At 40.0% G+C, this 454,037-nt stretch overlaps 50 protein-coding genes and 4 long non-coding RNA genes across 70 annotated transcripts; 26 read left to right on the top strand and 28 right to left on the bottom strand.

The window, feature by feature from the left end:
• Positions 1-657: 657 nt before the first annotated feature.
• Positions 658-2,555, bottom strand: LOC145889533 (monocarboxylate transporter 13-like). The gene is made up of 4 exons (XM_082980508.1): positions 2,348-2,555; positions 1,948-2,091; positions 931-1,698; positions 658-812 (listed from the first exon to the last, which is right to left on the bottom strand). The coding sequence occupies exons 1-4, from the start codon at positions 2,553-2,555 to the stop codon at positions 658-660; spliced, it is 1,275 nt and encodes a 424-aa protein (XP_082836634.1).
• A 12,538-nt stretch (positions 2,556-15,093) lies between these two features.
• LOC145889523 (monocarboxylate transporter 13-like) lies at positions 15,094-17,029 on the bottom strand. The gene is made up of 4 exons (XM_082980496.1): positions 16,822-17,029; positions 16,375-16,518; positions 15,443-16,198; positions 15,094-15,248 (listed from the first exon to the last, which is right to left on the bottom strand). Exons 1-4 carry the CDS (start codon positions 17,027-17,029, stop codon positions 15,094-15,096), a joined length of 1,263 nt encoding a protein of 420 aa, XP_082836622.1.
• A 2,069-nt stretch (positions 17,030-19,098) lies between these two features.
• LOC145889514 (monocarboxylate transporter 13-like) lies at positions 19,099-24,654 on the bottom strand. The gene is made up of 7 exons (XM_082980484.1): positions 24,622-24,654; positions 23,901-24,012; positions 23,524-23,567; positions 21,252-21,468; positions 20,416-20,559; positions 19,471-20,229; positions 19,099-19,253 (listed from the first exon to the last, which is right to left on the bottom strand). Exons 1-7 carry the CDS (start codon positions 24,652-24,654, stop codon positions 19,099-19,101), a joined length of 1,464 nt encoding a protein of 487 aa, XP_082836610.1.
• Positions 24,655-25,198: 544 nt separating this feature from the next.
• On the top strand, positions 25,199-27,052 carry LOC145909999 (monocarboxylate transporter 4-like). Its single transcript, XM_082997141.1, has 4 exons — positions 25,199-25,410; positions 25,689-25,832; positions 25,902-26,669; positions 26,862-27,052. The coding sequence occupies exons 1-4, from the start codon at positions 25,203-25,205 to the stop codon at positions 26,996-26,998; spliced, it is 1,257 nt and encodes a 418-aa protein (XP_082853267.1). The 5' UTR covers positions 25,199-25,202; the 3' UTR covers positions 26,999-27,052.
• A 3,085-nt stretch (positions 27,053-30,137) lies between these two features.
• Positions 30,138-31,999, top strand: LOC145889504 (monocarboxylate transporter 2-like). The gene is made up of 4 exons (XM_082980471.1): positions 30,138-30,330; positions 30,512-30,655; positions 30,845-31,612; positions 31,845-31,999. Exons 1-4 carry the CDS (start codon positions 30,138-30,140, stop codon positions 31,997-31,999), a joined length of 1,260 nt encoding a protein of 419 aa, XP_082836597.1.
• Positions 32,000-34,631: 2,632 nt separating this feature from the next.
• Positions 34,632-36,609, top strand: LOC145889495 (monocarboxylate transporter 13-like). Its single transcript, XM_082980461.1, has 4 exons — positions 34,632-34,824; positions 35,136-35,279; positions 35,480-36,247; positions 36,452-36,609. Exons 1-4 carry the CDS (start codon positions 34,632-34,634, stop codon positions 36,607-36,609), a joined length of 1,263 nt encoding a protein of 420 aa, XP_082836587.1.
• An 811-nt stretch (positions 36,610-37,420) lies between these two features.
• Positions 37,421-39,146, top strand: LOC145910155 (sepiapterin reductase-like). Its single transcript, XM_082997183.1, has 4 exons — positions 37,421-37,702; positions 37,849-38,057; positions 38,173-38,284; positions 38,353-39,146. Exons 1-4 carry the CDS (start codon positions 37,454-37,456, stop codon positions 38,587-38,589), a joined length of 807 nt encoding a protein of 268 aa, XP_082853309.1. The 5' UTR covers positions 37,421-37,453; the 3' UTR covers positions 38,590-39,146.
• A 654-nt stretch (positions 39,147-39,800) lies between these two features.
• Positions 39,801-51,150, bottom strand: LOC145889486 (protein boule-like). Its single transcript, XM_082980450.1, has 6 exons — positions 51,016-51,150; positions 50,570-50,655; positions 41,042-41,102; positions 40,811-40,922; positions 40,465-40,631; positions 39,801-39,890 (listed from the first exon to the last, which is right to left on the bottom strand). Exons 1-6 carry the CDS (start codon positions 51,148-51,150, stop codon positions 39,801-39,803), a joined length of 651 nt encoding a protein of 216 aa, XP_082836576.1.
• A 4,711-nt stretch (positions 51,151-55,861) lies between these two features.
• Positions 55,862-64,141, top strand: LOC145893048 (exosome RNA helicase MTR4-like). The gene is made up of 20 exons (XM_082982049.1): positions 55,862-56,051; positions 56,134-56,222; positions 56,299-56,362; positions 56,574-56,819; positions 57,056-57,230; positions 57,568-57,882; positions 57,947-58,054; positions 58,143-58,275; positions 58,519-58,709; positions 58,770-58,871; positions 59,376-59,501; positions 59,876-60,026; positions 60,465-60,637; positions 60,954-61,277; positions 61,560-61,748; positions 62,066-62,204; positions 62,308-62,438; positions 62,665-62,745; positions 63,268-63,406; positions 63,941-64,141. The coding sequence occupies exons 1-20, from the start codon at positions 55,975-55,977 to the stop codon at positions 64,096-64,098; spliced, it is 3,111 nt and encodes a 1,036-aa protein (XP_082838175.1). The 5' UTR covers positions 55,862-55,974; the 3' UTR covers positions 64,099-64,141.
• Positions 64,142-67,802: 3,661 nt separating this feature from the next.
• On the bottom strand, positions 67,803-70,975 carry LOC145900250 (pre-mRNA-splicing factor 38A-like). The gene is made up of 8 exons (XM_082988846.1): positions 70,798-70,975; positions 70,499-70,658; positions 69,963-70,084; positions 69,812-69,897; positions 69,416-69,573; positions 69,184-69,264; positions 68,365-68,454; positions 67,803-68,152 (listed from the first exon to the last, which is right to left on the bottom strand). Exons 1-8 carry the CDS (start codon positions 70,925-70,927, stop codon positions 68,044-68,046), a joined length of 936 nt encoding a protein of 311 aa, XP_082844972.1. The 5' UTR covers positions 70,928-70,975; the 3' UTR covers positions 67,803-68,043.
• Positions 70,976-72,041: 1,066 nt separating this feature from the next.
• On the top strand, positions 72,042-73,639 carry LOC145910305 (uncharacterized). Its single transcript, XM_082997381.1, has 2 exons — positions 72,042-72,846; positions 73,037-73,639. The coding sequence occupies exons 1-2, from the start codon at positions 72,092-72,094 to the stop codon at positions 73,167-73,169; spliced, it is 888 nt and encodes a 295-aa protein (XP_082853507.1). The 5' UTR covers positions 72,042-72,091; the 3' UTR covers positions 73,170-73,639.
• A 2,464-nt stretch (positions 73,640-76,103) lies between these two features.
• Positions 76,104-77,050, top strand: LOC145909860 (uncharacterized). Its single transcript, XR_014403187.1, has 2 exons — positions 76,104-76,855; positions 76,930-77,050. It is a non-coding gene; the product is annotated as an uncharacterized LOC145909860 (long non-coding RNA).
• On the top strand, positions 76,179-96,019 carry LOC145909844 (uncharacterized). The gene is made up of 3 exons (XR_014403186.1): positions 76,179-76,219; positions 95,111-95,482; positions 95,557-96,019. It is a non-coding gene; the product is annotated as an uncharacterized LOC145909844 (long non-coding RNA).
• LOC145913186 (prostaglandin reductase 1-like) lies at positions 77,136-78,384 on the bottom strand. The gene is made up of 2 exons (XM_083000756.1): positions 77,927-78,384; positions 77,136-77,715 (listed from the first exon to the last, which is right to left on the bottom strand). The coding sequence occupies exons 1-2, from the start codon at positions 77,999-78,001 to the stop codon at positions 77,605-77,607; spliced, it is 186 nt and encodes a 61-aa protein (XP_082856882.1). The 5' UTR covers positions 78,002-78,384; the 3' UTR covers positions 77,136-77,604.
• On the bottom strand, positions 88,165-91,300 carry LOC145906392 (uncharacterized). The gene is made up of 2 exons (XM_082993810.1): positions 90,495-91,300; positions 88,165-90,185 (listed from the first exon to the last, which is right to left on the bottom strand). Exons 1-2 carry the CDS (start codon positions 91,244-91,246, stop codon positions 90,053-90,055), a joined length of 885 nt encoding a protein of 294 aa, XP_082849936.1. The 5' UTR covers positions 91,247-91,300; the 3' UTR covers positions 88,165-90,052.
• An 80-nt stretch (positions 96,020-96,099) lies between the features above and the next one.
• LOC145894784 (uncharacterized) lies at positions 96,100-99,442 on the bottom strand. The gene is made up of 4 exons (XM_082983434.1): positions 98,637-99,442; positions 96,992-98,327; positions 96,613-96,728; positions 96,100-96,370 (listed from the first exon to the last, which is right to left on the bottom strand). The coding sequence occupies exons 1-2, from the start codon at positions 99,386-99,388 to the stop codon at positions 98,195-98,197; spliced, it is 885 nt and encodes a 294-aa protein (XP_082839560.1). The 5' UTR covers positions 99,389-99,442; the 3' UTR covers positions 96,100-96,370; positions 96,613-96,728; positions 96,992-98,194.
• A 4,768-nt stretch (positions 99,443-104,210) lies between these two features.
• LOC145894773 (prostaglandin reductase 1-like) lies at positions 104,211-108,639 on the bottom strand. Its single transcript, XM_082983423.1, has 9 exons — positions 108,523-108,639; positions 107,182-107,227; positions 106,754-106,804; positions 106,317-106,484; positions 105,794-105,911; positions 105,478-105,630; positions 105,134-105,239; positions 104,755-104,870; positions 104,211-104,512 (listed from the first exon to the last, which is right to left on the bottom strand). The coding sequence occupies exons 1-9, from the start codon at positions 108,629-108,631 to the stop codon at positions 104,402-104,404; spliced, it is 978 nt and encodes a 325-aa protein (XP_082839549.1). The 5' UTR covers positions 108,632-108,639; the 3' UTR covers positions 104,211-104,401.
• A 1,019-nt stretch (positions 108,640-109,658) lies between these two features.
• LOC145897292 (succinate--CoA ligase [GDP-forming] subunit beta, mitochondrial-like) lies at positions 109,659-112,634 on the bottom strand. Its single transcript, XM_082985523.1, has 9 exons — positions 112,503-112,634; positions 112,291-112,435; positions 112,026-112,225; positions 111,592-111,744; positions 111,332-111,518; positions 110,979-111,140; positions 110,767-110,909; positions 110,475-110,595; positions 109,659-110,182 (listed from the first exon to the last, which is right to left on the bottom strand). The coding sequence occupies exons 1-9, from the start codon at positions 112,566-112,568 to the stop codon at positions 110,070-110,072; spliced, it is 1,290 nt and encodes a 429-aa protein (XP_082841649.1). The 5' UTR covers positions 112,569-112,634; the 3' UTR covers positions 109,659-110,069.
• Positions 112,635-112,946: 312 nt separating this feature from the next.
• LOC145898096 (glucoside xylosyltransferase 2-like) lies at positions 112,947-115,928 on the bottom strand. Of its 3 annotated transcripts, none has more exons than XM_082986536.1 (7): positions 115,746-115,928; positions 115,295-115,465; positions 114,751-114,978; positions 114,575-114,689; positions 114,006-114,174; positions 113,495-113,724; positions 112,947-113,316 (listed from the first exon to the last, which is right to left on the bottom strand). In XM_082986536.1, the coding sequence occupies exons 1-7, from the start codon at positions 115,841-115,843 to the stop codon at positions 113,194-113,196; spliced, it is 1,134 nt and encodes a 377-aa protein (XP_082842662.1). In that variant the 5' UTR covers positions 115,844-115,928; the 3' UTR covers positions 112,947-113,193. The 3 variants fall into 3 exon arrangements, with proteins under 3 accessions (XP_082842662.1, XP_082842668.1, XP_082842674.1); XM_082986542.1 differs by having other exon boundaries at positions 113,495-113,706; XM_082986548.1 differs by lacking the exon at positions 114,751-114,978.
• A 242-nt stretch (positions 115,929-116,170) lies between these two features.
• On the top strand, positions 116,171-119,381 carry LOC145917781 (replication factor C subunit 4-like). The gene is made up of 10 exons (XM_083003062.1): positions 116,171-116,343; positions 116,596-116,674; positions 116,734-116,830; positions 116,984-117,086; positions 117,153-117,296; positions 117,503-117,623; positions 117,901-118,026; positions 118,104-118,209; positions 118,350-118,441; positions 118,995-119,381. The coding sequence occupies exons 1-10, from the start codon at positions 116,240-116,242 to the stop codon at positions 119,082-119,084; spliced, it is 1,062 nt and encodes a 353-aa protein (XP_082859188.1). The 5' UTR covers positions 116,171-116,239; the 3' UTR covers positions 119,085-119,381.
• A 1,601-nt stretch (positions 119,382-120,982) lies between these two features.
• LOC145889475 (uncharacterized) lies at positions 120,983-122,441 on the top strand. The gene is made up of 3 exons (XM_082980438.1): positions 120,983-121,235; positions 121,842-122,000; positions 122,200-122,441. Exons 1-3 carry the CDS (start codon positions 121,019-121,021, stop codon positions 122,439-122,441), a joined length of 618 nt encoding a protein of 205 aa, XP_082836564.1. The 5' UTR covers positions 120,983-121,018.
• A 330-nt stretch (positions 122,442-122,771) lies between these two features.
• LOC145889465 (replication factor C subunit 4-like) lies at positions 122,772-125,403 on the top strand. The gene is made up of 8 exons (XM_082980427.1): positions 122,772-122,792; positions 122,962-123,059; positions 123,484-123,627; positions 123,829-123,949; positions 124,227-124,352; positions 124,430-124,535; positions 124,675-124,766; positions 125,314-125,403. Exons 1-8 carry the CDS (start codon positions 122,772-122,774, stop codon positions 125,401-125,403), a joined length of 798 nt encoding a protein of 265 aa, XP_082836553.1.
• Positions 125,404-126,500: 1,097 nt separating this feature from the next.
• LOC145889456 (uncharacterized) lies at positions 126,501-127,800 on the top strand. Its single transcript, XM_082980415.1, has 3 exons — positions 126,501-126,757; positions 127,190-127,348; positions 127,556-127,800. Exons 1-3 carry the CDS (start codon positions 126,538-126,540, stop codon positions 127,798-127,800), a joined length of 624 nt encoding a protein of 207 aa, XP_082836541.1. The 5' UTR covers positions 126,501-126,537.
• Positions 127,801-128,910: 1,110 nt separating this feature from the next.
• LOC145917900 (FERM, ARHGEF and pleckstrin domain-containing protein 1-like) lies at positions 128,911-148,136 on the bottom strand. 2 transcript variants are annotated; one of them, XM_083003207.1, is made up of 22 exons: positions 147,983-148,136; positions 145,492-145,639; positions 145,000-145,176; positions 144,593-144,728; positions 144,182-144,329; positions 143,620-143,715; positions 143,252-143,418; positions 142,724-142,883; positions 142,416-142,503; positions 141,813-142,022; positions 138,359-138,496; positions 137,707-137,873; positions 134,997-135,086; positions 133,598-133,828; positions 133,111-133,297; positions 132,526-132,713; positions 132,006-132,164; positions 131,481-131,670; positions 131,031-131,206; positions 130,678-130,785; positions 130,206-130,357; positions 128,911-129,938 (listed from the first exon to the last, which is right to left on the bottom strand). In XM_083003207.1, exons 1-22 carry the CDS (start codon positions 148,049-148,051, stop codon positions 129,854-129,856), a joined length of 3,270 nt encoding a protein of 1,089 aa, XP_082859333.1. In that variant the 5' UTR covers positions 148,052-148,136; the 3' UTR covers positions 128,911-129,853. The 2 variants fall into 2 exon arrangements, with proteins under 2 accessions (XP_082859333.1, XP_082859334.1); XM_083003208.1 differs by having other exon boundaries at positions 138,359-138,490.
• Positions 148,137-152,013: 3,877 nt separating this feature from the next.
• Positions 152,014-205,365, top strand: LOC145915865 (agrin-like). Of its 5 annotated transcripts, XM_083002757.1 has the most exons (48): positions 152,014-152,479; positions 152,746-152,883; positions 153,140-153,260; positions 175,238-175,273; positions 175,494-175,718; positions 176,490-176,585; positions 180,788-181,027; positions 181,479-181,656; positions 181,996-182,060; positions 182,125-182,356; positions 182,675-182,853; positions 183,532-183,774; positions 184,326-184,473; positions 184,721-184,797; positions 185,215-185,297; positions 185,755-185,878; positions 186,291-186,420; positions 186,743-186,864; positions 186,997-187,077; positions 187,347-187,511; positions 187,914-188,066; positions 188,476-188,606; positions 189,500-189,605; positions 189,882-190,268; positions 190,655-190,731; positions 191,095-191,185; positions 191,791-191,918; positions 192,277-192,493; positions 195,163-195,267; positions 195,875-195,913; positions 196,087-196,116; positions 196,321-196,359; positions 196,738-196,933; positions 197,440-197,548; positions 197,761-197,870; positions 198,036-198,152; positions 198,457-198,578; positions 198,922-199,074; positions 199,463-199,597; positions 199,863-199,986; positions 200,097-200,208; positions 200,695-200,811; positions 201,206-201,392; positions 201,804-201,912; positions 202,369-202,383; positions 202,936-203,160; positions 203,484-203,587; positions 203,850-205,365. In XM_083002757.1, exons 1-48 carry the CDS (start codon positions 152,198-152,200, stop codon positions 204,002-204,004), a joined length of 6,558 nt encoding a protein of 2,185 aa, XP_082858883.1. In that variant the 5' UTR covers positions 152,014-152,197; the 3' UTR covers positions 204,005-205,365. The 5 variants fall into 5 exon arrangements, with proteins under 5 accessions (XP_082858883.1, XP_082858885.1, XP_082858886.1 ...); XM_083002759.1 differs by lacking the exon at positions 176,490-176,585; XM_083002760.1 differs by lacking the exon at positions 195,163-195,267.
• Positions 160,856-161,894, bottom strand: LOC145915922 (uncharacterized). The gene is made up of 4 exons (XR_014404229.1): positions 161,746-161,894; positions 161,517-161,583; positions 161,321-161,409; positions 160,856-161,008 (listed from the first exon to the last, which is right to left on the bottom strand). It is a non-coding gene; the product is annotated as an uncharacterized LOC145915922 (long non-coding RNA).
• Positions 205,366-205,685: 320 nt separating the features above from the next.
• On the top strand, positions 205,686-210,794 carry LOC145887712 (spliceosome-associated protein CWC27 homolog). Its single transcript, XM_082978903.1, has 14 exons — positions 205,686-205,870; positions 206,232-206,344; positions 206,449-206,592; positions 206,678-206,776; positions 206,945-207,054; positions 207,115-207,184; positions 207,350-207,475; positions 207,829-207,951; positions 208,048-208,097; positions 208,156-208,274; positions 208,651-208,757; positions 209,026-209,171; positions 209,454-209,591; positions 210,478-210,794. The coding sequence occupies exons 1-14, from the start codon at positions 205,732-205,734 to the stop codon at positions 210,542-210,544; spliced, it is 1,551 nt and encodes a 516-aa protein (XP_082835029.1). The 5' UTR covers positions 205,686-205,731; the 3' UTR covers positions 210,545-210,794.
• Positions 210,795-211,497: 703 nt separating this feature from the next.
• Positions 211,498-217,642, top strand: LOC145887713 (17-beta-hydroxysteroid dehydrogenase type 6-like). The gene is made up of 8 exons (XM_082978904.1): positions 211,498-211,780; positions 211,960-212,009; positions 212,794-212,950; positions 213,290-213,448; positions 215,463-215,565; positions 215,625-215,788; positions 216,324-216,496; positions 217,404-217,642. Exons 1-8 carry the CDS (start codon positions 211,588-211,590, stop codon positions 217,461-217,463), a joined length of 1,059 nt encoding a protein of 352 aa, XP_082835030.1. The 5' UTR covers positions 211,498-211,587; the 3' UTR covers positions 217,464-217,642.
• Positions 217,643-217,791: 149 nt separating this feature from the next.
• Positions 217,792-230,410, bottom strand: LOC145887711 (protein Hook homolog 3-like). 5 transcript variants are annotated; one of them, XM_082978898.1, is made up of 23 exons: positions 230,262-230,410; positions 230,041-230,126; positions 229,669-229,741; positions 229,403-229,453; positions 228,948-229,080; positions 228,809-228,873; positions 228,279-228,446; positions 227,994-228,056; positions 227,411-227,574; positions 227,228-227,338; positions 226,796-226,913; positions 226,606-226,719; positions 226,209-226,319; positions 225,755-225,903; positions 225,172-225,312; positions 223,899-223,986; positions 222,613-222,647; positions 222,450-222,532; positions 222,271-222,349; positions 221,697-221,826; positions 221,144-221,215; positions 220,382-220,506; positions 217,792-219,205 (listed from the first exon to the last, which is right to left on the bottom strand). In XM_082978898.1, exons 1-23 carry the CDS (start codon positions 230,301-230,303, stop codon positions 219,142-219,144), a joined length of 2,265 nt encoding a protein of 754 aa, XP_082835024.1. In that variant the 5' UTR covers positions 230,304-230,410; the 3' UTR covers positions 217,792-219,141. The 5 variants fall into 5 exon arrangements, with proteins under 5 accessions (XP_082835024.1, XP_082835026.1, XP_082835025.1 ...); XM_082978900.1 differs by having other exon boundaries at positions 217,792-219,014; XM_082978899.1 differs by having other exon boundaries at positions 217,792-218,848.
• Positions 230,411-230,825: 415 nt separating this feature from the next.
• Positions 230,826-237,962, bottom strand: LOC145895482 (uncharacterized). Its single transcript, XM_082984292.1, has 19 exons — positions 237,847-237,962; positions 237,232-237,462; positions 236,896-236,926; positions 236,697-236,792; positions 236,189-236,398; positions 235,835-235,922; positions 235,477-235,557; positions 235,065-235,156; positions 234,724-234,832; positions 234,425-234,537; positions 233,937-234,103; positions 233,516-233,616; positions 233,340-233,451; positions 233,015-233,084; positions 232,611-232,835; positions 231,997-232,121; positions 231,696-231,827; positions 231,217-231,283; positions 230,826-231,151 (listed from the first exon to the last, which is right to left on the bottom strand). The coding sequence occupies exons 1-19, from the start codon at positions 237,931-237,933 to the stop codon at positions 231,099-231,101; spliced, it is 2,190 nt and encodes a 729-aa protein (XP_082840418.1). The 5' UTR covers positions 237,934-237,962; the 3' UTR covers positions 230,826-231,098.
• On the bottom strand, positions 237,962-242,961 carry LOC145895492 (uncharacterized). The gene is made up of 8 exons (XM_082984302.1): positions 242,757-242,961; positions 242,260-242,485; positions 241,920-242,073; positions 241,601-241,674; positions 241,083-241,307; positions 240,447-240,661; positions 239,638-239,863; positions 237,962-238,999 (listed from the first exon to the last, which is right to left on the bottom strand). The coding sequence occupies exons 1-8, from the start codon at positions 242,958-242,960 to the stop codon at positions 238,161-238,163; spliced, it is 2,163 nt and encodes a 720-aa protein (XP_082840428.1). The 5' UTR covers position 242,961; the 3' UTR covers positions 237,962-238,160.
• A 3,462-nt stretch (positions 242,962-246,423) lies between these two features.
• Positions 246,424-252,234, top strand: LOC145899992 (uncharacterized). The gene is made up of 6 exons (XM_082988828.1): positions 246,424-246,596; positions 248,918-249,146; positions 250,361-250,482; positions 250,629-250,673; positions 250,944-251,116; positions 251,520-252,234. The coding sequence occupies exons 1-6, from the start codon at positions 246,464-246,466 to the stop codon at positions 251,865-251,867; spliced, it is 1,050 nt and encodes a 349-aa protein (XP_082844954.1). The 5' UTR covers positions 246,424-246,463; the 3' UTR covers positions 251,868-252,234.
• A 1,100-nt stretch (positions 252,235-253,334) lies between these two features.
• Positions 253,335-255,960, top strand: LOC145889445 (thioredoxin-interacting protein-like). The gene is made up of 10 exons (XM_082980405.1): positions 253,335-253,468; positions 253,639-253,755; positions 253,830-253,925; positions 254,330-254,451; positions 254,826-255,005; positions 255,078-255,168; positions 255,215-255,305; positions 255,395-255,495; positions 255,730-255,810; positions 255,893-255,960. Exons 1-10 carry the CDS (start codon positions 253,357-253,359, stop codon positions 255,958-255,960), a joined length of 1,059 nt encoding a protein of 352 aa, XP_082836531.1. The 5' UTR covers positions 253,335-253,356.
• Positions 255,961-257,099: 1,139 nt separating this feature from the next.
• On the top strand, positions 257,100-266,626 carry LOC145893153 (dual specificity mitogen-activated protein kinase kinase 6-like). 2 transcript variants are annotated; one of them, XM_082982058.1, is made up of 8 exons: positions 257,100-257,240; positions 257,455-257,507; positions 257,801-257,938; positions 258,055-258,183; positions 258,382-258,471; positions 258,536-258,680; positions 263,798-264,033; positions 264,958-266,626. In XM_082982058.1, the coding sequence occupies exons 1-8, from the start codon at positions 257,198-257,200 to the stop codon at positions 265,153-265,155; spliced, it is 1,032 nt and encodes a 343-aa protein (XP_082838184.1). In that variant the 5' UTR covers positions 257,100-257,197; the 3' UTR covers positions 265,156-266,626. The 2 variants fall into 2 exon arrangements, with proteins under 2 accessions (XP_082838184.1, XP_082838183.1); XM_082982057.1 differs by having other exon boundaries at positions 257,798-257,938.
• A 558-nt stretch (positions 266,627-267,184) lies between these two features.
• On the top strand, positions 267,185-269,654 carry LOC145904531 (small nuclear ribonucleoprotein-associated protein B-like). The gene is made up of 4 exons (XM_082992379.1): positions 267,185-267,309; positions 267,387-267,449; positions 268,256-268,453; positions 269,090-269,654. The coding sequence occupies exons 1-4, from the start codon at positions 267,307-267,309 to the stop codon at positions 269,327-269,329; spliced, it is 504 nt and encodes a 167-aa protein (XP_082848505.1). The 5' UTR covers positions 267,185-267,306; the 3' UTR covers positions 269,330-269,654.
• A 561-nt stretch (positions 269,655-270,215) lies between these two features.
• Positions 270,216-271,697, bottom strand: LOC145889439 (putative MFS-type transporter C09D4.1). Its single transcript, XM_082980401.1, has one exon. The coding sequence runs from the start codon at positions 271,695-271,697 to the stop codon at positions 270,216-270,218; it is 1,482 nt and encodes a 493-aa protein (XP_082836527.1).
• A 1,434-nt stretch (positions 271,698-273,131) lies between these two features.
• On the bottom strand, positions 273,132-276,943 carry LOC145889432 (putative MFS-type transporter C09D4.1). The gene is made up of 2 exons (XM_082980390.1): positions 276,869-276,943; positions 273,132-274,613 (listed from the first exon to the last, which is right to left on the bottom strand). The coding sequence occupies exons 1-2, from the start codon at positions 276,941-276,943 to the stop codon at positions 273,132-273,134; spliced, it is 1,557 nt and encodes a 518-aa protein (XP_082836516.1).
• Positions 276,944-278,294: 1,351 nt separating this feature from the next.
• Positions 278,295-280,112, bottom strand: LOC145910112 (putative MFS-type transporter C09D4.1). The gene has a single exon (XM_082997148.1). It carries the CDS (start codon positions 280,097-280,099, stop codon positions 278,642-278,644), a length of 1,458 nt encoding a protein of 485 aa, XP_082853274.1. The 5' UTR covers positions 280,100-280,112; the 3' UTR covers positions 278,295-278,641.
• A 2,107-nt stretch (positions 280,113-282,219) lies between these two features.
• Positions 282,220-284,706, bottom strand: LOC145889422 (ornithine decarboxylase-like). Its single transcript, XM_082980379.1, has 8 exons — positions 284,652-284,706; positions 284,404-284,580; positions 283,985-284,141; positions 283,669-283,840; positions 283,024-283,165; positions 282,671-282,762; positions 282,435-282,530; positions 282,220-282,339 (listed from the first exon to the last, which is right to left on the bottom strand). Exons 1-8 carry the CDS (start codon positions 284,704-284,706, stop codon positions 282,220-282,222), a joined length of 1,011 nt encoding a protein of 336 aa, XP_082836505.1.
• Positions 284,707-286,607: 1,901 nt separating this feature from the next.
• Positions 286,608-290,814, top strand: LOC145889412 (ornithine decarboxylase-like). The gene is made up of 10 exons (XM_082980366.1): positions 286,608-286,811; positions 286,876-287,049; positions 287,227-287,399; positions 288,573-288,707; positions 288,765-288,936; positions 289,144-289,246; positions 289,442-289,533; positions 289,705-289,825; positions 289,896-289,983; positions 290,751-290,814. The coding sequence occupies exons 1-10, from the start codon at positions 286,608-286,610 to the stop codon at positions 290,812-290,814; spliced, it is 1,326 nt and encodes a 441-aa protein (XP_082836492.1).
• A 1,086-nt stretch (positions 290,815-291,900) lies between these two features.
• Positions 291,901-294,865, bottom strand: LOC145889401 (ornithine decarboxylase-like). The gene is made up of 10 exons (XM_082980356.1): positions 294,662-294,865; positions 294,424-294,597; positions 294,072-294,244; positions 293,526-293,660; positions 293,297-293,468; positions 293,037-293,178; positions 292,616-292,707; positions 292,330-292,450; positions 292,172-292,259; positions 291,901-291,964 (listed from the first exon to the last, which is right to left on the bottom strand). Exons 1-10 carry the CDS (start codon positions 294,863-294,865, stop codon positions 291,901-291,903), a joined length of 1,365 nt encoding a protein of 454 aa, XP_082836482.1.
• A 3,275-nt stretch (positions 294,866-298,140) lies between these two features.
• On the bottom strand, positions 298,141-301,624 carry LOC145909706 (protein rolling stone-like). The gene is made up of 3 exons (XM_082997062.1): positions 301,475-301,624; positions 300,535-300,859; positions 298,141-299,511 (listed from the first exon to the last, which is right to left on the bottom strand). The coding sequence occupies exons 1-3, from the start codon at positions 301,553-301,555 to the stop codon at positions 298,961-298,963; spliced, it is 957 nt and encodes a 318-aa protein (XP_082853188.1). The 5' UTR covers positions 301,556-301,624; the 3' UTR covers positions 298,141-298,960.
• A 2,590-nt stretch (positions 301,625-304,214) lies between these two features.
• Positions 304,215-305,482, bottom strand: LOC145908151 (pyridoxine/pyridoxamine 5'-phosphate oxidase-like). Its single transcript, XM_082995351.1, has one exon. The coding sequence runs from the start codon at positions 305,441-305,443 to the stop codon at positions 304,706-304,708; it is 738 nt and encodes a 245-aa protein (XP_082851477.1). The 5' UTR covers positions 305,444-305,482; the 3' UTR covers positions 304,215-304,705.
• A 6,452-nt stretch (positions 305,483-311,934) lies between these two features.
• Positions 311,935-343,671, bottom strand: LOC145894667 (parathyroid hormone 2 receptor-like). Of its 4 annotated transcripts, none has more exons than XM_082983303.1 (17): positions 343,498-343,671; positions 342,582-342,698; positions 325,834-325,948; positions 324,443-324,565; positions 322,795-322,940; positions 320,630-320,724; positions 319,378-319,573; positions 318,959-319,112; positions 317,785-317,845; positions 317,392-317,458; positions 317,019-317,116; positions 316,681-316,822; positions 315,825-315,866; positions 314,587-314,715; positions 314,068-314,166; positions 313,925-314,008; positions 311,935-313,562 (listed from the first exon to the last, which is right to left on the bottom strand). In XM_082983303.1, exons 1-17 carry the CDS (start codon positions 343,585-343,587, stop codon positions 313,020-313,022), a joined length of 2,301 nt encoding a protein of 766 aa, XP_082839429.1. In that variant the 5' UTR covers positions 343,588-343,671; the 3' UTR covers positions 311,935-313,019. The 4 variants fall into 4 exon arrangements, with proteins under 4 accessions (XP_082839429.1, XP_082839437.1, XP_082839445.1 ...); XM_082983311.1 differs by having other exon boundaries at positions 311,935-313,559; XM_082983319.1 differs by lacking the exon at positions 322,795-322,940 and adding an exon at positions 321,772-321,893.
• A 3,341-nt stretch (positions 343,672-347,012) lies between these two features.
• Positions 347,013-353,119, top strand: LOC145917718 (mismatch repair endonuclease PMS2-like). Of its 2 annotated transcripts, none has more exons than XM_083002989.1 (13): positions 347,013-347,142; positions 347,231-347,317; positions 347,792-347,930; positions 348,226-348,373; positions 348,475-348,552; positions 348,622-348,756; positions 349,034-349,233; positions 350,113-350,318; positions 350,465-351,052; positions 351,355-351,551; positions 351,724-351,898; positions 352,124-352,303; positions 352,967-353,119. In XM_083002989.1, exons 1-13 carry the CDS (start codon positions 347,013-347,015, stop codon positions 353,098-353,100), a joined length of 2,397 nt encoding a protein of 798 aa, XP_082859115.1. In that variant the 3' UTR covers positions 353,101-353,119. The 2 variants fall into 2 exon arrangements, with proteins under 2 accessions (XP_082859115.1, XP_082859114.1); XM_083002988.1 differs by having other exon boundaries at positions 348,619-348,756.
• A 589-nt stretch (positions 353,120-353,708) lies between these two features.
• LOC145900008 (FAD-linked sulfhydryl oxidase ALR-like) lies at positions 353,709-355,306 on the top strand. The gene is made up of 3 exons (XM_082988829.1): positions 353,709-353,937; positions 354,385-354,608; positions 354,850-355,306. Exons 1-3 carry the CDS (start codon positions 353,815-353,817, stop codon positions 355,010-355,012), a joined length of 510 nt encoding a protein of 169 aa, XP_082844955.1. The 5' UTR covers positions 353,709-353,814; the 3' UTR covers positions 355,013-355,306.
• Positions 355,307-355,489: 183 nt separating this feature from the next.
• LOC145894335 (ras-related protein M-Ras-like) lies at positions 355,490-360,565 on the bottom strand. Its single transcript, XM_082982892.1, has 7 exons — positions 360,472-360,565; positions 359,072-359,402; positions 358,196-358,255; positions 358,037-358,130; positions 357,370-357,469; positions 356,903-356,982; positions 355,490-356,730 (listed from the first exon to the last, which is right to left on the bottom strand). The coding sequence occupies exons 2-7, from the start codon at positions 359,262-359,264 to the stop codon at positions 356,655-356,657; spliced, it is 603 nt and encodes a 200-aa protein (XP_082839018.1). The 5' UTR covers positions 359,265-359,402; positions 360,472-360,565; the 3' UTR covers positions 355,490-356,654.
• A 330-nt stretch (positions 360,566-360,895) lies between these two features.
• LOC145910619 (DNA polymerase epsilon catalytic subunit A-like) lies at positions 360,896-380,885 on the top strand. The gene is made up of 46 exons (XM_082997811.1): positions 360,896-361,038; positions 361,184-361,316; positions 361,657-361,737; positions 361,798-361,932; positions 362,154-362,308; positions 362,688-362,904; positions 363,300-363,427; positions 363,493-363,583; positions 363,822-364,027; positions 364,301-364,411; positions 364,651-364,805; positions 365,174-365,329; positions 365,746-365,891; positions 366,225-366,408; positions 366,638-366,831; positions 367,137-367,258; positions 367,573-367,746; positions 368,152-368,243; positions 368,328-368,473; positions 368,763-368,965; positions 369,273-369,423; positions 369,731-369,846; positions 370,122-370,245; positions 371,012-371,167; positions 371,468-371,621; positions 371,775-371,878; positions 372,053-372,266; positions 372,713-372,849; positions 373,186-373,286; positions 373,755-373,935; positions 374,385-374,517; positions 374,805-374,913; positions 375,087-375,207; positions 375,519-375,692; positions 375,996-376,141; positions 376,481-376,569; positions 376,641-376,775; positions 376,940-377,072; positions 377,432-377,780; positions 378,098-378,179; positions 378,398-378,568; positions 378,853-379,087; positions 379,366-379,528; positions 379,883-380,058; positions 380,389-380,558; positions 380,744-380,885. The coding sequence occupies exons 1-46, from the start codon at positions 361,001-361,003 to the stop codon at positions 380,869-380,871; spliced, it is 6,819 nt and encodes a 2,272-aa protein (XP_082853937.1). The 5' UTR covers positions 360,896-361,000; the 3' UTR covers positions 380,872-380,885.
• Positions 380,886-415,398: 34,513 nt separating this feature from the next.
• LOC145889390 (uncharacterized) lies at positions 415,399-416,007 on the top strand. The gene has a single exon (XM_082980345.1). The coding sequence runs from the start codon at positions 415,399-415,401 to the stop codon at positions 416,005-416,007; it is 609 nt and encodes a 202-aa protein (XP_082836471.1).
• On the top strand, positions 416,007-416,621 carry LOC145889379 (uncharacterized). Its single transcript, XM_082980334.1, has one exon. It carries the CDS (start codon positions 416,007-416,009, stop codon positions 416,619-416,621), a length of 615 nt encoding a protein of 204 aa, XP_082836460.1.
• A 198-nt stretch (positions 416,622-416,819) lies between these two features.
• LOC145889371 (cubilin-like) lies at positions 416,820-428,961 on the bottom strand. Its single transcript, XM_082980322.1, has 29 exons — positions 428,904-428,961; positions 428,231-428,290; positions 427,982-428,151; positions 427,781-427,922; positions 426,769-426,839; positions 426,440-426,572; positions 426,053-426,243; positions 425,737-425,887; positions 425,085-425,263; positions 424,790-424,988; positions 424,280-424,339; positions 424,030-424,199; positions 423,829-423,970; positions 423,171-423,266; positions 422,626-422,831; positions 422,300-422,435; positions 421,920-422,110; positions 421,642-421,786; positions 420,968-421,146; positions 420,664-420,862; positions 419,866-420,035; positions 419,665-419,806; positions 419,022-419,117; positions 418,536-418,741; positions 418,219-418,351; positions 417,832-418,022; positions 417,520-417,664; positions 417,087-417,158; positions 416,820-417,022 (listed from the first exon to the last, which is right to left on the bottom strand). Exons 1-29 carry the CDS (start codon positions 428,959-428,961, stop codon positions 416,820-416,822), a joined length of 4,236 nt encoding a protein of 1,411 aa, XP_082836448.1.
• Positions 428,962-434,580: 5,619 nt separating this feature from the next.
• On the bottom strand, positions 434,581-441,249 carry LOC145901402 (uncharacterized). The gene is made up of 10 exons (XM_082989072.1): positions 439,971-441,249; positions 439,054-439,219; positions 438,571-438,724; positions 438,331-438,428; positions 437,866-438,038; positions 437,416-437,724; positions 436,519-437,222; positions 436,236-436,461; positions 435,590-436,072; positions 434,581-435,528 (listed from the first exon to the last, which is right to left on the bottom strand). The coding sequence occupies exons 1-10, from the start codon at positions 440,044-440,046 to the stop codon at positions 435,341-435,343; spliced, it is 2,577 nt and encodes an 858-aa protein (XP_082845198.1). The 5' UTR covers positions 440,047-441,249; the 3' UTR covers positions 434,581-435,340.
• A 2,840-nt stretch (positions 441,250-444,089) lies between these two features.
• Positions 444,090-445,720, top strand: LOC145889362 (heparan sulfate glucosamine 3-O-sulfotransferase 3B1-like). The gene is made up of 4 exons (XM_082980310.1): positions 444,090-444,275; positions 444,506-444,630; positions 444,859-445,048; positions 445,196-445,720. The coding sequence occupies exons 1-4, from the start codon at positions 444,090-444,092 to the stop codon at positions 445,718-445,720; spliced, it is 1,026 nt and encodes a 341-aa protein (XP_082836436.1).
• A 2,798-nt stretch (positions 445,721-448,518) lies between these two features.
• Positions 448,519-450,116, bottom strand: LOC145901436 (uncharacterized). The gene is made up of 5 exons (XR_014402521.1): positions 449,984-450,116; positions 449,837-449,922; positions 449,363-449,405; positions 448,940-449,005; positions 448,519-448,644 (listed from the first exon to the last, which is right to left on the bottom strand). It is a non-coding gene; the product is annotated as an uncharacterized LOC145901436 (long non-coding RNA).
• Between the last annotated feature and the right edge of the window lie 3,921 nt (positions 450,117-454,037).

Here is a 454,037-nt window from a genome sequence, read left to right as displayed (position 1 = left end):
GCGCAGCAAAAAAGTGAATGAGAAGGGTAGCATTATATGTAACATAATATATATGAAAATTCAAGGAAAGACATAGAAATATAAGTGAGAATTTGTATTATATTTGTCGGATGTATGCTTAAGAAAGCACTCGCCGAGTTTGTTAAACCTCATTAGGCCCCACGCGAGGGTGTGCAGCCGGTGCGCCCCACCAGGGCCCGTGCCAAACTAGGAGACCCATAAATAGCAAAAAGGGGGCCACGTGCACTATTGTTTTCCCCACAAACTAAGGTATTAAGCTAAGGCTGAGTTCCACCTATAAGTTTAAGTACTCTTCAAAAAAACGTCCTCGCACAGACACGTCTTTTTCTCTTGAGGGCCCTGGCCCCCTTCGGGTGGGTCAAGACTGCTATATTCCCATTTCACGGCGCCGTCTCTTCACCAGAATTAGCAAGTCTCTAACATAGGTCGCTTCGACAATGAAATGTTTACGGCGATTGCAATGGAACTATTAATAGCCGTTATATCAACATGCGTATGGTCCGTGTTTAGATTGTGTTTCAAATTGTCGACCCAAAGAAAAAGTTTGCTTTTTGCTGCAACATATAGAATAAGCACACCACCAAATTAACACAAATAAATCCAACCATTTGAATTAAAAAAATGTTTTTTTGCACTCTAAAATGTGTGCTGGCAACAATTTTCATCATCTTGTTTCTGTTCTTCTTTCTTCTGTTGGAGGAGCGGAATGTGCAAAATTACTGTCAGCATCACGAGACCAGTTGCAGTAATGAAGGCATACCTCATTTCTTCTGTGGCGTCCACCAACATGCCTACGAAATTTTGGTGATGACTGTTTGTACGCGGACGTTTATACATTCTGTCATACATCATTTAATGTATTTTAAATTTTTAAATATGTTAGGGTTTTGTTACAAAAATGTGATTTACCAGTCAGTGGTACAATCGCTGCTCCAATTACAGAAGAAACGAATCCTATCACCGTGTACCCCCAGGTCAAATTCTTTTCTCCAATGATGTTGATGATCACTGAAAGATACATGGTGTGAATTGAGCCGTTTGCAATACTGTGGGCCACGCTGTTGACCATTAAGCCCGTGTAGTCAGTGACAAACCAAACACAAGTAGAAATCACAGCAGTCAACGTTTGCGTGACGATCAAAACCCAAACTGGGTTAATCCATTTAACGTCGCCCAACGCACCGAAGCCGGCCCGTGAGAATATGCTGACAATACTGTAAACTGATAGCAGAAATGAGGAGATCATAGGGTCTACGTTGAGAACGTCTTGAGCGTAGGGGACCAAAAATCGCATATACACCCGCACTCCGCCAAACACGCCAAAGAACACTGCGCACAGCAGCCAGACTTTCGGCACTTTGAGAATTTGCATCCCGGATGTTAGTAACGTCTTGCAAGGATTTGCAACCTCTTTGTCGTCGTTTGTTTCGTCACTTTTGAGGTGAATCGGTCGGAACAGCGAGCACGCTACTGTTGCATTTAGTGTGATTCCGCCGAAAAGCAACATTCCTCCGCGCCAGCCATACGAATCAATAAAGTATTGAATCAATGGCGAAAGAACCAGTGTTCCAACCGCTGATCCGGTCTGTCCAAGTCCAGCAGCCAGGAGTCGGCGTTTCGTGAAGTAACGGGCGGTGATCACGTTCAGCAGAGTGGCGAATAGTCCCATTGTTAAACCTACACCAATTAATCTAGTTTGTTAGTAGTTTGTTAGTTAGCAAATTGAATTATATGCAGACCCGGTTCTGATATGGGCACATTTTATCGTTTTTAAGGTGACCCGGGGTTTACCACGAAAGCCTTAATATTGTCAAATCTAGAAATATTATTTTAGGCGATATGCAGGTGGCGCATTCGTTTTCTAATCGGGTTCCGCATTTCGTACGACCGGACCTGTCTCTATGTTTACATGAACTTTGAACCTACCCGGAAAGGCACCTGCCAACACAAAATTAAACCAAGGATGTTGTCCCACGGAGGCCACGGAAAGTGAGAGACCGCTTACAATGGATACTAACATGCATGTACCGCGGTAACCCAATGCAACCACGAGACCAGGGGTCGCCAAATCTGTAACGATTATAAGTATTAAAAAATGATATCCGAAAACTTTCCCAAATCAACAAAAAAATACAGAAAAATGTTTCACGTTTTTGGCCACTAAGGAATTTGGTTAAATTTTTTCTTCATTATTTTCTGTTTTGAAGGTGGTCAGCTGCTGTGCCTGTTTACACCTCACTGGCAATCGAAGCTGCTTGCCATGTTAGGAGTTTACACATCTCTTTTATCTATTCTCTTTCTATTCAGCCAATTTCGTTCAACTTACAGCCAATAGCTTTGCCGATTTCAAAGAATCCAGTCAACCACGTGACTTCGCCAAACCCGATCCCAAACTCCTCCATCATGGGGGGAAAGAAGAGCGGATAAACGATATTTGCTCCAAATATTAGTGCAGATGAGATGAAGACTCCGAAAACCACAACCCATCCCCATCCCCCATCGGGAGGATCAACAGCCTCAGTATCGCTGCTCATTACACCCTGTGACTTTGAGAAAGTATTAACATTAGCCGTTATTTTTCTTTTACCAATGTAACGGTTCGGAACGGGATTTTTTTATTGTAACATGATTTTCGTTAGCATAGGTAACGGTTCCTAACGACCATTTGGTGTTACAATTTTTGTTCGGAACATAATTTTTTAAGTCGAGTCTCAACATTGGAAAACCGTTAGAGGGAGGTAGAGGTCCATATATTTTGGCGTTGAAAATCCCACACTTGAATTGATTTGATATGTTAATTAGTTTGGAATTCTCAAGTCTGTATTTAAGCAATAAATTTACATATAGTGAAGAGATTTATTGAATATGAAGTTACATAGAAAAGAAATAAACTACAGTGATGAACAACGTTGTTGCAACAAGGCACAGCTGTTAGAGCATACAGTGATGAAAATAAATGAATATTATTTACAAAAATAATGGAAGTGAACACTGAACAATGAAAACATTGCGTGTAGCTTCTATGAGTCTCTTATAAACCTCTTAAGTATCAAGGTTGCGTAAGTTCTTCCGGGGTCTAGTGTAAGTCCGACCATCAGTAACAACAAATTGTCTATTAAACTTATAGCTTTTTGTTTTAACTTCTCTATGTTTGAACACTGAATGCATAGCTAGTGGTACTGCAGGTCGTGTGATGTAAACCGCCTTTGAAGTTTTGGTAACTGTTTTGAGGGAGTGACAATGTGCCCGCAATTGCTTTACAAAGCCGCATGTGTAAAGACGTTTTGATAAGACTTTTTCCCGTGTTCCATCATAGGGGGGAGTTTTTGTTCGACAGCGACACTCTATCTTAAATAATGCCCTCCCTAGAGACTTATACACTTATCAAATATCCACATGGTATTTACGAAAACACTGCCTTTTTCTCACTACAACGCACGTCACGTGGCTTCCAGTTTGTACGATAACGCTTTCGTCTTTCTGTGACCATTCTATTCTATTTTATTCAATTCTATTCCATCCTATGCTATTTTGAACAAGACTCATTCTGATTTCGATTCGATCAATAAACCATATTTGGAATTATTCTGCCTGTCTGCATCTCGGCCGAGAGCACAGGTGAATCGACAATTTAGTGGCAACTAGCCAACAGGTCAGCCGACCTTCATATTGCGGTAGCATCACCGACACAAATTGTCAGGGAAGCCGAGTACTTTGCGGTAGTAAATTTTTCAATATCAGATTGTTTGTCAACTTGCTTCTTCATACAATAAAGATAAACAGGTCAAAAGGCCACAAAGTAATACACGCGACGAAAGAAAGTGTGAATTTAATCAATCAAACTCCGCGGCAAATGGGAGATTACAAAAACTGTATAACTTCCAATGTTTGTGGTAAAATGAGCTTATACTTTACAACTATGCTTCATATGATACGTAACTTTTCGCTACAAATGTGAACTACAGCTACATCAATTTTGAACATCACAGCTTAGTCGGTTCGAAAAATGCATACTATCAACCTTACAACAACAAGAATATTACAAAAATCTATCGCACATAAAGAAATTGTCGCGTAAAATTGTATAACTTCCAATATGAGATGTAGGCTTACTATACACGTGACTATAAAGTAACTACCCGTATGTCAAGAAACTACATGCAACTACAAGGAATAATAGAGCACAAAGAAATCGTCACAAAAAAACGCATCAAGCTGAAATTCAAAAGTAAAATTGCACGACCAAATATGACAAAATTTTGTTCCAACTAACACTTTCCGTAACAAAATTTTGTTCCAACTAACACTTTCCGTAACAAAGTTTTGTTCCAACTAACACTTTTCGTGACAAAATTTTGTTCCTCTGTAATAGTGGGAAACAAAGTTGAAATTTCTGACCAAATTTCTCAGCCAAATATTCGACACCAGGTAGGGGTTAAGAGTTATACGTAAAGTTACACACCACGATACTCCGCTGTGCTACGAAAGTATCATTACAAGTCATTGAGATTTTAAAAACATCAACATGGAATGACTTTCTCAAAAAAGTAACAATGTGGATCGAAGCAAAGTGTTAAGGGTGAAAGGTCGAGACAAAACTGCAACGGATTTGGAATTCGTTTACAGCGACTGCACCATACGGAATCCAGTTTTTAAATTTATACTAATCAATCACCAACCATTAATCTATTTGTTTCCTTACTATCAATGCAGTAATATTTCATGCAATGGCATGATTGGCAGGATCACCTCACTATCACTGCATTAGTAGCCTATGTTTAAATATACAGATATGAGTGACGATTGGTTGATGCTATGGCGGCCGTATAAGATGCGGCGGTATTACCAAAGAGTTGCCTACCTTCAATATAAACAGTTTTGAATCAATCGACATATCATTTTGCAAGCAAATATAAGATGCCAGTACAAAACGAGCAATGAAAACCAAATTGGCATATGTCCTATAGAATTTGATTGTTTGCCGAAAACGCATGTTTGAAACCATGGTGGCTAAGGTTTGGCGAAATGGACTAAATTTGACTAAATTTGACAGTTGTCCGCCTGTGATTTCGACAATTTTATATCAAGCGACTTGAAATTTTGCACACAAATATTAGATGCCAGTACAAAACGAGCAATGAAAACCAAATTGGCGTATGTCCTATAGAATTTGATTGTTTGCCGAAAACGCATGTTTGAAACCATGGTGGCTAAGGTACGGCGAAATGAACTAAATTTGACAGTTGTCCGCCCGTGATTTCAACATTTTTATATCAAGCGACTTGAAATTTTGCACACAAATATAAGATGTCAGTACAAAACGAGCAATGAAAACCAAATTGGCGTATGTCTTATAGAATTTGATTGTTTGCCGAAAACGCATGTTTGAAACCATGGTGGCTAAGGTACGGCGAAATGAACTAAATTTGACAGTTGTCCGCCCGTGATTTCAACATTTTTATATCAAGCGACTTGAAATTTTGCACACAAATATTAGATGCCAGTACAAAACGAGCAATGAAAACCAAATTGGCGTATGTCCTATAGAATTTGATTGTTTGCCGAAAACGCATGTTTGAAACCATGGTGGCTAAGGTACGGCGAAATGAACTAAATTTGGCAGTTGTCCGCCCGTGATTTCAACATTTTTATATCAAGCGACTTGAAATTTTGCACACAAATATTAGATGCCAGTACAAAACGAGCAATGAAAACCAAATTGGCGTATGTCCTATAGAATTTGATTGTTTGCCGAAAACGCATGTTTGAAACCATGGTGGCTAAGGTACGGCGAAATGAACTAAATTTGACAGTTGTCCGCCCGTGATTTCAACATTTTTATATCAAGCGACTTGAAATTTTGCACACAAATATAAAATGCCAGTACAAAACGAGCAATGAAAACCAAATTGGCGTATGTCTTATAGAATTTGATTGTTTGCCGAAAACGCATGTTTGAAACCATGGTGGCTGAGGTACGGCGAAATGAACTAAATTTGACAGTTGTCCGCCTGTGATTTCGACATTTTTATATCAAGCGACTTGAAATTTTGCACACAAATATTAGATGCCAGTACAAAACGAGCAATGAAAAGCAAATTGGCGTATGTCCTATAGAATTTGATTGTTTGCCGAAAACGCATGTTTGAAACCATGGTGGCTAAGGTACGGCGAAATGAACTAAATTTGACAGTTGTCCGCCCGTGATTTCAACATTTTTATATCAAGCGACTTGAAATTTTGCACACAAATATAAGATGTCAGTACAAAACGAGCAATGAAAACCAAATTGGCGTATGTCCTATAGAATTTGATTGTTTGCCGAAAACGCATGTTTGAAACCATGGTGGCTAAGGTACGGCGAAATGAACTAAATTTGACAGTTGTCCGCCCGTGATTTCAACATTTTTATATCAAGCGACTTGAAATTTTGCACACAAATATAAGATGTCAGTACAAAACGAGCAATGAAAACCAAATTGGCGTATGTCTTATAGAATTTGATTGTTTGCCGAAAACGCTTGTTTGAAACCATGGTGGCTAAGGTACGGCGAAATGAACTAAATTTGACAGTTGTCCGCCCGTGATTTCAACATTTTTATATCAAGCGACTTGAAATTTTGCACACAAATATTAGATGCCAGTACAAAACGAGCAATGAAAACCAAATTGGCGTATGTCTTATAGAATTTGATTGTTTGCCGAAAACGCATGTTTGAAACCATGGTGGCTGAGGTACGGCGAAATGAACTAAATTTGACAGTTGTCCGCCTGTGATTTCGACATTTTTATATCAAGCGACTTGAAATTTTGCACACAAATATTAGATGCCAGTACAAAACGAGCAATGAAAACCAAATTGGCGTATGTCTTATAGAATTTGATTGTTTGCCGAAAACGCATGTTTGAAACCATGGTGGCTAAAGTTCGGCGAAATGAACTAAATTTGACAGTTGTCCGCCTGTGATTTCAACATTTTTATATCAAGCGACTCGAAATTTTGCACACAAATATAAGATGTCAGTACAAAACGAGCAATTAAAACCAAATTGGCGTATGTCTTATAGAATTTGATTGTTTGCCGAAAACGCATGTTTGAAACCATGGCGGCTAAGGTACGGCGAAATGAACTAAATTTGACAGTTGTCCGCCTGTGATTTCGACATTTTTATATCAAGCGACTTGAAATTTTGCACACAAATATAAGATGCCAGTACAAAACGAGCAATGAAAACCAAATTGGCGTATGTCTTATAGAATTTGATTGTTTGCCGAAAACGCATGTTTGAAACCATGGTGGCTGAGGTACGGCGAAATGAACTAAATTTGACAGTTGTCCGCCTGTGATTTCGACATTTTTATATCAAGCGACTTGAAATTTTGCACACAAATATTAGATGCCAGTACAAAACGAGCAATGAAAACCAAATTGGCGTATGTCCTTTAGTTTTTTTTTCGTAAACGAAAACGCATGTTTGAAACCATGGTGGCTGAGGTACGGCGAAATGAACTAAATTTGGCAGTTGTCCGCCCGTGATTTCAACATTTTTATATCAAGCGACTTGAAATTTTGCACACAAATATAAGATGTCAGTACAAAACGAGCAATGAAAACCAAATTGGCGTATGTCTTATAGAATTTGATTGTTTGCCGAAAACGCATGTTTGAAACCATGGTGGCTAAGGTACGGAGAAATGAACTAAATTTGACAGTTGTCCGCCCGTGATTTCAACATTTTTATATCAAGCAACTTGAAATTTTGCACACAAATATAAGATGTCAGTACAAAACGAGCAATGAAAACCAAATTGGCGTTTGTCCTATAGAATTTGATTGTTTGCCGAAAACGCATGTTTGAAACCATGGTGGCTAAGGTTCGGCGAAATGAACTAAATTTGACAGTTGTCCGCCCGTGATTTCAACATTTTTATATCGAGCGACTTGAAATTTTGCACACAAATATAAGATGTCAGTACAAAACGAGCAATGAAAACCAAATTGGCGTATGTCCTATAGAATTTGATTGTTTGCCGAAAACGCATGTTTGAAACCATGGTGGCTAAGGTTCGGCGAAATGAACTAAATTTGACAGTTGTCCGCCCGTGATTTCAACATTTTTATATCAAGCGACTTGAAATTTTGCACACAAATATAAGATGTCAGTACAAAACGAGCAATGAAAACCAAATTGGCGTATGTCTTATAGAATTTGATTGTTTGCCGAAAACGCATGTTTGAAACCATGGTGGCTAAGGTACGGAGAAATGAACTAAATTTGACAGTTGTCCGCCCGTGATTTCAACATTTTTATATCAAGCAACTTGAAATTTTGCACACAAATATAAGATGTCAGTACAAAACGAGCAATGAAAACCAAATTGGCGTTTGTCCTATAGAATTTGATTGTTTGCCGAAAACGCATGTTTGAAACCATGGTGGCTAAGGTTCGGCGAAATGAACTAAATTTGACAGTTGTCCGCCCGTGATTTCAACATTTTTATATCGAGCGACTTGAAATTTTGCACACAAATATAAGATGTCAGTACAAAACGAGCAATGAAAACCAAATTGGCGTATGTCCTATAGAATTTGATTGTTTGCCGAAAACGCATGTTTGAAACCATGGTGGCTAAGGTTCGGCGAAATGAACTAAATTTGACAGTTGTCCGCCCGTGATTTCAACATTTTTATATCGAGCGACTTGAAATTTTGCACACAAATATAAGATGTCAGTACAAAACGAGCAATGAAAACCTAATTGGCGTATGTCCTATAGAATTTGATTGTTTGCCGAAAACGCATGTTTGAAACCATGGTAGCTGAGGTACGGCGAAATGAACTAAATTTGACAGTTGTCCGCCTGTGGTTTCAACATTTTTATATCAAGCAACTTGAAATTTTGCACACAAATATTAGATGCCAGTACAAAACGAGCAGTGAAAACCTAATTGGCGTATGTCCTTTAGTTTTTTTTCGTAAACGAAAACGCATGTTTGAAACCATGGTGGCTGAGGTACGGCGAAATGAACTAAATTTGGCAGTTGTCCGCCCGTGATTTCAACATTTTTATATCAAGCGACTTGAAATTTTGCACACAAATATTAGATGCCAGTACAAAACGAGCAATGAAAACCAAATTGGCGTATGTCTTATAGAATTTGATTGTTTGCCGAAAACGCATGTTTGAAACCATGGTGGCTAAGGTACGGAGAAATGAACTAAGTTTGACAGTTGTCCGCCCGTGATTTCAACATTTTTTTATCAAGCGACTTGAAATTTTGCACACAAATATAAGATGTCAGTACAAAACGAGCAATGAAAACCAAATTGGCGTATGTCCTATAGAATTTGATTGTTTGCCGAAAACGCATGATTGAAACCATGGTGGCTAAGGTACGGCGAAATGAACTAAATTTGACAGTTGTCCGCCTGTGATTTCGACATTTTTATTTCAAGCGACTTGAAATTTTGCACACAAATATAAGATGTCAGTACAAAACGAGCAATGAAAACCAAATTGGCGTATGTCCTATAGAATTTGATTGTTTGCCGAAAACGCATGTTTGAAACCATGGTGGCTAAGGTGCGGCGAAATGAACTAAATTTGACAGTTGTCCGCCTGTGATTTCGACATTTTTATATCAAGCGACTTGAAATTTTGCACACAAATATTAGATGCCAGCACAAAACGAGCAATGTAAACCAAATTGGCGTATGTCCTTTAGATTTTTTTTCGTAAACGAAAACGTATGTTTGAAACTATGGTGGCTAAGGTTCGGCGAAATGAACTAAATTTGACAGTTGTCCGCCCGTGATTTCAACATTTTTATATCGAGCGACTTGAAATTTTGCACACAAATATAAGATGTCAGTACAAAACGAGCAATGAAAACCAAATTGGCGTATGTCCTATAGAATTTGATTGTTTGCCGAAAACGCATGTTTGAAACCATGGTGGCAAATGTTCGGCGAAATGAACTAAATTTGACAGTTGTCCGCCTGTGGTTTCAACATTTTTATATCAAGCAACTTGAAATTTTGCACACAAATATTAGATGCCAGTACAAAACGAGCAGTGAAAACCTAATTGGCGTATGTCCTATAGAATTTGATTGTTTGCCGAAAACGCATGTTTAAAACCATGGTGGCTAAGGTTCGGCGAAATGAACTAAATTTGACAGTTGTCCGCCTGTGATTTCAACATTTTTGCATCAAGCGACTTAAATTTGCACACAAATATAAGATGCTAGTACAAAACGAGCAGTGAAAACCAAATTGGTGTAGGCTATGTTACAGGTCCGTAACAAAATTTTGCTCCTGATAACACTTTCCGTAACAAGATTTTGCTCCAACAAATACTTTTTCTAACAAAATTTTATTCCAACCAAAACTTTTTCGTGACAAAATTGTATTACAGCTATCGCTTTTTGTGAGCTGAATTTATTTAAATCCGATGACTTTTGCAACTTAAAGTATGTTCCTAGCTAACACTTCGTGTAACAAAATTTTGTTCCAGCTAACACTTTTCCGTAACCAAACTTTCTTACATTTATCGCTTTTTGTTAGCTAAATTTATTTATATCCGACGATTTTTGCAACGTACTGTATGTTCCTGGCAAACATTTTGTGTCACAAAATTTTGTTTATTTAGCACTTTTCCGTAACAAAATTTTATTACAGTCATCGCTTTATGTGAGCTAAATTTATTTAAATCCGATTATTTTGGCAACTTAAAGTATCTTCCTAGTTAACACTTCGTGTAACAAAATTTTGTTCCTGCTAACATTTTTCGTAACAAAATTTTGTTCCTACTAACGCTTTTCGTAACTAAATTTTGTTCCAGCTAACACTTTTTGTAACAAAATTTTGTTCCAGCTAACACTTTTCCGTAACCAAATTTTTTTTCAGCTATCGCTTTATGTGAGCTAAATTTATTTGAAACCGATCATTTTGGCAACTTAAAGTATGCTTTTAGCCAACATTTCGCTTAACAAAATTTTGTACCAACTAACGCTTTTCGTAACAAAATTTTGTTCCAACTAACGCTTTTCGTAACGAAATTTTGTTCCAGCTAACGCTTTTCGTAACGAAATTTTGTTCCAGCTAACGCTTTTCGTAACGAAATTTTGTTCCAGCTAACGCTTTTCGTAACGAAATTTTGTTCCAACTAACGGTTTTCGTAACGAAATTTTGTTCTAGCTAACGCTTTTCGTAACGAAATTTTGTTCCAGCTAACACTTTTCGTAACGAAATTTTGTTGCAACTAACGCTTTTCGTAACGAAATTTTGTTCCAATTGACACTTTTTATAACAAAATTTTGTTCCAGCTAACAGTTTTCCGGAAAAAAATTTTTTCTTACAGCTGTCGCTTTTTGTGAGCTAAATTTATTTAAAACCGATCATTTTGGCAACTTAAAGTATGCTCTTAGCCAACATTTCGAGTAACAAAATTTTGTACCAACTAACGCTTTTCGTAACGAAATTTTGTTCCAGCTAACGCTTTTCGTAACGAAATTTTGTTCCAGCTAACAGTTTTCCGTAACAAAATTTTCTTACTGTTGTCGCTTTTTGTGAGCTAAATTTATTTAAAACCGATCATTTTGGCAACTTAAAGTATGCTCTTAGCCAACATTTCGCGTAACAAAATTTTGTACCAACTAACGCTTTTCGTAACAAAATTTTGTTCCAACTAACGCTTTTCGTAACGAAATTTTGTTCCAGCTGACGGTTTTCGTGACGAAATTTTGTTCCAGCTAACACTTTTCGTAACGAAATTTTGTTCCAACTAACGCTTTTCGTAACGAAATTTTGTTCCAGCTAACATTTTTGTAACGAAATTTTGTTCCAACTAACGCTTTTCGTAACGAAATTTTGTTCCAATTAACACTTTTTGTAACAAAATTTTGTTCCAGCTAACAGTTTTCCGTAACAAAATTGTGTTACAGCTGTCGCTTTTTATGAGCTAAATTTATTTAAAACCGATCATTTTTGCAACTTAAAGTATGCTCTTAGCCAACATTTCGAGTAACAAAATTTTGTTCCAACTAACAGTTTTCCGTAACCAAACTTTGTTCCAACTAACGCTTTTCGTAACGAAATTTTGTTCCAACTAACGCTTTTCGTAACGAAATTTTGTTCCACCCAAAACTTTTCGTAACGAAATTTTGTTCCAACTAACGCATTTCGTAACAAAATTTTGTTCCAGCTAACACTTTTTGTAACGAAATTTTGTTCCAATTAACACTTTTCGTAACTAAATTTTGTTCCAGCTGACACTTGTAACAAAATTTTGTTCCAGCTAACAGTTTTCCGTTACCAAATTTTCTTACAACCGCCGGTTTTTGTGAGCTAAATTTATTTGAAACCGATCATTTTGGCAACTTAAAGTATGCTCCTGGCCAACATTTCGAGTAACAAAATTTTGTACCAACTGACGCTTTTCGTAACGAAATTTTGTACCAACTAACGCTTTTCGTAACGAAATTTTGTACCAACTAACGCTTTTCGTAACGAAATTTTGTTCCAGCTAACATTTATTGTAACAAAATTTTGTTCCAGCTATTCAGTAACAAAATTTTCTTACAGCTGTCCCTTTCTGTGAGCTAAATTTATTTAAAACCGATGATTTTGGCAACTTAAAGTATGCTCCTAGCTAACACTTCGTGTAACAAAATTTTGTTCCAGCTAACACTTTTCGTAACAAAGTTTTCTGACAACTATCGCTTTTTGTGAGCTAATATTGAAAACCGATGATTGTTGCAACTTAAAGTAGCCTATGCTCCTAGCCAACATTTCGATTAACAAAATTTTGTTCCAGCTAACACTTTTCGTAACAAAATCTTGTTCCCAATAACATTTTTGTGACGTATTTTCTTCCAATTAACAGTTTTGTATCAAAATTGTGTTACAGCTAACACTTTTGGTATCGAGATCTAATTGGTATGTTTTCAGCATCTATGTACGAATTTAGCATTCAAAATCTTGAAAATATATCAAAAAAATTCTCTCTGTCGCCATCTAATGGAAAAAAAATATGGTAACAAAATTTTTTGTTACAGCCAATTTAACGATATTTTTCTGTTCAAAAAATTTTGTTACGACATACCAGAAATTTTTGTAACTTGTAACAAAATTCGGAACAAAATTTTTGTTCCGAAACGAAATTGTTCAATTTGGAACGAAATTTTGTTACTCGGAACGGGTTTGCTAACGGTATTTCAGAGTTAATGGAAAATTGCATTATGAACCATTACCGCTGGCTGCATAACCAAACTGTCAATTTGGTAAATTAACTGCATCTAATGTTTGAAACCACTGCATGTACAAAACTGCAAACTTCAATGCAGTGCAAGGCCCTCTAACACAGGAGGCAGAAAGATAAGAGAGTGCGAGTCATGTTAGCAAACAAAAGTATAACGACCCGCAGCACGAACGCACGGCGTCGATAAACAACATTAATAAGAATGACAAAAGATGTACTCCATCCATAAAACACAACACCAAACAAAACTGTCGTGGGTTTTAAGACACCACCATATCAGGGGCTAGATTCTGTCCAATTTAAAGAGCAGTTTCAACTGCATCAAAATGACTTTACACCAAAAATGTGGCTGTGCGTGACAGGTTATTTTATATTTCACACAAGTAGCCGTAGACAGTAAACTATTCTACTTTGTATCACATGCCCACATATTAAAGAATTAGCGCGATGCAGTCCTTGAGTTAAGATGACACCGACGCTGATAAAACCTCAGAGGTTATCGTGTGTGTGATTTCCTCATTGAGAATCACTCTTTTCGAAATTATACCAAATTAACAACCAGAGAATCCTTGTGTTTCGATGTTTCAATATAATCACAGCATTGTTAACGATTGAGTCTACGGACATGATCAGACTATTTTCTGAACAACTGCCACATTTGCTGGGTTTGAATAACGAAGTATAAGCAACATGCTTTTAAATGAAATTACAACTTTCCAACCAGGATATGCACTGTCCGTATATGGGAAAAACCTATGCAGTACATCGAAATTGCAAACTTACTAAGGGTGCGTGATACCTTAACTGACCTATACATCCCGTCCTATGTCCTCCACCACGCATTTAGAAAATATATTTCTATAGCATTGGACTATAGAGGCATTTAAAGGGACACAATTTAATTGATAGCACATCGGATCAAGTGCATCCACGAACGAGCAGTCCTGATCCATCGGCATGTGATGCATTGCTAACGAATGATATCAAGTGCACTTCAATGGTACAATGGTCATTGAAACCACAAACACAGCTCGTCAAATTACATTGCACCATTTATTATTTGCACTGCAACGGGTGGATGTGTAAAAATGTGAAGACAACAAACCACATGAAAATTAAAACGAACACATAGCACTTGAAAACTGAAAAGAAGGTCTCTATATTTTGTTTTGTGTTTCCCTCTTCTTTAACATTTTATTTACACACTCGTGCACGTTTGGTTGGGTAACAGGCCAAGATACTGGGGGGCGAAACATTCAGTGCTTTTGAACAAGCTATTCTCTCATGGTAGTGCGCTGTAGGTTGATGATTGTGCGTTATTATCAGTAAAAAGAGTAAATTGGTGTTGAACGCTAAACTTTGATTATTCACTATTGTACTGTTTTATTCCTAGCGTTTCCTTAGAAAGACCCTAGTTTTATTTGTGCATTTTTATCCTTATTATATTTTTGGGAGATATTTAACTGGACAGAATATTTTCAATCAATTGTACATTTGTTGGTCCAATGTAATGACGACCTCATGAAGCGTGTTTCTCTTTACTCTGGGCATAATCAGCGACAGTTCACTTTTAATTGAAATAATTAAGTTTATTTCGTATGACGAAGTACGACATGAGCGAACAAGAAACGTGTGAAACACAGTGGGCAAGGATAGAGCCTTGAACTAGTATTGAAACACGACATCTGTACCAAAACGTGAAGTAAATAATGTGCACTATAAATTAATATGAATATATCAACATTTACCGCTATACCAAGTAGTAACAATCGAAGTTTATTTGCTACTCTTGGTAAACAAAGCATAAACTTTATGTGGTTTTGAGTTCGATTTCAGCAGGAGGGTTTTCCTCAGTCTTCTTCTTAGGTTCAAGAAGCGGAATGTGCAAAAGTGCACCTATTATAGTAAGAATGGCCACAGCAATAAACGCCCATCTCATTTCCCCGGTAACGTCGACTAAAGTTCCTAAAATACACAACACAATTTTAAAGTACTCAGGGCGATTTTAAATATTTTCACCAACTGTATGAGGAAACATTGATATCATTATAACTTTATCATATCAAAACATGACAGTGATTTTTGAACCAGACTATATTTTTTTTGTCTGAACCAATCACACACAATCGAAAAAACGCTTTTGAAGTTAGTTAACTTACCGATAAGTGGAACCAACGCCGTTCCAAACATTCCGGAAATATATCCAGTAACTGTATATCCCCAAGTCACATTGCTCACTCCAACGACATTAACAATGACCTTCACGTGCAGGATGTAAACTGCAGCGGTCAGCAGGGATCGTGTCACGTTGTTCAACATCACGCCGATAAAATCGTTGACAAACCACATAGAAGCCGAAATAACGCCGGCTAAAAGTTGGGAAACAATTATTAACCACACAGGACTGATGGCTTTCCAGTCGCCGATGGCCCCAAAGCCGATACGTGAAAATATACCAGCAATGCTGGAAGCTGATAAGACAAGAGACGCTGCCATTGGGTCCACGTTCAACACCTCTTGGGCATATGGAACCACAAACCGTAGATAGATCCTAGCACCACCGTAAACACAAAAATATACGGCACAAAGAAGCCAGACTTTCGGAAGTTTTAACACCTGCTTTCCAGAATCAACAAATACAGAGCAGGAATTTTTCTCCTGACTTTCGTCTGTTTTGAGGTGAATTGGTCTAAATAAGGCACAGGCCACAGTAACGTTAAACGTAATTCCACCAAATAGCAGCATTCCTCCGCGCCAACCGTACGAATCAATCCAATACTGTATCAAGGGAGCCAGGACGAGTGTTCCAATAGATGTACCGTTAATACCAAGCCCAATAGCCAGAAGACGCCGTTTCACGAAATATCGTACAATGACAACGTTGAGAAGCGAAGCGAAAACTCCCATAGCGAAACCTGACATCAATAAAAAACAAATACATATTTAAAGTTGGAAACCAAACGGATTGACCATTGTCCTGAACATCAACGTGGAAACTGTGTGATTGTTAGTTTAAAATCTAGTCCAGTGCCACAGTCACCAGCTACATATAGACGTTTTTATACAATTGCTCTGTTGTTTTAATACTTACCGGGGATGGTCCCTGCTAACACGAAGATAAACCATTGGTATTGACCGAATGATGCCACAGATATACCGACGCCACTAGCAACAGATACCAACATTCCAGTGCCGCGATACCCAAGCCATCCGACAAGACCAGGGGTGGACAAGTCTGTAAACATATTGTAGTTATCCCTTGCGTTACAATATTTGCACTGAAATATACAGTGCAGGTTCGCAAATCACAATACTTAACACCTCAATATTGTTTGATCAAAATTTATCGAGTTAGGATATTCACAAACGATATATATTTAGCCGATAATTGTAGTTAAGTGAATGGTTCAAATTTATTGCATTGTGCGCGAAGCACTGCTCTTGTCATTGTTCTTTACAGTTAAAGTATACATTTTCTCCCTTCTGTGAGCCGCACTGACGTAATCTGATCAAATAGCTTACTTATTAACCAACTTACACCCAAGGGTTTTGCCGATTTCGAAAGCTCCCGTCAACCACGTGACCCCTCCGAAGCCGATGTTAAATTCTTGCATAATGGGAGAATAGAATACAGGGTAGACGATCATTGCCCCGAAAGTGAGCGCTGATGAGACGAAAACTCCTACCACCACAACCCATCCCCAACCCCCATCGGGTGGGTCAACCGCAATACTGTCTCTGTTCATTGTCTCTAGCTGCAAATACACCAAGGAAAAATCAATTGTAAAAGTGCATTGCTTGGAGTTAAACAATTCCTTACTGATGCTGTCAGGTATATTGATGATACAAAGGCTGTTCTGGCAATGATATTTATTTCTTTGGAACGTTACCATTGTTGTACCACAAGGATTTAGGGCCATAAGGTTTAGTTAGGAATCGTTTAAAGGAGAAACATAAACTTGACTTTGTGTAACTTTATGATTGACAATACAATGATAACCAAACAAGTTATTATCGGAAATGTTATGTGTTAATATGTATTTCTTTTAGCGTATAACCACGTTGTTGTATTATGCACATTGCTAAACAAAACAGCATGCAATTAATATCGTAGTGTAATAGTCATAACAAATACCTACGTGCATAGCAAACCTAGGCGTACTATGGGTAAACATATTCTTGCTTAGTATGAAATGAATAATATTAAGCAATAAGGTAAATACTAAATTTGAAGTGAAAATCTGTTAATGCTGCATGAATATTACTGCACGTTGCACATAAATGAAAAGGCAGATTACCTGCAATCTTTCTCTTTTTCTGACAAGTTTCGATTTCCAAACGTGAATCCCGCAAAGTAACCTGCTGAATTTGACATGAACTGCTGACTTATTTTGGCTAATGATTAATCGAACAAACTTGAGTACTCGGACCCGTCGATAGGCAAACACAGGAAACTATTGTATTTTAGTCACGTCTATCAGATGGGCACAGCTCTGGGATGTAAGATGAACTTGGTTAAGTTCAAATGCATAAGGATTGGAGAGGTATACGCATTTCTACAGTCGAAACCCTAGGACTGACAAGCTCTGCAGTTGCGATTAGGTGAAACTTTAGTGCTCGAAAAGTTGTGACCGAAAACATAGGAGCATTTTTTGATATTTTTATTTAGTTTTCAAACTTGACTCCCAAAACTGTAAGGTCCCTGCAAGAGGAAAGAATGTTCCAGTTCGAAGACTTTGTTTAGAGATCACATGAGGGTGAAGGTTAGACGAAACCTTTGCGATAGTAGTCTATCAGTTTCAAAGCAAACAATGGTGATTGACCCTCTATTCATTGGCCCCAAAAGATTCATACGGGCCCTGGAACACAGCACCAGCTGCAATCCCTCTTGTGGGGACTAACAACCACAACATCATAACTTTTTTCTTTTACTTTTTTGCTAAAAGTTTTAATTTATTTTGCAAAGTATAGTTTAAAATAATCACGTTAAAAGTATAAAATAACGAAAGGACCAAATCGGTCAAACGGTTGTACAACTAATGACAGCACCATTACGACACTTCCATTGTTTCTGCAAACGCACTGAGTCATGCAGATGTAAGATTTCCGTCGTTTTCACAAAATCAAATCATTTTGTTTCGAGGGACACATACAACGAAACTGAACAAAGGAACCCAACTTTGTGAGCTTTCAACATTAACAATACAACCTATATGATAACTGGAGTCAAATTCATCCCGGCAACTTTTCAGTTGTTTTTACAACCGGTCTGCAGGCACTATAACAACTCAAACGTTTGTTGAGTTAAGTTTTGTGGGCTGTGTTGTTTATGTTAAATGTTGTAAATGGTCAACATCCATATCCAATTAAATGGCATGATGGATGGGCGCATTTGTAACCATTGATTATTTCTGCAGCGTTTAGGAAACAAATACTTCATTTTCAGGTTAGGATGTTTGTGACATTTTCCAGCATAGAATAATTTCTTTTATTGTACGTTTGTTGGTCCAATGTAACGACGACCATATGAAGTGTGTTGCTCTTTACTCTGGGCATAACCAGCGGTTAATGTTTACTTTTTATTGCAAAATAGTTTATTTCGTATGACGAAGTACGACATGAGCGAACAAGAAACGTGTGAAACACAGTGGGCAAGGATAGAGCCTTGAACTAGTATTGAAACGCGACATCTATACCAAAACGTGAAGTAAATAATGTGCACTATAAATTAATATGAATATATCAACATTTATCGCTATACCAAGTAGTAACAATCGAAGTATTTTAGCTACCCATGGTAAACAAAGGACGATCTTTATGTGGTTTTGAGTTCGATTTCAGAAGGAGGAATTTCCTCAGTCTTCTTCTTAGGTTTAAGAAGCGGAATGTGCAAAAGTGCGCCTATTATAGTAAGAATGGCTGCAGCAATAAACGCCCATCTCATTTCCCCGGTGACGTCGACTAAAGTTCCTGAAACACACAACACAATTTTAAAGTACTAAGGGCGATTTTGAATAATTTCACCAACTGTATAAGGAAACAGTGATATCATTATAACTTTATCATATCAAAACATGACAGTGATTTGTGAACAAACTATGAAATTCAAAATTTGATCCACGAAATAATTTGTTTGTCTGAACCTCACACACAGTCGAAAAAACGCTTTTGAAGTTAGTTAACTTACCAATAAGTGGAACCAACACCGTTCCAAACATTCCGGAAATAAATCCAGTAACTGTATATCCCCAAGTCACATTGCTCACTCCAACGACATTAACAATGACCTTCACGTGCAGAATGTAAACTGCAGCGGTGAGCAGGGCTCGTGCCACGTTGTTCAACATCACGCCGATATAATCGTTCACAAACCACATAGAAGCCGAAATAACACCGGCTAAAAGTTGGGAAACAATTATCACCCACACAGGATTGATGGCTTTCCAGTCGCCGATGGCTCCAAAACCGATACGTGAAAATATACCAGCAATGCTGGAGGCTGATAAGACAAGGGAGGCTTTCATTGGGTCCACGTTCAACACCTCTTGAGCATATGGAACCACAAACCGTAGATAGATCCTAACACCACCGTAAGCACAAAAAAATATGGCACAAAGAAGCCAGACTTTCGGAAGTTTTAACACCTGCTTTCCTGAATCAACAAATACAGAGCAAGAATTATTCTTCTCCTGGCTTTTGTCTGTTTCGAGGTGAATTGGTCTAAATAGGGCACAGGCCACAGTAACATTAAACGTAATTCCACCAAATAGCAGCATTCCTCCACGCCAGCCGTACGAATCAATCCAATACTGTATCAGGGGAGCCAGGACGAGTGTTCCTACAGATGTACCGTTAATGCCAAGTCCAATAGCCAGGAGACGCCGTTTCACGAAATATCGCACAATGACAACGTTGAGAAGCGAATCGAAAACTCCCGTAGTGAAACCTAACATCAACAACAAAATATACATTTTCCTAGTTGGAAACCAAACGGATCGACGATTGTCCTGAACCTCAACGTGGAAACTGTGTGATTGTTAGTTTAAAATCCGGTGCCACAGTCACAAGCTACATATAAGCGTTTTTATATTTATGTACTAATGCACAACTGGTGTGTTGTTGTAATACTTACCGGGGACTGTCCCTGCTAACATGAAGATGAACCATTGGTGCTGTCCAAGGGATGCCACAGATATACCGACGCCACTAGCAACAGATACCAACATTCCAGTGCCGCGATACCCAAGCCATCCGACAAGACCCGGGGTGGACAAGTCTTTAAATTATTGTAGTTATCCCTTGCGTTACAATATTTGCACTGAAATATACAGTGCGGTTGTATTCGCAAATCACAATACTCAACACCTCAATATCGTTTGAGCAAAATTTATCGAGTTATGGTTTCCACAAACGATAAATATTGAGGCAAAGTGTAGCCAATAGTAGTCGACCAATAAGGTCTCATCAGTGCAGCTGGTGTGACTATCAGACGACTTTGCCGACCAAATGGCCAAGCAAAGACTTCCACTAAGTTAATTTATTAATGATTATTGTGATACAGGTCCTGGCGGCACTATTGGTTGAGCTCTGCAGATACCAACATTCCAGTGCCGCGATACCCAAGCCATCCGACAAGACCCGGGGTGGACAAATATGTGAACATATTGTACTGTGTACAAATGGACGGTAAATTCCGTACGTGTGCCACCAGATTTATCCGCGACGTTATAATACTTGCAGAGAAACATACAATGTAGGCTTTGTGTGTAAATCACAACACTTAACACTTCAATATCGTTTGGGTGAACAAAAGATCTGGCCGATAATTGCAGTTAAATGAACGGTTGAAATTTATTCCAAATGTATATTGCGCGAGGCTCTGCTTTTGATTTTTGTCTTTTGCAGTTAAAGTATACATTTTCTCCCTGACGTAATCTGATCTTATAGCTTACTGATTAACCAACTTACATCCTAGGGTTTTTCCGATTTCGAAAGCTCCCGTCAACCACGTGACCCCTCCGAAGCCGATGTTAAATTCTTGCATAATGGGAGAATAGAATACAGGGTAAGAGATCATTGCCCCGAAAGTGAGCGCTGATGAGACGAAAACTCCTGCCACCACGACCCATCCCCAACCCCCATCGGGTGGGTCAACCGCAATACTGTCTCTGTTCATTGCCTCTAGCTACAAATACACCAAGGAAAAATCAATAGTTAAAGTGAATTCCATGGGGTTAAGCAATTCCTTACTGATGCTGTCAGGTATATTGATGATACAAAGGCTGTTCTGGCAATGATATTTATTTCTTTGGAATGTTACCATTGTTGTACAACAAGGATTTAGGGTCATAGGGTTTAGTTAGGAATCGTTTCAAGGAGGAACATAAACCTGACTTTGTGTAACTTTATGATTGACAATACAATGATAACCAAACAAGTTATTGTCGAAAATTTTATGTGTTAATATGTATTTCATCAAGCTAATAACCACGTTGTTGTATTATGCACATTGGTAAACAAAACAGTATGCAATTAATATTGTAGTGTAATAGTTATAACAAATACCTACGTACGTAGCAAACCTAGGTGTACTCTAGGTAAACATGATCTTCAGTATGAAATGAACAATATTACGCAATTAGGTAAATATAAAAAGCAGTGAAAACGTGTTAATGCTGCAAGAATATTACTGTGCGTTGTACTTTGAAGAATATGCGGAACAACTGCAATATATTTCTGACAAAATCGGATTTCTGACCGCGAATCCTGCAAAACACACTGCTGGCTGTGACATAAACTGCTGACTTATTTTGGCTGATGATTAATCGAACAAACCTTAGTACTCGGACCCGTCGATAGGCAAACACAGGAAGGTATATTTTGGTCGCGTCCATATATCAAAAGGGCAAAGTTTGGGATGTAAGATGAATTGGTTAAATACAAATGCCTAAGGAATGGGGAATGCACGCATATTCTACATGCGAAACCCTAAGACTGGCAAGCTCTGCTTTCGCGATTCTGAGGTGAAGCTCGTGTTCGAAAAGTTGTGGCTGCAAACATTTTGCTGTCGAAAACGTAGAGCATTTTTAATATTTTATCTAGTTTTCAAACTTCGCTCCCAAAACCGTAAGGAGTAAGGAAAGAAGGGGCAAGTGCAGAGTCTTTGTTCAAAGATCATATGAGGGTGTACGTTGGACGAAAAATTTGCGGCAGAAATCTCTCAGTTTCAAAGCCAACAATGGCGATTGACCCCCAAGAGATTCATACGGGCTCTGGATCACAGCACCAGCTGCAATCGCTCTTGTGGGACCTAAAAACCACAATATCGTAGCAAGAACTGAACATAGGTGAGAATAAAATAACTTGTGATTGGGAGTGAATACAATAGGATAAACCACTCCCTTTCAAATATCTTTTGGATATTTTGCTTTATTTTACGAAGTGTGGTTTAAAATAATAACAAAAAGACTAAATCCACCAAACAATTGTAAACCTAATGACAGCACCATTACGACACTTTCATTGTTTCTGCAAACACACTGCGTAATGCTGATGTAAGGTGTTTTTTTAATTTTTTTATAGTGCCCGTCGTTTTCACAAAATCAAATCATGTTGTTTAGACAGACACATACAACGGAAATGAACAAAGGAACCTAACTTACAGTTTTGTGAGCTTTAACATTAACAATACAACCCATATGATGGCTAAAGTCAAATTCATCTCGGCAACTTTTCACTTGTTTTTACAACCAGTCTGCAGGCACTATAACAACTCAAACGTTTGTTGACTTCAGTTATGTGGGCTGTATTGTTTATATTGAATGTTGTAAATATTTACCATACATATCCCATTAAATGGCATGATGGATGGGCGCATATGTAACCATTGATTATTTCAGCGGCGTTTAGAAAACAAATACTTCCTTTCCAGTAGGCTAGGATGTTTGTGGCAGTTTCCTGCATAGAATATTTTATTTTATTGCACGGTTGTTGGTCCAATGTAACGACGACCATATGAAGCGTTTTTCTCTTTGCTCTGGGCATAACCAGCGGTTAATGTTTACTTTTTATTTTTAATAAGTTTATTTCGTATGACGAAGTACGACCTGAGTGAACAAAAAATGTGTGGAAAAAAATCATGGACAGAGATACAGGCTTGAACTATAGTATTGAAACACGACATCTGAGCTGAGACGTAAAGGAAATAATGTGCACTATAAATCAACATGTATCGCTATACCAAGTAGTAACATCTTATTTCCCCGGTGACGTCGACCAAAGTTCCTAGAACACATAACACAATGTCAAAATTGAATTCACAAAGTCAGAAATGAGGACGACTTTAAATAAACTGTACCAGAAAACATTGATTTTACTGCAACTATGGATTTCAACACAATATAGTTTTTTAGTTATTTGCGAACCAGACTAAGATACTTTGAAATAATTTGTCACGGATAATCGACAGCACACACTTAACTGGGAAACAAATATTACCCACACAGGATTGATGCTTGTTATTTTAAAAGCTAGTCCAGTGCCACAGTCACTAGCTACATATAGGCGTTTTTATACTTCTGTACTCATGCACAATTGCTGTGTTGTTTTAATACTTACCGGGAATGGTCCCTGCTAACACGAAGATAAACCATTGGTGCTGACCGAATGATGCCACAGATATACCGACCCCAATAGCAACAGACACCACTACAGGAAAACGTAATTCTGCCTATAGAGTGAAATGAATAATGTTACTTTATGAGGTAAAACACTAAAATGCAGGGGAAATGTGTTAATGCTGCACTGTGCGTTGTACGTTAAAGAACAAGCGGATCAACTGCAATATAATTCTGACAAAATCCTATTTCTAAACGCTTTTGACCGGTCAATCGCAAACACGTGAAAGGTATTGACTCGATAATAACTGAGGAAGTACTGTATAACTCGAAATGGCAAACTTAAAAACATGAGGTACAATAATGTACGCTTTATGACTGAGCAAGAGTGTAGATTTAAGCGCAAGGCAGCGTAGCAAGCATCGCTGCAAAAAAAGACTGTCTGTGTCGTTATTCGCTGCAGTTTAACCAGTCACCCAATTTACCTCGCACGTCTCGCCTCGTTACTCACAGCAAAGGGGGCTTTTGTTATCCTTTTACCCCATAGCCTTTGCAAACTTTGTACTCAGCAATATGGCAGTTGTGTAGAAATGTGTTAGACACTGCCTGCCGATTTCGTTGTTAAGTGGTTTGTGTAAACAGTCAGCATGGATACTAATTTACGCCAATTAGTCAAAATATATTTAATTACCAAAGCAATAGGATTTAATGCAGCGTTATACTAAGTTATTGTCATGGTTGATTTTCGTTGTCATGTTGGTATGAACTTTAGGCCAAAAGAACATCAACCATCTGTAACGCACATGTGTCAACATTCATGCGTTGCCAAATTCAACCAAGCATACTAAAAGCTTGCAAATATTTAGTCAAACAACGCAAACATGAGATTGAACGGTCTTAACTCATTCGTTCCGCTTGAAGAACTGCGCTTCTCTGGTTAATGAGGTTATTTGGCTAATTCAGACTGATTATTGGAATAGGTGGTCAGGAGATACTCAAAGTAAAATTCTGTAGCAGTTTACTGTAAATGTTGTAAAGTAAAGTATGATGTCCAGCACAGTTATGAAGGAAAACCATGTTGTAGATGAAGTTGACAAATTGGCCGATCGTACTTACCAGCAACAAAGCTAGACAGTCACCGGTCGAAACACCGTTCGGTGAAATTTTAAGGGCAAAAGTGTTCGTAAGTTCTTCTCAATTTGCCACAAAATTGGAATTTAAATCCAAGCTGCAATTGTCTGTGTTATAGTAAACAAATGAAATAACGACTAAAGTCAATACTTTCTCAAGGTCACAGGGTGTAATGAGCAACAATACTGAGGCTGTTGATCCTCCCGATGGGGGATGGGGATGGGTTGTGGTTTTCGGAGTCTTCGTCTCATCTGCGTTGACACTTGGAGCAAACATCGTTTATCCTCTCTTCTTCTCCCCCATGATGGAGGAGTTTGGGATCGGGTTTGGCGAGGTCACGTGGTTGACCGGAATCTATCAGATGGGCAAAGCTTTGGGATGTGAGATTAATTTGGTTGAGTACAATTGTATTAGGAGGGCACGTTACGTGACAAACTTTGCGGAACGATAATGTGAAGCTTTCGTGTTTAAATAATTATGACCAAAAACCTTCATTGCCAAAAACGTAGAGGATTTTTTATCTTTTACTTAGTTTTCGATCTTGTTTGAAGATCTCATGAAGGTGTAGGTTGGACCAGGCCTTTGCGGTAAAAAATCTCTCAGTTTGAAACCAAACATACTGGCCCTGGTTCACATTTTTTTATACTTTCCATCACAGATTTGGCGGCCCCTGGTCTAGTGAGTGTATTGGGTTACCGCGGTACATGTATGTTGGTCTCCATTGTAAGCGGTATCTCCCTTTCCGCGGCCTCCCTAGGACAACATCCTTGGCTTAATTTTGTGTTGGCGGGTGCCTTTCCGGGTAGGTTTAAATCTGTTTTAAAACATTCAAGTAGTGTTTAATGCTAACGGGTTGGTTCAATTGGTGTAGGTTTAACAATGGGACTCTTCGCCACTTTGCTGAACGTGATCACCGCCCGTTACTTCACGAAACGCAGACTCTTGGCTGCTGGACTTGGACAGACCGGATCAGCGGTGGGAACACTGGTTCTTTCGCCATTGATTCAATATTTGATTGATTCGTATGGCTGGCGCGGGGGAATGTTGCTTTTCGGCGGAATCACACTAAATGCAACCGTCGCGTGCTCGCTGTTCAGACCGATTCGCCTCAAAAGCGACGAAACAAACGACGACAAAGAGGTTGCAAATCCTTGCAAGACGCTACTAACATCTGGGTTGCAAATTCTCAAAGTGCCGAAAGTCTGGTTAATGTGCGGAATATTCCTCGGCGTGTTTGGCGGAGTGCGGGTGTATATGCGATTTTTGGTCCCCTACGCTCAAGACGTTCTCAACGTAGACCCTATGATCTCCTCATTTCTGCTATCAGTTTACAGTATCGTCAGCATATTCTCACGGGCGGGCTTCGGCGCGTTGGGCGACGTTAAATGGGTCAACCCAGTTTGGGTTTTGATGGTAATGCAAACACTGACTGCTGTGGTTTCTACTTGTGTTTGGTTTGTCACTGACTACACGGGCTTAATGGTCAACAGCGTGGCCCACAGTATTGCAAATGGCGCTACACACAGTATGTACCTCGCAGTGATAATCAACGTTGTTGGAGAAAAGAACTTGACCTGGGGGTACACGGTGATAGGATTCGTTTCTTCTGTAACTGGAGCAGCGATTGTACCACTGACTGGTAAATCACATTTTTGTAACAAATCACGCCAACATTTTTTCAAAGGCATTTTACCCATACTACACATTAAATATTGTATGACAAAATGCATAAACTAAAATTATGTTAGAAAGACAAGATAGCAATGCGACTGCAAATTTATAAACATTGTATTAACTTCATATACAAACAGTCATCACCATAATTTCGTAGGCATGTTGGTGGACGCCACCGAAGAAATGAGGTATGCCTTCATCACAGCTGCTGTTCTGGTGATGCTGACAGCAATTTTACACATTCCGCTCCTCCGACACAAGAAAAAAGAACCGAAACAAACAGAGGACAATTGATCCCATCACATATTTCAGAATTTCGAAAAACTGTTTTTTTTTATTTGTTCACATCGTAGGCATTGATTTGGTTGTGTATTTATTCTGTATGTTGCATCAATCAATAAAACTTTTGGCGAAAATATTACATGCTGGTGAATGTTGACAATACATGTGATCAATAGGAATGATTTGTAACAAAGCGTAGTAAGCACTATAACATGCTGCTTTGCTAAAAAGCTTGTTTAAAAGTTATCAGTTACAATCCTTGACTTGTTTCATGACGTTCTAACGTCCAACAACTGTTACAGGACATATGTTGATAATTTAGAAAGTTCAACATAAACAATTCAGCCCACATAACTGAACTCAGCGAATTGTTTTATTGACAGCAGATATTGGTTATTTTAAACCGCACTTCAAAAATAAAGCAAAAAATCGGACTCCGGTCAACCACGTGACCTCGCCAAACCCGATCCGAAAACTCCTCCTTCATGGGGGAAAATTTCTTGTGGATAAACGATGTTTGCTCCAAATATTAGTGCAGATGAGATGAAGACTCCGAAAACCACAACCCATCCCCATCCACCATAAATGTTGACACATGCGCGTTACAAATGTTTAATGATTCTTTGACCTAATGTTACAAAAATACACAAACATAACAACAAAAATCAACAATGGCAGTAACTTAGTATAGTGGGGCATTTAATCCTATAGTTATTGAATATACCTAACTAATCAGCTTGAGTTGGTATCCATCCCGACTATATACACAAACCTCTTAACAATGGAATAAGTGGGCAGTGTTTGATTATTTAATAAAAAAACAACTGCCATAGTGCTGGCTAAAAAAGTTTGCAAAGGCTAGGGGTAAAAGGATAACAAAAATCCCCTTTACTGTGGGCAACGAGGCGAGACGTGTGGGGCAGCAAAAATTGTGGAATGGTTGAACTGCAGCGAATAACGACACACACATTTATTGCAACAATACTTGCTATGACTTTATTATAATTCACTCTTGCACACTCACAAAGCGTACATTATTGTACTTCAACAGCTGCACCGATGAGACCTTACAGGTCGAAACAGTGCGTGTACACACCCTGTCCGCAGCTCGCCAATATTATGGCTTTTTTGCACATATATTGCATTGGTGTGTTTGCCTTTTGCGCTATCGGTTAACAAGCAGATCCGTTCGGCCATAGTGCGCTCCGCAGTGGTTCGTCTCTGTTGTTTGGTATTCAGTATAGGGTACCCAACAAATTGACGTTAACCGGAACGTTAGCACAAAGTGAAATTTAGTGTGCCTGCTAGGGTAGAAGCTAGCACAGTGCCACTTCAACAGCTGCACTGATGAGACCTTACAGGTCGAAACAGTGCGTGTACAGACCCTGTCTGCAGCTCGCCAATATTATGGTTTTTTTGCACATATATTGTATTGGTGTGTTTGCCTTTTGCGCTATCGGTAACAAGCAGATCCATTTGGCCATAGTGCGCTCCACAGTGGTTCGTCTCTGTTGTTTGGTATTCAGTATACGGTACCCAACAGATCGACGTTAACCGGAACGGTACCACAAAGTGGAATTTAGTGTGCCTGCTAGGGTAGAAGCTAGCACAGTGCCACTTCAACAGCTGCACTGATGAGACCTTACAGGTCGAAACAGAGCGTGTACAGACCCTGTCTGCAGCTCGCCAATATTATGGTTTTTTTGCACATATATTGTATTGGTGTGTTTGCCTTTTGCGCTATCGGTAACAAGCAGATCCATTTGGCCATAGTGCGCTCCACAGTGGTTCGTCTCTGTTGTTTGGTATTCAGTATACGGTACCCAACAGATCGACGTTAACCGGAACGGTACCACAAAGTGGAATTTAGTGTGCCTGCTAGGGTAGAAGCTAGCACAGTGCCACTTCAACAGCTGCACTGATGAGACCTTACAGGTCGAAACAGAGCGTGTACAGACCCTGTCTGCAGCTCGCCAATATTATGGCTTTTTTGCACATATATTGTACCTCATGTTTTGAAGTTCAATGTACGTTTAATTGCATCGCCGCCAAACTTCTTTACCATAGATTCATGCCGGTAGTTTATACCAATATTTACAGTAGGTACTGAACAGACCCGAAATCACTTATTAAACATTGTGTGTTGCGCACTGTGTAAGCGGTGGTTCATTAGCGCGTGTTATTGCATTGCAAACAAATTCAAGAGGCCGATAGTACTTAAACTCAATGACCATTTTGCAAACCAAAGCTCCTCGATTGGTAGCACGAATGTCCTAGAGTGCAAAAATCGTCACTTCATAATGCCATCATAACCATTTCGTTGCACTCGATCATTGTTTTGGGTATGCTTTATAAAGATGATATATTTTGGCACGCATCAACATTTGAGTTGTGCACTACTTTCTTAGCTATTATTGAGTCAGGCGCCCAAAAATATAACGCCTTTCCGTAGTTGCGATCGGCGGGTCTAAGTCCAAAAGTTTGTTCGGTTAATCATTAACGAAAATAAGTCAGCAGTCCTAGTCATTGTCAGCACCGCAATTTGCAGGGTTCGCGATTAGAAATAGGAATTTGCCAACAAACGAAAAAGATTGCAGGTAATTCGCTTATTCGTCTATGTACGCACAGTATGGCATTTACACATTTGTGTGCTTAGTATTTTAACTTTTGAGTGATATTATGCTTATAACTGTAGGCAGAATCAAGTCTTCCTACAGTACGCCTTTCTTTCCTGTTTTCCTGTTTCTTTTCAGGTATTTGCTAGAAATAATTCACAAAGCTATTAATTGCATGCTGCTGATTTGTTGACTAATTTGTGCACAATACTACAACGTAGTTATAAGCTTGATAAAATACATACCAAAACCTAAAATTTCTGATAATGATAACTTGTCTGGTTATCATCAAATTGTCAATCATAGAAGTTACACAAAGTAAAATCTATATTTTCTTATGAAACCATTCTTAACTATTACCCTAAATACACTTGGTAACGTCAAGAGAAATAAATTCTATTGTCAGAACAGCAATTGTATTATGGCAGCAATATTAATATTACTATTGTAACGGGTTGTTTAAGCCCTATGACATTCACCTTTTTCAATGATTTTAAAAAACATAGAAGTGATTACAGACCATGAACAGAGACAGTATGGCGGTTGACCCACCCGATGGGGGTTGGGGATGGGTCGTGGTGGCAGGAGTTTTCGTCTCATCAGCGCTCACTTTCGGGGCAATGATCGTCTACCCTGTATTCTTTTCTCCCATTATGCAAGAATTTAACATCGGCTTCGGAGGGGTCACGTGGTTGACGGGGGCTTTCGAAATCGGCAAAACCCTTGGGTGTAAGTTGGTTAATATGTAAGGTATATGATCAGATTACGTCAGTGCGGCTCACATACGGGAAAAAAATTGCTGATTCAAGCGACATTCTATGTGCTAGTATTTTACGTATTGGATAAAACTACTGGCATATATGTACGGCATTTACTCTCCGTCTGTATTAATTACAAAATGTTTACACAGACTTGTGCACCCCGGGTCTTGTCCGATGCCTTGGGTATCGCGGCACTGGAATGTTGGTATCTGTTGCTAGTGGCGTCGGTATATCTGTGGCATCATTCGGTCAGCACCAATGGTTTATCTTCGTGTTAGCAGGAACCATCCCTGGTTGGTATTAAAGCAATAGATCAATTTTACAAGAGTCGTATTGTGGCAACATGTATTATGATTGTTATTGTCATTGTGTTATCGATGAAACTTTATCTGCGGTAATAGTAGTCTTTATATACAGCAGTTTGTAAGAATTAAGCTCTCTGTTGCCAAATATTTTGTAAATTCATGTATTGTTGATGTTAGGTTTTACGATGGGAATCTTCGCAACCCTTGCCAACGTTGTCATTGTCCGATATTTCGTGAAACGACGACTCCTGGCTGTTGGACTTGGTCTGAGCGGTTCGTCTATAGGAACACTCGTCCTCTCTCCCCTGAATCAGTATTGCATTGATTCGTACGGTTGGCGCGGAGGAATGCTGCTATTTGGTGGAATTACGTTCAATATCGCAGTGGCTTCTGCATTATTTAGACCGATTCGACTAAAAACAGACGAAAGTCAGGAGGATAAAAAATCTAAAAGCTTCTGCTCTGTATTTGTTGATTCGGGAAAGCAGGTGGTAAAAATTCCGAAAGTCTGGCTTCTTTGCGCCATATTTTTATGTGTTCACGGGGCTTCAAGGATCTACCTACGGTTTGTGGTTCCATATGCTCAAGAGGTGTTGAACGTGGACCCAATAGAAGCGTCTCTTGTCTTATCAGCCTACAGTATTGCTAGTATGTTTTCACGTATCAGCTTTGGGGCCATCGGCGACTGGAAAGTCACCAATCCTGTGTGGGTTTTAATTGTTACTCAACTAATAACCGGCGTTATTTCGGCTTGTTTGTGGTTTGTCAACGATTATATCGGCGTGATGTTAAACACAGTGGCACGCGGCATGATGATCAGTGCAGTTCACATTATGCACGTGAAGGTCATTGTTAATGTCGTTGGAATTAACAATATGACTTGGGGATATACAGTTATAGGATTCATTTCCGGAATGTTCGGAACTGCGTTGGTTCCACTTATTGGTAAGTTAACTAACGTCTGTTGTCTGTGATTTGTTCAAACAATCAAATTATTTCAATGTATCGTAAGTCAAATTTTGATTTTCATAGTCTTGTTCGCAAATCACTGTCATGTTTTGATATGTAAAAGTTATAGTGATATCAATGTTTCCACATACAGTTGGTAAAATTATTCAATGTCGTTCTCATTTCTGACTTTGTGAATTCAATTTGGAAATTGTGTCGTGTGTTTCAGGAACTTTAGTCGACGTCACCGGGGAAATGAGATGGGCGTTTATTGCTGCAGCCATTCTCCCCATAGTAGCCGCACTTTTGCACATTCCGCTTCTCAATCCTAAGAAGAAGACTGAGGAAATTCCTCCTCCAGAAATCGAACTTTCAACCACATAATAACCGTGCTTTATTTACCATGGATAGATTGTTATTACTTGGTGTAGCGATACATGTGATATAGTCGTGTTGATGCATTGTGGATATTTTTTTCTTTACGTTTTGATTCAGATGTCGCGTTTCAATACTAGTTCAAGGCTCTATCTCTGTTCACGCTTTTTTGCACAAATTTCTCGTTCACTCATGTCGTGCTTCATCATATGAAACAATTTATTTTAATAAAAAGTAAACATTACACGCTGGTTAGGCCCAGAGCAAAGAGGAACACGCTTTACATGGTCGTCGTTAAATTGGACTGAAAATGGCACAATTGAATAAAAATATAAACCAGCAAAATGTCCCAAACATCCTAACCCAGGGTTTCTCAAACTTTTTTGGCCGCAGACCCCATTTCGTGAACATGATTTTCTCGGACCCCTAATCTCACGACAAATCATTTTTTCCCACGTAATCAGTAGAAAATATTACAAAACAATATCAACAGTAACGAATCATGTTTATTTACGGAGCTTTATTGCGCCAGACAAACCCTTCAGTCCAAGTCTGCGCATAGTCTGGACTCGACACTCAATTTAACTTGTTGTAATCTCACAATCATCAGGAACTTCACTCCACAAAACAGCAAATACGACCTTAACCTTATAAGAGTGTGTCACTGGCAATAAGTGTGAATTTCTATGTCATAGACGCGTAGTAAAATAAACAGTTGTGAACAACGTTAAAATTGTAAGATACAAAGATAGTGTAAGAACCATGCAAAAGTGGAGTAATTGTCCACCATATGTATTGTACAGCTTATGAAACCACCCAAGTTATAAATTTCTGCAGTGAATTCTGCTTACGCACTGTATGAAACGTAAAAACAACTGAAACGTTGCCGAGATGATATTATAAGTTTATAGGTGTTACAGAATGTAAAGTGAGATAATCTACAATACTTTTGACATGAAAAATTTACTGCTCTATTTGAGTAAGTTATGAAAATTTAAATTTTGGGGCTTATTGAAAAGAACAACTACTTTTGCCTTTGTAATTTCAGCTAAGGTTTTACGACCGGTGACTGCTAGCGACATTGCTGGTAAATACGATCGGTTAATTTGTTAGCTTTATCTGCCGCATAGTTTCCCGTCATGTGCTGGATATCATACTTTACTTTACAACATCTACTGTTACAGATTTTACTTTGAATACCTCCTGACCACATATTCCAATAATCAGCCGAAAGCAGCCTTGTTTAAACGACGTCCTCAGAGCAAAGTTGCACAATTTTTGGTGCACTTCACAATGCCATCTGCCAAATGCCATCATTCTTTGCGCCATATTTTTATGTGTTAACGGTGGTCCCAGGGTCTTCATACGGTTTGTGGTTCCATATGCCCAAGAGGTGTTGAACGTTGACCCAATAAAAGCGTCTCTTGTCTTATCAGCCTACAGTATTGCTAGTATTACCATTTGGGTTGTATTTGTTGTAAGTGTCGCTCGAAACAAAGTGATTTGATTTTGTAAAAACGACGGAAATCCTACATCAGCATTACGCAGTGCGTTTGCAGAAACAAAGGAAGTGTCGCAAGGGCGCTGTCATTAGGTTTTAACAACTGTTTGGCGGATTAAATACTTTTTTACTTTTAGTTGATTTTAAACGCATGAAATAAGGCATTTAATGTGAAACTTGGGTATGGCTCGTTCAATACTGCGCAACAACTATGCGGTGAAGATATTGCTGTTGTGACGTATCACCTTTATTTTGTTCACCTGGCAAAGGGTCCCTCGTTAATGATTACACAGCAAATGCTCAGCTACAGGCATTGACTAATCTGCAGTATGAAATGTGTTAAGCTTTTTAATCTGTATTTGACAAAAATAGGTCACCACTCGTTCGTTTTAGTGACACATGGCACTTCGGCACCAGATTGACAAATGTAGCTTATCTGTTATTATGTTAACAAGGCAACCCGCAGTACACTCACAAGGAATTTGCTTCGTAAGATAAATGCATTTGGAACTTTGGACAGCAGTAGATTTGCAAGTGAAGGTAATTCCTAGCTTTTGTTAAGGTATAGTCGGCTACATAATTAATAGCACCCTTTGATTACATGTAGCAATACTTGTGGTAGAGCTGTTGGTACTGCTCATCTGTTTCCGGAATACATGTTACAAATCGATAACAAGTAAAGCGGTCTGTTGCGTTTTGACGACTGCTTCGCTATAGGCTATTTGCTCCAAAGGTGTAGACCAGTGGTTTTCAATCTTTTGAGAGTAAGAGGCAAATGCGAAACCACAAGTCAACAGGGAGTAAAAGGAAACGACCTGAGTTTTCTACCAGCAAAAGCGTTGGTGATATTTACAGTATTTTGATGATAGCCACAAAAACAGTAGTTAAGAACCGCGGTTGTGATTCACTGCTGTATACAAATAAAACAGCTAAATCATACAAAAGCTTGGCTGATCAAACGACCTTATTTCACAGAGCTTTTGGCGCAGAGTTTTATTACTTGTCGTGCCACCGATTTAAGATAAATCCACACTCCAACTGCAGATACAGTCGCCAAGCAGAAGGAAATTCGACCTGATGAAATTGATCAAGCAAGTCTAATCCAGGTAGCTGCTTTGACTGAAAATAAGAGGCAACAGTATGGCGGTTGACCCACCCGATGGGGGTTGGGGATGGGTCGTGGTGGCAGGAGTTTTCGTCTCATCAGCGCTTACTTTCGGGGCGATGGTCACTTACCCTCTGTTCTATTTTCCCATTATGCAAGAATTTAACATCGGTTTCGGAGGGGTCACGTGGTTGACGGGAGCTTTCGAAATCGGCAAAACCCTTGGGTGTAAGTTGGTTATTATGTAAACTGCATGGTTATATTACGTCAGTGCGGCTCATATGATATAAAGTGGTATAATACAGTAACAGCGGTGTTGCACGCTACGACTTTAACAAATTCGCTAGTATTCATCAAAGCTATATAATGTCATGTGTGCATACAGTGACTATTAGTTTTACCCAATTCAAATTACGGTGTTAAGTGTTTTGATTGTGGATTTTTTTGAAATTGTGCAAGGGTCCAAAGGTAAGTAGACTACGATACCTGAACGCATCGGAATTCTTTGCCTCATTGTATAAAGTACAATATGTTTACAGACTTAGCCACCCCGGGTCTTGTCGGATGGCTTGGATATCGCGGCACTGGAATGTTGGTATCTGTTGCTAGTGGCGTCGCTATATCTGTGGCATCCTTTGGACGACACCAATGGTCTATCTTTGTGTTAGCAGGCACCGTGCCGGGTTAGTATTAAACACAAAAGTGTAAAACTGAATATTGGTAGGCTCATTATAATTATTTTTATTATTGTGTTACCAAATGAACGTTAACATGTGGGAATATAATTTTTATAATACCGTCTGCAAGTTTCAAGCCATGTTGACTTATACATACATTGTGCGCAGGCCACATCAATCCATGTAATCACTATTATTGATGATAGGTTTCACTATGGGAGTCTTCGCAACCCTTACCAACGTTGTCACTGTCCGATATTTCGCGAAGCGTCGGCTCCTGGCTGTTGGACTGGGGCAGACTGGTTCAGCAATAGGAACACTCGTCCTCGCTCCCCTGATACAGTATTGCATTGATTCGTACGGCTGGCGCGGAGGAATGCTGCTATTTGGTGGAATTGCGTTTAATATCGCTGTGGCTTCTGCATTATTTAGACCGATTCGACTAAAAACGGACAAAAGCCAGGAGAATTTAAAATCTAAAAACTCTTGCTCTGTATTTATTGATTCGGGAATGCAGATGTTAAAGCTACCTAAAATCTGGCTGCTTTGCGCCGTATTTTTATGCGTTTACGGCGGGTTGCGCATCTACCTTCGGTTTGTGGTTCCATTTGCCCAAGAGGTGTTGAACGTGGACGCAATGACAGCATCTATTGTCTTATCAACGTACAGCATCGTCGGCATCTTTGCCCGTGTCGCCTTTGGAGCCATCGGCGACTGCAAAGGCATCAATTCCGTTTGGGTTTTGATTATTACCCAACTTCTAACCGGCGTGGTCTTGGCCTCGGTGTGGTTCGTCAACAGTTACGTCGGCTTGCTGTTCAACACCGTGGCTTACAGTATTGCGTCAGGATCAGTTCACACCATGTACGTAACAGTGATTGTCAACGTTGTTGGAGAGAACAATGTGACTTGGGGATATACAGCTGTAGGATTCATTTCAGGGTTGTTTGGGTCGGCGATTGTTCCACTTATCGGTAAGTTTACTACGTGGCTACGGAAAAGGAAGACGTTGTTTGTTTAAATGGGCATTTATAGACTACACAAAAAAATATTAATGTTCATAGTAGTTTTCTTGCAAATGCAAATAAAACTTTGTAGCGTTGTTGTCAGAAAGCCAAAAAGTAAACGTCCAACACCCCTTGTTTCATTACCGTATCGTTTAAATCATTGTATTTTAGGTACATTTGTGGACATCACAGGTGAAATGAGATTTGCATTTATTGCTGCGGCCATTTTTGCCGCAATTTCCGCTCTTCTGCACATTCCACTTATTAACTCAAAGATTTCTTCGAACGAAACGAACAATCGTCCCGAAACGGCAGTGGAGGCAATATGAAGACAACATGTTCTGTTTCCAAATTAATTTTCGCGATTTCATTAAATTTTATTTTTTTATTTTTTTATTTTATTTTAATTTTATAGTAGCCTTCTCGTTGGTATCGACATTTAGCGCTTTTCATTAGCAAACTGTTCATGGGTTTTGCGAGTAAACGTTTATGGCTTCAAACATAGCGGACTTGAAGGCGTGATTATTTTCCAAAAACTCGACCACAAAGTGTCATTTAAAAAGGGGCGTGGCACCGCTTTTGGGGGCGTGATGTGGCTGAGATTTTGACGCTGACAGTCCTGCAACAATGAAAACATTGATTAATACCAGACTATTACACAGAAGTAAATCATCAAACCGGCAAAAAACTTGCTAAACCTCAGTGATAACAGGGAAGTTGAACAGAAAGAATGATTAATGGTCAGTGAATGCAAACGCATTGCTCATTGCAGTATATTCACACGTGCGATTTTGTTTGAGTTATGGCCCGTAACAACGAGCTAATGCAGTTAAAGAGCGGGCAATTGTAGTTAAAGAGGTTTACGCTTCAGAATATTAATCACTATTGATTAAAAAATTACACTTTTTCGATCATAACTTCCGGTGGTACTGAGAGAAAACTAATGGCAGTTAATGTGTAACTTTTGTTGTTGGTGTATGATTAATATTCGGTCGGTGGAAAATGATCAATTTGGAAATCCTAACCAAGTTAGATATCACTAAAAAATATGACAATGCGTATATTGATATCGCACATAACTTTATTCATGAATATATAGTTTTAATTTTTTGTCTGAATTTTTATTTCAGAACTGTTTATTTGACTAAATACAAAGTTGAGCTTGCAGTGCTAATGAATAGAGGAGAAGTAAACTCAGTTAACCCATTCAGCAAACCAATTTTGTTGATTATAACTGGTGCAAACCGAGGGTATGGTTATGCCCTTGCAGAAACTGCACTACATAAGCTTAAAGGTGGCTCTGCTATCATAATCAGTGGCAGAAATCAAAGGCAGCTTGATGAAGTGCGCACACAACTGCTGACAAAAAGCTTGTCAAAAATTGATATTTTATCATTTGAAGCTGATCTCAGTGTGGAAAAGGTAATTTTCTGTGTTTTTTATACTATATATATATATATATATATATATATATATGTTATAATGTGTGACTTTCTAAGGTTATATACTTGTCACTAAACAAACAGTTTTCTTGGTAACTTCCCACAACTATTTTCATGCTTTCCAAGGAGTTTTCCAGCTTCATGGAAAATGCTTTAAAAGACTTGGACATTACCAAGTTTGCAAAGTTTATGCTACTTAACAATGCAGGATCATTGGGAGATGTAACACAAAAAATCCATCAGTACAATGATCCTGCAGCAATTGTCAAATATATGAACCTAAATATCTCGTCAGTAATGTTTCTTTCTTCAAAATTTGTGGATAAATTTGCCAGGTATGACACAACTTATGCATGTTTATTACTTTTTGCAGTCTTCACTATATATTTTCCTGTGTGGTCCCAATGACATTTTTATTAAACCAGTAGCAACTTGTTTATTATTTTTTAGTGAGGATGGAAAATGTTTTTTGATTAACATTTCTTCATTGTGTGCAATTCAGCCATTTGCTTCAATGGCACAGTATTGTGTTGGTAAGGCTGCAAGAGATATGATGTTCAAGGTAGCTGTGTTGATTTACTATAATGTGTGTAAAACTTTCTGTATTAAAACAAATTAATAAACCAACAGGTGCTAGCATTGGAAAGAAAAGATGTACGGGTCATAAATTGGGCTCCAGGGCCAATGCCTACAACAATGCTACAGTCATTAATGCATTGTGGTGATGAGGGAAATGCTGCCATGTTCAAGAAGATGATAACAGAGAAGACATTTGTGGAATGCATGGACTCCGCAACAAAACTCTTTAGTGTGTTGGAAAAAAATCAATTTGTTTCTGGTGACCACATCGATTACTTTGATGTTTGATTTTTAAGGTTTTGTATGTTAACGACCGGTTAAAAGCACATCTAAATATTGTATACATACAAACAGCTGCTGAATTTATGTCACAAAAACATGCTAAGTGTCCATTTTTTTTGTTGTCATTATGATGTTCTGCTTTTGCAATCAAACCGCTTAAAAGTGCAATCATATTACAAAAACATATTTTTCTCAATTGTGGCACTGGTACTATTTTGCTGTATTGTATCTCAGAGCTGTTGGAGTTGTGAGTTGGTGTTTTCGGTGTGTCATAATCACAGGCAGGTGCGGGGGGGACTTCCCCTCCATATTTTGGTTGTTGTGGACATTACATAATTTGTCTATATTTTTAATGTTTCGTGTTTTAAATTCTTTGAATGTTAAAAGTCGCTTCTGTCGGATCAATAAATTATTTTAAAAAAAACGTGTCCATAGCTTATCGTTTGCCTACCTGGATGGGTTTAAGTATGCGCTTTACTGTGCATGTCGCAATTTTTGTCGAAGTATGCAAAAGGATGTTTTCCGTATTTATTTCCACGTCTTGTACTTTTGTGCCGCAATGCCTGGCCCACGTACGTGTGTTGCAAATAATTCGTTAATTTCTGTTTGTTGTACTCGCAAAACGCGACCCCTGTTCAACTCCAATTGAAGTTGAAAGAATAAAACAGATTCTCTCGTCGGTAAACATATAAAAAAAAACACAAATGTCTTCGAAGCGTGCCATGCTGGACTAACGTGCTTGGCTTTCGTGTCTTGGATGTGCTCGTTTTTTGCCGATAATAAACTTGCATATAATTAACAGGCCAGGCAACTAAAAGACACGCGTGTCGAAATTAATTTTAAAAAATTTTCTTTGAAACAAATGCAAATATCTTGGACAGGAACTGTTACCAACCCTGACAAAAAGCCGTTAAATTGTTTTATTACTTGTATAAGTTTAACCTAGTATATATGCTGGAATTGTGGTTGGCCTGGGACTTGTCAAAACAGGGCGCTACATTTTGGGGATGCAAAGTTTGTAGTCCTGAAAGAATTGCACCTGTCTAATATGTTATATATCCTTACGCAATACTGTTGAAGACAAGTTACCGATTTTCACGAGATGCGAGTTACGAAATGTTGATTGGCAGTTACTCGATATTCTAAACAACAAAGAAGTGTAGTTTCGTTGTTTATTTGGTAGTAAACGTAACGAATGGTGGTAAAATCATAGCATTTCAATGATACATGTACATGGGGTGTTGAGCAAGTGGTGCTGCCGGGTGCAGAAAGACCATAGGAGCTTGTGGCGGGTGGTAGACGGGTATCTGAAACAATTTGAGGTTTAGCATAATAAAAAATGTTTAGAATTACAATATGATAAAGGCATATGCAAAACCCGGACATCGACCGCGAATCCCAATTTCAATGTCTTTGACCCAAATTTAAGCAAGCAGTTGGGATGGGATTTATGCACGAAAATATGAGATTGTAGGAATCAAGACTAAAACGCACGTATGGCGACTTGAGAATATTACTACAGCAACATTCAAACTGTGCGTTTGATGTCTACTACCAATTTTTAATATTATGACGTCATTAAATATACAGACTATTCATTTGGCCAAACCCCGAATCTTTTCTGTTTCAGCACATCGTTATTGCTCGCCAAATATATTTTCTGATGAAATATCTTACGCCTCTTCGGCTAAATGCTGTGAACTATTTCAAGCAGCATTCAAGCTCTATAATGTACAGACGCCCATAGAGTCTCATACAAAATCGCAATTTTCCAAATGGCAATGTGGTTTAAAAAGAAAAGCAAGACTACAGATCAAACGATTACTTATCACCATTCTATTGTAATGAATACCAAACTTTACCACAAACCTGTAAACTTACGTTAGTTTGGTAGCACCCTGGCATGACTGGATCAGGTCCTACTGGGTGGCTAAGAAGACCATGGGTCTGATGGTTGTAATATGTTGTTCCGTGCATGATAACTGGCGGCATTCTGTTGCTATGAGGTAATGCAGAAGGTCTTGCTGCGTCCACAAGATGTTCATTGGCTAAAGAAATACGTTGCTGCTCATTCAACCGTACCAGTTGCTCGAACGCGGTAAATAGGCAATTTCTTTTTACAGTATGAAAAATTTGTGTCACATCACACGTAAGCTAGACGTACACATGTTCGCAATCGACAACAGCGACTGTGCGTCGGCAAAACGTTTTTTAATTCTGGTCTTACCATGCTCGGGCGCATACGTTTCGATATCCGGCGTTCCCTGGCTTTTGCGCGGTTTGAACCTGGCGGGACTGAAAGTGAGAGCTTTGTTGCGGATGGTGAGTGTGAGACGGTCCTGTGGAGTTGTAATCGTAATCTTCACCACCAATTTCACAACAAATGGGTTCGTACGGTTTTAATAAATTTTTACATTTACCACTGGCTTGGTTGGTTGTAAAAAAAACTCTAGCTCACCTTCATTTTCAGTAGCTTGGTGCAGTCCTCCACGTTGCGAAAAGTCACAAAACCATAGCATCTAAAAACAAAAAAGTGGTAACTATGGTCAGTTAATGTAAGCATTGGATTTACAGGTTTCTTAGCCCAGGTATTGCAGCTTAGCTGGATTAGCCACTTCATATATATATCGCTATGTGATTGCCAAGTGGCGCGATCATGTGAGTACAGGTTGCTGCCTTGTGTTAAGCATTATTGAATTTCCAAGCATTGGGCTGCGAAACATGTTGAGAAGACACATACACTTAAAAGTTTTAATTGTTGACGTTATATATCCCAAGGGTGTAAGAACTTAAGTTCAAAATCAAATCTTTTGCTGTTTGGTGGTTTAGGGTATTTGAAAATGATCGCACCATCCTCTTATGTGGTTATTTTTCTCCATTCGTTTGCCACCTAAGTACCAGGCATTCATCAACATGCGTTATTTCCGGGATATGCCCATTACCGTTTACAAGACTTTGATGTTCTGCCGCAGAGCCAAAATGCAACTCCCAAAAGCCCTCAGGGCCATTCCATCAAACCTGCAGAAGCCCCGCCCCTGTCTGGGCTTTATTTATCGTCCAGGAGCCCAACTGGACGTTCTCGCCGCAACTCCCGCGGTTTTCGGTGGTGAGAAACATTTTACCGGCAACTCTAGCGCAGTATTTCCATGACTGCTGATGAACGACCTGGAGTCCCAGAGGCCTGGTCAACACCGCAAGAGCCTCCCGTAACTTTCGGCTTTGCTCTATTCGTAAGGGCGCGCGGTATGCTCGAGTGCACAAATGTAACCTATATCCACCAACAGCGGCAATGCTCAAATGCCATTTATCACAAGGCTTACAAAAAACACATTTTGACGTCGGTATGTCCACTCAGCCGGTTTGTAAATAGCTGGGAAGGTTTTTTTTTACTACAAACGTTTTTGCATGCGTACGAATATAATACACAAATGGGGCAGAGAAGTTTCCGGGCACGTTATTAGGAAATACTGTGATGCATGTCATTTGCAATACGACGTTTACTATCGAAATCATTGTAAATCTTTCTAAAACCAAATTACTTCAATTATCAAGTGATGAAAATAGTAGAAAGTTAACGTGTTAACGTAAGCAATTTTGTAGTAGCGTACTTGAATCCAGCTCTATGCACAATAGCTAAACTCGCAATTACAGAATTTCGAGTCCGACATTTTATGCCAATCCGAGACAAATTAAAGAATCCCTCCCACTCCCCAGCCCGCCAAAGCGTGGTGCAATTAAAGCTCTAACAAACCAACATCGTCACAAACGCCAGGTTCCAAAAGTGCGAAGTCGTAAAATGGGGGGAGGTCGTTTAGCGCGATTAAATCCAAGGCGTCCCGCGGCGCAATCCCGTAAATAACAAGTTTTCTTCTCCAGTAAAATCACGTGCGACCTCAGCAGCTCTCTTGGCAAGTACCCAATAATTTAACTCGCAACTGCGGCCAGCTAGAAACGACCTGTCAATCAAGCAAAGCAAGCAAGATGATTAAATCGGGTATTCGACGCGTTGAATTTGTACTAGTTAGCAGAAAGTAGCTAAGGCCAAAATGGATCGAAAAAATTCAAATCAAACAAAGCGCCAGTCCAACCTGAAAGTATTCTCGGCATTATTCCCGGACCAACTTGGAGAACTTCAAGTTGCAAGTAAAACTTCACTGCGGAGATGACCCCAAAACATGATGAAATATGAGCATCACATTTTAAGGTCATCTCGACGGCAAAATTTTAAAACTCTTTGGCGTCAAGCAAAATAAAGGTGTTTCTTCTCGTATTTTTTACGTAAGGGACGCATTCATCGATGTCAACCCGAGCACAACTTGGTGTCTAAGCGGCCAAAGGAATTCAACAAAAAATCATTGTTTGGCTTTAAATGTTTTCTTTCTACACATTTTAACCTGCCGCTTTCCGGCGACTCCTGAACTGGCTACGCGAGATATTTACTAGGGTTCCATGCGCCCAGTCGGCGTTGTAACGTGGTACAATAATGGTGAACAAGACGGAGTTTTGGGTGACGAGAAGTTCATCACAGATGCAAAGATGGTCATGTTGTGGGCTTGTATTGCCGATAACGCCCGAAACATGATCAACTCAGCACCGATGACAGCATGGCGATATTTTCGTTCACAAAAACTAAATAAAAAGACGATGATTTAAACGACAGGGTTTGAAGCGGCTGTACCAGGGCTTATACAAAACACAACCGCTCTTACACGCAAGTTCAAAACTTCCACCCCGCGACTTAAATTTTCAACATGCCGTGTGTGCGGCATGTAGATACATCTGCTAGACGCCATTGATTGCGATTTTTGCTTGCCTAAAAAGTGCACGACCTCCGCCATTTCGCTTCTGCTTGAAAGCACATGTAAAATGTGCCATGACTAAAATAATGTTGCACGGCAACTTCTGATTTTTAGTTGCTCTCGCTTTACGTAACCACGGCAACAACGTCAAACGAGGCCAACTCAAAACCAAACGCCCATCATCACCTTTGATAGTTCAAGTTTGGGTGCTTAGGTAATGGTTAAAAATTGAAACAACGCATGTACACAACATAAGGTCCGTAAGATAGTGGGTTTATTTTCGCACAGCTTCCTTCCCTTGCTTGTTCATGTTTGGGTGCTTAGGTAATGGTTAAAAATTGAAACAACGTATGTACACAACATAATTAGTCCGTAAGATAGTGGGTTTATTTTCGCACAGCTTCCTTCCCTTGCTTGTTCATGTTTGGGTGCTTAGGTAATGGTTAAAAATTGAAACAACGTATGTACACAACATAATTAGTCCGTAAGATAGTGGGTTTATTTTCGCACAGCTGGACGTTCTATTGACACGAGACAATCTTCTTGTGCCACTAGCACAACACGCGAAAACCCACGGTCACGAGAGGAGATACACGGGACTTGAAATGAACGTAAGTTACCATATTGCACCTCTCAGAATTACTCGGGTTCCATGCACTCCGTCGGCGTTGTAACGTGGCACAATAATGGTGAACAAGATGGAGTTTTGGATGACGCGAAATTCATCACAGATGCAAAGATGGTCATGTTGTGGGCTCATATTACAGATAACGTCCAAAACTTGACCAACTCAGAATCGATGACAACATGATTATACTTCCGTTCAATAGAACTACATGAAAAGACGAAGATTTTAAACGACAGGGTTTGTGGCGGGGTCTGTATCAGGCGATATGTTTGTGGCGGCGGCGGCATACAAAATACAACTGTTCATACCACCAAATCCAAAACGATCACCCCGCGACTTAATAATTCAACATGCTGTTTGTATGACATGGAAGGATCACTGCAAGATGCCACCAGAACGTCATTGATTGCGATTTTTGCCCGCCCAAAAAGTACAAGAATTTTGTTTGGACGCACATGCAAAATGTGCCACGATTAAAACCAAAGCGACATTCCAAGCTGAAAATATACGTGACATTAACCTCGGACCAACTTGGAGATCTTGAAGTTGCAGGCAAAACTTTACTGCGGAGATGACCCAAAAACATGATGAAATATAAGCATCACATTTTAAGGTCATCTCGACGGCAAAATTTTAAAATCTTTAGCGTTAAAAAAATGTCTTTGGAAAAGCGCCACACGGTATGAAGGAATGCTTGTTTATTTAACACAACAGTTTCGTCTCCATTACGTCACTTCAAATTGACATTAGGTTGAGTGCGTACGCAAGGTGCTAACATTCATACGAGTCAAAAATTTTGGAAGTTACTTGGAAACGCAAAAAAACAGTAAGGGGTTCACTTCATACGATATAAAATGGGCCACGACTAAAAAATGTTGCACAGCAACTTCTGATTTTTAGTTGCTCTAGCTTGACGTTACCATGGCAACAACGTCAAACGAGGCCAACTCAAAACCAAACGCCCATCATCACCTTTGATAGTTCAAGTTTGGGTGCTTAGGTAATGGTTAAAAATTGAAACAACGCATGTACACAACATAAGGTCCGTAAGATAATGGGTTTATTTTCGCACAGCTGGACGTTCTATTGACACGAGACTATCTTCTTGTGCCACGAGCACACCACGCGAAAACCCACGGTCACGAGAGGAGATACACGGGACTTGAAATGAACGTAAGTTACCATATTGCATCTCTCAGACTTGCTCGGGTTCCATGCACCCCTTCGGCGTTGTAACGTGGCACAATAATGGTGAACAAGATGGAGTTTTGGATGACGCGAAATTCATCACAGATGCAAAGATGGTCATGTTGTGGGCTCATATTACAGATAACGTCCAAAACTTGACCAACTCAGAATCGATGACAACATGATTATACTTCCGTTCAATAGAACTACATGAAAAGACGAAGATTTTAAACGACAGGGTTTGTGGCGGGGTCTGTATTATAGGCGATATTTTTGTGGCGGCGGCGGCATACAAAATACAACTGTTCATATCACCAAATCCAAAACGATCACCCCGCGACTTAATAATTCAACATGCTGTTTGTATGACATGGAAGGATCACTGCAAGATGCCACCAGAACGTCATTGATTGCAATTTTTGCCCGCCCAAAAAGTACAAGAATTTTGTTTGGACGCACATGTAAAATGTGCCACGATTAAAACCAAAGCGACATTCCAAGCAGAAAGTATAAGTGACATTAACCCCGAACCAACCTGGAGATCTTGAAGTTGCAGGCAAAACTTTACTGCGGAGATGACCCAAAAACATGATGAAATATAAGCATCACATTTTAAGGTCATCTCGACGGCAAAATTTTAAAATCTTTAGCGTTAAAAAAAATGTCTTTGGAAAAGCGCCACACGGTATGAAGGAATGCTTGTTTATTTAACACAACAGCTTCGTCTCCATTACCTCACTTCAAATTGACATTAGGTTGAGTGCGTACGCAAGGTGCTGACATTCATACGAGTTAAAAATTTTGGAAGTTACTTGGAAACGCAAAAAAACAGTAAGGTGTTCACTTCATACGATATAAAATGGGCCACGACTAAAAAATGTTAAACAGCAACTTCTGATTTTTAGTTGCTCTAGCTTGACGTTACCGTGGCAACAACGTCAAACGAGGCCAACTCAAAACCAAACGCACATCATCACCTTTCCTCCCCTTTGTTTGTTTGGTTGCTGAAGTCGCGGTTTCAGATTGAAACAACGCAGGTACAAAGAATATGTGGGTATATTTCCGCGCAGCTGGACGTTTTAATTACAAACACTATTTACTACTGCCGCCCGTAAAACCCAAGGTCACGTAATCGAACGACTGAACCATAGAGGAGAAATACGGGACTTGAAATGAACGTAAGTCATTATATTGCACCAACTCACACTCAGCCGTCCACCACATGTATATAAAAAGATATTATAGATTGTTTAAATTATAAACCGATTGTAAATATCCACTACGTCACTTCAAATTGACATCCTGTTGGAGTGCGTATACGCAAGGTGTTACCATTCATACGAGCAGAAAGTTTTGAAGTTACTTGAAAACGCAAAAACAGTAAGGTGTTCACTTCATACGACATAAAATGTGCACGACTAAAAAATGTTGCATGGAAACTTCTGATTTTTAGTTGCTCTCGCTTAACGTTACCATGGCAACAACGTCAAACGAGGCCAACTCAAAACCAAACGCACATCATCACCTTTCCTTCCCTTGCTTGTTCATGATTGTGTGCTTACGTCGCGATTTCTATTTGATGCAGCGCATATGCAAACATTATATCACGTCGGTAAGAAAGTGGGTTTATTTTCGTGCAGCTTGACGTTCTATTTACACGAGACTTTGACCAGACCGTTCCGCACCGAAAAACGCAAGGTCACGAAATCGAACGACTGAATCAGAGAGGAGAATTACGGGACTTAAAATCAACGTAAGTCACCATACTGCACCAACTCAGGTTCAACCACCCACCACATCTAAATAAATAGATACTATAAATTGTGTAAATTATAAACCGATTGTAAATTTCCATGGCAGTAAATGAAAATGTGAAGGTAAACCCAGGTTGGTGGTCGAGTCGCTGTCGCGTTGCAATCAAACACACACGCGACAAACGGTCAACTCAATACCTGTGTTTTAAAAGGATTTTTTTAGGAGGTTAATCATTAGAAATCAGAAAAATGTTTTCACAAGAAAATTGCCAAGGTAGGATATTTTTGCACAATGATTTTCCCGCCAGCTTTTGAGCTGTAAAAACAGCGCAGCCACAGTTTCTCGTGTTTATAACAAATCTAATCTAAAGCAAAAACTGATGTTTAAGTCCAAAACTTACAAAAAATAAGCCGCGACCGTCAAAAAGCACTTATCCCTCGCCCTCCTCCCCCCCCCCCCAGCCCGCCGAAGCTTTGTGCATCGAAAGCTCAACGCATTAACCTCATCACAAACGCCAGGTTCCAAAGGAAATAAAACATCGTAAAATAAAGGGGAGGTCGCTTAGCGCGATTAAATCCAAGGCGTCCCGCGGCGCAATCCTGTAGTTAACAAGTTTTCGCCTTTAGTAAAATGCACGTGTGACTTCAACCGCTCTTTTGACAAGGACCCAATAATTTATTTCACAACCACGGCCAGCTAGAAGCGACCTGCTGTCAATCAAGCGACATAACGGTGATAAATCGGGTCTTGAACGCGTAGAATTTCTACTAGTGAGGAGAACGTAGCAAAGGCCAAAATGGCGCAATAACACTTGGTAAACAACCAAAGCGACATTCCAAGCTGAAAGTATACGTGACATTAACCCCGAACCAACCTGGAGATCTTGAAGTTGCAAGCAAAACTTTACTGCGGAGATGACCCCCAAACATGATGAAATATAAGCATCACATTTTAAGGTCATCTCGACGGCAAAATTTTAAAACTCTTTGGCGTCAAGGAAAAAAAAGCGAAAAAGGGCGACATTCCAAGCAAAAAATATACGTGACATTAACCCCGGACCAACTTGGAGATCTTGAAGTTGCAGGCAAAACATTAATGCGGAGATGACCCAAAAACCTGACGAAATATAAGCATCACATTTTAAGGTCATCTCGACGGCAAAATTTTAAAATCTTCTAGCGTTAAAAAAAAATGTCTTTGGAAAAGCGCCACACGGTATCAAGGAATGCTTGTTTATTTAACACAACAGCTTCGTCTCCATTACGTCACTTCAAATTGACATTAGGTTGAGTGCGTACGCAAGGTGCTAACATTCATACGAGTCAAAATTTTTGGAAGTTACTTGAAAACGCAAAAAAACAGTAAGGTGTTCGACATAAAATGGGCCACGACTAAAAAATGTTGCACAGCAACTTCTGATTTTTAGTTGCTCTCGTTTCACGTTACCATGGCAACAACGCCAAACGAGGCCAACTCAAAACCAAACGCAAATCATCACCTTTCCTTCCCCTTGTCCCCCCATCCCACAGCCCGCCGAAGCGTGGTGCAATTATTACTCGAACGCGTTAACCTCGTCACAAACGCCAGTTTCCAAAGGAGCAAAAACGTCATAAAATGGGGGGAGGTCGTGGACCGCAATTAAACCAAAAGGCATCCCGCGGCGCAATCCTCTCAATAACAAGTTTTCTCTCCGATAAAATGCACGTGCGACGACTCAATAATTTTACGTGGCAAGCAAAACTTTACTGCGGAGAAGACCCAAAAACCGATGAAAATGTGAGCATCAAGATTTAAGGTCATCTCGACGGCAAACTGTTTTAGTGTAAGAAAAGTGCTTTTTGCAGAAGTCTGTCTGAACGCTATTTCCAGAAATGCCTATTTATTTAACGCACCTCATTACGTCACCTTAATATGGCATCCTGTCATATACGCAAGGTGTCACGTGTAACAATTCAAATAAATGTTTTTTTGTAACAACTGTAGAAGGAGCTTTCTCACATTATATACCCAGGGGACTCTTTCATCAATGACAATCCGAACACTATACAGGGTGACCAACATGCCTCAGCCATTTAAACAGAATTTATAGCGATAATATTTGGCTGGATAGGCACTTAAAAGGCCCACGAAAAATCCCTTACATCAACATGGAAAATTGTTTTACAAAAAAACGCCTGATGTGTTTTATAGCAATGCTGTCTGATTATTTTTTTCTAGTGTTGGACTCAAATTTATATACAGATACCCAGTAAGTTCTTTAGTGTTACGCACATAGTCATTTATTCAACAAGCCTATATTGTTAAAATCGGCACTTTTAACGCGACACGCGAATTCAAAATGGCGGCACGAGTAAATTACCGGAAGGTTCGCAACCTGTGCACGCCGCAGAGTGACGTTTTGGGTGATGTGAAACTCGTCACAGATACAGAGATCGTCAAGTTGTGTGCTCAAATTACTAACAAAGCCCAAAACGTGACAAACTCAGCACCGATAACAGCAAGAGGAATTACACTTCACAAGCATCAGACCGTGAATTTATGTCCGCTTTTGGGCTCTGTACAAACACAACTGCTCATGCCCGCGACCCGAAAATTAAAGTTGTAGTTAGCATGAAAGTACGGCCCACGAAGCATACCAGCTTTGTCACATGTGTTTAACAGATACTTCTAATTTTTGGTTGCTCTCGCTTTGCGTTACTATGGCAACAACGTGAAACGAGGCCAACTCAAAACCAAACGCTCATATTAACCTTTCCACCCCTTTGCTTGTTGAAGTTGGATTGCAGACTGGAAAAACATAATTTTAAAAAGGGCCGAAATGGCGCTGGTGTGGAAATAAGACTCTTGATGTAAAAACTGCTGATTGCAGATAGCTGCTGACAAGCGAGTATTATAACCTCCCAAAAAAACATGCCCTCACTCCCGCTTTAATCATGTTTTTTTGAAGATATCAAGCAGAAGGACAGACATCGCTTGATGATTATAAAAACAACACGTTGTGGGCAACGGATACAAAATCTTAATTGTTATTTATGTTATTTATTCATATTCGGCTTAAACTTTATGGCTACACGAAAAGATGGCGAAATTGAACGACTGAACCCGAGAGGAGAAAAATGTGACTTAAAATAAACAAAGCCAACATATTGCACCAACTCAGACTCAACAGTTTAACCAGTTGTCAATATTCGTTACAGTGATATTTGTCATGGCGGTTTCGCCGGTTTAAGTGGAAGGCTAAACACAGGTTGGTGGTTGAGCCCTTGTGGTGTCTTTAAAAGCACAGACGCTACAAAGGGTCAACTCAGCACCTGCGTTTGTTTTAATAACATTAACCCACTAAACAAAAATGGGAAAGCAACACAAAAGTATATCTAAATAGGCTGAATTAAAACTACAGCTTTCGAGCTGTTGGCTTTAGTTGAGTTAAGAAACGCGACTGCTCGCTAAAAAGATCGACCGCGATACGCACAGCCCATAAACTTAGTAATTAACCCGGAAAATGTCAAATCCACACGAGCCCGCTTTTGACCCTTGAATGTTTACTCGCCACCTGCTGTAGCCCAGCGTTTACTTGGTGACAGCATCCAGCTGTGACATGGGCGCGTTCAATTACCTTCCACACTGGGCGTTTCTTACGATGTTGATATCAGTGATCTCACCAGTGCGCTCAAAAACTCTTTTTAACTCGTCTTCGGTTGTCTGTGTAAAACAACAGAGATACCTTTAAAAATTCGTTTATTCTTGTCGATAGGTAGTGGATGTTATTGGCTTGAGGCAATGGTTCTCAAACTTTTTAGCGTGCGACTTACTTAGAAAGATTGACCGTACTTCCAATGCATACATTGTAAATTTATCAAGACGATTTTTTCTTAATGTTTACGCTTTTTAATCGCAGAACTTAACTTGTTATTTGTCCCGATTGTTTCTTGAAAAACGCAATTGTTACATTCAATGGCATGATAATGCAGTTACTTACTCGGCCATCATCACGTGACACACATATTAAGAACACACATGTAACATAGTACGAAAATACAATGTAGTTGTTAAAAAAAATACCTGCCGGTCGAAGTTGGAGACGAAGATTCTGTTGGCAACGTGGTTGGTGATACCTTGAAGAGGTTCGGCCAGGGCGTCTTCGCACGACTCTGTTACAACAGCTTCATAAGCCACTTTAAGAATTTTTGCGGTCATTTCGCTGCGTAAAACACCTTTGGTCATATACACATAAATATTATTTAATAAGAAATCAACTCAGTATCTGTGTAAACGTTAAGTGTTAGATTTTAGGCAACCAGAACCAACACCTTTTGCTACAAGGCCAATCAAGTCTATTTCACTACTGTGCCACTTCTGTCTTCAAAAGCCAAACTGGTTTGTTGCGAAAGCATTTTTGCGCATTTACACTACAAGTTTCTACTCTACTTTCTGGAAAAGACTCCACTAACTCGCTCGTTTGCTCAGACTTAAAAAGCACTGTTCGCCTTTTTTCGACTGGCCTGCTGCCTATCATCGACGATTGTGAGGCATTAGGACAACGCCTCCTAAATGTGATTGGCGGAACAACTTCAAGGTAGGAGATGCGTGCTCATATAGAAGAGAATACCCTTCTCTCTTTTATGTTTCGATGCGCAACAAGGAAAGTGGTGCAACCACGTGGCGTGGAAGAACCATCGAAAAAATCTTCCAAAAACTTTTGTGGCACCATTCCAACAGGGTTATTGTTGGTCATTTGAAATCCCAAACAGGACGTGTGTCATAAACCTCAAGTGTTACGACATAGGTTGCGTTTGTAAAGTTTCAAAATCGACTGAGTGTGAAAACCCTTGCATAAGTCACAACAGAATAACAGTAATGCACTAAATGAAACGCACCGTTTACAAGTAGTTAATTTACAAAGTAGTAACAACAATTAGTTGCTTAGGTAAACCTTATTATTTTATGTAAATTTCAGATTCAAACTGCATTTCTATAATCTGCCAAGTAAGAAAAGTTGGTCTAAAATTCATAACCTGCAAACTTTTGCAGCAAGATAAATGTTTCCTTCCACTTCGAAAAAAGCATACGTCTACTATATACGTTACAAGATCTACGCAAGTTAAACAAACGCATTTACAACATCTAACATATTTGCACAATGTTTAAACAAACTGTACAATATTTCCATACTATTCAGAATGTCTTCCAAAATATTATTATTATTGTTAAGCTTTTCAGCATAATAACCCTTTCCACGCAATTTAGCTCGCCGCAAAATGAATTAACTTAACATAATCCAACTGCAGTAACACCATAGTATACTCTATGGTAGCGCAACGGCTCCTCCTGATTGTCTCCGTCACGCATGAATTCGAGGAGATTAAATGCGACTTTTTGCATGCGAAGAGATAGGAAACTCACATATAAATTGGAATTACTTAAAACGTGGATCGAGTTTCGAGCTGTATGGTTAGTACCATATTGATTCCAATAATTAAAAATATTAAATACTTCCTACCCTTCTTTCACGATGTTTTGTCAAACAGTAAACATAAATCTAGTGACGTAATCATGACGTCATTTTATAGGCAGAATTATGGTTATAATGTCTCCAATGCCTTTTTAGGTGTTGTGATTTTCATGCAAGATTCAATTCTTAACCAGCGGTACCTGCAATTATACAAACAATTTACATCATCCAAAGGACGAAATGCTTTGGGGCTTCTTGCCCTGATATGTAATGTTTGTAAAACTGGTAAAGTTAAGTAGCCTAACACAAGCAAAAATATTTTTAAAAACTTGAAGATTATACATACAAATTTATGTAATATGATATGTTTCATAATCACCTACAGCTTTTTCTATGTGAGTAAGTTTGTTACATTGATGTAATCTTGTGTGTATTTGCCATACATAAACATCTTTTAGGTTGTTGTTTACAAACTTGACAGTGTGGAGAAACAAATTAGATAAAAAAGGAATACAAAATGTGCCTATTAACTTAGATTCAAAAATGTCTTTTTCAAAGCTTTGGGTTTCTCTGATGCTAGCATGGCATGAGTATTTCCTTTGCAATTGTACATAAACTTTCTGTGTGGTGATTGGTTTTACTAGACAGGAGTTAGTCATACATTTTGATTTGGAATTTATTACCATGCACCAACTTACAAAAATGTAATATTTGAACACATTAAATGTTTTCACCAGCGACAGAATTTAAATGATATAAACATCTTGCTTCTTTCACCTGAGAATCCTGAAGATTGTCTGAATTTTTTTAGTTCTATCTTGTTCTGACAAAATAGTATGTGATAATTTGGACATACAAATTTAGTCAAGGAAGACAGGTTAAGTAGAGTTTTACTTAAACTGCAAAAAGCGAACTTGTGACAAACCCTACATAAATGTTATATCAAGATGTAAGATACATGCAAAAATTGATTAGCAGCACATTTATAAATGTCTGAAGACCCAGAATAACCAGAAAAAAATAAAACTATAGTCTACTTATAGCAGGCTACGTTATTTTGCCTTGAAATGTCTTTCTAAAACAAACAAAGCGGTTTTACCAATATCAGTACTCACAACCACCGTATGATTACGTCAGCACAGGTATGCTGAAGTACACATAACAACAAAAACAAATGTAAAGAGGCATACTTAGCTTTTTAATTCCATTTGGACACGGCCTTTCAAAAATTCTTCGGAAAAACGATGTTTTTTTTCAAAAAAGGAAATAATTTATTTATTATTTTCTTACCCATTCGAATTATAACTCATTTTAACACATAGAAAATTCGTTTTAAAACTCCACTCACGTTTCAAGTAGGCTGATTCGAACTTGTTTGCGCGTTCACGTTTCCTATCTCTTCGTATGCCATAAGTCGCATTTGATCTCCTGGAAATCATGCGTGACGGAGTTTCTGCAAGAGAATAAAAAAAAAAGAAAAAAAGGAGCCGTTGCGCTACCATGCTGTGGTAACATATTACACAAAACCAAACAAATGATAGTCGGCGAGGCAGTAAGAAACAGTGCCCCTCATATAACAAACTAACCCAAGTTTGGTTTGTTCAATGAAGCGGAGTCAGGGAAACAGGACTTGTTTCAATCGAGCAAATACGCGTTACTCATCATCATGTCAGGACGAACAAAGGCAGTTTAGATCAGCTCTCTCTACTTTTGGATATACGTGAATAGTAGATTTGTATCGCGACACAAATTCAAGGTGAGAAGGTGGATAAACTGTTATATAGTGTTTCTTACGGTAACCCCATGGCGAGTGCTGAACAGCCGGCTGGCCTTTCGTATGCCGCCGTTGCCGCCACTAATGTGGAAATAATAGAAGACGATTCATTTATGATCGACCGTGATGGTGAGGTTGAGGCGCGATTTAATCCCGGGCTGAACCGGGAGGCAATTTATGCCCTCCTCAAAGAAGTCAAGTTCGCTATTAGCAACATACATGGCTTAATTCTCCTCCCGAATGGGAAAGTGATGTTTTATACGCCCAACGCAACACAAGCAAAAAAATTGGCAAAGATGTTCACAGATTCCTCGTCGGTGGTCTACGCTAGAACGAGTGGTCATAAGCTATGTTCCTCCAAAAGTAAAACAAGAGCCAATCCAGATCCTGTTAAGCCAATATGCTTTAGTGTCACGTGGTTGGCGGCAATGGCAAGAGAGCCTTCGTTATGAAAAAGTCAGTCCTAAAAGGCCACCAAATACCACGTGATCTCAAACTTGGATCGCACCTCGTATATTTCACCCGTCGCAACCACCTCACTGCGACCACTAGAAGGCAGACGACCATAACAAGCCTGACTGCCACACCTTGGCAGCAAAAAAAGGTACCAACACCAAAGATAGAGATACAAACATAGAGCAGATGGAACAAAAACCCAACGCTACAGAAGACTTGCCCAAGCCCAAGTCCGACAAGGTCGACCACCAGGAACACCACCATACAATTACAGAGCATGCAGAAGAAAACACCTCTGAGACTCCAGAAGAAGACCAATCTTCCACGACCCATATTGGGGAGCGGTCCTCTTCAGATGATCAACAAGAACACTTCACTTCATCAGACGAGTATTCATCTGACTCTACTATGCATGAGTCACAATATACCCCACCCACGTCAGCGATTACATCATAATCGATACCCAAACCAAATCTCCCAGAACACCCGTCGACAACCACCATGATAAAGCAACAAGACATCTCATCCACTTCCACCCCATACAAGCCTTATGAGAGTAAGAAATGCAAGAAGAGCGATTCCCCAGTCCAACAATAAACCAAGTGCTGCCGCACCATTTTCCTGACAACCAACACATGTTCTGGTGCCGGTGTCAGAAGATACTCAAGAAGTGTGCATGCGGAAATTTTACCAACCAAGATACCTACAATGGTACACGATGCACGGAATCCACGTGCAATCGGCTCCAACTCCGATGTACATGTGGAAGGAAACAGTACAGTCGCGGCTGAACACGCAATCAACAAACAAACACCCCCAATTCTTACAATAAGTTGTTTGATCACAGACATTGTATTATGGTGGTGTGAGGGGAAAACCTGTAGGTTGTTTATCAATAATTTTTGGTAAAAGTAAGGCCTATACAGCCAGGTAAAACGTTGCGGTAAAGATACAGCGAAATGGCCTGCAATATTGAAAAAGTGGACATACAGATGAGCAATAATTTCACCAATTATTGTCGTGTTCACAGCGCCCGATACCAACACAAAATCTCTAAAGATCCTTAACCATACATATATTCAGAAAAAGCAAACCTTTACCACATCTTGATTTTCTTTGAATTGATGCAACCCAAAGAGTACCTTTTTAACATTTATAGTTCCGTATCCGGATAAATAGCTTTCCCTTGTGCGAAGTTTTATAACGCGCATGTTGAGAATATTTACGAAAGAAAATGCTGTTTTGCTGTTGTGAGTTGATTTGCCGAAGGTGATGCAAGTTTTACTGAAACTGCATTGAAAGTCAAATTAAATTAAATCCGTGGCAAATATAAACCACGATGGCGGGATTTGGAGAGGACTTATTCAACGTATTTGACGAGGAGCCAAACTCGGCAAAATCCAAAGGCGGTTCAAAGTAAGAACTGAGAACATATAGGTCCATGGCCTATATTGACTAGTGGAAACAATTGTGTATTTTATTAACTATTTCTCGTTAGATCAAAAAACAAACGAAGTGGAAATGCAGAAATATTCATCCCAGATGAAAAGAAGAAAAAGGTGGAAATTAATGAAAACTCAGAAAAGGGTGAGCTCAAGTTTGTAGCATGGCAATAATAATAATATATTATTTGTTTTATTACTGTGTTTATACAATTTTCAAGTTCCTGTGGATGTACCTTTGCCATTTGAAACTGCCGGCAATGACGAACCAGAAGATTACTCAAGGTAGTATATTGCAATGTAATTTTTTCATACTGTTTGCATGTGCGATTTATTGTGCTATATTGTTTCATACTGCAGCTTTGCACCAGCATTGCAATAAACATAAGGTTGCTTATGTTTTGCTTGTAACATTACATAGTAAAGAAATATATGAACCTTTTTTTGAAAAAAAAATTATTTGTTGTAACTTTTAAATGCATTTTTTTTTATTTAGTCTACTAGAATCACTTCCAAAAGTGGAGACCAAAACATTGGGTGCACTGATTACTGGTTGTTCCCATGAAGTTGCATTTATATCTGGAACGGAAGTTTCCCATCTGAGACCGAGAGAAGGGAAAGCCGCAAAGGAGTACAAGTTCATTCTCGATCCATTCCAGCAGGAGGCGCTGATGTGCTTGGACAGCAATCAGTCGGTTTTGGTTTCAGCTCACACGTCAGCTGGGAAAACAGTTGTAGCTGAGTATGATCATTTTTTTTGCCTTTTACATTGTTTTTCAAAGTTTTAAATTGTTTTTCAGTATTCCTTTATTGGTACACAGAATTGAGGGAATACTATTCATTTATAACTTGGTTGTTTTGTTGTTTCAAAATTGATATTCATAAACATTTGTTGTTTTAAGTAAAATAGTGCATGAATAACAGAAGGAATAGACAAAAGGAGTTTTTCTTGCAGCAAGGGCTTTTTTCTCATTATAGGTATGCCATTGCGATGTCTCTCCGTGATAAGCAGAGAGTTATTTATACAACCCCAATCAAAGCCTTGAGCAACCAAAAATATCGCGATCTGTATGAGGAATTTTCTGATGTTGGTTTAATGACTGGAGATGTTACAATCAATCCCACAGCATCATGCCTTGTCATGACGACTGAGGTAATAAATGAACCAATAGATTGATTTGCATTGACTTTTACAAAATGGTGAATATGTAGATCTGACTGAATCACTGCCAATTTGGTAGATCCAATGAAGTTAATTTTATGTGAACTAGTTGATAATGACAACTTTTATCCTGCTTAAAGTAAAGAGTCTGTAAACATAACATAGGGTAAAAAATTTATGGGCGTTTATTTTGATTTTAATCTAGTGGTACATGAAACCAAATTTATTGAGAAACCGTGGTCTTGTGGAATGTTAAAGAACCTTTTTCCTGACTGTTTATTTGTTGAATTTATTCACCCAAATGCATTGTACCTTTATCTCATTGCAGATTCTCCGCAGTATGTTATATCGAGGATCAGAAGTTATGCGTGAAGTGGCCTGGGTAGTTTTTGACGAAATTCACTACATGAGGAACAAGGAACGTGGAGTGGTATGGGAGGAGACAATCATTCTGCTTCCCGACAATGTTCGTTATGTTTTTTTGTCTGCCACCATACCCAATGCAAGACAATTTGCATCTTGGGTCTGCCATCTACACAAGCAACCCTGTCATGTGGTTTACACGGACTATAGACCAGTGCCATTGGAACATTACATATTTCCTACTGGTGGTGATGGCCTGCATTTAGTTGTGGACGAGAGTGTGAGTTGTTGGCCATTTTTTTCAGATCAAACAGTATATTTCCATTTCAGTATGTTTTTTGTAGGGTTCTTTCAGAGAGGACAACTTTAATACTGCAATGTCAGTGCTTCGAGATGCCGGTGACAATGCAAAAAGTGATTTTAACAGAAGAGGAAGGAAAGGTGGCCAACAGGTAAAAATCATGTGCAACTTGCTGAACTAAAATCTCAGTGGGTAAATTTGTCCAACTACACAAATTGTATTTCTACAATTTGATTTAGGGCAAGAGTGCTTGTGTGCAAATTGTGGAGCTGATTTTGGAGAGAAAATTTCTTCCTGCCATTGTGTTTTCGTTCAGCAAAAAAGAATGTGAATTTTATGCCAAGCAAGTCTTTCGCATGGAATTCAACACAGGTAATTACCATTCTGAATTCAAAGAGGAGTTACAAAGTGTTAAACTGCTAGTTTTTTTTTCCTTGTGCATATTAACTTGGTAATTATAAGTATGTATGTTTTTTAACCAACATCCCATGCCGGTGCATTACTCTATAAAAATTGTCACTTATTTCATTGTGACAAACATTTAATTACAAAAGCATGACATGTTTCAAAATATTGTGACAATTTCTCAATTTATTTGTGTGGTGAACACTTCAGCTGATGAGAGAAAACTGGTGCAGACAGTGTTCGATAATGCGATGGCCTCCCTCTCTGAAGAAGATCGCAAACTTCCTCAGGTGGAGGCAAGTCTTCCATTTCTTCTGAATGGGATCGGGATCCATCACGGAGGTCTGCTTCCCATACTTAAGGAAACTATCGAAATTCTCTTCTCTGAAGGCTTAATTAAGGTAATAAATTTATTTTGCTTGAATTGTACCAATAACTCAAAAGTCAATGTTTCTTCTTAGGTGCTTTTTGCAACAGAAACATTTTCAATGGGTGTCAACATGCCTGCCCACACAGTTGTGTTCACAAGCATTCGAAAGTTTGATGGGAAAGATTTTAGATGGGTATGTTCTTTTATTTGTCCATATTTCAAATAGCTGAAAAGCACAAAATTCCATGCACATAAAACCAGATATGGAGCAAATAGAACATACACTTATTTTCTGAACTTGTTTTCCTGAAAATTTCAAAAACATATCTAGAGCTCCAAAAGGAGCAAAAGACGATCACACCAGTATGAGATCTTTATTAAAGAAATAATAATTTCGCCTATTGGCATCTTTAGTTTCTGTCTGAAAACAGAATAGCAATAAAAATTAATTAAAAAAACACAACAAAAACAAAATAACTCAACGGTAGGTCCACTTTCGGGTCTGCCACGACAAAAAAACGATAAAAACTGTTTTCTGCAACATGCCACTGTGGCAGCAAGAGAAGCGACGAGAGACTGCACTAAAGGTGTAATTTCAAAAACATTAACCCTAGGCATAGTTTAACATAGTAAAAAAATCCCCAATCTGCTAATAGAAGGACATTTTACAAATCAATTACTGTATTATCATGTGCAGATAACTGGTGGGGAGTATATTCAAATGAGTGGAAGAGCCGGGAGAAGAGGAATGGATGAGAAAGGAATTGTGATCATGGTCGTGGATGAAAAACTTTCTCCCAGTGTGGGCAAGGCACTCGTTAAGGTTTGTGGCAAGTTTTATACATCGGATAGCCTCAAATAAACTGTTGAGCTTGTAACCTACTAATAAGTAAACAGTAGTAGAAGGAAAAAGTAAGATTATGAGGGTTGCTGCTATGGGTGGAGGTGGAAGGTTTAAGTTCTTTCATTATTAATTTCATCTTGGTTCCTAATGTTACAGTTACAGGTGATTTGGACTGTCAACCTTTTTTATTGTTTAACTAACTTAATTTGGAGCCCAAGCCAGAAGAAGGTTTACATATTTTTGTCCATGAATTGAGAAATTGACCTCCTATTGATCTAATATTTCTGTACAGTCAAATCTAATGTATAAACAACATTGCTTTATTGGGACAGCTAGCATTCATAATATTACAGGGATCACCAGACCCTCTTGACTCTGCCTTCCGCCTAACATATAACATGGTGCTAAACCTTCTCCGCGTGGAAGAAATCAATCCAGAGTACATGCTTGAAAAGTCATTCTATCAGTTCCAACACTATACTGCCATTCCAGAGAAGATGGAAAGTATGTGTTCAGCAGTTTGTGTTAACTGAAAAATTTCAATGGTTATGGTTATGAAAGCTTTTTATATATGTGTGTATTTGGTGAGCAAATCGTTTGAAAGGGTGGCCTGCAGCTGGAGGGAGTTTACATATAAATTGTGACACTAGATGGTGCAATGTTTTAACAAAATCTGTGATAAAACACAACTACCTGTAGTGCAGGGTCTGCATCCTTTCCATAGCTGCGGACCAAAGTTAAATTTAAAATGTATTAGAAGGCGATACTGTTTTTTCCACTATTAATACCATTCTCTTTGCTGTTTAAATGTCATTAAACCTTGTGGATACATCACTGAGCGAGTCACAGTAACTGCTAATTATAAAAAGGTTGTACACTATAGGTAGCCAACCCCTGCTATAGTAGTTCCTGCGCTGGATTTAACTGTGGTCTGTGTTACAGAGGTTTCAAGTTTGGAGAAACAGTATACCGCCCTTAATATTATTGATGAGGAGGAATCAATGACATACTACCGCATCCGACAACAGCTCAAGAAACTGGCATTGCAGTTGGAGGAATTCATACACATGCCAAAGTACTGTTTGCCCTTCCTACAACCTGGAAGGCTTGTCAAGGTAAAACTACTTTTCTAATGTGTTTATTAACTGAAAATAGTTTGGTGAGCATTTTTGCCTTTTACAAATAAACTTGGCAAGTATTGGTAATAAATTAATCTACTGTTCTTTCAAAATCTTGACTAAATTCTTGTCAATCCATGAGTATTTATTTGTCTGTCAGTAATGCCTTCACCAAAGTGTCATTGTGAGTGGGGTTTCATTCATACAATAGAACTTGTATTACTCATGATTGGTTCATGATATAATGCCTACAACCATTTGACACACATGATTAGTTCTCTAAGCACTCAACTCCCTTACTTACCCCATCTAGGTACGTAATGGTGAACACGAGTTTGGTTGGGGTGTGGTGGTCAACTTCCAAAAGAAGCAACCAAAATCTGTTGGGAGGCTTCGTGTGGAGGAGGAACCGCCTCCGGAGTACGTGGTGGATGTTCTCCTCAATTGCGACAAAGACAGCATCCGTTCCTCATCAGCTCGCATCCCTCGTCCCGCTAAAGGCAACGACCGCCAGAACGAAATGGCGGTGGTACCGGTGTTGGTGCAGCTCATCAAAGCCATGAGCAGCATACGATTATTCCTTCCCAAGGACTTAAGGCCTTTGGACAATCGCCAGTCGCTGCTGCGTTCATTAGAGGCAAGTCTGTTAAAATTTCAAGGGCATTACGTTTGCAAAACCAGAACATTTTCGATCGCAGATTGCCACATCAAGTTTTACTGCAGAAATTGTAATGTACAATTCATTCACATTCGTTTGTACATATTGCTGTTTGACCATCATTTCAAACAGGAGCGAAGTTTTTGTATAGGTTTTGCCGAATATCAACCCGTTTTGTTCGTTACACAATGAATAAATACGTTTCTTAAAGCACCCAGTCTGTATGTCCACGTCGTGCAATAAAACCATCATTATTTATAGGAGGTCCACAGGCGCTTTCCCGATGGCTTACCCCTGCTTGACCCGGTTGAAGACATGTGTATTAAAGATGAACGGCTTAAGTCAGTCGTACGCAAGACGGAGGCGTTTGAACGACGTATGTACAAACACCCCCTGCACAGCAGCAACCAAGCTAAGGAGATATACGAGATGTGCGAGAAGAAAACGAAGGTGATTTTTGTTGTTTGTTAAGTTTAAGAGCAGATTCTTCAAAAACTGTTGCTAAATTCATATGAGGCAAAAAATATATTTCAAAAAAGGGTGGCTGTAACCTCTGTGCAATTTTCTGTAACGATTTGATTCTTTATAATTGACACCTGCTGTAATACGTTAAATCCATCAAGGCGAAAAAATAGCTAAGGTATAAAAATATAGGTCACTTGAATCCTGGTTCACCTGCAAAAATAGCAAGTGCTTTCATTAATAATACGTTCGGTTTAACACACATTGTGACGTCATAAACTTCATGTATCACGTGACGTTTTCAGCTCGGCACCGACGTCAAGGAAGCAAAGCGGGAGCTGAAAAAATCGAGGACAATCTTACAAATGGATGAACTTAAGTGCAGAAAACGGGTATTGAGACGTCTCGACTACGCTACCGCCTCCGACGTCATCGAGACCAAAGGTACGTCCAACGTCATCAAGACTTGGTCTGACGTCATCGAGAAGATACGTGCAGTTGGTGGGTGCAAACATACTAAATACTTTTATTGTTTACTGTTTTGCAGGAAGGGTTGCTTGCGAAATCAGCGCCGCAGACGAACTTCTGTTGACAGAGATGGTTTTCAACGGGGTCTTCAACTCCCTCACCTCCGCCCAATGTTGCGCTCTGCTCAGTTGCTTTGTCTTCGACGAAAAAGTAACTTCTCTAGCTCTGTGCATCTATACATAGACTAAGAAATGGCAGAGCATTAAAACTGCCAAACTCCCAGCTGACTAAAGTACTGAGTCAGTCAGCACTGTATAAACACTGTATGCTTGAAACAATGCACCGTTATGTCGTTTGTTAGTTTCCTAGCTATTGCTTTTCTGTTGGGAAAAAGGCGAATGTATTTCATTCAGTTCACGCTGTTGTTTACTTTTAGTCAAAGAGCGTCCCAAAACTAAGTGAGGATCTCGCTAGTCCCCTGCGCCAAATGCACGAAGCTGCCCGGAGGATAGCCAAGGTAAATTTCTTTTTGTACCCTTTTCTGTTATATTCACCCCTGCGAAAGTTTTTGTCATACTGCGGGAAATAATTCACCAGCTGGGACACTGACCTAGGCAGAACTCCCCCCAACCACTGATTGGTAAATCATTTATTACCGGTCCATACAAAAAGAACAAACTTATCAGGATGCGCCACGTCACTTAGTCCAGTCACCAATATTGTGCTAAAATTGACATTTTTCGGCAAAACTTGGTCTTGAGAGTATGGTCATAGTTTCGGTAATTTATCCGTCGTGCCTTAATTGACAATGTATCCGTGGAAATTGTGCCAACATTGAATTGGTCTGCAGTGAAAAAGGTTGGAGACCTCTGCTGTATACCATTGGTTCTTAAACTATCTATGTGGTTATAAAACCATTAGGATCATTATAATACTCTATCAGAATTGGGGTAACAGTTTATGATTTTAAAGAATTGCTCCATGAAGGCAAAAGGTTAAGAATCACTATCTTAGACTTACGTACTTGCTGTTAACTCAGGTCTCCATCGAAGCGAAGTTACCCATGGATGAAGAGGAATACGTCCAGTCGTTCAAGACCATGCTGATGGACGTCGTATATATGTGGTGCAACGGATCCACTTTCTCCCAGATCGCCGAAATAACCGACACTTTCGAAGGTAAGTGTGTCAAGCGGACATCATTCGGGAACTTAATTCTAATATCTGCTTACTAAATGTATTGGAGGTACGTTCTATGCTGTTTTCCAGCAATTGCCCAAATTATGGAAGAATTTCTCCATATGTTAGCGAAACTGAGATTACTTGGTGCAGAGTGTTTCCAACTTGTAGCATTTCGGTGGTCTGTACGTTTGTCTGAAAACCTAATTGGTCGAAACTCTGTGTGTAGAAGCGTAGGCGTCGGGTTCTGTGATGACCAGTATAACCTCTTGAACATAATTGTGCTAATATTGTCTGTAGTTTTGTTTTTCTATGTAAGTTCCAGTAATTTGTAGTAAGTAAGTTTTGTTTTGTATTTCTATGTAAATAAGTTTGCGAAACTTGTATTTCTGTGTAACTTACATAGTAATAGAAATCGTATTACGTTGCGCGATCGACTGCCAGCCAGGGGAAACCTTGGTTTAAACAGATCCAAATTAGTTTAATACTCTTAAACATATTCTTTTCAGTCAATTATTTTTCCCTTTCATACAGGAAGCATCATACGTTGCATGCGACGACTCGAGGAGCTTCTTCGTGAAATGTGCCACGCCGCCAAAGCCATCGGCAACACCCAGTTGGAGAACAAATTCGCTGAAGGAATTCGTCTCATCAAAAGAGATATCGTTTTCGCCGCCAGCCTTTATCTATGATTCGCGTTTCACCTTTTTTCGCTTCGCTTTTAGATATTTCTCGAATAAAAGAACAGGTCAAGATGGCTGTTTATTTTTTAAGGGAAGTCCTTTGTACCCGTGTTTTGCAGGATTGGTCATGGCGGTTTAAATACACTGCAAAAAAACACAACTCAAACATTGTGGAATCAGCTTGGATTTGCATCGCAATGGTTAATGTGAGATTTCGCAGTATGGGATATTTTGAAATTGGTCCCACCACAATGAAACAAGTTGCCACAAATAAAAAGGGAATAGTTTTAACAAAGGCTTAGTTGAACAAAGTGTGCAGTAGGTTTTTTGAAAATTATGCAACAACCATTTACTGGCAGAAGCGACTTATTTTGTTCAAAATGTCAGAATAAAGCAAAATATTTCAGCATTGAAATAAAATTTGTGATTTATAGTTCGTGCTGTGCACTATAAATTTTTAGTGCCCAAAATTTAATAGATGTCCTCAGGATGACCCAAAATCAAAAATGTAAAAACTGATGAATAGCAAAACGGACTGAAATATTCGGAATTTTAATAAGAAAGACTGTGCTTGCTCATTTTCATACCCACTGCAACTACCCCACGAGCCCCTTACGAGTCCGCAAACCCCAGGCTGGAAAAAAGCACAATCGCAGAAAATACGTCACAGTCCATTGCATACACATGAACCAATACAAATTCAACCGCATTTCAACCAACGTAATGGTCGACAATCACGATCCTTCAAAAGCTTTTTGCCGAGAACTGTTACTCTCAACCTCTTCCAACAGCAGTGCCTCTGACAACTTGTACACATTCGCATCGTATTTCATGACGACCGGTACGCCAACGTGCGGGCGAACGCGCCGCGGGTATCGACAGTTAGCTGACCACGACGACATCTGAGAATAGTAAAAGTACTCGCTCTGTACCATGACCGCCATCTCAATAAGCGAAATTGCGTCGTCGTAAAACCACCCGCACTTTTCCATACAAGCGCCGAAACGGTTTTTGACAAACGTTGCAAGGTCAAAGGAAGGACCCCGAAATCTTTGGTCGAGTCTCTGCAGTTGGAGAAGTACCTTGCGCCCAAAGTTTGCGATCGAGGGTGGCGTTGCGATATAGATGTTGATCTGCTTACTAAATCTAGCCTCAAACTTCTTAAGGTCTCTGTACACTGCCCGGGCAACGTGCCTGGCCGTGACATTTCTGTACAACTTGCACATCGTCAAGTTCTTCGTGCAGTGCGAATTCCAGTCGCTGTTGTAACGCCAATGCATTCCGACGTACTTTTCACCACCAAACAATTCTCCGACGTATTTTTCAGCCACGTCCATGACAGCAATTGGAAGGTTAACCACCGACCCCACGACAGCGTGATTTAAAGAACATTCGTCCACCTCGGCGGGGTTTTTGACGTCCGCTGGTATTTCTGTAAACGTTTTACCCTTGATCCAAAACCGCGTTGCCTCGTAAATACCGTACATCAATGCACACGATTTAGTTGAATTAAACACGGATTTCATTTCTGCAGCTGACAGGTGAGAGCCACGAATTACGGCATCCGTTTGACTTGGAAGGTTGTATCCTGATTCAGGAACCATTCCAGCGTCTTCCAACATGTGCCTGTAATCTACAGCTTTAGGAACGACGCCCTGTAAACAGAAGTATTACCAGCATGTAAACCATTGATCGATAAAATATGATAATTTGGAAGGGTTATTTCAGTCCGATACAACATGTTATAGGTCACACGTTAGCAAAGAAATATAGATAAAATCATCCAGGGCATCTTTTGGGGTTTATGTATACGCAATAAGTCGATAGCTGCAAAGTGTGCATTGCATAATGCGATGTGGTGTGCAATACTTGTGCAATGTTGCCAATATGTCATTACATCACTATGGTTATGGTTTGCCATGGACGGGTGTTACAAGTCCAATACATTGCTTTTAACTATAATTTAGCGATAACTGGCATAGTTAAGTTAGGAGTGGCAGTAAGGCATTGACACTTAAACTGTAAACCTGCTCTTTTGAAAGCTGCAAGAGCGATTGAACAAATGTGATCTATTTGTAAAAACAGAGCCGGCAAAGTCACGAACAAAGAACAAATAAACGCACAAGTTCTTCCGAAAAAAATTGCAACGACCGAAACGTCGACCAAGTAAATTATTTTTTCAGAAGAGCCTGTTGTGCATTTATTGAACATTACACCTGGCAGAGCGTCGGCAATTAATTGTTTAAATAATTAACAAGAACAAAAAATTATATGAACAGCAATTGACTTTTGTTGATAAAAGGTTGTGATTTTACTTGGAACGTGACGTCAAACTTGCCGTTGCAGACGTTCCGAAAGGATTCCAGCGAAATACATGAAACAAACTCGCATATCCTTTCCACCACAAGTCTGTGGTGTGGCGGAATAACTTCGTGACTATACAAGAAGTGGGTGTGAAAATTTGGCACCACCAACGTCCTGTAAATAAGGTTTCCTTTATATATGCAAAACTTGTGTCAATTGAAGTGTTAGGATTTTCTGCTTTCAGGACAATTGGTTTGAGCACGTGGTTGTCCAGCATCTTTAACACATGCTGCGCCACTGTTGTTTAAAATTTTTTTAAAAAAGGACCCCAAAACCAAGTGCTTGCTTTTCGTATTTTATGTTTGCAGACAATTGTACATAACATGCCACAATACACATAGGCGGGCCAAAAAATCTGATTCATAGTGTCTTAAATTTTAGCACCTATATTGATATATCAAATCTTCGCCGGGTTCCTGTTTGAGTATGATTGATTTCAAACAAGCTGTTGTTAAAAAATGACGTTCAAGGCAACTAAAAAACAAACCTGTTCAAATGAATGGCGGCTGCCACTGCTTTGTAGAGCTGAGCAAGTTGATTGTTCGGTCCATAAAGCAAGCCCGGATATAGAAATACATTTGGGTCCAAGACAAATTGCGCCTTGGACATTTGAGACCAATTCGGGGCGGCCTTCCAAAGGGTACAATTTTCAATTATTTCTTCGACTTGTTTCGCTGCCGGCCTCAATCTTTTTAAAACCTCACCTGCGGTCTGATCAATTCCCCTTTTTCCATATCTTTCTAACGACGAAACATAAACTAGGACAAAAACCGTGACAGCCAAAAACAGAAACTTAACCTTGTGTAACCGATCCAAGTTCGGTCGTAACATTTTCTGTTCAACTGCCAAGGTAAACTTTGCCGTCTGACAATCGTACCGCTGTAGGAAGAGCCATTAACTGCTATAACCAACAAGGAAAATTCAGGTAGGATCACTGAACGCAACGAGGCGAAAAGGCGCCTTGAAATTATTGGGGCAATAAAGAATTACTTCTTGGTTACGCCCCAGTGAAAGCAACATGTGCTTCTTAAACCTGTTTTTGAGGACGGTGTCCCGACAGCAGATGTCAGTTTTACAATCTAGAGGACATTCATTGAGTATGTGTCATCGTTTTTACATTTCCGGGTAATTTTTTTTGAGTGTTTCGTCGTTTTGACCGCCTGTACACTTTCAGTTGTTGCATACACAACAAGTAAGGCCAATGAACTCTTTGCCAATATACGTGAGTTGCGAGTTTTTGGTGGTTAAAACTTCGCATATTTTCTTTTCAATTAACCAACAGGGATATTTCAAGAACCTAGAAAAACTGCAATACCCCTGCACAAACCGCACAAGAAACAAACAACACAAAAATTGGACGTCGTTTATTCAATGCCGATCCAAGTTAAAAAGATCTGCTGTGCGGAGACATTAAGAAATGTCCCACTGTAAAAACTGATGACGCCGACATTTTCCTTGGTGTCGCGAGGCAGTATTTGAGAAAAAACAAGGTTGACTTGGGCAAATAACAGCCTTGCCACCGACAACGACGCCTTTGTCTTCGACCCAACAAAGGACAAGTTTTAAATGTAGGAAAATACCACAACAATGTCATTTGAGAGGTTTAAGACCAAGTTTCGCGCGAAGGGCGTTCGCCTCTTTGATTTCCATGCTCTCGCCATCCTTCTGTTTCCTCGACTTCTTGCTCTTCTTCTTTGGTCTGCAAACAGTTTTATTGTAATCATTTTACTTGCAGGATTAAGTCGCGTGTGTAAAAATGCCAAGCGGTCAAACCGATGGTGGATTCGTTCCTTTTACGACCTCTGTTGGCATCTTTAAAATTTTTCTTTTAAATTAGCTAAGTTTTCTACGTCCACTTGGTCGTCGGTAGAAATGCATACACTGGGTGCTAAAAACTGTTCAACATCTTACTTCTCATCCTCGTCGTGATGTTTATGAGAGCGGTGCGGAGAACGGGGTCTTTCCCTTTCTCGAGAACGGTGACGTCGTGGTGGAGTCCGACTGAGCGTAAAATTTATCGTAAAAATTCAGAAGCAAAGCACGCCGACTCCAAACATAAGGGGACACAGTTTTTGTATGCGAAAGGTTCACGATTCAGGATTTCACAAATGCCGCGAAACGGGCTCAGGTTTGCCGCGAAATTTTCACCAACTAACAATAAGTTGCAAAAAGTGTTGTGATTAGTGATGCACTGAAACAGCATTTTTTTATTCGGCCGAAACCGAATATTCGGCAAAACTTGCCGAATAAACCGAAACTAATTTTAGTATCTATCTCTTCAAACGCAATAAATTTAAACAAAACATGTGCTGGATTGGTTCTAATCCTATCACACAGCCTTTTGTTGGCATTTAAAAAATAACCTCGACTGCTGTACCAACTGCTTAAAGTTGATTTTCATTATTTCGGTGACAATAAACAAATAAAACGAACACACTCGTGCAGTTTAAACAATGATTCTAATCTACACTAAACTTTGTGTATTAGTGTTACATGCAGAAAAAACCGAATAATTATAAAAACCTTAGTTTCGGCCGAATAAATTCGGCAAACCGAACTTTTGGTGCATCCCTAGTTTGATATGTTGTGTAAAATGTAAGAATCACACGCGGTTAAATGCAACCAATCCAAATAAGACCGTAATAAGCTGTTTTTCATTTATGACACCAATTGAGAACAAACAACGAAACTAAAAGTACGATGTAACTTGCAGCAACAAACACACAATACCTTCTTCTACGCCTTCTTGGAGATCTACTTCGTGATCTGCGTCTCCTTGGTGAGGGGGAACGACGGTGGCGCTCTCTCTCCCTGTGTGAGAATAAAGGGTTGCATAAAAGTGACAATGACCCCAATCTGTGGATTCGCTTTTTCGTGTGCAAACAATAAACAAAACAACCAAGACTTATGATTGTGAAAGCTTGGGAATATCAAGTTTTACTGTGGTTTTGCCATGTTATACCTGGGTGGGGAAGGACTTCTCGGTCGTCGAACAGGTGGAAGTTTTTCCTCAACGACCATGTCTTCTTCATCGCTAGATTCTCCCAGGTCATCCAAGTCATCATCTAAAGCGGAGATGCGAGGTTCCAATTGTTCGCTCTCTTCCATAATTTGCCGTTTCTTTACAAAAAATGCTCCACTTTTTTTAATTTTTTCTTGACAAAATTAAAGAAATGAGTGTTTGGATAACTTCTAACTCTTTGTGCCACAGCCTTTTTCTTGATAAACGTAAGCATAGAGAAAATCAACGTAATGCTTGTCTATAAAAGTTTAGGCAGATTAATTGATATTTTATAATTTTTTACCTCATTGTTCCACAATCATACTGTATGCATAGAAACTAAAAACTAAATCAAACCTGCACTCTTGGTAGAATTGTATCACATTCACGTTCCTCCCGAAGTAAATTGTCAACAAACTCATCAATATGGTCAATAACAAAACCTTAACACATTTAAAAATCTTATCGACTTTTTACTTTTAGTGTTTATGGTGAAAGTGATACATACTCCCATCCCGTTTTTGTCGCTTGATTTTTCTGAAATCATTTAGTAGCGGTTCCAGGTATTTGTAGCAGTCCAAGGAGGTACCTGTGAGACGCATATAGAAAGCACCAAGACAGCGGACGTATCTATGAACAACAGTATTATTGTTTTGTCAATATGACAAAGTTTTTCTGTGTGGCTTTCCACATCCATAAATAAGATTTACTGCGTGTATTAATTTTAGGCAGACATCGCCTACTAATCACAAACAGGAAATATGAAACACTTCGTATGTAATTAATCAATTCAATTATATATCTAATCTATATCTAATCTATCCAGGTAGTAGAAGGAACTGATGATGTATGTTTTAAAGAACTTATATGTCATAAAATCACATTGAATGATTTTGATAGCATTTACCACTACAATATGTGTGATATTGTGCTGCTAAATATGTATAAATAATGTATATACCTAATATTGCACCTTCATACAAAATAAATCAAAAATCTAGTTTGATAATTTTATAAATCTTCATTGTAGGGAGACATGCATACTTGAAATCCTCATTTCTGATGAATTCAACAATAATGTCCTTGTCAGGTTGAATCTGGAGCATTTTCAAGACAAGACACAAGAAAGGGCATGGCTTAATGTTGCCGCCGTAAACACCCCCAATGTACTTCAACTCCATTGCCTTGTCAACAAGTAACTCCGCTGTGCAGATGAAAGCAAGTTGTTGAGAAGGCAAAAGAGCATTTTAACGATTAAAATTAAATAACGACATAGAGTATTCAAAAAGAGGAAATGAAAAATATTTTGCAAAATAGTACAAAAACAAGTAGGCTATAGCTACCTGTCAACGCAAAGCATTCCTCCTTCCAGTAACGGCTGTCATATATCCGAGACCGAATTATCTTCTCTATTAAATATTGCGGGTTTGTTCCCTTTACAGTGTTGGCGTCTTTCACCGTACGGTTTGCCATTTTACACTTTTATGCTAAAGTCATTGACTGCCTTGCAATCAAGGCTGAATGGCTGCATAAACAAAATAAATCAGTAAATGTTGATCAAATCGCTGTTTTTATATTTCAACAAAATTTTGGAGACTAGTATTTTAACAGTTGGGTTATTTATTTTCATAATTAGTAGCTTTAGCACGGGGTCACGCTTGAAAACGTTTTGATATATGCCGGTGTAAATTTACGTAGCCAGCAGAGATGTAATATTACTTTAACAAGTTCTGCATGGAAAATATTTTTAGCATGAACTGTTTGGAATCTGATAACGTAAGGCAAATACGACTCCCATAACATTAAAATGAAACAATAAACGAATATGACATACGACATAAAAAGTTTTTACGTGCCGAAAATGTTTTTTTAATACTTAGGCCTATTAGCATGAATTCGAAAATTCGGGAGACACATAATGTTTCTGCATCTGTATAAACAAAATTCAAGACTAATACCAGTACCCAAAGCAGGAGTGAATGCGGCCTAGAGCAGACAGGTTATGGTTCATATGTGATAAACGAACGTTATACCTGAATGCAGCCCACACCTCACGGGAAAGAACCAGGTTTTGTGCGAGGGCATTTAAACTACCGTAGTCGACCTACAGCAAAGTCAGTGTTAGTGCAGTAGGGCTTATGTACCTATCCAAGGACAGGCATTAGATTAAAAATCAGATAGGTTCAGCATAACATTAAATAGTAACATTTACAATATGACGAAGTTTTTAACCTTTTCAAAAAGAGATGTAAATGACATCAATGAGTTTCAATACAGGCTAAATTTCAGACTATCTGATAAAATATATATTCTGCAGGCTATGTAGGCTATGCATGAATTTAGCATGACATATTCTGCAACCTAAAATTACTGGCTCATGCAATGCAAAAAAAACTTTTATTTATGGTCCTTGTTGATGCAAAAGCGGCAGAAACAGTTCCTCCTTTCCACACCATCAAACTGGACAGAAATTTACAATCTCACTTACGACATAAAAATGGTGCAATATTTGTTGTGTAACAATTTGCATTGCAACTAACGATGCAGTTTACTTAATGATATGTTGACATTGGCAATTTTAGGTTGTTCCGTTTAGTAAATATTCTAACTTAGTCGACCAAAGGTAAATTTAACAACATGAATGATGAATACGAGAAATACAGAGACTTCAATTCGAGATTCTGTGACAATCTGCCACGTATTGGAAGCATACCACAGGAAAACGCTATGCCAGGGGAAGACAAGCTGATCGCAGGGGTGAAGAAATATTCTAGAAGCAAACGCAGCAACGAAATTTGCCCAGATCCATCCCTCGCTGGCTGCTTTAAGTTATCCAAAAATCACACTGGTCGAGACCTCCTGTGCACACTTACTGAAATCGTAAACGACAGGAATAAATTTGTGATCGGAAATTACTTCTATTTCACTATGGGCGAAAATCCAAAGACACCAGCAATCGCCCTGCTTGCTAATCCCACCAAGCTACAACCAGGCAACGGAGTGATCTTCTCTAATGCTGCTGATAATTGTCAACCAAACTCGTGGAATTTTCTAATGAACTGGCTCACATGGACTAAGAGCAGCCAGTTTACCCGTTTCTTTAAAAAGTTTATGCAGGAGTCAATCGAGATCGAAGGGCCACCTCCCTTTACCGAAATCGCGACGCTGTTACTATTTGAAATAGCCAGACGGCGTGTGCGTGATGCGTACAATGATAACTCGCACAAACGGATGCTCGATGCGATTCCAGTGGCATCTTGCATCGCAATTTGTCTTGGCGAAGAAATCGACGACATACGGGAATGCAGGGACGTGTTCGGACACCGACGCCACAAAAAATATCCAAAGAAATGTCAGATCAGAGAAGACGCGGCAAGAGCGCTCTTAGAAAGGTTCGTTTGATTGTGTTGTAAAGTAGTTCTGAGGAATTTAGATTTTTTGCATTCTCGGCTGGGCTATATTTTCAATCTGGCTCGGCTCTACAGGCACCAGCTGCAATACTGTCTGTAGTTCCATAAACACTACTTTGCTGTTATAACTAATAATATCACAATCCTAAACCTGTGTTGTCAACTCTTTCAGAATCGATGGAGATACTGAATACCGCCAAATTATGGAGGATCTATTTTCCCCAGATATAAAAGACCTGAGATATTTGTTTGGAAATTTGGGCTTAGGTTTTCATTGTTCTTACAAACCAGCTTACGCACTGTGAATACCTGAGTTGTTTCAGGTACATTGCGATTTTACCGGGAATCTATCTACGAGTGATTGTGGTTTTCATATTTTTACAAGCTTTTATAAGCTGTTTGTTTCGTTTCTTAATCTGGAATGTGTTGTGCTTGTTTCATTTGTCGCAAATTTACTGTAGGGTTTGCAAATCTGTTTTTTCTTTTTGTGCTGACTTTTGTGCAGTGACAATATTTGAGTTATCCACTCGTTACTGGTTGATCTGGGCTTTTTTGCTGCATTGAATTTAACGTATTTTGTGTACATAAAGTCTTCATTTATTCAGAAATTGTAAATGAAATTGTGAGCGTTTGGTTGTTCATGTCTATTCATTTGTGTTTGCTTAACTGTTTAATACCGTATACTACAGCACAGTACATAAGTTCCAAGGCTTTATCAGCGCATGTATTTTGATTGCTCGTTGCGCCACAGGCACAAAAGAAAGCGTTCCCTAAACTTTCACCTATCGGAATTATATAGCTTGCGCCAATACGAGGACAATTGAAACAAAAGATGTGCCCAGAACGGACACGAGGAAAGCTGTAATAATAATCCATGACAAGTTGCGCCATCTGGGGCACGAACTAACGAGCGGGGTAAACCCCTATAGCTACATAACGCATGGGTGAGAATGTCATTTAAAGACTTTTTTGCAAGCACCTGAAGACAGGCTGATAACCTGTAACCTTATATCACTGAACGTACACTGAAAAACTTGCAGTAATGAGACTTGCACAGCACAGTTGCCAATTGCCAATTTTTTGCCCAAAGTGGTACACCGTACAAGTGGTCGCCTGCCTTTGTATTTTCAGAAATAAGGCTGCAACTGCTTAGTAGCACTGTAAACTATCCACATAAAAACATTATATTTGGATCTTTGGATTCGTGTTAGGTAGCAACCAGTAGCCGCATGAGACCTTTGGAGTAATTTCACTGTAATAGTAATCACAATGGTCAGTATAATGCAACAATGGATATACCACAAATTTGTCAAATTACTTGTTTTGCAGAGGTCAGACTTCTACATGCACAACAACTCTAATCCCTAACTTAGAATTTGTGTGTGGTCTGGGCCGTAACGACAAACTTCCGCAGGCCAAATTATTTTGTGGGACGCAAGTTCCACACCCCTGCTTTAGACAGTTTTATAGCGGAAACGGCTCACCCCTGACATAAAAACAAGTTTCCATTATACAACCAAGCCCTGGGCTATTATTAGATATTCCTTCAAACAGACTTACTCGACGTGAACAGATCCCTATCAACTTCCTTGGTTTTGCCGTAACACTGTATGCCATGAAAAGCAAGTACGCCAACACCCCAACACATGTGCCTTTTTTCGCGCGGTAATCAATACGCCTGTATAACATTGATTAATCATTCTAACTGTATGACGAAATTACATACGCCTTAATTATGAAGTATCTTATACACTTTTATTCCTTGAATTTTTGATTTAAATTCACGCAGCGAAGCTGTATTTAGTAATATTACGCCTGAATCATGATAATCTTATTCAAGTCATATCTTCGGCTATGTGTAACACTTGTGTTTCATAACGGGCTCACTTTTCGTGGAGTATTACAGTAAGTAGAATAGAGTTCAATGTCTCGAGTTGTCGTTAGTTTTGGAACGTTTCAAACATAACTCGATTGAAACTTCGATGCTGTGTGTGTTTTGACGTAGTAGCATTACCTCAACCAAGCGAAAATTGTGCGTATGTGTATGATGTCATAATGAGCTTAAACCTTTACTATAAGGTCTTGGTGAAGCGTCATGCATACACCTACGTTTGAGTAATGACAACGTCACAACACACGTGAAAATGAATTGATAAATGTTCTCGCATGATGCACATCACCCTTAACGTTATATGCTGGAAATGGTACCAAGTTTGCGGTTTAGGTGCCGCAGATTCGACACATTGGCTGCCAATGGAAGAGTGGAACAATTTTCATTTTATGTAGACGCGTGGCGTTATCTCGTATATGAAAGGAAGGCAGAATCTCAATGATAACAACTTTACGAGGTCACGAATTAAATCGAAAGTGTGGTATGCAATATGTGTCGTTAACTACATGCACATGTACCGATATCTTCAAAGGATGTCAGCTGAATGTAAGGGCTATAAGTAAGGTTAATGTTAATTCATGACATTTCAACACGAAATATAGTTTTGGACGCTCCTACAATGACGTCACACAAACTTGATGACAATGTAAAATGTTTGCATTTAACATTTTTTGAGCTAAAACAACATAAAAATAAGGACGTTTAGTCAGAACAAGGGACAATAATATTTGTCAAAATGTTGACCTTCAAACTGAGGATAAGTTTTAGAAATATGGGCGGTATGGCATTCTTGTTTATGCCTGCAGAAATCTTGAAAATTAATGTACCACATTTACAGAATAGTTGCTTCCCACCACAGTAATGGCTATGGAGTCATTCGACTTAAATGATATCACCATCAGGTGAAGGCAAAATTGATTGTTTAGTGCGTACCGATTTAGAAATGACGTCATACATATGGATCCCACGTATTGTAGTCCAGTGATAAGTGGGCAGTGGTTCAGGTGATTGTGCATGTTAAGATTTAAAGCAGCGTAAAGACGGAGTGATTTGTAGCGAACGAGTAGCATGGTGCATTTTTTACCCCTTAACACCAAGTAATAGATGCGGTATTTGTTAATGAGGTTCACTGGCATCGCAGCCAAGGCATTGCAGCGAAGCCACTTACCTCAAAAGTCGATGTGGGGTCACAATCTAAAAAAGAAAATCTTAAAATTTGTCATAAACTTGTCAAAATTGACAATGTCAAATAATACAATGACATTTTTAGACTTTAACGTCACTTTTAAAACCGCATTTTTAGCAGGAAATATCCTTTTACACTTCAAGAGTTTGTCTGGTTCACATTTCTCGCAAATGGCCGAACAGTACCAGGAGTGCAAGAAGTTTAACGCGGATTTCTGCAACTGTCTTCCCAGTGTCGCAGTTCCCAACCATAACTTGCCCAACAACTGGACTTTGCTGGTAAGTGGAGTAACAAGATACTCCAAAAGTGTACAGAGCGGTGTGATCTGCGAGGTACCTTCTCTGATTGGCCGCCACACTTTCTCAGATACACACACTGGTCGTGATTTTCTTTACGCACTCATTGGAATCGTGAACGACAGGTCCAAGTTCAAAGTGGGGAACTACTTTTATTTCTCGCTGTCTCCTGGAAGAAACACGCCGGACATCTCTCTGCTCGCGAACCCCACCAAGCGACAGCCTGGAAACGGCGTGATTGTTTCCAGGCTGTCGCTTGGTGGGGTTCGCGAGCCTGGAACTACCTCATGGACTCTTTGGCGAAAAACAGAAACAGCGCCAAGTTTACGCGTTTCTTCAAAAAGTTTATGTGCGAGTCTGTCGGCACTAAAGGGCCACCTCGTTTTACCGAAATAGCCGCTCTGTTGCTTTTTGAAGTAGCCAGGAGACTTGTCAGGGGTGATCGTAATAATAAGAGATGCTCGACGCAATCCCAGTGGCAGCGTGTATCGCCATTTGCCTTTCTAATGAAATAGGCGACATTCGGAAGTGTAGAGACGTCTTCGGACATCGCTCTGACAAAGGATACCCAGACAGAATCCATACAAGAGAACAAGCGGCCAAGAAAATACTGGAAAGGTATGTTTCAAAGTGTAATAACTCGTGTATATCCAAAGACAATATCTAGTGATTGCATATTTTGCGATTTTTAGTAATGAAGGAAGAAAGGTTTATCGTCAGTTGATGAGGGAATGGTTTAGCCCACAACACCCCGAACAGTTGCCCGTATCTGTACAAAAGACAATTTATCCACGAGCTAGTTAGATTAGATTACAGTTGGTTTTATTGTGTAAGTGTTTCTGTTGTACTATAATGTTATAGTACTGATGATGAACCCAGTAATTACAGAGTTCGAAACTTCTACTTAATATGATAAACAACATTTTAGCTCTGGCTTTTCTGTTTGGACTCGTCAACTCTAGATACTTCCCACCCATGTTTCTGTTGTATTACAGCATTTTTTTTCAAAGCACTTTTTATTTCAATATATTCCAAATACACATATTTATGTGTTGTCGGTTTGTGGCACTCGATCGTAAGAAATTGTGTTTCAATTTTGTACGTGGAACCATATTTTAGCAAACAACATATTTCCCCCAAAAAAATTTGTTACAGTTGTTAGTTACGACAAACAAACAACAATTTTAGTTAACAATTGAGGCCCAAATGCACAAAATCTCAATACAATGCAAGGAATACTTCTTATATTTCGTCTGTATATGTCTCACATGCCCGGTTGTTGTGCCATCAGCCGAAATCAGACAAGGCAATGTTAAGTTCATGTTAATATATGTACATCGCTTTAAAATTGTTTGTTTTCTATCATTTTACAGCATCACAATCACTTTTCCGAAGGAAGAACCCTTCAGCAACTCAACAAAAGCCTTGGGAAGATTGTCAAATCCGTTTGTTACAGTTTCCCGAGTCTTGATCTTGCCCTGAAAATGACATGACTCTGTGTTATTTAATATGCACCAGCTTGACAATAGATTGACAATGAAAGGAGGCTACAAGAAGAATTGGTTGATTCGGAGCGCTGGTATTTTAGGATCCATTTTGTTCTGGTATATTTTGTGACGACGGAAAATACGGTTTAAACAAATATGGACCAATACCGCAAACGTAGCAAGTGTGTCATAAAAAATATACCTGAGCAATCCAGCCTTTAAGAATGTCGTAAGTCGCCTTCTTGTTCGGGTGGTTGAATATCAAGAAACCCTCCATTTTCAGGCATTCGCTAACGAACAGCCCTTGCAGAACTGGGGCTGTGAATCAAACATCCATTCTCTGTCTTTACAGGGTTAATACAAACAATACAGCCCAAATAACTGCACTAGAGTTCATTAGTCAAGTATTGACAACAATTGTAGAAGAAATCGAAATGTTTGCTGATAATTTTCAGAGCAGTTACATGCGTGGTCTATATTATTCATCTTAAAGTTTTACCAAGTAACCTATGTTGCAACCTATTATGTCAAATATGAGTCTCGAATTTGGTCTTAACAATATTATTTATGATCGATGGGAATCCTATCTGATTAGCGCATTTGACATTAGATCGCACGTGAGTTCTAATTGTTGTGTTTTCCTAACCTGACTTTACTTAACTCTCGATGCAAACACTACACCAATATTTATTTACCACGAACAATTTTGGATACGAAATTAACATGCGCAATTATACCAACGCCAAACTGAGTGAATTTACGCCCAAACGTCCAGACAGAATTGAACAAAACCGAATCACAAAATAGTAACCACTAACTCACTCACACTGCAAACCACGCACACTCATTATATGAAGCGAGAATACAAAAGACCAACGGTCAGCAGACAGTTTAACAAAGACAGTTCGTTTGAAAGACGATACAGGACAGTCACACAAGAAAAACGTCTAGCGTCTCTGAGCGCCTTACGTCTCTTTGCTACCACACCAAACACTTCAAACTGGCCAATCAAATCACTTGACAACGCAACAGTTGCTTTAAAACTACACATGTCTTAACATTAATATGACACCAAAACAGTTGAGAAACAGTTGGAAAGGACACATAGGACACAAATCACGTGAATACACAACCGTTGCTAACGCTACAGTTTGAAATGAACACGCCTGGCAAGACAACCCTACTTATGACTTTACCCAACCCAATGATGAGAAATTCCGAACAATGACATACTGGCTATGCAATCTACTTTCATAAATGCACATTGTTATGTAACGTAAAATTACGTTACATTATTTCCCCCTTTTGAAATGGGACAGTTTATAGTCGTGGCACACCACCTTTGTAAGTGGCTCGGTCCTTGTTGGAGCGAAAACGCCTCCAGGCGTAGCAACTGCACAGCATGATGAAAACGACTGCAGCCGTAGAACCTCCCGCGACAGCCAAGACCATCAAAGGCTTGCCCAAAATACCTGTTGCATCATCAACCGTATTGTCAATCACATCTCTGACGTCATCCAAGCCATGTATAGCAATTCCCTCCAAGGAATTGATGCCAGCACCCACATCGCCCAAAAAATCCGTATCGGAAAAGTTGAACAATGACAGATCCTCGGTGAAGCTGAGTGGGGCCATGGTGATGTTTGTTGCAATGCTGATGTTTTGAAACGCCGCAATGTCGTCATCAATTTGTTGTAGGACACGTGATTGATTGTTGAGTCCGTCGATGGCTTGAGTGAAACTGGAATTGGTGGAGTTCGCCAATTGATGAAGTTCAAGCGAAGCAAGTCTGCGTAGACGAAGCTTGCCGCGAGTGATTGCAAACGAAAAAAGAGACGAATTGTCCGCCTTGATGTTGTTTAAAGTATTCAAGGATAGCAAACAGGCTTGTATAGCATGAGATTGGGCAACCAATGAGGCCAGAGTACTTCTTGTGTCTTCTATGGCATTCTTTTGATTGCGTAGAATCATCATTCGATTTCGTTGAATTTCGTGAAGCAAAAAACGGTTTTCACGAAGTTGCATGTGCTGAAAACGGTGCAGGTCGCGAGCCAGAGCCACGTTGGAATCTCTCAGGTCTTCCAAAGCAAGATTGCTCTGGGTGAGAAGTGACACAAAACCCTTCATCTGCTGAGCAACTCGAGCTAATTTAGCATCAATCTCGATTTGCAGCTTGTTCAAGCGTGTTTTGAACTCGTCCTTGAGTTTTTTCATTTCAAAATGTATCGTAGCTTCTGAAAACAAACAAGCAATTAGAGCAATAAAGAAAAACGTTTAGATCGAAATTTAGTAGGCATAAATTTTACAGGAGCAATAGGAATATGACTTAGATTATCAAAATGTGCATGTGGTACATCATGTGTCATAACAACCTCTAAAGAACCAGTTGCAGAAGTACAAACAGCACGCGAAGCTTTTGCTTGACAGACTTCATCGTCAGCAAGATTAAGGGGAAATAAAGAATAAAATTGCCAAAATTGAGAAGGAACATTTACATCATGACCACAAGCATTCGATGTTCTACTATACATCAAAGATCTGTCGTGAACAGGATCACCATTTTCATTCGCGAAAATAGTATCATTTGGAAACCAAGACATAGGAAAAGCCGCAAAATACAGAGAAAACTTTTCAGCATACACATAAGGAGGTAACTTTACAACCAATCCCTTCTTAGAAAAATGTGATAATCTGGGATTGAACACAGAAATGTGTACATTCATGCGCAAAGCGGAGATGCTTGTAGGATCGGTGGCATTGAAAGGAGCCCAAAAACCTCGCTTTCCAAAAAGACCGTACAAAAAACATCCTGGTGAACGTATGATGTGTTCATTCAGATAACCTTGTATGTTATCATTCGTTGGAAAATTGAAGAGTGCTGATTGTGCACGAGGATCAGTGTCAAGAACCTTTGGACTGCCAATTGGAACCGAAACAGAAAAGGTTCCAACACAACCATAGTCGGAACATGGAGTTGAGTTTTGATTTACACGAAACCGTGTTGTCTCGTGAAGATCATAATAATTTGCAGCTGGGTACCATTTGGACAAAGAAGCCCGAGAAGAATACATGTAACGGTCATAATCAATACTCACAACAGCTTTCACTCGTTCATATCTCGTGAAAAGCGTTGACAAGAACATTGTGAACAAGGCATAAGACGGACGTAGATCATGGAAGTCGCCATATCTATCTTCATAAGGATCCGAGTCGACGACGAGATAGGTGCGATGTAGAGATGAAATGCGAAGGTGGTTGTCACCCAAACGAAACTTGAAAACTTGACGTGTTCGGTCACAAAGACATTCTTGTGCGTAGTCATCAGGAGTAGCATAGTACTTTCCTTTCGGATAGTGGAATTCAGTCCATGTTTTTGAATGGGCTTTGAAGTTGCCAAAAATGGGTGAAAAAAATTCACGTGGGGGATCGGTGCTGAAATTGGATTGAAGTTCATGAAGTTCTAACGATGTTTCTTCATTGCCAAAGTCAGGACGGACTTTGCCGCTTTCCTGTAGGGTTTTGTAGTTGGATGCATCGGTAACCGCAATGTCTTTCACGTGGATAGTTTGGGAAAGGACGACACCTAGGGGTATGAAGAAAAACCAATACATGACGAAAACCTACAAAAACAAACATTCAAACAATTTAAATCCGTGGAACGCGAATAGCATCACGCCTCCTTCTATACACCCTAATGCAACATATGCAAATGACAACTATTAACACGACAGTGACAAATAATGACATTGCAATTATTGTTAGAGAATGCGGATGTGCAGAATCTTTAATGTGATTTATGACATTTCCTATCCCATTTAGATTAGTCAAGGTGCAATTTCTTATGTCTTGTCTTGAACCATTTACAGGGAATAAGCGTGCACCATTCGCAATAAAAAAAGAACGAGTTCTCAATTGTTTGCCAATAGGATAACAAATGGACCATTCACTCCAATGAGTCCATGTTGGTAAACAAACAGGACAGGCCAATTGACGGTGTCCGATTACACGAACACGTGCTGTGCCCAATGAACCAGGAGCTGATGAACATTGTGGACAGAAAGTGTTGCATTCAGCCAGCACACATGGCAAATTTAATCCGTTTTTACATAGGCGTGTGCCATTACCACAAGTTACAGTGCAAGGGGAGCATAACAACATTAAATTAGTATCATTTTCAGAACGAGATCTATTAGAACTCGTGACTAGCAAACTTCCCATAGCATCAAAGTGACAAAAGAGAATTACAATTAAAACAATGACATTAGTCACAGTCATTTTTTTTTTTTTTTTATTTATTTGTTTTTATAGTGCCGTTTGGGTATTTTTTTTATATATTTTTGTATGATGCCAAGGTTTCCTAGGCAGAGGATGTGCACAATCCTTTTCTTGACAGCAGATCTTACGTTTAATTACAAACAGGTGATCAGTCTATCTGCAAAATAAACAGTTATTGTCCTGCAAGGAAAACCATTAGCAATATTTATGTTTTTTACAAACAAAAACTGAACATTTACATAAAATATGACAGACTGAACAGAACATGCGCATTACAAAACATTTCAGAACATTCACGTTACAAGCCTGGCCAGGAAAGACATTATATGCCTTGACGCGCGATTTCTTCTGCCAGACTTCCTGTCTGCAGGTATTCATAAGTTAACGGCCGCATGACTCTCCTCGAATTTTTTGTTGCCAATTATTATCACGTATGAGGAGGCCATTTTCAATAATCCGCCATCCTCCGAGACTGGCGTCGCCCTTTTTATCCAAAGCGGCGTAATTATTCATTAATTCATCATCTAACGGGAAGTGTCAACCGAAAGCATGATCCTGCCATATAAGGAATCAAACATCCATGACGCATCACTGTATACCTGTCGTCCCTACTGTCGGACCATTTTCGATCTACGACGACGACGGCACTCACAATGGAACTATGTCTACATGTTTCTACTTTATGTACAAATCGGCAATGACACCAGTATACAAATTTTCAATTACAATCATAATATCCCTAACAAAACCTACTGTTCTGACTTCATCCCCTCTTTCAAATCAAAATCGAAAGCAATCCAAAAATCACTGTAACAACAAAGACATTAGAAATCATGAATCACAACTACTCAAATTAATCAGCACAGATCTTCACCGGATATGCCTGATCTCGAGGCTGTGTGCGTAACTCATTATCAGACAAATCAACAGTCACACTAGAACGAGTCAAACGAACAATTGGAAAAGGACCATCGCGATAGGGAGATATCTTGTTTCTGTGTGTGCGCACAGGTAAGTAAACATGTGTGGCCTCGTCCCATTTGGAAGGGCTAGTATTTATCTTTCTGCGAGAATCAGGTAAACGACTATGAACAATGCCAGGCTCTGTCACAACATTTTCAGGAGCAAAACCAGACACAAGAGGCGTAGTGACATGAACAGGTGTACGAGGAGTTATGCCCATCAAAGCATTGAATGGAGAAGTGTTCATGTGTTCACGCCACATGGAATTTAATGCCAACTGTAACCATGACAAATTTTGTAACCACTCCCCAGGAGCTGGTTGAGATGAAACTAAATCACGCAAGGAACGATGAAATCTCTCGATTTTACCTTGACATCTTGGATTATATGGGGTCGAATAACGGTGATCGATGTTATGAGTAGCACAGAAAGAGTGAAATTCCTCAGACCGAAAATTTGGACCATTATCAGTTACTAAAACCTCAGGAGAAGAAAAATAAGCAATCCAATATTTGCGAAAGGCATCAATGGTGTGAGTCGCAGTCTCATGCAACAATGGAGCAATCACAACATAGGTAGTTTCCCTGTCAATCATAGTTAAAAGTTTGTGATAGCTGGGATTAGTGGTAGAAGGGGGTAGCGCAAAAACATCCATATGTACAGTGCGAAGCCGTCCACTTGGATACTCAAATGGTTGTAAAGAAACTCTTTCTAGACGTTTTGGTCGATTGCGAATACACACTGGACAATCAGTTGACCAACGTACAATATTTTTACGAAAATGTGGCCCAAAATAAATGTAACGAAGGGCATTCCAAGTTACACGAGGACTGTGGTGTGTATAATCGTGATAAGTATTGAAAACAAATCTTTGCGAATCCTCGTTAGGCAAAAGAACAAGATCTAGCGTGCCAGGAGCATCACTCATTATTAGTGAACCGTTGGGAAATTTGGTAATCTGAGATGGCTTTATATGACGCCCGGAACACGTGTCATCAGTGCAATCACAAAAGGACCCTTTCTGTAGCTCATACAAACGCTCAAGTGACAAAGCAGAAGGAAATTTCGTTCGAGCAAAATACAAAAATGTTTTTGAATCTTTAAAAGACGTGTCACAACCCTCACGACTGAAATAGTCTGCAACCACATTGTCACAACCCTTTACGTGCTTTACAGTAAAATCAAATTCCATAATTTGACCAAGCCAATCCCTCTGACGACCAGACAAGCCTTTAAGAGGCGAATTACCACCCTGTATAGCTTTTACCAAAGGCGCATGATCTGTATGTACGGTGAAATGATTACTCTCAAGGTTTAAGCGAAAATGCTGAAGACCCAAACGCAATGCCAAAAGTTCTCGTACAAAGGTCGAATAGCATCGTTGAGACTTATTAAAGGCCTGACTGAAGTATCCAAGGGGGCCCATAGCATTATCATCAGTAAATTGAAAAAGTACAGCACCTGCCGCTCTGTCTGACGCATCGGTTGCAATATGCAGCATTCGTGACGGATCATATGAACGAAGAGTGACTGCACCCATCATGGCCGCTCTGGTGTCAATAAACGCCTGAAGACTCGAACCAGTCCATTCAATCAGCACCTTTGAAGACTGATTAGCTGGAACAGTCTTACCAATTTGATCTAAAGGAATGGTTGAAGCAGCCAAATGTGCCACATGTTTTTTTTTTATACCGAACTATACCCAACCATTTTCTCAAATCATTCACAGTTCGTGGTAAAGGAACATCAACTAAACCTTGCAAACGAGACGACAAGGGTTTAACACCCTCGTTTGAAACAACATGACCTAAAAAGCAAACTCTATCTTGTCCAAAAACGCATTTATCTGGGTTCAATGTCAAATTATAGTGAGTAAAGACAGCAAGCAAAATGTCTACAAGTGCCAAATGCTCAATCTCCGTCTCAGTGGCTATTAATGCATCATCGATGTAAGATTTCACAGCTTCTACAACACTACGCAAACCTCGAGACTCCCTCCATGCGTTGTATCGTGTAAGAATCTCTTTCATCAAGACATCCATGTTCGCCTGATACACACCAGGAGCCGAGCGAATTCCCATGGGAGCTTTATTCCACGTCAACGTCCCGAATTCAGTCGCCAAACCAAGATACTGTTTTGCATCCTCATCAACTGCCATGTGGTGATACGCCTTGGTTGAGTCCAAAACTGAAAAATATCGTTTATCACGTATATACTTTGAAACAGAGTCAACACGAGGAAGACTATAATCATCCTGAAGAAGATGAGCATTAAGAATCCTGAAATCGACAACGACGCGATACCCAGTAGGCTTCTTCTTTACCAAGAACACGGGATGGCGCCAAAGAGTTGAATTCCGTTCCAAGATTCCTAACTTTAAAAACTCATCGATCCATTTCTGTAAAACTGCCATTTGATCTGGACCAGTATTGTAAATAGGACCCGTAACTGGCTTATGGTTACCAGGTTTTAGTTGAATAGTCAATTGATAAGGCAAATTAGGTGGCTGTTGAAGATTATACTTTAAATCAGATATGTGGGGATATTTTCGAAATAAATCAATAAATTTTTCTTTGGAAATCAAAGTACACGCAGGAATATCAGCGGTTGGTTTGGGAAGACTATTTAATGCAATGCGAGCAGCCTGCTCATACGACAAATCATCAACCGTCTCAACATTATCAGAAGTTTCACAACGCAAAGCAGTCAATACCTTAGTAGCTTCACTGAAAGACCCACGAACCTCCAAATTGCCTTTGTCAAGCAAATCATGTCTCATTAAGTCAGGTAAACCAATGATGTTGTATGGAGTTTGTTCTAAAATCTCAAACTGAAGGTTAAAGATAGAATCAGAAATAGAAATAGGCATAGAAACAACACCCTGTGAAGGAAGTGGACTGGTAGTTCCATCTAGTGTCGAAAAACGTGTTTTGGAAGGAACTATAGAAACTGATTTTGGTAAAACTGACGGATGAATTACATTAGCCGCAGCACCAGTGTCTAACAAAAATGGTTGTCGTGTTACACTATCGGTTACAAACAAATGTTGACTCGCAGTGGTCAAAGCTAACACAGGAAAAGGTTGTGAATTATCAAAATTGGGCAAGTCAGGGCGAGACAATGGCAAATTTGCCTCGCCCAAGTCTAGTTTTTTTGATAAGGTCCATTAGAAGAGAAGTTATTGTAAGGCCGACTAAAACGATTCACCTGACCATTTCCACGATAGGCTCCACTAACCGGTCCCGTAAAGCGGTAAGGACGCTGTCCGAAATTGTAATTTGAAACCGATCGCTCTTGTCTCGCGTAGCGATTGAATTGTCCACCTCGGCCATTCGTTGTAGCGCCTCTGACACGGCTGCCGCCGCCGCCACCACGACGAGGCATTATAGAATGAATCTCCTCCCCCGAATCGGAATACAGATGCCAACCATTTTCCTGGATGAGACGCTTGAGATCACAAGACGTAGCAAAATGACCTTCCCTTTGACAAAAAAAAACATTTTGCACAAGATTGAGTGTTATTGTTAGGCATCGACGATGTGGGAACCTGGCCCCTCGAGTCTGCACACTTTTGTAATTGACCACGATCAGACGTTTTTTGCAAAACAAGACCATGCAATTCCGACACTTTATCAGACAAATCCTTCAATTGAACAGAATTATTAACCATTGAAGACTTACCCTCATCAAATTGAGCCACCATAACCTTACGTGCAGGGTCAGAACCACTCGCACGTGCCGAAGCAAGAGTGAACATTTTATGCAATACCTTTTGAATATCCGGCCATAACATACCTTCGATCTGCATTGCCACACTCGTTGGTAATTTACGCAACAAAATCTCCTCAATCAAACGTAGATATGGACTATCTGATTTCAAATTATCCAACAAGATTCCTTCTTGTGCGAAGGCATTCGTTATCCCCTGCACAGGAGAAATTACAGTACTATCAAACCTGATGTTCTCCAACATAGAACGCAACTGCTGAATCAACGACAAATGAGACTTTCGAAAAGTAGCCTCAACATGCGACTGTAAAGTAACTAACTTTTCATCAGGAGACATATTCACATTTACAAGTAACGCATGAAGATAACTCTGCAAAGACGAATGCACTTCCGCCGTCGCCATTAAAGTTGTCAACAAATTTTCTGTCGTTAAACCCATCTGACGCAATGCGCGAACATTGAATTCAAGCCACGTCCGCTCTTTCCCAGGAGTTGCACGTATTAACTGTGCCAAGTCAACACGCTTCTTTGTTGAATTATCTATCCTTAACGTCTGTGACGGTCCCTGTTTTCCTTTCCGCAACACCGGTGTAGTCAAGCGAAAACCCGACGGCTGGCCAGGATTCATTAGCCCGCCAGAAAAATGCGCCGACTCAGGTGGCGTCAAAATCTCGGTCTCATCGCCTGTCATTAAAACCGGTTTCACATCTGGCGCGGTCGTTTGTTCATGCGAAACTGTTGACAAATCAGGATATAAATGCGATTCATAAGGTGGGGAAGGGGCCTCATAAGGCGGAGCCGAAGTTCCAGGGTGAGAATTCGGAACTTCAGTTGACGAAATATCATTAACCTCGGGAACATTACCAACGGGCCTTGTGCCAAGAGCAACCAATGTCGAAGTACGCACCTCACTATTATTCTTCAATAATTTTTGCAAAGCTTTTAATTCGGCATTCTTAGCGTTTTCAGTAGCCTTTTGCGCCCTACTATCTAAGCGCAACTGTTCCTCCATATCCCTAGCCAACAAACGAGACTGTTCCAAAGCGTGCATATGATCGTTTTGAAACTTTTTTAACGACGCCAATTCATCATTCAAACGCTCTATTTCTGAAACATAATTTTGCGCCCTACCTTTCTGTTCAACCAATGAATCACCCGCGTCGGCATTGGATGTTGCAGACTTATTAGAAGAAAAAACGGAAGCCAATTTCTCCATTTTTATAACAAAATACTCTAAAACAGTAAAAAACACAACAAAACCAACCTGTGTGAAACCTTCCAAAGTTGAAAAACAATTTCCAACTCACCAAACACAACAAAACTTCTGCAAAAACGCAAAAGACACGCTCGTGGGCACCAATTCGAATGTTGCAACCTATTATGTCAAATATGAGTCTCGAATTTGGTCTTAACAATATTATTTATGATCGATGGGAATCCTATCTGATTAGCGCATTTGACATTAGATCGCACGTGAGTTCTAATTGTTGTGTTTTCCTAACCTGACTGTACTTAACTCTCGATGCAAACACTACACCAATATTTATTTACCACGAACAATTTTGGATACGAAATTAACATGCGCAATTATACCAACGCCAAACTGAGTGAATTTACGCCCAAACGTCCAGACAGAATTGAACAAAAGCCAATCACAAAATAGTAACCACTAACTCACTCACACTGCAAACCACGCACACTCATTATATGAAGCGAGAATACAAAAGACCAACGGTCAGCAGACAGTTTAACAAAGACAGTTCGTTTGAAAGACGATACAGGACAGTCACACAAGAAAAACGTCTAGCGTCTCTAAGCGCCTTACGTCTCTTTGCTACCACACCAAACACTTCAAACTGGCCAATCAAATCACTTGACAACGCAACAGTTGCTTTAAAACTACACATGTCTTAACATTAATATGACACCAAAACAGTTGAGAAACAGTTGGAAAGGACACATAGGACACAAATCACGTGAATACACAACCGTTGCTAACGCTACAGTTTGAAATGAACACGCCTGGCAAGACAACCCTAGTTATGACTTTACCCAACCCAATGATGAGAAATTCCGAACAATGACATACTGGCTATGCAACCTACTTCCATAAATGCACATTGTTATGTAACGTAAAATTACGTTACAGTGAGTCATGTTACAGCATTTTTAAACCCCCCTCAGCGAAGTCACCGACCTTGACTCCTATTCTTCCACCCGAATTCATCTGTTCAATAATCGCCGAGGAAATCTTCCCGCCAACCTATCCAGCAGCAAGACAAACTTCCATTGTTGCGCAAAGGGCGAATTTCAATACAAGTTTGTAGTTCAGCTTTTCGGCCACAACGCACACAATGCAGACCCAATTGTAATGAAAGATCCATACATTATTGCCGAGACAAACAAGAATTCGATGAAAGGGTCGCAACGGATATCGAAGCTGCATGACCCGCAGCCTAGATCCGTTCCCCTACCATTGTCACCAGTCGACGCGTTGTCTGTTCACTCGAGTAGAAATTCAACCTCGAGTTCTATACGAAGTGAAATTCGACGCAGTAAGGTGAGGGCCTCAGAAGAAGCAGATAGATTACGTCGTACGGCCGAGCTGGAAGCAGATCGTGCACGTCATACGGCTGAGCTGGAAGCAGATCGTGCACGTCGTACGGCCGAGCTTGAGGCGGAACGAATTCGACGTGAGGCGGAGAATGAAGCCCAGCGCATCAGTGAAGAAGCGTAACTTACATTATAACCGTCTTTTATATTTATCATGAAGCGCCAAACGGAATAGATTGCTTCTACGATAACGTTAGTATGTAACTTTCCTATGCCCACTAGAAGATCGTTGCCCCTGTTCCTGCTCATCCTCATTAAAACCTGCGCGCTTCATGATAAATATAAAAGACGGTTATAATTATTTTTTGTCAAGTTAGGGACGCTGACAAAGCCTTGGAACTTATACAGTTGCTGTGTTGTGTTATACGGTATTAAACAGTTAAGTGCAAACGCAAATGAATGAACATGAACATCCAAACGCTCACAATTTCATTTGCAATTTCTGAATGAATGAAGACTTTATGTACACAAAATATGTTAAATTCAATGCAGAAAAAAGCCCAGATCAACTAGTAACGAGTGGATAACTCAAATATTGCCACTGCACAAAAGTCAGCACAAAAAGAAAAAACACATTTGCAAACCCTACACAGTAAATTTGCGACAAATGAAACAAGCAGAAAACATTCCTGATGAAGAAGCAAAACAAACAGTTAGCTTATGAAAGCTTGTAAAAATATTGAAACCATAATCACTCGTTGGTATTTTCCCGGTAAAATCACAATGTACCTGAAACAATTCGGGTATTCACAGTGCGTAAGCTGGTTTGTAACAATAAGGAGAACCTAGGCCCAAATTTCCAAACAAATATCTGAGGTATTTCATATCTGGGGAAAATAGATCCTCCATGATTTGGCGGTATTCAGTATCTCCATCGATTCTGAAAGAGTTGACAACACAGGTTTAGGATTGTGATATTATTAGTTATAACAGCAAAGTAGTGTTTATTGAGCTGCAGACAGTAGAGAAGGTTACCAGAACTAAGTGCCAAAAGTAGTGTGTGTTATTACAAGTTATGGCAGACATGTATGTACTATGCAGTATTTTTCAGTACTGATGATGTCATGAATTTCTGCTGGAACATGTCATGCCCACGTCAATGTCAATTGCATTGTGTACCAGCTCTTTTGTTCCCGGTAGCAAAAAATCTAAATTCAACAGAACTACTTTACAACACAATCAAACGAACCTTTCCAAGAGCGCTCTTGCCGCATATTCTCTCATCTGACATTTCATTGAATATGTTTGGTTGTGTCGGTGTCCGAACACGTCCCTGCATTCCCGTATGTCGTCGACTTCTTCGCCAAGACAAATTGCAATGCAAGATGCCACTGGAATCGCATCGAGCATCCGTTTGTAGTTGCCTACATCATATACACGCCGTCTGGCTATTTCAAAGAGTAACAGCGTCGCGATTTCGGTAAAGAGAGGTGGTCCTTCGATCTCGATTGACTCCTGCATAAACTTTTTAAAGAAACGGGTAAACTGGCTGCTGTTGTTAGTCCATGTGAGCCAGTTCATCAGAAAATCCCACGAGTTTGGTTGACAATTACCACCAGCATTCGAGAAGATCACTCCGTTGCCTGGTTGTAGCTTGGTGGGATTAGCAAGCAGGGCGATTGCTGGTGTCTTTGGATTTTCGCCCATAGTGAAATAGAAGTAATTTCCGATCACAAACTTATTCCTGTCGTTTACGATTTCAGTAAGTGTGCACAGGAGGTCTCCACCAGTGTGATTTTTGGATAACTTAAAGCAGCCAGCGAGGGATGGATCTTGGCAAATTTCGTTGCTGCGTTTGCTTCTAGAATATTTCTCCACCCCGGCGATCAGCAAGTAGCCCTCATCTGGTACAGCGTTAACCTGTGGTATGCTTCCAATACGTGGCAGATTGTCACAGAACCACGAATTAAAGTCTCTGCATTCCTCGTATTCATCCTCCATCTTCTTTAATCGACTACCTTTGATCGACTGAGTTTAAGTATTTACTAAACGGAACAACCTAAAATTGCAAATGTAAACATATCATTAAAGTGTACTGCATCGTTACTGGCAATGCAAATTGTTACACAACAAATATTGCACCATTTTTATGTCGTAAGTGAGATTGTAAATTTCTGTCCAGTTTGGTGGTATGGAAATGAGGAACTGTTTCTGCCGCTTTTGCATTAACAACAGCCGTAATTATAAGTTTTTATTATGTATTGAAACTCATTGATGTCATTTGCTTTTTAATCTTGTTTTAAATAGGTTAAAAACTCCATAACGTTCCGTTATATTGTAAATGCTACTAGTCAACGTTATGCTAAACCTATCTGATTGTTAAGCTAATGCCTGTCCTTGGATAGGTACATCAGCCCCACTGCATCTATTGCTGACTTTTTTTGTATTGGCCGACTCGTTTAAATGCCCTCGCACACAACCTGCTTTTTTCGAGCGAGTGTGGGGTGGCTTAATTGTTGCGCACAAAAGGCTGCATTCAGGCATAACGTTCGTTTATCACATATGAACCGTAACATGTCTGTTCCAGGTCGCACTCACTCTTCGCAGCCCTTTATTAAACCGAAGCCTGGGGAGACGGTGATGGTCACATCGGCTGCAGGTGCCGTCGGCACCATGGTGGGACAGATTGCCAAGATAATGGCAAAAAAACTTGCACTAATCAGCAAAAAATAGTGCTTTATGTAAAAACTACTGGAATACATCTAAAAAAAATATTTTGAAGAAAATGCTGCAAGTAGCAAAATTACTTTATCGTCTGAAAGGTTTAATTTACGGCATTTCTGAAACTACAAATTCTGACTATAGACATTCCTCTGTGTTCTCGACCAGCTTTCTTTTTTTTAATAACTCAGGGCTGCAGAGCAATTGGGTGTTGCGGATCCAACGCTAAAGTGGAATACGTGAAATCGCTTGGTTTCGACGCAGTTTTCAACTATAAGACGCAAGACTGGGAGGAAGCACTGAAGGAAGCAGCGCCAAACGGAATATATTGCTTCTACGATAACGTTAGTATGTAACTTTCCTATGCCCCCTAGAAGATCATTGCCCCTGTTCCTGCTGATCCTTATTTAAACCTGCGCGCTTCATGATAAATATAAAAGACGGTTATAATGTAAGTTACGCTTCTTCACTGATGCGCTGGGCTTCATTCTCCGCCTCACGTCGAATTCGTTCCGCCTCAAGCTCGGCCGTACGACGTGCACGATCTGCTTCCAGCTCGGCCGTATGACGTGCACGATCTGCTTCCAGCTCGGCCGTACGACGTAATCTATCTGCTTCTTCTGAGGCCCTCACCTTACTGCGTCGAATTTCACTTCGTATAGAACTCGAGGTTGAATTTCTACTCGAGTGAACAGACAACGCGTCGACTGGTGACAATGGTAGGGGAACGGATCGAATTCGTTCCGCTTGGCCAGTTTTCCGCTTGGCCAGTCTTGCGTCTTATAGTTGAAAACTGCGTCGAAACCAAGCGATTTCACGTATTCCACTTTAGCGTCGGATCCGCAACACCCAATTGCTCTGCAGCCCTGAGTTATTAAATAAAAGAAAGCTGGTCGAGAACACAGAGGAATGTCTATAGTCCGAATTTGTAGTTTCCGAAATGCCGTAAATTAAACCTTTCAGACGATAAAGTAATTTTGCTACTTATTTAAAAAAAATAAGTTTGCACTTAACTGTTTAATACCGTATAACACAGCACAGCAACTGTATAAGTTCCAAGGCTTTGTCAGCGTCCCTAACTTGACAAAAAATATGTCGCTGTATCTAAAAATAAGTGTGTGGTCTGGGCCGTACTTTCTCAGGCCAAATAATTTTGTTGGACTCAGGTTTCACACCCCTGCTTTGGACAGTTTTTAAGCCGAAACGGCTCACCCCTGGCATAAAAACAAGTCTCCATTATACAACCAAGCACCGGGCTATTATTGGATATTCTCTCAAACAGACTTACTCGACGTGAACAGATCCCTTTCATCTCTCTTGGTTTTGCCGTAACACTGTATGCCGTGAAAAGCAATTACGCCAACACCCCAATATATGTGCCTTTTTTCGCGCGGTAATCAAAACGTATAAGTCTGTTTTTAATCATTCCAACTGTATAACGAAATTGCATACGCCTTTATTACGAAGTTTCTTATACACTTTTATTCCTTGCATTTTTTATTGAAACTCACGCAGCGAAGCCGTATTTAGTAATATTACGCCTGAATCATGATTTTTTTTTATTTAAGTCATATATCTTCGGCCATGAGCAACACTTGTTTTTATAACGAGGTCACTTTTCGTGGAGTATTATGGTATGTAGAATAGAGTTGTCGTTAGTTTTGGAACGTTTCTAACACAATTCGATTAAAACTTCGATGCTGTGTGTGTTTTGACGCAGAAGCATTACCTCAACCTTTAGAGAAAATTGCGCGTATGTGTATGATGTCATAATGAGTTTAACCCTTTACTATAAGGTCTTGGTGAAGCGTCATGCATACACCTACGTTTGAGTAATGACCCACGTCACAACACACGTTAAAACGAATTAATAAATATTCTCGCATGATGCACATCACCCTTAACGTTATATGCTGGAAATGGTACCAAGTTTGCGGTTTAGGTGCCGCAGATTCGACACATTGGCTGCCAATGGAAGAGTGGGACAAGTTTCATTTTATATAGACGCGAGGCGTAATCTCGTATATGAAAGGAAGGCAGAATCTCAATGATAACAAGTTCACGAGGTCACGAATTAAATCGAAAATGTGATAGGAAATACATGTCGTTAACTACATGCACATGTACCGATATCTTCAAAGGATGTCAGCTGAATAAAAGGCCTATCAGTAAGGTTACAGTATTCATGAAATTTCAACACGAAATAGAGATTTGGATGCTCATACAGTGACGTCACACAAACTTGATGACAATGTAAAATGTTTGCATTTAACATTTTTTGAGCTAAAACAACATTAAAATGAGGACGTTTAGTCAGAACAAGGGACAATAATATTTGTCAAACTGTTCACCTTCAAACTGAGGATAAGTTTTAGAAATATGGGCGGTTTGGCATTCCTGTTTATGCCTGCAGAAATCTTGGAAATTAATGGACCAGATTGAAAGAATATTTGCTTTCCATCACAGTAATGGCTATGGAGTCATTCGACTTATGTGATATTACTATCAGGTGAAGGCAAAATTGATTGTTTAGTGCGTACCGATTTAGAAATGACGTCTTACATATGGATCCCACGTATTGTAGTCCAGTTATAAGTGGGCAGTGCTTAAAGCAGCGTAAAGACGGAGTGATTTGTAGCGTACGAGTAGCATGGTGCATTTTTTAACCCTTAACACCAAGTAATAGACGCGGTATTTTTTAATGAGGTTCACTGGCATCGCAGCCAAGGCATTGCAGCGAAGCTGGATCAAAGCCACTTACCTCAAAAGTCGATGTGGGGTCACAATCTAATGAAAAAATCTTTAAAATTGTCATAAACTTGTCACAATTGACAATGTCAAATAACACAACGACATTTTTAGAGTTTGACGTCACATTAAAAACCGCATTTTTAGCAGGAAATATCCTTTTGCACTTTAGCAGTTTGTCTGGTTCACATTTCTCGCCAATGGCCGAACAATACCAAGAGTGCAAGAAGTTCAACGCGGATTTCTGCAACTGCCTTCCCAGTGTCACAGTCCCCAACCATAACTTGCCCAACAACTGGACTTTGCTGGAAAGTGGAGTAACAAGATACTCCAAAAGTGTACAGAGCGGTGTGATCTGCGAGGTACCTTCTCTGATTGGCCGCCACACTTTCTCAGATACTCACACTGGTCGTGATTTTCTTTACGCGCTCATTGGAATCGTGAACGACAGGTCCAAGTTCAAAGTGGGGAACTACTTTTATTTCTCGATGCCTCCGGGAGGAAACACACCGGATATCTCTCTGCTCGCCAACCCCACCAAGCGACAGCCTGGAAACGGCGTGATTGTCTCTTTGTCAGGGGTGATCGTAATAATGTCCACAAAGAGATGCTCGACGCAATCCCAGTGGCAGCGTGTATCGCCATTTGCCTTTCTAATGAAATAGGCGACATTCGGAAGTGTAGAGACGTCTTCGGACATCGCTCCGACAAAGGATACCCGGATAGAATCCATACAAGAGAACAAGCGGCCAAGAAAATACTGGAAAGGTATGTTTCAAAGTGTAATAACTCGTGTATATCCAAAGGCAATATCTAGTGATTGTATATTTTGCGATTTTTAGTAATGGAGGAAGAACGGGTTATCGTCAGTTGATGAGGGAATGGTTTAGCCCACAACACCACGAACAGTTGCCCGTATTTGTACAAAAGTTGACAATTTATCCTCGGACGAGTTAGATATGAAGGACTTACTTATTTGTGTTTCACAGTTGTTTTTATTGTATAAGTGTTTCTGTTGTACTATAATGTTATAGTACTGATGATGAACCCAGTAATTACAGAGTTCGAAACTTCTACTTAATATGATAAACAACATTTTAGCTCTGGCTTTCCTGTTTGGACTCGTCAACTCCAGATACATCGCACCCATGTTTCTGTTGTATTACAGCATTTTTTTTCAAAGCTATTTTTATTTCAATATATTCCAAATATACATATTTATGTGTTTTCGGTTTGTGGCACCCGATCGTAGGAAATTGTTTTTCTATATTTTGTACGTGGAACCATATTTTAGCAAGCAACATATTTCCCCCCCCCCCAAAAAAAAGTTGTTACAGTTGTTAGTTACGACAAACAAACAACAATTTTAGTTAAGAAATGAGGCCCAAATGCACAAAATCTTAATACAATGCAAGGAATACTTCTTATATTTCGTCTGTATATGTCTCACAAGCCCGGTTGTTGTGCCATCAGCCGAAATCATAGGCAATGTTAAGTTCATGTAATATATGTACATCGCTTTAAAATTTTTCGTTTTCCATCATTTTACAGCATCACAATCGCTTTTCCGAAGGAAGAACCCTTCAGCAACTCAACAAAAGCCTTGGGAAGATTGTCAAATCCGTTTGTTACAGTTTCCCGAGTCTTGATCTTGCCCTGAAAATGACATGACTCTGTGTTATTTAATATGCATCAGCTTATAGATTGACAATGAAAGGAGGCTGCAAGAAGAATTGGTTGATTCAGAGCGCTGGTATTTTAGGATCCATTTTGTTCTGGTATATTTTGTGACGACGGAAAATACGGTTTAAACAAATATGGACCAATACCGCAAACGTATTTAAGGAAAAGTTATTTTCAATAGCAAACATGCACCCAGTGTGTCATAAAAAATCTACCTGAGCAATCCAGCCTTTAAGAATGTCGTAAGTCGCCTTCTTGTTCGGGTGGTTGAATATCAAGAAACCCTCCATTTTCAGGCACTTGCTAACGAACAGCCCTTGCAGAACTGGGGCTGTAATTCAAACATATAACTTATACTCTCTGACTTTACAGGCTTAATACAAACAATACAGCCCAAATAACTGCACTAGAGTTCATTAGTCAAGTATTGACAACGATTGTTGAGGAAGTCGAAATTAGCTAATAAGTTCAGAGCAGTTACATGGAATATATTCTTCATCTTAAAGATTTACAAAGTCGTGAGTAATGTTCCTAAGTTTACAAGGTTAGATACGTGAACAGCTTTGTTAAACCCCCCTCAGCGAAGTCACCGACCTTGAGGCGTCTCAAGTTCGTTGTATGCTGAAATGTAACCACACACTCCTATTCTTCCACCCGAATTCATCTGTTCAATAATCGCCGAGGAAATCTTCCCGCCAACCTGTCCAGCAACAAGACAAACTTCCATTGTTGCGCAAAGGGCGAATTTCAATACAAGTTTGTAGTTCAGCTTTTCGGCCACAACGCACACAATGCAGACCCAATTGTAATGAAAGATCCATACATTATTGCCGAGACAAACAAGAATTCGATGAAAGGGTCGCAACGGATATCGAAGCTGCATGACCCGCAGCCTAGATCCGTTCCCCTACCATTGTCACCAGTCGACGCGTTGTCTGTTCACTCGAGTAGAAATTCAACCTCGAGTTCTATACGAAGTGAAATTCGACGCAGTAAGGTGAGGGCCTCAGAAGAAGCAGATAGATTACGTCGTACGGCCGAGCTGGAAGCAGATCGTGCACGTCATACGGCTGAGCTGGAAGCAGATCGTGCACGTCGTACGGCCGAGCTTGAGGCGGAACGAATTCGACGTGAGGCGGAGAATGAAGCCCAGCGCATCAGTGAAGAAGCGTAACTTACATTATAACCGTCTTTTATATTTATCATGAAGCGCCAAACGGAATAGATTGCTTCTACGATAACGTTAGTATGTAACTTTCCTATGCCCACTAGAAGATCGTTGCCCCTGTTCCTGCTCATCCTCATTAAAACCTGCGCGCTTCATGATAAATATAAAAGACGGTTATAATTATTTTTTGTCAAGTTAGGGACGCTGACAAAGCCTTGGAACTTATACAGTTGCTGTGTTGTGTTATACGGTATTAAACAGTTAAGTGCAAACGCAAATGAATGAACATGAACATCCAAACGCTCACAATTTCATTTGCAATTTCTGAATGAATGAAGACTTTATGTACACAAAATATGTTAAATTCAATGCAGAAAAAAGCCCAGATCAACTAGTAACGAGTGGATAACTCAAATATTGCCACTGCACAAAAGTCAGCACAAAAAGAAAAAACACATTTGCAAACCCTACACAGTAAATTTGCGACAAATGAAACAAGCAGAAAACATTCCTGATGAAGAAGCAAAACAAACAGTTAGCTTATGAAAGCTTGTAAAAATATTGAAACCATAATCACTCGTTGGTATTTTCCCGGTAAAATCACAATGTACCTGAAACAATTCGGGTATTCACAGTGCGTAAGCTGGTTTGTAACAATAAGGAGAACCTAGGCCCAAATTTCCAAACAAATATCTGAGGTATTTCATATCTGGGGAAAATAGATCCTCCATGATTTGGCGGTATTCAGTATCTCCATCGATTCTGAAAGAGTTGACAACACAGGTTTAGGATTGTGATATTATTAGTTATAACAGCAAAGTAGTGTTTATTGAGCTGCAGACAGTAGAGAAGGTTACCAGAACTAAGTGCCAAAAGTAGTGTGTGTTATTACAAGTTATGGCAGACATGTATGTACTATGCAGTATTTTTCAGTACTGATGATGTCATGAATTTCTGCTGGAACATGTCATGCCCACGTCAATGTCAATTGCATTGTGTACCAGCTTTTTTGTTCCCGGTAGCAAAAAATCTAAATTCAACAGAACTACTTTACAACACAATCAAACGAACCTTTCCAAGAGCGCTCTTGCCGCATATTCTCTCATCTGACATTTCATTGAATATGTTTGGTTGTGTCGGTGTCCGAACACGTCCCTGCATTCCCGTATGTCGTCGACTTCTTCGCCAAGACAAATTGCAATGCAAGATGCCACTGGAATCGCATCGAGCATCCGTTTGTAGTTGCCTACATCATATACACGCCGTCTGGCTATTTCAAAGAGTAACAGCGTCGCGATTTCGGTAAAGAGAGGTGGTCCTTCGATCTCGATTGACTCCTGCATAAACTTTTTAAAGAAACGGGTAAACTGGCTGCTGTTGTTAGTCCATGTGAGCCAGTTCATCAGAAAATCCCACGAGTTTGGTTGACAATTACCACCAGCATTCGAGAAGATCACTCCGTTGCCTGGTTGTAGCTTGGTGGGATTAGCAAGCAGGGCGATTGCTGGTGTCTTTGGATTTTCGCCCATAGTGAAATAGAAGTAATTTCCGATCACAAACTTATTCCTGTCGTTTACGATTTCAGTAAGTGTGCACAGGAGGTCTCCACCAGTGTGATTTTTGGATAACTTAAAGCAGCCAGCGAGGGATGGATCTTGGCAAATTTCGTTGCTGCGTTTGCTTCTAGAATATTTCTCCACCCCGGCGATCAGCAAGTAGCCCTCATCTGGTACAGCGTTAACCTGTGGTATGCTTCCAATACGTGGCAGATTGTCACAGAACCACGAATTAAAGTCTCTGCATTCCTCGTATTCATCCTCCATCTTCTTTAATCGACTACCTTTGATCGACTGAGTTTAAGTATTTACTAAACGGAACAACCTAAAATTGCAAATGTAAACATATCATTAAAGTGTACTGCATCGTTACTGGCAATGCAAATTGTTACACAACAAATATTGCACCATTTTTATGTCGTAAGTGAGATTGTAAATTTCTGTCCAGTTTGGTGGTATGGAAATGAGGAACTGTTTCTGCCGCTTTTGCATTAACAACAGCCGTAATTATAAGTTTTTATTATGTATTGAAACTCATTGATGTCATTTGCTTTTTAATCTTGTTTTAAATAGGTTAAAAACTCCATAACGTTCCGTTATATTGTAAATGCTACTAGTCAACGTTATGCTAAACCTATCTGATTGTTAAGCTAATGCCTGTCCTTGGATAGGTACATCAGCCCCACTGCATCTATTGCTGACTTTTTTTGTATTGGCCGACTCGTTTAAATGCCCTCGCACACAACCTGCTTTTTTCGAGCGAGTGTGGGGTGGCTTAATTGTTGCGCACAAAAGGCTGCATTCAGGCATAACGTTCGTTTATCACATATGAACCGTAACATGTCTGTTCCAGGTCGCACTCACTCTTCGCAGCCCTTTATTAAACCGAAGCCTGGGGAGACGGTGATGGTCACATCGGCTGCAGGTGCCGTCGGCACCATGGTGGGACAGATTGCCAAGATAATGGCAAAAAAACTTGCACTAATCAGCAAAAAATAGTGCTTTATGTAAAAACTACTGGAATACATCTAAAAAAAATATTTTGAAGAAAATGCTGCAAGTAGCAAAATTACTTTATCGTCTGAAAGGTTTAATTTACGGCATTTCTGAAACTACAAATTCTGACTATAGACATTCCTCTGTGTTCTCGACCAGCTTTCTTTTTTTTAATAACTCAGGGCTGCAGAGCAATTGGGTGTTGCGGATCCAACGCTAAAGTGGAATACGTGAAATCGCTTGGTTTCGACGCAGTTTTCAACTATAAGACGCAAGACTGGGAGGAAGCACTGAAGGAAGCAGCGCCAAACGGAATATATTGCTTCTACGATAACGTTAGTATGTAACTTTCCTATGCCCCCTAGAAGATCATTGCCCCTGTTCCTGCTGATCCTTATTTAAACCTGCGCGCTTCATGATAAATATAAAAGACGGTTATAATGTAAGTTACGCTTCTTCACTGATGCGCTGGGCTTCATTCTCCGCCTCACGTCGAATTCGTTCCGCCTCAAGCTCGGCCGTACGACGTGCACGATCTGCTTCCAGCTCGGCCGTATGACGTGCACGATCTGCTTCCAGCTCGGCCGTACGACGTAATCTATCTGCTTCTTCTGAGGCCCTCACCTTACTGCGTCGAATTTCACTTCGTATAGAACTCGAGGTTGAATTTCTACTCGAGTGAACAGACAACGCGTCGACTGGTGACAATGGTAGGGGAACGGATCGAATTCGTTCCGCTTGGCCAGTTTTCCGCTTGGCCAGTCTTGCGTCTTATAGTTGAAAACTGCGTCGAAACCAAGCGATTTCACGTATTCCACTTTAGCGTCGGATCCGCAACACCCAATTGCTCTGCAGCCCTGAGTTATTAAATAAAAGAAAGCTGGTCGAGAACACAGAGGAATGTCTATAGTCCGAATTTGTAGTTTCCGAAATGCCGTAAATTAAACCTTTCAGACGATAAAGTAATTTTGCTACTTATTTAAAAAAAATAAGTTTGCACTTAACTGTTTAATACCGTATAACACAGCACAGCAACTGTATAAGTTCCAAGGCTTTGTCAGCGTCCCTAACTTGACAAAAAATATGTCGCTGTATCTAAAAATAAGTGTGTGGTCTGGGCCGTACTTTCTCAGGCCAAATAATTTTGTTGGACTCAGGTTTCACACCCCTGCTTTGGACAGTTTTTAAGCCGAAACGGCTCACCCCTGGCATAAAAACAAGTCTCCATTATACAACCAAGCACCGGGCTATTATTGGATATTCTCTCAAACAGACTTACTCGACGTGAACAGATCCCTTTCATCTCTCTTGGTTTTGCCGTAACACTGTATGCCGTGAAAAGCAATTACGCCAACACCCCAATATATGTGCCTTTTTTCGCGCGGTAATCAAAACGTATAAGTCTGTTTTTAATCATTCCAACTGTATAACGAAATTGCATACGCCTTTATTACGAAGTTTCTTATACACTTTTATTCCTTGCATTTTTTATTGAAACTCACGCAGCGAAGCCGTATTTAGTAATATTACGCCTGAATCATGATTTTTTTTTATTTAAGTCATATATCTTCGGCCATGAGCAACACTTGTTTTTATAACGAGGTCACTTTTCGTGGAGTATTATGGTATGTAGAATAGAGTTGTCGTTAGTTTTGGAACGTTTCTAACACAATTCGATTAAAACTTCGATGCTGTGTGTGTTTTGACGCAGAAGCATTACCTCAACCTTTAGAGAAAATTGCGCGTATGTGTATGATGTCATAATGAGTTTAACCCTTTACTATAAGGTCTTGGTGAAGCGTCATGCATACACCTACGTTTGAGTAATGACCCACGTCACAACACACGTTAAAACGAATTAATAAATATTCTCGCATGATGCACATCACCCTTAACGTTATATGCTGGAAATGGTACCAAGTTTGCGGTTTAGGTGCCGCAGATTCGACACATTGGCTGCCAATGGAAGAGTGGGACAAGTTTCATTTTATATAGACGCGAGGCGTAATCTCGTATATGAAAGGAAGGCAGAATCTCAATGATAACAAGTTCACGAGGTCACGAATTAAATCGAAAATGTGATAGGAAATACATGTCGTTAACTACATGCACATGTACCGATATCTTCAAAGGATGTCAGCTGAATAAAAGGCCTATCAGTAAGGTTACAGTATTCATGAAATTTCAACACGAAATAGAGATTTGGATGCTCATACAGTGACGTCACACAAACTTGATGACAATGTAAAATGTTTGCATTTAACATTTTTTGAGCTAAAACAACATTAAAATGAGGACGTTTAGTCAGAACAAGGGACAATAATATTTGTCAAACTGTTCACCTTCAAACTGAGGATAAGTTTTAGAAATATGGGCGGTTTGGCATTCCTGTTTATGCCTGCAGAAATCTTGGAAATTAATGGACCAGATTGAAAGAATATTTGCTTTCCATCACAGTAATGGCTATGGAGTCATTCGACTTATGTGATATTACTATCAGGTGAAGGCAAAATTGATTGTTTAGTGCGTACCGATTTAGAAATGACGTCTTACATATGGATCCCACGTATTGTAGTCCAGTTATAAGTGGGCAGTGCTTAAAGCAGCGTAAAGACGGAGTGATTTGTAGCGTACGAGTAGCATGGTGCATTTTTTAACCCTTAACACCAAGTAATAGACGCGGTATTTTTTAATGAGGTTCACTGGCATCGCAGCCAAGGCATTGCAGCGAAGCTGGATCAAAGCCACTTACCTCAAAAGTCGATGTGGGGTCACAATCTAATGAAAAAATCTTTAAAATTGTCATAAACTTGTCACAATTGACAATGTCAAATAACACAACGACATTTTTAGAGTTTGACGTCACATTAAAAACCGCATTTTTAGCAGGAAATATCCTTTTGCACTTTAGCAGTTTGTCTGGTTCACATTTCTCGCCAATGGCCGAACAATACCAAGAGTGCAAGAAGTTCAACGCGGATTTCTGCAACTGCCTTCCCAGTGTCACAGTCCCCAACCATAACTTGCCCAACAACTGGACTTTGCTGGAAAGTGGAGTAACAAGATACTCCAAAAGTGTACAGAGCGGTGTGATCTGCGAGGTACCTTCTCTGATTGGCCGCCACACTTTCTCAGATACTCACACTGGTCGTGATTTTCTTTACGCGCTCATTGGAATCGTGAACGACAGGTCCAAGTTCAAAGTGGGGAACTACTTTTATTTCTCGATGCCTCCGGGAGGAAACACACCGGATATCTCTCTGCTCGCCAACCCCACCAAGCGACAGCCTGGAAACGGCGTGATTGTCTCTTTGTCAGGGGTGATCGTAATAATGTCCACAAAGAGATGCTCGACGCAATCCCAGTGGCAGCGTGTATCGCCATTTGCCTTTCTAATGAAATAGGCGACATTCGGAAGTGTAGAGACATCTTCGGACATCGCTCCGACAAAGGATACCCGGATAGAATCCATACAAGAGAACAAGCGGCCAAGAAAATACTGGAAAGGTATGTTTCAAAGTGTAATAACTCGTGTATATCCAAAGGCAATATCTAGTGATTGTATATTTTGCGATTTTTAGTAATGGAGGAAGAACGGGTTATCGTCAGTTGATGAGGGAATGGTTTAGCCCACAACACCACGAACAGTTGCCCGTATTTGTACAAAAGTTGACAATTTATCCTCGGACGAGTTAGATATGAAGGACTTACTTATTTGTGTTTCACAGTTGTTTTTATTGTATAAGTGTTTCTGTTGTACTATAATGTTATAGTACTGATGATGAACCCAGTAATTACAGAGTTCGAAACTTCTACTTAATATGATAAACAACATTTTAGCTCTGGCTTTCCTGTTTGGACTCGTCAACTCCAGATACATCGCACCCATGTTTCTGTTGTATTACAGCATTTTTTTTCAAAGCTATTTTTATTTCAATATATTCCAAATTTACATATTTATGTGTTTTCGGTTTGTGGCACCCGATCGTAGGAAATTGTTTTTCTATATTTTGTACGTGGAACCATATTTTAGCAAGCAACATATTTCCCCCCCCCCCAAAAAAAAGTTGTTACAGTTGTTAGTTACGACAAACAAACAACAATTTTAGTTAAGAAATGAGGCCCAAATGCACAAAATCTTAATACAATGCAAGGAATACTTCTTATATTTCGTCTGTATATGTCTCACAAGCCCGGTTGTTGTGCCATCAGCCGAAATCATAGGCAATGTTAAGTTCATGTAATATATGTACATCGCTTTAAAATTTTTCGTTTTCCATCATTTTACAGCATCACAATCGCTTTTCCGAAGGAAGAACCCTTCAGCAACTCAACAAAAGCCTTGGGAAGATTGTCAAATCCGTTTGTTACAGTTTCCCGAGTCTTGATCTTGCCCTGAAAATGACATGACTCTGTGTTATTTAATATGCATCAGCTTATAGATTGACAATGAAAGGAGGCTGCAAGAAGAATTGGTTGATTCAGAGCGCTGGTATTTTAGGATCCATTTTGTTCTGGTATATTTTGTGACGACGGAAAATACGGTTTAAACAAATATGGACCAATACCGCAAACGTATTTAAGGAAAAGTTATTTTCAATAGCAAACATGCACCCAGTGTGTCATAAAAAATCTACCTGAGCAATCCAGCCTTTAAGAATGTCGTAAGTCGCCTTCTTGTTCGGGTGGTTGAATATCAAGAAACCCTCCATTTTCAGGCACTTGCTAACGAACAGCCCTTGCAGAACTGGGGCTGTAATTCAAACATATAACTTATACTCTCTGACTTTACAGGCTTAATACAAACAATACAGCCCAAATAACTGCACTAGAGTTCATTAGTCAAGTATTGACAACGATTGTTGAGGAAGTCGAAATTAGCTAATAAGTTCAGAGCAGTTACATGGAATATATTCTTCATCTTAAAGATTTACAAAGTCGTGAGTAATGTTCCTAAGTTTACAAGGTTAGATACGTGAACAGCTTTGTTAAACCCCCCTCAGCGAAGTCACCGACCTTGAGGCGTCTCAAGTTCGTTGTATGCTGAAATGTAACCACACACTCCTATTCTTCCACCCGAATTCATCTGTTCAATAATCGCCGAGGAAATCTTCCCGCCAACCTGTCCAGCAACAAGACAAACTTCCATTATTGCGTAAAAGGCGAATTTCAATACAGGTTTGTAGTTCAGCTTTTCGGCCACAACGCACACAATGCAGACCCAATTGCAATGAAAGATCCAGCGTAACTTACATTATAACCGTGTTTTATATTTATCATGAAGCGCGCAGGTTTAAATGAGGATGAGCAGGAACAAGGGCAACGATCTTCTAGGGGGCATAGGAAAGTTACGTACTAACGTTATCGTAGAAGCAATCTATTCCATTTGGCGCTGCTTCCTTCAGCGCTTCCTCCCAGTCTTGCGTCTTATAGTTGAAAACTGCGTCGAAACCAAGCGATTTCACGTATTCCACTTTAGCGTCGGATCCGCAACACCCAATTGCTCTGCAGCCCTAAGTCAATTAAAAAAAAGAAAGCTGGTCGAGAACACAGGGGAATGTCTGGTCCGAATTTGTAGTTTCCGGAATGACGTTAATTAAACCTTTCAGACGATAAAGTACTTGCAGTAGTTTTTACATATAGCACTATTTAACGCTTATTGGTACAAGTTCTTACCATTATCTTGGCAATCTGTCCCACCATGGTGCCGACGGCACCTGCAGCCGATGTGACCATCACCGTCTCCCCAGGCTTCGGTTTAATAAAGTCGTTTAAGCCGTAGTGAGCCGTGAGCCTAAACGCAAATTTCTGAGCAATTCAGGTTTACAGGCTTCGCAGCCCAGGCATTGCAGCCTAGCTGGATCAGCCACTTTCCCCGACAAAAATCAAACTCCCGGTAAGCCTGGTTACCCCAGGGTTGTGAGTTCAAACTTTTAACATCTCGCTCCGACTTGTCGGGAAAAAGTGGTTGCTCCAGCTAGGCTGCAATGTTTCGGCTGCCAAGCCTGTAAACTTAATATTCTCGATACGATAGCTGTGAAAGTGAGGACCTTGAAACATAACTGCGTTTTCTGAGCAATATAGTCACATTTAATTACTTTGAACAAGAAAACCAAAGCTGATATTGGTGACCATTGTTAAGTTGAGGTTCCAAATCAGTGCAGCGAGTTACTTAAATAGCATACGTCAAGCCACTAACCCAGGCATGCCCAGAGCGCCAAGCGGAGCAGATATTGGTACTCCAGCGGGTATTTCGTCACATCTGTACCAAATCGTTTCACCTTTGCTTTTGGTGATGGTGCGCCATCCACATTCCTGCAGCACCATACATCCTTCCGGGAAGTCAGCGTTCTTGCTTTTCAGTACCCTGCAGTATGTAGATATTTTACCGCATTGGGATCGAACCCACGTCACACTGGACAAGAATTCCGATCAGCTTTTCTACTTTTTCCTATAGTTTTGAAGCTTTGTCACCATTTGCCGGGACAACCTATGTCCCTTGCGCTTTAACTTCATCGGAAGTAGGGGTATTCTCCGGATATCCAAGTTATTTATCAGCTTGGGATTTAATTACACACAACCGATGGTAAATTTGTTTTAGTGCTCCCTCAAATGCGCAATTTTGTTATAACTTACTTGGAGACTTGAAACGCTCGAAACTCAGAACCGATCGGTGTTGGAATCAATCTGAAATGTAAGCACATTTGGTAAACCACATATCGTACAACAAGAAGTATATGCAGCCATCAAACCGTAGCTCTGATGTCGAAGTGCATAACAGCGTGTTTTACACTTTACGTTTACCATTACTCAAATTAACTTCCAAGCGTGAACATGCTGGCTATAGTCGTTTGTTGTCGGTAAAGAATATTATACCAATATCAAGTATCCCTAATATTCACGTAAGCCCATAGGTTCATGGCCAAGGACAGTCGCAAAATTATGTTACGTCACAAAAAAGGAGTGTGGCAGATAATATTTAAACTTAAACTTTGCTATATACGAATTGAAATTCAGTAAACCTAAAAATTTGCAACATTTAGCTCTTAACTTCAATTGCTTACCTTATATATGGATCAGGACTGATGCAAAGCGCTTCGGTCAAAATTTCTAAAAAGTTAAGGTTTAGTTAGAATGACAGAAGATTCTGAAAGAGTCATTTGACATCATGACGGTTTGGTTTTTACCGCTTAACTTTATATTGGAGTCACATTGAGTCAAATGGCGCATTTTTAGGCAATGACCAGAACATTTTATTCATTTTTTATGTTGCTAGGTGGGCTTGGCATTCGGTGCAAAAAACTAAATATGAACATACAAGGCTGTAGCGTTACGCAAAGTGGAGACAGATGGCCACTATTTCGACCTAAAATGTCTCATCAGTGCAGTTGGTGTGACTTTCAGACGACTTTGCTGACCAAACTGTAGTGTTACCACTGACACAGGTTGTCATCCAACATGAAATTTTCGGACAAAATCCTAACCACATGACTGTTGTGGACACAGTTAAAGCTATAGGCAATAAACTGTAACGTTTAACAGCATAACCTATTGTGGACGTAGTACAAGGTATGGCGTACCTCTTCCAACGTTTCACCAAGAAACCTATGGTGGAAACAGTTCATGCTATGGTGTAACGAAATGGTTTTAAATTAACGAAAATAGTTTTAATTAACTTTACGTTTTAATTAACTTCATGTCTGATTTCCGCGACCATCACAACCGATTTTCTCGAGGCAACTAATGTTGGTGTTGCTGCCTATATGCCAAATGTTGATGTCGTTATGCCAAATATGAACCTCAAACTGGGTCTTAACAATATTATTTATGATCGATTGGGAAATCCTATTTGATTAAACCATTTGACATAAGATCGCACGTGAGTTCTAATTGTTGTGTTTCATAACCTGACTTTAATTGAAAGCCTGATGGAAACACTACACCAACATTTATTATACCAAGATCAGTTTTGAATACATTTTTAACACATGCAATGATACCAATGCGAAACTTAGTGAATTTAAGACGCTCAGACAGAACTGAACAGAACCGAATCGCGTAACCCAAATAAAGAACTGAGGTGAGCAAAGTACAGCTGCGCTGCCCTGCCCTGCCTCGCCTCACCTACACGCACACGGAAAGTTCCATTATTTAAACCAAGGAGAAACAAAGCGACCGAAGGGTTGTGAAAAGAAGGACGATCGAAGGACTAACGGTCAGCGAACAAGAAGCTACCTAAAGAATGCCTTAACCCAATAACCCAATGGAAAGAGATTCCGTGTGACCTTTGTTCATATTTCCATGAATGCAAACGTTGCTATATAACACAAAATTATGTTACATTTAGACGAGCCGTAAACGTTATAGTCCTTCCCGCTATTAATGGGGTTTCAACCTAGTCATACCTCCGTCACATAGGTTTTCGTCAACTTCCTGTTCAATAAGTTGAAAATCACTCTCTTTTGGTTCCCCGCTGAAATGTTGCGCGCGAACAAACAGTTTTGACTTCACCATTGCAGAGTACTTGCAATTTGCACTAAAGAAGTGACTGGCACAGCTATACCAAAAGAACTAGTCGGTGTTATTTTCTGCTGCCGCCTAACACGATAGGTCGAAACGAATGACCTTTGTGGATCAGTTGTTTCATTCTCTGCTAGTGAGGTTTCTAACCGGTTTGCCAACCTTGCTTTTCCCCAAAAAACGTTTTTCCATTCCTGTCATTGCGTTCTTAAAAACTAAAATGCTGAATCATGCACGCCTTTGAAACTGCGCAATGTCAGAATGGCCTAAAGCTGCGTAGTTGTAATACTTGAATAATTTGTACGGATTGAAAACCTTTTTTTATGTTTTGTGACCATTTGTTTCATCATAACTTCATTTTAAGGCGCATATTTCGAGGCGTATTTGTTTACATATGATTCTACAGCACTGACAATCCAAAACAAACATTAATTTTGGTAATTGCATAGTGGATACCATCCTGCTATCTCATAAAATCAAACTTTAAATCGAATATTCCTGGAGTACAACAGAAAGTGAAACCATAACAGACTGGCAACGTCACTGCTGGGCGCACTGAAGCGTGAGAAATGCTCAAATGTAAAAATACACTCTTATGTCTGGCTCGAAATATTGGCGTGGCGGACAGTTAAAAAATTATTCATCAGCTGTATGTAAATGAATCCCAAGCCGATGAATAGCCTGGATGTCTGGGGAATACCCCTACTTCCAATGAAGTTTAAGCGCAAACGAAATAGGTTGTCCCAGCATATATGGTGTCAAAGCTTCGAAACTACGGCCTAGCCATGACAGTGTACCATTACTCATGTGATTGGCCTGTTGGACAATGCGGATATTACGACTAGTCTGTACGATAAATAAAACTGCATGTTTACCAACGGAGTGTTTGGTGTCCAAATCATTTCGACAAGATTGAACAAAATATAGTTATGGCCTTTATAGCGGACAAACGTCTATCTTTGCGTCTAACGTTTCAAAAAATCATATTTATGTTAATTTGTTTAACTTGACACCGTTCCTGTAAGCCACCATATTCACTTTATTTTCGTGCAGAATCGCACATGAAGCTTGAAAAGAAACGCTGTTTATTTTTAAAATTTGGCAATTGGAGAAAAGTACGTTTCTATCGAATAACAGACGACGGTTCTTGAGAAACTTCATCGACACCCAATTAAACGCGTCATGATAATCACGAAATTGTTGGCGACATAAAATGTTTTAACTGCAAATATAGTACCGGTTGGTAAAAAGCCAAATTATCATCATTATTATAATTTCGCAGCGATTTTATTCATGATTTCTTTTAAAATATTTTGAAATACTTGGGTCATGATAGACTACAGCCCAATGCTTGAACTATGGCCCGACAATGGACACTTCCGAATGATAAAACGAAAGAGAAAGAACAGCTAAACGAAAATAGTGTGAGGTGTTAACTTGGTACACAAGCCACAACTTTACGTGCCGCGTCACCGAAGTCGTCTGCACTTGTAATGGGCAATTTTGACTCGGCCAGAATCTTTTTCGCGGCATCAACGTTCATTCCTGAATAAAAGTTACCATGTTTTTAGAGTAGGCAAAAAACTCCTTAATAAACACCACAGTTGCATTTGTTTTCATTTTGTGTAAGTTATCAATGAATAATATTCTTGCAAAAAATTCAATTTAAATTAGAACAGAAACTGACGATGCCATTGGGGAAAAATAAAATTTCTGTCGATTCCTGATGAAAAAATACAAGGATCGCACTTGCGCTGATTGTCTGACACTGTTTTGGGGTATATTTGGATGTTTCATATATGTTTATTTGTGTACTTTTGAAAGGAGCAGAACTTACCTTCAAGGCGAACTACCAGGGGAAACTTAATGCCAAGTTCCTTCCCAGCTTTAACAATCCCATTCGCGATAATCTTACAATCCACAATTCCCCCGAAGATATTCACCAAAATAGCCTTTACCTTTTGACAAATTTTGGACAGAGAACAGTTAAATATCAATGATATGAATAAAGCACTGCAACATTTTTAATTAACAACTTGGTATGGGTTTTTAATAAACTAACACCTATTAGAATAAGCTATTCTGCAATAATGAACTTACACATTGAGATATTTAAGGAGGAAACTTACCTTTGGATCAGATAGCACAATTTTGAAAGCATGAAAGACTTGATGTTCTTGCACACCACCGCCTAGATCAAGAAAGTTCGCTGGAGTTCCCCCACAATGCTGAATGATGTCCATTGTGGCCATGGCCAATCCAGCTCCGTTGACTACACCGGACACGGCATGTTTAATAAACAAATACAGCTTTAAAGAAATGCTTTTAGACAGTGCTCTACCTAGGCATGCAATGTTTCCATCCATGGCGATGTAGTTTAAACCATGAGCAGTTGCATCCACTTCTCTTGCATCACTCTCAGTTTGGTCGTCCATGTCAAATATGCTTTTTTGTCGGAATGCTGCGTTATCATCGAAGTTCAACTTTGCATCAAAGCATACCACTGAATCACGATAAACATAGAAAAAGTTACACTAAATGACAGCTAAACAACAAATTAGCACTTTCGCTTCACAATTATTACATAATATGTTCTGCATATGTATAGTTATGCCAACCACATAATTGTAACATGTTATATTTCAGCAATTCATCACACATATGATGCCACAAAATATATTTCAAGAAAAGCACCTTGTCCTTCACCAGTTTCACCAAATGGATTGATTTCAACCTGTGTGGCGTCAACATCGATAAACAGTTTGTACAGATTCTTAATCTGATCAGCAGCTGCCGATTGTTTTTCACCTTCAAAACCAAGGTTTTTGGCCATGGTCATAGCTTGAGAGTCTTGGATGCCAGAATTTATATCGATTGGCTCCTAAACACATTGTGCCAAGTTGCTATACAGTTGCACAATGGAAATATTTATTGTTTTTCAAGCTATGAAAAACCTTGAAGATTAGGTGTGGGGTTTTTTCAGCAACCTCCTCAATGTCCATGCCACCGGCGGGGCTGCCCACCATAACTGGGCCATTATATCCTCGATCCATAAGAATTGCAAAGTAGGTTTCCCGTGCTATAGTGTATGCCTCTGCAATCATCACCTGTTCGAGTAGAAAATTAGAAATATTTAAAGAACATAAAAACTTTCGCTTATTCTGAAAATTAAACGGAAAAGGTTGCAAAACTCAAGAATAAGGGTGAGTTACTTTACATAATTCCCAAAACGATGCACTCTATAGCAAATGTTGCTTGCACAACATATTCCATATAATTGCACATTTTCTTTAGTAAACCACTTTGAATTATATTTTTTGAATATGTGACATAAAGTTCAATGTTTCAGTCATTTTTAAACAAATCTACATCAGGACATACTTTATACCTTGTTCACTTTCACACCATCTTTTGGTGTCTGCTTGGTGACAAGGTTGTAGCCAAGCATGTCTTTGCACAAATTCTGAACTTTCTGTGGATCTGTAGTTAAGTGCACTCCACTTTTAAGTCCACTGCTAAATGTTCCATGGCCCCTTCCACCAGCTAATATCATAGCTTTCAGCACAAGTTCCTTTGCATTTGTGTCCACTGAAAAACAGCTCATTTTTTTCTGGCCTTAACAATTCAATCAGTTTAGGTAAAGTTGAACTTACTAAGATCTTTAGCAGCGGAAAACGCTTCTGACGGCGTTTCGGCAACATGAAAACGTTGCACATTGACATTAAAGTCACGCATTAACTTTTTACTTTGATATTCCTGGAGGTTTAGACATCTTTGTTGCATGTGAACCACGCTTGGCTGTAAAAGTACATACAATTTGTTGTGACAAAACAATAACATAAATTAGTTTATCAAATGAACTTACATGAACACCTGTCCGCAACAGGGAACAACATCTTGTTCTGACTAAGTTTCCAAACGAGACTGACATGATAGAAGAATAAAAACCAACAAACAGCGGGATGAAATCTACACACGGACCACGGTCACGTCGGTAATATTTTGACCCGGTTAATCATGCGGAACACGTGCTGTATTTACAGGGCCGTAAACTTTTTCAATATTTTCTTTTTTCGCAAAGTGCATGAAGCACTGCAAATAATAAATAGGGATTTGATTCCATTTGCAACCAATTATTTCTTTTCACCAATTTCTAGCAGCACAAAAGCTTGTTTTGAACAACTAAGAAAACCAAACGGAATTTTTCAAATATTTTGATATCAAAGTTTTGTTAACTGTTTTTTTTTGTCAACTAGCTCCCCTCTGGTGTCTGCATTAATTTCCTGCAAAATCTCATTATTCGCCATGGTCACAGATCACAGTGCATTTATTTACTGAAATGCCTTCGTGCAACCAAGTTATAAAAGTTTAACAGATTTGTGTAAAAAAATGATGGACCAGACTTCATTTGGCCAAACACCACAATAATACTTCATCTAAACCACAATAATACTTTATCTAAACCACAATAATACTTTGTCTGAACTAACACCACATGATAATCAGCACTTCAGCAATGAGTAAAAGTGAAAAGCAGGACAAAAGTTTTGGTCCATTTAAAGTTCAGTATGTGATGCATCTTTGAGATGTTGAATTGTATTCATTAGCGAGTTCATAATTGCATAGGAATTCTCCTTGCAGTGAGTAGTTTCCAAGGCGTTCAGGTTAACTTGTGTATTCTGCACAGTAAACCACAGATTGTTAGCAAATTTACCACGACAACATATATATATATTTCAGGAAGCAACAAAAAATACAAAAACGAATTTAACCTGTGTTTGTAGAATTTGAGTTTCGTCAACACATGCAGAATAAAATCCTTCATAAAAATTACTATAAAAACAAGTTGTCTCAAACCTTTAGGATTTGACTCAAATCTTCCTCAAAACTGTAGTCTTCAATTGCCTTGTAAATTGCTCTAAATGTGGGCCATTTTGTTCCTTCTTGGAATGCACGCCGACATCCATGTATCACCATGACTCCTTCAGAGTTTGCACTTTTGCATTGTGGCATGTACATGCAGTGATCAGGTCGAAAATTCCATTTACAAGGAAATGTAAGGAGCATTTCTGAATGCACAGGTTGAGCTATGTTTGTCACAAATGAAAGACACAGAAGCATAAAAAAGAAACAAATTCTCAAACGGTAGAAGTCCCTAAATGCTGTCCGTTCATTAAAACACTAGCACATTTTTTACATGATTAAAGTTTCTATTGTATTAGTCATTAAATTTGTTAATATTTTCTGTGTCAGTATATTGAAAAAGTAAGGAACAGTGATTTAAATTCCCACATTTTATTTTGTGTGTTGGAATAAATCATCTTTGTTATAATTTCTGATTAACTGAATAAATGTAGTTTTTACGTACCTGGATTGTAGTGAAAAATAATGTTCAACAAATCCTGGTCACCCCATGTTATGTTAAGTTTGTACTTTTTGTAAAGTGGCAACAGCATGTCATTCCAGGTTGGACTGTTAAGATCCAGATCATTTTTAAATGTTGACGATCTTACTCTAGTCATGTTCATCAACATTACCTGAATAAGAATGCCAACTATAAAGACACAGTATTTGTATCCAACAAACATGTAAATAGATTATAGTAAACTTTTTTCTTTTCATTATTATTCAGTTCAGTGATTCCCAAACTGGAGTCCGCAGACCCCCAAGATTCTGTTAACATGATCTAACACCCATGTAAAACTTAGATCATCAAAATAACAGTAAGTTTCAAATAGGGTTTTACAGAATTGATGATTTAAAAAAGGTGTCAATGGCTGTACAAGGGTTATGAACCACTGATTTAGATAATGATTCTTGTCTGATAGATAATTCTTGCACTTATCACAATCATTGACGGCATAATTGTACTTGCTATCACAACAAGGAATAATAAATTTATGGTTTAAATAGATAGAGAAATTAAAAAACCATTACCCCAGAGTTAATTCCAGTTGGCCCATAGTAGGGGTGCCTTGCAAATCTGCTGTACCAATCACTGTGTCTCCTTTCATGTTCTGGTGACATTGCTGAGAGCTGGGTTGAATTAAACCTTCACAACCCCAAAAAATTAAAAGAATATTGCATGTTTGTAATTCTTAAACTATAATTACTTTGAAAATAAATCCCAAATGTCATCGACTGAACTGACAAACAAAATATCTGTGTCCACATAAAGGAGTGAGTGAACGTCTGATAAAATTTCTGGAAGAAACAATCTTTGCGAAGCACAAAGTTTAAAAAGCTTCTTCCACTGTTTTTGATTGCCATCATCAGGGTAAGTAACAGAGTGGATTTTGTATGAAAACTTTGCCTGCACCCATGCAGGCCACCCAAGTAATCTTACAATAAAAATAAAAATTTTATGAGGAACAAATGCTGCCAAACACTTCAAAATGCAAAAGTTAGTGTTCTGTTGTTGTTACCATATGTGGTGAAAACAGCAATGTTCAAAATGTTTAGACAAGTCTGCAAACAGCAACAAAGTAGTTCTGGCATTTAATGTAGCTTGCAACCAATTGTTTTCGACATTGTTTTTAAATGAATGGAAGCTTTGTTTGATCATAGATTTGGTTTAATGTTTTAAAGCAAAATTGATATAGTGATCTCAGATTACATCTTCTATCTCACAAATATAAGTTACGTCAAATAACTTACGTTGTTTCAAAGGTTTGCTTTAAGATATCTTCTGTAAATATGTGGAAGTTAACTGGACTCCTTGCAAAAACCACAATGGACTTTATATTGATAAGTGTCTCTATCACCCTTTCCTCATCTCCGCAAGCAACAACAGCCACCTGGATTTTTCCATCATTCCCAAATGCATGCCTAAAAGAGTAAGCATATTGTTAGAAGTTCCTTCAGTCAGAGATATTCTACTAATTTTACCATTACTACTAATTCATCTACGTCATACTTATTGAAGTAATGCATGAACAGTTTGTAGGAATGTCGAGTCAAATCTTTGAAGCTGTTATAAGCAGTTTGTGCAAAACACACAAGACGTTTTGTAACGCTTTTTCTGCCAAGGGTCAAAAACAAATTGCAGTTGGTAGAAGTATTATGCAATGAGTTATCAGCTAAACTTCCAAAATGTGTCTAAATTTACCCGTTGTTTGCATGACCTTCGCCATGAGCATTCGAGGGCAAGACCGTCAAGTAGAGAAATATAATAATCAGACCAGGATTCCATTTGCAACTATTCATTTTACCTTCACAATATCCATCAACGTCAAACTCAACAAATGACAAATCGACAACAAAACTGTTCTACATCCTCTTGAATTCTGGAGTGGTCTTAACAAGGGAAAGCACCGTTGTAAAACGCCACCAAGACGTTTTGCTAGGCCACAAAGACAAATACATGTAGATTTGTGAAGTATAAATGAGGCGAACCAAAGTTATAACTTTTTTTGTGAATTGATGTTTGTTAAAAAAATGCTAATTTTTTGAAAAAAATTTTCATCAACACAAAAATATTTGTAAATCTACTAAACATAGAATTAATAATGAGAATGATCTCGTTTCGCGGGAAATTTACTCGATCCATTCATTGGTAATTTTGCAGGCTTATAATTACAATATTTGTGACGCCTAACGAGAATGCAGGCGTTTTTAAAGCAGGGTGGTGGCCTCAACAAGAATCCTGTCAAACAAAAGGCGAAAAAGGAAGAAACTGCAAAAAACAAACCATGGGTGGAAAAATAGTAAGTTCAAGGTGTTAACTTTCTTGTGCTTTTGTATGGGAATTTTTAGCAGATGTTTTAAAGTGGTCGTTTTGAAAACTTTTTTAAATTTTTTTGTCATCCAGATTGAAAATCCTCAAAATTTTCTCAGTAACCTGCGCAAAATTAACTCAAAAAACAAAAACTGCTTCTCACAAATTGCAAACAATCAGGGTTTAGCACACTATTGAAATGGCATACATATTAAATTGTTAAAATCGTTTTCAATTACAGTCGCCCCAAGTGTGTTGATGATGTGGCTCACCAAGATGAAGTTGTCTCAGTATTGAGGAAGAGTTTGACTGGAGCTGATGTAAGTTTGAATTTATTGGTTTTTATAAAAAAAATTTCTACCTTGGCAACATTATACAGCTTCCTAACCTGCTGTTCTATGGACCTCCTGGAACTGGAAAAACATCAACAATCCTTGCGCTTGCACATGAACTGTATGGCAAAGAACTTTTCAAAGGTACACAGGCAATATTTGTTTTAAATAATCATTGGAGCAACCACAAAGCTGCACTGGCGATACCTAAAAGGATAAAACAGTGGCCCTGTATGCTGCTCACTTAACAATATTTGTTTCATTGCGTAATGCCAATGACTAACAAATTGCTTTCAGAGAGAGTATTGGAGCTTAATGCATCAGATGAAAGAGGAATTAATGTGATCAGAGAAAAAGTCAAAAAATTTGCTCAACTTACTGCCAACACATACAGAGATGAGTACGTATTTTGCAAAATTGTAGTTTTGCGTCAATTTACAGCCTTATATGTTTGTGTTGTTCACAGCGGCAAAAAATGTCCCCCATACAAAATCATTATCCTGGATGAGGCAGACTCGATGACAAAGGCTGCGCAAGAAGCATTAAGGAGGACAATGGAAAAGCAAACCAAGACCACAAGATTCTGTCTGATATGCAACTACCTTAGCAGGTAATAAAACTTCAAATGAGAACAGTGACCATAGTCACGCTTATGACAAAGATGCATGTTGTATTATGTATGTAGATGTTCAACTTACAATGATCAACATCCTAGTTTTTATGTCTAAATGTTTATTCATGTGGTTGATTTACTGAAATTCTGATGAAGTTTTTTAAAAGTTGCAACTTAACTTGGTATGGCATGTTATTTTGTAGGATAATTGCCCCGATCACCTCGAGATGTTCACAGTTCAGATTTAAACCTCTTTCTGTTGAAGATCAGAAGAAGCGACTGATGATGGTTTGCGAAAAAGAGGGTGTCAAAATATCGGAAGATGTAAGTTATCAACAAAAACATTGAAAATCCACTGTAATAGCAATGAAACAGGAGTGTGAGACAAGCAAACTTGACAACTTAAGATGCGCACATTGCAAAATCTTGACAATTATCACATATTGTATTATGTGATAAATTAATATGAAACTGTGGTTTGCAATTCGGTTATTGTAAAATTTAGTTTCCAGCTAAACCACGGTATTGTGTAAGCTGTTAGTCACACAATGAACCCACTTCCCATCAAATCCAGTTTCTCATGGTGACTTGATTCGTGCAGGCAATGGACAGTCTCGTAATATGCTCGGATGGGGATTTGCGCAAAAGCATGACCTTCCTTCAAACCGCTCATAGACTGAGAGGCGAGCAAGGAATATGCAGAGAGGACGTACTGGAAATTACGGGGGTACATTTTTAACACGCAATGTTGACTATTTAGTGAAAATTTTCAAATATTTTTCCTGTCACACATTTCTATTTAAGGTCGTACCCGATGAAATAATCTCATCCATTATTGGAAGCTGTCGATCCAACTCGTTCGAAAAAGTGCAAGCCGCCGTTAACTACATGATAGCCGAGGGCCACGCTGGTAAGCACAGTTACCAATATCCCCAATATTAACTTGTCCGCAAGGTCGCGCTGTCCAATATTTGTCATGCACCGCCACTTTATCCAGGAGCAAATACGTAACTTCGTCGAGAATATTTTGACCTTTCTTTGTTTTACCAGCGACTCAAGTGCTTTCGCAACTGCACGACGAGATCGTTGTCATGCCGACGCTGACGGACGACCAGAAGAGCATCGTAATGGAGAAAATTGCGGTTTGTGTTTTCGTCATGTTTTTTTGGTTGTCAGGATTGTTACATTGTGAAGCGGTGTGAAAGCATTCAACTCTTGCAAGTAATGCCCTTAGTTAATACACATTTACCCCCGCAGTCAAATATATGCAAACCCCCAGACCAATATGGTTTTATTTCTGTGATTCCATGTTTTCCTAACTTTGTACCAGCGCATCACGAAGTGGGTTTCGTGAAATCCTAGAGTTTTGTGGCAAAATATAAGAGTTTCATGAGCTACCATATAGTTTTCGGCACAAGTTGATGAACATGTTCGTTCGGCCAACAGTAAAAATAAAATCACGGAAATTATGGCCAAACCTGTTTTTGTTTTTTGGTTTCTTTGTCAACTTACATAACTTTCCCGTTTTCCGCGAACAAAAAAGTAATGGGAAACACTGCTGTACACTCCGGCAAATCCTTTTTTAAGATCGCTTCGTAATTAATTACGCCCAGTCGATGGGGGCGAAAAAATCGCTGCACATGTTGCAGGCATCCCAAAAAAACGCCCTTCAAATAAATTATTACATTGTGGCAGATTGTGGACAAGTGTTTGTGCGACGGCGCGGACGAATACCTTCAGATGATGGCGCTTGCAACAGTCATTCAACAGCAACTTGGCTCTTGACTTCATACAGAAACTGGACAATCCTGCTGCCGAGGAAGTCACTGTTTCGTTACACAGCAAATTTCCTTTAATTAATACCACTTATTGCACAACTTGGCGGTTTGTTTGCCGATGCGGGATTAATGATTGGCGCGAGTTGACCCGACCCCAAAGTTGCTTTTATTTGTGAACTCGTGATTGTTCTGTTTTCGTCTTAAGTGAAGATTGAATTCGAAATGTTGTGAACTTCTTCCATTCCCTCCATGCACACGCGCCAAAGAGCCAACATTTCATTGGTCTCAAACTAAAGAACAAGAAAATGCCCCACGAAATTCAATGAATTTCTTGTAACAGGTGTACATGCATTGAAAAGCTTTAACAAAGTGTACGAACGAGATTTGAGGCTTAATAATTAACGCTGCCCAGTGCTGACTTGCACAAAGGCACCGAATTATGCAAACACACTTAAATATCGCTGCCTGCCCGCACGATTCGGGATTAAGAGCAATTGTTGGAAGTTATGCAAGGTTGGTGAGGCGAAGAAAGTTGGCTTCGTATGTATTCTGTGTTAACATATCTACCGAAAGGGGATAGATATAGCCCGCATATCAGTATTAAAGCCCAAAAATCTAGTTTTGAAGGCTATCACCATTATTACCCATACTGAGTGATTTCTTTTTTGCCAACAACAATTCCTGTGGTCAGTGACCCATGAAGATCTATTGGTACTATTCATGGAGAAAAAAATTGATTGCGGCTGCATCCGCCAAAACACAGCAAGGATCTGAGGAGCCTCTAGGAGGATCTTTTGTCCTACAGGATAGCAAAAACAGTCCCAGGGGGCAACAAACGCAACTTTCCTGTGACAATTTTTTTGCCATTGCGTAGAAAAGGGTTAGGGCCAACATTAAATTGCAAATTGGATGAGGTTTTTGTGATTCATTTTTTCGCAAAACCATCTTACATTTTTTGCAGCCCATTCAGCTAAAATAATGACTGATCGGGGACCGAAATGACCCCTAGGGGGTGCTTAGAGCAACTATTTTGCAACTAGTTTTCACCTTACTGCGTAGCCAAGAGGCGGGCCTAACATAAAATCACAAATTAAGGTATACTTCTGTGATTCAATTTTGAGCTACATGCCCTTGAACATTTTGATGGTTTTTCAACTAAACTTTTCACAGCACCCTGCACCAAACGTCTGACTAACTGAGAAGAGCAAAAAATGCACTAAAACTGCACCAAACACGTTGAAAATCGCCCTGGCTACACCACGTGACTTCTTGCTCATTCAACCAAAAAATTGACCCCAACGCATCACCGGTTGCTATGTGACGAGACTGAGACTCTCTTTGACGCAGGAGTACAAGACGGGCATTCCCCGCGGGCAAAACTATTTTAATATAATTACTGACATGCGGTCTATAAACAAATACAGGCCTGTATAGCTCGAACAACGTTGTCAAAATAAAAAGTCCAGGTTGTAGAAACAAATACGATCTCCGATGTATTGTGTATAAGCGCAGATTTTATGTCGTAGCGAATTAGCTCAATTGAGAAGCCTTTTTGACCGTCTACCAGATCGGTCATTACGTCATTAGCAGGATCAAAACTGTTTCATGAAGTAGCCTAAATATTGCTGTGTTGGTCGTCGTGTGAACCTAAGTTTACTGACAAATTTTGTTGCCTATGCTACTGTGTATATTATTTATATAGAGCAATTCTTCAGTCAATTTGGACGCTTAATGTATTTGACATTTTATACTTATAACTTAATATGTTTATTTACTGTGCTACATTTGCTGCCAGGCATACTACAATTTAAACATGGCTGCTATAAATTCAGCTGCCATATAGCTAGACTTCAACGTTTCAAACATTTAATTTAGTAAAAGAGTTTTAATTTTACAGCCGCAGAACAGCATACTAGGTCTTGCAAATCGTATAGAAGCACAATGGGAGTTAACGAAGATGCTATACTGCATGATGTGTCAAAACCGCCACTGCTGTGGGCGTGTGTATCGGCGATAACAGGAATGATCCTGGTTGTCATCGGCATGGCCACACAAGACTGGACAGTTACCAGAGGGGTCACCATTGGTCTGTGGGCACTTACCGACGACGCAAGCGGGGTGACTTACTCTTGGACCAGCACAGGAACATATCACGGAGGTGAGGGGATAGATGTTGTAAAGGTTAATAAATTTTATGTAACATGGTTTGTGGGTACGCGAACAAAGAGAATCGAATGGAATCAAATAGAATCAAACAGAGTCAAATAGAATGAATTTACCGGTCTAACCTGGGCTTTTTAAAGCTCTCCATACTGAGAGCTGATTGGTTAATAATGTCACATGATATCATGAGGCGCTTGAAGTAATATAATACAAGAACATAGGTGTGATGTGACATAAGCATAGGAGAACATTTTATGTGGTAAACAGGATGTTGAATGAATCACTTTACTCGGGAATATTCGATGGCTAAATCATTTGGGTCACATTATGGGATTATGCAATACTTGTGCAAAGCTGCACGAAAAACATTACGCAATACAAACACTGGTTTCTGTGACATATGTTACAGCCCAAAATAACAATTTCATAGTCCAGCAGCACATTTGATTCTTTCGCCAAACAAATAACCACTGAGGTAACCATATCTACCCAACATACTTAAATTTCATAACAGTGATAAAAGGGGAGCAGTGAACGATAACAACTATTAGTTGCCCACTTCTTACAGTCACGTCCAATCAATAAAACTATGTTCGTTTAGATTTCTTCTACTCAACCTGGTTCACAGCAGTTCGCGCTCTGATGATGGCCGGAATCATCGTGGGCGTTTTCGGAATTTTAGCGAACATCGTTTTTATCAAGAAGAAAAAATATGAAAAGTCGCACGGAAATGTACTCATGTGCTACTACTTCCTAACGTGTAAGTCGTTGCGTAGAATCACTGTTAAGGATCAATTTTAACTTTGGACTATTGGCTGAGTTGACATTTGTAGGGAATATAAAAGACCGACAAAAATGAGATAAAACTACTCCGTGCATCCAAAGTTATATTAAATCAAGTAAAGGCTTCAATATTATTTTACTTTACCGCTCACCAAACTTATCTTTTGCACCCACAGTTTCCCTGGTAATCATCGCAGCAGTGCTCTACTGCGCCCAAATCCCACAGCCAATTAACGACCGCGGTTACATCACCAACGTGAAAGAAGATATTGTGGAATACATCTATCTCAGTGGCTACGGGTACTCCATGTGGCTTGCCTGGATTGGTAGCGGCGGGTTCCTTCTGTCCGCCGGCATGTCATACGAGGGAAGCAACCAGAGGAGGAAGCAACTTAGGCTGTACGGCAGAAACGACTGAATCGGTTCATTTGTGCACATTTGCGTGTAAATTAATTGGATGATTCTTGCAACTTCGTCATTGTCACGCTCGCTCTTTTGTTTCTAATTCTCGCCTAAGTTCAATAAAATTGTGATTGAAATACGTAAAAAACGCCAATAAACCTAAAGAAATTGCTCTTTGTTTCTTTGGCAGAGGTCAGACTTGTTAAGATTTGCAGGTCTAGGTTTTCTGAACGCATTTCCGAATATTAGCTCCACGAGGAACAGTCTAAAATGTCCGATTTTTTCATAAAAGTGCAGTAATGCCTCTAAACCATTTTCTCTTCAAACCTTTGAATACATAAACACCATGAAGGAAAATCAGCTGAAGGCAATGAAGACAGTTTCGAACAATTACGCTACAAACGGGATTAAACTCACGACCCTACGTACTCCCATGTCCACCCTTTAAAAGACATGCAAGAAACTCATTGGACAAGGGTGATTATGGCAGAACAACAGTTTCGTGGTGCGCAACTTGTGAGAAACCGTTTATGCAGGCGATTACCATAGCCGCATTCCTGTGGTACAAACATATCCATGATACCGGGGCTGCCTCAGCTAGTTTCGTAACCATACAGCACTCGGGAAAGTGGGGGTAAAATTTAATAACGACTTGATAAGCGAGTCCAACGAAATCAAACATATTGACAGGAATACAGAAAACGAAAAGGCAAAGCCGGCGGTGCACAAATTATTGTTTTTTTTTTGTACAAACGTGCGCCACACACACAAAATTAAAACCCGAGGCAAAAACACGATGGACGCATGGGGGCGCACGCGAGTCACTTATTAGAAAGAAAATAACGAATCAGAAAGCGTAAAGCACTTAAATGCAGGTGTTTTTATCGAGATAAAAGGTTAGTGGACATCGAAAATCAGGATACGGTGTACGTTTTTACACGGCAGTCTACAACTATAGCCTTTCGTATGTATGCTCTTAACAGCTATTAGCCGGTATCTGAAATTTGTACACCTTCAGAACGTCAATTTACAACCTTACATGTTTGTGTTGTTCACAGCGGCAAAAAATGTCCCCCATACAAAATCATTATCCTGGATGAGGCGGACTCGATGACAAAGGCTGCGCAAGAAGCATTAAGGAGGACAATGGAAAAGCAAACCAAGACCACAAGATTCTGTCTGATATGCAACTACCTTAGCAGGTAATAAAACATGAGAACAGTGACCGTAGTCACGCTTATGACAAAGTTGCATGTTGTATTATGTATGTAGATGTTCAACTTGCAATGATCAACATCCTAGTTTTAATGTCTAAATGTTTGTTCATGTGGTTGATTTACTGAAATTCTGATGAAGTTTTTTAAAAGTTGCCATTTAACTTGGTATGGCATGTTATTTTGTAGGATAATTGCCCCGATCACCTCGAGATGTTCACAGTTCAGATTTAAACCTCTTTCTGTTGAAGATCAGAAGAAGCGACTGATGATGGTTTGCGAAAAAGAGGGTGTCAAAATATCGGAAGATGTAAGTTATCATCAAAAACATTGAAAATCTACTGTAATAGCAATGAAACAGGAGTGTGAGACAAGCAAACTTGACAACTAAAGATGCGCACATTGCAAAATCTTTACAATTATCACATATTGTATTGTGTAATAAATTAATATGAAACTGTGGTTTGCAATTCGGTTATTGTAAAATTTAGTTTCCAGCTAAACCACGGTATTGTGTAAGCTGTTAGTCACACAATGAACCCACTTCCCATCAAATCCAGTTTCTCATGGTGACTTGATTCGTGCAGGCAATGGACAGTCTCGTAATATGCTCGGATGGGGATTTGCGCAAAAGCATGACCTTCCTTCAAACCGCACATAGACTGAAAGGCGAGCAAGGAATATGCAGAGAGGACGTACTGGAAATTACGGGGGTACATTTTTAACACGCAGTGTTAACTATTTAGTTAAACTTTTCAAATATTTTTTCTGTCACACATTTCTATTTAAGGTCGTACCCGGTGAAATAATCTCATCCATTATTAGAAGCTGTCGATCCAACTCGTTCGAAAAAGTGCAAGCCGCCGTTAACAACATGATAGCCGAGGGCCACGCTGGTAAGCACAGTTACCAACAACCCCAATATTAATTTGTCCGCAAGGTCGCGCTGTCCAATATTTGTCATGCACCGCCACTTTATCCAGGAGCAAATACAAAACTTCGTCGAGAATATTTTGACTTTCTTTGTTTTACCAGCGACTCAAGTGCTTTCGCAACTGCACGACGAGATGGTTGTCATGCTGACGTTGACGGACGACCAGAAGAGCATCGTAATGGAGAAAATTGCGGTTTGTATTTCCGTTATGTTTTTTGGATGTCAGGATTACATTGTGAAGCGATATGAAAGCAATCAACACTTGCTAGTAATGCCCTTAGTTAATACACATTTACCCCCGCAGTCAAATATATGCAAACCCCCAGACCAATATGGTTTTATTTCTGTGATTCCATGTTTTCCTAACGGTATAGCGCCTCACGAAGTTGGTTTCGTGAAATCCTAGAGTTTTATGGCAAAATATGAAGAGTTTCATGAACTACCACATTGTTTTCGGCACAAGTTGATGAACATGTTCGTTGGGCCAACAGTAAAAATAAAATCACGGAAATTAAGGCGAAAACTGTTTTTGTTTTTTGGTTTCTTTGTCAACTTACATAACTTTCCCTTTTTCCGCGAACAAAAAATGATAGGAAACACTGCTGTACACTCCGGCAAGTCCTTTTCTTAAGATCGCTTCGTGACTAATTACACCCAGTCGATGGGGGCGAAAAAATCGCTGCACATGTTGCAGCCATCCCCCAAAATCGCCCTTCAAATAAATATTTACATTGTGGCAGATTGTGGACAAGTGTTTGTGCGACGGCGCGGACGAATACCTTCAGATGATGGCGCTTGCAACAGTCATTCAACAGCAACTTGGCTCTTGACTTCATACAGAAACTGGACAATCCTGCTGCCGAGGAAGTCACTGTTTCGTAACACAAGAAATTTCCTTTAATTAATACCACTTATTGCAGAACTTGGCGGTTTGTTTGCCGATGCGAGATTTATGATTGGCGCGAGTTGACCCGGCCCAAAAGTTGCCTTTATTTGTGAACTGGTGATTGTTCTGTTTTCGTCTTGCGTGAAGATTGAATTCGAAATGTTGTGAACTTCTTCCATTCCTTTGATGCACACGCGTCAAAGAGCCAACATTTCATTAGTCTTAAAATAAAGAACAAGAAAATGCCCTACGAAATTCAATGAATTTCTTGTAACAGATGTACATGCATTGAAACGCTTTCACAAAGTGTACGAACGAGATTTGAGGCTTAATAATTAACGCAGCCCGCGGTTCTGACTTTCACAAAGGCAAACGAATTATGCAAACATACTTAAATATCGCTGCCTGCCCGTACGATTCGGGATTAGAGCAATTGTTGGAAGTTATGCAAGGTTGGTGAGGCAAAGAAAGTTGGCTTCGTATGTATTCTGTTTTAACATATCTGCCGGAAGGGGATAGAGACATGCATTAGATAATGTCTATAAACAAATGCAGGCCTGTATAGCTCGAACAACGTTGTAACAAAATGAAAAGTCCAGGTTGTAGAAACAAATACGATCTCCGATGTATTGTGTATAAGCGCAGATATTATGTCGTAGCGAATTAGCTCAATTGAGAAGCCTTTTTGACCGTCTACCAGATCGGTCATTACGTCATTAGCAGGATCAAAACTGTTTCATGAAGTAGCCTAAATATTGCTGTGTTGGTCGTCGCGTAGACCTAAGGTTAATGACACATTTTGTTGCCTATGCTATACGGTGTATATTATTTTTATTGAGCAACTCTTCAGTCAATTAGGACGCTTAATGTATTTGACATTTTGTACTTATAACTTATCATGTTTATTTACTGTGCTACATTTGCTGCCAGGCATTCTACAATTTAAACATGGCTGCTGTAAATTCAGCTGCCATATAGCTAGACTTCAACGTTTCAAACATTTAATTTAGTAAAAAGAGTTTTAATTTTACAGCCTGCAGAACAGCATACTAGGTCTTGCAAATCGTATAGAAGTACAATGGGAGTTAACGAAGATGCTATACTGCATGATGTGTCAAAACCGCCATTGCTGTGGGCGTGTGTATCGGCTATAACAGGAATGATCCTGGTTGTCATCGGCATGGCCACACAAGACTGGACAGTTACCAGAGGGGTCACCATTGGTCTGTGGGCACTCACCGACGACGCAAGCGGGGTGACTTACTCTTGGACCGGCACAGAAACATATCAGCACGGAGGTGAGGAGATAGATGTTGTAAAGGCTAATAAATTTGATGAAACATGGTTTGTGGTTACATTGGTAACTAAACGACCTTTGAAAGGTTTTTATATTATCGTGTCTATTTATTTTGTAGTTTAATTTCCCCAACAAATGATTTGATTTGTTAGCTTATATTACACTATCCTCATCATCATTGACAACGTTATTTTCAAAATAAAGTACACGTTTTGCGTATTTGGCTTGATAAATGTCGTCATGGCCCAAAATTACAATTTCATAGGCCAGCACATTTGATTCTGTCGCCAAACAAATAACCACTAAAGTAACCATATCTACCCAACATACTTAAATTTCATAACAGTGATAAAAGGGGAGCAGTGAACGATAACAACTATTAGTTGCCCACTTCTTACAGTCACGTCCAATCTATAAAACTATGTTCGTTTAGTTTTCTTCTACTCAACCTGGTTCACAGCAGTTCGCGCTCTGATGATGGCCGGAATCATCGTCGGCGTTTTCGGAATTTTAGCGAACATCGTTTTTTTCAAGAAGACGAAATATGGAAAGTCGCACGGAAATGTACTCATGTGCTGCTACTTCCTAACGTGTAAGTCGTTGCGTAGAATCTCTGTTAAGGATAAATTTTTAAGTGTACTTTGGACCATTGGCTGAGTTGACATTTGTAGGGAATATAAAAGACCTACAAAAATGAGATAAAACTATACTCCGTGCATCCAAAGTTATATTAAATCAAGTAAAGGCGTCAATATTATTTTACTTTACTGCTCACCAAACTTATCTTTTGCACCAACAGTTTCCCTGGTAATCATCGCAGCAGTGCTCTACTGCGCCCAGATCCCACAGCCAATTAACGACAGCGGTTCCATCATCACCAACGTGACAGAAGTTACGGTGGAATACATCTATCTCAGTGGCTACGGGTACTCCATGTGGCTTGCCTGGATTGGTAGCGGCGGGTTCCTTCTGTCCGCCGGCATGTCATACGAGGGAAGCAACCAGAGGAGGAAGCAATTTAGGCTGTACGGCAGAAACCACTGAATCGGTTCATTTGTGCACATTTGCGTGTAAATTAATTGGATGATTCTTGCAACTTCGTCATTGTCACGCTCACTCTTTTGTTTCAAATTCTCGCCTATATAAGTTCAATAAAATTGTGATTGAAATACGTAAAAAACGCCAATAAACCTAAAGAAATTGCTCTTTGTTTCTTTGGCAGAAGTCAGACTTGTTAAGATTTGCAGGTCTAGGTTTTCTGAACGCATTTCCGAATATTAGCTGCACGAGGAACAGTCTAAAATGTCCGATTTTTTCATAAAAGTGCAGTAATGCCTCTAAACCAGTGGTTCTTAACCGGGGGGGGGGGGGGGGGGGGCGTCAACCAATTCCCATGGGGGGCGCAAGCTTTATAACAAAACTTCATTTTTTGTAGTGACTATAATGACCTATGCTGTCTGTCATATTTTTCTTGCAGTTTCGGAACAAAAATCTTGTTGTTTCAATGAAAAATCCGCCTGTGCTGTTAAGTTACTGTTACGTCACAAAGAAACCATTGCGTCACAAAATACCTTTTGTAATAATTCATCTGTTTTGTCACAAGCCGTTTATTAGTCCCGTAATTTTTTAGTTAAATCAGCGAACTTAAATTGATACATATTATGTTTTTATCGTGTTGCAGTGTCTAGCTAGCTAGCTTATTTAGGTACATCGACAAAAACACAATTGCTTTTGGTATGAAACTTATTTACAGTTTGGGGGAGTGTAAGTCACAAGTCCGTTACTAAAAGGAGGCGTGATAGAAAAAAGGTTAAGAACCACTGCTCTAAACCATTTTCTCCTCAAACCTTTGAATACATAAACACCATGCAGGGAAATCAGCAGAAGGCAATGAAGACAGTTTCGAACAATTACGCTATAGGCGGGATTAAACTCACGACCCTTCGTACTCCTATGTCCACCCTTTAAAAGACATGCAAGAGACTCATTGGACAATGGTGATTATGGTAGAAGAACAGTGTCGTGGTGCGCAACTTGTGAGAAACCGTTTATGCAGGCGATTACCATAGTCGCATTCCTATGGTACAAACATATTCATGATACCGGGGTTGCCTCAGCTAGTTTCGTAACCATACAGCACTCGGGAATGTGGGGGTAAAATTTAATAACGACTTGATAAGCGAGTCCAACGAAATCAAACATATTGACAGGAATACAGAAAACGAAAAGGCAAAGCCGGCGGTGCACAAATTATTGTTTTTTTTGTACAAACGTGCGCCACACACACAAAATTAAAACCCGAGGCAAAAACATGATGGACGCATGGGGCGCACGCGAGTCACTTATTAGAAAGAAAATAACGAATCAGAAAGCGTAAAGCACTTAAATACAGGTGTTTTTATCGAGATAAAAGGTTAGTGGACATCGAAAATCAGGATACGGTGTACGTTTTTACACGGCAGTCTACAACTGTAGCCTTTCGTATGTATGCCGTTAACAGCTATTAGCCGGTATCTGAAATTTGTACACCTTCAGAACGAACTCATCGCGATCTAACGCTTTAGGCGACGCGATTAACAGCTTCTTGTGCTTCGATGCAAATATTAATCATGATGTGGTAAATTGCAGTACCCCAATGAAATATTAACAAAACAATTTTTTGTCTCAACACAAACATCCAAGAGCGTCGGTTTTGACGAACCGGTGTTGAAACCAGAAAAAGTTGACTGGGAGTAAAAAAAATGCTTTATCGAGGCAAGCTTGAGCCGACGGACTATCAACAAAATGCGAAATCACGGTAAAAGCAGCTGAATGGGGCGGTGTGTCGGACAGCGAGATTGGACAGGGTGCGTTGGCATGTTTAGCGACGTCGTTGCATGCAATTTTTGTATACGCCATTGCGATATAGCGGTGTCAGCACCAAAATCGACATGCAGATGAAAAGGCACGTAAGTACAGTCCCTACAAAATTAACATAAAGCTACTTCGCACCTTTGGTGACACTCCCAAAAGGGCGTTTAGATAGGTAACAGCAATCTGGGAAGCAAATCTTTCCTGCCTCCGAGGATTATTGGGATATCGTATACATGGGATAGGTTTAATAGCCCTGGTTGCTGTCCATGCGACTGAAGAGGCGTGTTCTTTGTGACGTAACAGTGGCGCTGCTTATGACCTCAATCCACCTGTTGATGTTCAAAAAGGCGTTCAAACGAACTGTAATAAGTAAATACTAAACAAACCAAACTGCGCGATTCGTTCATGCGTTGAGTTGTGATGAAAAAAAAGAAACCTTAGCGTAAATATGTAAGTGAAACTTTCAGAAACCAATCAGGACTTCGAAAGTTGCCACATAAATTGTTTTATTGTCACAGTGTATGTGGCTTTCTTTAAATTATAAGAGTATTTCTTGCTCTTATTGGCATCCCAATATATGTATTATTCGTTGTCACCTGTCATAGGTATAAAGGCTCTCAGCCCTGAAGAAGTACACGTGCGTCTTGAATTGGAGCTTGAAGACGTAATCCTTGCGGATGTTGTCTTCCGGAGCAGGAGAATTTATGGTGTATCCCAATAGAGGAAGGCTGGCTAACGGCGACTCGTCCTTTAAATAAATCAACAGTTAATGTTAAAAGATTGGTTGTAGATTATTACTATAATTAGTGGACTAGCACAGTTTGACTAGGACCACACACGGTCAATGGTGAAACACACATATTTGAGCTTCTGATTTGAAATCTTGCGACTCACAAGGATTTTGAAAAATGCTGCTAACTTTTCTAAGTGTGTTGTATCGAAACTCCTCAATTTCGAAAATCCAAAATCAGTTTCCAAATCATGCTTGCAGTTTAATTTTAAACAGAAACCATACGAAGAACGTGAGGAATTTTAGTATCTTGTGCCTTTGATTAGCCATCAACCCACCTGATGTGATTTGTAGAAGAACAGACAGAAGTTGGTGAATGTAACCCACAGCTTCTGCCAACCGTTCGAATTCTTAAATTTCCGCAGCAGATATCCGCTCAACTGGTTCTGCACAGAAGTAAGAATAGTTTTATTTGAATGGAACTGTGTAATATAGTGGAAAGTGACAGCTTTGTTTATGTACAAACAAATTTCGCCTGGACGTTGGGCATTTAAAGCTTGACTTAGAAAAGTAATCCATGCATACATTACGATAGCGCCATGTTTCATAAAACCTTACATACCCTCGCCCCCAAGTACTTCCGGTATTATTTCTCGCATGAAAGCTGCGTATGTTTTACTACAACTCGTACCTTGAGCGACACCAGGTGGTCGGCGTAGCTCACGCTGGTGTTGCGATGCCAACAGACATGCATGGTTGCGTTGGAGCGTTGCTGGCTGAACTGCCTCAATCGCTCTGTGGAGCTTCGCACGGAAGAACTGTCGCCGTCCTCCGATGAATGTTCCATGGAAAGGCGACTCATTGAACCTGCAGACAAGGGACGATTGACGTTGAATACGAACCATTATGTGGAAAATATGAAACCAGTAGTTGACTACACAGCACACTTTCAAACCACAAAAATGTCTGGTGAGAACAGGCGATAGCTCTAGTATAAAACAAATTGGGCGATAATCCTTCCCCTAACCTCTTGACAACCCAACCATTTACGCAATGCCCGACAACAAGACCAACGTGCTTTGCGCAAAAACCAAGCATTCGGGAACACGAAAATATACGTCATAAAAACACCCGTCCTTACTTCGTCCATTGCTGCTTAGAGGTGATTCGTAAACCCCTCTGTCACGTTCAGCCTTGGCGATGCAAACGCTGAAGTCTTCCAACCATTTGTCCATCTCCGCCTGATTGGCGGCAGCCACAATAACTGTTTTGTTGCCTGACAAGATGCTGAAGCAGTTTGGAACAGCGCTCTCTCCTTCGTTGATTTCAATCTGCGAAACAGAGTTGTTTAAATAAGATGTCTGAGTAACTTCAATCGTTGTGAAGTGACGATGTGTTTTTCGAGTTGTATGAACGTATGAGTCGATTATGTTGGTTGAATTATGCAGCACCTTTGTTAACTAGTTACCACGGAATTTAAAGTATTACTGATTGTACAGGAGCATTAGGCAATACGAAGTCAAATGTACATTACGTTTACGTACGTCCTTTGAAAACTCGAACTATTAAAAACTTTCTGTTTTAGATAGCCTGGCAGCCGTGACATCGGTCAGAGCCATTATTTTTTGCACCCTACAGCCTAACAGACAAACATTTTGGGACTCACCAGCATTCCGGCCAAAGGCATTTCGGCGTGAACTTTGAACTGGTTGGTGGTGGTCACGCCCTTGCTGGTGTAGACGAGACAGTCGGAGAACAGGAAGAAGAGACGTTGCTGGAAACCTTTTCGGGATAATTTGTACAGACTTCCCTCACGTACGAACGTCTAAATAACATGGAGGTCATCATTATTTTGTGACATTTTTTTGTCTATCGTGTAATAAAGCAATTTCGTTTCAGTAATTTATACTGTCTGTTCCAAACGTTACATTGCTTATTCTATTGTTGACGAGAACGGGTTAATTTCCCAAGTTAAACAGGAAATGTATTGTTGGTACTCAGCGTAACTTATGGCCGTTTTACATTCAAACACAAAAAAAACGTTTGTTGTAAGGATCTTGTAAACAACTTACAACTGCTGTGTGTATGCTGTTACACAACGAACACTGTTAACTGCATACTTCTTATATTTGGATAACCACAAATATAGTTAGCTAAAAATTAAGATACAACTCCAATGTTCTCACCCTTGGTGGCTTCAACAAGAAATCTACTCCGATAAGGTCGCGACGCAACTGCGACAACTTCTGGAGCTGAAGCGCTTTTTTAAGTCGCTCCTGGGTGGCGGTAGCGAGTGAGCGAGTTTCGTTCAGTGCCTGTTCAAGTTTCGCATGATCGCCAGGTGCGCTGTCCTGTCGGTAGTGGTTCAACAAACCTTTGCACATAAATAGTATTGTTTTGTTCAAATAATATATAGAATTTCGTATTGGTGACACGGGGTTACTGATTACATATAAGTTAAAAGGATTCATTCGGTTGATTGTTGTGCAGAAGCTTTCAACAAACCTTATTACACACACACAAAATTTATTTTATATTTGCAACAGCATTCATGGGCTCGGATCTTTAACCACAATTTACACACATATATAAATTGAAACGTTTTCGGATTAAAAGTATTCCTTTTTAACGCCTATGGCCTGTTTATTTGAGGGTCAAGTAATTAACTTCGTACGTAAGAGGGCCACTATCGTAATATGGCACTTATATTGCACCACGTGACTTACTATTAAGTTTAATTAGTTGTTTCAAAGTTTCAGATGACAACTTACGTTCCATAACAGTCTTGTAGTGAACAATTCGTTGCATCGGCTTCAACAGGAAGGCGTTGAATGGAAGGTAGCAAGCTTTTTGTATTTCGAACTCGCGGTAGAGATATTCGAAACGGGGCTCGGTCGATCCCACGTCTTCCAGAGCCGATATAAGCGCCTCGCCGTTTTCCACAGTTGGGAGATACTTCTGTTAAAAAAATCGGTAGCTTTATGGATTGAAGTCACAGAGGCAACCGGTTTAAACAGGGCGGCTAAACTTTTGTTGAATAATGGCCCAGGACGTTGTCTGACAAGGGGCCTTGCTTTTGAAAACAGGATTGAATTAAAAACATTCCGAGCATCTCTAAAAGGGTGTATCTGCAGGATGATGCATGTTTTTATTGAAAGAACAACGGTTCCAAGAGAAGAAATCAACCGAGTTTACTTTTCAGCCCAAACCAGTTTCAACATTGACTTACGTCATTCTCACGTATTTTAAAAAACGAACCTTGAGCACTTTCACGTGACTCAACAATACGTCATCGACATCCTGATCACGTGACTGGTCGCCGCTACCTCCGCTGCGACCCTCCCAGGAGGCAAGTCTGACCTCAAGCGCCTCCAGGAACTGTTGGTGAAGATCCAGCAGCGAACCGGTGTCACCGAAAAGCTGGTTGGCTACGTTGCCAGGCAACATCGTGTTTCCGTCACCGTCTTTTTGCATTGCGCCCTTGAAGGACTGCAAACACACAAACGAGTTTTTCAAAAACGTTTCTCCGCGCGAGCGCCGATATTGACGTCACAGCTTGCAGGACCGATCCATTGCTTTTGGTACAGGTTGTTACTTCATACAGTGTCGTGTGAAAAGCTTTAAGCGTTAGATGTTTACCCACAAAAAGAAAAGTCTAAGCTGGGATAAGGCAGCCAGGCTTTAAATTGACAACTTAAACTGCTTGTAATGTGACGGCAAGCGCTTGTTATTGCCATACAGTTTGACCAATCATTGAAAAACGAGCTTAAAATCGGGGTGCCCAACCGTTTGGGAACGTAATACCGAAACCTTGATCGTCAGAGCGTGACATTTTTTATGACCAATAGCGAGTTGTGTTTTGCTTAGGGCGGCGCATTGTGTTGTGGAAAAGCCCTTGGGCTAAAGGACACTATTAATACGGAGTACTTCGAGCTCAGGACGAAAGCGAGTGTCAAGAATGCGAGAAATCGGAAAAGATCAACTTGAACCAGTTTGACGTCGAAGTCGATTTCCGTTCTTTTGGCATTTGCGTCATTAGACTAGACACGATGGGGTGTTGGTTTATTACTGCGTAAATAACTTGTGGTACCCACTTTGATCAAACTCAATCGCTGCACAGTTGTGTTTATACGTGGAAACTCATTATTAAGAAACATACGTATATGGGGGCCGCAAGTACTCTGCATACCATCGGAAGAATGTACTTGGGTATTAATTACCAACACTAAAAAAGACATACAGCACGGTTATCTACGAAATAGGTTATGCTAACTGTTTACGTGTGAACAGGGCGAGTTTTTCGAAAAGTTTGTACATAAACAAGTGATTATTGCATGAAGTTCAGTGGGCAAATTTTGAGAACATTTGGTGGTGACACGTCTCATTTTTGCACTCATTTTACCCGGAGAAGGTTAATTTTCAAAAACTAAATTGGGATGCACCACTACCTTGAGCATACTTCTAAACGAAAGCAACCTATACTGTGGAAAAAATAACCAGGGCAACTGGCACAAGCGCGCGGTCCAACATCAAACATCGCAGACTGTTCCATAAATTATTGAGGGAGACTTAATACAATGCAAGTCCGTTTACATAGGCAGGCGGATATGGTCGTTTTAGGCAGTGAAAATTGGACAGTTGGGTTTTTGAGCCTTACCGAGCAAATGACCCCAAGGTCACTGACATAGGTCCGTTCGGTGGTCAGGATTTCCTTTGCAATGTAGTAAGCCTGCGAAGACGGGTACCTCTGCAAGACAAAAGATATTGTGGTAATAATTGGTTTGTAAATAATTGTCATGATTTTGAAGAAACATGCATGGGTTGGCTGCATGGGAAGACACATACGTCACATTACACCTACAAAAAGAACGCGCTTCCGTGTGAGCGATTTACCGCAAGTCACAACACGTTCTCCACGACCTGCGCGATCCAGTGCAGGTCGTTTATTATTCATGAAAATTGCTTGCGGCCATAACAGATACACAGCTCGTCGAAAACCATATATTTCTCTACTTTCTTTGTTCAGCTGGTTAACAGAGTGCGGCACCACTACTACACCGCGGCATTGCATGACATTAGGTTCAAAGTCCTTTCCAGTGCGACAGGACAAAGATCGCCTTTAATACTTCGCTCAAACGTCCGTTAAATGGTCCTCTTTGTTTGCTGACAAAACAATTCCAGTCACACGCTTGATTGATAACGGGCAATTCATTGGGACAACCGGGATACAGCTTCCACGCATATGTACCTTTATTGCGGCTACGACGTCGTACGAAAACGTGGCATCGTGGTTTATAGTAACCAAGCTGAACTACAAAATGTTGTATGCGAGCATGCACTAGAAATCTCTCGGGTTGATTTTGCAAACGCAAACGGCTTGGAAAGTTGATACCGTTATGGACTGTACTTCTACCCCAGTAAACGTTTGTCGTAATCACGGTTCAAATTGGAACACTTTTTAAGAGTCTTGAGGAAAACACCTTCGCACCCACAGCTTTAGGGGTATCATATCTGCAGTCTGGTATCAATTTAACCATTTTACTGCAGCGTATATATGCTTCGACTTGTAAGCTATGGGTTCCATTTTTGGCTGCAACTGTTGCGACAAGCCTTTAAACACCTTGCTCATGAAAGCAATAAAACACGATCAATGTAACAGACGTGCTGACAACCACAGCAGTAAATTTGCGTGGTATCATTGAAGCTCCAGAGGTTAATCAGCAAAAACCGCCGTAAGTTATCATCTACAGTCGCGCAAAGCCGTGGAGACGAACCCTTTAAAATCAGATTACCACGTTATAATTTTGCCGCGCGTTGCTTATTTGTTATTTCTCATCATGTGACATTGCTCGTGAAAAACACGGCGTCAAAACGCTTGAAATGAACGAAAAGAAATCGACTTTACTTCACGATTCGCCTACGAGAGTCACTCAGAACCACTTTGAAGGGCTGTGCGGGGTCTACACTGCTGTGGATTTAAAGTCTATAGAAAAGGGTGTGGGCTTCGATTTCAAAAAGTTTTTTGCGCAGTTTGTTCGATTCTCTGAAATTTACAATTAAGCGGAAAGTTCATCAAACGCACTCCGTCCATTGTGGCTTTTCGAACACTTCTAATTATGATGGCAAGCAGCCACATTAGACAACACACTTGGGTGCAATTGACGATTCTGCGAAATTGCAGCGATGACATTCAACCCACATTATTCGTAATGCATATACTTCTGTCCTTATCTGATCAAAACGATCTGTGAACCATATATGTATACATTACGGCGCCTGCGCACTTACAGGCAAGTTGTCTCTTGCCCATGTTAAAAATGTAATTGACAAATGTAGGTTCGAGGTGAGTTTGAGACAATAACGAATGTTCTTGTAGCATAAAACCAGAATAAATTGAGTTCCTTAATAATATTCCAGCGTTTGGTGAATGAAGGATCTGAACCACAAATTGCAGACGAATCCACAAACTAGATTCAATTTGAATAAGGAACTCACGATGCCCGTAGGGCGAAATATATTCCAAACCAAGCTGATCTTGTTTTTAAAGCAAGTGCTTTTCGTTTTTTTTTGTGGTCAGGATTAAGTCGACCATGATTAAAAATACAATGCGCGACGCTGTATTACACTATTATGGTTCGAAGCGGAGTAAACCATTGGCATTTTCTCATATTTGTCCTGGCAGAAGCTCGTAATGACACGGTTTGTGCGATAACCAAACATAGTAAGGGGTAATGACCGGTTTGCGTTATCAACTGAGGCGCCCTTTTTTGGATTGACGGCAGGCAAGGCTCGCTTTAAAAAACAGAAATTCGTATCTGCAACGGGTCAACGGCCATGCTTCGTGTTTTGCTTTTTGTGATTTAGGTTTAGAGAAAATGAAGAAAGTTCGGCCTCCTCAGTTGTTTCTCGGGGTGATAAACTTTAAGTTCGTGGTAACTTTTACCGCATGCTGTTGTGATCAAATGGGGAACAAGTATCCCTTTAGGTTCCCACGTATGTATAAACTGGAACGAGTTTTACCGAAAATGGGTAATTTGTAAAGGAAGGTGTTTATCATACTGTCGTTTGGTTTGGTCCAAAAACGACACCAAAAAGCTTTCCTGCGAGATGCTGCCTTTCCTTATGTTACGGCAATTAAGTATTTGTTTTTTAAACTGAAGTGAATTCGGTTTGAAAAAGTTGACGTGAAAGTTGAGATGGCCGCCTTATCTTTATCATTGTTAAGTCCAAACTACGCAAGTTTTGCGTTTCTAAAAAAACACAATTTTCCGAAAAAAATGGACAGAAGGCAATAAAGTGCAGTGTTATACAATGGGGTTTCATTGCAGGGGAATACACCGTTCAGGGATATATATTTCCACACTTACCGTGTCACTGAGCGAGGAGGTGGACTTCAGGTCCCTGGTGGCGAGAACGCCTTGTGACGAAACAGAGGAGGGAAGCGACGAAGCCGCGGAGAGATTCGGCCCAGTCGACATCGGGGTCACCACTGTGATATCGGGAGTGGATGTGGCGCTCGACTCGGGTACTCCCCCTGTTACACGAACAAGTATTGCACTAACTATTGACTAAATTGGTCAAATACCGGATAGCCCGACAGTATTCAACACTGACTGTAAGTCTAAGCACGGTTTAAACCAATGGGTAGGCCAAGAGTTTGTTCTACCCATAATTTATAGGTTATCATTTCTTGGGGACAAGGGTATCGTAGTTGTTCCGTGGGGTAATAACATACAGTGACGTAACAAGATGTCTGCCGACAAGCAAGTTCATTCGTTCGTTACTGAATGTTTACCTGAGGGCGCCAAAGGATTTTTTGCATAACTGCACCAGCGCCCGCGGTTTCCTCACTGGAGTTGACAAAACAAAGAAACCGCGTCGCGATGCGACTATTTATAATCATGACGCAACGCGCCGGAGGCTCGCTTACGCCGAAAAACGCGCCATTCCCTTAGTAAAGCGATTTGAAGAATGACAGACAGCGGAGCTGGTCGTGCCGATAACTGGTGTTTACATTACCTGAGTGGAGGTGCACGGGTGAAGGTACAGCTGCCGGTTGGTCTTCGGTGGCGCTCAGCGACCCTTCGTCTTCTTGTTCACGCACCAACTCCACGAAATGCTGCGAATCTTGATGCTGTTCCGGTTTCACCTCTGTTTCTTGTCGGAGAGACACAATAGCTTTTGCGTGGAAATGGCAAATCGCAGGGCGGGTTTGTTCAATAGGATTATTGCGCGCAAAAGGCGATTTGCTGCGTGACACTTCGGCCCACCACGGCGCTTTTGATCTGCTGCTGGGTTTTAAAATTATGGTCACTGCGCTTTAGTGCTAAATATTCAAAAGTCAGGTTGGGAAAACAGTTAAAAGCAATGGGATTTGCACTTCAAACACCCACCGCCGAAATCTAGGGTTATATACAATGGTGTTTGGTTCTACAATTTCAACAGCAAGCAAGAAGCACTGAAACATAACTGCATCTGTTTCAACATAATAACGAATATTTTCAATCAAGTCTTAAAAGCTTTCAGTATATCTGACAGGTAATACTGAATGATAAGTCATAGTAATGGTCACTATACATACTGTTACAATGCATATGTTTCATATTCCTGCCAGTTACTATAATTTATCGTCCGTGTTCCTTCCCGTCAGATTTTCTGAAAGCTATGAAGACTATTTTCAATAAATAAATCGTTTGTAAGTAAAGTCTTTCCAGTTTGTTGGATTAATACGGAAGAATATTTTAATATAGGATTTATCATAGTTTAAATGACAACCGTGCAACGAAAACGCGAATTCTCCGCCTGATTGACCGAAATCTCTCATTGCCAGTTTTCAACATTCGAAGAAATTTATTTGAGCAATGATAAAAGCAATGAACAGCGGTCAGACAAAAGCGACGATTTCAACCAAACGACACGACAAAATTGCAAGCTCTACACAACGTTTTAACTACAGGGGCAGCCGTTCGTTTTGTTGAGGTTCGTCAGTTACGCTTTTGGCACCTTTGCCGCGACAACACTACTAAAGGATAAAATTAAAAAAACCTCACAATGTCTAAATTTCATAAGAGAACAATAAATAACAATGAGTACGTTACACCCCGGTAATTTGTCTTGAACTTGACAAAAATTGTGTAAAAGAAATGGTACATACTTAGCCGCGATCTGGCGTAATGCATAGATGGATCCAAACGGCATGGCGTGACTTGCGTTAAGGATAAAAGGCCAGACGTCGCACAACACAACATATTTTGCCCAAACGCATTAGAAATACATTACAAACATTCATAGTGTTACAGTCCACGATTAGTGAAATTATGTACACCCTGCTGGATGACGCAAGTCTTAGTTAGTAACAACATAGCGAAAAGTTATTGAAGAATCACACGCGGGAGCAAATGCCTCTAACACAAATAACGTCCCTCAAAAATTGCAACGTCAGGCCAAGCAAAAGCAAACAATTTGTTACGGGTGAGTGAAAACACTGCGCGCTTGACCCGACACAAATGACAACTGCGTGACGTAACAGTGAGTACGCACCGCGATTAACTTTCCACAAAAAGCCCATCATTTCTGAGTGCATGGGTCGTTGGTTAAAATCATGTGCTGGTTGGTTAGCGCTAGTATCTTCTTACGTTAAGTTAGGGGGGATTATATGCTTATACCTCGGTGTGTTGTTAATGCGCTATCTGAAAAAGCAACTTAGGTTGGATAATTACTAAAGTGTGCCATTTGGCACATTTTCGAAGAATATACCATGTCTTTAAGAAAAACTAATTCAGTCATCGGCTATTAGGAAGCAATCGCAAGAATGCCCAGGAAATGCTGTGCCACTGTTGCGCACAGTTGCCTACGCCATAAGAGCGGAAATGCTTACCTAAGGCTAAGGACCCATCTCGAAACAGTTAAGAGTGCTGGTGTTTCGCTTTGTCAGTGAGGCTGCGGTTTTAATTTGCGCATAATTACAGGTTTCGTCAGCTTCTGAGTGGCCAACGGTTAGTGGAATTGTTACAGCAACAGAGCAAACGTAATTAGTGAGATTAATCGCCAACATGCACGTAATTGAGTCATATAAACGGGCTTTCGTGCAGTTCTGTGTTCTAAGCGTGCTTTGGGGAACCACAAAAATCAACGTAATTTTGTCTCTTCCATCCCATGATACACTAAACTTCGTCAGTTGACCTTTTCACTGTCTGTGATTGCATCAGAGGCCATATTCCCAGCAGCAGGCAGAGGATTTACAAGTCCACAGCATGTTGGTTTATCCACACCCCACCGTTAAGTCGCGTGTCTCTGCAGCTGTTGTTGTTGTTCGGGTTGGCGCCGTAGCCGGATAATAACGACGCATCTGTCGTACGGTCGTGAATCGACTGTACGTCGCCCATTGAAAGCACGTCCATGCTACTTGTCAGCATCGGTCGTTTTTTTGTAGGATCCTTGTGCAGACCATCGGTGGACATAGACTGGCGTATGCGGTCAAAAGAGGCTTCCATTTCTAGAGCAAATGAGGACAGAGCGTCCTGGCTGCCATGGTCGGGACCGCGGTAATGGTCGGTGAAGTCCATGGCAATGGGCGCCATTACGTCTATTGAAGTTGAATTGACGGGGGTACGTAGGGGCGACGAGGCTTCGCTGTCTGATTCAGCCACCACCCCAAACATACCGCCGTTGCTATCGTTCATACCGCTCGATACTGTATTGTCCGAGTCTCCACAGTTAAGACTGCGCGTAGCCATATCCAGTTCGTTAAGCGCACGGTCAATGTCGTCGTTTGTAAGATGAGAGTCCTCTTTTACTGAAGGTGGGATAGGAGGTTTGCTGGGGGCTGCATAGAAGCCGGCACTGATCATACGTTTCTCAATGGCAGCATACTGGCTCGGGGTTCGTTTCACACCTCCACCCATGCCCGGTATACTGATTTCGCTTCCCGACGGGCTAACGCCGTGTTGATTTTTCTTCAAATCCCTCAAGGGTTTGCTGGACAGCAATTCGGTGCTGGAGTCGCGATCGTCGGTGCTACTGTCAATATAGCGCACAGAACTTTGGCTCCAATTGTGGGTGGGCTGCTCGGGTGACGCCAAACGGAACGACTTAGGGGGCAACGGAGGGGGTACATGTGACGTGTCGTCCTCGTGGGGCTCTTCTGGTGGCGGCGGCGGAGGGGGCAATGGCTGCTGGTTTTTGTACCTGAAGCTGCTGTTTGATTTGCCTGTACTCGACCTACTCATACTGGACTTACTCGAACTGCTTACGCTTTCTATGCTAAATATATTACGACTGATCGGCGACGGGGGAGACGCGTACGCTGCACGGTTGTCATTTGTGCGGGCCAGCGGCGACGGAGTGGAACTGGCATTGACGCGGCGAACGCTTTTTAACAAGTCGGGGCTCGGTAGCTGATCACTATTGTCCACAACACACACACTTGAGTCAACGCTCCTCGGTTCGTGTTCGTCATGCAACCTCGGGTTACCTTCTTGCTCACGTGCAGGACCACGTGACTCCGCTTCGGAGATCGCCACGCTGCTGTGAAGGTGCTCGCTCTCGACCTGCCACGCTTGAGCGGCCATGTACGACGGGCTCTGCTGCTGTTGCGACACGGTCGGTTCGTCGCGCGGGCTTTCGTACGCTGTGTGGTTCTCTTCAGACGGTCGATCCTCGGCCGGCAACGCGACCGAACGTTCTATAAAGCAGTTAAGCTTCAGTGGGAGGCTTATGAAGGGTGTTTTTAAGTGTTGATAAACGCCCTTATGTTTCACACCGGGCCGACACTTGGCGCTCGTCCGTGCGATCAATGGACCCCGACCACTCCTTGTAATTGATGTTAGAAGGGGCCAGTGGCTTTTAACTGTGAAGGACTGGCAAGTTCTTTAGTTTGGTGAGCTGTGCTTAGGGCAAGTACCAAATAAATAACTGGTTTGCTGAAAACACAATGTGGAAAGCCAAGATGAATATGGTTTGTTTCGTGCTTGCCTTAGCCTATTTTTGCAATTGCAATTGGAAAGAATACAGTCTGTGCCTACTGCCTGTTATGAAAAGAGGGACTCTGTTAAAAAACACAATAACATGCACCTACCACTGATTTCGTGTTCTTGAACTTTGCTGTGGTGCGATATTGGACTCGGTATATCCGACATGGCAACATGTACTTCTGCCCTGGCACCCTGAAAGAAAAGATAATTTTCAAATATGCACAGCAATTGCATATTTAATTGCGTTTTCACAGTTCAAAATTATAAAACACTTAGCAGCACCACGTTTTCACAGACACAGACAGAAAAATGCCTTTAAATACCAGGAATGCCCCCAAGGTGAACATTAGTAATCAAATTGCCTCTGCCTAATGGCATATCCTCAGACCGCAAGTCTGGCTGCTGTACTTACATTTTCAACCACTGGCGGTCTGACAGCCACAGGGGCGGCATCGAATGAATGTCTCTTTGGCTTGGCAGCTCCAGGCTTGCGACTGGAAGATCGTACGAATGCCGTCCGCCGAAAGTTGCTGTTTCGCACCAATTCATGGAGTTGCTTTTGGGTTTTGCCACTAAAGAAACAGTGAATTTCTTGTTATTAAACAAGCGAAGCACAAAAAAATTATATTTAAATCTGAATTTTTTTTTACTTTGTAAGGCCCTAATGCTTTTTAGCCAAATGTCACAATTTCTACCCTTGTGCCTCAAAGTATATATATATGTATATATATATGTACGTATACACAACAAATTATATATACATTTATGTCGTTAAACCTGTATATACAAGCGTATATACAACAAATTATCCCTTTTTAACATGTTATTTGTAACTATTAAAAACTAGCAATCCAAAAGATTAAGACTTTAGTTCTATCGTAGTAGAAAACATTAACAATGAAACTTTTAAACACGAAAACAGAAGACACTGTAAACCAACCTGTAGCGGAAAGTGGAACCACGTTTCAGAACAAGTGGTTGGGGTTTTCGTTCCGGATGAATTTCAAGTCTAAAAAAGGCGTGATATTCGATGCAGTGCCTCCAGAAATTCTTGCATGTGTTCCGGGATGCCATCACAAACACCAGAATATCTCCCACACTATTGCTCTGCACACAGACAAAAACACTGGTTCACAACAATCTTGCCAAGGAATAATATTATGTATCCTTTATTGGCAAAAGTAACTTTATGTTGCCGGATTGACGGAAACCTATTGCCAGCATTTACACATAACTTAAAGAGGTATCAAAAAGTATTGTTAAGTCTAATCATTTATTAGATGTACAATCAAAATAATCATAACTTACATTAGCTTCAGTCCTCAACTTTATCAGGAAGCGTTTTTTCTTGAAGCTGAGCTTCCTTATCCTTGCCCAGTTAAAAGTGTTGATTTTGGCATTGCCCTAAGAAGGTTTGTTTACCACAGTTAGCATCACACTGAGACCAACAACATGCATTGAATTAAATGTTTGTGAAACCGCAAAACATAATTTGTTGAAAGTACTGGAAGTGTTGTTGAACAAGAAACATAAATACAGAAATATTTCCTTAAACTAGTTATAAACTTAGCTATGAAAATGAATGGATTTTTAAGGTCTATATGTACAGTAACTTTGTTCTTCAAGAAATTTTTTAATAATTAAAAAATGTATATGCAAGTAATCCAATTGCACCACATGTTTTGAAAAGTTTTTTTGTTTAAATGTATAATGGCAGATAACCTATTGTTTTCACTTAAACATAACAACGCCTATACTGGCCACACATTAAATACATACACTCTTCTAGAAGAATTTCAGAATAACAAAATGTTTGACAAAATTTTACCAGTGAAATCCACAATAACTGTTTTGAATAATTCCAACTTACCCTAAACACCACAATGCCCATATTAGCCACAGCCAGGTTAATATCTGTGTTTTCTTGGTCCTTTGCAGGATGCAAGCGTAATCCATAATAATCAAGGTGCCTTGCTATATCCAACAGTTGGTAATCAGAATCAGCAGATGACTTTCCCCTGAGAACAAGGCAACATACATGATACAGAATTTTGGGTTGCAATTTTTTTCCTGATACTTTTAAACATTTTAATATTACACACATCGGATTGCAATCACACAAATTTACTGCCATTATGTAAAATTATGAATGTTGGACAGTTTGTAAAAATATAAAAATGTGTGAAAAAGATCAAAAGTGTGTGTTCAATGTGCATATTATGTGACCACTTTCAGCAGATGCTCCAATAAGCCCCCAAAATAGAACATTTATTTAACTTACATTTTCTGTCTATGGCCTTCTGCAATGTCTGCTAGAAGTTCTTGATCATTTGGGTTAACTGTCGGTGGCAAGAGATTGATGTCTTTCAAATAAGCACGATCAGCACAATCGTTGGTGTTCCAGTCACCGAAGTCAGCTGAAATTCAAGCTGGGTCGTAAACAAATATGACCGACAAACACCCAATCGCTGTGGAACAATCTGCCCATATTAATGCATAATTTATTTTGCATGACTGCTGTAAAGATTTTTGAATATTTGGCTTTTGTGCATGTAAGTATCTAAGGCCCACACTGTGTGGGCCACACAGTAATCTATAGTAACAAGAAACAAATAAACACCTATGATTCATCAGAAGGTAGTTAATACACAGACAGCCAAGCCCAAGAAAGCTTTGATTTTGATTTACCTTGAGCAATATAGGCTGCCATGCTTATCATGGTTTGATCACTGCTAGGCAACAAGCCCTGGATGATATCCTGTTTAACTTGTAAAGCAAACAGATATCTGGTGTATTCCTCCTGCAACTGCCCAGGGTCAGGTGGAAAGAACTTGACCACAAACTGCAGGACCATGTTGTTGATGTCTGAAAAATTTAAATATATAAAGTATAAATAAGTGTGTATAAATCTATAACAAAAAGGCACAATAAATGGCAAACTGTATATGCATTTCATCTGGCTTTCTTAAACCTTGTATAGAGTTTTCCGTAATAAGAGCACACAGAAAATACAAACCTGAGCTAAGCTTAAAGTATTAAAAAATTCATAACGACAAGAATTTGATTCTAAACAGTGTGAAATTTTGCCAAAATTATTGGTTGACAACAAAGTTGCAGTAAAATTAATACACACCAAAAAATTGCAAAAACATAAAAATAATATGTCTATTTTGCATTTACTTTTGATTTGAGCTTTAATTTTTTTCAGAGGATCCAAAAACACAAGGTTTCCCTCATTGTCTTTGTATTGAATTCCAAAGTAGTCGGCCTCTAACAAGTTGAGATCCTCCATCACTGCCCGCAGCAGGACTGTCCCATAGTTTTTCACCTGATAACAGTTTTAGAGATAAAGATGAGATTAACTCTCAAAATTAGTTGATTCAAAGCATTCCAATGAATACACTAAAATTATATAGGAAAGATAGCTATGTGCATGAATGACAAGTGGTAAATACATGGGATGTATAGATATAGTATTATATGTATGTATTTTTATTCTTCCTAACAGCCCTACTGATTTGGTTATTTAGGAAGCAATAGAAAAACAACAACTTCCTACTTAAACTGCACAGGGGAAATCATACAAAAATGGCTTGACTTTATTGTCAATTGTACATAAAAAAGTAGAGTACATTTTATGTAAATCAGCAAAAAATCATCAGACAACCAAAAAGTGACTTCAACAAAGAAGGGAAAAAACTATTCAAAAGTAATGGCATTTGAACCCATTAATGGGCAATGGTTAGCAACTTTCAATTCGGAAACCTGCAAACAATTGCACAAAAACAGTGGAGGTTATCCACACCAAGCGTTTTAGGCAATGGATCTCTTAGGTTTCTTATAGGATCGACAAATGCGCTGACGTCAATAGTAATATCAAAACCCAGCAGCTAACGTCGCAGGATCGCCGTGTAAGCAGATTTAATTTCACGGTTGGCCGCTCATACGTCCCAATGCCGGTCGCAGAATAGCTAACCCGGCCAGCTGCTGGGTAAACTAGCATGCGAGTGCGAAAAATCACGTCCTTCTTGACGCGAACAACTGACAGCATGGATAAAAACATGTGTGTGGACCAAAAACTTCTCGCCCTTAGGTGGCTCGCCAGAAATATGGCGCTCCACGTTTTTTACAGCCATGGGCTGTGGTGTTTCTTTTTACGACTGTTTGAATTCCTTCGGACCGGCTATTGTCTACCCCAAGCCAGCGAGCAGCTCGTGCGCCGAGCTAAATAGCGTTTGTAACGCGATCTGCAATGGAGAGAGGGTTCAGTTTGTCCATGGCAAACAAAGAGCGTTTTATAAAAGCAATTACGTTGTTGCTGGTTGGTGCTGTATGAAGGACGAAATACGTGGGCACATATTGCGGAGCGGCATCTACAAAAAGCGCTCGCCAAGGAACACGTAATTTTTCCGTAGTCCAATGGATTCCTTTCTCCTTTACGATTGTAAAAGGAACCCACGCCCCATTACGACACACGAGGGTTGTGAATAGGTTTGTGATTATCTTGACTCTATGATGGTGTCTATTTAAACACAATTTCTATGAAGGCCAGATACTTGGAAACTGGTGCACAGATAATGTGGGTGGCACATATATCCCAAATTGGAAGACAGAGATAGACTAAAAATGTGAATGTAATACATAACACACTAAATCATATGTCCCCAGCGACAAGCCTCTGGGGGCTAGAAAAATGTTTGGCAGAAATTCCTGTATAATTAACAGATAACAATGGATATTGAGAGATGAACTTTGACATGAAAACTCCCATTACAATAAATATGAACATTACACTATCATTAGAAGCAGCCTCATACAATTCTAAAACCAGTACCTTACTGAAACATAAACCTTTTGCACCGCTAACAATTGGCAAAGATTGAATTTCCTATTTTAAATGAAAGTATGGAGAAGAGTTTTTTCATTCGGTGATTGATGGCTCATGGCTGTGTTAAGAGCCAAAGAATTACGTAAATACCCCAGGGACCGACTCAATGTCAACCAATGAACAATAGTACAGCCTGTACAAGATAAATATAGATAACAGACCCTTACTTATAAACACATCGGAGGAAAATATACATACACAGACAGACAAATTTGACTTATCTGTTAACCTTGTATGGGATTCACATTCGATGCAACAACACATTTCTCGACTTACACTAGGCAAAATTTTATTGTTACTTCTTGAGGGATACGGACTTGTGAAACAAGAATTATTTTTAGATTTTTATAATTAGAATAGAATTAAAACTACCAATATATTAACAAGTCAATTAACTAGAATTGGAAAAAAATGAATTTTATGCAATTGTGAATTGGCACAATTCAGAAATGTTGGTGAAAACTTATACCTAAAAAAAGGCCAATGGACAAAGTAGTATTTTCATTAAAACAGGAAATGTGATTGGAACCACAATTGAAGCTTAGTCAGTTTTTCCAAATCAGATTAGAATTTCCGCTCATAGATATAAATTGTAGAGATTCACAGTTAACAGCATGTTGCTTGCACAATTATTAAGTACCAACCAGTGTTTGCTTGAGAAACTATGGCCTTGCAGTGCTACCTACTTTAGTGTTTACCCATGCCAAAACAGTTCCTTGGACTGCACAGTTGAATATTGATTCTATAGCAGTATTAAAGACAAAATATACACAGGCATTATACCTTGACATCGTAAGTGTGGATAGAGTTATCCAGCATTTTGACGCGAGCTGTTGCTGTGCTGGGTGCCATGGTGTGATGCTCAGAAGCGACAAACAACTCAATATGATATTACGCATAAAATAGTTAAAACATTGATAAAATTAAGACAGCTGTCTCATCTGAAAATATTTCAATGATAACAACTTGCAAAAACTTTAATAGCAATATCAACAGATCACAAACTCTTTATAATGAAGGCTACAAAGGGGATCTTGCAAATATTCTATTACATTCTCATTGAAACACAACAGGGGTTATGAAGTTCAGGCTAACTATTAACATAAAAAAGCAATACTAAAGTAAGCAATTATTTCCATTTGACATAAAACTTACATGTTTTATTGCACATTAAGGTTCAGTGTATGTTAAACTGAACGCGTAATTTTTATTAGATGATTTTAATCATTGTATACATTAAACTGTGTATAATCGCCTGACATCTAATAAGCTTTATTTTTTTTCTCCACAATACAAAAACAAAGAAAGACAAAAAACGATGCAATATTCATAGAAAACCAAAAACACACTAATTTAAGTAAAAGGTATTCAAATAAAAAACGGCCACATTTTGCAAAAGTACGTTTTGTCCGAAAACGAATAGCTTTTATACCCTCATATTACTCATCAACCAGACCGATATGCTGTAACACGCGACTGTCAACGCCAACACGCACAACCCTCCTCACTCACAGTGAAAAATGCTATAACGCCGGAACGTATGAAACAAAAAAAGAAAGGACGGACGGAGCCAGTGGGACAACAGAGAATAAAACGTCACGGGATGCATTTGCCCGCATGGTGTCGCTCAATGCAATCACAATTTTTCCAAATTAGTTTTGACTTGCTGCTTAATTTTCTATGTTTACCAAATCATCGGGATATAAGAGTCCAAATCAGAGATAGAAAATACTTACTTTCTTACGGAGTTTGTAAACGCAGTTGTGCTTTTGTTCATAAAAATTGACTCTCTTTTCCTGATAACATGAAGTTGTTACAATTCATTTCGTTTGTCTCTTTTTAACTATAACGGAATGCAAAGTTTTTGGCGAAGCGCCTGCTTTATTATTAGGTTTCAGAGTTTGTTTATTTGGCATCGCAGAGTTATTCGGGACATTTGTACACTGTACACTTAACTGACAGAATGATATATCTCGAAAGTTTCTCGAAATATTTTCCATGCCATCAAGAGTTGGTGATTTAAAAACTCAGTGTGGGATCATTGTATTTAGGTATGTACATTCAAGGCCCTTAAATATTTTTTTGGAGGCATCACATAAAATTGCAGCTAAAACACAGCAGCCTTTACGATAGAAATGCATTAGTTTCAGAGCAAACAATGGTGTCCGTGGGTCTCCTTTTTGCTATTCAAAGGCTCCCGCTATTCAGACTGTTATGTAAGCCTTGGTGCGCCGCACTGCCTGCACCCCTCTCTTGTGTCCCAGTACAATTCGGATATTGCGCATGTTGTCAAATATAACTCAATTGCAAATTGTCTGATTCAACATTGCTCCGACTTGTCAAGAAAAAGTGGCTGATCCAGCTAGGTTGTGTAAGGTTTTTACCTCACCAGCAAACCGTTGTATCCGAATAAACAGTTTATTATCAGGCTGTGGGAATAAATCCCAAGTCGGCGAATAGCTTGTAGAGTCTCAGTAATAATAGCAGTGTAACAGTAATCCGATGAAACAAGTAGAATCGAATGGAATCAAATAGAATGGCAGCAAATAGAATGAATTTACCGGTTTAAACTGGGCTCTTTAACGCTCTCCATTATGAGAGCTGATTGGTCAATAATGTCACGTGATATCATGAGGCGCTTGAAGTAATATATTTCAGGAACATAGGTGTGATGTGACATAAGCATAGGAGAACATTTAATGTGGTAAACAGGATGTTAAATGAATCACTTTACTCGAGAATATTCGATGGCTAAATCATTTGGGTCACATTATGGGATTATGCATTACATGTGCAAAGCTGCGCGCAAAACATTACGCAATTCAAGCACTGGTTTCTGTGACGTATGTTACAGTTGCAATGCCAGGGCTGTCAAGCCAGCAAACCTAATGATCACGATATGATAGCTGCGATCGGCAAGCAAGGACCTGCTCAGTGAGGCGATCCTGTCAATCATGCCATTGCATGAAATATTATTGAATTATCTGATACGGTGGTAGAGATCCCCTAAGTATATGTGAAGATTGGCTGGCAAATTGTGGGCTTGCGCACCAGTGTACCTTGGCCACAATATACCCCGTAAAACTACTGAGCTCCTGTAGCTCAGTTGGTAGAGCTATGGGCCTGGTTGGCCCAGGGTCGAGAGTTCAAACCTCACCGGGAGCTTGATTTTTCATATCTTGCTCCGGATTGTCAGGAAAAAGCGGCTGATCCAGCTAGGCTGCAATGCCTGGGCTGCCAAGCCTACGAACTCTCTCACGCGCGAAAAGCAACATGCAGCATATGAGCACGCAATTTAGCGTCTTACAGGTTCACTGTTGCAATTTAGGTGCAGGATGCACCATACTTTGGGCGGCATCCTGGGTCAGAGGTGTCCCTGGTGTTGCAGCAGATCAGTTTGAAATTTGCAATGATAAAAACTCATTTTCCTAACTGTATAGTTCAACCAACACAAACATATTATCACTAATATAATGTTTTTGTTGCTTTTGTTCTTGTGGATGTGGAGCGCTTCTAGGAAGAGGCGCTTTGTATGGTCCACCTCCTTTTCCTTAGCCTTGTCAAAGGCGATCTGATGACCTTTTAAGGCAGCATGCTTGGCTAACGCTGTCTTATTTGCGTCTTTCGACGCAACGTCGCGGCGGTGCTCCTTAATTCTGGTTTTCAAGGCTCTTCCGGTTTCCCCGATGTAGACACCCTCGCACTCTCCACATGGAATTGAATAAACCACTCCTTTTGGTTCCGCTACCTCCATGACAATGGTGTGCGACACCAAACTGCGGAGTGTTGTTGAATAACAGGCGAAACGTCGGTGAATAAAGTTACATTTTATCTTTGCCAGAAGAACAGATTATTAAGTTATATTATCACTAGTTTGCGATTATACGATAAAAGTTCGCGATCGTTTGGGTATAGGGCAACACAAGCCAGATTGCGAGAGTTCCCATCTGATAGCATGCGTGAGAGAGATGGAAGATACTTTTACACCGGGTCACAATTTGTTTTCCAAACTTGATTCACATATAAGCCTATGTAACATAGAAATCTGTGCGAGTATTAAAGTTACGATTTCGGGTAGTATTTCAAGTTAAATATATAACCAAAAATAACAGGCGGAATCATTAAAATTCGTTCAGATTTATTTTCTAAAAAGGCTTATATGTGGATCAAGTTTGGAAAAAAACTTTGTGACCCGGTGTAGTAGCATTTTCCGAGCGAGATATCCAAAAAGGCGATTTGCCTTCTTTCTTTTTTCGTCGTACCCGACTTGTCCACGTAAGTCTCGTTTTCCAAATTTTCGTACATGCTTTACCGTTACATGTCGCTAGAGTGCTGTGTTGTTTGTTTGTCTGCCCGACGAAGGGAAAACAAACTTCGCGACTGCGGCGTCTCGCAGGCAAATCGCGGTCATGCCAGAACTACGGACTGAGCTGCGAAGGAATGTGACAGTTGTTAGCGCTGACGTGTGTTGTTGATTGTAACAGTGACTTGTATTTACTGCGACTTTTAAGGCAGCGATCCAAGCTTTTCAGGTGTTTGAATGGTTGATTTTTGATTGTAAGGTTTGGACAATTAAAACCGCTTTTGTTGCCAGTTTTATAACTATTATGAGTGATTATTGCATGACAGTGTGTTGGTACACCGTTTTTTGGTGATTGTAGTTGTGCATACGCAGCTCTCCAATTTCGTAAAAACATGAATTTGTAAGATTTTCTTTGTCATTCATAGGCTACAGATTTTCGAGTTTTGTTACTACTTCGTGTCAGAACTGTACATCCATTGGCAATAAAAGTCGTTATTTTTTTAATGTCTATTCAGGGACATTTTAAGCAAAACATAACATTTTTTCAGATTCTTTAAGCACAAAATGTGTCTGGTCTTGAGAATGTAATAGCTCTTCTGAAGTTGGATTTAAGCTACCAAAGATCAGCTAAAGGCAGAGGTGATTCTTGGTCTGTTGTGCTCTGACAATAACCAGACTTGAAGCACAAAGAAATCATGTTTTCCCAGAACGGAAACTGTAAAACCACTTTGGATTTATACACTCGTACAATGAAAACTTTAGTTATCGTTGTATTGTTTTGTATGGGGTACCTCACATTGGGTACTGAAGCCTCGAGATATGCAAGAGGTGTTATGTTATCTATGCCTGGAAAACGGAATACAAACTGCATTGACCTCACCACAGTAGAAAAGAATGCCACATCAATGGTTATTCTTACTGGAACCGTTAAAAGTTGTGACAGTGAAAGGGCAGGGTCTTACAAATGCAACATTCAGGTATGGTATAGATACAAGAAGGCATGCTATATTTTAGTTATGACATTACTAAAAGTAAATCATAATATTTCTGAATTTTCTGGTATAAACATACAATAAAAATAATTTAATTTCATGCAGAGTTAATGAGGTAATTAGATTTAATCTGATTTTGAAAGGATTAGGGGTCAATAAAGGGATTAACTTCATATTTAAACAAGTTTCTCTGGCAATTAACTCTTGAACACCATTGCAATGTTTTTAACTGTGTGTATATATTTCAAAAGATTTGGAGGATCATGAAGGGAAAGAAGTTCTCACAAGATCTTGTGAGATCAAATAAACTAGGAAATGAAGGTTTTCTTTTCAAACGTGAGACAGTCGATATATACGGCTTGGGCAACATTATGTACTGTGACTCTGATGTAAGTAACAATTTTAGAAAGTTGTACTTGATTAGTAGATAGATATCATATTTGGCGACATTTGAGTCAATGTTCTAATTAAAAGTAAAAAACAGTGTTCTAATTAAAAGTAAAAGCAAAGAAAAATTTTAACATCTCCAATATAGTATTTACATTCATTTTTGTGCCTTGTGCCTGATTTTGGAAAATATATCATCAACTTGTAAAATGCTTTTGGGCTCCCATGGATTGCAGCACGACATTGTTTTAATTTTAGGTGGGAGATGAAGATACCCGAATATTTTTTCTAAATCGCCTCAACAACAGACTGGTACTCTCAGCGTCGTTGGTTCACATTACCCTAGCAAACCTGGAAAACACGCAAGCCGTTATCGAAGGTCAGACTGCGTGCTTGTAATCTCTTTGGCGTGACTCGTAATGTGTAATGTTTTGCCCCTGAGAACAGCAATCATGATTGTAACATGAGCCCGCCGCGGTGGCTCGAACATCGGGTTTTGAGAGAGAGAAAGGCCGTGTTCGGGACGAGTATCTCCCGCCGCGACCCCTCGTGCCTTTCGCAGCACGCGCAGACAAGCACCTGTGCGTTTTTCGTCGTGAGCGCTGATCAAGGCCGCTGATGCGTTTTATGATGCGCCGAGCCTTTTGGTTTCCGGCTTGTCTGACGCAAGCCCGTACTCGTTGTGAGCACTGCGCTGGGCTTCGTTTAACGTCACCGCCCGGCATCCTTCCACATGCAGTGTTAATTTATTCCACCGGAACGCAGAAAAGAATTCGCAAATTTTTCGAAGGGAGTCGGCAGTATAGCCCCCGTTGCACGCCTTTATTAAATGTCGTGATCTTTTCATTGGCCCTTGCTCGCCCGCCTGTACGCGCCGATAAAAGGCACTTGAGGTATGTCAACAACTATCCTGCGTTCACGCCCGTACACCCTACCGTCGCCTACGATTGAGCAGTCCCGCCTGCAAGGGTTGTTCCTCGCTTTGAATTGCTTTGGTATTTGGCGCAAATCGGGCAACTGTGCCTTGAGGCCGCGCTAATGCGTTTCTCATCGGACCCAATAATCCGCCAACACAGCTCGCGGTTTCGACCAAATGGATTGATTCATTGTACGTTGTTTGACGTGCTGTCGCGAGCTTTTGAATCCCCAAGGTATAAGTCAAAACTTAGTCGCAATACATTCGCTTAATTCACAATACTTTCCACAGTGGTTGCTGCAGTCGTTTTTGTAAAACATTTGCGTGCTTCCTTTTTTGCCGAATTCCAAATTTAATTATTCGCAACAGGGTAAAGGTTTAAATAACCACTTTTTGAGAAAATACTGAATTATGCATTTCCACTGAAAAAAGTTAAGCAAATCAACAGTTTAGCACATGTCAACAGACCATTTGTCATATATTTGCAAACTTGGGCGTGGTCAAAGAAACATCATTGGAATCTTCCTTTATTACACATACGCGTCCATTTCATCCGCTACAGTTTCACGGGCCACCTTGGCAAAGTGACCATTACTTAAATCGGCGTCTGCGCGCGCCCGAGGGACAAAAAACGTGGATGTCGTTAGTCACGGCCTTCGACGACTTGAGCATCGCGGAAACGACCGTCTTCTTGACTGCGCTCGCAAAGAAATTTACGCCGGCGGTGAAACGGTGGCGAGCAACTGGCAAGCAGCACCAGAGCCCGTTGATTATACGCCCGCTTTTGGGCTTACGCGGGTTAATCGTCGGGTCTCGGACTTATGAGCCTGCAGGTTTCCTTCGCGCTGCGCCGTTTAACTGTCGCTTTTAAGTAAAGGGTGTCTCTAATGCAGGTGATCGTTGAAATGCACGGTCAACATACGTGTTGCATAAGACTACGAAATCCTGGCAGGCTTTTTCTTTTTGGAATACATACGTCTGTTAGCATTGGGAAATTGTTTTTACTTATTTGTGTCTAAAATATTTTGTTGATACGATTTTTCCCAACTGAACTAAATGCGATATACGATATCACTTCGAAAATAATTATAAATGGTTTGAGGCAGTGGCATCAAATCCGGCCCTAATAGCGATTGCTACATTCTAACCTGGCCCTCAGAGGCGTGTTCTCATATCTGGCTTCCGTACTTCCTAAAAGGAACCCAAACGCCGTCGACACGAGTTCAATTCGATCTGAACGTACAGTTATCGTCCCTTTACGGTCGCGGCGCGTTGCTGTGTGTACAGATTCCTTGTGCAGATAAGGGCGGAGCTGAGCCTGTACGTGTGTACGCTTTTTCGCGTTCCGAAACACGCTTGAATCGCACGAAAGGCGGCTGTAAGACTGGGGCTTGCCTGTGATCCATAACTATTGTGAGCTTACGGATAGAGTAATGCGGTCGCGAAGGCTTTGACTTGAATGGGTTTGGTTGACTATAGATTACGGCCGGGGGCTGATTTAAGAATGCCTTAAGTTAACGCTTTTATTAAAATCCCGAATGATCGCATTTCCTCATGTGGTGGTGATTTTTCGTTGTTTGGCCGACATGGAATCCTGCAACATGGTTAAATGTAATTTCTACTGCCGGCGACGCGTTTCTGACTTGAGCGCTGTGGTTGCTGGGTTGCAACGGAGCCAAGTTTTACAAGATGTGTCAGATTTCGATCCAAAATCACAGCGAAGAAATCGCCTGAAATTGTTCGAATACCACGTCAAGTTCCGGTTCTCTGTGACAAACCACTTTCCTCTAGATGCACGGCCTAACATGAATGACGTGGTGCGCATTTAAGCGCAAGGCGAGCAACGAACGCGCGACCTGCGTTTCCTCTGAAATTGAACTCTGGTCTCGTTTAAATTCGTTCAAGGGTCTCCGTTCAATGACCGCTGTGACTTACCGCATTACATGACGTCATTTCTTAATAGCGTTACCAAATCAGGGCAAAACCTGGGGACTTGGATGTGATGTATTTATTATGACGAAGAAACCATTCAATATGGACTGTTACGTATGATCTCTCCCATATGTGACGTATGTAATGTTATTCAATATAAAGTCGAATATATGCAGATGGATTTGTCCCACTCAATGTTCTGTTCCAACAATGAAAACTTTGTTCGTACCATGGTTTATATCTCACAAGCCTAATGTCCACTATATCTTAATTGGCAAAACTTCAAACGCTTGGTTGTCTTTCAGCTCATATTAATAACGCGCCAACCGGAGACGTTAAGCACCACGCCATAACAAAGCAAAGGTCGACCCCAGTCACGTGCTGTGGTCTGGACATAAACAATCGTGCAATAATAAAATTGTTATAGAAAGTAGCTTGGAGGTTCGCAAAATCTGGAGCTTAGGATGCATTGTGGGGCACACAGGCGTGTAATGACAACCTTGGGCGACGTGTGGGGTTAGACCTGCTGCTGTGTCAATGCGGGACATTTCTATTCAATGTGAAAACTGCGTGACCAATGCCAGTGTATTGTGTGGAAAATTGCAGGTTCCTCTGGTACTGGTGCCCGAAGTAGGTTTTGTTGTCGATTTTCTGAAAGTCAGTGAAAGGGGAATTTTCAACGTATGTTCGCATCTTATGTGTCCAATAACACACCAATGTAAACACGGAAATTATTCCGTCATGCTTTGGTTTCAAAATCTGAAGTCGTTGCCAATGTGATCGACATTTCGAATTTACTTGAATATTCCGTTACGCCGTAAGCACAGCAAGCATCTGTACATCAAAACCGCACGATTTTGGCGGTTCCTGCACCTGCACCTGCAGTTAACGTCAGCGCAGCTCTTCGTAGACGTTGTCAGAAGGTGAAATCAACGTGGTTGGTATGCCACACAAAGTGGTTACGAAATATGTGACAACCAACATACAAAGTGACGAGCGACAATGGTCTATACAACAAACCTTGTAGCGCTTTCTCATGCTCGAAATTTGTCGTCTAAACACGCGTCCCGTCCTCTCGGATGTCACTACCAGCATACGTCATCACCTTGCCGCCTTCCGTACTGAGGAAGCTATTGTACTCCTGTATTTGTGGTGTCAATTTAACCCCAACCCAGACTTGGCAAAAGGTACTTCTATTTTTTGGCTGTCGATTTTTAGCAGTTACCGCTACAAAGCGGGTAAAATTTCATTTTTAAATTTACGAAGCCAAGAATTTCGCAAAATTGCACAAGGAAGCCTTTTGAAACCTGTTGTTTGCGACAGAGCAAAATGATTAAGTGCAGACGTGGTTATGGAGGTCATGTATCGGTGCATGTCGCATTCTGTGCCGCATCGCTTGACAGATGACACACCGCGGTCGACGCTAAAACAATAGACCACCATTTATAAGCGTTTCCACAATTAGACTCGCCGGTGTCAAGTAATTGCCTTGTGGTAAAAGTGTAGCCACCCATAGCGTCGCGGGCCCTTGCAACTGTCATTATAGACCGACGTTAACTGCTCCCGAGACTCGGACAAACCGTTGGACTGCTCAACTGTTCACATCAGCGGTTACGAGCGCTTGAAAACTCGGTTGAGCGTGATCCGGGCAATATCTCACATCTGATTGTGGTCTGAATGGGTCGGAAACACAATAGTGACGAGGTCGTGGGGCCGAAGTGGCGAGGGATGCCACGTGCTCCAGAACTCCCAAGAAAGCTCGCCACGAGCTTAGGTCTTGGGAAGATATTGTACCTTCTTTCAGAAGAAGATATGTTAATGTTGCTCTCTTGGTTTCAAGTGTTACAGAAGCTGTTTGTGGATTTTTTTACACGAACTTGTTACCCAAAAAGCCTTTTCTCTTGAGATAAACGACCTCGGCCCAGATTTAATGCTTTGCCCAAATTCGGGCTTAGCGATCCCGCAGTGAAGAGGGACCACACGTACCGCGATCAGCAAATGCGTCTGCATTACTGCCCTTCCGCCACAGCGCCGTGTTTTCACCCAAAACATCAGACAAACTAACCAAAGGTTTAAAATTATCCGTTTCGAGGCTGATTACGGACCTCACAAGGAAGACTGCGCGGTAGGCGAGATCAGCCGATGAGTTATGACGCAGCTAAACGGCTTTGATTAAAGATTATGTCACGTCGTGGATGCTTAGGAAGACCACACGGATCGTTCAATGCCCGCCAATCGTTCTGAGTTGGTCTTCAGTTGACGGACAGCTTCAGCAATAGCTGTGAACTGGTTTGTCAATTCGCCCGTTTAAGCGGTCGGATTCAGCGAGCGCGATTTACGTTTTTTCGTGTTAGGTCGATGTCAATCGGCTGTAGCTGGAAATGAAAAGGCGAACACGTTTTTTGTCTGTAAGTGGTGGTAATCAGCTTTCCGTATTACCTCATCGTTTTCTTATTGTTTAGAAAAATGAATCGGCTAGATCACTGCAGCTGTACCACGTGAATAATTGAACAGTGGTGTTTTCATTTCGAAAACTCCTCATCGTCTGCGAGTTTTGTGGAGCACAAGTTTACTAAACCAATATGTTTGTCCTTTGCTTGGGGGACAAGTCGAGCTCTGTCCTGATCGGGTCGTGAACCTGTTTGTCCAGGTCTCAGCCTAATGAGCAAAGTCAACGCAATGCTGCTCCCCTCCATGATGATGCCGCCCGCTTATCAAGTTAACTTGTTTGTCGAACGCGTTTAGCGACGATGGGGGAGTGCATCGACGTGATCGCTGTTTGTCGCGACCCGGGCTGTTGTTTGATCAAATGATTCGCGCCGCTGTGTCATATCTCGAATTCCGTCACTTTGCATGTAACAAAGGTATCATTAGATTTTGCCAAACAAGATCGGTTGGCAATGAAGGCAATGCAATGCTGACGATACGATCGACGATTCCTTCAATAGTCTGCTGGCTAACATTATGGTTAGGAACGCATTTGTGAGTGTTTCGTGTTCCAACCGCGATGAATGTTTTGTCAAAATATCCATTAAGGTTTGCGTATGAGCCTAACATATAATGATTACTTTTGTTTCTTTGTTGCTTTTTAAACATCCATTGCACACTCAACTGGCAAATCGAAAATGTTTTTTTTTTCGCTGGAAATTCTCGACAACAATCTTCAAGAAGGAAGTGGAATTATATTCACACTTGTTGACGTTCATCGTCAAGTCGAACTTCTCTGTTTCCTAATTTACCGAAAAACGAACCTTGTTGTGCATTTTTCAAGTCATGCCCCGAGAAATTGTATCCAGATTATCGCAGCGTGGCTCTCCAACGATCTCACAGTGCGATCCGCTTTTTCACTCTAAGTCATCTCCATGTATTTTAATCAAGCAGCGCTCCGTGACTTTGGTCAGATCGATCTCGTACAAATCCGATTGACTTCGCGGATCGATAACGCTTAACTCGAACTGCGAAGCGCGCTCACCACTTAAGGGATTATCGACCGTGCGCTATTACTTGATTAGCTAATTTGTTAGACCCTTGCGAACCCCTTGATCGGAATTCGCTCAGCGGGACGATTTGTTGACCTACCCCGTTCGATAGTGAACTCAAGTGTGAAACTATGATTTGTCATAACAGTGATATTCACTCATACATGGATGTAGTATCGTTTGTTTAGGAATGTGAAGTGCTTAATCTTGACTCTTTGACACAAGACACGTAACAACAAAGGATGATGGACCCCTTGACTGTTAACTTTTTGTCAATCAGTTTGTCGGTAGATTTCCTCAGTACCTCCTGGACTATGCAGCAGTTTACCACTGGGCGTTTTTCCTGGCTTTTTTTCACGTCCTTCAACCTCAGTTGTCAGTCATTTGTTAAAGGACGGCGAGAGGAAACGATCAAGTCGCAAAAAACACGCATTCTTTCACTGTTCTTCGGACAGTGGGCAAACGTGCGCCAACCGCTTAGCATTCAAAATTACACGTTCGCACGACGGCTTTTCTAAATACCCCGACACAATAGGTGACATTCCCAGAAACGGAAACGTATTGTCCCCATCACGAGCGTTCAACAGCTCACCCACCTTTCTACACCTCGAAATAACCACTGTCAAGGCCCCATCATCGGGCATATTCAAAGCCGACTTGTCCCTCCAACCGCGCCATGGGTTCCTTGTGGTTGAGATAGGTGTTTTGAAATAGGCCAAAATCGCGTTTTCGTTTACGTGCGTCCATTGTGTGTGACCGACAAACCAGACAAACCACGGGACCCGCCTTCTCGGGTGAATGCAATGGACGCAAAGTGGGGCAATTTGGTTGCCATGGCCCGTCTGTTTGCATGTTTGCCGTCGACAAACCGAGCATAATGCGTCTGTTGCGAGGTCCCGGCATTGTGCGCAACCCAGGCTTGTAGCAGCAGTCTTCAAACATTGATTCACTTCCATTGTTATTTTATGCTTGTGGCACAACTATAATGTTTTTTTGCAATGCACGTAAAATGGGCAAGTGTTGTGGCCATAACAAAAAACCTACATGTGTACTTGCATGAACGATTTATTACTTATGTTTAACTTTTTAAACCTATTTCGCGATTACTATTTGGTTATCGAATAAACACAATTCAAGCACCAATTACACTAGAAAAGTGAAACGTGTTGTTTCAACACGGCAATTCTGTAGCCGTATACAACACTGTACACGTGTTGCATAACAGCCGTGTTGTTTCTCCCTGTGAATGTTCTGACACACCTAACGTGTTGTTTTGCCGTGAAAATCTGCGATCCTGCCTAAACAACACGCGTGTAATGTGTCGTATACGGCTACAAGCCCATTACACGGGAAATGCGTGTTGTTTCAAACCACACAGTTATATATGCACCAAGTTGTATTACAATAGTAAAGGCAATTGAAAGGGACTGGAACGAGATGCAGAAAAACAAATACAACTGTGAAAATTTGTATATGGCACTAACTATAACCAAATTTGAAACCATCAAGTAGCATAAGTAGTTGAAATACATATCATGCACATTTTTGTGTTGAACATGCAAAATGTCAAAGTCAACAGTTGTTTTAGAAATTTGTCTAAGGCATTAATTTCAACTATGTTAACTTTTTATGGCTGCAAAGTACAAAATCAAACTATAATGAACAGCCAACCAAGCAAATATGTTTGGTAGCTTTACTTTATATAGAGATATCCACAGCAATGGACATCAGTCCAATGAACCCAACATTATTTGTATTGATTACAATACAAGCATGGGCTAGCATCTTGGGCTGTTCATTCTGAAAAGAAAATAAATAGGCATAAGATAAAATATATGAAAATAGCATTGACATTAACACAATTAGTTATTTTTAAAACCATGTCAAAATTGAGACAACAATACAACTTTGCCTTGAAAAGTCAATGTATGAATATGAATTATCACCAACATGTTTTCAGCCTTCGAATATGCGAATTAATGGAAAACAAGAATGCCATATAGTAATTTGCTACCACAAAATGAGCATTTTCAGTAACTTGTTTTTGTAAGCGGCTTCATACATACTACTTACAAAACTAACTTATAGTTTGTGAATAAAAAAAATATTTACCTTCGTCAGAACAAAAATGGCAGTAGAATGCTTGCTGATATTACTTTTTCCTTTGTATCTTCATGATGTCCACCCCAACATTAATTAACCTAAAAGGAATTGTTGTTGAAAAATTTTATTTGCCGAAGGGCAAAGGCGAAATACAGAACACAAAAATGCTATATTTGTTACTTTGATAAGAAATGACAATACTTACTGAACATTACTTTTCATGTGTCAACATATTCTTCTGGTATCAGGCCCAAACCAGCAAGTAAGACAATCTACAAAACATTCAACAACAAAAATAACATCTGCACAACATTTATTGTTATGTATGTTTTAAAGTGCCTGGTGTTTGGTTTATTGTACATGCAATTGTTAATGAAGTGAATAAAAGCACATGCTTAAAAAGCACACATGTTGATAAAGTGCTTGAAACTAACCTCAGGGTGATCCATCTAATCCACAATTTGTATTACAACAAGTTGATCAACAGTATACAAGGACCTAGTTTATACAAGATAACCTAAAAGAATTTTGCAAACCAAACAGCTCATATTAAAAATGGCAAAATACACATTTAAACATAGCTAAAAACGAAGTGGCACGACTTACCCTTGTAGTTGAAACAACATAGTTAACATACAAGCCAACCTGGCAAGCTGCTTTGAAACATTTCGCCACAAATTCCCGCCGAAATATTTTCAAGGCAAGGGGTAAATAAAACCTTGTCTACACAGTCCCAAAAATTCTCAGCGTCCAAGTTTATAACAATCTGACATTACAAGATGTTATTGTATTAATACAGTTTATTTACGTTTAAAAATAATGGACAAATAAGTAGGTAGTAATTAATTTATACTTACATTTGCTGGATCCCCATGCTTCGGATTGTGCGTTTTCGAAACGTGGGCGAGAGAACCTAAATTTTACTCGCAATGCCCTTAAACGAAAGGAGTATAGTTTGATAATATCTAACTCAAAACGCTCTTAATTATGCACTAGCAATTGCGCATACAACTGTGCTTAGCAGTAAAATCAGCATTAATGCATTTTACTGATTGCTTGCTTTATGACGTAATTTAAAATACATTATGATAGAGGAATACATGTTGGGCATTTCCCATCGCCAATACTTACTTCAATAGAAATATTGATATGCAATATAAAACACTTCTTTAGTAATTTATCTTGTCACCAGCCTTCGAATTTTGACCGTAAATATCCTATGCAAACATAGATGTCTGATGACAACACGGAAAGCGTGTTGCTAACATTAGTGCATATAACACGTTGATGTGTTATTATGCAAATTTGCAACACGTTTGCCAGAAACTGCCGTGTTGTTTCCAAAGAACACACGTGTTGTTTGCAGATTTTAACGCTAAAACACACACCGCCGTGTTAGAAATACACATCAAGCGTGTTGTTTTCACTCGGTGCTTATAAAACAACACGTTTGGCAACACAGAAGTGTGTCATTTCAACACGTAGCAGTGTCAAAACAACACGTCTAATTTTCTAGTGTAACACAGCAGCTACAATTGGCCAAGTATATTAGCTGTCCTGCGTAACATTACCTCAATAACAGGGTGAAAGTCATGCTTTAAGGTGTTTGGCGCCCGTCTGTATACGAGCCCAGTGTTGTCCTCATCTTGGAATATTACATTCTTTCTATCGTTGAATTCGTGCATCCCGTTTATACTTCGAATTAAGCGTTTTAAATTAAGAAATTTGAAAGCGAAGGAATTATTTTCTTGTTTAAAGCAATTAAGTTAAGGCAAGTTGTACTTAGTCGCTTTTAACAGACACAACTTGGTGTTGACCTCGCGTGTCCGGATTCATTAAAGGGGAGAAAATCAGCAGAAAAATCGATGACCTTACCTCGGTTTCGCATTCGCAACAATTATGAGTGCAGTAGTTTCTTTAGCGTGCAAATACACGTTGACTTAACCGAAGGAATACAGAATATTTTTTGCCGCAGTGTGGCGGCGGTATTGTGTGTACTCATTGTGTAAACGACAATCCCACTTTTATTCCAAAAACATCCACCGATCAGAGATGAAATCCCATTACTTCCTATGTTTACATTGGGTCAAAACTAAAACAGGGCGCGCTATTGTTTCGAGCGCGCTTATAGGGCAAGTCTCCATGCCTTCCCAATTTCCCGTTATTTGATCCCATTCCGCCAACGTGGTGCAGCCGACGTGTTGTATGTTTGTCAGGAATTACACATGATTGGATGAAGACAGCGCCGTCGTCTCTCCGGCTTGGCTGTTTGAGACCCCTTGATCCCGGGCCGCATTACATGTGGTTTCGGCATGTTGTTCCCCCGCGCCCTTCCCAACCGCAAGACACCCCGGCATCGGGAGCCGTCGATCGCCGCGGATAACCCCGCTTTTGTGCTCGTGGGGCTGAAATCGGAGCTGCGAATGCTTTGACTCTTGCAGTCGACTTTCGCTTCTCCCCTTCCTGTGTCGGAAACCGCTGAAACGCAAACAAATATTAAAAAAGTTGAACGTTAAAGTAACTGGCCCGGTTCGACTTGGGTGACGCATTGCCCTTCTGCGTTGTCAAATATCACATGATGTTGGATTCAATGTGGCGTGACGAGATTGTTTCGTGTAGCGTGTAAGGATTTGAACCTATATCTACGGTCCCTTAAGGCCGATTCACGTTTTTCACGAAATTACCGTCGACCGTATAGGGCGCCAGCATGTGCCTTGCTGTCGGAATCGTCTGCCCCATCTTCGGCGACAAATTTACTGCCGGTCGTAAAGTGACCGATCCATCGGCGCGCGCGCCGCCATTGTCCTTTCCTGCATTTGTGCGACGGACACGCTGCTCGAGCGTCTATCAACAAAGGCCGACGTTGCCTTTACAGTCAATGCGCACGGTTTTTAGTGCACACCAACGACGCTTGAAGGCTCGCGCGACCTTTCAGATTGCAATCTCCGCAATAAGCATCACCGGTGTCGTCGTATGGCCGCCTTTGATTTTTCGACAACGGTTTCAGCCTTTTTCATACGTGGGGCGCTGTAAGTTGTCCTACATTCAAGTGGGTATAAATCCGGTGACTCTAGTCTTGTGTTCGTGAAAAACGCCGAGGCAGCTACAATAAACTTACTGCTCAAAAGGTTTTATTAGCATAATTATGTATTACTGCACCGGTCGAGAAAATCACAATCAAACTATCAACCACAATATATTCCTTCCTGGTTACAGTTACGCTGCTAACATGATGTCTGCGCAGCAGTAGTGCGAACTTGTTTGCTGACACTTCTCCCGCCGCCAAACGCTTACGTCACAACGAAACCACCCGAGCGTAAACTCGCGTCATCGCTAGCGTGGTGTAAACTGGTGGCTACTTGTAAAATCAACCAGGACCAGGCCATTGAGCCGCTTAAAGTGATCTCGGGTTGCACGAAGAGGATACTCGACAAGGTCCCACTGAACTTGGTCGCGCCAGGACTCGGAAGAGGCCCTTTTGTGTAGGGTGTTTGAGAAGGCAGCCGCAAATACCGAAAAGTTGTTAACTGCTAAAAGCGTGGGCTCCTGTTGAGCCACTCAACCCGGGCGCAATTACAACACACATCTGCCATTTGTTTCCATTAAGCGCACTCCATGGTGGAGGTATCCAGACGTGACGTAATTGCTTTCGAATGCTAGACGGTTATATTGTAAATGAGTCTTGCGGTTGAAGTCGACATCCGTGCAAGTCGAAAACCCAGCGCAAAAACGCTAGTCTGACAAAGCTTCAGGCGGAAAAGTCGGGTTTCTCGTCAGCTTCCAGCGTTTAAGCGCCACCGCCTCGGTAAATATTAAGGCAGGCGTCAAGAGCGACCTGTCGACCTACCGCTTAGACCACCCGCCAAAGTCGATCGCCCGAGTGTCCATTCTTCCGTGGTTCGACTGTTTATTGAGCAAATAGCAAACTCCCCAGAATCGTAAGATTTTTTTCCAGTCGCCGTCGCCGCCCCCGCCGCCCACGCTTGTACATTCATTGCTGGGCGATGGATTTCTTAAACCAGGCGCGCGAACTTTCCCATAGACAATCTTCACGCCCCAGTACCTGTAAGCGACCACAGGGACTATGGATTTGCAATTCTTTCGTTTTCGTGACTTTGCAAAGTTTTTCTCGTGTTTAGTATATTTTCAACAGTGCTGTGCGAAATTTTACCACAGCTGATATATGAGGTGAATGCGGATTATATAATTTTGGTTTGCTTCTCAGTCCTAATGGATACTTTCCTTATTATTTTCCATTGCGCTTTTGTTTGTCCATTAATAACAACGCAGTTTAAGTCAATGCCATTTGAGAAGGACTATCTTCATTTTATTTTCCGACACCCTTCAAAGTGAAATACAGGAACTGTGACGTTTCAATTAACTAACTTTCGTCGGTGCGCAAATGTCAGCGATACATCATGGCGCTTCGTAGCTTTAACGGATGTGTGCACAATATCATTGCGAGGCAAGCTTGGCATACATCGTCTTTCCTCTGCATTTCCTGCGCCGACTGGTTTCGGTCGGCCTCAATTGAAGCCGTTGTTGGCGTCTGCATGTTTCGGCGCCTCTGGTCGACCGCGAGGAAAGCGAAAATAGAAGCGTGGCCTTTGTGGAAATTGCACTCTTCCGCCCACCTCGCATCCGTCAAATCTCTAAAAATCTCTAAACGTGGAATTTGTATGACGAAGTTTTCGCTTGTTTTCTGCCCACACTTCAACAATCGACAGGTATGCCCCGGCTCCGGTAATGGGGATGACTCAACGCAATTTGAGGACGGAGCAGTTGATCTTGTTATTCACTCTTCGTGTTTTGCAGATTTTTTACCACGCTTAACGTCTCCGTTTGTCGCCCACACTCGACGTGGGACCTTGTACATCTCATGTGCTGTAAATCCTGTTCTTAACCGCCCGTCCACAAACTGTGCATGATTTTAGTTACCCAGACTTCATGAAAAGGCCGATGGGCGTCATTCTTGTCGATGTCAGCGGGGTTTGGTATTCCACAAAAATCCACCCTGCCCTTCCTTCCACACATGAAAATAACAACACAAACGTACATTAAGATTGAAAACTAACACATCTGCACGCCAAATGTTACGTGCCGCAACCAAATCTCCATACCCGTTCCATTGCACAATGATTGAAGTTACCCAATGTGCAACCTGACGTTTCGGGCTTACGGCCAAGCGGAGCAAGGACCATCAGTCAGCAGCAGCATGCTACAACCGTGGCTCGTGCGCTTCGTCCACAATTGTTTGGTGTTTTGTTAGTTCGCCACTGTATAAGCTCGCAGCACCGCACTATACGGGAATTATATAGAAACAAGGACCCCCATCCACGCGCGTCCGTCACCCTAACTTCGAACACAGGCCCCTCACTCAACTTAATCCAATCACTCCTTGGCCCCATGCATGAACCCCTTACCACACAGAGTAAACGTGTACAGTTGCTTCTCTGAGCGTATTTACGGTGCACGGGCTCTTGGGGGGATTACGGAAGTCGGCAGCAGGCACGTAAGTGATGACCGGTCCGGCGTCTCCCGGCGCGCGCCAACGGAGTCCTTCTGGCCTATCTGCTGTGGATAGGTTTCCTTCCGCAGTTCCTGTTGTCGTCGTGGTTTTACACACGTATCAGCCAAGTTTGTGCCGATGACCAACACACTCGTATAGGTGTTGTCAGATTTTCATTAGGAACAGGTTAATAGTTATGTTTGGTTGGCTTTTGATTTAAAAACGTCTTGCTCAGGCTAAGTTGTTCCATCCGAGACAAAAACCACTTACGCTTGTCCACCCATATCGAGGGAGTGTCTGCTTTGGCTGGACTGCTGAATCGTCAGTCCTGCCTATGGTATGAACTTTGGACCAAAATGTCACGAAAGCTCCGCACTGCAAAATGGCGGTGTATTTTTTGTTTATCTGGTCCGTGTATTTTTGTTCGATGCCAACCAAAACAATGAAAACCACGCCATGTGCTGTGCACGTCCATCGGCGCCTTTGAATTGCGCCCCTTGTAATTACAGCAGATTCAGTATTCTTATCTGGCAAAGTTTGCGACGCCTATTGTTTATTATCGTGCCAAAAGCCAGCTGATATATCTCTTATCCCCGCGTTGTGCATACGTATCCCCGCTTCGCCCAGGTCAAACGACGCCGGTGTCTCCACTCTTTTCACCAGCCCTGAAATTTTTTCTTCGTGGAAATCACAACAGGGAGTTCTACAAATAAATACCCCTCCCGCAAAATAACTAACGCACGTCGATCAGCGTTGACGTCGATCAATATCACGTTGACTGTCAGCGGGGCGTCTCATGGTGAACGAGTGCGTTTTTTTCTCGCATGATTCCGAGAGACGGTGTCGGGGGTCAGTTTTGTCCACAGACAGTCCCGGAAATGTCGACAACTGACCCATAGTTTTGTCGCCGGTTTGTCGGACCCGCTATGCAACCGGCACTGTGTGATGTACGGTTCCATTTTGGTATGCGGAGGTTTGGGGAGAAATATATTGTACAATATACTGCTGTGTGCTTCCTATAGCACAGCATTCATGTTTTTTTACTGATTAAATGATCGACACTTTCTGAAATAATAAAGACTGCATGACAAGCCATGAAACAGCATGTTGCACAATGTGGGGCAATGGGCAGCCTTTTTATCTGTGGTTTTATGTCGCTTTGCTGTCTGGTCGTTATTTTTTTGTGTTACCGCAGATGAAAACATACCAGGCAAAAAACTGCTACACCAAAGGTCTCCCAAGTGTCGTTTGTTTCCAAATACAGATTTTTGTCTTGTAGTTCGACGGCATCTGCCGCGAGCAAAACAGCCCCATCTTCCTCATCTATATATTCGCATGCTTTATTCATGCACAAAAAAAAACAGCTTTGAAAAAGCCACGATCGCATGCCTTCCCTTTCATGCCACCAACTTTCAACTTGCCATCGGACGACTTCGAAGCAATTTCGGAATCATTAATAATGTAAACCCAGGCCTTTTGTCGGAGATCGCTTCCGAGTACCCATTGCCTCATGATAAGGCATTAGTGTCGCGTGTCGCTCGTTTTACGGACGATTTCTGTAGAAGGATAAAGACGTTACGTCATCGGAAATCTTTTTCTTTTGACGTTTTTCGATATTGTTTCGATTATAAGCCTGAGGAAAGTCGATATACCTTGACTTTCGCTAGGGTGGGGTTTTGGTGAAGCCTAAACCATAGGTAAGTTGTCAACTTTATGATGACGTTACCTCCTCAGCCCGACCATTTCGATGGTGCTTTATAAATGCCAGTACTTTGTGAGATGTGCTGGGACTGGTCCCCTAACCAAATATTAATCTGTAGTCGCTTTTGTTCGGCGAATGTCAACAGCATGATTGTCATACAATAAGCGCCACAATGGTGTCCCGCAAATACCTCGGCGGGGAACGACCCAGGTGCTCTGCCCTTCCTTATGTAGGATTACGAACATTCAGTATCACGAACCGTGACCAATGCTACACTGTTGCCGCCCAGAATCGGTGACGTAACGCCATTGAAAATGGCCAATAAGGTTGCGCAGGCGTGGGCCCTGGTTGAGGCAATGGCAGGTTTTCGACGAACTGGGTTTTGGTTCTCTTTCGTACAGGCTGAAATACTGAGTCACCATACCGCATGTTTTCGCCTTCGGACAAAGTGTTACTTGAGTTCTCTTTGTTCACCGAGTGATCGCAAGGTAGAAGTGTATTCAAACAATTTATTTCGGCTTGCTCAGGACTTCTTGTTAACTTTAGTTGTTCTGGGCGCTTTCCCTAATAAATATCACTGAAGTGTTATAATTAAGTTTGTAAAGTTTTCTGTGTAATTTGAATGTTTGCTAATCTTTTTTCGAAACATCCCGATTTCACTACGATTTTCGAGTCCGACACATTTGCAAGCCCATCTTACCTGTCTATTCCTGTCTATTCTTTTGCTCAACGCGAACATTTTTCACGGTATCAGTGAATTTGACCACTAGTTCGCCTGACCCCGGGGCGAGCCTATATTGAAAAAACTCCAACAAACCGGAGGTAATCTGACAAGTCCCTATAGGAAGGACGGCCGCTTACCTCCAAAGGCTTTGTTTACGATTCGGGCGATTGGAGTGCGATGATACGCACGCTTTACTTGTATTGTTACGTCACGAGCAACTGCATGTGAAACGACAACCGGACCCGTTGGTCGGAACTGACCACTCGTGGCTCTTATGCTACGAAACATAAGAGAGTTTTGACGGAAGTTCGTCGCTGGCCGTAAAAAGCGAGTTTCCAACAATCCTGAACGTCATACACTTTCCCCTGAGCAACCTCCAGATATTGGGCAATAACTCGGAATGTGTAAAAGTCGCTTATTGATAAACAACGTTATATTCTGTTTAAAAGCTGTTCAAAATTCAACAATGCAAAGGCGGAATATGTTGACAATTGGGCTGTGGTGATTTAAAGGCAGAATGGGTAAATTACTTGAGATCCATGCGTAGTAATGTTGCTGTTTCTGGATTCAACTGATGATAATACGCCAAACTGCTGCTTTTGTACCTGCCTTTGTTCGCATACCCGCTAGAATTTGTAATGAAACTTGATCGTTAAACAACTGTATTTATTACCTACTAAACAAGCTTGTCAGCCCTGGCGGAACAACGTCTGTGCAATAGGACCCGATATAACATTCATAAACGCTGACGACTTCAAAGCGTCAACGGCCTTGGGCCTTAAGCCGCTGTTTCCGTATCACGAACGCTACGAAAACGTGGAGGCCGCCGGACCTCGGCTGATGGATCAGCCTCATTAGCAGTTACACAACGCGCCCGACAGGTACAAGGGCTTGTATTGGAAGTGTGCCTGCTGTCTTAGGGCCGTCGAACTTGGAAGTGATTCATTGCTGAACGTTTAGTGGAGTTCCTCTACTCTGCAAACCACGAGCAATCGTCTTTTTAATGCATGTTTTGGCGGTAATTTTGAAGGATGGAAAATGCATGCCAACGAGGCAAAGGCTTGTGATTCTCCTCTACTGTGCGGTAGTCGTGCCAAATGAAAACACAATATTACGTGCTTGCCGATTGATGTGACTTGTTTACTTGGTTAAGTTTGAAGGTTATCCTAAGCCCCGCTCCAAAAACGTTGAAAAGGATGGTGGAATTAGACTAACCTAACCTTGTAACATTCTGAACCAACAGACGACTTTTAACCCTCCGTGTTCATCTTGTTCGTCTGCTTCCTTCATGTCCTACTGTAAACCTGCATCGGCGCAGAGAAAATCAAACACAGCCGCGTACAGGTCCCCAGAAACGCGCAACGAGACCAAAATCCTTCCGTTCCAAGCGCACGGCACCGAATCGCGGTCGACGTCCTAATCATGTTTCGGCAACAAACATTTCACCGCGCGAAGAATGAAAACTCCTTGATCTGCCATCGGGACAAAGCTCTCATTAAGCGTTGGAGAAGCGACCCGTGGCCCGCTGTTGCTTGTTGTCCAACCTGCACTGTTAATCGTATAAGCCCTGAACCATCTTTACCTACGTTCTTGTGGCAGCCCAGCGTGGAGTTATGCGTGTTGTGGATTTGGCCGCCTAATCGTTGCAACGGCAAAGCCGACTGGAATCCCGCTCACGCTATATGTCCCGTTGTGTCAATAAACATTACCTGCTGTGCAAGGTGCCTGATTAGGTACAGATGTTTTGCAGCGGCCATCTACTTGATAAGAAAATGCACCAAAAACTTGTAGTCTCAAGGTATTCTGTGCTGCAGTGTTTTTCGTTGGAGGATAGGGTCTTTAATGTAAAAAATTGCTTTCTTCCTAATTGCTTTAATTCATTTCTATATTCAACTTTCGTGTATTTTACGGCTTTTGTCGTAAGTTTTCCAGATCAAAAACCGCCGGCGTCACTGTTTTTTCACCCACTTTGATAATGATTGATTTCCGGTGGTTTGACCAACCGCTATTTTCTAAATATTTTGCCACAATCACGCAGCGGCAGGTTTGGGTTCAACGCTGTTTCCCCCCCACAGACTTCGCCAAGTTTTGGTAATCGCTAATTCGATCACTCCCCCCAATTGACCTGCCCTAAACCAACGAAACCGAACCCCCCCATAACAGAAAGTGGTAGTAATTGGCGGAACCTCCTGCACACATCAGTGCTGTTCCCCTTGTAGACATTATGCTAAGTAGTCACGCTTCATTGCCGTTCATGGATCATCCTGGTTAATTAGTTGCACTTGCGTGCGGGTCACTGGGGGTCCAATGACTTTACCCCGCGATCCGGTTGCCGCAAGGAACACCTATTGCTCATGCACTATGTTAACAGTGTAGTATTGCGCGTGACCTCAGGTTTTGAAAGCATCTTTTGAACTTGTTGGAGAAATATTGCAGTTTCGTGGATATTGGTTGTATGCTGTTGGTTTATGAAGTGAAAATCAACATTTACGTGTTACGTTTCTCCCGTTTCCATAAAAAAGGACAGTGTTCGACAGTCTTGCTTCGAATGACACTTTTTCGTTTCAATGCTTGACATGATACCGCATGTTGTGTAATGTTTATGTTGAAATCCAAGTACAAGTATACAGTAGGTGTGTTCAATGCATTTTAGCAAGAGATGCAAGAGAATTATTGCCGCTGTCAGTTGAAGCCAACCTCTAGATACTCATTCAAAACAAACAACATATATTGTAGTGAACCAGGTTTCAACGCCCGCTTTGTTGGCTTTTTACAGTGTGACCCGAGACTCGCAGAATAAAAGTAGCGCCCGCAGACGCCAGTCGCCAAATTTGGCTTCCTGAGGGCGACTGCGGCTTTCCTGAGCGGCGAACGTGCCGAGCGATTGTTCCTCGCACTCGCAAACTCCTGCATAGGCAGGTGTGGCGGTTCAGTCTGATAGTTGCTTTCCCAGTTTTTTGTGTGAACGCCGAACCAAAAGAATAAATTATTTACCTCGAGTTCCTGTTGCGTCTGACCTTAAATTGTGCAAACTCTCTGCAGACGTATTTATCCACATTTTTTCGCTGGTGTGTCAGCTGCTAGCTAGCGGTGGTAATTAAACGTAGAATCCCAAGCCGTATTCACCTGGCGGACTCTTTGCATGTTACCAATTCACACCCTCTACCACTCCCAGGGAGCTGACACAACGCACCACGTCAAAATACGAAAAAAAAACATTTGAGCTCCCCTGTTTTTTCGTCTGTATCAGTCGCATGTCACCACTCACAACCAATACAACGGCTCACCGTGTCTGTCAGTCTGTCACAGTTGCGGGAGCCTCAGCCTCATCCCGAGCGAACGCGTGTGTGGTCGCCTGTTTACCTGCGCTAAGTGGACGCGCGGAACTGTGAATGTGGTGGCCAACTTTAAACTGAAACAGACCCAGGTCAAAATAACAGCGCCAACCAGACCCGAATCTTCACCGAAACTCGACACTGCCACGTGCAGAAAAACAGGCATGTTTGCCGACTGCCAGGGGTATTTTTTCTGACTTTTCGCTGATCTTGTAGAGCAGTGTTTCCCAAACATTTTATTCCCGGAACACTGCCAGGGTATTTTAATTGATGAGGAACTCCAAAACGTCAAGTTACAAAAACGATATTTCACATAAAAAGCGTAATTTCCATGCCTAATATCAATACATTACTCTATAACCAAGTGCAGCAATGTTTTTCCTCGCATACATCAGTACGACAAGGAACGTTACCCCGTACCACATGCCCACAAACTTACTACTTTCCACATCAAGGTTTTTCAATCCGCTGAAGTTGGTATAATAAAGAAGCACAAATGTCGTAAAAATGAGCCAATTGGTCATGCAGCCACGCGGTTTGACGCGTGGAAGTGATCGTCTGTTGCTTGCACAACCGCCACGTTCGGTTAGTTAAGCCCGGTGCGGTAGTCGGGTGCTTCGAAACCCTCCGCGGCATCCTAATAAGCTGAATCCGGGCATAATTTGTTTGCATGTCGGCCGAACTATGTCGGTAAGCACCCCAATCTTTCTGACTCCTGGAGGAATTTAGTGCTGCCTGTTTGTTGTTGCTGCTAACTGCAGTCTTGTTTTGGTCATTGGGGATCGTATATTTTTGCAATGGAGTTTTTTCAAATTTTTATTTAATATTAAAACCAAATGCAAAAAAATACTGTGAAATTTGGCAGAGGATCACAGTCAGTGTGAACGAATATAGACGTTCAATATTATTTTAACAAAACAAAAAGTTCGCACTGACGCTGATCGTCTGTCTGCATTTTTAAGTATAGTTGTAAAAACAGACCATCGGTCACCACCGAGCACCACAAGTTGATTCCCACCGTATCAATATTCTCTATCCAAATAATGTGCGAAATTTTCCGAGTGTCTGTTTGTAAATAACGTATATATCTGACGTTGGCGAGACGTCAACGCCAAGAAAGTGATTTGTCCTTAACACGTGGTCGCCTGTGCACTTGGCGTGATCGGGCAAGCCTATTGACTTTGACTCCGAGCCCGTTGTTTTACATCGGTCACGCGATCTCGACATACACCGAGGATTTCACTGCACACTTCGCATCGGGTTGTCGGCGACCATGTCGCGTTTGTGTTCAAACCTCTGCTTAATTGTGTTTAAAGAGATGTTCCTTTCGTACGGAGGAAATTTGAGAAAAACGAATCGACTTTTAAATATACCCGCGTATGCAGAAAAATATTTTGTTTCTGTGAAGTCATATTGTCGCAACTCTACAAACGTATATGCATTTCTTACGTGGTTGTAATTTTTCCGTCAACTAAAACATTCTGTATTTTTGGACTTTTCAGGTTCTCAACAATTAGTTATGTCCTAGCCCAGTGGTTTAGTGCTTTGGAGACCGCCCGTTGACATTTCCATCGGGACGTCCCGACTGTCTTTTGTCACTAGCTCGGTTGCGGCTCGTTGATTGGCCGGACGCGGTTCGCTGTGCTTGGCAATGACGTAGCGTTTTAGGCGATCTTCTGTGGTCACAACACACGGATATTATGAAGGAAACAAGACGGTTTCCGATAACCGCTCCGGCGCATATAGACTTATTTATTTGAACTACGATGCCAGGTGACGAATGTCAAGCGAGGAGTGGGCTCGGAGTTAAAACGTCACAACTTGCGTGTTGCTGTTTGTGGAGATGTGACATTGAGGCGGTAGTTGACATCCACTGATGCGTTTGTTTACCTTTCGTAAATCTTGGTGCCATCAAATCCAAGACGTTATTGCGATTGGCGAATGTGCGCAAGTGAATGGTGCTGGACTTTGACTTGAGATTGGGGCATCGGTCAGGGCGTTTGACTCATAAACCAAACAAAAAACCTGAATGAAATCCGTGTACGAGACAATCAGGGTTCGAATCGAAATCAGTATGGCAAAAAAATTCTAAAAAACCTTTAATGTTAAGTGGTTTGAGATTCAAAGCAGTCAAGTCAAACACTGACGCCATTCAAAACCTGCCACACAGTTTAACGGAGATATCCGGGGGCAGCTTCAGTCCAAACACAAAATCATCATAATTGAAAACCCCTAACAGGTGAAAGATTTAAGCACACTCGGCAAAACGAACGTCACTGCATGCAAGTTCCAGTGAGGCATGAAATCGATTTTCCGCCAAACTTCCTAAGCAAAACATCTGCTGTTTTTCCACTCTTGTCGTTCATCTACCTTTGTTCTTTGCGGGCGGGATTAGCGTTTTATGTTGGGTTCAGGCACAGGTGTACTCGGGTATTTGCCGACAGACGCACCGCCATCGAGTGATCGAATCGCCGTCCGCGATGACCGTTCGCTTGTTGGTGGTCGGTGTGTTTTTGCAAAACGGGAAAAATTCTCTGCTTAAACTATTCGGGCCGATTTTTTGCGATTATGCAAGAGACATTTGTCCGAAGATGTATGTGTTTAGGTGTAAATAGAGCGTGTTGCCACGATTTAAAGTTTTTTTTGTTGTTCACAGGCAAGAACATCGTCGACCCCCCTAAGAAGAAACCAGGTACGTTTTTGTATTCTTACGAAATATGTGCGTAATTGGCATAAACGTATCTCTAAATCCAGCATGACGTCAGATCATTTTTTAAGACTATATGTTACCAACGCGCTATGACCACATGCTACCGATGCGTACGGTTCGCAACACTATATGTTCAAATACACTGGGCAATAAATTCAAACTCATGGAAAAAATCATGGAACTTGCTATTTTGTTTCCACAGACCCATGTATAAATGTCCTTTGTGGGTTCGGCTCGACCTGTAGCTCAATTGAGGGCAACGCAACGTGTATGTGTCCCCCGGTTTCCTGTTCCTCCGAAGTTGAAGATGAACTCTTCGCTCCGCTCTGTGGCTCGGACGGGATCACCTACCCCAACGAGTGCAGGCTGCGGTCAGCGGAGTGCATGTCGCAACGACGCATTAGAATTGTCGAGGAAACGCCATGTGGTGAGCTACTGAACTTCTATACTTTATGACGCGCTACTAATCTTTTTGAAATCATAAAGTGATGCCTTATTGCGCAGGCGCGTTACGGTCTATTGGCGACATTGTTAAAGTTCAAAGACACCGCCATGTTTTCAAACTCCAAACCCGAGCAGTTACTGAGCGAGTTGGTGTAATTAAAAGCACAGAGCAATTCGATTTCCTGTAGTCTACACATTTTGGATCGCTTTGTGAGAAGGCGGTGTTGCGTTACGCCCAGGCACTCACTTTCACACGAAGCGAACTGCGATAAGTTTCCGTGTAGCGAGCTTCGCGACTCCTTTGTCCAACGCATTCGATCTGGCGCGATTCAATGCGACCGTTCTCACCCCCTTTGTGATGGAGATATTAAGCCCGACTATTGGGAAGTGAATTTCGAACGCCCCGGCTTGGATGTCGCAATGAGTTATTTCGATGAGTTGCGGTAAAGAACGCGATCGCCACTGTAGCGTAAAATAGCAACATAATAGTGTACATTTCATTTTGACCACATTTTCATTGTAATTTCACATATAGCTGTCATTTGTGGGCGCTAATTCTACCAGGGTTTCGACTTAATGGGAAAAATTAAGTTAGATTTTGATGACATCTTACCTTTGTACAATGAGCTCCATCGAATTCCTTACACGTCATTAACCATCTAACTGTAATATACATACTCAGCAGAGGGTGCTTCGTGTTGGTCAAGAATTCACACTTCCCATCGTGCCCACTAACTTGTGCGTTTCATTTCAGCCAAAACAACCCGACCCCATCTTCACATAAAACCGACCACTTTGTCGGTTGTAGATAACGACGACCTTTACGCTGTGGTCGACCACTGGTCACGTGGTATGTGTTGTGACCCTCATTTAGTTGCGTGCAGTAGTTCGTGTTAGAAGGTTTTCACCGAGTTGCCACTGTGTCTTGGTAGTTTAGCGGCTGATGGCTTTTAGAATGTTGTTAGTGGTGTGCTGTGCTCGCTGGTAGTAGTTTATTGTGTTTGTGGCTTTTTGGTAGAAAACCTGATCTCCTCTGGGCATAGATCAGTTCTTCTTAACCCTTTTTCCTCCACTGAAATTTGCAGAAATTGTATTCATTACAGCAGGATACACTGAATTTAAGGAATTGCGCGACCTGTTTTGAAGATGCCAAAGACAATTGTTGCTTGTTAAAACTTTGGACAAATCTTAAAAAATAATGGTAGTATTTGACTGTCAGCCATACAGTGAAAAGAATTTCATTCGTTCAAAAATTCCTTTTACACTGGAGTGAACCAATCCCCCGGTTACGAAACACAGATCTAGAATCGGAGATAACGCGCATGTTTTTCTCAAAGTTTGGTGTTTACAAGCTATCGCGACATCCCAGGATGAATTTCATGGGACATGTTTAACAACTGAAGCATTGCGCCACATCTTTCTCAGAATTACATCATCACTAATCCGCACTCCCAAAAGTTACAATGCCCAGCCCAAGTACATAGATTGTACATTGTTGCACTAAATCTTAATAAACACGTCACACTTTACGGTCACCGAGGCCTTTTTAATAAGCCGGTTCAGAGAGAAACTGTTCCCTGGAGTGTTTTATATCGCGTTACGTCGTTTTGTACATCAATTACCGAATATATCGAGAATACACGCCAGGGAGATCAGCTTCAATCGCGGACCGATACTGCGAAGTGGTTACAACTGAAGGGCTAATAAAACAGGCGATAACAGACTGGCGGTCTCCCAGGGCAATTAGGCAATTTGTTCTGCCAGGTTAGGTTTGTCAATTGGCAGTTCAACCGGGAGTGTTACGTCACTGCGGGTTTTAAGTTTTGGTTGGCAGTATAACGTAAACCTAATTAAACTGCATTATTCCAAATGTTGAAAGATATAACCGTAAACTTTGACCGAGCAAATCGTTATATAACGTTTATTTTTCTGTCGAGCTTTTTCGCAATGTAGGTTTAGTTCTAATGGACGCAGTTCTCATTCCAAGGGATAAAAAATACCATTGAAATAAGGTTAAACGAACCGTGCGTTAACACTGTGTCAACTGCGCACCAGCTTTTGTGCACCCACCCATTCATCCGACTTCAAACGCTGCGAAATAATTCCTTGGTGATTTGTCTTGAGTTCCGACCGATCTTCAAGTTAATTTCGCCCGTCGATTTGTGTGAGTGGTTCAGCCGCTCTCAATGGCAGCTTAAAAATCAGCTAAAAATTGATTGTTGACGGTAAGTTGTTAGGGTAGTGCGCGACCCGTGGCGTCATCCTGTTCAACCTTTCCCACGCTTCTTGTTGCGTCAGCAGTCACGTGATCTGCTCAGTCACGCTCAAGTGGCCATGATTTCGGCGAATACTTCTGGTGTAAAAATGGTCAGTTTTTATAATTTAAAAGCAGAATTTCAACCTGTGTTTATTCGTGAGGCGCGACAGTGGCATCTTTTGATAAATATAAAAACAAAGCGGGCGAAACGTCGGTAGGATAAATTTAACATTTAATTGTGCCGGAAGGTCAGTTCCTAAGAAATTAGTTAACAACTTCTGGAAACCCGGTGTCTTGGAAATATTCGGAATAAGCGACCGACCGTGAAAATTCAGCGAAACAAGCAGGAACCTGTATGTGCGATACCGACGCTAAATGGCCACTAATTAGGTTTGCGTTGAGTAGACGGAACGCCCCTATTTAGCGCTATTACACGCTCCGCTACCAGAAACCGCTCCTTGGAAATTGGCGGACTGCCGCGAAATAGCTGCTATAGTAGTTTTGCTTTGCTGTTCTATCTAGGCATTATAAGCCTAAAGTAAGCCCTGTGGTTGTTGGGCGCTTCACAGTAAGAACATTTGTCACGGGCGATTTGGTGTCGATTGTTGGTAAAACTGTTTTGTGATGAAGTTATATTATAAAGTAATCGAACTTCTATGGAGTAAAACGACTCGGTAATATCAAAGGTTTAAAAGCGATGACTTTCTAGAGTTTTTGAACGCAGACGCCTGAGTAAATATTTACCCGCGTTGGAAAACTCCACCCAATCAATTTCCTCTGCCACAAGGTACACTCGCGTATCCTTTTCCTACGAATTCATTGTAGCTCCCGCAGTTACCCCACCTACAGCACCTGTCAGATATAAAAGCGCGGGATTTGTCAATATAAACAGCGGATTTGCCTTGGCGATCACCGCTGCGCGTGCTGTGTAAAGCGATCCACGGAGCAGGGTCTCCGAAAGGGGCAAGTCCAATGCTCTTGAAAGGCGTGTCGCGATCTATGGGCAAGATAGACGCCTCTGGAACGGATGCAAGATTCTTCAGGTTTCACGGCCGTTGCTCGTTTTTGTGTTTTAACGCTGATCTACGGGTATCAACCTTTGACCCCGGTTCCGCTGTTCGGTCAGGGGTCACGCTTCGTGTCGGCCTCGAGTAATTTGTAACTCCTGGGTGTGTCTTGGCTTAATTTCCCGTTGTCGTCGAAGCCCAAACTTACGCAGACGTCTGCTGAAAACAAAGTGGTCATTGCGTTGGTTTGATTTTCCACTGTTATCGCTTGGGTTATATCTGGTCAATATATACTCGCGAGGTCAATGAAGGTCAATTTTAGTTTCTTTCCAAAGTTAAAAGGATTCTGAGTTCTAACCAACGTTTACTGCCACATTTAGGGACATTACTGCCTTATCAGCAGTCATTGGGTGATACAGACGAACTGGATTTAAGGTGTACGGAGCATGATTTCCATAGCTCTGTACAAAAAAATCACGATTGAAAATACGAAACCATTGAAGTCATTGAGTATGTGAAGACTGAAAACGTATACATGTAACATGTCTTGTATTTCCACGTCAACATCAAACTTAAACCGTATTAATCTGTCACCGTTGCGTCCGCCCCATTCTCATCGCCCTAACCTAACCCTATAGATCACAATCTGCACGGATGGGGGGACTTGTTTTTCTAACCCCATGCAAAGCGCCCGCACCTACAGTTCACTTAGCAGGCTCGTTACCCCGCTTTCCCTGCAAGCTAGAACAAAAACGGGTGGTTCAGGTCGGTCGCGCTCGAACAACGTCGGCTCCGTGCATGGATCTTTATCAGGGGCGCTTGCCACTTTCACTACGCCCTGTAACATGTAAGCGCTGTTGCCAAAACCCGCGTTGGTTTAGGGTTGCGCTGGCGTCTCCATTGCTGTGTAGATTGCGTTTGAGCGCCGCGGTCGCTTCTTGTTGGTCCCAAAACAAAGTGAGTTGGGTTGCTTTGTTGTATCCCGCGTGCCGCAGCAAACGCTTAGGGCGATTTTAGGGGCATTCTAGCCGCCCCGCGGTCCGCCCTTGTGCCTTGCGTACGCTGTTTACTCGCCCTCCGAACGGCGGTTATTCGAGATGCTTGTTGTTGCTTTCACTAACAACAATTTCGCGGTGTCGCGCTCGTGTCTGTCAATAAAAGCAGAAGTCTGTGGAAGCAAAACGCTGACATGAGTGGCTATTGGTTGTGATAGGGGATTCTTCAATGGGCGTTTACATGCTTTTTACAGGCATGATGATGACTGAAATTTGTAGTGTTGAGCTTCTATTCACTGGCCGTATGTCTGTTGCTCTCCTACCAAAAGCCGACCCTTTCGTTTTAAGTTCACTGTATTATGTATTTTAGTGTGATTTTTTTTAATTGTGATTTTTTGGGGTTTGCATGAATAACAAATATTTTGTAGTGTCGGGTAGATTGCTTTGCTATCCAGCGCCGTGCTTGTCTTCTAGACTTTCCAGTGTGTGCAAGTGTGCAATTTTATAACGCTCTAGTTTCACTGACTCGAATGTTTCGTTTGCGTTCGTTTGAAATCCTGCTATCGTTACAAGCGCGCTTCTTTTCCGCTTAAATAGCCGACATACCAAAGTAGGGCAAAAACGACCGGAACATTCTTGCCCGAGACAACCCCAAAGCCTTGGACTTTTGACCTCATAAAACATCGTTCCAGGACAATATTCCTAAGGAACGCAAAGGATTTATTTTTAGGAGAACCGTTGTGCAACCTTACATACACCAACATTGCGCAACAATCTTTTCTTGTTTGCACAGCTCCAGTCGTCGACAGAGGCCTTTGCGCGGATGTGGAATGTGCTAACTCGGCCGAGTGCGTCGTGAGGATCCAGCCAAACGGCGCCAGTGCGCCCTCTTGTGTTTGTCCGACCTGCGACGAGACGCCAGCTCTTCCTCTCTGCGGGTCAGACCAACGTTCACACCGCTCCGAGTGCGACATGCGACGAACCGCCTGCTTGGATGGAGTTGAAATCACCGTTGTGCGGTCTGCGCCTTGCAGTGAGTGACGTGCGCGCGCGGTTATCCGATTTATTTGTCTCAAATACAACATTCCGCGGTTGTGGAAAATGACTTTCAGTGTTTTTCTGCCACAAAACACGCGAAAACCCAAAAGTAGATGCGAGCAGTTTTTGTAATCTGGAGTGTTTTGACCTCACCGTTTCCAAATCATTTAATATAAGCTAAGTATGCATTGATTTCAATATCGGCGTGCACACGTGGTATACATCTGCGCACCCAAAATAAGGCGACTGTGGCAAATAAACACAATTGTTCATCATCACAAATGTACAACAAAATCAAAATGAAAAATTTCATATAAGTTAGTCATTCTTAACCTAATCCCAGCTATCCCTATTTTCACGTATATGGTATAGTCGTTATGTATGTGGCAGCTTTGCCAACCATGAAAATGTGGAGATTGTAGCACTTTTAATGTCGGCTTTTTCAGACCCGTGCGATTTTTTCAACGACACAACTCAGCAGTTTGAGAATTCGTGCCCAGGGGTGTGTGCTTTCAGTGAGGACGGGGTAGCAGTATGTTGCGGTACTTTACCGTGCGTCGATGATGGCCAAGTTGTTTGTGGAAGCGATGGCAATAGCTATGCCTCGAAATGTGTGATGGAAAGGTAAAAAAGTGTTTTCATGCGTTTTTCGTAAGCCCCACAAAGTGCGTTTTTAAGTAGTTTGTATCGTATTCAGGGCTTTTATAAGTGTATGCACCAGCGTTGTTAAGGGTTTGCATTTTACAACCAATGCGCCAATTGAGACATTTTTCAAGGAAAGTCCTGACCTATTATTTTTTCTTTTGTATTTGAAGTTTTGCATTTGAAATGTCGGCAAGTTGTGTTTTTGTCGTTTTGAAACCGCATGAGTTGACCTAAGTAAGAATTATAAAAAAAGTGTAGCGCTGTATACCGTATCATAGCAGTAAAGTATGTTTTAAACATTGTTCCTTGATTTCGCAGACAAGCATGCGAAACGGCTCGGAATTTGTCGGTTATCAAACAAGGCCTCTGTCCACTTAAAAAAGGTATAGTTTAAACCACTCCCATCCCACTGACGTCATTTCTAACGTCCGTTTTATAACCTCGTAGTCATGACGACGGTTCGCGGCGCGATGGCGATCGAAGCCGATTCCAGCTGTCCAGGAGGTTGCGACCCGGAGTCGCGTGAATTCCAAGACTTCGTCGAAATTCTCGAAACCACCGTGAATTCGGATCTGCAGCAGAAAAATCTCGACTCTGATCTCGATTCTGACGAAGCTCTCACTCTTGGCGAATTCAAAGTGACAGGGACGAGGCCGGGGAGCGTCATCCTCTTGTTCAAGTGAGCCTAATTTGATTGAGAGTACTGTTGCCTGGCGATGTGTTAAGTTTAATATTACTTCGATGGAATGTTTGTGATATCGGCGTTGTCTTTTAAGGTGTAGTGCTCGCGCGTGTATGCATACTTAAAGTTAAGATAAAAATGAATTTTTTTAAATGTTTATTGTGTCTTTTTCAGCAGGAGTTTTTACTCAAAGCTATTTAATGTAAATTGGATTTGATGCAAATGAAACAAGAATGCCCTCCAAATTTAGGCGATTTTTACCTCTTTATACCGAAAAAAATCTGTACAGCCCTTAATGTACATTCCCTAATTCAGGGCTTACGCTTCGACACGTTCGTTGGTCATCACAGGGGACGACCAATCCGACAGCAACACGGCCTGGGTCTACAATCGTCTCTTCGACTCGGTAGATGGCGCTCTGGTGACCACCGTCGGCGCCATGAACATTTCGTTCGCCCCAGCGCGCAATCCGGCTGACGACTTTGTAGTAGAAGGTGGGTATAAGATAAAGCTGGTATCTTAACATAGGTCTTAACCACGCGGCTCTGCCTGTTTTCGCACTGTTGCCAAGCAGTCTGTGAAGGTCCCTCTTCAGTCGCTTTGATCCGAGGCCCGCATTACATCATTTCGCTGCTCGGGTGGTTTTGATCGACGAAGCGCGCTCTCACAGCGGTTTAATCCTCTGTGTAAAGTGCTTGCGCGAGGCGCTATGTCGTCGATTGATGGCGGCCTCTCGAGGAATGTGCATTAATTGCACCTTGCAGCTGACAGCTCGAACGTGTCTGCTTTGAGATCAAAGTCGGTCCGATTATTCTTGGTGCAAACTATTAAAACTTTGATATGAATTTTTTTTAAATGCGTACACTGTTGTATAGACTTCGCGCATGGCGATATCTTATTGCAAATTGGAACATAATGCTAAAAAAAACAAGGGCTCCAGGTTAATCACTTGCGTAGAAACCACGCAAGTTTCCCATAGTTCTATGGGGTTTTCTTATGAGTTGTGCACGCTGGGACAATTTGCAATTTTCTTTTTTTAGGATGTTAAAATCGTAATACGAATTCATTCTTAGACCGAAGCGGACAATTTTGACTTTATCTCGCAAACTAGACACACAGCTTGCTTTACTTTGAAATGAACAAAAACATTCGACGTTCTTTTTCCCCCGTAGATGTGTGTCTCACCGAGCAGTGCAGCTACGGCGCAAGTTGTAACATAGCGGTATCTGGATCTCGCTTCCGACCTGCTTGTTCCTGCGACAACCTGGGTGACCCGGGCCGCTTATCTGTAACCCACGCCTGCAAGAAGGCCTCGGACGGCGACGACGACAACCACACTTTCCTTAATATTCAGGCGGCTCGGCGCTACGCCTGCAACAGTCGAATGCAACTCACTTTCATTGACGTTTGCCTAGGTAAGCATTGTGTTATGTTAAAGCATTGATCAACATTATTGGGATTTAAGAGCGGAAAGTCATCAAGACTGTAAGATAAATACGTTTTGCAACCCAACTAGGTTTGTGCGAAACCAGTTTTTGCAGACTGTTAAACAATTTTTTTACCATATGTTTTTTAAAAGTTACCTTGATTTTACTTAATTACTACGAATCGAAAGATATTTTATGCGGATTAAACTAATGTATTTTTTATGTTTTCCCGTAAACCATGTTCTCTGGACTTGTATTATTAAATGTTGTAACATATTCATGCTCGACCGTGTCCACGTACCGTTTTATTACCAAATTATCCCCACGTCCTGTGTGACATATATGTTCATTTGTATTCACACCTCCACGCTTACCAAACTTCACCAGCATGCGCATCATACTCATATTGCCACTACATAATTTCGCTCCCCAAAAAACTTTAAAAATTTACGCACTGCCGCGCTGCGGATGAAAAGGAAGGTAAGCGGTAACCGAAGAATGCTCATAAACCCGAGCTCAATAATTTCCTTTGCGACTAGGCGTTCCTCTTGACCCTTGCGCGAGCCAGGGCGGATGTCACGGTGAAGGTCAGTCTTGTGTCGTCCTCAACGGGCAACCCATGTGTGAATGCATCACATGTAATGACGTGTACAAGCCAGTGTGTACTGCAGACGGACAAACTTTCAAGTAAGTTCAATTATTCTGTAATAATTAGATGCAAAATCCTTAGCGTACATTTCGCTCATTTCTGATTACAATTTGCGTGCCCGAAACTGGATCTATTAAGTCAGCCTGTGTTAGAGTTACCAACTTTGCACTGACTATGGACACAGTCGTGTTTAAAATGTTTGTATAATAATAAGTTAACTAGCAACGTCGCAGCTTTGGCGAACTGTCTAATAGTTAATGTATAAATCTTATTGCTTACTTGCAGGAGCGCTTGCGAAGTCCACAGGCATAATTGTCTGTCGTCAGGCGACTTGGTGATAGCTCGTCACGACGGACCATGTGGTAAGTGTATTACCCAACATATAAGTTTACGTTTGATATTTGTACTACATAGTATTGTTGCTTGTGTGGCAAAACGAATACAAACGAATTAAACCATCGAGTTTCAGGCCAAAATACTTTTAAACTTTTAAGCAAAAATTGCAAGTTGTAACCTTTTTGCACCCTTTTTGAAACCCTTTTCTAAATTGAGGATGGACTGATTCAATTTTAAGGATTTAAAGTCAAGTCCATTTGATCCGAAATGCTGCCATTATATTACTTTATGTAGAGGACACGTTAATTCTATTTCAGTCCTACTTGAATCATGCGGTTTGACCCACCAGGCATGTCAATCTGTCACAGTCATATATCAAAGCAAAACCGCTTGTACCAGCTCCAGCCTTATACACTAAACCACACAAACCAAATATCTTACAGTGAGCGAATGTGACGGAGTAATTTGCGCACCGGGTGAGCAGTGCGAGGTGAACAACGGCGCCGTGTGCGTTTGTCCGACGAAGGTGAGAATGCATTACGTTGTTTGTTGTACTGTGCCATGCTCCATACATCTAGTATAGACAAAACCTTGGTTGTAAGTTATGTTAATTTGAGATTAGTTCCAACATGTGCATTGAGCAAACACCAGATACCCTGAAACAGAGCTTTTTTGAGTTAAGAAATTGTGCGTCCCACTATCGCGTTAGCTTGGCTACGCCTTCCTAGTTTTTGCTAGTCGAACATGTATTTTTCTACACTGATGAATCCTACTTGGACAGCAGGCGTAATGTCGGTGAATAAAAGTTATGTTTATTTGTGCCAGAAGAACAGGTTAATTTAAATATATTTTTTTTAACTATGTATATATGCTAAAACTTCTATAATTTAACAGGATTAATTTGATTTCCACAACTCGCCACCATAAACTCACCAATACTTCAATGCCGGCTCCTATTTAAAATAAGCACCATTACCTTGCAGTGTATCGCCGCCCGATCTCCGGTGTGCGGAACAGACGGAGTGACGTACGATAACGAGTGTGAAATGGTTGTTGCCGCTTGTAAGAGTCGACGAAAGGTCACTGTCCAATACGCGGGAGAGTGTGGTAAGTGCATGCTTGTACGGTGTATGATTCATACCCAACTCTTTTGAAGTTGTGTTTGATTAAACGTGTGGTTTAATGATATATGATGTAAAAGTTTGATTGCACACCAATGTTCAACTGCCAGGCGAGCGTAAAAAAAATTAAAACAACATTTTAGTGTGTTGCTTATTTAGACGAAACATGCCTTGAATAGACAGCCATTAAAGAGCAACCGACTGATTTGTGCCCTAAAATCGAACGTTTTACTAAATATGGTATCCACCTCGGTACTTAACGTAACATTAAAAATCGCGTCATATGTAAACCATACGTACCTTTGCGGGAACCGAAAATATTGTGCTCTGCATACAAATGCCATAACCAATTCGCCACAATGAACACTCGGTATCCATAGTTGTGTATTGACTCGCAGACGACGGAGCTCCCAGTGGAGAAGGTTCTGGAGCCGACGACGGTTGCAACTGTAGATTAGGAGCAGTTTGTGTGACGACGTTGGACGACGAGGATACTTCATGCGTCTGCGACATCTCGTGTGAAAACAGGTGAGTGGCAAATAAACCACAGTTTTTTGAGTTGTTTCTGCATATGTTGTGTCTAATGGTCTCACAAGGAAAGAATGGCGGGGTTGAAGTGTGAATGTGTATTTGTTGTTAAATAGGTCATGCTGTTGGCATGATTCTCCCGCAAAAAAGTGAAGGTCGCCATGTGCGAGATCCTTAACAAATACTTGGTTACATTTGATCAGAAAAATTACATTGGGAGATTCGTGTTGGTGACCTTTTAGAATACGTAACTTTTTTGAACATGTCACTGCACTTTGTACATGTTGTATCAACCAAAACTTAACACAAATGTGTGTAATAGTCCACCGGGGGAGAAAATATGCGGATCCGACGGCAAAACGTACGGGAACGCGTGTGAATTGATGAAGGCGCAGTGTAACCAGCAGAAGATGATCAAGATTACATCAAGAGGATCTTGCGAAGGTTTGTTAAAATAATATTGATTCCCTGTCAATTTTTACTGCAGTAAAATCCGATACCCGAAGCTCCGTTATGGTTTTTACTTGTACTACTTTGTGTAGGTAACTAACGTTCACACGTATGTATTTTTTGCAGCCGCTTGCCGCCAGAGTCAGTACAAATGCTGCGAAGACGGCGTAACTCCGGCCAAGGGACCCCTGCGATCCGGTTGTCCTGGTAATGCGACTAAATATAAACCATTGTGTAATAGATTTGAAAGTATGGAAGGTTGATGGCTGTAGAACGCCAAGCCATTATAAACTGGTATACTATTAGAAAATAACACTTTTGTGTGCTTAACAAGTCCCCGCAGAAGTTCTTGTAATCGTCATTTTTAGGTCATATCTATAACGCCAAATGAACCGAAAAATGACGTATCCTTGCTATCTGCCGGCATAACTCACAAATTGTTGTGAACTGGAATCAACCATCAATATTTCTTCTAGAAAAGTGCAACTGTAACGAGTTTGGTTCCTATGAAAAGACTTGCAACCAGACAACTGGCCAGTGTGTATGTAGACCTGGTGTGGGAGGCCTCAAGTGCGACAGGTGCCTGCCTGGATACTGGAACTTCGTCGCCGTCGCCAACAAGCAGATAGCGGGGTGCATGGGTGAGTATAATAGCGTTTGAAGGCAGTTTCAGCCTTGGAATAGAGGGAATGTTTGCAAAGGGTTTGACGTTTTGGTTCGATTTGTAGCATACCGTTTTTTTTTTTTCTGATTTCCGTCTGTATGAGAATGCTGATAGGAAAAATCAAAAACATTTATCACTTAAATTACATAAATAAATGTACGAAACTGCTTGTTTTACAATTGAGCAAACCTTTTAACTGCACATCTTCGAATACCTTACCTTTCGATAGTTAAGTCCCTTCGTGGTATCTTCAATGATTTTCGACGGCTAATTTTTTCATTTAAATTCAGCTAAGAGATCATTTTCAGTGTAACTTTCTGTATGAATTTCCGATATTACGCACTGTCTTACGATCGCATTACGTTCTTGTCGCGTTTAGCCTGCCGCTGTAACCCACTTGGATCCACTCGGGACGACTGCGACCAGATGACCGGAAGATGTACGTGCAAGGAGAATGTGTCTGGAACCAAATGCACTCACTGTGTGAACGGTGGAGTGGAAACTTGGATTACCAACGATCTGTGTGAACAAGGTATTGCCGCCCACCGTCGCAATTCTTGCTTGTGTCTGTCCAAGTTCTTTTGCTTTGCCGCTGATTGGATACTACTCGCACAATTGCTAGTATTTACCAAGCATTTTGTAGCGTTGGGAATATTTGCCATATATTCGCTATGCAAATAGAATTCGCCATACGTTTGTCACAAAAACAAGAAGACAATTTCGTGTTTTTGCCAAATTGTTTCGTTTAACCACGACACTGAAGAAGTATCGCCAGATGGCAGACGGAACGTCGGTTAACATAAAATCTACGTAACTTTTATGCCAAAACTACAGGTCTTTCAAAATTACAATGTCTGACAATGACAAAAGAATTAATTTAGTGTAAACCATTGTCCATTTTGTAAGTGTTGTTATTTAACCACACGACAACCTGTTCACAGTGACCCAAACTCCGACCTCCTGTGGTGATTTAAGTTGTCGGGCCGGACAGGAGTGCGTGGATAACGGAAGCGGCTCGTTTGAGTGCAGATGTCCCACACTGGCAACTTGCAATACCTTCAATGGCGGCAATGTAAGTCTACGTCTGGCACTTTAGACAAAATGTTGTATTACAATTGTTTCGTTGGCTACATTTTATATTCCTTTATGTGAGAATGCAGTCGGGATTTTTATATTCCTTCGAGCATTCTTGAGACCTCTAATCCATATTCCAAGCGTACTATGTACAAGATAAATAACAGACCTTTATGAAAAGAAACACGTCCCCAAAAGGGATTAGTGTCATCATTATTTTCCAAGTATCTCGAGACGCTTAATTACATTCGAGAATCACCCTATACACCCCGTGTGCTATATTCCCAGTAATTCCAAACACCTTTTTGATCTCACATGAGTATTGATTTTAGAATGTCGCGAACCAATTCTTCGGATCATAATAATCATTTCAAATGCTTTAAATTTTCGGCTTTTTGAAAGCATCTCGTTTTAACGCTCGCTCTGTTGATTTTTTTCATGGATTCTTTGCTTTCCGCTTCAGTGTTCAGTTAGCAAAAAGGCAAGTTGCATGCAATCAACCAAGTTTCATTAGCTCAGTAGTTACTAACCTTTATTGGAAAGTATTGCGATGAATTAGTATTTAAATCACATGCATTGCATTCCCACGACGATTCCCGTGTGCACAAATGATTGTGAATTTTTCTTTTGATTTTTCGGTTTAATTTCAACGATTTGGTTCTTTGATTGTGATGCGGTTTAAAAAAGAATCCAAACTCATCTATTTTGCTTGCAAAAACAATTTGATACCACAGTCATTTCATTGGGCTTCTTCCCGACTGCATGCGTTACTTTCTAAATTACAAAGAAACCTCCACAGATGTGTCTTCTTTTTACGCAAACCTATCACGGGTACAACGCTGCACCTTCCACTGACTTACAACACGTAAATTTTCACTAATTTTTATGCAGGTGTGTGGAAGTAACGGCATCACGTACGCTGACGAGTGTCAGATGCGCGTCATCACCTGCAAGTCAGGGATCGACGTTCAAGTGGCATCGGAGGGTCCTTGCATAGGTAAGACCCATGGTGAAAAAGAGATCAATTGTAAATCGCCGTTGTTTTTTTTTCACATTAAATTAAAGGCTTTAGCCCATGAAAGTATAATTTCGTCAAAAGTTAAAATCAAACCAACCTGGAGACCAATTGCTGCCTTATTCTACACTGGGCTCCTATCTGGTGGCTGTTTTTGCTGGCAAATAAAATTAATAATTACTTGTTACATTATGCCTGACAACCATACTTGTTCAACGCATGGCTTATCGGTTGTAACGTTTTTCCAATCTTTAACAGACCATTACGAGCCCCTGGAGGAACTCCCTACTCCGCCAACAACAACTAAAGTTACCACGACCAAAGCCACCACCACAACCACAACGGCAGCCCCCGTTCCTCCAGAACCCACCTCGGAACCAGAGACCCAACCAACGCCTGGACCGGAGCCAACACCGGAACCCGAGCCAGAGTCGACCACAGGTGGAACCACCTCGATGGATCCTTCGGCCCGTCCGGAACCGACTACAACGACGCCGTTATCTGAATCCACAGTTAATGAGGAACACTTGGTCAGCGCGGTACCGACGGCCGAGGTGGAACCGTCTTCGGAACCGGAACCAGCGACGGATGGCACTGTATCGACGACGATCGAATCTTCTCCAACAAGTACTACGGATGAAACAGGTTGGTAGTATTCGAATACCTGATACCGGATTTGTCGGTGTGCAAAGAAGGTTGCTTTTCGGACAGGTTTAATCCACATTCAATCACGTAAAGTAAAATTACGAAAGCTGTTGTCTGTTACGGGAAAGTAAATCTGAAACAAATATTGTATGGAGAGGTGCAGACCGGGTGTACACACTGTTTCGACCTGTGAGGTGTCATCAGTGCAGCTATATGACTGTGGCACTGCGCTAGCTTTTACACTAGCAGGCACACAGATTTCTACTTTGTGGTACCTTTCGGTCAACAACGATCCAAAAATATTGTATGTTTTTGAATTTGGAACAATCCTTATTTTTCTTGTCTCTTCGTATTCCATGCCATGAGAATTTTCATTGTTTTAATAGGAAGTGGATGTATGGGAGATGATGAGGACGGATGCAACGAGGGCTCTGGAGAAGAAGAAAGTGATTCCGCCTCCCAGGTAACCCATGCACAGTCAAGCTAACGAGATTGTGGACCGCGCATCTTTACCATGACAAATTTAACTTCTGTAATAAGGAAAATGTGTGTGATACAACCCGAACGTCTGATTTTGGTCAAAGTTTGCTTGGGTTTTTAGGGTTTGGACTCAGTTCATCGATGTTGGAAACACCAATACTAGAGATGGTTTATTGTACCATTTTTTTCCCATTTTCAATGTTTGTTAGTTTTCAATCAGGTGAATATGGGTCCAGCAGTATCAGCAAAAGACCTCAAGCAATTCCAGTACAACCGTAATGGAAATGAATTAACCATCAACATAGGTTTCCATATACAAGGTATAACGTTTCTTTGTGTGTCGCAGAGCTCCACTGAAGAGACCGCAGCCACCACGACGGTCAAAGCAGATGACACAGACGAACCGGTTGAAGAAATTGGTGAAAAACCAACGCAAGGTACTTGGCTTTATATTGGAATGTTAAGCTTATGTTCTCCTGATGCAACTACCAGCGTCCTAACGCCTCTTGCAGGCCTTCCATAAACGAACTGTTCTGTACTAAACAAATGTGCGAATATTGTTACCAGCTTATTGCCATATTCGCACGCAGCCGCTGCTATGCATTGTCCTAAAGGAGAAGGGGAGGGTTGTATTACGTACAAATCATACACACAGTCATTAGTGCTCTGAAAGCAGCACGGCACAGTCACGACGTATCACCTTGTTACTTGTCTCATACCGTTATTATATCGTTATCACATATTCACATCATACAGGCTATGTCCTGCACATTCAAATCCTCATATCCTTGCTTCCTAAGTGTAAGTATGCACAGCCTTGCGGTCATGGCCCGTTCGTACCCTTGTCGTTGTACGTTATAAGTGTTGCTTGCCTCGGGAATTTCACCGTGATTGTGTCGGGCGTCGTTTATTACCTTCTTTTTGATTGCCTCGTGAATCGAACCCACGACCTCCTGCTCACGAATTCCAACGAAACCTACCCTGACTCTCTTTCAAAGCTCTGACCGCTTTATGTTCAATTGCGCTTGTATCCATATCGCAGCGCCTCTTATGTTCAATGGCACGGCTGACTTTTACAAGGCTGGAGATACGCGGACTTACTACACAAAAGAACTGGAGGACGCTTCATCCGAACTCTTCGGAGAATACAACACCTTAATCACCTCCCAGGTATGACGTCGACTGTCGATATTCTTTTCTATCGTTTAATAATCGGTTTCTAGTGACGTTTTCGACGTCCGCGCTGCATCGAAGTTTTGACAAAGGCTGATTAACGTGAAAAGTTTTGTACGTGTTTTTTTGTTTTTTTTGCACGTGTTAACAATTTGTTTTACGACTGCAAAATTACATTCGGTGAAACTCAAGTGGGGTCGCACCCTATAGGTTTCAAAAGCCTCCGACTAATCTCCATGGGGCTTGGTGGACCTTAATCAGAAAAAATGCATATAGCAAATCCCAGAGAAGCCAATTCTCAATGGTTATTAGTACCCTGGCAACATAAAAACACCATACGTTGACGTATACGCAGGTAATGGAGCTGGCGGAGGCTGAGGAACTGCACGGCAAAATCATGACGTTCAGCATCAAGAAAATGGATCGCAAGAATTACGGCTTCTTTTACGGAACGGGGGTCAAGGTGCACTTTGAACTGGGTCTCGCCCCGGGCACCGAACCGTCCAACATCAAAGCGACGCTCAACCGTCTCTCGAGCAAAGATTACTCGTTCGAAACCCTCGCCCCAGCAGGTATTTGATGCCCTCACAACGCGAAAAGGTGGTAGTGGATTAGGGGAGTTCCCGCTCGGTACTTTTTTTGCCTTTTCCCTTTTTTGCCTCGTTTCTTGTATTTTAAACGAATCCGAATCTATTGCCCCGCGGTTTTGTGCCGCTTCCTTGTTACGTAGCTCAGTAGCGAAACAAGGATTTAACTGGTTTATTAGTAAAACGTCTTCCTGCAAAAGGTCAAGATAAATTACTTCACGTTAAAGATCCAGACCAGCGATTTCCAAAGTGGGTTCCGCGGAACTCCAGGGTTCCATCGCAAATTAGTGATGGTTCCTCGAGTCACTAACTGGTTTTCGGCAAAAACGCTGCATGTTCGTTATAGGTCATTGGCCATCATGTTTTTGTGGCTTAATGTCAGCCTAAACAGTCTTGCAGGGTTCCGCGGACAAAAAAGTTTGGGAAACACTGATCTTGACCTAACCTGTACAGTATTTTAACGTTACACATTACTCCGCTGTAACATTCAGCATATAGCAAACGTTTGGTAACAATGCCTCTGCCATCATCGCCCTGTAAATTCCCATGGCTTGTAAAGCTCCTGCGCCCGAGCGATCAGGTGGTTTGCACGTAGGAAAACTTTGCATTTTCTGGCACTTTAACTTCTCCGTTCTAAAGCCGCCGTACTCGCATAATTATTTACCGTTTATATATTCGTTCTTTTCCCCGCAACTGCAAATGATCACTCATCACGTTTTGTTCATTTGATCGGGATGGGTAAAGAAACTCAATTATATTATTCAGATAATCAGATTTAAGAGCATTTTTGTAGTTCTGGATGTTGATAAACCACCATATATGGGAGGGTTTTCTTCGGTTAAACGTACTTTGTATGAATCAGTGCCACATATGCTCCCCACAAAGCATCCAATCACTTTTTTCTGCTCCATTGAGTCGAAAAAAGTTTCCGGGACCAAACCATCAAAAAAACGATGGAGTTTCGAATCTTTTGTTTTCAACAAGATTCGATATTCAACTTTGCCCATCCCCGGATCAAAATCGAGTGTGTCATTGTTCGCCTTCCATCATTCCTTTGCTTTCACCATCAAACATTTTAGCCCAAAAAAGCAACAAGAGACCAATAAATTGATGTCGGTCTTTTCCCCATCGTGTGTGCGAGAAAGCGTGCTGAGTTAATTCCAGTGCAGTGTATTTCGCAATGTAGCGCAGAAAGAGGTTTTATTTCTGCGCTTTGTGCATGGCTTCAATTAACCCGCATCTAATGCTTCTGCTTTGCATTATAGCTTTACATAGACCTAATTTGCGTCCGCCCGAATCGATTTGACCGAGCATGCTTCGGTATCGTTTGTGTGCGATTGCTTGTTTCTTAATGTGCGCGGTAGTTCGGCAAGTGTGGATCTAATTCTAACTTCTGGTTTGTCTGTTGTGTGTTTTGGGTAGCGTATATGGGGTGAACGATGGTTTTACCGTGAGTCGCCTGAGATTGTTTCTGCTGATGACTTTTAATTGAACCTCCGCTCTCAAGAACGGGCAGTGTGCAAACCTGATTGTAACTGATCTCGGTTAGTTATACGAGGCTACTGGTAAATAATGCGGTCATCGTTAATATAGGTTAATAAAATGGAATAGAGCATTTGGGATTGAAAGATTTTTTAGAATGGAATCATCGTATATTTATTACATGTTTCGTATGCTAATATTGAACACCCAGCGCTTTAATTCAACGTTGTCATGAAATTCTTGGCCTAGCTATCGAGCGTAGTGATATCCTTAGCAGTTTTGTCATTTGTTTGGTCTGTGGCCTAGTGTGTGTGTGTAGCTGATGTCAGACATGTGGACGCCTCGTCCCTTCGCCCACCCACTGCACCGCGCGAGGACGCCCGAGAGCGGAGGTATAGAGCTTCTCGACGCTAAGGGGGCTGTGGCAAATTTGAGTGATTACAAAACCCCTGCCGCCTGGTGCTTAATTCCTGCAAAGGTATTTATCGATATGCATACAACGCACCGCGAATCATTTGCACGAGCGTTCACAATAATCCCTGCACAGCCTGAAATTCAAGCACCAATCATTCGCCGTTCTCCCGCCAAATTATCACCCGCACCGCTAATTAATCTTCCCCTGATTCCGCGTGATCCGTCGATTTCCCGCTGCCCGTCGTAGTGCTCCCGTAGCCGCTTCAACCCCGCAAAAAGCATAGCTCCATTCCACATTTTCCCCACCCTCGTAAACTCGCGAACCTTTTCACTAGCTGGTGTCAATAGCGTTACCGCCATTTCCCCCCTTTCCTTATTCCTATAAAATGCGCTTCGCCTTCGCTGCTGCATCACTGCTCCCTCTCCGCTATTTATCGAAGTTTTAGGCCGCAGCAATCGCGGTAGAAGTTCCTATTGTAACCTGTAGAGTAGCCCAAATGCTACAGAAGCTTTTTGTACTTGCTCGTAGACGCTTAACGCAGTTTTAAAACTTTAATTTTTGCAAAGTAGCTGCAGTAAAGCCAAATAGGGCGTCGGGCGTTTCTTATATCTAACCACTGCAGAGGAAAGGCCTCGCCGAAAGGGCAGGCCATGTTTATAAAGCCAGCAGTTAAACTCAAATTTGCCACAAGCTGACTTTGGTCGTCTAAGCACACCAGTGCGACCCAAAGTGTTATGTGCATCTTGGTTTGTATCAGAGCAAGGAAATATGTTCCAACACGATTGGCCCTATTCGCCGATGGATGGCGCTGAAGAGGAGCTTGAAGGTTTCGGCGGGTTCGTACCGGATAACAAGAGAGCTTGTAAGTATACAAGAAGTGATTGATTGATCCTTGGATGTGTGAGATGTACGGTTTTATGGGTGTGTCGCGGGCGTGTCTCCGTGATTGGAGTTTACGACGGAATCTGGTTGATGCGAGTTTGGGATTTTCGCGCGTGCGTTTGATCGCGTGTGTATGATTGATACAACGATAAGGAACTTTGTAACAAACGAACAAGTACTGCCGTGTTGTGTTTCACGGCGTTTGTGTTTGTCCTATGTGAGATTTGCTGAGCATAACAATGTTTGCTGTTACGGATCTTTCTCCGAAATGAGAATTTAAACCACGGTAAAGTACGCATGGTTGTATGTATGTCCTATATTAACCTGCGATCAATGTGTACTAACCGCATCCATTTAAGATCAGTGTGTTTGTATATAACCGTATATACGCTCTCATGCGCCAACTGCTTCATCTGTTTGGTTCCATGTGTCAAACTTCTGTTACATTTTTTGCGTCTTGTAGCCACGACTTTACAAACGCTTAGACGAAACGGTTCAGTCGTTTGTATCGCAATACTCAGCGCTCGACATTTTGTAAATGGATTTGAGCTGTTTTCTGTTTTAAACCCGTCTTTTGTGTCTTGCAGCTTCCCCATCGTCCGAGACATCATCAGCGCATGGAGGAGGTTGGTTTATCAGTTGTTTATTTGCTCTATGAACGTGTACGAGTTTCTGTGTAAACCTGTTTTTATTGCATTACTGGTCTTCTCTGATAAAGTATTGACAAAAAATTGAACCCGGGGCGTTTCGTTGGCTATGATGACGTACCTCGTGCTTTAAACCGCTATTTGTTTTGTAGCTTCTCCATCAACTTCAACGGACAAGGAAGGTGGGTTACGTGGGTCAAAACTTTGCACATTTACATTAAACACAGCAAAATAATACCATGTCCTTACTGCACTAGGTTGAGATATAACGGTTTTATTCAAAAATCCCTTCAGTTGTTTAGTTTATTGTTGTTTTTGATTAATTTTGCTCATTGGTCGTTTTATCTGTTGGCAGACACCTTGAACTTGTTATTTCTGCCTTACAGTTGTTGCATCTCCGGACACCATTACGACTTACGAAGAAGGTATGTGTGTTGATGCTTTGACCAAAATTTGCTCATTTTCTTCATTAACCTCGTACGAAGATAGGCAATAGAAGTGACCTGTTTTGTGCCTGCGATCAGGCGCTGTAGTTGAGGATAGGAAAAAATATATTCGCAAGCATGTGTTTACTTTTGCGCGCGTTTATTTCTTTGAGGGAAAGTTCGGTGTGTATTAAAGTCTGGTTTCTCGGCGACGCTGCGGGTAAGTTTAATCGGCGTTTACCAACTGTTTACGGGTTTAGGTGCTGTTGACTGCAAACTTACTTTTTAACAATAATTCACGCACAATCGCTTGCAATACTCAGTGTAAGTTAAACTTAAAACTACGTAATTTGTGACAAAGTCGCTGTTATTTCACAGACACTGAATGGAACATTCCTCAGTTTGGGGGTGCTTCGTACGCCGAGTTTCTCAGCATAGCAACGGTTTCCGCCACTGCTATCGAGATGATTTTCCGATCCTTCGATTCCGAGGGCTTGCTCTTCTACGCTGGAACCACGAACAGAGATAGCGATTTTATTTCGCTCGCTATAAACAAGGGCTACCTGGAATTCAGGTAACTTTTCCATCGTTTTGAAGAATGTTAACTGTTAACTTTATTCGTTTAAATAAAATTTCAATCTAGTTATGAATGCCAAAGCTATTAAGCTTCTCATTGAGTAGACGCAGGTGCAGTTGAGTTAGAAACGTTTGCTCAATTAGAAGCATAATAGCTTTGGCATTTATATTCAGATTAATTAAATCTTTTTGTTGTATCAAAGTACATTCATTCAAACAAAATGTCATACCCTGTAATGATTTCCTCTGTCATATTTTGAGCACGATCGGTAGAATTGCGTAGGTTTCTTCATGTGTTAAATCCAATGTCGTGAAACGTACCACAGAGCGAAATATATATTCCAAACAACAGTCAGGCTGATCGTGTTGTTAAAAGCTAGTGCTTTTTGCGTGCATATTTCCATTACGGAAGTTACACAGCGATCGCTAGGCCAGCATCTGTAGTCTATGCTTCAGATCACAATTTTTCAATATTTGAAATCTAATATGACCTTGTCTGTTTAGGTTTGATACGGGTTCGGGTGCGTTGGTGTTACGCAGCAGGCGACCTCTTGATGACGGAAAATGGCATAGAATTGTTGCGAGACGAAACAGAAGAGAGGGAATGCTACAGGTTCGATTGCCGTATATAGAGCATTTGGTAGTTTAAAACGGTTTATGGGTGGACATTTCACCAAACCAATGGATATCTAAATGTCAAAACTTGCCCTGGCAATTTTTGGCTTTTCAAATTGCCAATCGCTTTTTTGCAGAAAAATACTTTTCACGTAACGTCGAGTGTCTTTATCTGACACGAATCCATTCACAAATTTCCTGTGGTTTCAGGTCGATGGTGACACCAACCCGGAACACGGGACTTCCCCAGGTCTGAAACGCGGTCTGAATCTCGATTCGAATGTTTATGTGGGAGGATTCCTCGCAGTCGACGAAAGCAGGTAAGTGTCGGCTGGTAAGAAATTGGCAATATTAACCTTCCCCGTTCGCCCTACACGATTTTTAATAAAATTTAAGGAATATATTTTGTACTGCTATAACTATTCATTCAGTAAGTTTGTGGTAACTATGACAACTGTGTAATCCACCCAATTTCTACCACGCAGAATTAACAACCTGGTGGGCGTGGAGAAGGGTTTGACAGGCTGCATTCAGAATGTTTCCGTCGACAACGACAACCTCGTCCTGAGTTCGTCCTCGCGCAATTGCATTAATGCCCACAGGTATAACTTCTGTTGTTGTTGCTTGGCGAAGCTCGAGTCTAACTTAATACAAGCTGTACGCGGTCTATTTCGGCCAGTTGGTGAAATCTTTTGAACATTAAAGTTGAAAATAAAAAAAAATTAAAATGTACAAAAGGCAAATATGCAAGACGTTATCAGACGTTATACAGCCTAATTAAAAAAAGCGTTGTCTTCCACCGATGGTAGGGAAGGTTCAGGCCGGGACGTTCTTAAGTGAATTTTTGATCTTCGATAAAATGCGGACGTAAACGGAGGTAACCCTTGGTCATTCGTGTTGTTGCAGAATCGCCGAATGTGGATCGTCGCCTTGCTTTCCGAACAAGTGCCGCAACGCAGCAAATTGTTTCATCACAAAACAATCCGAAGTTTTTACAAATAAGTGCGAGTGCAAGGGACTATTCGAAGGTAAGATTTTGATTTTCAGCTTGCTGCAGTATCAGGGAGGTACTTAGAGGCTGCATTTAAAACATGAAGACTTCGCGAAAACGTAGTGTTTCAAAGTGTCAATGTCAAAATTCTACTTCTACTAAAAGTCTCTCAAAGTAATTACGTCCAAGTATCGTTACTGTACAAGATTTAGAAGGAAAATCACATCTCACCAACGCTGATCACATGTCATTCTTTTTTCGTGGAAGTCCAGTAGAACTTTAAGCTGCACAAATCCCAAAACAGCTCCATTAATTCATTAAGTCAACAAAACTTTCTGTGATTTCTTGCCACGAATATTAGCCCGGTTTTTACAACGCAGGCCCAACGTGCGAGAGACCGGTTACCAAGAAACGGATTGACCCCTGTATCACCCACCAGTGCCACGACATGGCTACCTGCGTACCAAGCGACAATGGCGATGGATACACCTGCCTTTGTCCCCCAGGGCGGTCTGGGTCGCTCTGTATGGGCGGTAAGGAGCTTCCTAATCCTATTTCGAAGTTTTGCGTACATACAGTGGAGAAACTTAATACATAGTTTTGTAAACAGAACCCGGTATTGAAATGAAAGCTTTTGTTTGTTATACGTGTTTAGGATACTTATACCACCGTTGAGACTACATGGTATAAGTATCTGTAGAATATCTGCCTTGTGATCGACGACGTATCGCAACAGATTTGAAAAACGCGTTAGCTCCCGTTGAGATTCTAGCTTGCGTCCATTACTTAACGAACTTATGCACAACCGTTTACCTGAAGGTCTTAGGCCTAAAAAACAAATACCATCATAATTCATGCAGCCATTTTATAGGAAATCTACCGCAAAAAAAATATTTATTTACGTTTCTCGTATTCTTTCAGCCGAGGCGCGCGTCGGTGGACCCAGCTTCATGCCAGCCTTCGCGGAAGATTCCTACCTCCAGTTTGACCCACTTGGAAGTGATGTGGCTGCGTCTATGACTGTCGAAGTCCTCTTCTATACGAGTCAACCGAACGGTAATAAAGTTTATACTTACCACTGCATTTTGATATGTCCTTCGAGAATTGTCAGAAATAGAATGGATCACTCTGGTTGTCAGAACAACAAGGCCGGTCGCAGAATATTCGAGGCCTTTTGGCAACAACTCATGCCATCATCAGTTTAACAAAATGTCGTGGCTGGTCTAGGTTTATTGTTACATGATGTTAATTTGGATCAGCCGCTCCACGAATACATAGAAATCATACTGGTGTTGTGGTAATTCTTCCTTCCTGTACGCAGGCTTGTTATTCTACAACGAACAAAAGAAGACAACAAGAACTAAGAGAGATTTCGTTGCACTCAACGTTAAAGACGGTTATCTCGTATTCATGTACGACCTGGGGCAGGGCATGGCTAAAATAAGGTGTGTGAAATTGACAATCAGCATGACTCAAGTACTTAACTTGAATCAGAAAAGCATTCGTTGTGTAAATACATTTTGGTGGCATGTTGCAACTTGACACGTGTCTTCAGGAGCTCTTTCCCGATCACCATGAATGAGTGGCACGTGGCACGCCTGTCCCGTGACAACAGACATGGAGAAATGAGAGTCGACAACGGCCAACCCGCAAAAGGTGTCTCCCCGGTAAGCTTCAGTTCATTTTGTCCGTGACGTCGCTTGTTTCGGCCGAACCGGGATTCAAACCCGCGCTATCCAGCTCACACATACTGTCCCGCCAACGTATGCTGGTGGCTCCATTACCAGTGTGATAACTTAATAAATTGTTGCCTATTTAATTTAGAAAGCGCGCACGACCGCTAAAAACAAGGTAACCTTGCCTGTCGCTTGTCCGTTGTTGACATTCACGTCTTTTGTTTAATGCATGTTAACGTCGTACCTTCAAAACATGTGTTGTTCCCAAAAGGGTCTATGTCGTAAAATATATTCGCAGTGCTGTGTTTTTGGTAAAGGTGCATAGTTTTCTTCCAAGCTAAACTTTTTTACCTTCCGTTTTGCACGCTAGCGGAAGTGGTATTGGAAATACAGGGTAGGTGACGCGAGAGTTCCTATGTCGAAAAGATTCACCCAATTTTGGCGTTTTAATAATTGCGATCTTTTTGTTGCGTTTAGAATCTCCACTCCGAACTGAACGTGGATCAACCTCTTTATCTTGGGGGAGTGCCCGATTACACGAAACTACCCAAGGCTACTGGCATCACCACAGGCCTTGTGGGGGCGATACAACAGGTTAGTAATATAACCTCTATATTGTAATCATTACAATGTATTCATGTTTGGTTGAGGTAATGTATGGGTTTTGCATCACTTGTACAAACATTCGGACACACTACCAATGTGCGTGACGAAAGGGTTGGATCTTTACTGCGTGACACAGAAACAAATGGAAGTGTACATGGCTGACTGTATCACGCCGTTTTTATCTGATATTTTGTCTGGTTAGCCTATTTTAAACATTTTGCAGACTAAAAACTGAACTTATACCATGGTGAACCGACAACACCTATATAAAGTCCAGTTTAAACCTTACCTAAAAACAGTCTTCAATAAACCGTTCCGACTATTCCCGATACAATTGTTGTTCTTTAAACGAAAGCTAACAACGCGATTCATGTGCTTACAGTTCGAAGTGAACGGAATGTCTCTTTCCCTGGCACCAGGAGGTGGCGTGGAAGAGTACAATGTACAACCGTTCAACGCACATGCATGCTTTCACTCACCCTGTGAAAACGGCGGCACCTGCTACCCCAGAGGGGCGGAGTTTACTTGTATGTGTGCACCGGGATTCGCCGGCAGTCGTTGTGACATACGTAAGTGCTTTGGGATGGTTTGACCATTTTTTGACAATCCCTTGCAGTAATGGGATCTTGTATCCGCCGTATTCAGTCTTTAAATCTATGTCAGATGTTCGTATGTTTTTTTGAATAGAAAGAGATATCAAGTATTCAACTCACAGCTAAAGATTTTACACCAAATTTCGTGGCCTTGTGACCATAAAATTGAAAGGCCTTGTTTGACAATTTGATGTCGTTTTGTTACGAGCAACTGAGTGATGTTTTTGGATTTAGCCGAAGTAGCTCCAAATGTGGTAACATATATTTAACGCTATGACGACAAACAGTCACTATGACAACCTAAAAAAAATGCCTGATTACCCTCATTTCCTAGGTGTTTAAAAATTTACGAACTGTTTCGATATCAACTCATTTTCATCTTCATAGGTCGTTTATCTGGGACGAATGTGGACACCATACAGAGAGATGAAGGGGAGTCTGCAATTTACTTCGACGGCAAATCCATCTCAAAGTACAGGAATGCCGTAAAGGAAACGTAAGAGAGGTTTTATGGTTGCACGTCATCGCCTTTCCAAACTTAGAATACGACATATGTCCTCGTATGCATTTCTGTCGAAGAAATTCTTGGCAAAAAAACAAAACACGCAGATAGAGTTATGACGTAGTTTAGTTGGCCTAAATCTCTTATTTTTCTCAACGCAAAAGGGACACAAAGAACAATTTCTTCCCCACGTAAGTATTTGTCGTAAATCACCAATCACCATGTTAAGTGTACAGCTATTTACCATGTTAAGTGTACAGCTATTTAAAACATCATTATAGTTTATCAAGTAGTTGTTACATGAGCTTATGAAACCATAACGAACTCATCACCAATCACTGTATTTGGTGTATGCGGTGATTTAAAACATCATAGTTTATAATTATTTGTTGCAAGACCTGATAAAAGTTTTGAATTGATTGTAATTTATTCTCTTTTCGGTGTTAACAGGATCTACTCCCAAATGTAAGAAGTGTGATTGTGAATATATTAACGTGTGATTTCACCATCATAAATCATCTCACTTTCTTCATTCATTTATCTTTTATTTCTTTTGTAGAAAAGGCCATAAAACGGCCTTATCTCAACTTTTTGACAATAATTGATTCTTTAATGGCGGTCATTCACAACTCAAATTAAATGAAACTTTAACTCCTCAATGTTCAACACGATATTCTTTTAAAACTTTATTCATTTGATGTTACATTGGGCTTGCCAAGGGAGCTCGCTATATCCACACCTTTGTTATTTTCATGGGCATGGATTCCATTTCTTCATTTCCTCGCCATGTGTATTTTAATAACATCATGTTAACAAACTACATCGGCATTTCAATGTTATATTACAACTGATTTTGCTTTGAATGTCAAATCGTTTTTTAACGCGCGTGCATTCGTTTTTGTTTGTTTCAAAAAAGATCAAATTTACAAAAATAAACAGTGCTAAACTTTGTAAACTTTGGAACCAATTTCATGCATGGTTTGAAACAACAGTAACGGTGAATTGCGTATATGACAGGAGTCGTGCCGCTCGACACAACGTCTTTGAACTGGTGGTGCGGACAACAGCCCACCACGGTCTGCTCCTCATGACCGGCAAAGCGATCAACAACCACGACTTCTTATCCATTACAATAAGCGACGGTCGAGTCCACTTGCGGTTCAACCTCGGCTCTGGTCCCGCTCACGTGATTTCCGAAGAGCGAATCAACGACAACCGTTTCCACGTGATCAAAGTCGAGAGGTAGAAATTGACGTTTGCGGTTGTATGGATTTTTGGGTGTGAAACACAGGGGCGTGTTTTTTTTGAGAACCGCGAGCATTTGAAGTTACCATATTGAATGTATACAAGACTGGGATTGGTAACTATAGAAGAATTTCTGAGAAGATTGTTAGTTTGAATTTTTTTAGATTTTGCAATGCGGTATAAGCGAGGTCTTATTGCTGTTTTTAAGTAATTTCTGGCTAAATTATCCTCCAAATAGCTTCGCATACGGTAATCTTGCGCGCCGAAGCAAGGTTAGAGCAATTATCATCCCTTCATTTGAATAAATATATTTTTTTTAGGGAATTCACGACGGCTTCGCTCCAAGTTGACAACGGTCTACCACAGGCTGTCTCATCCCAAGGAAAAACGCGCGAATTAAATACAGACGGATATGTTTGGATTGGTGAGTATTATATATTTGAAATGCATATTTCTTTGCGAATATTTTCAATAGCTGTGTTGGAATAAACCTAACTACACGTAAAGTTTATTTTGATACCAAATCAATCAAATATATATACTTACGCTTGCCATTTGTTTCAGAAAACTTTTCCCCAATTCCTAAAAAAATACATATCTCTGTCAAACAGTTGTTTCGCATTTGCAGTTTTCCGCCAAGTTCACGCTTCACATTTTTCATAACCATGCTCCTCTCTCTGTTCCAGGCGGAGTTGATTACAGACCCCGTGGAGTTGGGCACTATAAGTCGTTCCACTCTTTCGTTGGTTGCGTGTCCAGCTTAAAAATTCACGACGAAGCTGTCAGCCTCCGCGACGACGCCCTAAACACGCCCACCCTGCGCTCATGCCTCGACCGGTGACCCCGCTGAAACGACCCGGACGCGATGTGACCGCGCTGCTCCGGATTTGCAATTTTTTCAGGCGCCACCATTCACTGCGACTGTGTCGAATGTTTTTGACACTTTCTTTGATCTTTGAACCCGTCTGTGACAGTTAAAACGTTACTTTCGCGTGGTACATTCGTTGTTCTGTAGTATTAGATCATGTCGTCTTTGTACTTCACCATACATTTATGTCAAAAACCACAGTTAAGCACAAACCAAGAAAAACGTCGCCTCTCGTTGTTCGAGTAGTTACAATAAAGGATTTGTCTATAATTTTCCATCCACAATTTTCTATTGGTAGGTACTGAGACCGAATTCCCCGTTTGGTACAAACACTTTTATCAGCGCCACAATTTACTGTTCATTACAATCGGAATGCGTACGATTTTAGGCGAGTTTATTTCACTTTTTTCGCACGTGATCTGTTCCCAAGGTTTGTTTTATTCTGACGTCAATATTTTCTTATTTCGTTTGAAGTTTTTCTGTGAATTTGTGCAGCGTTTTTCTTTTCGAAGCCGTTGTCTGGAGTTGCGCAGGTGCGCGTTAAATTCTGTGGTGTAACGCTTTTGGCACTGAGCTTATTTGAACAAGCTGAATGTGTGCAAAAAAAATCTAGATCAAGTTTAAAAATGCTATCATCAGATTAGCTGGATAGGATTTTATTGCTGTTTTATATTTTTATGACTTTTGCTTTCATAGATTTTTAGAAAATGACACTAAGCGTAAAAATAATAAAAGTAACGTTTAACTTCCTGCAAGTGAACAGCAATTCCGCATCCCACTGCGAGTCACATGAACAAGAAGAAAATGTGCTTGCAGGCTCTTCTGAGTGTATATTATTTATTGCTTGTCGACATCGGCGATCCAATGCCATTTTTTAGTTGCGCTTTGTTATGAAATTCCTTCTTTCTCACTGTATCGCCTTCTGTAACGCCCGTGACTCGAGAATTGCTCTGTCTGTGTGGACGCTGCAGCGTGGCCTATAATCGTGTTTCAGATTGCAAGCAGTCCACATTTTAAGCACTATTTCACCAATTGTGTTTCTTTTACATTGACCCACATAGAAATCACGCCAACAATTTTTCAACCAGTCCGCGATCCAAAAGCTCGTGCGATTTCGATGCTTTGTTTTTTTTCCTTTGCGATCGCACACATCAGCATATGTTTATATTTTGTTTAGATTATTTTTTTCAGCGAAGCCGTCGTGTTCGTTGATGTCGTCATTAATATTACTAGCCCCATTGTTATTGTTGTAATACAAATGACACCACAATTTGTCGTCATATCAAATAGATGCCATTTTGTTGTTTGCTTTAATAAATAGTATACGTATTCAACTGTCGTCAAAACATTGATCATAGGCAGGTAGACCATTGGAATAGTCGATCACTCAAGTTTAGAGGTTCCATTCCTGACAGTTAGCACAGTTTGGAACACTGGAAATGCTTTGCCATGTGTCTGTTGGCCCGCGCAACTGGGTGGACACCGGTTGTCCAAAGCTACCTGTCCAGAACCTAATACATAACAGTGTGCCTGGGTAGAATTTATAACCGAGTAAAAACAAAATAAAACAAAATAGTTAAAACATCTGGTCACGCATTGGTAGTCTTGTCTCGCTTGAGTGATCCCGTCATGGCACTTCATTCAAGAGAAAAATAAATTGAATTGTTTTGTGACTAATATTTGCAGTAGAGTTTAACAAAATGAGTAGTATCTACATCAAAGAGCCCAGTACGTTTGGCAAAGTGCTTTTGCGCACCTCTATGGGTGATATTGACGTTGAACTTTGGTCTAAAGAGGCGCCAATTGCATGCCGAAACTTCATCCAGCTCTGCATGGAGGGTCAGTATTTTAAATAAATATGTATATTAACATATATATCAGCAATATAGTAACATAGGCTTCATACAATGCATTAAACCTATTAAACATTAGGTTAAATTCTAGAATGATGTATGTGGGCGACACAATGTTTTGGAATCAAAGTACTTTGCCACACTGATGTGCTCTGTGCATAAGATAGTTAGTGTGACATTGTTGTCCTTTCATACAAAACACATACTTTTAACCTGCATCAAAGGGAATATAATCTCCATCGATCAATGCTCATAAACTTGCAGTTTATTTTAGTCCATGATTGTTTTTGATTGAAAATAATAACACAAAGTGACACAGGCAGACCTAATGTTATTGGCATTCACAGGTTACTATGACAATGTCATCTTCCATCGAGTTGTCGCAAATTTTTGTGTACAAGGTGGTGACCCCACAGGAACTGGCCAGGGTGGAGAGTCCGTATACGGAAAACCATTTAAGGTGGAATTTTTGTGTGTTTGTTTATTCAAAAATATCAAAATAATGGAAACTATGGTTGGAAAACTACAGATCAAAATAAGTAAATTAACCAGCTTTTTATTTAGGATGAGTTTCATTCACGTTTGAGGTTTGTACGTCGAGGGCTTGTTGCCATGGCAAATGCCGGACCTGATGACAATGGAAGTCAGTTCTTTTTCACTTTGGGGCCATGTAATGACTTGAATAAGAAGCACACTATATTTGGCAAGGTGTTCTCATTTGAAATCAACATTATTTTCCTACAATTGGGTGAACTTGGTTGAGAGTTTGTTGAAATTAATTGTACTTTGTCAGGTAACTGGAGACACTGTTTACAACCTGGTAAGACTCGGTGAAGTTGGCACAACCGATGATGAAAGACCTATCAATCCACCATTTATCAAATGGACAAAGGTAGCAAATTTTTGCAAGTTCTTACTACCCTTAAACTATAGTTTGATGACAAGTCTTCTGTAGTACTAATTTCAGGAACAAAAAACTGCCCAACTGTTTTATATCTTTTTTGACAGATGTGAAGCAATATCGTTGATAAACTTCTGCTTATTCGCGTTTTCTTTGCAGGTCTTAGCAAATCCATTTGATGATATTGAGCCAAGAGTAGACAAACAGAAGTTGGACAAGGAAAAAGCAGATTTGAAGAAAAAGAAGAAAAGTCAAATGAAAGCCACCAAGTGTGTAGTTTGGAATTACCACATCCAGCTATGTTTCGACTAATTCTTTTATATTTTTAGAGATTTCAAATTGCTGTCATTTGGAGAGGAAGCGGAAGAAGAAGAGATGGAAAATAAACAATTTGATGAGGTACTGAATGTGGCTTTATATAGTTGGTATGAGCAGGTAAAACACTATCAGCTTCTATTTTAAATGTTTAAAAATCTCAGATTTTCCTGAGTAGATTCTTAGCTTTCATATTCAAGACAATACACTTAAAGTATTTTGCAAGTTTAACTATTCTTGCCCATGCAGAACCTTGGTGCGAAAAGCAAAAGTATGCATGACATCGCCAATGATCCTAAACTCAGCTCCCAAGTTGCTGTGGAAGTAGATGAGGCCAAAGCAGAAAAACGGAAACATGGAGAAATGTCGGGCAGTGTAAGTTTTTAAAACAACAGGTTTTTACTGTGGTTGAGCAGTGAATAAACGAAAAGTCTTGCTTGCTTTGAAATTATCTCATTGCACATTATAACTTTTTTACAGTCTGCTCTTCAGTTATTTGATTTTTGTGTGTATGTTCATTGTATCCCTCTTTTACCTTGACGCTTTTCCGCAAGCAGTTCACTTTAGTACTGGTGATGAACCCAGTAAGAGTTTGAAACATGTACTAATGATTAATAGCATTTTAGCTTTGGCTTTCCTATTCAGACTCACATATTTTGCACCCAGGTTTATTGTATTGTTCTACAAAATATCATCTGACTATTATAATCCTTGCATTTGTGGTTTAGGAAGATGAAGAGGAATCTGGTTCTGATGGAAGTGAATCCGATGAGGGGAAAAAGGCGATTCGTGTGCAGAGGATTAAAGATAAACTACAGTCTAAGCAGACGGATAAACACAAGAAAGCGAAGGTAAACACATCATTTAGCATTAAGACATAGTTAAACCACTTTACAGTTCTTGAATCTTTCACATCTATCTGTGATTTTCTATGGTGGTTTTGACAGACTGGAAGCGCATTGGAAGAAGGTGAAGAATCAACCAAAGCTGACAAAAGGTAAGTTGGCATTGGAAGTGCCCAACTTTAATCACCAGTTGCCCTTTCATGTGATTAGTGAGGAACTGAAAAAGGAGTCTAAGCGCTTGGCTCGAGAAATCTTGAAGTCAAGACGCAAACATCAGGAAAAAAACAACCAGAACGAAAATGAATCCAATAATTCCAGTGACAATGAAGGTGAACTTACAATTGACTACCAATCTGTGTGACCGTGAAAGCAAAAGAAAGCTGCAGAAAAAGAAAAACTGTTTAAACATGTCAGGTCGCGCATGTTTTGCAAATGAGGAACAGTGATATTGCTACCGGAATTGCGTGAACTAATTTAAACGCAATAGCCATTGTTAAGGTTGCTTAGGTATGATATGCCCTGGTATGAATGAGGAAATATTCGTACCAAGTATAGGCGCCAGACTCCCTGACAGCTTTTTTGGTGCCCGTTTCATTTTTCTACCAGTATCAGTTGTTCATCTACGTTGTAGTCCATTACGCGAAATACAATATTTTGATTTAATCTAACATGAATATCACACTACTTAACTGTTCGCTTTTGCAGAGGAGGCAGAGACCAATCCACTGTACGCCGACTTCAAAAAGCAACAAAAACAATATCGCGAAAAAACTTCTAAAAATATGGAAAAGGGATCGTCAAGAGAAAGCGCGGTAATTTCCCAAGCATGATAGTCTTGGTTACAAAAAAATATGAACTTAATGAACCAGGTTTGCAAGGACCTGCGCAGTTGGGCGATTCTGTCAATCATGCCAGTGCATGAAATATTACTGCTTAATGAATTAGTTTAACCTTTTTCAACGACCGTCTGTCCGAAAGGCGGTTTAAACCTGATAAAATATACATTTCAAAGCTTTGCACAAGAAATATGCGACTCGTGGTGGAATTCCAGCATCGCAAACGTTTTTTTTTGTCTTGCAGACGCTTTCCATGCTGAACAGTTTCAAAACGAAAATGTTTTCCATGCGGGAAGATGCGGGATGGGAGAATGAGAATCATGACGGGAAGGATGAGGAAGATGATGTGGTGGAAGATAAGCTGGAAGATGATGAGGACGACGCGGGATGGTGGGAAACCGTTTATGGCCAAAATTAATTTTTGATATTTTCAACTTTGTTGCGCGTACAGTTTGTTAATGCGGGTTTTTGAAGCGACGCAGTTTAGCTTTGGTATTGAAAATTAGTGGACATTTGTTGTTAAACAGGCTTTTTCTACTTTGAATTGTCGACGGAAACACAAGCGAGAAATTTTGTAATTAACAACAATTGTAAATTTTGATGAAAACGTATTAACTTGATCCGCCCATCCCTATTTGCGTCTAAACAATTGAAACTAATTTTCTCGGTCAGGTTGCTTCATCGCCTGAAACACACTGAGGAGTTGCGCGACGCTAAAGACGTCAACCGCGAAGTAAATGAAGATAGATTCGACCTCGCAGATCCTCGAAATCCACTCAACCAACGGAAACGAGAAAGATCGTCGAAGAAGTGAATTTCTTTTTCTTCAAATATATTTATACTTATTATTACATTTACCACCCTACAAGCACCCAAAACCCAATTGACAATTGAATAGTTGGCAATTTATGCTATCCGTTTGCCCACGGTTTGCTATTGAGATCACAAATAGCAGTAACATAAAAACTAGCACACTTCAAAGTAGTGAGTCCTAAGTCTTTTTTTCGCTCGTCGGCGTAGAAATCACCAAGAAGTTACCGCATCTCCTCTGCTTTACATAAACTGTGTGAAGGTGTTTGCATCATCCTGAGATTCAGCTTCCACGCGCCTACTATAAACAAATCTCGCAACCCTAGTTAAGAGCCACCACACTAATAAAAGTCATAAGCATCCTAAACTGCAGTTGACCAGACAAGCATATGTGTGTTGCTGATCCTGCCAGGCATATTTATTGCTGAATACTGTCCTTCTGGCAAACTCTTTTTCATCAGGAGGTAAGAGATGTAAGTTGCGCTTTTTCTTTGTTTTTGTGCCTCAACTGTGTCCACTTTGTTAGGCTTACATTTACATTTCGAAACGTTGAGAAACGTCAATAAAATAAAGTTTGCCAGAAGGGCAGTATTCAGCAATATCTGCGTTGGCCTACGGTTAGCTAACGTCGTTTTGCAACATAACAAACAATTTCTAATATCCAGTAAAGATGGTGGTGGGGGTTATGAATTCACTGACCTTCCTATTGGGAGATTTTGCACCGTGGCTTCACATAATCATAGATAGGGACGTTATTTTTATTCTGGTTGTTAATTGTTGCGCGCTGTTGTTTGTCGTAACTGCTGTACGACTTACACCCTGCATATATAAATCAAATAGAGCGGTTGTAACTAAATATTTTGCCTTAACCGAGCTCCGTGAGCAGGCACAGCGACGGACGACACCGAGACGACCGCGAGAGGTCGCACAGGAGCGACCGACACAGGAGATGATCTGCAACGTTTCTGATTGCAACGAAAAACGTTGACTGGAACTTCGCTGCCACTGCTCGGAGTGCAAAGGCGAGAAGAAGGGCCCAAAACCACGTACCAGCTCTTCGTGTTACATTGTTCATTTGTGACGAATATTTGCACCTTTTCTTTGTGGCGCTCGACGTTCGCTTAGTTGGCTGTTTTTAGTATTCTGTTGTTTGCTTTGGCAACGGTCCAGTGTAATCTGATGGAACAAAAATAAGAATTTCTGTGAGTCAAATACAACCTTTCGAGTCGCAAAAACCTTGACTAGAAACCAGTGGATGGTTTTTCTGTATTTAGATAAATCGTTGGGTAAAATTCCTGTATTTGTTTGGGGTATCTATATTTCAACGAGGCCCAATTTCGCGATTTGCTAAACCCTTTATTGTGTAACGGCTCATCCTTTCCAACACACAGTAGCCAAGATATAATAACAGCGGATGAGCGTTGGACCTGAAATCAAAACTCGAACCCGGGCGTGTTCGCAATTTGAGCGAACCCGATAGCGGGACAACCACAAAGCTTGCATTGTCCAAAGACCTTTCATGTCCCCCGAAACCGATCCGAAGAGCGTCAAACGGTAGTCCCACGCCTTCTTTGAGGAATTAATCCGGGAAGTCCTTTGGCCGTTATGATGGGTTACGCGATAAAAGGTTTGCCATTCCACGTATTTTAATCGACCCGCTGTCCCTGTTTCTCGGGCAGGGCCACGCGCAATTGGCGTTAATATGTAAATCGTTGACGCTGGAGCGACGTGCGAGGGAGCACGGTGCAACCTTTAAAACCCATACTCTGGTCATCCACCGATGCACATATGAACTCGAGCGGGTTCTCCAGTCGTGTAAACAAGTCGTGTGGTTTACGGGTGAGCGGGGGCACATATACGATCGGAGCGCTGTCTGCCGAAGCAAGGTATAATCTACCACGGTCTGCGCGCGCTTGTTTACGTAAGTGCCGGCGCGCGCTCGCGGCGTGTAATTTGTTTTGTCTGCTCGGCGTAACCCAATATCTCGATCCCGCCGATGACAAGCGTTGAAAGCCGGGCTTCTGAATTTCGGCAAGTCGAAGAGCGCCAGACCACCGTTCGGGACGCATCGCTAAATATTATGTGGATATACCTCATCCTCGCAACGGTCGGAGCCCTGCTCATTCGCAAGCTCTACAGAAGGACGTTGATGGTGGAAAACCTCCACGGAAGACATGTCCTTATTACAGGTGAGGCGTCTTATATTTTGTCAGATAGTTGAACCTGTCCCTCGTCGCCGCCTAATTTACCAATTTTATTTTGCAATTTGTAATGTGTATTTTGTTAGCGATGGCCAAAATATAACGATTGCATTGTAAAGGTGTTATATGCTCACGTGAGAGATTATTTTGTATGTGATCTCTTGCAGGCTGCGATCACGGCTTCGGGCGCATGCTTGCCGAAAAACTCGACGAACAGGTAAATTGTTATTTTTGGCATAGAGATATTTCAATGTCTGGTCTCGAGTTAAAGCTAAATTGAGAAAGGCTTTAAAAATAACGATCTATGTCTGACAATCTTGACAAAGTTATTGCCTTGTTAGTACAACCGCAATGCAGCATATCAAACAGCAATCTTGTTGATTTAGTTGGTTGTCGGACAAAATTTAATGTATGTTTGAATTTATCATGTTCTTCGCATATACATTTGCGGCATGTTAAGTGGCTTACACAGTGTAAGACATTTCGTAAGCAATAAATCAGTGTTTATGCTCTCGGTTCCATTTTTTCCACAAATAAGTTCCACGCAACGTACATATGTGTTTTACTTTGTGCTTAGTCAGTAAAAAGGTAAACATGTGCATTTACGTTGCAAAGTGAATTTAGCATAAAAATAATGACGAGCATCATTAAATAAAGTACGCGCAACCTCTGGCCCGGTTGTACATTTTAATACTTCAATATGTCATGTTATGTGAAATTCGTGACAATGCGTTTGCCGAGCATTGACGCAATGCGGTCACGAGTGGTAATTTAATGGATAACCATGCCAAGTTGTCCCTTGTCCTCGTGGATGCGACAGCAAACATTGGTTTTTCTCGTTGACGTGTTTTTCAATGAGCTTATAAGCTAAAAGTTTTCCGCCGTGTTTTTTTCGAACAATTTCAAGACTTATCCCTTTTGGGCATTCAATGACTTTTTGCACTTGTAAAACATGGGGAATTGACGCCTTTGTTATTTTTCGCCCGACTTTTTTTGCGAAGGGCGTGCAGGTTTTTGCCACCTGTCTCCACCAATCCTCCGTGAACGATCTAATGAAGAAATGCACTTCAAATCTGAAAGCGTTGGTGATGGACGTCACGGACGAAGCACAGATCAAGGCCGCCGTGGCATTCGCAGAGGAACATTTGAAAGAAAAAGGTAGAAATAATCCAGAACATCTCAATCGATCCGTTAATTGAAACGTGTGGAATGCGAGATTGCGTTGCTGCAATAATATTCTTTAAATCGCTTCTGTAAAATATTTTGATAAATGTACAGGTGTAGAAAATGTAGGTAGTCATTAAACATCGGATCTCATTAAATTTTCTGCGGTGATGCGGAAGCAGGCGCTCCCGCGTACCATCCCGACTGTGCGCCATTTAGACCCAAAATCACGGTCTTTTCCTTCAGCTACACCGGCGCACCTTTTCTTCGAACCTGCCAAGTGCGTTTGACCCGCAGTGTGTCAACAATAACGGCTGCCGCTTCTCTTTGCAGCTTTGTGGTGTCTTGTCAACAACGCAGGCTACCTGTCGCCTCCAGTGGTTTTCGAGATGGCCACGAAAGAAGATTTTCGCGAGGTCATGAATGTCAACCTTTTCGGAATGGTCGACGTCACGCGTGCCTTTTTGCCACTGCTCCGAAGAGGAGAGGAAGGTGAAATATGGCTTCGGTTTTAATCTGCATTTGTCCGAAACACGCGGAGCCCATAATGTGGTCTGGACCAGTGCTTTTCAACCTTTTTGAAGTGTGTCCGCACTTTTTTGTGGCACTAAATCCGCCGAACGGATTATATGTTTATCACTATAAACCGCTCTTCTGACAAAAATAGTGGTAAGTTTTGACGTTTCGGCACATTTCGTTACATCCTTATGAAGATTGCTGCATAGCAACCGAAACTTTGGATCCTTAAAGAGCATTGCCACTAATAGTAGCTATAAACAGATAGCAATTTCACAAAGAAATTTTAAAAGAAATTTTAGTTGTAGACAAACTAACTTACAACTAAAATTACTATCAGATCACAGTTTCTTCGGCGATAATTTCAAAGTGAACCGATCTAAAGTGTGAGTTGTAATCGGGCCCATTATTTTACGCTTTAAACTATTTTTGTCAAGCCCATGCCAGATTTTTTTATCACAATCTCGAACCGGTCCCGAGAACGAGAAATCAGCAGGCACGTTCTAAAACTACTGACAGATCAGTATAAAAATGCATTAACTTGTGTGAAATAAATTGGGCCTTCAGCGGTGACCAAAGTAAGGCCCGCATCATGGTTTTGAGCGGTCTGCGACATAAATGCGATAAAACGGTTGGCCTTTATTTTATTTAGGTCTCCCGGTTTGATTACAGCAAAATTATTTGCGCCGATTATACACATCACCAACTTACACCTAAGTGATTTCAAGCTTTCGTGAACCGGTGACCAAATATGAAATATTGGTGAACTTAAAAAACCGGGCGATCCACACTTATCCGCACCATGTCACCCATCCGCGCTTATCCGCACCATGTCACCCATCCGCACTTATCCGCACCATGTCATCTATCCGCACATATCCGCACCATGTTACCCATCCGTACTTATCCGCACTTATCCCCACCATGTCACCCATCCGCACCATGTCATCCATCCGTACTTATCCGCACCATGTCATCCATCCGTACTTATCCGCACCATGTCACCATCCGCACCATGTCATCCATCCGTACTTACCCGCACCATATCACCATCCGCACTTATCCGCACCATGTCACCCATCCGCACAACAAATTTTCACATCCACACCAGTGCGGATGGTCCCACTGGTTGAAAAGCACTGGTATGGTCGTTTAGCCGACAAGATTGTCCATAGTCACACAAAGCGTCGAAACAGTGGCCGTTTGTACGCAGCTCACAGAATCCACATCATTGGCTCCATGTTTATTTATATATAATACTGGAATTAAGCTTATTTAAATATCTCGACGCTTGCAGAAATTCGCACCTGCGAAGATAGTTACGATAACAATAGCATTTCTCCATTGTGGCAGCGCTGCCACTGGATTAAGTTTTGCCTCAACACCTCAACATTGGAATGTAGGAACTCGTGATTGAAAGCGGATAAAGAAATGTTAATCCTATTAAAATCCAAAACTTTGGTTAAGTTAACAAGCTGCGATCTGCACACCAAACAGAAGGGGTAACATGCTGTAAACTCTACGAAATAAACAAGCATCACCAAACACATCGATGTTTTTGTGTAAATATTTTGCCGTGTCTGCGCACGCCGAAAGAAATATTCTGCATCGTTGCCAGAAGACATAAGTTGTTTTGTCTTGCGCTGTTCAAGCGTGGCAGATGTATGTTGTTGATACGAACTCCCAGACCTAAGCGTAGTTATTACCACAATGGTTGAAGCTTGCGTTGAAAATCGCTCTTTGCCATGGTGACACGCATAGACGGAAAATTGGCCCTGGCATCGAGCGGTGCGTGAAATTCAAGAAGCCCTTGGTGTTGAATGTAAACAAAATTTGAAAACTCACGAAATGTGACTCACGGCTGCTATTTTTCGTTCATTTAGTAAAAATGCTTGTAAGCTTTTAGTTTTTGAAGTTGCCTGCAGTTCGTGACTGTTTCGAAAACAAATTTGACCCCACTTTATCAGCTGTACAAATAACACCTGTTTAGGTCGCATAGTGAACGTGTCAAGCATGAACGGGCGGATTGCGGTCGAGGCAAGCCCGTATTCCTGTTCCAAATACGGGGTCGAGTCCTTTTCCGACGGTCTCAGGTAGCAATCTCATTTTAACGTTTAAAAGACCGATTTTAAAACGTAACGTTTTGCTTCAGTTATTCCCTGTCTCCCTTCAACATATCAGTGCACACCATTGAGCCCGGCTACTTCCGCACAGACATCAATGACCCTGAATGGGAAGAGAAGGGAATCTGGAAACGCTGGGAGATTTTGGACGACAGCATCAAGGCGGTTTACGGCAGGAAGTTTATGGAAGAATGTACGTATGAGGTTCATGGTTTATGCGCGAAGGATTGCGGCGAAACTTGCGTTGGGATTAAGATTGTGGATGACTCGCGTGTGGCGCTATGGTAGTGGCTAAAAACTCTTTTTTTGACCAAACCGGGATTTGAACCCAGGATATCCTGGCCACAAATCCGGATTTTCTTCTTGGTATATGGATCGGGCGCTTCACCACTGCTACTGTATTTGAAAATTGTGGTTTAAAACTTTTCAACGTGTTTTATACAGCGTAATAATAGTGACGTTTTGCTGAAACTAATTGAAACATGAAGAAGCAAATCACACTATTTTGACCTACCAGATTTTATCAATGCAGTTGGTGACGTAGGACGCGGCCATATCGGTTAACTAGCCATACAAGAGACTTTTATATTATGCCGATATACTGCTGTGGTACAAGATTTGGCTAAACATAAGGCGCTAGATTGTCATGTCACAATCCTTTACCGCTGTGCTTGTGCGCTTTTACACTGACAGCAAATAAGATACAAACAGTCGTATTATCCTTTCAGATTGTCATTTTGTTGTTAACTCCGTGAAAACCTTCGCATCGAACGACTTAAAGTCGGTGGTGAGAGCCATGAATCATGCGGTGGTGGGAAGGCATCCAAAAAACCGTTACGTAGTCGGTTGGGATGCCATGTTCATATTCAGACCCGTCTCAATGCTCCCTGTCTCGTGGGCGGTAAGTTTCAACTAAACTTGATTCTTATATTTTTTACAATTTCTATTTTTACCCTTTTAACCCCATTGGAATACGTAAAAATGTTCAGGGGTAAGGTTTATAATATAGATAAGTGGTTCCAAACCCTTCTTGGCCCACGGTACCCTGTATATGGAATATACAAGATTTTGCGGCACACAATGCCGACAGACCAATGAGCGACCGCCACGTATGCCGCCAACAGCCTTTCTGTTCTAACGTTAGTTTTAGCTGCGTTGTTTGTATTTTTTTCGCGATAATGATGATGCCTGCAAACACAGGCGAGAATATACATATCGGAAAAACGTTAAACGCACAGACGACTCAGGATTATTTATAATATCTAGTTGGGAGATATTATAACAACAAAAAACGTTGGTCGCCGGATATGGCATTACACTACCGACAATCCGCGTGGTGAAAATGACCAGCGGCACCTCTGACAGTTACAAATGGTACCTCGGTTGGGAACTACCGGTTATCTGCTCAGTTGATCAAACTTCTCAGTTTTACAAGACCTTGTTACTTACAAATTAGTTTTACCATTCCAGCGTCATGCCAATTTTCAAGTGACATTGTGTTTATAGCATTTTTTTGTACCTCCTTAATTAAATCAAAGAAATTCTGTTTTCAAAGTCATCTCCAATGATGCAACGATCAGCTGTTTTGTTGGTTTGTTGCTTTCTGGGGCTATAGCGACTATTAACTTCTAACGTTAAGAAAAATGTGTCAAAAATGCCAGCAATGTAGATGAGGAAAACATACACATGTCCTTTATTTATCGAGGCAACTTAGGCGATGCCGGTCAATTATGGTTGATTTTATTGCGAACACTGCAATAAATCCCTTTAACAGTATATTTTTAACCCGACCTTTCTATACTGTGCAGATGTCTATCATGAAGCTCCTTGGCGTCTCCAAAGCAAAACCTCTCGGAGCGAGACGATGATATGGAGTTGCTACACGTAGAACGTCATCCGATACCAACTAGCCATTATTTTGTCGCACATTTCTGGTCTCAGGTAGCAAAATTTGTAATGAACCCTCGCAACTTGCGTCATCGCCGAAACAGCTGTTCACGCTGGTTTTAATTGTCTGATATACGATCAAATAAATGTATTCACCGCAGTTCTGGAGTCAGTGTATGTAAGAGAGCGCACCGGGCGGCATCGGACAACCGACGCCTCCATCAGAGAAATGGATAAAACTCGAAAATTCGCAACCGAACAGTCTGTAATGTCGATGTACACGCATGTATATATATATGTATATATATGAAAGGCACGTTGGGACTGGCACGAACCAGAATTGCCCTTAGATCAAATGTCGACACTTCATCAAGGGCAAATGTCACTGTGTTAGTAATTGTGATCGCAGCAGCAATGCAACGATCGGGCGACGACAATAAATACAGGAATTCGCATTCTAAGATTTAGAGCGATAAACTTTAGTGGGTAAAAACACGACGGTGCGATGGTATTTGGTTCATATATAAAAGAATCGCAGCAGGTATAATACGCATTAGAGATTTGCACAACAAACGCATCTGTATCGTTTCACAATCACAATAACCACACGCAGCAGCGGATTCGTGCTTCTAGAAGCTGCACGGTGCAATGAATCGAGTGCCTGTGCCGGTAAACAGGCTGCGAAAACGGCAGAAGAGAATAAGAGGTGTGGCTAGCTTGGCAAAGTAGAGAAGATAGCAGCAAAATTTGAGGCAGTCCTAAGCCCACCAAGTGACGTAGTCGCGCCTCGCAGCTTCAGGGAAATGGACTTGCCTATTACACGAAAAACAGGGTTGGCAGATCGTGGCGAACTGTTGGTGCCGACATTGCAGGTTGCACAGTTAAGCGAGACAGTGCTAGTTGTCTGCCATATGGTGTTTCCGATTGGGAATTAAATTTTTAAAACGAATATTGATCACATAGTTAACACTATTTTCGTTCGATTGGGTTTCATGCCACTTGTTTTAAAAATATTAACGTATATAATAATTAGCATTTTAAACCGGCATTTGTTTTGGCGAAACAGCATCAACATATTATTGCAAAATGTACAAAAAGAACCGAAAACAAAATACACATTTTGCTGGCCTTGAAGAAACATCTTCAAGGACACAATGTATAAAATGCCTTGCTCACGTCACCACAACGACTGTTTCCATGGCATCCAAACGGGCGCATGCGCAGTACGACAATCACACACAGACAAGCTTGGCTTGACGACACACGGATGAATGCATAGGGATGACGACAGAGCGACGCGATTCGGTGTTGGTGACGTCACACGACAAATGACACGTGCGAAAGGAGAGTGTCCACGTCGAGGTCCCTGCAGCAAGGGCCGGGTCAAGAGGTCAACGGTTTTAAGTTCGTAAAATTATCTTTTGGCGAAATCAACGTAACCAAATAAAAACCGACGTGCAAACGTAACCACTGAAGATCTCGGCGTTTCCTTTTGAATTAGCCGCTAGGTGTCGCCAAGTCGCTGAAGCACCCTATCAAGCATAACAGCAATGATATGGGGCGATATTTTGTGAGCTTTTGACAATCTGCCAAAGCGATACAAGTGCAGGGGAATGGCTAAAATATTTCAATGGGGATGGCCACTGTTATTTTGGAATGTCACATGTACGTCCATGATGCAAGTGTCTCGGGCTGGCGGTTTCGCGGCGGTTCGGGTTCCTTTCTGCATGCGGCAACGTAAAGAAAACAACGTGTGAACGAAAATTGGATGAACACAAAAGCAAGCAAACAGAACCAAGGCATGTTAAATCTCGCGCAATGTTAAGTAACAGAACCGAACTTGGAACAGTGGGGTTTGTGACGTAGTGCTGGTGTTGTTGAATGCAGTCAGCGCATTGTGTGTTCGCCTTGTAGGTGGTTATACACTGTGTGTTGTGTGAGGCACTATGTAGCTGTCGACGGCTGTTTATATGTATGTAATAGGTATGCAGGTGAACATAACATATTCAGCCAACGTTATTCGGATTAATGATCGCTACAATGATAACACTAAAAGTAATAAAAGAAAACCAGAGCACCTTTATGTTGTAACGTTCCGAGTCATGCAATGAACGGTTCATGCAGAGTAGGCAGTGACGTTGCCAAAACCAATAACATTAAGGTTCTTTCTTTAAGCACGATACTACAGAAATCAACCATGTTCCATGGTCATTCTTCGGTAAAACACCTTTTATACATTAGCAAAGTGACGTGGATTAAATATGTTGTCAAAGCGTGTGACAAACTCACATGACCATATATTTTCTATGGATTATTGTAACGATGTTCAAATAAGGACTGTTCTCTTATTAACGTTTTTTATACAACGCCACGGGCTCAAATCGGACATTTTCTCTGTTCGGCAACGTCACTACTTACCAATGTTAGTAATGTTATTGGGTCTCTTGACACTCAAAAAATAAAACAAGAGTACAACACAAAACAAGCTGAGATGAGGTTGGTTGCGAGGGCGGGGCTAGTTGCTTGCCGTTGTCAGGTAGCTGATTCATGCAAAAGAAGGAAACAAAAAATGCGTGGGTTAGTGTCGGAGTTTGTCACGCAAAATGTTGGTCATGTCTGCGTGTGCCTTTGTCTTTTAAAATTTGCTTAGCAGAGTTAAATGGATCGTACTATTCGATTGTACAAACGTTGTTCTGAAGATGGTGGAAATTTCGATTTAGTTTAAACGAGTAAAGGAAGGGACTAAAAAATTAGATATTATAGACGAAGTAACAGCATGCGGTTTCACACACATGCAGAACACCGCACGCCGCCGAAAAAAAATAAACCAAAAACACGTAAACGAACAAAAGTAATTCCGTGCATTAACACCCAACCACAATCCAGCACAGTCTCTTACCTCTGCACTGTTCCGGGATGAGAGCGACGCGCTGAAGATACTTGGCGCTGACGGGCGAGAAATGACTGACCTGGGCTGGTATGGGAAAGTCGTTCGTCCACAGCTTTCCGGTGCATCTGCATGCCCTGTGCATATGAATTGGAAGCGATTGAAATAAGACTGGGACAATAGCAGTCGAATTGCAACGTCCACGCATTGCCTTATTTTATAGAATAAGAAAGTTTGACCGAAAGGTACCACAAAGTGGAAATCTGTGTGTCTGCTAGTGTAAAAGCTAGCACAGTGCCACAGTCAATAGCTTGGATTAGAACTTACAGGTAAAACAGTGTATACACCCTGTCTACAGCTCATAACGAACGAAATTTGCTGCAAACGTAACGGTAAAGTTTAGTTGTACGCTATGTGGGACTTAAGTTAAACGGGGATTTGTTTCTCCGAGTTTCTGAGTCTTATAAGGTTGAGCATCAGAAATTGGAGGGTACAATGTGGTGAACATCACGCTATACAGTGACACGAAGTAACCTTGAAGTGTGGCGGCAAATTGGACCTTGTGGGTTTTGGATTTTGTCGAGCAAGCAATAAATATCTCGTGGTTACCTGCTTTCCAGAAACTAGTTACTTTGAGAAAGTGAACCGTGACAATCCACTGGAGTTAAATAAGAGTACATTTAATACTGGCACTGATAGCTGTGGCATAAGACGTCGAACTCGAGTACAATTTTACTGTATTGTTGTGACAAGGTGAGATGGTGCGATACATACCATGTTGTACCATGCGTTCACTATCAGTTTTTCCTCCTGGTCGCGTACTGACTTCATACGTTCGGTGTCCTTCTGTAAAACACAAAAACATACACCGTGAAGCAGTCGCCCGAATCCGCCACGCTGTGATGACACGTGACATATAGACTGAGTTTTTTTATTACCTAGGGCAGTAGATCTAACTTTAACGAATCTGTAAAGTACTTATCGTCAACAAAACGTCATAACCCATAATTGCACAAACAATGTTGACATTTTTCAATAACGCATAACAATAATTTGTTTTTTTATTAGTGCAACAGCCTAAAGGTTGATATAGAAATAAAATGCGCGAAGCACCCTATAGTAGTCTTAACAACAAAGACACGACGCAACCTTTGTCCTACAGTTAAAAACTGCTTTGAGCTATGCATTTATCATACGTTTTGTGCAAACAACACCGAACAGACTTGATCTTTTTAGAATACATGCGGACACAATGGCGAAACCAATACGATATTATCTCGTACATACAACACTCTGTGTCGCCGATTCACTGTGTAATAAACCTTACCTCCATTTCCTTGATGATTTTTGACTTCTCTTGGATATCAGCTTTTAGTTTGCTGATTTGAGGGGTCATGTTCTGTTGATTTTTGTTCGGGTCGAGAGTGCGAATGACGCTCTTCGCCTTTTCAAGGTACCTGCGACAAAAGAGATATTGTGAGTCGAGTATGAACCACACTGGCGTTATCACATTGCAATTTAACTCTATGTCCCCATAAAACAACCAAATTTTGGCGGTGTCCGAATGTTAAAAATAACTTTTTGGTATTATTTGGTTCCAAAATCGTTGGTTCATCGCACGTTTGTTAAAAGGCGCAGTAACATGCAGAAGTGTATGTAATCAAAAGTAATAAGATTAGCCTGGAAAAAATATTTCCAGACATTATTTAACACACTATAATATTTTTTAGGTGCGCAAAATTTGAAGTTTATTGCACGGAATAGAAAATATATGTACGTGACTGCATTTGCTTGCCCTTGTGGGCGCTTAGTCGCTACTCAGTCAGTTAGTTGCACTGATGACGAGCACAGCAGAAATTGAGACATGTGCTTGTAATGATTAGCTTTGGCCTTTTTCGTACTTTTTGTAACGATCTTCCATCGCCTTCATGTCCTCCTCCTTTTTCTTTAACAAATCTTTCATCTCCGTGATTTGCTTATCTACAAAAATTCAAGATGTTTTACCATACTTTTATCACAGAAAGTATTTCGTTTCATCCGTTGCTCGAGACTTCGGTTAGTGAAACAGAGAGAAACTTACCGCCTTGAGCAATTTGAGGTTCGACTGATTCGATGTAAGCTTTTCTCTTTTGAAGTTCGTCGTTTGTATCAAACAATTTCTTTCTGCAATACAAGAAAATGTTTGTGGAAATTACAGGGTTTGGAAAGGGAAGTCCGTTATTTGTGTTTTACGAGGTTCTTACTTGTGTTCTTGCAATTTTTGGCGCAGTGCTTGGTTCTAGAAAAAATACAAGCAGATGTGTAAAGATTTTTAAGAATAAAAAGACAATAGCGTGATAAAGTAACTAAAGCAATCTACAAGCAGCTTATTGACATTTTGGCATCAAAAAAATTGCAAAGAATATTTAAACCAATGTATGGTCAAAACTATTTTACTTTTGAAAACATGGGTTTGTCAATCACACACAAGTGATAAATGACTCGCATATGAAACAGCAATATACAAGTAATGTAAATTTTAAGGTTGGAACTTGATTGTTTTATTATAGCTTTGTTAATGAAAAAAAAGTATGTTAGTTGTGGACCCTGAACTTGCAATAGGTTAAAAAAAAATTTTTTTAAAGCAAATTATAAGAAACACTAAAAACCCTAAATTTTGAAAGAGCAACTTGTTTTTGAAATCATCTTCCTAATTTCAACAATGTTATTACACAATTGTTCCAGAACAAATAACCAAAACAAAAGCATGCAAAATTAAAGAAGCAGCAATAATGCAAGAAAGCATGTGACTAGTGACAACACAAAATACTCACATGGGCCTGAAGTCGAATACATGCAAAATAAGAACAATCTGTCATGCACCATTCCTTATCACACACAGGTGACAAGGCCATGTGTGTTATTGTAACAACGGGCAGGTTTAGAAACATGTTAATACGGCCATTAGAAATGCATCAAGGCAGTTTACTTGACAAAATAACTATACTCTACACCAAGGCTACTAAAACTATTTTTTTCCTTTTACGAAAAAAAAATTCTGTGCAGCATCTAGGACGTAGCATACATTAGAAAAAAAAAATTATACACATTCCATTATAGAAGTTTTTGTTTTGCGACCCCAAAATTACATTTGAAATTATATTTGCTAAATCTATACGTAGACCATAGAAAAACTGTTCGGAAATTTGCTGCATCATTTCATAAACACCCAAGCCCTATATTAGTTTGAGCATTTACTGAGTGACAACATTCTGAAAATGTACATTCTGCATGCTATGAATAAATAAACACAAAAAAACTGGGTGAAAAATGTGGGGCACTCTTTTCTGTTTTGTGTAAAACTTGTAAAAAAAATTATAAAGTAGATACAAGGTGATATTTACACAGAAATGAATACACAAAGGTGACATCCCTTAAAAACACAAAACCAAACAAATGTTGAAGTGTCGAAGGTTTTAAGTACAACTTTTCCAAAATTCAAGGTGTAATACAAGCAAAACATGTTATTACAAGTATAACAATAACTTACATCCTCAGAGCTGGCTCCTTTTACTTGTAACTCATCTTGTAGATCTTTGACCTGTGCCTCAAGTTCCACTACACGTCTGCTACCCAATCTGCATAAATTGATTATAGTTAGAATGTACCAGGGTGTACCAGTTGCAACACAGTGTGAAAAATTGAGTGTGTCTCCTCTGCTTCAAAGTATTTAAATAATGTGAAACTTTTTTGTGTTTATGTACAATATTATTGTTACACTGGTTTTAAATGTCTTCTAATTCTATTTGAGTGGAATTTGACTTCAATAACTCAATTAAATACATACAAAGCTCAAAATCAGACCATTTTTGACAGACTGTGTGTGAGATGTATTTCTATTACTTTGCACACACTCAATCTCTGTGCATTGCAATAAAAATAAATCTATCCATGCCAAATACTTTAACTAAGTACTGTGCATACCAGGGTGCTTAAACTGTTTTATGGCTGCAGTAAATTCTGCACATACTGTAGTATGCCATTGCAAAGTGTCACTCTATGTTAATAATCAACCAGCTTATTGTGTATTGGTCACAGTCTTTAAATGAGTAGAATTTGTGAAATGATCAAACTTGTGAGTTTAAACTAACTTTTAAATCAAGGTTATGAAAAACGCAAGAGCTCTAGTTGAAACTACTAACAATGTAGCAATAAAATGTTTTTACTTCATGAAATCTACCTAACCAGCAGCACTTCTTTCACATGACACAAGTTAACCATCAATTCAATTTTAAATGTTACTAGAACAACTTTGTGTCCACGCTTCTTATTCAAATACTAACAATGTATACATAATAACATACAAGGTTGCAGTGAAATTTGGCTAAATTTCTGTCTCGGCAGAACATAACCATTGGATTGTGTAATCCATTTTGTATTTCCTTTTTTGAGGTCCCTTACTGCATGATATGATATTTATGCTCAAAAAGTTTGTTAAAACTTAATCACTATTTACCTAATGTTAATATTAATTATGCCTCATGATGGGTGGCATATTTGTCTGATTCAAAGTTTCAGTTTATTTTGTGTTGATTTAAAATCACGTTTGGATAAATTCACTTGCAACAAATATCCTAAATCCCCCACCACCTCATCATTTGGGTACAGCTCCCACTTGGAGAACCACCAACTTATGCTAAATGGAAGAGGAAACTTTTACAAACCAAACTCAGGTACATTTATCCACCCATCATGGATTTGAACCTTACAACCAGAACGTCCTATTGGATTCATACAAAAAGCTTGATCAATTATTCAGGCACCTCGTCTCTGTTTCAAGTTCGTTGATTCTGGCATTCGCAAGTTCGAGGTCACTGCTTAGTGATGTCACCCTCTCGTCACCCAGCTCTCCCTGCTGCACTTTCAGCATCTTGTTCTCGTGTTGCAAGCGGATCAATTTCTCTCTGTCAAATCAAGGAGTTTTGTGAGTGTGGCGTTGAATTGATTTGCAAGCTAGGCCTTCAAAAACATCCCTGTCCTATTAAAACTGGAACTTTTTTGGTCATGCTAAAATATCCAGAGCCAATCCCCACAGTTTGAATCATGCCAAGTAATCAGATACAGGGAGTTTTTTAATAGACTAACTATGATTGGTTTCTACTAAAATTTATCCAGTGCTAATATATACAGCAAATTGGAAATGCTTGTGAATCGATCCCGGGATTCATTTTTCATTCTGTTGCAAGTGGCCCTGACAATTTTGACCTTATTTTAAACATGTCCACTATCTCAGAAACATTGGAAATGTCACAAATTTGGCTTTTGGAAAAGTTCATCCTCTTCCTGTTCAGCAAAATGTAAAAATAATGCGAAAAAACTGTGATTGTGAAAATGAGTCACACTTACTTGATTTCTAGTGGAGAAAAGTTGACAGTTTCATGTCCGGGAGGCTCACCAGATCCTAACAACTGTTCGCTCATAAAGTTTCCTTGATGGGAGTTGAGTTGCAACTCCTCGTTAGTTTCAAGGAGGGAATTTCTTTCAGTTTGCAACCTCTAAAGGAGATAAATAGAAATCTTAGATAAAATATTATAATCATCCAACAGTCTTATGGGCAACAAAGTTATGTGAGAAAAAATCCCCTTTGTTGCCATGATTGTGTTTTTTTCTGATATATAAATTGTGCCTACAATTTGGCATTGCCAGTATCACTGATACATATGACTTGGGATTGTTTCTCATATAGCTTTTTGGAGAAAATAATGTGAATATAATAAGTACACATCTGGGAATAATAGCTGGGATGTCACACTGGACATAGTATGCTTTTGGATAATCAAAAAAATTGTGAAATATTTACATCTTTTTCCCCTTCAAGACTTTTGATCTTTTCAGTCCGAGTCTTAATTTCAAACTCCGCCTTGTCAGCTCTCCTTGTCTCCTCTGAAAGCTTGTTATGGAGGTCGATCACCTTTATTACAAGCACAGGAATGTAAGTTTTGATTCCATTTGAGTGAAGACAAATGCAAGATGGTTGGCTAAGTAATAATGCTAGTGGTACCCTGCAACCATCCAAACTGTTGACAACAATTGTTGAACCCAGGTCAAATGGTGACAAAATAGACACAAAGGAAGCAACAGACATTCAACATGATGAAACTATGCAAAACTGACAAAGAACCTCAAATATCAAAACATGTTTTAAAAAAATAAACATTTCTTAGAACCACTGGATAATAACATGAATCTTAAAGTACCTGACGCTTGTACGTATCAAGTTGGGATCTGGCTACATTTGCTTTCTTCAGTTCTTCCTCCAGGTCAACTGTTCTTTCCATATAAGAGGTATTCTTGTCTTCTAAGAGCTTAACCTGGTGTACAAGAAGTGGGTAATGAACAAATAATATATAAATATTTCCACACAATTTTTGTTTTTAATTTTAATACCTGTCCTCGGAGGTCGCCCAATTCCTTTAATTTTGTCTTGTAGGTTTCGATAGTCCCTTCTAGTTTTGATGCTTTTTCCGATGCAGATCTCAGGTAGTCGATCTCATCTTTTAATAATCTATTGCAAATCAATGGGTATTAAACTTACAAGAAAGTAGAATTTGTAACATTTTCACACATATTCAATCTTACTAGAATCTGTTAAATCATACTTTTAAATAAACAAAAAAAACAGTAAAAGTATGTATTTCTGTGCCTGATTTACAGCCTCCCAGGGTGCCAATGGTGCGAGTAGATTCAGTTAGGATTATACTTATACTATTTAACAGTACATGAGAAATATACTTTTACTAAACCAATTCATTTGGTATTACTTGTCAATTGTCATTTATTATATAACAAAGTAACAGTTCCACTTTTCATTTGACAAACCTTGATTCCTCAGCTAAAGTGGCAAGTTCATCCACCCTGTTCTGCGTATCGATAAGTTCCTGCTCGACCACCTCACATTTTAACTTGTAATCATCCCTTGATGATTCCAGTCTAACAGAAACAATCGACAACAATAACAAACACACAGAATGCCACCATCACAATGTCATAACCAACACCTACTTGTATGTTTCTTCTTGTAGCTCCGCTATTTGGTTCATCATCTGTGAGTGACGAAGGGATGCAGGTGATGAGGGATCATCTAAGTTCTCAAGTTGGTTTAATCGTTGTCGGAGTTCTGTGTTCTCCTGGAGGTAATTGGCTTTTTCCTCATGGACCATCGCCACCTGTGTTATGATTACAGCATTATGTCACATATCTTATGCAATGATGCGTCCACAGTAAAATATTTACCATTCACAAAAACTTTAATTATTTAAATTTTAACCTAATGAATAGAATTTAAAGTACAAAAAAGATTTTTTAGTACAAACCTAGAAAAGAAAATCTTAAACAAGCTTTAATATTTTTCTATAAAAACAGGACATAAATGTTGCATGTTCATTCACATGATGCTGACAGTGATTTAAACCCAAATGCAAAATGTTGTCATCATAGAAATGGCATGACTTTGAACTGGCTCAAAAGTGTCAACAATCAAGATTGAAATGGAGCAATGCATTTGGCAAGTCATTATCTTGGATGCAGGGTTATGACCATCACACACACACACACACTGATTGGTGCTGCTCATTGCTGATATCACCTTGTCATGTAGTACTGTGTAGTCACAACGCAGGTTTTGCAAATTGGAAGATGTAGATTCAAGCTAATCAGTATTGCATTACAATTACAATAATTTAAAGTTTATAATATAGCAGGTACAATTGTCTACCTATATTTTTTTGGGAAAAGCAAAACAAGTGCTAATAAAATGGACTTTCATGCACTGTTTTGCAAAAAAAATCACCAATTTTATCCGGTACAATTGATCTTTTGGACATAATTTGTACATGTGAGACATCACAATTTAGACGTTTTAATTCCTCACCTGCATATCAAGGTCATGGCATCTTTGTGCCATTTCCTCTCTCTCTGCCATGGCATCGGCAAGCCTTCCTTCCAATGCTTTAAGTTGCCGTGAAATATCAGTGTCAGCAGCAACTGGGACTTCCCCATCCACAGACTCTGACCGGGATCGGTAATGTTGCATCAATTCCTATGAGGAAACGTACAGTTTAGACTTTATTAATTCTAAACTATAAAGTGTTGACTAAAGATTAGAATGGACTAATTGTATAATAGAATAAAAACATTTAAATATTAAAGTAAGATTGTTTTAAACGAAAATGCAGTTTATAACACAATTTTTTTTATCCAGATATTTTGTAACAAAAATACATGTTTTAGGTAGAGGTATTTTTTTGTGGAATCCGGACAGAACACTATTAGATTAAGTACGAGCTAATTACATTTTTAGTTACCACAACATGTCAATGACCAGTTTGGCTACTAAGTGACATGTTGGTAGGCTACAAGGGGTACACAATTTTAGCTTTGTTCACAAAAACTTCCACTGACCTGAATTGCAGTCATAACAACATGCTGCACATCTTCATCAAGCTTCATAATCTCTTCAATATAATCTGGTAACAGATTAATTATTTTGACAAACAACATTTAATGTGTTATATGGTTAGAAACATATTTTTTAACATACGCTGTTTCCCAGGACAATTTACAGCAACTCCAAGCATCAATTGCAGTAGCCTTCCAAGGTGACGTTTATCGGCTGTTTCACTGATGAGTGAAACATCTGGCATGTCATAGCCCACTATCTGGTTTCCACTGACCTATTTGTCATAAAGAAACAAACGCCACAGTTCAGTCTCACGTTCTACATGCACTACAATGAAATTGTACAATTTCCTGTCCTGACCTACTGTTGTACATGCATCAAATATTCAAATTTTAACAAACTTTGTGCATGTTTAAAAACTTTTAATGGACTTTTGTTGCCTTGTGGCCCATTAAATATTGCAACTAACCCCGACCTAAATAATTAATGATACATACTTTTATGACAGTATATAAGCTACAATTAACATACATCATTAATTTTATTTCATTGTACATGTATGTTAAAATTACAATGGAAGGTCATGACATATATACCTCTTTGAAGTAGTCAACCATATGATTGAGAACCTTTTTAAGATTGTTTGTCTAGAAAAGAATGGAAACTAATAAACAAACAAGCAACTGAGAAAATATGAAACAACCAAGCAATAATGAATCTAATTTATTTGACATCTGAATGTGTAGCGGATCCTCATTATTTTACTTTATCATTACTAAACATTTTACTTCTAAATAGCTCTTTTACTTCTAAATATCATTCTTATTGCACAAAGCTTTTGCATGAATAACTGTCACCCTACCTTTAACCTGAAGTTGTCTCCAACATCAGTTTTTATTCTTCCCAACCAAGCCTCACTGAAGAACTCAGCATCCCTGTATGAATTTAAAGGAAAACTGAAATATTATCCAGGTAGAATTGCATGTTTCCATTATACTAGGAATAACTTGTAAGCAACAACTTCAACATGTATAAATGAGATTCACATTGGTATTCGATATGTATATATATATACCAGATTGAAAAAAAACTTTTGCGAAGATTTACTGGTAATCCATACAAAAAAAATGTTGCAATCATCCGCATGATAAACGATCACCGAAACAAAATTCTCTGCGCAAATAACAAACTTTCCAATTTGGGACATAATATATAATAACACACAATAACTCACATTTGGTGTAAAATTTTGGCCATCGCCACTCCGTCAATCAGGTCGTGCAAATGTCTGTTTGGGGATGATATCTCAAACCCTGATATCTAAATTGACAAATATTGGACATTAAAAACTTTCATACATTGTCAAGATTTACCTACATCATAATATGTTTACGTCCATATAATAGAAGGTAATCTTGCCTTTAAAACATAAATTACAGTATTTACTGCACCAACCCATGTTATTAGAGAGTCACACAGTTGCGAAGAATCCACCATAATTCCGATTTGGTTGCCTGGTTTATCCAGACACTACATAAACCGATTCAGTCCTTTCAGGAACCTTACTTATTGTGTATCAATGTAATACGTATTTACACTGCTGTGATTCTGTCACACAAAAACAAACCGGGTCAAATGAAAACAAAGATTATTAAAAAACTTTTCCAATATTTTACATTTATAAAATGAACAGTTGAAGTAAGTTACTACTCCAATACTGACTAACAAACTGTCTTACTTTCAGGACACATAAAATTAACGAAAAACAAATCACACGGCCCATAACTGAACTTTCTTCTTTTACCATCTTCATCATGACGTCACTTAGCAGATAATAGCGGATGACCGGTCTGTATATTTACGACGGCCCAAACCAGCCATTAAACGGAGAAACATTGTGTTTTTAAAGTCTTGTTTAAATAAATCATGTTCATAATTTGGATCGAATTATGATTGAATCAAACTCACCACATATTCAGCAATTTAACTATGACACAAATTCTTTTTCGAAGGATTTAATTAAACTCAACTTGAATCAGGTACAAAACTACAAACACAAGACGCGCAACAATACATTAAGAAACAAATCAAATCATTAAAGCACGTAAACAGGAAAGAAACCACAAAACAGTGTAAGTATCTGACGCAAAGGCACATTGGTAAGTTGTCAATAGCAGCATACAACGACCAGCCTAAATAACAGCTTTTCATTTTGACAAAACAATGGTCAAAAGCAATGAAGTTGAATATATTCGAATATATTCGAAGCTGTCTACAACGCGGAAACTTTCATTAGTCGAGTCCAAACTCAAGTTCGTCTTCTTCAATGGAATTTTGCTTCGAGTCTGAAAATGTGAGCAGAGAATGTACCTATTGTGCGGCAGTGGCAATATATTACTTTAAAACGTACCTTTGGCAATGTCGTTTGCGTCGCCAGATCCAGAATTTTCATCAGTTTGAGAATTGTTACCTTGTGTCTAATAAAAAGAGTTAAGTTAGTATAAGGAACCTCGTTTGAAAAGTTTTATTTATTAGCAGTTTTAAAATGGATTGGATTTTTAAAGTTTTCGACGAGATTAATAAATAATAATAACAATGTAATTCCTAAACATCTTACGGTTATATGAGTTTTGCACAGGTTTGAAAGTAAAAAAAAAACTTCTTGCATTTGCGCGGTTTCTTATTCTAGATAAGATTTCTTAAATAAGTGAATAAATTTACTAAAGTTGATTTTCTCATAACTATTTCGGATACCTCAGTCGTCGAATTCTAACCGGAGAGAATTCTTTTAACGGAACAGCATTCCAGCTTACTTTCAGAACTGGTGTTGCATTATTGATGCCTTATTTACTTCTACTGTTTGTCAGGCTCAAAAAAAAACTGGCGAACCTTGTCAGTAACGTCCTCGATTAGTAGCCTGTGAAATTGTTTCGTATCGGATTCAATTGGTAAGGTTTGGTCGCTGCTTTCCTCGGTCACGTAATTGTCTTCTAACACTTCGATTTTCGGCCGATTCTCTGACTATGAAAAAGAGAACAGAAAATTTGGAATTTATTTTTAAAAACAACCAATGAGGATTAAATTATAAAGACTGAGGCTTGACTTGTTTGGTAAATGTCACAATTAACACTATTTAGAAATTGGTTTAATGAGAATTTTATTTTTTAAGTTTTAGCGAAACTGGATTCACCAGCAAATGTATCGGCACTTCGGACAGTTCGTCGATTTCCACGTCTTCAAGGTCAGGCAAGTCGTCAAGGTCAAACTTCGCGCCTTCTTCTGCCTTGAGTTCTATAGTTTCTATGGATTCATCGTCTGCGTACAATCAAATATTCGGATTTAGACAATTAGGTTTACAGGTTTCGCAGCCCGGGCATTGCAGCCTAGCTGTGGATGATGCCCATTTTTCCTGACAAGTCGGAGCGAAATCTCGGATGTTTTTGGACAAAACAGGAACAACACAGCAATTCTTTCATTTAAAGTGACAACAAATCCACTTAAAACGAGTTTTTGTTAGAGTTAGATCAAACCCGAATTTTTTGAAACCTATGATTAGGCCCTTAAGAGAAATTACGCCGCAAATGCGACAGAGTATAAATTAAATTGTTTCAAGCAGTTGTGATGTAACAAGACCTCGTTTGTGCATACAGAGTCAGGCGTCACCACGTACACATTTTCGCGCAAAGAAAATTAAATACATTGCGAAAAATTTTTGAAATATTCGAGCAAAATTCCTGGAAATGTGTTAAAAAACTATGAATAATGTAACAAATATTTCAAACGTCATCAACACGAACTGTAGACCTGGAAGTTCTGTGACGAACTTGCTTTCGGCATTCAACACTTCGTTCGAAGGTTTTTCATTTTCCTGAATTTCAACTTTTTCCGTCGTTTCCATTCTGACTTTCTGTTCCGGTTTTTCGACAAGTTTTCCACTTTCCTCGTCAGTGCCCTCTAGTGGCGGTGTATTTTCATCTTCGCCTGGTATCCTTTGGTCGAACATTGCCACTGGTGTCACCGTTGATTCGACTGAAACGCAAAAGTGACAACATGGGTTCGATTACCGAAAAACAGTTTTGCAATTAGCTAAAAACTGGCGTGTTTAGCTTAAAACAATTATGGTACGGGAGATAAAACCAAACAGCCATGAGGATTAATTCGCAAACACTCCAACAACACAAAGTTTAAATAAATGCGTGTAAACTTACGGGTGACTCCAGATTCTTCTCTTCTGGCTTCCGCCTCTTTCCTCACGTTGTGCAAATAGTCGATACTGTCCTGAAACAACAATTGTCACACCGTTTAGTTCATCATATTCCACTTAAACCTATATCAACCTAAGTTTCTAAACATAACATCATCAGCACACAAAAATCCATGCTGTAAAACTTCAACACAAATAACATTCTTCTTTGAAGACTCGATATTGGTGATTGGTGAGCACAAACCTTGCTTGCAAAGACGTACTTTAAAAGTTTTATAAGTGCGCGACCAGGTTTAGGAAAACACGACACAAAGTTTGTTTTTATTTACCTGTATCTTTTGCCTCTCTTTGTTCACCCAATGTTGTCTCTCTGCTTTCTCAGCCTCGTGACCGCCGCGGTGCCACGCTTCTGCGCATGCGCGGTCGCGAGGGAACACAGGCCTGCAACCAAGTACAGTTTTTATTTTTATTGTAAATTCTCGAGTAGTTTTTTTAAGATTTTCACCTGTCGTCCAGATAGGTGAGGTCCTTCAGTCGAACGATGAGATTTTTTCGGTAGAAACGGATTTTTTTGATCACGGGATTCCCCATTAGGTTAAGCACCCTCTGAATATTTGATACGAGATGGGTTAGTTAAAAGGAAGCACTAAGTTTCAATGGGACTTCATATCAGTATCCTTCTATTATTGCCTTAAGAATGTAGACACGACGCACTCAAAAAACGAATGCAGTGCATTTTTATGACCCAAGGGGACATTTGCTTGCAAATTATGACATTTTATTGTGTTTTGAAGAAGCCACCTCAGAAAAATGTGTTGAAATTTCTGCACACATTTTTTATTACAGTTGAAATGTCACTGCGACAAAACATACTTACCAGCTTATGGCAGAGTTCTAATAATTTGTAATTTATAAAACCCTCTTACCAATCCTGGCATGGCCTCAAACACGTCAATGACTGCCGGGTCTTCAATATGGTTGTGGGAGAGATCGAGTACGCTGACTTCCTTGCATTCTTTCAGATGTTCGAGACCCTTCACGGTCGAAATGTGGTTGTGAGCCAACTGTAGGCTTTCCAGTCGCGACAGACAGGCTATAGATTTTTTATTTTTGGTGTCAGAAATTAACGGAAAAATTTTTGAAGAATCATTTGAATTGCTGTTTTCGTTTCGTAAATTTTGCAAACATTCCATGTGATAAGTGGATGAGTCTTACCAAGGAAACCAATCTTTGAAAGCATAAATGTTTAACTTGCATAGCGTATAGCATGCAGCTCAATGTTTAAATATGGAACTATTCAGCAATAAGGCGACTTTTGTTTTCCACCCTAATATTCACAGCAATAGCGGAAATTATGTAACGTTAGCGTTTGGCTTGTAAACAAACAGCATGAAGAGCAGGGCTAATCACATACATAAGTTTTCCACTTTGAGAAGTTGATTGTTGGAAAGGTTTAGAACGCGAAGATCCTCCAACTTTTCCAAATTCTCAATTTTGTCGATCAGGTTTTGTTGCAGATACAAACATCTGTCGAAATTGGGATCATGAATAACTCAACAAACACGCTGGTCATATTGAAGCAATGGATCCAATAATGGACAATGAGCCGCAAACAGTGTGATACTGTTTTGACTTGAGAGGTTTAACAGGCCATGGCCGCACTTTTTTATAAACGAGTAAATGCAGCACGACAATTACAAATGCGCAGACTACCTCATTTGCGTAAGTTTTTCTAGGTTTTCGATTTTTTTCAATCCGTTGACTTCAAGCCAGATGCACTTTAGACCTGTGTATTCGTCCAGATTTTCAATCCTCCACCAACCTAATTCAACAAAATGGTAAATGTCTAGAACAAACAACACAACAATTCAGAAGCAATACACGCTCACACAGTGCCCTTTATGAAAATCTCAGCTATCTAAAAAGTTCACTGGCATTGCAGATAAGCTGGTCGAACGACACTATTTTAACCAGGTTAAGGTACGAGAACAGTAAAGCGGACTTATGAGATTTTAGAATCACAACAGTTGTAGTATTTCGCAAAATAGTCTCACCTTTATAGTGAAGGTAGAGATTGTCATTCAGGTAAGGGGTGGAATACAGCTTGTGTTCTTTACAAATCTTCTTCAAAGCTTCCTTGGTCATTCTGGTAAAGAACGGGTTTTTATATATGTATATATATGTACAGTTTTACAAACGTTTTTTTGGCGTGCTTAAAAGTTATCAATGGAGCTTGCAGTATAGAACTGATCTACATTAACGTTACTAGCTGTTGACTTAGGTAGAAAAGATAATTTAACTAGGAAATAATTTTGCAATTTTTCCGTCACTGGCTACTGCACGCAGACATGTCCACCTTTGATAAAAGTTTACACTCAAAAAGATATATTATGACCCAAGTATACTAAGTTTATAAACTTCCCTACAAAAACTGGCCATGTTTAAAACGATACATTGAACACCGACCTTGGATAACGAGACATTTCCTCTTCTTCTTTCTCACGTTTTCTTCTCTCCTCCGCCGATTCCACATTCTGCTCCACGGCACTGAAAATAATAATAACACAAGAGTTGTCAAAATCCAGCACGTGCAAAATGGAACATACATATTTTTTAAAGTTGGTATTTTAGGAAAACCAGAGCGCGCTACAGGGCCCTCTGTAGTCGAACAGTTGTGAAGTACAAAGTTTTGATGCAACATGTAGAAAACAGCATTTGGTTCAGGAAAAATTAAAGTTTAAAAATCACTTTTAGCTTGCAAAATACCTTATAGGTTTAATGCAATACTTCCAGAAGACACAAACAGGTAAATTATTTTTCTTACCTGATTTCCTCAGGGTTTGTTTCTTGTTTCTTCTCTTTATCTTTTTTGTCGCTGCCAACTTCTAGGTAAGTAGATATTTGTGAAGCTTCTGCAAAACCAAGCTCTATAGTTTGTATCAACAGGAAGTTGTAGCAACATCGGGACAGACACATGGTGTTTACGAACAAAAACGTAAAGGGTAGGTTCTTTATTAACCATTTTCGTTTTAACGCTGTTGCTTGAAACTCAAAATCAAGCAAAATATCAACTAGTGACCAAAAAATCCCAAACGTTCTAACACTAATCACAGCAACATATTTCTTACTTATCAGCCTAAAACCATTCAGTTACAATTTCAATGCCAAATTCCTATACCCTGCGTTGTTGGTTTGTTTTGCTTCGCTTGCGATGTAGAATTGTGAAATGTGGGTCTCGGGTCCCGGGCGAACGAAACACTTTTCGGTTTGGCATCACTTGGTGGCGCACTCTGTTTGGGTTCAACGCCGTAAGAGTGCGCACGTTGCTTCATGTCTTGAACGAAATCTTCGATGGTCCGACCCGTAGGGGGGCGTTTCTTGAGATCCTCTGCAAGTAAGATTTACGCTAAAATTGGCACGGATTTGAGTGATTTGAAACCAGTGGCCGAAAACAGGAGTTGCCAACCACCGGTACCAGTTCGTGAGGAATTTCACAAAGAACAAATTATTGGTCATAATTTGAGCATAATGCTACACGAATAAGCACCAAGAAATATGTCGTGCTTTATCATACAGCATTACCATAAGGCCTGTTTACCCCCGAACACCAGAAAACCTTTCCAAATGCTTGCAATCTTGTTTGGCAACCAAGTACTGAAATCTATCATAAGCAACAAACTAATTACCGAATCTTCTCTTCTGTATGCTCTTTGCATCGGATGAAAGTCTCCAACCAGGGTATAGAGATTCAAGCTTTTCCATGTCAATGCCGCTTCTCGAGGCTGAAAGAACAAAATTATTACCAACTAAAGTCTGTTTCAGTGGCTTAAACAACAGTTTTAATGGAACTGCAACAATAAGAAACGTATGACACCTATTGATTACCTTCACGAGTATCCTCCGCATCTTGCTTTTCCTATGGTAAACAAATTGTTATTAACTATTACCAACAGCAGTAGTATAAACAAAGTGCACCCGTAGCTGAATCGATGGGTTCCAAACTAGATATAAATCACAGGAGACGGACCACAATATGACCATACAACTGCTTTGTCTGCATCTCACTTATCATTATTGGCTTAGTTGCACATGTTTCAGTGCATTTTATTGGGTAAATAACATAAACCAATAGACTTTATAAAACAAGCAGGTGCATTTATGTGGACACATTGCATATGAAAGCCGCGAATTTTATTTTTTCAAGTGGAAAAATCGACTTACGTCAACGGTTGAAACCGAACCCGCAGTAGAAGTTACATCTGACATAGACTCGTCATCAGTGTTGACAATCCACTCAGACAAATCTTCTTGCGTTACTTCGTGTTGTGTTGAAGTTTCGTCTGTTGGAGCGACTTCTTCTTTGTCTGTTTCGGGTGGACGCGCTTCACCGCCATCTTGTGGCTGAGCTGGAGATGATTCTTGTATAGTCGGTGGGGGGATGTTGGCATCACCCTGAAACAGACACAACACTCAATCTTACTCATGGCTTTGGTAATTGATCTGCCGTGCAATAGGGGGTAAATCTTAATGCTTCCTGAAAAAATATGTGTACTCTTGAGGTACGTTTTGTGGTAAATATTTTCGTATAAAAACTGTTGTGTCGTAGTGCGAAGTCCCCATATGTGTCAGTGTTTAGCAAAATAAAATCATGTTTTACATGTTGCAGTAATTGCCCCCTCTTGGACAGGTTTAAATAATGTAACATTGGAATGAATCAAAATTCAAAAAGTGGAACTAAATAATTAGGACATTTGCAATATATGTTCAATAAAGGATCAACAAATTGACAGAATACAAGTTACTGCTTAAAACGTTGGTGTGTATTTGTATTGTTACCATTTCGGTGGGGACGCTTGTTTTAGAAATTGGAGTCTCGATCTCATCTTGGGAAGCATCCTCTGGAAGCTCAACAATCAGAGGCATTTTGAATTAACCTAATTTTCTTAACAACCTATAAAAGAGAAATAAATTACTTATGGAAGCAAGCAAACCTATCACAGTGCAAAAAAAAAACAATAACTGGAAGCAGAAAAACCACCACAATATGAATTAAACGTGCATGTCGTTTGAAAGTTCAGTGCAGCAAAATCAAACGCTTATACTGAATGCAAACAACCACCAAACCCGTACACCTGTACATTTCTATCTCCTCAAAATATAAGGTTGTACTCAATAAATGCAAGCGGCAAGGCCTGGTGTACGTTGAAAACGATATATTCGCTGTAACCGGTATTGGAAGACCGCGCGTACAAGTGACCCTGAGACAACGACGACAATCTGCCCTGAGTAAGTATGGAGTCATAGCCGTCGGGTGGCGCGCTTCTGCATTGGTCTTTCGCAGTGACTGTTTGCGTGCTCCCGAGGCACACTTTGGCCACAAGGATCTTCCCAGTGGGGGAGAATCTAGCAGCCGCGCGGGCGTGTCGGGTGAAGTACAGACCTATGCCGTAGTCGCTCTGCGCGAAATCCTCAGTACTAAAGCCCTTAGTCAAAATCTCCAACATTCTGTCGTTGGTTGTGGAGGTCTGGGTGCCGCAGAAATACAGGTTTGCGACTATGTCTGGGTGACGGCATTCCTTTCTAGTGCTTTCATATTGGTTTACAACGCTTGGTGTAGGCATAGCCCATAGCGTGTTAACTATGTTCGTGACTTGGTAGGCGGTGCCACTGAAATTGTATTCGCCACTGTCCATGCTGGCCACGAAACAGTGATTTATTTCCATAAGTTGAAGCTCTTTGAGGTCATCCTGCTGCTTTCGTTGACTGTTAAATGAAAGTGCATTTGTACTTTGTGCGATATCGCCAACTAAAGATTCCGAACTTGTTTCGTTGTCGGACTGTTGAGCTTCTTCTTGATGCTTAACAGCGACCTCCCCGTACGAGCAACCGGGCATTTCAGTGAAGTTTATGTTACTTTGAATGGATTCTGTTTTGTATGATGAAATGTCTTGGGCCGAAGACGAACATGCTGAGTCTGTTTGCATTTCGCCTGCAAAGAAAACCAGCTTAGTTTGACAACCATTTAGTTCAACATGAAGGCGATAACCCAAGGCAAAAACACAGGCGCTACTACTCGTTTCCTGGCAACAAATCGCCATGCGCAGATTTGTGCAATGTGCAGATTAAAATACAACATCTTAATAAATATTCAAAACATTATTATACATGCATGTAAACATAATGTAGCAAGATTAAACACACAAGTCAAGGTGTTGTGACAAGAAAAGGAGTTTGCAGAATTACAATATAAAATAACCTTGTGTCATGTATTCTTAACAACAAATGCGTTTGACACCAGGTTATTTTATATTGTAATTCTGCAAACTCCTTTTCTTGTCACAACACCTTGACTTGTGTGTTTAATCTTGCTACATTATGTTTACATGCATGTATAATAATGTTTTGAATAATAATTTTTCCACCTGTGTCACGCACAACAAGTGGCGTTAGAAAAGGTCGATTTCGGAATGAAAATATTGAATGTTATTAAGAAAAGGAGTTATCTCAACAAAAAAACAGTTTTTCAACATGTGTTTTTTAATGACATCCAATAATTGCCGACGGAAGATAAACACACAGTCCAAAGTGATTATTATCATACAGAAAGTAAGAAAATGGTCTTTTTACCTTCGTTTCCAATAGTAACTTGTTCTTCCAGGTCCTGCATAGCTTCACGCAATTTGCTTAAACGCTTTCTCAGGTGACTTTCTTGAGAAGCAAGCTTTGATTCTTTGGCGATTTCCAACTCTTTCTGCAACTTCACTATGATTTCATCCTGTATTGCCACCTTTGCCCGAAGTGTAAGAACCTCTTGCCTCATGCGTCTTACAATCAGAGCTTGCGCCTGGTATGCCTTCATAAGAAAAAAAAATATGTAAAGGCAAACAAAAAAGACCTCACAAGAAAAAAAATTAAAATTTATTTAAAAAAACACTGAAAAAAATAGTACCTTTGTCGAGGTGCATATTTACAAGGGAAATACATGACATATATAAATGTGGTCATTATCCAGATTGGCTGCAATATATGGCTTCATTAATTAAAGATTTGTTCCAAATGCAGAAGTATATGCTTCTTATTATATGCACAAAAGAGCCATAATAGTCAATGAGATCTGCAGACAGGTGTTCCTTACAGGTCGAAATGTGTGTACACCTGTCTGTAGCTCTTATATGCTTTTGTTTTTTAAAAACAATTATTTGCCTAGGACATCACAAGAAACAGATTGAAATTTAAATAAAATAACACAAAAAACTAGTAAAGGAATTTTCTCTGAATGAAGTGAATTGTGCTTAGGCATAATAAAATCATGCAGTTGTAGTCAGGTTTATACTGAAAAAAAGTATTTAAATATCAGAGGGTCACACTATGATGCCTAAATTAGGATGTCAGACCAAGTGTAAAAACAGCTAAAAGAAACTGGCAGATACACAAACCTGCAGGCTCTTTTCTCTCCATAAAGCTGTTTCAAGTTCCATCTCCCTGAGGTTGAGTTCCGCCAGAGTTGGATCGTCCATTGGAATAGCATCAATTTTGTTTGGATAAGCACTCACGGACACATAGGAGGGCAGAAAGCACATCCTGCGACTGTTAAACCAGATATCACCGATTTGTGCATAGGGACTGTTAAGAAGCACATCGTCTGTGAATCCTTGACAGCAAATGTCAAAGTTATTGCATTATTTCATGAATAATATGTTATTTTATGAAATATTGCAGGAAAATAATGAAAAGAAGGGTGTTGTTATTTAAAAACACTTGGACCAAGTGATCTTAAAGAAGAATGGAAGTGCACTAAATATAAAACAGTTTGGAAACGTTTGCATGTTGCTGACCAGCGGGCTTTTTTTTAATTTTATTTTATTATCTTATGCAACTCGTTTTCATGAAAAAAGTATTCTTCATGTTGCAATAAATATTACTAAACATTTTTGACTAATTTTTGCCAACATTGTTTTTATTTCCACTAGTTCAGAAATTTATGCCATATACATATTTTTTTCAAAACCAAGTGGCTTGGGAAATTTTGGACCTGTAATTGGTGACTTCGTTATCATATATATATAACCAACCTTCTTTTTCAAAGAAATCCACTGCATTCTGGTCTGCGTTGACCACAATCACATCACTTCCTCCGGTAATAGTGGAGTCGTGAATCTGCTTCATCATGAACTGACCCAAACCCAGATGCCTGTACTTTTTCCGTACAGCAATCAATGTTAATTGCAAGACTCTCTGGCCGGGTTTGTCATAGGAGCGCTCAAATGTGGCACTAGCAATAAGGCGATTTTCAATTCCTGCAAAAGACAGTTTATTAACTCTATTGCAGCATCTATTGAAGCAAGATCAAGCTCTCAAAAGCTCGTGCGAATAAAGTTGTTTAATAGTCAGTCTCTTATCAAAACAGTGCACTAGCAAGTAGTATAGGTATATACCAGAGACTGCCACGTTGAAGAAATTGATTAACATTTAAATTGTTAAAATATTTGTTCAGACTAGAAATATTTAAACGTATGGAATCTTTAATATCTGCTTTTGTTTTAGGTTTGTTGTTTAGAATTTAAAAGAACTTTTTGTTTTATTCAGTTACCGATAAGTTGTTTGGGTAAAGTTGGCTTGTTTTCATCTCCCACTTCGAGGTTGCCATGCTGTGTGTGCATGAATCTGTGTGTGAATTTACACAAGTGTACTTTTTGAAACTCAATCAAATGATCATAAATCTAATGAAGCTTTTAAGATTTCTTTTACATTGATACATGATAATATGAAGAAATAGCCTCGATTTATACAGTTTTTTCATGGCTCTAAACACCCTTTTGACAAATCTATAAACTAAATATTAAGGAAAATTGTCACTACAGCCACACGTGACTTCATCAAGCCTTTCACCAAACATTTTAGTTTCTTACTCTTGTCTATCTTTGTATCTGTCCTTGACCTGTCGGAGGAAAGTGGGTACTTGAGCAAGCCAGTTCTCTTCCTGCTCATCCTCTTCCTCCTCATCAGCAGATTCCTCATCACTGAATATGTTCACTGCTTGCTCAGAGAGACTTGCCATTTTTTCTGCAATTCAGTTGGAAGTTGGTCAACATGCCACGTAATAATTACATTACATTGCACACATGCAAGGGGCACACCGATTGGACTTTAATTCTTACATAAACAAACATAGAAATGTTTGAGCTTAGATTTAAATGTACATATAATTACGCCACACAATCAATGTGGCAGTAGGTGTTCCCAAAAAACCTTTTTCATGTATATCGGCATCAAATTTGTCCAAATCTTTTTCTTTTCGGTTTTGTTGACTCAAATCTTGAAGTACTTCATTTTCAGCTCTAATGAGCAACAAGGTCTTTGACCATTTTTCACACAAGGTTGGGTATATAATGTCATCAGTCAGCTCAGGTAGTGAAATGCCATACAAGTTGGCAACACCATGAATCAAATCCTTGTTTTCAACACCGTCGACAATCTGTAAAAATGTGAATTGACAAATCTTACAGATGACTAGTGTTATATATACCTCATCATGAAAAATATTTTTTTTGTTAAAAGTAAACTTTTTAATCCATTCCACTTTCTGGATGATTTACTGTAATATGGTTCATGGGAAAAGCATATTAAAACAACATTGCGACATTTGTTGAACTGTACTGATTGTGCTTTGAAAAGTTATTTCAAATAAGGCAAAACATATGGAAAAGGATACTTGCAATAATTTTTTAGTTATGCTACTAACCAACCTGCTCCTGAGGCTTGTTTGTGCCCTTCAGCAAACGTTCGAAGTCAACCACCACTGGAAATACTGTGACAGGCTGATCTGGCAACATTAGGCCAGAATCTACATGTTCGCTGCTTTGAACTGTTGTAGTGACAGATGGTACCTTATATTTTCGTTTTTTAGAAAAAGTTGCCGTTGGTAACTGCAGAACAACTGGGGACGACATTTTATTCCTGAACAAAAAATAAGTCTATTTTAAACTTTAAAAGCCCCTCAGAAGAACTTTGCTGTATTTAAACATGTGTTTAGACTTCATTTCATTATTTCAGGGTCTAACGTGCCTGCAAATTGTTCAAGATTGAACAACAAACACCTGATTTTGCATAAAGCTACCAGCATTTTCTACAGCTGCGTCTTGAATTTCCAGGGAAACTGAAATGCGTTCAAGCGTGACGTCCATGTACAGAGTGCGTCATTTTAGTGACTAAATTTTTAAAAATTTTACTCGGGAAAAACAAAACTACCGGCAGTACCTGTTGAAAAAACTTGGTTAATGATATATAAGAACTCACAATCATGCATGGTGGTTCGATTCGTGCTTTAAAAGTGTATTAATTTGTTACACCATAGCATATTATGGTTACGCAAACGTAAATGTCACACCCAAAGTATAGTTTTTCCTTAAAAGGAAAATCCATAATCGAAGCCCTACAGCCAACAACAATTACAAGCAAATACGATTGCTTTAATCACTGAAATGTGTCGAAACGTCGAAGCGCTGGGACCCCATTGAGCGAATCAATCTTGCCTGCCATGTCTTGTCCAATCAATAGGCACACGAAGGTGCTTGCAACGATCAATATGTTCACGCCACGTTCAGTCAATCCAGTTGTTGCTTCGAATGTGCACAACAATGTTATGTAGGTTTATGAGAACAGTCTAAATCTCGCGGAGAATTTGTAATATCATGGAACAAGTTTACGAGCTAGCCTAGTAAATATGTGGTGATCCGTGTTTAGGAACAGGTTTCAAAAAGTGTTTGTAAGTTTTTAATTGTTTTTGCCCCAAGTATGGATTTACACAACTCAAAATGTTGTGATTTCTTGTATTACAATTCAATCCTGCGTAGCCAGAAAGCTGGTGTAATCAGCGACTCTGAACGATCGCTGTACTGTCATTTAATATCATGATTTTCGACTTTTATCACTCAATGCTGTAAGTTTGTGACAATTTCATTGCTTGTTTGTAAAGGATTCAGTGACGCAAAAAAACATACCTCAAACGTTGGAAACTGAAAATGTAACTAATACTGCTGGAATCGAACTGTTTTCTTGGTGGTGCTGAGAGATCTACCTTTATGATATTCAAGTTTAACAGGCCTTTCAGTTAACTAATGTTAAAAGATTTATGAAACTTACAAGAGTAATTCTAAATCTTTTAACATCAGAAGAAATAGAATTGTAACTTAAAAGTAATTGCAGTTTAAAAATCACGGTTTAATAATTGCGGATGTGACACAAATACTCGTAAGGCACCAAAGCCCATCGACCCCAATATTAACTGCAATACATGATAATCCCTGATTGTGATTGGTGCCTCCATGGTCATGTGCTTCTCACGACAGCATGCATGGTTGTTAACAAACGGATGTCCATTAAGCGATTAAGTTTTGCAATCGTTAATGTCGTGATATGTTGTTTTTCATTGCATTTTGCAAAGTCGTTTTTGTGTTGTTAGGAATTATCTGATAATGGAAATTTCGTAAAGAAAGAATGCTCGCATGTAAAAGGCGTATAATAACTTCACTGCAAGACAGAGAAAGGATTAGGCAATTTTGCTATTCAGACAGGCAAGGGCTGCAGCAGTTGGGTGTTTAAATATTTAATGTGATTGACTTCGGTGTTAGCGTAGCACAGTGGGTAGTTTATAGTTTGGTCGACAGGCAGGGGATAAGGATAGACAAAGCACAGGTACCAGTTTTTGACATTGAATATTATCAAAGTATAAAATATAAAATTTTTCGTCAATTTTGGTATTATGATGTGTTTTTCAACTCTTTCCACTCCGGACCATTTTCGCTGAACTGGCTCTAGAATCCGGGATTTTTTAGCAAAAATCTCAATTTTCGAACACTTCCTATTTCGTGAATATATAAATTAGAGCGGTTACCAGCGTTGCAAAAGAAAGGGTCAACTCCGTGCTGCACCTAGGCAAGTTGCAGCTTGCTGTGAACAGTAGTTCGATAAATTTTTTTCAACTTTTTCCAAACTAGTAAAAATTGCTTGTTTTGGGGTATGGTTGCAAATGAAATACTCACGGCCTAGTTATAAGGTGTAATAGTTAGATTTTTGGTATGTAACACACCAATGTAATGTGGGATCAGGGAAAAATTTCAATTCTTGTCCAGTTATAGTTGTTTTTATGTAACAGCCCATCGAAATTTAACATTTTTTCTCAAATATGGTGAAAAATCAAAAATATATCTTTCGGGAGTTTGTTTATATCTAACTTACTGAGGATTTTTTTGTACACAAGCTTTGTAGTGCTGCAGTAAGCATTATGCAAACATCTATTTACAATAATAAGTCAAAACCTGTTTAAAAATTTCTCAAATTTTGCAAAAAAAAGGTATTTCGGTCTGATACTACAACTGGGACCCATTCGTGTAACAACATTTTCTCGTGGTTTGGTCTCAGAAATGCCCCCCACTTGCCATATTTTACCTCCTAATGCATTTTGGATCTGTTTTGCTAAAATTGCCTTCTGTTTTTGCACAGTACAAGGTTTTCTTGATTCATGCAAGCTGATTAATTACAGGACAAAAATATCTAGCCAACTCATTCCTTAATTTTCTGCCACAACGACCGTTACCTTGTATTTGCTTCGCAGGCTTTATGACGTCACAGTGGACATTCAATACGCTCGTAATTTTTATGTCGAGGGTTCAAGCGATTTCTGTACTTACAGCACCGATTCTATTTCCATTATAACAGCGCGTTGCTGGTCCTATTGCAACCGAAATATGTGAAAACAGTGCAAAAAAACTCCCAAAATTTGCAAAAAAATTAGCGTTATATATATTGATCAAAATTCGTCAAAACATTATTGTCAACTTTTGTTGACGCAAGGAACTGTTTTTCCATCCTAGTACATCCAAATGCATGTATTTTTGCGCAGCCAAGGCTTACGATCGCGACGCAATGACGATTTCATTTACTGTCTATATATAGACGCTCGGAGTGGAAAGAGTTGATAAACTAAATGTATCATAACAAGAACTTATATATTGCTGGCTGTCGCATCGTCTGTTATGGTAAAGAACTTTGCACAAGATTTTTTTAGCAGTGTTTGCATGCAACAACAGCCTTGGCAAACTTTTGAGTAAATCATTCTTAACTACCGATATTAGGGACGGTTTGTCAGGAAAATTTAGAGTAAAGTAGAAAAAATATTTTGTACTTTCTTATGACGTTTATACAGTTACTGTGTTCAACTTCCGACGTTTTAGTCAAATCAATGAAGCTTCTTTGCTAGCATTGGCATGCACGTGATATGGCCTATATGATTTGTTTCACCACAGGCCTTGATTTGATAAAAAATGTCATTGGATGATTAACGAATTATTTAGTTTTCTTGCCCCCACTTTAACAGTTATGTACACGACAATGTTTTTCAGGTTGAATAGCAAAACACTTTATTGCGAAAATTCACTGTTTAGTTTTTGCCAAAATGCTGAAGAACAGAGACACTCCGTCAAACCCCTACCGGGTCCCACCCCAACCTACCCCGATGTGGATAAAAGTGTGCATAAGTTGTTTGTTGGTGTGCGTTCTGGCCCTCATGGGTGCCGTCATCTTCCTGAGTAAGTAAATTGAGTACTTTTAAAACTTAAAACTAAATAAAAATAATCGATACTTATCAAATTCTAATGACTTGTGCCTAATGAAGCGCACCGCCGTTTTGATAGAAGCGTGTTGGAAGCAGCTTCGCATTTTACAAACGTTTTTTTTATTGTGTTTACATGGTTAATGTGAAGGTTTACTGTTTCACTGCAAGTAAAAGAGTTTAAAACATGAACAAAATTAAGTTTTGGAAGCAAAGGCAAATTAAAGCGTTTGGGACAAAAGTTGATACACTGCCTTTGAATAAGGAATACTGAGCAAATTTGAAGTATTTACTAATATCAAAAGACTGCGCATTATTTTCATGAAATACTCAAACGAGGTTTGACATATTCAACATTTTAGTTAAGATAAAATGTTGCTTCAATAAGTCAAAAGTTAGTGTTGTTTCTGGTACATTTTTCCAAACGAAAAAGCGCCAACGAAATTCAAACTAAACCTTTTTGACCTCACTCCTGTATGAGCCCGTTGATGACCATCAAGGGAGACAAATAGTCTCGAAACAGGCGTAAAATGAAAAACAAACGCATGTTCCTGTCACCGTGTAATTGCATAGCGCCGAATCCGTAGTGTAAATCTCCAAACCCATTACTAAAACAAAGAGTGACTGTGATCAATGGTTTTTGGCTTGATTCCGTCGGGCGAGCCCACTTTCAAAGGCCCAGCGCACAACAACACGCCTCAAGTAAAATCGATTGACTTCTTGCGTGGTTGATCGTCGGCGGGTTTTATCCACGGCAGATGTTCCTTAAAAGCTTGTGATTGACGGCGCTTGAAAAATTTAAATTGGGCATAGGAACATTGCGGAACTTTTAAAACAAGTACGAATTTATTTTAATTAGTGTTGGGACGGTCGGTGTGTTGGCAACTTTCGCGCTGTTTGACGTTTAAAATTTTGACTAGAAATCGATTTCGTTGCATGGATGCGTTTCAAGGTCGATGGGTATTGAAAACAATTTTGTTTTGAAACAAAATTGTAAGCTTTTCCAGCAGTACATGCCTTTTCAAGCACAATTTTTCCTGGTAGAAAACAGCTTTGCGACAAATTGTTCCCCAGAAATAATCGCATTTGTATAAGACTTCAAATCCAATTATCGCTCACTTTCCGCTAATAAACATTTTTAATGAACCGTAACAACCCGTTAGCGACAGACCCACAGTCCGATATTTTAACTTTTCGCATGTTATTCACGTGACCAATATCAACAGCGTCAATTCCATGCAAAAACCAAAAACTTTCGCCAAAGATGGCATGTTTATTCAAGCATTTTCATGCTTTGTTCTATAGTTGGGCGTCGGTGTAGTAAAACTATCAGCTCCCCTCTTCAAATATTAATGCGGTGGGCATAAATAATGGAGGACGGGGCCACTCTTCTGAAGACGGCAAAGTGCATTGTTTTATTCACTTTATGTTGCGCATACCGTCTGGCGCCATACGCCACAACATCTGTGCCTGACGTGGTCGAAGGTCTTACACCGTAAAAGAGAAAATCGATACAAATGCATTTTGATGTCTCTATATATTTTCATGACGTCTTAAATTTATGTGGTAATGATACGGGATGTCGCATAAAATGCGGTTAATGCCTCGTCACGAGTCAATTAAACTGCTGTAAAAACCATTATTAGTTCAAATTATCACTGACTTCCAAAACATTTTATGTAACATTTAAAACACAAAATCGATTAAATTTTACGTGGAATGAAACAAAATATCGCCATCACTAATCTAGAAAATAAGTTTGTAAAAGTTGACATCAGTAACAATGCTTATTGGTTAGCAATAAAATAAGGGCCGTGAAGACCTACCACTTAAGGACAAATGATTTGTTCTTAATGTAAGAAACACAATTTTGTTTCAGCTCAACCGTATATATACTACATACCCTTTATATAACCCTATAGGGTTTCTACATATATCACCACATTTCATGGTCGATGTTCGTCACCGCGACAAACGTTTGATCCCCACATTTCTTAGGGCGTCTCGGTGATTCCTTTTTGGCCATGAATCGTTGCTGGCTATGTTTTGGAGCTCCGGCCGTCGCAACTACGAAATATAATGTTAATTCGTCGGCTACAAGAAGGGCCATGTTCAAATACTCGGGCGTAGATTTGAACACTTACATCTCAGTCGTGTCAGGGCAAATCCTTGTGTATTGAATCCGTAATATACCCCCCCCCCCCCCCCCCCCCCCCCCTCAATGTAAAACAACCGCTGTTCGTTGAACAACAAACGTAATCACCCGCCATCATTCAATAGGTTTGTTTTTGGTTGCAGTGATGGTTCCACAATGCACGCCGGTGTGCGAATTCGCGGCCACTGGTCAAGAGAAGGCGGCTCCGTCGCGAGATGGCAGTAGAAGGGATGTGGCAATGGCAGATCAAGGGGAGAAGCAATTAGCCAAGCCGAATGGTGACATTCAAACTCTGAGTGAAAATGTTAAAAAGTTGACAGCCACAGTTGTCGGTCTTCAGTCTCGAGTCGGTAACTTGGAGAGCTCGTACAGGTAGATGACCGTTTTCACTGATTTTTGCACGTATTTTGATGTTTTACTCTGGATCAGAACGTGACCGATTGCAGTATTGCTATTTTACCTAAACGCGAAAGAAATATAACATGCAGCGGCTTTTAAACTATCTGTAACATGGGCGAAAGTCGTGCTCCCAAACGCTCGGAAAAAGAATTCTTTGAGCTCGAAATTCATGTTCGATCGATGTGGTTGGGTTAAGGTTTTAAACAATAACATGCATAATTAATCCAAGGGGTCACGTGCCATCGATTACTTTCCAATGTCCTATCACAATTAGCTATGTCCCATCGGAACATCGTTCTTCTTGTTCCGTAGGCCTCGGCTTAATTACTAGAGGCTGATGGAAAGTTTTTGAAAATCTTTTTCGCAAAGCACACTGTCTCTTTATAGCGAAATACGGTCGGAATGCATTTTGCAACAAAACCGCATTGGTCGCTGTCATACGTCTACAATGCACAGCACACCTCCGCGCTATCAAAAGAAAAATTTCTGCCGCCTTAATTTTATTATAAAATGTATAAGTTTTTCGCCATGGCAATGAAAACCTTTTCGAAAGAAATAGTGTGTGCGAACGTAGCATCATACAAGAAAAATTATTTTTTTCAACGTCGCCAAATTTTTGTGGTTCCCGGGAGGACGCTGGGCCACATCAACATCAAATCGAGATCGATGGTGGCATGGTGTAAGTTGATTACGCGGGGCTGTTGTGATCGATGGCCGACCGCAGAAGGGCGCAGTGGACGTAAATTACTCCCCAGGTTCACCTCCAATAGCGAGTTCGCAATTGATTTTCAGCCCATTTGCGCTCAATGCACGCATGCGACGATAAACAGCATATCGGTGACCGTCAAAACGTGTATGCATACACGGTGACGCAGAGTATGGGTGGAATGGAAAAACTCTTTACTTGTTGCCTGATAAACCGGTTTGCCAGATTAGTCCTCGTTTCGCTTAACCTTGTTCATTTCATTAAATGTTTATTTGCAATTTTTCGTAACATAAGCGTATGCGAACATGCATTTCTCTGCCTAAAGTGTGAAATATACGATTTTTTTTTTCTTTTACATTTCTTTTAGTTTATTTTCCGGCTTCATATGCATTTTTTTTCATTTCTTTACTTCGTTTATTGTTTGACTTCCATAAAGCAACTCGGCCCATTTCTTATATGGCCACGTACCTTATTTTTGTAGAAAACTGATCAGCAATCGAGACCGAGTCGACATTTCCTCCGGAAGATCAGCCGGCGTTGCTTTGTCGCCGTCGGAGGTCGCTACCCTACGCAAGATTCCCCAGCTGCAGTCGCTTACACGAAGTAGGCCTAAAACTGGCATAAAGTTTTGTTAGGAAAGGGTTTATCAATGACAATGTGGTTTTCTTTTGAGTAATCTTGATAGAAATGGATCATTTCGTTTCTCTTTAGGTAAAGCACGTGTGTATAAAAGTGTTTTTTTTTCGCAGATTTGGACGCAAAACTGACCAGACACATAAGCGGTGATCGCCAAGGTACGTTTTACCACGTCCTTAGTCTGGATAGCGCGGCATAACCCAACCGGATCAATTTTCCCAATAATTCTTATTAAACGTTGGGCGGGTGATTGCCAGCATTAGTCAAGCGCCCGACCAATATACCAAAAAGAAAACCAGATCCGATTCGTGCCCAGGAAATCCTGTGTTTAAATCCCGTTGTGGTCAGGCAAAAAAAATCCTCTTTGAACGCTCCTATTTCTTTTGCATTTCATTATAATGATAATTATTGTAACCCTTGTGCAGCAGATTCGCTCCCGGCCAAATACCCTGAATTGTGCAAGGAGGGCCACTACCGGTTCGGCGTCCACTGCTACATGGTTGGTGATGCGAAGTTGGACCAGAGGGCGGCCAAGAAGTGGTGCCGAGACGACTTGGGTGATCAAGCTAGCTTGGCTATAATAAAGGATAGACTTACACAGGTAAACATTGTAAAAGGATTAAGCCATTGTTTTTCAACCAATAATGGTCATGCAGCTGTGTTCCAGTGGGCTACGATACTATGTGGAAGTACACATTTGTATACCTTGGTATATTTGACACGAATAAAGCGTAGCTAAGTTAATGAAATATTCGCCCACGCAGCTTCTGAAAAATAAACCTGGTCCGCATGAACAAAAAGGTTAAGAAACACTGAGTTAAGCTATTCATGATTTTGCGGTGGGCGGAATGCCAAAGCTGATTTTGGGAAACAAAAAATAATGAATATACGGAGCAGAAGAAAACTCCTTTTGCGATTGTTCCGATAGTGTGTTAAGTTTCCAGCATACTTGTACGTGTAGTCTACTTCTTAACAGCGGCTTAAATTATCTCTTTTGTTTGCAGAATTTCATATCTAGCAAGTTGGCGTCCCGTGTGAGCACCTACTGGATCGGAATCCAGCGACAGTCGGCGGCTCCTTCCACCTACGCTAACTTTCCCACCTCTACATCCAGCTCAATAGCGCCCTCTGCCGTCCGCTCAGGCCAATTCGAGTACAGCGACGGAACCAGGGTCCAACGAAACGTCTGGCAAATGTGGCGCCCGGACAACCCAGCCGAGGGCGGGTCGGCAGCGGGCAAGAACTGCGCTCAGCTTTCGTTTGACCGCATGACGGCGCAATGGCGCTGGGAAGAGAAGCTGTGCTCGGATCGCACGGGTTACATTTGTCAATACTACATTATGACGTCATAAACAGGGTGGAAGTGGAAGAGGACCGTATTTTTCGGAAGGTTGTCGGCGAGCCTCTGCGTGTCGTGTATATCGTGTGAAAAAATGCAGGTCATTTTACGCTGGTGTCTGCTGCCCAACCATCCATGCTTCCTTCGCTCAATAGTGGATTCCACTCTTGGCTTTTACATTTGTAGCTCATTAAACAATTGCACACATCTTGAAGAACAATAATGTAAAACTACTGTAACAAACATGGTTATTTGCAAAGTAAAATATACGTCAAACGTCCATGTTTGGCTTTGTGTTTTTGTGACCGGAATTTAAAATTCCTCTTTTCGCGGTTGCATAACTTTGTACAATTGTTTCCGACAGATCAAACGCTTTTATCATTGCACACCTTTACTGCTTTTCGTGTTTAACTCTTTGGTTGGGTTCTTTTTGTAAATACTTTCTCGAATACCTTGCCTTTGTATCGTGGTTCTTTGTGTCATGATAGCAGTGTTGTCACTGCAATAAAACCGTATCACAGATGTCACGTGATTTGAGTCACGTGATCGTGACTTGTTTGCTCGGTTCTGACTTTCTGCACATGCTTACCTGACAGTCAGTTTATTGTTCGTACTGATGAGAAACACAGTTGTGTTCGAAACGTCTGCATGATAACAAGGCTTAAGTCAGGAATCTGCGTATTATATTTAAACTGAATATCAGATCTAAAAATGCAAAAGCTAACAGCAGTTAGAAAGTAGTGACTGACGAAGCTGTTTTTAGTCCTTTTGCATTTTGTTGAAACCAAATAACATATGCGGTAAGATTAAATTAATTATTGTTGTTATTTGGCTTTGTAAAATGTTTACCTGCGTATTTAGTAAAACAGTATAAAATAAAACAGCTTTGTATAAGCATAGCCAGATATACTTCACTAAAGTGCCCAATGAACAGTGCTTTGCAGGTTTTTTCTGTGAACATAAAATAAAGTTTTAGTCTACTTATTCTTTTACAAATTACGTCCATGCAAGCGTTGAAAATTGGGGTTAAATGCCTTAGCAACTTGACTCAGTAACCTCAGCCAGTGGTACACGTAAAGCAACGTTAAACCCGATCTGGTTAATAATTAACGGGGTTCTGTATTCTCCTCAGATTCCTGCAAATAAGTGACGTATCGCGAGTCACGTGGCCGTAATACGAATAAAAACAAATAATCTCACGTGACTGAAGGACAGCAATGAAACATGTCATATGTCATATGTCATATGACTCGAGGTGCTTTTATATACGATTTCTCGGGCCAACGGCTCCTATTCGCTCTGGAAGCCTTAATGTACAAGTACATTAGCATGCTATTGGTGTCCCATTTAGCTATTTAGACTAATACCGCGTATATATATTAATGTTTCAAAATACGTGGCTGTTGTTGCAATGTTTCTGTGACAATTTGGACACTAACTGCCAAATTAAAGTTACTGACAAATTTGATTGATATCACAGAAAAATATAGTGTTAAAGTCACATGTCTGTAAGAATTGACGTTGTTTTCAACAAGAAAGAAGAAGAATTTCAGCCAGGGGATGAAGTTGGTGGTACCGTTACCCTAGACGTAGAGGCCGACATAAATATAAGAGGTATTTTTTTTCCTAATATTTCTTCAGCATGGAACTTTTTCGAATATTCAAAACCTGCAGGCCTTTTCCTATATAATGCCTATCTCTGATTTTTCCTGTGACTCATACAGATTTGTGTGCATGGCCTTTAAAAAATTGTTCTGTGATGCTAAAACAGCGCATGTTTACAGGGGTTCTCGTAAGATGTGTTGGTAAATGCCACAACTCCTGGGTTGAGTGGGGCCACAGGACGTACTACCGCAAGAACGAAAAGTACATTGACAGCCAGGTCTGCCTTTGGCCGAAAGGTAAACAAGTGACAATATGTTATCAAGTTGCCTTAAATTCTCTTACTTTTTTGCATTTAAACAAATTCTTTTAGGTGGAAAGGTGGGTCAGGGGGTGGTACTGAGAATCGGACAATATCAGTTTCCATTCGAATTTCTGGTGCCACAAAATACCCCTCCAAGTTTCGAAGGTAATTGTTGACAGTGCAAGGAAAATAAACTTTCATCAGTAAAGTGTGTTTGCTCTAATATTTTGTGGACAATCTATAATCTCTCCCTTTCACATAGAGCTACACTGTAAAGCCAAAGTATAACAGAATCTACATAAATAATAACTTATAGCTAGGTCTGCATGTGTATATAAATATGTATAAGCACAATTTTTCCGAACCACGTCAAATTATACAGAAGCAAAATAGCCATAATACCCGTTGAGCTGCAGGCAGCTGTGCACACACTGGTGACTGCTCCACTTGAACTAACTATAGTTAGCTAGCCTGAAACAGACTCTCCCACTTTGTAGTTGTACGACCCGTTGAGTACACATAAATAGGTAATGAATAACAGAGCCAACCAACTTCAAATTAATTATTAGGTGGAGTGGGGTCAATCCGTTACCACATTGAAGTTTGCATCGATAGAGTTCTAAATCCAACCAACTTTACTTTCAAGAAGCAATTCACCGTGATCCGTCGCGGCGAACTTATTGATGATCAGGTGATAACTTATATTGGCAACATGTTTTTTTTTTTGCATTGGAAACTATAACTATAACTTTTTGTTTATTTACATCTATATTATGTTTAACAACCAATGCATTGGTCACTGACCTGAATGTTTGCGCTATTTAGTAAATAGTTGACTCTGATAGAGTTTCTCAAACATTATTAAACCAGGTTATCCAGCCGCACCAGAACACAAATGCTCACTTATTTTATTTTTTTTGCTTTCCAGACGTTTTTAAACGATAGGAACGGGCCAAACAGTTGGTTCATTGCATAACCGAACAAAATTTTACCAAGCCCCAGATCTGTAAATCATTGTACAGAACATTATTTTTGACTAACTTTGGTGGCATTTGATAAACTTAGTTGACTACTGACGGCTTTGCTGAACGATCACCGACGTTGATTGGCAGCCATTCCCCTGTCAAAGTATCGGTTAGCTGCGACAAGCCATCCTATGACAGCGGAGACGTAATTCACGTTGACGTGGCCATTAAAGACAGCTGCGAGTTCGAGGTCGAAAAAATACGGTTGGCGCTCAGACAGGTAGATCATTTTGTTGAAATATACAACTAAAAATATGTCGGGTTTGAAAAGGTTAAATTGTTGCTTTTGCAGACGTGCGTGTTTGAGGGGAAGTCTCTCTTCACCTTTTGCAAGCGTACACACGACAACGTGTCGGAAATATCGGAGAACGTCAACGCGAAAAGTAAGCCTAACCCTTAACCTTCCTTTGCAACGTATAAGTTTTTTAGGTTTAGCCAAAGCCATTAATTTGTTAGATAACATTATCCAAACTTTAAGACCACCTGACATTCAGCTTTTTGCCCTGATGGGACACAGAAGGTGTTCGAAACGTTTTGAACCAATTTTATAGCTTGGGAATTTATTTTAGCGATTATGCCGTAAATGACGAGATTGTATTTTTTGTGAAGATATGGAAACGACCTGTTGGCAAGGCAAGATCTCTGTACCACACGTTATTGCCTCTCATCTGAGTGGATGCTCCATTATTCGTCTCTACTACAAGTTGAACGTACGTATAATAAACCAAGCAAATAACAAACAGCGACAGGATCACATTTGATAATTTTGTGGCCACGGCTAGCGAAAAACCATCGTAGAAAGAATGATTTCGCTTTTCCTTTTGATCTTCTGTCGATCTAATCGTGCCCATGTGCGTAGGCCTCGTTAATTCAACGAAAATTTTCAATGCTGATGAGTGCGTTTATTTACTTAAACAAACACTACAATTTGGTTTATGTTTTAGTAAAATGTGGAAGAGAAATAAAAGTTAAAGTTCCGCTTCAAATCAATTGCATTTCCAAGGGGAAAGCCCAGATGTTGACAGGTATGTAAATGATAAATTATGTAGATATAGGCATTTGTTTAAATTAAAAAATATAGCCTATATAAAACTTTTACCTTTGCAGACGATTTGCCATCGTATTCGGCGTTGGCACAACAAGACCAGACCAACCAGTTAGAATCAACAGATTGATAATGGGTTATGGATGTGGAATTTCATTATTCGTTGCTTAATTTTTCATTGTGAATTGTATTTGTGTCAATAAAACCTGTACTTGACTTCTCGCAGAAGAATTTCTGGGTTAAAATTACCTACATTTATCTTCCAAAAACATATAGCACAAAATTCATATGACGAGTTTTGGGGTTAACAGCGCCAACGCCAACGCCACACGACGCTTTTAATAAAAGACTGTTGCTGGGGTAAGTTTAACTCTGTTGGAGCAAACGATTTCAAAATTTCAATCTGTTTTCTTTCTGGAAAAACACGCAAAAATAAAACAACAACAAAGAGTATGTCATGTAGTAGTTAAAAATATATTTTACAGTAAGAGTTTTAAAATTACGTAACGGGTGACAAATTATTCTGCGGTAAACGAAAAGTTTTCAAGAGTCTGTTTTCAGGACACTATCTTTCTATGAAATTAAAATACTACTCGAAAAATCTAACATTGGGAGTTTGGCGCTGCGTGAGAATCGGTTTTGAAATTTTGTGTTTTGTTAAATTTATCAACGTTACTTGCAGCAGAGACTACTTTGCAGCAAAGCATTTATGTAAAAAAGGTAACTGGGGCGGTCTGGATTTAAACAATCGGCGGACAGGCATCTGCTGTTTGAAGTTTTTGTGTTTGCTGTTCTTTAACTTCTTTGTAGGGCTGCGGTTTAACAAGGCTGTAAAAAGAATTAAAGCACAATGTGCCGACAGTTTTACAGAGCATTCACTTTTGCATAAATGTCATATATATACGTCGGATATTTAATACCTGGTGTATGTAGGTTAGCAAGATCGTTTGGCAGAAATTGGTTTGTCTTAAATAAACATAAACGTCTGTTTGCTTTCACCGACACGTAAGTAATCATATTAAGTTTAATAAAAAACACATAGTTACTATTACTGGATGAATATAAACGTTTCTAAACCAAAAAATGTGTTTTTTGTATTTAGTCTGCAAAGTTATTCAATGATTTCTGAACTGGTTTTACAATGCGTTCATGCATTCTCTTGACTTGTTACTAATGTTTATTCTTGTAACAACTTATTGGCATTATTGCTTTATTTGCTTGTATTATTGATACCACTTGAGTTTACCAAAGAAAATTAAGCATCATAACTTTCAGGTAGTCGCAGCCTTTATTTAGTAGAATTTAAAGTTTTTTCTGTCCAACACGAACAACTTTGTGTTTGTCATCTGCTTTTTTGTTTTGAAACCATGGAAGGCTCCAGCAATGGAGCTAGCAGACCAACCTCTGGTGGTGAGTCACTGTATTTACAAGTAGAAAATGTTCCTGTGAATTTATTGATTTATTCAGGATGAAAAAAAATGTCAATACTTTCTCCATGCACTTTCTGCAATTTTATCACCAAAAAAATAATACATTTCTAGCACATAAAACTTTGATTGGTCCATATATTCTACAAACTATGTTGATTGATATACATAATTCATAACAAAAAACACTCTTGCAGGTCGAAGAAAACCCAGAGTGCGATTTCCAATTAAAATGCCAGACCCAGTTCAGGTATAACTTTAACGAATATCTTTACAAAAAATGGTTGTGCTTTGTTTTGCTGATTGCACATTTATTGTCATATCGGTGATTTTTTTCAATTATTACTGCATGATTCCAATATATCATGAAGCAATAAAAATTTTGTGGTTAATTTACAACATGACAACTTAGTTTGTGTAAATGTACAAATGGTTTAAATGGCTAAAATATCGAGCAAATTCTTGTGGGTAAGTTTAAAGTTAGCATAACTTACCAGTGTAACAATCTGCATTAAAACTACTGTATCTACTTTTAACCAGCAGCAGGTCCAACCTCCCTCAAGAGTTCCACAAAAACCTCACTCTCGCATGCATATTGGGGGACATGACGTCGATATAAAAGCAGATGACCTAACTGTCATTGAAGAGTTAGGAAGGGGGGCATATGGTGTTGTGGAAAAGGTGTGTTACTGTTTTCTAACCACTTTCTGTAAACCTTGCTTTTTTTACCCCATTCGGTTAATCTTTAAAGGCTAGTTTTTATAGCATTATGTAGACCTTTTGGTTTCTTATTGCAGATGAAGCACATGACATCAGACAACATCATGGCAGTAAAACGAATTAGAGCCACTCTAAACTCACAGGAGCAGAAGAGACTGCTCATGGATTTGGATGTTGCCATGCGTTCAGTTGATTGTGAATATACAGTATGTATACAGAAATCAAATCTATATAAAATTTGATTAAGATATATGCAAAAAAAATCCTAAATTGCATGAACAACACTGTCAGAAGCAAAAAGTGAAAAAATTGCTTTTAAATGTGAAATTTTTTTCTGGATATGTGGAAACATATATTTTTTTTTTACCTTTATTGACAATGCTCCAACTTTGTGTCTACTATAGGTAACTTTCTATGGTGCTCTATTCCGACAAGGAGATGTATGGATTTGCATGGAGGTGATGGATACATCCTTGGACCAATTTTACAAAAAGGTAATGCTACTGTAGTGAGGTACATGTTATCATTTAGCAATAAGAGTCTTGTTGGTTTTTAAAGGTCAAAGACCGTGGCTTGACCATTGGTGAAGATGTTTTGGGAATTATTGCTGTGTCAATTGTAAAAGCTCTTCGATATTTGCAAGAAACGCTGCATGTGATTCACCGAGATGTGAAACCGTCAAATGTGTTATTAAACAAAGAAGGTTTGCATAGACTTTTTATGTTTGCTCAATCTGTGTTTTAGGAGCGTTAAGCCGCTCAGGTAGTTGTGACATGTGAATAAGTAGGTCATTCTTACTTAAAATATTTATGTTTTGCATTGGTTTACTTGGATATTTCACAATAAAATGAAACAATTTTCTTAAACTCTGTTAGTGAGCATTTTTATCCTATTGTGTGCGAAATTCCAAAGTAGTGTCTTGCCATGCCAATATGCTTATTCAGCATTTACCTTTGGCTGTGCTGATTTCCAGCAATAATCTTTGCCAGAGGAAACCATTGGCATCAGATTGCCTTTGTGTTTTAAGCAAACAATGTCAGTTATGTTGAAATGATGGGGGAAAGCTGTTGTCCCACTGTGTACATATCATTTCTCCTGTCTCGGTAATGGGGATTTTATAAACAGGTGTAACGCCTGTGGTAGCATTAAGCCAGAGTTGTTTATTTGTCAACACTGGTTGTACACAGTAATGTTGCGAAGGCGTTGTGTCCAGGGACAACGTGCAAAGAATTCACATTGTCTGTAACTTCCTGGTAAGATACAGTATAATGTTGAGGTTTGGTAGCTTTAAATTTTCAATGTGTGCTTGGTCTATATGTATTACTGTCTTACTGTGTGGTTTCTGTTTGACAAAACATGTAGATGCTGTTTTAAATGGTTTTGTTTTGCAACAGTAAAAAAAAAATTTTTTCTGTGTCCATTAATTGTAGCCAAAGGTTTGGTTGAGATGGTTTTACTTATGTGTAAAGGCTACGGTTATTTGTCAATTGTTATGCAAGTTGTGGTTCTTTTAAATAACTTTCCTTTTTAAAAAAACAATGGCTTTCAAACAGTATCATATCCTGCTGTTTGGATCTTTTTAGAACTGTGGTTTATCAGTCCATATTTTGCCCCTGAAACAATACAATGAAATTTGTTTGTGTCTGTGGTCTTCCCCGATGAAGATGCACCAATCCATACCGGATCCTCAATGCAGAGTTTCGGACTCGAACGCCCTCGTGCATTGTTTTCGCATAATAATTTCCCCGCGTAAAAACGCCAAGGGGAACCCTGCGCTCCAACGAGTTAGCCGTGCGCTTAAATACACGTCCTCGTTACGCACGGAACGCCCACCGGACTGACGAAGAATGCCAAGAATGCGGCCGCATCGACTAAGGCGACACGTGCTTACGTGTGCAGAGTTTCGTTGGCGTGTACGGACGGGGCGGCCTTTGTTTCAGTGTTGATCGTGACGTTGCTGTGTTGCCTCCCCTTTTTGTAATAGTCTCACGCTGTAATGGACTGTGAGGCATAACGATTATGTAAGGTTGCCCTCATCGAAGAAAGTGGCACGATTGTCACCAACCATTTTCGCTTCTACGTGTCGAATAGGCAACTGAATGTATAAGGACGTGTTAAAGTAGCATGGCATCTGTCCTGCAGTCGTTACAGCACTAAAATAAAGCGAAACCGATTTGAGTGACTTGCGCCAAACTATTCGAATTCGCATATGTAGTATCTAAATATTATATTTGAGTGATGGATTTTTTCATTTCTTGTAGAAATCCTTATCATCTTCTGAATTCATACCTTAGTTAAATTTCATATATGGTATATACTGCTTTGTTTTCCATTATTCGCTATTTGCTTAAGAGGCGTAAAGGTGTGTTCTGGTTGTTAACTGTATACATACTGTTTTTCACCGTGGCGTAGACATATAAACCTGCATGACATCGGGTTTCCCAGGGCAACCGCTCACACAACCAATCACCGACCATTCTATAACATTTCCGTTGAGAAATATTGAATTCCTCCATTAAGTTGAAACTCTGTCCGTGTGCTCTCATCCCCGGCTGCGCTCAGCTATTCGACCCCGGCGCCAGTCTGGGGTTTCCTTCATCGCAGTGCAACGTAAACAACGCGAAATTGGCTCTGTCCGATCACCAAAACAACCTATCATCTTTCGCGGTTGCCGGGAAGTGGGGTCTTTTCCCAGCGAACGATTAGGTGAGTCACGTAAAACCAGCCACACACGGTGAGCGTGGAGCGGGAAGTTTCTTGGGGTTGCCAGAAAGCATACCGGGACCGGGTATGTTGTAAACTTGCAGCCCAGTTGGGCCAAATTACCGCCCAGACGTCTTCCGGTGTTTGTTTTGTTTGACGCGTTGAGCGCAGTTTGTTGATCTTCCGGATACATTCTCGGACATGAAACTGTCTGCGCAAAACTTCGCTCAAAATTGCCAGCTATTTTCTGACGTGACTCTTGTCATCGTTGCCACCCGTGGGTAGCAACTCAAAAGCCTATTTGATGGGTTTTGTGTGACCGTTCCTGCGAACGTATAGAGCAGCGGTTTCCGAGGTCTAATCTTAGCCTCTAAATAATGCCAAATGCTAATACGTCAATGCTGTATTCCTCGAATGTGTATTTTGCATGATTTAAACCAGTTTTTCTCAACGGTCGGCTCACACAATTTCCACTAATCTTTGTTTGCATGGCATTTGTATCACAAAAACAACGGCAATCTTCACAATTAATGGAATTCTTCTTGGTAGGAAATGCACGTATACTTCATGTTAAATGTTCTATCCAATCAACCCTTTCACAAAATCACCGTGCCGTATTTGGTTGAGAAGAGATGGAGAACCATGGATTTAAATAATTATTCATTGCCCAATGCGACGTGATTGTTTTGTGTAACTCATGGTTTAAATCATGATCATTGAGTAACTTTCCGACATCTTTGCATAAAGCGCAAATATGGGGTCGGACAGTATACTTTTTACGTTATTCAAAGTGGCAAACTTGATTGTAACAGAAACACTTGACCAATACGTGCACAAAACGCTGTTCTGTTCCATCCGGCGATTTTCACTGGGCCGTGAGCGAAATACACTCTTTCCACGATTTCACCAAAGAATTGTTCCTTGTTATTGACGCTCTTCTGCGCCTAGGGCTTAATATTTCGCCAGACGAACCGTCTGTGTTAATCCTTACCGCTGGGCAAACACCGCGCTCGGCGTAATTGTGGACACAGTAAAGCGGGCGATTGTTCTTAGCGGCGAGTCGCGCGACGAAACCGCGATTCAACGGATCCGCGGTTAAGGCAGATTAAAATGCGATCGAGTTACCGCTTCGCCTTGTTTCGCCGCCTGGATGTCACGTGATAAAGCGCGTTGCTTCCAACGCGGGCTTTGAGAAAGTACCCGCAGGCCCTACACGTCACAATGGCGCGGTGTGTCCGCGTGACGTATAAATGGAGCGTTTGTGGCGCATCGTTGCTTGCGGTTTTGCCGGGCATCTATTTTGGTTCCGGCGGGCTGACTGAGTCGTTGTAAGGATGAATTGGAAGCACAGTGAGTCGACTGTGCTCGCGACCTTATCGCCACGAACAAGGGCGCATTCACACCGCGCTTAGTTGTGCGGCGGCCCTTGTTAAAGAACTTCACTTGGATCATTCTGTTGGCAAGGTTAGGCGTGCTTGGCGGGTCGCGAATTCCTCTCGCGCCAGTTTGTTTTTGTTCCGCTTTCTATCAGGGGCAGGGGGAGCCCTTTCGACACATATTTCAGTTTCACTAGTGACATTTCAAGATGCTGGAAGACAGAAGAACCCATCTATCGACACAGGGCGCTTTATTCGTTTAGCGCCACGCCGCGATGCATCCCGAAATGCCAGCGAAAAGTGCCAGTGCAGTTTAGCGGGATTCTTTCAACAGAAACTTCGCCACACTGTCTTAAGGTGTACTCGCGTTTGTTCTGCGCCAAACTCGCCCAATTACTGTCACCCAGCGCATCGGCTTCCGCGCCTTTTGTGTGACAATTGAAAGATTAGAAAGCACCAAATCGGTTTCGCGTTGCGCAGCGCGATTGTTCCCGTGCTTTCCCGCTGAGTCAGACCCCCAGTCGCACAATTGCAGATTGCCGCAAAATCCCACTCGCAACCCCGCGGGATTTTTGTGTTGGGGATTCTGACTGTGTCGCAATCATTTTGAGCAACACGAAATGATCTATTGTTACAAAACGTGTAATGGTGCAAGATAATGGGCTGTATACCGTCACCGTGTTCACGGCTATCATGCACAATCAAAAAACTTGGGTTATCAATTATTTTCTGCCTCCTGGAAGAAGTCAAGGACTTTATCATTTTTCCTGCAACGTAAGTTTCTACGTGTATGTTTGTGATTTGAACCCCAACGAAGAAAGCTTACGTCCCAGGTGTCTTTCATGGATGTCGAATTTGCACGTGCGAAATATTAAACCAACTAACAACGCGGGTTTAAATTGAATATTGGATTAAGCTTGCTCACAAGTGTGCAGAGAATCTCAAGTTGCCAATCTTTGCCGTGTGAAATCCTTTTTGTTTCGTTTTTTTATGTCATCTGCGACTTCCTGCGAAAACGTTTAAACCAAAGCACGAAGCCAGCAGTTTCCATGTCAGCCAATTCCATACGCGCTGTTGTCGGGTTCCGCCGTGCAGAGTTTCGGTTTTATTGGCGTGTTGTTTCCTTGCTGGAAAAATAACAGTGGTGCAAACTGCAAACCAACCTTTTTGTGACTCAGTCGGCCACCAACCTCCTACGTGTGACGTATCACCGCACAGTGACGTCACGCGGAAGGTACGCCAATACACACCCACGACAGTGTACCGGGTTCTGACTTAGGGTTTACTTGGTCAAATAGCGGATACAAACTGCACAGATGTTGAAGCCGAACTCCAACAAACGTAACTCAAACCGCTGTCGTGTTTGTCTCTAATTAAAATATTGCGATTGTCCAACTTTTACTGGGCCGTGTGTTTATGAATCATCAAAACCAGCTTTGTTTTTTCATGGAATTTTAAACACTTGGAAAAAAATGGCCTTTCTTTGAGTCCAAGGCCACTTTAGTTGCTTTCCTAGGTTATGCTATTACTTGATGTATTACGTAATGCAGTTGTATTTGGTATTTCCATGTTCAAGCATTATTCTACTTCATACTATTTTTAGCTGTCCTGTACTATGTTCGTATTCGACTGATCTTAACGTGAGTAAATACTCGCAAAATATACCCAAAGCGACCATAAAATCTTTCTTCTGCGTCTTCCTTATTCTAATACTCATTCAAAACCTTTCTGCTTTCTGTAGGTCAAGTAAAGCTCTGCGACTTCGGTATCAGCGGTCAGCTCGTCGATTCGCTCGCCAAAACCATTGACGCCGGTTGCAAACCTTACATGGCTCCTGAACGCATCGATCCCGCCAAGAACAAGCAGGGTTATGACGTCAAAAGTGACGTGTGGAGTCTGGGTATCACTATGATTGAAGTGGCAACAGGTGATTTCCCTTACGACACGTGGAAGAATCCCTTCCAGCAGTTGAAGCAGGTTTGTTTTTCTGTTTTATTTTTGTATTTTGTAAGGAGAATAAATATTGTATTCACATTGTTTGTCACCCATTAAATGTACACTTATACCTCGTTAATTCGACCCCCGAACACCCGGAAAGCCGACACAAAACTTTTAAAAACGAAGTTCTTTCCATGCAATTTTTTCCATACCCGCTTTAAAAGACATTGGGATAAAAAACCAAGTACTCCTGATCAACGAGATGTGACTTTATGCCTTATGTAATAAACGCTTTATACGGTTGTTACCGCACTGAAACATGCAAACGAGCTGTTTTTCGTTTCTGGTTGGTTTATGACGTCACACTCCCCCCAAAAAAACTAACATAAGGTCCAGCCTGAGCTTACGAACTTGCGATCGAAAGTTCGAGTTTTGCCCAACGCGAATACCGCGCCAATGGTTTTGAATAAACTTGATAGACAGTTGCTATTACGCGGTCGGTTTCGGAAACAGCCCCGTGTAATTTCGTCTTCACTCCCATCACCACAGCGGACGAATGACATCGACCCTTATCCGGTCGAAGGCCGTAATTGAACGCGTCTGTCGCCGCGTTTTTGTATTACTGACTACAAATTTCACTGAAACGTCCTAAAAAATACAGTTTATGTATAGCTGTTTCTGTGTACGTGTTGTAATCGCGTTTTGGAATGCACCTCAAAGAGGGAAGTTCTTTCTAGTGCTCGAAACACGATTTAAAGAGAGTAACGACGCTGGTGAAATACAGAACTTGAGAAACATGGCTACTTTCACATTGTTTCGTGTAGCACAAAAATATTAAAAATTGCATTTTATCAAACTGCCAGTTGGTGAGATTATACGAACGTAAGCGTAACGCGCATGTGTCGCGGGTTGTTACTCGCAATATACAATCTCCAAACTGACCGGGTTCTAATCCATATGCAGGTGGTTGAAGACCCGTCTCCATCTCTACCCGACAACGCCTTTTCGCCCGAGCTTCACGACTTCTGCCGATGTTGCCTGAACAAGGACCCTGCACAACGCCCCAACTACCGGGATTTAGAAGAACACCCGTTCATACAGTCGCACCTGGGCGAGAACAGACTGCACATCGCCTCCTTTATAAGCCTCATCCTCGAGTGAGTGCTCTGGGGCGCCGTCTGGCGGACGAGAAAAACTATGTCCGCCTGGCGTGGTTTGCGGTCGCACTCCCCGAAATCGTTACTTTCCTTTTGACGAATCGTTTTGTGAACTTGACGACTGTCGATTTGCTGTTTGCGTGGCAAAACTGCACGTGGAAGGCGCAGAACGTCGTTTTTTGGTGTGTGTCGCCTTTTAATAGTTTATTCTACTTTTTACCGCTCGTAGGAAGCTTCCCGATGCTTGTTACAAGTTGGCCGTTACTGGAACCGCGTCTCAGATAAAAAGTGAACTGTGTCCACTTTAAATCAGCAATTTTCTCTCATTTGCCGATTTACGTATCTTGTTCGTTTATCACAGGGCTCCCCAAACTGGGTCGTGACGACATAACAAAAAATATTAAACTTTCTTTCGAAAGCTTTTGCGATCATAAATCCAGGTTGTTGCGTTATTTATTTTATGTTTTCTATTGCCTTTAATGCTGATTGGGCGAAAAATTAATATATCGTAAGACTGGGAATCCGGGGAAAAATGGATTCACAAATTGGGGTCAATGGCCCATAAAGTTTGGAAAACCCTGGCTTACGATGAATTGACCATAAATCATTTTAGCTTTTTTCAATCGATGAAGTTTCACAAACAGACTTGCGTGTTTGAACATTTTAATTCTTTTCCCGTCACGAATCGCTTAACACCTTTTTTTCTGTTTTCTCTCGCCCACAAACATGTTCTCGCCTTTCGTTTATCATTGCGGACCTTCCACGTATCGTGTTCCTTTTTCGCCGTCATGTCAACTTTTTTTCCGGGCAAAATTACACTTTTAACAGTATTACAGAATGTTTGGGGCGTCGTGATGCAGCGATTTCCATTGGTCTAAAACGCCTCATAATAATCACGAAGATTAACTTCCCGTGATAACAAAGTCCAAACCCATTACTATGGCATATGTGGGTTTGTTTGGTGTTGTACTCATGTGGATCTTTAACTGATTTTGATCCTCATATGTTCCTCACTAAACTGAATGCGCCCATGCTTTCAAGTTCTTCACGAATAGAAGCCTTATATGTGATTGACGCCATTCAAAAATAGCACAATCTTCGCGTCTGTTCAGCATTCAGTTTCCGGCACCGGTTCGTCGCTCACATTGATGCGACTCCGTTTAACGTTGCGATGACGTATTTTGCAGCTTATCACAACTTAACAAAGCCCAACAATCAAATTGTTCTGCGACTTTTGCTCGTGCATTGTTTGTGATTTTTGTCAAACAAATGGACATTATCTTTTTGTTCATCGTACCTTGCCGTCAATATGGTCGTCTCATTGCGACCGCCTAACTTTCCGGCGTAAGCCCGATTTATCCGAACGTTTGTTCAAGTGAAGTGCCCTTAACTCGTGCTTGTCCTTGCATCTCGTTACGGCGAGATTTTTGTTGGCAATTGCTTTTTGTGAATTGAAATAAAGTTTTAGAAAATTGTCCAGTTTGCGTGGTGGAAGGATTTATGGGTATTCATGTAGGAACACGTGTATGACTGTACTATTTTAATTATAAGTTTTGGTAAAGATGTTGCTGCAAACGAAGTTTTAGGTACAAAACAGAGCCTGTTGTTTTGGATCCACGGATTTTCTATGTAAAGAAGAAAAACAACAAATCGCTTGCTATAACACAAATCCTTGCATGAACAAGTACCTTGATCCATCCAAGTTGTGTCTAGGACTGAATCGATTGGTTGTGGAAATGTACATTTTTTTCACATGTAACAATAATCTTTGTAAAACAAATCGAAACATTTATGACAATATAAAAGCGCGCTTTCGCTGTGAATACTTTGACGTAACCATTGTAGGGGCTAGGTTTTACAATAAAATGTGTTATTCATAAATGGTACACAATATCAAAATAAAACATTTGTTAATTTGCTTGCTTGCAATTAATTGTGCAAATCTATGAGCTTTTTCACTGTTTGTTTTACTTGATCTTTCGTCATTTTAGTAACTGTACTCCTAAAATCTCCGTTTAGTTATTTTTCTAAACACGCCTGATCGCCTTATAAACGTTCGCCTTTTTACTTTGCTCTGTTCGCGTTGACAGCAGTAAATATTTTTGCACTGGTATTGCTTTGCCAGTTTTTTTCTAAAAATCGACCTGTACACATAATGGTAAGATATTTTTTTTCAAAGTAACTAAATTTAAGAAAGTTGGGAAAGTTTGTAATCGTTGTTTGTTTGCATTCCAGGCTCCACGAGGAGGCTCAAAGTTAAACAACCACATCAACTTTCGTATGCGATGCATCTTACAGGTATAAAGTTAGTTAAAGGATATTGACAACTGCTATATTTAAATACATTTGTTAGTAAATGGTTGTATTGGAGACCAGATTGAAAAGCTTGTAATTTGGGTGGAGGAAAATGAACATTATTGGTTCATCAACACCAAACATTTTCTTACCTTCATTAGATGTAAAGAAAAATGTTGGGTTGAAATGTTGTTAGTCAAAACCAGTGATTCCCAACCTTCTTGTGGTTGCATACCACATGGAGGTAAAACAATTTCGACGCATATCACCTAATTGAGTGTTACAAAGTAACCTAGGGAATAAAGTAACAAATATTTCGAGATCATTTACGATTTCTTAAATTTGCAAATTACGGAAAGCACCTGGATTGCTGATGCCTACCACCGGTTGGGAAACACTGGTTTAGACCATTCACATTTCTCAAATATGGTAACAGGTCTGAAGCATGCCGCAAGTTATGATTTTCATGTTTATGTGGGAAAAATTAACATTGAGGTTCTGTTCAAAAGTGTGCGATAAACTGTGTTGTCTGATATATATATATATATATCTGCCTCTCACAATTGTGTAATATATCAGATTGAAAAGTTGGTAATGTGCAAAGAGGATTTTTTTTGGAAGCCGTTGATTGTATGAAGTAGCAAGCATTTTTCATGTGTTAATGCATTAACCAGGATAATTTTTTTCTCTGGATTACCGATAAAAATTCACAACAAGTGCAGGTCGTTTTGTTACCAATGATCTGGTATATTTTGCCACTATCACGACTATTTTGATTGATTGTTTAAAAGTTGAATTTTGTGCTGCAGGATGGTAGAATATTTATTGGAACATTTAAAGCATTCGATAAACACATGAACTTAATTCTTGTGGATTGCGATGAATTCCGACGCATTCGACCTAAAAAAGGTGCTGCTGACCGGGATGAGAAACGTACCTTAGGATTAGTGCTTTTGAGAGGAGAACACCTGGTTTCGATGTCGGTTGAAGGCCCACCCCCATCTGGAGTAAGTAAAAATATTTCTTGTTGTGGTACACATCTTTTTTTTTGCGTTTGCCTGTGGTTGTTTTTCGCAATTTCACCAATTTGCATGCATTTGTTTTATTAACTGAGGGCAAGTACTAAGACAAATAGTATCATAATTTGTTATGCAAAACTTCTACAAACACTGTTCCCTTAGTTTGTTCCGAATCTAGCCCTCTGGTTGGCATTGTTTACTAATCAACAACACCAATCTCCTATTTAGTATTAAGAATTCAATGAAACTAGCAGAAGTTTCGAATTGAGTCAGCTGATTTATTAGTAAAAATCAATTTCGCCTGAACTGGCATCCTCAGTTTCTGCAAATTCGAATTTGCAAATAAACACAGAAAGCTATACGGTAAAATAAATCCACAAAAAAAACTTTTTTTTATATTTTGGTTGTCATGCAACAATAGTCAATATGACAGACAGCATAAGTGCCTTCAGTAACAGATTGATTATTACAGACCTTTGAATAGGTTACTTTTTTTGAAACTAAAATGGTTTTACTGTTTTCGTTTTAAAAATACAACTTCTATTGCAGGCCAGTGGTGCTCTGATAACGTAATTATTCACATGTTCTGTGACTATATTAATAACATGACTATGTGATTTACAGAAAGGCATGGGTGTGCCTGGAATACCCAATCGTGGGCCAGGTCAAGGCAGAGCTGCAGGCAGAGGAATGGGTGGCCCTGGGGGTCCTGCTCCAGGATTACAGGGCCCAATGCATGCAGTAGGTGGCCCGGCTCCTGGAACTATGGCTCCACAAAGAGGAGGATTTGGCCCACCACCAGGAATGCGTCCACCACCCCCTGGAATGGGTCGGGGTGGCTATGGCCGTGGCTTTGGTTACTAAAACTTTTCTTTGTGGAGTTTCTGCTTTTAGAACTGCCAAACCAAACAGAGCTTTTGCATGTACCAGCGTGGCATTGGTTTTTATATACTAATGCATTAGTTTGAAAGGGCTTTTTTTCGTCCCCTTTACATATGGTTGCCTGCAGCGTTTTGGATTTCCAAATGCAGTGCTTTGGCGCCATCTAACGTCGACCTTTTTTTCATGGCGACGTCGACCTCGCTGGTGGTGTTTTGCGCTGTTATGTTTGCGGTTAGAAAGTATAAAACGACCCACTTCCGTGCGTTGAATAAAATCATGCTGTTACTTTAACCTCACTGAGCGTTGGTTGTCATGGTGTGATAATTTGGGGTCGGCAACCATCGATGTTGATTTTGCTTTGATGGGGTACTGGTTATTAAACGGCTACATGTTTTTCCTCTGCTTCCATGGAAATTAACTGTTCAAAATTGTTGAAGGATAAATTCCGAATATATCCAAGTTACTATTCACCACTGCATATGACACTCATACCGATCAGGTGTACAAAAAACGGCTTTAACAACATTTTGATTCGTCCAGAAAACATGTAAAAAAGCAGCATTAAGTGGGTTTTGTGGGACCCGGACAACAGAGGCAATGTGTCAATAATAACAGTTTGTTTTAATGCCCCAATTAGGTTTTGTTTGTTGAACACAAATCTACCTGGCATTCTGGAACGCAGCATTATACCAGTATCAGTCAGTTCGTATCGCGGTTGAGTGTCCCCAAACATTATACCACCAGTATTTGTGCTCACTAAAATTGACTCGAACCAACAAAAAAACAACGCGTTAACGTCAATTGTTGGTGAAAGATCCCCAGACAAACAGAAAGTTGGCGTCAAAACAACCGATCATTGTTAACTTTCTTAATCTATCTGCTTCAAACAGGCCAAGCACGAATCTGTCGTATCGAAGCTTTGCTCCTGATCATCCATAAGTGGTTGTCTCGCATCGCCATTGGTCATACTTTCCTCCTCGTCACCACATCCATACTCAAGTCGACGGTTTCGAGGAGAAATGAAACACAAAAGCGAAATGCCAAACAGTAGACAAAGACTCTGAAACCCTAAAACGCCCATACTTCCAAATGCGGTAAAGATCAATCGCCCGAAAATGCCAAGACAAAGTCCGATAAGCATTTGTATTCCGGTTAACCAGGTGTTAACCATTGTCTCGTCCATGGGGTACGTCTGCTGCGTGACAATTTCAAAGATCACAACCACGGTAACGCCGTTGACCAAACCAAACATAGCATTGCTGAAGAATAAGGCATGAATTTGTTCGTAGTACACCGAGACCAAAATTGCAAGAGACGCCAGAAACATAAACGACGACCCAAAAATCGAGAGCACTTTGTATCGTTTGTATTTGTTCACCACTTTTCCACCGATCCCGAATCCAATCGTTCCCCCGACGCTGTAAAGGCTCATCACAAATCCACTTACGATCCCCGCGTTAAGTTTAATGCCAAACAAGGTGCTTTCACCGATGATTTCTGACATCATAAGATTTTCCAGCAGCACGATTTGAAATACAAATCCCAGCTCAACGCAAGCGAATACGTAGGATCGATTTAAAAACAATTGCCTTGTCTCTTGGTAGAACTCCCGCGGAGGATGCAGTGAATTAACCGAGTCTTTTGCTTGTTGAGCGGCTGTTGGAGGGGAAGGCGGTCGGTCAGTGACAAACCAGTAAAATAAGGCAGAAACCGCAGCTGAAACCGCCAAAAACGAGCCGTACATTATCTGCAAAGATTGTTGAGCTTCTTCGAGAAAGTTTGTACTATTGTGCAAAATGGTGCTCGCATTATATAACCTGGACTTGCCGTAGATGAGAATGGCTGGCAAAATGTACCCTGTACCGTCGCCGATTCCTACACCCATCACGTTGATGGCTATCGCCGTGCCCACTTGGCTTTCTGGGAACCATACAGCTGCAAATGTACCCGGCACCGCAATACCAACGGTTTCAGACAGGCCGCAAAGCAATTGACCCAAAACAATGACAGAAAAAAAGGAGCGATTTGACAAAGACACGGTAACTAGGAGCAATCCAAAAGTGGAACACGACGCCACGATGAGAATAATTATCCTGAGGCGAACCACTCCCTTAAAAACCATCCACGCCAGAGGAAAGGTGATTAATATGGCGCTGATGTTCCTTGCGTTGGTGATCCAGTCGACCTGTGCGTGAGAAGCCCGAAAAAACAGCACGTAAAAGTCGCTGATCTGTCCGTAGCTTGTGAAGGAGATGCCGCCAAAGAATTGGAGCACAGCTAGACCGGCCAAAAACGCCCAACGGCGCGTGTACAAAGTCCAGGTCACGTTGTCAGATGAATTTGCACACATGGTGATTTTACTTTTGAAGAGAGTCTGTGAATACATAAAATATGTTACGGATTCTCATCGTTACCACAGTGAAATACCACTAAACTTATTTCACCCTGACTTGCCTTTTTAGCCCCGTCAAAACTTATCGGCGGATAAAACTATACCCAGCCTTTACACAAGCTTTATACAGAATGTTACGCACAGAAAAGTTACAATCGAATTGCAATACTGCGTGACTCCAGCAGGTTTGTGCTGTGCAGCAGTTTAGACGTGGAAGTGATTTATTTCCCGCTATGCGCATTCCTCTCTGATCGATTTGTTGTACATGCCACACTACATCCCGGTTAGGTTTCTTTCTTTCTTTCGCAATGTTCGCAACGAATATTGATGGATCTTGAATGCATTTTTTGCAAAACGACTTCTCAACAAGTCTTTCGCTGGCCGTTGAGGGATAGGAATGCAATTTTCTTGAGAGCTTCACGTATACAACACACTAGGACAGACCATCATGTAAAAGCATACATTTTATAAACAGTGAAAGAAAAAATCAGGTGTATACCAACATTCAAATCGACAAACACATGTGAAATTATTTGGAAAAAAAGTATCCGCACCCTCGAGGCCAAGCTGTTATACGCTTTCTTTTCTTAAAACACAATTTTGCGACCTACAAATAATGCACACCAATCATCACGAGTTATTTCCGAATATATTATTTCTGCTTCATAGACTAAAGAAAAACCTCATATACAAATGATATGAATCTCAATGATTTTCTGTCTACACTGAAAAATGTTCTATGATGACAAAAACAAAAGAAACACATGTGACGAATCGTTTATTTCTTTAATTGCAACTGCGTTTGCCACTAAAGCCATTGAAATTACTGTTGCATTAAAACGTGTCTTCATTGTAGTATAAGCATCAAATTACTTTCCTTCTTCATTGATTTTGGTTTCATAACGAAAGTATCCTATGGCGTTCTACTATACTGGCCAAAAGCACTCCACTGTACGTTTTGAATGAAAATAAACTTTTGATTTCGCCTTTCAACATTTATTTTAAGTGCGAAAACGACTATTTCAAAACAATCCCAGCAAAATTTGGCCTTTTAAGTCGATATATTTTAACTTCTGAGGGACCTGGACAACAAAGGCTATGTGCCAATAATAACAGTTTGTTTTAAGGCCCAAATTAGGTTTTGTTTGTTAAAAACAAATCTGCATAGCATACTGGAATGTAACATTATACCAGGATCAGACAGTTAGTATCGTGGTTGAGTTTCCCCAAACATTATACCACCAGTATTTGTGCTCACTAACATGTGTCTCGAACCAACAAAACAAAAACGCGTTGACGTCAGTTGTTGGTGATAGATCTCCAGACACATAGAAAGTTGGGTCAAAACACCAATCATTGTTAACTTTCTTAATCTATCCGCTTCAAACAGGCTTAGCGCGAATCTGTGTTATCGAAGCTTTGCTCCTGATTATCCAAAAGTGGTTGCCTCGTATCGTCGTTATTCATACATTCCTTCTCCTCACCAAATCCATACTCAATTCGACGGTTTCGCGGAGAAATGAAACACAAAAGCAAAATACTCAACAGTAGACAAAGACTCTGGAACTCTAAAACGCCCATACTTCCAAATGAAGTGAAGATTAATCGCCCGAAAATGCCAAGGTAAATTCCGATGAGCATTTGTATTCCGGTTAACCAGGTGTTAACTATTGTCTCGTCCACGGGGTACGTCTGCTGCGTGACAATTTCAAAGATCACAACCTCAGTAACACCATTGACCAAACCAAACATAGCATTGCTGAAGAATAAGGCATGAATTTGTTCGTAGTACACCGAGGTCGCAATTGCAAGAGACGCCAGAAACATAAACGACGACCCAAAAATCGCGAGCACTTTGTATCGTTTGTATTTGTTCACCACTTTTCCTCCTATTCCGATTCCTATCGTGTCCCCGACGCTGTAAAGGCTCATCACAAATCCACTTACGATCCCCGCGTTAAGTTTAATTCCAAACAAGGTGCTTTCACCGATGATTTCTGACATCATAAGATTTTCCAGCAGCACGATTTGAAATACAAATCCCAGCGCAACGCAAGCGAATACGTAGGATCGATTTAAAAATAGTTGCCTTGTCTCTTGGTAGAACTCCCGCGAAGGATGCAGTGAATTATCTGAATCTTTTGCTTGTTGAGCGGCTGTTGGAGGGGAAGGCGGTCGGTCAGTGACAAACCAGTAAAATAACGCAGAAACCGCAGCTGAAACCGTCAAAAACGAGCCGTACATTATCTGCAAAGATTGTTGAGCTTCTTCGAGAAAGTTTGTATTGTTGTGAAAAATGGTGCTCGCATTATATAACCTGGACTTGACGTAGATGAGACTCGCAGGCAAAAGAAACCCTGTACCGTCGCCGATTGCTACACCCATCACGTTGATGGCTATCGCCGTGCCCACTTGGCTTTCTGGGAACCATACAGCTGCAAATGTACCCGGCACCGCAATACCAACGGTTTCAGACAGGCCGCAAAGCAATTGACCCAAAACAATGATAGGAAAAAAGGAGCGATTTGACAAGGACACGGTAACTAGGAGCAATCCAAAAGTGGAACACGACGCCACGATGAGAATAATTATCCTGAGGCGAACCACTCCCTTAAAAACCATCCACGCCAGAGGAAAAGTGATCAATATGGCGCTGATGTTCCTAGCGTTGGTGATCCAGTCGACTTGTGCGTGAGTGGCCCGAAAAAACAGCACGTAAAAATTGCTGATCTGTCCGTAGCTTGTGAAGGAGATGCCGGCGAAGAACTGGAGCACAGCTAGGCCGACCAAAAACGCCCAACGGCGCGTGTACAAAGTCCAGGTCACGTTGTCAGATGAATTTGCACACATGGTGGTTTTACTTTTGAAGAGAGTCTGTGAATACATAAATATATGTTACGGATCAACATCGTTACCACAGTGAAATACCACTAAACTTATTTCACTCTGACTTGCCTTTTCAGCCTCGTCAAAACTTATCGGCGGATAAAACTATACCCAGCCTTTACACAAGCTTTAATCAGGATGTGAATCACACAAAAGTTACAAACGAATTCACTACTGCTCGACTGCAGCAGTTTTGACGTGAAAGTAATTTATTTCCCTCTTGCGCATTCATGTCTGATCGATATGTTGTGCATGCCACACTACATCCCGTTTAGGTTTCTTTCTTTCACAATGTTCGCAACGAAGAAAATGATAAAGTCGTCTGTCTGTTTCAAGTTTTTACGACATATACATTTCGCCTGTATTTTGCAGGCATCATCGGTATCGCTAAAAAACAACACAACAACGGAGTTAACCAACAGTAATGCAAATGTAAAAATACCTTACAAACTGACAATCAGATTTCACGATTAGGTAAGGTGCGACTGAATTGTCGGCTTTGGCTTGTTTGTGGGGACGCTCGATAAAACATAAAATCAAATAAAAAAGGGAGAAAACAACAAGCTGCAAGCGATAGCGGTAAAAAAATGTCGGCGGTGATCTGGCTCTACGTCATTGATAAGCTTGTCACAATGACAACACAGTTGGTGGACACTTCAACGGTAAGCGGAAGCAAAAAGAAAAGCGAGACTTACATTGTATTAGGCAATATAAGGGGGTTGATGTTAATTTTTGCCTTGATTTTGTGAAACCATTTGTCTTAACATATATCCAATAAATACTGTTTCATACAGCTGGAATTAAGAACAAAGGAAATATGTATCATCACGTACCCGGTCCTGCTGCAAAATACTTTAATTCCAACACCCCAGCCTACGCATATCCCTTGTTTAAGACGCACAAAATTGCCGCCGCACAACTGGAAATTACGAACATACAGGACATCCCAGTGAGACTGTTGCAATCACTAGTTGACACTCCGATGTCGCGGTTCTCAGCTTTCTTAGAAAGCATAAAAACTACAACCCATCAGTGCGTCATACTGCCAAGCCATTGTGTCCGAATATTGCCGGGACAGCACTCACTATTTAAGGACTTTGACTGACTGGCAGAATCACATGGCTAACGAAATAGGTGAGAAGACTATTTCTTCCGACTTGTACATTGTGACAGCAGATGTAAAATCTCTGTACAGTAACATCCCACGCACGCTGCTCCACTCTGCCCTGCAGGATGCTATACAACGACACACGCAGTACAGTCACAAGACTACACAAGATCTTACCAATTTAATATTTGTGTGTCTTAAAGGCGTATTCTTACGTAACGAACAAAAGTTTTACTCGCAACAAACTGGCATCGTAACCGGTGACAACCACTCGGTCTCATTGGCAAACGTCGCCGTTCACTATGTCGTCATTCAAGTTGCCCAATTCATCGAAGAAACCGAGGTTTTCAAACGTTTCATTGATGACATAATTTTTATTTGTTTTGTTGAAGAAACAGCCAACCACGTCAGCAATGAGCTGACAACGTGTTCCGCAAAAATAATTTGGAACTCACGTTTAATAAAAACACACGTACAACAAGACATGCCAGACGTACTGCTGTATCACCTGCTGTACATCCGTACTGGACATATGGGCTACAAGTTTCGTAAACCTACTCCGACCGAGTCCTAAAGAGAAGATCCTCAATCCACATACCATGGTAGTTTACAAGCGCCCACACACTCTCGCTTGTATGCTCACCAAGTATAGAGGCATCGCTCATTGTGACGATCAAAACCCGCACAAAACAGGACTGTCACAGCCTTGCGGCCATTGCGCCCTCTGTGGGAATTTCGGCAACCACACATCAATGGTTGTAAGTACTAACCAGTTATTAACACCCAGTGGGCCAATTCCACTCCGTCAGACATTGACATGTCGAAACTACGTCATTTATATAGCTACCCGCCTTTTATGTGGTGACCAATACGTTGGCAAAACGAAAAACAAGTTTTCCACTCGATGGAACGGACATCGAGCCGTTTGGAAAACGGGAAAAGATAACGGAAATACCGACCGAGCTGCGTTGCTCATGGCAAAATACAAAGTCATCTTCGTCGAACAGCCCCCAGTGAATTTATTGGATATATGTAAAGACAAATGTTTTCACAAAATCAAGGCAAAAATTAACATCAACCCCCTTATATTGCCTAATACAATGTAAGTGTCGGTTTTGTTTTTGCCTTCGCTTACCGTTGAAGTGTCCACCAACTGTGTTGTCATTGTGACAAGCTTATCAATGACGTAGAGCCAGATCACCGCCGACATTTTTTACCGCTATCGCTTGCAGCTTGTTGTTTTCTCCCTTTTTTATTTGATTTTATGTTTTATCGAGCGTCCCCACAAATAAGCCAAAGCCGACAATTCAGTCGCACCTTACCTAATCGTGAAATCTGATTGTCAGTTTGTAAGGTAATTTTACATTTGCATTACTGTTGGTTAACTCCGTTGTTGTGTTGTTTTTTAGTGATACCGATGATGCCTGCACAGACAGGCGAAAAAAATGTCGTAAAAACTTGAAACAGACAGACGACTTAGGAATATTTATCATTTTCTGCATTGATCCGTTACTGCGTCTCTGTCAGCCATAAAGACTACACAGGCGATTCCTAGAAATCAAACTCTTATTTGTTCGCAACGAATATTGATGGATCCAGAATGTATTTTTTGCAAAACGACTTCTCAAGAAGTCTTTCATTGACCAAGTTGAGGGATAGGAATGCAATTTACTTCACTTTCGTGGGACACCATTTTAAAGCATGCGTTTCATAAATAGTGTAAGAAAAATCGGGTGTATACCAACATTTAAAACGACAAACACATGTGAAATTCATATTATTCGCTCCTCATTGCTTATCATATGATTATTGTGACACGGGGCCTGACGGCACTATTGGTTGAGCTTTGCTTGGCCATAGTGTTTCCACCTTGTTTTCTCCGTAAGGTTGCACCTAGTTTGGTGCCCAACGGATGACGGTGATTGTATAGTCACCACAAAGTGGAAGTCTTTGCTTGGCCGTTTGGTCAGCAGAGTCGTCTTATAGTCACACCAACTGCACTGATGAGACCTTTTAGGTCGAAACAGTGGCCATCTGTCTGTAGCTTGTACACATGTGAAATTGTTTGCAAAAACAGTATCTGCACCCTCGATGCCAAACTGTTACTTGCTTTCTTTTCTTTGAGCACATTTTTGCGACCTACAAATAATGCACACCAATCATCAAGAGCTATTGCCGAATATATTATTTCTGCTTCATATACTAAAGAAAAACCTCATATACAAATGATATGAATCTCAATGATTTTCTGCCTGCCCTGAAAAATTTTGTGACGTTTCGTTTATTTTTTTAAATTTTAATGCAACTGTGTTCACCACTAAAGCCAATCAAATTACTCTTGCATATAAACGTGTCTTCACTGCAGTATAAGCATCAAATTACTTTACTTCTTCATTGCTTTTGGTTTCATAACGGAAGTATTCTAGGGCGTCCTACTATACTGGCCAACAGCACTCCACTGTACGTTTTCAATGAAAATAAACTTCTGATTTCGCCTTTAAACATTTATTTCAAGTGCTAAAACGACTATTTTAAAACAATTCCAGCAAAATTTGGCCGTTTACGTCGATACATTTTTACTTCTGAGGGTTTTGGAACTCGGACAACAAAGGCTATGTGCCAATAATAACAGTTTGTTTTAAGGCCCCAATTAGGTTTTGTTTGTTAAACACAAATCTGCATAGCATACTGGAATGTAACTTTATACCAGGATCAGACTGTTAGTATCGTGGTTGAGTTTCCCCAAACATTATACCACCAGTATTTGTGCTCTCTAACATTTGACTCGAACCAACAAAACAAAAACGCGTTAACGTCAATCGTTGGTGAAAGATCTCCAGACACATAGAAAGTTGGGTCAAAACACCAATCATTGTTAACTTTTTAAATCTATCTGCTTCAAACAGGATTAGCACGAATCTGTGTCATAGAAGCTTTGCTCCTGATGATCCAAAAGTGGTTGCCTCGTATCGTCGTTATTCATACATTCCTTCTCCTCACCAAATCCATACTCAAGTCGACGATTTCGCGGAGAAATGAAACACAAAAGCAAAATACTCAACAGTAGACAAAGACTCTGGAACCCTAAAACGCCCATACTTCCAAATGAAGTGAAGATCAATCGCCCGAAAATGCCAAGACAAAGTCCGATGAGCGTTTGTACTCCGGTTAACCAGGTGTTAACTATTGTCTCGTCCACGGGGTACGTCTGCTGCGTGACAATTTCAAAGATCACAACGTCAGTAACGCCATTGACCAAACCAAACATAGCATTGCTGAAGAATAAGGCATGAATTTGTTCGTAGTACACCGAGGTCGCAATTGCAAGAGACGCCAGAAACATAAACGACGACCCAAAAATCGCGAGCACTTTGTATCGTTTGTATTTGTTCACCACTTTTCCTCCTATTCCGATTCCTATCGTGTCTCCGACGCTGTAAAGGCTCATCACAAATCCACTCACGATTTCCTTATCAAGTTTAATTCCAAACAAGGTGCTTTCACCGATGATTTCCGACATCATAAGATTTTCCAGCAGCACGATTTGAAATACAAATCCCAGCGCAACGCAAGCGAAAACGTAAGATCGATTTAAGAAAAGTTGCCTTGTCTCTTGGTAGAACTCCCGCGGAGGATGCAGTGAATTAACCGAGTCTTTTGCTTGTTGAGCGGCTGTTGGAGGGGAAGGCGGTCGGTCAGTGACAAACCAGTAAAATAACGCAGAAACCGCAGCCGAAACCGCCAAAAACGAGCCGTACATTATCTGCAAAGATTGTTGAGCTTCTTCGAGAAAGTTTGTATTGTTGTGCAAAATGGTGCTCGCATTATATGACCTGGACTTGCTGTAGATGAGACTCGCAGGCAAAAGGAACCCTGTACCGTCGCCGATTCCTACACCCATCACGTTGATGGCTATCGCCGTGCCCACTTGGCTTTCTGGGAACCATACAGCTGCAAATGTACCCGGCACCGCAATACCAACGGTTTCAGACAGGCCGCAAAGCAATTGACCCAAAACAATGATAGGGAAAAAGGAGCGATTTGACAAAGACACGGTAACTAGGAGCAATCCAAAAGTGGAACACGACGCCACGATGAGAATAATTATCCTGAGGCGAACCACTCCCTTAAAAACCATCCACGCCAGAGGAAAGGTGATCAATATGGCGCTGATGTTCCTTGCGTTGGTGATCCAGTCGACTTGTGTGTGAGTGGCCCGAAAAAACAGCACGTAAAAATTGCTGATCTGTCCGTAGCTTGTGAAGGAGATGCCGGCGAAGAATTGGAGCACAGCTAGGCCGACCAAAAACGCCCAACGGCGCGTGTATAAAGTCCAGGTCACGTTGTCAGATGAATTTACACACATGGTGATTTTACTTTTGAAGAGAGTCTGTGAATACATAAAATATGTTACGGATCAACATCGTTACCACAGTGAAAGTCCACTAAACTTATTTCACTCTGACTTGCCTTTTCAGCCCCGACAAAACTTATCGGCGGATAAAACTAAACCCAGCCTTTACACAAGCTTTAATCAGGATGTGAATCACACAAAAGTTACAAACGAATTGCACTACTGCTCGACTCCAGAAGATTTGTGCTGTGCACCAGTTTTGACGTGAAAGTAATTTATTTCCCGCTTGCGCATTCATATCTGATCCATATGTTATACATGCCACAGTACATTCCGGTTAGGTTTCTTTCTTTCGCAATGTTTACAACGAATATTGATTGACCCAGAATGCATTTTTTTGCAAAAACGACTTCTCAACAAGTCTTTCGCTGACCAAGTTGAGGGATAGGAATGCAATTTACTTTTGAGCAGATTTTTGCGCCCTACAAATAATGCACATAAATCATCAGGACAGGAGTTATTGCCGAATATATTATTTCTGCTCCATATACTAAAGAAAACCTCATATACGAAGGAAATGTCGCTCAATGATTTTCTGCCCGTACTGAAAAATTTTCTATGATGACAAAAACAAAAGAAACTCATGTGGCGTTTCGTTAATTTCTTTAATTGCAACTGCGTTTGCCACCAAAGCCAATCAAATTACTGCTTGCATAAACACGAGTCTTCACTGTAGTTATATAAGCATCAAAATATTTTCCTTCTTCATTGCTTTCGGTTTTGCAACCAAAGTATCCTATGGCGTCCTACTATACTGGCCAACAGCACTCCACTGTACCTCTTTAATGAAAGTAAACTTCTGATTTCGCTTTTAAAACATCGATTTCAAGTGCTAAAACGATTATTTTAAAACAACACCTGCAAAATTTGGCTTTTTTAAGTCGATACATCTTAACTTAGGTCGTCCCGAGGACCGCCCAAACGTGATGACACAATAAAACAATGGACCGGCAAGTACTATAGTTATAGATCAGAGACTGACACGGCGCATTGAAGAAATATTTAACCGCAGCCGAAACCGCCAAAAACGAGCCGTACATTATCTATAACGTCCAGGTCACGTTGTCAGAGGGGTTTGCAAACATGGTCAATGTACTTTTATGATCAATGTACGGTAATTAAAGTTATTTTGCGATATAAGTTTGACTCCTTCTGTTTCTTTCCTATGATAAGCCTTCACAACAAACAGTAAACAACGAAATTGTTATTTAGTGTGTTTTTTTACATCTCCGCTATAGATTGCTTGCTCTCATTTCTATGCTAGCTCTTAAAAGTACTTCATATTCATTTTTCCTTATATTAGCTGGAAAAAAGTTACATTGGCCTGCTGAAAGCTTTTATTTACACAACATTCATCTCCTGATCTTTTCATCACGTTTGCAAATTTTGTCTGAAAACTACTCATCTGGTTATAATACACTGTAGAAAATAGCTTTCAGTTGAGCCTTTGACATTAGGCGTTCCCTTTAAAGTGTTAAAGCGTGGAGAACGTCTGACTGCCGTGCCCACTTGTTCATTTGTTTTGACTTCAATGCGCAAGGATACGAAGCGTGACCGTTTTTTTTATGAGCATAATGAAATTGTTGTGCTAGAGTTCATACCTTTTAATTTCATATACTACTTTGGACAATTTAGGTTAATTGCTAGCTGGCGTGTATTTAGGCTACGCTTGTATATCATCGCTTGCGAATGATTCTCTTTTTGGCGTAATGTTGGTGTAAGGTAACGACCATGAACAGTGCACAATGCGGCTAGCGAAGCGTGACCTCTACATATTGTGCTCTTATCCACCTCCGTAATCGAACAGTCAGTCTGCGTTACTGCTTTTCACTCATGTCATATCACCAAAGATTAACTGATTCTTTTTAAAAATAGTTTGTTATGTCAAATACATTGTTTTCGTGAAGTATATTGCTAGTTATCCAACTCACTATTGCATGCCTCGGGGTACGAAACAAGTGACCTGGAGTAACCTCAGACTGTTCGATTACGATGGTGGTTAAGAGTTTCTTCTATCGTCTGTTGAATGCTGGTTTTAACTATAGATGTACCAGACCGAATGGACCGAAGGTTCATAAGATTAAACAACCCGTATCTGCTTCTGTCGTCACTTTAGTATAAGCACCAAGATAACCTTCTACTTTTCTTTCGTCATCACTTTTGATTTCGCCAAGTATGTCTGCTATGACGTCCTGCAACATTAAATATTTTTCGAAACAGCTAGTTTGTGCATTAATGCAACAAAACACCAAATAAGCAAACTTTTCCACAACATCCAATCGCCAACATTGATTTCAATCATCCTTGTGTCACGTGCTATGATGTCACTACCGGTATAGGATACTCCATACACCGTTGTTGGGAGCATTTTGCCTTCAAATTCCTGAGAAAACAAATGTGCATTAACAAAACGTTGTAATCTAACAGATAGAGGCAGTCATATCCACATATCAAACGATTTCACTATGCTACCCCTGTGCCACCTGAATCTGTGCTTCACTGCGAGCAAAACATTGACTTTACCTTCAGGGGTACTGGTTGGAACTTGGCATTTTCGAAGAACACATTCAGGAACGTATTGCATGCACTGTCCGGCACATAGTAGGAAACACGATCTGAATAAAATAGTTCCAAAAGTTTTTGGGAACAAATTTGTTTCGAGTGCTTTTTACCTCATATATAAATTTCGAGCGTGAAAAAAAGTTTTTAAACTACGACCATTACAAATGTGTCAAGCTATATTGATATATTTATATTGTTTATTGTTCATTTTGCTACTAAAATATGTTGATTAAAGTTTAATAACATTTTATTCCTGTTATAAACTGTACATTGTAGTAAGACGAAACGCAATCTTTTGCAAACGCCATTAACACCTTTCGTTGATTTTTTTGCATGAGCACAGGTTGCTACACCGAAAGCTGGACCGGGAAAGAATCTTCCTGGCTCGGCAATGATCCGCACTCCGCTCTCTGCTGGAAAATGAGTTCCCAATGCTTCCCTGATTATCTTTGTCATCTGCGCCAACAATATCATTACTTCAATGCAACTGCGAAACCCAAAATTTTCTGTAGGGATTTATTACTATTAGCAACACAACGCATGGTTACTATTAGCAACACAAAGCACGCTACTGTTGAACAGATTTCTGTGACACTGCTTACAGGTGTATCAATGATATAACGTATTGATTCTGGGAGGAACTATCCCCCTCTACTGGAACCGCCCGCCTTTAAGGCTTTGGTAAAAGGGCTTTTTTTAAAAATTCTAAATGCTTTTTAGACATGGGTTCTCGATTTTCATTTGATGCAACATGTCATGTTTAATACTTGAATATTTCTGCTTTCTAGAACCTCTTTTTTGTAACGGCCGAGGAATCAACTTAAAAACAATACAAGAGTTACAGCTTTCTCTGAATGGTTGTTGAATTTAATGGTAATATCGTGTTTGACATCCAACTTTTGTAAATATGGTCATCAATAAATTGTTTTTTTTTAATTTAGTTTGTCCTGTTAGCTCACTGATTTGAAAGAAACAAAATTTTCTTCTTCCTTCGAGCCGGGAAATCCCCCTCCGATGTCCAGGAGCTCGAAGTTGAATCCGAATTCAAGCGCAAAGTCGAACAGAATTCTCGAATTTTCGATTGCCGTTCGAAAAGTTTCAGGATTTGGACAGGAACTACCAACGTGGAAACTGCAAAATTATGTTGTTACTCAAGAAAACTCACAAAAATGTTGCATTTTCTTGCTTTCAACCGAATGGAGTTTTAATTGTCTATGTTTCAACTTAATCCACTTTTTCCACACGTGAGGCTGAGTTCGGTTAAACAGCCAATACCTGATGCCGATCACGTTTAAGTGAAGGTCGTTTGCTTTTCCAATGAGGAATTTTGCCTCTTCTATTGTAGCTCCAAACTTGTCCCCGAAATGTATTCGTGCCATGTTGTCGAATGTTTTTATTCTCAGAACAAGCCTTCGACAAGTAAAAACTTTTTGTTACTGTTCGGGCCTCAGCGGAAGCGTGATTTATAATTTTGTACAGCAAACGATCCAAAAGCAAGTTAAGTGAAGTGTATGTTTAAATCAAAACCTTATTCCCAAGTGAAAGCAAATTCTACTTTTAACTAATATAGAACCAATTTGACTTGTTCGTTAAAGTCTGTGTTGAAACTGTTGTTTCTCATGAGCCTCTGCATAAAGTTTTGGAAGTTTGTTAGATAACGAATATAGCACAGACGCGGCAGTGTGTCATCTTACTGGCGCAATCAAATCCCCATCCAAGCGCCGCCAAAGTTTCCAAAACAGGCCAAAGAGCGTTGGCCTTCACTGCATAAAACAATTGTACACGAGGCAATTCGCTTATCCAACGTTTGTGTTGCTCCAAAAGATGATCGAGGTCTCCAATCAGGAACGGTTCGTCCCAATTCTGCACCTCTGCAACAATCTTGGTTATGTTGTTTATTTTAGAACAAATTAAGTTAAAACATTTAAACGTGCCTCCTTACTTTTGTTTCTTTCTACAATCATTTGGAAAGCTAAAGTCATGTCGTTGTCAACCATGGCCACTTGCTGCGCAACGGAGTATGGAGCGGAAAAGGGAAAATGCCAAATTTTGCTAGTGTTGTTTTGAAATAGTCGATTAAGCACTTGAAATGTATGTTGCAAAAGCGAAATCAGAATTTAATTTATTTATTCAAAGCGTAAGGTGGAGTGCTGTTGACTAGTAGCAGGACGCCATAGGAGACTTTTGCGGCGAAACTGAAAGTAATGAAGACTGAAAGTGCTTTGATGCTTATATTACAGCGAAAACGCGTGTTTATGCAAGCAGTAATTTGAGTGGTTTTGGTTGCAAACGCAATTGCAATTAAAGAAATAAACGAAACGTCACATGTGGAAACTTTTTCAATGCAGACAGAAAATCATTGACATTTCATTCGTGAGGTTTAGTATATGAAGCAGAAATAATATATTTGGCGATAGCTCCTGATGCTTGGTGTGCATTATTTGTAGGGCGCAAAAATGTGCTCAAAGAAAAGAAAGCATGTAACAGATTGGCGTCGAGGGTGCAGATACTCTTTTGCAAACAATTTCACATGTGTATAAGCTGCAGACAGATGGCCACTGTTTCGACCTAAAAGGTCTCATCAGTGCAGCTGGTGTGACTATCAGACGACTTTGCTGACCAAACGGCCAAGCAAAGACTTCCACTTTGTGGTGACTATACAGTCACCGTCATCCGTTGGGCACCAAACTAGGTGCAACCTTACGGAGCAAACAAGGTGGAATTTCACATGTGTTTGTCGATTTAAATGTTGGTATACACCTGATTTTTCTTACACTATTTATAAAATGTATGCTTTAACATGATGTTCTGTCCTAGTGTGTTTTGTACGCCAAGCTCTGAAGTAAATTGCATTTCTATCCCTCAAATTGGTCAGCGAAAGACTTGGTGAGAAGTCGTTTTGCAAAAATGCATTCTGGGTCCATCAATATTCGTTGCGAACATTGGAAAGAAAGAAACTTAACCGGGATGTACTGTGGCATGTATAACATATCGATCAGAGATGAAAACACAATCCGGAAATACATGACTTTCACGTCAAAACTGCTGCACAACACAAGTCTGCTGGAGTCACGCAGTAAAGCAATTCGTTTGTAACTTTTGTGTGATTCACATCCTGATTAAAGCTTGTGTAAAGGTTGGGTATAGTTTTATCCGCCCAAGTTTTGTGGGAGGTTTATATTCGACATTAGTTTAGTTTATTGTTCGAAGCAGCAGCGACATTACGGGCAGTAGCTTTTGGTGGTTGGAGAGTAGTGTTTGAGTGACTCAATATATTGGACATAATTCACGAGTACGCATTGCTGATCAGCACGCTTCATCACATCACAAAAAATATTAAAATTAATCAACGAAAAAAAACTTCTTTGATTAGAACTTTATTACAAGCCAGCCGATTAACGTGCGTGTACAAGTCTGGCGTTTGGTTATTCATTATATTCTAATTATGTATGAGACTCATGTAAAATGGTAACTCTGTAACGTATGCTGTTTGGATTCACAGGGCTTAAAAGGATAAACATGGAAGGGACGACTGAGAATATTTTGATACCGGCGAAAGTACAAGGATGCCGGGTCATTTTATACGAGGCATATTTGCCTTAAAACACGTAATAAACTAAAGTGAGGTTCACTTTGGAACTCTACGACTAAACTAAACGCTGCCTATTGCGGCATACGTTGCATTGCACATATTGCACAACTGAGCCGTTGCCTTGTGGTGATAACGTAACAATATTTTAGCTTTGTAATCATATGATCGTTGCATGTGCAACACAAACGCGTTTGAACATATTTGCTTCCGGCGAATAGTGAAAGCCGTGTGCTTTACATTTGTCATCAGGGGGAATTTTAGGTTGTGTAGGTTTGCCGTACTGAACTCAGAAATCATTTAAAAACGATGACGCAGGAGACATGCAAAGAGAGAATGATCGAAATCAATTTTACTGAAAATGGAGAAAGAAAATCTCCAAACGTGAACAACGACAACTTTATGTCCTTCCCGCTCCACACTCCGTTGCGCCAACAAGTGGCCGTGGTTGACGACGACATGACTTTGGCCGAAGCTTCCCAGAAAATTGTGAAAAGAAACCAAAATCAGTCGGTACGTGAAAAATGTAAAATGCGTGTATCACAACCTAAACAAATAACCGGCATTTCTAATGCAGGATTGGGATGAACCGTTTCTGATTTGTGACATTGGCAGAATTTTGGAGCAACACAAACTCTGGATGAGCGAACTGCCTCGTGTTGAAGTGTTTTATGCGGTGAAGGCCAACGCTCTTCGGCCTGTTTTGGAAACTTTGGCGGCGCTGGGATGTGGTTTCGACTGTGCCAGTAAGGTAGACTCTTCGTTTTGTGGTAAAAGCGACAGCAATTGCATTTGAAAATAATTTGCCATTAATGCACAAAAGTGTCAAACCACTTTTGTGGCGCCGCTCAAAATAAGTACTTTTTAAATAAAAATTTCCACCCTAATCAATTGCCTTGGATAACATCCTTTTTCATGCAAATTACAGAACGAGCTCTCACTCATACTTGGATCCGGAGTGCCTTCCGATAAAATTATTTATGCGCACACGTGCAAAGTCATATCCCACCTGTGTTACGCAAGAGATCATGACGTCAAGACGATGACGTTCGACAACGAGGAAGAGCTGAATAAAGTCAAGCAGTTCTGTCCGGATGCAAGGTATTCACTGTACATTTACAACTTTCTCAAATTACCGAGTTAGTTGCGGACAGATCACATAACATTGACCTATCCGGACTCATCAGAGCAGCTCGCCACTGACGACGGGCTTGCTGGCTAAGGAGCCAGTCACCGACTATTCCACTGCAGGACGTATATATAAGTTTTGCTGGCAGGAAACGCTACCTTGTCGCCCTCTGTCACAATATAACGATAATGCACGAGTCAATCACAGGGGGTCATTTTTACAGTTTGCTAAGGCGAAATTGAGTCTTTTTTTGGCAGTTTTGTGGGGTTTTTGGGCGTTTGCTTGAGGTAGTGACTTGGTGCCGGGCATTGTAGATAATTGAACTAAAAAGCAGATCCAACTTCAAACTGTATTTCCCCATAAAAGAATCGTATAGGGGCCAGATTATTTATGGATTTATGAAAGATCCATCCCTTATCTACGCATTTTGTTTAAAATTGGTGACAACCCCAGGGGCATTTGATCCCCCAAATTTGACATAATTTTGGGTAAAATAGCAACAAAAATGAATCTTCAAGTATTCTTTCTTTTGTGGTTTTATGCAAAGCCCGTCTTTCCTCTAAACAAAGTCACCAAAGTTAGTTGATGAAAAATTGCTGCTTATGCCTCCTGTAGGTCACAAGATCTTCCAGGCTCTACAAATACTTGCAGTACCGTACCTTCCAGGTACAATATATTTTTTGGCTATGAAGGATATTAGGTCCCTATATAGTCACAAGGCCCAGCAACGGTTATTGACAATCAAGCAGAACAACAGGCAGGCGCATTCTTGTATTTAATTGCAGTATAGATCCTTTATAGCATCATTGCTGCGAGGTAACATACTAAGTACAAACCGGCGTAGACAAACACTATGGACAAACAAATGCATGGAAGCCTATAGTATTATACTGCTATTTTTGCTGCCTGGCTACTAATTAATTAGAATTGCTCGTCTGGCAATGAGCAATTCTGATTAACCCATAGTATTGTCGACTCTATTTCTTGTACTGCTCTTCTTTAACATTTAGTAACATTACGTGCATGCTCTCTCTTTATACAACAAGGAGTTTTTATCCGTATGTGTTTACTTTTAGGTTGCAAAATATTAGATGCGAAAAAAAAAATTATTGTCAGAAACTGCTCAATCCTATGAATTTACACAGACTTGTTCTACGAATAAAAACAGCGAATAGCAAGGCACGCACTATCTTTGGGGACAAGTTTGGAGCATCAATGGAAGACGCAAAAGCCCTGATCGTAAAAGCCAGCAATCTTAACCTGAAGGTTATCGGCGTAAGGTACTCGAAGTGTTCTTTTCCATTGTCCAAACGCACATCATAAAATGTCACTTTTAGTTTTCACGTCGGCAGCTCCTGCCCCAACCCCCAATCTTTTGCTACGGCGATCGAAAATTCGAGTATTCTGTTCGACTACGCGCGCGGATCAGGATTCAAATTCGAGCTCTTGGATATTGGAGGGGGGTTTCCCGGATCGGGGGAAGAAGAAAAGTTTGTTTCTTTTAAATCGGTGAGTTTGTGCTTTTAGATAGAATTATGAACACTAACTGGGGGTTTACTCTCTGATAATAAACAGACTTGCCCATAGAGCTGTAAACATTGATATGTTTTATTTAGTTAAATTATTTTTGAAAAATTGCAAAATAGTTTTTAGTGAAAGAAAAGGAAGATAATTTTGACGGTATTCTTCCACACACTGGGATTTAAATTCTTTCAGATGACAAAGATAATCAGGGAAGCATTGGAAAATTACTTTCCCGCAGAAAGCGGAGTGCGGATCATTGCCGAGCCAGGAAGATTCTTTCCAGGTCCAGCGTTCGGTATTGCAACCTGTGCTCATGCAAAAAAATCAACGAAAGGTGTTTATGGCGTTTGCAAATGATTGCGTTTTGATTTACTGTAATGTAGAATTCATAACTGAATAAAATTGCAAAGTAAAATGTTAGCTGCTTTTAGCTAAACAGCGGCATCAAACAAGTGCTTCTCTGCAAAAAATAAGTCTTGTCTTTAAACAGATCGTATTTCCTATTACATCCCGGACAGCACATGCAATACGTTCCTCACCGTGTTCTACGAAAATGCCAAGTTCCAACCAGTCCCGTTAAAGGTTTGCTAGATTCCGGAAATGCAACGTTTGGCCACATTATTATACAGTGAAGTCATTTAGCACCAGACTTTTAAAATTTCATTATACACGTAGAATACATGATACGACTTCTCGTTTCATTAAAACCATGGAATGGCAGTTCGAACTTTTTTCATACTAATTCATGCTTAGGCTGCCAAAGGCCAACTTCGAGCGACCACTGTGTATGGAGTATCCTGTACCGGTAGTGACATCATAGCACTTGACACAAGGATGATTGAGATCAATGTTGGAGACTGGATGTTGTGGAAAGGTTTGCTTATTCGGTGCTTTGTTGTTGTACTGCACAAACTAGCTTTTTCAAGAAATATTTAATGTTACAGACATTGGTGGTTATTCTGCGATGACAAAAATCGGATTCAACGGGTTTACAACTTACAAGGCTTGTTACTTCATAACCAAGTCTAAATGGTGAGATTTTATGCCACACTTTATTCCTGTCATCAATTCCTTGGCCCTGTGGCAACACACATGTTTCCCTGGCCTACGGAAAGGACACAAGCTTTCCTGCAGAGCTCAAACAAGCTTTCTGACACCCACAACCACGTTTTTCCTGACATTTCGCTATAAAACGCCCTGGTAATCATCGTTCTTTCCTGCCTGGTATTATTCTCGCCATCGCGCTGTTACATTCGCACGTTGTTTTGGTAGTTTATGTGCTGTAATTCAGTCACGTGTTAAACTGTAGTTAAATGCGCTTGGATCAAATAAACTTTACGTCGCTTGATTTTGAAAACGCTGCAATTCATTTCCGCCAGTGATTGTCTAGCAGGGTGTCAAAAAACTTGTTTGGAAACATGTGTGGTGGTCAGAACTAGGCCAGGGAAACATGCGTGTTGCCACAACCCCAACGATCTTCATGTTGCGATTCAATGAAAAAGAACTGTTTTCATGATTTTAATTTAATAACCAGGTTTAATAAACTTGTGAATTTATGACGTGCGGATGTAACGGGCATTGATCTATAGAGATTTAATCTGTCTTATATAACAAAGTGAAATTTAGTAAAATTACATCCAATATTGGGAGAAAGCATGTAAAGGCATTACATAAATTTGGGTAGCAGCTTTTGTGTACACCTTATAGTTTCTGCTGCATTCTTTATTTTAAAACGGTAGAGCAGCCACGATTAATAAAATTGTTTATGATGTAACTCTTTGTCTATATATCTTTACCAGGGAGGAATTACAACAAATATCCAAGATCCCAACGTTTCTGCCCCCAACTAGATCCACAATATAACTGATCAAATATGCATGGCTCCTCAACTGAAACCAGGACACACCTTATAATCAGATATTTGCCATTATTCAGCTTATGTGTTGTAAAATTAAGAAAGTCATGCGTGTGAGATGCAAAAATAAAATACAAAATTTTGCTGGTGTTGTTTTGTTATGGTCGATTTAGCACTTGGAAAATATTATTAAAATATAAAGTGGAGTGGTGTTGGCCAGTAGTCGGACGCCATAGGAAACTTTCGTTACTAGAGGGAAGTAATAAAGAAGTAAAGTAGTTTGATGTTTATACTAATTTGATTGGCTTTAGTGGCAAACGCAGTTGCATTACAATTAAAGAAATAAACGAAACGTCACAAGTGTTTCTTTTGATTTTGTCATCATAGAAAATTTTCTTAGTGCAGGCAGAAAATCATTGAGCGACAAATCATTTACATATTAAGCATCCACTTTTGGGTAAACAGGAGAAAAGCTGTGATAAGGTCAATTCGTGTGCACCCTGCTTGAAGCAGATAGATTTTGAAATTTTTTGAAAAGAGAAAAGCTTTTGACGTGCCAAAAGATATACGTTTTGTTTTCTTATTTTAGTTATTCATTTCCCTCTTGTGAATTTTGCGTTAATTCATATGCTGTGGTTGCAGAAAACAATGCTTACCAATCACTTAAGCTGCTTGCATTGGCATGGATAGGATGTATATTAAAAAAATGTTCTTCTTCATCACCACGTACCAAGCTGGTTCATAAGATCACCAAGATATCCCTCTACTTTTCTTTCGTCATTACTTTTGATTTTGCCGCAAAAGCCTGCAATGACGTCCTGCTATCGGCTGTCTAACTCACTAAACTGTATATATTAATGAAAATGAAATTTTGACTTGGCTGTCAAAATATCTTTTACGAATGCCAAATTGACCATTTTTAAACAGCATCAGTAAAATTTTTTATTTTATTTTCGCAGCTCATACATATGCCTTTAAAAAAAAAATAAACTCATAAACTTTTCTGAATATTGAAAAAAATACGGATCTGCGAAAAATACGGAAAACAACGGATAAATCCTGGTTTGGGTTACTGATGAATAATATTTGCTCGATTATATTGTGAATCTGGTTGGGGGCAAAAACGTGGGGAACTTGGACATTTCTTGCAATTCCTCCCTGGTAAAGATATATACAGAGTTACATCAAACAGATTATGCTAAGAATGCATTAGAATAAGGTGTGAACAAAAGCTCTATCCCTGTCACCAATAGCAACATTAATCGCCTGGGCAGGAACGAATGGCCACCAAATCACCAAGCAAGAAGTACAAAAAGGAGAGTTTGAAACAAAAGTAACATCTTATGCTAAAAAATGCCCACTTACCATTTAGACTTGGTTATGAAGTAACAAGCCTTGTAAGTTGTAAACCCGTTGAATCCGACTTTGGTCATCGCAGAATAACCACCAATGTCTGCAACATTGAAAATTTCTCACAGCAGCTATTTTGGGCAGGATAGCAACAAAGCACCGAATAAGCAAACCTTTCCACAATATCCAGTCTCCAACATTGATCTCAATCATCCTTGTGTCACGTGCTATGATGTCACTACCGGTACAGGATACTCCATACACTGTGGTTGGGAGCATTTTGCCCTCAACTTCCTGAGAAAACAAATGTGCATAAAAAAGCAATGGAAATTGAGCTAACAGATAGAGGCAGTCAATCTACATATTAATTGTCTTCACTATATTACCCCATGCTGTGCCACCAGAACTGCTTGACCAGGTTTTCACAGCCATCTAAAGTTATCAAAAGATTGACTTTACCTTTAGGGGTACTGGTTGAAACTTGGCTTTTTCAAAAAATACATTCAGGAACGTGTTGCATATGCTGTCCGGAACGTAGTAGAAAACACGCTCTTGATAAAATACGTAGAATATATCATTTGGGAACAAATTCGTATCGTATTCTTTTTTCCTCAGTTAAAAAATCCGAGTGTGAAAACCTTTATTTTAAATTACGACCATTACAACAGTGTTAAGCTTTAAGGAAATAATGTTCAATGTTCATTATACATTAAATATGATCAAACAGATAGTTGATTTTTTTGCGCACAGCATAGGTTGCCATACCGAATGCCATTATTTAGCTAACAGCAGCTAACATTTTTCTTTGCAATTTTATGCCTGTTATGAAACGTGCATTACAGTAAAACGAAACGCAATCATTTGCAACCGCCAAAAACACCTTTAGTAGACTTTTTTGCATGAGCACAGGTTGCAACACCGAACGCTGGACCGGGAAAGAATCTTCCTGGCTCGGCAATAATCCGCACTCCGTTCTCTGCGGGAAAGTGATTTTCCAATGCTTCCCTGATTATCTTTGTCATCTGAAAGAATTTATGTCCCAGTGCATGGATGAAAACCGTTAAAATTATCCTACTTTCTTACACTGGAAGCTACTTTATATTTATTTGAAACTAATTCTATCTACAAGCAAAAACTCACCGATTTAAAAGAAACAAACTTTTCTTCTTCCCCCGATCCGGGAAAACCCCCTCCGATGTCCAAGAGCTCGAATTTGAATCCTGATCCGCGCGCGTAGTCGAACAGAATTCTAGAATTTTCGATCGCCGTAGCAAAAGATTGGGGGGTGGGGCAGGAGCTGCCAACGTGAAAACTAAAAGTGACATTTTATGATGTGCGTTTGGACAATGGAAAAGAACACTTCGAGTACCTTACGCCGATAACCTTCAGGTTAAGATTGCTGGCTTTTACGATCAGGGCTTTTGCGTCTTCCATTGATGCTCCAAACTTGTCCCCAAAGATAATGCGTGCCTTGCTATTCGCTGTTTTTATTCGTAGAACTAGTCTGCGTAATTTCATACGAATAAGCAGTTTCTGACATTAAATCCAAATCCAAACCAAAACCAATATTCAAGATTTGCATGTTTCGCAACTGATATTTAACAATCAAACACATTCAGATGAACAGCTCCTTGTTGTATATAGAGAAAGCATTCGGATAGAGAGTTGTTGCTCAAATGTAAGGTTTATTATTTACACTATCGTCATTGTATAACCACATTTCTTGGAAATAAGTACATTTGTATTTTCAGACACTGCTCGCGAAACTAACCACAAATCTTAGTAAGCACGATATGCCAACCCTAATATCGCTCTCTTACCTAAATGAAAATGAAATATATTTCAATGGTGAGACTTAACTCGTTCGATCTTTGACTGTCTTTATAAATTCGATTGAAGGTCTTTAAACATTTACCTTGCATCCGGACAGAAATGCTTGACTTTATTCAGCTCTTCCTCGTTGTCGAACGTCATCGTCTTGACGTCATGATCTCTTGCGTAACACAGGTGAGATATGACTTTGCACGTGTGAGCATAAATGATTTTATCAGGAGGCACTCCGGATCCAAGAATGATCGAGAGCTCGTTCTGTAATGTTCATGAAAAAAAGGATGTTAACAAAGGCAGTAATTGATTTGTGGGCTTTTTCATTTCAAGAAATGCGTGTTTCGAGAGGCGCCACACAAATGTTTCAAATTTTTTTCTTCTCTGGCAAATTACTTTCAAATTCAATTGCTGTGGCTCTTAACACAAAACACAGTGTCTACCTTACTGGCACAGTCAAAACCACAACCCAGCGCCGCCAAAGTTTCCAAAACAGGCCGAAGAGCGTTGGCTTTCACCGCATAAAACACTTTAACACGAGGCAGTTCGCTCATCCAGAGTTTGTGTTGCTCCAAAATTCTGCCAATGTCACAAATCAGAAACGGTTCATCCCAATCCTGTATTAGAAATGCCGGTTATTTGTTTGGGTTGTGATACACGCATTTTACATTTTTCACGTGCCGACTGATTTTTGTTTCTTTTCACAATTTTCCGGGAAGCTTCGGCCAAAGTTATGTCGTCATCGACCACGGCCACTTGTTGGCGCAACGGAGTGTGGAGCGGAAAGGACATAAAGTTGTCGTTGTTCACGTTTGGATATTTTTTTTCCCCATTCTCTGTATAATTGGTTTCAAACAGTTTGCCTTCGCATATCTGCTGTGCCATCGTTTTTAATTAGTTTAAGTTGGGTACGGCAAACCTAAACAAACTTCCCGTTATTACAAAAGTAAAGTTTTCAAAATCGACCGGAAGCAAATGCGATTCCTACGCATCAAAACAATGTTTTTTCACGTACACTAATTTAAGTGTTTTTGTGTGTGTTACGATTCCTACGCATGTAATGATGCTCCCACAAAACGTAATCTGAATGGTGATCAGCAATGCGTAATCGTGTTTTATGTACAGTATATTTAGTTTCTGAATCAATAATCCTCAAACACCAAAAGCTATACTGCTCGTAATGTCGCTGTTGCTTCTTAGAACTAATGTAAAAATTAAACGTCCCACTCAGCTTATTGCACTCTGACTTGCCTTTTTCAGTCACTCCGAAACTGTAATCAGGTAAAACTGTACGCAGTCATGCGACCTTGTTGCTGGTACGATTCCTGCTTTATTAACCGTGAACGCATGCCGTATGATTATGAGAATAATTAATGACAGAAAGTTCCGCTGCAGACTTTTGTACAGGCTTTGTTTGCTCTGTGTGCCCTATTTGGTATGACAGCCATGCCACTAAACAAGTCTTTATTGTGGACAAAAAATATCTGTTCATTTCATGTTAGCTGTTCACTATACAATCGAATCCATTTAAATAGAATGACCAAGCACCGGAAAGTTCTCATGGGAAAAAAGATTTACACACACATGCATTGAACATATTGTACAACTCGCTTGTGTATTGATGACATAGAAAATTTGGCCTTTTTGCCGTAAGTTAACTTGGTAATAGTAAATTATTTGCATATTGCTGAGTATAAATTTTGTTAGCCGGATACAACACGCGTGTTCGGCGTAGAATGGGTAAAACAAAACACAATTAAAGAGACGTAAAATATACATATATGGTTCTGGGAAGATTGAATGGAAAACAATACAAAACAATGCAAACAAGAAAATACATGCACAAGAATGGACCCATCATGAGTTGTAATTTAGCTTTAGTTAAACTCATGTCACTAAATGATCTTTGCCAAACTGCAAAACCATACGCGAAATTGTGCAATCAGAAGTTACATTCTGCAGCAAGCCAAAACAGACCTAAATTAATAGCAAGGCGTTTTTTCCATAAGGGACAGTAGTGAGTGGTGAGAGATTATGTGACTCGTTCCGTTTGAGAACTTTCTATGCAGAGATTGAGTTAAGGCTTAAATCCGTTTCAGCCTTTCAAAAGACATCATTCACACAGGAAAAATGTATACTTAAGTTTTGGTGACGAAACTGAATCAAATCTATAAAACCGTTTTGAAAGTAGCTGATATAAAGTGTTTTTTCTACACATCTTGCTGAAACTAAAAGTATTTAAACTGGTGTTTTATCCAACAGAACGAAAAGAAGTGCTACATATTTTTTATATGGTTGTGTGTGATTTTCATGGTGGCTTTATCCGTGGCAGTAACGTAGACGTATGGTGTGGAAGGCTTAATTTTTATTACTTTCACTGTTTTTTAAAAAAAGCATGTAAACCCTACTGTTTTGAAGCAGGTCCCACGAGCCTTGAGACCGCATATCAGTAATTCTTTTAAAATAGTTTTTCCCGCGGGGAATCGTATTGTACTCACCTGTCATAGAGAGTCTCAGTTTCGTCACAAGGCAACCGGTGATGCATTGGGGTCAATTTTCTGGTTGAATGAGCAAGAAGTCACGTGGTGCAGCCAGGGCAATTTTCAGCGTGTTTGGTGCAGTTTTAGTGCATTTTTTGCTCTTCTCAGTCAGTCAGACGTTTGGTGCAGGGTGCTGTGAAAAGTTTAGTTGAAAAAACATCAAAATGTTCAAGGGGATGTAGCTCAAAATTGAATCATAGAAGTATATCTTAATTTGTGATTTTATGTTAGGCCCGCCTCTTGGCTACGCAGTATGGTGAAAATTAGTTGCAAGATAGTTGCTTAAAGCACCACGTAGGGGTCATTTCGGCCCCCGATCAGTCATTATTTTAGCTAAATGGGCTGCAAAAAAATGTACGATGGTTTTGCGAAAAAATGAATCACTAAAACCTCATCCAATTTGCAATTTAATGTTGGCCCTAACCCTTTTCTACGCAGTGGCAAAAAAAATTGTCACAGGAAAGTTGCTTTGGTTGCCCCCTGGGACTGTTTTTGCTATCCTATAGGACAAAAGATTCTCCTGGAGGCTCCTCAGATCCTTGCTGTGTTTTGGCGGATGCAGCTCCAATCTTTTTTTTTTCTCTATGAATAGTACCAGTAGATCTTCATGGGTCACTGACCACAGGAATTGTTGTTGGCAAAAAAGCAAATCACTCAGTATGGGTATTAATGGTGATAGCCTTCAAAACTAGATTTTTGGGATTTAATACAGATATGCGGCCTTGAGAAACAATAAAAAAGATAAATTTTCATTACCCCCATGTCGCGTTTTGAGCAAGGATCAAACTTTTTCGAATGCCACCCTAAATATCATTGTTATCTGTAAGAAGTCTTCCTTTTTTTTCACAAATAATTCTACCCATAGGCACAAACTCACCGATTAAAAAAAAATTTTCTTTATTTTCCGAGCCGGCAAACCCTCTTCCGCTATCCGAGATTTTAGTACAGCAAACCTATAGAAACTTACCGTAATGACAAATGTAAAGCACACAGATTTTGCTCTCTTTTTACTCTTCTTTCAGCTGATGAAGCCTAGCTGATAAGCGGGCGAAACGTTGGTGAATTTAAAAGACCATATACGTTTAATTGTGCCAGAAGAACAGATTAAATAAATTTGGCAATCGTTCATACAGAGTTTGTTTATGTTTTTGAGTACCGCTAAACTTTTATTCTGTACATTTCTGCTCAAACCTAATGTATTTATGGCCACCGTTTCGACCTAAAAGGTATCATCATTGCAGCTGGTGTGACTATCAGACGACTTTGCTGACCAAACGGCCAAGCGAAGACTTCCACTTATACACAATTCAGATTATTGGCCTCACATTGCTTATCATACGATTATTGTGGCACGGGGCCTGACGACACTATTGGTTGAGCTTTGCGGATGACGGTGATTGTTAGTCACCACAAAGTGGAAGTCTTTGCTTGGCCGTTTGGTCAGCAAAGTCGTCTGATAGTCACACCAGCTGCACTGATGAGACCTTTTAAACAGTGGCCATCTGTCTGCAGCTTATACACATTTCATATTATTGGCTCCACATTGCTTATCTAATGTATTTAACTTGTGTGTTCTATCCAGCAGAACTGAAAGGGAGCTGTTATTCCGCGTGTAGGCTTCAGGTTTATATAACGCATCATTGTGTCGAAGCGACGTACTTCATTTGACACAAGGACATGAGTATAAATATCCATATAAATCCAACTAACAACATAACAGGTTCGCCGAAATGGTTTAGAAATACACTATGTGCGACATGCCTTCAAATACAAAGTTTGCAAGAGTGGATACGCACACTCATACAAGCAGCATATAAAATATAAGCGTACAAAACGAAAACAAAGCTACAACAAACAAGACGACGCGAAATTGCCTAGATAGAATACAGATTATAAAGTTTGAAATCATACACACGAATGCAGTTTGACTTTGAAAGGACCTTGATGGAAATATAATTCTTGTGCGTTAATTGTGACTGTGACGAAAAAAATAAAAATGCGTACTTTGCAAGACCGTGCAAAAAATGATTACCACGAATTTTATCATAAGATAGTGGAAACCACAGCGAGAATAAGAGAATATTTTGTATCAGGATTCAATAGGAGAATAGCCCAACAAAACCAAGCTCAAAGAAATTAAAACGGCATAAGAACATAACGGGCGATCAAGTAACAATTTTTGAATCTCTTGCATATGTGGAACTTCTAATGAAACTGTATTTAAATATATAAATGCCACTTCGTGCAGGCATTGTATAAAAATTGCGAAGCGTTGGAATTGTGCATGACCTTATATGACAACTGCGTTGTTAAGACCTGTCTGCACATGACGAAAAAAGTTTACAATCTCACTGTGTCGCATTGCGAGCGTTTCTCACTTTGTCGAGTCAACAAACATATCACAAAATATCTAAAACGCACGGATCTGCTCTGAAGATGCTTAGGATACAAAGAGTTGCCTTGGGAAGACTTCCTTCACAATTTCTTCATCCTTTCTCGCAAGCCTGGATGATCGCGAGCTGAGAAGACGCACGCCGCGCTGAAGGAAGAACATTCCCGAATGTGTAGCGGGCGCGATGAGGAACACCATCCCCACGCTAAACGCCACCGCCCAGAGTGTGTTCGTTTCCCAGTCTACGATTCTGTACAAGTCCGAGTCTACACCAGTTATGTGCAGGAGAAAAAGGAACGAGCAGTAGAGCACCGTAAAAATGGACACGTAGATAAAGTGCAACAGACGGATCGGAATGCAGTTAAGGAAGAAGTCTGCCACGATGAGAAGGGAATTGACAAAGTGGAGATGGAAGTTCCCCACCGACATTCGCTTTTCTCCGTCACCGACACCGGACATTTCGAAGGTTGCGTAGAGTATCGTCACAGCCACTGAGATGCTGAGTGAGGTTACGTACATCATGGTGGTGAGTCCGTGGTACCATCGTAGGCGTATCTTGGCCACAGTTTCGCACTCGGACGATGGGAGGGTGACTGAGCCTGAAAACGATTGTAGCAGGAAAAATGATTTGGGCGTTGCGCTGAACATCAAATAGTAAACATATATGAACGGAAAGTTATTGTTATACGTTGGTGAAACTTTGCCTCGACTCACGAAGAACAGCTTCCTTTTTCGTTCGCCGCAATGGAAATTTCTTACGCAGACATACGAAACACTTTGGCAAGAATATCTTGTTAATGTCTGGCAGCCAGAAGAAAAATTCTTTAAAATTTTGTTAACGTATTGCCATTATTTTAGGAGAGAAAACAAATTTTTCCTGTTGACGTTTTTCGGCCACCAACAAAAATTTAGAGTATAACGTGACCACTTCGCAGACAAACCAGAAACCTGTGGTAAAGCGTGGAAACACGCGTTTTGACAGCCTTCCGTTCTGCTTATTATGATGGGGTATAACGTGATTCTGGTTGGCCAAAGTGTTTATGCTACCATCAATCAGGCCCCTTTTCTGACGACAGACAAAGGAAGGGATAGGAAACGCTCACGCTATGTGGACCGATTTGCAAAACTTTTTTTGGCTCCTAATTTCCCTGTTTTTCATTAGTTTACACCAGGGCTGTTGAAGCCTACCACAATTTCTGCCTGGATTCCCCATTACATCTATATTACGCGTATGATGGCCTACGGTCAGCCTTACTTTTCGATAATCGGCACATACAGGATGCACCATTGGTTCGTGAAGTGTGTAAAAGGAACTACTCACATTTCCACGATACTTGCTTGCTACACAAAGACGTTTCAAGAAACTGAATGCACATTTTCCCTTTTTACCGGTTGTCTTAAACAATCTTAAACGAGCGACTGTGGGATCACCATGCAACACTTTTTTAACTCCTCTCGTGCCTATTTTGGAGTCAAATAGTGGCAGACACAAATAATTACATGCGATATGCGTTTACGTTGTGTGTCTAAATATGTAAGTCCCCAAGACGTGCATGGTAGTAGCGCAGATGTATACTTAACTTGTCATGAAAGTTTTCTATTGAATATAGCCTTAAACATACCTTGCTCTCCTTCGATTTTAGCCGTAAGTTTTGTCGCGCTTTCCGAGTCCAATGGCAAAATCCACGGCTCATTCGTGGAATTTCTGCCGTTAGGAGACCTTTTGTCACCAGCAGTGGGCTCTTGTGGAACCTTCCTCATGTATCGTATTGCACAGAAGAGCGCAAAACCGAAGAACAGGGAAAGTTGGGCCTCGTTCCAGTGGGAAAGGTAGAGGCAGAATCTGCTCTTGTCCTGGTTAGTAGCGAAGTCCACGACGAGAAAGATAGTCCAGTAGAAGAACACCACTGCTCGGTAGGCGAGAAATTTTCGGCGACTAATGTTCCACTGAAAGTAAAATAATATGTAAGTAGTTTTATAGGCATAGGAATTCGGTAGGTCATGGTAATGCGTTTTATAAATATAATGATTTATTTATCCTGTTGTAACTGCGATGCCAATTTGACAATGTAAAGCTAGTAAAGTGCACATTATGCTCATTACACTGAGGTATTTTCACTGCTTTGGCACGGAAATATATTACATTTAAGGAATATGGATGAAATTAGGTGTGGCGTAAATGGCTGTCAATGCGTGTATGCGAACGCAGCTAAATTACAGCAATGTAACAAGCACAATGTGCACTGTACTTGCTTTACATTGTGAAATTGGCATTGCAGTTACAACCGGATAAATCACCTATGCCTGACCGCACGTAACTGAACTTGTAAGTAGTGGATTCAGCTACATGGCCGCAAATTTCATCTTTGTCACTCTCAGTGATAAAGCCTAAGGGCCCGAAGCTGCTGCACAGTAGGTCGACTGATCGTAACATGATCTATTTGTGGACTACTTTTTCCTTGAATAACAAGCATAAGTTCCTAAATCTTGCGCAGTCATTTATCGTTTTCGTCATGAAAAATTGCCTTCTTCGTGAATATAGAACGAAAAACAGAAAATTACCTGCGATCTTGCGAAGTCCTCCGCCTTAAAATCGATGAACCCAAAGCACTTCATACGAAACTCCTCTTTCAACGACGCCATGACTGCACAAAGAAAATATCCTACACCTGACGACCGAAATATAAAACCGGCGCTACACGGTTGAACGATCGCTCTCTGGAAATTGTCACAATTTCGTTTAATGACGGCAAAGAAGAACTAGCTACTAAATCCTCTAACAACCCTTCTTGCCTTGAAGGTTATTTTCTCTTTGAAACCACTGTGTTATGTATAAAAGTAATATTAGGAGCAAGCCAAGAGCGAGGTGTTTGTAGCTCACAATCAGTTACCAGTGTTACTATTCATCACAACTATCAGTCTTTTTCCTGCATCACGCAGCGGTGTAACGACTGCTACAAATCGGCATATGTTTGTAATCAATCTGGTGTCAACCTTACTGAGCGGAATTTTCACCAACAGTCACCGGAATTGAAATCTAACGGCCCTGCACCTGCACCTGCGCATACTGCGACACCTATGTAGACAAACAACATTCAAGCGTAGACGTTTTTACGCACAAAGCTGTGCAAGTTGCAAATCACCTGATGTTACCGCGCCGCGATGCCGGCGTAAAAGATAGTGATCCATCGTAACCTATCAGTATGACGTGCTTCCTCCCTTCGTCTTATTCACGCGATTTACATCCGGCTAGATTCGCCTTGCGCCAAAATACGCTTTGTTTTGGTTTGGAATGGCACTAGCTCAAGCAAAAACTACCTTTTGAAACTTCGTGTTACTACCTTACAAAAAAAAGATACATTATACGTGTTTCGAAATCAAAGGTTAAAGAGTTTACATTTTCTTACATTCTCAATTTCTTAACGGGCCCTTCATATTCACACCCTGCATAGAACAATTTTCCGTAATTGTACAGTTGAAAAACATAACTTTTCTTCTGCGTTACCTTCCCCTAGCGTAGTGTAAAGTAGTGGAACACGCCGTTTGACACTAATGGCCCGCACGCAATGCCTAGAACGCAGACTATACCTCTCCTTTGCTTGTGTTTGCGGATTTACCTTACCCTGTTATGGTTCGTGTTGCACCTCACGGCTGTTTTCGTAACTACATTTCAAGCTCCTGCGTGCCGTCGCTTCTAAAAGTACCCGTAAATTGCTTCCAAAAACGCCTTAATTTGGGCGCCTGCGTGCCAGCGTGCGTAAAACAACACTGCGCCGGGTCAACCCACAGAAGAAGAAACCGACACGTCGGTTTGACGCAAAGTGCTTTTCCACTAAAGTCTACAGCTGTTGTGGCTTAAAACACAATAGCATCCTAGTATCAAACTACAATACGCATGGGACGTTTTTTGAACCGGTAACTGACAGCAGTGTACCGGAATCGTTCGTTGTCACGTTACGTTGGCTGCCATCTGTGACACGGCGTCTACCTATGATTTGAATTCTCGCAGAGAATTAATGCCGGTGATAGCTGAATGCAAATATCACTCAATAATTCAAGCATTGGCCTCAATTTAAAGTAACAGAGGTTCCGTTAAACAGTTTTCCATATAATTTGAAATTATTTTAAATGCATACAAGAGACAAAATAACAAACACGCCAACCTACAAAAAAGTTAAATTACGCTTTTGTATCAATCATCAGCAAGACAGCTTGTAAACCTCGTGGACTTGCAATGTATGCCGCAATAGTAGCATTTAGGTTTGGCGTATAGTTCTAAAGTGACACATTTTATTGTTTGTTTTAAGGCAAATATGCAGTCCAAATACAAACTGATATCGTAAATGGTTGCCCACGTTTGGGAACCAACTGTCTGATGGTTTAGCATTGCTATCCCGGAAGGTTTTAAATTGCGTGGTTTTCGGCTGCATAGCAGACAGGGAGGAAGCTGCATCATTAGCAGAAGGAAGTCCTTTTATTCATCGGTTCTTATACACGCGTTTTTACAAGGAAAGAAGTCATCAAATTGGAGGCTCCGGAAAGCAGTATACTGTAAAACGATACTAATATCCGCACCGCAAGTGTGGGAGAGAGTGAGATCGTGCTCAGGCGGCGTCAATTTACTACTGGTTCCGTAGGCGGTGGTAGTTTTGCATTAGGACAAATACACGTTCTCATTTGCTGGTCTCGGTTGCATACGTGTCTTTTATTAGTTTGTACAGCATCTGGGCGACTGGAATGCTCTGCTTTTAACAAATTATTTTTTGTGAGCTGCTTACAGATTTTTTATATAAATTATATTGTGTTTCTTAGTGGTCACAACACGTAGTATTTGTACCACAAATATTTTGGTCCTTTATCCCAATTTACCAACCACACGTTCTTGTGCACTCAGCGGAAAAACGTCACTTGGCCCAATGAGCTGTAACGCCACCCCGCAAACAGTTATTTATATGCGGGAGTTTTAGCAGCAGGCCCAGGTAATGGGGCTAAAAATCATTTGATATGAGTAACATGTGTACACACCGACCGGCACAGGCTGATTCCTGTAGTCACTTCAAAACATTTTCCCTTGAATGAATTTTAGGGTTACCAAATTTCATTATCATGTTACCAAAAGTTACAAACTCTTATGGTTCGCGTAAAAGGCATTTTCAAACAACCTTTTTTTCGTATCCTGTTTCCCGAAAAGCAAAGCGAAAAAAACGAATCGAATATCTTCATACTCCGAAAGCCAAGAGCTAACAATTCCGCTTTACCCATTCCCGTCTGATTTACAATGCAAATCGCAATCTGCGCAAGGTTTGTGGTAATGTATTCAGTGAAGCGTGAACACTCACAGCAGGCGAGCAGTCGAAACACTTTACGCAACTGTACGGAACACTGACGTCAATAGAAATGATTTTCTGCACTACGTATGTACAACTTTTGAAGAAATACCTACACTAAGTTTCACTGGGTTACTCTTTTGTTTCGTTAACTCAACGCGCTTCGTGTAGGGATACATTGAAAATATAATCATAGCCTTCATGTAGGAAAGTGGAATGCAAACAACATGGAGAAAATGACGATGTCAGACTCGCGATAAATAAATCAATAAATGTTTTTGAGTAGAACGGCCGAGCTTGTAGTTTGATACTTTGTATGCCGAAAACTTTTGGTTGAAGACCAAATGGGCATTAAAACAAAACTTAATCAGCTGAGGAAATTTATACCCTTCTGTGTTGTGGTGACAAGGCCTTGCGCAATTTATGGCAATTGCGGTGCGAGATGTTTTGTGGTTTATAGCTATGTTTAAGGGTAAATTCTCTGTACTGTCCAGTCTTGATCTTCTTCATTCTTCTTTGAGAAAACGAACCTGTCTGACAAGCCAGCTTCCTTCGACTGCATGAACTGTACGGATGTCGGCATGATGACGTATGTCACCACAAAGTCGGGTTGTTCGAGTTCCTTGTCAGCGAACTTGACAAGGTCGGCGCGGTACTGTTCATTGAGGCTCTCAAAGTCCTCCGCCGGACCCTGGTGGTTTGCGAAGAGCATGGCAACCTGAAAAGGCTTTGGCCACTTTTTAAATGCCGCTGTTTTGTTTTCGCATTGCTCCGTGTTGCCCTCTACCCTAATAGTACGTTGCAGTTTGGGCCAATAGAAGCTCACAGCAGCCCGTGGGTTCTCTTTGAGTTCCCCTACCTTGCGACTGCCTTCCACCGTTCCGAAATAAAAACCGCGTTCATCGACGTCACCTAGCGCCACCATACGAACGCTCGGAGCGCCGCTGGATGTCGCGGTTGCGAGGTTCATCAGAAACGGGTCTTGCTCGCCGTTCTGAAAGGCCTCCATCATCCAGGTCTTGAACACTTCCAAGGGATGTTTTCCTGCTAACCCTTCTTCCGTGAGCAGATTGGTCAGCTCGGGAGGAGATGCTTTAGTGACGGTGATTTCTGGAGGTTTCTTGGGATGTGCATTTTCTTGAGCAGGGTGGTGGTTTGCCATCGTCCCCAAGTCGTTTTGGGTCTTTCTCTGTACGTTGCCCATCACAAGCAGATGGGCTTTGAAATTGCACTAACGCGTTGGTCACCTGAAATACACATGGAAATAGTTTACATTCGGTTGTTTGTTGAACGAAAAGGCGACGTCGATTTAATGTGACATTACACTGTGCATTCCACTGCACCCAAAGCCTAAACTGAACTTTGTAGCAGCCTCTTTCAACACATTTGCCTGCCTTGAAGAACTTAATCGTAACAAGTGCCCATCGATGCGATTAGCCACCAGAACGTAATTGACCTTTACCACAAGCCAACGATCCCCGTAACTTCGAAACAACTTCAGCAGTTTAGCCGTTACCGTTTTACGATTTGTACTGAAAGCAAACACAGCGACAGCGTTTGTGACATAAAGACGCACTGCCAAAAAAAACAAAAGCTGAGTCTCGACAGTGCGCGACACGCACAGGAACCGCGTTTTGATGAACGGAAACAATTTGGCCAGGCAAATGTGCGTCGCCGGCTGGATCCGCACTCTCAAAGTCGTGTTGGCATTCTTTCCATTTCGACCGATTTGTTGCCTTTGGTGCTGCCAAACTCAGTCATGCGCGACGGCTCACGACGGCACGCGAATGACCCCTTTGAACGGCAGGCGTACTCCCTTGGGTGCTGCCTGCTACGTGGGCGTGGCGAGCTTGGGGCCACTTTGATGCAATGCGGGTATCTCTAAATCTGTTAATCCGTTTATTTGCCCAACCCAGCGCCTTGCATGTTCGCCGCGTTTCGATCTAAAAGTTTGCTTCGCACGCTAGCAAATTCAAGTGCACTGCATACGACAAACCTCACAATCATGCCATTTTTTCACTAATCCTCAACAGATAATGTTAACAACAATTCGCCTCAAGCTTACCTCAGCATTCAATATGTGTTGTAATTTGATACGCCAGCCACTTTTAATTTGTAAACAGTTAGTCCAGCCAGTTTATTTTAAAAATAGGTTTCAATCTGACCTCAAACATGAAACTTTACCGAATCTTTAGGATTCTTTCCAACTGCACTGTGGTTAATTTTTTTTCGTTCAACAACCTGACAACACCCTTGCGTGCGCGGGAGACTTATTTCAACCTACGTCTGTGTGTTTGCTCTACGAAAACGTTGTTCGAAAACACCCGATCAGCCCAACACCGTGAGTCATCCCCGAGCCTAACTTCGCGGTCGGAGTTGCTGCTTAAGCGACGCTCGTACAATTGGCCCGACTTGCACCCGACTGGCCGCGAGAGGTTGTTTATAGTCATTCTCAATCGCCCGGAGATATTTACTGTGGCATTCTTTGTTGATTGGATTGTGCTGCGCGCTCTCTCGCCCTACAGGCTCCGATTTCAGTCGTGATCACGCCACTGCACAATGCGACGTGTTTATGGCATTTATCCGTATCACGCTCTGGTCGGTACCAGCGACGGTGTATGTTAACTCTTGACACAGCAGACGCGCGCTGCACGACTCGCAGATTTCCAATAAGGAGTTACACAGTTAAGACTAACTGCATGTGTCAGGGTCTCGAGCGGCGTGAAGCTTACGCCTAACATCGTGTCTCATCCTGCGATAATACTCTTGTAAGAAGATGCGCAGTCTACTTTCTTGAACCATGTTTGCTCGGAGAAAACTATAAGTTCAACAGCAGTAGCGCAGTGCTAACGTTACTGGCCTTAAATAACTGCTTTTGTGGCTGATAAATGTTCTCGGCCTCAGAAGAAAGCCAACCAACAACGCTGCAAATAGGTTCTGCACTGCACTTGGTATTGACAGCACGCAGCGGTGCGTCTTCTGAAAGGCACCGGAACCATTCACACCAGTATTGTGTAAAGCATGTAAACGTCATCTGCGCTGTGTCATAGGCAGTTACACTTGGAATACTCCACGACTGTCGTAAGGCCAGATACTGCAAAGCTTTGGAAAAAGCAGTGCGTTATTTTACCCCAAAAGGCTTACGGCCACCTGGAAGTTTCAGTTTGTAACCGCTACGCGCTCGCCGACTGTTGAGGCCGCAAAACGTGACACAAACTTTGCGCTGCAAAACGGTAACGCGCAGATCTTCGTTTCCCGCCTAATTTGTTAAACGAGTTGGCGAGAAGCGAGGCAAAAAGTTGTTACGCGGTCGGTGCTTCGCACGTGATGACCCAGTAACCCCGCATCGGCGCATAACAACCACAACGCCTACAGCCCAAACCCCATACCGATACATGTAAACGGATACGTTGCACAGATTTGTTCGCGTAACTCTCACAGCCACAATAACGTACAGCAAGACAAGAGCATAGGCGTAGCCTTACTGGTTGCAGATACACTGAAATGCAACAGAGTCTTATTGAAAACGAAGAGAAGAAAATGTCGCTTTTCTTCCAGCAGGAAAATCTTGCCTAAAATATTGCCAGACGTTTGATTAAAACTTTGATATCCCACCGCGGGCATCATATCAAGAGGAAATGGCAAATCACAAGAAGGCCCCAGTTCTGTGAAAAGCGCTTTGTGGGAATCACGCTTAGCTGCCGTGAATCACAATTCTGGTAAGCGGTGCGCAAAAGTTTAACACGTTGTCAACCGCGCATGCACTTATACGCTGCAAAGAAGGTTCAGCGAAACAAAAATACTTTTAATTGGGATGATTAATTGAGAGAAAATAGTACTCTCAAGCGAATAACTGTCATGTCCTAAAACGAAAAATTGCATGTGGTGACGCATCATAGCAATTTTTACAATGGAGAAACTCAATTTCTTTTGAGATTTACCGAACTCCCATATCGTGGGACTTTAGTTACATTAAAACAGCACAAATTTGTATTATTTTTTTTCCACCAAGACGTCGTTCAAATAGACGCATTTTTTCCCGAAAATGTGGCACTTCAGTTTGAGACTGAAATAATCGATTTCCATAACGTCTGATTTATATCTACTTGTCATTTGACTGAAAGTTTCATTTTCGGCAACAAGATTTTTAACTTGCGGTCAAAGCAACCACGGGATGTTTGTACGCGAACAAGTCCGTGATCAGTTCCATTCTGTTCTGAAGCTCAGGGGTCCATAATTTTGACCAAGAATGTTCAAAAATATGTTCCAAGTGTCGTCCTAAACGGTATGTTGTTTTAGAACCAGCAACGTTAAATCAAGCTTCTTTGCCAGCAACATATATCACCCTCCAGAAAATGCGACTCAAATCTTTGCCACGTGATACAATAATATTCAACAAATATGGCACGAATAACCGCTTGAGTTTTGTACCTCTGGTATAGCATTATCCCATATGTCGTTTAATCCGAAAAATGATTCCTTTGAAAGGAAAGACCGCCTCCACATCAAACTGGCGGTGGTAAAGCAATCAATTTCGTGTTGCAACTCCAAACAGACTTATCTGTGACGCCCGCCTCCTGCACCGCATGGCAATAAAGCTACACCACAACCGGGACGCGATTAAACGCCAAATGCCAAGGCCTTGTGTTTGTGTACTGCTTGACTTTGAGCTGACGCCTGACGGTCTACAGCAATCTCAACATCCTCCTCGCGATATATCGACGTATATCTGGCTTCGGGCATCTTTCTTGAGTTAACAAACCAATAATTTTGCATCTTGGTTTAAAGCATCGTATTCACGATTATACTATCGCTATGCGGTGTAGAAGTTTCAACCATTGCGACTTTGCCTCAAAAGAAACATTAGCAGAAAATGAGAACCTCTAACGTACATGAAAAAAGTAAAACACGTAACCTATGACAAACCTTATGTTACACCACAAACCCACAAAGCGCGGAAACAAACATTCCTGGTCATCAACTACCGTCAGATATTCTTTTCAAGATATACGTTCTTTCAGACTTCAGATATATTTATCGTCATTGCAATAATAATTGAAAAAACTTTCTTCAGTTTCGTATATTCAAATCAAAGATGCTTGGCATGTATTGTACGTGGATTATGGCCTGGAAATCCGATGTAAGTTCAAACATGTACGACAAGGATTGTCCTTGTAGCCTTTTTTTGTCCGCAGACGGACTTAAACTTGTGTCGCAGCATTCCAAGACGCTTTGTTGCTCGACCTTACAAAGCGCGCCTTGTACCTCGACGAAGGTTCGACGATATTGACATTGCTGCCACGGCTTTGGTTTAACGAGCGAGCTCAGCCCACGACATGGAAGCTTCAAGTTCCGTAACAAGGTCTATCGTATGTCCAGTATCCATTTTTTTGCGCATTGCACATGTATGTGAACTATGATGTCGTTATAACGTGCGCAAGTGTGGCCATTCAAACACGTTTACTTTTTCACTCTATATGTGGCTTTCTTCTTGCAGACCCCACAGCTACCTAATCCTCGCTCGGTACCAAAAACTGCCAAATGGATCAATCTGTTCCCACTCCCCAGCAAAAACATCAATCGTCCTACTCTTTCCTCGCCCACCCTTTCGTGGTAATCCTTCGGTTCTTTTCCAAATACCTGACGTCATGTCTCGAATGAGTGTCGACCAGCGTGTGGAGGCTCTGCGTCTCAACGCGAACAAAGGGATTTCGAACCCAGGGCGCGGTGAACGAAAACTCGCCACCCAGAGTTGATCGTTATCGAGAAGAATTGCCGCACCGGGAAAAAACATCCCATCCCCGGGGGCATTGCAACAGTTCCTAGGTAATAGCAAGCTACTAGTTTATGCGTGAAATCTTATCGGGTTAGTTCAGAGTCTTGTATTAGCACACAAATAACATTCCTTTTTGGAATTTTACAGTATCGACGAAAACTGCATGTACCTTTATCTTAAGTATCGTACTGAGCCCTTTTCCGTTGCATACAAAAAGTTTCAGGGCCTCAGCTAAACTTGCAAATTTGCCTCACCACCTACCAACAAATACGCCACACTATTCGAAATTTGATACAATCTCTTCTGAAACCTTTCAACCTAACTCGGTTTGTTGGCAAACGATCGCCAGCGTAACAAGTTTAACCAGAACGGCGTATCGTGTGCCCTCGTTTTTATCTGTTGGTCTCAACTCCTGAGCAAACAGTGCAAGGGGAATTCTTAAACGTGCACCACTCTGGTTATCGGCGATAGCTTATCAGTTACACCCAACCAATGCGCCCAACACACACATCGCACTTCGTTAGTTCCATGGCAGCTCCCTCGAGGCACATCGAGGCTTACAAAACACGTGTATGTCTCTTGAACTGCTGTAAGTGAGAGCACAACGCGATGCTCCATCGTCAATAGAGTCTGCCAACGCGAGTCAACATACAAGTCGAGCGCGCGAAAAGTAAATGTGTAAACCTTGGGTGGAGGCTGTGGTTTCTCGCCGAAGAAATTTCCTTCCCGGCTAGCGTCAGACAAAACATCCCGCGGGCATTGACACTAAAACGCTTTATGCGGCATGGAAATAACACTAATCCCGGCTATAATTATGATGGCATTCCTTGTGACGAAAATTGTCGCAAAAATATCATTTCAGAAATTTAACCAAGATTTCTAATCGACAACTAACATTTTGGTGACCCCAATTTGAACTGATCAAATACCCGGGGTAGCATTTATCATCAGAACAATGAAAAGTCTAGTTCTTTTCTTTGAATATCGGATTTTGCAAGAATAAAGTTCAGTTGCGGGCGATGAATAGACAAAGATGCATACAAGATATTTTCGGCAAGACAAATTGGCCGAACTTAAAATAAATTCGATAAGATTACGTCACTGTCTTTCGTAGGGAATACATCCATATACCTGACGTTACCTTTCCCTAATTTATCGGACGTTATAGCTTTGCGGCAATGAAGTCTTGCATAATTTAACTGCATGTTCAGGCTACATCACCGTCCTCTACGTTACGTAATGTGCACCGTGTATGGCTCAACACCTTAGCCGTCGTGTGGGCCTATCTGCATTAAAAATTTAACTTGTTTTGTTCGCCATCTCACCCAAGTATTGAATGATTTGCAAACAAAATATAAAAACGCATTATAGAAATCGAAGAAAATGTACGTCAGCAGTCTAGTCTCTTTTCAAAAAAAATCGATGAAATCATTGAATCTATAAATTTAACAGATTTCTAAACCTGGCGACGGGTCGGTCATATTTGTTTCCACAGAAGGCGTAAAATCCTTCTCATTTATCAACCAATCAAACAGACATAATTATTCTTCCAAGAAGCCGAGCGCTTTAAATATTTCTCAAATATAAGTAAAGGTTTTGGACACATAAAATGTCCATCTTGGCGCCATGCCTGCCATGAAGTCGATTTCCTTTTCTACCTCTCAGCTCAAGTGAGGTTAAAGAAAACATCGTGACTCTTTGACGCCGAAAAAACAGGAAGACTTGGCCATCTGTCATTGTACACAATATGAAGAATTTGCAGACTTATAACAGACTTTGATGAAAAGAGCATTTCCAAAGCAATCCATGGAAATTATTTGGCAACTACAAAGAAATGCAGAATTGAAAATGCCATTTATGACAACTGGAATTATAAATTCCCCTCTGGCCTGTTGGAATTATAAACTCGACAAGTAATGTGGAAGTTTGCAATCTATTGTCGAAGAAATGAGCGCCACAACGTTGGAACTTCACGCATCAAGATACAGCAATATATAAAATGTGTGTAGGTGTAAGCAAGAGTGTGTATGTGTGCGTCGCGTAAGCAATGGAGAGACAAAAAGCCCAAAAGCGACATTCATGGCTAACCTTGCTCGAGAAGATCTTGTCCCGTACCAATATTGGCTCCACGCAAAATAAATAAACGCCTGCGCGTTTTATTGAGCAGGTGCGCAAACAGCGACCTTTGCATCAGGATGTGGTCACACGAAAGGGAACGTGAGCAGAGGGATGTTTGAGTATCATGTGTTGCGACACTTATGGCAAACGGGTGAATTTCGGGAATGCTTACATTCGGATTAACCAACGCCTTTAATTACCGTTAGTTGTACACACAGGCGTAACATTACCACGCAAGCGAAGGTTTTCCAGCTGTCTGCCGGGGATTGATATATCGGTTTTTCAATTGGATTCCGGAACTTCAATTTATCTTCCAATAACGGCGAACGGTTGTAAAATGAATAGCACCAGATCTACAGAAATCAGTACATACGTGGATAGACGAAAAACGTATTCATGACTCTGACAAGTATACGATGCAAGGATGATTGGCTGAATTCTCTACGTCACACGTACAGTGGAAGGTAAACATATATGCACAAAGCTTGCGCCATATGACTACATCATTGTAAATTTAACACATTCCTTTTGAAACATACAAAAGCAACTCAGCTTTTAAGCGCGAGTGTGGCATTGCAAAGTGAGACCAAAGCACAAAAACTGCCAGGATTGTTCAGCGGTTCAAGCTGCAATCTTTGGCTAGATGGAAGAAAATATATATATTTAGATCGTGTCGAGTATTTAAACAAGGAAATGCAATACACTGGAAAATGTTTTGGCAATTCGGAAAGTCTGCGGCGATAGATGTCGCCTTTGAATGTGATGTAACACTGCGAAATATTGTTCATCAAGCAGAATGTCCCGAGTCGGGACAGATAAAAACTTCTGGGCTGATTGAAGCTCGAATATGAAGAAAATGGGACCAGTAGAACTCCGTTGCTGAGCACTACACCTCATTGCTCTGCAAAAACAAAGGGTTTCCTTCACCGGATTTTTCGCCGGTAGCGCCCAGGAGCGCCGCCCTAGTGTCGGCAAAACCTTCCCCGTCGCTGCCGCTGGCGGCGCTATCACACCCGTACACGGAATTTGTGAGACTTGCATCGGTTTTGGCTCCAGAGCCGCGCCGGATACTCGAAAAGAAGTTGGATGAAATGCCAGAGTCCTCCGACTCGGCGCGTGTCGCTCTCAACATTCGGTTCCGCCACGCAATGGCGCCTTCTTCCTGCCCAATGACGTCATCCAGCTCATCGATCTCGTCGTCTTCCACCTGCGGGGGTTCGCCAGAGACGCTGAGTTCAAAGCTCTTTGCAGGGCACTGCATTTGTTCCTCCACCACCTTTTCGAACTCCACTTCGGCTTGATCCTCTTCCGCGATGGGGAGGATGATTTCGTTACCGCGGTATGCAAATCCTCCACTTTGCGTTCTGATGAAAGGAGGATGCCCGTGTCGGCGACTCGCCATCATGCTCGGAGCCTCAGCATTACTCTGCTACGGTAAATATGCAGAGTAATTCTCCACCGTGTGTTACCGCCGGTTTTAATTTTTTAATAGCTGACCATAATAGAATCCGGATATCTGTAAGCTCGTTGCAGCCCGTTACCTTACAAAGTTTTTCACGCATTCTATGATAATTTTTGGGCGACTCCGTTACATTCGGTTTGAAGATAAAAAAGAAATTTAACGCTTTTTAAATAAAATAAGATAATAAAATAACTCTGGCGGAAGGTGATTAAGTACCGATTTGTAATTATACACCCTTTTCAACATGCCACTAGTTAAATGTACACCCTGCAGACTCACGGCATTTTAAACCCCATAAACAAAACAGCGATCGGTTTCGAGGCTCTTACCTCGCAACGGTTGTTGTTGATCAAATTCGGTTCCTCGTTAAAGGATGTTTCCACTTCAGTAGTCTTTGATTGATTGAAAGTGCTCTAAGAAGTTGATTTAAAAATGCGTGAAGAGTTGCAAGAACGTGAAAGTGTTAACTCACCTCTCTGACTTCGGAGGCTACCGGTAGAGGGCGGGACAACAGGGATCCGTTACCTCGGTGGCCTCTGCCGTTGGTCGCGCCACCGATGGAAAGGCGTGCCTAAAATTGTTCACATGTTCTTAAATGCACTTGAATAACGTCGCAGACCTTTACTGTATGTGGCCTTCCTTAAATGCACTTGAAAATGCACTTTGAACAGACCTTTTTTCTGTATGAAGTTCTAATTTTGTGGGGTATAAAATTGCATGGACACTTTCGTTCCACTACGTAACATATTTTTCACTTAGCTTAGGGCCAACTTAAAAACTGTGCAATGACTTACTGCTTGAGATACACTGCATGATATATACCGCATTCTTATTAACATGATATGTTCCAACATCAGCTTTGGAAATCAACAGCATGCAAAACCATGGGATGTAATTCGCGCAACGCAGCGTATAACGTCCAGCGTATCGTAAACAACTCAAGTAATTTTTTGCGGGAGTTACAACAGACTTGTGTATGAGTGACACCGACCTGCTGGGAAGCGCTACTGTTGAAGCTGGTAAGCATCGTTACAGAAGACCTGCTTCGCTCGCGTCGCCCCTTCTGGATCTCCACTGAAAGGTTGAAGCGTTCCCAAGCCTTTTTGAACTCAGCTTGAACCTGGCAACGCAATTAAACGTTTGTCAACACCCGGAATGTTACACACGTCGAGTGGTCAGCGAGGACAAAATGTCAATAGCTGTCGTGATTTTATCGCTAACAAGTCAAATGGCTTCCTGGGTCATGTTATTTTTGCAGTGGTACCTGTTCATGTGGATAATATCGAGTTTACCTATGTTAAAAAGTGACTTTTTTCTGTTTGTGAAGTTAAGTCATTATTGTAAAGTTATGGCACGAAAAGTATTTCAGAGCAACTTGCTTTACTTTTACGCACATTTTTGTTACAATCGCAGCAAACTAGATGAACCTAAACTGGCCCCGGAACAGCATACAAGTCATTTTACACATCCTTCAGGCTTAAAATCAATACCGTAGCTCTCAGGTACAACCGGCCGCGTTTGTTGAGCCACTTGTCAGAATCAAGTTTACCGCAACCGTAAATCAATGACAAGCTCATTTATCGTTCTAACGAGGCGGGTAATCTATTGCGTCACGTCGTTCGTTGGCAACCGAATTAGAATTCAATTTTCAACAGGCTTTATGAGAAAAGTTTCAACGCGCTGGGCCAGAGATGTGCGGAAACCGCTGTAAACAAGATTTCGCCGTGCAGCCAAACCCCGTGGAATTTGATTACTAAACGTGGGGCTGACAAACGAAACTGATGGGTTTTCCATGTGTGGTTATTGGGGGAAACGCGGGTGCTGTTGTGTAGCACGCAACCCATATAATGATATGACAATCATAAGAATATTGCGTAAGCGCGTTTGTAACTGGCGAGGCTCTATTGTTAAGCGCTGGCCGCACGCTAGCGATATTAACCAACCAAAACACATACGCACTTATTAACATATTTGGTAGGGCGATATGCACTATGTCATATAATGTCCCTTTCAAAGGTTTTTGTCACAGGAAATTTTTAAAACCACCGTAAGATCCTATAGTTTGTATGGATAATGCTCATTAGCCTATACGAAACAATTCTTTTCGCAAGTAGAAAGAAATGGGTTTCGCAGTGCTTTGAAGCTCAGGTTTTAGGTTTAACTTTCTTGACTGGCAGTTACGGTTACAGTATTTAGGGATAACACAAAGGTATTAGGGATGAAACTTACCTCTCCGTTGCAAAAACAGTAGATGATGGCTACGAAAAACCCCTGCAAAGCAACAGCAATACGTATTAAAACTTTTGTCAGCGGTTATAGAAGAAATTTCCAAAGCGCTTTAACAAATTCCATTATTGCAGAGCAAGCACTTTAAGGTGACAGTAAGTTCCTACAAACATCGTTGGGCCAGGGTTAATTAGAGCTTTGGATCGGCTTCAAAGGGCTTATCGTGAGGCAGAAAAATGTTCTACCTCGCTCGGATAACCAATTTGCGTCGAATTGAACTCCAACCACCTCGCAGCAACTAAACGCCTCATGCTAGGTAGTTAGTATGTTCGGTCTGTGTTGAGTGCATGGTTGCACGTTTTATTGATTGTTTACAAGTAATGTTAAAACGTACATGAGGGGAGGGCATTTTATAACGTATGTGTAATGAAAATATATATGTACATTTTTGGCACAAAGCATTAAGATCTAGATCAATTATCCAAATCTATATTTTAAGCACGCTATATTTCATACCAATTAGTATCACGCGAACGAGTTCAATAACATTTTGCATAATTTTTCACATCGTTGCAAAAACACAATATAATTTGTTGCGGGATTTTATCGTTTTCTGCGCAACAGTAAACCCAACAAACGGGCGTATTTTGTTCGCAGTGTAATCAACGCGTCTTTGCAATGTGGCTTGTGCCTGCGGAAATACTGCGCTCAGTATGTGAGTATGTAACTGCTCTCCTAGCGTTATTTACGTGTTTTCGTTTTTCTTTTTTTACCCACGCGCCATTTGTATTACACAAGAATACAACATGTTTCGAATGAAATCAAACGTTTATCATGAAATAAAGCCAACCCGTATTACCTGAAACGAATTGAAGAAGAGGTCGAAGTACATGCTGACGAAATACATCGGCCCTGATCGAACCGAGTCGGGAAGAGCGATGAAGACGATCACATGTACACCGAACATTGGAATAAGCACCAGAGTTGACTTGGCGAGTTTCCTGGCGAAACACAAATCAAGTGTGTTACACGAAGATAGGCAATCTGATAGTCAAATGGTTTCAAAACTGTTTTATAGCAAAAGTACGCGCTTGGCTGCATTAACATATATATATATAGTAAAGCTTGCCATAAATCAGTCTTAATTCAATAACAATATGTATTGTGTAGCAAAAATTCGCATTTAACAGTGCTCACTTGTATTGCCTTCGGTTGTCTGTTCTTCCCGCCAAGCCCCTTTCCCTCATTTTATACCAAAGCACTCGAATGATGTTTAGAAAAAGCAGGAAGTTGATCTGAATGTTTCAACAAAGTGGTGAATGTAAAATCTAAATTCAGCTTTGCGTTGAACTGTATTTATTGTTCAAGAAAGGTACATCGTCAACGAAAACATGTTTTTCATACAACCTTATTATAGTTTCGCTAATGTTTTGACATCATAGGAATCAAAACTTTAAAGGCAACCAAAAAAAACACAACCAAGTCTTTGTTTTTCACGAAACTGAGATTTTGCAATAAAAACATGTCAATCGGACCATAAAGTGGAGTTAACAAGTGAGTATAGGCTTACCACGCTGGCAACCACGATAGGCCCGTTGAAAATCCACTTGTACTCTGTAACTGAAACGTCCCAGCACCTGTCAAGAGAAAAAAACAATGGCCTCACACGATTGGTCGAACATGTCAATCACGTGACGCACTTTGGCCAATGTCAAACACAGCAAACCGAGCTGAGTTTGCGTCAACATGTGCTGCACAAGGTAAGCACAGCAATGACGTGGGCGGTCTTACATTAGCGCCAAATAGGGCCAGGATTTGCCTGAAGGGCAGATTTACAAAGACCGATGACGATAACAGGAGGATTAGGCAAACATAACGACGGTTCATAAATTGCAGGTTGCAAAGTTAATAACAGTTTCAAAAGGCAATATTGCCGATTATGAGCAAAACAACAAGTTCTTACGAATCGCCGTCCAGCACCGCTCGAACAATCGCCCACGGAAGCACAAACAACACGGGAACACCTGCAGGGAAACAAAAACGTAAACCGTTAATCACCGCCCAAGCTATTTGGGGCGAGATTGCGCGCACTTTGGGCTTAACCGGCGTTGTAATACCACGCTCAGGGATCAAGCAACGTTTGTAATCAAACGTGGTTCCATGACCCTGGGTTTTGGGGCGTGTTTGATCGGTAAAAAACAAAGCGTTCCCTTTTCAGGGACCCAAAGTCCTGGTTTACAAGGTGAGTCCGGGGGGGGACGGGGTCGTTTGTGGTTGTAAAAAAGGCGGCACCCAATCTTTCCTGCCAAAACGTGTGTAAAATATAGGCTTGGTTGTGATTTGAGCAGCTGAGATAAGATCAAAGGGTGAGATGGAAATTATTTTGACGAGAACACACGGGGGCAGTTGCAAGCTGTGTTTCGAAGTGAAAGACAATTTGAATTTAAATAAACAGAAAATACCGCCCCCATAATTTAAGATTTTGGACACTTCACATTAGTTAACAATATTAATTTAGTTTTGTTATGGCCATACTTGGTAACTTTTACGTATTTTTTAATCGACCGTGCAACAATAAGGACGGAACTAGCACACAAAACCATTCGCTTAATTACGGAAACACCAACATTTCGATATCAGTTTTACAATTTCCGCCTTGCGCCACACGTACGAAACTACTAATTGTGGTGACAAACTTCATCGCCGACAGTCTGTGCAACAGGAGCCAAAATTTACTCTATTTGGCAATAAGAGAAGAACACACGCGGGAGAAAAGAACCTCAATTAATGTTTGAGTAGGCAGCATTATTTTCGCCTCGATGCTTCTGACGTCAGCAAGTAGGTCTCCCGCGGTGCGTCCTACCCCGCATGGACGTTAAACGAGTGTTTCGCTGTTTTTCTAACCCCGTATATTTGGTAAACGTGGTTTGAAACTGCGTAAATTGGAATTGTTTGTCAGCTACTCAGGTTACATCAGAAACTCTCCTATTGACGTGCGAAAAAACACGGGCAAACATGAATAATTGGCATGGAGGTCACTTCTGACCCGACACTTTCAACCCCGGGTCACTGACCCACGTTTAACCTTTTTTATCCCACATCTCAAGCCGTAGTGAACTCACGTAACCCCGACTCACCCCATCCAGTTATGATGAAGCGCCAGAGGTACTTCTTATCCGAGAAGAATGCGACGAATATGAGACTGTGGAGGTAGAGCGCCTCCACCAGAATCCAGTAGTAGTTGGTGGCAATAAAGTAATGAAAGAAGGTAATCACGATATTGCATGCCAGCTAGGATGGAGAAAGAGCAAAAGTTTTAATCATGTACGTTTGTTATCGTCACGTCCACACAATAACAATTTATTGTAACTAAATCAAGGAAATCACAACAAAAACTTAGAAAACGATTTTGTGGAACGACACGTTTAGGTATTTTAAAGGTGAAAATCTCTTGACCTTTTATTGTATTAAACCAACTGTATTCTGCAAATAAAACTAAGTTTCTATGAGGTACAATACGATAAAAAAAATCGTTTCATTCGAAATGTCGACTTACAAGAGATGATCCACCAGGGCTGGTGGCGCGATTGAAATACGAATCCAGGTTGTCGAGGTCTCCACTGTTGGTTGCAACGTCGAGGATGCCGGCCCCGTGGAAGAGCACCTGATCCTTGATGAAGATGAAGAGGGCGCGCAGGATAAAGGAGGCGAACAGATGCATGTGGATGTAGTTCCGAGTACAATGGAGTCGCCTGCAATATACACGGATTTCAATTCGTACAAATTTCACGAAAAAAAACAGCTTAAATAAGTACCAACAAAAGTCATTTTCGACACCTTGGACACAAGAAATACTTGAATACATTTTGTACCTAAGCAATTTTGTTTTGCTTTTATTTTGCTTTATTCTGGGTGAACTAAGCAGAGATTGGGGTCATCTTGTTTGCGGTTTATTAAGCCCTAACGAAAACGAATTAACCAGGCCAAGGGGGCAATAATTGAGCTGATTACCTCAGGTCGTGCTGTGCTAATCACATAGGTGCGGAGTGACCTGCATGCTAATTATCGCCGGTCACGGCTGTCAGGCGGTTATCTCTTATAAGCGGCGAGATTAGACACCAACAAGCAAAGGAAAAAAAACATGATTTATTTTCTTTACATAGTATGCTCAAAACAATACCAAACTGCATTCGTAATTACATTAACACTGATAAATACCAGGCACCGCTTTTTTGATAAATTGGATGCTAAAAGCAAAATAGTCGTACATGAGGCCATTATGAACAGGCACTGCAAAACAAGCAGTCGTGAATAGCAATAACAGGTCTTGCGCCGAAAGGCTGCCAAAGGAAACAACTGTCTGGTCTATATATAGGGAATGGCATGGTAATGGCCACATACACTGGGAAATCTCTGATATTCCGGTTGGTCGGAGGGTGTTAACATATTTGAACTCGAACACGAGTGCAACCTGTTATTTTTGCTCGTGGATCGGCGCAACGTGTGATCAGAACACAAGCGACAAGGCCAAATTACTTTCAGTACCACAAGGTCTCGGCCACAAGGTAGTCCCATGCTTTAACGTAGGTATTTAGCGAATACCTGTGTGATCATCGGCTAAACTTAAGTTAAATATTTCATTTCATCTAAAATAGTAATTTCAATGAGTGAATAAAAATCCAGCCATTTATTTCTCTCTAAATGGTTGGTACGAGAAAATGGTGCCTGATTGAGGCAAATGATTGATCGAATACAAAATACACTAAGTTTTCTGCCTAATGTGTTTAGAGAACATCAGGTAAACTTACTTGAAGTAACCAAGGATGATCATTGCTATGACGAGAGAGGCAAAAGAAAAAGAGTAGCCGACTGTGTAGAGCCGGATCATATTCTTCTCTTCCGGCTGCAAAGGACAAACAGAAAACGTGCTGCGACAATTGTCCGACAAAACCCAAACTTGGATTACACAACACTAGAAGTAAGGACAACGCAACGCAGGTCCACAAGCTTATGTTATTTATAAGTTTCGAGTTGCGGGCGTCGCGGGATTCCGGGCGTCCGGATGACTGCGGACGGCTTGATCCGGTTTGGTCCGGATTTGGAAAAGGCCACAGCTGCTAGCTTTAAGCCAGTGGAACCTATATTGGGATCAGGAACCACTAAAATGTGTGTTTTGATATAGAGCGTGGAGACCTGCGTTGCGATCGAAACATTACAAAAACCATGTGACAAAACATAAAGACACACAAGTTAATACAAAAAGACAAGATACAAAAGCACATGTATGACTACCGCTATAGCAATTGATGATGTGGCAACGTGCAATGGTTCCAGTAATTGTTTACTGTTTTGTTTTTCTTTGAAAAAAATTGTTGCCCATGCACATTACCGCCGCTGAGTTATCATGCAACATGCACATGCAGAAGAAGGAAAACTACTACAAAGCTCTATGATATGCGACAGCGATTTCTGTTCCGTTTCGACAGGAATACGTATCATGCTATGGTATTTCATTGTTGTACATGAGGACCCGCATGATCACGATTCAATTTATTGAAATTTAAAGTTTCTCTTGATGTTATGGACTAAACTGATCCAGGGTATAATGTAAATTATTTACAATTCGCTAGATTCCGAATGGTAGCTTTTGCGCCAATATAACGTTTTTTTATTGAAGTTCAAGCAAGTTTTGTTAAAACATGGGTCATTGTAGCACCAAAGAAAAACTAGGCAAAGCACAAAAAGCCTGGCGATCCAAGCAACTAGGCTCCCCAAGCCGGCGATCCAAGCAAAAAGGGAGACCCCGAAAACGAAAGCAGAGAGATTTCCATGCAAAGAAATCTGTTTCGAGCGAGAGAATGAATTACGCTATTTAATGAAACGGTTATTGGAATCCTGAATGACTCCTCGTGGTGCCATCCATGGTATACGTGATGGTGATTAAACTCACGAGAGATTTTGGGTCAGTCTCGTTGTCAAAGGAATGGCAATCGCTGTAATCATTCCAAGTCTGGTTCTGGTCGCTTGCCTTCGCCCAACGACCGTCCGGCCAACAGTGCCGTCTCGCCATTCCTACATATTAAATTGGCGAGCACAAGGTGAGACGTGGGGAGTGCCTGATTACAACGTTTTGCCACCCGCTTTGTTTTGATTTTCGACGATAAATTTCTAAGCGTACCAAAGAGGTTGATACGCATTTTATTGGAGTTTCGGCTTAAAACAATAGTTTCTCGTTGAAAAATGCCAGCCAAAGACCCGTGTCGCAAGGTATTGGAGTCCGTGGCCACGATTGATCTTTTTAGTTAGTTTTCACAGCAGCTTACTACTACTACTACAAAATACTGAAACGACAAAGTGTCAGGTCATTGCCGGATGTCGTGTCGTGGATCATACTACGACCAGCATTCAGCTATCCAGCAAGCAGACGACACAGGGAGTGTACATGTATATATGTGTGTATGTGTGTGTGAAAGCTACGCGTTGAAAGCATCCATACGAACACGGTTGTGCAAATGAAACGACGAAAGTGCGCAATCCGCTACAACTACCTCGAACACAGACCCACCGAACACCACATCAAAACAAGTTCCAATAGATACAAACAAGGAAGTTGGGTAAATAACATTGATTCGCCGCGCGTAAAGCCGGGAACGCATTGAAAGCTGCAATTGCTCTATATATTGGGCCGAAAGTGCCATATTTTTTACATTAGCAAACCATTTGATGATTTGCAAAATGTGTTTAATATAGTCACAGTGAAAAACACCGTTGTGATGGAATGATGGGACTACAGAATTACTATTCAAAACAAACACTTTTTCCAAAACTCAAACGCATTGTGAAATTTTACATTTATTCATATACAGTGGTTTGCGGCATTCAATTTCATCCTAACTCGCAGTCCCACAGAGCAACAGATGCGGATTTCGTTTGCGTTCCCGTCCTTCGCACCGCACGAATGCGCGGGTCTTACATATCCACCGGCCTTGATAAGGTCCTCGACCTCGTTGAATTCGTGGAAGCCGCTGCCGAAACAGCGCGAATAGTCCATCCACGTCTTGTTACCTTCCTCGCTGCGATACCACGAGCCGTCCTTCTTGCAAAATCTAGTCACTGATTCTACGCACAACGCGCCCGAGGTTAGGCCTAAAATTCCCGGCATGGTATGCTGTACGAACTTAGTGACAGAGGTTAAGGCGTAATTTTTGATGGCGTTCTTATATCGTGCGTGGGTTTAGTTATAACGATACGGTATGAGAATGGCTACCGACCATCTTTTAATTCCGAAGCTAGAGCGTAATAACTTTCCAACAGTTTCGTATGAGGCGTATAAGCCCCGCTAATGGCGAATTAGTCGGATTTGTGTTGCAGCTATTAATAGATTAACAAAGGCGCCGTGACCTTTGGAAAGGGAAGTTGAGCTGATGTTTGCTCCGACTTCCCAACATGGAAATGATGTCCGGCGCTGATTATGTCACATTGGAGGTAACGCCAAGTTCGCTGTCGTCTTATATAGGGAATGCGTTAAGCTCATGAAGACACTGACGAATAGAGTTCCTAATTGTTCAACGCGAAATGTGCGCTGATGTGACACGAAATGCTTAATCAATTTCCCATTCCATTGCTCCGTATCGAGAAATATCAGCCAAAAAATCAAGAATGATGTGAGCTGGATTAAACGATTTTCTGTCTAGTTGGCGCGTAATTATCTGGAAAGAAGCTTGAGTCAGCCCCAATGTGGGTGTGTTTTAGTTTACGTTAGCTATACAATAAATTTATACAAAAAATGCTAACAACGAAATTTACCTTAATTCCATTCTAATTGAACAAAATGGAGAAATATTGTGAAAATATATGTGGCGCCATTGTGTACGTGCACACAAAAAATTGCCTCAAATTTACTCTTTTAACCGCTATTACATAAAACTTGGCCTCCTTTACGACGCAATAGACAAAGTTATGGAGCTAGTTATCAAGGGCACGACCTGAAAATTGGGTGAAGTTTTTGCCGGCGGCGGACTTTAAGTTCCGTATCAGCCCAGTTCGAAGTGTCGCGTTACACATCCAACGATCGTTAGGACATCATTGCTTTCGAATTTCTCCTTACAGGCGAAGATGCCTCCACAGTAACCGTAGTGCGCAAACGAGTACATTTTTAATGTGAAGTCGGTAGGGACGAACAAAACGTTTGATGTCTCCAGAAAGCAACATGGAGATGTGTTTATATTTATGAAATTATGAAAACACACAAATATTACAAAGCTTATTTAAGCACTTCCGCTAATAGTTAGTCGTCAGATGTGTCAACATATGATTAGTTCTTCACAATTTAAGTTTCATTCAGGATAAAGCTTTACGTTTGTTTGAATACAGCGATATGTGATCATACTATAGCGCGCAGGATTTTACTCTCCGCAACCGCAACAATCAATAATAATCTTGCAAGTCGAGATCGAAAGCATGGCGTTACGTTTGCTCTCAAATTGGATCAATATGTAATATGCTATTGTACATTTCGCGTATATTGCAATAACTGCAAGTGCATACCTCCCTATGCAAGGTGACGCCAACAATAGGGACGCTTACATAACAGACTAATGTAGTTCCCGCAAAGCACTTACCGGAGTGGACGAAGTCTTCCACGTACTCCGGACAAGGTATGACGACGCTTGTGCCTGGGGGACTGCTGGGCCAACAGGACAAGGTGTCCCATTCACCGGGACAGTAAACCTTCAGGGGATTCCCTAGAAAAGAAATTGGTACATACATGGTCTCAGTCTCAGCCTTAAACTGCAAATGAGAAAAGCTTGTTGCTAAATTTGAATAAGTGTATCTTGATATCCTGATATTGGACGCAGGCTTAATTTAAAATTTTGTCATATTAGTTCGTATTTTGATGCGAAAGTTTTTGCATATCCTGCTAAAGAGCTTTTTTCAACACGCCTGACGTATAAAAGGCCACTCGATGTCCCCGTTATCGTAAAAAGCCTATTGGCAACAGTTAAGGTGCCTCTGAGTACCGTATTTTCACACCCTCAGACAACACCCTTTAACGTGACGATTACGAAATTGTCTCCTAAAAATAACTGATCTGCAAAAAGCCGAATTTGGAATCTCACCAAAAAAGTATCAAAGTATACGGAAGCTCTGAGCAGGAGCTAGGGACATTATGGGTATAGGCGACGACTGTAGGGTGTGTAGGGGAGGGGGGCGTCATTCGTGATGGGGAACCGACCGTCACCCCTTATTAAGTCTGTAACACGTCCGGCGATCCTATTACGTTTTCGAACTAAAGAGGCGGCAATGGTTTCGGGTGTTGCCGTGCAGAGCCTGAGTGCCCACCGTTCCCTAACCCAGAGGAGTTTTTTGTCAGGATGGGTTGGGCTGTCACGAGCACGGTTGATTTTTCACTGTGGCTACAGAGATCCACAATACATTAGTGTTTGCGATAAAAACGGAAAACAGGTTTTGAACATTGGGAAACATGGTAATCAGTGCAGCTGGTGCAGCTGGTGTGACTGTATAGTCACCACAAAGTGGAAGTCTTTGCTTGGCCGTTTGGTCAGCAAAGTCGTCTGACAGTCACACCAGCTGCACTGATGAGACCTTTTAGGTCGAAACAGTGGCCATCTGTCTGCAGCTCATGCACAAATTCATATTATTGGCTCCACATTACTTATCATAAAATTATCTTTGTTTAAACGTATGAATTTATCTGACGCCGCTTGTCCGAACGGGTAAGGTTTAAAGATTTTCTGGACATATTTAATCACCTTTAGTTTCACCACTGCGTTTGTTTTATTCAAAGGGTGTATATTTGTGTTGTTTTTTAACTGGAACTTACTTATGTTTATCACACAACGGATTTTTGCCGTGCGGTGTCACACAGAGCGGATTTGCTGCAACGATTATTCAGTCCATGCAAATTTAATCGTTTTACTTTGGACACTCGAGTTGCGATTTGCGGCCAGAAAAGTAGGGTAGCTTATCAAAGTAAATTTGGCAAACTCACCATCGATGTCGGTTGGTATATCCCCCGTTTCCAGGTCTTTGAGGCAGGCGGTGCGTTGGTTAGCAAGAAGCTTGACGAATTCCTTAGCTGTTGTGATGCCGTCGTCAGCCATGACCTGCACAGTGCGGACATGTATGTGTTACAACAGATTTATGCCACCCTTTTCGACAACCAAACTAAGCCTGCAAAATTGAAATAGTTGGAGGATTGCGATCTACGTCAGGTCGAAAAAGACGTTACAGTACTTCGTTCCAAAAATCCTAAACAGCTACTGAAAGGTTACAGAGCTTATGAAACCCGTGTGCCCCACAAACATTTTCATGCCATACCGGACATTAACAAAAGCCCAGCGGTCGTTTCTAATGTAACTATGACGAAGCATTAAAAACGGAAGTCGTGACTTATGTATTTTCCGGCAGCAACCGGTCGTATCAGCGGCTGTAGCATTTCGACCGACTTGCCCTTTAGCGCGATGCAACTTATTGGTCTATAAACACTGCACTCACAAGTCACTAAGAGCGACCGATGACAGCGGAGTTTCTGCAACGACTCAAACGCGCGTGGCCAAGCGTTTGTGACAACTGACCTGCGCACTGCCAAAACCAAACCGTGCCACGCAAAAGCATCTTTACAATTCAAGTTTACGGTACAGATCTGGCGTTTCAACGAGCTAGGCAGCATCCGGTGGGCTTCAAAGTGCAGTCAATGCGCTGAGTGTATTTCCACTGAAGTTCGGAGTACAACTTCGACGCCACAGGCCTCACTGTGACTGTTTCAACAAGGCTATCTTTGTGTGGAAGATCACGCTGCAAGTATAGCCGCAGATAACGATCTATCTGCCCGCCGACTACAATATACTACTCCGGCATTTACGCAACCAGCAATGGATTTACGCCGACCGGCCAATATCACTTATAAAAGATTACAAAAGACAACAACAATTATCGCTTGCGTTTGGTCAGTAGCCTTCTTTCTATCACACAGTGCTTGTGCACACGTCAACAAGGTTAATTATTAAAACAGCGTGCACAGAGAATCACCCGCCTTGGCAATACTGGTACGTTTACAACTTCCTGTAGTAGCACCGCACGATTGCTTCCCCACCACTCTCGCCACTGTACGGTAAAATGTACTGATGACATCGACCAGACGATTCTGAAGTAGGCCCACTGACGTTTTTCCCACCCTCCTAGGAGCATGTGCGAGAGAGTGCTCTGGCGCTCTTTTAGTTTCTTTAATTCACACTTATGGGTGTCGCGACGCAGTTAAGCGTGACGGCTTAGCTATGCGTGTCGTCCTGATTAGAATATTTCCTAAATTCGCACACGTGAGCTGTCATTGACAACGAGTTTTTTCAAACATCTTCGTTCTGAACGAATTTCGGAATAACTGCATTCGCAAAACGTTAGTAAAAAGCGCTTTCAAATGACAAACAGGGCGTATTTTTCCTTTCACAAAAGCAAATAATTTTACATAAAAAAAGCTTATTACGTCATAGACTATTTATAGGAAATCCAATGTCATCCCATATTATGGTTTATTTTGCATTGCTAAATGTTGCAGTCAATCCTTGTGGCGTAAAATCGCGCAATGAAGATAGCTTTTGCGTCACTATAGACTTGAGCGGCAGTCGTGCCTGCTTCTCACCTCTGATGAACCTCATATCATCTCGTGACTTGACTACCGCATGGCAAGAAAGAAAAACTGCAACGTTTGTAATTGCATCAGAGTGAGGTCCGTATGAAGGAACTACAAAGCTTTTGTCGCTAACGCTTGCGCATTAAAATATGCGGAGATATTTACATCATACATACATTCACAACGCGTACATTATCAGTATTCATAGTGGCAAGGCAGTGTGTGCAATACACAAAAGAAGCTTAATCCCTTAAATCCTTCATCGTGTTGCGAACAACACCCGCTTTACACATGGGCACTGGACACGCGGGAATTGTTTGTGATTTAAACTAAACGCCAATAAGTTTGAACAAATCCACAGTTGATTTTGCGTAAAAATGTAAAACGATACCATGTCGACAGTTTGAGACGATTCGGTGGACAGCAGGCTCTCGACACAAGTTGCGTCGAGTTACAGAGAAGCGGCTTGTACGACAAGCCAGGCAACAATGCCGTAAATCTCCATTGCGGCTACGCCACCCACAATTTGCGGATCACATCTACTATGCCAGGTGATGATACCCACTTGTCCTGCTCGTGCCAAGCTTTAAATGACTGCGTTGTGCGGATGAGATCAGTCGAGAGATTATACGCGCTGTTGGTGCGCAGTGTATTCCCCCCGTCCTGACTTAATCACAATTCCGTTGGCTTTTTAAGAACAATCCTTGGTGATTTGACAAAACAATAGCCACAAATATTTGAACCAAGATGAAAGTGGAATGTAAATACAAATCATTCAAACATAAACAATTGAGATAGAAACAGAAATATTATTGTTTTCAATCACTTTGTAATTAAGTGTATTTTATTCGGTCACAATTTCATAATTAAGCCGATCGATTTGCCAAAATCTTTCAACTTACATAAACGACTGTATTTCTGTTTAAGTATAGACGAGTGCAGGCCTGGCTGTAAACTGTAAAGTATTGTCGCAAACGCTATATGATATTCACAACAGGTCCAAGGGTCGACCACCAGAATTAGTCTTTTCGTCGGTCATGAAAGTGGTAGGAAGTAATATTCGGTCTGCCACAACTTGACGTGAGAAGTGATTGCTGAATGCGGTGATGGGGAATTCCTATATGTCAGTCGATCTCCCTACGGACGCCTTCAGACGACGGTGTTAAGTTAACCAGCCTATCAGCTTATGGTCTCGGGACAATTGACTTGAAAAACACTGACATTAAATTTTTATGCCATGATATATATATATTGACTCGAAATTTTACATTATCAGCACCACAGGGAAATCGCCTGACACGCGAGTTTATTATTGATGCCATTCCAAGTGATTTACGAGTTCATAGTTCAATATTAATTATACGCCCGAGATTTTGTTGCGCCGGGGTAATGTTTAAAACGCATCTATATGTCCAGGAATGGTATAAAAAAAACATTAAAATTCATTGTACACCTAATGAAGCGAGGGTTCTCGCGAAAGCTCGTGTACTTTATAATATAAAAGTCAGTCTTCTAATAGAGTGCCAAACCAGGACAATTCAGTTGTAGCCATAAGACTAATACACCACATTTCAAAATTAGAATAAAAGTCTTGTATTCATAAAATGAGGCGGTGGTAACGCAGCAGTGGGGACTAGAAAAAGGGCAACTAGCGAAACCTATTTTGGTGTCCACGTATAAAAGATGGCACGCGTAGTCATTAAAATTTATGCACAATTTGTAAACTAGCACGCGGCACAGGTAAGGTTGCCGACTTCTGGTATATGGAATAAACCGGTTTAAAGCAAAAGACTATTTTGCAGCAAAAACATTCATAATTCAAGCGGCAGTCAATCAAGATTCAAAACATAGGAATATGGAATGAATATTACATTACTATCCGTTGTCCGCAGACACTGATTAGTAAACGACAAAAGAACATTCCAAATTTCAAGCTTTTTCGCATAAAACTGGTTTGCACCAAATAAATAAAAGTAAAGTTCAAAAAAAAGTTCATTTGCATTCCTGGAATTTGACCTAAGTTTAAAATAAGCGCCTTAACTGAACACGTTTTTCGACGGTAAAACCCCGCACAGACGTGCCTTGGGGAAACCGCAAGCCATTTATACAGAGCGTCCCACCAAGCGCATTCCGCAATAAGAAATTCACCCCCGGGTGTTATCATAGGTTGGTGGGCATTGTAACTCTCAATCAGTGAAAGAATGAATTCTTTCACGAAGGCGACAGAAATAACGCGAAAATATTTTTGTTGTAAGTAAAAATAGCAGCCGAGGAAACCGGCAACGCCCAGTCACCCACCCTTGTTTCAAACTAAGGACGAAGCTCTTGGCACCAGGGCACGGACAGGGGTTTTCTGGTTACTGATTATAGGGGAAAACAACCGCGCAATGCGTGGAGACCCATAGGGTATGTACTAATTGTTTATTAATTCTTCCAATAAGTTCAAGCTACAATTACTTTGAAAAAAATACGCCTTTAGCGAAAATGCGTCGGTCTGGTTTTAGAATATGTATAAAGTGCCAGTTTTCTTCTGAAGCCCAAAAGTTAGACGTGTGCATCGGTCCTGTGACGTATGACATTACCTAAATAAAGAGACGAGTATCTGCAGAAGGTATCGCCGATAAATGTGATGTTCCTTGCTATTACAGAGTGAGTCAAAGCAAAAAAACAAGCATTATGCACGTAAGCCACACGGAACGGTCCGTTCCGCTGCCGAACAAATGTAGATATCTGACGCGTTCGTCTCCACACGTCGATAAAATTACACGGGACGTGGGTTGGTAAGATGTGAAAGCCCTTTGGGGAAGCTGGCGCCGCGAAATCAAACGATTTTTCCTGCATACTGAGAGCAGAAGAGGCCGCGATATACGCATTATCCGGCCCCGGGCAACCACAAAAAAACGCGCCACCCTCGCGGTATAATGAAACGTGCATTTGGCGCAGGAAAGTTTAATTATGCATGAGGCGAAATAAAAACATACGTTGTCTATTTTGCGTATCTCCGTGCCTTCAGTAGGGAAACACATTGATGTATTACCGCCCGGCTCGACGGGTGAGCAAAATCACCGGAATGAATTCGCCGTCTGCGAGTCGGGAGATAAATAGTTTATCCAGTCGACAACCACAGTTTGGGCTTTCGCCGCCCGTGCAGTGGCACAACAGGGCGATAAAATATTAATAAAGTTGCGGCATAATAGCACCCACCAAGTACCATTTTTTCCCACTGCAAATCCACTTATTGCGTCTCAAATTAGTATATAATTAAATTACCAACATATAAACAAGTCAAGTTAAATTCATACCATAGGAATACATTTTCATTGCAATCGGAATGGCAATGATTTCTACGCCAAGGCCGGCATGTTTGACCGGTACGATTCGCCGAATCAGAAATCTCGTTGGATAAAGTAGCACTTTCTGTAAAACTGGAAATAAGCTTAAATCTAGAATTAAAGCTCACTCAGTTTTGCTGACTTACATTAGAATTACCCGCATTTTGCTCTACTTCGTTTAACTAGAGAATCAGGAATCACCTGGTTTTCCAAGTCGACTTACAACTGCCCCTTTAAAAACACGTAATCTTCTCTTGTCTAAACATCACTCATGAAAACTTTTGGTAATTATTTTTGCTTAGCCAGAACATAGCCAGCAGCGATAAATAAGCTGTTCGCTTGCGGCGCCAGTCAATTTATAACCACAACGAAACAGTAACCAGAACTTTGGTGAAATATTTTATATCGATTAGTTAGTCCGTTTTCGGTCTTCGTTTCTTCACACAATTCGCTTAAAAATCGTGCACAAGTTGCTGTTGCCGTATTTGCTAGACCTTTATGAAATAATACCAAACAATGTCGACTTTAACCGTAAGTTTGAGCAAAGGTACACACTGTCTGCACAGATTCACTTTAACAACTAAATAGAAATTTGTTCTGTCGTCAAAACATGATACTCGGAGAGCGCGTAGACTGCAGGTTTTCAGCAACTCGGCATAGCTTTGGCCAAAAACCAAAATACGGTAAATTTCTGCGCTACAGACAAGACGAGCCGAGACGAAAGAACACAAATGGCTCCGCGCATCACGTTCTGTGCCAAAAACGCAAAGGGATGCGCCCAGAACAGCGGGTCGCCGCGACAAACAGCGCGACGATGATTCAATCTTGGCGAATTCTTGGGCCAACAAAAAGACCGGACAATGCCCTGTTGGCAGGGTCGGCTTTGTGAGGCTGGCCTGGACTGTGCGTCCCAGGAGACCAGGCCGCGAAACCTTGGCGAGTCGGGGGTGTCAAAGAAAACAAGGCAAAGACAACAAACAAAATCGGCGACGCGACGGGCGGTTAGGGACCATCTTTGGAAACAGGATTACGGGCGGATCTTGCGACCACTGCGACAGAAACTAGACTTTGTCAATGGGGAATTGACGAAAAGCACACAAATAATAGATGTGAAACATGTATATATGACGTACATTGAGCATTGGTATATCCAACAACTTGAAGATATTATTGTTCAATGGCTTTTCGAAACTCCCTAGGCATTTTTGTATCCTTACGATGAAACAAGTAAAAACTATGATAAAGATTGAATCTGCTGTTTTGTCCTCTGGCGTGTGCAATGCAAAGAGCAAGCAGCAAGTTCACATCCGGGACACTGGGATCGTGCGTCATCGCGACGAACCGTGTTCTTGCCGGTTCAGCTCAAATCGTTGGGTTTCAAACTTTGTGATATGCGATAGCACCAAGTTTTGAATAGCTTGCCTGTATTTTGCATTTGCATTTGCATGCAGACGCCCATTCCCTTGTCTTGAGCGCAATCTGTGGAACGACGTTCGCCTCTTTGCGCCCCTTAAAAGCAACTACAACAACTTGGAGGCAACTCTGAGTGCAGGTGACGTTGCAATCAATACCAAAAGCTGACGGCGACCAATCAAGTTAAATTTCTAGAAATGGAATCAATTTGCCGCCATGCAAGCAACAGGGGATAGCAATCCCTATGGTATTGTTCCCTCGGTGATTAGGTAATAGCGAAATGACCACTCGTGACTGAGAACTGTTAATAATTTACGGTTAAAGAAGTACTGTTTCACGGAGCTACACAGACGAAACTTTGTTCTTAGTATAATGTAGTGACATCTTGGCCAATAAGCTAAAGAAATCAACCGGAAATTCTCGAAATCTTATATCTTGATTCTGAACGAAATTTCGGTAATTTATTGATAAAACGTTATACGTGGAAATTTCCAGTTGCCTGCAGCAAAGGGTAGCTAAAAAGAAACCAAAAAAAGCTCTTCCATAGTCAAACACTTCTCGGCGTATATGATACAAAAACAACCACGTTAGTCAAATGCCTTAAGTTTGACCTTTCACATTTAGTTCTAAACAACATTTACGTGGGGCGAAAAAAACGTACTTTCGCACGTCTTTAGTTTGACAGCTTGTTAATGAAAAAAATCTCGTTGATTCGAAATTGGTTCTTCAGTGGGCAACTTCATTCCGACTGGGTGGTCGCGGTAATTTGGCAATGACTCTCACACGAGATTTGTGGAAGGCAAATTGCTCACAACAAAGCGATTTTCGAGTGGTCAAGTACCTTCTCTCTCCCGGCACGACTGGGTCAAACGCACCGCAGCGACTTGTAATTGGTTAATCGTATGTTTCCAAGTGCAACCAACAGGCTCAGAATCGATCTGTTGGATGTTACGACCCCGTGCGACAGGCACTTGCGTCACAAGGCTGCGGACAGTTCGAGCTTACCACCAAAAAATCTTATTCAAACGAAGCTTACATGACTTCAAAAGCGAAACAATAACTGGTGCATTTGAGGAACCTGTTTCAATTGCGCGAATGCCGTTTAAGTACGGAAGCAGTCGTTGCAGACCGCGACCGCGAGTTGTGAACGACTACTGCTGTTGTTGGCATGAAACCAGCACATCGACCCGAACACAAAACCAACGCACTACTGTTTACAACAGCACAAGTTCGTACGCGAAACAAGTTCATTCGGAAGGTTGGGTAGGAGCAAAAATTGACTCAAATTTCAAACTGTCCTGATTGTGTTCAGTGCCCCCTATATAGAGAGTTCGGGCTTGGACTTACCCAGGCCACAAGATCATGATCAAATGTCATCAAGGTTTTTGTATTCATTTTCAAAAAATAATATGTACCAGTTGTATCGAGCGTAATACTGAACATTCTGGTCTTACATATTCTTGACAACAAGACCAATTATTTTGCCCCAACAACAATTGCGTCCAACGAAATGTCCTGAAAAGGTCTTACGAGTGTTGAGAAGTCCAGCTTGCGTCATTGGCTATTGTATTCTGTAATACGCAGAGCCTCAACAGCAAAACGAATGGACGTGTCTTATGTTACGTTATCCAGTACATTGGCTAGAGAAGGGCCTTCGAATGACAACAGCCCTCGAAGTTTGAGATTCGATGCTTGGGTCGGGTAATAACGTTAGACAAGAACCCTTGAAATTCCCGCCCAGACATCAGAAGGCTTGTTGCATGGCTGCCAGTGCGAAACCATGAAGAACTGAAGGGTTATGTGAACTGCGGTTCTTGTAGTTCTTGTGTTTTACAACCCCCCGAACTTCGCCTTGTGTAAACTAATTCTTCTTGCATTTGCCCCTCTAACAGTGTTTGCGCTAGTGATGTTCCCATTTCCAAATTATCCAGCCCGGCTGGATCCGGATAGTTATCAATCAAATCTGGCCGGATAATTTTGATCCGGCAGTTTGTTAACACCGATTCGTGTATTTTTTCGGTATGGCAAAAATGTTTGATTGCCAAACAGAATGCTATGTTAAGGTTAGCTTATCATGAGTGAAACAAATAAACGTGGGCATTTATTAATATGGTATAACACGTCACGAAAACCTTAATTACAAACAACAGCAAAATCAACAGTCGGCAAGTATCACAGACTGGTCCCAAAAACGAGTAATTTGCGAAATGTTTGTCCGTTCTTAGGACAAAAATGCTTTCCCAACTATCCGGAAAAATTAAGTGTATTATCCGGCCGGGTCCGGGTATTGAAAATTGACCAATATCCGGCCAGGTTCGAGTACCCGTATCCGGCGCAAGACATCACTAGTTTGCGCCCAAATGTCAGGTGCTGCGTTGAACTTGTGTTTGTACTTTTCTCTTAAATCGTTGAATAACTGAGGTTTGTAGGCGTTATTTTACCGGATATTTTTTTGCAGAGCTTTATAAGTATCACAAGGGTTATTTAGGGTTTATTTATTGGCGGCGTCAATTGGGGCAATATGAAAACAAAATTATGATTTTATTTTAGGCAACTTCCTAAGAGCTTGGCCGGTTAGCCTGTAATTTTATTCACCAGTTAAGAAATCCACTATGGTTCAAAACAGTCTGGGCAATACTGTCGCGTAACTGTCGCGATAATAATTTATTCCGTCCACGAGATGTCGCCAAAACGCTACGACCGCGTCGCACTAAATTTCCCACGGGTACAACGGGTGGCAATTTTTCACTTACGTGCGCTTGTGGTCAATCTCATTATGCAAAAATAGGGTAATAAATATCATTACCTAGTTACGGTCGAAAAACTTGTAATAGCGTTATTAGCAATGGTGTTCTTTCATTTTGTCGCCACTTATGAGCTGTCAAAGGCAAAACATCTGTACCACTAAGTATACTTTACTGTTTTAAACATTCTGACATACGCAATTGTTTTCACTTACGCAAGATTAAAGCAATGCTAATGCGAAAATTCGGGGCAATTTTGAAAAACATGTTCACAACATAACCCAAGTTATTAGGAAAATAACCAACTAACAACATAATTTGCTTTCTGCAAAGAATTCGAGCAAATGCAGCCTTACTTTAAACGTCAGCACAGAGGAAAATTTGCACCTCCAGCGCAAGTTCAGGTAAAGCGTCGCTATTAAGCGCAACTTTCCTATGCCCAACGTTACGGAAAGACTGCCATATGCCAAGTGAAAATAGAACTAAAATATTAACATTTGCATCCATGTGCCTTACGTTGCATCATTAATTGCATATAATGTTGGGTCGATCGTAACTGGTGGGTGGAAAATCCGGTCTTCAGAGGATTGTGGTACGGGTTGAGATTAAAATGCAGATTTGGAAGATATTGCGGTTTACGGGAGACTCCGATGCTCTTTATCCTGTTTACAGTAAGCACGCACGGCAGATGCCCGAACCCAAGAAGCACAAGAAGCTCGGTACCGGCAAGTTTTGTGGTGTTTACTATAAATTTTGGGCATTTTAAGCTATCTGCCAACTTTTCGCACTTTTTGACACTCGGCGGAATTTCAGCGCAAATCTACCTTTGGACCAACAGGATACCGAAATAACTTCATTTGAAATACTGCTTAGTGGTCAAATATGCCTTGAAGTGTTCAACACATAGCGCTGTTCAAGTACTCGTGTAAAAAGCGTGGACAATCTTACGCACAACCGGGAACGATATTTTGCCACAAAAACCGACCAACGCCATGTGACAGACAACAACCCGGGTTGGACTCTTAACCTAAACCGCAAATCATGGCCTGCCAATTTCCAACTATCCAATCCCGCGGCTTGTAAAAAACAACTTGGTCTTCACCTTTAGTCGGCGTCTATTTTTAAGCTTTCTCGTGCGCATCGCATGCCTTTTAATTGCAGGTTGCAATAAATCGCTTCGAGCAGCGTGAGTGACGCGCACGGCAATTTTGCGATTTGGTTCTAACGCCGGGCAGTGAGGAATTTCGGCGCGATCTTTCGCGCGCTATCCAGTAAGTTTCGAGTGGATAACTAGCTGACGGGCCGCAATTTTGTCAGATTAACGAGCGCGGTGGCAACTTTCCTAGAACTACGCCCTCTTGGGAGGCATGCCAATCACAGGAGTGAACGTGGCCCCGATTGCAAAGCTGTGCTCTACTTGAACTTCAAACAGCAAAATAGACGAAATGGAGCTGCCAAGACAACTTCCCAACTCAGGCCTGTTTAAAGAACCGGTCAAACAATATTATACGCAACAAGTCAAATCCATTTCGCGTGCAAATTGCGACGAGTTACTTTGTAGTAAACAATTTATCACCTTCAAACATGAATTTGTAAAGTAGCAAAGACCCGATTGCATGGCGAACTTTTGACTTTGTGCAAATACAGAACAAAATGATTAAAACAGTTCCAGTGATTCTTAGCAGTGGAATTGCGCACCAGGCGAAAAACAAAAAGCAGATACCGTGCTGTTAACGTCGCAAGCCAGAACGCGAATTTTCACGGTGTGATTGCCACAAAAGCGGATTCAGGCTTGAGGCCGCGATCGTCGCGCGCTTTGTCGTAAGCGCTAAGTAAAGAAACCGTCGATTTTCGCGGCTCCGTCGGCACCTCATTGCGCGTGCCAAGTAGAATGACTAGTGGCCTTAATGTTGTTTACCGTATACTTCTCATGGCTTGTGGGTCGCAAATCTTGTGTTGAAAATAGACATTGTGGCGATGTGTGAAGGTTAGTGTACCGCACGCTCCTCTTGAATACACAACGCATCTTTTTCCTGGAATGAGTTTGTCAAGGTTCTCTCTTAGAGGTATTTCAATTTAAAACGTAAGATGCGATTGGCACGTAGTTTTCAATATTCCAGAACATTTTGGACAGCTGCACAACACAAGCAATCATATAGGGCAAGAAAGAAGGTTAACAGCCAATGCTCGAAACCAATTAAATTGCGTGTGGACGGTTTAAATTAAAGACCAATAGATTTGATACACGATGCAATAATCATGTAGTGTTTATGATGGTTGCAGCGTTGGTTTTGATATTATTTGTGTTAAATAGTTTTACATGTGGCAAACAGGCACAAAAATCAGTGCGAAAACTCGTCCACACTTCTTCAACGTCACAATACGAAAAATCAATGCAATCACATTCCAATAATTAAGCTATTGACACGAAAGTCGATATAGACGGCTTACAGCAGATACAGTAACAATTTGCGAGGCCCCGCAGCACGGGCCCGGATACCTCGTAGACAAAGGTTATATCCAAGGTCGTCACCCACCTTCGTGTGTGGTCGATAAGTGTGTAGCTGATCTGGCTCCGATTTAACAAACACGCTTTGCACGCCTTCGCCCGTAATGGATTTCTACTAGACTTCGGCACCGCCCACCACAAAAGTAAGGGTTAGGATCGACTTCCGAAGAAACGTTTGGTACCTGCTGGGCGTATGCGTGAAGGGCTATAGGTTGTGTTTGAATTACAAAAATATTTGTCAAATCGGGGATTGTTGCTTGCGCGTATGCGGGGTAACTTTTGTCCTTTTTCAAAAGTAAACATTTTTAAAATATCTGGAACCTACACATATTGGGAAAAGCCACATTCCCTACAGCGAAAAACAAATTCTGTTACAGTAGTAGCAAGCACGCGAAAAGACGATCGTGGGAACGTTGATAACACTTATCAAAGCGAGGAACACAACAATCCGATCCTGCGCAAACAGAACCAGAGGAAATGGCAACCAACTGGCAAATCCACCATTACGAAAGCAACTGAACGTTACTCCTAACTCGCAGTGAGCGATTGGATTGACCCCGTCTTTTTTAGACGGCGGCTAGTGGCATCAACGTCGGCGGTAGTTGCGTTAATTTCTCGCGTGACCAGCCCCCAATGAGCAGCGGGCAACCCGTGACAGAGTAATTCGATCGGAAGCCGCTGGGTTGACTCAAATACGTGCGCCTTCGTTTTTGCTTTTCGGTGAGATTTTTTGGCAGGTGAAATCCCGCCGACCCCTTGTGTGGTGACTCATGAAATGGAGTTAATTTGTTGTCCTAATTTCCCCCTATGGAGCAAGTGAAAAACATTTCGGTCGCGTTGATTTTTGGTGATTTTTGCGGTAGAATTGTGGCACTTTTTCAGTGTACTTTCATTGGGTTACTGCAGTGGAGTTCCAAATATTTTTACGAGTTCCATGAAATAGTTTCATATACTTCAATAAAATAGTAAAATTATCTGCTTTTAAAGTGCTTATCCCATCCTGTGGAGCATCAACGTCAGTACTTAGATTGTAAAAAAATCAGTTTTAAAGATCATCGTTATTGCTTGAAGCCGCAACTTGCATGTAAAATAATATACGGCTTAAGTTATATTCGGACAAGCCCAAGACACTTTGGCAGTTTGGATCTTTTTCTACCAACTACCATTATACACAACGAATGACTGGTTTCAATCAGCCGTGGCAGCGCAAAACCGCCAAACCTTTCTGTGGAAGTTCGGCATCAAAAACTGTCTGGAAATGAAAGAAAAGGGCGCCTTGATCAGTTCATTCAGACCCCGAACTTTGATCCCGAAACTTTGCTTTGCGCGCTGTTCAACTGCTATAACTCTTTATGTTTAGAAACCAGCACAGTATCTGATATTATCGCATCATGGAAGAGTGAAGATCAATTGCAAATGCCGCCCGTATGGAGGAAACGGAAGCGCTGTATTTACAAACATTCCATAAAATTCAAGAAACGCTGCAACCGCTTGGGTTGTGGTTCGAGGGAGGATGCTCCGAGCTCGAGAAGAAACTGATTTCCGGATCACAAATGAACCGACGCAAAAGTGGCTCAAAACAGGGAGGGACGCACCGCGGAGGTCAAAGGGAAAATCAAGAGCGGGATATGGGATCGTTGCAAACTCGAGAGGTCTGTGAACAAAACAACCCCAAACTGCCAAGCTACTTCAGTTGGTGATCGCCTGTTGCCATGCGTCAGTCAAGAGCAGCGGCGTCTATGCCCGCAAAGTTCCCCAGGATCCTGTCCAAACAAAATAGGTCTTGCGTAACGATGAACGGTGGCCAGTTAAAGGCGGTGGAATCTGCAACGGATCCCAAGTCTCGAAGGATGGTTTACAACGGCGTGGGGGAAAGTACTCGCACGGTGGAGAGCCCTCCAACTCAGCACGCCGGCGCCCTAATGAGTTTACGGCCGAGGTGCTGGTGGACTTGAGTACTGCAATTGTTATTGATTGATTCATACGTCAGAGAACACTGCGTGTTGTTGTCAGGAGTAATTTTCGATTATAACTGTTATGGGTTCCTTGGTGACCGAAAACACTTTGTCCACTGCAAATAATAAGGTTTAAACTCACGGCGACCTCGCACATGACAACAAGGAGGCATGTCAAGGGGTTTAATTGCAAGTGCGACCTTAGTATCGATGAGGTTTTTGAGAGTCAATGCCTCGACTCTTGGGATGGTTTTCGGCGGTCTTTCAAGCTCTTTTGCCGCGCCAGGTGTTCTTTACACCTGCACTGTGCCACACGTACACCTCGGGAGCAGAAAGTATTGGACTATATGGATCGCAGTCAAGAGCCGGCTGGGCTTCTGAGAAGTGGCAAAATATTATCATTTGCGCGCACCAACAATGGCGGTATCGAGACTTTCCTTTGGGGCATGTTTCATCTTTGGGATGGGTGAAGAAAACAACGCAAGCAAACAGGGGCCACGGCGAGGCATTTTCTACGTACTCCTACGTGCTGTTGTTTTAGAGCGTTAAGCCCGACTTGCTTTTGATTCTTATACCCGCTCTTGTAGTATAACATCAAACGGTTTGGTGCACCCGCAAGCAATCCCGGTGTTGAGTATCACTTTATGCGTCAATCAGTAAGACTCAAAAAGTGCATGTTTTGTGGGAGCACCCCATGACAAACAGACACCTTGTTGGGAAGACTCGGCAACCATAACTTAAGCGCACACCCTCATCAGGTCAACACCGGCCCATTGACAGCTGTTTTGCGGTGACATTTATTGAACAACCGATGGTTAATAGGCTGGATGTTTGCGAAGCCAAATGGTGAAACCTTACGCATGCCTCAATAAACATCTGAAAAATGATGGTTCCCAGAATTCGGTGAATGATATCTTGTTGACGGTTTATTGATGTGTCCCACGGTTGCAACGTATTTCTATTCATTGGATTTTATTATTGCCCTTACTACATTTTCATGTGTTATGTTTACGGCGTACGTTCGTGCTGCAGGTTTTGTTGCGTTGCGTTTCACGTCATTCGGCTAGTCTTATCTTTGCGCCACTGAAGTCTAAATGCCTTTCATTGCAGTGCAGTGCATAGGGAAGGCAGCAGTACAGGACTTCTTGCTTTTTAACTTCAGTAGATCTATTTTATTTTATTTTAATTCATTTTATTTATTTTATTTCATTCTTTGATTTGTTTTACCGAATAGCTTTCTGTGTTTACTTGCAAATTCGAGTTTGCAGAAACTGAGGATGACCGTGCAGGCGAAATCGATTTTTCACGATTACTAATAAATCAGCTAACTGCAATTTGAAACTTCTGTTAGCATAATATAATAACCAAAGTAGGAAATTGGTGTCGCTGCTTAGAAAACAATGCCAACCAGAAGGCTAGATTCTGAAAAAACGAAGGAAATAGTCCTGCGGTATACATGGACGCTGGTTGTAATAAAATCGATGGAGCGTTTTATCGACACATTTTCTGTACTTTCGTTTCGTGTTTCGTGGTCGGTAACATTGGTAATTGCACCCATTTAACTTTGGAGCCATAGCATCAACCCATTTGTATTTTTTAGCAATTCCACAGTATTTACCTTGTTTTAGGTTCCAAGGATTGCTGCCAAACAATTTCACCGAACAACATATATAAAAAGCCGACCGATTTAACCGCAATGCATGGTTAAAGCCAAATGTCTTTGCAATACCACCATGATGCAACAGCCTGCTGCAGGCACTAAAACCCAATTATCGCACATTCTGTTCGACGGGGCCACGGGTCGTCTTTGGGTTAGACGTGCTGTCACGTTCAATCACTGGTGCTTTAGACAAATCTCGCACAAAGCTAGCACGCAGTTTTGTTATTGGCAGCTTATCATCTAGGCCCGGATTGTTTTGTTTTCAAGCGGATTTGCTGGTTGTCTAAAAACGAACCTACGAGCCGAACAAGATCCTATGTAGCCTGCTGGATTGAAAATACGTTTGCTGGGTGATGGAGTGATGTTCATTGGATACAGCCAAGCAAGTTACAAACAATATTAACGGTGTTGGTTTGGTCGAGACATGCCTATGACAATTCAAAGGATCGCAGGATGCCCCGTACGATCTACGCTTGGCTTGGTAAAGGTGATTGCAATATGTTTTTAACCCCACGCAAAGCTTCCCAGCAGATGAATGTCAATCAATGCAGTGATTTTGAAACGTAATCGACGAGCTGCACATTGCTTGCATAAAATCAATATTTCATTCGTTTTCGAACAGATCCGAGATCTGCACGATATTCCGTTCATCACTGGAATTTATTAACATTGCGCCGCGCCGTCGCGTGTTATATGCCTCAATGAGTTTTTAACATAAACATGGAAAAGCCGTCAAACCAAATGTCGGTAGTCGGCCAACAAAATTCCAAGCAAATTCCTAGGATTCATAGACCATATATAAACTATTCGAGTAACCAACGCTTTAGAAGTTCACATATGTGGGTTTGGGTGATTTGAAACCGTTCATAAAATTCAGGTAAAAAGTCATAGTGTTTAGCTTTCCAACCGTTCTATCCAACCGCAAGAACATTATTATTCCAATAGTCCACACGCCAAACGCAGCGATCAAACCTCCGAAAACCGCGAAAGACAAAACAGATTAAATCCTGCTGAAAGAATGACATCGCGGTTGTGTTGAAAGATTTGAGCGGATGGCGCGAAGGATTTACGTGATATGGAATACGAAAAGTTGAGAATCTTCGCACGAATAAATAACTGATTGTTTGCCGAAACGAACAAGGCTTTTCCGCGGTTGTGAATAGTTATGCTCCGGGAGCGTTAAGAAATTAAACGCCCAAGTACAATTTACCCAATAAGTTTATTAAAAAACACGTGTAAGGTCGCGTGGTGTTTTACATGACACGCCGTGTTTTTTTAAGATTTTGCATGTGAAAAAATAAAATAATGCAAAACCACTAGGTATTAGTTGAGCTGCTAAGTTTACCGACACTCATCTGCTTTTTCAAACGGTGTAACTTCTGATCTTAACTGACACCGGTTAGAATCGGCCAAAATGCATGTTGTATGGGATATAACTGCAGAGGGCATTTGCGACAAAACCCCATTTAATTTTCAGCTCTTTATCTATATGGTTACCTTTATGGGTAAGACCACAAGTACGACGAAGACGGCAGGGCAGAGAGTGCAGAGCACAACCAGAGTTATAAAGCAGTCAGCGTTGTTCACAGATTTTCTTCGCATCTCGGCGAGTCTCTGTACAAAAATTGACAGATATTTCGATGTATCGTTATTGACCCACAATAGGCTTATAGAGTTGGCGTTTTTTTATTTTTTTATTTAAAAGCGTGGTAGAATTCTTTGAAGATCTCAGTTTTCCGAAGTATAATGTTTTATTGTACTTTGTATGTATGGAAGTACCTCGTTGTTTGCACATTCAAGGCATAAAAAAGTAACTTACGTCAGTGAATTTGGTTACCTATGGTTTAACAAAAGTCAAAAAATTTATCGACTGATATGCGCGCTCGTTTTTATTAAACAGTGTAGATGGCTATGTGTGTTCGTACCTTATTTGCTGTCGAAAAATCAATGCGTGATTTTCCTCGCAATGTATAGTGTACAGAGGTACTTTATACTAGATATATGCACAAGGAGCTCCAATCAAAATAGTTTTTCGTTTGAAGCAATAGATGCTTGGGACAGATTATTAAATATGTTCACTCGTTTAGACAACGGCTAATATGTGTTCGATTAGTCCAGTTAACGCAAAATTGCGGCACTTTTTTTATCACCCACACTTAAAATACAATGTAAAATCGCAAAGTAATACTTATTACCTATATTGCATTACAATGACAACAATACAACGATAAGTTAATGTGTTCCGGGTTCAAGTATAGTATACAATAATATAATATAGCAACTTGTACTATTGTTGTATTTTAACGATAAAAAACTGCACTTATTTAATCTTGTATTTCTGTGATAAAAAACGAAACTTTTATTGTTGTCTTTCAATGATAAATACGAGAAGATTTTAATGTTTGCACTTTACCTGTTTAAATCCACGTGATCTGCCCCCCGTCGGTGTTTCTTTGTCTTCCGTCGGTGTTTCTGAAGCTTGTACCCCGGTTTCCGGTTCCATCTTGTTCAATGTGTGTCCTTTTGCTCAACGAAACGTGGAAATTATTTGGCAACCACCATCTTATAGGTTATAGTGCACTACGACAAAGCTGAAATGCAGGAGAACCTTGTCACACCGCAGTTTCTGACTTATAATAGTTTTAACTTTATTCCAAGAAATTACTCACGAACAGCACTGCATATACATTCAAACACGCATTAGTAAACACCAATATGAAGTACATTCTCCCCAACAATACGTAGTGTCGTATCATAAACTCATTTTTCCACGTCATTTTTTAATAGAACAAACAACCTCTGCACATGCCAAATGTTTCGACTAATTCAATATCGAAATCATTCCGCTCTGCTACTTTTTAGCGATGTGTTTACTTCAATGGCAAAAGTTAATTTAAACAGAAATACTGTTTGATATTTTCCAGTTTTCACCATTCACATCCCTGTTTACATCGTATCTACTTTTGATGCCACTACTCAAGTTCGCTAACAAAAGGACAGAGAACCCAAGGGTGGGCAACCTGACCTCGGTGAAAAGCCGTATGCGACTATTTTTACCTCGGTCCGTCCTGGCTCGAAAACAAAAAAACGTCGCATCGTATCGTTTGTGTCCACGATCCTACGGTCACACGCCTCGGCGCGCGTGACTAACATTTCGCAACCAACCGCCTTCATTAAAATACGGCTCGCTTGTGTTTGATCATATGCTGGATTATACTGCACTACAGAATCTAGTAGCAACAATGCAGAACAAGTAGTTTTTGCCATTGGTAAAATAGATACCAGTGAAGCAGCGCGTGTCTTCTATTCTCAAATCCAAGACGCTGACAGGGTGTAATTGTAGCCAAAACCACAAGTATTTCCATGATGACGTATCAAGCTCGCCGCTGTACAAATCACCTTTCCACTGGTTTAACAACCTCTGTTTGAATACAGCTTTAATATTGGTGGGGCAAGTTTTATGGTCTTGAAGTACGTTCGCTTCTCTCAATTCCTGCGTCGTTGTTTGTTGCGTTTTACAGCATCGGGTCGAAATCGGGCGACGGCACCACGTAGATGATGCCGAACGTCCTTTGCTTTTCTCAGACAAGGAAATTCATTTTATCAATGTGAAAGTTGAGAAATGTTTGTAGTTACAACCGAAACGTCTGAAAAATTACATTGGCTTTACAATTTGTATTGAATCTTCAAGCTAGTGTTTGCACCTTGCTTTGTTTTAGGCGTGTCGCACCTAGTTTCCTAACGGTTGACGGCGACTGCATGGCCAAGTTGAAGACTTGCTTTACTATTTAGCTGGCGTATCGCTGTAAGGCACCATAGCTGCACTAATGAGACCTGCTACGTCGAACAGTGGCCCTGGGTGCAGCTCACCAAAAAAATTATCTTTATGCTGTTGTTACATGACAATTAAGAAGGCTAAATTATAATGACCCACTTTATTTCGCTGCAAAAATAACCAACAGAATATTTTAATGAAATTTTGTAATTCTCTTTTCTTTTTTGTTTGCATAAGTTGATGTTAAATCTGTTTAATCATGCTCGTTTTATTTTTAGCCAAGATCTGTTTATCTGCCGTGTTTAACCAGACATTAAAAATGCATGCGATCTTGCATCACGCATTGTTCGGTTCTGTGATTGATCGGCCAATCGTTATGACTCAAGACGATAGAACACTTTAACGTTGATCGATGTAAGACAGCAAGTGCGCGCAAGCACTTGTTATTCCAGTTCCAAATCCATTATGAAAATAATGACCATTAAACGAACCATACTACCAACACAACGATGATGCCATTTCGAAGACAAGTGTACGATTGCTTCGTTGTGCCTTGCATTAAACGCCACCTGCAGTTTAACAATGTAATACAAACCACACATATGACCTCCGTTATTCACACTTATCCATCGTCTCTAAAACAAAAGCTGCTTCATCTGTGGACGACAAAGATCGGACAATACGGATCTTACACTTATTCTTCACCAAACTTACGCTAAAATCGATACCAAAAGTGGAAAAAGCACCTAATTTTAAAATGACGTTTCCTGATGGCATTCGATTCTACGACAACAACTGTAAACCTCAAGAAACTAGAACGGCGGAAGAAAACGAGACACCTTAGCATTGGCAGGCGCAAAAAATCTTTGTCGACTGCAGGGGTCACAACAAACGTGCACAGACCCGAAGGAACTATTTTTCCAACTGGTGTCGCCTTTCCGTAGTCTGAAGTGCCACTGATTGTTTCTCTTTCGGTCGCTCGGTTTTAAACACCGTCGGTCTCGCGCTTTCGACCCGTGGGCGCTCGACCGTGAGATCTTCTTGTTGTGCGCCTTGTACTTTTCGAGCTTTTGGCGTTTCTTATCGCTCGCGATTGCGTGAAATCGAAAGGTGCGGGATTGCTTTGTTACGATCCGAAACTTGATGATTTCAGTGGAGAAAAGTTTCAATCGAAAACAACCTAAAATTAAAAGCTTTGGCAGTGACAGGAATTACCTGACGAAGGTCCGTTTGAAAAAATGATAAACGACCAAAATTTTTACTTAACTCACTTTTGGTTTGTCTGCATTTACAAATTATGAAACATAAAATTATTCGTTTTTTTGTGTTCAGTTTTATACCTTTTCCGTCCAAGATATTTTTCCGCGATCGATATGAGGTGAAATTTTAAACGACGAAATTGGGAATTTCGTTTGGACCAGGGTTTCTTAGCTCGTTTGGACTCGTAGACCACATGACCGAGTTTGTAAACTCTGGACTCATCACCGACAAAATATTTTGACATTTTTGGTGATGTTTCTGTACAAAATATTCCTCATCACTTAAAGCATAGTTGTTTGAGAAAGTCCTGAGGATCCCCCCCATAGGTAACTGTGAACCTTGAAGGTCCATGAACCCCCAGTTAAGAAACAGTGCTTAACACCTTATGACCGTTGGTGTGTATTAGAATTCTGTACTACCGTGTCGCTTTGTTTACAGATGTACCTATTTGTAATGCTGTCATACTATTAGGGTTTATTATAGCGGAGTAGCTAAATAACAACATAACAACAGTTTTCCTGACACTGTAGCACCACGCATATATAACATGGTGGTTTTCGTTAGAATTATGAAGCAATTTTAAGCCAGCTGCAGTACAGATATAAGATGTGTGCCACGTTTGCTTTATCAGTGTCTTATTCGGATGTCATCATTGTTTTTATTAGCGGTTAAAATAGATTTACCAGCATATATAAATGCCGTTGCGTAAATAGTTTTTCCATGGCATTTCCTGCTATACATTCACTGCTTCAACACTTCAAGCCAAGAGGTAACGACAACACATGCATCATTAACTTACTACCGCCACCGGACGACAGACTTCGATTTAGGTGTTTTCCCTTTTGCAATACCTTACCTTTTGTAATAAAAATACCTCCAAGATTGTGAACAAAATGACTGAAATTAAACCAATTAACAAGTCAACGGTGCACCAAATATGCTCTGGACAAGTTGTGCTGGACCTTGCTACTGCTGTAAAGGAGCTTGTTGAAAACAGCTTGGACGCAAAAGCAACCACAATTGGTGGGAATGTCATGTCCTTTACAAAGCTCAAATGAAACCAAAAGTATGCGTAAAATTCTGTATAAATAATCATTTTTTTTTAAAACAGAGGTAAAGTTAAAGGAATACGGATCAGAAGTTGTGGAAGTATCTGACAATGGCATTGGAGTTGAGGAAAATAATTTTGCTGCCCTCAGTAAGTCGTACATATCAGCAATCCAATGTTGTTTGGCTTCTTAAAAGTATCAGATATGTAAATTCAGCTATTAAGATATATTATTACCATATGGCAAAGCACAGCTTGGGCACATTGTGTGTTTGTTCTTTCATATGCTGGGTGCCATACTCATAAATGCAATCATAAACTTTTTTGCATAAATTTGTTTTTTTGTAATGTTGTAATCATTTTTTATGAATCGGAAAATTGTTATGTACATTTTTTTGATCTGGAGTATAAAAAAATTTGCCTTAAGAAGGGCATCGCACACCGGCGTATAATGAAACAAACAAAGAATCCATCTGTGCAAAGCGTATGTGTGGGCCCGGCCTTATAGTCTCGGTGACCATCTATTTTTTTTAAATTTAATATTTCTATATATAGATGTACATAACAATTCACCTAAACACAAAAAAGTGGACAACTATGTTTAATTCTTTTCATGATACACAGCACTGAAGCACTATACTTCTAAACTAAAAGAATTTGTTGACCTGAACTCCATCGGGACATTTGGGTTTAGAGGAGAAGCACTTAGTTCACTGTGTGCTCTTTGTGATGTGTCCATCAGCACCAGACACAAGGATGCAAGGTAAACCAACTCAACTTGTTGTAAAAAGTAAAATGAAAGCTCAAAGATTTCAGTTTTTGATATTACAATGATTTGCAACTGTGTGTAAATATTGTGAGTTGTGTCATTGCAGTTTCATACATAAAAGACTGCTTTGTCAATTTCTGCAGTTATAAATTGTAAATACTTTGTAAGACACAATTTTACATCATTTTCCATTCATGATGTGTTTGCACATAACTGGAATTGCTAATTATATTTATATTCAGTTATAGATCAAATGACATCTAACTAACACAATGTCATTTGTTTCCAGTATTGGGCACAAACTTGACTATGATTACAATGGAAAAATATTGAAAACAACCCAAGTTGCAAGGCAAGTTGGGACCACAGTCCAGCTGAAAAACATTTTTTCAACTCTACCTGTCAGATGCAAGGAGTTTAATCGCAACATTAAAAAGGTGATGGATATGAATTCACACGCTTGTTTAAAAAAGTAGATTTGTTCCATTGATGTACTATTTCATGTAATACCTTTCTTTTTTTCATACATATTAATTAGGAATACACAAAGCTTCTTCATCTACTAAATGCCTACTGCATGATATCTACAAATGTACGAATATCCTGCAGTAACCAGGTAACCAGTTTTTTAAACTACATTAAAAGCTTCTCTGTGTATTTAACAAACAAACACACTACAAAGCAGACTTCGAGGGGTAGAAAAAGTGTGATAGTTTCAACCAAAGCGGCCGCATCTATAAGACAAAACATCATCACCCTATTTGGGTCCAAACAGTTCGAGGTTCTGACTGAATTTGCCCAAGTCGAACCAACGCCTGAGGTACATATTTGTACACAGCGTTTTTTTGCTAACTAGACATCATTGCCATGTTGCTGTTGCTGCCAGGCATATTATATTTTATAACCTGTCCTTCTGACACAATTAAAGGTAACTTTTATTGTCCGACGTTTCATCTGCTATTCAGCTAGGCTGGGTTGTGTGCTGCACCATTACCCTGAAGAAGCCTAGTTGAAAAGCAAGTGAAACGTCCGTCAATAGAAGTTACGTTTAGTTGTGCCAGAGGGACAGATTTAAAAATATCTTTACTGTGGTGTAGGTGTGCGAGGATTTTCATTTGAAAGAGGTGGAGGTAGATGGATTGTGTAAGCACGTGTCTATTAACGGTTGGATTTCCTTCATTGGTCACACGCACGGTCGTTCCTCTCCTGACCGTCAGTATTACTTCATCAACTCACGGCCTGTGGACTTTTCTCGTTTGTCAAAATTAGTAAACGAAGTCTACCACTTGTTCAACAGGTAAACTAACGTAGTGATGTTTGTGAGCTGCATTCAGATGGCCACTGTTTTGACCTACAAGGTCTCATCAGTGCAGCTTATGGTGTGACTCTTCTGGACGACTTAAGGGGGTGAAGTTGCTTATGAAGCGATGTTATCTATGTTAAATAATGTAACACAGTAACATCGGACTTTGTGACGGTCTTAGGTGTTCGTGAATGCCGACGTTTAAAGCTTTGTTCTTATCCGTTTCTATTTGTTACGTTACACTCATTGTGTATTAAAAGAATTATTCAACTTGGTTCATGACAAGACGCCCTAAAAAATTTAAGTAGGGCTCTGCAGACGTGTAGATTTTATGAATTGGTCCTTGACTACAAAAAGTTTGGGAATCACTCATTTGAACTATGCTATATATCTGGACTGGTTAAGGAAGTTTAATATATGTCTATCAGTCGACGATCACAATTTGACACTGTGTCTGTGGGATAACATATAAAAACCGCCCACAGTTTCAGTACAATGCGTTTGGTTGATAAAAAAAAGAGGCACCATGCAAAGGTTTTACAACAAAATTATAAAATATTGACGACAAGCCACAACATGTGTTTGGGTGGATATTGTTCGATCCTTTACCTTTCTGTAAATTTCCTCCTCGCTAAGTTTTATGCCACCGAATTTACGCCAGGTTTATGACTTGCACTTGCTGTCTGTCGTTGGGCCGAGACTGTATCTGCCTGTCAGTTTTTCTTTTCACTGATGGTGTCAGTTATGCTAGAAATTCGTTGTTCACACATGTATTTCCATATATTTTGCACCTATACGTTTGCGACATTTTCCACGTATTTACGTGAACGTAACGACCGTTTTTCAACGTCTATTTGCATTTAAAAATTGCAGGCATCAGTACCCGTTTGTGGCACTCAACATTGGCATGAAGCGTGACGCAGTGGATGTCAACGTCACTCCGGACAAGCGCCAGGTTTTTCTTCAAGGGGAGAAGGTGTTGTTGGCGATCGTCAAATGCTCGCTGTTACGAATGTACGAAAGGGGAGGTTGCCACACAGTGGATGCGTGTCCACGACCCAACACGGACCAGCAGAAAAGTAACTTGTTTGTATTCTCTTGTACCTTTTTTGGTCGATTAACTCCTTACCACCAGTGGTAAGTTGTTTTAGAATATAAGGAATCGTCTTGAATTTGAACATTCATTATTACCTTGTAGTAAAATCTCACTTCCCACTCTATACAGATAGCCGAGTCGAAAAACCAAACAATATCACCGCGTCATCGACTCAAGACCAGACAAAACCAAGCGAGTGTTCTACTCCCTCGTCCAGCAGCTTGCTTTCTAGGCTTAGAAGAAACGAGTCGCCAGCACAAGATTTTATTTCCCGCAAAAGATCTTCCATTCACTGTCATTCGACACCTGCACCCGTTGCCAAGCAACCGCGCATGGACACGTTCTTCTCGCCGCGGTTCAACCAATCCGCGTCTTTGGATTCGGACAATGATGAAGTAGTTTGTCGAATGCCCGACGACGTGAATATTACGAGCATAAAGCGCCCACTAGCGGACAATGCTAAAGTGGAGTTAACAAAAGCTGACGCTACCGAAGTGTCGGACGATATCAGTGTTGAGAACAGCCATCAATCCAACGATTTTGACCATTTGAAATTAAAAACTATCTCACGTAATTGCGCTGAATCAAACTGTGTGCCAGGCGATCCTCAAGTTAATGTTGTTTACGACAAAGCGGACTCTGCGGATAGTGGTTGTTCAGTACAGAGCGTTCAGTTTTCTCTGACCACCTTAACGCAAAGACTTCGTGTCATTAAAGGTAGGTGACATCTTCCGTGTGATTGTGGGTCAAACATAGTAAACTACATACACAGGGTTTAATATTTGTACCGATATGTCGTATTGGCGATTTCATTTCGCATCTTAAGGCATGCACAACGAACCCAGTTTAAATATTATGTTATAACGTTTGCTGTTGTTCATAATCCTGTATTATATGTAATTGTTTTTGTTGAAATTTTCCCGTTGTGTCGGTTAAATATCTAAAAATGTAGCCTCATATTTTTGTGGACTTAACGACAAACTCACAAATCACGAACCTGCTTCTCGTGTTTTGGGCAGATCTCCAAACTCGAAATCAACTCGAAACGTGTTCTGGTTTTCAAGCAAAAATCGCTCCAGGGCAAAATTCCGACGCCGAAAAAGAGCTGAGTCGAAATTTAAACAAATCCGCCTTCCTCGAGATGGCGCCCCTGGGGCAGTTCAACCTCGGCTTTGTGGTTGCACGTCACAAAAACGACTTGTTCATAATCGACCAGGTAAATGTATTTTTGTAAAGTTATCTCAATTACCTTTTTGTAAGAGCTTATCGACTTTATCACACAAAGAAATGATTTTACAGAAGATTCAAGGAATTCGTGGTTAAGTCTCTACAAAATGCAAAACAGCCGGCATGTGCAATGTAAATGTGATAATATCGCTTCCTTGCAGCACGCGTCAGACGAGATATACAATTTCGAAACCCTGCAGCGCAGCGACATCCACACACAATTGTTGGTCGTACCGCAAAGACTCAACTTGATCGCAGCCGATAAGCTTGTGCTGCTCGAAAACCTGCATGTTTTTAAAAGAAACGGCTTCGACTTTCGCGTTGAACAAGATCAAGGTAAGATAATATTTATGTGTAGAAAAGAAAAAACCAAAGAAAAAACGGTTGCCGGTTTGTTGTCCCTGATTATACAGAGTTTAGCTTCCAATAGTCAAGTACATTGATACACCTCCGTATTAAAGGGTTAAACATGATACGTTTAGATAGAAATGTTAAAGTGTGATGAGTGACTTGCTCTTATTTACAATTTTTACCACAAACGACTTTAAACACGTTCAACAGACTCAGGACTGGAAATCGTTTCTCTCACTCGGGTTCCAATGAGTAAAAATTGGGATTTTGGATCCTCGGATGTGGACGAGTTGATCTTCATGTTGAGCGACGCCCCAGGAGTGTTCTGCCGACCTTCACGTGTCAGGCAGATGTTCGCATCCAGAGCCTGTCGAAAATCTGTTATGATTGGTAACTTAATAACATGTTCATAAGGTTTACTGGTATCGCAACTAAGCTGGTTTAGCCATTTTCCCGTCAAGTCAGAGCGAGAATTAAAAAATCAAGCTTCCGGTAAGATGTGAACTCACGACCTTAGGTTAACTATATAGGCCCAACGCTCTACTGAATGAGCTACAGGAGCTCAGTGCTTTTACGGGGTATATTGCGGTCAAGGAACACTGGTGCGTAAGCGCACAACTTGCCAGGCAACCTTCACATGTACGTAGGGGATTTCCACCACCAAAATGAGACAACGCATGTAACGCTTCTGCGTTCATTATATGTTGCGATTATATTTAATATACGCTTATTGGATTGAAATAAGCGCGACTATTGGTTTTTGTTTCGTTGAGCGTTATTTGAAGCCAAACACCTTTACATACTTGAACCTATAAAGATTTGGCCTCCAAACTTTGCATTACCAAAGTTCTGCGTTGACTAAAATTTTTAAAAAATCTGTGACAATGATCTGTAAGTAGACTAGTGGTAAAATTGCCCAGTTACAAACTTTAGAAAATTACTGTTCCGTTATGCAAAGACACTTGGCTGATTTATATATAGTTCACTGACAATGGCAGTGGCTAAATTCAGGTGCTCGCTGAATGACTTACTCTCTGTTTGCCTTCCCTCTAGGCACCGCCCTTGATGTAAGAGAAATGAGAAAGTTGCTGGACCACATGGCTGATATTCATCACCCTTGGAATTGTCCGCATGGCCGACCAACAATGAGGCATCTGCTAGACCTCTCAAGAATATCTTCAGCGTAACTTCTAACTCATATAGCTGCTGCGGTTTGGGATTTCTTTATTTTCCAGCATTGCAAATTTCTAATAAATCAATTTGTGATTAGTGTAGTGAACTTCATGTCAGTTGTTTTTTCAATTCGATTCGTCCTGCACTCACAGGCGTCAAAAGATAAAAATCGGGTGGGGGAGGGGCAACGCTATCGTATCATTGTTGTTCTGAAAAGGTCCCAAAATCATGAGGCAATTTCATATTATTTCCGTAACTTTTTACACCATCTCCGACACAATAACAGAATGGCTGCAGTAGCAGACACAATGGTTGTCTTGAAATTGTTTTTTATGTTTTACATTAGCCAGCTTTATTTTGGTACCTCCTCGACAACCGCTCAAAACCGCCATTGATGACCACGTAATTTAATGCGTTACAAAAAGTTTTGGATAGTAACCGCCCTCCCCAGAGAAAATTTAATGGGCCGCAACGATAATTTGGAACGCCAGTGCTACATATGCTAAAATTAAGATAGAAAAGGAAGTTTTCAGATCGGTTAAAGAGCCCTTCAACTTTTCCTTATTGCTTAGTCATAATGAATAAGCATATTTACGACCAGGTTGTCAGTCGGTTGCAAAAAGTTACGCATTGATTGCGTCAAAAAGTTGGGTATCGTGGCGAGAACAGAGTAACCCAAAACGCCGTTCGGTTTCATGAATTTGCTGCCCGCACTAAGATGAGTAGCCATGGGAAGCAGAAGAAAGTACGCAGATGACAGCGATAATGATGATGCCCTTCGTAATATGTCAAGGAGGGCTTGCAGGGCGTGTGACGATTTCAAGTCGTGGAGAACGAATTATTCGCCCCAGGTAAACGGTTGTTTGACAAAAACCTATTGTTCAGGCTTATGTAAAGATAAGGTATGAGATGTGTTTATCAGTAGCAATTTGATGTGGCATGAATTAATAAGTGCCTTACCTCGATTGAATATTGTGTGTTGATCAGATTCTGTAGTAAACATGTTAATTCTACTGCTTTATTGTTTCTGAACAACCACTTTTGGTTCTAAGCTGGTCCTTTCTCATCACTTTCAATGTATGTTGCAATAATATAACATGTCATTATGATAAAAATATTAAATTATTAAATTAATGTAAATATTACAAACATGGTTCCTTTTAACAAATCTTTGCAACCAAGTTGGAAGCTGGGGGAAATATCAAATGTGACTTACCTATGTCCCAACCCTGTTAACCCAAACTGTATAGCTGGAAATCTCCCTCATTCAATTTTTTTGTGATAACAATCTTTTTAAGGCGACGACACAAAACCAGAAATCCACAAATCTTGTTCAAGAACGGGTTGACTGCCCACTTGACATACAGGAGCTAGGTTCAAAAACTTGGTCTTTCCTTCACACCATGGCAGCCTACTACCCTGAGACACCAAATGAGCAAGAGAAAAAGAACATGACAAGTTTTATTAATTTGTTTTCAAAGTTTTACCCCTGTGAGCATTGTGCTGCGGATTTTCAACACAGGTAATGTTTGTTGGGCTACCAATTTAAATAGTATGAATAAAATCCAGCATGTCTTTGCATTTAAATATTGTATTGATAATTGTTTTACCGTTTTAGTAACAAATCTGTTAGATGGCAATGTGACTTAATAGGTCAAAATGTATACATGTACAGTACTTAGATATGTTGTGTAACTCACATGTGCATTTCGTGCAATCAATGTTGCATAACAGGAACACAAATTTATTTTTACAACTTGCAGTATCAAAAAAAATGAGCCGGATGTGAGAAACCGTTACACTTTGTCCGACTGGTTTTGTCAACAGCACAACATTGTCAATAGAAAATTGAGCAAACCAGAGTTTGACTGCTCAAAAGTCCTCGAAAGGTGGCGAGATGGATGGAAAGATGGTTCATGTGATTAGTGCGAACAGATGTATCGTACATGTCAACAGTCTTGAGGTCCAAATTTGTGTCACTTATTTTAGCAAAATAATATTCTCTTTATTGTGTAAACTATGTGCAAATTAGTGCTTTTTTGTACACCGCTACCTTTTGCAACTCTTTTAGTTTGGTAAAATAAAAACTGATATTGCACTGTTTTATACTTTGCTTGTCAGAAGGTCCCACATTATTGAAATGGCTCAGTTCGGACTGTTGTACTAATACAGTGTATAAAAAAGCTTTATATGCCATAGCTATGCAACTTTTCCCTTCAAGAAAACTTTCGCAAGACTTAAAATTGTTCTTATTTTGTTTCTGTTTACTCTTTGCCAAGTGGTGCTATATTTACAAAAAGTTACAGGACCAAAGAAATCACATTTAATTTTGTGTTGGTATTAAAATAACCTCACTGTACACTCGGTATCAACCTTGCAATTGAATAGCATAAAGACACAAAGCAAAGTTGTATATCGTGTATTATACGGTAATTTCGTTAATCACTGAAAAACCAACGAACTGAAAACCAACGAACAGCCATTGATAAACCAAAACTGAATGGAAGTATGTTGTCACTGCTCCCGAGGCCCGCAGTAAGAGGCCAAATAACAACTTCAGTAACCCATCGAGAGTGGCAAATGTTGCGGTTTCACGTCACTGCATTTGCCTTTACAAAACAATCATCAGAAGGAACGACAGGTCATCGGACAGCGGTAGAAGGAAAAAAGTACATGCCAGTGATTCTAACCCACTTTTGAGCCCACAACCAAGCCAATATACGGTTTGCATCTGGCACAAGCTGCCACCTTTCTTTAAAGTTGTTTGGCCAAAACCGTGGCACGTGAGAGTGGGTAATAAATATATTTATGTATAGATATGTATATATGTATAGGGGCGTTTTAATGTTTGCCCTCGCGGAAGGCGAGCGCTGCTGCCTCGTATAAGAAAGATACCCGATTGAAACCCACACGTAAAAAGGTGACCAGCATTTTACACGATTCGTTTTGTCACACAAAAGATAAAGAAACACTAAATATCAGGCTTGACTTCAATAGGTGAGAAGTTTTCATTGATTCGGGCTTTGCCAGCATTTAACTTAGCAAAAATACTTGCAACGCACAAAGAATAGCAGCAGGGGTGGCAACTCCTTTACGCACCACGACGTAGCGTTTTCTGTCGAGTAACCACGCATGCAAGGCATGTTCGCTTTAGTGTGGGTTCACGAACGCAAAAGCCGTTTGCAATGGAGCTACGCAAAAATTGGAGCTTGCGGCTGAGGGCACCAGTAACCACGCAGTGTCGACTTGGCTTTCGCGGAGTGCGACGAGCACGCAGCATTTACAAACACACTCACACTGGGAAAAGAACAGAACGAAACAAAATGCGCGCGCGCAAAAAAAAACAACGAAAGGCGTCGACGATTTCCTACGCAGACATTGGGTGAGCGTCCCGGATTCTGAAAGGAGCAAAAAAAACGAGAGCTAGGAAAGTGGTTCGTTAGTGGTCGTTAGTTGATGTTCAAACGCGGTCATGCCGCGCCGGGCATCCGGGCAAACTGTCTCTGGATGCGAAGCGACCGGCGGCGTTCTCAATTTCCAGGGGCCGGCGCCGTGGAGCCGAATCCGGTTACTGTACGCTGCAGCAACACTTGTTTGTCTTCCCGCCGTTCGGCCTGGTACTGCTCGGGGGAATCCCCTGTTGCCTAAACAGAAAGTGCGGTTAATGCGATGTCGGCGTCGTGCAGCACAGATAAGGGCGTTGGCCCGGTCGCCTCTGCTTTTGAGCGTGTACGCAACGATTACGTCTTTTCTTGCCACACTTACAGACAAACTGCTTTTTATTTGCATTGTAATGGTAGGTACTGCAAGGCTTACCTTATTAATCTCACCACATTTTGAAATGCCTTGTCAACGTTTTGTGGTGGGTCTTTGGCACTTGTTTCAATGTAGGGAATCTGAGTGTGGGAAAATACAGTTAGGTCTGTTTTCATTTCAGTTTTAACTTAATCCAGAAATAAAAAACAAAAACGCTACAAAATATTTTTAACAGTTTTTTCGTCAGAACCAACAACTTCTTAGTTATATAAGTGCAGCTTTTATATGAAGGAACCATGCAATAAAATATACAGTCACAAAGTCAACCAAAAGAGGGTAATTAAACTGATGGCCTAAGTGTTTGCCAAAATGTCTTGAATAAACTAAACATTTAAATTAAAGTCAGTTTTTATATGGTTTTGTAAAGTAGTTAATGTCAAAATCAACAGAGAAACATATGGTTGACATCCCCCATATCCTGGAACATGATGTAACACCAAGTTCACATGCACATGTTTCCAACTTACACCGTATTGTTTGGCCATCTCTTGGCCTTCCTCTTCCCTGACAACCCTCTGATGGACCAAATCAACTTTATTTGCAACAAGGAGACCAGGAAACGCGCATCTGTGAGAACAAGTTGGTGATCAATTGTACAGTCAGTCTGTTTTTAATTTTCTTTTTTTGTGCATAGCATGTGGAGTCATATGTATAGTGAAAAAATAAACACACAGTAATCCAGGCGCTACAAATAATGCTGTAGGCTGCTAGGTGAATTCAAACAATAGAAAATATACGTTTTGTTAGGCTGAAAAATAGACCACGAAAAACTTTTTCATATTTTTTTGGAATTTTGCGCTTGGTTAGAACAGAGTCGTCATGTTTATAATCAGCTTATTTTTATATTTTCATTAATACTCCCTACTTGCAGTCACATGAATGTTTTCAGTCTGGTAATATTTAATTTTTTTGTCATATATCTGCCTTACATTTAGCAACATGCATTACAGAGTCAGCAATAAACTAACTTTATTCATTTTCCCATTGATGATGGTACAAACGCAAATCCACACTATTCTGGCACTTTTGAACAATTGAACAATTAGGCAAGGTTTTATTCAACCATGCTCCCACAGCAAATATATGAATTATTTCAACAACAAAATATTCTCATCAACAACAAAAACCACTTACTCGTCTTTTACTTTTGAAATGAGCTCATGGAACTCAGGTACATGATCATAGCTTGCACGGTCAGTTACGCTGTATACAATAAGAAATCCATCGCCTAAAAATAGGTAAACGGTTATATGGGAAAACCACAAAAGGATTCTTCACAGCTTATATACATACCTGTTCTCATGTACTGTTCTCTCATGGTACTGAACTCCTCTTGTCCAGCTGTATCCAATACTACAAAGACAAGTTTGTGATGCTAACTTCAAAGAGTTGTAAATTATATATATATATACTACTTATATATACAGTTTCCCAAACCCCTTTGTCTGCGAAATACTGTAAGGTTAAGTTGACAAGGTACCTCCAAAATGTCAAATTTTCTTTTTGGTTTCGTGTTTATTCATTTTTTGCCCAAAGGATTTAACACACATATTAATTAAATTTAGATCCCAAATTGGAATCACTACCATATGCCATCAGGCAACTATTGACAACTGAAGTTTTTAAAAATACATTTTTACCTATTCAAACAAAGGTACCTGAATATTTTATGTTGAAATCTGGCAAACATTTATTTTTAGTAAGTTTTAAAGGGAACACATGTTATACTGTTAAAGGTCAACAGCTCAACTCATGACAACACTAAAAACAAATGTTCATAATAGAGTGACTGAAAACAAAGTTCAAATGGCAATGACATGACCTTTACCCTAACATGTTTTTCAGTTTGTGTATTCACCAGCTATATTCATAAGGTTGGTGCCAGTTTTCAGTAACTGCTTTAATCTTGTGTTACAGCTACGGCAATCACATACTGGTCTGGTAATTACCATGAATCATGTATCAAGGTAACAGCAACAAACATTTTATGCTTAACTCCTTTGCAAATGAAAAATGTATCAGTACATCAATTAAATGTTTACTAATGCTAATACAAGAAAGCCAAACATTTTGAAGATTTTATCAGATATATATTGAAAGGGAAGTATTTCAAGCCTATAATGCATTTACTAGATATATATACTTAAATCTACGGGACAAAAATCTTACCATCCAAAATACACCACTGTCCATCAATATCTGTGTGTTGAATATATGAATCTTCTATAGTGGGATCGTATTCTTCGACGAACATTTTTTGAAAGAACTGTATGGTGAGTGCACTTTTCCCAACGCCACCATCGCCAACAACCACAAGTTTGTAAGTCATTAAATTCTCATTTTGATTTGGCACTGAAGCCATGTTGCAGTTTTTTATTGGGAGGGCAAGATGTTATAGTTGGTAGCTGGTAGCTCTGCTCTCATGCAGTACACTTGACTTGTTGCACCTAAACCTTTGGAAATGAACTAGTGGATATGTCTTGTGTTAAAATCTGCTTTCCTGTAAAACAAAATTGGGTTTTGCCAGCATAATGTAACTCTCTATGGTTCAGAATACTGCCTTTCACTTTGCTTTAGTAATGGTACATAGCCTACATATACACAGATTTTAAATACTATAAGCAACATTTGTTTTTAGTGCATATGTGAGTATTTAATTTGTGATGGGTTCCAAATTTAAAACAATACTTTGATTTTACTGGTCCGACATTTGTTCACAAATATATTCAAACAAATTTTCCAGTAGTCAATCAGAATAGGTCGATAATAAGAATTGGCAATACCCAGATATTATCATTTTGAAATGAATGTCGCAGCATGTGTGTTGTTATTAGCCTATATGTTGATTTTCTGAGAGCATATTAAATCTAGCAGGTTTTTAACATCATTTACTAAAAGATTGACTGAACTGAATGTATTTTGTTTAGTAGCATCCTGATTTTATTTTCAAAAAAACTACCAAGACTGAACACTTATAGTAGTTGCCTGGCAGGTTTTGCATTTAATTGACTTCAAAATTTGCCACAAAACGCCCTTTGCGCCTGCATTGCTGACTTCCCTGACCAACGCTGGCGCCAGTGCGCAGCAAAAGAGCAATGCGATCTTGTATCCAAGCTTCCAGCCTTTCCTCGTTGTGCCGCAAATAGCAATAACCTTTTCGCTGTATCCTTGCAATAGAAAAGCGCATTGACAACCGTCATGGGACTTTGAGACCGGCACACCCAAGTTCCTGCTCTAGCAAATGCGCCACTAGCGGCGTGCGAAGTGCTTTCGAAACTTATATAGGGCCCCCCGTCACAATTCCAGAAATAACGAACCAATGATAGTAGGTTTTTGAAAAAGGCTAAAACAGCGCGTGGCAAACGTCTCTTTCTTGCCAAAATGAAAGTAAATTGCAAGAAGCGACTGCGTTTAAAAATAAAAACGGGAAGCACGTGAAATAAAAAATCAGTTACAATCTTTAAAAATATAGTTTTCTGAAAGCAAAACAACGGTTAGAAAACTTTTTAAAAAAATTGTGCAAACTGCACTAATAATATAAGGAAATTAAATATAACACATCAACTTACTTGTTAAACTTGCTTTACGAAAGCTGAGGGGGAATAAAGCTAAGTGAAAATGTAAAGAGGTCCAAATTGCAACCAAATTCCGCAGTGAATATGTGGAAAAGAACTTGCTGGCTTTCATCTCAGAACTTCAACAAGAAATGATCTAAAACTGATTGTTTTTGTTGAATGAAGATTGTGTTTCATTGTGACGTAACACATGTGTACACATATGCTTTAATATTACCAAAAGGTGTTTTTCTACTTTATTTACTTCGGGTAACTTTCTCTGAATAAAACAGTGTTTTTTGTTCGTTTTGTCGTGTTTACAAAGTCAATTTTTATTTCATTTTTTTTTAATTTTTTCTTGGTTACTATTAGGTATACGTAAAATTTTACAAGATCTGGCGCGAAATCTTCTTAATTTTGTTCTTGATATTTGCGCCGTAACTACTAAATTGTAGATAAAGTAAACTCCTGAAAACAATAATTCCCATTTACTGCATTGATGCATGTTAAGCCAGGTTTCAAGATAAGGCATAGGATTTAAACCATGGTTCTACAGAACTCAGGAAAACTGAACAAAGCAAAGTAAGTGCTTGCATTTTTTGTCTGTTTTTTTGATTTTTTTATGGTATTTCGTGTTTAAGTGTTTATCTGTGCCAAAGCAAAATATAACATGGAAAGTGTCAAATGAACTTTATAAAAAATCTTTGTGTGTTTTTGTTCGATATAGTGACCAACATTCAGAAAGTGGAGCAAGAAGACTCGAGAGAGCACAACTTTCTGATGCTCTCGACGAAAAATATGGATACGAGAAGCTCAAGCTTCCTTGTGAAAAACTTGGCTGGCTCATAAACTTATGTTCAGTAAGTAAAATTTTTTAACCTTTTGAACATTTGTTTCTGTTTGTGGTAGCCTCAGTTTGGAAAGTTTGTGATTTGGGTGGAGAATTTTTGTCAGCAAACATCTGTTTTACGGACTAACTGACACTTTTTCATGCGTGCATGCATGATTAGCTAAATGTTTTTGTGCAAATTATAAAAATTGGAAAAGTCAGTTTTTTTCCAATCAGGTGTTAGGTGTAAGATAAATCCTTTGTGCACATTTTTTGAAATTTTATTCTAAACCTCATAATGTAGTAAAAGAAAACTCCCTTGTTAAGGTGAAGGATTTTTTATGTAGTTTTAAAATTTGCTTATGACACAGGCTGACATACTGGATGAGGACAAGAGATTGATCAGTGCTGTGGATTACTATTTCTTGCAAGATGATGGAGGCAGATTTAAGGTAATTTTGAGTTGTCTAGTTTGTTAACAAGTGTGACCAAGCATAGCATTTGCCTTGCAGGTTTCTATGCCCTTTCAACCATATTTCTATGTGGCTGTGGAAAAAGATGCTGAAAAAGAGGTCATGGCTTACTTAAGAAAAAAGTTTTCCAAAATTGCTGCTTTGGAAGTAGTAAAAAAGGAGGACTTGGATTTGGTAAAAGTTTTGTCTCATTTCCACTCTGTTCTAAAGCAAAATTATAATTTTTACCACTTTTTTATTCTAAAAACTCATTCCATTTCTAGAATCACTATTATTAGTTCCAACTAGAGTAATGCAACCTGACCAAACTTTATACCCATGTTTGCATAACTTGACAAAACTAATTCATTAAGTCATAAAATAAGCTTGATTGACAAAATTCTGTTTTCTCATAGCACAACCACTTGGTGGGTTTGAAGAAGACATACCTCAAGCTGTTATTTTTCCACGTTGATGATTTGATGAGTGTCAAACAAGCTGTGAACCGTGCAGTGAGGAAAAACAAAGAAAGAGACAAAGGAAGCTCGGTTTACACATCTATGCTGTCCAGGTAAACCTATGTACTAAATGTGTTGGTTCAGGAGAATTAAGATAGTATTTTTACCTAATACAAAGAGCAAAATTATCATTCACAGTTAAAAATAATTTTTGTTTTAATTGTGACTAATTACATGTCCCTGTAACTGTGTCTCCATTGGCTTAAAATATTGTCATAACTCTTTGCATGACAGACAAAATATTGGTTAAATACAATCTAAGTTAACTTTTGTTCCAGAAGGTAAATAAAAAAAATTAAAATTACAGTATGTTTGACAACAACAGCAGTACAATATATTCCAAAAAAATCTTTAATCGAAATATTGCCAATACTGGTGTTTAATACATTTAATACTTCTGCAAAATATCATAAATTTTTTATTTTGTTTTAGTGCATTGGCTGGCAGGACTGTCAACGACAGAAGTAACAACAAAAAGGTGACAGATCAGATGGACAGCATCATTGATATTCGAGAATACGATGTTCCTTACCATGTTCGAGTGTCTATTGATCTAAAGATTTTTGTTGGTCTTTGGTACACTGTTCAGTTTAAGGGTTCTGGCATTCCTCCCATTATTACCCGGAGGGAGGACCTGCTAGAGAGGCCGGTAAGTTAAAATGTATATAAATATATACCCATGCAAGATGCAATGATGAACACAGTAGTATTTGAAACACCTGTTGTGGTATAAGTAGCATACCAGTTTGTTTCATGTAATCAATTATATGAAAAATATCAAGCCTTTTTAAAACTGTTGGTTACAGTTGTACTTTTATTATGATAGTATGGGGCAACTTTGTTTGTCATCAATCTTGCCTAATAACTTGTATGAGCTGCAGACAGATGGCCACTGTTTCGACCTATTGTTTAAAAACGTTGGAGCATTTCTGATGTTTTCATATCCTGTATAAGGATGTCAAAAATTTTTCAATACAAGTTACAGCAATTTGCGACTACCCTGTAGTAATAACAAGGGGTGGAAACTGTGATGTTTTGTTTAAGGACCCTGTGGTTTTGGCATACGACATAGAAACCACGAAACTGCCGTTAAAATTCCCTGACGCTGAAACTGATAACATCATGATGATTTCATACATGATTGACGGACACGGGTTTCTGATATGCAACAGGCACGTGACAGAAGTGTTTCCAAGTTAAAATAGCGTGCTCATAACTGGTTAATTGCCGTTCGCAGGGAAATAGTATCTGAGGATGTTGAAGATTTTGAATTTACGCCCAGACCCGAGTTCGAAGGAAGATTTATTATTTTTAACGAACCGGATGAGGTACATTGTTTTTTTTATTATTTCCAGTTTTAAAGACATTTTTTGCGTACAAGTGCATTAACAAAGTAGCAGAACGTCATGGTCACTTCATACCCAGTGCCCCTCTATTGATACAAATTCACTAATAAGATTGGTTCGTTAATTTTGTCGGAATCTAGCCCACTACTGGGCAACCCACTGATAACAAAAGAAAACACCGAAAAACGCACATTTTGGCTTTGACCGTTAACGTTTCCAGCTCAGCACCTTGCACCGTTTCTTCGACCACATCCTTGACGTGAAACCTCACATATTCGTCACCTACAACGGCGACTTTTTCGATTGGCCATTTGTGGAGACTCGCGCGTCCAAGCTAGGCATAGACATGATGCAGGAAATCGGGTTTAGCAAAGACTCCCAGGGCGAATACAAGAGTCGCCAGGCGTCACATATGGACGCTTTCAAGTGAGCGAATTATTGCGCATGGAATTAACTTACCGATGTGTATGTTTATGTTGTTAACTCGGTCTCCATATATTATTACGTTATTGTACATTTATCACAAAAATGTAAGCCCTAAAAGGTTACCAAACTATTGAATTTGTGTAATTTCTCTATAATGCATCCAAATATTTCATCAGCATGACTTTACAACTAAGAAATAACAAGATACCCAAGCTATGATTCCAATTAAAGTTTTTTGTCGTGTTTATGACGTAACAAGCATCTTTGTCACAGGTGGGTGAAACGAGACTCCTACCTTCCCGTGGGAAGCCAGAATCTTAAAGCGGCGGCAAAAGCCAAGTTGAGATACGACCCCGTGGAGTTGGACCCCGAGGAACTCTGCAGGTGCAATGACAATCTTAAACGTAAAAGTTCTGCTAGGTCGTGAGAAGTAAGAAATTACATTAAAAAATTAATTAAATTTAGGATTGTCAAGGATTTTTAGTTTTGTCGAACATTTGTTGGGAATATCGTCTTGATAAAATGAAATGACATTAACGAAAAGGTTCATTTTCTTTGCTGGTTTTTTTAAACTGCTCTCTTGCTCGTGTATAAGCCGTTGTTTTTGTTTAACATTCCTGTAGGTTGGCGAGCGAAGAACCGCAAACCCTTGCTAACTATTCTGTGTCGGATGCCGTCGCCACATATTACATGTACATGAAGTACGTCCACCCGTTCATATTCGCTCTGTGCACCATTATTCCTATGGAGCCTGACAGCGTGTTGAGAAAAGGATCAGGTATGCTGTGTGAAGTTAAATCTCGACCTTTCCATTTTTCTCACATATTGTGGTTATAGTTTAACGTTATGCCTGTTTAAAACACCAGCATCCGGGACTTCCACCGATAACCTCCACTGAGTTTTGTCCTCAAATTACTACAGTTCAATAAAAATCGACATTTGATACGTATGTTGTTTATGTATTTTAGTTTTGCATTTTGTTGAGAAGCAAAAACATTCATTAGTATTCGTGACTTCAGCAAATATAGCAACAGATTGCAGTTTTGGGACAAGTTGCCATTTGCTGTGTTAAAAAGATTGAGGCATTTTACCGTCAATTTTGACCTCAAAATACGAACAAACCTTATTCAATACTCGGTGTCCCAGGAACACTGTGTGAAGCGCTGCTGATGGTCCAGGCTTTTCACGCCAACATCGTTTTCCCTAACAAACAGGAGACAATTTTCAACAAGCTTACGAGTGACGGACACGTCCTTGACACCGAAACCTACGTCGGAGGCCACGTGGAGGCGCTAGAGTGCGGTAAGGCCCTTTTTCGCATAGTTTCGTGGCACATTCACATTGTGTAATCTTTAATGGACTGAACACAATTTGTTAATTTTGACGCGCCTAAATGGAACAGAAAGTTACGTCATAATACCACATAGAAAATATGAATATTATATTCCTGGAACTCCAAAAGGAGCAAAAAACAATCAGCACCATGCATCAGTATAAGATCTTTATTTATCAACAGAAATATTAATTTTGCCAATTTGTAACCTCAGTTTATGTCTTTTGCGTCGGTCACTGACGTGCGCAGGCCGATTCCTGTAGCCAATTTTGACATTTTCTCTATTCGAAAAAATGGAAATATACTTTTTCCAAATGTTTCTAACTCACTATACACGCCGCAGGGACAACCCATATTTACTTCTCATACAAATATTTATTCACAGGAGTTTATCGTTCCAACATTCCGTGCAGTTTTCGTGGGGATCCGGAAACTTTTCAACGTTTACATGACGAAGTGGAACGGACGATCAGGTTCTGTGTCGAAACCGAGGAAAAAATCCCGTTGAACGAGACTTTAAACCTGGGCGAGGTATTCGGGTGTAATGTTGTTACTTTCATGATAGTTATCAAAGCTTTGGTAGAATTCTAGCGTTTTTACACCAACACACAGAGTTTTTGTCAAAACTTGTAATAGTTTCCATTAGTTGGCAGGAGCAGAAACAAAATTGTGGGTTGCTTCTTCGCATGTTGGTAGATACAAACCAGGCCTCAAGTATTGATAGATAAAAGCAACATCCGCAAGGCTTTTTGTTATTTATATATTCCGCGTGGGTAAAACCATTGTTTACTCATTTTTATTTTTACTGTTATAATTTTAAAATTCACGTTTTATGTTCAAAGTTAATCCCGCGTTCTTTCTCAGGTTTGCGAGGACATAAAGCTGAAATTGTGCGGTTTGCGCGACAAGCCAGTTCGCATGGAAAACCCCATCATATACCATCTGGACGTGGGAGCCATGTACCCCAATATCATCCTAACCAATCGTCTACAGCCTTCAGCTATTGTGGACGAAGCCACTTGCGCGGCTTGTGACTTCAACAAGCCCGGTAAATGCTGCATTGGCACTGATTTGTTCTATATTTGTACCACCAGGATAGAGCCTTTCTTTATGTGTAGCTTGATCTGGCCCTCGAATTCGCGCTATTATATACAATAAACTAGCTGAAATCAATCTGAAGCATTTATTCAAACAATTATAAATTGTACAAAATTTGGCAGTATTTTTGTGGATTGTGGAGAGTTTATTGTCCGCGTGTTTGAAACTGTGCCTTTTAGGTGCCACGTGTCAACGTTCAATGCCCTGGATGTGGCGTGGCGAATATATGCCAGCCTCGAGGAACGAGTTCCACCGTATCCAACAACAATTAGAAAACGAGAGGTTTCCGAATCCGGAAAATCCTTCTGAACCCCTTTCCTTCCACGAACTTTCGAAGGAGGACCAAGCTAACCAGGAGAAGAAGAGGTTGCAGGTTTGTTGAATTTGTAAGGTTTATTTGGTTGAGGGTTTGATTTGATATGTTCTTGTCTCTAAACTAATGCTCTTGCGATGTTTGGGAATGTTTTCGCTGCTTTCATACCAGGTACAAATACATTGGATATTTTTTGGACAATTTCGACAAACTTAAAAAAAAGTCATAGTGTTAGCAAATTTACATTAATTTATTCCAACATAGCCTTGGAAACCAACTTTCCTGCTTTTCCCGAGAAGCCAGTCTTTTTAAAATTCGCATAAGATGTCAATGCAGGATATTAATAAAACCATTTTTTTGGACAGGAATACTGTCGCCGTGCGTACAAAAAGACTAAAATCAAACGGTTGGAGGAAAAATATACGACGATTTGTCAGCGGGAGAATTCTTTTTACGTCGACACAGTCCGAAACTTCAGAGACAGAAGGTTTGTAAACAGTTTCCTTTTCTAAAAATCGTGCTGCAAGGTGGTCGACTTTAAAACCGCGTTGCATGTTTTGGATACTCTGAATTTGGCCTTACGTTAGGCTGTAAAAGGGGAATTTATTCAATAACAGTCATGGCAGCGAATAAAGTTTTGCCTATTTTTTTGTTAAATTGCGCGTCATGAAACAAATATAAATAAACACCACTCTTTGTTCATATCAAGCTTCTTAATTTAAAGACAGATAAAAAAAACTTTACAGAAATGTCATTGCCGTATAATTAAATTTTTACGTATTTCTCCGCTTAATGTTGCAGATACAAGTACAAAGCCGCGCTGAAGCGAGCCAAGAAGGAAGTATCGGAGGCTGTGGAATCTGGCGACGCCACTGAGATTAAGAAAGCGAAAGGAATGGAAGTGTTGTACGACTCGCTCCAACTCGCCCACAAATGCATTCTCAACTCTTTCTATGGTTACGTGATGAGAAGAGGGTGGGTATGGTTGTGTAGCTGGCAGCGAGGTCTTGGTCGACCTGTAATTATTTTGCGACACAACCGTGATTCTCACCCTTGATGTTCCTTCCCTATCCAAGTGCTTTTAATATCGTTGGATGTTGGTATACGTTGGTTTTTGTTTCACAAGGAAGTTCATTTTAATTGTCCAATCGAACGCTACTGACAATGAAAACCCGCAAGCACGTTTAATATACTCTAAATCTGTACCTACATGTTGTAATACTTAGCACACAAGCCAGCTGTTTTTTTTGGGGGGGTACGTTCGGGTCTGCAACATAATGTGACTGAATCTGAAAATATGTAAAACATATAGAGGAGGTCTCTCCTAAAACGCCCTGACTTGATGCTTGCAACCGTGTAATGACGTAATTACTTTCGCAGAGCTCGCTGGTATTCGATGGAAATGGCTGGCATTGTGTGTTACACCGGAGCAAAAATCATCCAAAACGCAAGAAAACTTGTGGATAAGATCGGTGGGTGCCTATGCAATCTCTATCACAACTTTCGTATAGAAAATAGTCCAGCATTTTGTATGTATATCGTCTGTCTTTGTTTAGGCAAGCCTCTTGAACTTGATACGGACGGTATATGGTGCGCCCTGCCTTCCAGCTTTCCGGAAAATTACGTGGTGAAGACCACCAACCCCAAGAAGCCGAAAGTCTCAATATCTTATCCTGGCGCTATGCTCAACGTCATGGTGAAAGTAAGTTTTTTCGTATAGAGCCGGTAATGGTCTGGGGGCTGCGGACAGGGCTACTGTTTCGACGTATTAGGTATCATCAGTACAGCTTTTGTGACTTTTTTTGCCGAATAAATACTCAAACAATACTTTCAGTTTGTGGTGACTATGAAGTCACATTGGGCAGCAAACTAGCTGCAACACCGCCGGCAAGTGTTTGAGCCAATGTAATGTCAAGAGGCCAGTTGATTTTTACAATTACAGAACAACAACCAATTTTCTCGTGCAACAAAATATTTCGTCTTGCATTTAGGATGAGTTTACAAATGAACAGTACGAAGAGTTGGTGGATCCGTCCAACCTGATGTACGAACGACGAAGTGAGAATTCGATCTTTTTCGAGGTTGACGGCCCTTACCTTGCTATGGTTCTGCCAGCTGCGAAGGAAGAGGGAAAAAGCTTAAAAAAGAGATACGCAGTTTTCAATTTGGATGAGTCGCTGGCTGAGCTTAAGGGGTAGGTAACTATAGTTCTATTAGAGTTAGACACAGTTACAGGGCAATGAGGGAAACAAACTTGACACAATATTGTTTCTCTTGTGGAAAAAGCATTTTGCGAGGCGTTCTATTTAGCAATACGCAAAATTTTCCTCATTCCTTTGGTTCGTGCTTTCGTACATAATGACACTGATTCGTAATTCTTTGTGGAAGTTGGACTCTGAAGACCCTAACTTGGTCTTCTTTAATACTGTTATTTTAGCTATTTACATAATTCCTTACATAAACTCGCAGTATATATTGTACATAGTTGTGCTATTGTTTAGATTTGAAGTAAAGCGAAGGGGAGAACTCCAACTGATCAAAATCTTCCAATCTTCGGTGTTCGATGCATTTGTGAAAGGAATAACATTGGAAGAAGTTTATCAGTTCGTCGCCAAAGTGGCCGATTATTGGCTGGACGTTCTTTACAGCAAGGTATGCGGACGAATCTCTTGACAAGCAACAGCATCTATGTCTGTAGCGTCACGCTGAAAATGTATCTGTGATATTTAAGCTGCTGTAACATTTGAAAGGTTCAAAGTCTAAACTCATGGCAAAAACAATAGCAGGGATAACAAAACACGTGGGTGCTTTCTTGCCAAAACCTTAATGTAAAATCAAGTTTTTCATGTTTATCTGGTAAGTGGTGTATAGTTTAAAAAGCCACTTGTTTTTGTGTAAGTATCGGTTTTATATGTGGACTTTTGCATTTTCCTTACTTTTGTGGAAATGGTTATTGTAGGCGGCCAATATGCCGGATTCGGAGTTATTTGCCTTGATCAGTGAAAACAGGTCCATGTCACGAAAGCTGGAAGATTACGGGGCGCAAAAATCGACTTCCATCAGCACTGCGAAGCGGTAACTTAAACATTTGTTTGTGTTCATGGGTTTATGTGTTGAATCCATATCTCAGAATGTATGTTGATCGAGTAATTTGCCTGACACAAAAGGTTTTAAGCGTGACATCGAAGTAAAAGCTGAGGACCAACGTTTAAATTTTTCCAACGCGGAACTTGATACTATTGTAGCCATTGCAATGAAACCAGCAACTAATTTTACTCACCGGGTAGCGCAACTTTTTTGTTACGGTTGTAACGTCCATTACGCCACACCGTGATTTACCACATATTTAGCTTGGCTGAATTCTTGGGAGATCAGATGGTGAAGGATGCAGGTCTCTCGTGTCGATTCATTATATCCAAGAAGCCTGAAGGAGCTCCAGTCACTGAAAGAGCAATCCCGCTTGCTATCTTCCAGGTATGGCAAACACATGCACGGAACAACTGATTTCGTAAAGCTCGTAAAAAACCTTAGGCACCGTTGAATTCGTGGCAATTTCGTCATACGATAAGATTTATTATGTTGAATAGTTATTACGTGTGAATTAAAATTAAATGAAATTTGTCCTGTTTTTTTCCTCTTGTAATGGAAGTTGATTACGTGTGAATTACAATTGTCATTTGTTGGATTCTCGATCCAAGTAGTACGTCACGTGGGACCCAAGCAGACAACATGATAAGCTTTTAATATTTCACCTAGCCTGCATTTAACGTAAACAGTTTTGGTGTAGTTTAAATATAAGTTAGTTTTCAAAGCTCACACGACACGTCTACATCGAAACGATAACTGAAAGTTGTACTGGAAATTCGCTGACGTAAACGAAAATAAAATGAATTGAATTGACAAAAATTATGTGTTTTGGCGTATGTGTTTTTTATACGTGATTAATCGCATAGCGAGCACATTGCGTGACATATATATGAGGCGTGAGAGAGTGGCAAGGAAAAGGAAGCACGCGCTAAAATTACCACAACAAGCGCCCGACCCATATACCAAGAAGAAAACCTGATCGCAATTCGTGGCCAGGATATCCTGGGTTCAAATCTCGGTTCGGTAAAAAAAAATTAAATTAACACTAACACAACCCGCGACTAATTTGACATAATATGTCGCAATAGTGTGTTTTCACGTGAAATCGATTGGATTCCAGCATCCCCAGCGAACAATTTTGTGTGTCCAACAGGCCGAATCGAGCATTAAGCGCCACTACCTGCGCAAATGGACGAAGCAATCGAACATGACTGACTTCGATATTCGCGCCATTCTCGATTGGGAATACTACATCGAGCGTTTGGGAAGCGCTATACAGAAAATAATCACAATTCCAGCAGCTTTGCAGGTGAATAGATGTTATTAATTTTGCGTCAATTTAAAGGTATGTCTGTATTTGACCCATTAAGTTTGGGATCATGTTACGTTCTTTTGCTTTTGTGTTCGGGCAAGCTAAATGTCAGAAAAATTGTCAAATTTGTACAAAGTTTTTTTTTGTTTGTTACACCTCATAAGTAAAACTTAAACAATGTGCAATTTTGCTACTACTTCAAAAATCTGATTCCGTACAGTTTCTGAAGCTGTACATGCGGTTAAATATCAATGAATATCTCAAACTATTTTCCACGTTTTAAATCATGTTGTTCAGGGCGTCACAAATCCCGTACCGCGAGTCAAGCATCCTGACTGGTTGCACAAACGCCTCGCGGAGAAGAACGACGTTTTCAAACAAAAACGCATTACCGACATGTTTAAAGCGGCTCCGAAAAAGCGGACGAGACCAGACAGCAGCGAGGACCAAGGTTAAATTTGTGTAAACATCGCTTTCTGCAATTAAATGCTGTTGAATTGAATATCTGGGATTAGTTTTTTTTTCATATTTACCATAACTTTTACTTTCACGTCATTATTATTACATATTTTATTATCGCCATTCGAACTCATTTATTTTGCAGACGAGATTGCCGACATAGAAAACATAGTACCCGGTAACGTAACCGCTCATCCGAAACAAACGACCGTGACTGTGGCAAAGAGGAGGAAGGTGGAATCAACGCAGGTAAAAGTTGTGAGTAAAAGGAAAGCAACCACATTCACTATTTCACTTGTACATTTTGTGTCAACAGTTCTTCACAGACATAGTCATTTTTATTGTTGGTTGCTTTTGTAAAAGCTAATGCATACCAAGTCGCACATCAGTGAAAGATAATACATATCATTTGTTTTTTCGCAGGACAAGGAGTTGAACCAAACTTGGCAGGAGACTTTGGGAAATCCCCCTGCACCCTCCTCGCTCTTTCGCGGTTCCCGCGCCGAACGCCAGGAGTGGATCGACTTCCACAAGCGCAAGTGGGACATCCAGCGACGACAGCGCAGGGCGAGGCGAGAGGGCAACGCCTCCCTGGTAGAGGGCCACGCCCCTTTACCGCGAATGCCTGCTACCACTGGTAAGCACACGCGTGGTTCCTTTGGAATTACACAAAAAACAATGTTCGAGAATTTTTCACACATCTAACGATTTTTTAAATCGGTGCAAACAGTCTTAAAAGTGACAAAAGTGTATGTCGATCCGCAAAGTGATTCAATACCTCCTTCGTTGTTGGCACCCGTTTGTGTACAGACACCAACCAGTTGTCGCACCCCGCCTGAAAACAATGTGATACAGTATTCACCATCTTGAGTGATCAGCATTCACGCACCCATAGAAATATATATTGGTAAAGAAACACTGGCATGGTAACGAAAACCAACTAACCTACGCTTCTGTCCGCAAACATTTTTGACCAATCCCAAATATAACAAGTAGTATTTTCGCTGCAATTTATGTTAATTTTTTTTGCCGCACGGATGAAGTTTAGATAAAAAAGTGGAAAATAAGCGACCTTTCTCCCAGGTCTTGGAGGTTTCTTGAGGCAGAGGGCGCACGCTGTGTTCAACTCGCCCTGGGAGGTTGTTCAAGTTGTCGAAACTGACGAACCGGGATTGTTTCGCGTGTTTGCGCTCATCGGATCTGAGCTTCACACCCTTAAGGTAGGAACACATAATATGCGTGTATGTATTATACACCTTTCCTGCAAAGACATCGAGATTGCATTAAGTTTTAAATTTACATCTATGTGACAAAGCAAGTTTCTGAGCGCCACGCACTTAGATAGGAACGTATTACATGGGTGTATTGCAACAATGTAAATTTAAAGCACATCAGCTTACAACAGTTTTTCAAATCCTTTGATTAAATTTAAGAATGTACTAAAAGAAGCCAACGTTAGAGAAAACACCTTATGAATGAAGGATGTTAACAATTTTTCAGCAGTATTTTTTACTGGAACAGTAAATATAATCCTATCACTGCATGCTGTTCCTCAGGTGAACGTGCCGCGGATTTTTTACGTGAACCAGCGTAAGGCAAAGGAAAACCCGAACGGGGGGAGCGTAGCGTGGAGGAAAGTTAATCGTCTGCTTCCAAGGTAATTACACCTTCGTTGATCGCCTCTATATAGCGAACTTATAGCATAGCTCCGGTCGAATACACTGGCTAATCCAGTGGTCCCAAACTGTTTTGATCTGTGGCCCATATATTGTTTTAATTACGGCTTGTGGCCCACCACCAGAGTCAGTCATACCAATGCAAGTAGTGATTTTATTTGGCTTCTCTGGTAAACTGCAGAAAAAAGCTGCCTTTGTATGCAAGAGGTTTAAATAACCGACTCAAGAAGCCTAAAAATGCCTAAAAAGCAAAGCAATTATATTATTAAACTGTTTAACTTGCTCTGTGCCCTTTAAAAGTCTTCGAGGCTTATATCTGGACTATGGTCCACAATTTGGAAACCAATGGCCTTTATAAAAACAATTGAAAGACAAGACGTTTTGTGGGACATTAATACAGAAAAGTTATACCTTCATCGCATGCTTCTTTTACAAAAAATTTTGCACAGGTCTGCCCAGGTGTTAAACCTGTATGAATACCAAATCCCCGAGGCCGAGTACCAGCGTCACCTACCGGAAATCCGAACTGAGCTTTCGCATCCGGACGTGGTCGCTGTTTACGAACTACAGGTGCCGCTCTGTCTCCGCTTGGTGGTTGATCTCGGATGCGTGTGGAGCGTCAAAAGAAAGGTAGTTTCATTGATTTTCGGACTGAATTGTCTTAAAACGCCATTAGCTCTATATACATTCTGTCTTCGATGACCACAATAATCATGAGTGAGAACTTAATTCTTTTATTTCGCATTCGGCGAAATACCCTTGCGATTTACCTTAGAGCACTCTTGAGAGCAAACTTTTTTGTAATAGAGCGTTACAAAAGGTAAACTGTTACGTCGCCATGCCACATCCACCCATTTCTGCCACGTAGAAGTACTAAAAACATACGTGCTACCACTGGGGGCGCAAGGATTAATGAATAAAAATATGCAATATTTGGAAAACAAACAATCACATGTTGAATATATTTAAGATCAATCTGCTCTCGGTCTAATATCGAGTAAGCTCAGAGAATACTGCAGTGCATGCCTACAACAAATGTTTAGTTGTTCTGATGGTCTGTTTAATCAAACATTATCCAGGCGAGCAGGCTGTTGGCCGGAACAGACACGGACACGTTTGATCTCGATCAGCTCGAGTTCCAATCAGTTGCCGATCACCCATATCTCGATGTTGAAAAAATGCGTCATATCTATCTTTACCACCACCACACGGGTAAGACTTTCCGCGAATCGGCGGCTTTGCTGCTTTATTCAGCTGACTATCGACAAGTGCTTTCTATTTTTAAATGCTTCTTGATGTTATTACGCCACATTTACGGAAATGTTTATGTAGTTCTCACTCACTGTCCCACTCACGAATTACACAAGTGTAAAAGCTTCATATCCCTTACACCAACTTAAATATTTTGCTTAAGCGATATCGTGTCGGTGTCGCCTAACTAACCAAGTGCAATATATTAGTTACACAGGCTTACAGTGTTATTATTTTACTCATTTCAGGGAATAAACACATCCTCGGAGTATTCGTGACTCCATCGAAAAAATGCATGGTTTACGTGGTGGACAGAGTGAGAGCAAACCGCATGCCTAACCTCGCCAATCTGTACAAGTGAGTTTACTACTGGGCGTGGTACATTGGCAAATCGACGGAACTACGTTTCTGTAAACCCTAATGCGAATTAAAAAATACTCGATCCGTTCATTTTACCTGGTTAAAGTTCCCATACACATTTTGTATGTTGTTGTTATCAATGGCATGTATATTGCGGTTATGTTCATCAGAGCTGAAAGGGATAAATGCCTTGGCGAGGAGGGCGTCAACGAAGGGGATCTCCCCGCTGCCGATTACGCATTCGAGGTGCGCGTGGAGACCGACCTGAAGCAAATGTATCGAAACCTACAGGTACGCGACCACTCACAAAAACTTTCTTAGTTCATTAGACTCAGTTTCTCTTTGTGTATGCTTAAAAGTTTTTGGTTTTAACACTTCTTTCTTACGAACTGAAACATATGGCCTTAAGCGCGTAACATCACCAAATTACAATTAACCTATAAGCACAGGATCATTCGAAAATATATTACGTTCAAATTTAACTATAATAAAACAACTAACCAAAACACAAGCACCGAAATTTTATACTATAGCAGAGGCATTTATGATTTCCTAAAACCCAACTCGTGGCCAAAAATCAGCTAAGCACGTGACCATTGCAGAGATATCTCACCGCATACAAGGACGAGCGCCGAGGTCCTACTTTGATCGCCCACCAATCAACACTAGCAGTAGCAGAGCTTAGAAGCAACCTTCCGATAGCTGGGGAAATGCCAATCGTGTCGATTTACAGCAAGCACATGTCGTCGTTCGTTGACGAGCTGAACTGGCAAAGGGTAAGAGCTCGATGTTCCTGTGTTAATGTCGTGACCCAATGTTAATTGTTAAAAGTTTATGTGCGGACGTTAGTGTCTGGAAAAATTTTTACATTGTTTTTCAAGTATCATTGAAACTGAACTTTTCATTACATGAATTAATGAAACTAAAAGTGGACCAAAAACGGCACGTTAACGATACCGAAATAACCATTTTTGGTGACCCCGAACGATGAGACGTCATACTTTGTAAACTCATAGCCACAAACCGACTCAAACCACTGCTTTAAAGTGTTCGGTGTCACCATTATAGCTTGTTTTTAGGATGCGGGTCTGGAGATGGTTCAACATTTCCTTAACTCGGAGTTGGTGGTTCCACAGCTCCTGGAATACAGTCGCTATTTCCACATCCCCGTAGGAAACCTGCCGAAGGATCCGAGTCTCTACGGCGCCGACCTTTTCTTTACCAGGTTCGTTGTTGCTGTATACGAAAAATTACGTTCCGTGTTACGCATGGACAAGGAAAAAACCAACGCAGTTATCCCCGAATGTATTCTTTTGTCGCTGTTAGACCCATATCTTTACCATTGACCTTTCTGAAATCCAGTTTTATGGTTTTATTATAATGCGTTCTTACAACAAATCTTACGCCGAATATTACGGATGTACATCATCCATTTTATGCGCATCTTCGATTTGGTTAATAATAATGCAGCATATTAGTAACTAAAACTCAGAAAGCCACAATAAAATTAATAACAACGATGCAACTACACCTTGATCAAAACTTTACAACAATCTCCATGCAGGCATCTGCAGCGACACAACCATTTGTTGTGGTGTTCTCCCACTGACAGGCCAGACCTCGGAGGTAGAGAGGCAGACGACAGCAGACTCGGTAAGTGACCAAAACCTTCGCAAAATCTAAAAAACGTCGCCTCTCTTCAATTTCTGTGCTCACTCGTTCAGGTACCGACGATTGCGAGAGGTCGTCGATTGATCTCAACAACCCTGGTTTGTATCAGAGCGTGTGCGTTCAGATTGATCTCTCCTCGTTGGCAATCAACACCATCGTACAATCCCACCACGTCAACGATATGGAAGGTGACGTCATCATGTGCAGCGTTGTGTAAACGACACCAAAACTAACATTGAAAAATTAAAGAAAATAGATTGTTGAAAAAATCTAACATTCTCGGAAAATTTATTCAAAAATTGTCGTTAACGTTTGATATTGTGTTTTAACTGTTTTGTTTGTGACATTACAGGGGCTGCGAGCAGCGGGGTGAGTTTTGACGTCATACAGCAGTCGTCGCTGGAGGAGCTAATGAGCGGCGGTCATTCGGCAGTGAGTGGTTTGTCGAGTTACGACGACACAGCTCTTTGTTCCAATGCTTTCAGGTAAAACCAATTACAGGTTAATCGTAAACCCCCCAAAGGCTCCCATACATTTATTAGAGTATTTGACAGACCATACGCGAATATACTGCTTTCTGGAAGAGTTTGTTTCACTTTATTGATGCAATTGTATTCAAAATGTTTGCTTTGCTAATAAACGCATAAAATATCTTATTTTCGCCCTTCAAAATTGCATAAACGAATCCGAAACTGCCTATATGATATATTCCCTAAATCCAGCAAAACAAGCGTTTTTATCCGCCGATGATTTCCATTCCAATCCAAAAGTGCAAAACTATGATGCGAAAATCCATCAAACCGAGTTAATTGAACTGCATAGAAAATATTTCTCCCTTTCACAGGATTCTCAAGTCTATGGTGCAAGGCTGGCTTCGGGACGTTTCTCTCTATCGAAACCACCTCGCCGACAGCCAACTGCAGAATTTTTACCGCTGGTTGGGAAACCGCTCCTCACTTTACTACGATCCCGCTTTGTTCCGTACTTTACAAGTTATGATGAAGAAGCTCTTTCTGCAACTCATCGCCGAGTTCAAACGTCTCGGTTCCAAAGTGGTATACGCCGATTTCTCCCGCATCATAGTCTCGACGCGAAAACGCGGGGTGGATGACGCGATCGCTTACGTGGAATACGTGAATAATTCAATACTTGGAAAAGATCTATTTCATTCACTCGTTCTTTCGGCGAATCAAGTGAGTGCAGCATTTCTCGTTTTTAACAGGCTGCTCCTTTATTGAAATGGTTACAGTAAAGATATAGCCTTCTTGTGCTGTTTGGCATGGGGTTATTGTCTTTTTATAACATTATATTTTTAGTGGTTGTCCCACGTATAAAAGATAGAATTTTTGGTATTATTTGGCATGGGGTTGTCTTTTTTATAAAATATTCGGTATTTTGTAAAAGTATGTTATTCGTCACCACGTTGAAGTTGGTGCATAACTATCGGTACTGAAGTATTATTACAGTGTGTGACTTCAAACTAATCAATTATGTATTGCTTTTACCATAGTGTTGGTCCCACCTCTTGTGGTTAGATTCATCAAATTTTGGTGGAATCAAGGTTGAAACTTCAGTGCTCAACGGCGGAGAAGGTTCGCACCTTGTGTAGCTGTTGCTGTTATGCACGGTTTCGTTACATGTAGTAGCGGATTTTATGTATGCCTATTTGTAATACCTTTAAGTCCTCAAAGGCCCTAATCTTTACCATCGAATCCGACAGCTTACCAGTCCTCGTTGAATGCAAGAGTATTTAAAATTTAGTGGAATGTTTTTTTGTGTCTTAAAACGGTTGCTTGGTTTTACTCAACAGAAGATGAGGGGAAGGACGAGAAAATGGATGATGGGGAAGAACCTCTGGATGCTGGGTATTCGGAGGGAAGATCTCAGGGCTCATCGGACGTGGTGGAAATGAATTTTATACTGGGAAGGTTTCTGCCGGTGGAGGCCAAGATCCAAGCCAGTTTCGAAATGATAGTAGCAGGTAACTGTTTGTAGAGACTGGCTGTTCAACACAGAATTTAGCATTTATTGCTGCAGGTAGTCTGTTATCAGGTTGAATTAAAATTTTCCTTTTGACTGAAATGTAATATGAGCAACTGGGGTTAGTTTCTTCCCTCTCACTCGCATTGCCCTGATAAATACGCAAAATAAATTGGTAATAATTTTTTATCGATTGTTAGGCCTTTTTTAAATCACCGAACTCCGCAGGGGTGTTCGGAAAACAAAAGTTTGAAACACTGCTCAAAAACAACAAATATTATAAAGGTTACTTATCGCTCATCCACTCGGAGGCGAAGAAAGAACGCAGCATGATGGCTCCAGGGCACACTCCAGTGGTGAAGAGGGGACACACGCAGACGCAACTTAACACCTCCACGTCCGAGTTGAGCAAGGAGGAACGCATGAAGCTGGTTGTTCCTAGTGATCCCAGCATCACTCCTCACATTGTGACCTTCTCACAGGATCTGGTGTCTGGAGACCTCTCCGACCAAATGCTCAGGTGCAAAAACTGTAGAGGAAAAATTAAAGTTAGTAAAGAACTTACACCCGATACGACCTCTTGTAAACTTGTGCGTCAACTCTGGTAAAAATGAGCGGTAAAAATGAGAAGAAAAACGGACTTCTTTTGTTTTCACCTCTTCCTTTGCAGCACCATGATGTCTTAAAATCCATTCTTTTGCATGTTTTAATATTGGTGCTTTACATTTAAACTTCTTTTGGAAGCTAATGTATTGGTGACACTGGGGTCGGGGTTCCTCTTAATTTGTCCCTTCACAGCCTTGCCCAACGAATGGTGAAACAGCTCCCAAGCGACCGCTCCGTCCTCCACCAGCTCTTTCCCCGTCTTCCAGGATCACATCTCCACCTCGACAACCCGACCCTGGAGTTTGTAAAAGCGGTTTGCAAGATTCTTTCCATCGACCAGCACGTAAATATACAGGTGAACCATACCTTCCTTGTACGTTTTGTATCATGTTGACTGTATATCAGGCGTAGAGCGTACATTGTCGAAAATGTTGTCACCTAAAAGGCAGCAAGTAAATTGTCGCATTCAACAATTCACTATTTTCAATGCATACGCGAAACGCCTATTTGCTTTAACCGGTGGCCAATGGTTTAATCAATTATTTTGGTTGAAGTTTTTAAGTTGGGCACCAAGCTAGATCGAAGAATAAAATACCAAACAACCATAGCGTATTCAAGCTAATGAGATAGTCGAGATAACATTCAAGTCGATCTCGACGAAATAAAATCACCCATGAAAGTAAATTCGGAACACGAATTCTTTGAAAAGGTGGAGAAGCTTCGTCGGAATCTCCTGCGGTTGATCGGTGTCGGTGAGTTTTCACCTTCGGCCGAATGGAACGACCCTTGCGCTTCCTACGTCGTCGGCCAAGTCGCTTGCGAATCGTGCGGGTTATGCAGGGATCTCGACCTATGCCGGGATCCGATTTCGACTGTGGATGACAGGTGAGCCGGTATTCCTAGTGAATATTTTAAACTTGTTGTTAAATGTATGAAGAAGAATTGGTGTTTATGACCAAACAAGGTCCAGAAAAGGATCTGACATCTGGATCTGATATGATGCATATTATATCCTTATTTTTGGCCAAAAGCAGCTTTTTAGCATGCAAAGGCATTCTTTTAAAGCTCACCCGAAGCTTTTCAACGGCAGCGAAACAGTGGCCTACATTGAACTGAGAATAACTGAATTTATTCATTTATCTAGCCAGCAGCTATCTTGTAAATCTTAATCTCACAGAGCTAATACGGCCAAAAGCATTTATCTCACTGTTTCAGTGCCTGGTCATGCGTTGCTTGCGGATCCCCATACGACACGAACTACATTGAACAGCGGCTCATGGACGACCTACAGCGCAAAGTGATGACCTTCAACCTGCAAGACGTCGCGTGTTCCAAATGTCATTCGGTGAAACAGGCGAATTTGACCAAACATTGCGAATGTGCAGGTAAACGACTTTAGGGTTGCGCCATGTTTTGTTGTTTTTAAATATCCTATTACTTGGTCCATTGGAGTGAAACCACCAAAACATTTCAGAATCAATGGCGTTATCCAATTGTGGCCTTTATTAACACTTAACTAATATTTACCCCAAGATTAACCGAAATTGCAACCGATCCTGCTGTTTTTTAGGTTCCTTTGCTTTATCTCTGCAACCGACGAGTCTGAGAAAAACCATACAGGTTTTCCGCAATATCTGCGAACACACCAAGATGCCTCTACTCGCCGACGCCATCCAGTGGATATCGAACGCCTCTTGAACGCCCGCTTTATCACAAACCGCGCTTCTTGCTTTCAATAAAAAATATTGGGATGTCATATTTTGTGGTATTCTACGTGTAAATATGTACGGTAACCAGGAGCGACATAATTTCGTCTGACAAGTGAAACATGTGCATCATATTTAACCGTGTTTCAATTATCTTACTATACTGCAACTATGCTAAAAACGGTTGAATTACAAAGGCACTGGCGTGTCATCGCTGACGTACACAAACAACGTGTTGTTTATTTACTTTTGAATTGCACAAAACAACAGACCCGTGATATAATACATACATTTACAGGTGAAAGTAAGTCATATAAAAGCAGTATTTTGTTTATTTCCCTTCGGCATTTCTCAACAAGTGGTATTGGGCTGTTTGACGGTTCATGATGTACAAGACACCCATCAGAAATGTGCTGACAAAAATCAGTAAAAAGACAATGGGCAGAAGTTCGACGTCTTCGCGGAAATCCCCTATGAGCAAAACAAATATTTTATTTTTTGAAACCATTTTGAAAGTATCGAGGTTGTATGTAAAATAAAAGGCAACAAAAACAATTAAGAAAAAGGTCCATGTTTAATCGTACCAGAACATGTCTTCATATCTTTCATGAGTTTCAAACCGCCTGGACACGAACACACGCTCTCGCCTTTATTATTCACATTGCAGAAGTGAGAACAACCCAACAGGTCCTGTAAGGCACAGACACATGTAGTTATCCACCAGCCTAGGAACAATATCGGTGTACACAGCAGGCATATCCGCTTGACCGGGAATACGTTTGATTTCAAGGGTATGCATTAAGACCGCATAACATTATTTCTATTATATTTTGCGGGGAAAAATGCTCCCCTCTCACTGTGTAACACTGCATCAGGGCACATCGTAATGCTATCACTGATGCACAGATGTAAATAAGCATGGATATTTGGCAGCTTCGATATGATTTTAGGTATTTTTAGTGACCTTGTCGATTGGTTCTGCACAGTTCAGATTTCGGAGTATTATATTATATTTCGTCTTATCCCGGTCAGTTGTCCATAACTAGAACTTTACCTTGTCACACGTCGAATCCTGTTTCTTGTCTGCTGCACTGAAAGTGAATGGACCAAGAGAGAGGGACTTGGCTTCTTCTAACACATCCTCGTTTACCGAACGTCGGCGCTTTGTGGGAAGAGTGCACATCTGTAAGGCAACGTTTCGAAATTTAAAGCCGCCGTGAAGGGAGTGCAAAGCAGCTATTTTAAATCCAGTAAAAATTGCCACTCACTCGATCACACGACCCCGAATTGGTGGGGCAAACGGTAGCTGTGCACGTTATCCAGATATTCTGGACCGCATCTGGTACTGCGTTCCACAAGAATGCGGGAAAGGAAAACGCAAAGATATCTGGGCGGGCCTGAAGGTAGAGCTGAACTCCAATGTTCTCCGGCCCGGTTGTCGGACATCTTTAAACACGTTTTTTTTCAGGTTGACTGTTATGAGAAATGCTGCTGTACAGAACAAACTTTACATTGGTACGTAGTAACAAAATATGACTACATAAATTATCCCAAGAAAAATGTATTTGACCCTATTGTGCTTGAACTTAAATCATTTAATCTTACCCGTCATCTATAAGGGGGAGCGTTAAGCCACTTCCATCCTCATTTGCTGACACTGAGCAACTTGATGCCTGAAATATACTAACTTTTGATATCCGGTGTTATGCTTCATGAAAGAAATATCATTGTGCTTGTTATAAGCACTGTGGTCTTGATCGATTGTGACCAAAGGTTGTGCAAATTGTTTAAACTGTTTTTGCAGATAAACAATAAAGATACGCGTGGCGTTTTTGGGTTAAAATGAACACAGAATTACTAGCAGTGTGAATCCAGGGGCTTCCGCCAGGCTTAAGGCAACGTAAACAACAGAATCTTCCAATATGTTGTTATCCGTGCTGCCAACAGCGAAGAATTCAGTTTGGTAGCGCGCCATTTCTACTCTAAACTCCTTTTGTTGTGTTCCAACGACTACGTTGACATCCCTGCAAGAACCAAATTAACGGCATTATTTGTCTGCGATCTTTACTCGGAATCTGGCTACGAATACTCACGTAAATACAGGTACAAGCGGCCGACCCAAGGTGAGCGTGGTTTCGGAGAGGAACTGGCAATCCAAAGTGATGACAACGCGTTCAAAGTTGTGTGAGATTGGTCCGTCGTCTTCTGTGATTGTGGGTTTCACTTGGATCTTGTATTCGTCGAGAATTTTACCGTTCGTGTCCTAAACAAGTCTGATTGTGAGCTTTCAAAGATGAATAAAAGAAGAACAGTAAATCCTAAACTAAGTCGTAAAATTGTACACTTATTTTCAAAATTGCTAACTTTCTGCCCAAAAAATAACGCAGTGTTTATTCAACCAACGTTTCGTATCCCATACATGAAGTGTTCGAAGTTTATGTCTGGCTGCAGTATACTAACAAAACTTATAATCCTGAGAATCGACATTATTGTTTCGTTTTCGTTTTTTTCCAGTAGGACACCAAAAATTAAAGCTGCTGCCATTTTGCCAAATCCATGTGTTGTTCATTTATATCGTGGTCGTTTAGTCAAAAAATAATAATAAAACGCTTGATGATGTCAACAAAAGGCAAGTGCAGTGATAAAATTGGAAACAGGAGTGTGCTCATACATTTCTCCGCGCGGCGCACATTCCCATCAGGCTCACGGCTATGTATGTGTCGGCTTGGAATTGTGTGAAGCAAGATCCAACAATGGGCTCAAAGTTTCCGTCGACGAATGTGATAGTGACGTCACCTTCCGGCACCACGGATCTTACGTAGCTTTCTGGGATTCTGTACAGAGGGCACATATGTCGTCACATTCAAACGCCCTTTTTCTGTTTTTTTTTCCTTTTTTTTGTTTTGTGTTTCGTTTACGTTCTTTCAGTAAAAAGAAACTTTTCCAAACGTATTTTTGAATATTTAAGTCAACAGCATACCTCGCAACAAAAGATTGAGCCGAACACGAAAATGAAATGTTGTTTGGTCCAGTTGTTACTTCCGGCGCACTCATACCTGGAGGTGGCGGAGCCTCTGCGAAAGTTTTACATATTTCTTAAGGTCGTATATATGCGTATTAATGCGTTACAGGTATTCCGTGAGTGGTTTGTAATTTCACCTTCACAAAACAGCTCTTCGTACACGAGGCCGAAGCAGTCTATATTCCCGTCGCAAAGCTTGCTTCTGTTCTTGCACGTGTCATCAGAAAGGCAGTACCAGGTATTTCCTTCGCAACGAGCTGAAATTGAATGGACAGCATTTAAAAACCTGTCTGTACGAGCTAACCTAAACAAACAGAACAGATCCGAAACTATTTATTTTTGAGAAATTGTTTTTGCGTCTCTGTTTTGTTCGATTGCGGCTTAACAGCGCGTATATGAACACAAAAATGATGTACTCGGTAACTAAGCTGAAGAAGAAACTTTTTCGGTTTCGTTTCGGTTTATTAGGTAATTTGACAGCAACTTTTTTGTAGGCCTCTAGTGTATAAATGCTTACAAACAAACTAGAGCTATCATATTATCACTTACGATTGCACGGAAACTCATCTTCGCCAAGAGGACAGTTTGCAATTCCATTGCACACAGCTGTGCGTAGCTGGCATCCCGTACCAGACAACCAACAAGAAAAGTCACCAGGAAAACAATCTATCAACATTTAAAAAAGCACGTTTGTGGCAAACCTGATTGTCAATTTTGTCCCTTTCGGCACTGAGTTTTGCTGCACAAACCGGTTTATGTCAGACAATTTTAAACAATCAATATTTTTTGGGGCGTCTAGGTGATAACACTTTTGGGATACACAATAGTGCGCGATTTAAAATGTTTAATACCAAAACCATATATATGTGCCTGCTGGTTTAAAATCTAGTCCAGTCCTGCAGTCACCTACTGCATTGATCAAACGTTATAGGTGTGCGCACTGTCTGCAACTCTCAATGGTTATTATGGCTCTTTTATTTACCAACAATTCCCGGGAATGTCGAGGACAATCTTAAGGCATGATAAAAGTAAAAATCATAGAATGTGCTGTGCCAGACCTAAATGGACAAAACTAAACACACACAGACGCGGCTTACATCACAAAAATTTTAAAAAAGTATTTAAAATTTAAAGCATTTGTTGAAGTTGTTTACAAGAGCCCAAAAAATTATAGATGATCATATTTTTGTGTGGATTTTGTTAGGATGTCGTAGGGCAGGTATAAGAAGTGACCAACAGTGGCAATGGCAGTAGCATGTAATACAAAGATTGGGCGATCGTTTTGATTTACCTGAAGTGCAATTTTTTTCGTCCTCCCCATTTGGACAGTCTTGCACACCGTCGCACACCAAGTTTCCGGCTAGGCACACGCTTCCAACAGTTGCATATGGGCAAGTAAATTCATCAGCATTGCATTCCTCTACACACCAAGACGAAAGTGTCATTTGTTTGCCAATTCTATTGTTACAATGTGGTCTACCGAGTTTAACAGTTGCCGTTTCAAATGATAAGAGACGTGTTACATTCGAGATTTCTAAAAGCACCTCGACATACGGCCGTAGTGTATTACAAAAACTTGTGTTAAATTTTAAAGGGACTGATAAAGCAAAAGCTACACAAAGCAGATTTAAAAGTTTAATAAGAGTATACTATACCATGTAATTGTTACAGTCCTATACATATATTGGAATATAGAAAAGTTTAATGAAGTAAACTGCAAATTTACCAATTTGACAATATTGCTCGTCCCTGGCGTCATCGCAATCCACAATTCCGTCACAGACTCTACTTGAAGCTATGCAGGAATCAACCCCGTCTTCCTGGCAAAAGAACTTATCCACACTGATCAAACAAGCTGAAACAAATATATTATTGCAATAGTTTTAAGGTTAGCGACCATATCTGACGGTAAGACGGTGATGATCCCTGGCGTCGTGCTTCAATATTATGCGACTATAAAATCGTGGACAGCAAAGTCATTTTCGCATTCAAGTATATGTTACGTTCTTTCGCTTAGCCGTAACTACAATGCAATGGTGTTTAAATATGAGTCGGGGAGATATAACAAAAATGACTTATCCTGGACGTGTAACCTAAATTTATTAAAACTATGGTAGATTAAATTCAGTTCTAATTCCGTTTTCGTTTCAAGCCTGTTTATTCTAATTATTGCCATTTTTTCTTGTCTTATTCTTCACATTTTTGGGATTCGACAAAATGATTGCAGAAGATCCAAGCCGTTCGGAAAGTTTAAACGGTTAAAAACCACTGACTTATAAATATAAATTTTACTTACCGATGCTGCAAAAATCCGAGATGTCATCTTCGAATCTTGGACAATTAAGTCCTTCTGATGTACAAAGATTATCTGTTGGTAAGCAGCTAAAATCGCTGTTGTAGCATACAAAGTTGTTGAGTCCGCAAGCTAAAAAGAAAAATGGTACGGATCAAATAAAACCAAATATTTATTACATTAATCTATTAATCAGCAATAAAAAATTGTGCAACTTGAAGACTGGGACACCAGATTACATTCTAATGGACATAGAAGCTGTTCGATAATTACAAAGTTTTAATGCAATGTGTGTCGGGATGGATATATAGGTTCAGAGACAATTGGGAGAAAATTTTGATTTTCGTAATAAAAGGGTTGTAAGAGTTCTATTTACATGCAGTGCAATTCTGTTCATCCTCCCCATTTGGACAGTTCGGGGTGCCGTCGCACACCAAGTCTCCGGGAGTACACACGCTTCCTAGGGTTGCATACGGGCAAGTGAAATAATCAGCAATGCACACGTCTGCAAACGTAAACGTTTTGTGTCAATTATTGTAGAAGCATCCACAGCACCACAGTACGGTATTTTGGTATCACTATTGCTTGTTCAAGCTCTTGGAAACCAACTGAATTGCTTTGTTGTTCATACAAACGCAATTCAAAACTTAACGTCAATCGTTTTACCGATTTTGCAGTAGAGTTCGTCAAAGCCATCGGCGCAGTCCAAGACTTGGTCGCATATTTTGTTTTGACTCAGGCACGCCAGGGTGCCTCCGACAAGACAGTAAAACTGATTTTGGGGAGCGCATTCAGCTGAGAAAAAGAAAAGAATTGTGGTTCAACTGTAGGGCTTCAGAATTAATTGATAAACTATTGACTTCAAATGCTTGGAACAGCACGCAAGTTTGTGTAGCTTACTCAAGAAGGATAGGATGTGTTTCTTAAAGTATCAGCGGTTGAAAACAGAATTTACCAATATTGCAAAACGAAGGATCCTCGTCTTCCCCATTCGGGCAGTCCGAATTGGCGTCGCAAACACGTGACGCAGGTATACACCGGAAGTCACTGCTATGACATACAAATGCGTTACGACCACAACCTGAAAAAAGAAAGTATCGTTAATAATACTAAAACGACAAAAGTGGACGTTGTTGGTTGTCTATTAACGTACCATCACCACAAAACAATTCCTCACTAATGAATGCGCCACAGTCGTCGGTTCCGTCGCACATTTCGCTGTTGGCGTGGCATTGGCCGTCATCCAAGCAGGACCATTCACCCACGGGGCAAAACCCTACAAACGTGAGGGGGAAACTTATAAGGTTGACGTAAAAAGTGAAAAAGAAACCCATTTTTTGGAACTCACTTTGATGCTTTATTGTAATATACGTAATTACCTTTTTAGATTCCCACTGCTGTTTGAACAGAGCTCTTTGCTACGGTAACGTACTGCGTTAGAAAACTTACCTCGAGGGATTTCGTCTTCACCGAACGGACAATCCGTATATCCGTCACTGACAAAGTGTGGATGAATGCAAGTTGAAGGCGCGGACAACCAACATCGGAAAGTGGACTGAGTGCATTCTGCCAACATGAGATGCACACCAGGCATTTAAAATAACTTATATTGATGTGTAAGCAGTGAGATTTGCAAAGATGTATCCAGTTGTAAACATATACTTGATATAAAGGCAAGCACTCACTCGTTGTCACACTGCGGAATATTTTTAAATAATAAACAGTTATAAAAAACTCCTACCGAGTGTACAACCCCTTTCGTCTTCAGCATTTGGGCAATCTAAAACACCATTGCACTGCGTGTTTCCTGGTCTGCAAGCGCTTCCAGCAGAATATGGACAGGTGTATTCATTAGCGTTACATCCCGCTGAAAGCAAAATGTCATTTCTAAGTTTTGTAGTTGCACAAAAGAAATACTCCTAAATTTTTACTCTAATGCATTTTGTTTACCACCGCATTGTTCATCGTACGATTGCTTGTTCAAGTGTTAGAAAATATACGACATAACACGTTTCAAGGAGAGAATAATTGAGACTGAACGATTGGTCATTGTTGCAAAAATCACACATAATCATGCTAAGAAATTGTACCCAATCGGCAATACTGCTCGTCTCTGCCATCATCACATTCCGGAGTTCCATCACAAATGTTGTCGGAAGGCATGCAGGTACCAATTCCATTTACCGTGCAGTAGAACTTATGTTCGTTAGGCAAACATACTGAAAACATGTTATCACAGTGAGATGTTAGGTTTGTAGTGTTAAGCAAACATTACAACCAACTGCATTAAATACTTGGGATGTGGCAATTAATAATGTAAATTTTTTTGAAAAATAAGAGCTAAAAAATTCAGTTTGTAAACTTTATGAAAATGTTCTTTTGTGGTTTTTCTTGTCATTGTAATCATGTTGATTTTCATGATTTTGTATACCAACTTTACGCGGCCATATCACAATTAAATACAAATTATTAAGGCATATTTTTTAGTTTTGTGTTTAACTGTTTTTCCTGCTGTTTAGCGTTTTTATCACACTGATTTTTATCGCGGGCCCGGTAGGTATTTGAACAACTGTTTCTCAAACCGAAAGAAACTTGCAGGCTAACATACCAATGTTGCAGAATTCTTCATCCTCGAACAACGGACAGTTGGGCAAAATGTTACAAAGGTCACTTGTTGGAATGCAGCTAAAGTCGCTTTTGTGGCAAACAAATTCGTTGACCCCGCAAGCCGGAAGATTTACTTCAGAAAATACACCAGTTAAAGTGTGCACTGACACGTTTATGAATGTTGGATAAAAAAAGGCCTACACCTATACAATATGCCAATCTACAGCGGATGTATGTATTTACCTTGTGAAAGACACTCATCTATTCCATTCCAGAATATAATCGTAAGGGCCAGAAAAAATGTTCCGGACTTCAGCATTTTGAAAATGAAACTTGGAAGTAACACCAATTATCAGCTATAAGCAGCCTCCTAAAAGCAAGAATCCAAACAAACGTATCTTATACGTGAACAGCCATTTTAAAGGTGGACTTACTTTGCACAGGCATATCTATTTTGTAAATTTATTTTGATCAAAAATAGGAGGAGTGACCTTTCTTAAGCTTGTAATAATGTTTAGTAATGTTTCAACCTGCTTCATCACGCACCAAATAATGTTTCTAATTGATTGAAACAAAGTATCTCTTATTTTTTGTAAGTAACGCACTGACTTATTACACAAAGGTTATACAAGCAATACGTGCACGTCCCCACATAACAACTGTATGCTGACAAATGATCTTTTGTAAAATCATAGGAAAAAAGCCCAACATATACAGGCACAAAACGGAAACGGGGTATGATTAAGACATCTCCGACCAAACGGGGTCAGTTGCGGCAGTTCCAACAACGCATACTCTTTGTTCGTGCTATATTCAGGAAACAGGCCGTCACCTATCGGATAAACCGATCTCATCGTGCTGAAAGGCGCGCACCCGTGCCAGGTATTATGCAACTTTAATAACTGCAGCATTGGCGACTAAATGCTGATTTGCCCATTGCCTAAACAACAAAACACGTGTAAATCCAAAGGGGATTCCGGCAATTGCTGCTGATAAAGTCCAGGATTATATCCCAAGGAGTGCAAATGGATTTTATATATATTACGGAGGCAGTAACATATGTTACTGAAATGCAGCCAATAGAAACCGCTAGTTTATTTTCTTGCCAACAAGACACATCTATTTATTATGATTAGATTTCTACACTATAGCGTCAGCATATATGTTCACCGTATTCTGTGAACAACAGTTAGAGCGGTTGTTAAGTGGGCTTGGGGCAAGTATGTACTGTTGCGCAACTACAAAGGCACATGCATGTCGGATTAAAGTCAATAAGTGGCAGGTATACGTGGCTGGACGGAATGACAGCTAACCTGAACGGGTGGGCCATCAGCAATCCCTCAACCAACAACACAGTTATGTATGGTTCAGTAACAAATTTAAGAGCTGGTGTTATCACATTTAACAAAGCCGATGTTTCCATGCGATACATTTGCTTCAAACAAAGTGACACCCCTTGGACCGCCCCTACAAGTATATCATTACCGACCACGACTACTTGGACCAAAATTATGACGTCACAAAGTATCACTACAGCTATTGGTACGTCATCTTCTCGCATTGGCGGTTTGACGATAGCGATCGGAGTAATTTCTTTACTTTTTCTCGTTGTCGTTATTATACGTCATCGCTTGTAAAAGGTGACAAAGGTCACACGTTGGCGCTAGTAACGTCAAGGAAATTCAACGGGAAAATGTAGTTTTACCGCCACTTTATCACTGCATCGATGACATAAACGAAACGCCGTCGTCACGTGACTACTACAATCACTTGCATATGTAATCACCTGATTCACATCCGGGATAGTATGAAGAGAGTGTTGACCGAGCAAACACCTGTTTCTATGAAGAAAGTGTTGGTTCAACAAAGAATAACTGCTATGGGAGAGAGTTGGACCAGCAAGGACTAGTCTATGATGGTTTTAAAACTGTATGAAACAAACGAGTGCAAAGTTAGATACATTTCGGTATGTTTTCTTCCTTTTTGAAGCTACGTTGAGTGTCCAGTCTCGGTTGTCATCAACAGATGGTTTCCAAGATTGCGATGTCTGTAACGCAACCAATATGTCGTACAAATGAACAAGTTGATGAATTTTCATTCTTTTCGTTCGTTTTTTGTCATAATGAACGTTTTTTTTAGGGTGCAGCTTTTGGTCATCTGTTCTTCCCAACAGTTTTTAATTTTCGTGATTCGAGAATAGTTTTCGAGAATAACCGGCCATAGTATAAAGAGCGAAATTTACATTGTATATTTCGCTTTATACTATGGCCGCTTATTCTCTAAAAACTATACAAAATGGGACGTACAAAGTACTGAGAGAGGTCAAATACGCCGAATACGATGCGAAAAAGTAAACGATACAATACAGTAGAGTTCAACTTCCGTTTAGTCGAGCACCAAAACCATTTAATAGCTTGCAACGCTGCAGTGCAATGATGAAATAATTTGAGCTTTTTCTACGTATAAAGCGCAAGTAAATTGCCTGCACGAACACGTCGAAAATGCAGCCATGGCAGCAGAAAATGAGACCCTGTAACATGTCCATAGCCGAGTATATAAGTTGACAATTTATATATTCGATTGTAAATCGCGACCTAATAGTTTTTTTCTTCCGTTTGTGCGGACTTACATTATTTATGCTCCAACACGATACTTTCTTTCTCCGGCCTTGCGCCAAGGTTCTATTGTTTTACAAGGTTATATAACTGCGTTACAGTTCGAACGGCAAGGTTTGGTGTGATTATTACGAAAGAAGGAAAGGTTTTTTACATTTACGTGAGACATAGAATAGAGGGAAACTTACAAACCAGTAAATATGGTAAGCCAAAACTTGATCTTCAACTAAAATCAAAATTAAATCGCATAATAACTACGATTACTTGATGACCGTTTTTCAAAAAACCTGCCAATCATATATGGGTTCTGCCAATCATGCCATTGGATAAAACATTATTTCGTCATGGGAAAATTATTTAGAAAAATATAATCTCGCAATTCCGCGCTACCCGCCTCGATGCAAGCATTTCAACCAATGGACACAGTGTGATTGTAGATACGTAACTAGCTGAAAAAGCTGAGTATGGTTTTAAAAAGTAAAACACCTGTGAACAAAATGTATCATAAAATATTTTATTTACAGTCACAAATAGCGATTATAGAAGGATTAGGTCACACCACACAGTCAAAGTAGCAATTTACGATAACCCACAGTCTACAGCAGTGCTTCCCAACCTTTTTTATTTCGCGACCCAGTTTTAATGCAAGTTTTATTGTGCGACCCACAAGAGATATGACCAAACGTGATCTAATAGAAAACTGCAACATTTAGAAATGTTTCGCGACCCATTTGAAATAGCTTCGCGACCCACTGGTTGGGAAGCACTGGTCTACAGTAAGTGAGTCGGTAAAATAACAATGGTGTGTAGTGAGTCCATTTTTCGTTGGACAACGCGGTTTCCTCCTTTATTTGTAAATTCTTCATTGGCATTTCAAGTGGTTTAACTACTGCTTTCGCCGGAAGCAGAAACCGTTCCCGATAATCTTGAAATGTGAGTAGGCCGCAACAGTTGATCAACAGAGTATTGCAGCTTTGTATTGAGACAGGATATGGAAACCGTCACAACTAACATATGTTATTGAAATGCAACCAATAGAAACCGCTAGTTTATTTTATTGCCAACAAGACACATATATTTATTACGATTAGATTTCTACACTATATAGCGTCTACATCCATGTTTACTGTATTATAACTGCTAGAGCGGCAATTATGTACTGTACAATGTTACAGTTTGCAGTCATTGTAGTTTTTCTTCCACTTCTTAAACTGCCGTTGCCACACTTTAAATGCTTTCTGATATTTTCTGTGTAAAATATATATTTGTATTTAATCAAAAGGAAATCCGTGAAAGTATTTTTCTGTCTACCTTACGAGTGCTCCATAGCTGTCTTCCGGTGAAAGTGTGCTTGTTGGTGGCTCCGATATTGTCCCTTTTTAACACGAAACGAATGTATTACTGTTACCAGTAGCATTTATGTCAGGGTTATCTTACATGTCAAAGTACTATTACGGAAAGAGTTACATCGGCCAAAAGTTTTTAGCATTTTTAAATGCATTTCGACAGTAGGCTTCGCAAATGAAGAATGTTACAATAATTTACGGGCTATTATGGGTACCATCTTTCTTGCTTTTGACTTTTTCTTACATTTGCAACTTTAAAAGTACAACGTACCTGCACAATACCAAATAACAGGTAGCTTATACAGTGCAAACTTTGAAATTATTTTTGTACCTGTTGTGGTAGCCTGGATTGTACCGGAAGAAATTGAAATTTTATTACTTGTTGTGGTTGTTTCGCTGTCTGGTGACGTGGCAGACAGTGGTACACTGGTTGGTACGTTGGTGGTTGTTTCTAGTGCACAAAAACAAGCTTCTAAAGTTTCCTTTCGGCTGTATGGCACCGCTCTGACCCCAAGGAATACACTATTGATTGCTTAACAAAACTCAATTGCATTGTATTTAAAAACTTACTGTTAGGGCCAGTAGGCACTATATCTGCAATAATAGGTACCAAGGTGTGAAAAGTCCTGGCAAAGTCGTTCACGTTAACCACGCGATCGTTACTCACTCCTCCGTTGGCGCTAGTTTGTAATTGCAATTGATTTACACCACTTCCAATCCCTACAGCATACACAGTCACGTTGTTGGAACTCGTGAGGTTGTAGCTACAAAAATAAAAATATTACAAATATTGCTACCACAGCTACGTTACGCTCCAATGCTTGAATAACAAATGCCAAAATTACATTTTTTATGCACGATTACGCCATTAACGTTTGTGTCTCACACTTAAAACTCTTGAAACGATATATTGTACCCTAACAAAACTAACCTGTAGCCCAACTTTCTCCAGTCTGATGCTTCCCCATCAGTTAAAAGGATTAAAAGTTTTCTCGACGAGTTTGCACGTGATGACTGCTGAAAGTTAATCTGAAAAATAAATAAAATAGTTAGTATTATGAAGTTTGACATATGATTTAGGTTTTCTTACAAAGTTTTGTTTTGCTATGAGAAACACATTGTCAGTGACATTAAGTTGTATATAACCTAAGCAAATAAAAACGCACTGTGCACAGAAAAACAATGCATGTTTTTGTTGTACTTGCCTTTACCACTCTCTCTATTGCGGTTGCTGTATAAGTATTGGCTGCTTTCATGTGTCTCATGTTTACTACTGCTTGCTGGAAGCATGCAACTGATCGGCAGTCCCCAAGATTGGTTGGAGATCGGTAGTATTGGGGCAGATTGCTTGAATAATCAAGGCTAAATGTACATGAAGAATGTTATAGTGTTATATTATATAAAAAATACAATCGTTGTACTTAAAAGGATTGTTTTGTCCGTATTGTAATATTCCAACTTGAAAGAATGACTCAATGGCTGGAGTAAAGTTTGACGAAACAGTTATCAAAGCGTGTTTTATTAAATTGAATTCTCCGTCGCTTATGGATCCGGAGCTGTCAACCAAGAACATTAGATCAGTGTCAGTTAATCCACCTAAAAAGAGTGCTCACTGTAGGATAGTCAAAATGGTCGAAGCCAATAGGGAACTTACTTGCATTCGGAAAGACGAAACAAGTCACTGCGCAGACGATGATAACAAAGCGCATGATCACTCCAAAAATTTTTTACTCAATGAGAAACTCGACTGTGAAAGAAAACAGTTCTTCCAAATAAAAATGTGTTGTTTACGTCTTTGTGAATCTCAGGCTTACACAAGGTTGCTCTTTTAGAAGCAACACTAATTTCACTCAAAATTCAAAAACATGCGATGGACAGCACAATGAAACCTTAAATAATTTGGAAGTACTGGCTTCTTATTTTGCGATGAATGCGACGTATGAAAAAGGCAGCTAAAATCAGTTTAACTCCACCAAATCCAGTATTTACATTATAAGGCGGTCGTTATGAACTGGTGATGTACATAATAATTGAATCCCAAAATACTTCGTTTACAATAGAGCTCGCGCGACAGGCTCTATTTTGCACTTCTTCCAATGCCGCACCCATTCCCATGGCATGATTTTTAGGCTGGGTTTGTAGTGACGGGCAAACAAATTGTACGGTTGTGTGCGTTTAAATTGAAATAAAATCGTGTCTTCGACTCGAGGTTTGCCGGGAATGATCTGCATAACTCATCCCTTTGTCAAGATTCCATTTCTTTAATAAGTGTTGAAAGAACGCCACTGACAGCAATTCGGCACGCTTTATTAACCGCGTACCTATGTAGTGTTTACGCAGCATCAAAGTAAACAACCTAGCTGTATTTTTCCTACTTGTATTCTCCAATTATACGCCTGACGAAAAACATAGCTTACCTATAATGCAGATATAACTACCATATGCATATTTGACGGAAGAAATTTATCATTAACACTTCTACACTTGATAAAACAACTTTTCCTTCCTTACCCGGTGCTTTTACTCGAAAAATATGCAGTGCAGACCAAATTATTGTTTGTGTCATTCATGCTAAGCATTTAACAAACTCTGCGTTTTAACTCTTAAATCCGAATGTGCTGTAGATCTGTTGTACAATCAGGATTTGCACTCACACAGGACAAAACTGTCATGTACAAGATGAGTTTATTGGCCGTGTGGTTCTTGTTGGCTGCACAAGTACTGCTTGGTATGGTAGGTAAGCGGTTTATCTAAAATCAAAACAGAATTTTATTGGCAGTCATTTAGTAATAACAAAAACTATGATTGCTAAATCTTTTGCATGGAGATTGTTGTGTATTTTTTTTTTCTGCCCAGCAGTTTAACCATCTAAGGGCGTTTTATGTTCGGAGTGTATTTAAGGTGACTTTGGAAGGTGGCTTCAGACTGTTGAATTACTGCGCACCTCAGTATATGTTAATTGTGCTCCTGGCGTTATTTGCGTGTTTGCGTTTGTCTATAAAACCTGCGCACCGTTTGTATCGACACACTTAAACTGTTTGTGACTGAAGAATACAGCAGTTATTTGGCAACGAGGATGGAATTTTTAATCAACCGAAGATAATTTATAATCATGGAGAAGCTTGTGGAGATGATGCAACGTCAACTTGAAGCCGAAGAACGTCGACACGATAATCAAGAACTTCGACACGCAGGACAAGAACGTAAACACCAAGAACAAATTGAGGCAATGATGGCAATTCTGGGGACGCTTCACTCGGTTGAAGGATCGACTGAAGGAACGGCATCATCGGTAACTCACCAAACGCCAAAGCTTTTTAAATCGATTTCAGAGTTGTGGATTGACTACTGGTCCCGATTTGCACGTTCGGCAAAGCCCATTCGGTACCCGACGATCGATTGGCAATGGTGTTATTGACGAATCAATCTTCAACTGTGTACATGTTTTGATTTAACAAAGTTTTGAAAGCAGCTCTGTCCAGGACAAGGGATGACGAATTAAGTTTTGCTCGTGCAATTGACATTGCGGTCGATCCGAAGATGCTGCCAAAGTGGCCAAAGATTAACTGTTTACGGCACGCAGCCATCCACTTCTGCGTACAAGGTACGGGCTACAGTGAAACCGTGGAAGAAACGTAAAGGGGGAAAGTTATCGATGTTGCAAGATTTCGCGTCAGGCTTCCGCATGTGGTTTCAATTGTGCAATCTGTCATTTTTGTAAAATATCCGGTCATTTGGTTCCGTGTTACGTTTCTCGAAACAACGCTTTTTCCGGTTCTTAGGACGCTGCGCTTCTTTACTTTACTTCTTTCAAACTTCGTAAAAATAAAAAACTTTAAAATCACAGCATACAACTGGCAAGGTTTGCAACAGCAAATTCCCACGAATACCCTATTAGTCCGGTTTATGTATGGTGTCACTCTAACGCCAATCAAGAAAAACGTTATTTCGAAACCAATCACTGACCCATACTGTGTTACTTGGGAGGGAGGCGGAAAATTTGTTCTCTCAAGGACGCATGATGAGAGTTTGATTTCTATGAATCGCCTGTGTAGTCTTTATGGCTGACAGAGACTCAGTAACGGATCAATGCAGATCCTTAGCGATACTGATGAATCCTGCACAGACAGGCGAAATATATATGTCGTAAAAACTTGAAACAGACAGACGACTTAGGATTATTTATCATTTTCTTAAGGACGCATATTGGTATTTCTATGAAAATAAGTTTTGGTGCTGGGAAATGCCCACCGTGTAGACTTCTGTCACAATAGAAATTTTACATCACAAAGCAAACCAGTGATGCATATAAGTCAATTTTACGTTGGAATGAGCGCACATGTGTGTGCTGTTATCATGGCGAATTTTAGGGTGTTTGGGACAGTTTTAGTGGGGTTTTGGGCTATTACAATCAGGTAGTTACTTGATGGTCGGTGCTGCTGAAAATTATGGTGAAAATGAAGCACAAAATTCAGACTGTATTTGTTGAAAAATGAGTCGTTTAGGTGTCCAATCATTTGTGATTTTACGAAAGATCCATCCTATTGTAGCGTTTCGACTCTAGATTTAACTAAGCTGCCTGAAACACCGGCACACGTCAGACTCCAGATCGTGTAATACAATGAATAGAAAACAAACAGTTACCAACACAGTCGCATGGTGGCACTCATGGGCTAAACGTTTATACATGGGATATCATTGAAACACAAACACTACACCTATATCTACAAATTTTGATTAAAATTAGTCTGAAAAATTGGTTAGGAAACCCCACCAACGGCAGTGTACGTCATTGTAAATCCTTTTCTTTAAAGTTGGTTGGTAATTATGAGTTGAAAACGCATAACCAGTTCGTTAGATTTACTAATGTATGGAATGGAGACGTGACGTTCTCTTTTTAGTGTTCGTCCATTAGGGTGAAAGTACTGCAAATGTCATAAAAAGACTTGGAATAAAACATATGGTTTCTATAACGTTAAAACGTGCATAGCAATCCCGAAAATGATTGCATGATACAAGGGACCTAATGTTTGTATTGTGTTGGGAAACTCTCCTGAAAGAAGACACCATATTTTTCCATTGTAGATTTTGAGCAATCGACTAGAATCCTCTGGCCGGTGGAAACCTTAATTCTTCACAAGCACGAAATGTACGCATTTTTTCCCCGACGATGTCACCGATCCTAGAAAACCACAACTGGCACATCAACCAACATACCACTAGTTTAACAATTATCTGCCTTGTTTGATTCTCGGATTTAACAGGTTTTTTTTTCACGATTTAGGTAAACGTTGTCTGCCAAAACTGTGCTGACCAATGCATTTTTTTATATAAAGCATGTTACACTTACTAGATATAGTTTGAGATAGAAATGTATGATAAGCAGAGTCCGCGAGAGAGGTCTTTCCCCCCTCGCGTGTTTTTCGCTCAAAAGTGCTAATGATAAGGTTTAAAATTTTCTGCTTTAACTCTCCATATGTAGGTAATTTCCTGTACAGAAAATATTCCTCTCTTCAGTGGGTGTATTCAACTATTAAATTGTTTCCATCAATAGTTACATTTTTTGTTGGGTCCAAAAACTAAAATGAACTTTGTTGTATTCTGGTATTCGACAGAAGCATCAAGCAATAGCACGTACAAAGTAAAACTGTCCCTTGGGTAATGCAACCGTGATTATATAGGGAATGCGGCTAATCACATTCCTGTGCAATTAACGTTAGAATGTTTACAGGGTGCGAAATCATACGATACAGGTTACGAAAAATCTTGCACTTCAATGATCATAACAAACTTCTTTTACAGTTATATTATTTTTTGGGCTGAAATACATCTTTGCATTTGTATATGGTCCAAACCGCAATTATTTTCTTAAGCAGCCATGTATGAAAAACATCGATTAAAAACGACGTGTTGTCCTAACAAACACTTGCCTGAAAACTGTAGACATCAGTGCGGAGCTTAAAGTCCAAACTGAAAAGAAGAGTCATTTCAGATGGAGCAGTAATCAGCCATATTACCGTTAAACACAAATGCTTAAGCTAAGAATCTGCTGATTAGCATGGTTCTAGGCATTCGCACTGCTGGAGTACGGGATTTTTAGTGCTTAGTCACTTCGTTCAGGTTTTATACAGCTTTTCATTATAAGGCGTGCTGCAAAAAGAACCAAAGCTAACCGATGCTGGTTTTATACATACACTTTTTATACTGCAGTCATCTTTTTCTTTTTTTTCTGCTTGCTGCATCTACTCAACCTTTCCATCATTACAAATCTTTTTACGCTATATAAACCTACAGTAAATCCGCAGCAAGCAGAAAAACGCAAGAGACAAAATAAGCTGCTTAGTCATTTGTTGTTTGTATTGTTGTGGAAATCATGGATCTTGACGTTTTTTTCAGATGAATCACATTATCTTAAATTTCTGATTCTTTACCAAGCGCGCATTATTGAAACAGACAGAAACACGAAGCGAATGTTTATTGTGCATTGAGAAACAAAATCGTGAATAAGGTTTTCATGTACAACCACAACACAATGAGTAGTAATCAAAGGTATGTGGACTGAACATTGTAAATACTGTGTTACAATTTCCTAATGATGCTGTGTTCCGGTTGCTTCCCAATTCTTTACGAGAAGCAGAAAAACAAGTCTCCGAATTTAGTGCTGACTATTTTTAAACCGTTGCACAACAGGTACAACCATGCAGTTGTGCGTTACATACCGCGTGTCATATTTCAGGAAAGAACCCCGTCAACAATTTTCGGTAAGATCTGTAAACCTTTCGATATATTTTATGTAAATCATTAGGTTTACAGGCTTCGCAGCCAAGGCATTGCAGCCTAGCTGGATCATCCACTGTCAAGCTCCCGCTAAGGTTTATACTCACGAACCTGGGCTAACTAGACCCAAACGCTACCAACTCAGCGACATGAGATCAGCGGTTTTACTGGGTACATTGTGGTCAGGGTATACTGGTGCGCAAACGCACAATTTATCAGGCTTTATCTTGATTTTTCAAATCTCGTTCCAAGGAGAAAAAAGGAAAAAAATCCATCTAGGCTTCTATGCCTGGGCTGCGAAGTCTGTAAACCTAATGATTTTGTTACGATAACTGTGATCGCCAAGTAAAGACATGCGCAGTGGGGCAATCTTGCTAATCATGCATGACATATTACTGCGTTATATTTTATGTAAACCTCTGAATATTTTTTTAAAAATCTTTGATGATAGATTTTCTACACATGACCAACGCATATTCTCACGCTTAGTTTGGTCGCTTTTATCCCGGTTTTAGACTGTATAAACTTTAATTTGTTCCCTCATTAAAATAGGGCCTACAATAACTTCACGAACCTTATGTTCACTTTATGAAAATCGTATTTTGTTGATTTTGTGTCGATTTTTTAACAAAATTGTAAAGCATGCACGGAAATTTCAAAATTACTGAACTCATTGTGTGGAAAAAGCTGTCAATCAAGGAATACAGGCACTAAATGATATTTGTTTTGTATTCTGTTTAAAGTCTTTGTTTATGGGATTTGATCAGATTATGTCATTTTCAGAACGTTTGCTGCATTTACCCGTAAAACAATACTACGGTCTGCAGTTGTTGTAACTTTTTTTCCACTTCTTAAACCCCAGATGCCAAAGTTGAAATGCTTTCCGATACTCCCTGCGCCAACCGGTATGGTAAAAAATAGAAAAACTTAATGGAATATTATGCGATATACCTCATAAGCGCTCGATGACAGTTCTCCGGTGGTGGTGTGCTTGTGATTGGTTCCAACGTTGCTTGAAGGTAAAAAGTTACAAATTTATAAAAGTTTTTTACAAATTTGTAGGCAATATGTTAATATTTGTATCTACATAATGGTGATGTAAAGCAATAGATTATATTGAGTTCTGTGACAGACAGTTCACATTATACCTGTGTACGAAGGAAATGTTGGATCACTTGTAGTAGTGGCTGGAGTAGGGTATGGTGCCGTCATAGTACTGGTTTGTTCTGTATTTTAAAATTATTCGTTCAAAATTACAGCAAATTGTCCGTGCGGGTTAGTAAGAATCTATACGTTCGAAGCAAATAAGTACAGGTCAAATGGTTTACAGCGCAAATGTCGGGCCCTAGAACGAGTTTTGAAGTAAAAATTAAGTACGCTTATAAACTTACCATAAGGACATGTAGGAACTACTTCAAAATAAATAGCATTCAAAATATTCCCGAAGGACCCATAGTTTTCTGCTGTGAACACTCTTGAATTGTCTGTTCCTCCGTTGGCGCTAGTTGCTAGTTGAGACGTATCGACACCGTTTCCAATGCCGACAGCATACACGGTTACGTTGTTCGAGTTTGTGAGAACATAGCTAAAAAAAATATTAAATATGGCTGACAAAACAAGGTTAACAAAGCCGACGAAATCAAATATTTTATGTTCAATACTTTTTTTAAAAACAGTTTTCGACCCACCTATCACCAAGCTTTCTCCAGTCTGTTGCACCGCCATCAGTGATCAGAATTATAACTTTTTGAGACGGTCTTTCTTCCTGAAAGTTAATCTGCACACAAAAGGAAGAAAGTAACCATCTTACAAAGCAAAATGATTTTTACTGTTTGTTTGATGAAAATTTACTTTTAATAACCGTCGCAAAGATTTACAACATCTTGTTGCTGACACTAACCCCGTTTACATGACGGTTTAAGACGGCTTCGAAGCTGACTCGCCGATCCGACTCTCTCGTTTTCGGCGAAGAGAAAAAGGCAAGCGTTTTAAGCCGTCTCGGCCTTCGATCTCACGCGGAGAGTGGTTTACGGGACAGCTTAAGCGATTAAGTCAGCTTAAACCCAGTTGCGACAAGTGCCGCGAAGAAGTTAGGATTAGGTGATTTGTTTATGAGGTTGTGCGTTGAGGGTTTGCTGTTTACAAAAAACCTTAAAAGTAATAAACTAGTTCTAGTACAACTACGTGAGTATGCTCTATGCTGCAGGGGCGAGAAGGATGTGCTTACTGGAGTTAATTTTAATAAATACTGCGCAAGTGTTAAATGAATTGTACAAGCATCAAGATACAAAAAAGCAACATTCGTTTTGAGGACCTAAGTTGCATTTTGGAGACCTGAAGGAAACAAATGCATTGCAGGAATGCTGACACTTGCTTGAAAGAAGAATGCACTTGTGTTAACTGTTTTCATTTGCTGCTGGATGTGCTATAATATAACAAGTCAATGCAAACCGGTTGTTTATTCATATTTAGGCTACTGCATCTTATTTATGCAAGGATTATGTGAACAACAATCAACCATAAAATACAAAAGCAGGCTTATGTAAACCTTTTCTGTTCGTCAAAAAAAAAAGAAAATATGACAAGAATGCCATGACAAGTTTATGTTATGTAACTATCACATCTTCTGTATATTTGTTTCAAATTAATTGACATTGGGCTGGTATGAAACATTCCATTCAGTCTTTTCTGACACTCAATTGTACATGGGATTACGGGATTAGGCAGCTTCTGAAAAGGATCCTGTGAAGAAGGACAGAGATAATTAATACTACTAAACATGAAATTTTCACTTGAATACTCTTACCATGGTGTTGTTGTGAACACATTCCAGGAAAATTCAGCCTTTTAGTTTGATCAGAAATTAAAAAATATGGGTTGCAGCAGGCTTTCTAGTTAAATCATCTATTATATCTGGCAAAGTAAACTCACATTATAACAAAGGACCAATTTGCAGAAAGCCTTTAAAGGCGTAAACTAACTGCCAATAACTTTTCTATGCATGCTTAGATTAGAAATATTGATAATTTATGTAGCACAGAGTCTGAATTTACAGCCTGTCAGCCCGAGACAGCTTAACTTAAGCTGACTTAAAAGCCCCATGTAAATTCGTCGTTTTCGCGCGTCGAATTTGAAAATCACGTGACCCGGTCACGAGTCGACTTGATGCTCAAGTCGACTTGGCCATGTAAACAGGGTTACTGCCAGGCATAATGTTCGGTCTGAAAAAGTGTCTTATGGCAAAAACAATTTAATATATCAACGTTTCGGTCTTTATTCGTTCGGTCGTTTTGACAATGAAAAAAGTTTCACATACGCGCGTTATTCTCATGACGGCCCATAACCACCGAAACACCGATTTAACAAATAGTTTTTGCCAGAGGAGGTTTTGAATTACCTGAAGATATACAATTTGCTCTATTTTCTTGGTGCGATTTTTATTCGTTGGAAAGCAACCTCATTATCAGTGTAGGGATATGTGCATGGAAATAATTCCATGATTTTGTATCACAAAACGGTTTGCGTGCAAATATCGAGGACATCAGATTTTCGAAACACTCCAATACATTGCTATAGTCACCATAGCGACTATAGTCGCCGGGCGAGCTTCGTAACACTCATTTGGTTTCATTTACGCTGCTTCATATTTTAACATACACCTTCACAACTCTTTCTATTGCCGTTGCTGTGTAAGTGTTCGCTGCTTTTATATGTGACATGTTTCTCACTGCTTCGGTGAAACATGATCTAGATTTGCAATCTCCAAGATTGGTTGGAGAGCGGTAGTATTGGGGCAGGTTGCTTGCATAGTCAAGGCTGAAAGCATAAGCCTTGGTTGCAACCTTAGAATTAACAACAAAACCAAGAGTTTATATTTATTCCAGAAAGGATTATTTTGTCCGTATTGTAGTATTCCAACTTGCAAGCATGAATGAATAGCTGGATGGAAGATTGCCGAAGTATAAATTAACACTTGCTTTAATGTTTCGAAGTATGAATCGCTGATGGAACCTGAGCTGTCCACCAAGAACACTTAATCGACGTCAGGTGATTCAGGTGAAGCTGAACAATACAGAAAGATTGGGTATACATGTAATTTGCGTAGATCAATCATTAAATATTGTGATCCTGACCAATAATTCTTACATTTCGATAAAAAAAACAGTGGAAATAGGACTATTTTTTTATAAAAGTAACATCTAGTTCTGTAGTCCGTTAAAAATTCCTTCGTGAGTGACATGCAACTAAGCTATTCCCCGTAGTTTGGGAACCACCGACTTGTTTCAATCCGAACCCCTCAGTTACCGGAAACCAAACACCTGTTTACCCCGAAAAAGGGATTGAAACACGACGCAAAGCTGTGACGTGAAGGTAATCAGTGCCCTTTTTGTATCTGGGATTTTGAACAGCGCCGTAAAAACCCCGCCTTACAAATGCAGCTGCGATGTTATAGAACCGAGTCAAGTTTCAGGAGAAAAGGTGCGTTTCCGTACCAGACCAATATACCACTCATTTCACCTGTGTGCTTTTCGGCTGAACAATACAAATAAATTAGGGATTCATGTAAGTCGCGTAGCGCATTTTTTAAACTGTGCGATTCTTTTTCACTTTATAGCCAACTATAAAAAGAAATTGTCTTAAGGTTTATACAAAGAGTGGTCGCTGTTTGCAACATTGAAAATAAGGTTGCTGCAATAAAGCATGCTACGGGCAAGGTCTTCAATTGTTTACACAGAGTATTGTATCATCTTGTACCTTTAATTAAGTGTTTAATTACTTAACTACCGTATAAAGCAAAAAATAACGCGGATGTCCATGTTGTTGGGCTTGTGGCACATCGACAAATCACGTCGCTTTAGGCATAGAGTTCCTAGGTGGGGCTCACTTTAGAATTTATGGTCCTTAAAGGCCTGAGCCTTGGGGCTAGAAAAATCTCCTAAAACATCAATATTCAAATTTGTATGTACAACTTTATTCTTACCAAGTGCCAATATGAAAACACAAGGCAGGCAATGTTAACTTCAATCCTTTTTTACATAAGCGGGTTACGTGGCAACCGATAGAGTATAGAATGCCAGGAACAGGACTTGCAAAAGCAAACGATGGTCAGAGAGGAAATGGTCGCGTCAGTCAGGTGTGTGAAACAACGTTTATACAACATACATTGAAGGCAAAGCAAAGTTGCGTTGACATGATCAGACTTGGGCCAACGCCAGCAGAAACGATATATTAGAAATTACACACAACACAACGACCAATTTGTCTTTAGTGACATAACAATGTGACCTTTATGCATTACTTAGTTTTGTTAATTATAAAATCGTTGCATATTTCCCCCCGCCAAGTATTAGACGGACACAATATAAGTGTTCGGGGAAGTCTGGGTCAAAACAAACAAAACGATACACAAGTTACGAGAGGTTGCACATGACAAAAAAGTTTCTTCGAAATTATTGTCTGGAAGAGAACACGTAAAAAAACACGATCATACATTTTTTTTGCGAAGGTTTTGCAATTTTAACATTTTCTTTTTGGTTTACAAGATTTTTTTCTTTTTAGTGATTTTATAATTACGACAAATACATTTTTGTTGAGATATATTTACATTCAAGGCAAAGTAAACTTGCGTTGACATGGTCAGACTTGGGTCAACGCCAGCAGAGACGATATACTGGAAATTACACACAGCAAACCGACCAATTTGTCTTTAGTGACATAACAATGTGACCTTTATGCATTACTTAGTTTTGTTAATTATAAAATCGTTGCATATTTCCCCCCCGCCGAGTATTAGACGGACACAATATAAGTGTTCGGGGAAGTCTGGGTCAAAACAAACAAAACGAAACACAAGTTACGAGAGGTTGCACATGACAAAAAAGTTTCTTCGAAATTATTGTCTGGAAGAGAACACGTAAAAAAACACGATCATACATTTTTTTTGCGAAGGTTTTGTAATTTTAACATTTTCTTTTTGGTTTACAAGATTTTTTTCTTTTTAGTGGTTTTATAATTACGACAAATGCATTTTTGTTGAGATATATTTACATTCAAGGCAAAGTAAACTTGCGTTGACATGGTCAGACTTGGGTCAACGCCAGCAGTGACGATATACTGGAAATTACACACAGCAAAACGACCAATTTGTCTTTAGTGACATAACAATGTGACCTTTATGCATTACTTAGTTTTGTTAATTATAAAATCGTTGCATATTTCCCCCCGCCGAGTATTAGACGGACACAATATAAGTGTTCGGGGAAGTCTGGGTCAAAACAAACAAAACGAAACACAAGTTACGAGAGGTTGCACATGACAAAAAAGTTTCTTCGAAATTATTGTCTGGAAGAGAACACGTAAAAAAACACGATCATACATTTTTTTTGCGAAGGTTTTGTAATTTTTACATTTTCTTTTTGGTTTACAAGATTTTTTTCTTTTTAGTGGTTTTATAATTACGACAAATGCATTTTTGTTGAGATATATTTACATTCAAGGCAAAGTAAACTTGCGTTGACATGGTCAGACTTGGGTCAACGCCAGCAGTGACGATATACTGGAAATTACACACAGCAAAACGACCAATTTGTCTTTAGTGACATAACAATGTGACCTTTATGCATTACTTAGTTTTGTTAATTATAAAATCGTTGCATATTTCCCCCCGCCGAGTATTAGACGGACACAATATAAGTGTTCGGGGAAGTCTGGGTCAAAACAAACAAAACGAAACACAAGTTACGAGAGGTTGCACATGACAAAAAAGTTTCTTCGAAATTATTGTCTGGAAGAGAACACGTAAAAAAACACGATCATACATTTTTTTTGCGAAGGTTTTGTAATTTTAACATTTTCTTTTTGGTTTACAAGATTTTTTTCTTTTTAGTGGTTTTATAATTACGACAAATGCATTTTTGTTGAGATATATTTACATTCAAGGCAAAGTAAACTTGCGTTGACATGGTCAGACTTGGGTCAACGCCAGCAGAGACGATATACTGGAAATTACACACAGCAAAACGACCAATTTGTCTTTAGTGACATAACAATGTGACCTTTATGCATTACTTAGTTTTGTCAATTATGAAATCGCTGCATGACAAACCGAGACATAAATTTTAATGTAGTTCCTGCGTTGTTAACCATTGTATTACACTCAAAGTGTAAATCATTAATCAAATGGTATATACAGCAAATCTGTGACGCTGAAAAAAGAAATTATGTAAATGTCTTGTTAATTGTTGGAAAAAGGAAATTGGAAAAAGGAAAACCTGACAAAACCTTTAAAATATTTCGTCATATGTAAGTTTTTTCATTTTATTTTATGTACAGCAAACTATTTAACTAGTTATCTCTACATCAATGTTGACAACATTTTTCTCAAAAATGCAGAACAAACGTTCACCATGATACAGTGAAAAAAGGCCAGTTTAGGTGATTTGTAAATCCTGTTCATATAGATTCTATTTTACAGCAGTTGCAGTAAAGATAAACACAAATTTTCCAGGCTCCTCTGATTCATCACTGGTAAATCGAACAATCAGCTCGTTTCCTTTGCTGACATATGGCACATTTTTAACCGGTGTAATTTCTTGCTGTCCAGCCGTGTCCACAGTCTGTAAAAAGTAAGGAAAGATCTTTGTTTATATACGGATCAGTGTTCCCTTAAGTAAGATTAGAGACAAAAATATTCATTGTTTTCCTCGCAATTCCAACAGAAATATCCCAGTTACTAAACACTCATTGACAATTTCAGAAACGTGCCTTCAATTTGTCGTGTTCTTTTAATTCGTCAATTTTTAACAGTAACAGAATCATCCAATCAACAGGAGCCGCAATCTTCCAGATGCATTTGATGTTAGATGGGTAGTTATGGGGTAAGTTAGTTGAAGTAAGAATGCCACCTTTATTTGGGTAAGCCATAAGATGATCGCCACAAGCACCTTGAATAAAACACAGATTTGCGTCACTTACCACGTAAAAAAGTAGATCTCTTTGTCATGTCTAGATTGCAAAAAACATAGTCACAATTACACTGAAACGCAAATTTAAGCATGTCTAAAATACCGAACAATCACCTTTTTCCTCTTTACTGTCAGCTTCGGGTTTTTCCCTCACATAAAATGCGGAGGGGCTTCTTCTGAAGTGTGCAGGTTGATCTTCAAAATTACAAAACAGTTCAACATGAAGTAATATTCTGATATATTCGTTTAGAAAAGAGTGTCGTAGGATAGAACTTAAAAAGTTACGTAATGTGTCTATTTCGGTCTTTGAACAAACGATAATAACGCCTATACGAGGCGTAATGTTGCGTTTAATGATGTAACTGTCTTTCTACAGGTCACAAACTTTAAAGAGTGGATTGCTTTAATTATCTCGTGTTAAATACTGTTTCTAACACTCAGATGTAATTTGCATATTGTACCAACTGCTCTGTAGATGATTATAAATCCATGTCTACACCCGTCACCGTGAAATGAGACAGTTAATTCGTTACCAACACTGGTGTATGATGTTCCTCTTCCAGCTTCGATAAATCGTGGTTCTGCTGGATCTACCAACTGAAATTGTATGATATATGTATTATATTACAAAACGCTGCTGCGTATAAATAAAAGTTCCAGTTAATGAGTCTTGCCCGAGTTTAAGTTATCATTTATTTCATTCTCTGGATTTGTTCACAACTGAATTTTTTAAAAAACTTTGAGAAAAAGAATAAGAAATAGCGATTAAAATGCGTCGTATTTAGTAAAGCAACAAGCCTCTGAATTATGTCAAAAGATTTTATTTTGAAAAATCGATTTCGCTTATGTAGGTTACCTTAAGCATCGTTAGTTTCAGCAAATATTACGTAATATGAAAGCAATAAAATACACACAAAAACCGCCGCAACTGGAAGCCCTTTCTTCACGCTATCTCCTCAAAACTCAAACTGTGAACTAAACCGTGGTAACGAGCCTAGTAGGTGGTTGCGAAAATAAGGAAAAAAACGCACGCTCACACGTGAACGTAAATTCTTCAAGCACAAACGAGTGTACAAGAAGCAATAAATGCGACAAAAAATGGAAGTAATTAGTAAAAAAGTCATCTATTTCTCGTTAAAATCATTTTTTGAATGTTTATTGAGGCTTGCGTCATATGTAGTCATTTGGCCTCACAAACATCTAAAGCCTTTGCCGTCGGTTCCTGATGGTTTAGAGGCTTGTTGCTTTACTAAATACATCAACGTAATTAATTTGCTGTCGCAGGTAAATACGCAATGCCTAAACCGTTGGCTAGATCCCTCTATAGCTATTAGGCAATTCCTACCTTAAAATAACTCTTATACGATTCCGATGTTCTTGCCTTTAGTTTTTGCTGTTCGTTTATTGAGTATAATGCAACAACGATCATAACCCTCCATTCAGCTGAAGTCGTAATTTTCCATGCACACCAAGTGAAAGCTCGGTAGTTGTGGGAAAAGTTTGGCGAAAAAAGAAAGTGTGGTGCACCAGACATAGCCACAAGATGCCCTTGACCGCAAACACCTACGACAGATACACGCCTTATAAAAAAATGCAATGTCTTAGTTTTCTCTATCCTTGGCGTCTTTTCTCTGTACTTCGGTTTCCTAGTAAATTAATCACCTCAAAACAATACCAAAAATTAGTGTGTTTTTGTATACCTTCTTAGTTGAGTTTTACCTCTAAACGAAAATTTTGGTAAGTTATAACTGCATTATTTTGGTGCAGATTCCTGTTTAACTGTGGAATATGTACAATATAAATTACGTTTCTGCTATGCGTTTCATGTAACCTAACCTTAATTGCAGTGTAAATCAACATGAATTGATCGCCCTGCATCTTTTCATTGCTCACATATCGAACAATCAAATTGTTTCCTCCAGTGACGAAAAAAGCTTCTCTTTTAAGGTTTGAATGAACATGCGTGGCAGGGTCCATAATCTAAAACGTTGTTTATTCATGTTTTACTTTGCTGCAAAATTTCTACAAAATTTAGAAATTGTACCAAATATTAACAACATTTGATTTGACGTTACAGTTAATAATTTTGATTGTCGAAAACATGCAGTTTTTCGTTTGTTTATGACAGTCTATTATTCCTCGCAGCAAATGCATTAAAAATCCAAGCTTCATAATACATGCAGACTTATTAAAACTTACCCTTATGGTAAAATGTTTTTTTGTTGTGTTACTTTCCAATTTGACTAAAATCACCAAGTCAGTGGGAACTGTAATATTCCATACCCATGTGCACTTTGGAGGGTAGTTTGAAAGGTAATTTCGCGAATAAATAGTTTCGGTAGCATACAAGTCGGCCCAAAGATCTACCTTACCACAAACAGCTTCAAAAACAAACAAGATTTAAGCCCTGTGTAATAATCTATCCAGAAAGGAATATACTATAACACCGGGTCACAAAGTTTTCAACAAAATTGATCCACATTTATGCCCATGTGAAATAGAAAACTGTACGAATTTTAATGTTTTGATGTAAACAGGGCAACCACCTGTTATTCTTGGTTTTAAATTTGAATTGAAATACTACAATAAATTATATCGTTAATTCGCACAGGTTTCTATGTTACCTAGGTTTATATCAAGTTAGGCGAAAATTTTGTGACGTGTGTACTAGTATTTTCCACCTAAAAATACGCTTTCACGAGTGTAGTTAAACATACTGAACGCGCGCAAATGATTAAGACATCGACAAATATGCGGAATTTCTTATCATATACGCTGTTTTGAACGTTTTGGATCAATTGTCAAATGTTTCCAACAACGCAGTAATGTTTCTGGCAAGATCGCCCCTACTGCGCAGATTCTTACTTGGCAATCAAAGCAATCGTTGCGAGATCATTACATTTCCAGGCTTCGCAGACCAGGCAATCATACCATTTGCATGAAACATTACTGCATTGTCTGATTATAGTGGTAGAAATCTTCTAAGTACATGCAAAGGTTGCCTGTCAAGTTGTGCGTTTGTACACCAGTGTACCTTGGTCAGGCGTCTCTTTATATTCTTCTCTATTTCCCGATTTCTGTAATTTTCCGGTAGTTTCTTTCTCTACTCTCTGATGAACTTTCAATTCTAACTTAAAACGGAAATATCTGGAAGATGGGTCAGTGTAAAATATTACACTGATGATATTTGTATGCAATATTTGTGAGAAAGGTTCTTTGGTAGTTTCATTGAGTGTAACGAGTGTCACATTTGTTAAGTCGTCCTGGATCTGTGAATACAAACATCATTTTCCGTACTTCATTTACACAAACAAATTGTTGTTCCATTATCACGCATTTCTTTAACGTATAGGTGGTATAGGTATATATTCTACCCTTAAGTAGCCCTTCCCATTATCGAATCTCAATATGTCGATCAAAATTTGAAGTTCCGATTCATGTGGAGAAGTGACGTAATGCACGCACGTTGTGGAATGAGCTACAGGCAACACTGGTGAAGCCCAAACTGTCAATTTATGTGGAACAACGGAAATGTGCCTATATCCACAAATATCTGCATGACAAAAATCATTCAAAACAACTTGATTATAAGTTTTAAGTTTTATTGAGTAACTTACCCTTTTCATTTTTATTGAGTGACTGCAAAACAGTCTTTTCTACACTGGTGTTATGAATTCTTGGTAGTTGCTCTGAAATGTAGCGGTTTCAAGTAAAACCCAAATACGATTGAAATTTAAGATGGTTTGAGATTTAAAGAAAAGGAAGTAAAAATGCAAGCACACTATGAATTTGTTGTCGTTCGGAAATTGAGTGTTTGTACTTCATTTGAAAATATCCTTTGCAGCCAGGCATGTTTCACGGATTGTTATTTTTATCTTTGTGTCATTACGATATAGCGTTTAAAATCTTTTAACGAAAATCATGGAAAGTTTGCAAAGTAAATCAATTTAAGAGGACGTTTTTGATTTATCTATTTCAAATCTGACGATTAAATTTAACCTATGGTACGATGTACTGTAAATCGTATTTGCGTTATTGGTTGATTTTTACCAGTTGCACGGTAGGTCAGATTGAATCCCTGTTTATTTTTGTTTAATTCGTCAGTAATAAACCGAACAACCAGTTTGTTTCCAACGTTCGTGAATATTGTTCCTTCTTCAACATAGGTCGATAATTCACTGTAATTATCCATAAACTGAAAGAGTATACAGGTTGTTTAACGTTACGCCAAAACTAAACACTAAAGTTACGTCAATTTCAACTAATGTTTTTCAAAGTAATGAGAAATTTGTTTGACAAAAAAACAAGTTTTTATCGAAAGAAAACAGCACAAACAGTGTAGGAATGTATCGCAAAACTTGCCCCCAGAATGTCACGGTTGCTGTTTGTGTCGTAACGCTCCAAATGAATCTCAATATTCATGCCCAAAGGAGCTGTAATCCACCATGCACAATTACGGTTAGGAGGATAGGGATCAGGAAAAAAAGGCGAAGTAAGAATGGAATCGGCGCGAAGCAAAGCATCAGGATTTTTTTCTTTGCAATTCCCCACATCTACAAATGCATACCAGAACATCAACAATTTGCAGTCTTACTTCATATAGGAAAACAAAGTAATGTTACTGTTTTGAAATCATCTCTTATTTAGGAACAGTTTTATTATTTTATTCGAATATATCATGTGTTAAGGTATATCTGTGCGATACGATGTACGCTGGAAAGTATTTGCATTTAATGATAATAATGTACCCATTGCGTAGTAGGTGAGATTAAATCCCTGGTACTCTTTGGAATAGTCACTGGTAAATGAAACCTCCAGTTTGTTATCCAACGTAAATATTCTTGGTTCGACATACTTAATCAATTCCTGAAAAACCCTGAACTGAAATATTACAGGTTGTTTAATATCATGCAGCAACAAAACAGTTCAAAAAATGCGTTGTCTTACCAGAGCATACATCAGTAAATTTTGATTTGCAATAAAGCAATTTAGGTTTTCTGACAAAATCTATAGTGTCGACGTAATTATGGGAACAAAATCACTACGGACGCATCATGCATGCACCAGTAAACTTGCCTCCAACTTGTCGTATTCACCGTCGGTCTCGTTTCGCACCAAGTGTACCACAATATACTGTTGATAATCAGCTGAAATAATCCAGTTACAATGACAATTTGGAGGATATGGTTTGGGAAAATTTGGCGAAGTAAGAACAGAAATATTTTCGGGTGTGGCCCGAAGATATTTTTTTCCACACACACAATCTTGAAATAATCCAAGCTCTACATGCACAAACAGTTCGGAGCATTATTTTTAATGGGCTAAAATCAACTAATGGTGAGGCAGTGTATTCCCCAGTACACGGGATTTATTTATGTTGCGTCACTTTACTATGTCTACCTTACCAGCTACCACAATTTCTAATAACGCATACGGAACCGTCGCGTTACTTTAGTTTTTATGTTATAATTGTTTTTTTCTGAGGTGGCTTTCCATGGATAGTAGTCAATATACAATAGCTGAGATCACCGAGTATGGTTTGAGCAATTGTGCACGCTGCCTTGTCATACGATCGGCTTCAAAGCGTTGGTTACCTCACCAGTGAACATAATCATTAGCATTTCCTGTAACTTTTTCAGTTATATATTTGCTGGTGGATACAGAAGCCTTCTTTGTTTTTTTGGATCAATTGTCAAATGTTACCAACAACGCAGTAATGTTTCTGGCAAGATCGCCCCTACTGCGCAGATTCTTACTTGGCGATCAAAGCAATCGTAGCGAGATCATTACATTTCCAGGCTTCGCAGACCAGGCAATCATACCATTTGCATGAAACATTACTGCATTGTCTGATTATAGTGGTAGAAATCTTCTAAGTATATGCAAAGGCGTTTGTACACCAGTGTACCTTGGTCAGGCTTCTCTTTATATTCTTCTCTATTTCCCGATTTCTGTAATTTTCCGGTAGTTTCTTTCTCTACTCTCCGATGAACTTTCAATTCTAACTTAAAACGGAAATATCTGGAAGATGGGTCAGTGTAAAATATTACACTGATGATATTTGTATGCAATATTTGTGACAAAGGTTCTTTGGTAGTTTCATTGAGTGTAACGAGTGTCACATTTGTTAAGTCGTCCTGGATCTGTGAATACAAACATCATTTTCTGTACGTCATTTACACAAACAAATTGTTGTTCCATTATCATGCATTTCTTTAACGTATAGGTGGTATAGGTATATAATGTTTTTGTTGCTGCCAGGCATGTTGTAACTTAATAATCTGTTCTTCTGGCAAAGATAAAACGTAACTTTATTCACCGACGTTTCGCCTGTTATTCAACAAGGCTTCCTCAAGGTAATGGTACAGCACACACTAACGCCAAAAAACGTGCCAACTCGAAAAAGGGGATAACGCTAACACCGCTTGTAAAATCATGTGATGTATAAAAAATGGGCGGGAAAACTACAGTTACAGTAAGTTGTTATAGAGCACCGGGAAGTAAATGCACTGTTCCCTATCATTAGCACAGCGATTGTTCTTGTGGATGTGGAGCGCTTCTAGGAAGAGGCGCTTGGTATGGTCCACCTCCTTTTCCAAAACCTTAGCCTTGTCAAAGGCGATCTGATGACCTTTTAAGGCAGCATGCTTGGCTAACGCTGTCTTATTTGCGTCTTTCGACGCAACGTCGCGGCGGTGCTCCTTAATTCTGGTTTTCAAGGCTCTTCCGGTTTCCCCGATGTAGACACCCTCGCACTCTCCACATGGAATTGAATAAACCACTCCTTTTGGTTCCGCTACCTCCATGACAATGGGGTGCGACACCAAACTGCGGAGTGTTGTATGGGGTCTGATGTATACCTTAATCCCATAATCTGTCAGCATTCGCTGCAAAGTCTCGGTGAGTGTGGGGACATAGGGAAGAACCACCGTGCCGTAGGTTGGCGTCGGGTGTTTGTGTGTGACGGCCGATCTTCGACGTAATATCCACGAGGGATACGCGTTTTTCCTTAGCGCATTCCGGATGATAGTGATCTCTTCATAATAATCTTCTTTGCTTGAGACCAAGGCATCAGCTCTTTCCATCAGGGACCTGACAACCGCCTTTTTGTGTAGTAGCGGATGCGCCGACTGGAAGGAAAGGTAGCGGTTGGTGTGAGTCGGCTTTCGGTAGACACGAGTGCCGATTTTGCCGTCCACGTTCCGGTATACTTCCACATCCAAGAATGGTAGTTTCTTATCAATTTCTTCCTTCAAAGTAAACTTTATAGATTCCTCAATGCCGTTCAGGTGGGCAAGGAAGGACTTGAGGACCGAAATATCGATAATGCAAAACGTATCATCAACGTAACGTCTCCAAAAACGTGGAGGATGTGAAAATGTTGCCAGCGCTTTGTTTTCAATCGTCTCCATTACCACATTGGCAATCACAACGGAGATGGGGGAACCCATCGCCGTGCCAAATACCTGTTGGTAAAAATCCCCTTGAAAAGAGAAATATGTCGCGTTTAGGCATAAATTAAGCCCTTCAGCAATGTCCTCACGCGACAATACCGTTCGCTCTTCGAGATTTTCGTCTTCTTGTAAACGGTCCATGACCGTTTTGACAGCAAGAACCAGTGGTACATTTGTAAATAAGGAGACAAGTTGCTGGTACTTTTAGATGACACCACAACTTATAAAAAGTTGACGAGAAATCCAACCCCTTCGTTAGAACGCAAGGTAAACCGGTTTGTGGGTTACCTGCATAGAGAAAGAGAAGCGTTGTCGGTTGTAGAGTTTCGGCAGCTACACTGCACGGACGGTAGGACACCTCAGTTGTATGGGCTTCCTAAAGTCCATAAACCAGGCATTCCGCTGAGGCCCATCGTTTCTTTTATTGGCTCTCCAAGCTACATGCTTGCGAAGTACCTCGCAAGAGTCATTGCCCCATTAATTGGCACCGGTCCCTATCATGTCAGGAACTCGCATGAGTTTGCAGTAGATGTTAGGAGTGTGGAAATAGCGGGAAGAGAGTGTATGGCGTCATTTGATGTTGTCTCCTTATTTACAAATGTACCACTGGTTCTTGCTGTCAAAACGGTCATGGACCGTTTACAAGAAGACGAAAATCTCGAAGAGCGAACGCTATTGTCGCGTAAGGACATTGCTGAAGGGCTTAATTTATGCCTAAACGCGACATATTTCTCTTTACAAGGGGATTTTTACCAACAGGTATTTGGCACGGCGATGGGTTCCCCCATCTCCGTTGTGATTGCCAATGTGGTAATGGAGACGATTGAAAACAAAGCGCTGGCAACATTTTCACATCCTCCACGTTTTTGGAGACGTTACGTTGATGATACGTTTTGCATTATCGATATTTCGGTCCTCAAGTCCTTCCTTGCCCACCTGAACGGCATTGAGGAATCTATAAAGTTTACTTTGGAGGAAGAAATTAATAAGAAACTACCATTCTTGGATGTGGAAGTATACTACACAAAAAGGCGGTTGTCAGGTCCCTGATGGAAAGAGCTGATGCCTTGGTCTCAAGCAAAGAAGATTATTATGAAGAGATCACTATCATCCGGAATGCGCTAAGGAAAAACGCGTATCCCTCGTGGATATTACGTCGAAGATCGGCCGTCACACACAAAGACCCGACGCCAACCTACGGCACGGTGGTTCTTCCCTATGTCCCCACACTCACCGAGACTTTGCAGCGAATGCTGACAGATTATGGGATTAAGGTATACATCAGACCCCATACAACACTCCGCAGTTTGGTGTCGCACCCCATTGTCATGGAGGTAGCGGAACCAAAAGGAGTGGTTTATTCAATTCCATGTGGAGAGTGCGAGGGTGTCTACATCGGGGAAACCGGAAGAGCCTTGAAAACCAGAATTAAGGAGCACCGCCGCGACGTTGCGTCGAAAGACGCAAATAAGACAGCGTTAGCCAAGCATGCTGCCTTAAAAGGTCATCAGATCGCCTTTGACAAGGCTAAGGTTTTGGAAAAGGAGGTGGACCATACCAAGCGCCTCTTCCTAGAATCGCTCCACATCCACAAGAACAATCGCTGTGTTAATGATAGGGAACAGTGCGTTTACTTCCCGGTGCTCTATAACAACTTACTGTAACTGTAGTTTTCCCGCCCATTTTTTATACATCACATGATTTTGCAAGCGGTGCCAGCGTTATCCCCTTTTTCGTGTTGGCACGTTTTTTGGCGTTAGTGTGTGCTGTACCATTACCTTGAGGAAGCCTTGTTGAATAACAGGCGAAACGTCGGTAAATAAAGTTACGTTTTATCTTTGCAAGAAGAACAGATTATTAAGTTAAGGTATAGGTATATATTCTACCCTTAAGTAGCCCTTCCCATTTTCGATTCTCAATATGTCGATCAAAATTTCAAGTTCCGATTCATGTGGAGAAGTGACGTCATACACACAAGTTATGGAATGATCTACAGGCAACACTGGTGAAGCCCAAACTGTCAATTTTTGTGGAACGACGGAAATGTGCCTATATCCACAAATATCTGCATGACAAAAATCATTAAAAACAACTTGATTATAAGTTTTAAGTTTTATTGAGTAACTTACCTTTTTCATTTTTATTGAGTGACTGCAAAACAGTCTTTTCAACACTGGTGTTATGAATTCTTGGTAGTTGCTCTGAAATGTAGCGGTTTCAAGTAAAACCCAAATACGATTGAAATTTAAGATTGCTTGAGATTTAAAGAAAAGGAAGTAAAAATGCAAGCACATTATGAATTTGTTGTCGTTCGGAAATTGAGTGTTTGTACTTCATTTGAAAATATCCTTTGCAGCCAGGCATGTTTCACGGATTGTTATTTTTATCTTTGTGTCATTACGATATAGCGTTTAAAATCTTTTAACGAAAATCATGGAAAGTTTGCAAAGTAAATCAATTTAAGAGGACGTTTTTGATTTATCTATTTCAAATCTGACGATTAAATTTAACCTATGGTACGATGTACTGTAAATCGTATTTGCGTTATTGGTTGTTTTTTACCAGTGGCACGGTAGGTCAGATTGAATCCCTGTTTATTTTTGTTTGATTCGTCAGTAATAAACCGAACAACCAGTTTGTTTCCAACGTTCGTGAATATTGTTCCTTCTTCAACAAAATGCGATAATTCATCGTCATGAACCGTAAACTAAAAGGGTAAACAGCTTGTTTAACGTTACGCCAAAACAAAAAGTTATAGTTACGACAATTTCAACTAATGTTTTTCAAAGTAATGAGAAATTTGTTTGGCAAAAAAAAAAAATTTGATCGAAAGGAAACAGCACAAACAGTGCAGGAATGTATCGCTTAACTTGCCCTCAAAAAGTCACGTTTGCTGTTTGTGTCGTAACGCTCCAAATGAATCTCTATATTCATGCCGTAAGGAGCTGTAATCTTCCAAACACAACTAAGTTCAGGAGGATAGGGATCAGGAAAGAAAGGCGAAGTAAGAATGGAATCGGCGCGAGGCAAAGCTTCAAGGTCTTTTTGACCGCAATTTTCCCGATCTACAAACAAATACCAGCACATCAACAATTCGCAGTCTTACTTTATATAGGATGACAAAGCAATGTTGCTGTTTTTAAATCATTTCTTCTTTAGAAAAAGTTTTATTATTTTATTCGAATTATATCATGTGTTAAGGTATATCTGTGCGATACGATGTGCGCTAGATCGTATTTGCATGTAATGATAATATTGTACCCATTGCGTAGTAGGTGAGATTAAATCCCTGGTAATCTTTGGAATCGTCACTGGTGAATGAAACCTCGATTTCGTTATCCAACGTAAATATTCTTGGTTCGACATACTTAATCAATTCCTGAAACACCCTGAACTAAAATATTACAGGTTGTTTAACGTGATGCAGAAACAAAGCAGTTTAAAATATGCATTGTCTTACCAGGGTATACGTAAGTAAATTTTGATTTGCAATAAACTAATTTAGGCTTCTATAGTGTCGACGTAATTATGGGAACAAAATCACTACGGACGCATCATGCATGCACCAGTAATCTTGCCTCCAACTTGTCGTATTCACCGTCGGTCTTGTTTCGCACCAACTGTACCACAATGTACTTTCCATAATCAGTTGTAATAATCCAGTTACAATGACAATTTGGAGGATATGGTTTGGGAAAATTTGGCGAAGTAAGAACGAAAATAATTTCAGGTGTTGCCCGAAGATAATTTTCTCCACACACACAATCTTGAATTAATCCAAGCTCTACATGCACAAACAGTTCGCTGCATTATTTTTAATGGGCTAAAATCAACAAATGTTGAGGCAGTATATTCCCCAGTACACGGGATTTATTTATGTGACGTCACTTTACTATGCTTCACCTAAACAGCTACCAAAATTTTAAATCTCGCATACGGAACCGTCGCGTTACTTTAATTTGTACGTTATAAATTTTATTTTCTGAGGTGGCTTTCCATGGACAGTAGTCAATCGGCTTCAAAGCGTTGTCTGCCTTACCAGTGAACATAATGATTAGCATTACCTGTAAGTTTTTCAGTTATATATTTGCTGGAGGTTACAGAAGCCTTCTTTGTTTCTTTTACAGAATAATTGCCAGGTTCGAGCTGTGTATGTCGGCCTTCACAAAAAAAATAGGTTTACTCCAGTTATGCTAATTGAATCACCCCCGGAAGTCATTGCCAAAGTTTTTTTGACGAAACTTTTTTTGACGTAAAAATACTCACAAAAGCTGAAAAGTGTAAAAACAAGTACCATACATTAAATTTTTCAACAAAGTTACTTCGCTCAATGCCATATATTCCCCACGTGAATGTAAAGTTTACCTTTTAATATGGCATGTCGATTGCTCGCGCACAGGTGTATATCGACCACATAATACCTTAAACACACTGACCCCCCAAGCTCTATTGAGAATTGGGCCTGCGCAATATTGTGTGTTTCAAACCAGTGGTAGGAAACCGATTGGTTCATATTCAGTAGCTGTGGTCGCGAAGAAGCACTTAGACTAAATTCTCGTAAAGTAAAATGTAATGTTACTACTGCCAAACTCAAATTTCATAATATATTCAATATTCAATATTTTACTCTAGGAATTCATCGACAAAACCTCCTTTTTAAGTTAATGTGCTTTGCTATCGTGTTGCAATTTTTTGTCCGGAGATTACCTTTTGCCAAGTAGACTATTTGAAATCCTTGATGTTCTTCTGATCTATCACTGACAAACTGAACAAGTAGTTCGTTTCCACTAGTAACGTGTGTTGTGCCTTTATTTACTTTCAAAAATGCTTTACTTTGAGGGTCTGCAAACTGAAACAATGAAAACATAATTATTCAAGACTCAGGCATACAAGTCTTATTATACTTGCCTGCAACTTGTCATTTGTGTCTTTAATATCACAAACTTCCAACCTAAACATAACCTTCATGTGTGGAGGAACCCTAATCAGCCACGTGCAGTTACTGTTTGGAGGGTAGTTTTGGGGAAAGTTTGAGGAAGTAAGTTGATAATTACCAACCGCAGATACATGAAGGAAACCTTAAACAAAAAGAGTAAGTTTTAATTTGGAAATATAAATACCGTAAGCAACGCAATTTTATTTGGTGGCGATCCTAACCATAGCTACTGCATGCCCATCTCTGGTGCAGTTCTTTGTCCACAACTTCATCTTCTTGCATTAAAAAGTAATAGATTGTTATAAAGATCACTAAGACTTATGTAGTTTGTGAAATAGCTTGATACCTTTATGTTGGTTTTCTTCTTTATTGACTAGTTTGGTAGTATTGTTTTGTATCCTGTTTATAGGAGTCTCTGGCATGCGCTCTGAAAATTGACCGGAAGCATTAAAAACTAAATCTTTGCCTGATGTTTTTTATGTTTGGTTGCTGTAATCAGCGCCAGTTCGTGAGTTGACTACCTAAATATTTTTCATGTCATCCCTTAAAGTCCCAGCAGGTACATGCACGTAATTCATTTAGTGATTGACAAATACTGCGGTATATCTTATATGCAAAGTTAACCATTATCTCTTGGTCCGATTATTAAATATTTCTAACAATGTTTATCAAAACAACTGTAGCGCAATGCAATATTCTTTGTGATTCAGAATTATTTCTTTTTTTTTCAAATAATTTTCATTTCGCCGTATTATGTGCTTCTTTCTTACCCGTTTTCTGTAATTTTCTGTTGGTTTCTGTTTCTAGTCTTTGCAGAGCGTTCAATTCTAACTTAAATCGGTCAAATTTGGATGAACAATCGGTGTGAAAAGTTACACTGATGTCATTTGAATGCAGTATTTTTGAGATAGGTTCTTCGATAGTTTCATTGAGTGCAACGAGTGTCTCGTTTGTTAAGTCGTCCTGGATCTGTGGATACACACATCATTGTCTGTACGCCATTTAAACAAACAAAATTTTGTTTCATTATCATGCATTTCTGTAACGTATTGGTTGTATAGTCATATATTCTACCTTTAGGTAGCCCTTCCCATTTTCGAAGCCCAATATGTCGATCAAAATTTCAAGTTCCGATTCATGTGGAGAAGTGACGTCATACACACACGTTATGGAATGATCTACAGGTAACACTGGTGACGCCCAAACTGTCAATTTATGTGGAACGACGAAAATGTGCCTATATCCACAAATATCTGCATAAAAAGATATTGCTAACAGTCTCGTTATGAGTTTTGAATTTTTTCAAATGTTTCACCTTTTTCTTTTTTGTTGAGTGACTGCAAAACAGTCTTTTCTACACTGGTGTTATGAATTCTTGATAGTTGCTCTGAAATATAGCGGTTGAAAAGAGGTAACCAAATACTTAAACGTTTGAAATTGCTTGAGAGTTAAGAATCTGAAGTAAGATTACACTCATTCTTTGAATTTGTTGTCGTTTGGAAAGTGCGTTTAGTACTTTATTTGAAAAAAATCTTTGCAGCTAGGCATGTTTTACGGATTGTTATTTTTATCTTTGTGTCATTACGATATAGCGTTTAAAATCTTTTGACGAAAATCATAGAAAGTTTGCAAAGTAAATCAATTTAAGAGGACGTTTTTGATTTATGTATTTTGAAAGTGGCGGTTGAATGTATCATATGGTAAGATGCACTGTATGTCGTATTTGCGTTGTTGGTTGTTTTTTTTACCAGTTGCACGGTAGGTAAGATTGAATCCCTGATTATTTTCGATTGGATCGTCACTGGTATATCGAACCACCAGTTTGTTTCCAACGTTCGTGAATATTGTTCCTTCGTCAACCAAAGTTGTTAATTGGTCATCAGGATCCTTAAACTTAAATAGTATACAGGTTGTTTTACGTAATGCCAAAAAAATATATCGTAATTTGCTAATAAAAACTGGTGTCTGCTTATATTGATCAAAAGAAAACAGCACAAATCCTGCGGAAATGTATTTGCAAACTTGCCTCCAATAAGTCGGAATCACCACGGATGTCGTACCGCTGCAAATGTATCTCAATATTCATATCAAAGGGAGCTGTAATCTCCCAGATACACGCAAGATCAGAAGGATAAGGATCAGGAAAGTTTGGCGATGTAAGAACGAAATCGACGCGAGGCAAAGCTTCAAGATCATCTTCTCCGCAATTCCAATCCTCTACACATGTTGCCAACACATTAACAATTCGCAGTCTTTTTTTATTTAGGACAACATATCAATGCTGTGGTTTTCAAATCATCTCTTCTTTAGGAACAGTTTCATTATTTTATTCGAAATATATCATGTGTTAGGTACATCTGTGCGATACGACCTATTGGAGAACGTATTTGCATTTCATGGTTGTACCAATGGCGCGGTAGGTGAGATTAAATCCCTGGTACTCTTTGGAATCGTCACTTGAGAATGAAACCTCCAGTTCGTCTCCATAGGTTGTAAATACTCTGGTTTCGACATACTGAGTCGAGTGCCGATTTTCCGTAAACTGAAATATTACAGGTTGTTTTACGTTTTGCAGAAACAAAACAGCTTAAAATATGGCTTGTCTTACCAGAGTATACATAAGTAAATTTTGCAATATAACCAATTACATTTTCTGACATAATCTATACCATCGACGTATTTTGGGGAAAGAAAACACTGCAGATACCAAATGCATGCATCAGTAAACTTGCCTCCAACTTGTCGTATTCACCGTCGGTCTCGTATCGCACCAACTGTACCAAAATATTCATGCCAAAATCAGCTGAAATAATCCAGATACAGCGACAATTTGGAGGATATGGTTTGGGAAAATTTGGCGAAGTAAGAATGGAAACAAATCCAGGTGAGGCCCAAAGATTCTCTCTTCCGCACAAACAATCTTGAATTAATCCAAGCTCTACATGCACAAACAGTTCGGAGCATTATTTTTAATGGGCTAAAATCAACTAATGGTGAGGCAGTATATTCCCCATTACACGGGATTTATTTATGTGGCGTCACTTTACTATGTCTACCTTACCTACCACAATTTTTAATTTCGCATACGGAACCGTCGCGTTAATTTAATTTTTGTGTTTTAAATGTTCATTTCTGAGGTTGCTTTCCATGGATAGTAGTCAATATACAATAGCTGAGATCACCGAGTATGGTTTCAACAATGGTGCACCCTGCCTTGCCTTACGATCGGCTTCAAAGCGTTGGCTGCCTTATCAGTGAACATAATGATTAGCATTACCTGTAAGTTTTTCAGTTATGTATTTGCTGGTGGATACAGAAGCCTTCCTTGTTTCTTTTACTGTATAATTGCCAGGTTCGAGCTGCGTATGTCGGCCTTCGCAAAAGAAAACCAGGTTTACTCCAGCTATGCTAATTGACTCACCCCCGGTAGTCATTGCCAAAGTTTTTTTTGACAAAACTTACTACAGCATATAACGCGTCAAAATACTCATAAAAGCGGAAAAGTGTAAAAACAAGTACCACATAGATTAAATTTTTAACATAGTTGCTTGGCTGAATGACATAGATTCCCCACGTGAATGTAAAGTTTGCCTTTTAATATGGCAAGTCGTTTACTCGCGCACAAGTGTATATCGACCACATAATACTTTAAACACACTGACCCTCCAAGTTCAATTGAGAATTCGGCCTGTCCAGTATTGTGTGTTTCAAACCAGTGGTAGGAAACCGATTGGTTTATATACGATAGCTTTGGTCGCCAAGAAAGCACTCAGACTAAATTATCGTAAAGTAAAATGTAATGTTACTACTGCTAAACCACATATTTCATAACATAATCAATATTTAATATTTCACTCTTGGAATTCCTCGACAAAACCTCCTTTTTAAGTTAATGTGCTTTGATCTTGTGTTGCAATTTTTTGTCCGGAGATTACCTTTTGCCCAGTAGATTATTTGAAATCCCTTGTGCTCTTTTGATCCATCACTGACAAACTGAACAATTAGTTCGTTTCCACTAGTAACGTGTGTTGTTCTTTCTTTAGCTTTCCAAACCGCTTTATTTTGAGGGTCTGCAAACTGAAACAATGCAAACATAATTATTCAAGACTCAAGCGTACAAGTCTCATTATACTTGCCTGCAACTTGTCATTTGTGTCTTTAATATCACTAACTTCCAACCTGAACGTAATCTTCATGTGTGGAGGAACCCTAATCAGCCAGGTACAGTTACTGTTAGGAGGGTAGTTTTGGGGAAAGTTTGGGGAAGTAAGTTGATAATTACCAACCGCAGATACATAAAGAAAACCTTGAACAAAAAAGAATATGATTTAAATCGGAAACCCAAATACCGTATGAAACGCAATTTTATTTGAAAGTGAATCTAACCATAGCCTATGCATGCCCATCTCTGGTGCAGTTCTTTGTCCACAACTTCATTTTTCTGCACTAAAAATTAATATGTTGTTATAAATATCACTACGACTGATGTAGTTTGTGAAAAAGCTTGGTAGTGTCTTCTTATAACTTTTTTATGTTGATTTTTCTTCGTTTTTAAATAATTCGGTAGTATTGATTTTATATGTACTAGTTGTAGGAGTGTCCGTTAAGCCCTCTGAAAATTGACCGGAAGAATTCAAATCTAAATCTTTGCCTGATGTTTATATTGTTTGGTTGCTGTAATCAGCACCAGTTCGTGAGTTGACTACTTAAATATTTTACATGTTTACCCTTGAAGTTCAAAGAGGTACTTGCAAGCAAATCATTTAGTGATCGACAAATACTGCAGTATTTCTTGTAAAACTTTATCGCAATTCAATATTCTTTATCATTCAGCAGAATTATTTATTTTTCTTCGCAAGTAATTTTATATTACCTTATTTGTTGGCTTTTTATTACCTGTTTTCTGTAATTTTCTGGTAGTTTCTTTCTCTACTCTCTGATGAACTTTCAATACTAACTTAAATCGGAAAAATCTGGAAGAAGAGTCGGTGTGAAAAGTTACACTGATGTCATTTGAATGCAGTATTTTTGAGATAGGTTCTTCTATAGTTTCATTGAGTGCAACGAGTGTCTCGTTTGTTAAGTCGTCCTGGATCTGTGGATACACACATCATTGTCTGTACGCCATTTAAACAAACAAAATTGTGTTCCATTATCAAGCATTTCTGTAACGTATAGGTATATATTTTACCCTTAAGTAGCCTTCTCCGTTTTCGAATCTCAATATGTTGATCAAAATTTGAAGTTCCGATTCATGTGGAGAATTGACGTTATATACGCACGTTATGGAATGATCTACAGTGTACACTGGTGAAGCCCAAACTGTCAATTTTTCGGGTACGACGGAAATGTGCCTATATCCACAAATATCTGCATGACAAAAATCATTACCGAAAACTTGATTATGAGTTTTAAGTTTTATTGAATAACTTACCTTTTTCATTTTTCTTGAGTGACTGCAAAAAAACATTCTCTGAAATGTAACGGTTGAAAGTAAAAAAACAAATACTTAAATGTTTGAAATTTAAGGTTGTTTGGGAGTTAAAGTGATGAAGTGTGATTGCACGCATGCCATGAATTTATTGTCGTTTGGAAATTGAGTTTTTGTACTTCATTTGAAATTATTCTTTGCAGCCAGGCATGTATCACGGATTGTTATTTTTATCTTTGTGTTATTATGGTATAGCGATTAAAATCTTTTAATAAAGCATTATAATCAGTTTGCAAAGTAAATCAATTTACCAGGGCGTTTTTAATTTATGTATTTTAAATCTAACGATTAAATTTAATCTATATGGTACGATACACTGTAAATCGTATTTGCGTTGTTGGTTGATATTTACCAGTTGCACGGTAGGTCAGTTTGAATCCCTGTTTATATTTGTTTAATTGCTTTATGTCAGTGGTAAATCGAACCACAAGATTGTTTCCAATGTTCGTGAATGTTGTTCCTTCTTCAACCTTAGTTGATAATTGATCGTCACGATCTTTAAACTGAAAAAGTTTACAGGTTGTTTAACGTTACGCCAAAAGAAAAAAAGGTTAAAGTTAGGCCAAATGTTATTTCAAAGTAATGAGAAACTTTGTTTAGAAAAAATAAAAGACTTTTAATCGAAAGAAAACAGCACAAACCCTGCAGGAATGTATCGTTAAACTTGCCTCCAAAATGTCACGGTTGCTGTTTGTGTCGTAACGCTCCAAATGAATCTCAATATTCATGCCCAAAGGAGCTGTAATCTTCCAGAGACAACTAAGGTCAGGAGGACAAGGATCAGGAAAAAATGGAGAAGTAAGAACGGAATCGGCGCGAGGCAAAGCTTCAAGGTATATATTACCGCAATACCGCCTTTCTAGAAATGCATACCAGCACATCAACAATTCGCAGTCTTATTTTGTACAGGACAACAAAGTAATGATTCTGTTTTCAAATCATCTCTTCGTTAGGAACAGTTTTATTATTTTATTCGAAATTTGTCATGTATTAAGTTATATCTGTGCGATACGAAGTATTCTAAAACGTATTTATATTTAATGATAATAATGTACCCATTGCGTAGTATGTGAGATTAAATCCCTTGTACTCTTTGGAATCGTCACTGTTGAATGAAACCTCCAGTTTGTGGCCAATGGTAAATATTCTTGGTTCGACGTACTCAATCAATTGCTGAAACTCCCTAAACTGAAATATTACAAGTTGTTTTACGTGATGCAGAAACAAAACCGTTATAAAATGCGCCTTGTCTTACCAGAGTATAAGTAAGTAAATTTTGATTGGCAATTTACAAATTTGTTTTTTTTGCATAATCTATACTGCCGTCGTAAATTTTGGGAATGAAAAATCTACAGCCACATCATGCATGCACCAGTAAACTTGCCTCCAACTTGTCGTATTCACCGTTGGTCTCGTTTCGCACCAAATGTACCACAATATAGGTTCGATAATCAGCTGAAATAATCCAGTTACAGTGACAGTTTGGAGGAAATGGTTTGGGAAAATTTGGCGAAGTAAGAACGGAAACAAATCCCGTTGCAGCCCGAAGATATTTTTTTCCACAAAAACAATCTTGAAATAACCCAAGCTCTAAATGCACAAACAATTCGCTGCATTATTTTTAATGAGCTAAAATCTATCAATGGTGTGGCAGTTTAATCACTGGTATACGAAACTAACTGATGTGGCGTCTCTTAACCATGTTTTTGCAGCTACCACATATTCTAATATCGCTTGCGAAACCGTCGTGTTAGTTAAATTTTTATGATATTATTTTTATTTGTTATGGTTGTTTTATAGATAGTAATCAATATACAATAGCTGAGATCACCGAGGAAGGTTTGAGCAGTGGTGCGACCCTATCTTTCCATACAATCGGCTTTAAAGCGTTCGTTGCGATACCAGCGAACATAATGATTAGCATTACCTTTAACCTTTTCATTAATGTATTTACTGGTAAATACAGAAGCCTTCTTCGTTTCTTGTACTGTATGATTGCCAGGTTCGAGCTGCGTATGTCGGCCTTTTCAAATAAAATTAGGTTTACTCCAGCTATGCTAATTGACTCACCTCCGGAAGTCATTACCAAATTTTAACAAAACCTAATACCTTAACACACTGACCCCCCAAGCTCAATTGAGAATTGGGCCTGCCCAGTATTGCGTGTTTCAAACCAGTGGTATGAAACAGATTGGTTTCTATTCAATAGCTGTGGTCGCCAAGAAAGCACTCAGACTGAACCCTCGTAATATAAAATGTAATGCTACTACTGCCAAACTACATATTTTATAACATGATATATATTTAATATTTCAATGTTGGAATTCATCGACAAAACCTCCTTTTCAAGTTAATGTGCTTTGATCACGCGTTGCAATTTTTTGTCCGGAGATTACCTTTTGCCAAGAAGACTATTTGAAATCCCTTGTGCTCTTCTGATCCATCACTGACAAACTGAACGATTAGTTCGTTTCCACCAGTATTGTATGTTGTGCTTTTATCAACTTTCAAAACCGCTTTTTTTTGAGGGTCTGCAAACTGAAACAATGCAAACATAATTATTCAAGACTCAGGCATACAAGTCTCATTATACTTGCCTGCAATTTGTCATTTGTGTCTTTAATATCACAAACTTCCAACCTGAACATAATCTTCATGTGTGGAGGAGCCCTAATCAGCCAAGTACAGTTACTGTTAGGAGGGTAGTTTTGGGGAAAGTTTGGGGAAGTAAGTTGATAATCACCAACCGCAGATACATGAAGGAAACCTTGAACAAAAACAATAAGTTTTGAATTGGAAATATAAAAACCGTAAGCAACGCAATTTTATTTGGTGGCGATCCTAACCATAGCCACTGCATGCCCATCTCTGGTGCAGTTCTTTGTCCAAAACTTCATCTTTTTGCACTAAAAATTAATACATTATCATAAACATGACTAAGACTTTTGTAAATGGTTGAAAGGTTTGACGATGTCTTCTTATACCTTTATTATGTTGGCTTTCTTCTTTATTTATTAATTTGGAAATATTGTTTTGTATACTGGTTGTAGGAGTGTCTGGCATGCGCTCTGCAAATTGACCGGTAGAATTAAAAATTTATTTTAATTTGATGTTTTTGATGCTTGGTTGTTGTAATTACCACCAGTTCGTGTGTCGAACACACGAATTGGTGTTAATTTCAGCTATCGCAGTTTGTAATATTACATTCACAGCAAGAACAATCGGTCGACACACATGAAATGAAACGTTCCTTAAACACTTTTTCAAACAAAATAACAATATTCGTCAATTCTGGGGCGGTAATAGACGCGCAAAATTCTTCCCCCTTTGTAGTATTTAATGTAGACAGTGCAACTGGATCATGCAATTTAAGAGTTAAGTTATTTTTTCCACATTCGTCTTGATATAAATAATTGTCCTGAATCAGTCATGAGAACAAAATTATCGGTAATATCTTCATACCAAGCGTATATTTATATTCCAAAGAGTGTTTTTGCTTTTACGTGATAAATACCTTACCTTCTTCTGCACTCACTTCTTGCACACACAGCAACATACAAACAGCCAAAATGTACATCTTGTGGACAACTTTCCAGTCGTTCGTCTGTTGGATAAAATAACGATCGAATTCGTTAGCGGAACATTCAGATTTGAAAGTATTAATTCAAGAGTTAGTTGCCGAATTTTTTGTATAAATCAGCAAATTTGCACAAAACGTTTCATATTCAGGTGCAAAACAGTTTATCTTAAGATATAAATGCAAAATCAAGAAATCTGCTGATTATCATGGTATACTAATGTAAACCTTTCAAAAACTAAACCGTTTTCGTCATCAGTGCGTTTCAAAAACTAAACTGTTTTTATCATCAGTGCGTTTCATATTCCTGTTTGAAAAAAGGACATCATACAGTCATCACATTTTACGTGTTTGCATGCAAAATAAAACAGTTTCAGCTCGAAAGCGACACAAACCGATGACTGTTCATCGCATAGTGTTGCGATTTTTCTTTGAAAAGAACGTTTAAACAATTCGGAACTCAAAATAGAGTCACTGATTCACTCCGCTATGAATCACTAAAATTTAGGCCTTTTTATTAATTATAAACGTTTAGATAAGAGTGGTGTGCTCCAATGCTAATTCAAATGTTCGTCACGCGCGTTTCGGGCTTTTTTTCGTTACGCGCGTTTCGGGCCTAAGGACAAGTGTTGTGTACTGTTTTTGCAATGAGCGCCGCCATGGAGTTAAGACTTACTATACCCATTCAGCACAATGTTTTCAAAATTTGCTTGGACTTCGACATTTATTTCAACAATCAAAATTTTGTGCAGGTCACCAGCTGCAGCGTGGAGCATTGAAATATATTTTTTTTCTCCACTACAATATTGAAATGTTTCTCTCTATAAACGAATGTACATTCCTTTGGTTTTTTTGCATGTTTGAAAAACATCTGTGTAGTTTCGTTTTTACATCTCCTATGTTCACTTAGTTTTCCTTGTTTATGCACATTGGTAAATTTTGCATTAGTAAACTAATACTTTTCCCGACATTTTAATTCTTAATGTTTTTGTATACTTCTGAGTGGAAACGTGTATGTGTGAGGGGCATGTCACATGGCAAATGTTTCGGATTGGGCTGAACAGAATCGTTTTGACAAAAAGCACATTAACATTAATCATGTTTTCACGCAGTCACAAATAAAACAGTTTCCGTTCGAAAGCGGTACAAACCAATGACTGTTCATCGCATAGTGTTGCGATTTTTCTTTGAAAAGAACGTTTAGATAATTCGGAACTAAAAATAGAGTCATACAGCAGATTTTTGAGGTTTTTCTTTGACAAAATATAATGATAAAGAACGTGTACTGTTTGTACATAACGATTAGTGGGCGTGTAACGTGACGGTTTAAAAAAGGGACAATTCGTCTCGAATATGTAATTTTGTCACGGAGACAATTGTTGCTAGACGCTACTGATTAAGTGCAGTACGTTTTTAGGAAGTTTTCGAATTATGCATTAAACATTGTTTGAAATCCGCTCTTTTGCATCGTGATAGGCATTAAGATCTTCCAGTCCTTGCGTTTAAAAAAATAATAGTCACCTTCACCACGCAACTTTAGCTATGGTCGTAGTTTTGCGGTATGTCGAAACCTACCGTAAATTTTTTAGTAGCCAAATCCTACTAAAAGTTTGGTTTTCATCACAAGCAAATCCATTGGGAACATGTTGCATTTTGTTTTGATTGGGTCGGTGTTTTATCTATCACGCAAAGGTTCATTGTTTTTGATGGGGTCGATGTGTTAACTATCACGCAAAGGTTCAATTCCAGCAATAAACAAAAATAATGAAAACCATGCTTGTAGCGCTTGTAAAATTGCTAATGTCAGGAATTGCAATTTCTATATACACGGGAAAACTAAACTAAAATCTTGTTTTTACTGATTTGTTTTGCAGAGCTTAAAGTTAAGCCTTTTGCAAAGTGCAACAGGGATCCTGTGTAAGGACACTTGCGGTCAGTTTTCACAAACGTTCGTTTTTTCAAAGTTTTTACAAAGATCCTGAACCACCTGTCTTGTGAGGCAAAAAATATTCAACTTTGCAAAATAGCGAATATAGTTTCCGAATATATATGTACGTTTACTACAGTTCTAAGTTTGCTTTGACTCAAGGCAAGCAGCGCATATTACACATTTTCGTAGCAAAATACAATATCAAATCGTGAGGTCATTTGAATTGTTTTTACAAAGTATTATTTTATGCAAACTGGTTTCGTAAAACAGGATCATAGAGACTTAGTTTGGAAGTAGGAAAATAATTTAAAATTTTTCATGCACACCTCGATAAATTATTTGAATTTATTATTTATTTTTCGTTTGTTGCATGATAACAATATTTACAAGTAATCTGCGTCAGTTACAAACAAGAGAGCATGACTTTTTTGCTGCCTCGTAAACGTTTGACCCACTTGTTGTTGGAGCGTCTATTCCCGCTGAAAGAATAAAAAACAGAGTTAACACAAAACATTACAAGAACATTTTTAATTTAACTACCGTATAAAGCAAAAAATATCGCGGATGTTTATGTTGTTAGGGTTGTGGCACATCAACAAATCACCTCGCTTTAACATGCAAGCGCGTCATCATTGCCGTACATAATGCACTGAGCGTGACCCCAACAGTTAGCATGGTAAGTCGGTCTCAAAATCGAGCTAATTAAAGTTATTCTCGAACCCTACTCGACAGATTGTTCCACAGATAAGAGCCGCTGCGCAACCAAATACAGAACCAATCATTCTTGTTTCTAGGATGCGTTACATTGAACACATTAAATATTGGACTCGTGTAAATTGTTAATAAGTCACTTATAACCAGACGTACAATTATCTATGTTGTTTGCCTCAAAAGTTTTTCAGCCGCATAGTCATGTGTGATGTTCTGGTGTGACTGCCAGTTTTATTAGGGAAATTTTAGTTTTTGCCAGTTTTATCAGTTCTGAGTCTGTATAGGAAACAGAAGTAACAGTTAAAAAAAATTATTCTCTTGTATCATTTACGTCACGCGGTGCAATTATTTCCTATTCAAGCAAAGCTGAGCCACTTCCGTGTTGGCCCCATGATTTCAGTAAGATGCAGACAGATGGTTAATCTTTCTACAACATGGTCTCATCAGTGCAGCTTGGTGTGACTATTGACGATCTTATCGACCAAATGACAAAGCAAAGACTTTCACTTCGCGGTGACTATACAATCACCGTCATCCGTTGGGCACCAAACCAGGCAGAAACACTTGGAGAAAACAAGGTGGAAGCACTACGGTTAAGTGTAGGGCGTTATTTAAAACGTCTACACAAAATAATAACACTGCCGTATATCTGACTCCTTATAAAAAGGCTATTCTCTAACCCAGAGTCAAACGTTCAGTTTAATATACAAGTAACAGTCGCACGAGTATTAAGAATAAACGTTGCAAATCATGTGTACTTAAATCTCTGTCTGTTCGAATCCTCGAAAAGAATTATAGAACTATGAATAATCTTTTACCCAAAGATGTGTGGCTTATATAAAAAGTGCATGCAAGGTCGTTTGAGTTCGGACTAATCCGTGACTCATTTGAAAAGACAGCTAGTTGCTTGAAGGTCGGCCGGATATTTAGTTGTCTTCCGTGCAAACGAATGAATAGCACGCTTGCCGTAAATGAGTTGATACGAGTTCAGGGCGTGATTATTATCCGACATTAATAAAAATGGAGTTGATGCCACGAAAACACAAAATAACATATGAGAAATATGAGGTCGAATACACAAGCAAAAGCTAAACTAATAGTCCCGCCAGGCTATGTGTCACAATAAATCATACATATGAATTTATATATTTAGGCATGGAATTAGAGCTGAATTGTCGGCGTTAGGACCGACGTCAATGGTGAGGACTGTGATGTTGTTGGTTATTGTAAGATAAAATGCCGTTTGATGAGACAACTTGAAAGGCCTCTACGTTTTGTAAACGTCCTTTTTAACCATGCCGTGTATGCTTTTACAAATGAATGTGACTGCAACATATGACGCAATAGGTAGCGTTTAGTTTGGGCATAGAGTTCCTAGGTGAACTCCAATTTAGAATTTATGGTCCTTGAAGGCCTGAGCCTTGGGGCTAGAAAAATCTCTTAAAAACCTAATCTTCAAATTTGTATGTACTATTTTATTCCTACCAAGTGCCAATATGAAAACACAAGGCAGGCAATGTTAACTTCAATCCGTTTCACATAAGCAGGTTACTTGGCAACCGATAGAGTATAAAATGCCAGGAACAGGACTTGCAAAAGCAAACGATGGTCAGAGAGGAAATGGTCGCGCCAGTCAGGTGTGTGAAACAACAACATACATTGAAAGCAATGCCAGCAAAGACGACACATTGAAAATTAGACACAACACAACGACCAATTTGTCTTTAATGACATAACAATGTGACCTTTATGCATACTTAGTTTTGCTAATTATGAAATCGTTGCATGACAAACCGAAACATAAATTTCGATGTAGTTCCTGCGCTGTTAACCAGAGTATTCCTCTCAAAGTGTAAATCATCAATGAAATATTATATGCAGCAAATCTATGAAGCTAAAAAAATAAGGAAATACCTTGTTAATTGTTTAAAAAATGATCTCCATGTACAGGCCTGCGGAGTGGGCGATTCTGCCAATCATGCCATTTGCATGAAACATTACTGCATTGTCTGATTATAGTGGTAGAAATCTCCTAAGTGTATGTGGTTGGCAAGTTGTGCGCTTGCGCACCAGTGTACCTCGACCAGGCTTCTTTTTATAGGCTTCTTTGTTACCTGGTTTCTGTAACTTTCCGGGTAGTTTCTTTCTCTACTCTCTGATAAACTTTCAATACTAACTTAAATCGGAAAAAATTTGAAAGAAGAGTTGGTGTAATAAATGACACTGATGTCATTTGAATGCGATATTTGTGAGAAAGGTTCTTAACGATTCGCAGAAAGAATAGATTTTCGTTCGACGCACGTATAATGAAACGTTCCTTTGAAAAACCTCTTTAACGACCAACATTTTTTGTCTGAAGTTGTTTTCTTACCTAAGTAACTTACCTGTCTCGGCTCGCAGTACCTGCATACCCAGCAATATGGCCACAGTCTAAAATGTCATGGTTTAAGCGATTGAATGTCTGTAAAGCAGTATCATATATTCTTTAATAAGGTTAATGATGAGACATGTAACGATTTTATAAACTGAAAACATATGACCCGAACAAAACTACTGTTTGTACCAAGTAAGATTACAACTGGCATTCATTTCTATGAATTGTGTGTAAACAGTGGTAACAAAGCTGTTTCCTTCAATATAGTGCAACATATTTTTTTCGTTTGCTTGCGGAACTGTAAAAACAGACTGATATGTGCCGTGCGTTTTCCTCGAGAAAACCTTGAACAACTAAACCAGGGGATGTTCGTCCGTAATGATTAGGACGGTTCTGTCGCAGCGCCAGTATAAGAACGTATTGCAGCTCAGCTTTTTTTCGTTGGGTGCACAATATTAATGTTTGAAAAAAACACACTACAAGCCTTGCATGGAATGTGTACAAAAAAGTTTCAACGATTTTAAAAACTTCAAACAAACGCTCTTTAACAACACAATGTCGGACAGTTTCAGGATACAAAGTTCAATAGATCTTTTTCTTTGCAACAACAAAGCGTGTTTAGTCGCGGTGGAAAATGATTATTATCACGCCGAAGATGAAAGAAAAACAACGCGGAAAATTCCAACAACATGCAGACAGTTGTTGGTGAGAATTCGTTACGCAGGTATAACCTATAATATACATCTGGCTAAGCGCAATTCAGTAATATGAAATCGTTGAGTCCATGACGCTTCCAACATTGGAGGTGCTTAGAAATATCAAAATGTAGCAAATAATGATATTGAGTTTTTGACGGGGCATACTGCTTTGTATCGCGACACGAACCACATCGACTGCAAAGTAAGTAGAATACTTTGTTGGTGGTCATACCAACTCCAAAGGGTGTGTTGTTTCATCCGGTTCATGTGCACACTAATTTAATTATCGGTTGATACGTTCGTGACCGTTTTGAAGGGTACTTTGTAGTAAACTTTTGTGGTGCTGCTGTCCACAAGCCGCATGTCCAAACTAAGCAACAAGAAATTGGACAAAAATACACAGCAGCATGCACAAACAACAAATCAGACACCGCCGATAAAATCTAACATCTACCAGTTGAAATGGTAACGTTCGATAAAATATTACACTACATTGCGCTGGCGTTAGCGTTTTTTGCCAGAGCGAAGTGTAAAATTCTCCTTGATGAAATGACAGCTCAAGTTCAAAAAAGGTTGGGTTTATTATCTAGACTTGGCGAACAGGTTAGCGCGAAAGTGCATTTATGCATCACGTAGTTCGTAGATATCATACATAGAATTCATGCGCTATTGAATCTCATCCAACTGTATCGTTACGTTTCTATTGCCCTTTTTCCAAAGGATATTCTTGTCGAGAAAGAGACGATTTTTAATAGCGTCATTCACGACGCAATAGGAAACAAATATTGCAAACCCCTGAATACAGTTTAAGACGCTGTTGATGTATAAGTAAACCTCGTTCGAGTTTTGAAAATCTAGAACAACAGGCAACGGTTAATGCATATTTATTTGTATTCGGTATTATTATTTATGTACCTGTAACCAACCAGAAGCTCCAGGTTCCTCCGAGCAAAATAAAGATAAAAATAAACGTCGCTGCATCTCGTCGCGCATCTTTCGTTCCTGGAAGTTCTCCCAAGTTTTGGATCCGATTGGAAACGAAAATCTCATACGACGTTTTTGCAACGATGAAAAGGTTGATGAGAAATATGAGACCAAGAGGAGTGACGACCGCAATGTAGAAAACCATCGTTTTCGGAGTCAACCAACACCTGTTATACTTATGAATCGGTACTGTGTTGTTTTGGTATTGGTGGCATGCCTCGTAATACGGCTGTGGTTTCAAGTAGTCGCCACGCAGAAAACCCAAAGGAGCGGATATTCCTACGATGAGGATGGGAAGAAGCCATCCCATGGAAATAAAATACTTGAGTCGTTTCTTTGGATCTTGGATTTGGAAATTAATTAGGTTGTTGGTGTCCTTAAAAAGTCGTATTCCGTCCATTAACAACCACATTCCTAAAATGTATATTACTTATATTAAAGTTGCTGCGTACAAACTAAAAAAATCAACCTGGCAGACTGGTTTTAAGAAGTTTAAAATTTAGAAAAATATGTTTCGCCCTGTAAAGGGCATCGTCAGTTTCTCTAGTAAAAGTACATAATGTTAAAACTTGAATACCTGAGGTTATCAAGAAGAAGTGGCTGAGCACTGCGAATGCCATGCATGACTGAACATGTACAATAACGACGTCGTGCAATAGGTTTACCAAGTGAAAAAGCAGAAGCGATGAGGACAAGCTAATCTGGATGTGCGTTCTGACCCCTTTGTCATTGCAACACAAGAGGACTATTACTGTTAGCAGGAGAAAGAAAGCCGTTATGGCCTGGGCGACGTATGATGTAATCTGGACCACAAAAAAGATAGGTTAAAAACGAGTTGAAATTCTCGTAGGTTGGCTTACTTTTACAACATGCGGTACAGCAAGGTATTTCACGGCCAGGAGAACTGTAAAAGCCGCAAGATGATCACAATCGCACGTTATTTGGGAAGAGTTGACGTGAGTTGTGCAGCCCTTGTCGGAATAAGCGCCCACTCCGTCGAAAAATGTACATGTGTATAATATTTCGGTAACTTTCTTGTTGCTCTGTTTTTTTAGAACTTCTTCAATTTCATCACACCCAGATTGTGGTGATACTGCCGGGAAAATGAGTTTCACGTTTCCCTGCAATGGATGGAACCGTGTTTCCGACACGTGCGACTGTGAATACATTTCTGATACTTTCATGCCGATAATGACTACGTAGCTCGTATTTTTAAGGGCGGTGTAATGTGTTGTCATTAACGATGCGTCCTCCTGGTCGATTGAACCTTGAACGACCACGTCGTTGGGATATTGTAGCTGGAGAATAGATGTTATGACTAGCTTGGCACTGTCTGTTTTTAGCGTTACATCAACGCGAGTGGAATTAAGTAAGAGATGTAAAGTCAACTGCACTTGCACATCATCCACACGGTCTAGCTTGGTGTAAAGTTGGGCATATTCGCTGTAAAAGCTAATTCCGTTTGAAATATAAATAGACTGAGTAATGTTAGCCAAGAGATTGGAGATGTTTCTTAATCCCTCCGAGTCTGCTGGGTTGAAAGAGGACACAACATTTTGCAAATCTGGAAATAAGGGGACTATAATTATGACTTTGTAAGTTGCACTATTAAAATATAAACTGTGTACAATGAGGATGGTGTAACTATGGTATCTATGACAGCAGATAAGTTGAAACAGTGTGCACTGTGAACAGTTCAATTAATAATTACAGGTCTTTTTTCTACAATACATTGTTAAAACAATTTAAGTGACTACCTGTAACTGTAGTGATATATGTTGTGGAGTTAGTATTGGTATTTCTTTTAATTGTCTCGATAGTTGTTGGTATGGTCACGGTCGTTGTTGGAAATGTCGTTGTTTTCGTTTGAATGGTCGTTGTGTTTGTTCGTTTGGTGTCGTTGGTTGCTGGTATGGTCGTAGTGGTTGTTGGAAAGGACGATGCCTTTGTTGGGATGGTTGGTGTATTTACGGGCATCATTGTTGTGGTCTGCTTTGTGGTCATTGTGGTTGCTGTCATAGTGATTGTGGTGGACACTTCAGTCGATATTGTTGTCATCGTTGCCACTGGGAGTTACATTAATGTATACAAAGTATTAACATTATTTAAATAAACGTACCTATTTTCATTTAAGTGCAACTACACAACTTTGCAAACACGTGCTTTTGCTAATGTGTTACCAACGATTAGTTTCGTTTGATAATAACCTTGTTTAAGTATTTTCTCCAAAGTAGCATTCAGTTTTGCTCCGAAGTCAGACCAAGTAGCCTTATAGACTCGGGACGCATTTCCAGCTACTTGCAGCAGTTGTGCGTTATTGACATTCGGGCCCACCCCAATGGCATATGCGGTGATATTGTTAACTGCTGTGAGGTTAACACTGCGATGTAAACAAAAATTGGTTGGTAAAAATGGGCCAGTGTCCTGTTCATTTTCCGGAAATTTAATATTCTTTCCGTGACGAAACATTATGAAAAAGTAGTGTTTCAAGTACAGTTTGTGGGATTGGAGAAGGAACTTTGAAAAATAGAATAATGGCATTTCCCAAAAAACTGTCCGTACTTGGGAAAAAACATGATATCGGCGAACGATAATCTGAAGCCAAGTTAAATATGGAATTTTGTCTTGTAAAAAGCATTTAGGAACATCTAGTTTTCGACATTATTTATTACCTTTTTTTTGACATGCTTGAGTCAATCGCGGGATCGTCAGTGGTCAAAACCAGGAACTTCTTAGAATTCGCGAAATTTACTGATCGATTGAAGTCAATCTGGGTAAAAAGACAACGTCGAATTTTTTTGATCCATTGCCTTTTAAGACATTTGGGAACGCAGAAATGTGTGTTGACATAATTGAAAGCGACAAAACAAGAACAGAAAACAGAGAGTGTTTTCTTTCAGAACAGCACTCACCAGAACAGCTCGCGTAATTGCTGTAAAGGTAAACGTGCTTGCAGCAAGGAGGTGGGGCATGTTGTCGCTAATTGCAGTTTTGAAACATGTTACATTGTTGCAATCGCCCAGTTTTGTTGGATATTGATAAAAGGAATCCGTACGGTAGTCGATACTGCAAAATAAACAGCTTAAGGAGAAACGTTGTTTTTTAACATTAGAATTGTAAGTGCATGAATTTTTACAAGGAAAATTTTCTTTTCGTCAAAAATGGAGACAAAGAAGCAAAGTCAACCTTGAGCGACTGAAAATAGTAAATATTAAAACAAATCGTCGTGATGGAGTTAAAACTGGTGAGTTGGAAATGTGAATCTTTTTAAAGTGTGTCGCCCTCGAAAAAGTTTGAGAACAACCCGCTAATGAAATGTGTGATGGAAAGATGATGCAAGCAACTTGTCCAATGCGGAATTACAATAGAGTTTACACAATTACATTAACATTTACTTTCGAACGTCTTGGTTTCCGTATTGGAGAACCCCAGCGTGAAAAGTTCTTGAAAAGGGAATCAGATCCGCAGCAGCAACAAAGGCTGCTTTGTAGGTTGCAAAATCCGAATTAGAAATAGAAGAGGTGCTGTCCACCAAAAAAACGATATCGACATCTTGCGCATCTAAATGTAAACATATGCCATCACATTGCTTGGTTTTAAACAAAACTTAACGTTTTCATAAAATACAGTTTGAAAACTGCAGACAGGTGTACACCTGTAAGTTCTCGCTGGGGTTTGGTACCAAACATATCGCATATCGACTGCTACTCGACATATTGTTTGGTACCCAACGATTGACCGAAAGGTACCACAAAGTGGAAATCTGTGTACCTGCTAGTCTACCAGGGGGCATGTGCCACGGTCACAAGCTGCACTGATGAGACCTTACAGGTCGAAACCATGTGTACACCTTTCTGCAGCTCTCATTGACTATTATGGCTCTTTTGCGCATATAATACAGTTTGATATTTATTGGGATTCCTTGAAAGGCTTGAATAGATGTATCTTATCGTTTAGGTCCTTTATTATATATTGTTCTAATTAGTGTTGGGTATCTTGATTCGCCAAAAATACTGGATCAGAAAAAGGTCATTCCTGTGTTCAATAAAGGTTTAAAGTGCACATCTACGTGGGTGTGTCATTGGGACCCAAATTGAACGGTTATTGCACACAAAAGGGTAAAAATCGTAGTGCTGGTACATTCAAGTGGTCAAACTTACTCGATAACAAGGTCAATGAGTCAGTTCAAGTAGTCGGAGGCAATAAAATCTCTTAATTTTTCGTGTCACAAGAAGCGTGGATTTCACGTTTACATGCATTTTTTGTATATTCTGGAATTACTGGACAACTGTCAACATAAATGTTTACTTACCGATGAAAATATTTCTAAAAGAAAAAACCAACAGAGCTCGACAAATAAGATACCTCCACATAATTCGCTCGTGCATAAAGCAAGAAATGGTCAGAAATAGATCTTAGGCATGCACAACCTGGAAGTCACAAGTAATCAACTGTTCAACACTGGACATGGGTTGAACTTTAAACAAACAAATATGAATTGCAAAAGACAGGAATTAAGTGATCAATGTTGTTACATAGACGTTTGTTCCAACCGCTCGTTCTGCAATATATTGCAACTGCTGCTATCCCATATTTGCCAGGTGAGTGTAGTTTTCGTTACTTTATCGTTTTCCTGACAACGCTGGCGTATATTATTATCATGGATATTGCGAGACACACAGGATACACACAGTTTGTAGCAAAAATTCTGATCATACTGTAACAACATATTGTTTGACGCGGAGCGATTACTGCAATTTTTTATGCGAGAAGCAACGCAACCGCAGCAAGGTTGCACAAAACTAATTGTTCACATCCTGTTTAGTAAATTGTATGATTGATTTCAGAATTTTAAATGTTATTCGATGCTTTCTTTCCAAGCTTTAAACAACATCGAATTTAATCACGGTTTTCATTAAAATACTACTGCATCACGTATTTGACACCGCAATAGCATGCTCTATAGACAGGATGTATGTCAAACCGTAGCTAGTTAACTGGTTTCCTCTGCTGTAGCTTGGCATATAACCAATAGGTTATTTAGTATATTTACACGAACTAGTGCAAGTAATAATTTCATACTGCTGGCCTCAACTGACGTTATAACATATATCCATGTCTTATTAGTCGAGTACAGTCAAGCGGTAATCAAGCTTGTTTAAAACAGTAAAGCGAACAAACAACTTTACAGCAATACCACTACAGAGTACATCTTAGCCTTTTATACTTATAACAACCAGTCAAATTGCAAGTTATCTGCTAGCACGTTGTGGAATTACAACACAGCTGTGGAGCAGCGTTAGCAACTTTAACGAACCAAGGCACTGGCGTAAAAGCGACAACGCTCTTTGTGCGTATAACGTCTCTGTATGACTTCCTGAAACTACGTCATATCTCAACTGAACTTTATTGAGAAATGTTCTTAAATCGACCTTTCAGTTGACTGTGTCGCAAAAGTTATTGCAATATAGTTTGGTTGCGCAGCGAAAAACATGCGCAATGCATATCACAACAACTGGGCAGAGAACTTAATACTGTCGTAACACGCGTGACAACGCAATTAATCAGTGTGAGTCTGGTGCTGTGGATATGCACTTCGTAGTGACGTAAAACGTTTTTATGGTGCATAGGTAGCCCAATCAGCTTACGCATGTCAGTTATAGTTTGTTGTAAATGAGAAGGAAATTGTATGCCAAGTGACACTTGCATAAATTTCAGCTTTAATATATTTTTGTCTTGTTTTCACGTGGAAATCTCGGGCTGGTTAAAGGTGTCAAATTTTTTTTCACAAGCTTTAAAACATTCAGGGAGTAACCGGTCCGAAATTTCATTTTAAACCCTAGAGCGAATACTTGAGCTGTATGGCAAAGAATGGGTATTACTCCCAGAGTACGATTAACTTCCTTTGACGTAGGTCGAACTCGTGCTATTGTCTATTTCAACCTGACATCTGCTATTAGTCATGACAGAGGAAAAATACGTCTTGCTTATCAAAACGCTTTAACCCTGGTTCAACTGCATTTTCTCCTACCACCTTTTCGTCAAATGCAAATACCGTGGGCACTTTACTGACGTCATGATATTTGTAGCAGTAATCTTGATACTGGTTCAGTACAAGCGATGTGTTATAAGCAAAAAATTCGAAGTATAGGAAACTCCGTTTAAGCTTTAAAGCGACACACAGTTAACGTACAAACAAATTTTATGAGGATTAAACAGCGATTTTTCTTTGCGCGCGATATGGGGTTTGAACATTTACACTTTTTTTAGAGTGTAATCACGGTTTTCATTAAAATACTTTCAAGTACTGCATCACGTATTTGACACTGCAATAGCATACTCTATAGACAGGATGTATGTCAAACCGTAGCTAGTTAACTGGCATCCTCTGCTGTAGCTTGGCATATAACCAATAGGTTATTTAGTATATTTACACGAACTATTGCAAGTAATAATTTCTTACCGCTGGCCTCAACTGACGTCATAACATATATCCATGTCTTATTAGTCGAGTACAGTCAAGTGGTAATCAAGCTTGTTTAAAACAGTGAAGCGAACAAACAACTTTACAGCAATGCCACTACAGAGTACATCTTAGCCTTTTATACTTATCACAACCAGCCCACTTGCAAGTTATCTGCTAGCACGTTGTGGAATTACTACACAGCTGTGGAGCAGCGTTAGCAACTTTAACGAACCAAGGCACTGGCGTAAAAGCAACAACGCTCTTTGTGCGTAACGTCCTTTATGACTTCCTGAAACTACGTCATATCCCAACTGAACTTTATTGAGACATGTCCTTAAATCGATCTTTCAGTTGACTGTGTCGCAAAAGTTATAACAATGCAGTTTGGTTGCGCAGCCAAAAAAATGCGCAATGCATATCACAACAACTGGGCAGAGAACTTAATACTGTCACGCGTGACAACGCAATTAATTAGTGTGAGTCTGGTGCTGTGGATATGCACTTCGTAGTGACGTAACACGTTTTTATGGTGCATAGGTAGCCCAACCAGCTTACGCATGCCAGTTATAGTTTGTTGTAAATGAGACGGAAATTGCAAGTCACGCTTGCATAAATTTCAGCTTTAATATATTTTTGTCTTGTTTTCATGTGGAAATCTCGGGCTCTAGTGGCCAATATTGTCGACAGTACATGATTGAAGGTTTCAAAATTTTTTTCACAAGCTTTAAAACATTCAGGGAGTAACCGGTCCGAAATTTCATTTCAAACCCTAGAGCGAATACTTAAGCTGTATGGCAAAGAATGGGTATTACTCCCAGAGTACGATTAACTTCCTTTGACGTAGGTCGAACTCGTGCTATTGTCTATTGTAACCTGACATTTGCTATTAGTCATGACAGAGGAAACATACGTCTTGCTTATCAAAACGCTTTAACCCTGGTTCAACTGCATTTCCTCCTACTACCTTTTCGTCAAATGCAAATATTGTGGGCACTTTACAGACGTCATGATATTTGTAGCAGTAATCTTGATACTGGTTCAGTACAAGCAATGTAATTTTAGCAAAAAATTCGAAGAATAGGAAATTCCGTTTAAACTTTAAAGCGACACACAGTTAACGTACAAGTTAACAATGTACAGAGGCAACAACGATTTTTCTTTGCGCGCGGTAATATGGGGTTTGAACACTTACACTTTTTTTAGAACTGTTCTTCTGGCATAATACAACCAACGTTTCGTCAACCGTCCATTGAGACTTCTTTAGGGTTATGTGGCAACAAGTTATAAGGTACAAGAACAGAAAAACGCAAAAAACGTGAGAAAACACAAGAAAAAAGGGGGGGCAGATTGGCACCGTTTGTAGCGTCACGTGACCAGGTGTGCAACAGATGTTATATTTCGCATTAAATTAATGAAGTATTTTTTAACATTTCGTTTCAATTTTCACCAAAATCAAGTGCGAGGACAGTAAATGCACAATTTCAGACTATTGTAAGAATAGCTTTTATACCATGTTGCACGCATTCGTGTTCAAATGCTAAAAATGTAACGCTACCACATAAGTCGTCAAACAAACTATCTTCAAATCTCCAAAGAGTCTGCCGAAATACGCAAAAAGTAATAGAGGCAAATATCATGAAAGGTCTCCATGAAAGAAATATTTATAACATGACAAACATCGCCAGTGGAGATATATTTGCTGTCCATTGATGAAACGAGACATGTGCAGCTGCAATCAACTAAGCCAACTTTGTCTTGTGCCTCTGCTTAATTGTTTAGCAACGTTTTGTTTATCACGAGCGATTCTCGTGAGAGCTTCGAACAAAACGGAACAAAGCACCGGACGCAAATTACGCTTTGGCGTTCCGTAGCAGACAGCCTACATGCAGTCCATTATAAAATAGCAGAAAACGAAACAAAGTAATGGCGCATAGACATTGGGTTGTGCATGTACTAGGCATTTGTATGATAGTGCTTATTACATTAGCCGGTCCAGAAAAACTTTCGTACGGGAAGAAAAGTGGTACTCAAATAAGAGACAGAAACTTTTTAAGTGTGAGCAAACGAGCTCCGGGTAAACAACTGTCGGTCCAAGTTGGACAATCGCAATGGACCAAAAGTGCCACATCCAAGTCGTCATCCCAGCTTGTGGTGAGATTTTTTTTGTCGAATTATTGAACAGGGGTAACTGTTTTTGTCAAATTAGGTGTTAATGCCAAATTACACTTTATTGGTATAACTATATCGGGAAATTCTCTTTTTTGTCGAATTCGTGTCCCAGAATGCTTCACTATATGTCCAACATTTACCCAAAACTGACATTGGTTAATATGCAAAAAAGAGTATTTAACAATAATGAATTGATCTTTACGCTTATACAGTTCGCGCTTGTGTGCGTCAAGAAATGTGGCTCGGGATACATAAAGTTGATGGTGGGAAAGCACCCTTCTGTCTACTTAATCCAAGATGAGGCACCTGATGGGTGCTGGGACGTTCCCGCCTTGAAGTAAATTTTGTATTTTCTTGAATGTTTATCTGACTGCAACTAACTTTAAAAGGTCAATCGTAAATAAAAACCCACGCAACGCACAGACCTCGTTACATTGCGAATAAAAATAAATTATTTTTGAAAAATTGTACAATCAATAACAAAAATCAGAAGCGTGACAGTTATATTGTATTGTACTTGCCAGTAATAAAATTGTATGACCTACAATGTCATCTCTTCTCGCAGAAAAGCCGTTAAAGCGGCGAAAAAAAAGTATCCTGATAGAGCGATTCTCATTTCCAACCTCAGTTGCATGACTACACCAAATGCATTCGTCGAAATGGGTGAAGAAAAGCCACAGAAGTTAATCATTTTGTTGTGCGATCCGGTAAAGAGAGCTTTCTCCGACTACCATAACTTCATCTTTCAGAACTGGGTGAGTTGTTTTGTGTGGTTTAAAAAGCATTCAACAAACTTTGCACTTCGTTGTAAATTCCGGTTTTAACTTGAGTCGCACTTGTGTGTTTACACCTTAAAAGTAAATAAATACAAATGTCTGCTAATTCATCTTGTGTTTCAACAGCTTGGACGCTTGAAAGGGCGGTCTTTTTCGGAACTGGTCAACGACACCGTTACTTCGCTCACCGCGACAGCGCAGAAAGCTGTTTACCAAAATGCCGATGAACTTTTCGGCAAATACTTGGACGAACTTCGGCACAATTTTCTTTACGACCTTACCATAGTGTCACGTGGCGTGTATGCGTACGACCTTGCGCAGTTTTTTGCCACGTATTCAAGGAAGGATGTTATGTTCGTCACTGGGAAAGAGCTCATTGACGACCCGGCAAAAGTAATGCTGGATATCCAAGTGTTCACGGCGCTGCCGAAGCAGGTTCTGCGCCGAAACTTTATCTACGATCCCCGGACAGATTTCTATTGCATAGCGTTGGGAGATAGGCTCCACTGTCTGGGAAAAGAGAAAAGCAGAACCACGGGTGAAGGAAAACCTACTCCTGATCCCATCGCGGTTCGTCAGCTGCAAAAGTTTTACCAACCGTTCAACGAAAAACTGAAGAAACTTGTTGGTTTTGAGTTTAACTGGAAATAGTGCTTTGTGATGATTGATTTTACATATAAATTGGTCTAGTTTTACTTCACAAGATATACGTACTGATGACAAATGTTGGTCTTAAGAAGTTACTCTTTGCTGTACAATGTGCTGTGTTCATATTAGAAGATATAAATCGCCAAATAAAATTGGACAAGCAATAAATCATATAAAGCTATAATGCCTTATTGTTGACGTAACATGTTTTTTTGGCAAGGTCCTGCCTGAGTTTCATATAGCATATGTGGAATGCTAATAGTTTCATTTAAAATGATTAACAAAATCGGTACAAAATATGCTAAAACCACCGATTTTGATATTGATAAGTATACTGAAGATAGTAAGTTAGTTACAAACAAAATGTAACGAACAACGACCAACTCCGATTATGTAAATCGTAAACTAAACCAAGACAAATTGTACTTTTTTCAATCAGGCGAATACTAATCGATTGTAGCAGTAAACCTTGGGCGCAATTTGAACGCTATATTATTTCAACATAAACATTTTTTGTTAAATGTAAACGGCAGTCGACACTGCTAATTTTGTTTGTTATGGGCCTATTTATCATAGAATTCGGGAAATGAATATTTCTAAAAGGTAATGCTTTGTATTTATGTTCAAAGGTTGTTGATGCAAAAGCATTTAGAAATTTAAAACATACATGAAAAAAGTCGTGTAGTCATCACGGAAAGTGTTTATACCCCCGAAAAAAAAATTTTTTTTCAACGCTTTTGTTATAGTTTATCCATTTAAAACAATCATAATAAAAACAACAATAAACATATAGGAATTTTTGAAACAAAATACGTGCTAACAAAAACAAGCGCATACGAAATTCTTTATATTTGATCCATGAAACGCATGTAAATGTATTCATGGATGAGCGATTTTCTATTCTTAATTCGGTTTTATTTCTCGTGAGAAACTAGCGCGAGATCCGGATGCGCTCAATACTTGCCCGAGTTAACTTTCATCAGTTTTTTTTTTTAAAGGTGCAAAGGCAAGCGCAAATGGGTAGGATGTGGACAATTCGGTATCAAGCGCATACGAAATTCTTTATATTTGATCCATGAAACGCATGCAAATGCGAGATCCGGATGCGCTCAATACTTGCCCGATTTAACTCTAATCAGTTTTTTTTTTGAAGGTGCAAAGGCAAGCGCAAGTGGGTAGGATGTGGACAATTCGGTACTTGTTTGCTTTACTGCGTCTTTTCTTGGCTATAATTCTTCTTGTAGTAGAGTTTTCGGTATTTTCTCGGAAGCCTTAAACCACTGGTGCCAAACATAAGAGCAAGAAGATATCGTACGACGTGCAGAAACGCTATGTATTCAGAGGTCCAGTTTATGGCAAACAACTAAATACAATAAGTCTTATGTATATGTTCTTGTTTTCTCCGTAAGGTTGCACTTAGTTTGGTGCCCAACGGATGACGGTAGTTGTATAGTCAACACAAAGTGGAAGTCTTTGCTTGGCCGTTTGGTCAGCAAAGTCGTCTTATAATCACACCAGCTGCACTGATGAGACCTTTTAGGTCGAAACAGTGGCCATCTGTCTGCAGCTTATACACAGTTCTTGTAACCTATCGTACATACGTAAATAAATCACATACGCAAAAAATTGTAAGTTTGCTCATAAAAAATATCTGTGCGCTATAACTTCTGTGAAATATTGATACTGTATGATGATACTTTTACTACTATGCTGTCGAAAACTGATTGCTGCACTAAAATACAGCTCCGCGAAATGCTGGCACCTTAATTTAAAAACTAATGCCCGTGACCATCATTTGTAAGTAGTTTTATTTGTGGAAGTTAAATGTATTAGAGCGTTGGTATAGATCGAGAATGCCGACGTAAATTAAAACAGTTTTGAGCGATATTGCCGACATATTTCATAAATACGCTAAAACACACTCAAACAACAGCAGAATGGATATCAATGCTTTTAATGTGTTGCCCTAAAACTATGTTTTGATTCAGGCAAAGATTGAAATACAATTTTCCGTACAACTTCTAGTTGGATAGTCTGTCCTAAAAATTCATGATTGCTTTCAAAGACTGTTTTAGGCGAAAAACAAAAGCAGATGATTTACACACACTTTTGTAATCCGATACAAATATGAATATAAATAGCATACATGCGGTTTACTTAATTCTTCGAAGAAACGCGTTTCCGAATGCAGTTACTGGCAAAATCATAACATCACCCTTGTTCAGACGTCAAATACAGAAAAAAAAAAACTTATTTTGATCGTATATTGAAACGTCACTTGTACTTGTAACGTATAACATATATCAAGTAACGTTGATATAAATTTTTTTTTATTGTTCTCAGGTAAGTTTCGGACAAATGTGTATTTTAAACAACGAATAACAGGTAACGTGAACTCTGGTTAGTAATTTTAACAAAGCGATATGAACGACACTTCAACAAAAGCTAATAGAGTGTAGTTTTATTATTTATTGCCCACTTCCCTTTTAGTCATGTATTGACGTTTATTCATCATAGAGAATATGTGAAAAATAACTTTGAATTGATCGATGTAATTTCGAAACGGGAAAGTGCTTCCATGATTATTGTTTTGATGTACGTGAAAGTTTTAGCGTTGTTACTCTGGCTAAAACACAGCCAAATATCGTAGAATTCATATAAATGCTGTGTTGCCCCCAAACATGTTTTTTTAATCCAGCAAATACTGAAACTATCCATATCACTGTTAGTTGACTATCCTACAGAATCTTAAAACTTATGATTGATTTTAAACACATTTACGGCTCTTGAATATTTATTTTGTGCGAATAATGAAAGCAGATGACTAATGTACTTTTCGTAATCCGATACAAATATTTTTATAATAACATGCATGCGATTTAAATAATCCTCCGAAGAAATCTGTTGGAATGAGAGTTTGTCGATCTCTGCAAAAGAAAAATCAGTAAAATGAAATTTTTATCCGCAGTGATTGTTTCACATAAACGATGCAAAGCCATAGGACATTTCCCTGTGTAAAACCCAGCTCCTCAACTGGCAAGTGTTACTGTGGTAATTTGGAGAGAATCGGAGCACACGTACGTAAATGACAGTTCTTGATCGAAGAAGGCGAGGAGTGTGATATCGTGTTATCTATGTTAGGTATAAGTCTTTTCCATACATGACATGTACGCATTCATCACGAAACACTGGCTCAATGAAAAAAAGGAAAGCGTGTCTTACCTTTAGGTCATTATTTCATCCAAAGCGCTAGATTGACTGGAATCCATTTGTTTAGGCATTTTGGGCCTGCCAAGAAATAGTAAATTAGTTGGTCATATTGGTGTGCTTGCATTGCAGTCTTGCCTGCCTAAACAAAGGCTTGCTGAACCAACAAACAGCATTGTTTTGATAGTTGGGTGTTTTTTTTCCTTGTTTTATTTACTTTGCGTGCAAAGTTTCTCTCAAGAAAATAGAAACAGCGTATTTTTTTGGTTAACAAATTTTAATTACTTAAATGAGACTGTGTATTAGCTTCAAATAAGTAAGCTGGCGAGAATTTAAGCTTAAGATATTTTTTAGGCTGATTTACTGTATTTAAATGGAATAACGCAATTTCGAAAAAAAGAAAAAAAAAGAAAAGAAAAAGCACTCAATGAGTCTTACCAATCCGAGTCTCCAGTTTCATCTTCCAGTATTTCTCGGCTGTCTGTGATAAAAGGACATATATTATATATTTTGTCAGAGTGAAAACAGTAAAGTTTCAGACATTCCTAAATTTCCTTTTCAGGCGTCAAAAACGAGGGGACAAGTGTTCCATGCTGTAGCTCGTGTTGTCGGAATACGGTGGTGGAGTAAATTTGAAGGCCACCTGGTAAATTGTTAGCTCGCGCACCTGATCGCATCATAGACTTGGTGACATTCCAAAGGATAAAGCATTCAAAAGCCCAGGGTTGGGATAAGTCTAAACCTTATGGGGATCTTCGTATTTCATTTGTCGCTCCGGCTTGTAGGGAAAAGTGGCCTTAGTTCAGATTGTCTGTAACGCCTTGGCTGCGATGGCTGTGCACCTAATGACTTTATTTGCAAATTTGCATCGTCGTATTCAGAAAAATCCTATTAAATTAATACAAGTCTTACCGTCATCCCATTCATCTCTACCAAATCTTTCTGCTGAAACAACATCCACATCGTACCAGAGTGGATCACTCCCACTACGTCCAGGACTGGAAAGCAATAGTAATAGAATGAATAATTTGTAAGACTCGTCAGAATTAGATTTCTTACGGTGGAATGCTTAAAACTGTTGCCACAAGTCCACATATCAGTAACAACCCCATTATTGCTTTGTTCATGTTTTCAGAAGTATCTTTACACCGCTATTTTTAAAATTACTGAGGTAATAGAATGTTCAAAAGCTAAAAAAAAATAAAACTGTTCAGTTAAATAATGTTAAATTTTACACACTGGCGGCAATTGGACTGTAAGTGAAACGCATACCACTTTTAAACAAAGCTGGCTAGCTTTTTTTCCAATATGCCTTCACAATTAAAAAGTCAATATTAATTGCTAATTTCCACGAAAGCAAAAAATTTTCAACGAAATATTCAATATTAATTGCTAACTTCCACAAAAGCAATAATGTTTCATAACTGTGGCTGAATTTTTTTTGGTTGGGTGATAAACTTTATTTGAATGATTGAGGCAATGTTAAGACAGGAAAATTTATGTTATAAATCACCAAAACGTCAAGATACGAATTTCTAAAATAAGTCATGCCTCAATCTTACTTTATCAATGGCTTTAATGCATAAAGTTCATTTCAAAAAAGATAAAATTTATTTCCATGTTATCTACATAGCTTTTAGTGTGATGCCATAATGGTCATCTGATTTACAAGCGTTTACTACTATTAAAACATTAAATTTTAATCCAAGATAGCACTTTGTGTTTTTATTGAGTTTTTATAAACGTTTCAGGTAAACAATAGTTAATATCATTCATTGATTACCTGCGGTTACCATTTTATCAACAAGATAAAGAGCTCGTTTTCCATTGCCTTGTCAACAAGTAGTATTTATTGCTCACTTCCATGTTAGATAATAATTTGTTTTGATGTTGATGAATCATAGTTATCTGTAACCCTTGCTGTAGAGTACCTGATTGTGTTTGAATTGATCAATTAAATTTTCACAATTCATGCCCATGATTAATAAACTGTTGGTGTACATCACTGTTTCCCAACCGGACGGCATCGCAGGTGGTTTAGAAAATTGTAAGTGATCTTAAATTGTTGGTTACCCCTAGGTTACTTTGTAACACTCAACCAGGTGGTATTCGTAGAAATTATTTTACACCCAAATTGTACGCAACCACAAAAAGATTTGGAATTACTGGTGTAAATCGATATGCCGTCGTAAATTAATGATGTGGTATATTGGTTTTTGAGCGGTATTGTCGACAAACACGCTAAAACACAGTCAAATAACAGCAATATATATGTGTATTCATATAGATAAATGCTTTTAATGTGTTTCCCAAAAACTACGTTTTGAATCAAGCAAACAATTTTCCATATCACTGCTGGTTGAGTAGTCTGTCCTTAAAACTCATGATTGCTTTTAAACACTGCTTTAAACACTGCTTTTTGTGAAATACAATCCATATGTTTTGCCAAGAAGCAAAAGTTTTGTAAATTGTTTATTCTTACTTTCCTGCTGTAGGCTAATGGTATTTTCCCAAAATGATAGCTTGATCTTCCATTTGCATGAATATCACATTAAACTATGTTTGAATAACATGGAAATTATAAGAGTATCAACCCAAAGCATGTAAAAATGTTTTGCTTACTTAAATGAATCCCAATCAAACTTCCTATAGGCCGCATCTCTGTATTTCTATGGAAAAAAGTTTCTATGTTGGGAAATGCCTGTTTCGAACTCCTGCGTAACAGAGTAAAATTATGTTTATCAATGCAATGGGTTGTAACATACGTCACAGAAACCAGTGTTTGTATTGCGTAATGTTTTGCGTGTGTAACATACGTCACAGAGGCCAGCGCTTGCACAATCCCATACTGCGGCCCATATGATAAATTCATCGAATGTTCTCGAGTAAAGTGAGTCATTCAATATCCTGTTTACCACATAAAATATTATCACAAGATACAAACTCTTGTATTAAACTAACCATTTTAATGCGTCCCAGATAATACAAGGAGGATCAACTCCTTCAGCTAGTGTGCAACAGAATGTGTGAACAAGCGACTGCTAGTACAGCACGCGTGAATCATCTATATACGAATAATTCAAAAACTATGATCGCTCGCACACGCATTTAATTGTTTATTGATAACCGACTTTTTATTGCATGATCATTATTTTCCATGTGCATATTGTGTTTCACCCCTTTAAAAGCCTAATAGCTCCCATGAGACCTAGGTCGCTAGGGAAATTTTTATAAACTTACATAGTTTAGCGCCAATTGTTTGTCACTACCAATAGGAAACCATAATAATTACAGACTGCTAACGCAAAAGCCTGTTGTTTTTGGCAATTACAAATTAATGCAAACGCCTGTTGTTTCGGCATTTGCAACCCATTTTCCCCAAGCCAGCATATTGCTCCAGTCGCCATTTTTTTATCAACCTTTGTGTTGGGTTTGAACCCAACAAACTTGTAACAACAACGTTGAGTAAATTCATAAAGGAAGCCACTTTTTCGCCTGTAAGTAAGCGCACACGCAGTAAAACAGTAACCCCATTATCCCCAAGGCAAACCGTCGCCATGTCAACAAGCGAGGCAGAAATTCCCATTGTTTCGCCGCATAGTGTGTCATCGGAAACAACGCAGTCAATTCCCCCGGCGCACAATCACGATAACGCCGCAAATGAAGCGCAACTACAGCCGATGGTAAAACAAAATTTCCAGCTCGCTAGATTTTAGCCCAATGCCCAAAGCCATACGCAATACTTCCAATATGCCGACAGAAATTCAAACCTTGATTAAGTCACAAAATCCCGATACGTCACTAATTATTCTGATCGCCAAAATTATCAATGTTACAACAGGCAAGCACAACCGTTCAGGCGTGACGCATTTCAGCCACGTAATACAGAACCGCAACGCGCGACCGGAAGCTCTTATCAGCTGTTTCAGCAGCCGCAGCAGTACAGTACGTCACAGCAGCCGCGCAAGCCATTTTCGAGATATCCCCCAAATAGACAGCGTTATAACTCAGACTTATGTTTTTATCACGCGCGTTTTGGTCCCCGTGCAAATAAATGCACGCCCCCTTGCCAATGGAAAGGCAATTAACAAGACATCCTTCCTTGTACATAATTCTATTGTTAACCATGTTTTGGTGCACCGGCACAACTAACCTTGATTTCAATTTGCGTATTTGTTCGCCGCAACAAGTTGCGGAATACGAGATATTCCCCCGGAAACCTGCCATCGCCACCTGCTCAACATGACCAAAAAATGCCATGTTAATGGTTTCCGCCTTGATAGAAATTTAAAGGAAATTCCAGCCATATCATGTCCCGCTGTAGAAATAATTACTACAGACACTTATTACTTTTTTGGAGCACAAACATCCCACTCCATGCGATTTTGTCCAGCCCAATTATCAGGCACTATTACGCCCGCCTGCTAAGGCCATGCCAACTGCTATTGGTTTTTGCCTAAACGATTTAAATGATCAATTACGATCAAGTTTCCAACACCTGAATGCTGATGCATCTTACCTAGAATGTCAACTGCAATCTTATCACTCGTTGCTACTTGCAACTAACGCGCGCATTAACCTCTCTCTTACTTTATCATTACTCATGGGACAACAGAAAGCAGCCATTACTGGAGAAACTATCACAGAGATAGGCTGCACGTACCGAAATGTACGTATACGCTCTTTACAATACATTAATGTGTATGCCACAATCCATTGTTTACCGAATTAGCAGGGCCCGCTAAATCGAAGCAAACCAAGTGGCAGCTGTATTCTAACAGAGAATTACACTCAAAGGTACAGTTTGTATACAAACTATAGAGCACTACCAACCTAATAGGATTTTTCACTTTAGAATACAAGGAAAAATCTTTCGGTTTATTAATTGTACAATGTCCCACGTTGATACGAATATCAACCAATTGACCCCGCAATTGCTTCCTATAAATAATTCGATTAAGTAAGATAACTTTATCGAAGCTTCCAATATTCTGTAGAATGTCCCTATAGGAACCCCTCATTACCCGCTGAGGGATCTAGACTCAATTCTTGCGTCACTGGCACAGACCAAACGGCAGAATGAACGCTTAGACTCGTATTTTGGAGGCAAAAG

This window comes from Ascidia mentula, chromosome 1 (genome assembly GCF_947561715.1).
Source record: "Ascidia mentula chromosome 1, kaAscMent1.1, whole genome shotgun sequence".
In the NCBI taxonomy this organism is placed as follows: domain Eukaryota; kingdom Metazoa; phylum Chordata; class Ascidiacea; order Phlebobranchia; family Ascidiidae; genus Ascidia; species Ascidia mentula.
This window is presented reverse-complemented; position numbering and strand designations above follow the sequence as displayed.

What these genes read in the sequence shown, in the direction of transcription:
- LOC145889533 (XM_082980508.1), bottom strand. Translation starts at nt 2,555, where the DNA reads ATGAGCAGCGATACTGAGGCTGTTGATCCTCCCGATGGGGGATGGGGA. An exon ending in AATCGGCAAAGCTATTGGCT is followed by an intron (nt 2,092 to 2,347) that starts GTAAGTTGAACG and finishes TAATCGTTACAG; the next exon opens with ATTTGGCGACCCCTGGTCTC. An exon ending in AGCGATTGTACCACTGACTG is followed by an intron (nt 813 to 930) that starts GTAAATCACATT and finishes AAAATTTCGTAG; the next exon opens with GCATGTTGGTGGACGCCACA.
- LOC145889523 (XM_082980496.1), bottom strand. Translation starts at nt 17,029, where the DNA reads ATGAACAGAGACAGTATTGCGGTTGACCCACCCGATGGGGGTTGGGGA. An exon ending in GTTAGCAGGGACCATCCCCG is followed by an intron (nt 16,199 to 16,374) that starts GTAAGTATTAAA and finishes TATTGATGTCAG; the next exon opens with GTTTCGCTATGGGAGTTTTC. An exon ending in GGCGTTGGTTCCACTTATCG is followed by an intron (nt 15,249 to 15,442) that starts GTAAGTTAACTA and finishes TGTGTATTTTAG; the next exon opens with GAACTTTAGTCGACGTTACC.
- LOC145889514 (XM_082980484.1), bottom strand. Translation starts at nt 24,654, where the DNA reads ATGACAACGAAAATCAACCATGACAATAACTTA. An exon ending in TCAACCATGACAATAACTTA is followed by an intron (nt 24,013 to 24,621) that starts GTATAACGCTGC and finishes TTCACTCTATAG; the next exon opens with GCAGAATTACGTTTTCCTGT. An exon ending in AATCGGAAAAACCCTAGGAT is followed by an intron (nt 20,560 to 21,251) that starts GTAAGTTGGTTA and finishes AATAATTTAAAG; the next exon opens with ACTTGTCCACCCCGGGTCTT.
- LOC145909999 (XM_082997141.1), top strand. Translation starts at nt 25,203, where the DNA reads ATGAGCAACAATACTGAGGCTGTTGATCCTCCCGATGGGGGATGGGGA. An exon ending in GATGGGCAAAGCTTTGGGAT is followed by an intron (nt 25,411 to 25,688) that starts GTGAGATTAATT and finishes TTTCCATCACAG; the next exon opens with ATTTGGCGGCCCCTGGTCTA. An exon ending in AGCGATTGTACCACTGACTG is followed by an intron (nt 26,670 to 26,861) that starts GTAAATCACATT and finishes ATAATTTCGTAG; the next exon opens with GCATGTTGGTGGACGCCACC.
- LOC145889504 (XM_082980471.1), top strand. Translation starts at nt 30,138, where the DNA reads ATGGCGGTTGACCCACCCGATGGGGGTTGGGGATGGGTCGTGGTGGCA. An exon ending in AATCGGCAAAACCCTTGGGT is followed by an intron (nt 30,331 to 30,511) that starts GTAAGTTGGTTA and finishes ATGTTTACACAG; the next exon opens with ACTTGTGCACCCCGGGTCTT. An exon ending in GTTAGCAGGAACCATCCCTG is followed by an intron (nt 30,656 to 30,844) that starts GTTGGTATTAAA and finishes TGTTGATGTTAG; the next exon opens with GTTTTACGATGGGAATCTTC.
- LOC145889495 (XM_082980461.1), top strand. Translation starts at nt 34,632, where the DNA reads ATGGCGGTTGACCCACCCGATGGGGGTTGGGGATGGGTCGTGGTGGCA. An exon ending in AATCGGCAAAACCCTTGGGT is followed by an intron (nt 34,825 to 35,135) that starts GTAAGTTGGTTA and finishes ATATGTTTACAG; the next exon opens with ACTTAGCCACCCCGGGTCTT. An exon ending in GTTAGCAGGCACCGTGCCGG is followed by an intron (nt 35,280 to 35,479) that starts GTTAGTATTAAA and finishes TATTGATGATAG; the next exon opens with GTTTCACTATGGGAGTCTTC.
- LOC145910155 (XM_082997183.1), top strand. Translation starts at nt 37,454, where the DNA reads ATGAATAGAGGAGAAGTAAACTCAGTTAACCCATTCAGCAAACCAATT. An exon ending in TTTGTGGATAAATTTGCCAG is followed by an intron (nt 38,058 to 38,172) that starts GTATGACACAAC and finishes ATTATTTTTTAG; the next exon opens with TGAGGATGGAAAATGTTTTT. An exon ending in CAAGAGATATGATGTTCAAG is followed by an intron (nt 38,285 to 38,352) that starts GTAGCTGTGTTG and finishes ATAAACCAACAG; the next exon opens with GTGCTAGCATTGGAAAGAAA.
- LOC145889486 (XM_082980450.1), bottom strand. Translation starts at nt 51,150, where the DNA reads ATGACCGCAAAAATTCTTAAAGTGGCTTATGAAGCTGTTGTAACAGAG. An exon ending in CCAAGCTACTGAAAATGAAG is followed by an intron (nt 40,923 to 41,041) that starts GTGAGCTAGAGT and finishes ACAACTCCACAG; the next exon opens with GACCGTCTCACACTCACCAT. An exon ending in CAGGGTGCTACCAAACTAAC is followed by an intron (nt 39,891 to 40,464) that starts GTAAGTTTACAG and finishes AAATTGTTTCAG; the next exon opens with ATACCCGTCTACCACCCGCC.
- LOC145893048 (XM_082982049.1), top strand. Translation starts at nt 55,975, where the DNA reads ATGGCGGGATTTGGAGAGGACTTATTCAACGTATTTGACGAGGAGCCA. An exon ending in GGGAAAACAGTTGTAGCTGA is followed by an intron (nt 56,820 to 57,055) that starts GTATGATCATTT and finishes TTCTCATTATAG; the next exon opens with GTATGCCATTGCGATGTCTC. An exon ending in GAAGGAAAGGTGGCCAACAG is followed by an intron (nt 58,055 to 58,142) that starts GTAAAAATCATG and finishes AATTTGATTTAG; the next exon opens with GGCAAGAGTGCTTGTGTGCA.
- LOC145900250 (XM_082988846.1), bottom strand. Translation starts at nt 70,927, where the DNA reads ATGGCAAACCGTACGGTGAAAGACGCCAACACTGTAAAGGGAACAAAC. An exon ending in GGAATGCTTTGCGTTGACAG is followed by an intron (nt 70,659 to 70,797) that starts GTAGCTATAGCC and finishes TCATCTGCACAG; the next exon opens with CGGAGTTACTTGTTGACAAG. An exon ending in CATCACGACGAGGATGAGAA is followed by an intron (nt 68,153 to 68,364) that starts GTAAGATGTTGA and finishes AACTGTTTGCAG; the next exon opens with ACCAAAGAAGAAGAGCAAGA.
- LOC145910305 (XM_082997381.1), top strand. Translation starts at nt 72,092, where the DNA reads ATGAATGATGAATACGAGAAATACAGAGACTTCAATTCGAGATTCTGT. An exon ending in GCAAGAGCGCTCTTAGAAAG is followed by an intron (nt 72,847 to 73,036) that starts GTTCGTTTGATT and finishes CAACTCTTTCAG; the next exon opens with AATCGATGGAGATACTGAAT.
- LOC145913186 (XM_083000756.1), bottom strand. Translation starts at nt 78,001, where the DNA reads ATGGAGGGTTTCTTGATATTCAACCACCCGAACAAGAAGGCGACTTAC. An exon ending in TTAAAGGCTGGATTGCTCAG is followed by an intron (nt 77,716 to 77,926) that starts GTATATTTTTTA and finishes TGTCATTTTCAG; the next exon opens with GGCAAGATCAAGACTCGGGA.
- LOC145906392 (XM_082993810.1), bottom strand. Translation starts at nt 91,246, where the DNA reads ATGGAGGATGAATACGAGGAATGCAGAGACTTTAATTCGTGGTTCTGT. An exon ending in GCAAGAGCGCTCTTGGAAAG is followed by an intron (nt 90,186 to 90,494) that starts GTTCGTTTGATT and finishes CAACTCTTTCAG; the next exon opens with AATCGATGGAGATACTGAAT.
- LOC145894784 (XM_082983434.1), bottom strand. Translation starts at nt 99,388, where the DNA reads ATGGAGGATGAATACGAGGAATGCAGAGACTTTAATTCGTGGTTCTGT. An exon ending in GCAAGAGCGCTCTTGGAAAG is followed by an intron (nt 98,328 to 98,636) that starts GTTCGTTTGATT and finishes CAACTCTTTCAG; the next exon opens with AATCGATGGAGATACTGAAT.
- LOC145894773 (XM_082983423.1), bottom strand. Translation starts at nt 108,631, where the DNA reads ATGGTGAAGTCAAAACTGTTTGTTCGCGCGCAACATTTCAGCGGGGAA. An exon ending in CGAAAACCTATGTGACGGAG is followed by an intron (nt 107,228 to 108,522) that starts GTATGACTAGGT and finishes TTAACTTTTTAG; the next exon opens with AAATTTTGACCGAAGCGCTT. An exon ending in CGAACTTGAGACGCCTCAAG is followed by an intron (nt 104,871 to 105,133) that starts GTCGGTGACTTC and finishes TTTGAATTACAG; the next exon opens with CCCCAGTTCTGCAAGGGCTG.
- LOC145897292 (XM_082985523.1), bottom strand. Translation starts at nt 112,568, where the DNA reads ATGTCAGTCTCGTTTGGAAACTTAGTCAGAACAAGATGTTGTTCCCTG. An exon ending in CCCCACACCTAATCTTCAAG is followed by an intron (nt 111,519 to 111,591) that starts GTTTTTCATAGC and finishes CAATGTGTTTAG; the next exon opens with GAGCCAATCGATATAAATTC. An exon ending in TGGAAACATTGCATGCCTAG is followed by an intron (nt 110,910 to 110,978) that starts GTAGAGCACTGT and finishes TGTCCGGTGTAG; the next exon opens with TCAACGGAGCTGGATTGGCC.
- LOC145898096 (XM_082986536.1), bottom strand. Translation starts at nt 115,843, where the DNA reads ATGAATAGTTGCAAATGGAATCCTGGTCTGATTATTATATTTCTCTAC. An exon ending in CAACTGGAATTAACTCTGGG is followed by an intron (nt 114,175 to 114,574) that starts GTAATGGTTTTT and finishes ATTCTTATTCAG; the next exon opens with GTAATGTTGATGAACATGAC. An exon ending in ATTTGAGTCAAATCCTAAAG is followed by an intron (nt 113,317 to 113,494) that starts GTTTGAGACAAC and finishes TTTACTGTGCAG; the next exon opens with AATACACAAGTTAACCTGAA.
- LOC145917781 (XM_083003062.1), top strand. Translation starts at nt 116,240, where the DNA reads ATGCAGGCGTTTTTAAAGCAGGGTGGTGGCCTCAACAAGAATCCTGTC. An exon ending in GCCAACACATACAGAGATGA is followed by an intron (nt 117,087 to 117,152) that starts GTACGTATTTTG and finishes TGTTGTTCACAG; the next exon opens with CGGCAAAAAATGTCCCCCAT. An exon ending in TCGTAATGGAGAAAATTGCG is followed by an intron (nt 118,442 to 118,994) that starts GTTTGTGTTTTC and finishes ACATTGTGGCAG; the next exon opens with ATTGTGGACAAGTGTTTGTG.
- LOC145889475 (XM_082980438.1), top strand. Translation starts at nt 121,019, where the DNA reads ATGGGAGTTAACGAAGATGCTATACTGCATGATGTGTCAAAACCGCCA. An exon ending in CACAGGAACATATCACGGAG is followed by an intron (nt 121,236 to 121,841) that starts GTGAGGGGATAG and finishes ATGTTCGTTTAG; the next exon opens with ATTTCTTCTACTCAACCTGG. An exon ending in GTGCTACTACTTCCTAACGT is followed by an intron (nt 122,001 to 122,199) that starts GTAAGTCGTTGC and finishes TTGCACCCACAG; the next exon opens with TTTCCCTGGTAATCATCGCA.
- LOC145889465 (XM_082980427.1), top strand. Translation starts at nt 122,772, where the DNA reads ATGAAGGAAAATCAGCTGAAG. An exon ending in TGAAGGAAAATCAGCTGAAG is followed by an intron (nt 122,793 to 122,961) that starts GCAATGAAGACA and finishes CCGTTTATGCAG; the next exon opens with GCGATTACCATAGCCGCATT. An exon ending in GTGTCAAAATATCGGAAGAT is followed by an intron (nt 123,950 to 124,226) that starts GTAAGTTATCAT and finishes TGATTCGTGCAG; the next exon opens with GCAATGGACAGTCTCGTAAT.
- LOC145889456 (XM_082980415.1), top strand. Translation starts at nt 126,538, where the DNA reads ATGGGAGTTAACGAAGATGCTATACTGCATGATGTGTCAAAACCGCCA. An exon ending in AGAAACATATCAGCACGGAG is followed by an intron (nt 126,758 to 127,189) that starts GTGAGGAGATAG and finishes ATGTTCGTTTAG; the next exon opens with TTTTCTTCTACTCAACCTGG. An exon ending in GTGCTGCTACTTCCTAACGT is followed by an intron (nt 127,349 to 127,555) that starts GTAAGTCGTTGC and finishes TTGCACCAACAG; the next exon opens with TTTCCCTGGTAATCATCGCA.
- LOC145917900 (XM_083003207.1), bottom strand. Translation starts at nt 148,051, where the DNA reads ATGGCACCCAGCACAGCAACAGCTCGCGTCAAAATGCTGGATAACTCT. An exon ending in AATTAAAGCTCAAATCAAAA is followed by an intron (nt 145,177 to 145,491) that starts GTAAATGCAAAA and finishes TAAATTTTTCAG; the next exon opens with ACATCAACAACATGGTCCTG. An exon ending in CTACAAGACTGTTATGGAAC is followed by an intron (nt 132,714 to 133,110) that starts GTAAGTTGTCAT and finishes TTATGTGCAAAG; the next exon opens with GTTTGTTGAACCACTACCGA.
- LOC145915865 (XM_083002757.1), top strand. Translation starts at nt 152,198, where the DNA reads ATGTTTTCCCAGAACGGAAACTGTAAAACCACTTTGGATTTATACACT. An exon ending in CCTCTGTCCACTTAAAAAAG is followed by an intron (nt 182,061 to 182,124) that starts GTATAGTTTAAA and finishes ATAACCTCGTAG; the next exon opens with TCATGACGACGGTTCGCGGC. An exon ending in ACCGGATAACAAGAGAGCTT is followed by an intron (nt 195,268 to 195,874) that starts GTAAGTATACAA and finishes TGTGTCTTGCAG; the next exon opens with CTTCCCCATCGTCCGAGACA.
- LOC145887712 (XM_082978903.1), top strand. Translation starts at nt 205,732, where the DNA reads ATGAGTAGTATCTACATCAAAGAGCCCAGTACGTTTGGCAAAGTGCTT. An exon ending in AGCACACTATATTTGGCAAG is followed by an intron (nt 206,593 to 206,677) that starts GTGTTCTCATTT and finishes GTACTTTGTCAG; the next exon opens with GTAACTGGAGACACTGTTTA. An exon ending in AGTCAAATGAAAGCCACCAA is followed by an intron (nt 207,055 to 207,114) that starts GTGTGTAGTTTG and finishes TTATATTTTTAG; the next exon opens with AGATTTCAAATTGCTGTCAT.
- LOC145887713 (XM_082978904.1), top strand. Translation starts at nt 211,588, where the DNA reads ATGACAAGCGTTGAAAGCCGGGCTTCTGAATTTCGGCAAGTCGAAGAG. An exon ending in GCTCCGAAGAGGAGAGGAAG is followed by an intron (nt 213,449 to 215,462) that starts GTGAAATATGGC and finishes ACACCTGTTTAG; the next exon opens with GTCGCATAGTGAACGTGTCA. An exon ending in TCCTTTTCCGACGGTCTCAG is followed by an intron (nt 215,566 to 215,624) that starts GTAGCAATCTCA and finishes GTTTTGCTTCAG; the next exon opens with TTATTCCCTGTCTCCCTTCA.
- LOC145887711 (XM_082978898.1), bottom strand. Translation starts at nt 230,303, where the DNA reads ATGGTGGATTCTTCGCAACTGTGTGACTCTCTAATAACATGG. An exon ending in TTGTTATGACTGCAATTCAG is followed by an intron (nt 228,447 to 228,808) that starts GTCAGTGGAAGT and finishes GTTTCCTCATAG; the next exon opens with GAATTGATGCAACATTACCG. An exon ending in TTTTCTCCACTAGAAATCAA is followed by an intron (nt 225,313 to 225,754) that starts GTAAGTGTGACT and finishes TTGATTTGACAG; the next exon opens with AGAGAAATTGATCCGCTTGC.
- LOC145895482 (XM_082984292.1), bottom strand. Translation starts at nt 237,933, where the DNA reads ATGCCTCTGATTGTTGAGCTTCCAGAGGATGCTTCCCAAGATGAGATC. An exon ending in TTGAGGCCATGCCAGGATTG is followed by an intron (nt 233,617 to 233,936) that starts GTAAGAGGGTTT and finishes TCAAATATTCAG; the next exon opens with AGGGTGCTTAACCTAATGGG. An exon ending in CGCAAACGACATTGCCAAAG is followed by an intron (nt 231,152 to 231,216) that starts GTACGTTTTAAA and finishes TCACATTTTCAG; the next exon opens with ACTCGAAGCAAAATTCCATT.
- LOC145895492 (XM_082984302.1), bottom strand. Translation starts at nt 242,960, where the DNA reads ATGTCGTCCCCAGTTGTTCTGCAGTTACCAACGGCAACTTTTTCTAAA. An exon ending in TTTACCCAAACAACTTATCG is followed by an intron (nt 241,308 to 241,600) that starts GTAACTGAATAA and finishes TGTCTTTTGCAG; the next exon opens with GAATTGAAAATCGCCTTATT. An exon ending in GGAGAGAAAAGAGCCTGCAG is followed by an intron (nt 239,864 to 240,446) that starts GTTTGTGTATCT and finishes TTTCTTATGAAG; the next exon opens with GCATACCAGGCGCAAGCTCT.
- LOC145899992 (XM_082988828.1), top strand. Translation starts at nt 246,464, where the DNA reads ATGCTGAAGAACAGAGACACTCCGTCAAACCCCTACCGGGTCCCACCC. An exon ending in AACTTGGAGAGCTCGTACAG is followed by an intron (nt 249,147 to 250,360) that starts GTAGATGACCGT and finishes TTATTTTTGTAG; the next exon opens with AAAACTGATCAGCAATCGAG. An exon ending in CATAAGCGGTGATCGCCAAG is followed by an intron (nt 250,674 to 250,943) that starts GTACGTTTTACC and finishes CTTGTGCAGCAG; the next exon opens with ATTCGCTCCCGGCCAAATAC.
- LOC145889445 (XM_082980405.1), top strand. Translation starts at nt 253,357, where the DNA reads ATGTCTGTAAGAATTGACGTTGTTTTCAACAAGAAAGAAGAAGAATTT. An exon ending in TACCCCTCCAAGTTTCGAAG is followed by an intron (nt 253,926 to 254,329) that starts GTAATTGTTGAC and finishes ATTAATTATTAG; the next exon opens with GTGGAGTGGGGTCAATCCGT. An exon ending in GTCTCTACTACAAGTTGAAC is followed by an intron (nt 255,496 to 255,729) that starts GTACGTATAATA and finishes TTTATGTTTTAG; the next exon opens with TAAAATGTGGAAGAGAAATA.
- LOC145893153 (XM_082982057.1), top strand. Translation starts at nt 257,198, where the DNA reads ATGGAAGGCTCCAGCAATGGAGCTAGCAGACCAACCTCTGGTG. An exon ending in CATATGGTGTTGTGGAAAAG is followed by an intron (nt 257,939 to 258,054) that starts GTGTGTTACTGT and finishes TTCTTATTGCAG; the next exon opens with ATGAAGCACATGACATCAGA. An exon ending in CCTTCCAGCAGTTGAAGCAG is followed by an intron (nt 264,034 to 264,957) that starts GTTTGTTTTTCT and finishes ATCCATATGCAG; the next exon opens with GTGGTTGAAGACCCGTCTCC.
- LOC145904531 (XM_082992379.1), top strand. An exon ending in GTATGCGATGCATCTTACAG is followed by an intron (nt 267,450 to 268,255) that starts GTATAAAGTTAG and finishes TTTGTGCTGCAG; the next exon opens with GATGGTAGAATATTTATTGG. An exon ending in AAGGCCCACCCCCATCTGGA is followed by an intron (nt 268,454 to 269,089) that starts GTAAGTAAAAAT and finishes TGTGATTTACAG; the next exon opens with AAAGGCATGGGTGTGCCTGG.
- LOC145889439 (XM_082980401.1), bottom strand. Translation starts at nt 271,697, where the DNA reads ATGTGTGCAAATTCATCTGACAACGTGACCTGGACTTTGTACACGCGC.
- LOC145889432 (XM_082980390.1), bottom strand. Translation starts at nt 276,943, where the DNA reads ATGTCGGCGGTGATCTGGCTCTACGTCATTGATAAGCTTGTCACAATG. An exon ending in AGTTGGTGGACACTTCAACG is followed by an intron (nt 274,614 to 276,868) that starts GTAAGCGAAGGC and finishes ATGTATTCACAG; the next exon opens with ACTCTCTTCAAAAGTAAAAC.
- LOC145910112 (XM_082997148.1), bottom strand. Translation starts at nt 280,099, where the DNA reads ATGTGTGTAAATTCATCTGACAACGTGACCTGGACTTTATACACGCGC.
- LOC145889422 (XM_082980379.1), bottom strand. Translation starts at nt 284,706, where the DNA reads ATGGTTGACAACGACATGACTTTAGCTTTCCAAATGATTGTAGAAAGA. An exon ending in ATGGGGATTTGATTGCGCCA is followed by an intron (nt 284,142 to 284,403) that starts GTAAGATGACAC and finishes CCGAACAGTAAC; the next exon opens with AAAAAGTTTTTACTTGTCGA. An exon ending in ATTTTGTTTCTTTCAAATCA is followed by an intron (nt 283,166 to 283,668) that starts GTGAGCTAACAG and finishes TTGTTGGCGCAG; the next exon opens with ATGACAAAGATAATCAGGGA.
- LOC145889412 (XM_082980366.1), top strand. Translation starts at nt 286,608, where the DNA reads ATGACGCAGGAGACATGCAAAGAGAGAATGATCGAAATCAATTTTACT. An exon ending in CAGTTCTGTCCGGATGCAAG is followed by an intron (nt 287,400 to 288,572) that starts GTATTCACTGTA and finishes GAATTTACACAG; the next exon opens with ACTTGTTCTACGAATAAAAA. An exon ending in TTCATAACCAAGTCTAAATG is followed by an intron (nt 289,984 to 290,750) that starts GTGAGATTTTAT and finishes TATCTTTACCAG; the next exon opens with GGAGGAATTACAACAAATAT.
- LOC145889401 (XM_082980356.1), bottom strand. Translation starts at nt 294,865, where the DNA reads ATGGCACAGCAGATATGCGAAGGCAAACTGTTTGAAACCAATTATACA. An exon ending in CTGAAGGTTATCGGCGTAAG is followed by an intron (nt 293,469 to 293,525) that starts GTACTCGAAGTG and finishes TGTCACTTTTAG; the next exon opens with TTTTCACGTTGGCAGCTCCT. An exon ending in TTCATAACCAAGTCTAAATG is followed by an intron (nt 291,965 to 292,171) that starts GTAAGTGGGCAT and finishes TATCTTTACCAG; the next exon opens with GGAGGAATTGCAAGAAATGT.
- LOC145909706 (XM_082997062.1), bottom strand. Translation starts at nt 301,555, where the DNA reads ATGGCGTCGTTGAAAGAGGAGTTTCGTATGAAGTGCTTTGGGTTCATC. An exon ending in AGGACTTCGCAAGATCGCAG is followed by an intron (nt 300,860 to 301,474) that starts GTAATTTTCTGT and finishes TTTTACTTTCAG; the next exon opens with TGGAACATTAGTCGCCGAAA. An exon ending in TAAAATCGAAGGAGAGCAAG is followed by an intron (nt 299,512 to 300,534) that starts GTATGTTTAAGG and finishes AATCGTTTTCAG; the next exon opens with GCTCAGTCACCCTCCCATCG.
- LOC145908151 (XM_082995351.1), bottom strand. Translation starts at nt 305,443, where the DNA reads ATGGGCAACGTACAGAGAAAGACCCAAAACGACTTGGGGACGATGGCA.
- LOC145894667 (XM_082983303.1), bottom strand. Translation starts at nt 343,587, where the DNA reads ATGGAACCGGAAACCGGGGTACAAGCTTCAGAAACACCGACGGAAGAC. An exon ending in ATCATCCTTGGTTACTTCAA is followed by an intron (nt 319,574 to 320,629) that starts GTAAGTTTACCT and finishes TGTATATTGCAG; the next exon opens with GCGACTCCATTGTACTCGGA. An exon ending in TCAACAACAACCGTTGCGAG is followed by an intron (nt 313,563 to 313,924) that starts GTAAGAGCCTCG and finishes TATTTACCGTAG; the next exon opens with CAGAGTAATGCTGAGGCTCC.
- LOC145917718 (XM_083002988.1), top strand. Translation starts at nt 347,013, where the DNA reads ATGACTGAAATTAAACCAATTAACAAGTCAACGGTGCACCAAATATGC. An exon ending in GTCTACCACTTGTTCAACAG is followed by an intron (nt 349,234 to 350,112) that starts GTAAACTAACGT and finishes TAAAAATTGCAG; the next exon opens with GCATCAGTACCCGTTTGTGG. An exon ending in TCGAAAATCTGTTATGATTG is followed by an intron (nt 352,304 to 352,966) that starts GTAACTTAATAA and finishes CCTTCCCTCTAG; the next exon opens with GCACCGCCCTTGATGTAAGA.
- LOC145900008 (XM_082988829.1), top strand. Translation starts at nt 353,815, where the DNA reads ATGGGAAGCAGAAGAAAGTACGCAGATGACAGCGATAATGATGATGCC. An exon ending in GAACGAATTATTCGCCCCAG is followed by an intron (nt 353,938 to 354,384) that starts GTAAACGGTTGT and finishes AATCTTTTTAAG; the next exon opens with GCGACGACACAAAACCAGAA. An exon ending in GCTGCGGATTTTCAACACAG is followed by an intron (nt 354,609 to 354,849) that starts GTAATGTTTGTT and finishes TACAACTTGCAG; the next exon opens with TATCAAAAAAAATGAGCCGG.
- LOC145894335 (XM_082982892.1), bottom strand. Translation starts at nt 359,264, where the DNA reads ATGGCTTCAGTGCCAAATCAAAATGAGAATTTAATGACTTACAAACTT. An exon ending in ACAGTGGTGTATTTTGGATG is followed by an intron (nt 358,256 to 359,071) that starts GTAAGATTTTTG and finishes TTGTCTTTGTAG; the next exon opens with TATTGGATACAGCTGGACAA. An exon ending in AATGTGGTGAGATTAATAAG is followed by an intron (nt 356,731 to 356,902) that starts GTAAGCCTTGCA and finishes CTTTCTGTTTAG; the next exon opens with GCAACAGGGGATTCCCCCGA.
- LOC145910619 (XM_082997811.1), top strand. Translation starts at nt 361,001, where the DNA reads ATGGTTCTACAGAACTCAGGAAAACTGAACAAAGCAAA. An exon ending in TCCCGCTTGCTATCTTCCAG is followed by an intron (nt 370,246 to 371,011) that starts GTATGGCAAACA and finishes TGTGTCCAACAG; the next exon opens with GCCGAATCGAGCATTAAGCG. An exon ending in TTTCGAAATGATAGTAGCAG is followed by an intron (nt 378,569 to 378,852) that starts GTAACTGTTTGT and finishes AATATTATAAAG; the next exon opens with GTTACTTATCGCTCATCCAC.
- LOC145889390 (XM_082980345.1), top strand. Translation starts at nt 415,399, where the DNA reads ATGCTTGCGAAGTACCTCGCAAGAGTCATTGCCCCATTAATTGGCACC.
- LOC145889379 (XM_082980334.1), top strand. Translation starts at nt 416,007, where the DNA reads ATGGAAAGAGCTGATGCCTTGGTCTCAAGCAAAGAAGATTATTATGAA.
- LOC145889371 (XM_082980322.1), bottom strand. Translation starts at nt 428,961, where the DNA reads ATGTACATTTTGGCTGTTTGTATGTTGCTGTGTGTGCAAGAAGTGAGT. An exon ending in ATGGGCATGCAGTGGCTATG is followed by an intron (nt 428,152 to 428,230) that starts GTTAGGATCGCC and finishes TTTTTGTTCAAG; the next exon opens with GTTTCCTTCATGTATCTGCG. An exon ending in TCTTACCTACCGTGCAACTG is followed by an intron (nt 421,147 to 421,641) that starts GTAAAAAAAACA and finishes CTTTTTATGCAG; the next exon opens with ATATTTGTGGATATAGGCAC.
- LOC145901402 (XM_082989072.1), bottom strand. Translation starts at nt 440,046, where the DNA reads ATGCACGAGCGAATTATGTGGAGGTATCTTATTTGTCGAGCTCTGTTG. An exon ending in TTTTAGAAATATTTTCATCG is followed by an intron (nt 439,220 to 439,970) that starts GTAAGTAAACAT and finishes GTTTACATTTAG; the next exon opens with ATGCGCAAGATGTCGATATC. An exon ending in TCAAGCATGTCAAAAAAAAG is followed by an intron (nt 438,039 to 438,330) that starts GTAATAAATAAT and finishes TTTACATCGCAG; the next exon opens with TGTTAACCTCACAGCAGTTA.
- LOC145889362 (XM_082980310.1), top strand. Translation starts at nt 444,090, where the DNA reads ATGATAGTGCTTATTACATTAGCCGGTCCAGAAAAACTTTCGTACGGG. An exon ending in AGTCGTCATCCCAGCTTGTG is followed by an intron (nt 444,276 to 444,505) that starts GTGAGATTTTTT and finishes ACGCTTATACAG; the next exon opens with TTCGCGCTTGTGTGCGTCAA. An exon ending in TGGGACGTTCCCGCCTTGAA is followed by an intron (nt 444,631 to 444,858) that starts GTAAATTTTGTA and finishes CTCTTCTCGCAG; the next exon opens with AAAAGCCGTTAAAGCGGCGA.